The sequence below is a fragment of the Musca domestica genome, unplaced genomic scaffold, assembly GCF_030504385.1.
Source record: "Musca domestica strain aabys unplaced genomic scaffold, Musca_domestica.polishedcontigs.V.1.1 7, whole genome shotgun sequence".
Lineage (NCBI taxonomy): Eukaryota > Metazoa > Arthropoda > Insecta > Diptera > Muscidae > Musca > Musca domestica.
Window position 1 is genome coordinate 25081580 of NW_026712383.1, and position 576716 is coordinate 25658295.

The window sequence follows — 576716 nt, forward strand, 5'->3', positions numbered from 1 at the left end:
TTTGATTGCTTTTTTCGGCAAGAGGTGGGTGGGGTGAGGAGAAGAAATGGATTCTCCCTGTAAACAATGCATGTGAATACAAGTATGAAATTTATCAAGAATTTGTTTGTTGCTAAAATATTTTTTGTAATTTCATTGCTTTTTTTAAGGTGTTATATTTGCCATTATTGGCTTATTGCCATTAAACTGTTGGGGCGCGTGCGTTGTACTCTCAAAATCACGAACACGTTGTGAACTCATACTTGAGTTTCACCTTAACTTTGTGCCACCAAAACTATGCTAAATTTAATTTCAAATCAAGGTTTTGTTTTTACCAGTATAAAAATGTACTTAAATCAAGAATATACAGTAGCTCCAAGTGAAACTCGTACACTTAGCAAACAATTTTCTTTCATGCAATATATGATTTTTTTTATATTTATGTAACAAAATAATGGAATTTATTGTAAAACTCACCAAATGTTTATGTAAAAGCTAAACTCGCACGAGAACAAATTCAACCTTTTTGGTTCAGATGGCAGACCTTATTTGTGGGAAAAGGCAATTGAAGCGCTCCTTGCCAAAAATATGAAGCCTACAGTTGTTGTTGTTGTTGTTGTAGCAGTTTTACACGTTCTGTTGTTTTTTCCGACTAATCTGGTTCTTCCTCAATGTCCAGGTTTAGGAATTCTGCTACCTTTATGGGCTGTAGCCATAGATCCTCTGGACGGAGTTGGGTAGGCTTGGCAGGACAATTAAACAAATGCAGCGTGTTGTGCGGGCCTGTATCACACGCTGGGCAGGCGTTCCGCACATCCTCATCAATTCGTGCCCAATACGAATTGAGACGGCTGCACCATCCTGAACGTAGTTGGGCCAAAACTACCCTGGTTTGCCTAGGCAGCCGACGTTCTTCAGCTGCAATGGATGGGGGGTGGACTCCGAGTATGGCATTCATACTGTAATTATTGACTACCTCTGCGACTGCATCAGTATGAATGCTATTCAGACCTGCTTGATAGGCTTCATGATCTAGAGGCTCTCTCTTATATCGCTGGACCTCTCTCTCTAGATCGTGCAGGTCCTTCCTGACACGCCTGGGTGGGGGAGTTCTATCCACCATATGGTGGTTAGGGTGACTCCCGCGATAACACCCAAGCAGGTACTGCAACGAAAGCATATGATTATGCTGACGTAAGGGAAGAACCTTCGTCTCCTCATGCAGTTCTCAGGGCGGCATTCTGGCAGGTCTGAATACATTTCCACTGCGTTGCACTTGTATTCGCCGACCACACTGGAGCCGCATAGCTAACCACAGACCGACCTATCGCTTTATAAGAGGTCAACAAGGTTTCTTTATCCGCACCCCAAGTGCTGCCGGCTAGCGCCTTGAGGACCTTGTTCCTACTTTTCATTTTATCGCAAATAGCTGTGGCTTGCGCGGAAGACTTGAACATGCTATCGAATGTGACCCCAAGAATTTTGGGGTAGTTGGTGGTCGGAATTATATGCCCCTCGACCTGCACATTCAGCTGTGTTCTCATCTCCGCAGTCCATGTGGTAAATAGTGTGGCCGTCGATTTAGTGGCGGATATTTTCATATTCCTCGCGTGGAAGAAGGCGGCAAGCTCCGCGAGATAATTATTCACCCTGACACATATGTCATCAACTACAGGACCCGACGCCATGATCGTACAATCATCCGCATAAGTTACGATCTCGATGCCGTCTGGAGGGCGCGGAATTCCGGAAAGGTAGAGGTTAAACAGTTCCGGAGATATCACCCCACCTTGGGGAACTCCCTGTTTCACTCTACGAGGCTTGGACTTCTTATTCCGGAATTCCACGTACGACTGGCGTCCACACATATAGTTGACTATCCAACGTTTCAAACTTGGCCGGAGGGTAGTGTTCTCAACGTCCTCGAACAGCGTGGCATGGTTGACCGTATCAAAGGCCTTTGATAGGTCGAGAGCCACCACTACTGTTCTGTGGCACGGCCTGTTCTGGTTGAGTCCTCGACTGATATGTGTGGATATGGCGTGCAATGCTATTGTAGTGCTATGTAGTGGACGGAAACCGTGTTGATGGTTAGCAACTGAATAGCTTCCTCTGATACTGGGGAGGAGTAAGGCCTCGAGAGTCTTTGCTACTGGCGACAAAAGCGAAATTGATGTATGTATGATTCGCCTTTGCTGGCATCCTTGCCAGGCTTCAGTAGCGGGACCACCCTGCCCATTTTCCAGGCTTCGGGAACTATGTGGGTGGCTAACGACAAGTTAAGGACTTTGGTTAAATACTCAACTCCCGGCGTATCCAGTTGCTTCAACATTACCATTGATATTCCGTCCGGGCCCAACGCTTTAGATGACTTAGCGTTTCGGATGACATTCGCAACATCACCCATCGTAAACTGTGGAGGTACATCCTCGGCGGGAAGAGCTCTTATACGACGTAGTACTCTTCGCCTCGCCCTATCACTCTCGGGGTGCTCGACAAATTGGCGGTTAAAACAGCCAGTGCACCTCTTCGGATCAGTCACAGTTACGTCGTTAAATGTGACTGCTGTCCTATCATCCTTTTTCCCAGGGTTCGAGAGTGACTTTACCGTTACCCACAGTTTACTCAAATCGGTTCCGATGTTGCAACACTTCAGATGGTCTAGCCACTTTTTCCGCTTATGCTCCTGTACCAACCGGTTGACTTCCACTGTCAGTTCACTGACTCTGGGATCAGTAGGGTTGGTACGTCGGAGCTCATCACGCTCATTCGCTAATCCCGCTGCCTCTGCTGGGAAATTTGGTCTTACTTCGGGTATTCGACCAGCAGGTATATAGCGAGCGGCTGCAGCTTTGATGATGTCCCGGAAAATCCTTTCAGCTACCCGAACATCAGAAGGATTGGGCAGTTCTCTGAAGCGAAGGTTGGTGAACTCTCTGAACTCGGGCCAGTGGGCTTTCCCATGGTTAAGGAAAGTGCGGCGTTCAGAGGTTATGAAATCGGGCGATCTGCTGATGGAGACGATTATCGGGAGATGGTCTGAGCCAAGAGAAATGACGGGTTGCCAAGTCACGTCATTTATCAGACCGGGTGACACGATGGTTAAGTCTGGCGAACTGTGACACTCTCCTCTTATTCGGGTGGGGGCATCCTCGTTTACCGTGCAAAATGTGGAGCAGTCAATCTGCTCTGCCAACGCTGATCCCCTCTGGTCATTACCTAGGACGGAATGCCACAACTCATGGTGGGCATTGAAGTCCCCTAGTACCAGGCGGTTATTGCCTTCCAAAAGTGGGCTTATATTAGGCAAGTAACGCGGTTCACAGCTATTAACCGGCGGGATATACACATTAAGCACCTCTACCTCGGCAGTACCACACTTGACTGCTACCCCCACACACTCCATGTACGGGTCACTAGAGACTAGCTCAAGCGAGATAGGTCTGTATTGAACTGAATGGTGTATCAGGAACGCTAATCCCCCACCTCCACTTCTGGTGCGATCTTTCCTCAATACGTTGTAACCATTGCAACGTTGTAAGCTACAATTTTCATTGAGCTTGGTTTCCTGCACCGCTGCGATCTTGATATTCCTCCGATTCATAAAATCCACTATCTCATCAATTTTACCTCGGAGTCCGTTGCAATTGAACTGCAAGAACGATGCATTGTCCGGAATTGGAACAGCAACATGTGGCGTTAAGTGCTGCGGTAAAGGTTGCTGTTCTGGAGACTGCGGGGGAGTTCCATACTCCGACGACGACTCGGAAGTTGACGACGAGGTCGTGGACTCACTGGGGACTACGTTGGTGCAGCACGAAGCAACATAGTCCCTATCGCTATAGTCTCGCAACCGGGTTAAACCGGAACAATTTCTAAAATGCACCCATCCTCTGCATCCATTACATCGCACCGAGACTGATCTATGGTGGATGGTGTTTTGGCAAACCGTACAGAACCATGGTCCGGGGTTTTCCTCAAGCCCGGCACGGACCAAAAGAATCCGGAGCAAGCATTCCGGGATGTGCTGCTCCCAAAACAGAAAAATAAACAAACACGAACATGTATACACTGGGTTGGCAGCCGCTGGCCGAAACTGGAGTGTTGTTGTTTCGGGTCAATCCGGTGTCGTAGAACCCGCTGCCGTGGGATTGGAAGCCTACAGTGAAGCACGGTGGTGGGTCATTAATGGTGTGGTGTTCATTTTCAGCTTCTGCGCCTGGTGTATTGCATTTCATAGAGGGTATTATGGATCAGACTATGTTCTTAACATTTTGAAAGAAAGTTTGCCACTTTCTAAGGAAAAGCTCGGCCTTGGCGAAGACTATTATTTTTATCAAGACAATGATCCGAAACACAAGGCTTATAAAGTCCGGCCATGGCTGCTATATAATTGTCCCCACGTCATGGATACACCAGCCCAGAGTCAAAACATAAACCCCATAGAGAATTTATGGATCTATTTCGATGGAAAAATCCGCCAGCATTCCATATCTTGAAAAGAAGTTGGAAGAATGGCAAAAAATTGAACCTTACTTTTGCTTGAAACTTGTTAAAAGTATGCCAAATAGACTGCAAATGGTAAAAAAGTAAAGGAATACTTGGAAGTTATAAGAAAAATAAAAATGTTTCTTTAGCTGTACGAAATTTATATTGGAGATAATGTAGATATTATTTTGAAATAAGAAAAAAATATATTTTTAAAAGAGAAGCGTAGGATCTACTACCTAATCAATTCTCTCGACGATGCAACAGGATCATTCCATCTTTGTTTTTAATTTCGATTTATTTTTTTAATTTAACTTTGGATTAATTTTTCGTTCTTAGTCTAGAGTTCTGAAACATGCCTTAATTTGTGTAGAAAATAATTTGTACATACTTCTGAGTTCGGCTGAGGAGGTCGGGAAAAACTAACAATTAAAAATAAATATTCCAATATTATCAATTATTTATTCCCCATAAAATATCATCTTTGCATCGCATACGACAATATGACAGATAATAAAGGTTATGACCTGCACACACACAGATATTGATACGCTCAGTAGATATGCAAGACCACTTGAATGAAAGGACAAGCAGCCCTGTAATTTTCTCCATTCAATATCAGAGTAGATAAGAATAATTGTGTGACTGCTATTAGGTTAAGTTAGATTAGTTCATGGTAGAATCATGAGGTTAACGTCATAACATTTTTTGTTCAAAATTTTACTTTTTGACAACATCTCATTGTTAAAATGTGGATAAATTCGTTGAATTTGCCAATTCATAAAAAAATTAAATATCCTTGATACGAATATGTGTATTTGTTTTGAATTAACATGAATTTTTATATTTTTAATTTAACTATTACAAATCTATTGTGAATTATCATTAGAATAAGTGTAAAATGAATTGTATTGACCCACTGAATACTCTCGTTAAGTAGCCATTTATTTATCTTAACGAAAATAGAATATCATTATCGTTGTTACTCAGTGCAATCTTTTTTATGTTTAACTCACTTTTTTCCCTGACTCGCATCGGTAAGCGTCTCTCCTCAATAAACCATTATTTGATACGTTTTGTAACGTTTAAGAAAATTTCTAATTGGTTTTATTTGTTCTCTTCTCTTTTTCTCCAATTATTCCTCATTGGCTATGAAGAATAATTTCATCAAGCTAAGCCTAAATACAGTCCACTCCACATTTTGAGACCTATTTTCAATTAACTTAAATTTGACAATGTGAAATACCTTGTAAAATGCAGAGCTGGATATTATTATTTGAAAAGACTTTACTTTCTTAATTTTACCTTGGATTAGTTTTAGTAGCACTTACGAAACATATTTTGAAATAAAAACCAGGAATGAACCCACAATCGATACCTAAAACAATTTGTCTACAGCTGGTGGTTTTTCCTTACCAAAACCACAAAGCCGACACCAAATTGTTGGGTATATTTAAAGCATTATAAGCAAGTATATTTATGAAATGCGTGAAATATATTAGAAACATAATATAAAATTGGCGTGAAAAAGGCCTACATACAAAGTTGGAACTCCTACAAATATGAGAGAATACAAACGTTGAAAAATCAAGAATCCCATTTGCTTTTTGTCGCTTTTAGTTTAGATGTCTTTTGGGGCATTTTAGTGCGAAAAGTATTCCATAAAACTTTTTTTGTTACATCGTGGGCATCTAAAAATGGAAAATCGAAAAGAAGCTCATATTTCATTTAGAAATATAATAATACAGCTAAGTTAAAAAATAAATCGAAAATGGGCAAAATTTGTAATTTAAGCCCTTCAACTGTTCAAACTGTAATATGAAATTATAATGAAAGCGGTACAACTGAAAATAAAGCGCAATCTGGTAGACGAAAAAAGTTGTCCAAACGTGATGTTAGCAGTATTCTCAAGAAAGTACGTCAGGATCCAAAAAAAGCTGCGAAATTTGGTGGAACATGTGGAAATACGCTGAGACAAAATCGTCCATACGAGAACTGTAAGAAATGTGCTACATGAAAATGAATTAAGAAGCAGAGTAGCATGAAAGATACTGCTAATTTTGGAGAAAACCCGAAAACTTCGCCTAGATTTTGACAAATTACATATCGACAAGGGAATTGATTATTGGAATCGCGTTCTATTTACCTACGAAAGTAAATACAACTTTTTAGGATGATGAAAGTTGGAAGAAATCCCAACACAGCACTAGATCCCAAAAATATAATACCTACAGTTAAACAGGGTGGGGGCAATGTGTTGCTATGGGGGGGGATTAAGCATTATGAACCTATAATTATATAAGAGCATACTAGAAGAACATTTAAAACCATCAATCGACAATTTGGGTCTCATAAATAAAAAGAATAAGCGCGTCTTAAATTTGACAAAGAACATTTAACATAAGACTCAAGTTTTTGGGAGTACGTCATATTTGCGGATGAGTCTAAATTTAATATTTTCGGTTCGGATGGTTAACTTCAAAATAAAAACTTAAAAGCGACAGTCAAACATTGTGGTGACAGTTTTTATGGGGCCTGCATGTCAGCAACCGGTTTTGGAAATTTGGAGTTTGTTGAAAGTACCATGGACAAGACTGTGTACCTCAACATACTTAAATCCAATTTGTTGAAAAGCTTGGTATAAGGGAAGGTTTTGGATTTTACCCAAAACATAAGTCTGGAATAGTTCAATCTTGGCATATTTGTTATGGCCCGCAATTGATGCACCAGACCTCAATGTGATTGAGAATTTATAGACTATTTTGGATCAAAATGTTTATCAACACCAGATTTCAAACAAGATTGATCTTAAAGCTGCCCAAAAAAGAAGAATGGGTAAAGATCACCCCAAGACAACTGCTCCACTGATGGACCCCATGCCACTAAAGACTGAAAGTTAGGAGTTCATACAGATTTTAAAATGTAATTAAATTTTGAAATATTTATTGAATTCATTGTTTTTATTAGCTGTTTGAAATAAGCTCAGACTTTGTTTTTCTTCATTTTTATACCCTCCAATATATATCCGCACTTTCCTATATTCGGTATTTTGACGATTGTAGGTACAATATTTACCAAAATTGTTTACAATTCGAAGTTTCTATTAGGTACTACAGCCTGTTAAATAATATTGTCTGTGCGGATCCAGGTCTTCGTATAACCCCGAGATAACAGTACCTCCCTATTTTCGGTATTTTAATGATTTTAGCTATATTATTTACCGGACTTTTTTCAAGTTTCGTATTTGAATTTTGTAATGACTTATGACAAGGCCTATGCAGGTCCACGTCTTCGTATAGACCACAAATATAACGGATTTATTCGGTTCTTTTAAGATTTTAACACAATTATCAACGGATTTTATTTATTTTTTTTACAAATTTCCAAATTCGTTCCGAATGGTGGAGGGTAATCAAAGTTCGACCCGGCCGAACTTACTTGAGTGGTATAATTCCTTTACTGTTATTTATAAAATTCCAATCTTCTTGCAAAGAAATAAATAAATCATAAAGAATCTAGGGGTTTTTCCAGCCCCAAATTGAAATCGGAAATTGGACCGAATTCCCCCCTCTGTAATTCCTAAATGACTCATATCGCTTAAAAAAATAACCCATTTAATTAACTCCAAAGCTTACAAATGAGACTGCTTAGCTAAAACTTTCCACTGCGAAATATTTTACACGCTCGCCTTGGCGTATCTTTTGTTAGCAGATAATCGCATAAACATGGCAAATTAAAATATGGTACTTGCAACAGAGATATGGTTTCCCCCGCACCAAACTACAGCCAGCCTGCCTCATTTCATGCATATGTGAGCGTATACAAAACAAAATTTTAAAAATAGGAAGTTGAGAAAAAAAAACTTAAAATCCTGCCAAGGATTTTTTTTCGGAATATCGTTATGCATTTAATTTCCATGTCCTGGTTGGTAGCACCAACATCATCATTCCAGGCATGAGACATATTAAATATGCTAAACATTTTCACTTTGCACTCCCATAATGCATAAATAATAAAGAGGACACAGTTTCTGTTTCTCTTTTTTTTTTTGGATGGAAACAAGGATGTGACTGCATTTTTGTGGATGCCATTGCTGGGTGGCTAGATAATGAAAGGGGTGCCGCCGTTGTCTTCATTTTATTTTCAGAAATATGCATTAAGCTGCAAAGGCAGGCACGTAACCGAAAATCTCAGTTACAAAATTTAATTTAGCATATTTTTGATCTGAGAAAGGGTTGGGGAGAGAGAGGGAGAGAATGGCGTATTAAATACACACCCAAAAAGGGACATTAGTATTTTTATACCCTCAACCATATGGCTAGAGAGGGTATATATAATTTGCTACGACCAAAACGTGCCTTTTCGTAATAACGGTTTTACACCCTAGGTCTCTTTGGACCAAATCCGTTTCAGGACATTTGGAGTCGGTCTAGCGATGTCCGTCCGTCTGTCTATCTGACTGGTACGCATGATAATTCTCAAAGGGGGTATCCGATTTGGTCCATACTTGGTACATTGCAATATTATTATCAAACTAAGATCGACTTCGGAGATGGGCAATATCGATCCACTCCTTCTGGTACGTTCCCCACAATAGGTCGAAATTTTCAAAAAAAAAAATTTACAGAACAGAAGAAGAAAGTATAATCCGATTGTGCTCCAACTTTGCAAATTCTAATATTTGTATCAGTTCTAGGTCCGGTGCGAAAATGAAAAATATCGGGCCACCGCATTAAATACCTCCCATACAAATTTTGAAAAATTATAAAACTTATAAAATGTGATGTAAGATTCCGATTGTCTTCAAATTACACACATCACAATTTTTTTTAACCCAAGGCCTGGTATGAAGATTTAACATATAGGTCCACTCCTTCTGGTACCTCACCTACAAAAGGTCCAAATTTTGAATAGCCAAAACAATCATAAAATCTGAAATAAGCATCCGTTTCTCTTCAAATTACAAACATCAAAATATTTTTGATTATCCCAAGATCTGTTGTGAAGATGAAATACAGGGTGAGATGAAAAAACTGCAACCAACTTCAGACTGCTGTCATTTCTAAGCCATTCGTCCGACAGCTGTTAAAATTATTCCAATGACAGCTCATTATATTGTTTACAAGCGTACAAAAGCATTTTGGTGAGAATTTTCCAGAACAAAAAGTTATTCGTGGTGGAATTCAAGCGTGATAGTGTGATTTCTTCTTATTTGGCTGGAAAACCATAAGTGGCTATCGTTAGAGCACTCCAGCATTTCAATGTGAATAAATTTTTTGTGTCTAGAACCATCGCTCGTTACCGTGATGCTGGTAGCGTAGCCCGACGGAAGAAAACAGCAACATCAGCAGAAATGACTCGAAAAATAAAGAAGCGACTTGATCGAAAGAAGCGACTTAATCGTCGCAGTGCCCGAAAAATGGCTCGTGAGCTGAACATATCGCAATATCCCATTCGGCAAATATTGAAAAATTAGCTCGGGGTAAAGCCATTAAAATTCCAAAAAGTGCAAGAACTTACACCGGAACAGATACTGACAAAAAATTGACTCAAAATAGCTAAAGAGTTGCTTTGCTTCGCTTGGCCGAAAGTGGTGAACTGCCGAATTTCGTGTCCAGCAGTTTGTAAACAAACGAAATGATCGTGTTTACTTGCCAAAGAGGTCAGCTGCAAATGTGCATCTTCGGTTGACCACCAGAACTCAAGCGCCGACAATGGTGATGGTGTGGCCCGCCATTACAGCCGATGGTCTTTCTCCGCTCGTATTAATCGACCGTGGCATCAGAATAAATGAAGAATATTACCGCGAAAATATTCAGGAGGGTATATTAAAGCCTTGGACGCTCAAACATTCTGGACGCAGACCTTGGACATTCCAACAGGACTCAGCACCATCGCACTCAGCATGCGCCAACCAAGAATGTTTACAAAATGAGGTTCCTCGTTTCATTTCCACTAAAATCTCCCGATACCAATCCGTTTGACTATTGTGTCTGGAGTATTTGGGATAGCAAAGTTGGCACTAAAAAATACCAACGTGTCGATCACCTCAAGCAAGCGCTTCGCCGAGAAATGGGCCAAAATACCGCAGAGCAACATTTGGGCAGCGTGTGACGGTTTCATTGGCCGTTTGAAGGCCATAATTCGTGCCAAAGGTGACCAATTCGAACAAATCTAAGCTTATTCTAAAATTTGATGCTATTTCCGACATTTTTGGCTTTCATTCAACAAATTAAAAAAATAAATGTTAAAATTATGGCGTTTGAATTTTGTTGCAGTTTTTTATCTCACCCTGTACTATGGAGATGATGAACGAAGCCACAAAATTGATAAGAAGCCAAGGCAGGATTTACATCACTTTGTGAAAATTAACTAACTACGGACGGCTAATGAAAACGTCGATATTTACACGATCTGCAAAATGGAAGACCTTAAATGTAATAAATGAGCATAACTTGTCTCCAATTCTTTGTCCATTCTTCCCGCTTCTCGAATGACCACGAAATTAATATCAGCAACGAAATTATGTTCAAGAATTGAACATCATACCACCCAGTGTTTTTGCGTAGAAATTGAAGAAGGCGTGAGAGTCGGAGTCTTGAGATAAGGAACTAAGAATGTACTACTCCTACAAGTTGGATAGAAAGTTCAGTGTTTTGCAGGCAGAGATCAATGCGGATAATCAAGTTATTGACTCTTCCTAAACTAATCTGATGAAGTGTGGACTTGCTCTGGAAAATTTTAACACTACCCTCTGTGATGGTGGTTGCATCCTCCCACATTTGGCAAACAATAAGTGCAAAAAGGAAAGATAGTTGTTAATAATTAAATAAAAAATCCATAAATCGGAACAATAAAACTTTACCACCATCACCTAAAGCTGCTTGTGCTCTATGTTGCGTGAGATTTTTGACAGTTCTATCACTCGAAACGGTTTAACTAATACACTTGGACCTCTCTTTCTGTATGAGAAATTCGTTAGGTGCTCTTAATATTAATAACAAGTAAAAAAGCTTTAAAATTCGGTCGGGCCGAACTTTGAATACCCTCCAACATTTGGAATGAATTTGGCAACTCTCAAAAACAATAAAATCTGTTAAAACCTTAAAAATACCGAATGTAGCCGTTATGTAAGGGTCCATACGACGACATGGACCTGCATAGGTAACATTTGCCATAAGCCATTACAATATTCAAAGGCGAAACTTAAAAAAAATCGGTAATAATGTCGTTAAAATCATCAAAATACCGAATATCGGGATATACCGTTATATGGGGGCTATAAGAAGACGTGGACCTGCAAAGACAAGTTTTTGCCTCAGGCTGCAGAATCCATTACGAACTTCAAATACCAAATTTGAAACAATTCTGGTGAATAATATCTTTAAAATCAACAACATATCGAATATCGGGAGGTACCGTTATATTGGGGCTATATGAAGACGAGGATCTGCACAGACAATTTTCCGTATCCGTTACGAACTTCAAATACCAAATTTGAAACAATTCCGGTGAATAATATCGTTAAAATCAACAAAATATCGAATATCGGGAGGTACCGTTATATGGGGGCTATACAAAGACGTGGACCTGCACAGACAATTTTCTGTCTTAGGCTGTAGTATCCATTACGAACTTCAAATACCAAATTTGAAACAATTCCGGTAGCTAGAATCATCAAAATACCGAATATCGGGAGGTACCGTTATATGGGGGCTATACAAAGACGTGGACCTGCACAGACAATTTTCTGTCTTAGGCTGTAGTATCCATTACGAACTTCAAATACCAAATTTGAAACAATTCCGGTAGCTAGAATCATCAAAATACCGAATATCGGGAGGTACCGTTATATGGGGGCTATACGATAACCTAGACCTGCACAGACAATTTTCTGTCTCAGGCTGTAGTACCCATTACGAACTTCAAATACCAAATTTGAAACAATTCCGGTGAAAAATGTCGCTAAAATCAACAAAATACCGAATATCGGGAGGTATCGCTATATGGGGGCTATACGAAGACGTGGACCTGCAAAGACAATTTTCTGCCATAGGCTGCAGTATCCATTACGAACTTCAAATTCCAAATTTGAAACAATTCCGGTGAATAATGTCGCTAAAATTATCAAAATACGGAATATCGGGAGATACCATTATATGGGGGCTATATGAAGACGTGGACCTGCACAGATGATTTTCTGCCTTAGGCTGCGGTATCCATTACAAACTTCAAATACCAAAATTCGAAACAATTCCGGGAAATAATGTCGCTAAAATCAACAAAATATCGAATATCGGGAGGTACCGTTATATGGAGGCTTTACCAAAACGTGGACCTACATGCCCCATTTTCCATACCAAAAGTCCTGCAGACATAACATACATTTATGTAAAATTTTATCAATCTACTTTATTTTGTTCGGAAGCTAGAGTGATTTCCACTGAAGGACAGATGGACGGGCATTGCTAAATCGACATAGAATTTTATGCTGATCAAGAATATAATGGCAAACTTAGTAAAAAAGAAAGAATGAAGGCAGAGGATAAGAGGAGCGGAGTTTCAAAGGTATATCTTCAAGAAGGCCAATTAACACAAAATGCTTAAGAATGCGAGGAGGAAGCAATAAACTAGCAAGACATCTGGTCTTACCCCTTTGATTCGAACAATGCCATAAAAAACGACAAAGGAATAGAACATCTCTTCAGAAAGGCCACAATGATTATTTCGAAAATTTGATTAGTCTTTCCCGGAAAAAAGTATGGCGAAACCCTTTTAAGTAAAATATCGATCGCTGGAAAACTGTCAATGATTTCTGTGAGACTTTGTGGGGTAACTAGTCATTGTAGGCATTGATGACCTGGCTCATGATTTCAGTGTGTATTAAGACACAGATGCCTCGAAAACGCTAATATTGACTCTGGCGCCCAACCTCACGCTTTAAAGTTAAATATTACCTATACAACCTTTAATCTGATCTTCTGAATATATTAGAAAATCTATTGGTCTCCTTTGTAAAACTCTACCTTGAGCCCCTCTATACTCCATAATTTTTCCTCGAGTGCAAGGGCATCATAAATTAAATGAATGTTGATGTCAACATTCATGTAGTTAGAGGCGGTGGGTTGTAAACTAGTCATATCCAACTACCTCCAATTGGGCGCCAAAATGAAAGTGGCAAAACGTTTGGTAATAGCATCGTTACAGTGACGATGATGAGCTCCATTCTTCTAATCAAAATATGCATGCATGCAAAATAAATGATAAAGTTTGGATCAAAATGGGAAAAAGAACAACTGGGTAGAGTTAGAGGACGGCGATATGTGCAGGGACACCAGTAGAATTTAATAACATCAACGCAAATGATTTTAACATGGAAATCCTGGCAGTAATTTAGGAAAGTGGCAATGAAGGTCAGGGGACTAAGCCGTATAATAATTGAATTATTTTTTTAGGTCTTTCAGAGGTGTTGAATAATTATTAGAAGCAATATTCTCTGTTCCAGAACTTACAAGAATCTATTATTTTTGCATATTTTTCCGATATCATAGAGGGAAAAATCCGTTAGGGTAGTAAAAACTTATAATTACTTGCAGTTCTGGAACAGACCAATAATCAAGTTTTCTGTTTCATTGGTAATCCGTTTGTTTCCGACAAAGAAAAAGATCTGCCTTAAATATCTTGAGAATTCTGAAAATGTCAAAAAAATCACTTCACGAGACTCTAGTTCCATTTCCAATGGGGTTGGAATGACTATGTCCAAATCTGCAAGCACATCCACACCCTCCGCATGTAATTTCAATGCAAAACAACTACGATGCAGTGATTTGGTCACCAAAAAAAATATCCTCATCCATAACAACATTTTCTCCATCCTCCCGACATGTTGACTTCATTTTTTGATGCTCACACACCAACGACAGCAGGGTGTTAGATATAAATACTAATTTTTTTCATAATTAAATAACAAAAAATATACAATTTTTAACATCTGCAACATATCATCACCGGGATTCCATCAAGCAGCCACCCTCCTCCATTGTTTGTAGAAAGAAAGACAGTGTGACTCTTGTTATAATTTCACTAACTAAGCAAGCACCTTTGTCCTATATATCCTTCCTAATGGAAATATTCGAATTTGCATAGAGAGGAGGTAAACCAGTCTCTTGATGGTGAATGGGGAATGGGGAAAACAGCAGGCTGTACTTATAAACTGAGCTGGAAGTTGTCTTTTATAGACGAGCTGGAGGGCGTATTCTATAGGCGCCTAGCGGGAGAGCGTATTATATAGGCGACGAGCGGGAGGGTGTCTTCTATAGACGACAAACTGGGGAGTGTCTTCTATAGACGACAAGCTGCAGGGCGTCTTCTATAGTCCACAAGCTAGAGGTCGTCTTTTATAGACGTTGAGCTGGAGGTCGTCTTTTATAGACGACAAGCTGGAGGGCGTCTTCTATAGACGACAAGCTGGAGGGCGTCTTCTATAGACGACAAGCTGGAGGGCGTCTTCTATAGACGACGAGCTGGAGGGCGTCTTCTATAGTCAACGAGCTGGAGGGCGTCTTCTATAGACGACAAGCTGGAGGTCGTCTTTTATAGACGACGAGCTGGAGGTCGTCTTTTAAGACGAAGAGCTGGAGGTCGTCTTTTATAAAGGACGAGCTGGAGGTCGTCTTCTATAGAGGACGAGCTGGAGGTCGTCTTCTATAGATGACGAGCTGGAGGTCGTCTTCTATAGACGACGAGCCGGAGGTCGTCTTTTATAGACGACGAGCCGGAGGTCATCTCTTATAGACGACGAGCTGGAGGTCGTCTTTTAAAGACGACGAGCTGGAGGTCGTCTTTTATAGACGACGAGCTGGAGGTCGTCTTTTATAGAGGACGAGCCGGAGGTCGTCTACTATAGACGACGATCTGGAGGTCGTCTACTATAGACGACGATCTGGAGGGCGTCTACTATAGACGAGCCGGAGGTCGTCTACTATAGACGAGCCGGAGGTCGTCTACTATAGACGAGCCGGAGGTCGTCTACTATAGACGACGATCTGGAGTGCGTCTTCTATAGACGACGATCTGGAGTGCGTCTTCTATAGACGACAAGGGGGGGGACGTGTTAGCAAAAATAGTTTGATGTGTGAAATTTGAAGAGAACCGAATGCTTATTTCGGAGGTCGTCTACTATAGACGACGATCTGGAGTGCGTCTTCTATAGACGACAAGCTGGGGAACGTGTTAGCAAAAATAGTTGGATGTGTGAAATTTGAAGAGAACCGAATGCTTATTTCGGATTTTATGATCGTTTTGGTTATTCAAAACCTTGACCCTTTGTGAGGAAGATAGCCAAAGAAATGGTCCGATCATCTTTATAAGAGATCTTGTATTGATAGAAAGATTGAGATGAACCTTGAATGGAACCGGATGTTAATTTAGCTTTTTAGGGCCTTCACGGATATTCAACATTTTGAGCCTTTGTGGGGGAGGTACCAGAAGGAGTAGATTGATATATTAACATATATTAACATCTTAACACCAGATCTTGAGTTTATAAAAATTTTTGGATGTGTGAAATTTGAAGACAATCGGAGGCTTACATCACATGTTATATAAGTTGTAATTATTCAAAATTTTGACCGTTTGTGGGGAAGGTACTTGATGGAGTATACCGATATTGTCCATTTTCGTACCTGACGTAGCTCTGACGCAAATATTAGGATTCACAAAGTTGGAGCAAAATCGGATTATCCTTTCTCTTTCTGAGCAGTAAATTATTTTCTTTGAAAATATTGACATTTTGTGGGGGAGGTATCAGAAGGAGTGGGCCGATATTGCCCATCTCCGAACTCGATCTAAGTTTGACAATAATATTACTATGTACCAAGTTTGGACCAAATCTGAAACTCCCTTCAAGAGTTAACGTGCGCACCAGCCATCCAAACATCGTTAGATCGACTCCAAATGTCCTGAAACGGATTTAGTTCAAATAGATATAGGGTCTAAAGCCGTTATTTCGATGAGGCACGTTTTGCCCATATGAAATGATATATACCCTCTCTAGCCATATGGCTGAGAGAATAACAAGAAAAAAACAGTAAGTTCGGCCAGACCGAACGTTGAATACCCTTCAACATTTGGAACGAATTTGGCAATTTTCAATAACATAAAATCAGTTAAAAATTTTGTAAAAATCGTAAAAATACCCAATATAGCCGTTTTACTGAGGTCTATACGAAAACGTGGACCTGCATAGGCAACAAACAAATATTCAAATACGAAACTTGAAAAAAGAAAATTCGGTGTATAATGTTGCTAAAAACATCAAAATACCGAATATAGGGAGGTACCGTTAAATGGGGGCTATACGAAGACGTGGACCTGCAAAGACAATTTTCTGTGATAGGCTGTAGCATCCGTTACGAACTTCAAATACCAAATTTGAAACAATTCCGGTGAATAATGTCGTTAAATACCGTACCGTTATATGGGGTCTATATGAAGACCTGAACCTGCATTGACAATTTTCTGTCTTGGGCTGTAGTATACATTACGAACTTCAAATACCAAATTTGAAACAATCCCGGTGAATAATGTCGCTAAAATCATCAAAATACGGAATATCGAGAGGTAAAGTTATATGGTGGCTATACGAAGACGTAGACTTGCACAGACAAATTTCTGTTATAGGCTGTAGCATCCGTTACGAACTTTAAATACCAAATTTCAAACAACCATGGTGAATAATGTCGCTAAAATCATAAAAATACCGAATATAGGCCCTGTTATATGGGGGATATACGATATCGTGAATCTATATAGACAATACTCTTCCAGGAGGTAAAGTACTCAGAAGGAACTCCTTTTGTGGATTTTCGGACCATTTCATTGAAAAATTTGCCAACAATCCTTAAAATACCGAATATTGTGGGGGGAGGGGGAGAGTTGTACCGTTATATGGGAGCTATACGATATCGAGGACCGATATAGCCCATCTTCGAATATGACCTCCTGCAGACAAAAGACTGATCTGTGCGAAATTTTAGCTTCCTATCTTTATTAGCTTCCTATCTTTATTATTATTTACCGACAGACAAATGGACGGACGGGGCTAAATCGTCTTAGAATTTTCCTCCGATCAAGAGTATATATACTCTGTTATGTCGAAAATTATTATTTCGATGAGTTACATACGGAATGACGAACTTTATATACCCTCCTTACCATACTATTTATAGTGGATGGTATGAAAAGGGCTATTCGGGGGCTGTCATAGGCTAAGTTAGGTATGTGTGGGTACTTCTTAAGGAAACCCCTATTTTTAAATAAATTTAGAAATAAAAAATATATGAATTGAATTTAAGATCAATAAAAATTTCTCCCATATGCCACATCAAATTTCTTTCCTCTAAAAATGGTTGCTGGGTTTCCATTTAAACCCTTCATATTAAGATAAAAACTTACAAAATTATGCGCAATTTTCCCACAGATAATATACGCACATCCTTGTGTGTGCGTGAGTGTATCCACAAGTACTTCAACAAAAAAAAAAAGAAAACTAAAATTGTGCTTGACGGAAAATGAAAAACGGAAAACATTTGTGCGTAAATGCAAATAATTTCCACCATACGAAAAACGTATCTTCCACAAGTGTCTACTTGCCATCTTGTTCTCACATATCATTAGCATACATTAGCAAAAAAACCGAAACTTAACACAAACACATATGCAAATTAGATAAGGATAATCATATGTCGGTGTGGGTGTGTGTGTGTGTGAGCATTTTAATTAAGTTTACTGGGTCATCATTTATATTCATCTCCTTAGAGCGATGTTAGGCAGCAACGCATTTGATATGGTTAGCAAGGAGGTGCTAAGGGAGAGAAAATATCCCAGATTATTAGGGGCTATGAAGAAATATTTTTAAAAAATCCACGTTTCTGGTGGTCCTTGAAAAAATATTCTTTAAAAAATCCACGTTTCTGGTGGTGCTTGAAAAAATATTCTTTAAAAAATCCACGTGTCTGGTGGTTCTTGAAAAAATATTCTTTAAAAAATCCACGTTTCTGGTGGTTCTTGAAAAAATATTCTTTAAAAAATCCACGTTTCTGGTGGTCCTTGAAAAAATATTCTTTAAAAAATCCACGTTTCTGGTGGTCCCTGAGAAAATATCCTTTAAAAAATCCACGTTTCTGGTGGTCCTTAAAAATCCACGTTTCTGGTGGTCCTTGAAAAAATATTCTTTAAAAAATCCACGTTTCTGGTGGTCCTTAAAAATCCACGTTTCTGGTGGTCCTTGAAAAAATATTCTTTAAAAAATCCACGTTTCTGGTGGTCCTTAAAAATCCACGTTTCTGGTGGTCCTTGAAAAAATATTCTTTAAAAAATCCAAGTTTCTTTAACTGATGGTCCTTGAAAAATATTCTTCAAAAAATCCCCGTTTCTGGTGGCCCTTGAACAATTATTCATTAAAAAATCCACGTGTCTGGTGGTCCTTAAAAAAATATTCTTTAAAAAATCCACGTTTCTGTTGGTCCTTGAAAAAATATTCTTTAAAAAATCCACGTTTCTGTTGGTCCTTGAAAAAAATATTCTTTAAAAAATCCACGTTTCTGTTGGTCCTTGAAAAAATATTCTTTAAAAAATCCACGTTTCTGGTGGTCCTTGAAAAAATATTCTTTTAAAAATCCACGTTTCTGGTGGTCCTTGAAAAAATATTCTTTAAAAAATCCACGTTTCTGGTGGTCCTTGAAAAAATATTCTTTAAAAAATCCACGTTTCTGGTGGTCCTTGAAAAAATATTTTTAAAAAATCCACGTTTCTGGTGGTCCTTGAAAAAATATTTTTAAAAAATCCACGTTGACTGATGGTTCCAGAAAAAAATATTTTTATAAAATCCACGTTTCTGGTGGTCCTTGAAAAAAATATTTTTATAAAATCCACGTTTCTGGTGGTCCTTGAAAAAATATTTTTATAAAATCCACGTTGACTGATGGTCTTAGAAAAAATATTTTTATAAAATCCACGTTGACTGATGGTCTCAGAAAAAATATTTTTATAAAATCCACGTTGACTGATGGTCTCAGAAAAAATATTTTTTTAAAATCCAAGTTGACTGATGGTCCCAGAAAAAATATTTTTATAAAATCCATGTTGACTGATGGTCTCAGAAAAAAATATTTTTATAAAATCCACGTTGACTGATGGTCGCAGAAAAAAATATTTTTATAAAATCCACGTTGACTGATGGTCGCAGAAAAAAATATTTTTATAAAATCCACGTTGACTGATGGTCCCAGAAAAAATATTTTTATAAAATCCACGTTGACTGATGGTCCTTGAAAAAATATTTTAAAAAAATCCACGTTTCCGGTGGTCCTTGAAAAAATATTTTAAAAAAATCCACGTTTCCGGTGGTCCTTGAAAAAATATTCTTTAAAAAATTCTCATTTCTGGTGGTCCTTGAAAAAATATTTTTAAAAAAATCCACGTTTCTGGTGGCCCTTGAAAAAATATTCTTTAAAAAATCCACGTTTCTGGTGGTCCTTGAAAAAATATTTTTAAAAAATCCACGTTTGTGGTGGTCCTTAAAAAAATATTTGTAAAAAATCCACGTTTCTGCTGGTCCTTGAAAAAATATTCTTTAAAAAATCCACGTTTCTGGTGGTCCTTGAAAAAATATTCTTTAAAAAATCCACGTTTCTGGTGGTCCTTGAAAAAAATATTTTTAAAAAATAAGTATTTTTTCTGCCAAATTTAAATTTACTGTACAAGACAAATACTTGGCATATATTAACACACATAACCTGACATATGCATCCATGCAATCCAAAATAAAATAGAACACATGAATTATAAAAATTTCACCACTTCCATATGCTAAGCTGATGATACTCCAAAAGCCAAGTCAAGTGTTGTAGTCAGAGATGTCCAAATCTTCTCCTTTTCTCTCATTTACAACTTGACACAAAGACAAAAAGTACGTATTTCCATGCAAAGGACCCTCTCATACTAACATCCTTTCGTCCACTCATCCACATAAGTAAGAAGATAATACAAAAATATTTAGATTTTAATCTCATGCCGAAACATGATGGACCAGAAAAGAAATAAAAAAAACAACATCATCAGCAAATGTATGCGGAAGAACAAACAAATCTGTTGGGGATGAAATGCTAAGCTAAATATCCTTGCATATTATGCTTGCAAATATCCTTAGAGTAAATGAAGCAAGGAGAGAAAAACCAACAACAACAACTTGACTATGTAAATACTATGTACATATATTTTTAATAAAAAATTTGCAAAATAAAAAACCAAATCTCAAATCCTCAACAACGACAACAAACAACATTTGTTGTTTATCATAAACAACACAAAGTCATATTATTTTGGGATCTTTGATGCAGTTGTGAGGGGGGAGGTGAATACTCATCAGATAATATCCTTGATGTTGTGGAAAAACATTCATTCAAATAATGGCTTTATGCCAAACTCTTTTGTTTTTGGCCAACGAAGTGTATTAAAAAAATTATTTAAAAGTTTAGCAGCAATCTAGCCAAATAATCCTTTAATGCCTTGACCAATATCAATTATGCAAAATTAAGATTGGCTTTTGAGTATATTAAGTTGAAAAAAAAAAAAAACAACTTAAAAACATATTCTTTAAAAAATCCACGTTTCTTGGATCCTTAAAAAAATATTCTTTAAAAAATAAACGTATCTTGGATCCTTGAAAAAATATTCTTAAAAAAAAATTAATCCTTAAAAAAGTATTCTTTAAAAAATCCACGTTTCTTGGATCCTTGAAAAAATATTCTTTAAAAAAATCCACGTTTCTTGGATCCTTGAAAAAATATTCTTTAAAAAAATCCACGTTTCTGGTGAACCTTGAAAAAATATTTTTTACAAAATCCACGTTTCTGGTGAACCTTGAAAAAATATTCTTTAAAAAAATCAACGTTTTTGGATCCTTGAAAAAATATTCTTTAAAAAATCCACGTTTCTTGGATCCTTGAAAAAATATTCTTTAAAAAATCCACGTTTCTTGGATCCTTGAAAAAATATTCTTTAAAAAATCCACGTTTCTTGGATCCTTGAAAAAATATTCTTTAAAAAATCCACGTTTCTTGGATCCTTGAAAAAATATTCTTTAAAAAATCCACGTTTCTTGGATCCTTGAAAAAATATTCTTTAAAAAATCCACGTTTCTTGGATCCTTGAAAAAATATTTTTTAAAAAATCCACGTTTATTGGATCCTTGAAAAAATATTCTTTAAAAAATCCACGTTTCTTGGATCCTTGAAAAAAATATTCTTTAAAAAATCCACGTTTATTGGATCCTTGAAAAAATATTCTTTAAAAAATCCACGTTTCTGGTGGTCCTTGAAAAAATATTCTTAAAAAAATCCACGTTTATTGGATCCTTGAAAAAATATTGTTTAAAAAATTTAAAAATATTCTTTAACAAATCCACGTTTCTGGTGGTCCTTGAAAAAATATTCTTTAACAAATCCACGTTTTTTGGATCCTTGAAAAAATATTCTTTAAAAAATCCACGTTTTTTGGATCCTTGAAAAAATATTCTTTAAAAAATCCACGTTTTTTGGATCCTTGAAAAAATATTCTTTAAAAAATCCACGTTTTTTGGATCCTTGAAAAAATATTCTTTAAAAATCCACGTTTTTTGGATCCTTGAAAAAATATTGTTTAAAAAATTTAAAAATATTCTTTAAAAAATCCACGTTTCTGGTGGTCCTTGAAAAAATATTCTTTAAAAATCCACGTTTCTTGGATCCTAGAAAAAATATTGTTTAAAAAATTTAAAAATATTCTTTAAAAAATCCACGGTTTTTGGATCCTTGAAAAAATATTGTTTAAAAAATTTAAAAATATTCTTTAAAAAATCCACGTTTTTTGGATCCTTGAAAAAATATTCTTTAAAAAATCCACGTTTCTTGGATCCTTGAAAAAATATTGTTTAAAAAATTTATTTTTTATTATTTTTTTTTTTTTTATATATATTTTTTTTTTTTTTTTTTTTTTTTTGAGACTTCATATTTTATTGATATCTTCATATTTTTTCCTAGAATTTTCTTTTGAAATGAATCTGTATTTTTCATTTAACATAGTTTCCCCATTTCTTCTTAAGAAAGTAGTATCGACGGCCAATATATCAAAACGACAGTAAAAAGCACAAGAAGAAAAATCTCATAAAAGTCCTTTGCAAAACTAAAAGTACTCCACCTCATCTCTACTCCTTGTGAGCATTTACTTTCCTCTCATGGAAAATGTTGTGAAAAACACAAGCACCACCCGTGTTTGAATCATTTTTATGGGAAATTTTTGACAGAATGACATAAAATCGAAGGTTGTTGTAACACGGAAAAGAAGAATAGAAGGAAGATGAAGAGTACAATACGCCTCCTGAACGTTGGCTGGTTAGATGGATGAATGAGTGGTTGTGCCGAAGAAATGCTGCTTCATCTTTAGTTTTAGTTTTTTTTTTCTTCAAACTTTCCTTCCAAAATGCATTGTTTGCCAAGTAATTCTTAACAGTCAATTTGAATTAGATAGATTGAGATTTATGAACTGATTAGGCGATATTGTTCTTCGGTAAATATTGATTGAGGTTATGAGAGCGAATATTGACAGAGGAAAGTGGGTGAAAAGTTTTGAGAAGATGTAACGAAAAAATAAAGGCAAATAAATTCAAGATAAATTGAATTAAACGTGCACTTAAAGAACTCTAAAGTTGTTCCTTGTAAAATTATTCCTTAAAAGTAAACGTTAAGAGCCTCGAAGGTCCTTGAAAAAATATTCTTTATAAATCCACGTTTATAACCTCCTAGGTCCTAGCAAAAATATTCTTTATTCGAAGAACCTTGAAAAAATATTGTTCTTTAATTCTTTAAAAATCCACGTTTATAACATCGAAGGTCCTTGAAAAACTATCCTTTAAAATCCACTTTTATAGTATCGAAAGTCCTTGAAAAACTATCCTAAAAAATCCATATTTAGAATCTCAATGGTACGTCCTGAACAAAACCTTCTTTAAAAACACACGTTCATAGACTCGAAGATCCTTGAAAAAATATTCTTTAAAAATCCACGTCTATAGCATCGAAGGTCCTTGAAAAACTATACTTAAAAAATCCATATTAAGAGTCTCAATGGTCTTGAACAAAACCTTCATTAAAAATACACTTTTATAGTCTCGAAGATCCTTGAAAAAATATTATTTAAAAATCGAAGTTTATAGCCTCGAAGGTCCTTGAAAAAATTTTGTTTAAAAATCTACTTTTATATCCTCGAAGGGCATTGAAAAAATATTCTTTAAAAATCTACGTTTTCTTGGTTTTAAAGACCTTGAAAAAATATTCTTTAAAAATCCACGTAAATAGCCTCGAAGATCCTTGAAAAATCCACGTAAATAGCCTCGAAGATCCTTAAAAAATTTCCTTTAAAAATCCAAGTTTTCTTGGTTTGAAGGTCCTTAAAAAATATTCTTTAAAAATCCACGTTTTCTTGGTTTGAAGGTCCTTAAAAAATATTCTTTAAAAATCCAAGTTTATAGCCTCGAATGTCATTGAAAAAATATTCTTTAAAAATCCACGTTTTCTTGGTTTGAAATTCCTTGAAAAAAATATCCTTTAAAAATCCACGTAAATAGCCTTGAAGATCCTTGAAAAAATATTCTTTAAAAATCCACGTTTATAGCCTCGAAAGTCCTTGAAAAAATATCCTTTAAAAATTCACGTAAATAGCCTTGAAGATCCTTGAAAAAATATTCTTTAAAAATCCATGTTTTCTTGGTTTGAAGGTCCTTGAAAAAATATCCTTTGATAATCCACGTTTTTTGCCTCGAAGGTCCTTGAAAAAATATCCTTTAAAAATCCACGTAAATAGCCTCGAAGATCCTTGAAAAAATATTCTTTAAAAATCCATGCTTTCTTGGTTTGAAGGTCCTAGAACAAATATTCTTTAAAAATGCATGTTTTCTTGGTTTGAAGGTCCTTTAAAAAATATTCTCTAAAAGTCCATGTTTTCTTGGTTTGAAGGTCCTTGAAAAAATATTCTTTGAAAATCCACATTTATAGACTCGAAAGTCCTTGAAAAATATTCTTTAAAAATGCATGTTTTCTTGGTTTGAAGGTCCTTTAAAAAATATTCTTTAAAAATCCACGTTTATAGCGTCAAAGATCCTTGAAAAATATTCTTTAAAAATTCATGTTTTCTTGGTTTGAAGGTCCTTGAAAAAATATTCTTTTTAAATTCAAGTTCATAGCCTCGAAGGTCCTTAAAAAAAATATTATTTTTAAATTCAAATTCATAGCCTGGAAGGTAATTGAAAAAATATTCTTTAAAAATCCACGTTTATAGTTTTGAAGGTGCTTGAAAAATATTATTTAAAAATCCAAGTTTAAAGGCTGGAAGGTCCTTGAAAATTTTTTTTTAAAAATTCACGTTTAAAGCATCAAAGATCCTTAAAAAAGTTCGAAATTTTGGACCAAATATTCTTTAAAAATACACTCGAAATTTCGTTTTCTTGGTTTAAATGTCCTAGAAAAAATATTCTTTAAAAATCCACGTTTTTTTGGTTTAAATGTCTTTGAAAAAATATTCTTTAAAAAATTAACGTTTTTTGGTCGGTTGATCCTTAAAAAAATATTCTTTAACAAACCACGTTTGCTTAAGTTGTTTGTCCATATAGATTGACTGTCATCCATTTCCCAAAAAAACACAAAAAATCCTGCACCTTCTACCTTTGTTGATATTCCATAGAAAATTCGGATGCAAATCCACCACCTTACCATTCACCCACATGTATACACCTTGGCCAAATATACATTGCATCTATTTGCATTGTTTGCATAGGCTCACAATATGCACACATATGTATGTGTGTGTGTTTGTGTGTCAGCCTGCCTGCCTTTCTATGTGTTGATATTGTTAATATCCTTGGGGCTAACTTTGTTATACGAACACCCAGCATCGCACACACATCTGTTTACATATTCTAACCATTCTCGGCAAATATTGGCTTGAACGCACTCAAGCCCCCATCCCCTCAACCACCCAATGATGTGGTTGGTTAGACTAAAGGATACTGGCCAAAAGAACATTTTTAGCCAAAATGTTACAGCTGTCCAGTAAGGAATATGCCATCGGTCACATGGTGTTAGAGTGTTAGTAAAGCCTAGGGCGAATGAAGGTATAATTTCATTGCACTACTGGATTGGAGACATGGATGGCGGGGTGAGATAAATAATATAGAGTATTGAAAGGAGTTAAAGGCTTAAAAATATTGCAAAGAATAAATACAAAATTTAGGATTAATAGACCAATCCTTGAAGAAATATTCTTTAAAAAATCCACATTTTCTCAGCGTAAAGCTCTGAAAACCCTCGAAAAAATTTTCTTAAAAAAAAAACACATTTCTGAGGTCTTTCAAGTATTATTTCTTTTTAAAAAAGCCACTTTTCTGAAGGTCCTTGAAAAAATATTCTTTAAAAAATCCATTTTTCTTTGTCTTTTGGTCCTTGAAAAAATATTCTTTAAAAAATCAACGTTTCTTGGTCTTTTGGTCCTTGATAAAATATTCTTTAAAAAATCCACGTTTCTTTGTCTTTTGGTCCTTGAAAAAATGTTCTTTAAAAAATCTACGTTTTTTGGTCCTTTAAAAAATCCACGTTTCTGGTGGTCCTTGAAAAAAATATTCTTTAAAAAATCTACGTTTTTTGGTCCTTTAAAAAATCCACGTTTCTGGTGGTCCTTGAAAAAAATATTCTTTAAAAAATCTACGTTTTTGGTCCTTTAAAAAATTCACGTTTCTGGTGGTCCTTGAAAAGATATTCTTTAAAAAATCCACGTTTCTGGGGGTCTTTGAAAATATATTCTTTAAAAAATCCAGGTTTCTGGTGGTCCTTGAAAAAAATATTTCCATAAAAAATTCATGTTTCTGGTACTTATGGACCTTGAAAAAATATTCTTTTTCCACGTTTCTGGTAACTGTGGTCTTTGAAAAAATATTCTTTTTCCACGTTTCTGGTACTTGTGGTTCTAAAAAAATATTCTTTAAAGAATCCACGTTTCTGGTGGTCCTTGAAAAAATATTCTTTAAAAAATCCACGTTTCTGGTGGTCCTTGAAAAAATATTCTTTAAAAAATCTACGTTTTTTGGAGTGATGGTCCTTGAAAAAATATTCTTTAAAAAATCCACGTTTCTGGTGGTCCTTGAAAAAATATTCTTTAAAAAATCTACGTTTTTTGGAGTGATGGTCCTTGAAAAAATATTCTTTAAAAAATCCACGTTTCTGGTGGTCCTTGAAAAAATAGTCTTTAAAAAATCTACGTTTCTTGGAGTGATGGTCCTTGAAAAAATATTCTTTGAAAAATCCACGTTTCTGGTGGTCTTTGAAAAAATATTCTTTAAAAATCCACGGTTCTGGTGGTCCTTGAAAAAATATTCTTTAAAAAATCTACGTTTCTTGGAGTGATGGTCCTTGAAAAAATATTCTTTAAAAAATCTACGTTTCTTGGAGTGATGGTCCTTGAAAAAATATTCTTTGAAAAATCCACGTTTCTGGTGGTCTTTGAAAAAATATTCTTTAAAAAATCCACGTTTCTGGTGGTCCTTGAAAAAATATTCTTTAAAAATTCTACGTTTCTTGGAGTGATGGTCCTTAAAAAAATATTCTTTAAAAAATCCAAGTTTCTCGGTGTTTTGGTCCTTGAAAAAATATTCTTTAAAAAATCCACGTTTCTTGGTCTTTTGGTCCTTGAAAAAATATTCTTTAAAAAATCCACGTTTCTTGGTCTTTTGGTCCTTGAAAAAATATTCTTTAAAAATCCACGTTTCTTCAACTGATATTATTTAGGCTCATCCTACTTGCCAAAAAATCAATTTTTTGAATAACCACATGGCTTTCAACACAATAAAAAATTTCAAAATAACCCTTGAAGGCACACCACCACATAATAGAGTCCCAAATTATCCTGTCGGTTGATAGCCATAAATCTTGTTAAAATATTTAACCAACATCATTTATGTAATAATACTCAATACTCAAACGAGGGGAAGCGAGATAGTTTTGTCAGAATTCTTCACAGTTTCTAAAGAGCAAAGAAGAGAGGCCAAGGAGAGAGAGTGGAGAAACAATCAACAAAATCCAATAGACAAACTTTATTTTGAGGATATCCAATAAACTAACAGACCCAAATGTTTGGTGTTATGAAATATGGGTGTGTATGAGTATGTGCGTGTGTGTGTTTATGTCTGTATGCACTCTACTTGCCAAACTTTGTAGATCATTAAAAAACCTATTCCAGCTACTGGCATTTTCTGGTCGCAGCATATAATAGGTAAACTATACAATAAAGTAGCCCAGATTGAGGCAGAGCTTCTTGCGTGCACCGAACATATGAATCTTTTGTTGTTGAGAGAAGAAAATAAGAACTTCATGAATGGACAGACAGATGACGGATTTCATATTTTCGAAGGAAGGAAGGAAAGAAGGATGGATGGACATATGGTATCTCAAAAACACTTTGAAACTGTTTTCAATGCTATTAAAGGATATGGACATTATGAAAAGAACACTAAGTTTGGGGATTTAATAGAGAATATTTTTTTCAAAAATTACAAAAAATCGACTAAATTTCCTAAAGAGCCTCAATTTCGACGAATTTCTTTAGAGAGGGCCTATTTCGACGAAATTCCCTAGAGAGAGCCTATTTCGACCAAATCCCCTAGAGAGAGCCTATTTCGACGAAATTTCCTAGACAGAGTCAATTTCGACGAAATTTCCTATGGAGAGTCAATTTCAACGAAATTCCCTATAGAGAGCGAATTTGGACGAAATTCCCTATAGAGAATCAATTTCGACGAAATTTCCTATGGAGAGTAAATTTTGACGAAATTTCCTATAGAGAGTCAATTTCGACGAAATTTCCTATAGAGAGTCAATTTCGACGAAATTTCCTACAGAGAGTCAATTTCGACGAAATTTCCTATGGAGAGTCAATTTCGACGAAATTTCCTATGGAGAGTCAATTTCGACGAAATTTCCTATGGAGAGTCAATTTCGACGAAATTTCCTATGGAGAGTCAATTTCGACGAAATTTCCTATGGAGAGTCAATTTCGACGAAATTTCCTATGGAGAGTCAATTTCGACGAAATTTCCTATGGAGAGTCAATTTCGACGAAATTTCCTATGGAGAGTCAATTTCGACGAAATTTCCTATGGAGAGTCAATTTCGACGAAGTTTCCTATAGAGAGTCAATTTCGACGAAATTTCCTATAGAGATTCAATTTCGACGAAATTTCCCATAGAGATTCAATTTCGACGAAATTTCCCATAGAGAGTCAATTTCGACGAAATTTCCTATAGGTAGTCAATTTCGACGAAATTTCCTATAGAGCGTCAATTTCGACGAAATTCCCTATAGAGAGTAAATTTCGACGAAATTCCCTATAGAGAGTAAATTTCGACGAAATTCCCTATAGAGAGTGAATTTCGACGAAATTCCTTATAGAGAGTGAATTTCGACGAAATTTCCTATAGAGAGTGAATTTCGACGAAATTCCCTATAAAGAGCCAATTTCGACGAAATTCCCTATAGAGTGTCAATTTCGACGAAATTCCCTATAGAGAGTCAATTTCGACGAAATTCCCTATAGAGAGTCAATTTCGACGAAATTCCCTATAGAGAGTCAATTTCGACGAAATTCCCTATAGAGAGTCAATTTCGACGAAATTCCCTATTGAAAGTCTATTTCGACGAAATTCCCTATAGAGAGTCACTATCGACGAAATTTCCTATAGAGAGTCAATTTCGACGAAATTCCCTATAGAGAGTCAATTTAGGCGAGTTTTGCTGTATTCGATTTCGTGGAAATATTTATATAGAGCACATTTCTTTGTCATTTATAGCGGAACTTGAATTTCACAGCCTTTAATTTAAAATTCCATACCTTTTTGTAAAGTTTCAATCTTTCCCTTCAAAAATGAAAAAAAAAACCGAAATTCCAATTAGATTTTATTTCCCACAAAAAATCCATCCCACAAAATATCTCATTAATGACCAGAAACGACAAGTTGTGTCCCTTTTATTGCAATCTGCCCACTCCTCCCATGCTTTTGCAAATACCCACCTAAATTGCAAGATCTTGCTAAAATACAATTGCTGCCAATGCAACAATGACAACAAAGAAATTTTTAATTACAACCTCAAAGTTTTGTTCGATGCCATGCTAGGCGGCGCGGTGCCTCGCCTCGTCATAAATCATAAACAAAAATTCATATAAATGTTATTATTTGACTTAAGTAGCGAATAATTTTAATTAGGACATCCATAAGATGCGAAACGACAGCACGAATACCAAAAAAAGCGGAAAACTATTTTGCCATTGTGTTAAATTAATATTAGCCAAGCATTTACAGTCAACATGGCAGCCGGCACAAAACCATGCTGCAGCAGCAGCAACAATCCAACTGCTAACCAGTCAGCAAGCCAGGCAAACAAAACTCAACGAGAATCCTGCGGCAGAGCGAGAAAAAACTCCTTCATAATCTACAATTCAATAAAACCAAAGCAGCTGGAAGGAGAAACATAAATGCTTTACTCAGGCGTTAGAAAGGGGGCTGGTAATATTGGTGGGGTGATAGGTCTTAAACAGAAGAAAATTCAATGTGAGATGGAAAATTTCGTCGAAATTGACCAGCTATAGGAAATTTCGTCGAAATTGACCAGCTATAGGAAATTTCGTCGAAATTGACTCCCCATAGGAAATTTCGTCGAAATTGACTCCCCATAGGAAATTTCGTCGAAATTGACTCTCTATAGGAAATTTCGTCGAAATTGACTTTCTATAGGAAATTTCGTCGAAATTGACTCTCTTTACGGAATTTCGTCGAAATTGACTCGTCTATAGGAAATTTCGTCGAAATTGACTCGTCTATAGGAAATTTCGTCGAAATTGACTCGTCTATAGGAAATTTCGTCGAAATTGACTCGTCTATAGGAAATTTCGTCGAAATTGACTCGTCTATAGGAAATTTCGTCGAAATTGACTCGTCTATAGGAAATTTCGTCGAAATTGACTCGTCTATAGGAAATTTCGTCGAAATTGACTTGTCTATAGGAAATTTCGTCGAAATTGACTTGTCTATAGGAAATTTCGTCGAAATTGACTTGTCTATAGGTAATTTCGTCGAAATTGACTTGTCTATAGGAAATTTCGTCGAAATTGACTTGTCTATAGGAAATTTCGTCGAAATTGACTCTCTGTAGGAAATTTCGTCGAAATTGAATCTCTGTAGGAATTTTCGTCGAAATTGACTCTCTGTAGGAAATTTTGTTTTTTTCGAAATTGAAATGTGCCACTACAATTGCGTCGGAAATTTCGTCGAAATTGGCTCTTTATAGAAAATTTCAACGAAACTGACTATCCATAGAAAATTTGACTCTCTATAGGAAATTTCGTCGAAATTGACTCTCTATAGGAAATTTCTTCGAAATTCTTCAAAATTCACCCTCTATAGGAAATTTTGTCGAAATTGACTATGTCTATAGGAAATTTCGTCAAAATGCACTCTCTATGGGAAATTTCGTCGAAATTTACTCTATGGGAAATTTCGTCGAAATTTACTCTCTATGGGAAATTTCGTCGAAATTTACTCTCTATGGGAAATTTCGTCGAAATTTACTCTCTATGGGAAATTTCGTCGAAATTTACTCTCTATGGGAAATTTCGTCGAAATTTACTCTCTATGGGAAATTTCGTCGAAATTTACTCTCTATGGGAAATTTCGTCGAAATTTACTCTCTATTGGAAATTTTCTTCGAAATTCACTCGCTATAGGAAATTTCGTCGAGATTCACTCTCTATAGGAAATTTCGTCGAAATTCACTCTCTATAGTAAAATTTCGTCGAAATTCACTCTCTATAGGAAATTTCGTCGAAATTCACTCTCTATAGGAAATTTCGTCGAAATTCACTCTCTATAGGAAATTTCGTCGAAATTCACTCTCTATAGGAAATTTCGTCGAAATTCACTCTCTATAGGAAATTTCGTCGAAATTCACTCTCTATAGGAAATTTCGTCGAAATTCACTCTCTATAGGAAATTTCGTCGAAATTCACTCTCTATAGGAAATTTCGTCGAAATTCACTCTCTATGGGAAATTTCGTCGAAATTCACTCTCTATGGGAAATTTCGTCGAAATTGCCTCTCTATGGGAAATTTCGTCGAAATTGCCTCTCTAAAGGAAATTTCGTTGAAATTGCCTCTCTATAGGAAATTTCGTTGAAATTGCCTCTCTATAGGAAATTTCGTCGAAATTCACTCTCTATAGAAAATTTTGTCGAAATTCACTCTCTATAGGAAATTTCGTCGAAATTCACTCTCTATAGGAAATTTCGTCAAAATTCACTCTCTATAGGAAATTGCGTCGAAATTCACTCTCTATAGAAAATTTTGTCGAAATTGACTCTCGATAGGAAATTTCGTCGAAATTCACTCTCAATAGGAAATTTCGTCGAAATTCTCTCTCTAAGGAAATTTCGTCGAAATTCACTCTCTATAGGAAATTTCGTCGGAATTCACTCTCTATAGAAAATTTCGTCGAAATTCACTATCTATAGAAAATTTCGTCGAAATTCACTCTCTATAGAAAATTTCGTCGAAATTCACTCTCTGTAGAAAATTTTGTCGAAATTCACTCTCTGTAGGAAATTTCGTCGGAATTCACTCTCCATAGGAAATTTCGTCGGAATTCACTCTCCATAGGAAATTTCGTCGAAATTCACTCTCCATAGGAAATTTCGTCGAAATTCACTCTCCATAGGAAATTTCGTCGAAATTCACTCTCCATAGGAAATTTCGTCGAAATTCACTCTCCATAGGAAATTAGGTCGAAATTCACTCTCTATAGGAAATTTCGTCGAAATTTACTTTCTACAGGAAATTTCGTCGAAATTTACTCTCTACAGGAAATTTCGTCGAAATTTACTCTCTATAGGAAATTTCGTCGAAATTGACTCTCTATAGGAAATTTCGTCGAAATTGACTCTCTATAGGAAATTTCGTCGAAATTGACTCTCTACAGGAAATTTCGTCAAAATTGACTCTTCAAAGGAAATTTTGTCGAAATTGACTCTCTATAGGAAATTTCGTCGAAATTGACTCTCTATAGGAAATTTCGTCGAAATTGACTCTCTATAGGAAATTTCGTCGAAATTGACTCTCTATAGGAAATTTCGTCGAAATTGACTCTCTATAGGAAATTTCGTCGAAATTGACTCTCTACAGGAAATTTCGTCAAAATTGACTCTTCAAAGGAAATTTCATCGAAATTGACTCTCCAAAGTAAATTTCGTCGAAATTGACTCTCTATAGGAAATTTCGTCGAAATTGACTCTCTATAGGAAATTTCGTGGAAATTGACTCTCTATAGGAAATTTCGTGGAAATTGACTCTCTATAGGAAATTTCGTCGAAATTGACTCTCTATAGGAAATTTCGTCGAAATTGACTCTCTATGGGAAATTTCGTCGAAATTGACTCTCTATAGGAAATTTCGTCGAAATTGACTCTCTATAGGAAATTTCGTCGAAATTGACTCTCTATAGGAAATTTCGTGGAAATTGACTCTCTATAGGAAATTTCGTGGAAATTGACTCTCTATAGGAAATTTCGTCGAAATTGACTCTCTATAGGAAATTTCGTCGAAATTGACTCTCTATAGGAAATTTCGTCTAAATTGACTCTCTATAGGAAATTTCGTCAAAATTGACTACCTATAGGAAATTTCGTCGAAATTCACTCTCTATAGGAAATTTCGTCGAAATTCACTCTCCATGGGAAATTTCGTCGGAATTCACTCTCCATAGGAAATTTCGTCGGAATTCACTCTCCATAGGAAATTTCGTCGGAATTCACTCTCCATAGGAAATTTCGTCGAAATTCACTCTCCATAGGAAATTTCGTCGAAATTCACTCTCCATAGGAAATTTCGTCGAAATTCACTCTCCATAGGAAATTTCGTCGAAATTCACTCTCTATAGGAAATTTCGTCGAAATTTACTTTCTACAGGAAATTTCGTCGAAATTTACTCTCTACAGAAAATTTCGTCGAAATTTACTCTCTATAGGAAATTTCGTCGAAATTTACTCTCTATAGGAAATTTCGTCGAAATTGACTCTCTATAGGAAATTTCGTCGAAATTGACTCTCTATAGGAAATTTCGTCGAAATTGACTCTCTATAGGAAATTTCGTCGAAATTGACTCTCTATAGGAAATTTCGTCGAAATTGACTCTCTATAGGAAATTTCGTCGAAATTGACTCTCTATAGGAAATTTCGTCGAAATTGACTCTCTACAGGAAATTTCGTCAAAATTGACTCTTCAAAGGAAATTTCATCGAAATTGACTCTCCAAAGTAAATTTCGTCGAAATTGACTCTCTATAGTAAATTTCGTCGAAATTCACTCTCTATAGGAAATTTCGTCGAAATTCACTCTCTATAGGAAATTTCGTCGAAATTCACTATCTATAGTGAATTTCGTCGAAATTGACTGTCTATAGCGAATTTGTCGGAAAATAAATTATTTTAAAATTTCTGTATATCCCCATGGCAAGACCCTTTTTCATTGCTTATTTTCGCAAATGAGCATTGCTAGTGTCTTTATTTTTTTGTGTTCAACAAACCTCCGGATAAAATTTCAAAACTATAAAATGCAACTGTGGTATTTTTCCTCTCCCACGTTTCACTCCCTTTGGTAAAGACTTCAAAAAATCTGTGCAAGTAAAAACAGAACTAAATTTGCTGCAAAGAATTTTCATTTTTTCATTAGAATGTTTAATAAAAAGCTGTAATTTTTATAAATTTCCAATGGTCTTTCAATTCCATTGTTGGGAAGTAAGGCCCAAGAAACAGTATGTGATAATCATTAAATTAAACTCTCTTCGTAGAACCTGAATTTTATATTTTTAGACAGACCGGAAGAGGTTCTACAGTTTTTCCAGGCAGTAAAATTACACAATTGTTTTTACTTTCACCTTGGGAGAAAGAAGTGCTATTCTCAGGGAATCGGAACGGATATTCCCCCTTCCAACTTGTTTAAATTTTGAATTACTTCCTAGCTTGTCTACGTGCGGCTTCTCTGACAAGGTTTGTGTCTAGGCTACAATAATAAAGTTCCAACAAAATAATTAAAACTGCTTGCCTACATTTTGAGAGCCACTGCAGTCGGGACTGGGTTGTTGCATTTACTAAATACAATACATGGATTATTATTTTGTGTTGCAACCCTATCAAAAACATGTATGAAAGGCATGATAGATAGACAATTTCGACGAAATTCACTATAGATAATCAATCTCGACAAAATTTCCTATTGAGAGTCCATTTCGACGAAATTTCGTATAGATAGTCAATTTCGACGAAATTTCCTACACATAGTCAATTTCGACGAAATTTCCTATAGATAGTCAATTTCGACGAATTTCCTATAGATAGTCAATTTCGACGAAATTTCCTATAGAGAGTCAATTTCGACGAAATTTCCTATAGAGAGTCAATTTCGACGAAATTTCCTATAGAGAGTCAATTTCGACGAAATTTCCTATAGAGAGTCAATTTCGACGAAATTTCCTATAGAGAGTCAATTTCGACGAAATTTCCTATAGAGAGTCAATTTCGACGAAATTTCTTATAGAGAGTCAATTTCGACGAAATTTCCTATAGAGAGTCAATTTCGACGAAATTTCCTATAGGGAGTCAAATTCGACAAAATTTCTTATAGAGAGTCAATTTCAACGAAATTTCCTCTAGAGAGTCCATTTCGACGAAATTTCCTATGGAGAGTGAATTTCGTCAAAATTTCCCATAGAGATTTAATTTCGACGAAATTTCCTCTAGAGAGTCAATATCGACGAAATTTCCTATAGACGAGTCAATTTCGACGAAATTTCCTATAGACGAGTCAATTTCGACGAAATTTCCTATAGACGAGTCAATTTCGACGAAATTTCCTATAGAGAGTCAATTTCGACGAAATTGTCTATAGAGAGTCAATTTCGACGAAATTTCCTTTAGAGAGTGAATTTCGTCGAAATTTCCTTTGGACAGTCAATTTCGACGAAATTTCGTATAGCTAGTCAATTTTGACGAAATTCCCTATAGGTAGTCAATTTCGACGAAATTTCCGATAGAGAGTGAATTTCTACAAAATTTCCAAAAGATAGTGAATTATTGTAAATATTTTAAAAAAAAAAATTCAAATGTGGACTTGATCACTTTTTCGTTTTCAAGCCAGCGAAATTGTGGTTAAGCTTGTTTATGTCAACTATTTTATGAATTACCTTTTTTGGGCTACAACAACTAAAAAAGCGAAAAACAAAACACACGCCCTGAAATGGATATATCAACAAGGCAACAACAGCGTACCACAAGAATCATTTGGGGGCAGATATTGCAAATCGATCATCGATTCGATTGTGTGGAGATGAGCAACACACACACGAAGATTACAACGAGGGCGATGCATGTATTTGTGGTTAAGTCAAATTCACGAAAATATCAAAATCAGGGGCGGAGAAAGAAAGCAAAATATAAAGAAAAAACTTTTAAATAATTACAAGTAATAGCTCTGTTCCAGAACCTACAAGTTTTGCATTTTTCGAGGTAATAAAGGGAAAATCGGTTATCGTAGTAAAAAATTTGAAATTCTTGCAGTTCTGGAACAGAACATATATCATACTTATAAATATAAACTCTGAAGGGTTTTAGGAACAATCTAATTTTAAAAATTCAATCTCAAAGAATGGTTTATTTTCCACGCCCCTGCCTCATGAAGTTATGATAAATGAGGTAATATCAGTGGCAGACGCACCGGTAACAGCATCGGCAGCATCAACAACTCGATGCCGATGTTTGAAACAAATAAAAACTGATATCGACATCTCGTTTTTTGAGGTAAAAACAAAAGACCTGTGCAGCAGCCCAACCAGACGGCCGGACAGACAGGCGATACTACTGGTGGACACTTGTACTTGATTATGTGACGTATATGGGGTGGCAGCTATTTTCGTATGAAAAAAATGCAAAAAAAAAAAAACGTTTCGATGCCGTTGCAATGCAGTTGGCGTGATTTAGTCAAAGCGAGTAGACGTTCGGCGGCAGTGTGCATTTCTATCAAAATAACATAATTAATAATAAATTAATTAAAGAAGAAAATAATTAAACGTAAAACTTTGTGATAAACAAGTGGAAAATAATTTAATAATAGTAAAAGTTCTAAAACTGTAACGGAAACAAACTACTCTCGCCTAAAATCAAAATGTGTCAATGACAAATGGATATTTTTATCCATACTCCCACACACACACACATCAACGCTCAATCACACACACGCGCGTACAAGATGTAGTTTTTCCAAATAAACAAACTTTCTCCCTAAGTATTCCTCTCTCATCAATGGCTTTCTTTGGAGAGTTTGTTTTGTTATCAAATATCGATTTTTTATTGTCGTTGCTAAGTATTTTGGAGATTTGACACATTGCTCTCTGCAATGATATTTGCGAATTTGTGTAAACAAAAAACACATGTTTATGTTCGTCGCAATCAATGACATCGAGAAATGATCAGTGTTGTATGGGCAGCAATGAACATAAAAATTAGGGAATCCAAATCGGAATTATTTGGTATTTTTAATGGAAGACAAACAAGAAAAAAACCGCCAATATTCCATTATTTAAATATATTTTGACTTCTGCTATGATTATTCAAATTGTAAACCCTCTCTGGAGTAGGTGCTGAAGGAATTGGCCAATATTGTCGGACCTTAATAAATATGATATAAATATTGCGAAGTGCCAGGTTTGGACTATATTGGATACTTCCTTCACTTAATATGGGACATGTGAACATTTTTAGAAAATGTTAGAAATGTGTGTGAGGTACCAGATATAGTCGACCGAAGTATTCCATTTGTATACCTTACACCATACATAGTATAAGGAGGGTATATTAAGTTCGTCATTCGATTTCTAACTCATCGATATTAATCAGGGTAAAATTCTAAAATAATTTTGCCCTGTCCTTCCATCCGTCCGCCCCTTGTAATCACGTTAGAGTCAAAACGAAAAAAGATAGGAAGCTAAAATTCCGCACTTCCGACTAGACTTTTGCCTGCAGGCAGGTCAAGTTCGATAATTGACTATTTCGGTAATTGATAATTGACTATATTGACTATATCGGTCCATGGTATCGTATGGTCCCATATAACGGTACATCCCAATATTGGGCATTTATAAGGATTTCAGCCACATTTTTCAACGAAATTGTCTGAAAATAAACACAAGGAGTTCCTTTTGAGTACTTTACCCCCTGGAAGCGAATTGTCTATATACAGGGTGGGATAAAAAAAACTGCAACAAAGTCAAACGCCATAATTTTTACATTTTTTTTTTTTAAATTTTCTTGAATGAAAGCAAAAAATGTCGGAAATAGCATCAAATTTTAGAATAAGTTTTGATTTGTTCGAATTGGTCACCTTTGGCACGAATTATGGCCTTCAAACGCCCAATGAAACTGTCACACGCTGCCCGAATGTTGCTCTGTGGTATTTTGGCCCATTCCCGGAAGCGAAGCGCTAGCTTGAGGTGATCGACACTTTGATATTTTTTATTGCCAACCTTGCTTTCCAAAATACTCCAGACACAATAGTCCAATGGATTGGTATCCGGAGATTTTGGTGGCCATTATGCCCTAGAAATGAAGCGAGCAACCTCATTCTTGGGTGGCGCCTGCTGAGTGCGATGGTGCTGTGGCCTGTTGAAATGTCCAAGGTCTGCGGCCAAAATGTTTGCGTGCCCAAGGCTTTAATACACCCTCCAGAATATTTTCGCGATAATATTCGACAAATTTTCTGCTGATGCCACGGTCAATTAATACGAGCGGAGAGCGACCATCGGCTGGCTCTATTTTCTTCCAGTGGCGGTGTACGTTCTTGCGCTTTTTGGAATTTCAATGGCTTTACCCCGAGTTCATTTTTCAATATTTGCCGAAAGGAATATTGCGATATGTTCAGCTTACGAGCCATTTTTCGCCGACTACGAAGCGGGTTTCGCGGTTTGACATTCCGAATTTTGACCGTTTGTGGGAGAGGTACCAGAAGGAGTGGGGTGATATATCCCATCTTCATAGCAGATCCTGTGTTAGTATAAAAAATTGGATATGTGAAATATGAAAATAACCGGATGCTTATTTCGGATTTTATAACCGTTTTTTTTTTTTCTTTGTTCAAAACTTTGACTCTTTGTGGGGTCGGTACCAGAAGGTATGGTCCGATCTCTACCATCTTTATAACTGATCTTGTCCTGATAGAAATATTGAGATGTGTTACGTCTGAATGGAATCGGATGTTATTTCCGCGTTTTATGATCTTTTTCAATTTTCACCCTTTGTAGGGCGGTACCAGAAGAAATGGTCCGATTACTTCCATCTTTATAACAGATCTTGTGTTGATGAAAATATTGAGATGTACCAAGTCTGATTAGAATCGGATGTTAATTTCGCGTTTTATGAGCTGCCTGAATATTCCGATTTTTGACTTTTTGTGGGGGAGGTACCAGTGGGAGTGGACCGATATATTCCATCTTCACAGCAGACCTTGTGTTAGTAGAAATAATTGGATGCTTATTTCAGATTTTATGGTCGTTTGGATTATTCAAAATTTTGGCCCTTCATGGGCGAGGTACCAGAAGGAGTGGACCGATATATTCCATCTTAACGCCAGGCCTTGGTTTAATAAAAATATTGCGATGTGTGTAATTTGGAGACAATCGAATCTTACATCAATTTTTAAAAGAGTTTTAATTATTTAAAATACCAGAAGAAGTGGACCGATATTACCCATATCCGAGCTTGATATAAGTTTGATAATAATATTACGATGTACCAAGTTTAGATCAAATCGGATACTCCCTTCGAGAGTTATCGTGCGCTAGACAGACGGACGGACATCGCTAGATCGACTCTAAATGTATTGAAACGGATTTGGTTCAAAGAGACCTAGGGTCTAAAACTATTATTTCGATGAGACACGTTTTGGCCGTATCAAATGATATACATATACCCTCTGTAGCCATATGGCTGAGGGCATGGTACAATGAAGAGAAGGTAGGTCAACTTTGAAAAAATTGCAAGTATAGAGGTCTACCTGTTTGGCTTGTAATGTCAGAATTACTATCAAAACAATAAAAAAGCAAACAACTTGTTGCATTGATTTTGAATAAATAATTTAAAACCGCGAAAACTGAATGAGTGGTCAAAATTTCTTTTCAAAATCATGTTCTATATGTCTCGTTTGGTTTATTTCGCGACAAAAACTGTAGATTTTATCGATGCATACGTCGCAATAAGCATTTTGAAAACACCCGAATTTGAATATTTTCTGAACAATTTTTTATTATTGAAAAGAAGACACACACATAAGTAAATGAAGTTGACATATTAAGCCAGAAAATAAAAAAAAATAAATCATATGGTAGTTCTGCCCTACCTTGAAATCATTGTACCATGGCTGAGGGTACAAAATCAATTAGCACAAGACAGGCACATTTCGAAATAAATTGTTAGTCTTACCTTTTATGACTAGAAAATACAAAATGGCAAATATTTTCTTTCAATAGTATCAACTTTTATTACCTGATCATTATTTCGTTTAAACTCTTAATTTCGCTATATCAGAATAAATTCCATTAAACACTTTTTCACTGCTGTTTTATTGACCGTACGTGTATTAAGTGTACGTGAGTGTGTGTGTTCTCGAGAGTAATGTAAACAAAACACCGAGAGAGAGAGTAATTTATTTTATTCTGTTAACGCGCTCTCGTCCCCCAGCAAAAAAGAACGTCAACATGAGTCAGTCGTGTTTGCCAGTACAAGCGAAAATGTCCAAAGCAAAGAAGGTGTTGGATGAGGCGCGCGAGACACAAAATCGGGAACTCGATTTGGTGGACAAGGGCATTAGCTCCTTTGAGGAGTTGCCGGGATTGTGTAAGTGAATAAAACTAATAACAACAATAAATAATCAAAAGTGACTAACTGCCAAAATCAATTGTAAACAATAAACTACAATGAATGAACGTGAAAAAAAATACAATAACAGTGGGTGTGAAGAAAAAAATGGTGTTGCCATACCAAAACGGGTGAACATAACAAAAATAATAAATGACAATAAGTTCTAATAGTTTTCCAACTTTACCATGAAAGATGAGTGTTTCTTGATGATTTCCACAAAATTCTAATTGAAAATTATGAATATGATATTGTGTCAGCATGCAGATGACCTCATCTACTGTCTACATCTGTGAAGTAATCAATGTCCGTCCATCCCCGTCTGCAGCAATTCCATGGTGAATGAGTTTTCAACAACCCACACTAGAGTGGAACAATGCTCTTCAGTACATCTTAAATATTCTCCAGCATAGATATGTGTATTCAATGAACATTGCATTGTTTCTTGTATTTTGTAAACATTTGCATTATGTTAATCAATTGCTTTGGGAAAATTAGAAGTTAATTGTTTTTCTATGCTGTTGTTGTTGTATCATAACTTGTTGCTTGAGTTAATTTTATAATCTAACGTCATAAATACCAAAGGGGGAGAGCAAGGTAGATCTAACAGGTAACCGCATCGGCGAATTGCTACAACAAAGCAACTTTTGTGGTCCCCTCAAATGTCAAAATTGGCATCTAAGGCGAAAAACATAGATTCGCCATGACATTTAAAGGTTGCGGCAAATTTGTTTCAACCAATCAGAAACGAGGTGTTTGTTTACATTTTATTTTGTGTGCCTCTCGTCGTAAACGAACTTCGCAATAAAAGTTTTTATTGTAAAACAAATAAGAGTAGTATTGCGATATTTTTTAAACCAAGAAACTTATAATGACTATATTTTACTGGTTTAAACCGAAAGTTTTCCGGAACTGCAAATGACAAGAGTCGAATTCTTGCACCACTTCCCGTGATGTGCTTTGGGAATCTTAGATGTTGAGGCTAACTTAATTCTTAAAGCTGAACTCCATTCTATACTCCTTCCTTCATTTTCTTTTAATTATTTTTACTAGTTTCACTCTTAACTTGCTCTTAAATTATTTGAAATATTATAAAAATAGTTTTAGGGAAGACAACATAAACAAATTTGTTGTTGCATTCATTTAGGGCGAATTCTTCATTACAACAATTTGTTTTGACATTTAATGGTGCCGTCAGCTGGGCTGATGCGATTACCTAGTACATCTACCTTGGGGGAGAGAGAAGACTGTCAATTGGGCATATTTGCATTTGGTGTTGCCATACTCATGAAATATTCTCTAGATTTGGGGAAAATTGTTTGCAGCATAAAATACCCTGTATTATTAAAGTAAGAAGTTAAGGAAATTTGCTTCTGAAGGGTGATTTTTTGAAAGATATAGACAAGTTTTTCCAAATAAAATCCGGAAAAAAATCATGAAATCTTTCAGATGTATACCCTCAGCCAATGTCGGTTTATTAAAATAACTTTTGACTTGCGTTATGATTTTTAAAATACTGACCTTTAATGGGATGGTACTGAAGGAGTGTGCCAATATTTTCCATTTCATATCCGACCTAAGTCAGATATAAATATTACAACGTGCCAGATTTGGACTATATCGACTTTTTATAACCTCTACCACAGAAGGAAGGTATATTAAATTTGTCATTCTGTTTGAACACTTCGATATTTACATTTTAGACCCCACGAAGTATAAATATTCTTTATTAGCATAAAATTCTATATCGATTTAGCGATGTCCATCCGTCTATCCGTCCGTGGATATCACTCTAGCTTCCGAAGGAAATGAAGAAGGCTAATAAAATTTTACTCAAATGTATATTATGTCTGCAGGACTTTTGATATTGAAAATGGGTCATGTAGGTCCACGTTTTGGTATAGCCCCCATATAATGGTACCTCCCTATTTTCGGTATTTTGATAATTTTAGCGACTTTATTCAGCGCAATTGTTTCAAATTTGGTATTTGAAGTTCGTAATGAATACTACAGGCTATGACAGTAAATTGTCTGTTCAGGTCCACGTCTCCGTATAGCCCCTATATAATGGTACCTCCCTATTTTCGATATTTTGGTAATTTTAACGACATTATTCACCGGAAATGTTTCAAAATTGGTATTTGAAGTTCGTAATGGATACTACAGCCTATGACAGAAAATTGTCTGTGCAGGTCCACGTCTTCGTATAGCCCACATATAACGGTACCTCCCTATATTTGATATTTTCAAGATTTTAGCTACGTTATTCACCGGAATTATTTCAAATTTGGTGTTTGAAGTTCATAATGGATACTACAGTCTATGACAGAAAATTGTCTGTGCAGGTCCACGTCTTAGTATAGCCCCCACATATCGGTACCTCCCGATATTCTGTATTTTGATAGTTTTAGCGACGTTTTACACCAGAATTGTTTCAAATTTGGCCTTTGAAGCTCGTAATGGATACTACAGCCCATGACAGAAAATTGTCTGTGTAGGTCACGTCTTCGTATAGCCTCCATATAACGGTGCCTCCCGATATTCGGTATTTTGATGATTTTAGCGACATTATTTACCGGAATTGTTTCAAATTCTGTATTTGATATTCGTAATGGATACTAAAGCCTACGACAGAAAATTGTCTGTGCAGGTCCACGTCTTCGTATAGCCCACATAAAACGGTGCCTCCCTATATTTGATATTTTCAAGATTTTAGCTACGTTATTCACCGGAATTATTTCAAATTTGGTGTTTGAAGTTCATAATGGATACTACAGTCTATGACAGAAAATTGTCTGTGCAGGTCCACGTCTCCGTATAGCCCCCATATAAAGGTACCTCCCTGTATTCAATATTTTGATGATTTTAGCGACATTTTTCACCGGAATTGTTTCAAATTTGGTATTTGAATATTATAATGGCTTATGACAAATGTGGCCTATGCAGGTCCGCGTCGTTGTATGGACCCTTATATAAGGGCCACATTCTGTATTTTTTAGGTTTTAACAGAATTTTGAACGGATTTAATTAATTAATTAATTTTTTTTTTTTTTTTTTTGAAAATTGCCAAAATGCTAGGAGGTATTTAAAGTTCGACCCGGCCGAACTTGCAGCTTCTTTACTTGTTAAATGTGTAATGTTATAATCTTCAATAATCCATACATATCTTTCTTTGTTCCAGTTAATATGTCCAACATCACCCGACTGACCCTGAGCCACAATCGCATCAGCAACATCAATCCCGGTATTGCCAACCTCTTAAATTTGGAAATTTTAAATCTTTCCAATAATCAACTACGCGAATTACCCGTATCACTGTCTTCCATGCCCAAGCTGCGCATACTCAATGTGTCGATAAATCGTTTGGATAGCTTACCGCGTGGCTTTGGCGCCTTCCCGGTACTTGAAGTACTCGACTTATCCTACAATAATTTAAATGAAAAGGTATTGCCGGGAAATTTCTTCATGATGGAAACACTACGTGCCCTCTATTTGGGTGATAATGATTTCGAATATATACCCGAGGGTTTGGGAAATCTGAAAAATCTACAAATTTTGGGATTGCGTGACAATGATCTGTTGGAATTGCCACGAGAAATTGGCGAGCTGACACGTTTGCGTGAATTACACATCCAGCACAATCGTTTGCAATTCCTGCCGCCAGAGGTGGCCCAATTGGATTTGTTGGGCAGTAAGTCCGTGATGAAGATGGAAGAGAATCCCTGGGTCCAACCCATTGCTGAACAATATTTGTTGGGTATTAGCCATGTTATTGAGTATCTGAAAACCGAAACATATAAAATGTAAGTTGTTGTCGCTGTTGTCATTTGTAAAATTTTTAAATATTTTAATTTTTTTTCTTTCTTTGCAGCATTTATAACCGCCACATGATGGCTGGTCGTGGTGGTCCACCACCGCCAAAGGCAGATAAAAGCAAAAAAGCTTCTCGTGTTCGAGCCTAATTTGATGGGGATTGTTTTGCATCACATTATTTCGGCGAATAAGAGTGCCTTTGAATTTAAAATAAGTCATTTATGTGCTCGTGTGTGTTCTTTGTACTAATTTAAAAAGTTTGTATTTTTTTAACCGTAAATTAATTGATATTTGTATTTAAAATAAACATTTTTTAACCAAGTTATTTAATTTTGAAAGTAATTTTGAAACAGGACAGAATTAAATATTTTTTCTCAAGAATCATCCAACCAAAACGTGGATGTTTTAAACATTTTTTCTCAAGGATCACCCAACCGGTAAACCGTGGATTTTTTGAACATTTTTTCTCAAGGACCAACTGTTGAATAAACGTGGATTTTTAAAACAAATAAAGGGCGAAATAAAAGAACTGCAACAAAGTCTTTTTTTAAATTTTATTGAATGAAAGCCAAAAATATCGGAAATAGCATCAAATTTTGGCCTTTGGCCTTCAAACGGCCAATGAAACCGTCACACACTGCCCGAATGTTGCTCTGCGGTATTGTGGCCCATTCCCGGCGAAGCGCTTGCTTGAGTGATCGACACTTTGGTATTTTTAAGTGCAACCTTGCTTTCCAAAATACTCCAGACACAATAGTCCAACGGATTGGTATCCGAAGATTTTGATGGCCATTGTGCGATGGAAATTAGCGGGGAACCTCATTTTGTAACCATTCTTGGTTGGCACCCAGCACGCGATGGTGCTGAGTCCTGTTAGAATTTCCAAGGTCTGCGGCAAAAATGTTTGCATGCCCAAGGCTTTAATACACCCTCCAGAATATTTTCGCTATAATATTCGGCATTTATTCTGATGCCACAGTCGATAAATACGATCGGAGAGCGACCATCGGCTGTTATGGCGGCCCGCACCATCACCATGGCCGGCGCTTGAGTTTTGGTGGCCAACCGAAGGTGCATATTTTCAGCTGACCTCTTTGGCAAGTAAACATCCGATCATTTTGTTTGTTTACAAACTGCTGGACAACGAATGTTTTCTCATCGGAGACGGAGACAGCCAAATTCGGCAGTTTCCCACTTGCGACCAAATGAAGCAACTCTTTAGCTCTTTTAATCCTATTATTTCCTAACAGAACTTGAGTTAGTAAAAATGTTTGTATGCCTGAAATTTAAAAAGAGTTGGATGCGCATTTTGCTTTTTCTTAAGCGTTTTGTTTTTCAAAAATCTTAAACCCTATGTGAGGTAGGTACCAGAAGAAAAGGTCCGATCTCTACTATATTTATAACAGATCATGTGTTCTTTAAAATATTGAGACTTATGAAGTCTGAATGCAATCGTTTAATGAGCTATATGGTCACTCAGAATTTTGACCCTCTGTAGGGAGGTACCAGAAGGAGTAGACCAATATATTCCATCTTCACAGCGTTAGTATAAATAATGGGATGTGTGAAATATGAAGAAAACCGAAAGCTTATTTCAGATTTTATAATCGTTTTGGTTATTCAAAATGTTGACCCTTTGTGGGAGAGGTACCAGAAGGAATGGTCCGATCTCTACCATATTTATAACAGATCGTGTGTTCATGGAAACATTGAGATCTACCAAATCTGAATGGAATCGGATGTTAATTTCGTGTTTTATGAGCTTCATGAATATTCAAAATTTTGTTACCCTCTGTGGGGGAGGTATCAGAAGGAGTGATCCGATCTCTACCATTTTTATAACAGATCTTGTGTTGATGGAAATATTGGGATATACCAAATCTGAGTGGAAACGGATGTTAATTTCGTGTTTTATGAGCTTCATGAATATTCAAAATTTTGTTACCCGCTGTGGGGGAGGTACCAGAAGGAGTGGACCGATATAATCCATCTTCACACATCACATTGTATAAGAGTTATAATTATTAAAAATTTGACTCTTTGTGGGGGAGGTACTTGATGGAGTGGATCGATATTGGCAATTTTCGCACCCGACCTAGCACTGATGCAAATATTAGGATTCGCCAAGTTGGAGCAAAATCGAATTATCCTCTCTCTTTAAATTATTTTCTTTAAAAATTTTGACATTTTGTGTGGGAGATACCAGAAGGAGTGGACCGATATGGCCCATCTCTGAACTCGATCTAAGTTTGACAATAATATTACGATGTACCAAGTTTCGACCAAATCTGAAACTTCCTTCGAGAGTTATCGTGCGCACCAGCCAGACGGACGGACGAATTGACGGACGGACCGACGGAGTCGCTAGATCGACTCCAAATGTCCCGAAACGGATTTGGTCCAAAGAGACCTAGGGTCTAAAATCGTTATTTCGATGGGGCACGTTTTGGCCGTATCAAATGATATATACCCTATCTAGCCTTATGGCTGAGGGTATAAAAAACCAGAATAACCAATAAAGGAAGAAAGGGAGCAAAAGAAGAAACTGCTCTAAATTAGTAAAAACTTTAATCTTTTTACCCAGATTCTTTTTTAAAATCCCAAGAAGCCTAGAAAAAGGGAAAATAATAGTTGGCATTTGAACCTCTCCTATATAACTGAAATAAATCGGTTTGTACAAGTTAAAATACTCGTATCGCTGGATTTCGGAAAGATGTTGATACAAATAACCAAATAACTCCATTCTTGAAAACTTATTCCCCATAATGGACCCCTTCGAATCGGATCCAAAGAACCGATAATTTTCCTACATCGAAAAAAATACGCTTTTTTGACAGATGTTTCTTAACCGGAATATTAAGGTAAGTGGAATGGGATGAACTACCACGACGGTAACCTAAGACACAGATGGAAGCTAATTAGGACTGGTTCTTAGATCTCAAATGTAGTATCTAATGAAGAGCAGTTTCTGTACTAACCTTGATGAGATATCGACGTTTTAATTGTGAGGCAATAAACCAGCCTTCGTATATTCAACTTTTTCTTTACTTTATATGCCAAACAGTGTGAAAAAATCTTAAATTCTTTTCAAACCCTATCTACTTTGATAAACATTTTAAGAATTTTACATTTCCCAGCTCTGACTTTTCCCATCAATGTAAGTAACTGTGTTACCACATCATTTCAATTCAAACAAATGACACTTTGCTAGCAGAGTTGCCATTTTCCGAGATATCATAACAAAAAACACAAACAATTGATTTGTGTTGTGGAATGAACAGCAACAACAGAGGATAGAGTTTGATGGAGCTCTCCCAGCTACCCGGTACTGTCAATAACAATAAAGCCATTTAAATGTCATCTAATACGTCCAGAAGGTATTAATCATTGAGATTTATTTATTTCCTTGTATTTTTAACCAAAATTCAATGTTACAGAGTGGTCAAGGTAACCACAACGGAACAATTTGATTTGTTGAAATATGAAATGCTCCAAAAGCCAGAGGCTGCAGTAGGATATTGTCGTGGAGTGGATCGAGCCAAGGCCGATGCCCAGTGGAAGGAAATTGTGGAGAAATTAAATGCGCTGGGACCACCACACAAGACGATGTCCGAATGGAAAAAGGTAAGGTTGAATAATTGCATATTTCGAAAAAAATGGCCAAGGAAGAAATGGCTGTCTTGGAACATCACAGAAAAAATAATATTCCATTGTTTTTGTTGTAGTTGGTATACAACAACAACTATTTGTGGCCGTGTATGTAGTTGTCTTGTCTCCAGTCTGCTGCCTGACGACGATAACGATGATGTGCGTGTTTGTAAACCACATACCTTTTGTAGTCACGTTTCGCTCTGTGTCACGTCACGAAGTTTGCCCACAAATCGTGATAAAACACTCAAACATACATACACACAAAGACGTTGTTATGCATGATCTCAAATTTCGAAAAAAAATAACAAAGCACAAATGAAATTTATAATTAAAGTGGCGTGACAAGCTCGACGTAACGTGTGCGTTGCTATGTGTGACTGACTTGTCGTGTACAGTCACAAACAATTGGGAGTCACTTGAATGATGTTTAATTCAATAGCAATAGCCCTCGAAATGGATTTTGTTTCTGAAAACGATGAAATTCTAGCCTTAAGATATCTACGCCTAGGGAACGGCCCAGAGTCCAGAGAAAGATCTCACGCTCAAGGAACCGTTTGACATTGTACCAAGACCATTAGAAGATTCAAATGTGTGTTTAGAATCTTCAAGAGTTGATGAAATTGCCCAAGTTAAAAGTACAGGGTGAGATAAAAAAAACTGCAACAAAGTCAAACGCCATAATTTTTACATTTTTTTTTTAAATTTATTGAATGAAAGCCAAAAATGTCGAATATAGCATCAAATTGTAGAATAAGTTTAGATTTGTTCGAATTGGTCACCTTTCACACAAACTAGGGCCTTCAAAAGGCAAATTAAACCGTCACACGCTGCCCGAGTGTTGCTCAGCGGTATTTTCGCCCATTTCCGGCGAAGCGTTTGCTTGAGGTGATCGACATTTTGGTATTTTTAGTGCCTACCTTGCTTTCCAAAATACTCCAGACACAATAGTCCAACGGATTGGTATCTGGAAATTTTGGTGGCCATCATGCGCTGGAAATGAAGCGAGGGACCTCATTTTGTAACCATTCTTGGGTAACGCGTGCTGAGTGCAATTGTACTGAGTCCTGTTGGAATGTCCAAGGTCTGCTGCCAAAATGTTTGCGTGACCAATGGTTTAATACACCCTCCAGAATATTTTCGTTATTCGTTATTTATTCTGATACCACGGTCGATTAATACGAAAGGAGAGCGACCATCGGCTGTTATGGCGCCCACACCATCACCATGGCCGGCGCTTGATTTCTGGTGGCCAACCGAAGGTGCACATTTTTAGCTGACCTCTTTGGCAAGTAACAACGAATGTTTTCTCATCGAAGACGGAGAAAACCAAATTCGGCAGTTCACTTTCGTCCAAGCGAAGCAGCTCTTTTGAAACTATTTTCTGTCTGTTTCTGTTGCGGTGTAAGTTCTTGCAATTTTTGGGAATTTCAATGTCTTTACCCCGAGCTCATTTTTCAATATTTGCCGAATGGAATATTGCAATATATTCAGCTCACGAGCCATTTTGCGGCTACTGCTACGCGGGTTTGGATCGAGTCGCTTCTTTACTTTTCGAACCATTTCTGCTGATGTTGCTGTTTTCTTCCGTCCACTTACTTGACGTCGGCCTACACTACCAATATCACGGTAACAAGCGATTGTACGGGACACAAAAGATTTATTCACATTTAAATACTGCAGTGCTCTAACGTTAGCCACCTGTGGTTTTCCAGCCAAATAAAAATAAATCACACTTTCACGCTTGAGTTCATTCAAAAATAACTTTTTTCTGGAAAATTCTCACCAAAATGCTTTTGTACGCTTCTCAACAATATAAAGAGCTGTCACTGGAATAATTTTAACAGCTGTCGGACGAGTGGCTTAGAAATGGCAGCAGTCTGAAGTTGTTTTGCATTTTTTTCATCTCACCCTGTAATATTTAATTTCTTTCAAAAGTCCTCCATAGCAAGTAAAATAGTATCAGTCGGTTTTGCCGAAAGATGTATACCCCCAGCCTTGACTTATGATCATTCAAACTGTTGACTCTTTATGGGGAAGGTTCCGAAGCAGTTGGCCAATAATTGGCCAATTTGTATCTGACCTAAGACTGATATAAATATTGCGACGTGACAGTTTTGGACTATATCGACTACTTTCGGATGCTAATTTCGGATTTTACGATCTTTTGGTTATTAAAAACTTTGACACTTTGTGGGGGAGGTACCAGAAGGATTGGTCCGATCTCTACCATATTTATAACAAATCTTGTGTTGATGGAAATATTAAAATATATTTATTTCGCGATTTATGACCTTCATGGATACTTAAAATTTTGACCCTTTGTGGGTGAGGTAACAGAAGCATTAGGCCGATATGTTCCATCATCACACCAGACCTTGGGTTAATAAAAATATTGTAATGTGTGTAATTTGAAGAGAACCGGATGCTTATTTGGGATTTTATGATCGTTTTGGTTATTCAAAACTTTGACCCTTTGTGGGGGAGGTACCAGAAGGAATGGTCCGATCCCTACCATCTTTATAGCAGATCTTGTGTTAATAGTAGTATTGAGATGTACCAAGTCTGAATGAAATCGGGTGTTTTTTTTCGTATCTTATGAGCTTCATAGATATTCAAAATATTGACCCTTTGTGGGGGAGGTACTAGAAGGAGTGAACCGATATATCCCATCTTCACAGCATATCTTGTGTTAGGAGAAATAATACAATGTGTGAAATACGAAGAGGACTTGCATATTTTGCATATATGCATATTTTGGATTTCATGGTCGTTTTGGTTATTCGAAACTTTGGCCCTTTGAGGGGGTGATACCCGAAGGAATGGTCCGATCCCTACCATCTTTATAATACATCTTGTTTTGATGAAAATATTTAGATGTGCCAATTCTGAATGGAATCGGATGTTTATTACGTGTTTTATGAGCTTCATGAATATTCAAAATTTTGACTCTTTGTGGAGGAGGTACTGGATTTAGTAGACCGATATTGTCCATTTTCGCACCTGACTTAACACTGATGCAAATATAACTATTTGCAAAGTTGTAGCAAAATCGGATTATCCTTTCTCTTTCTGTGCAGTAAATTATTTTCTCTGAAAATGTTGACATTATGTGGAGGAGGTACCAGAAGGAGTGGACCGAAATTCCCCGTCTCCGAACTCAATCTAAGTTTTACAATGAACCAAGTTTGGATCAAATCGGATACTCCCTTTCGAGAGTTATTGTGCGCACCAGACAGACAGACGGACGCACATCGCTAGATCTACTCCAAATGTCCTGAAACGGATTTGGTCCAAAGAGACCTAGGGTCTAAAACCATTATTTCGATGAGGCACGTTTTGGCCGTATAAATTGATATATGCCCTCTCTAGCCATATGGCTGAGGGTATAAAAACACGGTTAGGTTAATATTAGAGGTTCCCTATAAGTCTTTTTTTTAAGGTTATTTTTAAATACGTGCTAAAGGAACTGTTTAACTTTTAGCTAAGTTTTCTGACAATTTCAGTTTGTAGGAACAACCTTTACAGACCTACTTGGGTCCTTGTAAAATTCCCCATATTGAAGGTATTGCTTGAATTACGGTGATAAATGCAGGTTTAATATTGGCTTATTCCCTTGTTTACTGGTTTATTTCTTTGCCTTTTATCTTCTGGAGTTCCTTTGTCAAGTCAATTTAAAGCAGATTTTCAATCTCTCGCAAGTTCCCTAAAAAGCTATATTCAAGTTCTTCTGTGATTCGCCGATAAATTCTCTTGCAAGAAATTCCATTTCCAACAACGAAATATATTTCATATTTTCCCTCTCCCATTACAGGTATGGTCAGATGTGCGTTTGCGATTGAAAAAACGAATTGGGGCGAAAGTCCGGAGGCGACGTAAAACAAAAACAAAAGAGTCTGAATCAGATGAAGATTTCATCAACAACTCAATGCAAAATTCTCAATCTGTTTATGCCGTCTCTCAGTCTATGTCGAGCAATGAAAATCATTTAAATGATCATTACGAAATAACAGAAGTCGAACTACCACCAAGTTATGATGAACAAACATATGAAAATGGAAATTGTGAAGAAACTCAGCTGCAGCAGCCCGAAATAAATACGGAAACATGCGGTAGACACATACGAAGTTGGACACATAAAAAGAAAACCACAGATAGACAATTTCGTTTGTTACATTTAGAAATGGCACGACATCCATCGGCTGCCGGAGGTTACAATGCTGGGGTGGACCGTCAACAAGCCGATGAAGAATGGAAAGAGATTGTGGAAAAACTCAATGCCATTGGACCACCATATCGTTCAATCTCCGAATGGAAGAAGGTATAATAAAAAAACAAGTTTTGTTGGATGACATGTTTTTCCATTTTCTTTATATTTATTATAGGTATGGTCAGATGCTCGCTTACGCCTCAAGAAACGTATGTGTAAAAATTCCAAAACCCTTGGCTATTTTAATGTTGAGTCCGGAACTGATGATGATTTGGTAGGGGAAACCCTCAACAACTCTATATATTCGATAAGTTCTTATGATGATTATGATGGCGAAGAACCTAACCCAGCTAGTTTTGTAAATGTCTGTCAGGAATCGGTCTACAATTGTGAGGCAAATCATCATTCACCTGCCCAACCCAAAAACCAAAGCATCGATGAGGAGGCATACTGTGAAACAAAAGACAATAAAAATCACTTACATTCCATCTTAAACATTCCAAATCATATACAGGACACACAAGATAATCCTAACGCCTCCGAGAGTAGTCCATTTACATTACAGTATCAAATGCAGCAGAATAATATGCTAATGCAGCATTTAATTGGAATCTCCACTACCTTGACAAATTTGCTGGAGCGTCATGTTACGGCTACGGAAAAAATGACACAGATTATGGAAAGGCAAAGTAGAAGAAAGGATTTCAACGGGTTTATGCAAAGGCGGCGAGAAAATCGCACAAAGGCACGCATGAAAAAATTCTATGAATTTTTCTGATGTCTCTTGTGTTTGGGATTACGTTATTCAATTATTGTATGTCTTTTTTGTTAAAGGTATTATGTAAATGTATTATTTAGTTGTATTTTATATCAAGTTGTATTAATCTTTAAGGATTCAATGTTTACCATCTGGTTTGGTTACACCACCTCTGTGAGGTTAAACCATGAGCAATTTTAAACATTTTAATTTAAAACTTATATATTAAGAATGTATATTATGTGCAATTTCTTGAAAGATGTTAAGTTACAAATTAAGAAGTAATAAATAAAATCTATAGTTGTAAATTTTAATTCGAAATAATTCCTATGACTACCATAATAAAAGGTTGTTTTTAATAAATCTTTTACAAATATAATTATTTTGTCTTAAACTCCAATGCCAAGATGCGATAAATCTATTTTTAAATAATGGTTTGAATTCATACTAAGTTCATCATGATAAAACCGACTCTAAAGAATTTGTTTGGATTCCTGAATAGAGTATTTGGATTATGGTAAAGCTCATTGAAGCTTCATTCCTCTACACATGGTTCCGTTGACTTAAGGTGAGAAGTTGGTTGTTTAGTTCCATTTTGGCCCATAATTTTACTTGCTTTCCCTACGTTCCTCTGTTCTTTTACGAAAAAGCCTGTTCTTGATTTAAGCCAGTCAAAAAAATATTTTATGTATTCTCACCTTTAGATCAGTCAAAAAATCGTTTTATGTACTCTCACCTTTAAGATAGAACATATTCTGTTCTGGCTTAAAGGTGAAAATACATAAAACACTTATTTGACTGGCTTCTTCGTAAAAGAACAAAGGAACGTAGGGAAAGCAAGTAAAATTATGGGCCAAAATGGAACTAAACAACCAACTTCAGACTGCTGTCATTTCCAAGCCACTCGTCCGACAGCTGTCAAAATTATTCCAGTGACAGCTCATTCTATTGTTTACAAGCGTACAAAAGCATTTTGATGAGAATTTTCCAGAAAAAAAAATTCTTCGTGATGGAATTTAAGCGTGATAGTGTGATATATTTATATTTGACTGGAAAACCACAAGAGAGAGCACTCTATCATTTAAGTCTTAAAATAAATATTTTGTGTCTCGTACCATCGCTCGTTAGCGTGATACTTTTAGCGTAGCCTCCGGTCAAGGAAGCGAATGGAAGAAAACAGCAACATCAGCAGAAATGGTTCGAAATGTATAGAAGCGACTTCATCCAAACCCGAGTCGCAGTGGCCGAAAAATGGCTCGTGAGCTGAACATATCGCAATATTCCATTCGGCAAATATTGGAATATTAGCTCGGGGTAAAGCTATTGAAATTCCAAAAAGTGTAAGAATTTACACGGCAACAGAAAGAAAATAGACTCAAAAGAGCTTAAGAGTAGCTTTGCTTGGGCGAAAGTTGTGAACTGCCGAATTTGGTTTTCTCCGATGAGAAAACATTCGTGGTCCAACAGTTTGTAAACAAACAAAATGATCGTGCATACTTGCCAAAGAGGTCAGCTGAAAATGTGCACCTTCGGTTGGCTACTAGAACTCAAGCGCAGGTCATGGTGATGGTGTGGGCCGCCATAACAGCTGGTGGTCGCTCTCCGCTCGTATGGAGGGTGTATTAAAGCCTTGGGCACGCAAACATTTTGGCCGCAGACCTTAGACATTCCAATCAGCACGCGCCACCCAAGAATGGTTACAAAATGAGGTCCCTCGCTTCATTTCCAGCGCACCAAAATCTGCGGATACCAATCCGTTGGACTATTGTGTCTGGGCAATTTTTTATAAAGCAAGGTTGGCACTAAAAAATACCAAAGTGTCGATCAGCTCAAGCAAGCGCTTCGCCGGGAGTAGGCCAAAATGCTACAGAGCAATATTCGGGCAGCGTGTGACAGTTTCATCGGCCGTTTGAAAGCCAAATTTCATACCAAAGGTGACCAATTCGAACAAATCTAACCTTATTCTAAAATTTGATGCTACTTCCGACATTTTTTGCTTTCATTCAATAAAATTTAAAAAAATTGAATAATTTTGTCATTGACTTTGTTGCAATTTTTTTATCTCACCCTGTACATATATAAATCTGAACCAATCTCGAAACAATTCGGCAGAGGTATTTTCGAGCCGTATCTAATGCCCAGTATCAAAAATATCATTGTTATGGAGTGCATGTAAGGGTCTTGAATACCCAAATCGGATGAAAGATATATATGGGAGCCATAGCTATATCTGAACCGATTTTCACCAAATTGACGTACTTGCTTCTAGACAGAATTCGTTCGGATGTGTCAAAATTCAGGTCATTTGGACTGATATTGGTCATTCGGTGCACAATTAACCCGAAATCGTTTGAAGATATATGGGAGCAATATCTAAATCTGATCCGTAATCACAAATTCCAATAGGTTCACAAGAATACATGAACAGTCGGACTGACATGCATAAACCGACTCAGAAAGTGCTTCTATGAAGATCCCGAAAGAGAACAATGGGTCTATCTCACTTTCTTCTCTATGTTACAAACAAATGCACAAAGACATAATACCCTTACCACTATGTGGTGTAGGGTATAAAAGGTAGTTAATTTCGGTCGGGCCGAACTTTTAATATCATCCACCATTTAAAAGGGACTTAAAAATGTCAAATCCAAATTCCAAAATGTCAAATCAAATTCCGAAAAATACCGTTTAAATGATCAGCTTTAAACGGGGGTTATACGAAGAGGCAGACCTGCATATACAATTTCCTGTCATAGACTGCGGTAACCATAACGGACTTCAAATACTCAAATAATTTGGAACAATTCCGGTATATAATGTCGCTAAAATCATTAAAATACCGAATATAGTAATTCGCCGTTATATAAGGGTCTATACGAAGACGTTGACTTGCATTACAAGCTTTTGTCATAGGCCATTACATATGTATGCTGTAGTAACTATTAAGAACTTCAAACACAAAATTTGAAACAATTCCGGTGAGTGTTGTTCTAAAATCATCGAAATACCGAATATAGGGAGGAACCGATATATGGTGGCTATACGAAGACCTGGACCTGCATAGACAATTTTCTATAATAGACTGTAGTACCCATAACAAACTTCAAATACGAAATTTAGAACAATTCCGGTGGATTATGTCGCTAAACTCATCCAAAAACCGAATATAGGGAGGTACCGTTATATGGGGGCTATACGAAGACGTTGGCCCGCATGCGCAGTTTTTTTGTCGTAGGTTGTAGTACCGATTAGGAACTCTTAATACAAAATATGAAACAATTCCAGTGAATAATGTCGTGAAATACGAAATATCAGGGTAGCCTTATATGGGTGCTATACCAAAACGTAGACCTATATAAACAATTCTCTTCCAGGGGGTAAAGTACTCTGAGGGAATTCCCTGTGTGGATTTTCATACTATTCCATTGAAAAATTTGGCCAAAATCATCACATCATAATATCGAATATTGGGGGCACCATTGTATGGAGGCTAAACGATACCGTGAACCTATATACAAAATTCTTGTCAGGGGGTAAGGTATTCACAAAGAATTCCTTGTGTACAATTTCAGACAATGTCATTGAAAAATGTGGCTAAAATCATCAAAAAACCGAATATCGGAAGGTACAGTTATATGGGGGATATACGATATCGTGAACCTATATACAAAAATTCTCTTTCAGGGGGTAAAGTACTCACAGAGAACTCATTGTGTAGAATTTCAGACAATTCAATATCGGGGCAATACGATGTCGTGGACCGATATAGCCCATCTTCGAACTTGACCTCCCTACAGACAAAAGACAATCCCACGGCAGCGGGTTCTACGACACCGGATTGACCCGAAACAACAACACTTCAGTTTCGGCCAGCGGCTGCCAACCCAGTGTATACATGTTCGTGTTTGTTTATTTTTCTGTTTTGGGAGCAGCACATCCCGGAATGCTTGCTCCGGATTCTTTTGGTCCGTGCCGGGCTTGAGGAAAACCCCGGACCATGGTTCTGTACGGTTTGCCAAAACACCATCCACCATAGATCAGTCTCGGTGCGATGTAATGGATGCAGAGGATGGGTGCATTTTAGAAATTGTTCCGGTTTAACCCGGTTGCGAGACTATAGCGATAGGGACTATGTTGCTTCGTGCTGCACCAACGTAGTCCCCAGTGAGTCCACGACCTCGTCGTCTACTTCCGAGTCGTCGTCGGAGTATGGAACTCCCCCGCAGTCTCCAGAACAGCAACCTTTACCGCAGCACTTAACGCCACATGTTGCTGTTCCGATTCCGGACAATTCATCGTTCTTGCAGTTCAATTGCAACGGACTCCGAGGTAAAATTGATGAGATAGTGGATTTTATGAATCGGAGGAATATCAAGATCGCAGCGGTGCAGGAAACCAAGCTCAATGAAAATTGTAGCTTACAACGTTGCAATGGTTACAACGTATTGAGGAAAGATCGCACCAGAAGTGGAGGTGGGGGATTAGCGTTCCTGATACACCATTCTGTTCAATACAGACCTATCTCGCTTGAGCTAGTCTCTAGTGACCCGTACATGGAGTGTATGGAGGTAGCAGTCAAGTGTGGTACTGCCGAGGTAGAGGTGCTTAATGTGTATATCCCGCCGGTTAATAGGTGTGAACCGCGTTACTTGCCTAATATAAGCTCACTTTTGGAAGGCAATAACCGCCTGGTACTAGGGGACTTCAATGCCCACCATGAGTTGTGGCATTCCGTCCTAGGTAATGACCAGAGGGGATCAGCGTTGGCAGAGCAGATTGACTGCTCCACATTTTGCACGGTAAACGAGGATGCCCCCACCCGAATAAGAGGAGAGTGTCACAGTTCGCCAGACTTAACCATCGTGTCACCCGGTCTGATAAATGACGTGACTTGGCAACCCGTCATTTCTCTTGGCTCAGACCATCTCCCGATAATCGTCTCCATCAGCAGATCTCCCGATTTCATAACCTCTGAACGCCGCACTTTCCTTAACCATGGGAAAGCCCACTGGCCCGAGTTCAGAGAGTTCACCAACCTTCGCTTCAGAGAACTGCCCAATCCTTCTGATGTTCGGGTAGCTGAAAGGACTTTCCGGGACATCATCAAAGCTGCAGCCGCTCGCTATATACCTGCTGGTCGAATACCCGAAGTAAGACCAAATTTCCCAGCAGAGGCAGCGGGATTAGCGAATGAGCGTGATGAGCTCCGACGTACCAACCCTACTGATCCCAGAGTCAGTGATCTGACAGTGGAAGTCAACCGGTTGGTACAGGAGCATAAGCGGAAAAAGTGGCTAGACCATCTGAAGTGTTGCAACATCGGAACCGATTTGAGTAAACTGTGGGTAACGGTAAAGTCACTCTCGAACCCTGGGAAAAAGGATGATAGGACAGCAGTCACATTTAACGACGTAACTGTGACTGATCCGAAGAGGTGCGCTGGCTGTTTTAACCGCCAATTTGTCGAGCACCCCGACAGTGATAGGGCGAGGCGAAGAGTACTACGTCGTATAAGAGCTCTTCCCGCCGAGGATGTACCTCCACAGTTTACGATGGGTGATGTTGCGAATGTCATCCGAAACGCTAAGTCATCTAAAGAGTTGGGCCCGGACGGAATATCAATGGTAATGTTGAAGCAACTGGATACGCCGGGAGTTGAGTATTTAACCAAAGTCCTTAATTTGTCGTTAGCCACCCACATAGTTCCCGAAGCCTGGAAAATGGGCAGGGTGGTCCCGCTACTGAAGCCTGGCAAGGATGCCAGCAAAGGCGAATCATACAGGCCAATTTCGCTTTTGTCGCCAGTAGCAAAGACTCTCGAGGCCTTACTCCTCCCCAGTATCAGAGGAAGCTATTCAGTTGCTAACCATCAACACGGTTTCCGTCCACTACATAGCACTACAACAGCATTGCACGCCATATCCACACATATCAGTCGAGGACTCAACCAGAACAGGCTGTGCCACAGAACAGTAGTGATGGCTCTCGACCTATCAAAGGCCTTTGATACGGTCAACCATGCCACGCTGTTCGAGGACGTTGAGAACACTACCCTCCGGCCAAGTTTGAAACGTTGGATAGTCAACTATATGTGTGGACGCCAGTCGTACGTGGAATTCCGGAATAAGAAGTCCAAGCCTCGTAGAGTGAAACAGGGAGTTCCCCAAGGTGGGGTGATATCTCCGGAACTGTTTAACCTCTACCTTTCCGGAATTCCGCGCCCTCCAGACGGCATCGAGATCGTAACTTATGCAGATGATTGTACGATCATGGCGTCGGGTCCTGTAGTTGATGACATATGTGTCAGGGTGAATAATTATCTCGCGGAGCTTGCCGCCTTCTTCCACGCGAGGAATATGAAAATATCCGCCACTAAATCGACGGCCACACTATTTACCACATGGACTGCGGAGATGAGAACACAGCTGAATGTGCAGGTCGAGGGGCATATAATTCCGACCACCAACTACCCCAAAATTCTTGGGGTCACATTCGATAGCATGTTCAAGTCTTCCGCGCAAGCCACAGCTATTTGCGATAAAATGAAAAGTAGGAACAAGGTCCTCAAGGCGCTAGCCGGCAGCACTTGAGGTGCGGATAAGGAAACCTTGTTGACCTCTTATAAAGCGATAGGTCGGTCTGTGGTTAGCTATGCGGCTCCAGTGTGGTCGGCGAATACAAGTGCAACGCAGTGGAAATGTATTCAGACCTGCCAGAATGCCGCCCTGAGATCTGCAACAGGGTGCCTCCTGATGACGCCTGTGGACCACTTACATGAGGAGACGAAGGTTCTTCCCTTACGTCAGCATAATCATATGCTTTCGTTGCAGTACCTGCTTGGGTGTTATCGCGGGAGTCACCCTAACCACCATATGGTGGATAGAACTCCCCCACCCAGGCGTGTCAGGAAGGACCTGCACGATCTAGAGAGAGAGGTCCAGCGATATAAGAGAGAGCCTCTAGATCATGAAGCCTATCAAGCAGGTCTGAATAGCATTCATACTGATGCAGTCGCAGAGGTAGTCAATAATTACAGTATGAATGCCATACTCGGAGTCCACCCCCCATCCATTGCAGCTGAAGAACGTCGGCTGCCTAGGCAAACCAGGGTAGTTTTGGCCCAACTACGTTCAGGATGGTGCAGCCGTCTCAATTCGTATTGGGCACGAATTGATGAGGATGTGCGGAACGCCTGCCCAGCGTGCGATACAGGCCCGCACAACACGCTGCATTTGTTTAATTGTCCTGCCAAGCCTAACCAACTCCGTCCAGAGGATCTATGGCTACAGCCCATAAAGGTAGCAGAATTCCTAAACCTGGACATTGAGGAAGAACCGGATTAGTCGAAAAAAAAACAACAGAACGTGTTAAACTGCTACAACAACAACAACAACAGACAAAAGACGGATCTGTACAAATTTTTAGCTTCCTATCTTAATTAGCTTCGACTCCAGCGTGATTAAAACAGACGGACGTATGTACAGGGCTTAATTGCCTTAGAATTTTACGCTGATCAAGAATATATATACTTTGTTAGGTCTAAAATTATTATTTCGATGAGTTACAAACTTAATGACGAACTTAATATATGCGGTGGAGGGTATAAAAACGATTTGCATTTGTTATTGGTAAATTTGAAGTTACAAGACTCTTGCTTCGAAGTTGGGTTTTGCAGATTAAATCATTGGCCCTTCCAAGTAATTATAAATTTAAATAAAGATTTCTTGCATTTTAATAATTTACATTTTAAAAAAATACTGAGATTTTCGTCAAAATTTTGAATTTCAAAAGTAAAATTTCCAAGTTATTATCGCTTTCCGCCTCAATTGTGTTTCCAGTGAATATCAAAACAAGTGACGGCATGGCAACCCCCTTTTGTTTTAAATCTGACAACTGCTGAGAGAGAAGAAACAACAAAACAACAACAATATGTAAACAAAGTGAATTGGTGAATTGTGGCCGATGTCGCCTTTCTCTGTGTTTATACGCAGATCGATCGCCAATTGGGGAGCTTTCATTCTTTTTTGTTTATTGCAAATATAATATTTTTCAAATATAAACTTCATGTTAATAAAATTGTTTACTTCTAACGTGCAAAGATGAACCGCAAAACGTAAGTATATGAAAGATCTTCCATATGTGTATTATATTTTATTTTTCCTTGGCTCAAAGCTCTACTTTTGTTCCATTTAGCAAAGGTGTGAAATGATTCACGACGTATGCAATTTTGGTTTTGCTTGATCTTCGACTTGCGACATAAACTTGCGAATTTTATGGGGTTTTTGATTCAATTACCATCGGAGAACAAAGTACATGAGACTGGGCAATGGATATTTATGATATCAAAATGTAGTTATTTGGCGGTTAATTTAAATTGTATAAGTGGAATATTAATTAATATCCGGACTTGGGAATTTTCAAAAAAAAAAAAAAAAATAATAATAAAAGCAGAAAACAGACATAATTTGGGGATTTGCGATCGTATATGTAAATTTTATCTGTATTGAGAACACAAATGTTATTAGCCACCAACTGATACATGTATGGACGTGAGTGCCGATATCGCCAATTTAATGGAAAATAAATTTTTTTGAAAATATTTCGGACAAAATTTGGAACAACTCTTCTTCAGTAAAAGCTACGAACTTTCTTTGAAAAAAATTCCAGGGTATTTGTACCCTGATGTTTTTGTGCATTTGTTTTGTAACATGGAGAAGAAGCGAGATAGATCCATAGTTACTTTGAGAATCTTCATAGAATAAGTTTCTGAGTCGATTTATGCATCAGTCCGTCCGTCCCTGTATTTTTGTGAACAAAATTAAGGTCACATTTATTATCCGATTGATATGAAATTTTCCAAACAATATTTGGGAGCTATGTCCCATATATATCTTTTTCCGATTCCATGTTTATTGTGCACCAAATGGCCCAAATTGACTGAATTTTGGCAATTAAGACTAAATTCTTCCTAGAAACCAGTACTTCAAATGTTGGTGTAAATCGGTTCAGATATAGCTATAGCTCCCATATGTATGTTTCATCCGATTTGGGGTTTAAAGTCCCTCACAAGCGTAATATGCATTCCACAACAATGATCTTTGGTACCAGATATCAGATACAGCTCTGAAATAAGAGCATTAAATTTTGTCAAGATCGGTTCGGATTTGGATATAGCGCCCATATACATCTTCTGCCGATTTCGGGTTAATTGTGCACCAAATAGCCAATATCAGTTCATACGACCTGAATTTTGGCATATCCGACCGAATCCAGTCTAGAAGCAAGTACATCGAATTCGGAGAAAATCGGTTCAGATATAGCTATGGCTCCCATATATATGTTTCATTTGATTTGGTGTTTAAGTACCTCACATTCGTAATATGCATTCGACAACTATGAAATCTGGTATCAGATATCTTATAGAGATCGGAAATACCTCTGCCAAATTTTATCAAGATCGGTTCAGATTTGGATATATCTCCCATATATTTTCTCAACCGATTTCGGGTTAATTGAGCACCAAATAGCCAATATCAGTCCAAATTTCCTGAATTTTGGTACATTCGACCGAATTCAGTCTAGAAGCAAGTATATCGAATTCGGAGAAAATCGGTTCAGAAATAGCTATAACTCCCATATATATGTTTCATCCGATTTGGTGTTTAAGTCCCTCACATTCGTAATATGTATTCAAAAACAATGATATTTGATACCAGATATCCTATAGAGCTCGGAAATACCTTAACCATATTGTATCGAGAATGGGTAAGATTTGGATATAGCTCTCATATATATCCTTAATCCAATTTCAGGTTTATTGTGTAAATAATGGCTAATTATGGTTGTCCATATTAGTTAAGTAGGTCCGGATCTTGGACCCGGACTTTCGGGTCAAATATCTTGTCAGCTAGCTCCGTCCCCCAAGTAAAAACTACTTTCCCGGAATCAGTGTTCAAATACTTAACTCTGGAAAAAATGTCAAAAAAAAAAAAAAAAATCCGGGAGTTTTTACCTAACTAGAGTTAAGCCGCTCAAACCAGTAGAGTTGGGTAAAGGTCGACTGTATGATACCCTACCATTTATACGTTTATAAAGGTTGATTTTTTAAAAGCTATAGAAAAGTTTTTCTCAAAAAAAATTTAATTGTTTCTTTTAAACTTCATTCCCTTAGGTCTCGTGGCACGTCCTACAAAAAGACCACCAATCGGCAATACAGCGTGTTGATACGTGAAATTGGTAAACATCTGGCCAGTGCGCCAAAAAGCAAAGGTGACCATTATCTCTTCTGGTGTGAACTGCGGGACAAATTAAATTGCCTAGGACCTCCAACACGCACCATAACCGAATGGAAAAAGGCAAGTAAAATAAATAATTTGTGTTACAAAAAACCTAAAACTTCCTTTGATTCCCTAAAATTTCAGGTATGGAATGACTGTCAACGTAGTCGCAAGCGACGTGAATTATTGCGCGAAACACTACGTAAAACAAAAGTGGAGCCCATAGAAGTGCGAGATGAGCCAATATATGATGATCGAGGAGAAGCTATAGATATGTACAATGATTTCCACGAGGTAGAAAAGGAGGAGTTAGAAACTGACAACATGTATACCAATGAGTGTTCACAAAGTTCTCAGGATATGCCGCATAATTTTGATGATTCCGTTTCATCGTTTATTATATCTGAAGCAAATGATAGCAGCTTTGAACAGCCCGTCATACAGAGGCCACTACCACCACTATATAGATGTCCTTCTACCGTATCCACACCATCACCCGCGGCGCCCCCACCACCACCTCCACCACTACCACAAATATCTCATGTATATCCGATTGCCACATCTACTGCCTTTAATCATTTTGTTGTGAACACAACACCCAAGACAAATGACCCGAATGTTGCCAATTCGTCTCCGGCTGCCGGTGTCTCCTTATCGTCGTCATTCAATCAAGATATTTTCCAAGTACTTAAAAATCAAATGATACATCAAACAAAATTGCTCGAACATATGTCAAGGGTATCCAATAATATGGCCCAGTTGATGGAACGCCAGGTAACAGCCATTGAAAAACAAACGGAGGCTGTGCGCCGCCAGGCAATTGCTATGGAACATCATACATTGGTTATGAATTCCTTCGTTGATATGATACGTGATAAAATGCCCAAAACGAATAGTAATAATAGAACGGCGAATTCAGGGCACAATGGTAAATCGTGAGGTTGTTGGAATAGGACGTCAGGGACATTAAGTTGATCTTATGTCCCAATTTACGATTTCGAAACTATGCTTTAAAGAGTTCCTTGTAGGATTTTGTATTATATTTCATTGATGTATTTAATTTAAATGTTTTTTTCTAATTTAAGGATTTTCTTTTAGACATTACATTTCAAGAATGTAGTATTCAGTTACTTTTGAAATACTTTTTGCATCCAATATTCTCTTGCAGCTTAAAGTTAAAATGGAATTTAGATATTCATTTAAGAATCTCAATTTCAAACATTTTGTAGTTTTATTCTCAATTGAGTTTCAAAACCACATTTTTATTTCAAATCTCTACATCGCTATATGCCATTAAATGGTAACATTTTCGAATTTCTCATCGTATTAGTTATTAGTTAGCTATGTCATATATCTCACAATTTTATATATAGTTAACCATCAGATGTAGATATTATCCATTCCAGTTACAGTTACTGTACTTATTATTAAACTAGTTTTAAGATATTTTGTTTTTGGTGGAGACTATTCACGGATGATAAATAAAAATATTCTTAAAAAGACAATGGAGAAATGACATGTTTGTGCTGAACTTATGGAAACGATACCGTTATTGCCTACCAGCATTTCTCGTAATGGCATTTCTTTGTCAACCTGCATTGAAAAATAAATTACAGGTAATTTATAGAGTTGCAAACGGTTTCCTTTTTGTATTGATGAAAGTACAGACATACAGGATACAAGTCAACTATTAATTTGTGTGCGATCTGTTGACACTATTTACAATATATTTGAAAGTATGTTTACATTAGTTTGAATAAATTCAAATATAGCAGGCAAATTAATATATAAGGCAGTACGTGAATAACCACCGATGGCGCCAATGTAATGTGTGGAAGACATGGTGGATTAATAGGCAAATTGAATAAGCATGGTTTTCAGTTTGAAAAATTTCATGGCTTTACACATCAGCTACCTTTGGTTTTAAAATTCCTCACGAACCATCCAGGAGTGAAAGTTGCCGAAAAAATAATTAATAGAATTCCTGGCGGACATAACTCGCTTAATCATCGAAAATTCGTTCAATTTTAAAAAAGTAAAGGAACATAACTCTTTGATTTAAAATTATTCACAGAAATCGTCAGGCTTAATCCCATTATTGTTGTTTTTATAAAACAACATTTGTTTATTAGTGGAGAACGATGGAAATGTTTACCAGGGAGTAAGGCAGGAAATACCTAGGTTTCGGAAAGAGCCACCAATCCTCATCAGTTCCCTTGTGTTTTGTCTGGGATATTCTCCCCAGAAGTTATTTTAAAATAACTCCTATGACAAAAAACTTTTTTACCCAAGTGACGAGATCGTAAGCTCAATAGAAGAGGAACCAAAGAATTATATAAAACTACAATTCTTTTGGAAAATCTTCTAAATCTTACAACCGCACTTATAAACATTTACATCTTTCTCCACTTGTTATGCTTTCGTTTTACCTCAACGAAGTTTTCCAAAGACAGCAGAATTGTATAGTGACTTTCATTCTAGTAAAATAGATGAATATATTTCAATTATTAGCGAACTTCAGAGCCATATGCAAGAAAGTTTTAAGGATTTTAAGGCAGTGCAACCTTTATTGGAAATATATGACAGCCCTTTTACGTGCGACGTTTCACAGTACCTTTTTGAGGTTCAATAAGAACTAATTATCCTTAGAAGGGAAATGGAAGCAGCGGATATTGTAGAATATATCAACTTTTGGAAATGTATTGACCGTTCCGAATATCCTTGCGTTTAGAATATTTCCTACAAGTGTGCCGGATTTTTCCAATCAACATATTTATGCGAACAAATATTCAGTGATTCAAAATATCTTTGTTCGAAACAAAGAAATAGATTAAATGTGATATACTTAAATAGTATTATGCTTATCCGCAATCGCAATAATAATATTGACGAACGTTTAATACCCTCCACCATTTGGAGCGCATTTGGAAATTTAAAAAAAAAAAAAAAATAATAAATAAATAAATAATAATAAAATTCGTTAAAAATTCTGTCAAAATCTTAAAAATACCGAATATAGCCGTTATATTGGGTTCTATACGAAGACGTGAACCTGTATAGACAACTTGTGTCGTAAACCAATACAATATTCAAATACGAAACTTGAAAAAAAAGTCCGGTGCATAATGTTACTAAAATCAGGAAAATATTGATTTTCGGGAGGTACCGTTACGAAAACTTGGAACTGCATACGAATTTTTGTCATAGGCTGTAGTACTTATTAGGAACTCCAAATACAAAATTTCAAACAGTTTCGGTAAATACTGTACTTAAAATCGTCAAAATACCGAATATAGGGAGGTACTGATATATATGGCCTATACGAAGACCTGGACTTGTATAAATAATTTTTTGTCGTAGACTGTAGTTCCCATTACGAACTTAAAATACGAAATTTGAAACAATTCTCTAAAATCATCAAAAAAAAAAAGAATATCGGGAGGTACAGTTATATGAGGGCTATACGAAGACGTGGACCTTCACATATAATTTTCTGTCATTGGCTGTAATATCTATTACGAACTTCAAATACCACATTTGAAACAATTCCGTTGAATAATGTCTCTTAAATCACCAAAATACCGAAAATAGGGGGATACCGATATATGGGGGCTATACGAAGACGTAGACCTGCACAGACAGTTTTTTGAATCATAGGCAGTAGCATCCATTACGAATTTTAAATACAAAATTTGAGACAATTCCGGTGAATGAATTCGCTAAAATCATCAAAACACGGAATATCGGGAGGTGCCGTTATATGGGGGCTATACGAAGACTGTAGTATCTATTACGAACTTCAAATACAAAATTTGAGACAATTCCGGTGAATAATGCCGCTAAAATCATCAAAATACCGAATATCGGGAGGTACCGTTATATGGGGGCTATACCAAAACGTGGACCCACATAGCCCATTTTCAATACCAAAAGTTCTGCAGACATAACATACATTTGAGCAAAATTTTATCATTCTACTTCAATTCGTTTGGAAGCTAGAGTGATTTCCACAGGCGGATAGATCGACATAGAATTTTATGCTGATCAAGAATATATATACTTTGTGGGGTCTAAAATGTGTATTTCGAGGTGTTACAAACGGAATGACAAAATTAATATACCCTCCATACTATGGTGGTGGGTATAAAATTCCATGGCCATGTCTTGTATGATTTGTCCAACAAATTGGACGACATATATCACCTTCACATTTTTCGTAAAACCTTTCCACCCTCTCATTGGGGGTGGATTTCCGTTGACACATTTCACGTTATCCAACCCTGACTCCACATGCCTGCATACAAACACTCATTTCGGTTGGTATACCCCCTTTATCTCCTGCCATAGATAGAAAATTTGCAAAAAACCCCCCGATCTGGACTTGCGCACTCGCTGCCCTTTTCTAATTCCTTCTCTTCATAATAGAATTTTGTGTTATTTGGTTGTTTTTCATTTAAATTTTTAGTGAAAAATAAAGGAAAAACATTTTCCAAAATAAATAGCAGACCACACGTGTGGACCACAGAGTTGAGGCTATAGGATTTCGGTGAAATTTTATTGTGAAACCACTTTTGGTCAGCCGTATGAAGAGAAAATTGTTTCGCGCCCGTAACCAAGAAAAAGAAGAAAAAAAAAGACGTTTACAAGGCTTTTTTTCGCCCCAAAGCCTTTGTTCACTGCAGCAGTAGTCAGTCGGTCAGCAAGTCAGTGAATAGAAGAAAAATCGGTTAAAAGATAACTTTCCAGCCAATAAACTATTGCTGCTGCTACTGCTGCCTGCCAAGCAACCCAACGACCAGCCAGCCTGACTGTGTGTGTCCACCAAGAACAGGAAACTCCTTGGAAAAAAATCCGAAAAGAAATATCATCAAAGTAACCATCGTCGTCTCTAGAGAATAAAGAAAAATGTCGGGCGAGGAAACATCTGCTGACCGTAATGTGGAAATTTGGAAAATCAAAAAACTAATTAAAAGTCTGGAAATGGCCAGAGGGTAAGATATCTCAATTCAATATTTTTGCGAAAAAAATTAGGCCCCTCAGGTTTTTTGGGGGTTTTTAAAAGCAAAAAAAAAATTCTTGTAAATGTGGCCAATATGTAAGTATGTGTGTGTATGCACCCCATATAAATTCTTTCAAATGGGGGGCTACGCTGCATTACATGTACATACATACATACATGCATATGCGCCCATTTCCAATATGCTCTGGTGATTTCATTGGTGTACCAAAGGCCCCATGCGACTTAATTTCCCCATATTTTACTACCATGTGGCCTATGTGGCGACTGACATTACTTCGGCTTCACTGTTTTCATTATTTTTTTTAATGTGGGGAAAATATGGTTAGGTTTTCCTCGAATCAATGTGGATTTTCCTCCCGCAAAAAAAAAAATGTTTGTTTATATTTTATGCTTATCCCTCCTACCCTTCTTTCAGGTAAATAGGTATGACTAAGTGCATTTTGTTTATAACCTCAACGGGACAGGTGGAAAATGTGATTGTGGGATATATCCAATGAAGTGCCGTAAAAGGCGTTTTAGCTGTAGAAGGCATGGAAGGGTTCTTTTAGCCAAAAGAAAACCTATCTATAGAAGACCTGTGGCAGTTCGTCCATTTGAGGGAGAGTAAAAGGCGTTTCGTCTGATAGCGTCTCCAATTTCAAGAAGAATAGTAGGTTAGGTTAAAGGATGTGCGGTTGTTTATACAACCGTGCACTCGGAGACCTATTGTGTTCATCCTAATTTAAGATAGGAGAATAGAATAATAAGAAGAGAAGGATATGATTAACGTTTAGTGAAGAAGCCCGAATCTGAATAAAGAGTAGAGAAGTTAGTAGGTTTGCATCCACGGTGTATCAGCGTTTGTTCCTAACCATTATAGTCTTCTGGCTTACTGAAGAATGACCGCTGGCTCGATGGAAGACAAGTCTGGCAGAATTTGCTTACCCAGTAGCCTCTGTCTCACTCCTATAAGAGTTGGACAGTGGCAGAGTAAGTGCTCCACCGTGTCGTCATCTCCCTCCATTTGCATGTCATGGGCTTTATGTTGCAGTGTCCTGTAATTAGGCCACCACGGGCTTCAAGTCCAGCTTTGTCATGGATATGAGTGATCTTGATCTCCTTTCGGAGTTCACCGGCCAAATCTTTTTGGAGACATTACATCCCCTTTCAGTTAGCCAGTTCTGTTGAATTCTCCCAAGATAATGCTTATGCCGTACTTGGAAGAAGTGACATAAAGGTGACTTCGCTGAGCTCTCAATCTCTAGAGCTACTGACTCAGATCCGCTTCTGGCCAAATCATCGGCTGATTCATTGCCAGATATGTTGCAGTGTCCAGGGACCCAACAGAGTTTGACAAACGATTTAACATTTTCCAGAGCATTCCTGCATTCCAGAACTGCAATAGATTTGATTGTAAATGAATTTAGAGCCTTCTGGGACGCTTGCCTATCGACATGTGTAGTCACCGGTCCGCCCAGTTCATTGATTCTATTTGCCAGCAGCTCTATGGCCTTCCCGACAGCAAAGATTTCTGCCTGAAAAAGTCGTTTTTTAGTTTGAAGGATCGTTGGATACTTATTTGACCCATCAGTATAGACAGCTATACTATTAAAAGGTGGAGTGTCGTGGCTACAGAAGTCTCTGTTAGGTATATGGATATCAAGTAGTTCAAAGCTGTGTCTAGGTGATACATAATCGCTAGCTATAGCCTGATTTCCTATGCTTTCCACATATTTAAAATTGACGGAGTGTCCAAAGGGCTGACTCCGCCATTGTCCCAGTTCATTGAGTCACAGGGCACACCTAGCAGCTAAAGGACTTCTATAATAAATTCTTCATTTAACGGTATATTTAAAATTGACGGAGTGTTCAAAGGGCTGACTCCGCCATTGTCCCAGTTCATTGAGTCACAGGGCACACCTAGCAGCTAAAGGACTTCTTTAATAAATTCTTCATTTAACGGTACCTCCCTATTTTCGGTACTTTGATGATTTTAACGACATTATTCACTGGCATTGTTTGAAATTTGGTATTTGAAGTTCGTAATGGATACTACAGCCTTATACAGAAAATCGTATATGCAGCCCCCTGCCAATATTCAGTATTTTGATGATTTTATGTATTCACTGAAATTGTTTGAATTTTTGTACTTGAAGTTCCTGTTAGGTACTATATGCTGTGACAGAAAATGTTCTATGAAGGTTCAGGTCTTCGTATAGCCCCGAAATAAAGGTAACTCTTTATATTCGTCACGGGATTTTTTTTGTCAAGAATATTGTAGTGACTTATGAAGGTCCATGTCTTAGTACAGACTCCAATATAACGGCTATATTTGGTAGTCTTAAGATTTGAACAGATTTTATTTATTTTTTTGAAAATTTCCGAATGCACTCCAAATGGTTGTGGGTCTTCAAAGTTCGTCAATGTTATTATTGCAATTGTGGATAAGCATAATACTCTTTAAGTATGTCGAATTTAACCTATTTCTTTGTTTCGAACATAGATATTTTAAATCACTGAATATTTGTCCGATAAATATGTTCATGGCGAAAATACGACAAACTTATAAGGAATATCCTTGAGGTATGCCTATTCCGAACGGTCAATACATTTCCACAAGTTGCTGGGTTCTAAAACATCCGATGCTTCCATTTCACTTCATGTCGCACGTAAAAGAGTTTTCATACATTTCCAATAAAGGTTGTACTGCCTTAAAATCCTTAAAACTTTCTTGCATATGGCTCTGAAGTTCGCTAATAATTGAAATATATTGATCTATTATGCTAGAATGAAAGTCATATAATTCTGCTGTCTTTGGGAAACTGGAAAAATGTCTCTGTCGTAAATCCTGTTTATGTATGTGTAAATCATTTTCAAATTCAGCAAAAGTCTTTCAAGCCTGAATAACACTTTTTTCTTTACCTTGAAGTTTCAAGTTAACTTCATTTATAATCCTTGAAATATCAGCTGAAAATGCTAGGTCTGAAATAAAATTCTAGTTTTTTTTGCAGTAGACATTCATCTATATTCTCCTGTTCCAAAAATTCAACTACTTCACTTCGCAGTTCAAAAACGACTTAACCATCTAACTTCTGTGAATAACTTTAAATCAAAGTGTTATATTACTTTTCTTTTTAAAAATTGAACGAATTTTCGATGAGAGAGCGAGTGATGTCCGCCACTAATTCTATTAATTATTTTTTCGGCAACTTTCGTCGCTAGATGGTTCGTGAGAAATTTTGATACCAAAGCTAGCTGATGTATAACACAATGAAAATTTTCAAACTTAAAACCATGTTTATTCAATTTTCCTATGAATCCATGGCCTATGATTCATCTCCATCAAACCCCAGCTATTTTATTTGAGTCTACGGTAATTAAAAGTTTTTCATATACTGCCTCATATATTAATTTGCGAATTTGCCTGTTACATTTGAATTCCTTGAATTTAATGTAAACAAACTTTCAAATGTATTGTAATTAGTGTCAGTAGGTCGCACACAAATTAATAGTTGACTTATTTTGTTTATGTATACAGGGTGAGATAAAAAACTGCAACAAAGTCAAATGCCATAATTTTTACATTTTTTTACAAATTATTGAATGAAAGCAAAAAATGTCGGAAATAGCATCAAATTTTAGAATAAGTTTAGATTTGTTCAAATTGATCACCTTTGACACGAATTATAGCCTTCAAACGGCCAATGAAACCATCACACGCTGACCAAATGTTGTTCTGCGGTATTTTGTACATTTTCAGTTGACCTCTTTGGTAAGTAAACGCGATCGTTTTGTTTGTTTACCAACTGCTGGACAACGAATGTTTTCTCTTCGGAGAAAACCAAATTCGACAGTTCACCACTTTCGGCCAAGCGAAGCAACTCTTAGCTCTTTTGAGTCTATTTTCTTTCTGTTGTGGTGTAAGTTCTTGCACTTTTTGAAATTTCAATGGTTTTACCCCGAACTCATTTTTCAATATTTTCCAAATGGAATATTGCGATATGTTCAGCTCACAAGACATTTTTCGGCCACTGCGAGGCGGGATTCGATCAAGTAGCTTCTTTACATTTCGAACCAATTCTGCTGATGTTGCTGTTTTCTTCCGCCCACTTCTTTGACATCGGGCTACGCTACCAGTACCACGATAACGAGCGATGGTACGAGACACAAAAGATTTTTTCACACTTAAATGCTGGAGTGCTTTAACGCAACTCAATAAGCTATCTGCAATTTCTTTTTCAATTCAGGTTGCCAAAGAAATCCCATCACGAGAAATGCATGTACGCGATAATTGTAGCGTTTCCATAAGTTCAGTACAAACATGCCATTTCTCCATTGTCTTTTTAAGAATATTTTTAATCATCATCCGTGAATGGTATCCGCTATCGTGAATGGTCTCCCTTGTTTAATTATATCAAGATTTATAATGTTTGATATTTCAATTTATAACTCCCTATTTTTTTATTACTATCTTCCGCACCACTCAGCCCTGTCTTTAACTTATTTATAAGTATGTCCCTTTTTTCCTTTTTTTTTCTTTCATCTTCGCCTAAACAACTTATTGCATTGTGAGCTTTGGGAGAATGTGTTTTTATAACACCTCCTTCCCTGTTCCTTTTGAACGTTTTGTGCCACAAACCACACTTTAAATTACCAAAAACATAAAAAAAGAGCTCATCATATTTTCTCTACACATGCTGTCTCATTTAAACTTCAACTTGTTTTCTCTAAGTGTTAACGGCAAAACAATGCGTACACCACCCAAGCACGTGTGCATCCGTTGAAGTCTAATCAACAACTGAATGCGAGAGAATAAAAATACACACGAACAGAGATCACCGCAAAATTTGCGGCGCAAATTTACCGTTTTGTGCACTGTTTTTACTCCTGGGGTTTTAATACTCTTAGACTCCGTCCAGCTTGAGGATTATATGACAGAATTTGTCCTTGATATCAAACATTCATTTAATTTAAAAATTTTTATTTTTTTTTTTAATTTTTAGCAATGGCACCAGCATGATATCCCTGATCATACCGCCCAAAGATCAAATATCACGTGTGAGTAAAATGCTAGCCGATGAATTTGGAACAGCGTCGAACATTAAGTCACGTGTCAATCGACTATCGGTTCTGGGTGCAATTACCTCGGTACAGCATAGACTTAAATTGTATACCAAAGGTAGGTCCAAATAAGTTTTGCACATTTTCTCGATCAATTTTCCTTGTGTTTTTCTCCTCCACAGTGCCTCCCAATGGACTGGTAATTTATTGTGGTACAATTGTCACCGAAGAGGGTAAAGAGAAAAAAGTCAATATCGATTTTGAGCCATTCAAACCGATCAATACATCATTGTACTTGTGCGACAATAAGTTCCATACCGAAGCATTGACCGCCCTCTTGGCCGATGACAATAAATTCGGCTTCATTGTTATGGATGGTAATGGTGCACTGTTTGGTACCCTGCAGGGTAATACGCGAGAGGTGCTACACAAATTCACCGTTGACTTGCCGAAGAAACATGGGCGTGGTGGTCAATCGGCGTTGCGTTTTGCCCGTCTGCGCATGGAGAAACGTCACAATTATGTGCGTAAAGTTGCTGAAGTTGCCACACAGCTGTTCATCACCAATGACAAGCCAAATATCGCTGGTCTCATATTGGCCGGTAGTGCTGATTTTAAAACTGAACTGAGTCAATCGGATATGTTTGATCCGGTGAGCAAAAATACTTTTTTTTGCAGAAAAAAATTAATCGTTATTTTATCTTCCAGAGATTACAATCGAAAATAATCAAACTGGTCGATGTCTCATATGGCGGCGAGAATGGTTTCAATCAGGCAATTGAACTGGCAGCGGAATCTTTGCAAAATGTTAAATTTATTCAAGAGAAGAAACTAATTGGCCGTTATTTTGATGAAATATCCCAGGTAGAACTTGAAACCAATTAACCTTTGAGTTTGATTTATTTTTTAATTGTTTTTCTTTTTTTTTTGCAGGATACAGGCAAATATTGTTTTGGTGTTGAGGATACATTGCGTGCTTTAGAATTGGGTTCCGTTGAAACGTTGATATGTTGGGAAAATTTAGATATTCAAAGATATGTCCTTAAAAATCATGCAAATTCAACGGCAACCACAGTGTTGCATTTGACGCCGGAACAAGAAAAGGATAAATCGCATTTTACAGACAAAGAGGTAAGCATACCTGACGAAATTGTACATGTTTACTAGTCCCCATTCATTTGGCCTTGCAGATTCAGTTGATATTATTTTAAAAACTCTTTGAAAACTTAAAAAGTTTGTTAGGACTCAGACTTGAATAAACGTGAATTTTTAAAGAATTTTGGAAGGACTCAAGAATTTAAAAAAACGTGGATTTTTTAAAGAATTTTTGGAAGGACTCTAAGACTTGAATAAACGTGGATTTTTTAAAGAATTTTGAATGGTTTTAAAGATTTGAATGAACGTGGATTTTTAAAGAATTTCGGAAGGACTCAAAGACTTGAATAAACGTGGATTTTTTAAGAATTTTTGGAAGGACTCAAAGATTAAAACAAACGTGGATTTTTCCAAGTGATTTTTGGAAGAACTCAAAGACTTGAATAAACGTGGATTTTTTAAGAATTTTTGGAAGGACTCAAAGATTAAAACAAACGTGGATTTTTCCAAGTGATTTTTGGAAGAACTCAAAGACTTGAATAAACGTGGATTTTTTAAAGAATTTTGGAAGGACTCAAAGACTTGAATAAACGTGGATTTTTTAAAGAATTTTGGAAGGACTCAAAGACTTGAATAAACGTGGATTTTTTTAAAGAATTTTGGAAGGACTCAAAGACTTGAATAAACGTGGATTTTTTAAGGAATTTTTGAAGGACTCAAAGACTTGAATATACGTGGATTTTTTAAAGAATTTTGGAAGGACTCAAAGACTTGAATAAACGTGGATTTTTTAAAGAATTTTGGAAGGACTCAAAGACTTGAATAAACGTGGATTTTTTAAAGAATTTTGGAAGGACTCAAAGACTTGAATAAACCTGGATTTTTAAAGAATTTTGGAAGGATTCAGAGTCTTGAGTAAACGTGGATTTTTTAAAGAATTTTGGAAGGACTCAAAGACTTGAATAAACGTGGATTTTTTAAAGAATTTTGGAAGGACTCAAAGACTTGAATAAACCTGGATTTTTAAAGAATTTTGGAAGGATTCAGAGTCTTGAGTAAACGTGGATTTTTTAAAGAATTTTGGAAGGACTCAAAGACTTGAATAAACGTGGATTTTTTAAAGAATTTTGGAAGGACTCAAAGACTTGAATAAACCTGGATTTTTAAAGAATTTTGGAAGAACTCAAAGACTTGAAAAAACGTGGATTTTTTAAAGAATTTTGGAAGGACTCAAAGAATTGAATAAACTTTTATTTTTTAAAGAATTTTGGAAGTACTCAAGGACATGCCATAACGAAATCCACTAAGTTCATCTAGCCAAGAGGCATGAATGCAGCGAATAACGGGGCAAGGTTTGAACATTTGAAGACTGATAGGTGGACCTAAGGCTGGAATCTCCCAGTGTTTTATGTAGGCCTGAAGTACAATTTTATTGGCGAACACGATTCAATCAATAATCTGAACGAGAAATAAGCATAGTATTAGAGATGTAAAAAAATGGGGACACGTTATGGCAAGGTTTGTGTAGAAAATTTATGAGGCGCTTTAACGAGATGTTTTCCTGTTAGGCTAGAGAAGCTCGTCGTGGTCCAATGGTTCGTACAGAAATTTATTTTTTTTTTTTGATACAGAAAGAGGAAGGAAAGATAAAGGCAATTTTCAAAAAAAAAAAAAAATAAATAAATAAATAATTTAAATGCGTTAAAAATTCTGTTAAAAACTTAAAAATGCCGAATGTAGTCATTACATTAGGATCTGTACGACGACGGGGACATGCATAGGAAACTTTTGTCATAAGCCATTACAATATTCAAATGCGAAACAAAAAAATTGGTGTATAATGTAGCTCAAATCATGAAAGTACCGACTATCGGGAGGCACCTTCACAGACAATTTTCTGTCATAGACAGTAGTAGCTATTACGAACTTCAAATACCAAATTTTAAACAATTCCGGTGAATAATGTCGCTAAAATCATCAAAATACCGAATACAGAGAGGTACCGTTATGTAGGGGCCATATGAAAACGTCGACCATTACAGACAATTTTCTGTCATAGGTTGTAGTACCCATTACGAATTTCAAATACCAAATTTGAAACAATTCCGGTGAATAATGTTGCTAAATTAAGCAAAATACCGAATATCGGGAGGTACCATTATATGGGGGCTATAGGAAGACGTGGACCTGCACGAACAATTTTCTGTCATAGGCTGTTGTATTTATTACGGACTTCAAATACCATATTTGAAACAATTCCGGCGAATAGCGTCACTAAAATCATGAAAAAATAGAATATCGGGAGATGCCGTAATATGGGGGCCATACTAAAACGTGGACCTACATGGCTCATTTTCAATACCAGAAGTCCTGCAGGCATAATATACATTTAAGTAAAATTGTATCAACTTACTTCATTTCGTTCGGAAGCTAGAGTGATTTCCACAGACGGACGGACATCGCTAAATCGACATAGTACTTTATGCTTATCAAAAATATACAGGGTGAGAAAAAAACTGCAACCAACTTCAGACTGCTGTCATTTCCAAACCACTCGACCGAAAGCTGCTAAAATTTTTCCAGTGACTGTTCATTATATTGTTTACAAGCGCGCAAATGCATTTTGGTGAGAATTTTCCAGAGAAAAAGTTATTCGTGGTGGAATTTAAGCGTGATAGTGAGATTTCTTTATATTTGGCTGGAAACCCACAGGTGGCTATCGTTAGAGCACTCTAGCATTTAAATGTGAATAAATCTTTTGTGTCTCGTATCATCGCTCGTTATCGTGATACTGGTAGCTTAGCCCGACCTCAAGGAAGTGGACGGAAGAAAACAGAAACATCAGAAGAAATGGTTCGAAAAGTAAAGAAGCCATTTGATCGAAACCCGCGTCGCAGTGGCCAAAAAATGGCTTGTCTTTCGGCAAAAATTAAAAAACTGAGCTCGGGGTAAAGCCATTGAAATTCCAAAATGTGCAAGAACTTACACCGCAACAGAAAGAAAATAGACTCAAAAGAGCCAAAGAGTTGCTTCGCATGGCCGAAAGTGGTGAACTGCTGAATTTGGTTTACTCCGATGAGAAAACATTCGTTGTCCAGCAATTTGTAAACAAGCAAAATGATCGTGGTATTGGTGCTTGTCAAAGAGGTCAATTGAAAATGTGCACCTTCGTTTGGCCACCAGAACTCCAGCGCCGGCCATGGTGATGGTGTGGGCCACCATGACAGCCAGCCGACGGTCGTACTCCGCCGAATATTATCGTGAAAATATTCTGGAGGGTGTATTAAAACCTTGGGCACGAAAACATTTTGGCCGCAGACCTTGGACATTCCAACAGAACTCAGGACCATCGCATTCAGCACGCTTCATCAAAGAATGGTTACAATGAAATGAGGTTCCTCACTATTGTGTGTGGAGAATTTTGGAAAGCAAGGTTTGCACTAAAAAATACCAAAGTGTCGATCACCTCAAGCAAGTGCTTCGCCGGGAATGGGCCAAAATACCGCAGAGCAACATTCGGGCAGCGTGTGATTGTTTCATTGGCCGTTTGAAGGCTATAATTCGTGCCAATGGTGATCCATTTGAACAATTCTAAACTTATTCTAAAACTTGATGCTATTTCCGACATTTTTTGCTTTCATTCAATAAATTTTTTTAGAGAAATGTAAAAATTATGACGTTTGATTTTGTTGCAGTTTTTTTTTTATCTCACCCTGTATATATTATGATACCATTCTATGGCCGGGAGCCCCATAAAGATAACACTTTTCATTTGTTCTATTCCAGACTGGTGTTGAAATGGAGCTTATAGAATCCCAGCCCCTGTTGGAATGGCTAGCGAACAATTATAAAATGTTTGGAGCCACACTGGAAATTATAACTGACAAATCCCAGGAGGGTAGTCAATTTGTGCGTGGTTTTGGTGGCATTGGGGGTAAGGAAGTAAAACATAAATAAATTTCTCTCAATAATACATTTTCTCTCTCTCTCTCTCTCTCTCTCTCTCTCTTTTCTCCCCACATCTCTTTAGGAATTTTACGATATAAGGTTGATTTTCAATCATTACAAGCCGATGAACCATTGGAAGATGTTGATCTTGACGATTATTAAATCTGTTAATACCATATTTATTATGAAGAGAATGATGGAAATGAAGATAATGATTACGATGAAGATATGATACTGACAAATGAAAGCAGCTTGTTTGATTACTCTTAATGATATCTTGCAGTCCAAAATATTTCATATACATAAGAAAAGATGAAAACCAATAACAAAATTTTGGTCATTACAAATCACTCATCCCATGGCAAAGAACACAGCTGTGTGGAAATATAAATACGAGGTGTTCTCTACTAATTTTATGTTTAATGTATAGCGCAAATACTGCCTTTAAATTCTCGAACAATGAGTATTAAAATGAAGACCACCATCACCAACCCAAAAATAAAAATACAACATCCATAATCAGCCACAGCAGTTGGGAGCAGCAGGAGCAGGACTTTTGTTTATTGAATGAACACAAATAGGATATTTTGGAATTTGGAAATACTTCAATGGAACTCTGTTCAATTTCCTTGGATGTCTCAAGAAATTGGACACTTAGAATCTCCATTTGGATTCTCTTGGGGAGTTTCTGAAAAAAGTCGGGTGTATGGACTTATTTTCTGAAATTTAATGGAGTCCTTGAAAGGCGTCTCAATTCTCTTGAGGCTGAATTTCTTAAATTATGTGTTCCTCCAATAGCAAAGGCTCCAAAAATAGGTATACCCCTTCGGTATAACATTGTGCTCCACCAAATCAAACTGCTGTCATTTTAACATCTCTACCAAAAGAACAGCTGTTTAAATTAACGAAATAAATTGGAAAATATTTGCAAGAGAATATTTAGTTGAATACTTTAATAGATACGACAATAAACAAATTTTTGGGGCTCAAAAAGGGTCGACGAGCATCTCAGAGATAACCGGAATGGCCACGGAAAGCATATAGAAGAAAGCATTAATTGAATGAGGTAATAATTAACTCTTATATTCTCTCTTCCTCTCATCCTGATCTCTCGACCCTGTTCTGAAAGATGCTATGGTGAGTATTTTCGAAATGGACCCAGGGAAAGTCAAATAAAAAACAATGCGCTTGACTTCCTGGAGCTGTAACTGCACTAGATTCCTCCGGTTGCTGGGGTAAGCTCATGGAGGCCAGGGTCGACAACGGATGGTTGAATATCTCATTCTCGGTGGTGACCTGGCTAATCCCAGGGTTACAAAATCTAAAAGCACCGAGAATCCAAGGGATAAGAGCTCTTTAATGGTCCAGTGTCCATCATGATATCAACGAGGAATTTTTAAAGAATATTTTTTGAAAATCCTCCGGACTATTAACGTAGATTTTTTATATCTTTCACCATATATAGTATGGAGGGTATATCAAGTTCGTAATTCCGTATATATGTCACTCATCGAAATAATAATTTAAGACACTACAAAGTATATACAGGGTGAGATAAAAAACTGCAACTGATTTTTTTTTAATTTTATTGAATGAAAACAAAAAATGTCGGAAATAGCATCAAATTGTGGCGGCCGGAAAGTACTCAATAATAATTTACTTTAAAAATATTATTTTTATGTGATCAAGTCATCTTTGATTTTGTATTTTTCTTTTTTCGTCAAGTTAGCCTTGACTTTCAGTTTTGGTATTTGGTGACAACAAAATAATTTTTACATTTTCTAGAGAGTTCTATTTTGTCTTTTGGAAATTAAACATTAAACTGAAAAAATTAAATTGTTGTGGTTTTATTCATACCAACGCACAACAAATTGGTGACCCCGGACAAAAAATAAGAACAGCCAATTGAACGGAAATCAGACCTACTAATGGCAACCACCGCTACAAATTCTGGACCATCAATGGAAGTTTCGCGAGTAGCTGTGAAAGCTCCACCATTTTGGCGTTCAGACCCGCTGCTTTGGTTTAAACAAATGGAATCGCAATTCATTATGGCTGGTATTACGCAAGATTCCACAAAATTCCATACCATTGTCGCATCTATTGAAAGCAGTATTTTGGAGAAGGTATCAAACATCATCGTCGATCCTCCTGCGGAAAACATGTACGACACGCTTAAGGAAAAACTTATTAGCAGTTTTTCGGATTCAGAGGAGAAGCGTCTCAAGAAGCTTTTGACTAACGTTGAACTTGGAGACAAGAAGCCTTCAGAGTTATTATCCGAAATGCGGTCTTTGTCTCAAGGTAAGGTTTCAAACGACATTTTGAAGCAGTTGTGGATGCAACGTCTTCCTTCACAAATGAAGGCGATATTGTCAGTTAGTGAAGATAGTCTTGACAAATTATCAACGATGGCCGATAAGATTGCGGATAGCAGTGAATCGGATGTGTGCAGCTTTTCTCCATCGAGCACTCGTTTAGAGGAAATTGAGAAGAAATTGCAAACGCTCTGCACGCAGATAAATTCCTTCAGGAAGTCAAGAAGCCGTAGCAAGTCATCATCATCAAGGAATAGACGGTCAAATTCCGGAAGCAAATCAAAACCTTATTGTTGGTATCATTTCAAATTTGGGGAGAAAGCCAGAAAATGTCTTGCTCCATGCAATTATAAGCCTCCAACTTCGGAAAACTGAATGGTGCACCATCTTTGGTGACGGATGAGTGTACCCCAGATATATGTCGCCTGTTTGTTCGAGACATTAAATCGAAAACCAGGTATTTAGTAGATACAGGGGCAGATTTAACGGTATATCCTGTGTCGCAATCCATGCGAAATCAACCTCCCAGTCAGCTTGTTTTGTATGCCGCAAACCAAACTCCGATTAGGACATATGGTACAAAAACCCTTTCCATAGATTTGGGAATGAATCGATTGTTTAAATGGAACTTCGTAATTGCTGATGTACAAAAACCTATTATTGGATCAGATTTTTTGGGGAAATATGGACTACTTATCGATATTAAGAATAATACTCTTATAGACCCCCACACCAATTGGAAATGTAATGGTGCTATAGCAAGTGTACAGGATTCCGCTATTAAATGCATTTCGAGATCATCTCAATATACGTCATTGCTGCGAGAATTTAACGACTTAACAAAGATTAATTTCAAATCTAGAGCAAAACATTCAGTTAAGCATCATATCGAAACTACGAAAGGTCCACCCGTTTTCAGCAAACCCAGACGTCTTCCACCTGAAAAACTACAAATTGTGAAGAAAGAATTCGAGGAAATGATTCGTCTTGGTATATGTCGTCCATCAAATAGCAGTTGGGCTAGTCCGCTACATATGGTGAAGAAATCCAATGGTGAGTGGCGTCCATGCGGTGACTACCGTGGTTTAAATGCTCGCACCGTCCCAGACCGATACGCAGTTCCACATATTCATGATTTTGGTGCATTGCTGGATGGTAAGACAATTTTTAGCAAAATTGATTTGGTTAAAGCTTACCACCATATACCAGTGGAAGAAGAAGATATAAAAAAGACAGCAGTAGCAACACCGATTGGAAATTTTGAATTTACTAGGATGGCATTTGGATTGTGCAACGCTGCACAAACATTCCAACGATTTATGCACGAGGTATGTAGAGACTTAGAATTCGTTTACGTTTATATAGACGACATTCTCGTGGCATCAGTAAGTGCGGAAGAACATCAAAATCATCTTAGAAGATTATTCGAGAAACTGCGCCAATATGGTTTAACTATCAACATCGATAAAAGTGTTTTTGGAGTTGCGGAATTGGAATTTCTTGGGTATCTCGTAACAAAAGAAGGGTTAAGACCTCTTCCTAGCAGAGTTCAGGTAATACAAGCATATAAGAGACCCAGCACTGTCAAAGATCTTCGTCGTTTTCTGGGTATGATAAACTTCTACAGACGATTTCTACCAGGTGCTGCAAAGTCACAGGCAATTTTACATAGCATTTACAACGCCAATGTGAAGAACGATAACAGCGATATAACGTGGACTGAGGAACGGACACAAGCTTTCGAAAATTGCAAGAAAGAGTTGGCAGACGCAACATTATTATCCTATCCATGCGAAAATGCACCAACATCAGTTTGTGTCGACGCTTCCGATTTTGCCATGGGTGGTGTCCTACAACAGTATGTTAGTGGTGAGTGGAAGCCACTAGGATTTTTTTCTAAGAAATTGTCGCCTGCTCAAGCTAAATACAGTGCATATGACCGTGAATTGCTGGCAATATATTCCACTTTGAAGCATTTCCAGTATTTCTTGGAAGGTCGTCAGTTCTGCATTTTTACGGACCACAAACCTATAACATACGCTTTTAAGCAGCGTCCGGAAAAGGCATCTCCACGACAACTTCGACATCTGGATTACATTGGGCAGTTCACAACAGATATACGCCATATCAGTGGTAAAAATAATGTGGTGGCCGATACATTGTCGCGTGTGCAAACAATCAGAACGCCCCATTGCATTGACTTTAAAGGACTAGCAAAAGAGCAACAATCCGATGAAGAATTGCAATCAATATTAAACGGCAAAATGTCCGGTCTACAGCTAAAACTTATGAAGAATGAAGGATTTGAGATTTACTGTGATGTATCAAGCTCTACCATCAGACCTTACGTAACACCATCATTTCGAAAGTTAGTTTTTGATACTATTCACGGATTGTCACACCCTGGAGTTAAAGGTACAGTCAATTTAATTCGGTCACGTTACATCTGGAAGTCATTAAAGAAGGATGTGAGCGAATGGGCTAGAAGTTGTATCGAGTGCCAGCGATCCAAAGTTCACCGTCATACGAAAAGTGAGTATGGTGAATTCAAACCACCAACTCAACGTTTCAAGCACATCCACATAGATATTGTTGGACCATTGACGCCATGTCAAGGTTATCGATATCTCTTAACTTGTATTGACAGGTACACGAAATGGGCAGAAGCAATTCCTCTGGCAGACATTAGGGCTGAAACAGTAGCCTCAGCTTTTGTCAGTCTATGGATTTCACGATTTGGTGTGCCATTGGAAATTATTTCGGATCAAGGTAAACAATTTGAGAGCAGATTATTCAGGCAACTTGCGAAATTATGCGGATCAAGAATGAAACACACAACACCTTATCATCCTCAGACAAATGGATTGGTAGAACGATGGCACAGAACTTTAAAATCAGCTATAAGATGTACAAATAGTAATGACTGGGTAGGTGCACTACCGCTCATCCTACTCGGGTTACGAACCCGAATTATCACCGATACTGATGTATCTCCTGCTGAAATGGTTTATGGAAGTAGTTTAGCTTTGCCTGGAGAACTTATTATTGACACACAGCAGCTTTCAGATGAATCTGATTGGATAACATTATTCCGGAACAAGATGAATAGTACAAAGCCAGTAGTTACAGGATGTCACAGTAGTAACAAAATTTACATCAACAATCAACTGAAAACATGTCAATATGTTTTTCTAAGGTATGATGCAGTGAAGAAACCGTTACAACCACCATACACAGGCCCACATAAAGTTGTTTCAAGGAACGGAAAAATTTTCAAGATTCTTGTTGAAGGAAAAGAGAAAGTAGTTTCTATTGACAGATTGAAACCGTGTATATTATCTAATGAATTCAACAATCAAGGACAAAATCCAAAATCTGTAACAAAGAAAGTTCGTTTCGCTGAATGACAACGCTGGAGGGGGAGTACTGTGGCGGCCGGAAAGTACTCAATAATAATTTACTTTAAAAATATTATTTTTATGTGATCAAGTCATCTTTGATTTTGTATTTTTCTTTTTTCGTCAAGTTAGCCTTGACTTTCAGTTTTGGTATTTGGTGACAACAAAATAATTTTTACATTTTCTAGAGAGTTCTATTTTGTCTTTTGGAAATTAAACATTAAACTGAAAAAATTAAATTGTTGTGGTTTTATTCATACCAACGCACAACAAAATTTTAGAAAAAGTTTAGGTTTGTTCGAATTGCTCAACTTTGACACGAATTATGGCCTTCAAACGGCCAATGAAACCGTCACACGCTGCCCGAATGTTGCTCTGCGGTATTTTGGCCCATTCCCGGCGAAGCGCTTGCTTGAGGTTATCGACACTTTGGAATTTTTTAGTGCCAACCTTGCTTTCCAAAATTCTCCACACACAATAGTCCAACGGATTGGTATCCGTAGATTTTGGTGGCCATTGTGCGCTGGAGATGGAGCGAGGAACCTCATTTTGTAACCAATTCTTGGATGGTGCGTGCTGAGTGCGATGGTGCTGAGTCCTGTTGGAATGTCCAATACTCCCTCCAGAATATTTTCGCGATAATATTCGGATTTTATTTTAATGCCACGGTCGATTAATACGAACGGAGAGCGACCATCGACTGTTATGGCAGCCCACATCATCACCATGGGCGGCGCTTGAGTTCTGGTGGCCAACCGAAGGTGCACATTTTCATTTTCAGCTGACCTCTTTGGCAAGTAAACACGATCATTTTGTATTTTTTTAGAATCTGCTGGGCATGCTTCTGGAATGTGTTCTCATCGGAAAAAAAACCAAATTTGACAGTTCATTACTTTCGGCCAAGCGAAGCAACTCTTCAGATCTTTTAAGTCTATTTTCTTTCTGTTGCGGTGTAAGTTTATGCACTTTTTGGACTTTTAATGGCTTTATCCCGAGCTTATTTTTCAATATTTGCCGAATGGAATATTGCGATATGTTCACAAGCTTACGAGCCATTTTTCGGCCGCTGCGAGGCGGGTTTCAATCAAGTCGCTTGTTTTTACTTTTCGAACCATTTCTGCAGATGTTGCTGTTTTCTTCTGTCCACTTCCTTGACGTCGGGCTACGCTACTAGTATCACGATAACGAGCGATGGTAGGAGACACAAAAGATTTATTCACATTTAAATGCTGGAGTGCTCTAACGATAGCCACTTGCGGTTATCCAGCCAAATATAAAGAAATCAAATTATCACGCTGGAATTCCATCACGAAAAACTTTTTTTCTGAAAAATTCTCATCAAAATGCTTTTGTACGCTTGTAAACAATATAATTAGCTGTCACTGGAATAATGTTAACAGCTGTCGAACGAGTGACTTAGAAATGACAGCAGTCTGAAGTTGATTGCCGGTTTTTCATCACAACCTGTATATTCTTGATCAGCGTAAAATTCTAAGATGATTTAGCCCTGTCCCGCCGTCCTTCTGTTGTAATCACGTTAGAGTCAAAAGGAACTACGATAGGAAGCTAAAATTTTCAACATGTCAGTTTTTTGTCTGCAGGCAGGTCAAGTTCGAAGATGGACTATATCGGCCCACGATATCATATATCCCCCATATAACAACCTATCCTATATTCCCCATATAGCAACATTATTCGTGCTTGAATATTGTAATGGCCTATGACAAATGTTGCCTATGCTGATCCACGCCAATGTAACGGCGACTTCCTATATTCAGTATTTTTAAGATGTTAACAAATGGTGGAGGGCATTCAAAGTTCGGCCCGGCCGAACTTACTGCGTTTTACTTGTTTTAGATTAGAGATATATTTCTGGGATCATCAAAGTTTTCAAGTTGGATTTTCGAGAAATATTTCTTTTGAGGATCATCAAGACTATTAACATCAATTTTAAAGAATATTTTCTGGGACTTAAAGACTTGAAACGTGATTTTTTTTTTAAGACCTCATTTTGGAGAAATGTCTGGGAGGCTGATATTCAGATTTTTCAAAGAACATTTTCTCCAAGGCTCCATTAACAGCAGCAATTAACCTAAATATTTTTCAAGGTCTTTGAAGGATTATTTTTTCGGGAATTATCGAGATTATAAACGTGCATTTTTCTGTTTTGTGATTGATAAAGTCAGTGATCCTCAATTTTCCCCACCTAGTGCCAGAATGGTATTTCTTTGCCTGAAATGAGTTTAATTCTCTTTTGATTGATCCTCTTTTGTTATAATATTTGTAATTAATGAGAATGGTACAGTAGGGTACAAAATGTCCATAGGAACATACAAAAGGGTATGAAAAATACGTACAGGGTAGGCTGTGGTCAGGACAGCGGTCACTTGCAATGCTTCAGGGAGAGAGAGAGAAAGAGACGGAAGAAGGCACATTTTGTAAACAATCTATCTTTTTCGGACGACGGTGGCTAATGGTCAGAACAGCGATCACATAAGGAAAGAGATCGCAACGATTCCGCAAATTCGCCGCAGATCCCAGGCATTCCAAGGAATGTGTTTATCGAATCGGGGGCAGTCAGTGAAGAATTTGGTCGGGGGAGGACCTTGCGTCGAAATAGACGGTAGAAACGAATTTGAACTGCCCGTAAGTGAAAGGTAGGATTAAAGTGCATTATCTGCAGAAAGTTGAAGGAGCTTTGGGTGAGTGTGAGACAAATTTTGCCGAATCTAGAGAGATACTCGAATTAAGCCATCGAGAGAGCCGAGAGGTCCCTAACCCAAGATATATAGGTTTTTTTCCATCGCCTTTTGCAGACCACTAGGGAGAAGCATACCCACTATCGATACTGATTAAGAAGAAACCGATTAGAAAGTTATAGCGAATTAAGTCATCAAGAAGGCCGAGAGGTCTCCGAACATGTGAGCTGAAGATTCTAAATATCGGGAGGGCTGAAATTTCTCCCAAACATAATATTTAGCAGGTTATGCAATCGAGAGGACCGAAAGGACTCCCGAATCCAATTAACCGAAACTGTCATATCTAGCATAACGCGTCTCATCTTCGAAATCTACCAGAACGACCAGTAGCTCTTGCGGTTTTCCTTCGGTCGTTAGGCGATGTAACATTTCAAGGCCAACAAAGAAGTCGGCATCGGGATTGCCGAAGCCATTTTTATATTCATTCCAATTACGGTTGAAGTTCACCGAACCATCCTTACGACGCATTATGGTTGTCCATTGACTAAACAATGAAAAATAGAAAATCATTCAATTAATGTCTAGATTTTCAAACAACTCACCTTTCAGGAGCCTTATTTCCAACATTGGCGTTCTCCAATAATTTATTTAAACGATCTTCTTGTTCATTTTGTCTAGACGAAAGGAAACAGAAATATTATGAGAATTAAAAAAAAAAAAAACAAGTAAAAAAGCTGTAAGTTCGGCCGGACCGAACTTTGAATACCCTTCACCATTTGGTAAAAATTTGACAATTTTCAAAAAAATGAAATCCGTTAAAATTTCTGTTAAAATCTTAAAAATACCGAATGTAGCCGTATATTAGGGTCTATACGACGACGTGGACAAATTTGAAAAAGTCTGTTCATAATGTATCTAAAATCATAAAAATACGAATATAGGGTGGTACCACGGAGTTATAAAACTTGGACCTGCGCAGACAATTTTCTGCCATAGGCTGTAGTATCCGTTACGAACTTCAAATACATAATTTGAAATAAGTCCGGTAAATATTGTCGCTAAAATCATGAAAATACCGAATATCGGCGGGTTCCGTTATATGGGGGCTATACGAAGACGTCGACCTGCACAGACAATTTTCTGTCATTACGAACTTCAAATGCGAAATTTGAAATAGTTCCGGTAAATATTGTCGCTAAAATCATCAAAATACCGTATATCGGGGGGTACCGTTATATGGGGGCTATACGAAGACGTCGACCTGCACAGACAATATTCTGCCATAGGCTGTAATATTCATTACGAACTTCAAATACCAAATTTGAAACAATTCCTGTAAATAATGTCGCTAAAATCATCAAAATACCGAATATCGGGAGGTACCGTTATATGGGGGCTATATGAAGACGTGGACCTACATGGCTCATTTTCTGTCTTAGGAAGTAGTATCCATTACGAACTTCAAATACCAAATTTGAAACAATTCCTGTAAATAATGTCGCTAAAATCATCAAAATACCGAATAGCGGGGGGGTTCCGTTATATGGGGGCTATACGAAGACGTAGACCTACATGGTCCATTTTCTGTTTTATGCTGTAATATCTATTACGAATTTTAAATACCAAATTTGAAACAGTTCCGGTGAATAATGTCGCTAAATTCATCAAAATACCGAATATCGGCGGGTTCCGTTATATGGGGGCTATACGAAGACGTCGACCTGCACAGACAATTTTCTGCCATAGGCTGTAGTATCCATTACGAACTTCAAATGCGAAATTTGAAATAGTTCCGGTAAATAATGTCGCTAAAATCATCAAAATACCGCATGTCGGGAGGTACCGTTATATGGGGGCTATACGAAGACGTGGTCCTATATGGCTCATTTTCTGTCTTAGGATGTAGTATCCATTACGAACTTCAAATACCAAGTTTGAAACAATTTCGGTAAATAATGTCGGTTTCCCCGACACATGTATACCCCCAGCCTTGAGTTATGATTATTCAAACTGTTTACCTTTAGGGGGAGGTTCCGAAGCAGTATTTGGCCTAAGACTGATATAAATATTACAACGTGCCAGATTTGGACTGTATCGACTACTTCCTATACTTTATATGAGATATTTAGAAAATGTGGAAATATGCGGGAGGTAACAGATAAAGCGGACAGAAGTTTTCCAATTTCATACTTCACCTAATACAGAGAAAATATTGGTATGTGCAAAATTTGAAGGAAATCGAACTTTTATATCCAATTTTATGCGAAATCATAAATTCCGATAAATTACATATTCAAATCAGATTTCTGGTTAAGAGAAATATTTAGATATAGCAAGTCGTAAAGAATCGCCGACTTGTTTCGTAAGTTATGACAAATAAAAGTTTAAATTTGTGACTCTTTGTGGGGTGAAGGGGTTCGCAGATATACATCATCTTCACAACACATCCTCCGTTAGCAAAAATATTTGAATGTGTGAAATTTGAGCGTTTATTTTTCAAAATCTTGAATCCTATGTGGGTGAGGTACCAGAAGGGGTTCGCAGATATGTATCAATTTCACAACACATCCGCCGTTAGCAAAAATATTTGAATGTGTGAAATTTGAGCGTTTGTTTCTCAAAATCTTGAATTCTATGTGGGGGAGGTTCCAGAAGAAATAGTCTGATCTCTACCATCATTAGAACAGATCTTGTGTTGATGGAAATATTGATATGTGCCATGGCTGAATGGAATCGGATGTTAATTTCGTATTTTATGAGCTTCATGAATATTCAAAATTTTGACCCTTTGTGGGGGAGGTACCAGAAGGAGTGGACCGATATAATCCATTTTCACACCAAATTTTGGATTAGTAAAAATACTGCAATGTGTGTAATTTGAAAAGAACCGGATGCTTATTTTGGATTTTGTGATCGTTTGGGTTATTCAAAAATTTAACCATTTGAGGGGGAGGTACCAGAAGTAATGGTTCGATGTCCACCATCTTTATAACAGATCTTGAGTTTATGAAAATATTGAGATGGGCCCAGTCTGAAGCGATTCGGATAGTAATTGCGTGTTTTATGAGCTTCATGAAAAAAATGTTGACCCTTTGTGGGGGAGGTACCAGAAGGAGTGAACCGATATATTCCAATTTCACACCACATCTTGGGTTAATAAAAATATTGTTATGTGTGTAATTTGAAGAGAACCGGATGCTTATTTCAGATTTTATGGTCGTTTTGGTTATTCAAAATGTTGACCCTTTGTGGGGGAGGTACCAGAAGGAGCGGACCGATATAAACAACAGATCTTTTGTTAGTGAAAATAATGGGATGTGTGAAATATAAAGAGAGCCTGGTGCTTATTTCGGATTTTATAAAAGTTTTGGTTATTCAAAAAATTGACCCTCTGTGGGGGAGGTACCAGAAAGACTTGATGGAGTGGACCGGTATTATTCTCTTTTTGTACCTGTTCGTTTTTTCGGGTAATATTGCTCGTACCAATATTTATACCCTACACCACTAGGTGGTCAGGGTATTATGTCTTTGTACATTTGTTTGTAACAGGCAAAAGGAAACGAGATAGATCCATAGTTCCTTTAATGATCTACATAGAATCACATTCTGAGTCGATTTATGCTTGTCCTTTCGTCCGTCCTTCCGTCTGTCCTTGTATTTTTGTTAACAAAGTACAGTGCGCATTTATTACCCGAGCCAGATGAAATTTCCCACAAATCATTTGTTTGGCCCAAGGACGAACCCTATTGTAATTGGAGGTAATCGGTAAAAAATTTAGATATAGCTCCCATATATATCTTCGTCCGATTTGCCTTTTATTGTGAACCAAACGTGTAATATCAGTCCGAATAATATGGAATTTTGCACATACAACCAAATTAGGCCTGAAAATAAATATGCCAAATTTGATTGAAATCGGTTCAGATATAGCCATAGCTACCATATGTATTGTTCATCCGATTTGTTATTTTAGTCCTCCGCAGCCGTAATATGCACTCTGTAACAACAATATTTGAGGAAATATATCAAATACAGCTCAGAAATACCTTAGCTCAATTTTATTGAGATCGGTTCCGATTTGGATATATCTCCCATATATAACTTCATCCGATTTACTTTTAATTGTGCACCAAACGTCCAATATTGGCCCAAATGGGATGAAATTTGGCACTTACGACCGAATTGAGTCTAGAAGCTAGTATGTCAAATTTGGTGAGGATCTGTTCAGATATAGCTATAGCTCCCATATATATTATTCATTCGATTTGTTATTTTAGTCTTCCGCAGCCGTAATATGCCCTCTGTACCAACAATATTTGGGGAAATATATCAAATACAGTTCAGAAATGTATTTGAGAAATTTTTTCAAGATCGGTTCGGATTTGGATAAATCTCCCATATATAACTTCGTCCGATTTCCCTTTTATTGTGCACCAAACGTCTAATATTTGCCTAAATTGGATGAAATTTGGCACTTAAGACAGAATTGAGTCTAGAAGCTAGTATGTCAAATTTGGTGAAGATCGGTTCAGATATAGCTATAGCTCCCATATATATTGTTCATCCGATTTGTTATTTTTGTACTCCGCAGCCGTAATATGCACTCTGTAACAACAATATTTTGGGATATATATTAAATACAGCTCAGAAATACCTTTGCTAATTTTTATCGATATCGGGTCGGATTTTTATATATATTTCCCATATATAACTTCGTCCGATTTACATTTTAATGTGCACCAAACGTCTAATATTTGCCCAAATTGAATGAAATTTGGCACTTACGACCGAATTGAGTCTTGAAGCTAGTATGTCAAATTTGGTGAGGATCGGTTCAGATATAGCTATAGCTCCCATATATATTGTTCATCCGATTTGTTATATTTGTTACCCACAGCCATAATATGCACTCCGTAACAACGATATTCAGGGAAATATATCAAATACAGCTCAGAAATACCTTTGCTAAATTTTATCAAGATCGGTTCAGATTTGGACATAGCTCCCATATATAACTTCGTCCGATTTACCTTTTATTGTGCACCAAAAGTCTAATATTTGCCCAAATGGGATGAAATTTGGCACTTACGACCGAATTGAGTCTAGAAGGTAGTATGTCAAATTTGGTGAGGATCGGTTCAGATATAGCAATAGCTCCCATATATATTATTCATCCGATTTATAATTTTAGTCCTCCGCAGCCGTAATATGCACTCTGTAACAACAATATTTGGGGAAATATATCAAATACACCTCAGAAATATCATTACCAAATTTTATCAAGATCTGTTCCGATTTGGATATAGCTCCCATATATAACTTCGTCCGATTTACCTTTTATTGTGCACCAAAAGTCTAATATTTGCCCAAATGGGATGAAATTTGGCACTTACGACCGAATTGAGTCTAGAAGCTTGTATGTCAAATTTGGTGAAGATCGGTTCAGATATAGCTATAGCTCCCATATATATTGTTCATCCGATTTGTTATATTTGTTACCCACAGCCGTAATATGCACTCCGTAACAACGATATTCAGGGAAATATATGAAATACAGCTCAGAAATGTATTTGAAAAATTTTATCGAGATCGGTCCGGATTTGGATGTATCTCCCATATATAACTTCGTCCGATTTACCTTTTATTGTCCACCAAACGTCTAATATTTGTCCAAATGGGATGAAATTTGGCAATTACGACCGAAATGAGTCTAGAAGCTAGTATGTCAAATTTGGTGAAGATCGGTTCAGATATAGCTATAGCTCCCATATATATATTGTTCATCCGATTTGTTATATTTGTTACCCACAGCCGTAATATGCCCTCTGTATTTGGGAAATATATTAAATACAGCTCAGAAGTACCTTTGCTAAATTTTATCGAGATCGGTTCCGATTTGAATATAGCTCCCATATATATCAAATGAGCAATACAAGTCCGAATTTAAAAGATACAAATGCTTCGGCATATTTAGTCTTTCGAACTTTAAATTATAGATATAATCATAGCGTGTGTGATTGAATTCTCCCATAAAAACTTTTAATTGTTATACGGAGCTCTACTAAATTAGCAAAGTGGTGTAGGGTATCATGAAGTCGGCCCCTCCCGACTTTAAGACTTTTTTTACTGGTTTTATCTGTATTAGATGAAGAATGGAATTGGAATGCTTCAATCGACTATATCTGGTAGCTCACGCACGTCAACATTTTCTAAAAAATATCATATATGTCATGTAAAGTGAAGGTCCAAACCTGGCACGTCGCAATATTTATCATATTTATTTAAGTCCGATACGAAATGGCCAATATTGGCCCATTCCTTCGAAACCTACTCCATAAGGAGTTAAACATTTGAATAATCATAACAAAAGTCAAGATATTTTTAAGCAATCGTACATTGGCTGAGGGTATACATCTGCCGGCAAAATCGACGGAAACTCTTTAACTTGTTTTAATAGAATATTGGTCTGTTCCAGAACTGCAAGAATGTTCAACTTTTTACTACGATTACCGATTTTCCCTTTGTTATATCGAAAAATTTTAGATTTTTGCAGATTCTGGAACAAAGCAAATATTTTCACCCACCATCAGAGCTAGATTTTTACCAATTTTTATACCCTCCACCTTGGAAACTGCAAGAATGTTCAACTTTTTACTACGATTACCGATTTTCCCTTTGTTATATTGAAAAATTTTAGATTTTTGCAGATTCTGGAACAAAGCAAATATTTTCACCCACCATCAGAGCTAGATTTTTACCAATTTTTATACCCTCCACCTTGGAAAGGAGGGTATATTAACTTTGTCATTTCGTTTGTAACATCCTTAAATATTCGTCTGAGACCCCATAAAGTATATATATTCATAATCAGCATAAAATTCTAAGTCGATTTAACGATGTCCGTCTGTCTGTCTGTCTGTCCGTCTGTCTGTTGAAATCACGATACAGCCCACATTATTTGACGTAGAGCGCCAAAATTTAGCAGAGCAATTTGCATTGTGTATAGAATGGTTGGTATTGATATATCGGTCCACGTTCTGGTATAGTCCCCATATAACGGTACCTCCCGATATTCGGTATTTTGATGATTTATGCCAAATTTTTTCATGGATTTGTCTGAAAATTGGTATTTGTAGGTCATGACGGGTCCCTGAGCGTGTGGCAAAACATTGCATGTATAGGCCCACGTTGTGGTATAGCCCCTATATAAAGGTACCTCCCGATATTCGGTATTTTAGTTTTTTTTGCCACATTTTTTCACGGATTTGTCTAAAAACTGGTATTTGTTGGTCATAATGGGTTCCAGCTCCGGTGGCGAAACATTGCATGTATGGGTCCATGATTTGGTATAGCCCCCATATAACGGTACCTCCCGATATTCGGTAATTTGATGATTTCTTCCACATTTTTTCACGGATTTGTCTGAAAATTGGTATTTGTTGGTCATAATGGGTTCCAGCTTCGGTGGCGAAACATTGCATGTATAGGCCCACGTTGTGGTATAGCCCCTATATAAAGGTACCTCCCGATATTCGGTATTTTAGTTTTTTTTCCACATTTTTTCACTAATTTGTCTCAAAATTGGTATTTGTGGGTCATAATGGGTCCTAGTTCGTGTAGCGAAACATTGTAATTATATGTCCATGTTTTGGTATAGACCCATATAACGGTACCTCCCGATATTCGCCATTTTAATAGTTTTTGTTTCTTTGTTTCTTTTACCCTAAGGTGGAGGGTATTAAAAGTTTGGCCCGGCCGAACTTAATGTTTTTTTACTTGTTTTTATCAACACTTACCTCCTGGTTAATTCATCCAATCTGCAAGTATTTTAACTTCAATTATTTTCAAAATCAATAGATTATATTCTCACGATACGAAATACCTTTTATTAATACTCTCGAAATTTTGTTCCAATTTTTCTGTGGCTTCCACAACCTTATTTAACTTTATGAACAGGTTCTTCCACAAAAATGCATTATCTTGGGAATCATTGGGGTCCTATGGAAATGAATAAAAAAAAAAAATAAAAAATGGAAGAAAATATTTAAAAATTCATGCTTACCAAATATTCTTTCATGACGCACTCCTGTTTCTCTCCAGCATAGGTGGCATGGATTATTAGCAGAAGTAACCAAAGAAATCTCATCATTGTTTACTTATCAAGCGCTGATTTCAAACTGAGCTTTTTAATCTTGTAATTAAAAAAAAAAATATTTGAAATAAAATTGAATTCTTATCAGCAGATTGATTCTGATGAACCGGCAAAATCCCCGAAGGCATTCCCGCAGTGTCAGTATCACTCAAGAAAACATTTTTTTTGTGAATGTTTAATAATTTGAAGTACACTCATTAAGAATTCTTGATTATAGCTCTAAAGGTGCAGCCACAAAAAAAGCTAATTTCACTGACATAAGTTATTGACTGGTCTTTTAAAAAATCCACGTCCATAGACCAAGAAGTCCTTAGGAAAAATATTTAAAAAAATCCACATCATAAAAATTGCGGTTTTTAAGAAAAAATCTCAAAAATTCCATGTTTATAAATCACGAATTCCTTGCGATTTTTCTTAAATCCATGTCAAGAAATTTTAAAGTCTTTAGAAGAGATTTACAGGAAAAAAAAGTTCAGCCTCCAGAAGAGGAACAATGGGGTTTTAGGACGACTTAGTTTGATTTTGACCCATTATTTATTCTTCTTCAACCTACGCTCTTTTGTTCTTTTACGAAGAAGCCAGGCGATGAATTAAGTCGGTAAAATAAGCTGTTTGGGTAGCTCTTCCTTGGCTAGCAAAAAATCTTAATTCAATTACACTGTGCGACAATTATTATGGGGAAACTCCAGCAGATTATGAAAGTATAGTTAAAACCAGTAAAGAAATTTTTAAAGTCGGGCGGGGCCGACTTTATGATACCCCACACCACTTTGCTAATTTAGTAGAGCTCCGCATAACAATTAAAAGTTTTTATGGGAGAATTCAATCATACACGCTATGACTATAATTATATATAATAAAGCATTTGTATATTTTAAATTCGGACTTGTATTACCCATTTGGTGCAAAATAAACTTGAAATCGGATAAATATATATATGGGAGCTATATCCAAATCTGAACCGATCTCGATAAAATTTAGAAAATGTATTTCTGAGCTGTATTTGATATATTTCCCTGAAAATCGTCGTTAAGGAGTGCATATTACAGCTGTGGGTAACAAATATAACAAATCGGATGAAGAGTATATATGGGAGCTATTGCTATACACCAAATTTGACATACTAGCTTCTAGACTCAATTCGGTCGTAAGTGCCAAATTCCATCTCATTTGGACAAATATTAGACGTTTGGTGCACAATAAAAGGTAAATCGGACGAAGTTATGTATGGGAGATATATCCAAATCGGAACCGATCTCGATAAAATTTGGCAAAGATATTTCTGAGCTGTATTTGATATATTTCCCTGAAAATCGTCGTTATGGAGTGCATATTACGGCTGTGGGTAACAAATATAACAAATCGGATGAAAAGTATATATGGGAGCTATAGCTATATCTGAACCGATCTTCACCAAATTTGGCATACTAGCTTCTAGACTCAATTCGGTCATAAGTGCCAAATTCCATCCCATTTGAACAAATATTAGACGTTTGGTGCACAATAAAAGGTAAATCGGACGAAGTTATATATGGGAGCTATATTCAAATCTGAACCGATCTCTATAAAATTTAGCAAAGGCATTTCTGAGCTGTATTTGATATATTTCCCCAAATATTGTTGTTACAGAGTGCATATTACGGCTGCGGAGGACAAAAATAACAAATCGGAAGAAAAATATATATGGGAGCTATAGCTATATTTGAACCGATCTTCACCAAATTTGACATACTAGTTTCTAGACTCAATTCGGTCGTAAGTGCCAAATTTCATCCCATTTGGACAAATATAAGACGTTTGGTGCACAATAAAAGGTAAATCGGACGAAGTTATATATGGGAGCTATATCCAAATCTGAACCAATCTCGATCAAATTTAACAAATGTATTTCTGAGCTGTATTTGATATGTTTCCCCAAATATTGTTGTTACAGAATGCATATTACGGCAACGGAGGACAAAAATAACAAATCGGATGAACAATATATATATGGGAGCTATAGCTATATCTGAACCGATTTCGATCAAATTTGGCATACTTATTTTCAAGCCTAATCTGGTTGTATGTTCAAAATTCCATACTATTCGGACTGATATTACACGTTTGGTGCACAATAAAAGGAAAATCGGACGAAGATATATATGGGAGCTATATCTAAATTTTGACCAATTATCACCAATTTCAATAGGGTTCGTCCTTGGGCCAAATAAATGATTTGTGCAAAATTTCATCTGGATAGGAAAATAAATGCGAGCTGTACTTTGTTTACAAAAATACATGGACACACGGACGGACGGACGGACCGACGGACGGACATGCATAAATCGACTCAGAATGTGATTCTATGGAGATCATCAAAAGGAACTATGGGTCTATCTCGTTTCCTTTTGCCTGTTACAAACAAATGCACAAAGACATAATACCCTGACCACCTTGTGGTGTAGGGTATAAAAACGGTACATCCCGATATTCGGTATTTTGAGGATTTTAGCGAAGTTATTTACCAGAATTGTTTCAAATTTGGTATTTGAAGTTCGTAATGGATATTACAGCCTACGACAGAAGATTGTCTCTGCAGGTCCAAGTCTTCGTAGAGCCCCCATATAACAGTACTTCCCTATATTCGGTATTTTAATGATTTTAGCAACATTTTTCACCGGAATTGTTTCAAATTTGCTATTTGAAGTTCGTAATGGATACTACAGCCTATGACAGAAAATTGTCTGTGCAGGTCCACGTCTTCGTAGAGCCCCCATATAATGGTACCTCCCTATAATCGGTATTTTAATGATTTTAGCGAAGTTATTTACCGGAATTGTTAAAATTTGGTATTTGAAGTTCGTAATGGATATTACAGCCTACGACAGAAGATTGTCTCTGCAGGTCCAAGTCTTCGTAGAACCCCCATAAAACAGTACTTCCCTATATTCGGTATTTTAATGATTTTAGCAACATTTTTCACCGGAATTGTTTCAAATTTGCTATTTGAAGTTCGTAATGGATACTACGGTCTATGACAGAAAGTTGCCTGTGAAGGTCCTCGTTTTGATATAGCCCTCATATAACGGCACCTCTCGATCTTCGGTATTTTGATGATTTTAGCTACATTATTCACCTATTTTTTCAAGTTTCGCGTTTGAATACTTTAATGCCTAATGGCAAAACTTGGCTATGCAGGCCCACGCCGTCGTATAGACCCGAATATTATGGCTACATTCGGTATTTTTAAGATTTTAACAGATTTTTTAACAGATCTTATTTTTTTGAAAATTGCCAAATTCGTATTCGGCGGCGCCGCACTAAAAGCTTTTTTACTTGTTTATACCCTCAGCCATACAGGGTGAGGTAAGAAAACACTGCAACAAAGTCAAACGCCTTACTTTTTATTTTTTTTAATTTTATTGAATGAAAGCAAAAAATGTCGGAAATAGTATCAAATTTTAGAATAAGTTTAGATTTGGTAACCTTTGGCACGAATTATGGCCTTTAAACGGCCAGTGAAACCGTCTCACGCTGCTCGAATGTTGCTCTGCGGTATTTTGGCTTATTCTCGGCGTAGCACTTGCTTGAGGTGATCGACATTTTGGTATTTTTTAGTGCCGATCTCGGAGATTTTGGTGCCCACTGTGCGCTGGGAATGAAGCGAGGAAACTCATTTTGTAACCATTCTTGGGTGGTGCGTGCTGAGTGCGATTTGCTGGTGCTGAGTCCTGTTGGAATGTCCAAGGTCTGCGCCCAAAATGTTTGCATGCCCAAGGCTTTAATACACCCTCTAGAATATCTTCGCGATAATATTCGGCATTTATTCTGATGCCACGGTCGATTAATACGAGCGGAGAGCGACTATCGGCTGTTATGGCGGCCTTCACTTTCACCATGGCCGGCGCTTGAGTTCTGGTGGCCAAACGAAGGCGCACATTTTCAGCTGACCTCTTTGACAAGTAAGGACGATCATTTTGTTTGTTTACAAACTGCTGGACAACGAATGTTTTTTTTTTCCATCGGAGAAACCCAAATTCCATATTCGGCAGTTCACCACTTTCGGTGGCTTTACCCTGAGCTCGTTTTTCAATATTTTCCGAATGGATTATTGTGATATGTTCAGCTCACGAGCCATTTTTTGGCCCCTGCGACGCGGGTTTCGATCAACTTTTCGAACCATTTCTGCTAATGTTGCTGTTCTTTCCGTCCACTTGCTTGACGTCGGGCTACGCTACCAGCTACCAGTATCACGGTAATGAGCGATGGTATGAGACACAAAAGATTTATTCACATCTAAATGCTGGAGTGCTCTAACGATAGCCACTTGCGGTTTTCCAGCCAAATATAAAGAAATCACACTATCACGCTTGAATTACATGACGAATAACTTTTTTTCTGGAAAATTCTCACCAAAATGCTTTTGTACGCTTGTAAACAATATAATCAGCTGTCACTGGAATAATTTTAACAGCTGTCGGACGAGAGGCTTAGAAATGACAGCAGTCTGAAGTTGGTTGCAGTTTTTTTTTTCATCTCAGCCTGTATGGCTAGAGAGGGTATATATCATTTGATACCGCAAAAACTTGCCGCATCGAAATAATGGTTTTAGACTCTTGGGACCAAATTCGTTTCAGGACATTTGGAGTCGATCTAGCGATGTCCGTCCGTCTGCCTGCTGCGCACGATTACTCTCGAAGGAAGTATCTGATTTGATACAAACTTGGTACATCGTAATGTTATTATCAAACTTAGATCGAGTTCGGAGATGGGCAATATCGGTCCACTCCTTCTGCTACCTCCCCCACAAAATTTCAACATTTTCCAAGAAAATAATTTACTGCACAAAAAGAGAAAGCATAATCCGATTTTGTTTCAACTTTGCATATCCTAATATTTACGTCAGTGCTAAGTCAGGTGCAAAAATGGACAATATCGGTCCAGTCCATCAAGTACCTCCCTCTCAAACAGCCAAAATTTGGAATAATTATAACTCTTATAAAATGTGATGTAAGAGCCCGACGGTCTTTAAATTACAAACATCACCATATTAACCAAAAGTCTGACGTGATGATGGAATATATCGGTCCACTCCCTCTGGTACCTCCCCCACAAGGGGCCAACATTTTGAATATCCATGAAATAAAAAGCGGAAGTAAAATCCGATTTCCATTCAGACTTGTTAGATCTCCATATTTTCATTAACACACGATCTGTTATAAAAGTGAAAGAGATCGGACCATTTCTTCCGGTACCTCCCCCATAAAATTTTTAATAACCACAACGATCATAAAATCCGAAATAAGCATCCGATTCTCTTTATATTTCACATATCCCATTGTTTCTACTAACACAATATCTGATGTGAAGATGGGATATAACCGTCCACTTCTTCTGGTGTGTCCCCCACAAAGGGTCAATATTTTAAATATTTATGAAGCTCATAAAATACTAAATTAACATCCGTTTCCATTCCGATTTGGCACATCTCAATATTTCTATTAACACAAGATCTGTTATAAAGATGGTAGAAATCGGACCATTCCTTCTGGTACCTCCCCCACAAGGGGTTAACATTTTTTAAAAACCAAAACGATAATATATATATATATATATATATATATATATATATATATATATATATATATATATATATATATATATATATATATATATATATTTATATATGGAGAATATCTGTCCGATTACATCCACTTGCAACATCTCAATATTTCTATCAACACAAACTCTCTTATAAAGATGGTAGAGATCGCACCATTTTTTTCTGGTACCTCCCAGGCAAGATTTTGAAAACGAAACGCTCAAAGAAACTAGATCTGTTGTGAACATGATATATAGATCTGCGAACTTATATCTGTCATAACTTGCGAAACAAGTATATATGGAATTTATGATTTCGCATAAACTTGAATGTTCGATTTTCGAAAAAAATACTACATATCTCGCATAAAGTGAAGGAAGCAACCAATGTAGTCCGAATCTGGCACGTCACAATATCTATATCATATTTATTTAGAACCGATGCGAAATGGACAATATTGGTTCATTCCTTCGGAATCTACTCCATAGAGGGTCAACAATTTGAAGGGGCTGGGGGTATACCATCTGTCTGATATTTTTTAATTTGTTATTTATGCACAACTGTCGCCACTTCTTTTACTGGGGGACAAACAGATGTCAATTGGTTCCCGTCCCATCATTTGGGGCCACATTTGGTACTAGTACGGCTTATAACTAGTACAGGACTGGCGAAATTGAGTTAATTGGAATTTTCATTGCTAGTGGGGTAAATTCTCTTTATACCCTTCACCACAAGGTGGTCAGGGTATTATATCTTTGTGCATTTGTTTGTAACAGGCAAAAGGAAACGAGATAGACCCATAGTTCCTTTTGATGATCTGCATATAATCACATTCTGAGTAGATTTATGCATGTCCGTCCGTCTGTCCATGTATTCTTGTGAACAAAATGCAGGTCGCATTTATTATCCGATTGAGATGAAATTTTCCAAACAACATTTGTTTGGCCCAAGGACGAACCCTATTGAAATTAGAGATAATCGGTCAAAATTTAGATATAGCTCCCATATATATCTTCGTTCGATTTGCTTTTTATTGTGCACAAAACGTGTAATATCAGCCCGAATAGTATGGAATTTGGCACATACAACCAGATTAGGCCTGAAAATAAGTATACCAAATTTGATCGAAATCGGTTCACATATAGCTATAGCTCCCATATATATTTTTCTTCCGATTTGTTATTTTTGTCCTCCGCAGCCGTAATATGCACTCTGTAACAACAATATTTGGGGAAATATAGCAAATGCAGCTCAGAAATGCCTTTGCTAAATTTTATCGAGATCGGTTCAGATTTGGATATAGCTCCCGTATATAACTACGTCCGATTTACTTTATATTGTGCACCCAACTTCTAATATTTGTCCAAATGGGATGGAATTTGGCACATACGACGGAACTGAGTCTAGAAGGTAGTATGTCAAATTTGGTGAAGATCGGTTCAGATATTGCCATAGCTCCCATATATATTGTTCATTCGATTTTTTATCTTTGCTACCCACAGCCGTAATATGCACTCCGTAACAACGATATTCAGGGAAATATATCAAATACAGCTCAGAAATATATTTGCCAAATTTTATCGAGATCGGTACAGAGTTGGATATAGCTCCCGTATATATCTTTATCCGATTTCAAATAAATTGTGCGCCAAATGGGCAAGACTTTCTTTACTGGTTTTGTTCTGATTTTATTTTTTTTTAAATATCTCAATTTGTTTGGAAATTATATCCACCTAAACATTAGAATTGGTGAAGGTTGAAATAATCTATGAGCCGCTGTATGTCTTTAACATTTTCGGCGAATTAACATTTCGGCATATTTTAGAGAGCCATTCCATAAACGGAACTCATGCCAGCTTATTCCCCAAGTATTCGATTCATGCTGCTGCCGGTATGGTCCATTGAGGTGACTACAAAAAAAGGAAAGGAAATATTGAAATTTAGTCCAAAAAATTACCCTCCTCCTCCACAACCAGCCAAACCTAAACCAAAGAACCACCGGCAAAAACCACAGCATTATTCCTATCGGGATTATTATCATTATCTCGGTCGAAAGTGGTAAATGGATGTCCTTCGTGTATTTTGAAATTATTTCCAGCATTTCCACTATAATTGCCAACTTTTAGTAGGGCATAGTTTTCCGCTTCACTGCCAATGCGAAACCGATCGTACTTGGCATAGCGTGTATCGCCGCCAAAATCTTTTAGAATTATCAGCAATTCTTGTGGCCCCGCAAAATTTGTCATTTCATAGATGCGTTGAAGACCTATGAAGTAATTGCCGTTGGGATCGCCAAAACTCAGGCCGTATTCTTCGCCGTTGAATTGTAATCCAATTTTGGTTGTTCGGACAGAATGTTTTTAAATCATTGTCGAGAGTATTTACCCTGGGAGGTGTAAAATAGGGGTTTTTATATTGAACTTATTTTAGGTGATGATACATATACAGCTTGGCAGCATGGCATGGCAAATCTGTTGACATATTATAAAAGGATATCCGAGCCGCTCCCAAATTCCGCCGTCGTTGTCCTTTATAATTTGACATTAATTTACCATGCCTTGATGATGATGATCTACCAAATGGGTCAGGGCAACAACCCTTCTTTGGCCACCTGAGAGTCTTGTTTTTATACCCTCCACTATACATATGTAATATGGAGGGTATATTAAGTTCGTCATTCCATTTGTAAGTCATGGAAATAATAATTTTAGACATAACAAATTATATATATTCTTGATCAGCGTAGAATTCTAAGAAGGTTTTGCCACGTCCGCCCGCTCGTCTATTGTAATTACGCTAGAGTCAAAACGAATAAAGATAGGAAGCTAACATTTTGCACAGACCAGTATTTTGTCTGCAGGCAGATCAAGTTCGAAGATGGGCTATATAGGTCCACGATATCGTATAGCCACCATATAACGGTATCCCCCGTATATTCGGTATTTTAATGATTGGTGCTAAATTTTCAAATGGAATTGTCTGAAAATCCACATAAAGAGATCCTTTTGAGTACTTTACCCCCTGGAAGAGTATGATCTATATAGCTCCACGATATCAAATATCCCCCATATAACTTTACCTCTCGATTTTGGGTATTTTAATGATATTAGCCACATTTTTCAATGGAATTGTCAGAAAAATTCACACAAGGAGTTCCTCCTGAGTTCTTTACCCCCTTGAAAAGAACTGTAAGTAGACAGTCTACGTTTTAGTATATCACCTCTATAATGCTACACCGAGATATTCGGTATTTCGAGGATTTTTGCGACATTTTTTAATACGGAATTACGTAAAATTTCGTATTTGAAATTTGTAATGGGTACTACAACCTATGACGCAAAAATTGTCTGTGCAGGTCCTTGTATTCATATAGCCCTCATATGAGGGCACCTCCCGATATTCGGTATTTTGATGATTTTAGCAACATTAGTCACCGGAATTGTTTCAAATTTCGTATTTGAAGTTCGTAATGGATACTACAGCCTGTAACAGAAAATTGTCTTTGAAGATCAAGGTCTTCGTATAGACCCCATATATCAGTACCTCCCGACATTCGGTATTTTGATAATTTTTACGACAGTATTCGCCGGAATTGTTTCAAATTTGGTATTTGAAGTTACAAGGGGATACTACAGCCTAAGACACTAAATTGTCTGTGCAGGCCCACGTCTTCGTATAGCTCCCATATAACGGCACCTCCCGATATTCGGTATTTTGATGACTTTAGCGACATTATATACCGGAATTGTTCAAAATTTCGTAATTGGAATTCGTAATTTGTACTACAGGCTCAGACAGAAAAATGTCTATGCAGGTCCAGGTCTTCGTTTAGGCCCCAAATATCAGTACCTCCTTATATTCGGTATTTTGACGATTTTTGAAACATTATTCACCGGAGTTGTTTCAAATTCGGTATTTGAAGTTCGTAATGAATATAGGCTGTACTATGACAAACAATTGCGTATGCAGGTCTACGTCTTCCTATAACCTCCATCTAACGTTACCTTCCGATATTCGATATTTTGATGATTTTAGCTACATTTTTCACCGGAATTGTTTGAAATTTGGTATTTGAAGTTCGTAATGGATAATGCAGCCCGTAGCAGAAAATTGTCTATGGAGGTCCTGGTCTTCGTATAACCTCCATATAACGATACCTTCCCATGTTAGTTACAATTTTCACAGAAATTGTTTCAAAGTTCGTATTTGGAATTAGTAATGCATATAAGACAAAAAATTGCGTATGCAGGTCAAGGTCTTCGTATAGGCCCCATATATCAGTACCTCCCAATATTCGGTATTTTGACGATTTTAGATACAATATTCACTGAAATTGTTTGAAATTTTGTATTTAAAGTTCGTAATGGGTACTACAGCCTGTGACAGAAAATTGTCTATGCAGGTCCATATCTTCGTATAGGCCCAAATATCAGTACCTCCCTAAATTCGGGATTTTGATGATTTTAGGAACATTAGTCACCGGAATTGTTTCAAATTTCGTATTTGAAGTTCGTAATAGATACTACAGCCTGTGAAAGAAAAATTTTTATGCAGGTTTAAAGTCGCCAATGGGTACTGCATCCTGTGACAGAAAATTTGCTATGCAGCTCCAGGTCTTTGTATAACCCCCATATATCGGTACCTGCCTATATGCGGTATTTTTATGACTTTATTATTATTATTCGCCGATTTTTTTAAGTTTCGTATTTGAATATTGTAAAGGCCTGTGACAAAAGTTGCTTATGCAGGTCCAAGTCTTCGTATAGACGCCTATATGAGGGCTAAATTCGGTATTTTTAAGATTTTAACGGATTTTATTTTTTTTAAAAAATCTAAATTCGTCCAAATGGTGGAGGATATTCAAAGTTCGAACTTACAGCTTTTTTACTTTTTTTATAATCTTCTTACCTTTTATTTAAAATTTCTAATCTGAAATTAAATAAAAATTATATCAAAGTACCAAATAATTGAAAAAAAATTCTCTCCAAACCTTTCAGATAACTCTTCAAATTTTGTATCCAAATTCTGGGTTTTGTCCAAAATGTCATTCAATCTGATGAACAGATTTTTCCACAAATTCACATTGTTCTCCGCATCGTTTAGATCCTAGGTTGTATAATAATATTAAATATTAACCATTTTTTCAAATCGATTTTTCTCATTTACCAAATAACTTGTTGTCGAACTATTGTCCTCGGCATTTGCAAAATGTACAATCGTAAATATTAGCAAAACGATTTTCATTGTTCTGTTCCGCGCAAACATTATATTGAAACTGAGCTAGATTACACACACTCAAAACTTGATAGATTCTTATCAAAAAATTAAAAAAACTTAATTAAAAATATGTAAATATTTGACAGGATGTGCGGTCGTATGCAAAGTTAGGTAAAACAAGTAAAAGAGTATCGGTCAGTTTTGCCGACACAGATGTATACCCCCAAACTTGACTTATGATTAAACTGTTGATCCTTTATTGGGGGAGGTTTCGAAGCAGTTGGCCAATATTAGTATCTGATCAGACCGATTTGTATGTGACCTAAGACAGGTATAAATACTACAACTTGCCAGATGTGGGCTATATCGACTACTTCGTATACTTTATATAAGATATTTGGAAATTGTTGGAAAATGTGGAAATATGCGTGAGGTAATAGATAAAGCGGACTGTGCCAAATTTGAAGGAAATCGAACATTTATATCCAATTTTATGCGAAATCATAAATTCCGATAAATTGCGTATTCATATCAGATATCTGGTTAAAAGAAATATTTAGATATAGCAAGTCGTAAAGAATCGCCGACTTGTTTTGTAAGTTATGACAAATAAAAGTTTAAAATTGTGACTCTTTGTGGGTGAGGTACCAGAAGGGGTTCGCAGATATACATCTTCAGAACACATCCTCCGTTAGCAAAAATATTTGAATGTGTGAAATTTGAGCGTTTATTTTTCAAAATCTTGAATTCTATGTGGGGGAGGTACCAGAAGGAATGGTTCGATCTCTACCATCTTTATAACAGATCTTGTACTGATGGAAATATTGAGATGTGCCCAGTCTGAATGGATTCGGATATTAATTGCGTGTTTTATGAGCTTCATGAATATTCAAAATTTTGATCCTTTGTGGGGGAGGTACCAGAAGGAGTTGACCGATATAATCCATCTTCACACCAAATTTTGGATCAATAAAATTATTGCAATGTGTGTAATTTAAAGAGAACCGGATGCTTATTTCGGATTTTATGGTCGTTTTGGTTATTCCAAAATTTTGACCCTTTGTGAGGAAGGTACCAATAGAAATGGTCCGATCTCTACCATCTTTATAACAGATCTTGTATTGATGGAAATATTGAGATCTACGAAATCTGAATGGAATCGGATGTTAATTTCGTGTTTTATGAGCTCCATGAATATTCAAAATTTTCATCCTTTGTGGGGGAGGTGCCACAAGGAGTGAACCGATATATTCCAATTAAACGCCAGAATTTGGGTTAATAAAAATATTGCAATGTGTGTAATTTGAAGAGAACCGGATGCTTATTTCGGATTTTATGATCGTTTGGGTTATTCAAAATTTTTGACCCTTTGTGGGGGAGGTAGCAGAAGGAATGGTTCGATCTCTACCATCTTTATAACAGATTTGGTGTTGATGGAAATATTGAGATGTGGCCAGTCTGAATGGATTCAGATATTAATTGCGTGTTTTATAACCTTCATGAATATTCAAAATGTTGACCCTTTGTGGGGGAGGTACCAGAAGGAGTGAACCGATGTCTTCCATCTTTACTCCAGACCATGGGCTAATAAAAATATTGGGATGTGTGAAATTTGAAGACAATCGGACTCTTGCATCACATTTTATAAGAGATGTAATTATTCAAAATATTTACCCTTTGTGGGGGAGGTACTTGATGGAGTGGACCAATATTGTCCATTTTCGCAACTGACCTAGCACTGACGCAAATATTGGGATTTGCAAAGTTGGAGCAAAATCGGATTATCTTTCTGTACAGAAAATATATGTTTTTGACATTTGTGAGGCAGGTACGAGAAGGGGTTCGGCAGATACATTCCATCTTCACACCAGACATCATATTTATAAGAATTATATATATATTCAAAAGTTTTTACCCTTTGTGGGGAAGGTACTTGATGGAGGGGACCAATATTGTCCATTTTCTCACCTGACGTAGCACTGATGTAAATATTAGGATTCGCAAAGTTACAGCAAAATCGATTATCCTTTCTCTTTCTTTGCAATAAATTATTTTCTTGGAAAATTTTGACATTTTGTGTGGGAGGTACCAGAAGGAGTGGACCGATATTGCCCATCTCCGAAGTCGATCTAAGTATGATAATAATATTACGATGTACCAAGTTTGGATTAAATCGGATAATCCCTTCGAGAGATATCGTGTGCACCAGCCAGACAGACGGACGAACATCCCTAGATCGACTTCAAATGTCCTCAAACGGATTTGGTCGAAAGAGACCTAGGATCTGAAACCGTTATTTCGATGAGGCACATTTTGGCCGCATGAAAGTTTATATACCCTCTCTAGCCATATGGCTGAGGGTATAACTAGCCATATGGCTAAGGGTGTAATTAGATAGTCGGTACTCTTACTAAGTGGCTTGTCTGAATAGAGTGTTTTCACTAGAGGGCGAATAATAAGAAGTTAAAAAAGCTGTCGGCCGGGTCGAACTTTGTATATTCTCCACCATTAGGAACGAATTTGGAAATTTTCAAAAAAACAAATAAAAAAGCAGTAAGTTCGGCCGGGCCGAACTTTTAATACCATCCACCATTTAGTACAAATTTGGCAATTTCCAAAAAAAAAAAAAAAATAATAATAATAATAATAAAATCCGTTAAAAATTCTGCTAAAATTTTAAAAATACCGAATGCTTATACGACGACGTGGACCTGCATAGGCAACTTTTGTCATAAGTTATTACAATATTTAAATGCGAAACTTGAAGAAAAATCTGTTTATAATGTAGCTAAAATCATCATAATACCGAATATGTGGGGTACCGTTATATGGGGGCTATACGAAGACGTGGACCTGCACAGACAATTTTCTGGCATGGGCTGAAGTATCCAATACGAACTTCACATGCGAAATTTGAAACAATCCCGGTAAATAATGTCGCTAAAATCATTAAAATACCGAATATCGGGGGGTATTGTTATATGGGGGCTATACGAAGATGTGGACTTACATGGCCCATTTTCTGTTTTATGCTGCAGTATCATACCAAATTTGGAACGATTCCGTTAAATAATGTCGTTAAAATCATCAAAAGACGGAATATCGCGAGGTACAGTTATATGAGGGCTATACGAAGACGTGAACCTGCAAAGCCAGTTCTATGTCTTAGGCTGTAGTATCCGTTACGAACTTCAAATGCCAAATTTGAAACAATTCTGGCCAATAATGTCGCTAAAATCATCAAAATGCCGAATATCGGGAGGTGCCGTTGTATGGGGGATATACGAAGACGTGGAGATGCATCGACAATTTTCTGTCATAGGCTGTAGTAGCCATTACGAACTTCAAATACCAAATTTGAAACAATTCCGGAGAATAATATTGCACAAAATCATTAAAATACCGAATATCGGGAGTTGCTGATATATGGGGCCTATACTAAAACGTAGACCTGCGTACGAATTTTTTTGTCATAGGCAGTAGTATCCATTACGAACTTCAAATACCAAATTTGAAACAATTCCGGTGAACAATGCCGCTTAAATCATCAAAATATCGAATATCGGAAGGTACCGTTATATGGGGGCTATACGAAGACGTGGACCTACACAGACAATTTCCTGTCATAGGCTCTAGTATCCATTACGAACTTCAAATGCCAAATTTGAAACATTTCCGGTGAATAATGTCGCTTAAATCACCAAAAATACGAAAAATAGGGAGGTACTATTATATGAGGGCTATACCAAAAAAAGTGGACCTACATGGCCCTTTTTCAATACCAAAAGTCTTGCAGACATAATATATATGTGAGTAAAATGTTATCAAGCTACTTTATTTCGTTCGGAAGCTGGAGCGATTTTTACAGACGGACGGACATCGCTAAATCGGCATAGAATTTTATGCCGATCAAGAATATATGTGGGGGGTCTAAAATGTATATTTCGAGGTGTTGATGGAATGACAAACTAAATATACCCTCCATACTATGGTGGAGGGTATAAAAATTCGATTACTACCCGCTGGCAATGAAAATTCCATTTAACTCAATTTCACCAGTCCTATACTAGATATAAGCCGGACTAGTACCAAATGTGTCCCCAAGTAATGCAAAGGTAACCAATTGACACCTTTTCGTCCCCAAGTAATGCAAAGAAGCGACAGTTGTGCATAAATAAAAACCACAACGAAAAAACCAAACGAACATTTGAATGAGATTTCTACGAACAAGAACCACTTTGAATAGTTTTTTTTAGATTACCAATAAAAAAACAATGCACCGTTATTCTTGAGGAATGCAAGTGCGTTTTGTTTGGAAAAAGCATTCTTATTCTGATCGTTGTGAAGTGAAGTATAATTTTTCTGTGCAAATAAGTTATAAAGTGTTGAAAATAACAAATAAAAAGGTAAGAATGAGTAGTAAAAGTAATAATAGTAATAAAATAATAATAAAAGTAATTCAAGGTAAAATTATAGCATTCTTCTCAGAATTGTTACAAATTGTTAATTTGTTTGTTTTCACTATAGGTCAAATCAAAATTTTAGCTGATGCTTTAGCTGAGTTGAAGGTGATGGTGCTACGATCTCAAAGTGATGAGATACCATTATCGAATAGGTTCCCCATCACTTATGAAAAATATTGAGAATCAATACATATATGTAAGTATTTTTTAAATGTATTGCTGAACAAACATAGATTATATACAATTTTTGTTAATTTTTAGGTAAAGATTATAGCATTAATTATAAAAGGAGAGGAAACATCGAAATGTTTAAAAATGTTATCGGTTTAAATATTACTACGAGTATAATATTGAGGGAAACCATGGAAAAAAGTTTGAAGTCCCTAAGTAATATATACAGCGTTATTTTAGGTAAGGTGTATATAAACATTATTTTTATATTCTACATTTTCATACATTAAACATTATTTTTTGCAGATTCAATACCAGTTACAGAATATTCGGACACCCCTGAAACACAACTGCGAAAAGCAATACAAGTGCTTTTATAAATATTAAATTAAATTTATTTTTGTTCAAGTTTTATAGAGTAAGGTATATTTGTATTAATTTGTTTCCAATAAAAAAATGAATTACAACTATAAATTAGAATTTCACTAACAATAATTGGTACTGAACTAGTTCATGGGAAACCAGTTTAAAATTGGTCTGCTTATACTAGATAAGGGATAGTCAAATGACACTAGTACATAACTGATACATAGAACTAGTTAAAAGGTAGTCTGCTGACACTAGTCTGTGGCTGTGTACTTGGAACTTGGTAAGGGTTAGTCTTTTGTCACTGGTATATGACTGTAAACCTGGAACTAGTAAAGTACCATCTACAGGTAATGCAAAGGGAGCCAATTGGTTACTTCGTATGACATCCCCATGTTAAAGTTTACAGTTGTTTGCACTGTGAGGGGTCTTAAGTGGAACTAGTTACTGTAACTCTGAGAACCGACGAGTTTCCGATGCCGAACTAGTTCATGTTGCTAGCGGGTATTGAAGTCATTGGAGCAGCTGAATTGGCTGACTCTTAGAGAGAGAGAGAGAGAGAGTACATCGAGTATGCTCACTAAGGGATATCTCATCATATAGAACGACATCTACAGAGGCACTGTCCATACTTTCAGGAATACCACAGATCACTCAAAGTCTAATAGAGGGAAAATATACATACGAACAGCGAAAATCTCTACTAAATGGATATTCCATAAATGAGTTAAGCCAAATTAAAAAAAAACAGGGCAGATGGACCTATAAACTTATCCCATATAAAGAACCTTGTTTAAAGTTCTGATATTATTCTATAAGCGCCAATTTATTTATTTTTTATTAAATATTTCAATTTATTTAGAACCAATATCCAGCTAAACATTAAGAATAGGTGGAGGTTGAAATAAGCTATAAGCCACTATATCTATTTAACATTTCCGGCGAATTAACATTTCGGCATATTTCAGGGAACCATTCCATAAACGAAACTCATGCCAGCTTATTCCCCAAGTATTCGATTCATGCTGCTGCCGGTATGGACCATTTAGGTAACTATAAAAAAAAGGAAAGGAATATTAAAATTTAGTCCAAAAAATTCCCCTCCTCCTCCACACTTACCCATGATAACCCAAACCAAAGAACCACCAACCACCGGCAAAAACCACAGCATTATTCCTATCGGGATTATTATCATTATCTCGGTCGAAAGTGGTAAATGGATGTCCTTCGTGTATTTTGAAATTATTTCCAGCATTTCCACTATAGTTGCCCACCTCTAATAGGGCATATTTTTCCTCTTCACTGCCAATGCGAAACCGATCGTACTTGGCATAGCGTGTATCGCCGCCAAAATCTTTTAAAATTATCAGCAATTCTTGTGGCCCCGCAAAATTTGTCATTTCATAGATGCGTTGAAGACCCATGAAGTAATTGCCGTTGGCATCGCCAAAACCCAGGCCGTATTCTTCCCACGAACGATTGAATGACACCGAAGCATCCTGGCGCCGTTGTATTGTAATCCAATTTTGGTTGTTCGGACAGAATGTTTTCAAATCATTGTCGAGAGTATTTACCCTGGGAGGTGTAAAATAGGGGTTTTTATATTGAACTTATTTTAGGTGATGATACATAGGCAGCTCGACATCATGGCATGGCATATCTGTTGACATATTTTAAAAGGATATCCGAGACGCTCTCAAATTCGGCTGTCGTTGTCTCTTATAATTTGACATTAATATGCTAGGCCTTGATGATGATGATATACCAAATGGGTTTGGACAACAACCCTTCTTTGGCCACCTGAGAGTCTTGTTTTTATGCCCTCCACCATACATCGAAATAATAAATTTAATAATCACGCTAGAGTCAAGACAAATAAAGATAGGAAACTACAATTTTGCACTGATCAGTCTTTTGTCTGCAGGGAGAGCATGTTCAAAGATGGGCTATATCGGTCCACAAAAAAATGCACAAAAGGAGTTTTTTCTGAGTACTTCACCCCCTGGAAGAGTATTGTCTATATAGCTCCACAATAGCAAATATCCCCCATATAACTCGGTATCCCCCATATATTCGGTATTTTGATGACTGTAGCCAAATATTTCATTGAAATAGTCTGAAAATCCACGCAAGGAGTTCCCTCTGAGTACTTTACCCTTGGAAGAGAACCGTCTACTTAGGTCTAACTTTTAGTATAACACCTATATAACGCTACTCCGAGACATTCGATATTTTCAAGATTTTCGCGACATTTTTTACCGGAATCGCGTCAAATTCCGTATTTGAAGTTCGTAATTGATGCTACAGCCTATGACGGAAAATTGTCTATGCAGGTCCGCGACTTCATATAGCCCTCATATAGGGGCACCTCCCGTTATTCGGTATTTTGGTGATTCAAGCGACATTATTAACCGGAATTGTTTCAAATTTTGTATGTGAAGTTCGTAAAGAATACTACAGCCTATGACAGAAAATTGTCTGTGCTGGCCCACGTCTTCCATTAACCTCCATACAACGGTACATTCCAATATTCGGGATTTTGATGATTTTAGCAACATCATTTCAAATTTCGTATTTGAAGTTCGTAATGAATTATACAGCCAGTGACAGAAAATTGTTTATGCAGGTCCATGTCTTCGTATAGCCCCCATATAATGGTACACCCCGATGTTCGGTATTTTGATAATTTTAGCGACATTATTCAACAGAATTGTTTCAAATTTTGTATTTGGAATTCGTAGTGGATACTACAGGCTCTGACAGAAAATTTCGTATGCTGGTCCACGTCTTCGTATAGGCCCCATATATCAGTACCTCCTTATATTCGATATTTTGATGATTTTAGCGACATCATTCACCGGAATCGTTTCAAATTTGGTATTTGAAGTTCGTAATGAATACTACAGCCTGTGACAGAAAATTGTCTATGCAGATACAAGTCTTCGTATAGCCCCCATATAACGGTACCTCCCGATATTCGGCATTTTGTATGATTTTAGCGACGTTATTCACCAGAATTGTCTCAAATTTGGTATTTGAAGTTCGTAATGAATACTACAGCTTATGACAGAAATTTGTCTATGCAGGCCCTGGTCTTCGTATACCCCCCATTTATAGGTACCTTCCTATATTCGGTATTTTGACGATTTTAGTTACAATATTCACAGAAATTGCTTGAAATTTCGTGTTTGAAGTTCCTAATAGGTCTATGCAGGTCCAGGTCTCCGTATAGTCCCATTATAACGGCTATATATAGTTAATAAAGATTTTAACAAAATTCATTCATACTGTTTATATTTATTTGTATCTTCTTCTTACCTTTTATTTAAAACTTCCAATCTGAAATTAAATAAAAATTATATCTAAATACCAAATAATTGAAATATTTTTCTTGCTGCAAACCTTTCCGATAACTCTTCAAATTTTGTATCCAATTTCTGGGTTTTATCCAAAATGTCATTCAATTTGATGAACAAATTTTTCCACAAAATCACATTGTCCTCCGCATTGTTTAGATCCTATATGGCAAATCAATATTAAATATTAAAAAATATTTTCAAAACTAATTTTTCACATTTACCAAATAAGCTTTTGTCGAACTATTGTTGTTATTGTCGTACTCAGCATTTGCGAAGTGTGCTATTGCAAATATCAGCAAAACGATTTTCATTGTTCTGTTCCGCGCAAACATTATATTGAAACTGAGCTATACCACACACTCAAAACTTGATAGATTCTTATCAGAAATTTGAAAAAAAAATAATTAATATAAATATTTAGCAGCATGTGGTCGTATGCAAAGTTAAACAAAAAATTGTCTATTGATTTGGTAATTCCCCATGGAATTCCCTTAAAAACAAATGCAAAATGAACATAAAAACGAAGCAGAGACGGAAAAAAAATAAAGACATTAAAAATTCAAAACCAAGAAGGTGTCAAAATCGATTTGAAACTTAAAAGCGCAACGGCCCTCTTTCTATGATGGAATGGAATAAAAAAAGAAAACATAAAAAACGAAAACGACTAACATTCAATCTGGATGGTGTGTTCTGGAGACTTGAAAGGAGAATTCGATTAACGTGTAGTGTTCTTGAGATAGAGTTATTCATATTAAAACCAGTAAGGAAAAGCCAAAGTCGGACTGGGCCGGCTATATGATACCCTACACCATTATGGATATTTAGTAGACCTCCCGTAACAAAAGAATTTATTTCAAGTAGAACATACCATATTTGCCTTTAGAACTGCTATAGTTTGCGATAGAGTGCATGATATCATATGCAGAAGGATTATATAAATATATATATATATATATATATATATATATATATATATATATATATATATATATATATATATATATATATATATATATATATATATATATATATATATATATATATATATATATATATATATATATATATATATATATATATATATATATATATATATATATATATATATATGCTGGAGCCGAGTTTAAAAAAATATTTTTTTCAAAGACCAATATGACGTGGATTTTTTAAAGAATATTTTTTCAAGGACCAATAGGACGTGGATTTTTTAAAGAATATTTTTTCAAGGACCAATAGGACGTGGATTTTTTAAAGAACATTTTTTCAAGGACCGATAGGACGTGGATTTTTTTAAGAATATTTTTTCAAGGACCAATAGGACGAGGATTTTTTAAAGAATATTTTTTCAAGGACCAATAGGACGAGGATTTTTTAAAGAATATTTTTTCAAGGACCAATAGGACGTGGATGTTTTAAAGAATATTTTTTCAAGGACCAATAGGACGTGGATTTTTTAAAGAATATTTTTTCAAGGACCAATAGGACGAGGATTTTTTAAAGAATATTTTTTCAAGGACCAATAGGACGTGGATTTTTTAAAGAATATTTTTTCAAGGACCAATAGAACGTGGATTTTTTAAAGAATATTTTTCAAGGACCAATAGGACGTGGATTTTTTAAAGAATATTTTTCAAGGACCAATAGGACGTGGATTTTTTAAAGAATATTTTTTCAAGGACCAATAGGACGTGGATTTTTTAAAGAATATTTTTTCAAGGACCAATAGGACGTGGATTTTTTAAAGAATATTTTTTCAAGGACCAATAGGATGTGGATGTTTAAAAGAATATTTTTTCAAGGACCAATAGGACGTGGATTTTTTAAAGAATATTTTTTCAAGGATCAATAGGATGTGGATGTTTTAAAGAATATTTTTTCAAGGACCAATAGGACGTGGATTTTTTAAAGAATATTTTATCAAGGACCAATAGGACGTGGATTTTTTAAAGAATATTTTTTCAAGGACCAATAGGTCGTGGATTTTTTAAAGAATATTTTTTCAAGGACCAATAGGACGTGGATTTTTTAAAGAATATTTTTTCAAGGATCAATAGGACGTGGATTTTTTAAAGAATATTTTTTCAAGGACCAATAGGACGTGGATTTTTTAAAGAATATTTTATCAATGACCAATAGGACGTGGATTTTTTAAAGAATATTTTTTCAAGGACCAATAGGACGTGGATTTTTTAAAGAATATTTTTTCAAGGACCAATAGGACGTGGATTTTTTAAAGAATATTTTTTCAAGGATCAATAGGACGTGGATTTTTTAAAGAATATTTTTTCAAGGATCAATAGGACGTGGATTTTTTAAAGAATATTTTTTCAAGGATCAATAGGACGTGGATTTTTTAAAGAATATTTTTTCAAGGACCAATAGGACGTGGATTTTTTAAAGAATATGTTTTCAAGGACCAATAGGACGTGGATTTTTTAAAGAATATTTTTTCAAGGATCAATAGGACGTGGATTTTTTAAAGAATATTTTTTCAAGGACCAATAGGACGTGGATTTTTTAAAGAATATGTTTTCAAGGACCAATAGGACGTGGATTTTTTAAAGAATATTTTTTCAAGGACCAATAGGACGTGGATTTTTTAAAGAATATTTTTTCAAGGACCAATAGGACGTGGATTTTTTAAAGAATATTTTTTCAAGGACCAATAGGACGTGGATTTTTTAAAGAATATTTTTTCAAGGACCAATAGGACGTGGATTTTTTAAAGAATATTTTTTCAAGGACCAATAGGACGTGGATTTTTTAAAGAATATTTTTTCAAGGACCAATAGGACGTGGATTTTTTAAAGAATATTTTTTCAAGGACCAATAGGACGTGCATTTTTTAAAGAATATTTTTTCAAGGACCAATAGGACGTGGATTTTTTAAAGAATATTTTTTCAAGGACCAATAGGACGTGGATTTTTTAAAGAATATTTTTTCAAGGACCAATAGGACGTGCATTTTTTAAAGAATATTTTTTCAAGGACCAATAGGACGTGGATTTTTTAAAGAATATTTTTTCAAGGACCAATAGGACGTGGATTTTTTAAAGAATATTTTTTCAAGGACCAATAGGACGTGGATTTTTTAAAGAATATTTTTTCAAGGACAAACAGGACGTGGATTTTTTTAAGAATATTTCTTCAAGGACCAATAGGACGTGGATTTTTTAAAGAATATTTTTTCAAGGACCAATAGGACGTGGATTTTTTAAAGAATATTTTTTCAAGGACCAATAGGACGTGGATTTTTTTAAGAATATTTTTTCAAGGACCAATAGGACGTGGATTTTTTACAGAATATTTTTTCAAGGACCAATAGGACGTGGATTTTTTTAAGAATATTTCTTCAAGGACCAATAGGACGTGGATTTTTTAAAGAATATTTTTTCAAGGACCAATAGGACGTGGATTTTTTAAAGAATATTTTTTCAAGGACCAATAGGACGTGGATTTTTTAAAGAATATTTTTTCAAGGACTAATAGGACGTGGATTTTTTAAAGAATATTTTTTCAAGGACCAATAGGACGTGGATTTTTTAAAGAATATTTTTTCAAGGACTAATAGGACGTGGATTTTTTAAAGAATATTTTTTCAAGGACCAATAAGACGTGGATTTTTTAAAGAATATTTTTTCAAGGACCAATAGGACGTGGATTTTTTAAAGAATATTTTTTCAAGGACCAATAAGACGTGGATTTTTTAAAGAATATTTTTTCAAGGACCAATAGGACGTGGATTTTTTAAAGAATATTTTTTCAAGGACCAATAGGACGTGGATTTTTTAAAGAATATTTTTTCAAGGACCAACAGGACGTGGATTTTTTTAAGAATATTTCTTCAAGGACCAATAGGACGTGGATTTTTTAAAGAATATTTTTTCAAGGACCAATAGGACGTGGATTTTTTAAAGAATATTTTTTCAAGGACCAATAAGACGTGGATTTTTTAAAGAATATTTTTTCAAGGACCAATAGGACGTGGATTTTTTAAAGAATATTTTTTCAAGGACCAATAGGACGTGGATTTTTTAAAGAATATTTTTTCAAGGACCAACAGGACGTGGATTTTTTTAAGAATATTTCTTCAAGGACCAATAGGACGTGGATTTTTTAAAGAATATTTTTTCAAGGACCAATAGGACGTGGATTTTTTAAAGAATATTTTTTCAAGGACCAATAGGACGTGGATTTTTTACAGAATATTTTTTCAAGGACCAATAGGACGTGGATTTTTTAAAGAATATTTTTTCAAGGACCAATAGGACGTGGATTTTTTAAAGAATATTTTTTCAAGGACCAATAGGACGTGGATTTTTTTAAGAATATTTCTTCAAGGACCAATAGGACGTGGATTTTTTAAAGAATATTTTTTCAAGGACCAATAGGACGTGGATTTTTTAAAGAATATTTTTTCAAGGACCAATAGGACGTGGATTTTTTAAAGAATATTTTTTCAAGGACCAATAGGACGTGGATTTTTTGAAGAATATTTTTTCAAGGACTAATAGGACGTGGATTTTTTAAAGAATATTTTTTCAAGGACCAATAGGACGTGGATTTTTTAAATAATATTTTTTCAAGGATCATTAGGACGTGGATTTTTTAAATAATATTTTTTCAAGGACCAATAGGACGTGGATTTTTTAAAGAATATTTTTTCAAGGACCAATAGGACGTGGATTTTTTAAAGAATATTTTTTCAAGGACCAATAGGACGTGGATTTTTTAAAGAATATTTTTTCAAGGACCAATAGGACGTGGATTTTTTAAAGAATATTTTTTCAAGGACCAATAGGACGTGGATTTTTTAAAGAATATTTTTTCAAGGACCAATAGGACGTGGATTTTTTAAAGAATATTTTTTCAAGGACCAATAGGACGTGGATTTTTTAAAGAATATTTTTTCAAGGACCAATAGGACGTGGATTTTTTAAAGAATATTTTTTCAAGGACCAATAGGACGTGGATTTTTTAAAGAATATTTTTTCAAGGACCAATAGGACGTGGAGTTTTTAAAGAATATTTTTTCAAGGACTAATAGGACGTGGATTTTTTAAAGAATATTTTTTCAAGGACCAATAGGACGTGGATTTTTTAAAGAATATTTTTTCAAGGACCAATAGGACGTGGATTTTTTAAAGAATATTTTTTCAAGGACCAATAGGACGTGGATTTTTTAAAGAATATTTTTTCAAGGACCAATAGGACGTGGATTTTTTAAAGAATATTTTTGCAAGGACCAATAGGACGTGGATTTTTTAAAGAATATTTTTTCAAGGACTAATAGGACGTGGATTTTTTAAAGAATATTTTTTCAAGGACCAATAGGACGTGGATTTTTTAAAGAATATTTTTTCAAGGACCAATAGGACGTGGATTTTTTAAAGAATATTTTTTCAAGGACCAATAGGACGTGGATTTTTTAAAGAATATTTTTTCAAGGACCAATAGGACGTGGATTTTTTAAAGAATATTTTTTCAAGGACCAATAGGACGTGGATTTTTTAAAGAATATTTTTTCAAGGACCAATAGGACGTGGATTTTTTAAAGAATATTTTTTCAAGGACCAATAGGACGTGGATTTTTTAAAGAATACTTTTTCAAGGACCAATAGGACGTGGATTTTTTAAAGAATACTTTTTCAAGGACCAATAGGACGTGGATTTTTTAAAGAATATTTTTTCAAGGACCAATAGGACGTGGATTTTTTAAAGAATATTTTTTCAAGGACCAATAGGACGTGGATTTTTTAAAGAATATTTTTTCAAGGACCAATAGGACGTGGATTTTTTAAAGAATATTTTTTCAAGGACCAATAGGTCGTGGATTTTTTAAAGAATATTTTTTCAAGGACCAATAGGACGTGGATTTTTTAAAGAATATTTTTTCAAGGACCAATAGGACGTGGATTTTTTAAAGAATATTTTTTCAAGGACCAATAGGTCGTGGATTTTTTAAAGAATATTTTTTCAAGGACCAATAGGACGTGGATTTTTTAAAGAATATTTTTTTCAAGGACCAATAAATGTGGACTTTTTTAGAGAATATTTTTTCAAGGACCAATAAATGTGGACTTTTTTAGAGAATATTTTTTCAAGGACCAATAAATGTGGACTTTTTTAGAGAATATTTTATCAAATATCAATAAAGGTGGATTTTTTAAAGAATATTTTAAAAAGCCTACAATAGGGTGAATTAATATGTGGACGTGGATTTTTTAAAGAATATTTTAAAAAGCCTACAATAGGGTGAATTAATATGTGGACGCGGATTTTTTTTAATATTTTATAAGGCCTACCATTGGAACTTTTAAATATATTTTAAATATTTTTTCAAGGAACAGTAAGACGTGGATTTTAATAAAAATATTTTTTCTAAGGCCAATTAACTTGGATTTTTTTAAAGAATGTTTTACTTTGAGTTTTTTAAAAGAATATTTTGTCAAAGACCAATAAACGTGGACTTTTTTAGAGAATATTTTATCAAAAAATTAAAAAATTAAATAATATTTTATCAAATATCAATAAAGTTTAATTTTTTTAAATAATACTTTTTCAGAGAACAATTGGGTGATTTAAAAAAAATATATATTATTTTTTTTGAAAAAGACGTGATTCTTTTTAATATTTTGTAGAGCCTACAATTGGAACTTTTAAATGTATTTTTAGGGAACAATAAGACGTGAATTTTATTAAAGAATTTTTTTTTAAATGCCAATAAACGTGGATTTTTTGAAGAATGTTTTATTTTGAGTTTTTTTAAAGAATATTTTTTCAAAGACCTATAAACGGGGAATTTTTTAAGAATATTTTTTGTCAAAGGCCTATAAACTTGAATTTTTTTAAGATTATTATTTTTTCAAAGACCTATAAACGTGGATTTTTTTAATTAATATTTTTTTCAAAGACCAAGAAGACGTGGATTTTTTAAATATTTTATACATTTACAATTTTTTTTGAAAAAGGTTTTTTTTTTAAATATTTTATGAAGCCTTCTAAAAAAATTTTTTTTTTCTTAAAAAAATTATTTTTTTCTTAAAAAAAAATATTTTTTTTAATGTTTTATAAAGTTTACCAATGGGACTTTAAAAAAATTTTTTTTGGAAAAAAAAATATATTTTGTTTAATATTTATGACGTGAATTTTTTTAAAATGTTTTATAAAGCCTACCATTAGAACTTTAAAAAAATATTTTTTTCAAGGACCAAAAAGATGTGGATTTGTTTTAAATATTTATACAATAAAAGGGTAAAGCCTTACCATTTTGCAGCAAAAAGATTTATAAAGCTTACCATTGAGACCTTATTTTTTTTTCCTTTTGAAAAAAATATTTTTTCTCGGACCATTAAGTAAGACTTGGATTTTTTTAAATATTTTATAAATCCTACCATTGGGACCTTAATTTTTCTTGAAAAAAATATTTTTTCGAGGACCATTAAGTAAGACGTGGATTTTTTTAAATATTTTAAAAAATATTTTTTTAAAAAAACATATTTTTAAAAAAAAAATAAAAAAAAAATTATTTTTTTTTTAATATTTTTTTCCTTGCAATTTTCAAAATAAAACAACCTAGAATTTATTATTTATTTTATAAAATAGTGTTTTTTATTTTTGTTTTCATTTCAATGTTTTTTTTGTTTGTTTTGCTTTTTTCCATTATTTATAGTTTGACTTTTTATTAACTTATTATCAATTTGTGGTTGTTGTTGATTTTTGTTTTTTTTTTTTAATACATTATTACTATTAAATTTAAGATTTTCTGTGTTGTTTGTTGACCAATTTTGCGAAATGTAATTGTTGAAATATTATTTGTTTGCTATTTCTTGTTGTTTGTTATTGTTGGTGTGAATGATTTTTGTTTGGGTTATTAAAAGTTGTTGTGTGTTAATGTTGTTGTTGTTGCTATTTGTTTTTTGCTAAATTAAATTTCATTTAATTTCAACAAAATTAAGAAGTCAGCTGCTGGGAAATGATGATAAAGATAATGTAATTGTTTTTGTTCTTCTATGGCAGTGGTTATACAAAATAAAAATAAGGTTTTTTTACTATTCGACCAAAAATCTTGATTTTTTTATAAATATTATTTGTTTTTTTTCTTGTTTTTTATAGAAACTAAACACACATATATATTATTTTTTTATTTTTTTCAGATTTTATTTTATTAGTTTTGTAGTTTTTCTTCTTATTTTATTTTATTAATTTTTTATTTTTATTTTCTTATTTTTTAAGTAATAGGTTTCTTAGTAATACTTATTTTCTTGTTGCTCTTGTTGTTTGTATATATATTTATAGATTTTAAGTATTGTGTTATTTTTTTCCAAATTAGTTTTTAATTTTTATTATCAAATATTTTTGGAATTGTTATATACAATTTTTAACTATATTTTTTTTGGAAAAAAAAATAAAAAAAAACTTGATTAGGGCGAAAAAGAACATCTATTGGAAATAGTTTGTACAGCATCTTGGGAAAACTATTAAAGATTGCTTTGCCATTGCACAGACAATGTTCTGTCATAGCCTGTAGTATCCATTACGAACATCAAATACCAAATTTGAAACAATTCCGGTAAATAATGTCGCTAAAATCATCAAAATACCGAATATCGGGAGGTATCGTTATATGGGGGCTATACGAAGACGTGGACCTGCACAGACAATTTTCCGTCATAGGCTGTGGTATCCATTACGAACTTTAAATACCAAATTTTAAACAAGTCCGGTCATAATGTTGCTAAAATCATCAAAATACCGAATATAGGGAGGTACTGTTATATGGGGGCTATACGAAGACGTGGTCCTGCACAGACAATTTTCTGTCATAGGCTGTAGTATCTATTTCGAAATTCAAATACCAAATTTGAAACAATTCAGGTGAAAACTGTCGGTAAAATCATCAAAATACCGAATATCGGGAGGTACCCTATATACTATGGTGGAGGGCATAAAAAATTGTGAAAGTAATCAATTTGAAATTACGAAGCAACCATCAGTTATTTGGAAAAAAATCGTAGAAAACTATTTCCAATTTTATTGCAGAAAATTTTTGGCGGGCAAGGGGAATTTGTTGTGGGTTTGGAAAATATTTTTTTAACGAACAATTTTTTTAGTCATAAAAAAATATAATTGGTTTCTTTATACAGTTTCTTCTTTTTCTTTTACTAAAAAATACATTATTTTCGGTTTGGGAGTTTTGAAGGAAGTCTTGTAGGATATTTAAAATATATTTTAATTTTTCAATATTATTTTAAGCATTTTTTTTTTTTTTTTGGTTTTCAATTACTTAATAAATTAATTAAATTACATCGACATTTGTTTTCTTTTATGAATTTCTCTTTAAACAGACAAAATAGCACTTAATTTCAAGGTAAGAGAAAAACAAGCCATATTTTTTTGGAAACATTTTTATTTGTTGTTAATTTTTTTGTTTTATAAAATTTATTGTATTTTTGTTTTTTTTCTTTTCGTTAAATTAATTAATTACTATACAGACATATATTTTTGTTTTGTTATTTTGTAAAGGTGGTTTTTTGTAGTGTGATGTTGTTTTTTTTGCGAAATAAGAAAACAAATAAAATATGATTTTTTAAAATAAGAAATGTAGAAAAAACCATTGCAAAAATAATGTAAAAAAGTTGTTTATAAATGGTAATGTGAATTATAAATAAGGAAAAGTATATGAATTTAAAAAAAAAACTTAAATAAAAAATTAATAATAAAAATAATAATAAAAATAATAATAAAAATAATAATAAATAAATTAAAAAAAAAACAAATAAGATTTTTTTATTTTTAATTAAATTTATCTAAAAAATACAATGTTTATTTTTTAAAAAATAACTATTTTTGTTATTTTTATTAAAAATTATAAATATAAAAAAATAAATATTAAAATTATAAAAATAAAAAACAATAAATACAAAAAAAATAAAAAAAAAATATTTTTATTTTTTAATTTTTTAATATAAATATAGGATTAATTAAAATAAATAATTATTATTATTATTATAAGAAAATAATTTTACAAACATATTAGTATTTATTAATATTAAAAAATAAAATAAAAAACAAATTAGAAAAGTGTGTTTTTAATTTCTCTTAGATTTATTAATAATTTTAATCAAATGTATCTAAAAATACAATATTTTTTTAGTGAACTCCAAGTGAAAAATATTTTTTTATTATTATTAAAAATTATAAATATAAAAAAATATAAATTAAAAAAGAAATAATAAATGTGAAAAAAAAATATTTTTTTTTTATTTTTATTAAAAATTATAGATATAAAAAATTAAAAATTTAAAATTTTATAAATATGAAAAAATTAAAACAAAATAAATATCAAGAAATTAGAAAAAGTCTTTTTAATTTTTATTAAATTTATTAATAATTTATTATTAAATTTATCGTAAAATACAATATTTTTTTTCAATAAATTCCAAGGGAAAAATAAATATTTATTTTTAATTTTATTACATATTATAAATTAAAAAGTTATAAATATAAAAAAATAAATATAAAAAGCAAATTAGGAAAAAGTATTTTATTTTTTTTTTTAATTTATAAATAATTTTAATATAAATTTACCATATGGGAAAAAATATACAAAACATTTTGAACAAACTCAAAGTGATTAATCGGAGATATTTATTAAAAGATCTCAAGAAATAATTAAATTTTAGTAAAAATGTGAAATGTGTTAATAAAAACGTGAAGCATTGATGTAAGATTTATTAAAATAATCAAAAATAATAATAAATATTATCACAAACAAATAAATATATCTTATCAAATTAAAGATCATTAATAATTTTTATAAAATTTATGGAATATATATATATTTTTTTTTTAAATAACTCAAAGTGAAAAATAAATATTTATTTTTAATGTTTAATTTAATTAAAATTATTTTTTTTAATTTATAAATAATTTCAATGTAAATTAAATATATGGAAAATATAAAAAATATTTTGAACAAACTCAAAATGATAAATAATTATTTATTTTTAATATTTATGTTAAATGTTTAAGATTCAATTTATCTTAAATTTAATTTCAATATTATGAATATAGAGAAATTATATTTAAAAAAAAAAAAAACTAAATTTAAAAACATATTCGGAAAAAGGTTTTTTATTTATTAATAATTTTATTAAATTTATGGAAAAATATACAAAATTTTTTGAACAAATAAAATAAATATTTATTTTTAATTTTATTAAATGTCTGAAACTTAATTAATCTTAAAATTTATTGGAAATATTTATTAAAAGATCTCAAGAAATAATTAAATTTTAATAAAATATTTAATAAATTTGTGGAAGAATATACATTGTTTCTGGAATAAACTCAAAGTGAAAAATAAATAATTATTTTTTACTCTGGGTTTATTCAAAAAACTATTGTATTTTATAGATAAATTTAATTAAAATTATTAATAAATTGAAGAAAGATTAGAAACCTCTTTTCGAAATAGTTTTTTTTTAAATGTAATATAATTATATTTTATCTGGAAATTAAATAATCAATCAAGAAATAAATGAATTTTAACAAAAAATGTAATTTTTTTAATAAAAACTAATAAAATTTTAACAAAAATGTGATTTTTTTTAAAATTAATTAATTAATTCAAATGTATTTATGGAAGAATATACTTTTTTTAATAAACACAAAATGAAAAATAAATATTTATTTTGGCAATCTTATTAAATGTAATTATGTTTTATGTGGAAAATAATTAATGAAGAATTAATTGAATTTTAACAAAAATATGATTTTTATTAATAAAAATTATTAATCATTTCAATTAAATTTATGGAAGAATATACAATTTTTTTGAATAAACTCAAAGCGAAAATTAAAAATATAAAGAAAAAAATTATAAAGAAATATCAATAATGAAATAATTATTAAAATACTTAATCAATAGTTAATTTAAAATTTTTTATAATTATTAAACTTTATCATAAAAATATCGAAATATTAATTCAAGAAAATTTCTGTGTTTCCAAAAAACTCATAATAAATTTAAAATATTTCATTTTAAAACAAAATAATAAAGAAATTACAACAAAATTTTTATTTAAATATATATTTTTTAAATTATATTTCAAAAATAATTTTATTTTACGTTTTCTTTTTTTCTCAAAGGAGGGGGTCCATCGTTTAGAATCATAGAGATTTCATTTGTTTTCGAAAAGTTTTTTTTTGGGTTTTCCATTTTTTTCTTATAACACTTCGAAAGTCTAAACATAATTTGCCTTAGATAATACGGTGTTTTTTTTTTTCAAAAATTCAAATATGTTCATATATTTTTTATACAGTTTTGCCTTTTTAACATTGTATTTTATCGTTCATTTCTCATCTATCGTATTTGTTTTTTTGTGTTCAATTTTATTGTAATTTTCATTATTTTTGCTTTTGCTTACATGGTTGTATTTTTTGTATTTTTAAGTTTTGATTTTAATTTCAAGAATTTTTTTAAGACAATAAAAATTGAAATTAATGAAATAAATGTTTAAAAATAAAATAAATAATATTTAAAAAATAATAATAATTTCAATTAAGCCGGGGATATAAAAAAGTATTAATATTATTGAAAAGTATTTTGGACATTGTAGACAACTCAGGACCCAATAAGCATCGGCAGTAGCTAAAAATCACTGTTTCACATACATAATATATTGAATCGAATATTTTACATACTTACCCAAAAATATGTATAAACCAACGAGCAAAAAAACTAAAAAACATTTAAAAACAAATATCAAAATGGATCGAAAATTTGTAGTTGTGACCCGACATCTAGACACTGAAATTAGTCTGAATATCTGTAACATTATGCAGTACATGAATGAGATGAAAAAAACTGCAACCAACTTCTGACTGCTGTCATTTCAAGCTCCTCGTCCGACAGCTTTTAAAATTATTCCAGTGATAGCTCATTATATTGTTTACAAGCGTACAAAAGCATTTTGGTGAGAATTTTCCAGAAAAAAAGTTATTCGTGATGGAATTCAAGCGTGAAAGTGCGATTTCTTTATATTTGGCTGGAAAACCGCAAGTGGCTATCGTAAGAGCACTCTAGCATTTAAATGTGAATAAAACTTTTGTGTCTCGTACCATCGCTCGTTACCGTGATACTGAGGTAGCATAGAATGACGTCAAGGAAGTGGACGGAAGAAAACAGCAACATCAGCAGAAATGGTTCGAAAAGTAAAGAAGCGACTTGATCGAAACCCGCGTCGCAGTTGCCAAAAAATGGCTCGTGAGCTGAACATATCGCAATATTCCATTCGGGAAATATTGAAAATAAGTTCGGGGTAAAGCCATTGAAATTCCAAAAAGTGCAAGAACTTACACCGCAACACAAAGAAAACAGACTCAAAAGAGGTAAAGAGTTGCTTACGATCTCGTCACTTGGGTAAAAAAAAATGTTTTTTGTCATAGAAGTTATTTTTTAAATAACTTCTGGGGAGAATATCCCAGACAAGAAACAAGGGAACTGATGAGGATTGGTGGCTCTTTCCGAAACCTAGGTATTCCCTGTTGACCTTGCACATTCCAAAAGGACTCAGCAACATCGCACTCAGCACGCGCCACCAAAGAATGGTCACAAAATGAGGTTCCTCGCTTCATTTCCAGCGCACAATGACAACCAAAATCTCCGGATACCAATCCGTTGGACTATTGTGTCTGAAGTATTTTGGAAAGCAAGGTTGGCACTAAAAAATACCAAAATGTCGATCACCTCAAGCAAGTGCTACGCCGTGAATGGGCCAAAATACCGCAGAGCAACATTCGGGCAGCGTGTGACGGATCCATTGGCTGTTTGAAGGCCATAATTCGTGCCAAAGTGACCAATTCGAACAAATCTAATTTAAAATCTATTCTAAAATTTGGTGCTATTTCCGATAGTTTTTGCTTTCATTCAATAAAATTAAAAAAAAAGGAAAAATTATGGCGTTTGACTTTGTTGCCGGTTTTTTTTATCTCACCCTGTATTCTGGAGTTTTAAGGTCAACAATTTTTTTTTTATTTTCAAATTTTATTAAGAAATAGTAAGAACTACTTTTTTTATAAAAAAAAAAACAAAAATAAGAAAAAGAAATTGTGAAAATCCGTGGAAATACTTGCCCTTGGTTGTCCTTCAAATCCCTAATATTTGCAGTTTCATATGCCAAAAACCGTAAAAATAATGAATATTTTTGCAAAATGGGATTCTACCCATTAAAAACCGAAAACACTAATTTGAAGATCATACCATTAACAATTGAGTTTAGGAACTTTCAAAAAATCAATAATCCTGAAAAGTATATCGGCACGCAGTTCAAAATATATTCGGGGAGCTAACTATCAAAAACATAACTTTTTCACATAAATTGTTCATAAAGTAACCATTTCGGAAGGGGACCATATGGCCCAGTCGTTATATTGAGCCTTTGCATGGAGGTTATTCCAACAAACTGCATCCACATTACATTAAAAAAAATTCGAAGATCGAAAACCCGTCCAATCAGGAATTCAAACGTGTTCCATTTTAAATTACAAATACCAGTAAGACCGTTTGGATAATCCTGTTAAACTTTTCACCATAGAGTGGGTGAGGTCGTTTTATGGAGGCCATAACAAAACAGGAACCTCTATAGACAATTTTATACTTCAAGGATTGTCATCTACCAATTCTTTTTAAATACTAAATTTAAGACAATTTCGTGGGTAAATGTGACTAGGATTATGAAAATACCGAATATTGGGGGATATCGTTATATGTGCGCTTTATGAAAAATTTGACCTAAATATTCAATGTTCTGCCACCACTAGAATCAATTATGAGCAATAATGTGGCAAAAATCATCAAAATACCGATTATCGGGAGATATCGTTATATGAGGGCTATACAAAAATGTGGACCTATAGATACAGTCTTGTGCTACCGGAGCTAGATCCCATTATGACTTACAAATTCAAATAGTTTGACAAATCCGTGGAAAAATGTGACAAAAATCATCAAAATATCTGGAGGGACCGGAAGTACATACAATGTCCCGCCTCCGGAGCTAGAACCCATTATGTCCTATAAATACCATTTTTTAGACAAATCAGTGAAAAAATGTGGCGAATTCATCAAAATACCGAATATCGGGAGGTACGGCTATATTAAAACGTATACTGATATAGCTCATTTTCAATACCAACCATACTAGACACAATACCAAATTGTTTGCCAAATTTTGAAGTTCTACATCAAATAATGTGGGCTGTATCGTGATTTCAACAGACTGGCGGACATTGTTAAATCGACTTAGAATTGTATTCTAATTATGAATATATATACTTTATGGGGTCTACGACGAATATTTAGGGATGTTACAAACGGAATGACAAATTTAATATACCCTCCTTTCTAAGATGGAGGTTACAAAAATTCCTTAGTTAGATTTTGATTTCAAATTTATCAACAATCAATGAAAAGATTTTTATAAAATAGTAATTAAGGCAAAGAATAAGATGTTGCCATTTTTAATTAATCCAAACAGGTCTCTAACCGTTTTAAAATGACAGCATTTTGATCAAAAACTCTCATTGAAAATATAAAACTCAAAACTTGACAAGTGATTTCAAATTTCTGAACAATCAATGAACAGATTTTAATGAAATAGATATTGAGGGAAAGCATAAGATGTTGCCATTTTTTCCTCAACAATCCGTCAAAACATTTTTATGAAATATGAGTTTTAGGAAAGCATAAAATGTGGTCATTTTCAAATAATCCAAAAATGGTCTCTAACCATTCCAAAGTTACAGAATTTTGACCAGGGAGAAATCTATTCCGAACCACTGTGTTGGTAGTGATATTTTCACATAATACACCACCTTTGTTATGATAAATTGTTTTATCCTTAGTACTCCCCTTAAATTGGAAATAGAATTTTGTAATGCACCACCATAAAAATCCCATAATTAAAATAAAAAAAATAAAACAAAACAACAATTATTTCATTTAAAATCAAACTAAAATTCTATTAAAAAATAAAACAAAAAAGTTGTTATTATAAATCATAAAACTACAAATATTAAAAATTACATTTTACTGAGAATTTTTTTTTACTGTAGTGTATTGTAACTCTAAAGAGGTATTACATATATATATATTAAAAAATTGAAACATACAAAAAATTTGGGAGAGAAAAAAAAGATTGGAATACTAAAGTCGATTTTAAAAAGGCATTTAATAATAATTGTAATTTTAAAGTATAAAATCGTATATCCTTGATAAAGAATTAAAATATTGAATTTTTTTAAAGCGAAAAAATTATGTCTCTCGTTAAGGACAAATACTATTATCAGAAGTATGTTATGTAATTTTTAGAAATGCTGTAGAAATTGCAATAATAAAATATCAAACTAAAATTACCTGATATAAAATATATAATAATTATAATAATAGTAATTAATCATAATGTATATAATAATATAACTAACATGATCTATGTGTATACATAAATATATATAGTTCGAAGTGGGATATTTTTCTTTCACATTGTTAATTTTTTTTTGTTGGTTTGGTTGATTTGTTTTTTTTTTTAATCTTTGTGATGTTTTTTGTTTTTTTGAATTTTCTCACAAAACTAAAAAATTTATGGAAAATTGTTTGTCAATTAAAAAATATTAAATTTAACAAATTAAATTATAATAATTAGCATAGAAAATATTATTTATATTTAATTTGAGTTCATGATTTGATTTTTGTATTTTTTTACTTGTTGTTGTTGTTTTATTAATTAAACTAAAATTTTGTTGTGGCTGCTTTGGCTGATGCTGCTGCTGTTGCGGCGTCTGTTGACGTTGTCCTCCATGCGTCGTCGTCATCGTTTCATGCGTCCGTCGTCAAACTTTGTTATTGGGCGCCCGTGTTGTTGCTTCATATGCTCCACGTCCCAAAGCAGCATAAGCATCGGCATACAAATCAGGATTATGCAATGATGGCGGTCGGTTATAATTTACTTGTTGCGGACCGACGACTGCAAAAAAATCGACAGAAAAGGAAAGTTAGAAACAAATTTAAAAATTGTATTTCTTTTGCAGGCATATGCAAGACATTCAGCATGTGATTAGTGTGTGTTAGAAAAAAAAAAAAACAAATAAACCAAGTTAAAAAGTATCAGTCGGGTTTGCCGACAGATGTATACCCTTCAGCCAATGTTCGATCGCTTAAATATATTCTGACTTGCATTATGATTATTCAAACTATTGACCTCCCCCATAAAGGAGGTTTTGAAGGAGTTGGCAAATAGGGTCCGTTTTGTAATTGACCGGATATACATATCGGAATAAATGCATCGACTCCTTTCTCCACTCTATATGACGCATGACATAATTTTTGAAAAAGGTTGAAATGGGCTTTACTGATATGAAATATCAGGATGTGGAAAATTTAAAGAAAATCGAGCATTGATTTCCAATTTTGTGCGAATAATTGGGAATCAAAATGCTAACCCTTTGTGGGGGAGGTACCAAAAGGGGTGTGTCGATAATTTTCATATTCATATTACATTTCTGGCTGAGAGAAATATTTAGATATACCCAATTGTAAGGACTCGCTGACTTGTTTTTCTAGTCATGAGAGACATAACTATTTATTTGTGATCATTTGTGGATGAAGTAGGGTGGAACGATATCTACAATCTTCACACTAGGTCTTGGAGCAGTAAAAATATTAGGATGTGTGAAATTTGAGGACAATCGGATGTTTTTTTCCATTATAGGGTTGTTTTGCTTTTTGCTATTTAAATTTTTGACCCTTGTGGGAGAGGTCCCAGAAGTAGTTAGTCGATATCTTCCATCTTCACAACAGGTCTTGTGTTAGTTAAAATATTGGTATGTGTTAAGTTTAGAATGAATGGGATCCTCATTCTACGTCTTATGAGCTTCATAGTCTTTCAGAATTTTATTTAGGATATGCCGAGTTTGAAAGGAATCGGATACTTAATTTGCATTTTAATAGCTTCATGGTTGTTCAAAAATTTGACCTGTTGTGGGGGAGGTACCAGAACGAGTGAACCGATATATCCCATCTTCACGCCAGATCTTGTGTTGATAGAAATATTGAAATTTGCCGAGTTTGAAAGGAATCGGATGCTCATATTGCATTTTATGAGCTTCATGGTTATTCACAAAATTTGACCAGTTGTGGGGTAGGTACCAGAAGGAGTGGACCCATATATCGCATTTTCACACCAGATCTTGTGTTAATAAAAAAATATTGGGATGTGTGCAATTTGAAGAGAATCGGGTGCTTATTTCGCGTTTTATGAGAGATATAATAATTCCAAATTTGGACCCGTTGTGGGGTAGGTACCAGAAGGAGTGGTCCGATATGACCCACCTTCACCCCTGATTTTGTGTTAAGAAAAATATTGGGAAGCGTGAATTTTGAAGAGAATCGGGCGCTTATTTCGCCTTTAAGAAGCGTTTTAGTTTTTCAAAATTATAACCGTTTTGTGGGAGAGGTACCAGAAGGAGTGGACCGATATATCCCATCTTCGCTATTGATCTGGTGTAGATAAAAATATTGGGATGTGTAAAGTTTGAAGAGAATCGGGTGCTCATTTCGCGTTTTATCAACGTTTTAGTTATTTAAAAATGTATCCACTTTGTGGGAGAGGTACCAGAAGGATTGGTCCGATATAATTCATCCTCACACCAGTTCTTGTGTTCGTAAAAGTGTTTAGATGTGTGAAGTTTGGAGAGAATCGGATGTTTTTTTCACGTTTTATGATAGATATAAATACGCCAAATTTTTAACCCATTGTGGGGGAGGTACCAGAAGGATTGGTCCGATATATTCCATCTTCACACCATAGCTTGTGTTGATAGAAATATTGCGATGTGTGAAATTTAAAGAGAATCGGGTCCTTATTTTGCGTTTTATGCGAGATATAAATATTCCAAAATTTCAACCCGTTGTGAGGGAGGAACCAGAAGGAGTGGTCCGACATAACCCATCTTCACACCATAGCTTGTGTTGATAGGAATATTGGGATGTACCGAGTTTGAAAGGAATCGGATGCTCATTTCGTGATTTATGAGCTTCATGGTTATTCAAAAATTTTGACCCGTTGTGGGACAAGTACCAGAAGGAGTGGATCTATATATCCCATCTTCACACCAGATCTTGTGTCAATAAAAATATTAGACTGTGTGAAATTTGAAGAGAATCTGGTGATTATTTCGCGTTTTATGAGAGTTATAAATATTCCAAATTATTAACAAGTTGTGGGGGAGATACCGGAAGGAGTGAACCGATATATCCCATTTTCACACAAGATCTTGTGTTGATAGAAATATTGAGACGTTCCGAGTTTGAGAGGAATTGGATGTTTATTTCGCGTTTTATGAGAGTTATAATTATTCAAAATTTTGGCCCTTTTGTAGGGGAGGTAACAGAACGAGTGGCCCGATATATTTCATCTTTTTACCAGATCTTGTGTTAATAAAAATATTGGGATGTGTGCAATTTGAAGAGAATCGGATACTCATTTAGCGATTTATGGAAATGTCGTCCCTTTGTGGGGGAGGTATCAAAAGGAGTGGACCAATGCATCTGTTCTTTACGACTGATCTTGTGTTTATAGAAATATTGAGATGTGCAAAATTTGAAGGAAATCGGACCCTTATATAGCATTGTGTAAGAGTTATAATTATTCAAAACTTTGACTCTTTGTGGGGTAGGTACCAGAAGGAGTGGATCAGAATTTTCAATTTTCCCTCCCTATCTAGCACTGATGCATATTTTAGAATTTTCAACGTTTGGACTAAATCGGATGATCCGTTCTCTTTCTATGAAGTATAAGATTTTCTTTACAAATTGTGATATTTGTGGGGGAGGTACCAGAATGAGAGGACCAAAAATTTCCATCTTCGAACTCGATTTAATTTTGACAATAATATTCCGATGTACGATGTTTGGACTTAATCCGATACTCCCTTTCTGAGCACCAGCCAGATAGACACACAGGCTAACGGACGGATAGACCCCCTATATCGACTCCAAATATCCTGAATCGGATTAGATCCAAAGAGACATCAAATCCGATGAGGCTCATTTTGGCCGTAACAAATGATATATATCTCCTACAGTCACATGGCTGAGGGTTAAAAAAATATTATGCAAATTATCCCCGAAGTGGATAAAAATATGTCCCAAACCACTACCAGTAATCCTGTGGAAAAACCGAGAAAGAATCGACGATTATAGCTCTGATCCCAAGAAAAATAATCTTTAAAAAAGTCCACACCAATGGGTTTGGTACCCTTCAGGGAAAATATCCTTAAAAAGTCCACGATATTCCATGAGAAAATATTACTGGTAGAGTTTGAAACTATAACTCATGAATCCCAAGAGGCTAATTGGGAATCATTTTCTACGACTCTTGGGATTCGTGTATTCAGGTTTTGGGGAGTTATATTTTTCATGTAAATATATTTTAGTAAATTGTTAGTAAATGAAAGAAAAAAATAAATAACTATAAATCTTAAATAATAATAAAAAAAATCATGCACAGACAATAACAACAACAAATTATAACAACTACAAAAAGAAACGAAACAAAACGAGCAAAAAATTAAACAAAAACAAACTAAAATAACTCAAAACTAAATTTAAAAACCAAAATTCGGGTTGAAACTTAAATCGAAAAAAAAGAAAATATTTTGTAATTATTACCAATTGTGAGTGAGATCGTTATGATCACGTTAAATAATATTATTTTTTGGCGGCATATAAATGTACGTAAATATCTTTAGGCATAAAAAAAGGTCAACTCGATGAGCTTTTTGTTTTGTCTTTTCTTCACATAAATAGTGTAGCAGTCATATATGTGATGTGAAATGTTTTTTCAATTGGATTTTGGTTTGTAATGTTTGTGTGTGAGTGTTCGTTTCTTTTTTTCGAGGCGGGTTTTCCCACAAACCAATTATCAGTCATTTAGGAATTTGCCCCATATCAATAGACAATACGACGACTTTTACTCGAGGGCTTTTGACTGTTGGCTTGATCTTTGGATTTGTGTTCTTTGTGGGCGCCATGTTTTGTTTTTGACGCCGCCGACGACGACGCCGTCGCCGCCGCTGTTGTTGAAGAGGACGAGGTGTTTGTGCGTGATGATCGGGATTTATTTCGGATGTCAACTACAAATAAGGAAGGTGGGGGAAGTGTTTTGTTTAAGTTTTCGGTTTTTTTGTTGTTATTAAATGAGGAAAAAAATAATTCTCTATTTTAACTGAAAGAAATTGTAATTAAACAAATTAAGGAAATTAAATCCAAAATAGAAATTCAACTAATTAAATATGTGTTTGATAAACGACTACTTTTTAAAATTGGGTAGAGAGAGAGAGAGAGAGATATGAAAAGTTCCATTCGACTATTTCGGGCCCGTTTAAATGGTCCTCGATAAGCTTCGACCTCATAGAAGACCAGAAGAAAGTATTGTTATTATAACAGAAATTATAATCAGATGAATGATTCGAATCCAGTTACCAAACATTGTTATCAAAAATAAAAAAAATCTTATTAACTTTATTTTGGCTTAAGGTCAATTGAAAAACATCAGTGTTTTATTTTTATAATTTTGATTTTTATTTTCCGATATTTCGACTGTTTTCGACAGTCATCTTCAGGGAAAAAAATTTTTATTGAGAAAAGCAACAGTCTTGTTTCACCGTCTATGGTGAAACAAGACAGTCATCTTCTTCAGGGAAAAAAATTTTTATTGAGAAAAGCAACAGTCTTGTTTCACCGTCTATGGTGAAACAAGACTGTTGCTTTTCTCAATAAAAATTTTTTCCCTGAAGATGACTGTCGAAGACAGTCGAAATATCGGAAAATAAAAATCAAAATTATAAAAATAAAACACTGATGTTTTTCAATTGACCTTAAGCCAAAATAAAGTTAATAAGAATCAATATACAGGTCAACAATAAAAAACAACAACTAAAATAAAAAAATAAATAAAAAAATAAATTTAAATTAAAATATTGATGCTATCTTCCTAAAAAAAAAAAAATCCGCTTATATAGTCCTGAAAAAACTCTGTTTACAGTCCTCCAGATTTTTCTTTAAAATCGTTGTTTAAAGTCTACCAACAAGTCTACCGAAATTCTTTAAAATCTACGTTTATAGTCCTCTAAAAGTTAGCGCTTATACTACTACAAAATACCTTAAAAAATCTCCATATATTGCTTCAAAATCGTCTTTACAAGTCTCCGCAAATTCCACAAAAAATCTCCGTTCACCCTCCTTCAAAATTCTTTTATTCTTAAATTCTTTAAAAAATTGCCTCTACAAAACTCAGTTAATTCCTGACAAAGCTCAGTTTACAGTCTTCCAGATCTTTCTTTAAAATCGTCGTTTAAAGTCTGCCAACAATTCCTAAAAAATCCACGTTTACAGACTTTCAATAAAAATTCACGTTCCTAAAAAATTAGTGTTTATAATGCTCCGAACTTCCTTAAAATCCACGTTTATATTCCTCTAAAAATTAGCGTTTATACTCCTACAAAATACCTTAAAAAATCCGCATATATTGTCCTCCAAAAATGCTTTAAAATCCACGTGTACGGATATTTTACAAATTTCAGAAAAAATCGTCAATTATCCGAAAATACCACAAAAAAATCTTCGTTCACCGTTCTTAAGATCCTCGTTAGTTAGTACACTCAAGATTCCCAATAAATTAACGTCTTCAGATCAAGAATAAGGTATCATGAAATCATCATATATATAGAGGTATGAAAAGTATATTATAATCAAATAATCATCCTCCAAATAATCTTAAAATTCGTGTATTACTGCTCCAGAAATACCTAAAGATTCCCATATTTTGTTCTCAAAAAATGAAAAAAATCTTTTAAAAATTCCTTAAAAAATTCACATTTACAAAGCTCCAAAAAATCTTAACAATCTCCGTCACAGTCCTTCATACAATTCTTTAAAAATCCTAGTTTAGAGTCCTCCAATAATTCGTATAAATCCATGTTTACAGATCTTCAATAAGCTCGGATTTGCTTTTATAATTTCACATTGTTTATAGCTCTCCGAAATTACTTAAAATCAACGTTTATAATCCTCTAAAAATCAGTATTTATACACCTCCAATATATAACTCCTGCATATATAATCCTACCCGGATCTTTTACGAATTTTCTAAAAATATTGCCTTTACAAATCTCCGAAAATTCTTCAAAAAGCTACGTTCTCCTCGTTTAGAGTCCTCTTACGATTTCCGAAATACTTAGATCCTTCCTTAAAATCCACGTTTATAGTCCTCTAAAAATTCCTTAAAAATCCTAATAAATTCACGTTTACAGATCTTTAATAGAAAATCTCGTTTTTTTCTTCCGAAAATTCCTTAAAAATTAGTGTTTATAACCCTCCGGATTTTTTTTAAATTAACGTTTAATCTTCTTCAAAAATACCTTAAAAATCCGAATGTATAGTCCTCAAAAAATGATAAAAGTTCCGTTTATGTATCCCTTAAAAATTAACCTTAAAAGCTTTCGAAAAATTTCTCAAAAATCTCCGCTCACAGTCTTCTAAAAATTCCTTAAAAATTCTCAATTGGAATTATCTACAATTCCTAATAAATCCACGTTTACAGATCTTTAACAACAAACCACGTTTATTGTCTTCCATTTTTTTTTGTTTTTATAACCCTCCGAAATGCTTTAAAATTCACGATTATAGTCCTCCAAAAATTCCAACTGTGCCACGTACATAGATCTCTAAAAAATCCTCAAAAAATTAGATTCCTTTGAAATTGTTTAGAACACCTCTAAAATTTAAAACATAATCCAAATAACGGCTAAAATCTTTCAAAATTGCCTCAAAATCCCTTATTTATAGCCCTACAAATAGTTCTCGTTCATAGCTCCGGAGATCTCTCGACTCTAGTCTTCCGAAATTGCTTTAAAAATAAGATAAGAAAATCCCAAAAAATCTTTAAAACATCCGCGTTCACAGATTTGCATTAAAAATTACGTTTAATTCCAAAAATCCGTAATTATAGAACTTCAAACATCCTTCAAACCCCCCATCAAAAAATTCCTAAAAAATTCCCGTCTATGGTTTTCTAAAAATTCGTAAAATTAGATTTGGACTTCCTGCACTTTATATGAGATATGTGCTAATTTTTGGAAATTGTAAAAATATGGGTGAGGTAACCGAAGTATTCCATTTTTATACTCCATCTAATACAGATAAAAATGTTGGTGGCAAAATTTGAAGGAAATCGAACATTTATATCCAATTTTATGCAAAATCACCAAATTCGATAAACTACATATTCATATCAGATTTCTGGTTAAAATAAATATTTAGATATAGCAAGATGTAAAGAATCGCCTACTTGTTTCGCTAGTTATGACAGATAATAGTATTGAAAATTGTGACACTTCGGGGTGTGGTACCGGAAGGGGTTGGCAGACACCTAGCAAAAATAATTGTTTGTGTGAAATTTGAAGAGAGTTGGATGCTTATTTCGCGTTTTTGTTTTTCAAAATTGTGAACCCTTTGTGGGGGAGGTACCAGATGGAGTGGACTTCGACTCAGAAGGCATAGTCCGATCTCTACCATCTTTATAACAGATCTTGATTTGATGGAAATATTGAGATGTACCAAGTCTGAATAAACTCGGATGTTAATTTCCCGTTTTTGAGCTTCGTGGATATTCAAAATTTTGACCCTTTGTGGAAGAGGTACCAGATGGAGGTGACCGATATATTCCATCTTCACACCAGACAATGGGTTAATAAAAATATTGTTATGTGTGTAATTTGAATACATCACATTTTATAAGAGTTATAATTATTCAAAATTTTGTCCCACTGTGGGGAAGGTACTTGATGGAGTGGACCGATATTGTCCATTTTCGCATCTGCCCCAGCACTTATGCAATTATTAGGACTCGCAAAGTTGGAGCAAAACGAAGGATCATCCTTTCTCTTTATGTGCAGTAAATTATTTTCTTTGAAAACGTTGACATTTTGTGTGGGAGGGACCAGAAGAAGTGAACCAATATTGCCTTTCGGATGGACGGATATCGCTAGATCGACTCCACTTGTCCTGCTGTTGGTCCAAAGAGACCTAGGGTCTAAAACTGTTATTTCGATGAGGTACATTTTGGCCGTATCAAATTATATATACCCTCTCTAGGCATATGGGTGAGGGTATAAAAGGGACCAAATATACTCCTTTGGTGACTCGTTTGAGGTTTACAATGTTTCACCAAAATAATCCTCGTATTGTTATCTGCAATATTGCCGAAGAGACCATATATTTGGAATGTACGATGTTAATTTTAATAATGCCTATTCATATGCCTTCTATTATTTGCTCTTCTTTCATAATCCGGTGGATTTTTTCTATAATTATTGAATTTTGTCGCAGAGTTTTATTGATGCCATATATAGTAAAATCTTAGGGCATAGCATTAATTAAATCTTATAGCTGCACCTAAATTTTAAATTTTAAAAGAGTCTCTAAGGACGAATACCGGAGCTTTTTTAGAACATTTTTGAAAGCCTCTCCATACGTGGATTTTGTTTCACGAGCTGTGTGGCTGAATAAATATAGTCTCTATAGAAAAATTTTCGTAGAATTTCTAACCGGAGAATATATAAACGATGGAGTGAGTAGAAAGCCTTACATAGGACCAAAAAGTTATTGTTCAGGACTACAATAATATCAAATACAACGTTCTGTGTTCCTCTAGCTTGGTACTTATATTCCTGACGAATTTTCATCGATTTTGAACATTTTCATAAATCTCTCTTTCTCCATAAAAATGTCTCTCCTATTAGGACCTATAAATATTTCGAAAAAAGAAATTTGTTTTAGCACACCTTTCGGCGCATAATAAGCTTGTTGTGGCAGTTGTTGTTGTTGTGATTGTTGTTGTTGCGTTTGTGCATTGGACGGCAGGGCGGGTAAAGGCATTTGGGCACGTGATAAAACACCTGCACCACTAGTTGATGAACCCGGCCCAGCAATAGATGCACCACCACCACCACCACCCATATGTAAACCACTAGCACCACCAACACCACTTGTGGGTGATGGACCCAAACCACCAGGTGGCGGTATATCTGCATACCCATGTTGTCCACCGGAACGCGAATTACTTGGTTGCCGAGAACCATTTGAACGGGAGCTACGGCCACCGCCGCCACCACCTCCCGATGGTCTGCCCGTTGCAGCAGCAACACGACTCGCATGACTGCTGCTAGAGGCTGGCATAGGACCGGCAGCACCGCTGCTAACAGCACCAGAGCGATGGTGGCGATCCCATTCGGGAGGATAGTTGCGATGGGCACCACGGCCATCGTGTACGGGCGGTGGTATGCTGCGTGGCCCCGCACTACGGCCATGGGGATGACGCTGAAAAGAGGGTAAGAAATGTTAGTTATGGGAGAGGGACTTTGGAAATATGTTTTTCGCGCTTACCATGCGCCTCAATGTATTCATGGGAGCCCGTAACGTTTCTGAGATTCGACGAGCCCTCCGCTTCTTAGGATTCGAACTGGGCGTATGCACGGCACAGCATTTGATAAATATACCCATAACAATAATAAATGCAATGCCCAGCAGCACCACAATATACCAATTCTCGGTAATCCATTGGGCCACCGTCAGCAGCGTTTCCTTGTTGAGTAGGAGATTCTTGAGGCGCAGCAGTGGACCATCGGCATCTACGGCGCGACATTTGAGGAACACATCACAGTAACCTTGGAAGTTATCACACGGTGAACCGGGACGCAAGCTAATGCCACCCTCGGGTAAACCAAATAAATGAGCAAATTCAGATGTACTACGGCATGTGGTGGTGTCGTTGCCATTCTGACACGCCAATTCGCAGAGTTTTCTCTTGTCCACATGCGGCTGTTGTTGTGAGGTCAAGAAGCATTCGGACATGTTCCACAGCAGGCATATGGAGCCGGAACATTCACCCCGAATGCAAAGAGCAGTGCCATTGTTGCACTTGGTCTTATCATCTCGAGGCTTGGGTTCGGGACATTCGGCTGTGGTGCCATTACAACTACTCGACCAGGAACATTCGGTTTCCTCTTTGCATTTCTGATGATAGTTCGATGGAACAAATGTACATGAATTGGGCAGACAACAGGGACCCTGTGATGGAGAACATTGGGTTTTGGCTCGGCGCGTACAACCACGTGCCGAGCTATTCAGTGACAGGTCATATTCACTAATTAGCCTAGGATAACAACATTTATCTTTGCATTCATCTTCGTTGAAGCCGCAATCACATTCCTCGCCTTGTTCGACGATTTTATTGCCACAGAAGGCACCTTCGGACACCTTGAAGCAGTCACGTTTCATGTTGCCCACGAGAACATCGAGGACATTGGAGATATTGCGTATGGAACATGAGGAGAATTTGGAATTGTTGGGACGATCACCGGAAGTGGCACTGGCAAACATGATGTAATTGCCGTTCATGCCGCCCGGACGACATTCCTGCGGGTAGTCGTGCTGTGGAGAAAAAAAAAAGGGGGGGATTATTAAAACCTCGTTGAGAGGGGATATTTTTTGAGACTTACCGGTGATCCAAAGTTATGGCCAATTTCATGGGCCAATGTCAGCTGTGAGACCTTGGGCGGCACCCGACTGTTGTAGTTGACAAAGGTTATAATGCCGGTGTTGAGAGAGCGCTTGGTACTTTGATATTGCCCACCCACAGTTTCGGTGTAGGTTTTATATTTCTCACAAATACCACCCGAGGCTCCTGAGGCACTGGCCACCCAGGCCAGACCCAAGGTACCACCTGTAAAATCACGATATGTGAACACATAGGCCAAACAGAAGTCGGAATGGTCCTCTAGCGAATGGAGATTCAAGAAATTCGATACATCCATGTGTTCATTGCAAAAGGCATTGTGTGGGCCATTGTAGGATGAGCGGCATGCTGAGTCATCATCAATTTTGATGCGTTGTACCTGTTGGTAGAAAAACAGCGATGATGAAAAAGGAAACGGAAATTATGATTAATGCAAACGATGATAAAACAAACACATCACTCCAACACACAGACACATATATCCAAGTGTAAACGGAAATTGCAGTTTAAGCCATAAATCGCAAGGATTGTTCCATGGCTGGTTTTTTGTCTGCTGTGTAACACACTTAAAGGGAAGGAAGGAAGGAGGAGGTTCGGTGGCAGTTTTTGCAAAATTGTATTGTGGTCTGATGATGAATTAATTAAAAATTCGTGTAAGCACTTTCCGAAAGCATGACAGAAAAAACACACACACATACACCCATACACCGGACAATCTGTGGATTTATGATTGTCAACCATTTTCCATATTATGACCACCATCGCTACCATCATCATCATCATTGGCATCGTCATTGGCATCATCCGGGCGGGTTGTGACCACCACAATTCTCTTGTTAACATTGTGTACACTCACACACACACACGCACGTGTCGTATATGTGTCAAAGTTCTGTGTTTGGGTTCAGCGTTTCGGTTATGGTCTTCACATCACATTAATGATGTGGATGAGGAGAACAACGCTGCCATACCCATGGCCAGCCAATATTTGCCAACCCAGAAGTCCATGTTGTGTTCGCTGAGACAAGGGGTTGGGTGTGTGTGCAAAAATCGCCAAGGCATTGGCTTAAGGCTGTACATAATTAAGTAAATCTTACCTCAAAGCGTATATTACGATGCTCGGTACGTCCATCGAATTTGGTGTTGCGATAAATATAATTAACCGCCGTAACATGATGAGCTATCAACGAAGTGATTTCCTCGCGTGTTTTTATATCTCTTTCGTATTTGTGAGTGCGATCGTGCTGTAAGGGAATTAAAAAATGGGAATGAAATTATTTAAAATTGAATTGAAAATATATTTTTAATATTTAATTTAAAAAATATTTAATATAAAAAAATATTTGTTCAACAGTTCCTTAAATATTCTAAATTTTTCCAATTTTTTATTAAAAAAAGTAATTTTTAATAAAAATTGGGAAAAATTTAGAATATTTAAGGAACTGTTGAAGCCTACTTTGGGACGAATATATTAGGAATTTTTAATAATTTTTTTAAATGTAAAAAATCTAAAAACTTTGCTGTGATAAAGATCTGCCAATAGAACTTGAGTCGAACCTGAAGAGTTTCTAGTGCATAATTCGCATATGCTAATTTGCAATAAGTTCGAAATATATACTACTTTCCAGAGAACGGCCCTTGTAAGCCATCATCCACACCAAATATGCCTGATGAGCCGCTTAACCAACGGCGAAACGCGTCGCATAGTGGTGAGTGTGTGATAGTGTCTATCTGGCTTTCCTTTTCACTGCAAATTTCAGATCATTAAGCTCGTCTCAAAAGAGAAATCAAACATATAAATTTTAAATCTATTCTGACGAAAGCTATGAGATTTTTTATACCCTCAGCCATATGGCTAGAGAGGGTATATATCATTTGATACGGTCAAAACGTGCCTAGTCGAAATAACGGTTTTAGACCCTAGGTCTCTTTGGACCAAATCCGTTTCAGAACATTTGGAGTCGATCTACCGATGTCCGTCCGTCCGTCCGTCCGTCTGTCTGTCTGTCTGGCTGGCTGGTGCGCACGATAACTTTCGGAGGGAGTATCCGATTTGATCCAAACTTGGTACATCGCAATATTTTTGTTAAACTTAGATCGAGTTCGGAAATGGGCAATATCGGTCCACTCCTTCTGGTACCTCCCACACAAAATGTCAAAATTTTCAAAGAAAATAATTTATTGCACAGAAAGAGAAAGGATAATCCGATTTTGCTGGAACTTTGCGAATCCTAATACTTTCATCAGTGCTAGGTCATGTGCGAAAATGGACAATATCGGTCCATTCCATCAGGGACCTCCCCCACAAAGGGTCAAAATTTTGGATAATTAAAAGTCTTATAAAATGTGATGTGAGAGTCCGATAGTCTTCAAATTTCACACATCCCAATAATTTTATTAGTCCAAGGTCTGGTGCGAAAATGGAATGTATCGGCCCACTCCTTCTGGTACCTCCCACACAAAATGTCAAAATTTTCAAAGAAAATAATGTATTGCACAGAAAGAGAAAGGATAATCCGATTTTGCTGGAACTTTGCGAATCCTAATATTTTCATCAGTGCTAGGTCATGTGCGAAAATGGACAATATCGGTCCACTTCATCAGGGACCTCTCCCACAAAGGGTCAAAATTTTGGATAATTAAAACTCTTATAAAATGTGATGTGAGAGTTCGATAGTCTTCAAATTTCACACATCCCAATAATTTTATTAGTCCAAGGTCTGGTGCGAAAATGGAATATATCGGCACACTCCTTCTGGTACCTCCCCCACAAAGTGTCGAAATTTTGAATACCCATGAAGCTAATAAAACGCCAAATTAACATCCGATTCCATTTAGACTTGGCACATCTCAACATTTCTATCAACACAAGATCTGTTATAAAGGTGGTATAGATCGAACCATTTCTTCTCCCCCATAGGGTTCAAGATTTTGAAAAACGAACGCCCAAATAAAGCGAAATAAACATGCAACTCTCCTCAAATTTCACACATGCAAATATTTTTGCTAACACAAGATCGGTTGTGAAGTTGATATATATCTGCCAACCCCTTCTGGGGTCACAATTTTCAATTATTTTATCTGTCATATCTTTCGAACAATTTATCAATTCTTTTCTACTTGCTATGCTCAAATATTTCTCTAACTAAGAAACCTGATATGAATATGAAATTTATCGGAATTTATGATTTCGCATAAAATTGGACATAAATATCCTTTCTTTTATTGTTGCCAACTATTTCGCTCAATATTTTTTATTTGTATCAGATGAAGAATAAAAGTGAAATATTTCGGTAGACTCTATCTCGTACATCACGCACATTTTAACATTTTCTAAAAAATATGACAGATCTCATATAAAGTGAAGGAGTTAGTCGATATAATCCATACCAGGAACGTCGAAATATTTATATCATATTTTGGGGTCCGATACGAAATAGACAATACTGGCCCATTCCTTCGGAACCTGCTCCATAGAGGGTAAAACGTTTGAATAATTGTAACGTAAGTCAAATTATATTTAAATAATCGAACACAGGCTGAGGGTATATATCTGTCGGCAATACCGACCGATACTTTTTAACTTGTTTTAATGAAATTTTGAGGGTTTCCCAAGGCAAAAAAATCTTTGATAAAAAATTATGATGAAGATTTTTCTAAGAAATTTGGAAAACCTGTTTTTTTTTTTAAATATTGAAGGCTTCCATAGCTGAAAGAATATCGGACGGGGAAGAAATTGGGAAAAAGATTCAGATTTTTTAAGGACGAGTTGAAGCCTACCTTGGAACGAAAATATTAAGTGTTTTTCTGAAAGGCAACTATAGGTCAAAATTGGAGATTTTTTTAAAGAAATGTTAAGAGTTTCCAAACATTTTTTATAGTTTTTTTTTTTTTGTGAAAAATTCAGGACTTTGTTGAAGCCTACCTCGGGACGCAAATATTAGGTTTTTTTTTGAAGAATTCTTGAAGTCAAATATAGCTCAAACTTCCAAATCTTTTAAAAAGAAGAAGAAATTGGGAAAAATTCAGATTTTTTAAGAACGAGTTGAAGCCTACCTTGGAACGAAAATAATTCAAAATTCGAGATTTTTCAAAGAAATGTTAATAGTTTCCAAACGTTTTTTATAATTTTTTTTTGTGGAAAAATTTTGTTTTGTGAAACTTTCAGGACATTGTTGAAGCCTACCTCGGGACGCAAATATTAGGTTTTTTTTTGAAGAATTCTTGAAGTCAACCATAGGTTAAAATTCCAGATTTTTTAAAGAAATTTTAAGGGTTCCCAAAAGTTTTTACCCTTTGTTTTAAAAAACATTGAGAATTTCTAATTAAAAAAGGGTTTCAATTACACCCTACATAGTGGCCGGAGTATTATGTCTTTGTGTGTTTGTTTATAATATGGAGAAGGAAGCGAGACAGACCCATAGTTACTAGATCCATAATATATGCATGACAGTCCGTCTGTCCATGTATTTTTATGAAAAAAAAAAAAAACAATGCAGAACGCATTTATTATCCGATTGAGATGAAATTTTCTCAACAATATTTGTTTGGTCCAAGGACGAACCCTCTTAATATTGGTGAGAATCGCTTCAAATTTAGATATAGCACCCATATTCACACATTTTTAACTGACCTCTTTGGTAAGTAAACACGATTATTTTGTTTGTTTAAAAACTGCTGGACAACGAATGTTTTCTCATCGGAGAAAACCAAATTCGGCGGTTCGCCACTTTAGCTCTTTTGAGACTATTTTCTTCCTGTTGCGGTGTAAGTTCTTGCACTTTTTGGAACTTCAATGGCTTAACTCCGAGCTCATTTTTCAATATTTGCTGAATGGATTATTGTGATATGTTCAGCTCACGAGCCAAATATAAAGAAATCACACTATCACGCTTGAATTCCATCAGGAATAACTTTTTTTCTGGAAAATTCTCAGCAAAATGCTTTTGCACACTTGTAAACATTATAATGAGCTGTCACTGGAATAATTTTAACAGCTGTCGGACGAGTGGCTTAGAAAAGACAGCAGTCTGAAGTAGGTTGCATTTTTTTCATCTCACCCTGTAAAGTGACGTGTGTAATTTGAAGAGACCCGGATGCTTATTTCGGATTTTATTACCATTTTGGTTATTCAAAACTTTGACACTTTGAGGGGAAGGTACCAGAAGGAATGGTCCGACCTCTACCATCTTTATAACATCTTTGTGTTGATGGAAATAATGAGATGTGCTAAGTTTGAATGGAATCGGATGTTAATTTCGTGTTTTTTGAGCTTCATGAATAGTCAACATTTTGACCCTTTGTGGAGGAGGTACTTGATGGAGTGGACCGATATTGTCCATTTTCGCACCTGATGCAAATATTGGAATCTGCAAAGTTGGTGCAAAAATCGTATTTTTTCTCTTCCTGAGCAAAAAATATATATTTTTTTGAAAATTTCGGTCTTTTTGTGGGAACTTACCACAAGGATCCATGCCCAATTTCGAACACGATCTAAGTTTGGCGATGTACCAACTTTGGATCGGATACTCCCTTCGAGAGTTATCATGCGCACCAGTCAGCCAGCCAGACTGACGCACGGTCATCGCTAGATCGACTCCATTATCCTGAAACGGATTTGGCCCAAAGAGGCCTACCGTCTAAAACCGTTATTTTGATGAGGCTCTTTTTGGCCGTATCAAATGATATATACCCTCTCTAGCTGAGGATATAAAATGATTTTTAAAAATCCATCATCACGCCATTTATGACCCTTAAAAATTCCTAAAATTCCAGAAAAAGGATTCTTTAAAAATTCACCATGACGGCCTTTTATGACCCCCTATTTCTTAATTCTTAAAATTTCTGAAAATGTGTTCCTTAAAAATTCCCAATTTTTGCCTTGTATGATCATCAAAAATATTTTTAAAAATTCTTAAAATACCAACAAAATATACCTTAAAAATCCACGATTATGGCAATTCATGAAACTCAAAAATATTCTTTAAAAATTCTCAAAATTTCTAAAAAAAAGTATTATTTAAAAATCAGCGATTATTGCCTTTCATGACCCTTAAAAATTTTTTTTTTATAAATTCTTAAAAAGTTTTCTTCAAAGATTCTCAAAATTCCTAAAAGAAAGAATTATTTAAAAATTCACATTCAAGGCCTTGTGTGAAAGTCAAAAATATTTTTTAAAAATTCTTCAAATTCCTAAAATCCACGATTATGGCCTCTCATTACAAAAATATTTTTTAAAAAATTATTATTATTCGTAAAAAAGTGTTCCTTTAAAATCCACGACACTCAAAAATATTTTTTAAAAATTCTTAACATTTTTACAAAAGTGTTCATTAAAATTCCACGATTGTGACTTTTCAGGACCCTCAATTTTTTGTTAAAAATTCCTAAATTTCCTAAAAAAGTTTTCTTTAACAGTCCAAGATTATGGCCTGTCATGACCCTCAAAAATATTTTTTAAAAAATCTTTAAAATTCCAAAAATAAAGAAAAAAATATTCATTAAAAATTCACGATTATGACGTTTTATTTCTTAAAATTCCACGATTATGGCATTTCATGGTCCTCTAAAGCATTTGTTAAAAAATCATACGAAAGTATTCATTAAAAAATTACTTAAACTTATTTTTATTCAAAAATCCTAAAATAGTAGGATCAAAACCTTTTATGATCCTCAAAAAGGTTGTAAAATTCTCAAAAGTCCTTATTATTATGTAAGAACAAAGATATAAAGTCATTCCGAAAATATTCATGGAAAATTCATAATTACGGCTTTTATAATTCTCAGAATATATATATATATATAAAAATCTGCAAAAAAAAACTTTCAAAATAATTATTTAAAAATCTGCTATAAGAGCCTTATTTCGATTATGACACATATAATCCTCAAAAAATATTGCTCCGAAATTCACTAGTCATTCTAAACATTGATAATTTTTGTATTCAATTTCAACTTAAATTTCCTAAACTCTCAAAACTATTTAAAAAATCCGCGATTAAAGCTGTGTTAGTCCTTTAAAAAATATTTTTTTAAAATCCACCATGAAATAAATTGAAAAATAAACCTCCTCCCTTCCAAAAACCCCTAATGCAATGTAAACAAACAATAAACAACAAGTTTTGCCAGACATTAATTAATCAAAAAATGCAAATTCATTGACTGACTGGCGGGAGAACTGAGAACTCAGAATTTTGATAAGCCAATTTCATAAAGCATCACAAAAAAAAAACAAATAAACAAAACACAACAAATATTAAAAATGAAAAACAAAAAAATTAATAAAAATATGAAAATATGTTCTGTTTCCAATGCAGGTAAATCAAAACGCTGACGCCAACCAGCCAACCGAGCCCTTGGGATAGGAAATCAACAAGGTGTTGTGAAGGTTTTTAAATTGGCTGTGGGGCAAGTCCCCCCAAATGTCTATTCAATGAGCTATGGAACACATGGACAAAGTCTACGCTGTGCCATAACGTAGCAAAACGAAATACAATTTATACCCACATCCGGAATTTTTAAGTGGAATTCAATTCCCCGCTCTCTCGCTGTGTAAAATCTCATATCCCAATGATAGGTGGAATATTTATTCTAATGAAATTTTTATTTTATTCTATGATGAATTTTATTCAGGGTTGTGGATTATAGAAATCTATGAAAATAAATGGTAATAAAAAACGAGGGTTGAATGTCAATCAGGGGGTGAAATATTCTCAATTGATATATATGACCAGGTAGACGTATAAGTGTTGTCAACACTCATACGCTGCATGGTAGCTATTAACAAAAATATAAACAAAATTCTATGGGGAACCGAATGGACATTTAAGGACTATCTGTTGAGGAAACTTGGATTTTTTAAAGAATATTTTTTCAACGACCATCAGTTGAAGAAACGTGGATTTTTTAAAGAATATTTTTTTAAGGACCATCAGTTGAAGAAACGTGGATTTTCTAAAGAATATTTGTTCAAGGACCAACAGAAACGTGGATTTTTTAAAGAATATTTTTTCAAGGACCATCACTTGAAGATACCGAGAAACATGTATTTTTTAAAGAATATTTTTTCAAGGACCAACATTTTTTCAAGGATATTTTTTTAAGGACCAAAAGACCAAGAAACGTGGATATTTTAAAGAATATTTTTTCAAGGACCAAAATACCGAGAAACGTGTATTTTTTAAAGAATATTTTTTCAAGGACCAAAAGACCAGGAAACGAGGATTTTTTGAAGAATATTTTTTCAAGGACCATCTGACCAAGAAACGTGTTTTTTTTAAAAGAATATTTTTTCAAGGACCAAAGGACCAAGAAACGTGGGTTTTTTAAAGAATATTTTTTCAAGGACCATTATTTAATGAAACGTGGATTTTTTAAAGAAAAATTTTTCAAGGACTCTTAGGTCAAGATTTTTTTTAATGAATATTTTTTCAAGGACTCTTAGGTCAAGATTTTTTTAATGAATATTTTTTCAAGGAACATCAACTGATGAAACGTGGATTTTTTAAAGAATATTTTTTCAAGGACCATCAGTTGATGAAACGTGGATTTTTTAAAGAATATTTTTTCAAGGATAATCAGTTGATCAAACGTGGATTTTTTAAAGAGCATTTTTTCAGGACCATCAGTTGAACAAACGTGGATTTTTTAAAGAATATTTTTTCAACGACCATCAGTTGAACAAACGTGGATTTTTTAAAGAATATTTTTTCAACGACCATCAGTTGAAGAAACGTGGAATTTTTAAAAGAATATTTTTTCAACGACCATCAGTTGAACAAACGTGGATTTTTTAAAGAATATTTTTTCAACGACCATCAGTTGAACAAACGTGGATTTTTTAAAGAATATTTTTTCAACGACCATCAGTTGAACAAACGTGGATTTTTTAAAGAATATTTTTTCAACGACCATCAGTTGAACAAACGTGGATTTTTTAAAGAATATTTTTTCAACGACCATCAGTTGAACAAACGTGGATTTTTTAAAGAATATTTTTTCAACGACCATCAGTTGAAGAAACGTGGATTTTTTAAAGAATATTTTTTCAACGACCATCAGTTGAACAAACGTGGATTTTTTAAAGAATATTTTTTCAAGGACCATCAGTTGAAGAAACGTGGATTTTTTAAAGAATATTTTTTCAACGACCATCAGTTGAAGAAACGTGAATTTTTTAAAGAATATTTCTTCAACGACCATCAGTTGAAGAAACGTGGATTTTTTAAAGAATATTTTTTCAAGGACCATCAGTTGAAGAAACGTGGATTTTTTAAAGAATATTTTTTTCAACGACCATCAGTTGAAGAAACGTGGATTTTTTAAAGAATATTTTTTCAAGGACCATCAGTTGAAGAAATGTGGATTTTTTAAAGAATATTTTTTCAACGACCATCAGTTGAAGAAACGTGAATTTTTTAAAGAATATTTTTTCAACGACCATCAGTTGAAGAAACGTGGATTTTTTAAAGAATATATTTTCAACGACCATCAGTTGAAGAAACGTGGATTTTTTAAAGAATATTTTTTCAACGACCATCAGTTGAAGAAACGTGGATTTTTTAAAGAATATTTTTTCAACGACCATCAGTTGAACAAACGTAGGTTTTTTAAAGAATATTTTTTCAACGACCATCAGTTGAAGAAACGTGGATTTTTTAAAGAATATTTTTTCAACGACCATCAGTTGAAGAAACGTGGATTTTTTAAAGAATATTTTTTCAAGGACCATCAGTTGAAGAAACGTGGATTTTTTAAAGAATATTTTTTCAAGGACCATCAGTTGAAGAAACGTGGATTTTTTAAAGAATATTTTTTCAAGGAAGAAAGTTGAAGAAACGTGGATTTTTTAAAGAATATTTTTTCAACGACCATCAGTTGAAGAAACGTGAATTTTTTAAAGAATATTTTTTCAACGACCATCAGTTGAAGAAACGTCGATTTTTTAAAGAATATTTTTTCAACGACCATCAGTTGAAGAAACGTGGATTTTTTAAAGAATATTTTTTCAACGACCATCAGTTGAACAAACGTGGATTTTTTAAAGAATATTTTTTCAACGACCATCAGTTGAAGAAACGTGGATTTTTTAAAGAATATTTTTTCAACGACCATCAGTTGAAGAAACGTGGATTTTTTAAAGAATATTTTTTCAACGACCATCAGTTGAAGAAACGTGGATTTTTTAAAGAATATTTTTTCAACGACCATCAGTTGAAGAAACGTGGATTTTTTAAAGAATATTTTTTCAACGACCATCAGTTGAAGAAACGTGGATTTTTTAAAGAATATTTTTTCAACGACCATCAGTTGAAGAAACGTGGATTTTTTAAAGAATATTTTTTCAACGACCATCAGTTGAAGAAACGTGGATTTTTTAAAGAATATTTTTTCAACGACCATCAGTTGAAGAAACGTGGATTTTTTAAAGAATATTTTTTCAACGACCATCAGTTGAAGAAACGTGGATTTTTTAAAGAATATTTTTTCAACGACCATCAGTTGAAGAAACGTGGATTTTTTAAAGAATATTTTTTCAACGACCATCAGTTGAAGAAACGTGGATTTTTTAAAGAATATTTTTTCAACGACCATCAGTTGAAGAAACGTGGATTTTTTAAAGAATATTTTTTCAACGACCATCAGTTGAAGAAACGTGGATTTTTTAAAGAATATTTTTTCAACGACCATCAGTTGAAGAAACGTGGATTTTTTAAAGAATATTTTGAATTTTATTCAGGGTTGTGGATTATAGAAATCTATGAAAATAAATGGTAATAAAAAACGAGGGTTGAATGTCAATCAAGGGGTGAAATATTTCTCAATTGAAATATATGACTACGTAGACGTATAAGTGCTGTCAACACTCATACGCTGCACAGTACCTTTTAAAAAATTATAAACAAAATTCTATGGGGAACCGAATGGACATTTAAGGACTATCTGTTGAGGAAACATGGATTTTTTAAAGAATATTTTTTCAAGGACCACCAGACAAAGAAAGGTGGATTTTTTAAAAAAATACTTTTTCAAGGACCATTAGATCAAGAAACCTGAATATTCGTTCAAGGACCAAAAGACCAAGAAACGTGGATTTTTTAAAAAATATTTTTTTCAAGGACCAAAAGACCAAGAAACGTGGATTTTTTAAAAAATATTTTTTTCAAGGACCAAAAGACCAAGAAACGTGGCTTTTTTATAGAATATTTTTTCAAGGACCAAAAGACCAAGAAACGTGGATTTTTTAAAGAATATTTTTTCAAGAACCAAAAGACCAAGAAACATGGATTTTTTAAAGAATATTTTTTCAAGGACCAAAAGACCAAGAAACATGGATTTTTTAAAGAATATTTTTTCAAGGACCAAAAGACCAAGAAACGTGGATTTTTTAACGAAAATTTTTTTTCAAGGACCATCAGTTGAAGAAACATGGATTTTTTAAAGAAAATTTTTTTCAAGGACCATCAGTTGAAGAAACGTGGATTTTTTAAAGAATTTTTTTTTCAAGGACCATCAGTTGAAGAAACGTGGATTTTTTAAAGAAATTTTTTTCAAGGACCATCAGTTGAAGAAACGTGGATTTTTTAAAGAATTTTTTTTTAGGACCATCAGTTGAAGAAACGTGGATTTTTTAAAGAATTTTTTTTCAAGGACCATCAGTTGAAGAAACGTGGATTTTTTAACGAAAAATTTTTTTCAAGGACCATCAGTTGAAGAAACCTGGATTTGTTAAAGAAAATTTTTTTCAAGGACCATCAGTTAAAGATTGGTCCTATATTTTTTTTTTCAAAAATTGTTTTCAATCGAGAATCAATTTTGCATATTGGGTCTTCTTGAAAATAGTTTTAACAAATTTTAAAGGTTTTTAGATTTAAAAAAAAAAAAAAAATATGGAAAAAATCTAATTTTTTTTTGAACAACTTACATCAGCGATTCCATCGCGTATGTGTCGCCAAATCAGCGGATCCGTTTGTATGTACAGCGAACAGGTATTCTTGTTATCCTCACGACGGGCCGAGGAGCCCGACGAACGGCGCATGCGTTCGTGGACCCGTTCATGCCAATCACTGTCGGTGGGTTGATAGCGACGTCCCGTCTCTGGATCGTAAAAATAGCCGCTAGCACCAGCCGTATCGGCATCGACGATTTCATCCTCATAACGGACATTTGCTTCTTTGGTGTATTTCACATAAGGATAGTTGAAATCATCTGTGGCACCATTTTTATTGTTGTTGCTGTTGATGTTGCCACGGTAGTTGTTGTTGTTGGCAGCATATTTTTTCGGTGGTGGTTGTGCAGCATCAGAGGATGTGGTGTTGTTGGTTCTCTTCGAATGTTTACTGCCGCCACGACTGCCGCTTTTGCTGTGGTCTTTGGTGGAAGAGGCATTATCTTTATCGGCATCGGTGTCGTCCTCATCATCCACACTAGCACCACCATCAGCATCCTCATCATCATCATCGTTCAAAAGTATGATTTTATCTTCTTCTGCTCGTCGTGGCTGTTGCTGTTGGCTTGACGGCGTACGCTTCTTGGGCGTTTTAATATCCTTTGACATAGGTTCGGGTAATTCTTCCACAGCTGAATTTTGTATATTCTCCATCCACTGGGATACTTCATCAGTAATGCCGCAACCGGCTGCATGGCCTATAAAAATATGAAAAAGAAAAGAACAAAAGATGTGAAACAGTGAGAGAGAGACAGCGAAAAACAGAAGAAACAGTGAGTAATACATTTTTAATGAATTAAAAGAATTGACAAAAAACAACAACAATAAGTCCCCATACGGGGAATATGGAATGAGAAACAGCTAAAAATAACATTGCCAACGGAAAACCAATGTTTCCTTTCGCTGGTTTTTCCAAAATGTATGTAAGAGAAGAACAATGGGGATTTTTTAAAGGATCTTGGAAGGACTCAAATATGGGAGTATTGTGGAATGGCTCAAGCATGTGGATTTTTATAGAATCAAGGGAGGTCTCAAAGACTATACATTTTAAGAACCTTGAAAGGCCTTTCGACGTGGATTTTTAAGGAATCTTGAAAGGACTAAAAAGGAGTGGATTTTTAAAGGATTCACAAAGAATGAATTTTTCAGAACTCCAAGGGATCAAAAACATAGATTTTTTTAATAATCGTGGAAGGACTCATAGACCTGGATTTTTTAACAATCTTAGAAAGGATTTAAGGACATGGATTTAAAAAAATCTTGGTGGAACTTAAAGACGAGGATTTTTAAATAATCTCGGAAGGACTCAGGGATATGGATTTTTAACTAATCTTGGAACGACTCAAAGGCGTGGCTTTATCAAGACCCCAAGGCATCAATAAACGTCCTGCAAGGAATCATAAAAGTGTAATTTAAAAAAAAAATATTGAAAGGACTCATAGACTTAGATTAAAAAAATATATATATATATATATATATTTGCAGGACTCAATGATGTTAAGTTTGATGAATATTGAAAGAATTGAAAGACGTCGATTTGTACAAAATCTTGGAAGGAATCAAAAACCTGAATATTAAAGGAAAGCCTTAAATATGTGAACTTTTATAAAACCTTGGAAGTACTTAGAGACGGGGATTTTTAAGGAATTTAGGATGGACTGAAAGACGTGGATTTTTAAAGGATTTAGGAAGGATTCAAAGACGTGGGTTTTTAAAGGATTTAGGAAGGATTCATAGACGTGGATTTTTAATGGATTTAGGAAGGATTCAAAAACGTTGATTTTAAATGGTTTTAGGAAGGATTCAATGACATGGATTTTTAATGGATTTAGGAAGGATTAAAAGACGTGGATTTTAAAAAAAGCTAAGAAGGATTCAAAGACGCGGATTTAAAAAAAGCTAAGAAGGATTCAAAGGCCTGGATTTTTACAGGATTTAGGAAGGATTCAAAGACGTGGATTTAAAAAAAAATCTAAGAAGGACTCAAAGACGTGGGTTTTAAAAAATCTGAGGACTCAAAGACGACGATTTTTATGTAAAATCAGAAGGACTCAAAGACGACGATTTTTATATAAACTTGGAAGGACTCCATAATAGGGATCTTGCAAAAGCTCTAGAAGACATCAATGAACATATATTTGTAAAGAATTTTAAGAGGAATCCTAGACCTTTAAAGCTTGGACTTAAACAAGCTTTGAAAAAACAAAATTCAGAATGACTTAAGGATCCACATAAAATTGGATTTGTTTAGGGGGGCGTTTTTTTTTTTTTTTTTTTTTTTTGGTTTTTAGAAGGAACCAGCAATTTTTGAATTTTTAAGAAGAAAACAGTGGTTTTTTGGGACGAATCAAAAACAAATCACAAAACTGGACTTTTTAAGGGTTTTTGGAAGGAACCAAAGACCTCAAAAATGTGGGGGTATTTAGGAATTTTTAGAACAGAAAAGTCCTGTAATATGTGGATTTTTAAGAATTTCTTGGGCGGATCCAAGACTTCAAAAACGTGAATTTTGAATAATTTTTCGAGAGAAATAAACACTTTTGGGAAATAATCTAAAACGTGAGGCTTTCTAGGAGTAATTTGAGGTCTTAAATAAAATATTGCATTTTTAATTAATTATGAGAGGAATTTGAGGCCTCAAAACATGGATTATTTATGTTTCTGTGGAAGGAATCCAATATTAAAAAAATGGATTTTGGAAATAATCCAAGTCCTTAAAAATGTTGATTTTTTAAGTACCCTTTGGTCGGACCCAAAACATAAATTTTGAAAGATCTTTGAGAAGAAGCCAAGATTACAAAATGCGGCAGATTTCAAAAAAATGAATTTTCGAGGATTTTTTTCACGAATCTAAGATTTTAAAACGTGATTTAATTCTTATAAAAATCGATTTTTAACTAGAGTTTTGGAATTATTCAACAACTTCATTAACCGTGGATTAAAAAAAAAATGACAGGATTTCAGGCCCTCAAAAAATGAACTTTTTAAAAAATTTCGGAAGACCTGAAAATAAATTATGGAGGTTTCCATGACTGCATTTAACGTTGAGTTTTTCTGGATTTTGAAAGGATTTATTAAATGTGATTTTTTTAAGGATTTTCAATGAATTCCATGAATTTATTAAACGTATACTGTTTAAGGTATTTTTTAGGAATTTTGAAAGATGTCACGGCCTTATTAAATCATAGAATGTCGGCAGGATTCCTAGCCCTCAAAAAATCTGTTTTTTTTTTTAAGGAGGATTCCACGACTTTAATAATATCTGTTTTTTTTTTGGAATTTTGAAAGTATTCCACGACTTAATTTTTTAAGAATTTTGAAAGGTTTCCATGACTTCATTAGAGCATCGAATATCGGCAGGATCCCTAACCCTCAAAAGATCTGAATTTTTTAAAGAATTTTGAAAGGTTTCTACGACTTTAATATCGGCAGGACTCCTAGCCCTCAAAAATATATGATTTTTTTTTTTTTAAATTTTTGAATGGATTGTGGATTTTTGTAAACGTGCATTTTTTTAAGGTATTTCAAAGGACTCCAAGACTTCATTAAATGTGAATTTTTTAAGGAATTTCGGAGGAACCCAGGACCTCAGAAAGAAATTAACACAGATTCCAGAACTTTATTAACAGATGATTAAAAAATCGGAGAACTCCAGGAACTTAGTGAATGTTGACTTAATTAACATATTTAGGAGGTCTACAGGACCTCAGTGACCGTAGATTTTTATAAAAGAATTTAGAGGGCTCCATGACCTCAATAAACTTGAAAGATTTATTTCTTTGGGACTAATGTGGATTTTATAAAGACATTTTGGGATGACTCCAGTACCTCAATGAAAAATTAAGGAGAACTCTTGGACCTGATCAAACGTCGAGTTTTTATAAAGGAATCTATCGGATTTTAGACCTTAATGAACTTTAATTAATTAATTTAGAAGGACACTGATAAATCCTCAGAATCTCGAAACAACCTGGACCTTTTACAGATATTTATCAGGACTTCAATAAACATTAATTTCAATAAACTTTAATTTAGGAGGACCTGAGGACATCGATGAATGTGTATTTAATAAAGAACTTAAGGAGGTCCTTAAGACCTTAAGACACGTTGATTTTATATAGAAATTTAGAATCAATCGAGGAGCTCGTTGAACGTGAATTTTATAAAGAAATGTAGGAGGGCTCAAAGAAAGGGGTTTAATAAACAAATCTAGGATTAATCCAGGACAGTACAACATGAACATGTATTATATAAAGAAATTAAGGTACAATCGAGGGCACCAGAACATGAATTTTAAAAAGAAATTAAGGAACAATCCAGGACATCCGAAGGTGAATTTTATTAAAAATATCTAAGAGGACCCAAAGACGTTCATAAATGTGAATTTTACAAAGAAATTTTGAAAGACTCTAGTTCCTCAAAGATTGTGAAATTTATCAAGAAATTTAGGAACAATCCAGGACATCCGAAGATGAATTTTAAAAAGGAATTAAATGGCCCTAAGACCTTAGTAAATGTGGATTTTGTAATGAAATGTTTAAGGACTCTGTGACCTCAATGATGATGGATTTTATAAAGAATATTTTGGAGAATTTCCACACCTCAATAGACATAAGTTTTATAAGAAATTTTAATAGGGATTTTAAATATCAATGAACGGCGATTTTTAACATAAATTAACAAGGAATTCAGGACTCAAAGAACGTGGAATTTATTCAAAAACATTTTTTTTCCAGAACTTCAGAACATGACTTTTTAATAAGAAATTTAAGGGGCCCAAAGACCTTAATGATTGTGGATTTTATAAAGAAATGGAGGACAACAGCAGGACTTCCCTGGACGTGTGTTTTATAAAAAAATTCGACAGAACTTTTGCATCTTAATAAAAGTGGGTTTTGTAGGAAATGTGGGAAGCATCCAGGACCTCAATGAAAGTGGATTTTATCAAGAAATTTATCAGGACGCGACGAACTTGTAAGGAATTTTTGGATAATCAAAATGAATCAATAAACGGCAGGTTTCCAAGCTATCATAAAACGTGGATATTCTAAGAGATTTCGCCACTATTCAAAGTCCTCAAAAAATTAAAGTTTTTTGGAATTAAAAGACCTCGATTTTTTTAAAAATGTAAAAACTCAAAAACGCTGCTTTATAAAACTTTAGATGGATTCTGTTCCCGAAAATTTTGAATTTTAAGTAGTCTTTAAAACCTAAAAAAATGAATTTTACAGGAATTTCTGCAGGATTCCGAACCCTCAAAAAGAAGTGTGTTTTAAAGGAATCGAAATGCGGCATGTGTTGGTAATGCAGTTGTTAATGGTATTGAGTAAATTTTGTTAAGCTTTGCTGTTGCCAACCACCCTGGCAGTTATGAATTATGAAACCACCAATGCTTGGTGTTGCTACAAATCCATGTCGTTGTTGTTGCAGTGGCTGTCGTTTTTTCGCATTCGTTCTACTTTCTATTTAGTTTTTCCCTTGGCAAAATTATGGAATTCTGTTGCATGTAATGTCTTGCAAAAAAAGAAACAGAAAAAAAAAACTATAGCTCTAATCCCGAAGGTGGGGAGAAGGGAAGAAAGCGAAAGGGTGGAATTGTATCCCTAGTATTGCACAAACACAAAACCATCCATGAAATCCGCAAATATATAAGTATGCAGCATAGTGCATAAAAGCAAATAGAGAAATTTAGTTAATATTCTATAAAACACGTATTTGCATTTTCACAAAAAAAGGGGGAGGGAGGTGGAGGAATAACGAGGAGGTAGGGGCATAAGGGAGCCAGATTCTGCAATATGGCGTGGGAAAAAATTAAGAAAAAACTGGGTTTCCTCTTTAAATTGTAACCGGAAGTATGAAGGCAAAATGTTTGGTCTTTAGGACAAAAAAAATATTGACAAATAATCTCGGTGGGGTTTTTGGTATTTAGGCCAGCCCAACGAACCCCTGGATGGAGGAAATTGTAAATGTGGCCATTGGAAAATTATAATACAGTAAGGCCTTGATTATATTCCTTGCTAAATAAAGGCAAATTTTGAAAATCCCCAGCCCCTGCCGTGGAAACGGACCAGGAAACGTGGATTTTTTAAAGAATATTTTTTCAAGGACCTTAAGACCAAGAAACGTGGATTTTTTAAAGAATATTTTTTTAAAGACCATCAGTTGATGAAAAGTGGATTTTTTAAAGAATATTTTTTCAAGGACCATCAGCTGATGAAACGTGGATTTTTTAAAGAATATTTTTCCAAAGGACCATCAGTTGATCAAACGTGGATTTTTTAAAGAATATTTTTCCAAAGGACCATCAGTTGATGAAACGTGGATTTTTTAAAGAATATTTTTCCAAAGGACCATCAGTTGATGAAACGTGGATTTTTTAAAGAAAATTTTTCCAAAGGACCATCAGTTGATGAAACGTGGATTTTTTAAAGAATATTTTTTCAAGGACCATCAGTTGAAGAAACCGGGATTTTTAAAGAATATTTTTTCAAGGACCATCACGCCAAGAAACTTGGATTTTTCAAAAAAAAATTATCAAGGACCAACGTGGATTTTTTAAAGAATATTTTTTGAAGGACCATCAGTTGATGAAACGTGGGTTTTTTAAAGAACATTTTTTCAAGGACCCTCAGGTGATCAAATGTGGATTTTTTAAAGAATATTTTTTCAAGGACCATCAGTTTTTTTAAGAAAAAAAAAGGAATTTTTGTATCTATAAAATCCCGTCCTCACTGTATTTGCAATTGCGCAAAATTGCATAAAATTGAAATAGGAATTATGCATTTATTTGCTTATTTTTTGTTTTTTTTTTCTCCTGTCCTAAATTAATTCAAATGAATAATTCATTTTCGAATTAAGTTCAATTATTTTAGTGGCAACGAGGTAGAAGTAGTGAAGAGAAAAAAATACAAATACGCCAAATCAATAACATTGTTGATGAAATTGCAAAATAATTCACCACCCAAAAAAATTAGAAGAGCCAAATGAAGTGGAAAATCTATTGAATTAACTAAATAAACTGGGCAAAATCGATTTGTAATCACATAAATACAGTGACAGGAGCCCTCAAAGAGTTGCATTGCGGTGTGTCTTTGTGGATTTTTCGATTGGAATTATGTCATTTCGATTAGAATATTAATTAAAATAAATGAAAATAAGGAGAGTACAATGAATTTGGTGACCATATGGCGTATTAGTACTATTGATAATGGTCTTGCATGGAGCGTATGAGCAATACGATGTGTAACAAATAATATAAATCATACACCATTTTTTACTTTTTATAGAATGGTATATTTCGTTGGCCTGAAGAACTGAGGAAAATTTAAAGAAATTTAGGAGGGCATAAGGACATTAATGAAAATGAATTTTATGAAGAAATCTAGCAGGGCTCGAGGAACTTAATGAAGGAAGATACATAAAAAAATAAGAACAATACCGGAGCTTAATGACTATGGAATATATAAAGAATTTTACGAGGACTCCAGGGCCTCAATAATAATAAACCATTTAGGGGTACTCCTTAATGACCATGGAATATATAAAGAAATTTTGGTGGACTCTTGGACCTCAATTTATAAAAAAAATAAAAAATGTGTTTTCCAGAACCTCCATGAAACTGTATAATTTTTGAGATATTTAGGAGGCCTCCAGGACCTTGCTGAATGAGTACTTGTAAGGAAATTTAAGGACAATGCAGGGCCTCAATGACCGTTTAAGACAATTTTAGGACCTCAACAGCGCCGTTTTGTGGATTCTCACTGTGGATTCACAAGGACTCCAGGGCCTCATTGGATGTGAATTCTTTGGAAATTTAGCAGCACTCCAGTACCTCAATGGACATGGAGTTTTTAAATAGGAGGACTACAGGACCTCAATTAACGTAGATTTTACAAAGAAATTTAGTACGTTTCCAGGGCAACACTGAACGTAGATTTTACAAAGAAATTAGACATGGAATTCACAAAGAAATTAAGAAGTATTTCTGGACCTGCGTTCTTAATAAATATTTAGGATGACAAGGACCTCAATGACAATTAATTTTTTTATGAATTTTAAAAGTACCCAAAGACTTCTTAAAGTAATATTTTAAAAAGCGCCTCAACGAAAGTGGATATTATTAAAATAGTTGGGAGACTCCAGGTTTTGCATATGGATTTTTTTTAAATTTCCAGGACAGTGGACGTGGATATTTTAAATAAATTGTGGAGGACTCCAGCACCTTAATGATCTTGGATTTTATAAATAAATTTGGGAAGATTCCAGGACCTCAAAGAATGTGGAATTTACAAATAAATAAGGAGGACTCCAGATCCTCATTAAGGAAAATCCAGGACTTCAATGACCGTGGTATAAAAAAAAATAGAAGCAATACAGGACCTCAAAGATCGTGGAATTTACAGAGAAAATTATGAGGATTCCAGGACCTGAATGGATCTATTTTTTAAAGAAATTTATGAGGATTTAAGGACCTCAATGATGGATTTTAAGACTATCCAAAGACTTGTATAAAAGTGGATTTTAAAAAAAGGCCATTAATGGACGTGGATTTTTAAAATAAATGTAGGAAAACTCGTGGACCTCGAGGATTTTATAAATGAATCAACCGGACTAAGGAACCTTAATGATCTTGAATTTTATAATGAAATTATGGATGACTCCAGAGCCTCAATGAATGCGGATTTTTAAAAGAAATTTAGGATAACTCGAGGGCCTCGGACTAAGGAATCTTAATGATATTAAGAGTATCCAAAGGCTTTTATATATATAAAAATTTCAAAAGAAATTTTGGAGGAATCCAGAACCTCAATGATTTTTTTTTTTGAAAATTTAGCACCACTCCAGGATCTCAATGAACATATAGGACAATTTTTTAATAAATTAAGGAGTTTAGCAAGATCTCAATGAACGTGGATTTTGCAAAGAAATTTAGGAAGTTTCAAGGGCCTCAATGAACATAGAATTTACAAAGAAATTAAAGGACAATTCAGGACCTCAGTAAAAACAGATGTTACAACAAAATGAATGAAAAATGAACCTGTGTGGTCAACAGATATTTGGGAGATTTCTGGACGACAATGGAAATGTTTTTTTTTTTATTTTTGAGTTTCAAGAGTCCCCAGGGATTTTTTTGAAACCTGTTTTTTTTTTAAGAAATTAAGGAGAACTCCAGGACCTCAACGAAGTGGACTATATAAAAGACAAATACATGGAGGCCTCCAGCAGAACTCCAGGACCTCTGTGAACCAGGATTTATAAAAAAAATTTAGGACAATTCAGAACCTCAATAACCTTAAATAGATAAATGAAGGAATAAAAAAGGACCTCAATAGACCTGTTTTTTAAAGAAATTTAGGAGGATTAAGGACTTCAATGAATATTATTTTTAAATGGATTTCAAGAGTATTCAAAGGCTTTTATAAGCGTGGATTTAATAAAGAAATTTGGTAGATTTTCAGAACATCGACGAAAATGGAGGACTCCATGTCCTCAACATACGTGGATTTTATAAAGAAATTTAGGAAGAAATTAGGACATCAACAAACTTGAATTTTTGTAAGGAATGTCAAAGGATTTCAGTACTTTAATGAACATAAATTTTTAAAAGAAACGATTTCAAGACTTTAATGAACTTGAATTTCATATAGAATTTGAGGAGAATTTCAGGACATGGAGCAATTAAGGACCTTAATGAAGGAAGATTTTTTATAATATCTGGAAGAACTCTTGAGATTCTTTTTTAAAAATATTCAGAACTTCAGGACTTCAATGAAAGGGCATTTAAGAAATTTTGAAATATTGAATTTTTAACACCATAACCTCAGCGAACATAGATTTTATAAATACATTTAAAAGGAGTCCAAGTCCTCTTCCACCTTTTTTAAGGACTAAAGGATGATTATTAATATATATATATATTTTTTTTTCAAAGACTATCAGAGCTATAAGCCTGGATTTTATAGAAATGGATTTTTAAACTAATTTTTTTCAAGGACTATCAGAGCTAGAAATTTATATTTTTAAACTAATTTCTTTAAGGACTGTCAGAGCCACAAACGTGGATTTTCAAAATATTTTTTTTTAAGGACCATCAAAGCTATAAACGTGGATTTTTTAACTAATTTTTTTCAAGGACTATCAGAGCTATAAACGTGGATTTTTTAACTAATTGTTTTCAAGGACTATCAGAGCTATAAACGTGGATTTTTAAAATAATTTCTTTGAAGGACCATCAGAGCTATAAACTTGTATTTTTAAACTAATTTTTTTCAAGGACTATCAGAGCTAGAAACTTTGATTTTTAAACTAATTTTTTTCAAGGACTATCAGAGCTATAAACGTGGGTTTTTTAACTAATTTTTTTCAAGGACTATCAGAGCTATAAACGTGGATTTTTTAACTAATTTTTTTTTCAGGGATTATCAGAGCCATAAACGTGGATTTTTCAACAAATTTTTTGAATGACTATCAAAGCTATAAACATGGATTTTTAAACTAATTTTTTCAAGGACTATCAGAGCTATAAAAGTGGATTTTTAAACTAATTTTTTTCAAGGACTGTCAGAGCTATAAACATGGATTTTTAAACTATTTTTTTTTTCAAGGACTATCAGAGCTATTAACATGGATTTTTAACTATTTTTTTTTTCAAGGACTATCAGAGCTATTAACATGGATTTTTAAACTAATTTTTGTCAAGGACTGGATTTCAAACTATTTTTGGATTTTCAAACTATTTTTTTCAATGATTATAAGAGCCATACACTTTTATTTTTTAATTTTTTCATGGACTATCCGTGGATTTTTAAAATATGTTTTTAAGGACTATGAGTTAAGCGTAGATTTTTAAATTACATTTTACCCTTTCAACCACTAAAATTGAATTTTTTTTTAATAATTTTTCTCAGGGACTATAACTCAACCTTTCGAGCACTAAACATGGATTCTTTGGCATTTTTTTCTCAGGGACTGTTACCAAACCTTTTAAGTACTAAACGTGGATTTTTTCAAAGACTAAAAGTTGATTTTTTAGCATTTTTTTCACAGGGACTATCACTAACCCTTTCAATGACTAAACATGTTTTTTCACATTTTTTCTCAGGGACTATCACTAACCCTTTCAATGACTACATTTTTTCATTACATTACATTTTTTTTACATTTTTTCTCAAGGATTATCACTAACCCTTAAAGACTAAACGTGGATTTTTTAACGTTTTTCTCAGGGATTATCACTAACCCTTTCAAGCACTAAAATTAGATATTTTCTCAGGGATTATCAGTAATAGTTTCAAGGACTAAACGTGTTTATTTTTTCTTAGGGACTGTCTCTAAACCTTTTAAGGACTAAACGTGGATTTTATTTTTTCAATGACCGTTTCTTTACACCTTGAAAAAGTAATTAAAAATTAAAATCTGATTTGTATAGCCTTTTCAAGTGTTAGGGTCGGAATTATAAAAATATTTTCATCAGTTTTTCTATTACTCCTGCAAAGGTGGAGTTTATAATATTTGTCTCATAGTTGCATAATTTTTAGAATATTTTTTGTTGTAATTTTTTATACTAAATGTTTTCAATAACATTTAAAACTATAAACTTGGACCGTTTAATTTTTTTAAGGACTGTCAGAATTGTCTTTAAGCAACTTTTTTTAGAAGATGACTTATATATTCCTTGTCCTACTAACCTAAATCAATAGTTTAAGTTTCAATCTCTCACCTTTTTTCCAATTCCCGAAACTTAATGAAATTTTCCACACAAATAATTCATGCAATTTTTGTTTGGTTGTTGAAGGAAATCCTTTTCGAAAAACAATTTGGAGATTTGTTGTGTTTTTGTTTTAGTTTTTGCTTTGCCAAAAGGAAACTAAAACAAATCGTTAAGGTGCTACAGTGGATTTTTGAGGGTAAACAAAATTGCAGGGGAAAAAAAAAGAAAAAATTGAAATCCTAAAAAAAATGAAAGCTAACTACCTACCCAACAACTGTTTGTGGCAGCGATGAAGAGATGCAAGGGGGTGGGGTGAGAGAGGGAATGCATTTTAGTGAAATATAGGGCATCAGCTAAGGCTGCTGCAATGGCAGCAGTAAAATCTCTAAGGAATTGATGAGAAGAACAGCAAAGCAAGGCAAAACCAAAAACATTTGCAATTGTAACAAAAAAAAATGTTACAGCGCGGATTTGGTAAAGAGTTACATTGTTATTCATCCCCACTCCTGTGGAGAGTCAAAGGCATGGTGGATGCCAAATATTAATTGGGAGCGCAAAACCATTAGGAGGGCCCAGAATCCCATGGAAGATCAAAGATGCACCAAGCGTTGATGAGTACACAAAAGGATGCTGCTGAAAAAACAGCATCAAGTGTTTTATCCTTTGAACGGGGGAAAGTAGGGCAATTTTGTAAACCATTAACAGAAACTACTTTGTATCTAAATTCTTTGCCCTACGTTGTTTGAACAAACAGTTGGTCTAGGAGTCTTGCTCTTAATGTCTATTTGAAGAATTATTTATGTTCCTGAATAAATTTGATACAAATTTGAATATTTCTGTGCGTTCCGCTCAGAAGGCAAATATAGAAGGGTGAGATGAAAATACTGCAACAAACTTCAAACTGCTGTCATTTCAAAACCACTCATCCGACAGCTGTTAAAATTATTCCAGTATATTGTTTACAAGCGTTCAAAAGCATTTTGGTGAGAATTTTCCCAGAAAAAAAGTTATTCGTGATGAAATTCAAGCGTGATAGTGTGATTTCTTTTTATTTGGCTGGAAAACCACAAGTGGCTATTGTTAAAGCACTCCAGCATTTAAATGTGAAATCTTTTGTGTCTCGTACTATCGCTCGTTGCCGAGATACTGGTAGCTGGTAGCGTAGCCCGACGTCAAGGAAGTGAAAAAAACAGCAACATCAGCAGAAATGGTTCGAAAAGTAAATGAGCGACATGATCGAAACCCTTGTCGCAGTGGCCGAAAATTGGCTCGTTAGCTGAACATATCGCAATATTCCATTCGGCAAATATTAAAAAATGAGCTCGGGGTAAAGCCATAGAAATTCCTATTCCAAAAAGTGCAAGAGCTGACACCGCAGCAGAAAGAAAATAGACTCAAAAGAGCTAAAGAGTTGATTCGCTTGGCCGAAAGTGGTGAACTGCCGAATTTGGTTTTCTCCGTCTCCGATGAGAAAACTTTCGTTGTCCAGCAGTTTGTAAAGAAACAAAATGATCCTGTTTACTTGCTGAAAAGGTCAGCTGAAAATGTGCACCTTTGGTTGGCCACCAGAATTCAAGCGTCGACCATGGTGATGGTGTGGGCCGCCATAACAGCCGATGGTCGCTCTCCGCTCGTATTCATCGAACGTGGCATCAGTATAAATGCCAAATATTATCGCAAAAATATTCTGGAGGGTATATTTAAGCCTTTGGTACTCAAACATTTTGGCAGCAGACCTTGGACACCATCGCACTCAGCACGCGCCACCCAAGAATGGTTACAAAATGAGGTTCCTCGCTTCATTTCCAGCGCACAATAGCCACCAAAATCTCCAGACACAATAGTCCAATGGATTGGTATTTGGAATTGGTATTTTGGAAAGCAAGGTTGGCACTAAAAAAATACCAAAGTGTCGAACACCTCAAGCAAGCGCCAGGGCCTCAATGACCATAAAATATATAAAGACATTTTGGTGGACCTTTGGACCTCAATTTACAAAAAAAAAAAAATGGAGATTCCAGAACCTCCATGGAACTGTATTATTTGGAGAAATTTAGGAGACCTCCAGTACCTTGCTGTATGAGGACTTATACAGAAATTTAAGGACAATGCAGGACGCTTCGCCCGGAATGGGCCGCAGAGCAACATTCGGGCAGCGTGTGACGGTTTCATTGGCCGTTTGAAGGCTATAATTCGTGCCAAAGGTGATCAATTCGAAAAAATCTAAACTTATTCTAAAATTTGATGCTACTTCCGACATTTTTTGCTTTCATTCAATAAAATTAGAAAAAAATGTAAAAATTATGGTGTTTGGCTTTGTTGCAGTTTTTTTATCTCACCCTGTATATAATATTCACAGCAGATCTTGAGTTAGCAAAAATGTTTCCATGTGCGGAATCTGCAGAGAGTTGGATGCTTTTTTGCTTTCTTTGACCATTTTGTTTTTCAAAATGTGGGGGAGGTACCAGAAGGTATGGTCCGATCTCTACCATGTTTATAACGGATATTGAGTTGATGGAAATATTGAGATGTATCAAGTCTGAATGAAATTGGATCTTAATGTCGTGTTATATGAGCTTCGTGGGTATTTAAAATTGTGACCCTTTGTGGGGGAAGTACCAGAAGGAGTGCACCGATATATCCAATCTTCGCAGCAGATCTAAAGTTAGAAAAAAATTTTTGCATGTGCGGAATTTGAAGAGAGTTGGATGCATATTTTGCTTTCTTTGAGCGTTTTGTTGTCCAAAATGTGGGGGAGGTACAAGAAGGTATGGTCCGATCTCTACCATCTTTATAACAGATCTTGTGTTGATGGAAATATTGAGATTTACCAAGTGTGAATGGAATCGGATCTTAATATCGTGTTATATGAGCTTCGTGGGTATTTAAAATTGTGACCCTTTGTGGGGGAGGTACCAGAAGGTATGGTCAGATCTCTATCATCTTTATAACAGATCTTGTGTTGATGGAGATATTGAGATGAACCAAGTCTGAATGGGATTAGATGTTAATATCGCGTTTCACGAGCTTCATGGATATTGAAAATATTGACCCTTTTGTGGGGGAGGCACCAAAAGAAGTTGACAGATATACCTCTCTTATCAGCAGATCTCGAGTTAGAAGAAATAATGGGATGTGTGAAATATGAAGAGAACCGGATGCTTATTTCGGATTTTATAATAGTTTTGCTCATTCAAAATGTTAACCTTTTAACCTTTGTGGGGGAGGTATCAGAAGGTATGGTCCGATCTCTACCATTTTTATACCCTACACCACAAGGCGGTCAGGGTATTATGTCTTTGTGCATTTGTTTGTAACAGGCAAAAGGAAACAAGATAGACCTACATAGTTCCTTTTGATGATCTGCATAGAATCACATTCTGAGTTGATTTATGCATGTCCGTCCGTCCGTCTGTCCATGTATTTTTGTAAACAAAGTACAGTTCGCATTTATTGCCCTATCCAGATGAAATTTTGCAAAAATCATTTGTTTGGCCCAAGGACGAACCCTGTTGAAAACGGAGATAATCGGTCAAAATTTAGATATAGCTCCCATATATATCTTCGTCCGATTTGCCTTTTATTGTGCACCAAACGTGTAATATCAGTCCGAATAGTATGGAATTTTGCACGTATGATCATATTGGACCTCAAAATAAGTATGCCAAATTTGATCGAAATCGGTTCAGGTATAGCTATAGCTCCCATATAAAATGTTCATCCGATTTGTTATTTTTGTCCTCCGCAGCCGTAATATGCACTCTGTAACAACATTTGGGGAAATATATCAAATACAGCTCAGAAATAAATTTGCTAAATTTTATCGAGATCGGTTCAGATTTGGATATAGCTCCCATATATAACTTCGTCCGATTTACCTTGGATTGTGCACCAAACGACTAATATTTGCCCAAATTGGATGAAATTTGGCACTTACGACCGAAATGAGTCTAGAAGCTGGTATGTCTAAATTAAAATTAAATTTGGTGAAGATCGGTTCAGATATAGCTATAGCTCCCATATAAAATGTTCATCCGATTTGTTATATTTGTTACCCACAGCCGTAATTTGCACCCCGTAACAACGATATTCAGGGAAATATATCAAATACAGCTCAGAAATATGTTTGCCAAATTTTATCGAGATCGGTTCCGATGTGGATGTAGCTCCCATATATATCTTTATCCGATTTCAAATCAATTGTGTACCAAATGGGCAATACAAGTCCGAATTTAAAAGATACAAATGCTTCGACATCTTTAGTCCTTTGAACTTTAAATTGAAATTAAATTCATAGCGTGTATGATTGAATTCTCCCATAAAAACTTTTAATTGTTATGCGCAGGTCTACTAAATTAGCAAAGTGGTGTAGGGTATCATAAAGTCGGCCCCGTCCGACTTTAAGACTTTCTTTACTGGACCTTGTGCTGATAGAAATATTGAGATTTGAATGGAATTTGATATAAAAATTTTTCGTTTTATTAGCATCATGGATATTCAAAATTTGTACCCTTTTGTGGAGGAGGTACCATAAGGAGTGGACCACGATATTCCATCTTCTCACCAGACCTTTCGTTAATAAAAATATTGTGATGTGTAAAATTTGGAGACAATAGGTCTTTTACATCCCATTTTATAAGACTTATAATTATTTTAAATGTTGACTCTTTGGGGGGAGGTACTTATGGAGTGGTCCGATATTGTCCATTTTCACACCTGATGTAGAACTGATGTAAATATTGGGATTTGCAAAGTTAGAGCAAAATCGAATCATCATTTTACTTTGGGTGCAGTAAATTTGTTTTTCGAAAATTTCGACCTTTTGTGTGGAGGGAGGATGTACTAGAAAGAGTGGACCGATATTGCTGATCTCCGAACTTGATATAAGTTTGATAATAATATTACAATGTGCCAAGTTTAGATCAAATCGGATACTCCCTTCGTGCGGATACTCCCAGCCTGCAGACAGACGGATGGATAGAAAGACATCGCTAGATCGACTCCAAATGTCCTGAAACGGATTTGGTGCAAAGAGACCTAGGGTCTAAAACCTTTATTTCGATAAGGCACGTTTTTGCCGTAACAAATGATATTATACCCTCTGTAGCCACTATATGGCTGAGGGTATAAAAATATTTTTAAGGGGGACCAAATAACACCGATTTTTTAATTTTTTTTTCTAGGACCATCTTCTCTGGAGGACCAAACATGTGCACCTTCTTTTCAGGGCTTAAAAATTTAAGACAGCAGCATCCAGAAATTCGATGGACACACATCGTTTTCGAATTCATATTTGTCCATGCAGTTTTTCTGCATATATTCGTTAAGTTTTTCCCCCCATATTCCAGTATTGAACAATAAAATATTTATACAATGTATTTTATTACTACCTACCGGAATTAAGTTATTCCAGAACCGCCCTTCCCCGCCCCTCCCATTCACTCCATTCGCTTGATGTTCATATTGGATATTGTTGTTAAATGTTCAGTTTTCTGCACAAGCTGTTGCATTTATGAGAATTGAATGTTGCACGAGTGAGCGAGCGAATGTGTGGATGCGGGTGTGTGTGTGTAAAGGAGTGAGAGAATATATGTTATTGTCGCACCCCACCTGCACCTCTCCCCACCCTCCATGGCCACCATTTATTATTACAATGTAAACTATTTGAATTGTTGGAGGCAATTGATTGTTTTCAATAACATTGAGTGTGTATGTGTGAGTGTGTGTGTGTCTGTGTCTGTGTAGTGTTGAGCGTCAGCGTTCTGGTCCATGGAGAGTGTGAGTTAAGCTGTAGCATGAAATGGATTTTTATACAAATTGTTAGCGCTTCTATTTTGTTTTTTTTACTTCACACTGCACAGAGGCAAAAATTGATTTTCCATAGAAGGGATTTGCCAAATAAAAACAACAATTTTTCACAAATTTCAAATACAACAACATTTTCAAATAGTTATTTTTTTGTTTTACGTTTATCCTTTATTTGGCGCTGGCAAACACCAGTCTAGTTCGAATTGATTTCGTTAAGAGAGTAAATGTGAGATAAATTAAGTTGATTCCTTTTGAGGGGATTTAAGGAGGAGATTTAAAGTCGTAGAAAAGTTGCAGAATGAGGAGAGTTCTAAAGAATATGATTTCTCAAGAGACCTATATGACCTGTTTTATGAACACCTTTATAACCATCTGACAGAAGACCTCAATGTCAGCACATTTGTTCGGGTCTTTAAAATACATTTTTTTTTCAAAAATCCACCTTTGTTCTGGTCTTTGAAAAAATATTTTTAAAAAATCCAACCTTGTTGTGGTCTTTGAAAAAATATTTTTAAAAAATCCACATTTATTGTGGTCTTTGAAAAAATATTTTTTAAAAAACCCACATTTATTGTGGTCTTTGAAAAAATATTTTTTAAAAAAACCCACATTTATTGTGGTCTTTGAAAAAATATTTTTTAAAAAATCCACGTTTGTTGTGGTCTTTAAAAAAATATTTTTTAAAAAATCCACGTTTGTTGTGGTCTTTGAAAAAATATTTTTTAAAAAATCCACGTTTGAAAAAATATTTTTTAAAAAATCCACGTTTGTTGTGGTCTTTGAAAAAAATTTTTTTTTAATTCACGTTGGTTGTGGTCTTAGAAAAAATATTTAAAAAAAAACACGTTTGTTGTTGTCTTTGAAAAAATATATATTTTTTTTTAATTCACGTTTGTTGTGGTCTTTGAAAAAATATTTTTAAAAAATCCACGTTTGTTGTGGTCTTTCAAAAAATATTTTTTTAAAAAATCCACGTTTTTTCCAATCTTTGAAAAAATATTTTTTATAAAATCCACGTTCTTTCCAATCTTTGAAAAAATATTTTTTATAAAATCCACGTTTTTTACAATCTTTGAAAAAATATTTTTATAAAATCCACGCTTCTTCCAATCTTTGAAAAAATATTTTTTATAAAATCCATGTTTCTTCCAATCTTTGAAAAAATATTTTTATAAAATCCACATTTCTACCAATCTTTGAAAAAATATTTTTTATAAAATCCACGTTTCTACCAATCTTTGAAAAAATATTTGTTATTAAATCCACGTTTCTTCCAATCTTTGAAAAAATATTTTTTAATAAATCCACGGTTGTTGTTGTCTTTGAAAAAATATTTTTTAAAAAATCCACGTTTGTTGTGGTCTTTGAAAAAATATTTTTTAAAAAATCCACGTTTGTTGTGGTCTTTGAAAAAATATTTGTTAAAAAATCCACGTTTGTTGTGGTCTTTGAAAAAATATTTTTTAAAAAATCCACGTTTGTTGTGGTCTTTGAAAAAATATTTTTTAAAAAATCCACGTTTGTTGTGGTCTTTGAAAAAATATTTGTTAAAAAATCAACGTTTGTTGTGGTCTTTCAATTTTTTTTTTTTAATCGACGTTTGTTGTGGTCTTTCAATTTTTTTTTTTAATCGACGTTTGCTGTCGTCTTTAAAAAAGTATTTTTTTAAAAAATCCACGTTTGTTGTGGTCTTTAAAAAAATGTTTTTTAAAAAAATCCACGTTTGTTGTGGTTTATAAAAAAATATTTTTTAAAAAATCCACGTTTGTTGTGGTCTTTAAAAAAATATTTTTTTTTTAAATCCAAAATATTTTCTTTTCAACAATCAACGTTTGTTATGGTCCTTGAAGAAATATTTTTAAAAAAATCCACGTTTGTTGTGGTCTTTGAATTTTTTTTAAATCCACAATTTTTCTGGACTTTGGAAAAATATATTTTTAAAAAATCGTTGGATTTTTTTTTTAATAAATAGCTTAAAATCTAAGAATTAGTTTAAAAATCTACGTTTATAGTTTTAAATTAATTTCTATTAAGGACTAATAGAAATTAATTTAAAAGTCCACATTTATAGCTCTAATAGTCCTTGAAAAGTTAAGTAAAAAATCCAAGTTTATAGCTCTGATAGTCCTTGACAAAAACCTAGTTTAAAAATCCACGTCTTTAGCACTGATAGTCCTTGATAAAAATTATTTTAAAAATCCACGTCTTTAGCACTGATAGTCCTTGAAAAAAATTGTTTAAAAATCCTCGCTAATAGCTCAAATAGTCCTCGAAAAAAATAGTTTAAAAGTCCACGTATATAGCTCTGATAGTCCTTGGAAAAATTAGTTTAAAATAGCTTAAAAGTCCACGTATATAGCTCTGATAGTATTTGAAAAAAATTAGTTTAAAAATCCACGTTTATAGCTCTGATAATCCTTGAAATAAATAGTTTAAAAATCCACGTTTTAGCTCTGATAGTCCTTGAAAAATTATTTTAAAAATCCATGTTTATAGCTCTGATAGTAATTGAAAAAAATTATTTTAAAAATCCACGTCAATGGGTCCGATAGTCCTTGAAAAAAATTAGTTTAGAAAATCCAGATTTATAACTGTGATATCCTTAAAGAAAATTCATCAAAAAAAAAAAAAAATCAAGGAAGCGGCTCTGTTAGTCCTTGAAAAAAAAAATTTAAAAAAATCAAGCTAGCGGCTGTGTTAGTCCTTCACAAGAAAAAATAGTTTAAAAATCCACGTTTATAGCTGTGATGTCCTTGAGAAAGACTGTCTAAAAAATTCAAGCTAACGGCTCTGTTAGTCCTTGAGAAAATGTTAACAAAGAAATTTTTTAAAAATTAATTTCATTAAGGCCTTGTTGTCTTCCTTAAATTCTTTAAAAAAAATCAGATCCATTGAGGTCCCAGAATCCTTCTAAATGTCCGTATAAAAACCGAAGAACTGTAAATTTCTCCCAAATTCTTGAAAAAGGTCCATTCATTGAGGTCCTGGGTTGCTCTTAAATTTCGTTATAAATTCCACGTCCATTAATGTCATTGAGTCCTCCTGAATTTCTTTCAAGAAACACGTTTATTTACTTCCTAAAATCTTCCTAAATGTCTGCGTACATTCCACATTCATTGAGGTCCTGGAATTCTACCAACTTTCTTTATAAAATCCATATTGTTGGAGGACCTGGAGTCCTCCCAAATATCTTTATAAAATCAATTCTTTGAGGTCATGGAGTCCTTCTATATTTCATTAAAAAATTCACTTTCATGGAGGTCGAGGAGTCCTGCTAGTGTTTTTTGTAAACCACTATCCACGGCTTCTGATTTGTTTTAAATCCTCGTATTTAAGACATTTTTTAATCTACATTTTTTAAGACTTTTTTAAATCCACATTTTTGTTAACCCATTGAAACATGTTTTTCAAAAATCCACCATTACCGATACAATGGTGGCCCCAGAAACAATATCTTCTGTTACCTCTTTTGCGTAGCCACATCCAATAAACCACCATCAGCCACTGACCCATTATCGTTGTTCATGCCACATAACTTTTAAACGGACACCCATACCCCGGGACCATCCCCTCAACACCTCCACCAACCCAAAAAAACCTGTGGCGAGTTGAATTTATGAATGGAATAATGAATGAATTGTTGTGGCGTTTTCATCTTTTTGGTTTCTTGCATTCCCAATGATAATTCGTGTGTGTGTGTGTGCTCGAAGGATATGCCTGATAGCTGTGGTAGCACAGGAATGTCCTTTATATTCTGTCCATGCAACCATTCAGGTTATGTCCACATACACACTTCCTTTTTGCTCTCTTTACTTTTTTTACAAAAAAAAAAAAAAAAAATATATATCAGTTTTTGGTTTTTGTAACCAATCGACAGTCCAGCTAGCCAACCAGATCGGCCACCAGTCCAGTCCTCCGTCCATACATCCGCCCATTCATTCAATTTGTTGATATTTATTCGTTGTTGTCCCCAAATGTCTGCTCGAACGTCATCATCATCATCGCCATCGTCATATGTATTGGCTTTGTTGTTGCTGTTGTAAATCGTAAATATATTTTCTGGAGAGGAATGGTATTTCGGTTCGGTTTTTTCTTTTTTCATTCGTGTTTTTGGATGAATATTTTTGGGTAAAAATGGCCATTGTTCATCGGCTATTGAAGCCAATGCCATTATAAATGATTATTTGCCAACGATGCCGTTTGTTATGGGCTTTTGTTTAAAACATCGAAAATGCTGTTCCATATTTTTAATCAAGTGAATCATAACTTTCTCGGAGGGGAGCCAGGAGACAAGAACATAAGTCGAGAATTTTTTCAAAAAAAAAAAAAAAACATTTTTTCAACGGTCAGAACCGGCGTGGATTTTTTTTAAAATTTGGAAAGACGCATCTTTTGAAAATTCAGTTCCGCTTCCATTCCAAACTTTGATTTAAAATATCCTGTCCCATATTATTGTCCGTTTGAAGGCCATAATTCGTACCAAAGGGGACCAATTCGAATAAATCTAAACTTATTCTAAAATTTGATGCTATTTCCGATATTTTTTGCTTTCAGTCAATAAAATTTTTAAAAAAATGTAAAAATTATGGCTTTTGACTTTGTTGCAGATTTTTTATTTCACCCTGTAAACATCTATAATTAGGTGTCACCAGGATTATCTATTTGTCGCTCAGAATAGGAAAACCTAAGGACATTTTTCCTTGCGTGTGTGGGTGGTGGATTTGTGAGATATTTGGTATAATTATCGATTTATAACAAACATATGGCTGCTGTTAGTTTAGTTTTATATATAACATATATTTAGTATTTTTGGAACAGTGGAACCTCCTGGAAAACGTTTAACCAAAATTATAAATAAAATCTAAATTTACTTTATTTACAGAAATGATTGTTTTAAAAGCTTATTCAAAATTTTAAATCCCGGAAAAATTTAGTGAATATTAGAAGTTCTTAGGTTCCACTGTAACAATCACACACTCGCACAAATTATTTATAATAAGCTGCACAAAAACCCCAAAAGCCACCATTCAATTTATTTTTATCCTCATCGTATCAGCTTTCGCCGGACAATTTCAATTGATGCTATAATATTTATGGAAATCCTATTTTCAGAGTATTTTTGTGGGGGTCGATTTATTCAAATGGCAGGATTTGGAAAATGTATTAGTATTTAATGATATTTGAAAATTGTTTATTTAGGATTGATGCACAAATGTGTGTTTTATGCGTGTGTTATTTTATTAGGAAATAAAAACTACCTATTAAAATAAATATTTTCAATGTTTAATTAGAATAAGAGAGTAATATTATTTTTTAATTCTTTTAATAAACAACAAGAGTTTTTCTTGTTAAAAAAAAATCCACGTTTCTTCAACTGATGGTCCTTGAAAAAATATTCTTTAAAAAATCCACGTTTCTTCAATAACTGGTCCTTGAAAAAAATATTCTTTAAAAAATCCACGTTTCATCAACTGATGGTCCTTGAAAAAATATTCTTTAAAAAATCCATGTTTCATCAACTGATGGTCCTTGAAAAAATATTCTTTAAAAAATCCACGTTTCTCCAACTGCTGGTCTTTAAAAAAAAATATTCTTTAAAAAATCCACGTTTTTTCAACCGACGGTCCTTGAAAAAATATTCTTAAAAAAATCCACGTTTCATCAACTGATGGTCCTTGAAAAAATATTCTTTAAAAAATCCGCGATTCTTCAACTGATGGTCCTTGGAAAAATATTCTTTAAAAAATCCACGTTTATTCAACTGCTGGGATTTAAAAAAATATTCTTTAAAAAATCCAAGTTTCATCAACTAATGGTCCTTGATAAAATATTCTTTAAAAAATCCAAGTTTCTTCAACTGATCGTCCATGAAAAAAAATATTCTTTAAAAAATCCACCATCCTTAAAAAAATATTTTTTTAATAAAATGCACGGTTTTTGAAAAAAATATTCTTTATACAATCCAGATTTCTTGGTCCGATGGTCCTTGAAAAATATTCTTTAAAATATCCAAATTTTACAACTAATGGTCCTTGAAAAAATATGCTTAAAAAAATCCACATTCTTCGAAAATCCACTTCACTACTGAACGATTTGCGAAGACTTCTGCTCTATATGTTTGAAATGGCATATTTTGATCACCGAGGAAAGATCTTGTCCAAAGAAGCTTCCAAATAATATTCCAAAAAATCCTTGGATGTTTGGAGTCTGAAATGTCTGACCGAACTTTGAACCAGTACTGAATATGTTCTGGTTTATGTGATTGATATTAAATACGTGGTCTGATAGAATAGAAGAGATCCTGGAAAAGTTCTCCATGCAAAAAATCTTCAATTCTTGGTGTCTGAAATGTCTGATCGAACTTTGAGTAATTTTTGGAAGGGATCTGGTTTAAGTGGTTGATACGAAATACTTTCTGATATAAAGGGCCTGATGAAGTTCTAATTGGGGTTGATGATATTAAATACATAATGTTAATCAGACATATCTGAACGAATTCTGAAAAAAATCTAAAGGGTTCTGATTTAAGTGGTTGATATGAAATACTATAGACAAAAGGGCCTTCTAAAGGGTTCTAAGAGCCTTCCCCATTAACTTTCTAAAAAATATCATTGGTTTCTTGGAACTCAGACCTATCTGAAATGTCTGATCGAACTCTGAAGGGTTCCTGATTCCTGATGGGGTTCTGAATGCCTTCTTAAGAATTCTCTATTAACTTTTTGAAAAAATATTCTTGGATCATTGGAGTAAGACACGTCTGAACGATTTCTGAAGTGTTCTGGTTTAAGTGATTGATAAGAAATATGTAATGAGAAGTGTCTAATTGTATTCTGAAGGTCTTCTAAAGTAGTTGCCAATTAATTTTCTGAAAAATATCCCTGACAGTGCTGATTGATTTCTGAAATATTAGCCTAAAGTGTTTCGTTCATTGTCTATTTGTTCTTGAAATAAAACCTTTGGTTGTTAAGATTCCGACTGTGTTTCAGAGAACAATATATCCGATTCTGAAAAAAAAGCACTGTCTAAAACGACTTTCTTTGTGACCAGGAAAATTTATTTTAAAATATCCAAGGGGTTCTTTGTGGCCACGAAAAAATTATTTAAAAAATCGACGACATTTGTTTTTGGTGTGAAAAAATAATTTTTAAAAATCGACGACATTTGTTTTTGGTGTGAAAAAATAATTTTTAAAAATCCACGAATATTTTTGTCGTCTGGAAAAATAATTTTTAAAAATTCAAGAATTTTTTTGTTGTCTGGAAAAATAATTTTTAAAAATCCACGAATATTTTTGTCGTCTGGAAAAATAATTTTTAAAAATTCAAGAATTTTTTGTTGTCCGTAAAAAATAATATTTAAAAATCCACGAACATTTTTGGTAGTCTGGAAAACTATTTAAAAAAATCCACGACTTTTCTTTGTGGCCGGATATATAATTTAAAAAAATCCACGACTTTTCTTTGTGGCCGAAGATATAATTTTAAAAAAATCACGACTTTCTTTGTTGCCAGGAAAAATTATTTCACAAAATCCACGGGGTTCTTTGTGGCCAGGAAAAAATATTTTAAAAAATCCACGACTTTTGTTTTTAGTCTGGAAAAATAATTTTTAAAAATCCACGACCTCTCTTTGTTGTCTGGAAAATTATTTAAAAAGAAATCCACGACTTTGTGGATAGAAAAATAATTTTAAAAAATCCAGGAATGTGTCCGGGCCCGGAAAAAATTTAAAAAAAAACCCAGTTCTTTGTTGGTGACAAGTAAGTTATTTTTAAAGAATACACGACTTGTTTGTGGTGGCGGTCCGAAAAAAAAAATTAAAAAAAGTACCCGGCTGAGTTTATGGCCTGGAAAATACTTTAAAAAAACCTTAACATTGTTTATTGCCTGGAAAAATAATTTAAAAAATCTACGACATTCTTTAAAAAATCCCACGCCTTTTCTATGGCCTGGAAAAATAAAAAATCCACAAAATTCTTTTTTGCTGCAAAAATTATTTAAAAAATTCACAACTTCCTTTGTGACCTGGAAAAATAATTTAAACAAATCAACGATTTTATTGGTGGCCAGGAAAAATTATTTTAAAATTCTACGTCTTTCTTTAGCTTGGAAATATTATTTAAAAAAATTAACGACTTTGTGGCTTCGAAAAATAATTTTATATTATCCACGTCTTTCATTGAGGCCTGGAAAACAATTTAAAACAACCCAATTTTCTTTTTTTTTGTGGCCTGGAAAAAAATATAAAAAAAATACAAGTTATCGTTGGTGGCCAGGAAAAATTATTTAAAAAATCCACAACATTCTTTGTGGCCTGGAAAAATAATTTAAAAAAATCAATGACTTTGTTGGTGGCCTGGAAAAATAATTTTAAAAAATCCAAGTATTCGTTGGTGGCCAGGAAAAATTATTTAAAAAAATCCACGACTCTGTGGCCTAGAAAATTATTTTAAAAAATCCACGTCAAATCTACGACTAATTTTCTAAAACAAAACAAAAAAAAAATAAATATATATATAAAAAATAAACGTCTCAAAAACATTTTTAGTTTCAATAATCCTTAGAATTCAAAGAATACCCTCCCTGTCCGAAGTATTTAAAATCTCGAAAAAATAATCCATAAATAGCAAAGGATTCGTTGAAATTACAGCTAATCTTCTGGGTTCCAAAAACACCATCCTGGCCTGAAGCATATTTCCGCATGTAGCTTCTTTGTTTAGCTAATTTTTTCATTCTCCAACTCCTGGCCTCTCCAGCTGATACCCTCTCCGAACATTCAATTAATAAAAGGTTAATGTACTTAAATCTCATTTAATTATAAGCCACAAAACCCAATTATATTTCCGTGTTTAAACGAGGGGGGGGGTTTGAGGAAAATTCCGCAGGAAGAGGGGGTATGGGGAGTAAATTTTTAATAAACTATTTAACGTGTGGATAAGAACTAAATCGAAATAAATGACTCAGCACACACATCCATACACTTGACAGCTGCAGCGGTAGCAGAACGGTACAGAACAACCACGGCGACACTGGCGTACAACATAACCTGCCTTTTCTGTGTGGCTAACTGCCTGCCTGGAGGCCAACAACTGTCAGTGGAAGTGCAAAGCAACAACAGCAGCAGTACAAATTATAGTGGTCGTGAACATTATTAATTGGATGTATGACACTTATTTTGTTGTTGTTGTTCGTGTTGTTGTTGCTGTCGCTTTGCCAGTACTTCTTGTATTTCCCTTAGGCCAGGGGTGCCCAACAACATGGGGGAATATAATTATGTTGGTGGCCTGGTCACCATGTGCGGTAGCCGTTACAATAGGTGTTCCTGGTTGGTGGTGGTGGCGGACGGATGGATGGAGGAATGGACAACAAATAGCTCGTGCCCCTTGCAACATGACAAACTTTTCAAAAATAACAACAACGACACCATACATGTTGTGTGCATTGTTGTAGTTGGCCCTTCATTGCCGCTAAGGCGACAAAAGTTGTCGTAGCCATCGCCATTGCCTTTGCTGTCCATCCGCCACTCCATGGATGGACAATTTTTCAACAAAATAAAATAATGATGGTCATTCACCGAGGCATTTATGGGTTCAATGGTTAGTTTAAACAGCTATTACCTTCGGCAGATAAATAAGTACAGAATATGTAAAAATAGCAGGGATGGGAAGTTCAGGGATGGGAAGTCCAGGGATGGAAAAAAATCGGGTTCCTTGGAGGCCGTTGGAAAAATACTCTTCGAAATCATAGTTTTCTAAAAGGTGCTTTAAAATCTACATTTTTTTCTGAAATTTGGAATGAGAGTCCCGGATGGAGTTTAGGATACATGTACCAAGGGATTTTTGGAAATTCGTACTTTAAGGTTACGAAAAGTTCTAAAATGGTACTAAATGTCAAAATAGGTATCAGATGACGGATAGAGCTTAAAACTTACAATATTGGTATTAGAATCAAGGTTGGAAAATAAGGTGCCTGTAGGTGGTAGATTTGTGATATAGAAGTGGTTTTTGTATTACAAGTGCCCGAAAAGTACGAAATAGTACAATACAGGGTGAGATAAAGTCAAACGTCATAATTTTTACATTTTTTTTAAAATTTTATTGAATGAAAGCAAAGAAATGTCGGAAATAGCATCAAATTGTAGAATAAGTTTAGATTTGTTCGAATTTTCCACCTTTGGCACGAATTATGGCCTTCAAACGGCCAATGAAACCGTCATACCCTGCCCGAATGTTGCTCTGCGGTATTTTGGCCCCTTCCCGGCGAAGCGCATGCTTGAGGTGATCGACACTTTGGTATTTTTTAGTGCCAACCTTATTTTCCAAAATACTCCAGACACATTAGTCCAACGATTGGTATCTGGAGATTCTGGTGGTCATTGGGCGCTGGAATTAAAGCGAGGAATCTCATTTTGTAATCATTCTTGGGTGGCGCGTGCTAAGTGCGATGGTGCTGAGTCCTGCTGGAATGTCCAAGGTCTGCGGCCAAAATGTTTGCGTGCCCAAGGCTTTAATACACCCTCCAGAATATTTTCGAGATAATATTCGGCATTTATTCTGCGATATGTTTAGCACAAGTCGCTTATTTACTTTTCGAACCATGGTACGAGATACAAAAGATTTATTCGGTCTGAAGTTGGTGCAGTTTTTTTTTCTCACCCTGTATATGAAGGTGGTTTTGGAAATGTGTACAAAGTGTACGAACTGTACTAAATGGTACTAAATTTGGAACTGTTTGGTTTTGGGGTGAATGGATGCAGCTGGAGTTCTGAAATTTTTATTGGGGTCCCTAGATTGGTGGTAGGTTTGTGCTAAAGAGGTGGTTTTGGAAACGGGTACTATAAGTGCACCAAAAGTACGAACTAGTACAAAATTGGGTACAATTTGGTATTTGGTGAACAAATAGTGTTTAACATCTAAAATTTGGTATTAGGACCGTCGTAGTTTTGAAATTTTGTATTTGGGTCCCTAGATAGGTGTTAGGTTTGCAATGAAGAGCTGGTTTTGGAAACGGGTACTACAAGTGCACAAAAAGTACGAACTGGTACTATATTTGGGTCGATTTGGTATTGGCTAAAGAAATAGTGCTTGAAATCTCAAAATTTGCTATGAGGGTTGCTGTTCATGTGTAGCCTGGTCATATGGAGTTGATTTCGGAAATGTGTACTACTAATTGTACGAAAAGTACTAAATGGTACTAAATTTGGTATTGGTTGAAGGGAAAGAGCTAAAATTCAGAAATTTGATATTTAGATTATTGATGGTATCTGGAATTGAGATATGGAGGTGGTTGTACTATAATTGTACGAAAAGTACTAAATGGTACTAAATTTGGTTTTGGGTGGAAAAATAGGGCTAGAATACTAAAATTTGATATTGCGGCCTCTGTTTGTTTGGAAATCTTTCGAACTTGAAATTTAAAAATTTGGTAGTAGGGTTGGATTCTTCAGGGCTGGAATCTTTCAATTTAATATTAAGGTCTGTGTTGGCTGAAATCCCGAAATTTGATATAGAGGTCTCTGTTGGTATCTGGAATTAAGATATGGAGGTGGTTTTGGAAATACGTCCTAAATTTATACGATAAGTATTTAATGGTACAAAATTTGGTGTTGGGAATCCCGAAATTTGGCATTGAGATCTCTGTTAGTATCTGGAATTGAGATATACAAGTGGTTTTGGAAGTGTATACTATAATTGTACAAAAAGTACTTAACTGGTACTAAATTTGGTATTGGGCGAGGAGGTACAGCTGGAATTCTCAAATTTGATATTGAGATCACTGTTGGTATCTCGAATTGAGATATGGAGGTGGTTATGGGAATGTGTACTATAATTGTACGAAAAGTACTAAATGGTACTAAATTTGGTATTGTATAAAGGGATAGAGCTGGAATCCTTAAAAGTGATATTTAGGTCTTTGCTGGTATCTGAATTGAGATATGAAGATGGTTTTGGAAATGCGTCCCATATTTGTACAAAAAGTACTAAATGGTACTAAATTTGGTTGTGGATGAAGGCATAAAGGTAAAATTCTGAAATTTGGCATTTAGAGTATTGATGGCATCTGTGTTTGAGACTTGGCGGTCTGTTGGGAAATTCGTACTATAATCGTACGAAAAGTACTAAATGGTGCTACAATTCTGAATTTGATATTTAGATTATTGATGGCATCAGCTGGAATTCTGAAATTTGAGGTGTCTGCTGGTATTTGAATTTAGATATGGAGGTGGTTTTGGAAATGCTTCCTATATATAAGTACTAAATAGTACTAAATTTAGTATTGGGTGAAGGAACAGAGCTCGAATCCTCAAATTTGATATTGAGGTCCACTTTGGTATCTGGAATTGAGATTTGTAGGTGGGTTTTGGAAGTGTGTACAATATTTGCACGAAAAGTACTAAATGGTTCTAAATTTGTTAGTGGGTGAAGGCTTATTGCTGGAATCTTTAAATTTGATATTAAGGTATCCGTTGGCTGAAATCCCGAAATTTGATATGGAGGTCTCTGTTGGTATCTGGAATTAAGATATGGAGATGGTTTTGGAAATACGTCCTAGATTTATACGAAAAGTACTAAATATCGTATTGGGTGAAGGAATAGTGCTGAAATCCGGAAATGTGATATTGAGGTATCTGTATTTAAGATTTGGTGGTGGGTTTGGAAATACGTCCCAAATTTGTAGAAAAGTACTAAATAGTACCAACATTTGGTATTGGGTGAAGGAATAGACCTCAAAATTGACATTGAGGTCTCTGTTGGTATTTGAAAATGAGATATGGAGATGCTTTTGAAAATCCGTGTAATAATTGTTCGAAAAATACTAAATAGTACTAAATTTGGTATTTAGTGAAGGGTTTATCTGGGATCCCGAAATTTTTATATTGAGATCTCTGTTGGTATCTGATGCTGAGATTTGAAGATAATTTAGGAAATATGGACGAAAAGTACTAAATGGTACTAAATTTGGTATTGGGTGAGGGGATACAGCTGGAATCCCGACATTTCATATTGCGGTCCCTGTAGGTATCTGAAATTGAGATATGATGGTAGTTTCTGAAATGCGTCCTATATTTGTACAAAAATACTAAAAAAACAGAAACCTTCTAAATTCCGAATATCTGGATATACAGTTATATGGGGGGCTATACCAATTAGTGGAACTGAATCGATTATTTTTTGCTAGGAGAGAACAGACCTACCGAGAACCCCAAGCGCCAAGTTTCAGCTAAATTGGTTGGAAATTATAGCAGAAACTTTTAAATTCCGACAATCTGGAGATACCGTTATATGGGGGCTATACCAATTAGTGTATCTGAATTGACCATTTTTTGCAAGGTGAGAATGAATCAAACATTTTTTGCAAGGATAGAACAGACCTACCGGGATCCCAAAAGTAAATTTTCAGCTAATTTGGTTAGAAATTGTGGCAGATTGTGGCCTTTAAAATACCGAAAATCTGGAGATATCGTTATATGGGACTATACTAATTAGTGGTCCTGAATCGAACCTTTTTTCGCAAGAAAAGAACAGAACAGACCTATCGAGAAACCCAATTGCCAAGTTTCATCTAATTGGGTTGGAAATTGTAGCAGAAATCTTCAAAATACCGAAAATTGTTAGATACCGTTATATAGGTGCTATACCAATTAGTGGACCAGAATCCAATATTTTTTGCAAGAATAGAACAAACCTACCAAGAACCCCAACTGTCAAGTTTCAGCAAATTTAGTTGGATATTGTGGCAGACACCTTCAAAATACCGAAAATCGGGAGATACCTTATAAACCAGAAATTTTTTGCAAGGAGAGAACGGATCTTCCCAGAACCCAAAGGTAAGGTTTCAGCTGATTAGTTTGGATATTGTGGCAGAAACCTTCAAAATTCCGAAAATCGGGAGATACTGTTATATGTTGGCTATAGGAATTACTGAACCTGAATCGAACATTTTTTTGCAAGGATAGAACAGACATATCGAGAACCATATTTGTCAGGTTTCATCTTTTTTGTTTGGAAATGATGGCAGAAACCTTCAAAAGACCAAAAATCGGGAGATACTGTTATATGGAGCTATGTCAATTAGTGGACCTGAATCGACCATTTTTAGCTAGGAAAGAACAGACCTACCGAGAACTCCAAGTGCCAAGTTTCAGTTAATTTGGTTAAGAATTGTAGCAGAAACCTTCAAAATACCGAAAATCGGGAGATACCTTATATATGGGGGCTATATCTATTAGTGGACCAGAAATTTTTTGCAAGGAGAGAACGGATCTTGCAAGAACCCCAGAGATAAGGTTTCAGCTGATTAGTTTGGATATTGTGGCAGAAACCTTCAAAATTCCGATAATCGGGAGATACGGTTATATGGTGGCTATAGGAATTAGTGGACCTGCAACGATTATTTTCTGCAAGGATAGAACAGACATATCGAGAACCCCAATTGTCAGGATTCATCTATTTTGGTTGGAAATTGTAGCAATAACCTTCAAAATACCGAAAATCGGAAGATAATCTTATTTGGAGGCTTTACCAATTAGTGAACCTGGATCACCAACCTCAGTTTATTTGGTTAGATATAGTGACAGAAACTTTAAAAAGACCGAAAATCGGTGGGTATATAGGTGCTATATAGTGAGCCTGAATCGATGACTTTTTGCAAGCAGAGAACTGACCTACCAAGAACCTCAAATGTCAAGTTTCAGTTAATTTAGTTGGAAACTAAGGAAGAAGCCTTTAAAACATTGAAAATCGGGAGATACCATTATATGGGGGCGATAGCAATTGGTGGACCTAAATCGATCATTTTTTGCAAGAAGAGAACAGATCTACCAAGAACCCCAAAGGCAAAGTTTCAGTGGATTTGCTCGAAAATTGTGGCCTTCAAAATACTGAAAATCGGGAGATACCGTTACATGGGGCTATACAAATTGGTGCATTTAAATCGAATTTTTTTTGCTAGGATAGAACAGACCTACCATGAACCCTAAAAATAAAGTTTCAGCTGATTTGATTGGCAATTGTAGCAGAAACCTTCAAAATACGGAATACCGGTATATACCGTCGTATGGGAGCCCTACCAATTAGTGAGCCAATATCGACCATTTTTTGCATGGAGAGAACAGACCTACCAAGAACCCCAGAAGTGAGGTTTCAGCTGATTTGGTTGGATATTGTGACCAAAAACCTTCAAAATATCGAAAATCTGAAGGTAACGTTATATGGGGGCAATACCTCAACGTGGACCAATTTAGTCTAATTTCAATATCAATCACCCTGCATATAATATAAAAATTTTGTGCTAAATTTCAAAGCTCAACAACAGATAGACGGACGAGAAGACTGATGGACATTGCAAAATCTTTTTATAATTTTATTCAGATCCGGAATTTTATTCAGATTTCTGACGAATATTTCGAGTTGTTGCAAATGGAATGACAAACCTCCCTCCATTATATGGTGGAAGGTAAAAGACTCCACGCTTAGTAAAGTACTTGAAAAAATTTGTTTGAAGTACGGTAGGATTACCAGAACTCTTTTTTTTCGAAGGACTAACAGGACTAACAAATTTCGATGTTTTTAGAATATTTTTTAAGGCTACCTAAATTCGTGCTTTTCTCAAGAATACTTATTTATTCCGAGGCCCTCAACTTGTCAGCCCATCCATGTCATAAATAAAATTACATTCACCTACATCTGTATGACGATCCCAGCCCATCCTCCACGCCATGCCACCCATCCACTGGTCATCACAAAAAGCCATGTCGTTCGTTGTTCGCCACGTTACACAGCAAAAGCATTGGCTTGTAATGTTCCAGTGTGTTTGGCTCATGGCAATGGCGGCGAACGAACTAACGAATGGACAAAAGCACACAAAAAAAAATCACCGGTACATAACGTCAGTACAACAACAACCACCGCCGGATTTAACATGGAAAATGCATCCACAAGTCCAATATGACGACGTCCATTCGCATTGCATCAAGTGATGACCAAACGACATTGTTAAATTAAATCAAAAAAGAAAAGAAAAAAAATGTATGTGTCCATAAACCATGGCTGGATGGCATGGCAGCATGAGGTTTATGAAGAGAGACCGAGAGACCTCAACATGGACATGGGAAAAAAAGAACGAAGAACAAAAAAAAAAAAAAAAACTACAACAAACAAATGAGGCACACTTTTATAAAGTAAAATATATGACAGTAATAATTACCGGAAGCATTTCACGGGGACTGCATGTGGCAGAAAAGGGATTAACTTCAAAAGAAAAAACAATACTGCCATTACTCTTCAGTAAAGGTAGGAGGCTATAACAGCATTATCTTTTGATGTACATATAAAGAAGAAGGTACATTGTAGGTTGGGATTTTTGGAAATTCAATCCAGAAATATTGAAAATATCTCAAAATGAAGACCCTCTGGGAGAGAGGAGAGGGAGAGAGAGGAAGGACCTGTGGGAGATGACTACCTGGCCTTCCATTAGAGGTGACCATTTGTTCTTATAAGAGAGCAGACCCTCTGGTTTAACTATATGGGGGAAGGTTCTCTGGTCTTCTATCAGAGAAGACCCTATGTTCTTCTATCAGAGAAGACCCTATGGTCTTCTATCAGAGAAGACCCTATGGTCTTCTATCAGAGAAGACCTTATGGTCTTCTATCAGAGAAGACCCTATGGTCTTCTATCAGAAATGACCCTCTGGTCTCCTATCAGAGAAGACCATCTGGTCTTCTATCGGAGAAGACCCTCTGGTCTTCTATCAGAAAATACCCTCTGGCCTTCTATCAGAGAAGACCCTCTGGTCTTCTATGAGAGAAGACCCTCTGGTCTTCTATCGGAGAAGACCCTCTGGTCTCCTATCAGGAAGACCATCTGGTCTCCTATCAGAGAAGACCCTCTGATCTTCTATCGGAAAAGACCCTCTGGTCTTCTATCGGAGAAGACCCTCTGGTCTTCTATCGGAGAAGACCCTCTGGTCTTCTATCGGAGAAGACCCTCTGGTCTTCTATCGGAGAAGACCCTCTGGTCTTCTATCGGAGAAGACCCTCTGGCCTTCTTTCAGAGAAAACCCTCTGGCCTTCTATCAGAGAAGACCCTCTGGTCTTCTATCAGAGAAGACTCTCTGGTCTTCTATCAGAGAAGACCCTCTGGTCTTCCATCGGAGAAGACCCTCTGGTCTTCCATCGGAGAAGACCCTCTGGTCTTCCATCGGAGAAGACCCTCTGGTCTTCCATCGGAGAAGACCCTCTGGTCTTCCATCGGAGAAGACCCTCTGGTCTTCCATCGGAGAAGACCCTCTGGTCTTCCATCGGAGAAGACCCTCTGGTCTTCCATCGGAGAAGACCCTCTGGTCTTCTATCGGAGAAGACCCTATGGTCTTCTATGTGAGAACGCCCTCTGGTCTCCCTTGAGAGAACGCCTTCAACTCTTCTATGAGAGAAAAAAATCGCATTCCTATAAGAAATGACTCATGCTCACATTTGAAAGGTAGAAAGGCAAAAAAATCCACGATTATAGCCTTCGGGGTTTTTGAAAAATATTTTTCGAAAAAATACTTGAAAAATATCCTATAAAAATCCACGTCTGTTGGTCCTTAAAAAATTCCTTAAAATATCTGATTGTGAGAAGGCCCTGTTGTTTTCTATAATTGAAGACCCATCTAGTGATATTGGGCAAATAAATGTTCTAAAAATAACATTGGGCGCCATCTAGTAATACTAGTAATTTTATCATATAATTTTATCATAATAATATATAAATTTATGATGGATACTTTTGGGCGTTAGAAAATTTATTACAATACACAATCAAATTTTTAAAAAAGAAGTCAAAACCACTCTGATACAGAGGATGCAAAGACCATGACATTATTTTATGATGAGGACAATCAAGGGATACTGGTTGAATGCATGTTATGGAAAGCGCCATCTAGTGGCATGGATAGAATATGTAGTTGTGTGGGAAATATATATTCCTGTGCCTACGACAGATAGATCCGAGTAGATTTATTAGATAAAAATCAGAGAAATCCCTATGGTATGGTGACATAACATATTTTTCCACTACCAACGCCATCTATCGAATCAAAGCAACAATGCTATTATTATACCCTCAGCAATATGACTCCAGAGGGCCAAAACGTGCCTCATCGAAATAACGATTTCAGACCTTACAACTTTTGGGCAAAATCCGTTTTAGGGCATTTGGAGTTGATCTAGCCATGTCCGTCCGTAAGTCTGTCTACTGCGCACGATAACTCTCGCTCTAACTCTCAAAGTCAGTATCCGATTTGATCCAAACTTGGTACATCGTAACATTACTTAGATTGAGTTCGGAGATGGGCAATATCGGTCCACTCCTTCGGGTACCTCCCACACAAAATGTCTACATTTTCAAAGAAAATATTTTACTGCACAGAAAGAGATTTTGCTTCAACTTTGCAAATCTCAATATTTGCATAATGTCATGCCCTTTTGGCATATTTTCAATCTTTCAGGGGCGAATTTACAAAAATCTAGCTATATTGGTATGACTTACTAAAAATTTCTCCCTGGCACACAAGCTATATGACTACAGAGGGTTATATCATTTGATATGGCCAAAACTTGCCTCATCGAAATAACGGTTTTAGACCCTAGGTCTCTTTAAACTAAATCCGTTTCAGGACATTTGGCGACGATCCAACGATGTCCGTGTCTGGCTGGTGGGCACGATAACACTCGAAGGTAGTATCCGATTTGGTCCAAATTATCGTAATATTATCAAACAGAGATCGAGTTCGGAGATTGGCACTATCGGTCCACTCCTACTGGTACCTCCCCAACAAAAGATCGAAATTTTTAAAGAAAACAAGTTAAATAGCATTAGTCGGTTTTGCCGCCAAATGTATACCCCCAGCCTTGGGTTATGATTATTTACACTTTTGACCCTGACAGTTGACCAATATTGCCCAATTCTGATTTCTGTTTAAGAGAAATATTTAGATATGTTAAATTGTATAGAATAGCCGACTTGTTTCGCAAGTTATGACAGATATAAATATTGGAAATTGTGACCCTTTCTGGGTATGGTACCAGATGTATATCATCTTCACAACAGATTTCGTCTTAGAAAAAAATGTTTTGATGTGTGAAATTTGAAGAGAGTTGTATGCTTATTTCGCTTTGTTTGTGGGGAGGTACCGGAAGAAATGATCAGATCTCTACCATCTTCATAACAGATCTTGTGTTGATGGAAAAATTGAGATGTACCAAGTCTAAATGGAATCGGATGTCAATTTCACGTTTTATGAGCTTCATGGATTTTCAAAATTTTGACCCTTTGTGTGGGAGGTACCAGAAGAAGTCGCCCCCGATATATTCCATCTTCACAGAAGATCTTGTGTTAGTAGAAATAATGGTAGGTCTGATATATCAACTCAACCGAATGCTTATGCCGAATTTTAAGATCGCTTTGGTTATTCAAAATGTTAACCCATTGTGGGGGATGTACCAGAAGGAGTGAACCGATATATTCCATCTTCACACCAGATCTTGGATTAATAAAAATATGTGTGAAATTTGAAGACCATCGGACTCTTACATCTTATTTTATTAGAGTTATAAATATTCAACATTTTGTGGGGGGAGGTACTTGATGGAGTGGACCGATATTGTCCGTTTGCGCACCTGACGTAACACTGTATGATGAGCGCTATATAGTGATATTGGACGAATAAATGCCAATATAAGTTTATGAATCACTGCGGTCATTAAATTATTTTCGATAGGGCGATTATCGCTCCCTTTCAACCCATCAAATTAGCACTAGCAACACCTAATTAGCCTCGGATAAAATTGAGATAATTCAAAACTGAATAATGTGCGAATATGATTTTTTTTTTTGGAGTTGAATTAAAACCCGTTTTGAGCGGTATTGTGACACCTCTGGTCATTGTGGCTAATTGAAAAATGGCATGTTTCAAATTTGCAACAAACTAACAGTATTTCTAATCATTCTTTTATTCGACATGATTAGTAAAGAGACAGTTGCTAATCTAGAACTGACCTATGCATCCAATTTTTCATGCATGCAAGTCGTCATAATACCTTTCGGTTACCCAGAAAAAAAAAAACGAAATATCATGCAACTTGTTATGGCCCATTTCACAATGTAAAAAACCAGCAGTAGGGGAGAGGAGGATGGTGGTGGTGGTTTCAAAAACAATAACCAACCTTAACTGGCTCACAACAAAGGAACAAGACAACAGTTAGTAATGGCAATTAAAACGAAACTACTACTCATATCCTGTTGATAGCAAAAAAAAAAATCCCTCAACCATTCCCAGGAGATGGTGGGAGAGAGGAAATGAAATAATTGCAACAAAAAAATAAAAAACCCTACACAGATAACGCAAGACAATAACAAAACCAAATGCGAAGGAAAGAAATGCTGCCAACAACTACATAAAATGTTCAGTGAATTCAATTAACCGCAAATGTTTTGCTATTTGGGTTTTTTATTTTGTCTGTTTGAGTGCCCTGCGTTTCCAACGTCTCTAAGGGATATCATTGAACCGGCCGTAACTGTTACACATTTTCATCAGAGGTTTAGCACAAAAAACGAATCCGAAACAAAGGAAAAGAAAGAACCTCATACATAATGAAGAAGTCATAAGAATGGGAATGGCTGAAAATCTCCATAGTTGGGGTTTGATATCAAACTAGATTGGGTTCGATATCAAACTAAGTTGAGGTTTGAATCATAGTTGGGTTTGATATCAAACTTAGTTGGGTTTGATATCAAACTTAGTTGGGTTTGATATCAAACTGAGTTGGGTTTGATATCCAACTAGGTTGGGTTTGATATCAAACTAAGTTGGGTTTGATATCAAACTAGGTTGGGTTTGATATCAAACTAGGTTGGGTTTGATATCAAACTAGGTTGGGTTTGATATCAAACTAGGTTGGGTTTGATATCAAACTAGGTTGGGTTTGATATCAAACTAGGTTGGGTTTGATATGATACTAGTTTGAGTGTGATATCAAACTGGTTTGAGATTGATATCAAACTAGGTTGAGTTTGATATCAAACAAGGTTGGGTTTGATATCAAACTAGGTTGGGGTTGAAATCAAACTAGGTTGGGTTTGAAATCAAAGTAAGTTGGGTTTTATATCAAACTAGGTTGGGTTTGATATCAAACTAGGTTGGGTTTGATATCAAACTAGATTTGGTTTGATATCAAACTAGGTTTGGTTTGATATCAAACTAGGCTGGGTTTGATATCAAACTAGGGTGGGTTTGATATCAAACTAGGTTGGGTTTGATATCAAACTAGGTTGGGTTTGATATCAAACTAGGTTGGGTTTGATATCAAACTAGGTTGGGTTTGATATCAAACTAGGTTGGGTTCGATATCAAACTTGGTTGGGTTCGATATCAAACTTGGTTGGGTTCAATATCACACTTCGTTGGGTTTGATATCAAACTAGTGGAGGTTCGATATCAAACTAGTTGGGGTTTGATATCAAACTTGAATGGGTTTGATATCAAACTAGGTTGGGTTTGATACCAAATTAAATTTGGTTTGATATCAAACTTGTTTGTGTTTGATATCAAACTAGGTTGGGTGGATATCATACTAGTTTGGGTTTGATATCAAACTAGTTGGAGTTTGATATCAAACTTGTTTGGGTTTGATATCAAACTTGTTTGGGTTTGATATCAAACTTGTTTGGGTTTGATATCAAACTTAAATGGGTTTGACATCGAACTTCAATGGGTTTGATATCAAACTTGAATGGTTTTGTTTGTTTTGGCTTGGTTTGATATCAAACTAGGTTATATTCCAAATCAAACTGGACAATGTTGGACATCAAACTATGTTATGTTGGACGCCAGACTAGATAATGATCAACATCACATAGTCTTGTTTGAAACCAAACTAGACTATGTTTGATGTCAAACGAGATTTGGTTTGACATTAAGCTTGGCTAGTCTGATATCAGACTGGACTCTTGAGAACTTTTTTATCTACGAAGACATTGGTAAGGCTTCTGCCGGAAGACGTTTGAGCTTGTGGTCTGTGGAAAACCGTTACAGGGTCTTCCGAATATCGGAGAACTCTAGAAAGTCTCCTGTCAAGAGAAGTCTTTTACTTTTCCTTGCTCTATAGAAGACCAACAAATAGCTTCGACAAATTAAACCCCTTTCTTTTACCTACCCAAATTTATTTGTTAAAACAAAAATAATATTTAAAGCGATTACAATGTAGAACCCAAAACCCAGCAACAGCAACAAAAACCACTTGGCTCTATTGAAACGAATACAAAACTAAATTAAAATCCATAAACTAAACATGCATGAACATGTTTGTATGTATGTTTATTATGCGTATATTTACAATGACTATTGCAGAAGGCAAATAATGCCATTGGGTTGTTCCTGGAAAATCCTTAACAATTCAACGAAGGAAATTCAGGAAATTGCGGTGTTGAAAATGAAGATCGGAAAAAGGGGGGAGGAAAAGAAACATAAACGAATTAAAAAATTAGAGTGGAAATTTCATTTGAAAAAAAAAACACATATTCAAGCGAGAGGAATTAGAACAATGCCATTGTAAACGAGGAATGAAAAATTGAAAGAAGATGAAAACAGGAATGGAGGAAATGAAGAATGGAAATGAAATGTTCATAACAGGAGAGTAATGGGACCATAATCTAACAATGTGATTGGATAACTATGAAGACATATTGAAAAACTATGCCAAACATTTTGCAGATAGACGAGAGGTGACCAGGGGCCGAATTGTGGTATGTGAGATTTTAAAACATTTTTTAAAGGGCTATCAGAGCTTTAATTGGACATTTTAAGGTATATTTGTTCAAGGACCATCAGTTGATGAAACGTGCACTTTTTAAAGATTATTTTTTCAAATACCATCCGACCAAGAAACGTGGATTTTTTAAAAATTATTTTTTCCAAGGATCCCAGAAACGTGGATTTTTTAAAAATTATTTTTTCCAAGAATCCAACAAACGTGGATTTTTTAAAAATTATTTTTTTCAAGGATCCAAGAAACGTGGATTTTTTAAAAATTATTTCTTCCAAGGATCCAAGAATCGTGGATTTTTTAAAAATTATTTTTTCTAAGGATCCAAGAAACTTGGATTTTTTAAAAATTATTTTTTCCAAGGATCCAAGAAACGTGGATTTTTTAAAAATTATTTTTTCCAAGGATCCAAGAAACGTGGATTTTTTAGAAATTATCTTTTCCAAGGATCCAAGAAACGTGGATTTTTTTAAAGAATATTTTTTCAAGGATCCAAGAAACGTGGATTTTTTTAAAGAATATTTTTTCAAGGATCCAAGAAACGTGGATTTTTTTAAAGAATATTTTTTCAAGGATCCAAGAAACGTGGATTTTTTTAAAGAATATTTTTTCAAGGATCCAAGAAACGTGGATTTTTTTAAAGAATATTTTTTCAAGGATCCAAGAAACGTGGATTTTTTTAAAGAATATTTTTTCAAGGATCCAAGAAACGTGGATTTTTTTAAAGAATATTTTTTCAAGGATCCAAGAAACGTGGATTTTTTTAAAGAATATTTTTTCAAGGATCCAAGAAACGTGGATTTTTTTAAAGAATATTTTTTCAAGGATCCAAGAAACGTGGATTTTTTTAAAGAATATTTTTTCAAGGATCCAAGAAACGTGGATTTTTTTAAAGAATATTTTTTCAAGGATCCAAGAAACGTGGATTTTTTTAAAGAATATTTTTTCAAGGATCCAAGAAACGTGGATTTTTTTAAAGAATATTTTTTCAAGGATCCAAGAAACGTGGATTTTTTTAAAGAATATTTTTTCAAGGATCCAAGAAACGTGGATTTTTTAAAAATTATTTTTTTCAAGGATCTTAGAAACGTGGATTTTTTAAAAATATTTCTTCAAGGATCCAAGAAACGTGGATTTTTTAAAAATTATTTTTTTCAAGGATCTTAGAAACGTGGATTTTTTAAAAATATTTTTTCAAGGATCCAAGAAACGTGGATTTTTTAAAAAATATTTTTTCAAGGATCCAAGAAACGTGGATTTTTTAAAAAATATTTTTTCAAGGATCCAAGAAACGTGGATTTTTTATAGAATATTTTTTCAAGGATCCAAGAAACGTGGATTTTTTAAAAATTGTTTTTTTTTTCAAGAATCCAAGAAACGTGGATTTTTTATTATTTTTTTTTTTTTTTCTAAAAGACCTTCCACATTTCCGTTTTATCCATCCATGACTAATGACTCACATTCAAGCGATTAAACAAAAAGACTCTAAAGCCACTTGGAAATCATTTTTCCCATGTAAATGCTTTGGAGTTTTTGTAATTTTCTGCCATCGTTCATTTTTTATGCTGTAAAACAAATGAGCCATTAAACGCTAGCCTTGCATTAATTGCAAACAACTTTACAATCTAAAATTAATTACTGTAATTTCCCAACTACCAGGCAGCCGAAGCAGCAGTCTGTCAGTTCACGCAGAGAGCTGGGCAAACAGAAGAAAAAAAAAATCGAAATAAATAAAAACAAAATAACTCCGACATATGTTGCTGTGAACTCTCATTGCAAAAACATTAATTTCAATTTAATTGGCAAGTCAATTTTTAAAGAGTTTTGAACCCCTAACCCTCTGCCACAGTCCCTCCTTCCGCCCAGGGTATGTAAATGTGATCCACTTAATTCAGCCCCACTAAAGTTTAGTGTAACTTTCACGCTTTAAAGTGAACAGCAGAAAAAAACGGCTTTGCAACACAATGACCCCAACAACTTCCTTGAAGATAAAAGGGAACTGAGTGAAGCTCTGGCCACAATGCAACAAGAGAAGGAAAGAAGGTGGAGGAGAAAATCAGCATATGCTCCAACTTTATAAAATTCCCAGCATGGACTTAAAGCTGCTACTTCAAGTGCCCCCAAACGTATGGACGTCCAACCATTGCACCGCCACAGTCCAGGGGGCATTCACCAAGCATGGCTGGGTTCAGTTCTTCCACATTTTCTTTGAAAGTAAGTCAGAAGACCAGCCAGGATGAGGAGGGGAAGCCAGGGATCGAGTCCAGGGCAAAGTAACAAAATAGTTTATAATGTAAGCACTGAAGAATATAATAAAAAAAGGAATACTTAAATTGATATAATTGTTGCATATTTAATAGGGCAAGGAAGAATTGGGATGATGGGAGGCAGGGTGCAAACTTTGCCCCATCACCCCATGCAATAATGCAAAGAGAGTTCCAGGAGATGGGGCACAAAAATTAAGTCGAGTTGTTGTCATAGCCATCCATGGCAGGAAAGAAGTATGCAACTGAACATAATATTCCAATCGCGTATGACGCTGCCATATGCTAGCTGGCTGACTGAATGACTGACTTACGGGCATACCATGCTCAAACTCAACTCGACAACATGCACATGCAACAGTCAACAACCCTAAAACATGAAATTGGATTAGAGCTAAAGGCAGCATGTTGTGCATTAAATGCGTCGACTGTTTTCTTTGAAAATCCCGGGGAACAGAACCCCAAAAGGCAACGAGGGAGGTGGGAAACTATTTGGAAAATTTGAAAAAGAAAAAAAAAAAACAAGGAAACAAATAAAACCAGGATAGTTTAACATCAGACAAGGGTAGTTTGACATCAAATAGTTTGATATCAATGTATGGCAGTTTGATATCAAACTAAAAAGGTTTGACATCACAGCAGGATAATTTGACATCAAACTAGGTTTGTTTGACATCAAACAAGGTTAGTTTGACATCAAACTAGGTAAGTTTGACATCAAACTAGATTAGTTTGACATCAAACTAGTATAGTTTGACATCAAACTAGTATAGTTTGACATCAAACTAGTATAGTTTGACATCAAACTAGGTTAGTTTGACATCAAACTAGTATAGTTTGACATCAAACTAGTATAGTTTGACATCAAACTAGGTTAGTTTGACATCAAACTAGGTTAGTTTCACATCAAACTAGGTTAGTTTGACATCAAACTAGAATAGTTTGACATCAAACTGGGTTAGTTTGACATCAAACTGGTTAGTTTGACATCAAACTAGTATAGTTTGACATCAAACTAATACAGTTTGACATCAAACTAGTATAGTTTGACATCAAACTAATACAGTTTGACATCAAACTAGTATAGTTTGACATCAAACTAGTATAGTTTGACATGAAACTATTACAGTTTGACATCAAACTAGTACTGTTTGTCATCGAACTAGTACAGTTTGACATCGAACTAACACAGTTTGACATCAAACATGCACAGTTTGACACCAAACTAGTACAGTTTCAAATCAAACTAGGTTTGTTTGACATCAAACTAGTATAGTTTGACACCAAACTAGTAAAGTTTGACATCGAACTAGTAAAGTTTGACATCGAACTAGTACAGTTTGACATCAAACTTGTACAGTTTGACATCGAACTAGTACAGTTTGACATCAAACTAGTACAGTTTGACATCAAACTAGTACAGTTTGACATCGAACTTGTGCAGTTTGACATCAAACTAGTATGGTTTTATATCAAACTGGGCAAGTTTGGCATCAGACTAGGTTAGTTCGACATCAAATTACGTTAGTTTTATATCAAACTTGGTTAGATTGATATCAAACTAGGCAAGTTTGATATCAAATTAAGGTAGTATGACATCAAACTAAGTTAGTTTGATATCAAACTAGGGTAGTTTTACATCAAACTAGTTAAGTTTGACATCAAACTTGATTAGATTGACATCAAATTTGGTTAGTTTTGATTGTTTGACATCAAACAAAGCTAGTTTGACATCAAACTATGTCAGTTGGACATCAAACTAACCTAGTTTGTTCTCAAAATATACTATGTTTGACATCAAACTAGGGGAGAATTTGGTCTTCTTTGCATAGCAGACCAATTTATCTTCTCTTTTCCTAAATTATTTTCCCTCCCCTCCTTATCATGCCCAACCAACGCTTTGTGCGCTGGCGGCACAACACGCACATAGAATGAGAATTTGCGCAGAAAAAAAGGAATGTACTTTGAAATGCAACAACACCAACGATGAGCTTAACCACACCAATCCCACTGGCAGCAGCAGTGGAACAGTAACAGTTGAAAAGTGTGCCCCCATCCCGCGGAGCAGAGGTAGCTACTGACAAAGTGGAGCCATAAAGTAATAAAGAGCTGGGAATTGATATGAGTCACTTGCAGTATGAAAGGGATTTGTTAATGTCACTTGTCGTAGTGGTTGATTTGTCATTGTTGTTGTTGGTATAGCCGGTGCTGTTGTCGTTGCGGTGAGGAATCTTTTGTCCAACACATTATTATGATTCAATGGAACTTATCTGGGTATGTTAATATCAAAGTAACAACCAGTCATTGTTGCAGTAGTCAGGGCCAAGGAGAAGAGCCATGTTGTGAATTCGAGGAATTTGGGGTTGGAAAATGTAGAATATTGGGGAAAAATCGAGGTGGGCCAATGGACACGGGAAGGTTTGAATGAATCGGTTCTTGGATAGAGAAAGGAACATCTTTGGGGGGAGACTGAAAAACATTTCTTTGGCTGAAGGATATATCCATTATAAGAAGATAAGCTGTTTGACATGAAACCGAAAAAGTTTGGCATCAAACCGCAGCAGTTTGACATCAATACTGGCCGGTTTGTTATCATACAGAAGCAGTTCGACGTGAAAGTGGTACAGATTGACTTTAAACTAGTACAGTTTGACATAGAACTAATACAGTTTGACATCGAACATCCACAGTTTGAAATTGAACTAGTACAGTTTGAAATTGAACTAGTACAGTTTGATATCAAACTTGCACAGTTTGATATCAAACCAGTACAGTTTGGCATCAAACCAGTACAGTTTGACATCATACTAGTATAGTTTGACTTCAAACTAGTATAATTTGACTTCAAACTAGCACAGTTTGACATCAAACTTGCACAGTTTGACTTCAAACTAGAACAGTTTATCTAGTTTGATGCCAAACTGTGATCAAACTAGATAAGTTTGACATCAAACTAACTAGTCTGATATCAAACTAGGTAAGTTTGACACCGAACTAGATAAGTTTTACAGCAAACTAGATAAGATCAAACCATCAAACTTGCACAGTTTGACATCAAACTAGCACAAACTGTTTGACATAAAACAAGTTTGATAGTATGACATCAAACAAGTTTGATAGTTTGACATCGAACTAGTATAGTTTGACATCAAACTAGTATAGTTTGACATCAAACTAGTATAGTTTGACATCAAACTAGTATAGTTTGACATCAAACTAGTATAGTTTGACATCAAACTAGTATAGTTTGACATCAAACTAGTATAGTTTGACATCAAACTAGGTTAGTTTGACATCAAACTAGGTTAGTTTCACATCAAACTAGGTTAGTTTGACATCAAACTAGAATAGTTTGACATCAAACTGGGTTAGTTTGACATCAAACTAGAATAGTTTGACATCAAATTGGGTTAGTTTGACATCAAACTAGGTTAGTTTGAGGTCAGACTAGGTTAGTTTGACATCAAACTAGGTTAGTTTGACATCAAACTAGGTTAGTTTGAGATCAAACTAGGTTTGTTTGACATCAAACTTAGTTAGTTTGACATCAAACTAGTACAGTTTGACATCAAACTAGTACAGTTTGACATTAAACAGGTACAGTTTGACATCGAACTAGTACAGTTTGACATCGAACTAGTATAGTTTGACATCAAACTAGTATAGTTTGACATCAAACTAGGTTAGTTTGACATCAAACTAGGTTAGTTTGACATTAAACTAGGTTAGTTTGACCTCAAACTAGATTAGTTTGACATCAAACTAGTATAGTTTGACATCAAACTAGTATAGTTTGACATCAAACTAGTATAGTTTGACATCAAACTAGTATAGTTTGACATCAAACTAGTATAGTTTGACATCAAACTAGTATAGTTTGACATCAAACTAGTATAGTTTGACATCAAACTAGGTTAGTTTGACATCAAACTAGGTTAGTTTCACATCAAACTAGGTTAGTTTGACATCAAACTAGAATAGTTTGACATCAAACTGGGTTAGTTTGACATCAAACTAGAATAGTTTGACATCAAATTGGGTTAGTTTGACATCAAACTAGGTTAGTTTGAGGTCAGACTAGGTTAGTTTGACATCAAACTAGGTTAGTTTGACATCAAACTAGGTTAGTTTGAGATCAAACTAGGTTTGTTTGACATCAAACTTAGTTAGTTTGACATCAAACTAGTACAGTTTGACATCAAACTAGTACAGTTTGACATTAAACAGGTACAGTTTGACATCGAACTAGTACAGTTTGACATCGAACTAGTACAGTTTGACATCAAACTAGGTTAGTTTGACATCAAACTAGGTTAGTTTGACATCAAACTAGGCTAGTTTGACATTAAACTAGGCTAGTTTGACATCAAAGTAGGCAAGTTTGACATCGATCGAAGCTAGTTCGACATCAAACTAAGTTAGTTTGACATCAAACTAAGTTAGTTTGACATCAAACTAGGTTAGTTTGACATCAAACTAGGTTAGTTTGACATCAAACTAGGTTAGTTTGACATCAAACTAGGTTAGTTTGACATCAAACGAGGTTAGTTTGACATCAAACTAGTTTAGTTTGACATCAAACTAGTTTAGTTTGACATCAAACTAGGTTAGTTTGACATCAAACTTGGTTAGTTTGACATGAAACTTGGTTAGTTTGACATGAAACTTGGTTAGTTTGACATGAAACTAGGTAAGTTTGATATCAAACTAGGATAGTTTGACGTCAAACTAACCTAGTTTGATATCAAAATATACTATGTTTGACATCAAACTAGTATTTGAAGAATTTGGTCTTCTTTGCATAGCAGAACAATTTGTCTTTTCTTTCCCCAAATTATTTTTCCTCCCCTCCTTATCATACCCCATCAACGCTTTGTGCGCTGGCGGCACAACACGCACATAGAATGAGAATTTGCGCAGCAAAAAAGGAATGTACTTTGAAATGCAACAACACCAACGATGAGCTTAACCACACCAATCCCACTGGCAGCAACAACAGCAAGCAGTGGAATAGTAACAGTTGAAAAGAGTGCCCCATCCCGCGGAGCAGAGGTAGCTACTGACAAAGTGGAGCCATAAAGTAATAAAGAGCTGGGAATTGATATGAGTCACTTGCAGTATGAAAGGGATTTGTTAATGTCACTTGTCGTAGTGGTTGATTTGTCATTGTTGTTGTTGGTGTAGCCGGTGTTGTTGCTGCTGTTGTTGTTGTTGCGGTGGGGAATCTTTTGTCCAACACATTATTATGATTCAATGGAACTTATCTGGGTATGTTAATATCAAAGTAACAACCAGTCATTGTTGCAGTAGTCAGGGCCAAGGAGAAGAGCCATGTTGTGAATTCGAGGAATTTGGGGTTGGAAAATGTAGAATATTGGGGAAAAATCGAGGTGGGCCAATGGACACGGGAAGGTTTGAATGAATCGGTTCTTGGATAGAGAAAGGAACATCTTTGGGGGGAGACTGAAAAACATTTCTTTGGCTGAAGGATATATCCATTATTAGAAGATAAGCTGTTTGACATGAAACCGAAAAAGTTTGGCATCAAACCGCAGCAGTTTGACATCAATACTGGCCGGTTTGTTATCATACAGAAGCAGTTCGACGTGAAAGTGGTACAGATTGACTTTACACTAGTACAGTTTGACATAGAACTAATACAGTTTGACATCGAACATCCACAGTTTGAAATTGAACTAGTACAGTTTGAAATCAAACTTGCACAGTTTGATATCAAACTTGCACAGTTTGATATCAAACCAGTACAGTTTGGCATCAAACCAGTACAGTTTGACATCATACTAGTATAGTTTGACTTCAAACTAGTATAATTTGACTTCAAACTAGCACAGTTTGACATCAAACTTGCACAGTTTGACTTCAAACTAGAACAGTTTGACATCAAACTTGCACAGTTTGGCATCAAACTAGATAAGTTTGACATCAAACTGACTAGTCTGATATCAAACTAGGTAAGTTTGACACCGAACTAGATAAGTTTTACAGCAAACTAGATAAGATCAAACCATCAAACTTGCACAGTTTGACATCAAACTAGCACAAACTGTTTGACATAAAACAAGTTTGATAGTATGACATCAAACAAGTTTGATAGTTTGACATCGAACTAGTACAGTTTGACTTCAAACTTGTTTGACATCAAACTTCCACAGTTTGAAATAAAACATCCACAGTTTGAAATCGAACTGGTACAGTTTGAAATCGAACTGGTACAGTTTGACATCAAACTTCAACAGTTTGACATCAAACTTCAACAGTTTGACTTCAAACTTCCACAGTTTGACATCAAACCAGTACAGTTTGCCATAAAACTTCCACAGTTTGACTTCAAACTTTCACAGTTTGACATCAAACTAGTACATTTTGACATCGGACAGGCACAGTTTGACATCAAACTTGTACAGTATGACATCAAACCAGTACAGTTTGACATCAAACCAGTACAGTTTGACATCAAACTAGTACAGTTTGATATCAAAGTAGTAAAGTTTGACATCGAACTTGCACAGTTTTAAATCGAACTAGTACAGTTTGACATCAAACCATTACAGTTTGACATCAAACCAGTACATTTTGACATCGAACTTGTACAGTGTGACATCAAACTTGTACAGTATGACATGAAACCAGTACAGTATGACATCAAACCAGATTAACATCAGACAAGGCTGGATAGAGATCAAACTCGATTATTTTGACATCAAACTACGCCAGTTTGAAATCAAACGACTATAGTTTGAACAAAACTACCTAAGCTTCAGTCAAACTAGCCACGTACCCAAGTTTGACACCAACCTATACAAGTTCGACATCAACCTATACAAGATTGACACATATCATCAGATTTGGTCAATTTTGTATCAAACTATGTAAGAGTGACATCAAACTAGATTAGTCAGGCATCGAACTTCATAAGTTTGATACAAAATGATACCAGTTTGACACAAAACTAACACCAAATTGCCCTGGTTTGATACGAAATTTCCCTAATTTGACATCAAACTATGCCAATTTTTGCAAATCTTCATTAGTTTAACATCAAACCCTACCAGTTTCATTCATTCTTGCATCCTTCCGCACTCATCCAACTCAAAAACAAGTTAAATACCCCCGAGCAATAAAAATTGTTTTATTTTGTAAATTTCCAACTAATTCCAGCATTTGATTAGATTCTCCAACTAAAGTAAATAATTTCGTCATTAACACAAAGCGAGAGGATAAATGGAATTCTGTTACAACTTATTGTAAAATGTTTTTGACCTTCGGATCCTCTTGGCAAATAATGTAGCTGGCTAGAAGGGCGGTGTGGGGGCGGTTGCGAAACTATGAAGATGTTCGACAATGTTCAAAGAGCACATAAATAAGTTAACATTAGGAAGGGAGGAAAATAAAAAAAAACTGGATGGGCGATGAAAAATAGCTTGAAGGCGAACAATGAACAAGTATGAAAATCTCGGTGTGTTAACACAGATGCAATCACGCATACATAAACAACTTGTATGGCATATTGTGTTTAAGTGTTAGACAGGATATAAGAATCTACAATACAGATATGACCCCAACAAGCGATTTCCCTCCCACGCACAACAATAGCATTTCAGAATAGTTTTTCTTCTGGGGTTTTCATTCTCCCTTGATTTCCTTTCTCTCTCCCTCTCTCCACCAACTTCCACATGCATAGCTTCCAACATGTATGTATACATACATATGAACACAATATATCCTTTCAACGCCCTTTCACATTCTGCGAAGAGCCAAAAGAAAAGCATTTACGCACAAAATGCATTGTTAGAAGTCAGTCCTTTGTACGCCACATTCAATGTAGTTTTAAGTATATTATTTTTATTATATTTTCATTTTAAATAACTTTAAATAAGATTTTCTCTCCCCCCCCCCCTTTTTTTCAGAGTTTCTTCCTTTCATTCTTGCCTCCGACTGAGCGAGCGAAGGCTCCATGAAATATGAAGAATGTTTATGTTTGTGTTTGTCTTCGTGTACACAATGTTAATGCATTTCATACACAAGGAACTATGTATAGAAAATAAACATAGCATAACTTTCCCGCAACCGACCATAGAGCAGCGTGTTTGTCTTTAGCTGTTTATTTTAGAGCTGCTGGAACTAAACGCTGACGATGGAGAAGTAGGGAGCGGAAAATGACAGTGAGCAGGAGAATTGTGAAAGAAAGTATATTTGTTCCTTAAAGATTTTCTTAGATTACAAGTCTTTTTGGAATCGTTGGGACAAGTTTGACGTCAAACCACAATAGTTTGACATTAAATTAGTCCATTTTGACTTTCAATTGATACCGTTTGACATCAAATTGGGCTAGTTTGACATCAAACTAGGCTGGTTTGACATCAAACTTCAATAGCTTGACCTCAAATCAACTAGTTTGACTTCAAACTACAATAGTTTCACATCAAACCGCAATAGTTTGACTTCAAACAAACTAGTTTCAGATCAAACCAACTAGTTTGACATCAAACTACAATAGTTTGACATAATGCTTCAAAAGTTCGATATCAAACCAACTAGTTTGACATCAAACCAACTAGTCTGATATCAAACTACTATAGTTTGACATCAAACTTGTTTAGTTTGGCATCAAACATGTTCAGTTCGACATCAAACTTGTTCAGTTTGACATCAAACTTGTTCAGTTCGACATCAAACATGTTCAGTTTTACATCAAACTTGTTCACTTTGAAATCAAACTAGTTCAGTTTGACATCAAACTTGTTCAGTTTGACATTAGTGTTGTTCAGTTTGACATCAAACTTGTTCAGGTTGACATCAAACTTGTTCAGTTCGACATTAATCTTGTTCTGTTTGACTTCAAACATGTTCAGTTTTGCATTAAATATGTTGATTTTGACATCTAACATGTTGAGTTTGACATCAAACATGTCCGGTTTGACATTAAACTTGTTCAGTTTGACATTAATGTTATTCAGTTTGACATCAAACATGTTCAGTTTAGCATCAAACTGGTTCAGTTTGACATCAAACATGTTCAGTTTGACATCAAACAAGTTCAGTTTGACATCAAACATGTTGAATTTGACATCAAACATGTTGAATTTGACATCAAACATGTTCAGTTTGATATCAAACTTGTTCGGTTTGATATCAAACATGTTCAGTTTGACATCATACTTGTTCAACTTGACATCAAACATGTTCAGTTTGACATCGAACTTCTTCAGTCTGACATCAAACCGCAATAGTTTGACATCAAACTAAATCAGTTTGACATCAAACATGTTCAGGTTGACATCAAACATATTTAGTTTTACATCAAACTTGTTCAGTTTTAGATCAAACCGCAAAAGTTCGTATCAAACCAGCTAGTTTGACATCAAACTACATGAGTTTGACATCAAACTAACTAGTCTGACATCAAACCGCAATAGTTTCACATCAAACTGGATTAGTTTGACATCAAACCAATTCAATTTAGCATGAAACCAGACCCGTCTGATATCATACTACATTCAAAGCTAAAATTTTCCCCCACTGTGTCGAGTATTAGTTTAAGTTTTACTCTAGAATTTTAACCCCAACTGATTACGGCTATTGCCACTGACTGTTTACAGTCCGGCGGTATTGTAAACACTATAATACGCTCCCCTGTTCTGTTCGGTTTTTTGTTGCTTCCTCCTTTTATTCTTCATAAACACGCATAAACACTTTTACTAACTTCTTATTGTGGTCCTAGTGGTTGTTGTTGCTGCTGTCTTTATTATTCTGTTTACAAATCGAACAATAGAGGGCGGTGGCAAATAAAGGTACGTACATTCAGTAGAGGAGGGCTGTTAAATAGGTGTGCAACACTAGAGGTTTTGTGCGCTGAGCACCTTTAAGAAAGACGAAGCGTTGAATGGGGAACCTATATGTTGTGAGTGTGTGAGAGTTGGTGTGGTTTCACTTAAAAGTCAACAAGAAATTCTTAAGATGCAACATAAAGTAAGTTTTAGAGAAAGTGAGTGAGCAGAAAAAAATTCAGCCCGAGTACATGCTGTTCTTCGAGAGTAGAGGTGGGTGGTTTAATGAGGTTTTCATGTAATTAATGTTTGTTGAAGTTTAGGGTAAATATTGTTAAACTTTAATTTTGTGGTGTGGTAAGGAAATGTGTAACTTTATTAAATTTAGAGGGATTTGAGTTGAAGCTATACATGTTTGACGTCCAACTAGGCTAGAGAGGCTTTAAAGAGGAAAAAATTTGAGTTTATGAAACCAAATTACGGTGAGGTTTTCTCAGATTTATTTAATTTACTTAAAACTAAACTGGTTTGGTATGAGGCTGTGATAGTTTGACATCAAACTGGGGGAGTTTGACATCAAACTGGGTAGTTTGACATCAAACTGGGGGAGTTTGACATCAAACTGGGTAGTTTGACATCAAAATGGGTTAGGTTGGCATCAAACTAGAGTAGTTTGACTTCAAACTCGGGTAGTTTAACAACAAACTGGGTAGTTTGATATCAAATTGGGGTAGTTTGACATCAAACTGGGGTAGTTTGATATCAAACTAGGGAAGTTTGACATCAAACTTGGGTAGTTTGACATCAAACTCGTGTAGTTTGACATCAAACTCGGGTAGTTTTACATTAAACTGGCTGGTTTGACATCAAACTCGGGTAGTTTGACATCAAAATGGGTAGTTTGACATCAAACAAGGGTAGTTTGATATCAAAGTGGGGTAGGTTGATATCAAACTCGGGTAGTTTGACATCAAACTCGAGGAGTTTGACATCAAACTGGGGTAGTTTGACATCAAACTCGGGTAGTTTGACATCAAACTCGGGTAGTTTTACATCAAACTGGCTGGTTTGACATCAAACTCGGGTAGTTTTACATCAAACTGGCTGGTTTGACATCAAACTGGGTAGTTTGACAACAAACTGGGTAGTTTGACATCAAACTCGAGGAGTTTGACATCAAACTCGAGGAGTTTGACATCAAACTCGAGGAGTTTGACATCAAACTGGGGTAGTTTGACATCAAACTCGGGTAGTTTGACATCAAACTCGGGTAGTTTTACATCAAACTGGCTGGTTTGACATCAAACTCGGGTAGTTTTACATCAAACTGGCTGGTTTGACATCAAACTGGGTAGTTTGACAACAAACTGGGTAGTTTGACATCAAACGAGTAGTTTGGCATCAAACTCGGGTAGTTTGACATCAAACTCGGGTAGTTTGACATCAAACTCGGGTAGTTTGACATCAAACTTGGGTGGTTTGACATCAAACTGGTGTAGTTTGACATCAAACCGCAATAGTTTGACATCAAACTGGGGTAGTTTGACATAAGACTCTGGCAGTCTAACATCAAACCAACAGGTTTGACATCAAACTCGGGTAGTTTGATATCAATCTGTGCTAGATAGGCATCAAACTCGGGTAGTTTAACATCAAACTGGGTAGTTTGACATAAAACTCTGGTAGTCTGACATCAAACCAACCAGTTTGAGACCAAACTGGGATAGTTTAATATTAAACTTGAGTAGTTTGACATCAAAGTGGGTAGTTGGACATCAAACTCGGGTAATTTGAGATAAAACTCGGGTAGTTTGACATCAAACTCGGGTAGTTTGACATCAAAATCGGGTAGTTTGACATCAAACTGGGGTAGTTTGACATCAAACTGGGGTAGTTTGACATCAAACTCGGGTAGTTTGATATAAAACTAGGGTAGTTTGACATAAAGCTCGGGTAGTTTGATATCAAACTATAGTAGTTTGACTTCAAACTGGGTAGTTTGACATCAAATTGGAATTTAAGGGCACTAAGAAAAATAACTTCGAACAAATTTTAGAAAAATTTTCGACTAAAAAATTCGATTCGCTTCCATTAATATGTAGGCCATTGCCAGTTATTGTTTTTAACATCCCCCCCACCTAAAAATATATTTTTTAAATAACATTCAGCAAATGCACAACTGCAACCGAATTATGTAGGTTAAAAGTTCACTTTCCAAAAAACAAAAAAAAAAAAAACAACCACTCATAAATATTGCAATCCATTGAAATCCATGAATACATTTACACAAAAACTCATTACCTTTCCAGTTGTTTGGTTTTGCAGTATGCTCGAAAAGTGAAATATCGAACTTATTGAAAATTGGATTCGGGTTGTTTCTTTTTTTGTTTTTCATTTCATTTTTCATTGGAAATATTTACGGCTTATTTATGTGAACGAGAAAAAATACAAAAAATATAAAAAATTGAATATTTTATTCATGTTGCGTTTGACTGAAAATTGTTTAAAATAAAGTAAAAATCCCAAATCCATTAGGGAATTGTCGTTTAAAGTACAAACCCTCACATACACAGGCAGCCAGGCAAAAAAGCCGGGTATGATCATGTGACAGAGAAACAACGACAACAATTGGACGAGGTTATGTCAGAAGAAAAAAAAAAAAGACCAGCTCAAATAAAAAAAAACATTAATGGTCATGTGAAAAGTTATAATGGCAAGGGGTGCAATGTGTAGCAAAAAAAAAAAACGTAAGTGTTTGAAGGGTGAGAGTGACTCAACTGGGGTACTGCAAGGGTTATTAGAATATTATTTACAGCATTTCCAAGTCAAAAGACAACAATTGGGATTTCAAATTGGAGAAGTATGATGCCAAACTTAAACATTTGAATATCAAACATTACTGGTTGACACCGAACCTAGCTAGTTTGACGTCAAATCTAACTAGTTTGACATCAAACATTACTGTTTGACATCAAACCTAACTAGTTTGACATCAAACCTATCTAATTTCACATCAAACCTAACTAGTTTGACATCAAACCTAACTAGTTTGACATCAAACCTAACTAGTTTGACATCAAACCTAACTAGTTTGACATCAAACCTAACTAGTTTGACATTAAACCTAACTAGCTTTACCTTAAAATAACTAGTTTGATAACGAACTCAACTAGTTTGACATCAAACCTTGTCAATTAATCATCTAACAATGCTATTTTGACACAAATCGTGATAGTTTGACATCAAACCTAACAAAGTGATATCAAACCTAACAAGTTTGACATCAAGCCTTACTAGTTTGACGTCAAACCTAACTAGTTTGACCTCAAACCTTGTCAGTTAATCATTCAACCAAACTAGTTTGACATCAAAAGTGATAGTTTGATATCAAACCTAATAAAGTGACATCAAACCTAACTAGTTTGACATCAAGCCTAACAAGTTCGATTTCAAAACCCTTAGTTTTACTTCAAACCTAACATGTTTCACAATAAACCTTGCCAGTTTATCCCCAAACCATGCTAATTTGGCATCAAACCTAAATAATTGACATCAAACCTAACAAATTTGACATCAAGCCTGACTAAGTTGATACACTAATTTTACATCAAACCTCGATAGTTCGGCATCGAACCTAAATAGTTTGACTTCAATTCTAACTATTTTGACATCAAACGTAACCAGTTTGAAATCAGAACTGCTAGTTTTGACAACAAACTAAACCAGTTTGACTTCAAACCTAGATAGTTTCTCATCAAACCTAACTTATTTGTCACCAAATCGGAAGCAGAACTCATCTTTCACAAAAATTAGCTTCCATTTTGAACATTTTTTTTATTAAATTTTTCTGGGATCTCAAAATCCCCGAAGGAAACAGTGTACCATTTTTTTTTTTTATTTTTGACCCGTACTTAAAAATTACATAAAACTTATAGTGTTTTTCACATTTAAAATTTGAACAGCAACAAAGCAAAATGATATATGGTTTGTAATAAAACTACTCGTATAAAGCCGTGAATAAAAAAACAAGCATGTCACTTGCAAAAAGAAAAAACATGTCAGTCAAATATGTTTTAACAACCTCACATGTGTAACGAACCAACAAACAAAGTAGCAAAAAAAAATACCCAAAAACAGGTTGAATAGAATGGGAGAGAAAAAAAAGAGGAACCAACAACAGGAGGAAGTCGACTAATAAATTCGTTTGACTGTAAAGTAGAGCTTGGAATTTAAAAAATACAGCTGACTTTAAGGAGATATCCGATGTATAGAAGACCTCAAAGGGTCCTTTCTATGTATCGGAGAACCGAAAGACAAGTTAAAGTGATCTTCTTTCATATCAAACCAAGTGAGTTTACTTTAAAACCTAGACCTGAAACATAGATGGCCAGGCATCAAACCTAGCAAGTTAGACACCAAACTCGGTAGTTTGACATCAAATCTAGTTAGCCAGTCATCAAACCTAGTAGACTAGACCCCAAAGATGATCCGGTGACATCAAACCTTGTTAGCTTGATATCAAACCTAAGTAGTTTGTTATCAAACTTGAGTAGTTTGAGAAAATATCGAGTAACTTGACCTCAAACGAAGAAGTTTGACATCAAACTTAAGAATTTTGACATCAAACTTAGGAATTATGATATCATACTTAGAAATTTTGGCATCAAACTTAAGAAGTTTGACATCAAACTTAGGAATTATGACATCAAACATAGAAATTTTGACATCAAACTTAAGAAGTTTGACATCAAGCTTAAGAAGTTTGACATCAAACTTAAGAAGTTTGACATCAAACTTAAGAAGTTTGACATCAAACTTAAGAAGTTTGACATCAAACTTAAGAAGTTTGACATCAAACTTAGGAATTTTGACATCAAACTTGAGAAATTTGACATCAAACTTAAGAAATTTGACATCAAACTTAAGAAATTTGATATCAAACTAAAGAAGTTTGACATCAAACTTAAGAAGTTTGACATCAAAGTTAAGTGGCTGAAATTAAACTAATGTAGTTTGATACCAAATTTAAGTAGTTTGATACCAAATTTAAGTAGTTTGATATCAAATTTAAGCAGTTTGACATCAAACTTAGGTGGTTTGGCATAAACCAGAGTAGTTTGACAGCAAATCAAGAACTTGACACCACCCTTAAGATATTTGACATCAAACTTAAGTTTGACATCAAACTTCAGAAGTTTGACATAAAACTTAAGTAGTATGATGTCAATCTTGAGTAGTATGACGTCAAACTTAAGTAGTTTAAGATGAAGGCTAAGTAGCTTAACCACAAATTTAAGTGGTTTGACATAAACCCGAGTAGTTTCACCTGAAGGGAAGAAGTTTGACGTCAAACCTAAGTAGTTTGATACCAAATTTAAGCAGTACGACATCAAACTTAAGTCGTTGGACATTGCAGGAAAAAGTTTGATATCAAACCTAAATAGTTTAACATAAGATTAAGAGGTTTGACATCAAACCTAAGTAGTTTGACTCTAAATTTAAGTAGTTTGACATCAAACCTAAGTAGTTAGACATCAAATTTAAGTAGTTCGACATCAAACTTAAGTATTTGGACATTAAATGAAGAAGTTCGATATCAAATTAGGTGGTTTGACATAAACTCGAGTAGTTTGGCCTCAAAGGAAGAAGTTTGACAAAAAACATAAGTAGTTTGACCTGAAGTGAAGAAGTTTGACATCAAACCTAAGTAGCTTGATACCAAATTTAAACAGCATGACTTCAAACTTAAGTAGTTGGACATTGAAGGAAGAAGTTTGATATCAAACCTAACTAGTTTGACATCAAATGAAGAGGTATGACATCAAACCTAATTAGTTGGACATTACATGAAGACGTTTGATATCAAACTTAAGTAGTTAGACATCAAACCTAAGTAGTTTGATACAAAACTTAGGCAGTTTGACATCAAACCTAAGTAGTTTGATACCAAATTTAATCAGTTTGACATTAAACTTAAGTAGTTAGACATTAAATGAAGAAGTTCGATAGCAAACTTAAGTAGATTGACATCAAATGGAGATGTTTGACATCAAACCTAATTAGTTAGACACCAAATTTAAGTAGTTTGACGTCAAACTTAAGTAGTCTGATATAAAACTTAAGTAGTCTGATGTCAAACTTAGTTGGTTTGACATCAAACCTAAACCGATTGACATCGAACCTAAGTAGTTTGACACCAAATTTAACTATTTTGACATCAAATGAACAATTTGTACATCAAACTTAAGTAGTTTGACATCAAAGTTTAGTAGTTTGACATCAATCCTAAGAAGTTTGACATCAAACCTAAATAGTTTGATATCATACTTGAGTAGTTTGATACCACAAATTCAAGTAGTTTGACATCAAATGAAAAAATTTTTGCATTAAAATTGAGTAGTTTGACATCAAACTTAAGTATTTCGACCTCAAACTCGAATAGTTTGAAGAATCATTCTGTATGTGTTTCCAGATTTTAATGGGCTATAAATTTTAAACTAACATATCTTGAAATGTTTTCTTCTTAACTTACCTTCTCGAACATCCTTGTAGGCATCGTCGACATGCGATTCCTTATAAATCACCGAATGAAAGCCAATACTTTGCACAGCTTCGTCATGATGGTCGATGATACTTTTAGGTTTTGCAGCATTTCTTGTAGGATTTTCTGTTGTTGTCGACGTCGTCGTAGTAGTTGATGTTGTTGTTGTCGTTGACGACGACATTGATGAACTATTTGTCTCAGTACTGTGCAACTCTAACGATTGCATTTGTGGTGATGATGTAAAATTTGTTGGAAAATAACGTTTGGCATGTTCAACATAGTAGGCATCACGTTCGGTAATAATTTTACCCTCAAATACACCATCCAATATGGAACCGAAAACATAACTATTACGATCCCCTATCACGTGGCCCTCATATATGTGATCGGTTGATACATCGAGAGGTCCATTGCTATCAATTATCTGGCGAAAAATAAGAGAGAATAGAATAGAAAAAAATATGATGTAAATCTGAGAGGAAGGAAGTGGAAAAAAAGGAAAATGTTATTTCAGAGTGACGAAAGACATCGAACTTCAAATTCGGATAATTCAGGCTTATTTCAAGTATGAGGTAAACTTGAAGAGGTTTGATATCAAACCCAAAACAGCCTGATGTTAAACGAATATTGGCGAGGTTTAAGCTCAAACTTTTGCAGTTCGATATAAGTTGGAGGTGTAAGGTATGAGTTGGAGCTTAAATCTCAGCCCCCATAAACTTTAGGTTTATCAAAAACTATGGAGTCTTCGGAAGTTTGAAATGAAATCACATCTAACACCTTAAACAAAGACATGTTTTAGATGTTTGAAATAAAACTTCATTTGGAAATTATCAAAAAATTGGAAGATTTAAGTTATGTTTCAATAGATCTATGTTAGCAGGGATATTTATCGCAAAAAATGCTATTCCGACTTACCTCTAACTTATCGCTAAATGTTTGTAAATCACGTTTTAATCTAATATGGAAATCTCTTCCATGTGCTTGAAATTTTAAATGTACAAAATGATCTTTGGTCACTGATCGCCGGGCTCTGTGGTGACTAGCGCGTATGTGTTGATGATCATAACTAAGTGTTTCATAATGCGATATGTATTCGTTCAAACGGTTGTGACCTGCAAAGAGACAGAAACAGAAAAGAGAGAAACAATTAAAATCGGGGTTTTACAAAATGTAAGAAAATTTTTAAAAATATGGAGATTCATTGTGTATCTAACAAGTACAAAAGCTGTAAGTTCGGCCCGACCCTCCACTTTTGGAAACGAATATAGCAACTTTCAAAAAATAAAATCCGTTAAAAAATCTGATAAAATCTTAAAAAATTCTGAATATAGCCGTTATATTGGGGTCTATACGACGACGTATACCTGCATAGGTAAATTTGTGATAAACCTTTACAAAATTCAAATACGAAACTTGAAAAAAAAAATCGATGAATAATGTTGCTAAAACCATCAAAATGCCTAATATCGGGAGGTACCGTTATATGGGGCTATACGAAGACGTGGACCTGCACAGACAATTTTCTGTCATAGGCTGTAGTTATGCATTACGAAATACAAATGCCAAATTTGAAACAATTCCGGTTAATAATGTCACTAAAATCATCAAAATACCGAAAATAGGGAGGTAACATTATATGGGGGCTATACGAAGACGTGGACACAATTTTCTGTCTTAGGCTGTAGCATACACTACGAACTTCAAATATCACATTTGAAACATCTCCGGTGAATAATGTCACTAAAATCATCCAAATACCGAATATCGAGATGATGGGGGCTATGCGAAGACTTGGACCTGCACGGACAATTTTCTTTCTTAGGCTGTAGTTATGCTGTAGTTATGCAAATACCAAATATGAAATATTTCCGTTGAACAATGTCACTTAAATCACCAAAATACCGAAAATAAGGAGATACTATTATATGGGAAATATACTAAAACGTAAACCTACATGGCCCATTTTCAATACCCAAAAGTCCTGCAGACGTAATATACATTTGAGTAAAATTTTATCATCCTACTTTATTTCGTTCGGAGGCTAGAGTGATTTCCACAGACGGACGGACATCGCTAAATCGACATGGAATTTTATGCTGTTCAAGAATATTTATACTTTGTGGGGACTATGTAGTATAGATACATTGTCCGTGCCCTTAAATATACTGGAGATACATTATCAAAGCCTTAATATACTTAATTCGTACCCTGAAAATGCTGTAGATACATTATCTGTACCCTCAAAATGCTGTAGATACATTATCCACGCCAAAAATATATTCCAGATGCATTATCCGTACACTCATAATGCTGTAGATACATAATCCGTACACTCAAAATGCTGTAGATACATAATCCGTACCCTAAAATATACTGTAGATATGTTATCGTACCCTCAAAATGCTGTAGATACATTATCCGTACCCTCAGAATACTGTAGATACATTATCCACGCCTAAAATATACTCTAGATACATTATCCGTACCCTTGAAATAATGTAGATACATTAACCACGCCTTAAATATACTCTAGATACATTATCCACGTCTAAAATATACTCTAGATATATTATCAAAATACTGTAGATACATTATCCACACCTAAAATATACTCTAGATATACTATCCGTACCCTCAAAATACTGTAGATACATTATCCACGCCTAAAATATACTCTAGATACATTATCCACGCCTAAAATATACTCTAGATACATTATCCAAACCTAAAATATGCTCTAGATACATTATCCGTACCCTCAAAATAATGTAGATACATTATCCACGCCTAAAATATACTCTAGATACATTATCTGTACCCTTAAAATACTGTAGATACATTATCCACGCCTAAAATATACTCTAGATACATTATCCGTACCCTTAAAATACTGTAGATACATTATCCACGCCTAAAATATACTCTAGATACATTATCCACGCCTAAAATATACTCTAGATACATTATCCGTACCCTCAAAATACTGTAGATACATTATCCACGCCTAAAATATACTCTAGATACATTATCCGTACCCTTAAAATACTGTAGATACATTATCCACGCCTAAAATATACTGTAGATACTTTATCCGTACCCTCAAAATACTGTAGACATATTATCCGTTCCCTCAAAATACTGTAGGTACATTATCCACGCCTAAAATATACTCTACATATATTATCCGTACCCTCAAAATGCTGTAGATACATTATCCGTACTCTCAAAATGCTGTAGATACATTATCTCTGCCCTCAAAAGGCTGTAGATACATTATCCGTGCCCTCAAAATGCTGTAGATACATTATCTCTGCCCTCAAAATACTGTAGATACATTATCCACGCCTAAAATATGCTCTAGATACATTATCCGTACCCACAAAATACTGTAGATACATTATCCACGTCTAAAATATACTCTAGATAAATTATCCATACCCTCAAAATGCTGTTGATATATTATCCGTACCCTCAAAATACTATAGATACATTATCCACGCCTAAAATATACTCTGGATACATTATCCGTGCCCTCAAAATTCTGTAGATACATTATCCGTACCCCCAAAATGCTGTATATACATTAGCCGTACCTTCAAAATACTGTAGATACATTATCCATGCCTAAAATATACTCTAGATACATTATCCGTACCCTCAACATGCTGTAGATACATTATACAAAAATACAGTAGATGCGTTATCCATTCCTAAAATATACTCTAGATACATTATCCACGCCTTAAATATGATAAATATGTAGATACATTATTCCCACCCTGAGAATACTATAGATAAATTATCCATCCCTAAATTACCCTTAAATTAAGCTCCTCGGAATACCCACTCTTTCTTACAACTTGCAACAAGTTTTTTTCCCTTTAACACCTGCCCAATAAAACCATTTTCCCCATTTTTACTACTTAATCGTTGCTCTCCTCCTGTTCTTCTTCTTCATCTATTCCTTCTTTACTTTCTGGCAATCTACGAAAAGAAAAAAACTCGGTCAGCATTAGAATTTATGTGTTTTTCTTGGCAAATTTATGGGCCCAAAGTCAAGTCAGGCCAAAAACAAATGAAAGTGTTTAATCCCTTTTAGCCTGCAGAGCATATATCAGGCCACTGAGGAAGGATAAATAATTTAATGCCATACAATTAGATTGATAAACGTTTTGTGTGTGTGTGTGCGAGTGTACACTTTTGTTGTTGTTCTGAAATTTGTTTATTCCGTTTTTTTGTTTTTATTATAAATCAATGTGTAAAATGTAATATACCGGAGATAAATAAATTTCGTATTTAATCACAAATTAGAAAAAAAGGAACGTTGAGATAAATTACAGTCATTTGTTTGAGATTTTTACGGTACTAGGGGATAATAGGAGAGAATGTAGAGGAAGGAGGGACTGTAGAGAAAGGGAGTACTACATCGAGAAGATCTGTAGGAGGCCTTATAACAAAAGGCATGATATTGGTTTCTATATTTTGTAATAACTTTATGAGGTCTTACATCCGTAAAACGGTGGCGAAAGATCTGCGTTATAAAGAAGAGAGGATGGGGGTGTCCTTCTTGCATATATCTGCAAGGCATTCTAATAAAATATCCTGTGAAACTCAACAGATACCAGAGATATGTCAAAAAATCGTGAGTACTAAAAACATGTAATTTGTGCACCATTTTTTTGTATTCCGTTTCCAAGGAACACAACTTTTTAACGGATCTAAATTTTTCAATAAAGTAAATCGATTTTTAAAACAGAGCATTAAATGGATGACTGCTAAAAATTATGTGCATATATCTCAGCAAATACCAGAGATATGGTCAAACATAACCAAGTACCAAAATGTTGCATTTTCAAAATTAGTCTCAGTTGTCATAACTTAAGGGCCATTAATTCAAAAGTATACAATATATTTTGAAGATTTAACATGTTGCTGAAAGAGGAATTAGTTAATTTTAAATAAATGTCATTTCGATGCTGATATCTCAACAGGTAGTGAAGATATCGGAAAATTTCCGAGTAACTCACTTTGCAACTATGTATGCAAATTTTTGCGCACTGCCCTTCCAGAGCCCATAACTTTTCGGCCAGTAAATATTTTTTATTTATATATCACAATATGTAACTCAGAATATCTAATGAAGACTTCATATAAATTGTGTGGATATATCTCAACAAATAGCAGAGATATGGCCAAAAATACACAAGTACGCAAAATGTAAAATTTTCAAAAATAATTCCATAATGAGTTTTCTAAACCCGTATCATCTAAAATAACTATTGATATTTTCTGAATTAATATTTTTTTGAGGAACTATTCTCTTCCCTTTCATTTCATGCCAATTTGGTTAATATAGCTCATAAAATAAACGATATATCGGCAAAAAACCCCTATAACTTGAATTTCAAAATACCACTCATTTTTTGCGCAATCATTTTCAAAGACCACCATTTTTCAATCCGATGTTGGTTTTTCTCAATGTTGTATTGTTCGTAAAGGGAATCACCTCTTCTTTCTTTCATAAAAATATTTTAGACATATCTCAACAAATACGCAAGATATCGGACAAATATTCCATTGCCAAAAGTTCCAAAGTTTTGCGAAATTTTTCATCAGCATTTTTAAAGAACTACAACTTTACACTTATATCGTCGAATTGCAAAATTACATACGAATTTTTAAGAATGATATCTGTTCTCTGATCCACATACATTTTGTAAATGAATCTCAATAAATACAAAAGATATAGCCAAAAGAAGCAGTTACCCAAAAAAAATATTTTTTGGAAATTTTTCATTATTTCAATTTTGGATCCATAAGTTCTCAGGTAATACACAATTTTGATTAAAATGGATCTGGGTTTAGAGGATTCTGTCTTGAGATTAATAAGAAGAACTTCATGAAAGAACCTCAATAAATATCAGGGATATCGCACAGCAAAATGTATGCATATACCTATAACACTGGCTTAATTAATTTTACCGTAATCACTTTTCATTTACATCTCCCCGTTTTTAGAGTTAAACTTCAAAAAAAAAAAAAAAAAATGCTTCACTTACAATGAGAAATAGCTCATCCAAAATTAGTATAAATTCTGAGATATATTACTCAACAAGTATCAGAGATATCGGAAAAATATTCAGACAGCGTAAGTGTTTAGTAAGGTTACTCAAAACCAAGGGAATTTCTCCTGTTAACATTTTCCTAAAGTCAGATGCTACAACTTTTTTTCTACTTGTGTTGAATTAAAATCTTTTCCTAGATTAAAAGGAAGAGCATCCCATCCCTAGTTGGTATTAATTGTATAAGGATAACTTAAAAAGGTCCAGAGATATTGGAAAAATATGCAAGTACAAAAAGTGTTTCGTAAGTTTGAGTTTATTTTGTAAGTATTTCCCCCGGGGCTTCAAGTTTTCAGATTTTGTGTTCAGCTGAAAGAATTCGACTGATTTGAAAAGAAGGAACATCAAATTTATCATTTGTTAACGGATATTTGCTATCTCTCAATAGATATCGGAGATATCGCACAAAATTTCCAGCTGTGGAACTTTTTCAGTTCGTTACTTTTTGAAGACATATATTTTAGGTACCATGGCTTCAGAATCAATAGAAGATTTTCTTAATTAAAAAAATTGTACTGAATATATGGACGAATCCCTTTTCAATTATGTGCAGAGATGCCGTATAAATTTTTATTTTAAAAAGGAATAACATTAACGGTTTGCAGGGTCTTATATCTAAAATATACATATGAGTAGGGTGGTTATGGGAACTCAGGAACACATGGCACCAAAATCCATTAACATAAGTTCAGCCAAGCTCCGATTGTAGGAAAATGTAGATGGCGCCCAGGGTTCGTTAGCAAACACACATACCTATTTTATATTAGGAAGACTTCCTTCATAGGCTGTAACTTTTCAGAAGATGAAATATCCACCTGATTTCAGAAGTTTTGTTGGTATAGGATTTATTCCAGCCTCTCAACCAACATCGCAAATATTCCTAAAATTTTAGAACTTAGTATCTTTTTCAGTTTGCAACAATTTGGGAGCATAACTTATAGGAACTATAACATAGGAAGCATTCGGCAAATCTTAACATCTTGAACTTGTATTGAAAGTATGGATCTCTTTTCAATCACGAATAGAAGAAATTACTTTAACCTTATATTCATTTAACATTATTGCTTCAACAGGTCTTCCATCTAAAATATAGAAGTGAGTAGGAGGTTATGGGGTTTCTAAAGCACAGCACACAAAAAGCCATTACCATAAATTTATTCAAGCTCATATTGCACTGAAATGTAGATGTCGCCCAAGGTTCCAAAGACCTATTTGTGTAAGGGAATCCTCCACCAGAGACTGCAACATTTCAGAAGATGAAAAATCCATCTGCTTTAAAAGGTCTTTCATCTAGAGTAGGAGGTTATGGGGTTTCTAAGGCACAGCACACAAAGAGCTATTACCATAAATTTATTTAAGCTCATATTGCACTGAAATGTAGATGTCGCCCAGGGTTCCAAAGACACACATACCTATTTCTGTAAGAGAATCCTCTACCAGAGACTGCAACATTTCAGAAACAATATCTCAAATTATACAACTGGGTTTTCTCTTCATTGAACAACATTTTGGAAACAAAATTTCTGCGGGCTATAACTTCCTAACGAATTGAACTTGTCTTGAGAGCATAAATCTCACTTCGTTTCTGAGTTGCAATAATCATTAAACCTTACAATCTTTTAGGAATAGATGTCGTATGTGTGGTTCTGTTTAAAATGTCTTCTATCCAAAATATGAATGTTAGTAGATCGGTTATGGGAGTTCTGGAGCACAGCAGAGAGAAAAAATGATTTCTGCTGAGGCCTTGTGGTAATGAAATGTAGATGTCGTCCAGTGTTCATGATCAAAGACACACACACCTCATTTGAATTAGAATGCCCTCTTCCAGAGGCTTTAAATTTCATGGAAAAATAATATCTCAACCATCACCGCAAATATCCCTCAAAATTTTACAACTGGGTTTCTTCTTCAGTTCAGACTTGTTGTGAAAATTAATTATTAAAATTGAAAGGTCTTCTATCTAAAATATATATGTGAGTAGAGCGGTTATGGGAGTTCTGGAACACAGCATATACGAAGCTATACAAAAAGTTCAGCCAAGCCCCCGCAGCAGTGAAATGAAGATGTCGCCAGACGTTGATTAGCCAAGGCACACACCAATTTGTGTTAATAATTATTTAAAATTACCCTGCCCTCTTAGGAAGATGTCGCCAGACGTTCATTAGCCAAGGCACACACACCAATTTGTGTTAGTAATTATTTAAAATTACCCTGCCCTTGAAGGTGAAATAGGCCCTGGGTATGATCTCCTATCCAAAATATACATTTGAGTAGAGTGGTTATGGGAGTTCTGGTTCTAAACACATGTTTGATTTGATTGACACATGATTAGTGTTTTTTAAGTAGATGTCGGATAATTTTAAAATGTCATCCACTATCTCTATTTAATAAAATATAAAGAAGGAATTTATATCTTTAAAAATAGATGGCGACCTACAATTAGAATACCAGTAGAAGGCCTTGGATTTATAGAAGCCCTATTAAAGGATCTAAGTTTATTCAAATATCATGTAATTATTGTTTTTCACAACATGAGTAGAGTGGTTATGGGTTACTTGGAACACTTATAACTGTTGCAAGAGCATACACGTGAGTAGAGTCGATATGGGTTACCTGAAATACATAGAACTGTTGCAAATGAAATATAGATGTCGCTGACACAAACCGGTTTGCATTGTATAGTGTGATAGTACTTGATGAGGTAAGTAAGGTCCTGACAGATGTCACCCTGGTGCGAAAATATACACACGAATTAAGTCTCGAAATATAGATGGCGCCCCGTCATTAAAAAAAAACAATAGAATTTCATCTTTTTATTGAATTTAATTCATTTCCTTTTTTTCTTTAAAAGAAAACTCTCTTGAATTTCATTTGATACAAAGTAAATACACATCTTCTATTTCCGACTGGCCTTTAGCTTAAAAAAAGGTCAGGAAAAAACCAAAATATTTACAATTATGTAGTTTTATTACAAAGGTGCAGGAGCAGAAGAAAAAAAAGAAAACCAGATGACTGGTCGGTCATTGATAAAACAGCTTAAGGTTAAATACTTGTGGGGCCATAGAAAGATGCTGACTTCTGGAGAAATTCTTTTCACAAAAAAAATTCTGTGAAAAGAAAAAAAGGAAAAACATTACCTTTGCTGAAATGCATTTCTTTCAGTTTATGTTCATCTCTTATTTACATGCTGCCACACTTACACACACAAAGACAAATGATTACGCTCAAGGCTCTTTGGCAACAAGCAAATACATGGCTTAAAAATGGAAGACATCAAAAAAACTCTATCACTTTCAAAAGGAAAATAATATTAGATGTTGTTTTTCTACGTTTTTTTTTCTGGGTCCAAACCAAAGAACAAATAATCATAAATAAATAGCAAAGAAATAAAAAGGATGAAGAGCTAGATAACATAAAGAAGCACTTGTCTGTATGCCAAAGAAACAACAGCTTAAAGTAACATCCTCTACCAGCGACCTATCCTTTTTGCCGCCGCCACCTCCCACTCAGGTATGCAGCATCCGACCAAACGTCCATTTAACGAATGAATGTACAAATTTCCTTTTCCCCCACCCCCACCATTTACCCATAATGGATCTTGACTTGTATGTTCGTCGCTCGGTTTAGATATCCATATGCAAATAATCTGAAAGGCGAAGCCTGTGAAAGAAGCACTTGAAAAGTGACGTGTTCGAGGAAGTTAGAGAAAATAAATAAAATAGAGATTTGTTAAAACTGAGTGATACAAGTAAAACCCCGCCAGCCAATATGTTTTCTGTGGGAAAATATAGAAATAAAATAAGAAGTGAAGGCTTAAAAAGAAGTCCTTAAAATATTGCCAAAAATCCAAGGAGTTTCTAAAAAATAATAATAAAAATAAAATTCTTAATTATTCCCCCAGAAGTTATTTAAAAAATATTCTTCAAAATTCATCATTGTTCGTCTGACTGTCTATGAAAAAGAAAATATTATGATTTGCAAAAGTCCCAGGTCGCAGAGACCACTTGACAGGAAATCTTAACTTAAAAACCCTGTGACTAACAAGTACGTGTGAGAAGAGGGATCATGGGGATTCTAGATCACATCAGATAAAAATCTGTTAAAATGGTTGCAGGAATTGAAGCGCAGAAAAATCTTTGAAATGTATCTTCTTTCTTTTTTAACTTCTATGAAGAAAAGCAAGGAGATCTTCAGCTTAAAATATAAAAACTAGTAGAGTGGTTATGGGAGTTCTGGACCATAAAATATACAAGTGACAAGAGTGATTATGGGAGTTTGGGATCACATAACACCCAAAGTATTCGAATGAGTAGAGGTTATATGGGAATTTTTGATCATAAAATCAATGAACATTCTTGAAAGAGTTCTATACACTTAAGGGCTAAACCTACACCAAGATAAGATACGCAGATGTGCACAATCTAAAGAAGTCCTATGTAGAGCCCTCTACCCTAAAAATATATGTGAGTAGGGCGATCATGGGGTTTCTGGATCACATCCAAAAACGCTGTTAAGTGGTTGCAAGAATTGAAGTACAAAAAAGCTTCGGTATCCGTGATATGTAGATGTCGCTCAGCGCTAATTATCCATGACACAAACCCGGTTGAGTTAAATTACCCTGCCATTGAATATGAAATGGTAAGTAATGTAGAGAATTGTAAGCTAGAATAAATGTTTATGCTAGGAAGATCTTTGAAATGTGTCTTTTTTCTTAAACGGACTTGGTTTATATGACGAAAAAGAAACAATTTATGGAGGTCTTCTGTTTAAATATACAAATGAGTAGATTGGTTATGGGAGTTCTGTATTCAAATCACTTAAAATATACAAATGAGTAGAGTGGTAATGGGAGTTCTAGAGCATAAAATATATAAGTAAGTAGAGTGTTTATCGGAGTTCTGGATCACATAATTCACAAAAAAACCCTCACAAACGAGTAGAGGGGTTATGGGAGTTCGAGATCGCATAAAGCCCAAAATATACAAATGAATAGAGGGGTTATGGGAGTTTTTGACCACATAACAGACAAAATATACAAATGAGTAGAGTGGTAATGGGAGTTCTGGCTCATATGTCACACAAAATATGCAAACAAGTATAGGGGTTATTGGAGTTTTTGATCACATTACACACAAAATATACAAGTGCGTAGAGGGGTTATGGGAGTTCTTGATCCAAAGCACTTAAAATATACAATTGCAAATAATAAGATACTCAAGAGGTTCCAGAAATTGCCGCCTGGTGGTGTTATCAAAGGTTAATAATCTAGACATTATTGGAAAGCTCTGGCCAATTTTTTTCCAGATTTTAATTCGAATTTCTTTTGTGGCTAAAGGAAATTTCACAGGGTTGGAAGACCTTCAAAGGTCCATATTAAGTCCTAGGTGCGTGCACTGAATTGATTGACGTTGAAAAATAGGAGCAACGCAGTTAAACGTAGATGTCGCTCAATCTAAATGTACAAATACTTGCTGTAACAAGTTCAAAATTATCAGTCGGTTTTGCCGATAGATGTATACCCTCAGCCAATGTTCGATTACGTAAATATATATTGACTTCTGTTATGATTATTCTAGTTGTACTCCCTCTATGGAGTAGGTTTCCAATGAGTCAATATTATCCATTTCGTATCGAACCTAAATAAATATGATATACATATTGCGGAAAGTTAACGTGCGCACCAGCCAGAGAGATAGATCGACTCCAAATGCCCTGAAACGAAATTGGTCCAAGGTCTAAAACCGTTATTTCGATAAGGCACGTTTTGGCCATAGCAAATGATATATGCCCTCTCCAGCCATATGGCTGAGGGTATAAAGAATCGAATTTAAATTGAATTTGAAATAAAACATTGTGTTCTTAGAGTGTTAATAGGAAATCTAGATCAATCACAGAAAACTCCATTCAATGAGGTCCAGAAACTGTGGCCGGGCCGAGTTTTGTAGTGCTATAAAGCCTTTATTGTAGTGAAATGTAGATGTCACCCAGTGTCAATTGTCAAAGACACAAACCTAGTTGTGTTGAATTAAATTGAGTGATTTTCAAAAATGTAAGCAACGCAGTGAAACGTAAATGTCGGTCAGTATAATTGAACAAAAACTCACTAAAATAATATATAGAGATAGAACTCTATTTACTGGTTGTGAATAGGCAGCAATCCTTTGGAGGGCCTTGACTTTTCTTTTAATTTTATAAAAATTTCAAATTTAATATGAATTTAAAATCCAACGTGGTGTTAGTAGAGTGTAAATGGGAAATCTAGATCACTTCGCATAAAAAACTACTAAAATAAGTCTAGAAATTGCGGCTTGGTGGCAGTAAAGAAATGTAGATGTCGCTCAGTGTTGATTATCGAAGGCATAAACCAAGTTGTACTTATATTTATGTCAAATTGAAGTTGAGGTGTTAGAGGTTGAAAAATATGATCAATGTAGGGAAATGAAGATGTCGTCCAGTGGATATAGAAAAAAAATATAGGGATAAACTATATTCCCTGATTTTGAATAAACAAATATAGTTTTAGTAGGGTATTAGGGGGAATTCTAGATCAGTTACAAAAAAATAAATAAAAATAAAAAAACCGAATGAAAAATCGTCCAGAAACTGTGGCCTGGTGGCGTTATGCAGTATAGTAAATGTATATTGTAGTGAAATGTATATGTCGCTCAATGTCATTTGTCAAGACACAAACCTAAGGTTGTTGAATTGAATTGATTGATGTTGAGAATTGTTAGCAACGCTGTGAAACGTAGATGTCCCTCAGTCTAAATGAACAACAATTTACTGTTATAAAATATATGTATAGAAGTCTGGTTACTGGTTTTGAAAGGCTTCCAAATAGACAAAAGTAAGACCTTAGAAGGTCTTCGATTTTTTCGTAATTTATAAAAATTTCAAAGTTAATTTGAATAAAAAATCAAATATAGTTTTGGAAACGTCGCCTTTCCTAAATTCAATTTAATCCATTCAAAGTTATTCTTTTTCAGAACCTATCGTTTAACCCACAAAAAATGCCTTGCATTTGCCAGAAAGAATGAAAGACAAAATCGTGGTTGCAAGTTTATGTTTTTGAGAACAGAATTCAGGGCAAAAAATAAATAAAATGAGAACAAAAAATGCTCAAAGAGTCCAAGAGGAAAGAAGAGCAGAACAGTGACGAAGTAAATAGAGATTCCTGCTAAGAATCCATTACATGCCTTAAAATCGAATTTACAAAGTTGTGGTTTTAACGCCCTAATCAAAAATCCTAGAAACACATGTCGTACCATTTTAAGTAAATTCGAAAAGAAACTTTGCCTGCTGACAAAACCAGAACACCAATGAGCAACGATGTCATTGTATTTGAGGGCAACACCATACACCCACCCACCAGTTGGCCCAATAACCTGCTGATGAAGCCTGTTGTTACATTTTATGTGGGGGAAAGGAGGCGGCGTATGTCCTTAGCGAATTGTAGAGAACAAATCAGGCCCAGAGAGAAACCACTTCCAAACAAGTAAAAAAATTGTAAAAATTGGGCCGAACTTTGAATAACCTCCACCATTTGGAAAGAATTTGGCAATTCTCAAAAACAATAAAATCCGTTAAAAATTCTGTTAAAATCTTAAAAATACCGAACGTAGCTATTATATTAGGGTCTATACGACGACGTGAACCTGCGTAGGTAACATTTGTCATAAGCCATTGCAATGTTCAAATGCGAAACTTAAAAAAAAATCGGTTATAATGTCGATAAAATCAAAATACCGAATATCGGAGGGTACCGTTATATGGGGGCTATACGAAGACGTGGACCTGCACCGACAATTTTCTGTCGTAGGCTGTAGTATCCATTACGAACTTTAAATACCAAATTTGAAACAATTCTGGTGAGAAAATGTCCATAAATTCATTAAAATACCGAATAATGGGAGGTACCGTTATATGGGGGCTCTACGAAGACGTGGACCTGCACAAACAATTTTCTGTCTTAGGCTGTAGTACCCATTACCAACTTCAAATACCAAATTTGATACAATTCTGGTGAAAAAATGTCCCTAAAATCATTAAAATAACGAATATCGGGAGGTACCGTTATATGAGGGCTATACGAAGACGTGGACCTGCACAGACAATTTTCTGTCGTAGGCTATAGTATTCATTACGAACTTCAAATACCAAATTTGAAACAATTCTGGTGAAAAAATGTCCATAAAATCATTAAAATGCCGAATATCGAGAGGTATCGTTATATGGGGGCTATACGAAGACGTGGACCTGCACTGACAATTTTCTGTCATAGGCTGTAGTATCCATTACGAACTTCAAATACCAAATTTGAAACAATTCTGGTGAAAAAATCTCCATAAAATCATTAAAATAACGAATATCGGGAGGTACCGTTATATGGAGGCTATACGAAGACGTGGACCTGCACAGACAATTTTCTGTCGTAGGCTGTAGTATCTATTACGAACTTTAAATACCAAATTTGAAACAATTCCGGTGAATAATGTCTTTAAAATCATCAAAATACCGAATATCGGAAGGTACCGTTATATGGAGAATGTGCCAAAACGTGGACCTACATGGCCCATTTTCAATACCAAAAGTCCTGCAGACATAACATACATTTGAGCAAAATTTTATCAATCTACTTCAATTCGTTCGGAAGCTAGAGTGCTGTCCACAGACGGACAGATGGACGAACATCGCTAAATCGACATAGAATTTTATGCGGATCAAGAATATATATACTTTATGGGGTCTATAATGTATATTTCGAGGTGTTACAAAAGGAATGTCAAACTTAATATACCCTCCATACTATGGTGGAGGTTATAAAAAAATAATAATGCCCTGGCAAAACTGGATCCTAAAAAGTAAGCGTTTAGAATAAGCCAACGTTTTCTTACCAACAACAATAACCACAAAGACTTCAGCTGTTGTAGCCTGAATTTTGTTGCAAGTTTTCACTGTTGCAATTGCAATGAGTTTCACTTTTTCTTTAGGCCAAAGACATGGAGAACCGGTGCTAACTCAGCGGGACCACAAATTTGTGGCCAGATGCTGACTGCCTGCCTGCCTGCCTCCCATCATCAGCAGCAGCACCAGTTACGATTGGGATGAAGATGACGAAAAAATGGTTCATTTTCTAAAAATAATGTCTAGCAAATGGTAAAAACAACAATATTTGAAACACACACACACATTTGTGTGTATGTATGTGTCTCTTCAAAAGAAGGCAAAAAAAAAACTCTTTTGTATAGATTTTCAAAAGCAAAACAAAACTGAAAATCCAGCCATGACAAATACAATTGAAAAAGAAATACAAAAAAAAAAAAAAAAAGCAGCAGCGGCTCACAAAACCTCAACCAAAGAAATAATCCAACTCAATATGTTTTGGATAAAACAGGAAGAGGAGGAGGAGGAGGACGTGGCACACATCAGAAGTGTACCGACCAAACGACCGCCTGCTCACCCAACCCCAACCGACAAGCAGGCAAACAGGCCGCCTCGCAAAAAAAAAAAAAAACATCAGCGACTATACCACCATCAACCATGGCTTATACACAGTAGATTTGTTTTGACCCAGTTTATATCATCATCATCAGAAAAAGCAACAACAACAACGAAATTGTATTGCAAAACTTCATGAAGAAGAAGAAGCAGCAGATTGAACAGCACCAACAACAACAAACACCATACCGCACCGCATGCCATATGGCCATTAAAATGTTGCCACCATTCTTCTTTTTCTTCTTCATCGTGGAGAGTAAATTGGAAATTTGGTTTTTCTGTTGCGAACTATCCAAAGCAACAACAACAACGAAAAAATCAATGGATGAGGCTTGTCCAAAAAAATAACAAACGTGACATCGTTTTTTTTAGAGGGAGGAGGAAAGAACTCAATACAATGGATGTGAATTTCAAATCCAACTGGAATTAATTGACTAACAAATTGATTGAATAATCGGCATATATATTTAAGGATTTGTTAGATAAAATCGTTGAAAGGTATGCTATGCTATGGAGATCTGCGGAAGTTCCTCTAACTGCGTCAGATTTTTCCATATCTAATGTGGAAAATATTCTCTTCACGTTTCTTCAACTGATGGTCCTTGAAAAAATATTTTTTAAAAAATCCACGCTTTGTGGATAAAAAATATTCTTTAAAAAATCCTCGTTTTTTTTTGGATCCTTAAAAAAATATTCTTTAAAAAATCCACGTTTTTTTTTGGATCCTTTAAAAAATATATTTTTAAAAAATCCACGTTTTTTGGATCCTTGAAAAAATATTTTTTAAAAAATCCACGTATCTTGGATCCCTGAAAAAATATTCTTTAAAAAATCCACGTTTCTTGGATCCTTGAAAAAATATTCTTTAAAAAATGCACGTTGCTGGGATTCTTGAAAAAATATTCTTTAAAAAATCAACATTTCTTGGATTTTTGCCTTATTATTTTGCCTTATTGGATCCTTTGGAAAAATATTCTTTAAAAAATCCACGTTTCTTGGATCCCTGAAAAAATATTATTTTAAAAAATCCACGTTTCTTGGATCCTTGAAAAAATATTCTTTTAAAAAATCCACGTTTCTTGGATCCTTGAAAAAATATTCTATAGAAAATCCACGTTTTGTGGATCCTTAAAAAATATTCTTTAAAAAATCCACGTTTTGTGGATCCTTAAAAAAATATTCTTTAAAAAATCCACGTTTTTTGGATCCTTGAAAAAATATTCTTTAAAAAATCCACGTTTCTTGGATCCTTGAAAAAATATTCTTTAAAAAATCCACGTTTCTTGGATCCTTGAAAAAATATTCTTTAAAAAATCCACGTTTCTTGGATCCTTGAGAAAATATTCTTTAAAAAATCCACGTTTCTTGGATCCTTGAGAAAATATTCTTTAGAAGATCCACGTTTCTTGGATCCTTGAAAAAATATTCTTTAAAAAATCCACGTTTCTTGGATCCTTGAGAAAATATTCTTTAGAAGATCCACGTTTCTTGGATCCTTGAAAAAATATTCTTTAAAAAATCCACGTTGCTGGGATTCTTGAAAAAATATTCTTTAAAAAATCCACGTTGCTGGGATTCTTGAAAAAATATTCTTTAAAAAATCCACGTTTCCTGGATCCTTGAAAAAATATTCTTTAAAAAATCCACGTTTCTTGGATCCTTGAAAAAAATATTCTTTAAAAAATCCACGTTTCTTGGTCTTTTGGTCCTTGAAAAAATATTCTTTAAAAAATCCACGTTTCTTGGATCCTTGAAAAAAATATTCTTTAAAAAATCCACGTTTCTTGGTCTTTTGGTCCTTGAAAAAATATTCTTTAAAAAATCCACGTTTCTTGGTCTTTTGGTCCTTGAAAAAATATTCTTTAAAAAATCCACGTTTCTTGGTCTTTTGGTCCTTGAAAAAATATTCTTTAAAAAATCCACGTTTCTTGGATCCTTGAAAAAAATATTCTTTAAAAAATCCACGTTTCTTGGTCTTTTGGTCCTTGAAAAAATATTCTTTAAAAAATCCACGTATCTTGGTCTTTTGGTCCTTGAAAAAATATTCTTTAAAAAATCCACGTTTCTTGGATCCTTGAAAAAAATATTCTTTAAAAAATCCACGTTTCTTGGATCCTTGAAAAAAATATTCTTTAAAAAATCCACGTTTCTTGGATCCTTAAAAAAATATTCTTTAAAAAATCCATGTTTCTTGGATCATTGAAAAAAATATTCTTTAAAAAATCCACGTTTCTTGGATCCTTGAAAAAAATATTCTTTAAAAAATCCACGTTTCTTGGATCCTTGAAAAAAATATTCTTTAAAAAATCCACGTTTCTTGGATCCTTGAAAAAAATATTCTTTAAAAAATCCACGTTTCTTGGATCCTTGAAAAAAATATTCTTTAAAAAATCCACGTTTCTTGGATCCTTGAAAAAAATATTCTTTAAAAAAAACACGTTTCTTGGATCCTTTAAAAATATTCTTTAAAAAATTCACGTTCATTGATAGTCCTTAAAACAAATATTCTTAAAAAAATCCACGGCCTCCACATATAATCTAAAAAAAACGTAAAGAGCTGCGCCGTCCACAAATTCTTCATGCATGGCTGATGTTGGCCAAAAGTGGAGTGGAGGGAGATAAGAGGCAACAAGAATTACAGTGTATATATGTGAGTGTGTGTGTATGTATGTATTTCAAGGAGAACCTCTAAATTATGCATTTCATATATCCGTGGTTTCTGTTGTTGAGTTGCGCCTCCATTGTTGCTTTGTATCCGGCTTTAAGTACTGCTGTTTTTTGTTGTTGTTGCTCCTGCTGCTATTGTTGTCATTCTCTGCTGTGTTGTTCTGTTTCTTTATTATTACTTTGTCCTTGCAAAAGGATAAGCCAGGACGCAGCATTGTTACTCCGCCCCCTCCACTTGTGTGGGCAATAAATACGGGCTTGTAGGGGGCGTTAAATGTTGGTGTGTGAGACACAAGTATTAAATGAAAATATAGGGGAAGGATCTTAAGGGATGTTTCATGGAGTCGGGTGGTGAGGAGGAAGGATTGGTAGAACGATTTTCTTAAAGGTTGAGAAGTTTTTTTCACTGCATTTGGGAGTTATTGTTTTTTAAATGTCGGAAACTGAGGTTGCAATGAGGTCGTGTCAAGGCTAGAGGGTAGTCAAAGTTTATAACTCCTTTGCAAAGGTCCAATGGAGTATCAAGTCTTCAAATTTGAGTCCTTCCTCCTATAGACAACTTCGAAGTCTTGGAAGGCTTCCAGATCAAAGTCAGGCCCTCCAACAAAAGTAGAGTCTTGTTAGATGACTGCAAAGGAAGGGTGTATCAGAGTTCCATTTTGCCTGCTCCTTCAGTACTTGGTTTTCATTTTTTCCACAACAAAAGCTCGAGCAGCAACAACAACAATAACTGAAAGTAAAACAAAACAAAAGCGAAAATTCCGAAATGGGAAACATTTATCTTAATTAAGATAATGTTTTGTGGTTTTCTGTTTTCTAAAAATTTCAGTTGAGGTTTAAGGATAATGCAAAGAAATTAAAATCGCCTGCCCTCCTACCCTCTCCCTCCTCCTCTTCTTCTGTCCTCATCTTCCCTGCTTGCCATCATTGTTCCACATAATGGGAATGGCTTTGAATAATAAATTTGAGCAAATGGATTTTGTTGTTCGTCGTCGTCATCGTCGTTGAGGGAACACCGAAGAATGCCAAACGGAAAGGACACGAACAAAAGAAAGTCAAATAGCAGAAGAATGTCCTGACTCGCTTGCTCGCTCGCTCCACTTCTTCTTCTTTCAGATAGTGTCACTAAATGTTATTTAAGAGCCAAATGCATTACATTAACTTATCATTAGTTACAACATGAAGAAAAACAAGAACAACAACAAAAATTCGGAGCTAAAAACTAAATAAAAAGTTATGCTCAAAGGACATATTTTTTTGGAGGAAAAAAATAGAAAAATATATTCAAGAGGGGGTTGAGATGCATGAAGGACATAGCTAAATTTAAGAGAAAAAGAAAAAAATTCTATTTTCTTACAAAACCGATTTTCTATAGAAAGAATAAGTCGTCCTTCCTACGTCTTCTCTGGATAAAATACACCTCATAAGTTTTCTATGGCCCTCACGGGACTTCTGTGTAAAAAAGATCTTTCAAGGGGTTTTTTATGGGACCTTTAATGGACTTCCGTAGCCCCTCAACTGAAATATAATTTTTATAAGGGTAAAAGACCTTTCACAGGACCTCTGTGAAAAAAATATCCTCCACAGGCATTTTATAATTGAAAGACCCCTCAAGGCATTGCATGCCCTTTATCCTGTTAAACATAAAATATCCTTAGAAGAGCATACAGGTCCTTCTAAGGAACTTTTATGACGAAAAAAAAAATTCTACAGGTCTTCTGTAGGTCCTTCATACGGATTTCAGTAGCCCCTCAACAGAAAGTCCGTTTTTATATGGGTAAAATCCCCCTGGCCCTCTGTGAATAAAATATGCTTCACAGGCATTCCATATTGGTCTGTTGTAGATGAAAGAACCTCCACAGGCCTTCTATGGATAGATGACACTAAACAGGTCCTCTAATCATAAAAGATCCATAGAAGGTCTACAAAGGTCTTTGGCACTAAAAAGGTCCTCTATGCATAAAAGATCCATAGAAGCCCAGCAAGTCCTTTTAAGAATCTTTTATTAAAAAATAGTTTTTTCTATAGGTCTTCTGTAGGCCCTTTACACGGACTTCTGTAGCCCCTCAACAGAAAGTCCGTTTTTATTTGGGTAAAAACACCCTGGATCTCTGTGAATAAAATATGCTTCACAGGCATTCCATATTGTTTTGCTGTGGATGAAAGAACCTCCACTAACCTTCTATGGATAGATGACACTAAACAGGTCCTCTAATCATAAAAGATCCATAGAAGGTCTACAAAGGTCTTTGGCACTAAAAAGGTCCTCTATGCATACAAGATCCTTGGAAGGCGCAGCAAGTCCTTTTAAGGATCTTTTATGACAAAATAGTTTTTTTTTCTACAGGTCTTCTGAAGGCTCTCTACGGACTTCTGTACCCCCTTAACTGAAAGACCGTTTTTTATGGGTAAAATACCTTTAACCTGGACTTCTGTGGATAAAATATGCTTCACAGGCATTCCATATTGGTCTGCTGTAGATGAAAGAACCTCCACAGGCCTTCTATGGATAGATGACACTAAACAGGTAATCTATACATAAAAGACCATTAGAATGCCTTCCAAGTCCTTCTAAGGAATTTTTATGACGAAAATAGTTATTTTTTCTACAGGTCTTCTGTAGGCCCTTTACGGGCCTCCGTACCCCCTGTACAGAAAGAATGTTTTTATATGGGTAAAAGACCCTTCACTGTACCTCTGTGAATAAAATTAAAAAAAATATCCTTCGCAGGCATTCCATACCTGAAGGACCCTTAATATACCTTCTATGATCTTCATTGGTTTTCTGTAGATGAAAAACCTTTTACAGGTCTTCTATGGATAAATGACACTAAACAGGACATAAATGACACATAAAAGATCATTAGGAGGTTGGAAGGCCTTCTAAGTATCTTTTATGAAAAAAATATTTTTGTTCTACACTTTTTCTATAGACCCTTTACCGACTTCTGTAACCTCTCAACAGAAAGATCATTGTTATATGGGTCAATCACGATCCTTTGAAAAAATATTTAAAAAAACCACGGTTATAGCCTTGATGTCCTTTGAAAAAAAAATTTTAAAATAATCCACGGATATAGCCTTGATGTCCTTTGAAAAAATATTTTAAAAAATCTGCGGTTATAACCTTGATGTCCTTTGAAAAAATATTTTAAAAAATCCACAGTTATAGCCTTGATGTCCTTTGAAAATATAGTTTAAAAGTCCTCGGTTATAGCCTTGATGTCCCTCGAAAAAATATTTTAAAAAAATCCACGGTTATAGCCTTGATATCCTTTAAAAAATATGTTAAAATAATCCACGGCTATAGCCTTGATGTCCTTTGAGAAAATATTTAAAAAAATCCATGGTTATAGCCTTGATGTCTTATATACGGGACTTCCGTATATAAAATATGCGCCACAAGCATTTCATACTTTAAAGCCCCTTTCAAAAGCCTTCTATGACCTTTATCGGTCGTCTATAGATGAAACCTTTTTCACAAACACTAAACAGGCCCTCTATGCATAAAAGATCCTTAGAAGGCCTACCAAGTCCTTTAAAGGATCTTTTACGACAAAATAGTTTTTTTCTACCGGTCTTCTGTAGGTTCATTACAGAATTCTATAGCCTGTTAACTGAAAAATCATTTTATATATGGAGGACCTCTGTGAATAAAATATTTCTTCACAGGCATTTCGTAATTGAAAGGACTTGAATGACCTTCATTTGTTTTCTGTGAATGAAAACCCTTTCACAGGCCTTCCGCTTATGGATAGATGACACTACACAGGTGCTTTAGGCATAAAAAATCCTTAGAACGCCTTCCAAGTCCTTGTAAGGACCCTTCTCAGGACTTCTGTGGATACAATATCCTTCACAGGTATTTCCTTATTAAGAATACCCTTCATAGACCTTCTACGATCCTAATTGGTCTGCTGAAGATGAAACAAACTTCACAGGCGTTGTATGGATAGATGACAGAAAGCAGATCCTCGATGCTCCTTAGAAGGTCTTCCGAGTCCTTCACAGTTCTTGAAAAAATATTTTTCTTTTAAATCCAAGTTGTTTTTTTTTTGGAAAAATATTCTTTAAAAAATCCACGTTTCTTGGATCCTTTGGAAAAATATTCTTTAAAAAATCCACGTTTCTTGGATCCTTTGGAAAAATATTCTTTAAAAAATCCATGTTTCTTGGATCCTTTGGAAAAATATTCTTTAAAAAATCCATGTTTCTTGGATCCTTTAGAAAAATATTCTTTAAAAAATCCACGTTTCTTGGATAATTTGGAAAAATATTCTTTAAAAAATCCACGTTTCTTGGATCCTTTGGAAAAATATTCTTTAAAAAATCCACGATTCTTGGATCCTTTGGAAAAATATTCTTTAAAAAATCCAGGTTTCTTGGATTCTTTGGAAAATTTTTCTTTAAAAAATCCACGTTTCTTGGTCTGTTGGTCCTTGAAAAAATATTCTTTAAAAAATCCACGTTTCTTGGTCTGTTGGTCCTTGAAAAAATATTCTTTAAAAAATCCACGTTTCTTGGTCTGTTGGTCCTTGAAAAAATATTCTTTAAAAAATCCACGTTTCTTGGTCTGTTGGTCCTTGAAAAAATATTCTTTAAAAAATCCACGTTTCTTGGTCTGTTGGTCCTTGAAAAAATATTCTTTAAAAAATCCACGTTTCTTGGTCTGTTGGTCCTTGAAAAAATATTCTTTAAAAAATCCACGTTTCTTGGTCTGTTGGTCCTTGAAAAAATATTCTTTAAAAAATCCACGTTTCTTGGTCTGTTGGTCCTTGAAAAAATATTCTTTAAAAAATCCACGTTTCTTGGTCTGTTGGTCCTTGAAAAAATATTCTTTAAAAAATCCACGTTTCTTGGTCTGTTGGTCCTTGAAAAAATATTCTTTAAAAAATCCACGTTTCTTGGTCTGTTGGTCCTTGAAAAAATATTCTTTAAAAAATCCACGTTTCTTGGTCTGTTGGTCCTTGAAAAAATATTCTTTAAAAAATCCACGTTTCTTGGTCTGTTGGTCCTTGAAAAAATATTCTTTAAAAAATCCACGTTTCTTGGTCTGTTGGTCCTTGAAAAAATATTCTTTAAAAAATCCACGTTTCTTGGTCTGTTGGTCCTTGAAAAAATATTCTTTAAAAAATCCACGTTTCTTGGTCTGTTGGTCCTTGAAAAAATATTCTTTAAAAAATCCACGTTTCTTGGTCTGTTGGTCCTTGAAAAAATATTCTTTAAAAAATCCACGTTTCTTGGTCTGTTGGTCCTTGAAAAAATATTCTTTAAAAAATCCACGTTTCTTGGTCTGTTGGTCCTTGAAAAAATATTCTTTAAAAAATCCACGTTTCTTGGTCTGTTGGTCCTTGAAAAAATATTCTTTAAAAATCCACGTTTCTTGGTCTGTTGGTCCTTGAAAAAATATTCTTTAAAAAATCCGCGTTTCTTGGTCTGTTGGTCCTTGAAAAAATATTCTTTAAAAAATCCACGTTTCTTGGTCTGATGGTCCTTGAAAAAATATTCTTTAAAAAATCCACGTTTCTTGGTCTGATGGTCCTTGAAAAAATATTCTTTAAAAATCCACGTTTCTTGAATATTTTTGGACTATCATCTTGTAAAAACCAGATGAGATGGGACATTGGCAGTTGGCCTTTTCTGCTGTATTTTTATTCCTCCTAATTATCCCAATTCCTGCCAAAAAAAAATTCCCCAACTCAATGTGTCAATTATTGTCATTTGCTGTTAAAAATGAAATAAAAATCAACATCTTTTTTTTGCCCGATATTACCCTCATTATTATGGCATGTCCTACGCACACACAGCTACCAACATTCCAGGCGAAGGACGACGATAAAAATCTAGAAAACATTATCGAGGATAATGCTGGCTGACGAGAATGATGCTGCTGCTGCTCCTGATGTTATGCTGGCTTCTGCTTCTGGCATTTTTGACATACAAACATACTTTAAATAGCCTGACGAAAGTTGGGGAAAAAAATGACAGAGACGACCATGGAATGGGGATGGTGGGGAATGATGGGAACTAGGGGCAGGAGAGGAGGTGGGGGAGAACCAGGGAGCAATCAAGTGTAAAGAAAGTAACAAATATGGCGATAAAATGTTAAAAATTAAACAGCAAGGATAATGGAAAGACAACAAATAGGGAGGAATTCTTGGGAGAGGAACAGTGGATCAGTTTAGATGGGGGACGTATTAGAAGGGAATTTTTTGAAGCAGATTCCTGTTCTTCAATTTTTCAATATTTCGAAGCCATTTTTTCCCAGGGACAAAACATTCTCTCAATCGTGGCTTCCCTCTCTCTCAACCCACCTTCCTATTACCGATCTTTCTTGGCCAAAATCCGAGCAATTTTTCTCCTGTTTCGCAACACTGTACTCACCCCCCCCCCTCCATTATCACAATTGCCATGGAGATTTTACAATCAGTTACCATTGTTGTTGTCATTGTTGTTGTTGTTCTTTCCGATATTGTCATGGCTTGGTTGTCATCAATGCTAACAACAAATTACCAAAAATGTCAACAGCATTCTCACGCACACATATAAACACTAATTTGCTACTTCAACTGCAGATTCCCATATATATTTCAAAAACCAAATTAAATGATGGCTCACACACACATTCACATATGTACTCTTGGCGGATAAATATAGAAGAAGAGGAATATTTGCTTCAGTAAAACTTGGTAATGATTTCTTGGAAACGGAGCTAAAATTGGGAAGGTTGGAAATGGGAGGTCAGAGGAGAGGGAGATTTATAGATAGATACCCATAGAAAATGGATCTACTCCTAGAAGAAGAATACGAAGAAATTTAATGGTCTCTAAGTGGCCTGAGTGGGAACATGGTCTATAGATGGCGCTGGACGTGTTTTTAAGAATTCTTATCGATCCATATTTTTTTTTAAAGAATTTTTATTTTCATAGATGGCCTCAAAACGTGGCTTTAAAAAAAATTACTGACGTACAGATGGCCTTCTAAATCGAATTTTTTAAGGATTTTATGGACCCATAGATCGCTTCGAGGATTTAAAAAAGTGACGTATAGATGGCCGTACAATGTGTTTTTTGAAGAATTTTTATTAATATGTAGATGGCCTCATACCGTGGATTTTTTAAAGAACTTTTATTGACCCATAGATGATCTTAAAACGTGGATTTCTTAACAATTTTTTATTGACCCATAGATGATCTCATAACGTGAATTTTTAAAATAATTTGACCTATGGATGGCCTCATAACGTGTTTTTTTTTTTTTAAATAATTTTTATTGACCAATAGATGGCCTCAGAACGTGGTTTTTTTAAATAATTTTTATTGGCCTCAGAAAGTGGAGTTTTTAAAGAATTTTTATTGACCCATAAATGGCTTCATAACGTGGATTTTTTAAAGAACTTTTATTGACCCATAGATGGCCTCAGAACGTGGATTTTTTAAATAATTTTATTGACCCATAGATGGCCTCAGAACGTGGATTTTTTAAATAATTTTTATTGGCCCATAGATGGCCTCAGAACGTGGATTTTTTAAATAATTTTTATTGACCTATATATGGCCTCAGAACGTGGATATTTTAAATAATTTTTATTGACCAGTAGATAGCCTCAGAAAGGGGATTTTTTAAATAATTTTTATTGCCCCACAGATGGCCTAATTACGTGGATTTTTCAAATAATATTTGTTGACCCATAAGTGGACTCACAATATGGATTTTTTAAAGAATTTGTATTGACCCATAGATGGCCTCAGAACGTGGATTTTTAAAATAATTTTTATTGATCCATAGATGGCCTCAGACCGTGGACTTTTATTTGATTTTTATTGACCCATAGATGGTCTCATAACGCGGATTTTTTAAATTTTTATTGACCCATAGGTGGCCTCATAACGTGGCTTTTTTAAAGAACTAGTATTGACCCATATATGACCTTAGAACGTGGATTTTTTTAAAGAATTTTTATTGACCCATAGATACCCTCAAAACGGGGATTTTTTAAAGAATTTTTATTGACCCATAGATGGCGTCATAGCATGGATTATTTAAATAATTTTTATTGACCCATAGATGGCCTCAGAACGTGGATTTTTTAAATAATTTTTATTGACCCATAGATGGCCTCAGAACGTGGATTTTTTAAAATATTTTTTATTGACCCACAGATGGCCTCATAAAGGATTTTTTAAAATAATGCTTTATGACCCGTAGATGGCCTCATAATGTGGACTTTTTAAATAATTTCTATTGACCCATAGATGGCCTCAGAACGTTGATTTTTTAAATAATTTTTATTGACCTATTGATGGCTTCATAACGAAGATCTTTTAAATAATTTTTATTGACCCATAGATGGCCTTATAACGTGGATTTCTTAAAGAATTTTTATTCACCCACAGATGGCCTCATAACTCGATTTTTTAAAGAATTTTTATTGACCCATATTTACCCTCAAAACGAGGATTTTTTAAAATATTTTTTTATGACCTATAAATGGCCTCATAATGTGGACTTTTTAAAGAATTTTTATTGACCAATAGATGGCCTCATAATGTGGATTTTTTATATAACTTTTATTGATATGTAGATAGCCTTAAAACATATTTTTTTTTAAAGATTTTTATTGACCCATAGATGGCCTCATAACGTGGATTTTTTAAATAATTTTTATTGACCCATAGATGGCCTCAGAACGTGGATTTTTTAAATATTTTTTATTGACCCATAGATGGCATCATAACGTGGATTTTTTAAATAATTTTTATTTACCCATAGGATGACCTCAGAACGTGGATTTTGTAAAGGATTTTCAGTAAAGTATAGATGGCCTTACAACGTGGATTTTGTAAAGAATTCTCAGTGAAGTATAGATGGTGTTACAACGTGGATTTTGTAAAGAATTTTCAGTGAAGTATAGATGGCCTTACAACGTGGATTTTGTAAAGAATTTTCAGTGAAGTATAGATGGGTTTAAGCGTGGATTTTTAAAGAATTTTCAGTGAAGTATAGATGGCCTTTAAGCGTGGATTTTTAAAGAATTTTCACTGAAGTATAGATGGCCTTTAAGCGTGGATTTTGTAAAGAATTTTCAGTGAAGTATAGATGGCCTTACAACGTGGATTTTGTAAAGAATTTTCACTGAAGTATAGATGGGTTTAAGCGTGGATTTTTAAAGAATTTTCAGTGAAGTATAGATGGCCTTTAAGCGTGGATTTTTAAAGAATTTTCACTGAAGTATAGATGGCCTTTAAGCGTGGATTTTTAAAGAATTTTCACTGAAGTATAGATGGCCTTTAAGCGTGGATTTTTAAAGAATTTTCACTGAAGTATAGATGGCCTTTAAGCGTGGATTTTTAAAGAATTTTCACTGAAGTATAGATGGCCTTTAAGCGTGGATTTTTAAAGAATTTTCACTGAAGTATAGATGGCCTTTAAGCGTGGATTTTTAAAGAATTTTCACTGAAGTATAGATGGCCTTTAAGCGTGGATTTTTAAAGAATTTTCACTGAAGTATAGATGGCCTTTAAGCGTGGATTTTTAAAGAATTTTCACTGAAGTATAGATGGCCTTTAAGCGTGGATTTTTAAAGAATTTTCACTGAAGTATAGATGGCCTTTAAGCGTGGATTTTTAAAGAATTTTCACTGAAGTATAGATGGCCTTTAAGCGTGGATTTTTAAAGAATTTTCACTAAAGTATAGATGGCCTTACAACGTGGATTTTTAAAGAATTTTCACTAAAGTATAGATGGCCTTACAACGTGGATTTTTAAACAATTTTCACTAAAGTATAGATGGCCTTACAACGTGGATTTTTAAAGAATTTTCACTGAAGTATAGATGGTCTTTAAGCGTGGATTTTTAAAGAATTTTCACTGAAGTATAGATGGCCTTTAAGCGTGGATTTTTAAAGAATTTTCACTGAAGTATAGATGGCCTTTAAGCGTGGATTTTTAAAGAATTTTCACTGAAATATAGATGGCCTTTAAGCGTGGATTTTTAAAGAATTTTCACTGAAGTATAGATGGCCTTTAAGCGTGGATTTTTAAAGAATTTTCACTGAAGTATAGATGGCCTTTAATCGTGGATTTTTAAAGAATTTTCGATGAAGTATAGAGGGCCTTTAGGCGTGGATTTTTAAAGAATTGTCAATGAAGTATAGATGTCGCTAAAATGTGAATTTATAAAAGAATTTTCACTGAAATGTAGATGACGCTAAAACGTGAATTTACAAAATAATTTTCGGTGAAGTATAGATGGCGCTAAAACTTGAATTTACAAAAGAATTTTCAGTGAAGTATAGATGGCACTAAAACGTGAATTTATAAAATATTTTTTTTCGATCAATGGGTGGTACCAAACCGCAATATCCCTTTTGGCAAATTTCCTAACATTTCATCCTGTTTTTGCATTGTATCATTTCCATTCCATTCTCTTCTCCTTCATCTTCGTAGCTAATCGTGCATGTTACAACTTCTAGACAAAAGCAACAAATTACAATACAACAACAAAGCCAGAGAAAACTTGTTTTGCTGACTTTTCATTTATATTTGACAGAGCAGGAAGGACAACAAAATGGAATGAGAGAAAAAAACCCGCCCATCTTCTTGTCTAAGAAGAAGACGAACAATTTGCATTTTTCTCTAAGGCAATTTAATATTCAGGTCCATTCATGTCGAAAGCCTGACTAGCAAACTGGTTGGTTGGCTGGTTGGATCCAACAAAAAATGGGAACACTTTTCGTTGTACCTTGAAACAAGAATCTGAACCAACAACAACTGAAAACTGTCTCTTCTCCTTCGACAATTTATTTCAACTTTTAGTTGTGTGCTTTTGTTTTTCTTCTCTCATTTCTTGGCCAAAGTAATTGCTTTCGATATCTGGTAGACGTGCTTTCACCTCAATTTTCATGAGTATAGAAAGTAAAATTGACTTTTTCCTAGAAAGGAAAATTTATGTTGGCTCACACTCAGACACACACACACTATCATACTATCATTGATTGGCTAATGTTGGCTGGTGGCTGTTTGGCTTTGGTATCAAATGGAATAGACATTTAGTTTTTTTCCTGTAATGATGGACGATATTGATTGGCGTTATTGGATGAATGTAATTGGAAAGAGACATTGGAGCCTAACACTATGCCTCCGGAATGTAAAAAAATATGAAGGGTGTTCAAGCAAATAAGAGATCTAAAAGAAGACTAACAGACTGCGAAACATGAATTTTTTAAAGAATATTTTTTCAAGGATCCAAGAAACGTGGATTTGTAAAAGAATATCTTTTCAAGGATCCAAGAAATGTGGATTTTTTAAAAAATATTTTTTCCAAGGATCAAAGAAACGGAGATTTTTAAAGAATATTTTTTCAAGGATCAAAGAAACGGAGATTTTTTAAAGAATATTTCTTCAAGGATCCAAGAAACGTGGATTTTTTAAAGAATATTTTTTCAAGGATCCAAGAAACGTGGATTTTTTAAAGAATATTTTTTCAAGGATCCAAGAAACGTGGATTTTTTAAAGAATATTTTTTCAAGGATCCAAGAAACGTGGATTTTTTAAAGAATATTTTCTCAAGGATCCAAGAAACGTGGATTTTCTAAAGAATATTTTTTCAAGGATCCAAGAAACATGGATTTTTTAAAGATTATTTTTTCAAGGATCCAAGAAACGTGGGGTTTTTAAAGAATATTTTTTTTTTCAAGGATCCAAGAAAAGTGGAATTTTTAGAGAACACCCAAGAAAAGTGGATTTTATAAAGAATATTTTTTCAAGGATCCAAGAAACGTGGATTTTATAAAGAATATTTTTTCAAGGATGCAAGAAACGTGGATTTTTTAAAGAATATTTTTTTCAAGGATCCAAGAAACGTGGATTTTTTAAAGAATATTTTTTTCAAGGATCCAAGAAACGTGGATTTTTTAAAATATATTTTTTCAAGAATCCAAGAAACGTGAATTTTTTAAAGAATATTTTTTAAAACATCCAAGAAACGTGGATTTTTTAAAGAATATTTTTCCATAGGATCCAAGAAACGTGGATTTTTTAAACAATATTTTTTTCAAGGATCCAAGAAACGTGGATTTTTTAAAGAATATTTTTTCAAGGATCCAAGAAACGTGGATTTTTTAAAGAGTATTTTTTTCAAGGATCCAAGAAACTTGGATTTTTTAAAGAATATTTTTTTCAAGGATCCAAGAAACGCGGATTTTTTAAAGAATATGTTTTCAAGGACCTTCCAGGATATGAATGTGGATTTTTTAAAGAATATTTTTTTAGTTGCAAAAATTAATATCATCTCTACTTTAAAGAGTATTTTTTTCAAGGATCCAAGAAACTTGGATTTTTTAAAGAATATTTTTTTCAAGGATCCAAGAAACGCGGATTTTTTAAAGAATATGTTTTCAAGGACCTTCCAGGATATGAATGTGGATTTTTTAAAGAATATTTTTTTAGTTGCAAAAATTAATATCATCTCTATCCCTGGTAAGGATTTCATCCTCTCCAATTCTATGGATGTGTATCCTGCCACACATACATGCTATGGAAAACAAACAGCCCAGCTTATTAATTCCTTTTGAAATTTTACGCTCAAGCCCGTATTTGTAGCTGTAAATCTCAGATGATGTTGAGGTCGTCGTCGTCATCATCGCTGCTGTTGTTGTTGTCATAGACGACGCCTTTGCTCAAGTATTTGTTCTGTTTGATGCCTTGTAGATGATTTCGAGCATGCAATGTCATCATTGATGGGAAATGATGCCATTGGAGTTAAACATAAAATCTTCATCATCATTATCCTCGATGTCGATGTTGTCGTCGTTGTTGCTGTTGTCAACACATCAGCAGTGGAAGAAAATTTGTCCTCAATTTTATGTGCCAGGCACATATCATCCGCAGCAGTTATGTTGATATTTTGATAAAAATCCTTCATCCGTTTTCAGCATGCAGCAGCTGGGAAATTGTGAAACGTGGGAAATGAATGTTGCCGTCCGGAGGGGGTACAACATATTTGCATGCAAACACATACACACACACACTCGCATCTACGAATTTTCATTTAAAACAAAGCTCTGCTCTAGCATAACATAACAGAAAATTGAGAATGTGGGGGTGGGTGGGTGTGTGAGTCTTCAAGGAAAATTAAGAAATTTAAACATTTCATGAACGATGGCAAAAAAATTATTGAACGAGATAAATTGGCTTTAGCATGGGGTGGTTAGGAGAGCAGGAAAATCATGAAAACTACTTGGATGTGAGTGGGAAAAAATTCCACTAAATTCATTAGAATTTTCCACTTCAAAGGAAAGCCTAATCACACTTTAGGCAAACACAACACAACAGCAGCATATTTCTGGGGAAATGCCTTTTTCATTGGAATTTATTTTTATGCCAAGATGGAAATAATTTGAAAATCTCAGCGGATTACCAAGGAACAATATTTTTATTATTCGAACACCACATGCTGTTAATCGTTAGGGCTTATAAGCTTAAAGCCTTGTTTTTGGGTAGAGGAGGAATCATTTTTCCGCTCAGGCACTTTAATATAATTACGAGTGTATACTTAACATCAACTTTTTTGGTCCGATGGTCCCTAAAAAAATATCCTTTAAAAAAATCCCCGTTTCTTGGATTTTTGAAAAAATATTCTTTAAAAAAAATCCCCGTTTCTTGGATTTTTGAAAAAATATTCTTTAAAAAAAATCCCCGTTTCTTGGATTTTTGAAAAATAATTCTTTAAAAAATCCACGTTTCTTGGATCTTTGAAAAATAATTCTTTAAAAAATCCACGTTTCTTGGATCCTTAAAAAATTATTCTTTAAAAAATCCACGTTCCTCCAGGCCCTTAAAAAATTATTCTTTAAAAAATCCACGTTCCACCAGGTCCTTAAAAAATTATTCTTTAAAAAATCCACGTTCCTCCAGGTCCTCAAAAAATTATTCTTTAAAAAATCCACGTTCCTCCAGGTCCTTAAAAAATTATTCTTTAAAAAATCCACGTTCCTCCAGGTCCTTAAAAAATTATTCTTTAAAAATTCCACGTTCCTCCAGGTCCTTAAAAAAATATTCTTTAAAAAATCCACGTCTCTTGGTCTTTTGGTCCTTGAAAAAATATTCTTTAAAAAATCCACGTCTCTTGGTCTTTTGGTCCTTGAAAAAATATTCTTTTAAAAATCCACGTCTCTTGGTCTTTTGGTCCTTGAAAAAATATTCTTTAAAAAATCCACGTCTCTTGGACTTTTGGTCCTTGAAAAAATATTCTTTAAAAAATCCACGTTTCCTTGGATCCTTGAAAAAATATTCTTTAAAAAAGAGCTGGAGCTCATCTATGGCCAATAGAAGAGCTGGAGCTCATATATGGCCAATAGAAGAGCTTGAGCTCATCTATGGCCAATAGAAGAGCTGGAGCTCATCTATGGCCAATAGAAGAGCTTGAGCTCATCTATGGCCAATAGAAGAGCTTGAGCTCATCTATGGCCAATAGAAGAGCTTGAGCTCATCTATGGCCAATAGAAGAGCTGGAGCTCATGGCCCATAGATGAGCTGGTGTGCTCGTCTATGGCCCATAGCAGAGCTTCTGGTCTTTTATGGTCCATAGAAGAGCTTCTGGTCTTCTATGGTCCATAGAAGAGCTTCTGGTCTTCTATGGTCCATAGAAGAGCTTCTGGTCTTCTATGGTCCATAGAAGAGCTGCTGGTCTTTTATGGTCCATAGAAGAGCTGCTGGTCTTTTATGGTCCATAGAAGAGCTGCTGGTCCTTTATGGTCCATAGAAGAGCTGGCGGTCTTCCATGGCTCATAGAAGAGCTGCTGGTCTCCTATAGCTACATAGAAGAGCTGCTCGTCTTCTATGGTTTATAGAAGAGCTGCTCGTCTTCTATGGTTCATAGAAGAGCTGCTCGTCTTCTATGTGGTGCGTATGAGTGTTGTCACGACGTATACGCCCTACTGTCCAAATGTTTAATTTTTTGGCATTCCTTCGAGAATTTAAGCCCATAAATAACATTTCAATTGCCTCTAATAACGGGGAACGTCAAAAATTCCCCATAAAGTGTTGAATGGGACATTCGCTCGAAAGATGGACAAATAAATTTGAGATTCTAATTGCCTTTAGGCATGTAATATTCACATAATGATATAGCACTTTGAAAAAAATGCTAAAGGAAACCATTTCGAGTTTTCCTTTCAAATTCGAAAAACAAAAAAAAGGAGGAAAAACTAATTGGAAAACTTTTACTAATGTTTACTCATTTCTTCAAATTTTTGTTGGTTCCTTAAGTGTTTTTTTTTTTTGGGTTTGTTGGAGACGGGGAGGCTCTTATGTGAAGTAGATAATCCAAGCTGACATTTAACATATCTTTTTGGTTGATAGGAATCCATATGTTTTTTGTTTTGCCGGACTTTATGAACATTTCATTTTTCTTGTTGTTGCTGGACATCGACTTCTTTGCACACACACACACACGCATAGGAAACATAATAATCCAACTAACATGACTTTGCCTTAATGCTGGCGCAGTTTCCTGCAGACAGGAAGGAAATTCCCAAACTCACACGCACACAACCACACAATGAGAGAATAGAAAATATTCATATGAGGGTTATTTGTTTTTGGTTGTGGTGGTGGTGATGGCGATGCGTACATGTCCTTTTGTGGTGTGGACATGAGGTCATATGTTATGTGATTTGAAAATTTGTCTAACTGTCAGCACACAGCCATGCATATTCGTCTTGATTTCCCCTCTTCCCACCCCTCCCGCACAACGACTATTTTGGCAAGCTATAACATGCAAACATCAGTTTTCGTATTTTTCAGGCTTAACATTGAAATGAAAGTACTCATTGTCGATGTCCTTTGACATCATGGTCCTTGATGGGTTCTTGAGTGCAAAGAAGAAAAAAAAAATGGAAAAAATCTTGGATCGCCTGTCAGACGTCATTTTATCCACAACATATCTTTCTCTTTATGTGTGGCAGACGAAATTTATCTGCGTTTTTTTTTTTTTTTTGTGAAGAGGGATTTTTTTGGTAGAAAAATAAAATAAATTTTCCTCGATTTGCATGTCTAGAGAAATTTCATTTAATGATTTTTTTTCAAGGCATTAGAACACTCCAATTCGAGTTAGGTTTTAAAAAAAAATTATAAAAAAAAAACAAAAATTAATTTAAGATTCCCAACGCTTAATTGCCATAAATTATTTTGTAGGCCACGGAGCGTATGCGTATTGTCAAGACGTATACGATGTATTGTCTACAAATATTTATTCTTTTTTATTTATTTTTTTTTATTATTTTTCAAGGCAATAGGATTTTAAACAAACATTACAAACTTCAAACACAAAATTTGAAATAATTCCGGTGAATAATGTCGCTAAAATCATCAAAATACCGAATATCGGGGGAACCGTTATATGGGGGCTATACGAAGACGTGGATCTGCACAGACACTTTCTGTCTTAGGCTGTAGTATCCATTTTGAATATCAAATACAAAATTTGAAACAATTCCGGAAAATAGTGTCGCTAAAATCAATAAAATACCGAATATCGGGGGGTACCGATATACGAAGTCGTGGGCCTGCACAGCCAATTTTCTGTCATAGGCTGTAGTATCTATTACGAAGTTGAAATACCAAATTTGAAATAATTCCGGTGAATAATGTCGCTAAAATCATCAAAATACCGAATATCGGGAGGTACCGTTATATGGGGGCTATACGAAGACGTGGACCTGCACAGACAATTTTCTGTCTTAGGCTGTAGTATCTATTACGAAGTTCAAATACCAAATTTGAAACAATTCCGGTAAATAGTGTCGCTAAAATCAATAAAATGCCGAATATAGGGAGGTACCGTTATATGGGGGCTATACGAAGACGTGGACCAACATGGCCCAGTTTCAATACCAAAAGTCCTGCAGACATAATACACATTTGAGTAATTTTTTATCAACTTCTTTCAGTCCGTTCGGAAGCTAGAGTGATTTCCAAATGCGGATAGGCCGACAGAAGGACAGACATCGCTAAATCGCCATAGAATTCTATGCTGAACAAAAATATATATACTATGTGGGGTCTAAAATGTATATTTCGAGGTGTTACAAATGGAATGACAAACTTAATATACCCACCATGGTGGAGGGTATAAAAAAAACTAATTGTGAGACGATGGAGCGTATACGTATTGACAATACGTATACGACAGATAGTCCAAAAAGAGTTATATTGTTTTCTTTCTTATTTTTTTCAATTTTTTAAGGCCGCAATAAACTGTAATTTCTTATTCAGATTTTTTCCCATATACTATTTCGCTTTTTAACCCTTAATTCCAATAAATTGACTGCGAGACCTTGGAGCGTATACGTGTAGTCAGTACGTATACGACACACTATCTACAAAGAGTGATTGTGTTTAATTTTTTATAATTCCCCAAGACCCTAGCTTCATATAGAGTCTGATTTCAAATATGATTGAAAACCCCAATATATTATTGGGTATATAAATATGATATGATTTTTGTGGCCACGGATCGTATACGTATTGGCAGTACTTATAGGAAACATAGTCCACAAAGCGAATCTATTTTATTTAAGGACTACGGCAGATCTATGATATTTCAAAAAGTCCTCCACTTTTTTAAAAAAAATATGGAACGATTATTTTTTCAAATTAATTTAGGTGAGATAAAAAACTGCAACCAACTTTAGACCGCCACTCATTTCTAAGCCACTCGTCCGACTGTAGTTAAAATTATTCCAGTGACAGCTCATTATATTGTTTACAAGCGTATAAAAGCATTTTGCTGAGAATTTTCCAGAAAAAAAGTTATTCCTGATGGAATTCAGGCGTGATAGTGTGATTTCTTTATATTTGGCTGGAAAACCACAAGTAGCTATCGTTAGAGCTCGCCAGCATTTAAATGTGAATAAATATTTTGTGTCGTTACCGTGAAAGTGGCCGAAAAATGGCTCGTGAGGAGAACATATCGCAATATTGCATTCGCCTAATATTGAAAAATGAGCTCGGGGTAAGGCCATTGAAATTCAAAAGAGGGCAAGAACTTACATTGCAACGAAAAGAAAATAGACTCAAAAGAGCTAAAGAGTTGCTACGCTTGGTCGAAAGTGGTGAACTGCCGAATTTGGGTTTCTCCGATGAGAAAACATTCGTTGTCCAGCAGTTTGCTGAAAATATGCACCTTCGGTTGGCCACCAGAACTCCAGCGCCGGCCATGGTGATGGTGTGGGCCGCCATAACAGGCAGCCGATGCTCGCTCTCCGTTCGTATTAATCGACCGTGACATCCGCAGAATAAATGTCGAATATTAATGCGAAAATAGTCTGGAGGATATATTAAAGCCTTGGGCACGCAAACATTTTGGCCACAGACCTTGAATATTCCAATAGGACTCAGCACCATCGCACTCAGCTCGCGCCACTCAAGAATGGTTACAAAATTAGGTTTCTCGCTTCATTTCCAGCGCACAATGGCCACCAAAATCTCCGGATACAAATACGTTGGAATATTGTGTGTCTGGAGCATTTTTGAAAGCAAGGCTGGCATTAAAAAATACCAATGCGTCGATCACCTCAAGCAAGCGCTTCACCGGGAATTGGCCAAAATACCGAAGAGCAACATTCGGGCAGCGTGTGACGGTTTCATTGGCCGCATGAAGGGCATAATTCGTGCCAAAGGTGATAAATTCGAACAAATCTAAACTTATTGTAACATTTGATGCTATTTCCGACATTTTTTGCTTTCATTCAATAAAATTGAAAAAAAAAAAAATAAATAAAAATTATGGCGTTTGACTTTGTTGCAGTTTTTTATATCAACCTGTAAATTCAATACAAAATTATTCGTCAGCTAAAAAAGTCAATCCTTGAAGAAAGCCTTCGAATTCTCTCAAAAATTCTTACAACAAAATATTTTAGGGACCTAAAGGACCTAAAATCCTTTAAGTCCGCGTTAAAAAAAAAAACCTTTAGTTGTTCTCATTTTTTTTTAATCTACCTTCATCTGCCCTCTGAATTTTCGTTTAAAGAAATCTCCGCTCAGTTGATTTCAGATTTTTTTTTTTTTAAATCCACCTTCATTTGTCCCCAGGATTTTCTTTTAAAGAAATTCACGTTCAGTTATTTCAGATTTTTTTTTAGAATAATCCACGTTCAGTTATTTCAGATTTTTTTTAGAATAATCCACGTTCAGTTATTTCAGATTTTTTTTTTTAGAATAATCCACGTTCAGTTATTTCAAAATTTTTTTAGAATAATCCACGTTCAGTTATTTCAGATTTTTTTAGAATAATCCACGTTCAGTTATTTCAATTTTTTTTTTTTTTTAGAAAAATATTTCAGTTTTTTTTTTAAATCCACATTCTTTAAAAAAATCCACATTTGCTTATTTCAGAATTTTTTAAAAAAAATCCACGTTCAGTTAGTTCAGAATTTTTTTTTAGAAAAATCCAAATTCTTTAAAAAATCCACATTTGCTTATTTCTGAATTTTTTTTAGAAAAATCCACGTTCAGTTATTTCAGATTTTTTTAAATAAATCCACGTTTGCTTTTTAGAGAAATCTTCAGTTATTTCAGATTTTTTTCTTAAAATCCAAGTTAACTATTTCATATTTTTTTTTTAATTAATTCACGTTAGTTATTTCAGATTTTGTTAAAAATCCCGTTCTTTAAAAAATCTGTTCAGTTGTTCTTAGAATTTTTGTTTAAAATTTCATGTTCAGTTGCTTTCAGAATTTTGTTTCTAAAAATCCACGTTTTTTGAAAAAGCATATTCAGGTGTTTTCAGACTTTTTTCAATCCACGTTCTTTTAAAAAAAAACCTCTTGCGTATGAGTAACGACAGCAATCATACGATATAATGTGCGATTTAAGTTTTTCGCGAAGCATATGCAACTTCAAGGCAATTAAAGGTTTACACGTGGGTTACGATCGAATTCCATCCTATGTTACTAAGCTCTAATTTTTGCCCAGGGTCTGATGCTATGATAAGTTGAAGGGTTTTTGGCCACTTGCAGTGGTGTTTGCGTGGTAATTACTCTATTTTCTAAGGGTTTCTGGGGCGTGGATTTTTGGATTTTTTTATTTATTTTTGAGATGTAATTTCCCACCTGAAAATAGGTAAAACCCTATTTTGCGTGGGCAAATTATGACACGTATGACTGACGACAACACTCATACGCCATGATGTACAACTTAAAGTTGTTCCTAGTTAGTGCAGCATCAAAAGAATCCATTGGACTATCATAATTTGTTAATTAATTTAAAATTTCTCTGGAACTCAGAGTTCAGAACCTGCAGAACTGCTTCATATGCAATGCAATTTTTAAAATTGAAAAATGAATTCCGAAAATTTAAAATTTATTTGCCTTCCTTTCTATTTCAATTCCATGCGAGTGGCCAGACCAGACCGTTTCACTGACTGCCATGCAAATATTGCACCAGCATTACAAAATGCAATACACAACACATTTGAATATTTGTTTGATGTCATTCAGCCAAAGTTAGTTTAGTTTTTGTGTATTTGTTTATTGTCGTATAAACACACACAAATATTTAGTAAAATTTATACGGGATATTATCCGAAAATGTGTTTTGTGTGTACGCAAAAAGATATCGTATTTTGTGTACAAAAAAAAATTGTAGTATAGAGAATTTTCTAATATGACTAAGGAAGGATTGTGAGAATACATTTCAAATAATGAACAAATTTAAACTATTACGGGTAGTTGAGGCCTCATGTAAAGTAGGACAAATATACTTACGAAATGTATCGAAACTTTGCTCGAAATTTAAATTTACTATTGGAAAAAAATATTTTTTCAAGGACCAAAGGACCAAGAAACATGAATTTTTTTAAATAAAATTTTTTTCAAGGACCAAAAGACCAAGAAACGTGGATTTTTTAAAAAATATTTTTTCAAGGACCAAAAGACCTTGAAACGTGGATTTTTTAAAGAATCATTTTTCAAGGACCATCAGTTGATGAAACGTGGATTTTTTAAAGAATATTTTTTCAAGGATCAATAGACCAAGAAACTTGGATTTTTTAAAGAATATTTTTTAAGGACCATCACTCCAAGAAACGTGGATTTTTTAAAGAATATTTTTTCAAGGATCAATAGACCAAGAAACTTGGATTTTTTAAAGAATATTTTTTAAGGACCATCACTCCAAGAAACGTGGATTTTTTAAAGAATATTTTTTCAAGGACCAAAGGACCAAGAAACGTGGATTTTTTAAAGAATATTTTTTCAAGGACCAAAGGACCAAGAAACGTGGATCAAAAGGCCATGAAACATGTTTTTTTTTAAGAATATTTTTTCAAGGACCAAAAGGCCATGAAACATGGGTTTTTTAAAGAATATTTTTTCAAGGACCATAAGGCCAAGACACGTGGATTTTTTAAATAATATTTTTTCCAGGACCAAAAGTCCATGAAACGTGGATTTTTTAAAGAATATTTTTTCAAGCACCAAAAGGCCATGAAACATGGGTTTTTTAAAGAAAAATTTTTCAAGGACCAAAATACCAAGAAACGTGGATTTTTTAAAGAATAATTTTTCAAGGACCAAAAGATCAAGTAACGTGGATTTTTTAAAGAATATTCTTTCAAGGACCAAAAGATCAAGAAACGTGGATTTTTTAAAGAATATTTTTTCAAGGACCAAAAGATCAAGTAACGTGGATTTTTTAAAGAATATTCTTTCAAGGACCATCAGTTGAAGAAACGCAGATTTTTTAAAGAATATTTTTTCAAGGCCCATCAGTTGATGAAACGTGGATTTTTTAAAGAATATTTTTTAAGGGCCATCAGTTGATGAAATGTGGATTTTTTAAATAATATTTTTTTCAGGACCTGGAATGTTACAAACGTGGATTTTTTAAAGAATATTTTTTCAAGGACCATCAGTTGATGAAACGTGGATTTTTTAAATAATATTTTTTTCAGGACCAGGAATGTTACAAACGTGGATTTTTTAAAGAATATTTTTTTCAGGACCTGGAATGTTACAAACGTGGATTTTTTAAAGAATATTTTTTCAAGGACCATCAGTTGATGAAACGTGGATTTTTTAAAGAATATTTTTTAAGGGCCATCAGGTGATGAAACGTGGATTTTTTAAAGAATATTTTTTAAGGGCCATCAGGTGATGAAACGTGGATTTTTTAAATAATATTTTTTTCAGGACCTGGAATGTTACAAACGTGGATTTTTTAAATAATATTTTTTTAAGGACCTTCTAGGCTACAAACGTTGATTTTTTAAAGAATATTTTTTTAAGGACCTTCTATGCTACAAAGATTGATTTTTTAAAGAATATTTTTTTAAGGACCTTCTAGGCTACAAACTTTTCACTCCAAAAATAGTCATCACATTGTGTTATGGTGCGTATGATTATTGTCGGTACTCATACGCCCTCTTAGCCCAAAGTGGTTTACTTATAATCGTTAATAAATTGCTACACTTTCAAACAAGCCACCAAGTCATCATCACTGAGAGTAGCATCATAGAATACACAAATCTAATTAACATTTGAATAAATATAAATTTTATAACCAATAACATATTCATTAATTGCAAAATAAGTAAGAGCACACATTTCGCTATATGACTTTCATAATATTGACGAATGTTAATCAATCAATATATTGACATAAAACGATGATGATTACGACGATGAAGGGGGAGGTCCATGACGCTGCTGCTCCTGGATGATGTATGAAGTGTTGCTTTGAAAACTGAACTGAACAGAACTATTGACATAACCCCATTTCATGTGATGGAGATTTCTCTTTCACACACACATATCGGTGTATATGTATGTGTGAGTTATATATACAAGCCAAAAACAGTTATACACAGCAATGCAATTATATGTAGGTGTGTGTGTGTGTGCATGAATATGCAGGATATGAAGGTAAACTGTTGTTAGCACAGGTTATGTTTGTACATTTTCATATTTATAATGTATAATTCGTGTTGATGTTTATATAAGAAGAATTTCATTAAAATAAATTCAAATAATCCATTAAAATCTTATGGTAACGGATACATACACAGGGAACCAAACATACGCTAATAGAAATTTTGGCAAGATGGAGGGAATTTGGGGGAGGCTCTTTTAATATCAGAATTTAGTAGACAAAAAATGGTGAAAATTCACGCTTATTCAACTGACGGCCCTTGAAAAAATATTCTTTAAAAATCCACGTTTCTTCAACTGATGGTCCTTGAAAAAATATTGCTTAAAAATCAACGTATCTGGGTCTAAAGGCCCTTTAAAATATACTTTCAGAAATCCACGTTTTTTCCTGTGATGGCCCTTGAAAAAATATTCTTTAAAAAATACACGTTTCTTGGTCTATTGGTCCTTGAAAAATATTTTTTGAAAATTCCACGTTTCTTCAGCTGATGGTCCTTGAAAAAATATTCTTTAAAAATCTATGCTTCGTGGTCTTTTGGTCCTTGAAAAATATTTTTTGAAAATTCCACGTTTCTTCAGCTGATGGTCCTTGAAAAAATATTCTTTAAAAATCTATGCTTCGTGGTCTTTTGGTCCTTGAAAAAATATTCTTTAAGAAATCCAAGTTTTTTGGTCTTTTGGTCCTTGAAAAAATATTGTTTAAAAAATTCACGTTTCTTGGTCTTTTGATCCTTGAAAAAATATTCTTTAAAAAATTTACGTTTCTTGGTCTTTTGATCCTTGAAAAAATATTCTTTAAAAAACTTACGTTTCTTGGTCTTTTGATCCTTGAAAAAATATTCTTTAAAAATCCACGTTTCTTGGATCCTTGAAAAAATATTCTTTAAAAAATCCACGTTTCTTGGATCCTTGAAAAAATATTCTTTAAAAAATCCACGTTTCTTGGATCCTTGAAAAAATATTCTTTAAAAAATCCACGTTTCTTGGATCCTTGAAAAAATATTCTTTAAAAAATCCACGATTCTTGGATCCTTGAAAAAATATTCTTTAAAAAATCCACGTTTCTTGGATCCTTGAAAAAATATTCTTTAAAAAATCCACGTTTCTTGGATCCTTGAAAAAATATTCTTTAAAAAATCCACGTTTCTTGGATCCTTGAAAAAATATTCTTTAAAAAATCCACGTTTCTTGGATCCTTGAAAAAATATTCTTTAAAAAATCCACGTTTCTTGGATCCTTGAAAAAATATTCTTTAAAAAATCCACGTTTCTTGGATCCTTGAAAAAATATTCTTTAAAAAATCCACGTTTCTTGGATCCTTGAAAAAATATTCTTTAAAAAATCCACGTTTCTTGGATCCTTGAAAAAATATTCTTTAAAAAATCCACGTTTCTTGGATCCTTGAAAAAATATTCTTTAAAAAATCCACGTTTCTTGGATCCTTGAAAAAATATTCTTTAAAAAATCCACGTTTCTTGGATCCTTGAAAAAATATTCTTTAAAAAATCCACGTTTCTTGGATCCTTGAAAAAATATTCTTTAAAAAATCCACGTTTCTTGGATCCTTGAAAAAATATTCTTTAAAAAATCCACGTTTCTTGGATCCTTGAAAAAATATTCTTTAAAAAATCCACGTTTCTTGGATCCTTGAAAAAATATTCTTTAAAAAATCCACGTTTCTTGGATCCTTGAAAAAATATTCTTTAAAAAATCCACGTTTCTTGGATCCTTGAAAAAATATTCTTTAAAAAATCCACGTTTCTTGGATCCTTGAAAAAATATTCTTTAAAAAATCCACGTTCCTTGGATCCTTGAAAAAATATTCTTTAAAAAATCCACGTTCCTTGGATCCTTGAAAAAATATTCTTTAAAAAATCCACGTTTCTTGGATCCTTGAAAAAATATTCTTTAAAAAATCCACGTTTCTTGGATCCTTGAAAAAATATTCTTTAAAAAATCCACGTTTCTTGGATCCTTGAAAAAATATTCTTTAAAAAATCCACGTTTCTTGGATCCTTGAAAAAATATTCTTTAAAAAATCCACGTTTCTTGGATCCTTGAAAAATATTCTTTAAAAAATCCACGTTTCTTGGATCCTTGAAAAAATATTCTTTAAAAAATCCACGTTTCTTGGATCCTTGAAAAAATATTCTTTAAAAAATCCACGTTTCTTGGATCCTTGAAAAAATATTCTTTAAAAAATCCACGTTTCTTGGATCCTTGAAAAAATATTCTTTAAAAAATCCACGTTTCTTGGATCCTTGAAAAAATATTCTTTAAAAAATCCACGTTTCTTGGATCCTTGAAAAAATATTCTTTAAAAAATCCACGTTTCTTGGATCCTTGAAAAAATATTCTTTAAAAAATCCACGTTTCTTGGATCCTTGAAAAAATATTCTTTAAAAAATCCACGTTTCTTGGATCCTTGAAAAAATATTCTTTAAAAAATCCACGTTTCTTGGATCCTTGAAAAAATATTCTTTAAAAAATCCACGTTTCTTGGATCCTTGAAAAATATTCTTTAAAAAATCCACGTTTCTTGGATCCTTGAAAAAATATTCTTTAAAAAATCCACGTTTCTTGGATCCTTGAAAAAATATTCTTTAAAAAATCCACGTTTCTTGGATCCTTGAAAAAATATTCTTTAAAAAATCCACGTTTCTTGGATCCTTGAAAAAATATTCTTTAAAAAATCCACGTTTCTTGGATCCTTGAAAAAATATTCTTTAAAAAATCCACGTTTCTTGGATCCTTGAAAAAATATTCTTTAAAAAATCCACGTTTCTTGGATCCTTGAAAAAATATTCTTTAAAAAATCCACGTTTCTTGGATCCTTGAAAAAATATTCTTTAAAAAATCCACGTTTCTTGGATCCTTGAAAAAATATTCTTTAAAAAATCCACGTTTCTTGGATCCTTGAAAAATATTCTTTAAAAAATCCACGTTTCTTGGATCCTTGAAAAAATATTCTTTAAAAAATCCACGTTTCTTGGATCCTTGAAAAAATATTCTTTAAAAAATCCACGTTTCTTGGATCCTTGAAAAAATATTCTTTAAAAAATCCACGTTTCTTGGATCCTTGAAAAAATATTCTTTAAAAAATCCACGTTTCTTGGATCCTTGAAAAAATATTCTTTAAAAAATCCACGTTTCTTGGATCCTTGAAAAAATATTCTTTAAAAAATCCACGTTTCTTGGATCCTTGAAAAAATATTCTTTAAAAAATCCACGTTTCTTGGATCCTTGAAAAAATATTCTTTAAAAAATCCACGTTTCTTGGATCCTTGAAAAATATTCTTTAAAAAATCCACGTTTCTTGGATCCTTGAAAAAATATTCTTTAAAAAATCCACGTTTCTTGGATCCTTGAAAAAATATTCTTTAAAAAATCCACGTTTCTTGGATCCTTGAAAAAATATTCTTTAAAAAATCCACGTTTCTTGGATCCTTGAAAAAATATTCTTTAAAAAATCCACGTTTCTTGGATCCTTGAAAAAATATTCTTTAAAAAATCCACGTTTCTTGGATCCTTGAAAAAATATTCTTTAAAAAATCCACGTTTCTTGGATCCTTGAAAAAATATTCTTTAAAAAATCCACGTTTCTTGGATCCTTGAAAAAATATTCTTTAAAAAATCCACGTTTCTTGGATCCTTGAAAAAATATTCTTTAAAAAATCCACGTTTCTTGGATCCTTGAAAAAATATTCTTTAAAAAATCCACGTTTCTTGGATCCTTGAAAAAATATTCTTTAAAAAATCCACGTTTCTTGGATCCTTGAAAAAATATTCTTTAAAAAATCCACGTTTCTTGGATCCTTGAAAAAATATTCTTTAAAAAATCCACGTTTCTTGGATCCTTGAAAAAATATTCTTTAAAAAATCCACGTTTCTTGGATCCTTGAAAAAATATTCTTTAAAAAATCCACGTTTCTTGGATCCTTGAAAAAATATTCTTTAAAAAATCCACGTTTCTTGGATCCTTGAAAAAATATTCTTTAAAAAATCCACGTTTCTTGGATCCTTGAAAAAATATTCTTTAAAAAATCCACGTTTCTTGGATCCTTGAAAAATATTCTTTAAAAAATCCACGTTTCTTGGATCCTTGAAAAAATATTCTTTAAAAAATCCACGTTTCTTGGATCCTTGAAAAAATATTCTTTAAAAAATCCACGTTTCTTGGATCCTTGAAAAAATATTCTTTAAAAAATCCACGTTTCTTGGATCCTTGAAAAAATATTCTTTAAAAAATCCACGTTTCTTGGATCCTTGAAAAAATATTCTTTAAAAAATCCACGTTTCTTGGATCCTTGAAAAAATATTCTTTAAAAAATCCACGTTTCTTGGATCCTTGAAAAAATATTCTTTAAAAAATCCACGTTTCTTGGATCCTTGAAAAAATATTCTTTAAAAAATCCACGTTTCTTGGATCCTTGAAAAAATATTCTTTAAAAAATCCACGTTTCTTGGATCCTTGAAAAAATATTCTTTAAAAAATCCACGTTTCTTGGATCCTTGAAAAATATTCTTTAAAAAATCCACGTTTCTTGGATCCTTGAAAAAATATTCTTTAAAAAATCCACGTTTCTTGGATCCTTGAAAAAATATTCTTTAAAAAATCCACGTTCCTTGGATCCTTGAAAAAATATTCTTTAAAAAATCCACGTTTCTTGGATCCTTGAAAAAATATTCTTTAAAAAATCCACGTTTCTTGGATCCTTGAAAAAATATTCTTTAAAAAATCCACGTTTCTTGGATCCTTGAAAAAATATTCTTTAAAAAATCCACGTTTCTTGGATCCTTGAAAAAATATTCTTTAAAAAATCCACGTTTCTTGGATCCTTGAAAAAATATTCTTTAAAAAATCCACGTTTCTTGGATCCTTGAAAAAATATTCTTTAAAAAATCCACGTTTCTTGGATCCTTGAAAAAATATTCTTTAAAAAATCCACGTTTCTTGGATCCTTGAAAAAATATTCTTTAAAAAATCCACGTTTCTTGGATCCTTGAAAAAATATTCTTTAAAAAATCCACGTTTCTTGGATCCTTGAAAAAATATTCTTTAAAAAATCCACGTTTCTTGGATCCTTGAAAAAATATTCTTTAAAAAATCCACGTTTCTTGGATCCTTGAAAAAATATTCTTTAAAAAATCCACGTTTCTTGGATCCTTGAAAAATATTCTTTAAAAAATCCACGTTTCTTGGATCCTTGAAAAAATATTCTTTAAAAAATCCACGCTTCTTGGATCCTTGAAAAAATATTCTTTAAAAAATCCACGTTTCTTGGATCCTTGAAAAAATATTCTTTAAAAAATCCACGTTTCTTGGATCCTTGAAAAAATATTCTTTAAAAAATCCACGTTTCTTGGATCCTTGAAAAAATATTCTTTAAAAAATCCACGTTTCTTGGATCCTTGAAAAAATATTCTTTAAAAAAATCCACGTTTCTTTAATAGATGGTCCTTGAAAAATATTCCTTAAAAAATCCACGTTTCTTTAATAGATGGTCCTTGAATAATATTCTTTAAAAAATCAACGTTTCTTCAAATGATGGTCCTTGAAAAAATATTTTTTTAAAAAATCCACGTTTCTTCAAATGATGGTCCTTGAAAAAATATTTTTTTAAAAAATCCACGTTTCTTCAAATGATGGTCCTTGAAAAAATATTTTTTTAAAAAATCCACGTTTCTTCAAATGATGGTCCTTGAAAAAATATTTTTTTAAAAAATCCACGTTTCTTCAAATGATGGTCCGAAACACACAAATAATAATTTAATCCCTTGGCCACATTACCCAGCATAGCTGTGCGGAGACATGGGTACTCTTAGGAGGGTTGCGGGGTAAAGAAGTTATTTGGAGAATTTTATGTAAATTTTTGCAGCTAGGCCTCCCTGCCTGTCAGCCTTTATTATGTAATAATCACAAATGATGACAATTTCCGTGAGTTGTCTTCTCACCTGTAAATATTTATTTTTATGTTTTGCCCTAAGGTGTTTTAGGGGTGCCACCAAGGGGGGACCATGGGGAATTTGGCTTGGGTCAATGATGAGGTGAATGATAAGATTAGAATTTCTATAGAAAACTATTTAAAAGATATTTTTATTTATATTAGAGCCTTGAAGAGGGTCTTCCTAACATGGAAAAGGTTTCAAAGTCATATTTAGCTTACCTAGAAAAACTTTATAGCTCTGAAAACCGATTAAATGCCATAGGGAAATTTTAAAAGTAAAGGGGAAGTATTAATGATTTTCGGGCAATTAATGACCTAAAAAGTTTCTCTAAGAACAAATAACTGTAGCGGAAATGTAAAAGCTCTTCTAGCCATAGAAGATTATCTCAGGAGACCCATAAAAGCTCTGGAAGCCATAGGAGTTCAGTCATTGGTATAGAACCTACGAAAGATCATATAGACATAAAAGACCTGTAAAAGATTTCCTAATTTTTGTAGGCCTGTCAGATTTTTTTAGCTATAGAACACCTGCGAAAGCTCTCCAAGTCACAGAAGTAAAATGTGCTCCGTAAAAGTTCTTCTGGCAATGGTTGACCTACAAATGTCTCCTTACAACAAGTAACTTGTAAAAGCTCCTCCCGCTGTAGCGGAATGGTTAATAAAGTCTAACCATAGAAGATTCTTTCAGGTATCAGAGACCCATAAAAGCTCTTGTAGCCATAGAAGGCCAGTCATTAGTTCTGTAGCCATATAGACGCTGCTAAAGATCGGCAACAAGATCCAGCTATGGGGAAATATTAATATAACTCCAGCAATAGCGGAAATGTAAAAGCTCGTCTAGCCATAGAGGATTCTTCTAGCTATCGGAGACCTTTAAACGCTCTTGTAGCCATATGAGGCCAGCCAATGATATTCTAACCATATGCACCTCATCTAGACATAGAAGACCTGTAAAAGTTAACTATTGAAGGCCTATCAGAGTTTTTCTGGCTATAGATGACCTGTAAACGCTCTTTAAGCCACAGAAGAGAAAGGTGCCCCATTAAAGTTCATCTGGCAAATGAAAGTCCTATAAAAGCTCTTCTAACAACAATTAACTTGTAAAAGTTCCTCGCGCTGTAGCCGCAGAGTAAATTGTAGCGGAAGTGTAAAAGCTCTTCTAGCCATAGAAGATTCTGTCAGCTATCAGTGACCCATATAAGCTCTTGTAGCCATAGAAAGCCAGTCAATGGTATTCTAGTCATATAGAATCTGTAAAGGAGCATCTAGACCTAGAAGACCATGTAAAACATCTCCTAACTATTGTAGGTCTGTCAGAGTTTTTCTGGCTATGGAAGACCCGTAAAAGCTCTTCAAACCACAGAAGTAAATCTTTATCTTTAAAAGATCTCCTAACTATTGTAGGTCTGTCAGAGTTTTTTCTGGCTATGGAAAACCCGTAAAAGCTCTTCAAGCCACAGAAGCAAATGTGCCCCGTAAAAGTTCTTTAGACAATGAATGACCTAAAAAGGCTCTTCTTACACCAATTAAATTGTAAAAGTTCCTCCAGCTATAGAAGTGTAAAAGTGTAAAAGCTCTTCTAGCCATAGAAGATGTGTCAACTATCGGAGACCCATAAAAGCTTTTGTAGCCATAGAAGGCCAGCCAATGGTATTCTAGCCATATAGAATCTTCAAAGGAGCATCTAGATCTAGAAGACCTGTAAAAGATATCCTATCTGGGAGTTCTATGGGCCTGTCAGAGTTCTTCTGACCATAGAAGACCTGTACAAGCCCTTCAAAGGTGCAATACATTAGCTTTTTAACTATAGGGAAAGGATGGAAAATCTTCTAGTAAAAGGTGCCCTGTCAAAGCTCTTGTAGCCATAGATATGTTGTAAATTGTCTCCTAATTATCGGAATTCTTGTGAAAGCTCTTGTGTCCATAGTACACTAAAAGCTCTTCTAGCCACAGGAAATTTGTAAAGGCGAAAAGTTCGTTTAGCCATAAAAGACTTGTAAAAATTTTGTCTAGCTTTCGGAGATTTTTAAAAGCTCTTGTAGGCATAGAATATAAGTGAAAGGTATTCTAGCCCTAGAAACTTTCCAGATATCGTAGAACTGCAACAGCTCTTCTAGTATTTGGTGCCCCGTAAAAGCTCGTCTAACCATATAAGACGTGTAATTTGTCTCCTAAGCCTTGCCTCCTTTTAGACCTACAAATGTCTCCTTACAACAAGTAACTTGTAAAAGCTCCTCCCGCTGTAGCGGAATGGTTAATAAAGTCTAACCATAGAAGATTCTTTCAGGTATCAGAGACCCATAAAAGCTCTTGTAGCCATAGAAGGCCAGTCATTAGTTCTGTAGCCATATAGACGCTGCTAAAGATCGGCAACAAGATCCAGCTATGGGGAAATATTAATATAACTCCAGCAATAGCGGAAATGTAAAAGCTCGTCTAGCCATAGAGGATTCTTCTAGCTATCGGAGACCTTTAAACGCTCTTGTAGCCATATGAGGCCAGCCAATGATATTCTAACCATATGCACCTCATCTAGACATAGAAGACCTGTAAAAGTTAACTATTGAAGGCCTATCAGAGTTTTTCTGGCTATAGATGACCTGTAAACGCTCTTTAAGCCACAGAAGAGAAAGGTGCCCCATTAAAGTTCATCTGGCAAATGAAAGTCCTATAAAAGCTCTTCTAACAACAATTAACTTGTAAAAGTTCCTCGCGCTGTAGCCGCAGAGTAAATTGTAGCGGAAGTGTAAAAGCTCTTCTAGCCATAGAAGATTCTGTCAGCTATCAGTGACCCATATAAGCTCTTGTAGCCATAGAAAGCCAGTCAATGGTATTCTAGTCATATAGAATCTGTAAAGGAGCATCTAGACCTAGAAGACCATGTAAAACATCTCCTAACTATTGTAGGTCTGTCAGAGTTTTTCTGGCTATGGAAGACCCGTAAAAGCTCTTCAAACCACAGAAGTAAATCTTTATCTTTAAAAGATCTCCTAACTATTGTAGGTCTGTCAGAGTTTTTTCTGGCTATGGAAAACCCGTAAAAGCTCTTCAAGCCACAGAAGCAAATGTGCCCCGTAAAAGTTCTTTAGACAATGAATGACCTAAAAAGGCTCTTCTTACACCAATTAAATTGTAAAAGTTCCTCCAGCTATAGAAGTGTAAAAGTGTAAAAGCTCTTCTAGCCATAGAAGATGTGTCAACTATCGGAGACCCATAAAAGCTTTTGTAGCCATAGAAGGCCAGCCAATGGTATTCTAGCCATATAGAATCTTCAAAGGAGCATCTAGATCTAGAAGACCTGTAAAAGATATCCTATCTGGGAGTTCTATGGGCCTGTCAGAGTTCTTCTGACCATAGAAGACCTGTACAAGCCCTTCAAAGGTGCAATACATTAGCTTTTTAACTATAGGGAAAGGATGGAAAATCTTCTAGTAAAAGGTGCCCTGTCAAAGCTCTTGTAGCCATAGATATGTTGTAAATTGTCTCCTAATTATCGGAATTCTTGTGAAAGCTCTTGTGTCCATAGTACACTAAAAGCTCTTCTAGCCACAGGAAATTTGTAAAGGCGAAAAGTTCGTTTAGCCATAAAAGACTTGTAAAAATTTTGTCTAGCTTTCGGAGATTTTTAAAAGCTCTTGTAGGCATAGAATATAAGTGAAAGGTATTCTAGCCCTAGAAACTTTCCAGATATCGTAGAACTGCAACAGCTCTTCTAGTATTTGGTGCCCCGTAAAAGCTCGTCTAACCATATAAGACGTGTAATTTGTCTCCTAAGCCTTGCCTCCTTTTAGACACATTACACCAGTAATAGCTCTTATAAACACAGCAAATCTTTAAAGGACTTTTTAGCTTTGGAGGAAGTCTTGAAGTTCTTCAAGGCTTATAAAAGTTCGTTTAGTTATAGGAAAGGTCTTGTGGCCATAGGCGACTTGTAAAAGCTCCTCTGGCCACACACGACCACTCAAAGGTCTTCTAGCCCTTGACCATAATAGACCTGTACAAGCTCATCTGGCCACACACACACGACCAGTCCAAGGTATTGTAGTCATAGAAGGTTTTTTTTCCCTTAAAAGACCTTTAAAACCTCTTCTAGCCACACACACACGGCCAGTCAAAGGTCTTCCAGATATTGGCGGGTTTAAGGGATCTTCTAGTAATATGTGCACCGTGAAAGCTTTCCGAACCACAGAAGGCGAGCAAAAGGTCTGATAACTATTGGAGACCATTTGAGAGCTTTTCTGGCCACTTCTCATAGCCTGGCCACTTTTGGTAAATATTTCAAGTAAAGGGGAAATGAAAAAACTGTTATAACCAAAGACAACCTGCAAAACTTTTTCCAGCTATTGGTGATCTTTTAAATATCTTGTAGACGCAGGTGACCTTCAAGGGTTCTCGAACCACAAACGATCTGTGAAAGGTTTTCGGACCATAGGTGTTATGCCCAAGTTCTACCAGTCCTAGAAAATCTGTAAAATTCCAGTAAGACACATAAGACCTGTAAACCCGGATGAAAGGCCAATCTCGGTTCTTAATGTTGAACAATTAAGTATAGCACTGAATTTTATTGTGTAGAGATGATTAGGAGAGATATCTGTAAAAAGTCCAAGTTTCTTGGTCTGAAGGCCTTTGAAAAAACTATTCTTTAAAAAATCCAAGCTTTTTGATCTTTTGGTATCTAAAAAATATTCTTAAAAAAATCCATGTATTATGGCCTTTTGGTCCTTGAAAAAATATTCATTAAAAACACGAAAAATGAAAAAATGTTCTTTAAAAATCCATGTTTTTTTGGTATGAAGGTCCTTGAAAAATATTCTTTAAAAAATCCACGTTTTTTTGGTCTAAAGGTCCTTGGAAAAATATTCTTTAAAAAATCCACGTTTTTTTGGTCTAAAGGTCCTTGGAAAAATATTCTTTAAAAAATCCACGTTTTTTTGGTCTGAAGGTCTTTGAAAAATATATTTTAAAAAAATCCATATTTCTTGGTCTGAAGGTCCTTGAAAAATATTCTTTAAAAAATCCAAGTTTTTTTGGTCTAAAGGTCCTTGGAAAAATATTCTTTAAAAAATCCATATTTCTTGGTCTTTTGGTTCTTGAAAAAATATTCTTTAAAAAATCCACGTTTCTTGGTCTTTTGGTTCTTGAAAAAATATTCTTTAAAAAATCCACGTTTCTTGGTCTTTTGGTTCTTGAAAAAATATTCTTTAAAAAATCCACGTTTCTTCAACTGATGGTCCTTGAAAAAATATTCTTTAAAAAATCCAAGTTTCTTGGAGTGATGGTCCTTGAAAAAATATTCTTTAAAAAATCCACGTTTTTTGGAGTGATGGTCCTTGAAAAAATATTCTTTAAAAAATCCACGTTTCTTGTAGTGATGGTCCTTTAAAAAATATTCTTTTAAAAATCCAAGTTTCTTGGAGTGATGGTCCTTGAAAAAATATTCTTTAAAAAATCCACGTTTTTTGGAGTGATGGTCCTTGAAAAAATATTCTTTAAAAAATCCACGTTTCTTGTAGTGATGGTCCTTTAAAAAATATTCTTTTAAAAATCCAAGTTTCTTGGAGTGATGGTCCTTGAAAAAATATTCTTTAAAAAATCCACGTTTTTTGGAGTGATGGTCCTTGAAAAAATATTCTTTAAAAAATCCACGTTTCTTGTAGTGATGGTCCTTTAAAAAATATTCTTTAAAAAATCCACGTTTCTTGGAGTGATGGTCCTTGAAAAAATATTCTTTAAAAAATCCACGTTTCTTGGAGTGATGGACCTTGAAAAAATATTCTTTAAAAAATCCACGTTTCTTGGAGTGATTGTCCTTGAAAAAATATTCTTTAAAAAATCCACGTTTCTTGGAGTGATGGCCTTTGAAAAAATATTCTTCAAAAAATCCACGTTTCTTGGTTTTTTGGTCCTTCAAAAAATATTCTTAAAAATCCAAATCCAAGTTTCCTTGAAAAAATATTCATTAAAACACGCTTCTTGTACTCGAGGTATCTGAAAAAATGTTCTTTAAAAAATCCATGTTGCTTGGTCTGAAGGACCAATATTCTTTAAAAATCCATGTTTCTTGGTCTGAAGGTCCTTGGAAAAATATTGTTTAAAAAATCTCCGCTTCTTGGTCTTTTGGTCCTTGAAAAAAAATTTTTTACGTTTCTAGGTCTTTTGGTCCTTGAAAAATAGTCTTTAAAAACATGTTTCTTCAACCCATGATCCTTGAAAAAATATTCTTTAAAAATCCACGTTTCATCAACTGATGGTTCTTGAAAAAATATTTTTTAAAAAGTCCAAGTTTCTTGGTCTTTTGCTCCTTGAAAAAATATTCTTTAAATAAAACACGTTTCTTGGTCTTTTGGTCCTTCAAAAAATATTCTTAAAAATCCAAAATCCCTTGAAAGAATATTCCTTTAAAAATTTAAAAAAATTAAGGAATATTCTTTTAAAAGCCCAGATTTCTTGGATTTTGGTCTTTGAAAAAAATCCATGCTTCTTGCTCTAAAGGTCCTTGAAAAACTACTCTTTAAAAAAGTCCATGTTTCTTGCTCTGATGGTCCTTGAAAAAGGACTCTTTAAAAAAATTCATGTTTCTTTCTGTCACTCTAGGGATTTAGGTTTCAGTATTCAATGAAATTAAGCACCCCGACGTATACGTTATGCCACAACGTATACGCTCCCATTGTCAAGCCAAGTAAACAGCTGTTGTTTCCCCTATTTTTCAGGTGCATCCAGATTTTATTTCATTAACTATTTTTTTCCATTTGAAAATTAAATTAAATGTACTATTTTCTATAATACTCTTCATTTCGGATGTCTGTATATTCATGTGAGTGTGTCAGTATTCCATATTTTTAATTAAAAAGCAATTTTGCACATAAAAGGATGTTTCATTTGCTGTTTCCAACTTCTTTTGTTGTTCACTGCCCTGCATTTTTATTTTCTATTTCAACAAAAAAGAAATTGCAACTAATTTATATGCAAATAAATACGAATGAGTTTCAATAGCATTCGACGAACACGCTCAGACACAAACGAGAGTAGATACTTCGGAATCACCATTTGTGACTGCTACTAATGAATATTTGCTAGATCTGGTGAGGGGGGTGGGATATCCAACTCCTCCTTCCGCCAGTCCAGTTCCCCTATGCTTCGACACATGTTGCATCTGTCTGTTTTCACATTTTTATCAGTATTGAAATAAATTAATTTGAAAATACGTGAATATATTTAGAAATTGAAAAAATATAAAAATAGGAAGGGAGATAGAAATGAAATACAAATAAAAATAAAAATAAAAATATGCCAATGGAACTTGGGAAAAAAAATTGAAATGCATTGACTTATTTTACTTGACACACATTTTCATATCGATGGGAATATGTGTTATACATAAATGTATAACAGATTGTGTTTTAGCTTAAAATTTAAATAGAAACTGGACATAGAATCCTTTTTTTAAGAACAAACAGACGTATTATTTTTGAAACAGAGCCTACAGACAAACGTAGATTTTTTTAAAAATAAATTTTTTAAGGATTCAAGAAAAGTGGATTTGAAAATAAATTGTTTTTCAAGGATAACAGAAACGTGGATTTTTTTAAAGAATATTTTTTCAAACATCCAAAAAACGTGGATTTTTTAAAGAATATTTTTTAAAGGTTCCAAGAAACGTGGATTTATTAAAGAATATTTTTTCAAGGGTCCAAGAAACGTGGATTTATTAAAGAATATTTTTTCAAGGGTCCAAGAAACGTGGATTTATTAAAGAAGATTTTTTCAAGGATCCAAGAAACGAAGACGTTGTTAATGAATATTTTTTTCAAGGTTCCAAGAAACGTGGATTTTTTAAAGAATATTTTTTCAAGGATCCAAGAAACGCGGATTTTTTTAAAGAATATTTTTTCAAGGATCCAAGAAACGTGGATTTTTTTAAAGAATATTTTTTCAAGCGTCCAAGAAACGTAGATTTTTTAAAGAATATTTTTCAAGCATCCACGAAACGTGGATTTTTTAAAGAATATTTTTTCAAGGATCCAAGAAACGTGGATTTTTTAAAGAATATTTTTTCAATCATCCAAGAAACGTGGATTTTTTAAAGAATATATTTTCAAGGACCTCCAATCCAAGAAACGTGGATTTTTTAAAGAATATATTTTCAAGGACCTCCAATCCAAGAAACGTGGATTTTTTAAAGAATATTTTTCCAAGGACATCCAATCCAAGAAACGTGGATTTTTATAAAGAATATTTTTTCAAGGATCCAAGAAACGTGGATTTTTTTAAAGAATATTTTTTCAAGGACCAACCGACCAAGAAACTAGAATTTTTTAAAGAATATTTTTTCAAGGACCAACCGACCAAGAAACTAGAATTTTTTAAAGAATATTTTTTCAAGGACCAACCGACCAAGAAACGTGGATTTTTATAAAGAATATTTTTTCAAGGATCCAAGAAACGTGGATTTTTTTAAAGAATATTTTTTCAAGCGTCCAAGAAACGTAGATTTTTTAAAGAATATTTTTCAAGCATCCACGAAACGTGGATTTTTTAAAGAATATTTTTTCGAGGATTCAAGAAACGTGGATTTTTTAAAGAATATTTTTTCAAGGATTCAAGAAACGTGGATTTTTTAAAGAATATATTTTCATGCATCCAAGAAACGTGGTTTTTTTAAAGTTTATTTTTTCAAGGATTTTTTTAAAGAATATTTTTTCAAGCGTCCAAGAAACGTAGATTTTTTAAAGAATATTTTTCAAGCATCCACGAAACGTGGATTTTTTAAAGAATATTTTTTCAAGGATTCAAGAAACGTGGATTTTTTAAAGAATATATTTTCATGCATCCAAGAAACGTGGTTTTTTTAAAGTTTATTTTTTCAAGGATTTTTTTAAAGAATATTTTTTCAAGCATCCAAGAAACGTGGATTTTTTAAAGAATATTTTTTCAAGCATCCAAGAAACGTGGATTTTTTAAAGAATATTTTTTCAAGCATCCAAGAAACGTGGATTTTTTAAAGAATATTTTTTCAAGCATCCAAGAAACGTGGATTTTTTAAAGAATATTTTTTCAAACGTCCAAGAAACGTGGATTTTTAAAGAATATTTTTTCAAGCATCCAAGAAACGTGGATTTTTTAAAGAATATTTTTTCAATGATCCAAGAAACGTGGATTTTTTAAAGAATATTTTTTCAATGATCCAAGAAACGTGGATTTTTTAAAGAATATTTTTTCAAGCATCCAAGAAACGTGGATTTTTTAAAGAATATTTTTTCAAGCATCCAAGAAACGTGGATTTTTTAAAGAATATTTTTTCAAGCATCCAAGAAACATGGATTTTTTTAAAGAATATTTTTTCAAGCGTCCAAGAAACATGGATTTTTTTAAAGAATATTTTTTCAAGCGTCCAAGAAACGTGGATTTTTTATAGAACAGTTTGTAATTGTTTTTATATTTTTTTAAATGTTTAATTATGTAATTATTTTGTTGTTAAATTGTAATCCCTTATTACAGCCGTAGCCTGCAGCAGCTCAGTATTTGCAAATAATTTAACATTTGTTGCAAATTCATAAATATTTATTATGTTAATGGATATTTTGCACAACATTGTAAAAGTTTTAATAATAATAACATCAACAACAACAATAACAACAAACAATAAATATTAATGAACATTTAAGTTATTACAAGGAGGGGGGGGGGGAGTCGGAGGAGGACTCGCCACTTAATAAAGTAATAAATATTGCTAAATCACTTCAGGCAGGATACAATCACAAACACAGAGAACCATGGCACAAAATGGCAACAAATACAGATGTATGTGTACGTGTGTGTGTGTTGGTGAAAATAACCCACAGGTATGTACTGGAGTATAGCAATTTTTGTAATTTCCCAGATTAGATTTTAAAATATTAAAAAAGGTATATAAAATCTGATGTTGGGCAACCCATGTAGCTGAAATTACAAAAATTGGACTTGGGGGTGAAATATGTAAAAATAGTAGTGCCTGAACAGTTCTGACTTTGGTATCATTGTTTGTGGGTGAAAAGTGAACTTGTTAATGTAATGTATGGAATTTACCGAATGGTTCTACATTTCTAGTATAATTAGATATTCGTACAAAAAGTGTTCAAAAAGTGATTTATGTTAGTGTCAAAGCATATAAAAATTGTCAAAATTTGCTGGATACGAGTTTGAAATCATTTTTTATTCACTGAAATCATTTTCTCGGATTTGTCCTTGATCTGAGATTATATATCCTGCGTCATGTTTTGATTAACTTACGGTCCAAAGGTCCAAAATTGTCCATTTAATGCTTACCTGGAAAGAAAAAAATATTAAAATTAGTTATTAATTAATTATTTGAAAAAATATTCTAAAAAAAATATTATTTAAAAAAATTATTAATTATTTGAAAAAATATTCTTTAAAAAATCCACGTATCATGGATCCTTGAACAAATATTTTTCAAAAAAACCACGTTTCTTGGATCCTTGAAAAATAATATTTAAAAAATCCACGTTTCTTGGATCCCTGAAAAAATATTCTTTAAAAAATTATCGTTTCTTAAATCCTTGAAAAAATAATCTTTAAAAAATCCACGTTTCTTGGACCCTTGAAAAAATAATCTTTAAAAAATCCACGTTTCTTGGATCCTTCAAAAAATAATTTTTAAAAAATCCACGTTTCTTGGATCCTTGAAAAAATAATCTTTAAAAAATCCACGTTTCTTGGATCCTTGAAAAAATAATCTTCAAAAAATTATCGTTTCTTGGATCCTTGAAAAAATAATCTTTAAAAAATTATCGTATCTTGGATCCTTGAAAAAATAATTTTTAATAAATTATCGTTTCTTAAATCTTTGAAAAAAATATTCTTTAAAAAATCCACGTTTCTTAAATCCTTGAAAAAAATATTCTTTAAAAAATCCACGTTAATTAAATCCCTAAAAAAAATTCTTTAAAAAATCCACGTTTCATCAACTGATGGTCCTTGAAAAATATATTTTTTCAAAAATCCACGTATCATGGATCGTTGAAAAAATATTCTTCAAAAAATCCACGTTTCTTGGATCGTTGAAAAAATATTCTTTAAAAAATCCACGTTTCTTGGATCGTTGAAAAAATATTCTTCAAAAAATCCACGTTTCTTGGATCGTTGAAAAAATATTCTTTAAAAAATCCATGTTTCTTGGATCGTTGAAAAAATATTCTTTAAAAATCCACGTTTCTTAGATCGTTGAAAAAATATTCTTTAAAAAATCCACGTTTCTTGGATCGTTGAAAAAATATTCTTTAAAAAATCCACGTTTCTTGGATCGTTGAAAAAATATTCTTTAAAAAATCCACGTTTCTTGGAGTGATGGTCCTTGAAAAAATATTCTTTAAAAAATCCACGTTTTTTGGATCGTTGAAAAAATATTCTTTAAAAAATCCATGTTCTTGGATCGTTGAAAAAATATTCTTTAAAAAATCCACGTTTCTTAGATCGTTGAAAAAATATTCTTTAAAAAATCCACGTTTTTTGGATCGTTGAAAAAATATTCTTTAAAAAATCCACGTTTCTTGGATCCTTGAAAAAATATTCTTTAAAAAATCCACGTTTCTTGGATCCTTGAAAAAATATTCTTTAAAAAATCCACGTTTCTTGGATCCTTGAAAAAATATTCTTTAAAAAATCCACGTTTCTTGGATCCTTGAAAAAATATTCTTTAAAAAATCCACGTTTCTTGGATCCTTGAAAAAATATTCTTTAAAAAATCCACGTTTCTTGGATCCTTGAAAAAATATTCTTTAAAAAATCCACGTTTCTTGGATCCTTGAAAAAATATTCTTTAAAAAATCCACGTTTCTTGGATCCTTGAAAAAATATTCTTTAAAAAATCCACGTTTCTTGGATCCTTGAAAAAATATTCTTTAAAAAATCCACGTTTCTTGGATCCTTGAAAAAATATTCTTTAAAAAATCCACGTTTCTTGGATCCTTGAAAAAATACTCTTTAAAAAATCCACGTTTCTTGGATCCTAGAAAAAATATTCTTTAAAAAATCCACGTTTCTTGGATCCTTGAAAAAATATTCTTTAAAAAATCAACGTTTCTTGGATCCTTGAAAAAATATTCTTTAAAAAATCCACGTTTCTTGGATCCTTGAAAAAATATTCTTTAAAAAATCCACGTTTCTTGGATCCTTGAAAAAATATTCTTTAAAAAATCCACGTTTCTTGGATCCTTGAAAAAATATTCTTTAAAAAATCCACGTTTCTTGGATCCTTGAAAAAATATTCTTTAAAAAATCCACGTTTCTTGGATCCTTGAAAAAATATTCTTTAAAAAATCCACGTTTCTTGGATCCTTGAAAAAATATTCTTTAAAAAATCCACGTTTCTTGGATCCTTGAAAAATATTCTTTAAAAAATCCACGTTTCTTGGATCCTTGAAAAAATATTCTTTAAAAAATCCACGTTTCTTGGATCCTTGAAAAAATATTCTTTAAAAAATCCACGTTTCTTGGATCCTTGAAAAAATATTCTTTAAAAAATCCACGTTTCTTGGATCCTTGAAAAAATATTCTTTAAAAAATCCACGTTTCTTGGATCCTTGAAAAAATATTCTTTAAAAAATCCACGTTTCTTGGATCCTTGAAAAAATATTCTTTAAAAATCCACGTTTCTTGGATCCTTGAAAAATATTCTTTAAAAAATCCACGTTTCTTGGATCCTTGAAAAAATATTCTTTAAAAAATCCACGTTTCCTGGATCCTTGAAAAAATATTCTTTAAAAAATCCACGTTTCTTGGTTCCTTGAAAAAATATTCTTTTAAGAATCCACGTTTCTTGGATCCTTGAAAAAATATTCTTTAAAAAATCCACGTTTCATGGATCCTTGAAAAAATATTCTTTAAAAAATCCACGTTTCTTGGATCCTTGAAAAAATATTCTTTAAAAAATCCACGTTTCTTGGATCCTTGAAAAAATATTCTTTAAAAAATCCACGTTTCTTGTTCTTTTGTTCCATGAAAAAAATTCTTTGAAAAATCCAAGTTTCTTGTTCTTTTGTCCTTGAAAAAATATTCTGTAAAAAGTCCACGTTTCTTGGATCCTTGAAAAAATATTCTTTAAAAATATTAAATTTAGTGATTGACCTTAAAAAAAATATTCTTTAAAAAAATTAAATTTAGTGATTGACCTTAAAAAAATATTCTTTAAAAAAATTAAATTTAGTGATTGACCTTAAAAAATATTATTTATAAAATATTTTTTTAGAAATATTGAAAGTCCTTAAAAATATTTTTTTAAGAATTTTACGTTTATTGAAAGCCCTTAAAAATATTTTTTTAAGAAATCCACGTTTATTGAAGGTCCTTAAAAATATTTTTTTAAGAAATCCACGTTTATTGAAGGTCCTTAAAAATATTTTTTTTAAGAAATCCACGTTTATTGAAGGTCCTTAAAAATATTTTTTTAAGAAATCCACGTTAATGGAAGGCCCTTAAAAATATTTTTTAAGAAATCCACGTTTATTGAAGGTCCTGAAAAATATTTTTTTTAAAAATCCACGTTTATTGAAGGTTCTTAAAAATATTTTGTTAAGAAATCCACGTTATTGAAGGTCCTTAAAAATGTTTTTTTTTTAAGAAATCAACGTTTCATCAACTGATGGTCCTTGAAAAAATATTCTTTAAAAAATCCACGTTTATTGAAGGTCCTTAAAAATATTTTCCACGATTATTGAAGGTCCTTAAAAATATTTTTTTAAGAAATCCACGTTTATTGAAGGTCCTTAAAAATATTTTTTTAAGAAATCCACGTTTATTGAAGGTCCTTAAAAATATTTTTTTAAGAAATCCACGTTTATTGAAGGTCCTTAAAAATATTTTTTTAAGAAATCCACGTTAATTGAAGGTCCTTAAAAATATTTTTTTGCAAATCCACGTTTATTAAAGGTCCTTAAAAATATTTTTTTAAAAAATCCACGTTTACTGAAGGTCCTTAAAAATATTTTTTTTAAAAATCCACGTTCATTGAAATAAATAAATATTATTATTAAATAAATAATAAATATTTATTGTTTAAATCCACGTTTATTGCTCTTTTTTGCACAAATACTTTTTTTAATACAGGTATATCAATAGTCCTTAGAATCTTAGATCCTGAGTATAATTGTTCTCGGTAATGAGTTTATATCGAATTTATGCAGTCATTCAAATTCAGTTTTTTTTTTTGTATTCAAAATTCACATGTTATGTTTCTACAAAAAAATATAAAACTTTTCTTCTCCTCCTTCTTTCCAAAGACTTTCTTTCTAAAGAACATGGCCAAAAGAAAAGTTCACATCATTATATATTTGGAAAGTTATATTTCATACTTAACTTTGCAATTTTTTTCCATACAATAAGAAAAAAAATGTATTGAAAGTCTCAAAAAAGTTTTAGGAAAAGACGAAGAAAGGGGGTAGCACAAAAAAAAAATGGACGACATATGCTAACGAGCTACAAATGTTATTTTGAATGAACAGAAAAATAAAAAATTAGAAAAAAAAACTGTATTGAATAGGAAAATTGAATGAAGTCTATTTATAATTTGAAATTTATGAAAAGAAACTGGGAAAACTTCTCCTCTTTCACAAATGAACAGGACGGACGTTCACTAATAACCGGTGTTTTTGGTGTGCCCTTTTTTTGTGTTTCTCTTTAGAAATTCTAAAGAGAAAAGTTTACAAACATATTAATCGCATTGAGCTGGAGAGGAAAACACCCACACACACTCACACACATTAAGCTCATTAAAATCGTAGAAAGAAAAACTAAACGAATTTTAAACTCCATTGAAATTTTTCCCAGAGCTTTGCAGCCGGTGACATACAATGGGGCTGGGATTTTAATTTTCCGAGTCCTTTTGGCACAACAGAGGACTTTAGTTTGCCTTTTTGTTAGGCTGAGTTACAAAATAGGATATGCTATGCTTTACATGCTATTGCCAGGATACAAAGAAAGAGCGAGAGAGAGAGAGAGTAAATGAATGTACATAATGGGAAATGCCGACAGACAGACAGGATAAATATTCAAACGACATATGAAATGCAATAGAGACAATTGATATAACGAGGAAGGAGCTGGAAAGTTCTAAAAAAAATTAAATTTTAAAAATAGGAAACGTTTTCCTAGGCTTTTAAAGAAGATTTTTTCGAGTACCAATAGACCCAGAAACATGTACTTTAAATGAATCTAGGACCTCCAGTCACCGGAGATTTTTAAAAAATATAATTCTTAAGGGACACCTATGAAAGTGGATTTTTTAAGAATTTTTTTAAAGAACAAACAGACATAGAGACGTGGATTTTTTCAAGAACTTTTTCAAGGACCATCGCTCGTGAATTTTATAAATAATATTTTTGAAGACATTCAATAAACGTGGATTTTATTGAAAAAAAAAAATTAAAAACCTTCAATAAACGTGGATTTTTTTATAGAAATATTTCTGCAGACCTTGAATAAATATGGATTTTTTAAAGAAATATTATTAAGGACCTTTATTGAAGAGGAACTTTTAAAAAAATATTTTTAAGAACCTTCATAAACGTGATTTTTTTTTAAATACTTTTAAGGATCGTCAGTGAACGTGGATTTTGTAAAAATATGTATTTTTAAGTACTTTCCATAACGTGGATTTAAAAAGTAATATTTTTAAGGACCTCCAATAAACATGGATTTTTTAAATAATATTTTTTTATAGACCTTCAATAAACGTGCATTTTTTAAATAATATTTTTTAAGGACCTTCAATAAACGTGGATTTTTTAAATAATATTTTTTAAGGACCTTCAATAAACGTGGATTTTTAAATAATATTTTTTAAGGACCTTCAATAAACGTGGATTATTTAAAAAATATTTTTAAGGTCCTGCAATAAATGTGGATTATTTAAAAAATATTTTTAAGGTCCTGCAATAAATGTGGATTTTTCAAATAATATTTTTTTAAAGACCTTCAATAAACGTGGATTATTTAAAAAATATTTTTAAAGACCTTCAATAAACGTGGATTATTTAAAAAATATTTTTAAGGACCTGCAATAAACTTGGATTGTTTAAAAAAATATTTTTAAGGATTCTTTAAAAAATATTTTTAAAGACGTAGGTTTTAAAAATATATATAGTTTTAAGGACGTGCGTTTTCACAAAAAAATATTTATATATATTTGTAGAGACCTCCAATAAACGTGCATTTATTAAAAATATTTTTAAGGACCAGCAATGCACCTGGAGTAAAAAAAATATTTTTAAAGACCTGCAATGCACTTGGATTTAAAAAAAATATTTTTGTAGAGAACTCCAATAAACGTGGATTTTTAAAACTATTTTTAACAATAGTGGATTTTTTAAAATATTTTTAACAAACGTGGATTTTTTAAAATATTTTTAATAAATGTGGATTTTTTAAAATATTTTTAATAAACGTGGATTTTTTTAAATATTTTTAATAAACGTGGATTTTTTAAATAATTTTAATAAACGTGGATTTTTTAAATAATTTTAATAAACGTGGATTTTTTTTAAATTATAAACATGATTTTTTTTTAAATTATAAACATGGATTTTATAAAAATTCTAAACGTGAATTTTTTTAAATATTTTTAATAAATGTGGATTTTTTTATAATATTTTTAATAAATGTGGTTTTTTTTAAATATTTTTAATAAACAAGGATTTTTTTAAATGTTTTTAATAAACATGGATTTTTTTTTTTTTAAATTATAAACGTGGATATTTTTAAAAACAGTAAACGTGTTTTTTAAGTAATAAATGCGGATTTGTTTAAAACAGTAATCGTGTTTTTTTTTAATTATAAACGTGGATCTTTTAAAAATATTTTTAGAGACATATAAAGACATATATATTTTAAGGACATTTAATAAATGTGGATTTAAAAAAAAAACATATTTTTAAAAAAGTAATTTTAAAGACTTCAAAAAAAATATGGATTGTTTAAAAAATTATTTTTATTTTAAACATTTTATGAAAAATTATTTTTATTTTATAACATTTTATGAATGTGGATTAAAAAAATATTTTAAGTACCTAGATTTTATAAATGTGGATTTACAACAAAAAAAATTTTAAAGAATATTTTTTCACAGACCATCAGGTCAAGAAGGACCTTCAAAGCTACAATCGTGGATTTTTTTAGAGAATATTGTTTGAAAGATTTTCGAATCTACACCTTTGGGTATGGAAAAAATATTATTTCAAGGACCATCTGATTAAGAAACGTCGATTTTTTAAATGTCTTGTCCCGGACTTGCAAATCAACAATCGTGGATAATTTTTTGAAGACTTTCAGACCACGAAACGTGCATTTTTTAAAGATTTTTTCAACAGACCAAGATGCGAGGATTTCCACAACCATTAGACCAAAAAACGTGGATTTTTCAAATAATTTTTTTCAAGGACCTTTAGACAAAAACACCGTTATTTTTTAAGAAAATTTTCAAGGACCATCAGCTGAAGAAAGGTGGATTTTTTAAAAAATATTTTTTAATTATCTTCAGTTGATGAAACTTGGGTTTTTAAAGAATATTTTTTTCAAAGATACAATAAACATGGATTTTTTATAGAGTAATTTTCAAGGATCCATAAAACGTGGATTTTTCAGCAAATATTTTTTTAAGGACCATCAGTTGATGAAACGTGGATTTTTTAAAGAATATTTTTTCAAGGACCATCAGTTGAAGAAACATGTTTTTTTGAAGAATATTTTTTTAATTACCTTCAGTTGAAGAAACGGATTTATTGAAGAATATTTTTTCAAGGAAGAAACGTGGATTTTTTAAAGAATTTTTTTCAAGGGCCATCAGTTGAAGAAACTTGGATTTTTAAAGAATATTTTTTCAAGGACCATCGGATTTTTTAAAGAATATTTTTTCAAGGACCATTAGTTGATGAAACGTGGATTTTTATCTAGAATTTTTAAGGAATTTTTTTTCCAGGACCGTTTATAGGCTATAATCTTGGATTTTTTTTATTTTCCTTCAAAAACATGCATACTCTATTGGCGTAAGTGAAACGCGGGAGAGGACTCGAAAGACATGCACAAAGTCCTTTTGTCAACAAGCGTCTGTAGTGGTGAAACATTCTTTCGTTGCCGTTTTTGTGTCCCTTAGATTTCAATGCAAATGTGTTGCTGTCTCGGTGATGTTCGTTCCTCATTTATTTTGTATTGATACAGATTTGATGATGAATGAATGAATATGTCCGTACATATGTACATACATATGTACATACATATGTATGACGATGTATTCCTAACAAAAAAAAGAAATAAAAATAAAATAGCAAACGAAGTAGAATTTTCCTCAGAATGGAGTCATCTTCTGTTATTGTCGTTTTGAGGGTGTTGACGGGGAGACGGGTGTGGGCGGTTAGTTCTACATCAACGCCTTGCATTGTATTCAGGAAAATGTTAATGTTCAGTGGATGCTATAAATAGACTGGGTGGGTGTTTGTATTTACACACACACACAGACATATATAAATATTTATGTTAATACAATGCAGCGCCAGGACTCTAAATAGAACGGAGTGACAAAAATAAAACCAAAACGAGTTGTACAGATATTTAGAAAAAGCTGAAGAAAAAAGAATTTCAACATTCTCTAATGGTCTCCAGTACTCTTCAGTAATTATGAGAATAAAAAAATCAGAATACATTAGATTATTATTTTTAATGGGCGAAGTAATGGAAACAAGAGGAGGATTTCAATAAACGTAATAAAGTAAATGTAGTCTCATTTTAATGAGTATCTGAAAACCATTTGTCTTAATGGCGCTTTAAAAAATATTCTATAAAATATCCAGATTTATTGGTGGCACTTTAAATATCCACGTTTTTGGTTAGATGGTCCTTAAAAATTTTTTCGCTAAAAAATCCACGTTTGTTGCCTTAAGGGTTCCCGAAAAAATATTCTTTGAAACTTCACGTTTTATCAACTGATGGTCCTTGAAAAAATATTCTTTAAAAAATCCACATTTTTTCAACTGATGGTCCTTGAAAAAATATTCTTTGAAAGATCCACGTTTCGTGGTCTGAATTTCCTTGACAAAATTATTATTTAAATGATCCATGTTTCTTCAATTTATGGTTCTTGAAAAAATATTCTTTAAAAAATGCACGGATGTAGCATTGATGGACCTTGAAAAACTATTTTAAAAAAACGTCTATGACTATTGCTTCGAAATCCTTGGAAAGTTAATCTTTTAAAAATCCAGTTAAAAGTCTTAAAAAATTCCACAATTATAATTTTCAAGGTCCTTGATAACATATTTTAAAATTATACATTACTATTGCTTTGCAGATCTTTGAGAATTATTTCAAGGACCTTCAAATCGGAACAATCTTGGATTCTTAAAAATCGTTTTTTTTCTTTTGAGGACGTTTTGCGCAACAACCTTGGTTTTTTTAAAAAAAATATTTTTAATGGAAAATTTGATGAGAAAAATGTTTTAAAGCAAAAATCTTGGGTTTTTTTACGATTATTTTTTCAAGAACTTTTAAAGCAATATAGCAATATTATTTAAAAAATTCCGCCTGCATTGATAGTCTTTAAAGAACATCCGTATTTTTTTCTAGAAATCAATGAAAATTTATCCCCAAATTTTGGAAAAGAAAATCTATTAAAAATCCACCCATATTATAGATCCTTGAAAAATATTAAGAAAAAAAAAAACGTTTTCTTAATGACCAAGGACCCACAGTTAAAGAAAACATGGATTTTTTTAAGAATTTTATTTTTCAAGGACCATCAGTTGAAGAAACGTGGATTTATTAAAGAATATTTTTTCATGGACCATCAGACCAAAAAACGTGGATTTCATTAAGAATATTTTTTCAAGGACCATCAGTTGAAGAAATATTATTTTTTCAAGGACCATCAGTTGAAGAAACGTGGATTTTTTAAAGAATATTTTTTCAAGGACCATCAGTTGAAGAAACGTGGATTTTTTAAGAATATTTTTTCAACGATCATCAATTGAATAAACGTGGATTTTTTAAAGAATATTTTTTCAAGGACCATCAGTTGAAGAAACGTGGATTTTTTAAAGAATATTTTTTCAAGGACCATCAGGTGAAGTAGCATGGATTTTTTAAAGAATATTTTTTCAAGGACCATCAGTTGAAGAAACGTGGATTTTTTAAGAATATTTTTTCAACGACCATCAGTTGAAGAAACGTAGATTTTTTAAAGAATATTTTTTCAAGGACCAAAAGACCAAGAAACGTGGATTTTTTTAAGAATATTTTTTCAAGGACCATCAGTTGAAGAAACGTGGATTTTTTTAAGAATATTTTTTCAAGGACCATCAGTTGAAGAAATGTGGATTTTTTAAGAATATGTTTTCAAGGACCATCAGTTGAAGAAATATTATTTTTTCAAGGACCATCAGTGGATTTGTTTAAGAATATTTTTTCAAGGACCATCAGTTGAAGAAACGTGGATTTGTTTAAGAATATTTTTTCAAGGACCATCAGTTGAAGAAATATTATTTTTTCAAGGACCATCAGTTGAAGAAACGTGGACTTTTTAAAGAATATTTTTTCAAGGACCAAAAGACCAAGAAACGTGGATTTTTTAAAGAATATTTTTTCAACGACCAAAAGACCAAGAAACGTGGATTTTTTAAAGAATATTTTTTCAACGACCAAAAGACCAAGAAACGTGGATTTTTTAAAGAATATTTTTTCAACGACCAAAAGACCAAGAAACGTGGATTTTTTAAAGAATATTTTTTCAACGACCAAAAGACCAAGAAACGTGGATTTTTTAAAGAATATTTTTTCAACGACCAAAAGACCAAGAAACGTGGATTTTTTAAAGAATATTTTTTCAACGACCAAAAGACCAAGAAACGTGGATTTTTTAAAGAATATTTTTTCAACGACCAAAAGACCAAGAAACGTGGATTTTTTAAAGAATATTTTTTCAACGACCAAAAGACCAAGAAACGTGGATTTTTTAAAGAATATTTTTTCAACGACCAAAAGACCAAGAAACGTGGATTTTTTAAAGAATATTTTTTCAACGACCAAAAGACCAAGAAACGTGGATTTTTTAAAGAATATTTTTTCAACGACCAAAAGACCAAGAAACGTGGATTTTTTAAAGAATATTTTTTCAACGACCAAAAGACCAAGAAACGTGGATTTTTTAAAGAATATTTTTTCAACGACCAAAAGACCAAGAAACGTGGATTTTTTAAAGAATATTTTTTCAACGACCAAAAGACCAAGAAACGTGGATTTTTTAAAGAATATTTTTTCAACGACCAAAAGACCAAGAAACGTGGATTTTTTAAAGAATATTTTTTCAACGACCAAAAGACCAAGAAACGTGGATTTTTTAAAGAATATTTTTTCAACGACCAAAAGACCAAGAAACGTGGATTTTTTAAAGAATATTTTTTCAACGACCAAAAGACCAAGAAACGTGGATTTTTTAAAGAATATTTTTTCAACGACCAAAAGACCAAGAAACGTGGATATTTTAAAGAATATTTTTTCAACGACCAAAAGACCAAGAAACGTGGATTTTTTAAAGAATATTTTTTCAACGACCAAAAGACCAAGAAACGTGGATTTTTTAAAGAATATTTTTTCAACGACCAAAAGACCAAGAAACGTGGATTTTTTAAAGAATATTTTTTCAACGACCAAAAGACCAAGAAACGTGGATTTTTTAAAGAATATTTTTTCAACGACCAAAAGACCAAGAAACGTGGATTTTTTAAAGAATATTTTTTCAACGACCAAAAGACCAAGAAACGTGGATTTTTTAAAGAATATTTTTTCAACGACCAAAAGACCAAGAAACGTGGATTTTTTAAAGAATATTTTTTCAACGACCAAAAGACCAAGAAACGTGGATATTTTAAAGAATATTTTTTCAACGACCAAAAGACCAAGAAACGTGGATATTTTAAAGAATATTTTTTCAACGACCAAAAGACCAAGAAACGTGGATTTTTTAAAGAATATTTTTTCAACGACCAAAAGACCAAGAAACGTGGATTTTTTAAAGAATATTTTTTCAACGACCAAAAGACCAAGAAACGTGGATTTTTTAAAGAATATTTTTTCAACGACCAAAAGACCAAGAAACGTGGATTTTTTAAAGAATATTTTTTCAACGACCAAAAGACCAAGAAACGTGGATTTTTTAAAGAATATTTTTTCAACGACCAAAAGACCAAGAAACGTGGATTTTTTAAAGAATATTTTTTCAACGACCAAAAGACCAAGAAACGTGGATTTTTTAAAGAATATTTTTTCAACGACCAAAAGACCAAGAAACGTGGATTTTTTAAAGAATATTTTTTCAACGACCAAAAGACCAAGAAACGTGGATTTTTTAAAGAATATTTTTTCAACGACCAAAAGACCAAGAAACGTGGATTTTTTAAAGAATATTTTTTCAACGACCAAAAGACCAAGAAACGTGGATTTTTTAAAGAATATTTTTTCAACGACCAAAAGACCAAGAAACGTGGATTTTTTAAAGAATATTTTTTCAACGACCAAAAGACCAAGAAACGTGGATTTTTTAAAGAATATTTTTTCAACGACCAAAAGACCAAGAAACGTGGATTTTTTAAAGAATATTTTTTCAACGACCAAAAGACCAAGAAACGTGGATTTTTTAAAGAATATTTTTTCAACGACCAAAAGACCAAGAAACTTGGATTTTTTAAAGAATATTTTTTCAACGACCAAAAGACCAAGAAACGTGGATATTTTAAAGAATATTTTTTCAACGACCAAAAGACCAAGAAACGTGGATTTTTTAAAGAATATTTTTTCAACGACCAAAAGACCAAGAAACGTGGATTTTTTAAAGAATATTTTTTCAACGACCAAAAGACCAAGAAACGTGGATTTTTTAAAGAATATTTTTTCAACGACCAAAAGACCAAGAAACGTGGATTTTTTAAAGAATATTTTTTCAACGACCAAAAGACCAAGAAACGTGGATTTTTTAAAGAATATTTTTTCAACGACCAAAAGACCAAGAAACGTGGATTTTTTAAAGAATATTTTTTCAACGACCAAAAGACCAAGAAACGTGGATTTTTTAAAGAATATTTTTTCAACGACCAAAAGACCAAGAAACGTGGATTTTTTAAAGAATATTTTTTCAACGACCAAAAGACCAAGAAACGTGGATTTTTTAAAGAATATTTTTTCAACGACCAAAAGACCAAGAAACGTGGATTTTTTAAAGAATATTTTTTCAACGACCAAAAGACCAAGAAACGTGGATTTTTTAAAGAATATTTTTTCAACGACCAAAAGACCAAGAAACGTGGATTTTTTAAAGAATATTTTTTCAACGACCAAAAGACCAAGAAACGTGGATTTTTTAAAGAATATTTTTTCAACGACCAAAAGACCAAGAAACGTGGATATTTTAAAGAATATTTTTTCAACGACCAAAAGACCAAGAAACGTGGATTTTTTAAAGAATATTTTTTCAACGACCAAAAGACCAAGAAACGTGGATTTTTTAAAGAATATTTTTTCAACGACCAAAAGACCAAGAAACGTGGATTTTTTAAAGAATATTTTTTCAACGACCAAAAGACCAAGAAACGTGGATTTTTTAAAGAATATTTTTTCAACGACCAAAAGACCAAGAAACGTGGATATTTTAAAGAATATTTTTTCAACGACCAAAAGACCAAGAAACGTGGATTTTTTAAAGAATATTTTTTCAACGACCAAAAGACCAAGAAACGTGGATTTTTTAAAGAATATTTTTTCAACGACCAAAAGACCAAGAAACGTGGATATTTTAAAGAATATTTTTTCAACGACCAAAAGACCAAGAAACGTGGATATTTTAAAGAATATTTTTTCAACGACCAAAAGACCAAGAAACGTGGATTTTTTAAAGAATATTTTTTCAACGACCAAAAGACCAAGAAACGTGGATATTTTAAAGAATATTTTTTCAACGACCAAAAGACCAAGAAACGTGGATATTTTAAAGAATATTTTTTCAACGACCAAAAGACCAAGAAACGTGGATATTTTAAAGAATATTTTTTCAACGACCAAAAGACCAAGAAACGTGGATATTTTAAAGAATATTTTTTCAACGACCAAAAGACCAAGAAACGTGGATTTTTTAAAGAATATTTTTTCAACGACCAAAAGACCAAGAAACGTGGATATTTTAAAGAATATTTTTTCAACGACCAAAAGACCAAGAAACGTGGATATTTTAAAGAATATTTTTTCAACGACCAAAAGACCAAGAAACGTGGATTTTTTAAAGAATATTTTTTCAACAACCAAAAGACCAAGAAACGTGGATTTTTTAAAGAATATTTTTTCAACGACCAAAAGACCAAGAAACGTGGATTTTTTAAAGAATATTTTTTCAACGACCAAAAGACCAAGAAACGTGGATATTTTAAAGAATATTTTTTCAACGACCAAAAGACCAAGAAACGTGGATTTTTTAAAGAATATTTTTTCAACGACCAAAAGACCAAGAAACGTGGATTTTTTAAAGAATATTTTTTCAACGACCAAAAGACCAAGAAACGTGGATATTTTAAAGAATATTTTTTCAACGACCAAAAGACCAAGAAACGTGGATTTTTTAAAGAATATTTTTTCAACGACCAAAAGACCAAGAAACGTGGATATTTTAAAGAATATTTTTTCAACGACCAAAAGACCAAGAAACGTGGATTTTTTAAAGAATATTTTTTCAACGACCAAAAGACCAAGAAACGTGGATTTTTTAAAGAATATTTTTTCAACGACCAAAAGACCAAGAAACGTGGATTTTTTAAAGAATATTTTTTCAACGACCAAAAGACCAAGAAACGTGGATTTTTTAAAGAATATTTTTTCAACGACCAAAAGATTAAGAAACGTGGATTTTTTAAAGAATATTTTTTCAACGACCAAAAGACCAAGAAACGTGGATATTTTAAAGAATATTTTTTCAACGACCAAAAGACCAAGAAACGTGGATTTTTTAAAGAATATTTTTTCAACGACCAAAAGACCAAGAAACGTGGATTTTTTAAAGAATATTTTTTCAACGACCAAAAGACCAAGAAACGTGGATATTTTAAAGAATATTTTTTCAACGACCAAAAGACCAAGAAACGTGGATTTTTTAAAGAATATTTTTTCAACGACCAAAAGACCAAGAAACGTGGATTTTTTAAAGAATATTTTTTCAACGACCAAAAGACCAAGAAACGTGGATATTTTAAAGAATATTTTTTCAACGACCAAAAGACCAAGAAACGTGGATTTTTTAAAGAATATTTTTTCAACGACCAAAAGACCAAGAAACGTGGATTTTTTAAAGAATATTTTTTCAACGACCAAAAGACCAAGAAACGTGGATTTTTTAAAGAATATTTTTTCAACGACCAAAAGACCAAGAAACGTGGATTTTTTAAAGAATATTTTTTCAACGACCAAAAGACCAAGAAACGTGGATATTTTAAAGAATATTTTTTCAACGACCAAAAGACCAAGAAACGTGGATATTTTAAAGAATATTTTTTCAACGACCAAAAGACCAAGAAACGTGGATATTTTAAAGAATATTTTTTCAACGACCAAAAGACCAAGAAACGTGGATATTTTAAAGAATATTTTTTCAACGACCAAAAGACCAAGAAACGTGGATTTTTTAAAGAATATTTTTTCAACGACCAAAAGACCAAGAAACGTGGATTTTTTAAAGAATATTTTTTCAACGACCAAAAGACCAAGAAACGTGGATATTTTAAAGAATATTTTTTCAACGACCAAAAGACCAAGAAACGTGGATTTTTTAAAGAATATTTTTTCAACGACCAAAAGACCAAGAAACGTGGATTTTTTAAAGAATATTTTTTCAACGACCAAAAGACCAAGAAACGTGGATATTTTAAAGAATATTTTTTCAACGACCAAAAGACCAAGAAACGTGGATTTTTTAAAGAATATTTTTTCAACGACCAAAAGACCAAGAAACGTGGATATTTTAAAGAATATTTTTTCAACGACCAAAAGACCAAGAAACGTGGATTTTTTAAAGAATATTTTTTCAACGACCAAAAGACCAAGAAACGTGGATTTTTTAAAGAATATTTTTTCAACGACCAAAAGACCAAGAAACGTGGATATTTTAAAGAATATTTTTTCAACGACCAAAAGACCAAGAAACGTGGATTTTTTAAAGAATATTTTTTCAACGACCAAAAGACCAAGAAACGTGGATTTTTTAAAGAATATTTTTTCAACGACCAAAAGACCAAGAAACGTGGATTTTTTAAAGAATATTTTTTCAACGACCAAAAGACCAAGAAACGTGGATTTTTTAAAGAATATTTTTTCAACGACCAAAAGACCAAGAAACGTGGATATTTTAAAGAATATTTTTTCAACGACCAAAAGACCAAGAAACGTGGATTTTTTAAAGAATATTTTTTCAACGACCAAAAGACCAAGAAACGTGGATTTTTTAAAGAATATTTTTTCAACGACCAAAAGACCAAGAAACGTGGATTTTTTAAAGAATATTTTTTCAACGACCAAAAGACCAAGAAACGTGGATTTTTTAAAGAATATTTTTTCAACGACCAAAAGACCAAGAAACGTGGATTTTTTAAAGAATATTTTTTCAACGACCAAAAGACCAAGAAACGTGGATTTTTTAAAGAATATTTTTTCAACGACCAAAAGACCAAGAAACGTGGATTTTTTAAAGAATATTTTTTCAACGACCAAAAGACCAAGAAACGTGGATTTTTTAAAGAATATTTTTTCAACGACCAAAAGACCAAGAAACGTGGATTTTTTAAAGAATATTTTTTCAACGACCAAAAGACCAAGAAACGTGGATTTTTTAAAGAATATTTTTTCAACGACCAAAAGACCAAGAAACGTGGATTTTTTAAAGAATATTTTTTCAACGACCAAAAGACCAAGAAACGTGGATTTTTTAAAGAATATTTTTTCAACGACCAAAAGACCAAGAAACGTGGATTTTTTAAAGAATATTTTTTCAACGACCAAAGACCAAGAAACGTGGATTTTTTAAAGAATATTTTTTCAACGACCAAAAGACCAAGAAACGTGGATTTTTTAAAGAATATTTTTTCAACGACCAAAAGACCAAGAAACGTGGATTTTTTAAAGAATATTTTTTCAACGACCAAAAGACCAAGAAACGTGGATTTTTTAAAGAATATTTTTTCAACGACCAAAAGACCAAGAATATTTTTTCAACGACCAAAAGACCAAGAAACGTGGATTTTTTAAAGAATATTTTTTCAACGACCAAAAGACCAAGAAACGTGGATTTTTTAAAGAATATTTTTTCAACGACCAAAAGACCAAGAAACGTGGATTTTTTAAAGAATATTTTTTCAACGACCAAAAGACCAAGAAACGTGGATTTTTTAAAGAATATTTTTTCAACGACCAAAAGACCAAGAAACGTGGTTTTTTTAAAGAATATTTTTTCAACGACCAAAAGACCAAGAAACGTGGATTTTTTAAAGAATATTTTTTCAACGACCAAAAGACCAAGAAACGTGGATTTTTTAAAGAATATTTTTTCAACGACCAAAAGACCAAGAAACGTGGTTTTTTTAAAGAATATTTTTTCAACGACCAAAAGACCAAGAAACGTGGATTTTTTAAAGAATATTTTTTCAACGACCAAAAGACCAAGAAACGTGGATTTTTTAAAGAATATTTTTTCAACGACCAAAAGACCAAGAAACGTGGATTTTTTAAAGAATATTTTTTCAACGACCAAAAGACCAAGAATATTTTTTCAACGACCAAAAGACCAAGAAACGTGGATTTTTTAAAGAATATTTTTTCAACGACCAAAAGACCAAGAAACGTGGATTTTTTAAAGAATATTTTTTCAACGACCAAAAGACCAAGAAACGTGGATTTTTTAAAGAATATTTTTTCAACGACCAAAAGACCAAGAAACGTGGATTTTTTAAAGAATATTTTTTCAACGACCAAAAGACCAAGAAACGTGGATTTTTTAAAGAATATTTTTTCAACGACCAAAAGACCAAGAAACGTGGTTTTTTTAAAGAATATTTTTTCAACGACCAAAAGACCAAGAAACGTGGATTTTTTAAAGAATATTTTTTCAACGACCAAAAGACCAAGAAACGTGGATTTTTTAAAGAATATTTTTTCAACGACCAAAAGACCAAGAAACGTGGTTTTTTTAAAGAATATTTTTTCAACGACCAAAAGACCAAGAAACGTGGATTTTTTAAAGAATATTTTTTCAACGACCAAAAGACCAAGAAACGTGGATTTTTTAAAGAATATTTTTTCAACGACCAAAAGACCAAGAAACGTGGATTTTTTAAAGAATATTTTTTCAACGACCAAAAGACCAAGAAACGTGGATTTTTTAAAGAATATTTTTTCAACGACCAAAAGACCAAGAAACGTGGATTTTTTAAAGAATATTTTTTCAACGACCAAAAGACCAAGAAACGTGGATTTTTTAAAGAATATTTTTTCAACGACCAAAAGACCAAGAAACGTGGTTTTTTTAAAGAATATTTTTTCAACGACCAAAAGACCAAGAAACGTGGTTTTTTTAAAGAATATTTTTTCAACGACCAAAAGACCAAGAAACGTGGATTTTTTAAAGAATATTTTTTCAACGACCAAAAGACCAAGAAACGTGGATTTTTTAAAGAATATTTTTTCAACGACCAAAAGACCAAGAAACGTGGATTTTTTAAAGAATATTTTTTCAACGACCAAAAGACCAAGAAACGTGGATTTTTTAAAGAATATTTTTTCAACGACCAAAAGACCAAGAAACGTGGATTTTTTAAAGAATATTTTTTCAACGACCAAAAGACCAAGAAACGTGGATTTTTTAAAGAATATTTTTTCAACGACCAAAAGACCAAGAAACGTGGATTTTTTAAAGAATATTTTTTCAACGACCAAAAGACCAAGAAACGTGGATTTTTTAAAGAATATTTTTTCAACGACCAAAAGACCAAGAAACGTGGATTTTTTAAAGAATATTTTTTCAACGACCAAAAGACCAAGAAACGTGGATTTTTTAAAGAATATTTTTTCAACGACCAAAAGACCAAGAAACGTGGATTTTTTAAAGAATATTTTTTCAACGACCAAAAGACCAAGAAACGTGGATTTTTTAAAGAATATTTTTTCAAGGACCATCAGTTGAAGAAAAGTGGATTTGTTTTGTTTGTGGATCCTGTTTTTCCTGTAAATAATCTCTTAAATTTACATAAACTTTACCTGCCAATTAAATTGTAAACCTGTTACTCTTTACCGAGCCTCAAATCAGCTTTTAATGGAAAGCCACATTTTAAAATGGCATTTCATTATTTGGGCAAAAACAAATCATCGTTATCGTCTAAAGTGGACACAAGGTAATGCAGCTCAGCGGCCCCTCCTTTCCTCTGCAATGCCTACGAACTAATTTCCGTATGATTTCAAGGAAAATGTTTTCCGAACAGGTCCTACAAGTTATGCAGAAGTCCATTACAAAGTTTTCCCGCACACACACACACACGCATAGCACATCCACATTCATGTACGAATGATGAATGACAAGGATATTTGGAGTGTTGACGTTTTGGAATAGCTTGTTTGTATGGGTGCATTAATATATGTGTGCATATATTCTCGGTGTGTGTGTGTGTGTTTCCCATCAGTTATGCATGTTAATCGGGTCGGTGCAACAAAGTATGTGGCTAAAATTTGGTTTTCGAAACTAGTTTCATTCTGAGCCCATGGCCATCAATTCCCATTTGCTCACCGTCTAAGGTACTCTCTAATCCTAATGAGTTCATGGCTGGGATACAGGCATCCTCCTTTCGACTATGCAGCCTTTGAGCCTGTTGCTTCTCGAACGGCTTCCCGTAGAGTATCCCTAGCATATATTCTGTTGATGCGTTTGTTGTCCTGTCCTGTTTTGACTTCATTTCTTCTTGATTACACATTCATGCTGATATATTCCCTATTCGCAGGGATCCGTAGGAGGGGAGGAGGTGAAACGATGCCATTATGGCAAGCGTCCATCATCAATTCTGGTTGTGACTTTTCGATTTTGACTTTGCATTTCAGATTGAGATTGACTGGTGAAAATGGATACCCATTTCATGATTAACTTTTCACCTATGCTAATGTAGGTGACTAGATGGCTATTGACATAGTCGGGAGCATTGCACAGGGTATGGGGTGGGCTACTGAAAAAAATAATTTTTACGTTGCTAAAGATTTGCTACGAATTTCCAAGCATATTGAGATAGCTGCCTTGGCAACTGAGGAAGGGGTTTTAAGGACCATCAGAAACGTGGATTTTTTAAAGAATACTTTTTCAAGGACCAGCAGAAACGTGATTTTTTAAAGAATATTTTTTCAAGGACCAGCAGAAACGTGGATTTTTTTAAGAATATCTTTTCAAGGACCAACAGAAACGTGAATTTTTTAAAGAATATTTTTTCAAGGACCAACAGAAACGTGGATTTTTTAAAGAATATTTTTTCAAGGACCAACAGAAACGTGGATTTTTTAAAGAATATCTTTTCAAGGACCAACAGAAACGTGGATTTTTTAAAGAATATTTTTTCAAGGATACAAGAAACGTGGATTTCTTAAAAAAATATTTTTTCAAGGATACAAGAAACGTGGATTTTTTAAAAGAATATTTTTTCAAGGATACTAGAAACGTGGATTTTTTAAAAGAATATTTTTTCAAGAATACTAGAAACGTGGATTTTTTAAAAGAATATTTTTTCAAGGATACTAGAAACGTGGATTTTTTAAAAGAATATTTTTTTAAGGATACTAGAAACGTGGATTTTTTAAAAGAATATTTTTTCAAGGATACTAGAAACGTGGATTTTTTAAAAGAATATTTTTTCAAGGATACTAGAAACGTGGATTTTTTAAAAGAATATTTTTTCAAGGATACTAGAAACGTGGATTTTTTAAAAGAATATTTTTTCAAGGATACTAGAAACGTGGATTTTTTAAAAGAATATTTTTTCAAGGATACTAGAAACGTGGATTTTTTAAAAGAATATTTTTTCAAGGATACTAGAAACGTGGATTTTTTAAAAGAATATTTTTTCAAGGATACTAGAAACGTGGATTTTTTAAAAGAATATTTTTTCAAGGATACTAGAAACGTGGATTTTTTAAAAGAATATTTTTTCAAGGATACTAGTAACGTGGATTTTTTAAAAGAATATTTTTTCAAGGATACTAGAAACGTGGATTTTTTAAAAGAATATTTTTTCAAGGATACTGGAAACGTGGATTTTTTAAAAGAATATTTTTTCAAGGATACTAGAAACGTGGATTTTTTAAAAGAATATTTTTTCAAGAAAGGTGGATTTTTTAAAAGAATATTTTTTCAAGGATACAAGAAACGTGGATTCTTTAAAAGAAGATTTTTTCAAGGATACAAGAAACGTGGATTTTTTAAAAGAATATTTTTTCAAGGATACAAGAAACGTGGATTTTTTAAAAGAATATTTTTTCAAGAATACAAGAAACGTGGATTTTTTAAAAGAATATTTTTTCAAGGATACAAGAAACGTGGATTTTTTAAAAGAAGATTTTTTCAAGGATACAAGAAACGTGGAATTTTTAAAAGAAGATTTTTTCAAGGATACAAGAAACGTGGAATTTTTAAAAGAAGATTTTTTCAAGGATACAAGAAACGTGGAATTTTTAAAAGAATATTTTTTCAAGGATACAAGAAACGTGGATTTTTTCAAGGATACAAGAAACGTGGATATTTTAAAGAGTATTTTCAAGACCAAGAAACGTGGATTTTTTTAAGAATCCTTTTTCAAGGATCCAAGAAATGTGGATTTTTTAAATAATATTTTTTCAAGGACCAAGAAACGTGGATTTTTTAAAGAATATTTTTTCAAGGACCAACAGTCCATGAAACGTGGATTTTTTAAAGAATATTTTTTCAAGGACCAACAGTCCATGAAACGTGGATTTTTTAAAGAATATTTTTCAAGGATCCCTTTAAACGTGGATTTTTTAAAGAATATTTTTCAAAGACCTACTTTAAACGTGGATTTTTTAAAGAATATTTTTCAAAGACCTACTTTAAACGTGGATTTTTTAAAGAATATTTTTCAAAGATCCTCAGTAAACGTGGATTTTTTAAAGAATATTTTTCAAAGATTTCCTTTAAACCTAGATTTTTTAAAGAATATTTTTCAAGCACCTCCTTTTAACATAGATTTTTTAAAGAATATTTTGCAAGGACATCCTTTAAACGTGGATTTTTTAAAGAATATTTTGTAAGGACCTCCTGTAAACGCGGATTTTTTAAAGAATATTTGTAAGGACCTCCTTTAAACGTGTATTTTTTAAAGAATATTTTTCAAGAACCTCCTTTAAACGTGTATTTTTTAAAGAATATTTTTCAAGAACCTCCTTTAAACGTGGATTTTTGAATTTTATTGTTTCCTTTGATTCCTTCGATCCATTTTTAATTGACAATCTTCCCAAAAAGAAAATCCAATATTTTTGACAAGTTTCCATTTGTTTTTGTTGTTATTGGTTTTGTAACTTTTTTCATTACTTCCAAAAAGTGTGGTTGCCATTTTGGTGTTATTCATTGCCCCAAGTGGTCTTTAACAACTCATAAATGTCATGCATTTGTGTGTGCCTGTGTGTGTGTGTTATTGCTGGTGTCCTGGCATACCTTGAAGGATCAAATATGCCATTCCATAGCAAAGCATAGAACTGGAAAAGGTATTTCAGTTTTGAATTTTTTTTTTGCGTTCGCCACCATCTCGTTGAACTGAATTTTGATTACAGTTTTCATAAACTTTACCCAACCCGGCCTGCAGCCACACACCATTCCAGCACTCCTCGAACAACCGGCAAAAAAATCTTCATCACTTGGATTCATTTTTAATTGAATTTTTCCAACTGATGGCATCTTTGGAAAAAATCGACGAACAGTGTTCTTTTTTCGTGCTTTGCTGGCCAAAAAGAGAGAGAATCATGAAATGGTGTCAATGTATTCCGCAGCTGTAATGGGTGAGCAACGGGCGGAGGGGGAGAGTGCGTATGTGCATGCAAAACCAAACCAGCATTATTTGTGTAGCTCTCCTCCTCCTCTTCTCACCATTTCTTCTTATTCGCTTGCAATTTCTATGCCTCTAGCGTGGTCCTTGCATTTTTGAAGGACATTCACTCTGGGGGACATGTTTTGGGGGGCCGGCATAGCTCAAACAACTACAACAACAGTAGAAGCAAGAAAAAAAAAACGCTGACTACAGGCCTGAATGCAGTTAAAATGAAATTGAAATCGTTTACAGTTTTTTAGTAGGTCAACATGTTATTCTTGTTCTTCTTCTTCTTCGGCGTTTTTATGATATTTTTTCTACCATATTTTGCTCTTGTTCTGGTTTTGTTGCTCTCATTGCCATTCCACCATTTGGTTATGTTTTTTTTTTTCTCCTTTGAAATGGCATTTTAGTTTTGCTTTTTGGCTTAACTGTGTAACAGTTATTAAATCTAAGGACATTTCTTGTGAGGGAAAGAAGAGGTGGGGCGGGGGGAGAGGTGGCAACAAGAGAAAAACTTGATTATGAACACAAAGGAATACGGGAAACACAAACACAAGTTATTGATGTCAATACTTTTGCTATAAATTTGAAGCAGCTCTTTGCGTTTCCTGGATCCTTGAAAAAATATTCTTCAAAAAATCCATGTTTCTTCAACTGATGGTCCTTGAAAAAATATTCTTTAAAAAATCCACGTTTCTGGTGGTCCTTGAAAAAATATTTTTTAATTAATTCACGTTTCTTAGATCCTTGAAAAAATATTCTTTAAAAAATCCACGTTTCTGGTGGTCCTTGAAAAAATATTTTTTAATTAATTCACGTTTCTTAGATCCTTGAAAAAATATTCTTTAAAAAATCCACGTTTCTGGTGGTCCTTGAAAAAATATTTTTTAATTAATTCACGTTTCTTAGATCCTTGAAAAAATATTCTTTAAAAAATCCACGTTTCTGGTGGTCCTTGAAAAAATATTTTTTAATTAATTCACGTTTCTTAGATCCTTGAAAAAATATTCTTTAAAAAATCCACGTTTACTGAGGGTCCTTGAAAAATATTCTTTAAAAAATCCATGCTACTTCACCTGATGGTCCTTGAAAAAATATTCTTTAAAAAATCCACGTTTCTTCAACTGATGGTCCTTGAAAAAATATTCTTTAAAAAATCCAGGTTTACTGAGGGTTCTTGAAAAATATTCTTTAAAAAATCCAGGTTTACTGATATCATTGAAAATTATTCTTTTAAAAATCCACGCCTGTTAATAGTCCTTGAAAAATATGTTTATAAAATCCAAGTCTGTTAATAGACCTTTGAAAAAATATTTTTAAAAAATCCACGCATGTTAATAGTCCTTGAAAAATATGTTTATAAAATCCAAGTCTGTTAATAGACCTTTGAAAAAATATTTTTAAAAAATCCAAGTCTGTTAATAGACCTTTGAAAAAATATTTTTAAAAAATCCACGCCTTTTAGTAGTCCTTGAAAAAATTGTTTAAAAATCCAGGCCTTTTAGTAGTCCTTGAAAAAATATTTTTAAAAAATCCACGCCTTTTAATAGCCTTGAAAAAATATTTTTAAAACATCCACGCCTTTTAATAGCCTTGAAAAAATATTTTTAAAACGTCCACGCCTTTTAATAGCCTTGAAAAAATATTTTTAAAAATCCACGCCTTTTAATAGTCCTTAAAAAAATATATTTAAAAAAATCCGCGCCTTAAAGTAGTCCTTAAAAAAATATATTTAAAAAAATCCGCGCCTTAAAGTAGTCCTTAAAAAAATATATTTAAAAAAATCCGCGCCTTTTAGTAGTCCTTAAAAAAATATATTTAAAAAAATCCACGCCTTTTAGTAGTCCTTGAAAAAATATTTTTAAAAAATCCACGCCTTTTAGTAGTCCTTGAAAAAATATTTTGAAAAAATCCACGCCTTTTAGTAGTCCTTGAAAAAATATTTTTAAAAAATCCACGCCTTTTAGTAGTCCTTGAAAAAATTTTTTTAAAAAATCCACGCCTTTTAGTAGTCCTTGAAAAATTTTTTTTAAAAAATCCACGCCTTTTAGTAGTCCTTGAAAAAATTTTTTTTTAAAAAATCCACGCCTGTTAATAGTCCTTGAAAAAATATTTTTAAAAAATCCACGCCTTTTAGTAGTCCTTGAAAAAATATTTTTAAAAAATCCACGCCTTTAATTAGTCCTTAAAAAAATATTTTTAAAAAATCCATGCCTTTAATTATTCCTTGAAAAAATAGGTTTAAAAAATCCATGCCTTATATTAGTCCTTGAAAAAATATTTTTAAAAAATCCACGCCTTTTAGTAGTCCTTGAAAAAATATTTTTTAAAAATCCAAGCCTTTTAATAGTAATAGAAAAAATATTTTTAAAAAATCCACGCCTTTTAATAGTCCTAGAAAAAATATTTTTAAAAATCCACGCCTTTTAATAGTCCTAGAAAAAATATTTTTAAAAAATCCACGCCTTTTAATAGTCCTAGAAAAATATTTTTAAAAAATCCAAGTCTGTTAATAGTCCTTGAAAAAATATTTTTAAAAAATCCACGCCTGTTAATAGTTCTTGAAAAATATGTTTAAAAAATCCTCGCCTGTCAATAGTCCTTGAAAAAATATTTTTTAAGAAATCCTCGCCTGTCAATAGTCCTTGAAAAAATATTTTAAAAAAAAACAGGCCTTTTAGTAGTCCTTAAAAAATTATTAAAAAAAAACCACGACTTTTAGTATTCCTTGAAAAAATATTTTTAAAAAATCCACGCCTTTTAGTAGTCCTTGAAAAAATATATTTAAAAAATCCACGCCTTTTAGTAGTCCTTGAAAAAATTTATTTAAAAAATCCACGCCTGTCAATAGTCCTTGAAAAATATTTTTAAAAAATCCACGTCTTTTAGTAGTCCTTGAAAAAATATTTTAAAAAAATCCACGCATTTTAGTGGTCCTTGGAAAATATTTTTAAAAATTCCCGTTAAATTAGGAGTCCCTTGAAAAATATTTCTAAAACATGTACACCTTTTAGTATTCCTTGAAAAATATTTTTAAAAAATCCCCTATAATTAGGATTGTCTTGAAAAAATGTTTAAAAAATCCCCGATAATTAGGAGTCCTTTAAATAATATTTTTTAAAAAATCCACGGCGTTTATTAGTCCTTAAAAAAAAATATTTTTATTTAATCCACGCCTTTTGGTAGTCTTTGAAAAATTATTTTTATTTAATCCACGCCTTTTGGTAGTCTTTGAAAAATTATTTTTAAAAAATCCACGTCTTTTAGTAGTCCTTAAAAAAATATTTTTAAAAAATCCACGCCTGTTAATAGTCCTTGAAAAATATTCTTAAAAAAATCCACGCCTCTTAATAGTCCTTGAAAAATATTTTTTAAAAAATCCACGCCATTTAGTAGTCCTTGAAAAATATTTTTAAAAAAGCCACGCCATTTAGTAGTCCTTGAAAAATATTTTTAAAAAATCCACGCCTTTTTGTAGTCCTTGAAAAAATATTTTTAAAAAATCCACGCCTTTTTGTAGTCCTTGAAAAAATATTTTTACAAAATCCACGCCTTTTAGTAGGCCTTGAAAAAATTTTTTTAAAAAATCCACGCCTTTTAGTAGTCCTTGAAAAAATTTTTTTAAAAAATCCACGCCTTTTAGTAGTCCTTGAAAAAAAATTTTTTTAAAAAATCCACGCCTGTTAATAGTCCTTGAAAAAATATTTTTAAAAAATCCACGCCTTTTAGTAGTCCTTGAAAAAATATTTTTAAAAAATCCACGCCTTTAATTAGTCCTTAAAAAATATTTTTAAAAAATCCATGCCTTTAATTATTCCTTGAAAAAATAGGTTTAAAAAATCCATGCCTTATATTAGTCCTTGAAAAAATATTTTTAAAAAATCCACGCCTTTTAGTAGTCCTTGAAAAAATATTTTTTAAAAATCCAAGCCTTTTAATAGAAATAGAAAAAATATTTTTAAAAAATCCACGCCTTTTAATAGTCCTAGAAAAAATATTTTTAAAAATCCACGCCTTTTAATAGTCCTAGAAAAAATATTTTTAAAAAATCCACGCCTTTTAATAGTCCTAGAAAAATATTTTTAAAAAATCCAAGTCTGTTAATAGTCCTTGAAAAAATATTTTTAAAAAATCCACGCCTGTTAATAGTTCTTGAAAAATATGTTTAAAAAATCCTCGCCTGTCAATAGTCCTTGAAAAAATATTTTTTAAGAAATCCTCGCCTGTCAATAGTCCTTGAAAAAATATTTTAAAAAAAAACAGGCCTTTTAGTAGTCCTTAAAAAATTATTAAAAAAAAACCACGACTTTTAGTATTCCTTGAAAAAATATTTTTAAAAAATCCACGCCTTTTAGTAGTCCTTGAAAAAATATATTTAAAAAATCCACGCCTTTTAGTAGTCCTTGAAAAAATTTATTTAAAAAATCCACGCCTGTCAATAGTCCTTGAAAAATATTTTTAAAAAATCCACGTCTTTTAGTAGTCCTTGAAAAAATATTTTAAAAAAATCCACGCATTTTAGTGGTCCTTGGAAAAATATTTTTAAAAATTCCCGTTAAATTAGGAGTCCCTTGAAAAATATTTCTAAAACATGTACACCTTTTAGTATTCCTTGAAAAATATTTTTAAAAAATCCCCTATAATTAGGATTGTCTTGAAAAAATGTTTAAAAAATCCCCGATAATTAGGAGTCCTTTAAATAATATTTTTTAAAAAATACACGGCGTTTATTAGTCCTTAAAAAAAATTATTTTTATTTAATCCACGCCTTTTGGTAGTCTTTGAAAAATTATTTTTATTTAATCCACGCCTTTTGGTAGTCTTTGAAAAATTATTTTTAAAAAATCCACGTCTTTTAGTAGTCCTTAAAAAAATATTTTTAAAAAATCCACGTCTTTTAGTAGTCCTTAAAAAAATATTTTTAAAAAATCCACGCCTATTAATAGTCCTTGAAAAATATTCTTAAAAAAATCCACGCCTCTTAATAGTCCTTGAAAAATATTTTTTAAAAAATCCACGCCATTTAGTAGTCCTTGAAAAATATTTTTAAAAAAGCCACGCCATTTAGTAGTCCTTGAAAAAATATTTTTAAAAAATCCACGCCTTTTTGTAGTCCTTGAAAAAATATTTTTAAAAAATCCACGCCTTTTTGTAGTCCTTGAAAAAATATTTTTACAAAATCCACGCCTTTTAGTAGGCCTTGAGAAAATATTTTTAAAAATCCCCGATAATTAGGAGTCCACTTCTACTTCTTTTGTCTTTTTCTGCGAATCTGTAACAAAAGCCCAAAATATTTCTGGGCCATAGAACTTTTAACAGTTTAAGGAGTTTCTTTCACATCTCTTTGAGGTTATTTTTTTTTTGCGCTTTACTTAAACTTATTTAATTTTCTCCCTCTGTTCTCAGGCTCACATATGCTGTAGAACTTCAATGGGAAAAATTGTTCAAGTGGAACTGTAAAGAAAAGTATGACTGTTGTTTTTTATTTCTTTGCTTTCGTTCAGCTACTTTTGTTACTTTTCATCAGTACATCCTGCAAGGATCACACACACATCGGGTTCTTTGAGTTGTTGTTCTTGTTTGTGTTTTTCTTTGTTTAAGCAGAAGCGGAAGAAGACGACAAAGCAAGTTCCTTTGCACCGTATGTTTGCTTGTTACACAACAAGAATGTCCTTTCCACATAAGTCCTTATTATGCTTTGGGAAAGTGGAGATGTGTGTGTCTGTGTATGTGAGAGAGCAATGGAGACACTTGTAGTGCATGAAACAATGTTACTTGAAGTGTTGGCATTGTCACCATCACCACCACCGCCATCTGTTGGAGCAGTAGCAGCTTGTTCAGATGTGTGTGAGTAAAAAAAAAGTTGTACACCTACCACCCCCTCCCCTCACAAACCGTTCTTACTTTTACTTTGTGTTACACATGAATCCTTTCTGGACCATATCTTGCAATTAGGATGGAGAGAGCGAGAGAGATAGAGAAAGGACTCCCCCTTGCGTCCATGATATTGTCTCGTTTAACAGGAATTCCAACTTAAATCAACAACTACATAATTATTATCATCCTGATTCTGGAGCTGTTTCTCATCTTCATCATCATTTCCATCATAATTATTGTTCTACTTGTCATCATTATCAACAGTTTTCCCATCCGGCAGTCGGCAGAGGAATGTACACACACTTGGAGTCCATTTCTGTAGGAGGTAAACATTTCCTGTTGGGTTGACAAGGACATGGGCCTATGGAATACAGCAGCATCCTCTACCTTACAAAAACTCATGACAACGACCATGATAATGATGAGACATCATCATAGCAAAAGGATAACTGTTGATGTTACTGTCCCTACATCCTTTTTTACAACAACAACAACAAAAAGTATTTGGTTGTTTCCTGTACGAGTACCTTTAGCCTTGAGCCCATCAGTAGTTAGAAGGAGCGGTGTATCCTTTATATGCGTTCAAACAAACACATGTGAAATGGGAACGGTAACAAGGACATGGCTAGTTTAATAAACACTTGGGATAAGGGGTACTGTGTCCTGGCTAAAAAAAAATCCCTTTGTGAGGAAAAAAATATCTCCAGGACAGAAAATTGGGGATCTCTTCAAAAATATAATTTTCAAGGACCTTCAATATATCTGGATTTTTTAAAGAATATTTTTTCAAGGACTACCAGACCAAGAAACGTGGATTTTTTAAAGAATATTTTCTCAAGGAAGATCCGAACAAGAAACGTGGATTTTTTAAAGAATTTTTTTTTCAAGGCGCATCCGAACAAGAAACGTGGATTTTGTAAAGAATATTTTTACAAGGAGCATCTGAACAAGAAACGTGGATTTTTTAAAGAATATTTTTTCAAGGCCCATCACTCCAAGAAACGTGGATTTTTTTAAAGAATATTTTTTCAAGGACCATCCGAACAAGAAACGTGGATTTTTTTAAGAATATTTTTTCAAGGCACATCCGAACAAGAAACGTGGATTTTTTAAAGAATATTTTTTCAAGGCACATCCGAACAAGAAACGTGGATTTTTTAAAGAATATTTTTTTCAAGGCACATCCGAACAAGAAACGTGGATTTTTTAAAGAATATTTTTTCAAGGACCATCAGTTGAAGAAACGTGGATTTTTTTAAGAATATTTTTTCAAGGACCATCAGTTGAAGAAACGTGGATTTTTTTAAGAATATTTTTTCAAGGCACATCCGAACAAGAAACGTGGATTTTTTAAAGAATATTTTTTCAAGGACCATCAGTTGAAGAAACGTGGATTTTTTAAAGAATATTTTTTCAAGGACCATCAGTTGAAGAAACGTGGATTTTTTAAAGAATATTTTTTCAAGGATCATCAGTTTAAAAAACGTAGATTTTTTATAGAATACAGGTTATTAACGCAATTTGCATGACTTGATAAGCACATTTTCCTCAACTTGGTAAGCGAAAAGTCCCAAAACCTCGATAGAAAGAAAATAAAAATCTATTACACCTTTGATAAACCTCCTCTTCAATATCTTCTCTATGACCAAACTAAAAAAATGTATATAGACTGAAGATATGACCTCTTAAAATATTGGAAAAGCTATTATTTCGTAAGCATATATTCATTACCCAGTAAGCAAAAAATTTATTGAACAAAATTTGGTTTGGAAGGCTTATTTTCCCGGCTTGAAAAATGATGTATACAAGAAACGCATTAAAAAGAATGTGGCGTATTAATGTAATTTGCATGACGTGGTAAGCACTTTTTCCTCCACCTGGTAAGCAAAAAGTCCCAAATTCACGATAGAGAGAAAATAAAAGTGTATTGCACATCTGACAATCCTCCTCTTCAATATCATCTCGATGTCCATATTAAAAAAATGTGAATACACGGAAGATATGACCTCTTCAAAAATTGAAAAATGGGTTCATTACTCAATGAGTTATTCCTCTCTCTCTCTCTTTTGACTCAGTGATAATGCCAGTAATTCTAAATTTGCAAAGTCATCATTAAGTAATTTTCTTAAATTAATTCCTTACTTCCTTGTCGACATGAGAGATTCGACTTCATTTAAAACATTACGGTAATAAATACTTTCAATTTTCTCTCCTGTAAATTTAAGATACGATTTTTTCGTTTATCAAATATAGATTACTCTTCTACCTCTATTCTCATTCGCCTTTCCCAGTTTCCATTTCTTTCGCTTCCTCGCCTTCATGCCATCTATCATTGAAAATGTTCTACGTTTAATACATTTAAGTGTTACAAAATGAAAGTACTTTTCAATCCTTGACTAAGCAAAAATTGGAACACAAACATCGCAAACAGAACACAAAACTTTTATTACAGTTTCGTAGATTAAGACTCTTCTGGTTGGTAGTAGCGGTGTTAAATTTTAAGGTTTCCACCCAACTACTTTTCAAACCGTTCGAATTTCTTTTGACTTGCCCTGAAATGCTAGCTAAGACTTGTTGGAAATCATCTTCTAATACAACAAAGTTTCTTACGGGCTTTCAGGCGAAATTCTTGTCTGTGTTACTTTTAGAAGCCAATTTATCTTAGTTTGATGTACCACAAACCTAATCAATATTTGAAAAGCTGTTTGGGCGAAAAAGAAATAAAGTAAGATGAAAATATCTGTAGAGGTGATGTGATATGTTTTCCCATTTTTGGCAAGGATAAACTGTTGGCGCATTTAAACTTTGTACTTGCTTGCATTCGAAAGGAAAAGTTTGATTTACCTTCAATCAAAAAGTATATTAATTTTGAAATATATACTTTTGAAAAATTCAATTGAAATTAAAACCCTCCTTGAGTTTGGAGGAAAATTCCCCAGATTGAAGAAGATTTGAACATAAAAAAATAGGCATGGTGTGGAAGAGAAGAGCTTAATTTATAAATATATTTAGACTTTTTAACATAAACATAGAGCAGATATGGGAGAGGAGTTTTATTAGAGATGGTCTAGACTTCTACTGTAACTCTAACGAGTTTTTGAGACTATTCGCTTACCATGTGGGGGAAAAAATGCTTACCGAGGCATGAATACTGTATCAGGATAGTTTGGAAAGAAGCTAACAGATAATTTTGGGCTCTGGGCTCAAAGGATGTGAAGAAGTCTAGGGAGAGGATTGCTATGAAAAGGCACCCAGACTTCCTTTATCCTGCTCTCGTGTATTTTGGACTCTTCCCCTACCATGTGGGGAAAAATATGCTTACCAAGTCATGAAAATTGCATTAATACGCCACATTACTTTTACATTTCCGGGAATAATAAATTAACAAGCCACATCTAGCGAAACAATATTTTTTGCCTAATATGTGCTGAAAATATGCTTACGAAATAATACCTTCCCCGATATTTGAAGAGGCTATATCTTCAGTGTTTACACATTGTTTTAGTATGGTCATAGAGAAGATATTGAGGAGGGGCTTTATCAGAGGTGTAATACACTTTTATTTCCTTTCTATCGAGATTTTGGGACTTTTCGCTTACCACGTTGAGGAAAGTTTGCTTACCAAGCCATGCAAATTACATTAATACCCCATTATTCTCTTCATAGTGTTTTTTGTACATATCCTTGAAAAATATTCTTTAAAAAATCCACGTTTCTTCAACTGATGGTCCTTGAAAAAATATTCTTTAAAAAATCCACGTTTCTTCAACTGATGGTCCTTGAAAAAATATTCTTTAAAAAATCCACGTTTCTTCAACTGATGGTCCTTGAAAAAATATTCTTTAAAAAATCCACGTTTCTTCAACTGATGGTCCTTGAAAAAATATTCTTTAAAAAATCCACGTTTCTTCAACTGATGGTCCTTGAAAAAATATTCTTTAAAAAATCCACGTTTCTTCAACTGATGGTCCTTGAAAAAATATTCTTTAAAAAATCCACGTTTCTTCAACTGATGGTCCTTGAAAAAATATTCTTTAAAAAATCCACGTTTCTTCAACTGATGGTCCTTGAAAAAATATTCTTTAAAAAATCCACGTTTCTTCAACTGATGGTCCTTGAAAAAATATTCTTTAAAAAATCCACGTTTCTTCAACTGATGGTCCTTGAAAAAATATTCTTTAAAAAATCCACGTTTCTTCAACTGATGGTCCTTGAAAAAATATTCTTTAAAAAATCCACGTTTCTTCAACTGATGGTCCTTGAAAAAATATTCTTTAAAAAATCCACGTTTCTTCAACTGATGGTCCTTGAAAAAATATTCTTTAAAAAATCCACGTTTCTTCAACTGATGGTCCTTGAAAAAATATTCTTTAAAAAATCCACGTTTCTTCAACTGATGGTCCTTGAAAAAATATTCTTTAAAAAATCCACGTTTCTTCAACTGATGGTCCTTGAAAAAATATTCTTTAAAAAATCCACGTTTCTTCAACTGATGGTCCTTGAAAAAATATTCTTTAAAAAATCCACGTTTCTTCAACTGATGGTCCTTGAAAAAATATTCTTTAAAAAATCCACGTTTCTTCAACTGATGGTCCTTGAAAAAATATTCTTTAAAAAATCCACGTTTCTTCAACTGATGATCCTTGAAAAAATATTCTTTAAAAAATCCACGTTTCTTCAACTGATGGTCCTTGAAAAAATATTCTTTAAAAAATCCACGTTTCTTCAACTGATGGTCCTTGAAAAAATATTCTTTAAAGAATCAAAGTTTCATCAACTGATGGTCCTTTAAAAAAATTCCACGAATCTTAAACTGAAGGTCCTTGAAACAATTTTCTTTAAAAAATCCAGGAAGGTCCTTGAAACAATTTTCTTTAAAAAATCCATGAATGGTATTTTAGAGATTAAAATCTGGCGCCCAATTATGAGTCTTTTAATGGGTGACATCTGGCGCCCAAATGCGAGTCTTTTCAGGGGAGACATCTATCGCCCAATCGTGAGTATTTCACTGGTCTCCAGTTATGAGTTTTTTCATGGGAGACATTTGGCGCAATCGAGGGTCTTTTAGAGATTAAAATCTGGCGCCCAATCGTGGATATTTTAATAGGCGACATCTGGCGTCCAAATGTGAGTCTTTTTAATGGGTGACATCTGGCTCACAATGTGAGATTTTTATTCAGCGATATCTGGCGCCCAATTATGAGTCATTTACTGGGCTATATCTGATACCCAGATATTGGTCTTTTCATGAAAGACATCTGGGGCAATCGAGGGTATTTCAGAGAATAAAATCTGGCACACAAATGTGAGTCTTTTCATGGGAGACATCTGGCGCCCAATGGTGAGACTTTTAATAAGCGACATCTGGTACCCAGTTATGAGTGTTGGCAAGGGAGACCTCTGGCACAATCGAGCGTCTTTTAGAGAATGAAAAATCTGGCGCCCAATTGTGGATGTTTTAATAGGCGACATCTGGTGCCCAAATGTTAGTCTCTTCATGGGAGACATCTGAAGACCAAGTCTTTAATACCTGATTTCCAGTTATGAGTCTTTTCAGGGGAGACATTTGGCGCTTAAAGTACATTACCTTCTTTTGTGCTTACTCCAGTACATAGGAGTGCTTACTTCTGGAATATACAGCGGACATGTCATGGTATTAACAAAAATGTCAGATTTTCTACAAATCCGTGTCCGCTTGCAATCTCTATCAGCTTTTCTAACTCCTTCCCTAAAAACCTGAGTCTGCTTACCACTGCCTGCAATTGTGCTTACGGAAGCCCTTACAACTGCTTACTTTCAATAATTTTTTAAGCATTCGTATATACTTCTTATAGATCTGAAACGGCTTGCTATTATGTATAGGTTTTTACTTTAATTGCAGTGTTTTACAATTCCATATTTTTTTTTACAAATCCAAGTCGAAGTCTCACCATTGCCTCCTTTTGTGCTTACCGAAGTGCTTTCGAATGCTTACTTTCCAAAAAAAATATTTTTTTTTCCTGTCGACAAATAAAATTTAGATTTATTTAAGTTTCTCAACAAATCAGATCATACTTCCAGCTCTCTAAATACCTTACCAAACCCCTTACAATCTGCTTACCTGAAACAATTATTCATTGCACCAAGAGGCAAAGACGACATACCACCAGTATTGTGTGAAATACAAAATATTTCATCTTTTTTTTTAATTATTACTGCTGACACATACCTTACCCAACCCCTTACAAACTGCTTATCTACAATATTTCTTCATTTTATCAGAAAATTAAGACTTTTTATCAAGTGTATTGTGTGAAATATAACATATTTCATAAAATTGTCTGCAGCAACACACCTTACCGAACCCCTTACAAACTGCTTACATACCCTAATTTATCACTGTATCAAAAAGTTAAGAATTTTTACCAAGAATATTGTGTGAAATACAAAATATTTCATCTGTCTTTTTTTTAATCATACCTTCTACCACACACCTTACCGAACCCCTTACCAACTGCTTCTTTGCAATATCTCTTAATTGTATCAAGAAGAAAATGCTACATACCAATAACACTATGTGAAATAAAAACTATTTCACTTTTCTCATTATGCCTAATACCGAATACCTTACCAAACCCATTACATACTGCTTCTCTGCAATAGTTTGTAATGTATCAATTAGTCAAGATTTTATATTAAGAAATACTACATCTTTCGTCTTTTTTTAGAATTATACCTTCTACCACACACCTTACTGAACCCCTTACAAACTGCTTCTCTGCAATATTACTTTAATATATTAAAAAGTAAAGACCAAATACCAACAGATTTGTGTCGAATACAATCTTTATCACTTTTCTCATTATGCCTACTGCCACACACCTTACCAAAGCCCTTACAAACCGCTTCCTTGCAATAATTTTTCATTCTATCAATAAGTTATGATTACATACCAAGAAATTTGGGGCATATACAATCTATTTCATAATATTGTATGCTGCAAAACACCTTACCCAACCCCTTACAAACTGCTTACATGCCCTAATTTATCACTGTATCAAGAAGTTAAGACTTTATACCAAGAGTATTGTGTAAAATACAACCTATTTCATCTGATTTTTGAATTATAACTTCTACCACACACCTTACTGAACCCCTTACCAACTGCTTCTCTGCAATATTAAGACTTAATGCTAGGAATATTTTGTGAAATACAATTTATTCGAAGTTTCTAATTATGTCGGCGGCCACACACCTTACCAAATCCCTTACCAACTGCTTACCTTCAATTGTTTTTCATTGTATCTTATACCTAAGACTACACAGCCATAGTATTGTATGAACTAAACTTATTTCATATATTTTTCTTTTAATTATTCCTGCCCGCCACACAATTAGCTTACCTGCAAAGAAAAGAAGATGCAAAAAAAACTTGATTAATCAACTATTCAGTGGTGGAAGTAGCAAAAGTAACTTTTGCTGAATAATATTATTTATTTCTTATGCATGTAATTATTCGTTTTTTTCCTTCTTTCCCTACTTCGCCCTATTTTCATTTTAATGAACACAATATCTGCCTTATTTATATCCTGCAATTCATTTATAGGACCGCAACCACAGCAGAAGTAAAACAAAAAGAGTAGAGAAATAGAACTGGGCCAAATGACAAACTAAGTAGACACAAATGACGGAAGTTGTAATATAATAATAATGATAATGATGATGAAGGCGAAGAAGGAAGGACGCAGAACGCAAATGAGAGGAGAGGTAAAATAAATTACAAATGCAGGGAAAAAAAGAGAGAAACTAGTCATTAGTATTGTAGCTGGGAGCTGCAGAAAAACAAAAGCTTTTATCGTGGTTTGGTTTGGTTTTTTGTTTTTGCCTGCCTCATTACTGGTCCTGGCTCCAATTTCAAAGATGATTTTAGGGTCTCTGTGTATTTTTGTGCCCTTATAATAATAATAAAACAATGTTGTATAGCTGGCCAGACGAATTCCAACCCGATAAAATTTTTTTTAGCATTTCCTGCGGCTTGCGGACTTCTTATCGTCAAAACTTTGCTTGGTATGCCTCATATTATGCCTGGATTTCGAATTCGAACCAAGAACATAAATTTGAAAAGAAATTTCAAATAAATTCAGTGTTACTCCAGACGCCGCCACAGCCACAACATGAGATTATTGGCCTTACTAATATCTTGTATGTGTTTCACATATTTTGTTCATGCCAGGAGCGAGCATGAGAATTTCCCTCAAGGAGATGGGGTAAATACAATTTTGGGTTTACTTCAAAAGGATGCCAAATTATGGAAGGAACTTTTCGAGAAAATTGATGCAATGTCCAGTCAGATTGAGAGGTTATCCTGTCATGTGGAACTAACTCGAAGGTAGAGAAACGATTTTTTTTCTAAATAATTCGATTGATATTCGATTTTTTATCTATATTACAGTATCGAAGAACTACGAAATCAATGGTAAGTGATTTTAATGAAAGACGAAGTTGATTTGACACTGTAACTAGACAGAATTTCTATACTTGGACTGAAATAAGCTCGTCAGGGTTCAAGGGTTATTTTGAGACCGTTTTTACTTATTCTACGTATACTATACTAGTTGAACAAACGTGGATTTTTTAAAGAATATTTTTTCAAGGACCATTAGTTGAACAAACGTGGATTTTTTAAAGAATATTTTTTCAAGGACCATTAGTTGAACAAACGTGGATTTTTTAAAGAATATTTTTTCAAGGACCATTAGTTGAACAAACGTGGATTTTTTAAAGAATATTTTTTCAAGGACCATTAGTTGAACAAACGTGGATTTTTTAAAGAATATTTTTTCAAGGACCATTAGTTGAACAAACGTGGATTTTTTAAAGAATATTTTTTCAAGGACCATTAGTTGAACAAACGTGGATTTTTTAAAGAATATTTTTTCAAGGACCATTAGTTGAACAAACGTGGATTTTTTAAAGAATATTTTTTCAAGGACCATTAGTTGAACAAACGTGGATTTTTTAAAGAATATTTTTTCAAGGACCATTAGTTGAACAAACGTGGATTTTTTAAAGAATATTTTTTCAAGGACCATTAGTTGAACAAACGTGGATTTTTTAAAGAATATTTTTTCAAGGACCATTAGTTGAACAAACGTGGATTTTTTAAAGAATATTTTTTCAAGGACCATTAGTTGAACAAACGTGGATTTTTTAAAGAATATTTTTTCAAGGACCATTAGTTGAACAAACGTGGATTTTTTAAAGAATATTTTTTCAAGGACCATTAGTTGAACAAACGTGGATTTTTTAAAGAATATTTTTTCAAGGACCATTAGTTGAACAAACGTGGATTTTTTAAAGAATATTTTTTCAAGGACCATTAGTTGAACAAACGTGGATTTTTTAAAGAATATTTTTTCAAGGACCATTAGTTGAACAAACGTGGATTTTTTAAAGAATATTTTTTCAAGGACCATTAGTTGAACAAACGTGGATTTTTTAAAGAATATTTTTCAAGGACCATTAGTTGAACAAACGTGGATTTTTTAAAGAATATTTTTTCAAGGACCATTAGTTGAACAAACGTGGATTTTTTAAAGAATATTTTTTCAAGGACCATTAGTTGAACAAACGTGGATTTTTTAAAGAATATTTTTTCAAGGACCATTAGTTGAACAAACGTGGATTTTTTAAAGAATATTTTTTTCAAGGACCATTAGTTGAACAAACGTGGATTTTTTAAAGAATATTTTTTCAAGGACCATTAGTTGAACAAACGTGGATTTTTTAAAGAATTTTTTTCAAGGACCATTAGTTGAACAAACGTGGATTTTTTAAAGAATTTTTTTCAAGACCATTAGTTGAACAAACGTGGATTTTTTAAAGAATTTTTTTTCAAGGACCATTAGTTGAACAAACGTGGATTTTTTAAAGAATATTTTTTCAAGGACCATTAGTTGAACAAACGTGGATTTTTTAAAAAATATTTTTTCAAGGACCATTAGTTGAACAAACGTGGATTTTTTAAAAAATATTTTTTCAAGGACCATTAGTTGAACAAACGTGGATTTTTTAAAGAAAACTATGATCCTAATCGTCTTCTGTCCAGAATTGCAAATGGTTCTTCAACACGAGACCTGGATAAGAACTCAGGCAGACTACCAGGTTATTCCAAGCTACGGTTGCAAGATACCTTAATAAGTTTTCAAGCAGACTACGAGGATATTCAAAGTTAGAGTTACAAGAGACCTTAGTAAGTACTCAAGCAGGCTACAAGGATATTCAAAGCTATGATCACAAGAGACCTTAATAAGTACTCAAACAGGGTACCAAGAATATTCAGAGCTACGGTTGCAAGAGACGCTGACAACCAGGATATTCAAAGTTTCGGTTACAAGACACCTTAATAAGTACTCATGCAGACTACAAGGATATTCAAAGTTACTGTTGCTTTTAGATTCGAAAGATATTCAAAGCTACAGTTGCGATAGACCTTAATAAGTACTCAAACAGACTACGAGGATATTCAAAGCTACGGTTACAAGATACCTTAATAACTACTCAAGCAGGCTACCAGGGTATTCAAAACTACGGTTACACGAAGCCTTAATAATTACTCGAACAGTATACCAGGATATTCAAAACTACGGTTGTAAGAGACCTTAATAAGTACTCTAGGAGACTCCGAGGATATTCAGAGCTACGGTTGCACGATACCTTAATAAGTACTTAGGCAGACTACGAGGATATTCAAAACTATGGTTGCAAGAGACCTTAATAAATACTCAAGCTGACTACGAGGATATTGTAGGAAACGGTTGCTAGAGACCTTAATAAGTATTCAAGCAGGCTACAAGGATATTCAACGCACAAGCTTTGTAATAAGTACTCTAGCAGATTCCGAGGATATTCAAAGCTACGGTTGCAAAAGATCTTAATAAGTACTCAGGCAGACTACAAGGAAATACAAAGCTACGGTTGCTTTTAGATTCGATGGATATTCACGGAAGCGGTTGCGATAGACATTAATAAGTACTCAAGCAGGATACCAGGATATTCAAAGTTACTGTTACAAGAGACCTTAGTAAGTACTCAAACAGGCTACCAGGATATTCAAAGTTAGGGTTCCAAGAGACCTTAATACGAACTTAAGGAGACTGTAAGGACATTCAAAGTTTCGGTTACAAGACACCTTAATAAGTACTCAAGTAGGCTACAAGGATATTCAAAGTTAGGGTTACAAGACACCTTAGTAAGTACTCAAGCAGGCTACCAGGATATTCAAAACTACGGTTGCACGAGACCTTAATAATTACACTAGCAGTATACCAGGATATTCAAAACTACGGTTGTAAGAGACCTTAATAAGTACTCAGGCAGACTACGAGGATATTCAGAGATACAGTTGCAAGAAACCTTAATAAGTACTCAAGCAGACTACCAGGATATTAAAAGCTTATTAAGTATTTAAGCGGACTACCAGGATATTCAAATCTACGTTTCCAAGAGACCTTAATAAGTAGTCAAGCAGGCTACGAGGATATTCAAAATTACTTTTGCACGAGATTCAAGGATAAGTTTGCAGAGATCTTAATAATTTGCTTCCAAATTTTTTTTCCAAGGCCCTCAATGGATTTATCGATCCGACGCAGATTTGTTTATACCACTTTTATTGTCAAAGGTTCTTACGACGAATCTTTGAGTTAATATAGATTTGTTCTCGTATATATTTTTTTTTTCAAAGTTCCTCGACGGATTTATTGATTTGACGCAGATTTGTTTATATCATTTTTATTCTCAAAGGCCCATGAAGTATCTTTGATTCAATTTAAATTCGATTTCATTTTTTTATTTTTTTTTTTTTGAAAAACGTCGACGGATTTTGGATTCGACGCAGATTTTGTTTTACCACTTTTATTCTCAAAGGTCTGTACGACGAATCTTTGATTCAATTTAAATTTGATTTCATATATATATATTTTTTTTTTGAAAATCGTCGACGGATTTTGGATTCGACGCAGATTTTGTTTTGCAACTTTTATTCTCAAAGGTCTGTACGACGAATCTTTGATTCAATATAGATTTGCTTTCATAATAATTTTTTTTTTTTTCAAAAGGAAAATTTCATCTCAAATTTTTTAGCACTGGCAATCAAGTAATGGATTCGACAACGGAACTTAATCAGCCACCTGTAGACATGTGGAGCAGCAGGTAAGTATTAAAAACAAAAACCAAAATATTTCAAAGCTTGACGACAAGAATTGTAATTCAAAATTTTTTGTTAGTCTTCGTTCATATTTGTAAAGATTTAGGTTCAAAGTTCATATGTTTTATGAACCAAAAACATAGTTTTTAATTTCATGTTCCTAGTTTGTAGTTTATTTATGCTCTCACTTTTGGTCACGACTTTGAAGAGAAAAATATATTTACTAAATTGCATTCGTGAGCGTGAAAGTAGCTTTTCTTTTTCGCCCTCTTTCTCCCTCTCCCTCTCTCCATACAGATTAGTTCATAATTTTCATACCTATATTCATATATTTTATGAACTGAAACATAGGGAGATTCGACATAAACTTGGTATTAAAAATATTAGAAATTTCAATACGATTATCATGTCGACCATGAAAACTAGGACATGTGCTGGTTGAATTCTAATGTTTCTCTTCGAATTTTCCAGCATTGCAAATCAGGAAATGGACTCAACAGCGAAACTCAATCAGACACCTATTGAACCATGGAGCGGCAGGTAAGTTTGATTATCATTGGAATATTCAAAATCATGAATACCTAATTCTCTTTTTTTTTTTTTGGTTAGTCCATCAACTGTAGAGGATTCACTTCGAGCATTGCGCGTTGAACTGAATACAAGGTAAGAGAGACGAAGTAAATCTCGCTCAAAATTCAAGTTGCACTCATAGAGAGTTTATTTTCAGTCAATCGGCAATATTAAATCATCTGCAGGAATATCGCAAGGAATTCCAAGAGAGGTGAGCAAAAGAAATGAATTCTAATTCCATTGGTTCTAAATTCATTCGCAAAAAATGCATAAATTCTATGAACATCATGTACGTAATTCGGGATCAAGTTTATTAATATTATGAACTTGTACCTAATGAATAATCAAGTACATTTATATTATGAACTTGTACATAATTCCGGGACAGGTTCATTTATTTCGGCAACAAGTTCATTTATATTATCAACTTGCATAAAATTCACAAACAAGTGCATTTATATTAGGAACTTGAGCATAAATCAGGAACCGGGCCAGTAATATTATGAACTTGTACAAAAAAATTCATGAACAAGTTCATTTATTTTATGAACATGTACATAACCATACACCCGCACGCTCATACATGTACTTAACTCATATCACGTTTCTATTAACCAAATATTTAACATTTCATGAACAGAAACCCAATTTCAATTTCCAATTACAGATTTCATATTTCACGCACTTCCACGAGAGCATGTTAGGTATATAATTTGCATATGGTCCTGGATGAAGTATTCTACTTTGCACTTTTCTTTGTTTTCAACACTCTCCCATTTGTTCATAATTTAACAAAACAAAGTTCATAGATTTTATGAACAGAAATATCTTTCCAACAACAGTTAACCGCTTTCCCGTTAGACATTATATCCATAATTGTCCGGTGATACCGCTGATGGTAGACTAAACTCCTTACTTCTTGTTACTTACGCTCTTCCATTAGTTCATAATTTGCCAAACAAAGTTCATACATTTTATGAACTAAAATCTAATTTCCGATTTCAAGTTCACATTTCCAAAAGTTTACCGCTCTCTCATTAGACATTATATCTACGGGATCATGTTAGGGAAGCATCATACTTTGCCCTTTTCTCCGCACTTCTTTTTTCAATGCTCTTCCATTAGTTTATAATTTGCCAAACAAAGTTCATACATTTTATGAACCGAAACATAATTTCCGATTTCAAGCTGGCATTTCCTGTTTTTGAGGATTTCTTTAATACTTCTATCGCTTTCCACTTCGATGCGATGAATCAAGAGAGCATGCTATAGAAACATATTTCCTATGGCCACGAATCTCACATTATTTCATAATCATGCCAAACAAAGTTCATAGATTTTATGAACTGAAACATAAGTACCGATTTTCTAATTTTATGAATTTATTTCCAACAACAGTTAACCACTATATCCACAAGAGCACGTTAGCGGAATATTTGTCCTGTGATGCCGCTGATGGAAGACTAAACTCCGCACTTCTCTTGTCTTACGCTCTCCCATTAGTTCATAATTTGCCAAACAAAGTTCATAGATTTTATGAACTGAAATCTAATTTCCGATTTCAAGTTCACATTTCCAAAAGTTTACCGCTGTCCCATTAGACACTATATCCACGGGATCATGTTAGGGAAGCATCATACTTTGCCCTTTTCTCCGCACTTCTCTTTTCAACGCTCTTCCATTAGTTCATAATTTAACAAAACAAAGTTCATATATTTTATGAACAGAAACATAAGTAGAGATTTTCTAATTTTATGAATTTATTTCCAACAACAGTTAACCACCATATCCACTAGATCACGTTAAGGAAATAATTGTCCTGTGATGCCGCTGATGGTAGACTAAACTCCTTACTTCTTGTTACTTACGCTCTTCCATTAGCTCATAATTTGCCAAACAAAGTTCATACATTTTATGAACTAAAATCTAATTTCCGATTTCAAGTTCACATTTTAAAAAGTTTACCGCTCTCCCATTAGACATTATATCTACGGGATCATGTTAGGGAAGCATCATACTTTGCCCTTTTCTTTGTTTTCAACACTCTCCCATTTGTTCATAATTTAACAAAACAAAGTTCATATATTTTATGAACAGAAACATAAGTAGAGATTTTCTAATTTTATGAACTTCTTTCCAACAACAGTTGACCACTATATCCACAAGAGCACGTTAAGGAAATAATTGTCCTGTGATGCCGCTGATGGTAGACTAAACTCCTTACTTCTTGTTACTTACGCTCTTCCATTAGTTCATAATTTGCCAAACAAAGTTCATACATTTTATGAACTGAAATCTAATTTCCGATTTCAAGTTCACATTTTAAAAAGTTTACCGCTCTCCCATTAGACATTATATCTACGGGATCATGTTAGGGAAGCATCATACTTTGCCCTTTTCTTTGTTTTCAACGCTCTCCCATTAGTTCATAATTTGCCAAACAAAGTTCATATATTTTATGAACAGAAACATAAGTAGAGATTTTCTAATTTTATGAATTTATTTCCAACAACAGTTAACCACTATATCCACTAGATCACGTTAAGGAAATAATTGTCCTGTGATGCCGCTGATGGTAGACTAAACTCCACACTTCTCTTTTCTTATGCTCTCCCATTAGTTCATAATTTGCCAAACAAAGTTCATACATTTTATGAACTGAAATCTAGTTTCCGATTTCAAGTTAGCATTTCCTGTTTTTAAGGATTTTTTTTTCGTACTTCTATCGCTCTCCCGTTTGATGCGATGATTCAAGAGAGCACATTAGTTCATAATCATGCCAAACAAAATTCATAGATTTTATGAACTGAAACATAATTGCACATTTCCAAAAGCTTACCGCTCTCCCATTAGTTCATAAAACAAAGTTCATACATTCTATGAACTGAAACATAAGTACCGATTATCTAATTTTATGCATTTATTTCCAACAGTTTACCGCTTTTCCGTTAGACACTCTCCCTTTAGTTCATAATTTGCCAAACAAAGTTCATACGTTTTATGAACTGAAACATACTTTCCAATTCCAGGTTGCCAAATTGGCCAAATTTCATGCACATTTTTCCTATTTGTTTTTCTTTCTACTTAGACACCATATCCAAGAGAGCATGCTTAGCAAATCATTTTCGTATGGGCGCGAATGGGTGGAAATATTTAGAAATACAGACGGGGAATTCAACTTCCTTAATCGTAAATGGCAGGACTACAAAAGCCCTGGTGGTGTAAACGGAGCTTATTTTATTGGCTTGGATCACCTCTATGTTCGTACCACCTATGAAGCAGCTCAGGAGTTATTGATAATTTTGACAGATTTGTTTGATCAAGTACGTTATGCCAAATATGATCTCTTTCAAATCGGCGATGAAGATCAACAGTATGCTATAGTTAAATTGGGCAACTATATGGGCAATGCTGGTGACGTATTGAGGCCACATCTGTATCGTAAATTCTCAACATATGATAGAGATAATGATGAAAATGATGAAATAAATTGTGCCAGAATTTATAGGACCGGCTGGTGGTTCTTTGGAAACTGTACAAGGTAAGTCGCTTCCATATGAATTGAAATTACGAATAATTCGTATGGTTTACAGTTTTCTAAAGCTGGGATTAATGCCAAATACCTATCGGGGTTCATGGAGTCGTGGCTTGAAATCTGTCGTAATGAAAATTAGATCAACACTTTTAGGTTAAGTTGTACCAAGTGTTTCTACAATAAAATGAAGAATTTTTAGCACCTCCATACGGTGAGGGAGAACAAGGATTTGTTTTTTTTTTTTGTTATTATTTTCATCACCTCTTTAAAAGGTATAAAATGTTAATTTTTTACCTATTGTCTCTATAGAGAATCGGAAGTTCGCCTCTTTTGATAAATGGAAGCCCGCTTGTGATTTTTTTAAAGGGTTTTTAGATCTTCCCCAAAGATCAGAAAACGTGGATTTTTTAGGACCTCCTCAAGGACCAGAAAACATGGATTTTTCATGACCTCCCTCGTCACTATAGACGGCCCCAAGGCCGACTCTATAGGCAACCGCAAGGCAAGGATTTTTTAAAGACCTTCTCAAGGGGCAGGAGACGTGGATTTTTAAAGAATTTTTAGGACCTCCGCAAAGGTCAACGAAAGGATTTTTAAAGATTTTTTAGGATTTCCGCAAAAGTAAACGAAACGTGGATTTCTAAAGAATTTTAATCTCCTCCCCAAGTAGCAGAAGACGTGGATTTTTAGGACCTCCTCAAGGATCAGAAAACGTGAATTTTTTAAAGAATTTTCAGGACATCCCCAAAGACCAGAAAACGTAGATTTTTAAAGAATTTTAAGAACCTCCCCAAGGACCAGAAAACGTGGATTTTTTAAAGAATTTTCAGAACCTCCCCAAGGACCAGAAAACGTGGATTTTTTAAAGAATTTTTAGGACATTTCCAAAGAATTTTTAGGATATCCCCAAAGACTAGAAAACGTGGATTTTTTAAAGAAGTTTTAGGATCTCCCCAAAGACCAGAAAATGTGGATTTTTTAAAGAATTTTTAGGATCTCCCCAAAGACCAGAAAACGTGGATTTATTAAAGAATTTTTAGGACATCCCCAAAGACCAGAAAACGTGGATTTTTTAAAGAATTTTCAGAACCTCCCCAAAGACCAGAAAACATGGATTTTTTAAAGAATTTTCAGGACCTCCCCAAAGACCAGAAAACGTGGATTTTTTAAAGAATTTTCAGGATCTTCCCAAAGACCAGAAAACGTGAATTTTTTAAAGAGTTTTCAGGATCTTTCCAAAGACCAGAAAACGTGGATTTTTTAAAGAATTTTCAGGATCTTCCCAAGACCAGAAAACGTGAATTTTTTAAAGAATTTTTCAGGATCTTCCCAAAGACCAGAAAACGTGGATTTTTTAAAGAATTTTCAGAACCTCCCCAAAGACCAGAAAATGTGGATTTTTCAAAGAATTTGTCAGGATTTCCTTTAAAATTTAAATGTTTTTCTTTCCCATTTTTAATTATTAAATTTACAAATCAGCTTAAGGCTCATTATGCCACTGCCGGTTTTAATGATGACGCTGGCGATGAGGACGATGCTGAGAAGATATATTTCATGACGCTCATTACACTGAGTAATAACCATAAAAAAAAAACTGAAAGTATTTAATTACAGCAAAGACAATTTCATTATACACAAACTGTATTATACTTCGTCAGCTTGAATTTATTTCAAGCAGGGCACTCGGAATACAGCTGCACACCCCCCCCCCCCCCTTTCAAAAAAAAAAAGAGATGAGAAGAAAATAATAAAGAAGACCACACTTGAGAAGCACAATGTCAGCACTCAGACAACCAATTTCGCCAATAAAAACGGCAACGGAACAATATTCATTGTTAAGTAAAAAAAAAAACATAAATAAATAAAAAGTCCTTGCTATCAATAATCCTTAAAATTTAAGTCAGCATAAAATATATGTATATGGCCATAATATGTTTTTAATGACAATTGTCCTGTTTTTTTTTATTTCTTTGGGTTTTTGTCTCCGCTTGTAAAACAAAATTTTATTGCACAGTGGGAGTATGATTACAACAATAAAAAAAAAAAACAAAACACAACAAACAGACAGCCAGGGAGGGGAGATGAGACGAGAGGTAGAAGATAAAAACAATAACGCCCACAACGATCCACTTGTTAGCCTTTTAATGTGTGTATCCTTTGAAATCCTCAGGGGGTGGATTCCATTGTGAGCCGAGAAAGAGAGGCTGCGCTGCGCCAGTATACAAATGAAATTTTATTATTATGATTATGATTACTATTATTATTTTATATATGTCTGAAATGCTATTATTATATTAAAAAAGAAAAAATACAAAACAAAAAAAGGACATAAAAATAAAAGCAAAAGAAAAAACACAATAACTGCAGAGAGTCCTTTTTTTGGGGAGACAACAATATAGGCGACCAGGCTTAAATACGATTCAATATTAAAATTGTATTAAGTTTAATTCGAAGATCCACGTTTGAAAGGACTCTTTGAGTGGATCAGGTATTATAAAAAAAATCGTTTTTTGGAAGGACACTCAAGTGGGTTTTTTTGTCCTTTAAAGTTATGTCTGAAATAGTCTTAAAATCCCTCAAAAATCCGTGTTCAGAAGAACTTGAATGATGGATTTAGATTGATTTTAAATCGGACTTTGGATCCCTTAAAAATCCCCGTCTGAATGGAAATTTTAAATGGACTTCGGATCCCTTAAAAATCCGCGTCTGAATGGAAATTTTAAATGGACTTCGGATCCCTTAAAAATCCGCGTCTGAATGGAATTTTTGAATGGACTTCGGATCCCTTAAAAATCCGCGTCTGAATGGAAATTTTAAATGGACTTCGGATTTCTGAAAAACTCACGTTTTAAGGCTTTTTTGAATGGACTTCAGATCCTTTGAAAATCCACGTTGGGAGAGACTTTTCGTATGGAGAAATTAGTTAAATTAAGTTTAATTCGAATTCATTTAAAGATCCACGTTTGAAAGGACTCTTTGAGTGGATCAGGTATTATAAAAAAAATGGCTTTTTGGAGTGTCCTTCCAAAAAGTGGATTTTTTGTCCTTTAAAGTTATGTCTGAAATAGTCTTAAAATCCCTCAAAAATCCGTGTTCAGAAGAACTTGAATGATGGATTTAGATTGATTTTAAATCGGACTTTGGATCCCTTAAAAATCCCCGTCTGAATGGAATTTTTGAATTGACTTCGGATCCCTTAAAAATCCACGTCTGAATGGTAATTTTAAATGGACTTCGGATCCCTTAAAAATCCGCGTCTGAGTGGAATTTTTGAATGGACTTCGGATCCCTTAAAAATCCGCGTCTGAATGGAAATTTTAAATGGACTTCGGGCTTCTGAAAAACTCACGTTTTAAAGCCTTTTTGAATGGACTTTAGATCCTTTTAAAATCTACATTTGGAAGGACTTTTCGTATGGAGTTCAGATCCATTAAAAATCCACGTTTGGAAGGATATTTCGTATGGGCTTCAGATCCTTTAAAAATCCACGTTGGGAGAGACTTTTCGTATGGAGTTCAGATCCATTAAAAATCCACGTTTGGAAGGATATTTCGTATGGGCTTCAGATCTTTTAAAAAGCAACGTTTGGAAGGACATTTCGTATGGGCTTCAGATCCTTTGAAAATCCACGTTGGGAGAGACTTTTCGTATGGAGTTCAGATCCATTAAAAATCCACGTTTGGAAGGATATTTCGTATGGGCTTCAGATCCTTTAAAAATCTACGTTGGGAGAGACTTTTCGTATGGAGTTCAGATCCATTAAAAATCCACGTTTGGAAGGATATTTCGTATGGGCTTCAGATCCTTTAAAAATCTACGTTGGGAGAGACTTTTCGTATGGAGTTCAGATCCATTAAAAATCCACGTTTGGAAGGCCTTTTGGATGGACTTGGGATCCTTTAAAAAGCAACGTTTGGGAGGACATTTCGTATGGACTTCAGAATAAAAAATCCACGTTTGGAAGGTTTTTCAGAATGGACCTGGAATCCTTTAAAAATCCACGTTTGGAAGGACTTCTTAAAAGGACTTGGGATCCTTTAAAAATTTACGTTTGGAAGAACTTCTTAAAAGGACTTGGGATCCTTTAAAAATCCTCTTTTGGAATCCCTTCCTAAAAGGACTTGGGATACTTGAAAAATCCACGTTTGGAAAGGCTTCTTGAATGGCCTACGGATCCTTTAAAAATCCACGTTTGGAAAGGCTTCTTGAATGGCCTACGGATCCTTTAAAAATCCACGTTTGGAAGGCCTTTTGGATGGACTTGGGATCCTTTAAAAATCCACGTTTGGAAGGCCTTTTGGATGGGCTTAGAATCCTTTAAAAATCCACGTTTGGAAGGCCTTTTGGATGGACTTGGGATCCTTTAAAAATCCAAGATTGGAAGGCCTTTTGGATGGACTTGGGATCCTTTAAAAATCCACGTTTGGAAGGCCTTTTGGATGGACTTGGGATCCTTCAAAAATCCACGTTTGAAAAACCTTTTGAAAGGACTTCAGATCCTTTAATATCCACCTTTGGAAGGACTTTTGGATGAACTTGGGATCCTTTAAAAATCCACGTTTGGAAAGGATTCTTCCATGGATTATGGATCCTTAAAAAATCCACGTTTGGAAAGGATTCTTCCATGGATTATGGATCCTTTAAAAATCCACGTTTGGAAAGGATTCTTCCATGGATTATGGATCCTTTAAAAATCCACGTTTGGAAAGGATTCTTCCATGGATTATGGATCCTTTAAAAATCCACGTTTGGAAAGGATTCTTCCATGGATTATGGATCCTTTAAAAATCCACGTTTGGAAAGGATTCTTCAATGGATTAAGGATCTTTTAAAAATCCACGTTTGGAAAGGATTCTTCAATGGATTAAGGATCCTTTAAAAATCCACGTTTGGAAAGGATTCTTCAATGGATTATGGATCCTTTAATCCTTTGGAAAGGATTCTTCAATGGATTAAGGATCCTTTAAAAATCCACGTTTGGAAAGGATTCTTCAATGGATTAAGGATCCTTTAAAAATTCACGTTTGCAAGATCTTCTTGAATTGACTCGGTATCCTTTAAAGTTTCACGTTTGGAAAGCCTTCTTCAATGGAGATCGGGTCCTTTAAAAATCCAAATTTGAAAGGTCTTTCTATAGACTTGGATTTGATTTTAAACGATTCTGGGTCCTTTCTGCTTAGGTTGGATATCAAAGAGGACTCTGACACAACCGAAAGTTTGTGTTTAAAGGGTTTTGATTAAATTTATCTAAATGTAATTACTCGAAAGTATTCCAGGGCCAAATGAAGGTCTCCAATAATATTTCAAAAAGGAAATTTAATTTCTCCTAAAACGTGGATTTCGAAAAGATTCCAGGACCGTTGAAGGTTCTTGGATTTTCTTCAGGATTCAAAATCATCCCATGGTTCCAACAAATGCTTCATAAAATGTTGGTTTTGTAAAGGAATTTAGGACTTTCAGAAGCCCTCGCCAACGTCCTCGTAGATTTGGATCTTTAGAAAGATTGTAGAGCTCCCCAAAGACTTCAATATACTGCTCCGGAACTTAGATATTTAAAATGGATTCTAGGATCGTCTAAAGACCTTACGAAGTCTTCGGAAAACATGAAATTTAGAACCGTCCAACGGTCTCAAAAAAATTCTCGTAAATTTTAGTTTTTAGAAGGATTGTAGGACGCTCCAAAGTTCTCAACAAATTGTTTACAAGGATTCCAGGACCTGCAATATAAGGATTCTTCAAAGACTTAAAGAAAATTCCACAAAAACGCCGATTTTTCAAAAGATTCTAGACCTTTCAAAGGCATCTACAAAGTTCTCATTGAATGTGGATTTTTAAAAAGACCATCCATAGGCTAGGATCATCCATAGGCCTTAACAAAACCCTTTTTGCAAAGGATTCTAGGACGATTCAAAGGCTTCTACAAAGTCCTTTTTACTATTTTGAAGAATCGTCCAGATACCTAAACAAAATTCCTCAAAAACGCCGATTCTAGGACCTTAACAAAGTCCACTATTTTCATGATTCTAGGTCGATCTAAAGGCTTTAACAAAGTCTTCTTAAAATGTAAAATTTTGAAAGGATTCTAGGATAATTTCAAGGTCTTCAAGAGTGGATTTTCAAAGGATTCTAGAGTCTAGGACCTTCCATCAAAATGCCTTTATAAAGTCCTCTTTCTGCAAAGGACTCTATGACGATCCAAAGGCTTCAACAAAGTCGTCTTAAAATGTAAAATTTTGAAAGGATTCTAGGATAACTGAAAGGTCTTCAATTCCCAATTTTTAAGGGATTCCAGGGTCTTTTGAGGGCTTTAAAAACATGGACCACCTTAAGGTCCCTTAAAAAAAGAATTTTTAAATAAATTCAAGGACCATTTAAACACCCCCAAAAGCGTAAATTTTTAAAATATTCCAGGACTATTTAAACACCTCCCAAAAAACGTAGTGTTTTTTTGACGTCTCCAAGAATGCTTAACGCTTACTAAATTCTCTGATCGTAAGCATGACCATAGCTAATTAACAAGTGTAAATCATTAGCTTATCAGGCGTTTGACATCCAACCGAATGTTGTCACAAAACAAAAATCGGAACCCAAATCCAAAATAGATACAATCTAAACGTTAGAGAATGCTTCTCATGCCATCACTAGCTGACAAACATTATTGCTGACAATAAAGGAAATTAACATATTCACACTGTGGAGAATCGGGCCATGGAAGGCTATGCCAAAACGAATTTCTAATAAAACCCCGAAAAATACAAAAACGCACAGACATCGCAGACCGATTGGCAGACAGATAGAAAAACAAAAAAAAAAAAAACAAATGTGTGTAAATGAAAAAAAAAAAAAACAGAACAGAACAGACAAGCTAATTTTCCAACGTCACTTCTTACATCAATAAGTCGACAATTTTATGGGCAAAAATTGGCGACGGTAGACCAAAAATTCTAAGTCTTTGAAACCTTTTCACTGATCATAAAATATTAAAAACAAATCTTCTCCAAAATCAAATCTTCTCTTGGGTGGAAAAAAATCGCAAAATATATTTTGTTTAAAGAACTTTAGAGATGACCTTAAAATCAAATTAAAAATATCCTTGTTTTTTAGGGCCATGATTCCTTTATCAAATACACGTTTTGAAGTCTTTTAAGTGGCCTATGAATCCTTTAAAATATTCGCGTTTGGAAGGCCTTTGAATCCTTCAACAAAACCTCGTGTTGAAGTTCTTTGAATCCTTCAAAAAAAAGGCCATACCAGGAAGATATTTGAATCCTTAAAAAATTTTTCACGTCGGGAAGGCCTTTGAATCCTCTAAAAAATTTAAGACTTAAAAAATCTTGAGTTGTGCCCGATCATTTAAATATCCACGATTGGAAGTCCCCTAAAGAAGGTCTTGAAATCCTCTAAAAATCCACGTTTTGGAAGTTCTCTTAGGTCTTGATATCCTTCAAAAATCCACGTTTTGAAAATTCTTTTAGGTCTTAATATCCTTCAAAAATCCACGTTGGAAAGTCTTCTTAAGTCGGTCTTGAAGTCCTTTAGAAATCCGCTTATGAAAGTCCTCTTTAGTAGATCCTGGAAACTCTTAAAAAATCCACGTTTGAAAGTCCTTTTAAGTAGTTCTTCAAATCCTTTTAAGTAGGTCGTGAAATCCTTTAAAAATCCACGTTTGGAAGTCCTCCACGGAATCCATTAAAAATCCATGTTTGAAATTCCTCTTTATTAGGTCCTGGAATCACTTACAAACTTGCTTTTGGAAATCCTCTTGGTACCCATTTCAAATTCACGATTGGAAGTCCGCTTTAGTAGGTCCTGAAGTGTCTTAAAAATTTGCGTTCGGAAGGCCTCCTTTAAAAACGTTTGAAATCCACTTTAGTTGGTCTTGGAATTTTTAAAAAATCCACGCATCGAACTTTTTTTTTCAGGACTTGGAATCCCTCAAAAATCCCCATTTGGAAGTTGTTTTTATTTGGCCTAGGAACCCTTTAAAAATCCGCGTTTGGAAGTTGTTTTTACTTGGCCCAGTAATCCTTTAAAAATCCGCGTTTCGAAGTTGTTTTTACTTCGCCTAGAAATCCTTTAAAAATCTACGTTTCAAAGTCCTCTCTGATAAGTTTTGGAATACTTTAAAAATCCATCTTTAGAAGGACTTTTCGTAACGACTTCAGATCCTTTAAAAATCCACGTTTCGAAGTCCTCTCTGGTAGGTCTTGGAATACTTTGAAAATCCACGTTTGGAAGGACTTTTCGTAACGACTTTAGATCCTTTAAAAATTCACGTTTCGAAGTCCTTTCTGGTAGGTCTTGGAATACTTTAAAAATCCACGTTTGGAAGGACTTTTCGTAACGACTTCAGATCCTTTAAAAATCCACGTTTCGAAGTCCTCTCTGATAGGTTTTGGAATACTTTAAAAATCCACGTTTCGAAGTCCTCTCGGATAGGCTTTGGAATACTTTAAAAATCCACGTTTGGAAGGACTTTTCGTAACGACTTCATATCCTTTAAGAATCCACGTTTCGAAGTCCTCTCTGGTAGGTCTTGGAATACTTTAAAAATCCACGTTTCGAAGTCCTCTCTGGTAGGTCTTGGAATACTTTAAAAATCCACGTTTCGAAGTCCTCTCTGGTAGGTCTTGGAATACTTTAAAAATCCACGTTTCGAAGTCCTCTCTGGTAGGTCTTGGAATACTTTAAAAATCCACGTTTGGAAGGACTTTTCGTAACGACATCAGATCCTTTAAAAATCCACGTTTCGAAGTCCACTCTGGTAGGTCTTGGAATACTTTAAAAATACAGATATTGAAGTCCTCTCTGATAGGTTTTGGAATAATTTAAAAGTCCAATTTTGGAAGTTCTCTTTAGTAGGTCCTGAAATGCCACAAAAATTTGCATTTGAAAGTCCTCCTTGGGACTCTTTTAGAAATCGACGTTTGGGAGGCATTCTCAAAAATACTTGGGATCCTTTATAAATCCAGTTTTGAACGCCTCCTCAAAAGGACTTGAGATCCTTTAAAAAAAACACTTTTGGAAAGTCCGCCTAAAGGGACTTGGGATCCTTTAGAAACATAAGTTTTGAAGGCTTTCTCAAATGGACTTGGAATCATATAAAAATCCAAATTTTGAAAGACTTCTTAAAAGAACTTCGAATCCTTTAAAAATCCACATTTGGAAGGTCTTCTTAAATGGACTTGGGATCCTTTAAAATTCTGCTTTTGGAATGATATTACGAATGGCTTCGGGATCCTTTAAAAATCCTCGTTTGGATGGCCTTCTCAAAACGACTTGGGACGCTTTTAAAATCCAATTTTTGAAGACCTTCTCAAAAGGACTTGGGATCCTTTCAAAATCTACGTTCGGAAGGCATTCTCAAAATTCTATTTTGAAAGATTTCTAAAAAGGACTTGGGGGTCTTTTAAAAATCCAGCTTTCGAAGGCTTTTTGAATGGCCTTGGGATCCTTTAAAAATTCACGTTTGGAAGGCCATCTTAAATGGACTTGATGTCCTTAAAAGTTACAGGTTTGGAAGACCTTCTCAAAAGGACTTGGGATCCTTTAAAAATCCAAGTTTTGAAGGCCTTCTTAAAAGAAGTCGGGATCCTTTAAATATCCACGTTTGTAAGTCGTCTCTAGCTGTCCTTGGAATCCATTAAAAATCGTCGTTTGAAAGTCTTCTCCAGTAGACCTTGAAACCCTTTAAAAACTCTCGTTCGGAATTCCTCTGAAGTTTGAACTTTGAATCCTTCAAAATTACAAGTTTGGAAGTTATCTCATGTTGGTCCTTAAAAAATCCAAGTTTATAAGTCTTCTTTAGTTGGTATTCGAATCCTCTAAAAACCAACGGTTGGACTACTTTTTTTAAAAAGGACTTGGGATCCTATAAAAATCTACGTTTTTAAGACTGTCCTAAAATGACTTGGGACCCTTTAAAAATCGAAATTTTTAAGCCTATCCTAAAATGACTTGGGATCCTTTAAAAATCCACGTTTGGAAGGCCTTAACAAAAGAATTTGGAATTCTTTAAAATTTAAAGTTTCGAAGGCCTTCTTAAACAGACTTAGAATCCTCTAAAATTCCACGTTTGGATGGGCCTCTAAATCCTTTAAAATTCCACGTTTGGATGGGCCTCCAAAAAGGACTTGGGATCCTTAAAATATCTACATTTTTAGGGCCTTCTCAAAAGGACTTTGGATCCTTTAAAACCCCAATTTTTGAAGGCCTTTTTAAATGGACTTGGAATCCTTTAAATCTCAAAGGACTTGGAAAAGGACTTTAAAAGTCCAATTTTTGAGACCTTCTTAAGAGGGCTTGGAAAAGGACTTTAAAAGCCCAATTTTTGAGACCTACTTAAGAGAACTTGGATTCTCTAAAAAATCCACGTTTGGAAACTCTTCTTAAAAGGACTTCAGATCCTTTAAAAATCCACGTTAGGACTAAAAAGGACTACAGATTCTTAAAAAATCCACGTTAGGACTAAAAAGGACTACAGATCCATTAAAAATCCACGTTAGGACTAAAAAGGACTTCAGATCCTTTAAAAATGTCACGTTAGGACTAAAAATGACTTCAGATCCTTTAAACATCCACGTTAGGACTAAAACGGACTTCAGATCCTTTAATGATCCACGTTAGGAATATAAAGGACTTCAGATCCTTTAAAAATCCACGTTAGGACTAAAAAGGACTTCAGATCCTTTAAAAATCCACGTTTGGACTAAAAAGGACTTCAGATCCTTTAAAAATCCACGTTAGGACTAAAAAGGACTTCAAATACTTTAAAAATCCACGTTAGGACTAAAAAGGACTTCAGATCCTTTAAAAATCCATGTTAGGACTTAAAAGGTCTTCAGATCCTTTAAAAATGCACGTTTGGAAGCCCTTCTTAAAAGGACTTCAGATCCTTTAAAAATCCACGTTTGGAAGCCCTTCTTAAAAGGACTTCAGATCCTTTAAAAATCCACGTTTGGAAGCCCTTCTTAAAAGGACTTCAGATCCTTTAAAATTCCACGTTAGGATTAAAAAAGGACTTCAGATCCTTTAAAAATTCACGTTAGGACTAAAAAGGACTTCAGATCCTTTAATGATCCACGTTGGGACTAAAAAGGACTTCAGATCCTTTAATGATCCACGTTTGGGCTAAAAAGGACTTCAGATCCTTTAAAAATCCACGTTAGGACTAAAAAGAACTTCAGATCCTTTAAAAATCTACGTTAGGACTACAAAGGACTTCAGATCCTTTAATGATCCACGTTAGGACTAAAAAGGATTTCAGATCCTTTAAAAAATCACGTTTGGAAGGCATTATTTAATGGATTTTGCATACTTTAACATTCCTCCTTTGCAAGTCCTTTCTGATTGGTCCACGTTTTGGGGTGTGGCATACTCCCCAATCCATATCACAAACCTATCCGACCGACATCCAAATAAATCATTTTTAATAATTTATCTAATTATGGTCACAGCCATTGCCATTCCACAAAGCAATGGGCGGCACTGCGTGATGCAATGACCGCGTTTAATTTTCTGCAAGCATTTAAAATGGCATGTCCTGCTGTGTGTGTGTCTGTTTGAGTGTGGTGTTTTTTCCCCACTAATGTTATTTGTTCACAAGTGTCTGGGTGTGACATCCTGTTGCCAAAATGGCTGCTTGTCAGCCATTATAATGGCTGTTTGGATATTTTGGTTATGTGTTTTTTTATTTTCTCTTTCAAGTTTCAGGCAGGAAGTCCAGGGTGATGCAGGAAAAGAGAAAAATTTTCAATGGTGTCGTTGTAGTTTTTTTTTTTTTTCGATATGTTTGGCAAATAATTTCCACATAACTGCCAGAGGAGAATGGAAGGAAATGGCGGCGTCTGGGGTCAGAAAAATTACAAAAAAATTCGGACACCACATAAAAGAGACAAAGAATTAGAAACAGCATACCAAACCAAACCAGATCAGACCATACCCTCTACCCCAAAATGTCGTGCGGGGCAGGATGATTGGAACATTAAAATATAATGACTTTTGTGTATTTGATGTAGATGCAGAGTATCTGTGTAGGTGTGTCTGTGTGGGTGGGTGGGCATGTATCTGAATATATAATTGCTGGCACACTTGCATTTATATTGACAATAGCTATGTGTGTGTGTATGTGTGTCTGAGTACCGTTAATGAGGATTACATTAACATTTATGATGCTCTTTAATTCATTTCGCCACCCCACCACATACACACGCAGGCAAATGCTCGACAGGTTTCAAATGCAAAACTGGCTGACACACAAAATACACTTTGATAAACTTCAGCCCGCCAATTGTCGGTCTCCTACTCCCTCCCCCTCTCTCTCTCTCCCTCTCTCTCTTCAGAAACCTTTGTCGGTGAAATTTCCACAAAGGCAAAACCAAAAAAGGAATCATAAAATTAATTTAAAAACCAGTAAAGAAAGCCTTAAAGTCGGGCGGGACCGACTTTATGATACCCTACACCACTTTGCTAATTTAGTAGAGCTCCACATAAAAATTAAAAGTTTTTATGGGAGAATTCAATCATACACGCTATGATTATAATTATAATTTAAAGTTCAAAAGGCTGCGGAGGACAAAAATAAAAAATCGGATGAACAATATATATGGGAGCTATAGCTATATCTGAACCGATTTCAATCAAATTTGGCATACTTATTTTCAGACCTAATTTGGTCGTATGTGCAAAATTCCATACCATTTGGACAAATATTAGACGTTTGGTGCACAATCAAAGGTAAATCGGACGAAGTTATATATGGGAGCTATATCAAAATCTGAACCGATCTCGATAAAAATTGGCAAAGATATTTCTGAGCTGTATTTGATACATTTCCCCAAGTATTGTTGTTATAGAGTGCATATTACGGGGCTGCGGAGGACAAAAATAACAAATCGGATGAACAGTATATATGGGAGCTATAGCTAGTATATCTGAACCGATCTTTACCAAATTTGACATACAAGCTTCTAGACTCAATTCGGTCGTAAGTGCCAAATTCCATCCTATTTGGCCCAATATTCGACATTTGGTGCACAATATAAGGTAAATCGGACGAAGTAGTTATATGGGAGATATATCCAAATCTGAAGCGATCTCGATAAAAATTTGGCAAAGATATTTCTGAGCTGTATTTGATATACTTCCCCAAATATTGTTGTTACTGAGTGCATATTATGGCTGCGGAGGGCAAAAATAGCAGATCGGATGAACAATATATATGGGAGCTATAGCTATATCTGAACCGATTTCGATCAAATTTGGCATACTTATTTTCAGACCTAATTTGGTCGTATGTGCAAAATTCCATACTATTCGGACTGATATAACACCTTTGGTGCACAATAAAAGGCAAATCGGACGAAGATATATATGGGAGCTATATCTAAATTTTGACCGATTATCTCCAATTTCAATAGGGTTCGTGTTTGGGCCAAACAAATGATCTGTGCAAAATTTCATCTGGATAGGGCAATAAATGCGAAATGTACTTTGTTTACAAAAATACATGGACAGACCTACGGACGGGCGGACATGCATAAATCGACTCAGAATGTGATCATATGCAGATCAACAAAAGGAACTATGGGTCTATCTCGTTTCCTTTTGCCTGTTACAAACAAATGCACAAAGACATAATACCCTGACCACCTTGTGGTGTAGGGTATATTTACTCAGGCTATCTCTCTCACTCACGGCATGGAAATGAGTACTGGGGTGTTCCTTAGGATTCTTTTTCATTATTTTGGATGTTTGGAAAGTTATGGTATTGGAATACCTTACAAATCCAGCACTGGAAAAAATTTTGAGCTAGACTTGGGATTTTTTAAGAATCCAGGGTATCCAGGACCATTTGAATGGGTCTTTAAAACCACTAAAAATCCAGGGTTAGAAGGTACCGTGAAAGGAAATGAGATTTTTGAAAAATCCAGGATTTGCAGAATTATTTGTTTGGACTTGGAATTTCTTACAAGTCCAGGAAGATTGTAAGGACAATTTGAATGGTCTTGAAAGTCACGAAAAAAATCCAGTTTTTTGGTCCAGAATCCTTAAAATGTCCAAGTTTAAAAGGACTTAAAATAGCGACTTAATATCCCTAAAATTGCCAGGTTTTGAAGTCCATAATTCCAGAATCTTTAAAATGTCCTAATTTAAAAGGACTTTAAATATCGACTTAAAATCCCTAACATTGGTGCGTTCTACATACATCCTTAACTCCGAATCCTAAAAAAAAACCAAGAAACGTGGATTTTTTAAAGAATATTTTTTCAAGCATCCAAGAAACGTGGATTTTTTAAAGAATATTTTTTCAAGCATCCAAGAAACGTGGATTTTTTAAAGAATATTTTTTCAAGCATCCAAGAAACGTGGATTTTTTAAAGAATATTTTTTCAAGCATCCAAGAAACGTGGATTTTTTAAAGAATATTTTTTCAAGCATCCAAGGAACGTGGATTTTTTAAAGAATATTTTTTCAAGCATCCAAGGAACGTGGATTTTTTAAAGAATATTTTTTCAAGCATCCAAGAAACGTGGATTTTTTAAAGAATATTTTTTCAAGCATCCAAGAAACGTGGATTTTTTAAAGAATATTTTTCCAAGCATCCAAGAAACGTGGATTTTTTAAAGAATATTTTTTCAAGCATCCAAGAAACGTGGATTTTTTAAAGAATATTTTTTCAAGCATCCAAGAAACGTGGATTTTTTAAAGAATATTTTTTCAAGCATCCAAGAAACGTGGATTTTTTAAAGAATATTTTTTCAAGGACCATTAGTTGAAGAAACGTGGATTTTTTTAAAGAATATTTTTTCAAGGACCATTAGTTGAAGAAACGTGGATTTTTTTAAAGAATATTTTTTCAAGGACCATTAGTTGAAGAAACGTGGATTTTTTAAAGAATATTTTTTCAAGCATCCAAGAAACGTGGATTTTTTAAAGAATATTTTTTTCAAGCATCCAAGAAACGTGGATTTTTTAAAGAATATTTTTTCAAGCAGCCAACAAACGTGGATTTTTTAAAGAATATTTTTTCAAGCAGCCTACAAACGTGGATTTTTTAAAGAATATTTTTTCAAGCAGCCTACAAACGTGGATTTTTTAAAGAATATTTTTTCAAGCATCCAAGAAACGTGGATTTTTTAAAGAATATTTTTTCAAGCATCCAAGAAACGTGGATTTTTTAAAGAATATTTTTTCAAGCATCCAAGAAACGTGGATTTTTTAAAGAATATTTTTTCAAGCATCCAAGAAACGTGGATTTTTTAAAGAATATTTTTTCAAGCATCCAAGAAACGTGGATTTTTTAAAGAATATTTTTTCAAGCATCCAAGAAACGTGGATTTTTTAAAGAATATTTTTTCAAGCATCCAAGAAACGTGGATTTTTTAAAGAATATTTTTTCAAGCATCCAAGAAACGTGGATTTTTTAAAGAATATTTTTTCAAGCATCCAAGAAACGTGGATTTTTTAAAGAATATTTTTTCAAGCATCCAAGAAACGTGGATTTTTTAAAGAATATTTTTTCAAGCATCCAAGAAACGTGGATTTTTTAAAGAATATTTTTTCAAGCATCCAAGAAACGTGGATTTTTTAAAGAATATTTTTTCAAGCATCCAAGAAACGTGGATTTTTTAAAGAATATTTTTTCAAGGACTATCATTTGATGAAACGTGGATTTTTTAAAGAATATTTTTTCAAGGACCATCAGTTGAAGAAACGTGGATTTTTTAAAGAATATTTTTTCAAGGACTATCATTTGATGAAACGTGGACTTTTTAAAGAATATTTTTTCAAGGACCATTAGTTGAAGAAACGTGGATTTTTTAAAGAATATTTTTCCAAGGACCATCAGTTGAAGAAACGTGGATTTTTTAAAGAATATTTTTCCAAAGGACCATCAGTTGATGAAACGTGGATGTTTTAAAGAATATTTTTCCAAGGACTATCAGTTGATGAAACGTGGATTTTTTAAAGAATATTTTTACGAGGACCCTTAGACCAAGAAACGTGGATTTTTTAAAGAATATTTTTACGAGGACCCTTAGACCAAGAAACGTGGATTTTTTAAAGAATATTTTTTCAAGGATCTCCAATCCAAGAAACGTGGATTTTTTAAAGAATATTTTTTCGAGGACCATCAGTTGATTAAACGTGGATTTTTTAAGGAATATTTTTCCAAGGACCATCAGTTGATGAAACGTGGATTTTTTAAAGTATATTTTTAAAGAATATTTTTCCGAAGACCATCAGTTGATGAAACGTGGATTTTTTAAAGTATATTTTTAAAGAATATTTTTCCGAAGACCATCAGTTGATGAAACGTGGATTTTTTAAAGTATATTTTTAAAGAATATTTTTCCGAAGACCATCAGTTGATGAAACGTGGATTTTTTAAAGAAATTTTTTCCAAGGACCATCAGTTGATGAAACGTGGATTTTTTAAAGAATATTTTTCCAAAGGACCATCAGTTGATGAAACGTGGATTTTTTAAAGAATATTTTTCCAAAGGACCATCAGTTGATGAAACGTGGATTTTTTAAAGAATATTTTTCCAAAGGACCATCAGTTGATGAAACGTGGATTTTTTAAAGAATATTTTTCCAAAGGACCATCAGTTGATGAAACGTGGATTTTTTAAAGAATATTTTTCCAAAGGACCATCAGTTGATGAAACGTGGATTTTTTAAAGAATATTTTTCCAAGGACCATCGATTGATGAAACATGGATTTTTTAAAGAATATTTTTCCAAGGACCATCAGTTGAAGAAAAGTGAATTTGTTAAAGAATATTTTTCCAAGGACCATCAGTTGAAGAAACGTGGATTTTTTAAAGAATATTTTTCCAAGGACCATCAGTTGATGAAACGTGGATTTTTTAAAGAATATTTTTTCAAGGACCATCAGTTGATGAAACGTGGATTTTTTAAAGAATATTTTTTCAAGGACCATCAGTTGATCAAACGTGGATTTTTTAAAGAATATTTTTCCAAGGACCATCAGTTGATGAAACGTGGATTTTTTAAGAAATATTTTTTCAAAGGACCATCAGTTGATGAAACGTGGATTTTTTAAAGAATATTTTTTCAAGGACCTCCAATCCAAGAAACGTGGATTTTTTAAAGAATATTTTTTCAAGGACCATCAGTTGATGAAACGTGGATTTTTTAAAGAATATTTTTGCAAGGACCATCAGTTGATGAAACGTGGATTTTTTAAAGAATATTTTTCCAAAGGACCATCAGTTGATGAAACGTGGATTTTTTAAAGAATATTTTTCCAAGGACCATCGATTGATGAAACGTGGATTTTTTAAAGAATATTTTTCCAAGGACCATCAGTTGATGAAACGTGGTTTTTTTAAAGAATATTTTTTCAAGGACCATCGATTGATGAAACGTGGATTTTTTAAAGAATATTTTTCCAAGGACCATCGATTGATGAAACGTGGATTTTTTAAAGAATATTTTTCCAAGGACCATCGATTGATGAAACGTGGATTTTTTAAAGAATATTTTTCCAAGGACCATCGATTGATGAAACGTGGATTTTTTAAAGAATATTTTTTCAAGGACCTCTCCTTTTTTCTATTTTTTTTTCAAAAATTTTTTTTTCGTTCTACCCTATTATCGTCAATTTATATGTATGTGTATCTAGGACAACATCATTTCAATGTTTAATTAATTATCATTTTGTTTTATCTGTGTAAATTGTAATTAACATAAAATGTCTGGAGTTGGAGCTCAAGAATTTAATCTATAGCAGAAAATCGAGATGAAGGGCTCCCCCGTGCCTCCACTCCACTTCTCCCCCTTTGCCAATACAATTAAGACCATTGTAATTTTGAGCAAAAGATTCAAAGCATAGCAAAAATTTCAGGGGAATTCGCAAGAACTTAAGTCAATTGTTTGGAAACATGAATACAATAATGTCCATCATGGTAGTTGTGGTGATGTGTGTGGGGGAAGGGGAAGGCGATGAAGAGGGAGGATAACGACAATGATGAAACATTAACAAGACCATTAACTTGGGAATAGATAATGAACACTGTTACTACATTTGCCCTGCAATCGATGAAGGATATTAAGGACAATAAATTACGAATTAGAGAGAGAGAGAGAGGGAGGGAGAGAAAGAGAAATTACAATTAAAGCAGAACATAAAAGAGCTGACATGGACAAGTGCTTTGGAACTTTAATTCAAGTTCTAAATCCTCGAAATATGATTGCTATCCCCCTAACCTATTCCGTAGCAATTCTCCCCGCCATGGAAACATAATTTTACCCAACTTCTCGCAATGAGAATAATACACAATTCCCTGCATGAACATCCTGTCACACATAAAAAGAGGAGTCCTTCACAAAAAAACAACGCCACAGAAACAAGTGAAAATACCATTTTACACAAAAACTTTTCAAATTGTTTTTAATGCAGCATTGAAACTAACAACAACGATTCGTAAAGTTTAACTGTAAAATGATATTTGCCAGAATGGCAAAAGCGAAGCAGCACACAAATGCTATCCTGATATTCAGTCAGAAAGCTAGTCAGCTTAAGTGGTGACAGCAGTAGTTAAACGTCAACTTCACAGCCGTTTCATTTGGGGAAGGCAGACAAACACAGGATATTTAATGTAAAGTTGTGTGTGTGTAGGGGAGAGACACTGAATGCAATGAACTCTTGGGTTTGATTTAGTTTTCCATTTTTTTTTTTTGTTTGTCAATTTTAGGTGGTACACTGAGAGAAAGAGGTCCTGGAATCCTTTAAGAAATATCCACACTTGGAAGATCCCTAAAGGAGGACCATCATGTGAAGAAACGTGGATTTTTAAAGAATATTTTTTCAAGGACCATCAGACCAAGAAACGTGGATTTTTTAAAGAATATTTTTTCAAGGACCATCACTCCAAGAAACGTGGATTTTTTAAAGAATATTTTTTCAAGGACCATCACTCCAAGAAACGTGGATTTTTAAATATTTTTTTTTTCAAGGACCTTCAGACCAAGTAACGTGGAATTTTAAAGAATATTTTTTCAAGGACCTTCGGACCAAGTAACGTGGATTTTTTAAATATTTTTTTCAAGGACCATCACTCCAAGAAACGTGGATTTTTAAATAATATTTTTTTAAGGACCATCAGACCAAGAAACGTGGATTTTTTAAAACATATTTTTTAAGGACCATCAGACCAAGAAACGTGGATTTCTTAAATATTTTTTTAAGGACCTTCAGACCAAGTAACGTGTATTTTTTTAAATATTATTTTTTTCAAGAACCTTCAGATCAAGTAACGTGGATTTTTTAAATATTTTTTTTTTAAGGACCTTTAGACCAAGTAACGTGGATTTTTTAAATATTTTTTTCAAGGACCTTTAGACCAAGTAACGTGGATTTTTAAATATTTTTTTTTTAAGGACCTTTAGACCAAGTAACGTGGATTTTTTAAATATTTTTTTTCAAGGACCTTCAGACCAAGTAACGTGGATTTTTAAATATTTTTTTAATGGCTATCCGACCAAGAAACATGGATTTTTTAAATCTATTTTTTCAAGGACCTTCATACCAAATAACGTGGATTTTTCAATATTTTTTTAAGGGCCTTCAGACCAAGTAACGTAGATTTTTCAATATTTTTTTAAGGGCCTTCAGACCAAGTAACGTAGATTTTTGAATATTTTTTAAGGACCTTCAGACCAATTAATGTGGATTTTAAAATAATATTTTTTCAAGGATCATCACTCCAAGATACGTGCATTTTTTAAAGAATATTTTTTCAAGGACCTTCAGACCCAGTAACGTGGATTTTTCAAATATTTTTTTTAATGACTATCCGACCAAGAATCGTGGATTCTTTAAAGAATATTTTTTGTTATGGTTCCCTTAAAAATCCACGTGTAAAAGGACTTTAAGGATGGACTTCAGATCATTTAAAAGTCCACGTTTAAAAGAACTATAAGGATGGACTTTAGATCATTTAAAAATCCACGTTTAAAAGGACTTTAAGGATGGACTTCAGATCTTTCGAAAATCCACGTTTGAAGGACTTAAGTATGGACTTTGCATCATTTAAAAATCCACGCTTAAAATTACTTTGAGGATGAACTTCGGATCATTAAAAAATCCACGTTTAAAATTACTTTGAGGATGAACTTCGGATCATTTAAAAATCCACGTTTTTATAGACCTTATGGATGGACTGCGGATCCTTTAAAAGTCCACCTATAAAGGGACTTTTACGATGGACTTCTCATCCTTACGATTGTAAGGCTATATAAATGATTCGTTTGAGTGTCCCATGGATTGAGGGTCCTCAGAATTCTTTGAAAAAATCGCGCTGGAAGGCCTTAAAATTCTCTAAGAAATATCGTAGAATCCATTGAAAAAATACAACCTTGTCAGTCCTCTGAATGCTTTACGAAAATTAACATTTGCGAGTTGCCAGCATTCTCAATTTTATGTCCACAGAATGCTTTGATATCATCCAAAACCTTAAAAAAACCACATATGGAAGGCCTCCGAATCTAAAAAAAAAATCAAGCATGGAAAGCCTCCACAACAATCTTTAAAGATTCCACGACTGCAAGACCTTAAAATCCACCTTTGGAAGGCCTTAGGATCCTTTGGAAAATTCATTTTTTGGGGACCTTAGCATCCTTAATAAACTCTAACCTTGGGATGCCTTGATAATCCTTTGTAAAATCCCCGCTGGGAAGGACCTTAGAGTTAATAGAGTCCAATTTTGGAAGACCATAAAATCCTAAAAAAAAACATTTCGATGGCTTCCGAAATCATTAAAACGTTCACATTCGGATGGTGTCAGCGTCCTCATTTGTATGACCTTTGAATCCTTTAAAAATCCATGTAACGCCTTAGGCCTTAAAGTCCTTTAAAAAATCCACTTTTGGTAAGGCCTTAGAATCTCTTAAAAAATGCACGTTTGTAAGGCCTTAGAAACCATTAAAAAATCCACTTTCGCGTAAGGCCTTAGAATCCTTTGAAAAATCCACGTTTGTAAGGCCTTAGAATCCTTTAAAAAAAACACGTTTGTAAGGCCTTAGAATCCTTTAAAAATCCATGTTTGTAAGGCGTTAGAATCTTTTAAAAAATCCACGTTTGTAAGGCGATAGAATCCTTTAAAAAATCCACGTTTGTAAGGCGATAGAATCCTTTAAAAAATCCACTTTCGCGTAAGGCCTTAGAATCCTTTGAAAAATCCACGTTTGTAAGGCCTTAGAATCCTTTAAAAAATCCACGTTTGTAAGACCTTAGAATCCTTTAAAAAATCCACGTTTGTAAGGCCTTAGAATCCTTTAAAAAATCCACGTTTGTAAGGCGATAGAATCCTTTAAAAAATCCACGTTTGTAAGGCCTTAGAATCCTTTAAAAAATCCACGTTTGTAAGGCCTTAGAATCCTTTAAAAAATCCACGTTTGTAAGGCCTTAGAATCCTTTAAAAAATCCACGTTTGTAAGGCCTTAGAATCCTTTAAAAAATCCACGTTTGTAAGGCCTTAGAATCCTTTAAAAAATCCACGTTTGTAAGGCCTTAGAATCCTTTAAAAAATCCACGTTTGTAAGGCGATAGAATCCTTTAAAAAATCCACGTTTGTAAGGCCTTAGAATCCTTTAAAAAATCCACGTTTGTAAGGCCTTAGAATCCTTTAAAAAATCCACGTTTGTAAGGCCTTAGAATCCTTTAAGAAATCCACGTTTATAAGGCCTTAGAATCCTTTAAAAAATCCACGTTTGTAAGGCCTTAGAATCCTTTAAAAAATCCACGTTTGTAAGGCCTTAGAATCCTTTAAAAAATCCACGTTTGTAAGGCCTTAGAATCCTTAAAAAAAAACAGTTTTTAGCTTCCATTAAAAAATCCAGCCTTAGAATCTTTTAAAAAATCAATGTTTGGAAACTCCACTTTCTAGGTTCGTTGCATACTTTTAATCCTTTAAAAATTCACGATTGAAAACCTAACGAATAATCTTGGAAAAATAAATTAACTTTATGTCATTCAATGTTGCCTACTTTCAGGCGAATATTTAAAACAAAAATGTTGCCTTTTTTTAGGCTACTTTTTGATTGGAATATATTTTCCAGTGTATATTCCCATAACGGCCTTTTCCCAGTACTGCCATACACACATACCCTAACACTGCTCGTGCTCGTCATCCGTCGTCCTTACAACAACCAGCGAAATCTATTTATGAAATATGTTTTCAGACATGAATGCCAAACCAGATAAAAAGGAAGTTCAACGAATTATAAAAGTTTTAAAGGTTTATTTGCAGGAGCAATGTTAGAATGGGATTTTTCGTCGTAGTCCTATCTCTCCGTCCCTCTCTTTACAGTTCCAGTTACATTTGCAAATGTATTTAATTTGCATATCAGCATCATCATCGTTTTTAATATTTTCTATTCAACGAGAACTGATTAAAGGGAGGGGGAGGAACGAAAATGGAGGGATATTATATGTTTTATCGGCTTAATGACTTTTCGGGTATCGTGGGGATTATAAGTGGGGGCAAATTTTACCTGTAATAAAAATTTTGGAGCCAAGGACTATCAGTGCCTTGAAAATCCTGGGTATTTGGTCATGTGCATTTTCAATCGAATCTTACCTGAAAATAGAAAGAAAAAAATATGAGAATTTTTGCAAAGAAATTTTTATATTTTTTTTATAAAAAATTATTCATTTTCTATTTTTTTTTTTTGTTATTTTTTTCTCTTTGCTTTCCACTGTTCACATTTAAGCTTCATTAACAAGTAGTCGTAACTAGTAGTTCATATATTATTTTTTTTGTATTTTTTGTTCATTAAAGAACTAAATGAGAGCATCTATGTATAAATTGAGCGAAATAATTTCCTAATTATTTCCATATGCTGCAGAACATTCTATTTTTAATTATTTTTTCCCCACCGCATGAAATAATTTTTGTATGCAAAAATGTAACAACCAGCTGTTGAAAATAATGTTCAGTATTCAGTATTATTTTCATATTTTATTTTTTTTTTTTTTCAGTGAATTACAAAAATAAAAATTAAACAGATGTGGTGCCTAAAAGTATGCAACATCAAGCGAAGGTGGAGTTTCCAAGCATGGATTTTTAAAGGATTCTGAGGCTTAACAAACGTGGATTTTTTAAAGGATTCTAAGGCCAACCAAACGTGGATTTTTTAAAGGATTCTAAGTCTACCCAAACGTGGATTTTTTAAAGGATTCTAAGTCTACCCAAACGTGGATTTTTTAAAAGATTCTAAGGCTTAACAAATGTGGATTTTTTAAAGGATTCTAAGGCCTATCAAACGTGGATTTTTTAAAGGATTCTAAGGCTTAACAAACGTGGATTTTTTTTAAAGGATTCTAAGGCTTAACAAACGTGGATTTTTTTTTAAAGGATTCTAAGTCCACCCAAACGTGGATTTTTTTTTAAAGGATTCTAAGTCCACCCAAACGTGGATGCTTTAAAGGATTCTAAGTCCACCCAAATGTTGATTCTTTAGAGGATTCTAAGTCCACCCAAACGTGGATTCTTTAAAGGATTCTAAGTCTACCCAAACGTGGATTTTTTAAAGGATTCTAAGTCTACCCAAACGTGGATTTTTTAAAGGATTCTAAGTCTATCCAAACGTGGATTTTTTAAAGGATTCTAAGGCCAACCAAACGTGAATTTTTTAAAGGATTCTAAGGCCAACCAAACGTTGATTTTTTAAAGGATTCTAAGTCCACCCAAACGTGGATTCTTTAAAGGATTCTAAGTCCACCCAAACGTGGATTTTTTAAAGGATTCTAAGTCTACCCAAACGTGGATTTTTTAAAGGATTCTAAGTCCACCCAAACGTGGATTTTTTAAAGGATTCTTAGGCCAACGAAACGTGGATTTTTTAAAGGATTCTAAGTCTACCCAAACGTGGATTTTTTAAAGGATTCTAAGTCTACCCAAACGTGGATTTTTTAAAGGATTCTAAGTCTACCCAAACGTGGATTTTTTAACGGATTCTAAGTCTACCCAAACGTGGATTTTTTAAAGGATTCTAAGTCTACCCAAACGTGGATTTTTTAACGGATTCTAAGTCTACCCAAACGTGGATTTTTTAAAGGATTCTAAGTCTACCCAAACGTGGATTTTTTAAAGGATTCTAAGACAGGATTCCAAGGCCTATCAAACCTGGATTTTTTAAAATATTCTAAGACAGGATTCCAAGGCCCATCAAACTTGGATTTTTTAAAAGATTCTAAAACATGATTCCAAGGCCCATCAAACCTGGATTTTTTAAAAGATTCTAAGACAGGATTCCAAGTCCTATCAAATCTGGATTTTTTAAAAGATTCTAAGACACGATTCTCAAGACATTCCAAAGGGGGATTTTTTAAAGGATTCTCAAGGAAATCCAAACTGAGAATTTTTAAAGTATTTTAAGGACTTCTGGACTTGAAGTTTTTAAAGAATTTTAAGGACTTCTAGACTTGAAATTTTTAAAGGATTTTAAGGACTTCTAGACTTGATGTTTTTAAAAGATTCTAAGGCATTTCAAACCTGAATTATTTAAGGATACTAAGGCAATTCAAATGCGATTTTTTAAGGATTTTAAGGCCTTATAAACCTGGATTTTTAAGGCCCCCCAAATGTGAATTTTTCGAAGGATTCCGAGGTCTTCCAAAGGTGGATTTTTTAAAGGAATTTAGGAAGATTTTCTTAAAATCTATAAGGCCACCCTATGTTACATTTTTAAAGGATTCTAAGGCCTTCCAAGCGTGGATTTTTCGAGGGTTTGTAAGGCCTCCTTAACAAGGAATAATAACGGATTCTGAAGATGTTTAAAAAGCCTCTAAAAGGTATTAAATAAAGGGTTCCAAGACGTTTAAAAAGCCTCCCAAACAAGGAACAAATAAAGGATTCTTGGACGTTTAAAAATTTCTTAAAGCAAGAATTAAATAAATGTTTCTGAGGACATTTTAAAATCTTCCCAAAGCAAGGAATAAATACAGGGATTAAATAAAGGATATTGAGGATGTTTAAAATGCCTCCCAAACAAGGATTAAGTAAAAGATTCTGAGTTCGTTTAAAAAGCCTCCTAAGCAAGGACTAAACAAAGGACTCTGAGAATGTTTACAAAATCTTCAAAGAAAGGATTAAATAAAGGATCCTGAGGAAGTTTACAAAGCCTCCGAATCAAGGATTCTGGGGACGTTCAAAAAGCCTTCTAAACAAGGATTCTGAGGACGTATAAAAAGTCTCCTTAAAAAGGAACAAAGAAAGGATTCTGAGGACGTTTTAAAAGCCTTTCAAGCAAGGATTAAATAAAGGATTATGAGGATGTTTAAAAAGCCTCCTAAACAAGGCTTAATTAAAGGGTTCTGAGGACGTTTAAAAAGCATTCTAAACAAGGATTCTGAGTACGTATAAAAAGTCTCCTTAACAAGGAACAAACAAAGGATTCTGAGGACGTTTTAAAAGCCTTTCAAGCAAGGAATAAATAAAGGATTCTGAGGATGTTTAAAAAACCTACTAAGTAAGGATTAAAAAAGGATTCCGGGGGGCATTTAAAAACCTCCCAAACAAGGAATAACTAAAGGACTCTGAGGACGTTTAAAAAGCCCCTCAAACAAGTATTAAATAAAGGACACTGAATACGTTTAAAAAATCTTCCAAACAAGGATTACATGAAGGATTCCGAGGACGTTTAAAAAGACAGCCACACAAATGTTAAAAAAACCGTCTAAACAAGGATTAATTTAAGGCCATTTATAAAACCATCCAGATGTGGATTTTTTAGGGATTCTAAGGACATGTATAAGAATGTGCATAAGCATGTCAAACGTGGATTTTTAACAGGACTCCAAGGGCATGTATAGATCATGTCAACCGTGGATTTTTAAAAGGATTCTAAGGACATGTGGATTTTTAAAGGGTTCTAAGGACATGTATTTAAAACTTGGATTTTTTAAAGGATTCTAAGGACATGTATAAAGCATTTCAAACGTGGATTTTTAAAAGGATTCTAAGGACATGTATAAAGCATTGAAAACGTAGATTTTTAAAAGGATTCTAAGGACATGTGTAAAGCATGTCAAACGTGGATTTCTGAATGGATTTTAAGGACATGTATAAAGCATTGAAAACGTAGATTTTTAAAAGGATTCTAAGGATAATCTCAATGCCATTCAGGATTAAATTGTCAAAAGGATTCAATAATCAAGGCTCAAGGCCATTCAGGATTAGATTGTCAAAAAGCATTCAAAGGACATTTAAAAAGTATGTCAATTGTGTATTTTTTAAGGTCTCTAAGGCTGTTTATAAAGCATGTGGAAGGATTTTTAAAGGAATTTAAGGATATTTTTTTCATTTAAACGTAGATTTTTACAGAACCCCAAGGCTGTCTATATAAAGCTCATCAATGTGGATTTTGAAAGGAATTAAACGGTTTTCTAAAAAAAACTTTCAAACCTAGATTTTTAAGGAATTCAAAGGACATTCCAAAAAAAAATATAAAAATTCTGTATCTCACAAGTGCTTTTTTACCGAAAACCCCCCTCTGATTAGATGACTAACGAATCTGCTCTTGACATGCTTCTACAATATTGTGTCCCATTTACGGTGTAACGCTAATAAAATTAGCAACGATAAGCAAAATTATTAGTCATATGACATGAGAAAAAAACCTTTGTTACAATGCCATCTGGAAGCGTGACTGATTTACAATATTTACACTTGAGTTGTGATTTATTTGAATACTGACATGGATGGATTAAGTAAGATAAGGAAGGTAATGTTAGGGGTCTATCGTAAATCATTTGACGAACTTCAATTTTTTTTGTAAGGGAGCTATTGGCATTTATCGTAAACCCCTTCCAACTTCCTAGTCTGTGACTCCTTAAAATGGCCCACCCATTTCCTGTCTGTATTTTACCTCAAATGCCTTTAATTAGTTATTCTCCCGAATTTCCATAAATTTTCATTTAACAACTCATTTCTGTCACATAAAGACATCCGGACACAGACACCTTCTTAACGTCAGTCAGTCAGCCAGCCAAGACAGTCAACGAGACACCCAACTAATTACGAAAACCCAACCAGACATTGATTTGAAAGTTTGCCAATTTCATTTCAACTACAGACTACCTGCACATGCTGTTAACCAAAAACAAACAAAACCTCTTGCAACCGGATGGGCTAAACAGGTGTTCATTTAAATATTCCCAACTTCTTGGGCAATGCATCTGTTGAGTTGTGGCAGATTTGCAGAAATAAAATCACAATATTCGTGTTTGAAGACAAAGGTCGTAATTAACATCTTGAAAAGGTAATATTTAATAACAAAAAAAAAAATAAAAACATACTAAAAAATCGCCTAAAAATATGCAGCATGCAGCGATGAGAAGTGATATTTAATTCAAAATAAATAATAAAAATAAATTAAAAATCGCCTATAAGTATGCACCATACATTGATGAGAAAAGGTTGCTTAGACTGTCCTCATCCAAGACATTTTTCAAAAAAAAAGAAAAGGAAATAAATTGACCTCCTGGTGATTATTTCGAAACGGATGATGAAAAGTAATATTTAATTAAAATAAATAATTAAAAGAATAAAAAACATCGTCTAAAAGTATGCACCATACAGTGATGAGAAAAGGTTGCTTAGACTGTCTTCATTTAAGAAATTTTTCAAACAACAAAAATTTAAAAAATAATTAAATAAATTGACCTCCAGGTGATTATTTCGAAATGGATAATGAAAAGTAATATTTAATAAAAAAAAATAAAAATCGCCTAAAAGTATGCACCATGCAGCGATGATAAGATGATTACGATGATAAGTAAAATTTAACAACAAAAAAATTAAAACTTAAAAAAATCGTCTAACAATATGCATCATGCAGCGATGAGAAGTAATATTTAATTAAAAATAAATAATAAAAAGAATTTAAAAAAATCGCCTAAAAGTATGCACCATACAGCGATGAGAAAAAATTGCTTAGATGGTCTTCATTTAGAAATTTCTCAGAAAAAAAATAAATAAATAAATAATTAAAAAAATTGACCTCCAGATGATTATTTCGAAACGGATGATGAGATGTAATATTTAATAAAAAAAATTTAAATCGCCTAAAAGTATGCACAATGCTTCGATGAGAAGACGTTGCTCAGACTATATTCATTTAAGAAAATTGTCAAAAAAAATAGTCGTTTAGATAAGTATTTCGAAAAAATGAGTAAAACTTCCAAAGAATTTATCAAAAACGATCAGCTGCTCAGTACCACCGCCTAAAAGTATGCACCATTCAGTATCCATTCACCTACATCCAAAAAAGAAGAATATGAGGTTAAAACGGAACGTTTGCTATTCATTATGCCACCATTTTATTTTGATTTTCAGTCAGGATAATAAAATATAAACGCATTAGTGAGGTCATTAACGCACAAACGAGGCCTTGAAAAAATTACCATGATATAAAAAAAGTTCTCGCAAATTTTTAGTGCAAATTTCCATTGAAAACAGTTAAATTACGCATCAGGGCAAAGATAAGTATCCACTCATTTAAAATTTAGGTACTTCCTTAAAATGCGGCAGCTATTTTCGAAGTTATGACTCCTAGAGTATGATTACGCAAAATTACCATAATTTTTGCTTATTTTGAGCACTTTATTATTTTGCTCATAACTCTGGTATTTTACCATCTACATTAGCATAAATTTTACTCTTCAAAACATTGATATTTTCATTTCAAATGTTATAATTTTCTTGGCAATATTCGTTTGGGATGAGAAAATATGAGTAAATAAGTAGAGCCATCACCGTGCGAAACTGGTATTGAAAAGTTGTGACAAGTGTCTCAATCTTTTTCATTTTTTGGGGAAATTTTCGATGGAATTTTCAGGTTTAATAGGCATCAGGGCAAAGGTAATAATCCATTCCTTTAAAATATAGACACTTCTTAAAAATGAAGCGACTAGTTCCGAAGTTATGACCTCCAGAACATGATTAATCAAAATTGCAATAATTTTTCCTTATTTTGAGCACTTTTTTATTCTGGTCATAACTTTCGTATTTTAACATCTATATTAACATAAATTATACTTTTCAAAATGTTGATATTTTCATTTCAAATGTTATAATTTTCTTGGCAATATTCGTTTGTAATGAGAAAATATGAGTAAATAAGTAGAGCCATCACCGTGTGAAAATGGTGTTGAGAAATTGTGACGACTGTCTCAATATTTTTAATTTTTTTTTGTTTTTGAAAATTTTCGGTAGAAATCAGGTATAATAGGCATCAAGGCAAAGGTAATAATCCATTCTTTTAAAACATAGACACTTCTTAAAAATGAAGCGACTAGTTCCGAAGTTATGATCTCCAGAACATGATTACTCAAAATTGCAATAATTTTTCCTTATTTTGAGCACTTTTTTATTCTGGTCATAACTTTCGTATTTTAACATCTATATTAACATAAATTATACTTTTCAAAATGTTGATATTTTCATTTCAAATGTTATAATTTTCTTGGCAATATTCGTTTGTAATGAGAAAATATGAGTAAATAAGTAGAGCCATCACCGTGTGAAAATGGTGTTGAGAAATTGTGACGACTGTCTCAATATTTTTAATTTTTTTTTTGTTTTTGAAAATTTTCGGTAGAAATCAGGTATAATAGGCATCAAGGCAAAGGTAATAATCCATTCTTTTAAAACATAGACACTTCTTAAAAATGAAGCGACTAGTTCCGAAGTTATGATCTCCAGAACATGATTACTCAAAATTACCATAATTTTGGTTCATTTTGAGCACTTCCTTATTTTGCTCATAACTCTGCTATTTTACAATCTACATTAATGTAATTTATACTCTTCAAAACGTTGATATTTTCATTACAAATGTTATAATTTGTATTCGGATACTCGGTTAGAATGAGAAAATATGGGCACATAAGTAGAGCCATCACCGTTCAAAAGAGGTCTTGGGAAATTCTAACGATTTGAGACAATCTTTTTCATTTTTTGGGGAAATTTTCGCTCAAAATCAGTTATATTACACATCATGGAAAAGCTAAGTATCCATACTTTCATAATTCAGTAACTGCATAAATATATAGCCATTACTTCGGGAGTTATGACCTTCAGAACCTCAGTACGCAAAACGACCAGAAATTTTGCCCACTTTGAGCACTTTTTTATTCTGCTCACAGCTCTGCTATTTTACAATCTGTATTAACTTAATTTATGTCCTTTTAAAACCCTGATATTTTAATTTAAAATGGTATAATTTCCTCTCTTATATTCGGTTGGGATGAGAAAAATATGGGCACATAAGTAGAGCCATCACGGTGCAAAAGTGGTTTTGGGAAATTCGAACGATTTGAGACAATTTTTTTTTCATTTTTTGGTGACATTTTCTGTCGAAATCAGATAAATTACGTATCATGGTAAAGCTAAGCATCCATACTTTCATAATTAAGTCACTGCATAAATATTAAGCCACTACTTTAGTAGTTATGACCTTTAGAACATGAGTACGCAAAACGACCAGAATTTTGGCTTATTTTGCGCATTTCTTTATTTTACTCATATCTCTGCTATTATGCAATCTACATTAACGTAATTTATCATCTTCAAAATGTTGATATGTTCATTTCAAATGTAATAATTTTCTCTCCGATATTCGGTAGGGAAGAAAAAATATGAGCACAGAAGTAGATCCATCACGCTGCAAAAGTGGTCTTGGAAAATTCTTACGATTTGAGACAAACTTCTACATTTTTTGGGGAAAAATTTCAGCCGAAATCGGGTATATAACGCATCATGGTAAAAATAAGCATCCATACTTTCATAATTAAGTCACTGCATAAATATATAGCCACTACTTCAGAAGTTTTGACTTATTTTGAGCACTTTTTTCTTTTGCTCATAACTCTGGTATTTTAGTATCTACATCAACGTAATTTATGATTTTCAGAACGTTAATATTTTCATATCAAATTTTATAATATTCTTTCCGACATGCGGTTGGAAGAAGAATATATGGACACAGAAGTAGAGCCATCACTGTGCAAATGTGGTCTTATTAAATTGCGACGAGTTGGGAAATGTTTTTCATTTTTGGTGGGAATTTTCGGTCGAAATCAGATATATTATGCATCATGGTAAAGCTAAGTATCCATACTTTTATAATTAAGTCACTGCATAAATATTAGCCACTACTCCAGCAGTTATGACTTGTGGAACATCGGTGCGCAAAACGACCAGAAATTTTGCCCACTTTGAGCACTTTTTTATTCTGCTCATAAATCTGCTATTTTACAATTTACATTAATGTAACTTATACTTTTCAAAACGTTGATTTTTTCATTACAAATTTTATAATTTGTATTCGGATACTCGGTTGGAATGAGAAAATATGGACACATAAGTAGAGCCATCACTGTGCAAAAGTGGTCTTGAGAAATTCGAACTTTTGAGACAATATTTTTCATTTTTTGTGGGATTTTTGGTCGAAATAAGGTATATTACGCATCATGGTAAAGTTAAGCATTCTTTCTTTCATAATTAAGTCACTGCATAAATATTTAGCCACTACTTTAGAAGTTATGACCATTAGAACATGAGTACGCAAAACGACCAAAAATTTTGCCCATTTTGAGTACGTTTTTTTTTAGACATAACTCTGGTATTTTACGATATATGTAGGCAAAATGTATGCCCTGCTAAACATAGCCATTTCCATTTAAAACGCGTTCGTGTTCATCCAAATATTCGATTAGGATGAGGTGATATGAGGACATCACCGTAATGAAACGATATTATGAAATTGCGCCAATTCCGGAAAGCTTTTCCTCAATATTCGCTTAAATTTTCGATTAGAGTGAAGTAACCTGCTCGACATTGGTAACGTATTTTCCACTCTTTCACACGAAATGCATTTTATTTTGATATGGCGACTAATACAGAAGTTATGACCTTCAGAACATAATACGCAAAACGACCACAAATTTTGCCTTTTCTTAGTAAGTTTTTATTTTACCCATAACTCTAGTATTTTACGATATTTATAAATAAAATTTATAACCTGTCAAACGTAGCAATTTTCACTTAAAACGCTTTCGTGTTCATCGAAATATTCGGTCAGGATGAGGTGATATGGGCACATCAATGAGATCATCAATGTGCAGAAATGATATTATGAAATTGCCCCAATTCCATAGAGTTTTTCCTCAATATTCGCTGAAATTTTCGATCGGAATAAAGTAACCAATCCAAAATTGGGGACATATGTTTCTACTCTTTCAAATGATATGCATTTTATTAAGTTTTATCGACTTTGTTGCAAATTATGACCTTCAGAACACCACTACGCAAAACGACAAGAAATTTTGCCCATTTTGAGTAAGTTTTTATTTTATTCATAACTCTGGTATTTTACGACATATGTTGACAAAATTTATACTCTATCAAACGTTGCCATTTTAATTTAAAACACTTTCGTTTTCATTCCAATATTCAGTCAGGCTATGGTGATATGAGCACATCAATTAGATCGTCAGTGTAGAGAAATAGTATTATGAAATTGCATCAATTCCAGAGAGTTTTCCTCAATATTTGCCAAATTTTTCGTTTGGAATGAAGTAACCTGCTCGGAATTAGGAACATATGTTTCTACTCTTTCAAATGAGATGCATTTTATTAGGATACACCGACTTAGTCACAAGTAATGGCCTTCAGAACAATAGTACGCAAAACGAGGAGAATTTTTGACCATTTTGAGTAAGTTTTTATTTTACTCATAACTCTGGTATTTTACGACATATATAAACAAAATTTATACTTTGTCAAACGTAGCCATTTTAATTAAAAACACTTTCGTTTTTATCTAAATATTCAGTCAGGCTGAGGTGATATGAGCACACCAAAGAGACCATCATGGTACAGAAATGGTATTATGAAATAGGATCAACTCCGATAATTTTTCCTTAAAAATTAACCGAAAAATTTCGACTAAAGTGAATAAAATTGTTCAGTGATGTAGGCAGAACCTTCCACACTTTCAAACGAGATGCATTTTATTAAGTTACACAAACTAAAATCACAAGTTATGACCTCTAGAACATCAGTACGCAAAAGGACCAAAAATTTCGACCATTTGGGCAACTTTCTTTTGTTCCCACATCTCTGCTATTTTGAGATCTACTTTAGCGAAATATATACCCCTTAAAATGTCTCTATTTAAACTTAAATCGTAGCTGATTTTCTTTTCGATATTTGGTAAGGATACGAAAATATGGGTATATACTTAGAGCCGTCACTGTATGGAAGTGGTCTTATGAATTTGAAACGATCTGAGACATTCTTTAGCATTTTCTGTGGACATTTCCTAACGAAATTAAGTATATTACGCATCAATGTAAAGAGAGGTGTCATCTACTTCAAAATCAAATCATTTTGCAAAATATACCATTAACTTTAGAGGTTAGGACCCCTAGAACATGATTACCCAAAACGACCAAAAATTACATCCATTTTGAGAACTTTCTCATTTAATTTATATCTCAGAAATAGTTCGCTATAACTTAATCTAATTTATATAATTGTAAAGATAACATGTTCTCCTTTCAAAATATTTTAATTCCAGTCAAAAAAAAAGTCATACAACATGGGGACATATGTGGAGCAAATACCGTATCGTAGTGGTGATATGAAATTAAGAAGATTCTTGATAAGGCACGTTTTGGCCGTATCAAATGATATGTACCCTCTAACTCGCCATATGACTGAGGGTATAAAAATGAGAGCTTGTTTGGCTTAGAGGTTGAGATAGTGAAAAAAATCCTTTTTCCTTAACAAATTATTCCAGCACCTGGAATGAGCTCTAATTTCAAGTCTATGAATAAATTTGAGTTAAAATTTGCAATTCGACCTTCAGCCGATGTTTGTGAATTTTTTTTTGTGAGGTAAGCAGACTCACAGAGGCCAAAACAAAAAAGAAAAATATAATTCATTTTATACCCTAGGTAAAACCGACCGAATTCCCACCTCAGCTGGAACTCAGACAATAACGAGGTCTGTGAAGTTTTTGTTGCTACTGCTGCTGTTGTGGTTGTTACCAACTCGAAATTACACAATTAAGCGTAAACAAAAACAAAAGCTAATAATTTCCAAGTTGTGTTTTTGTTGTTCCGCTAGCTGCTGAATAACAATCAGAGCCAGTCAGAGGCGGGAGTTTCTGATCTAAATAAGGGGTATCTCCGTTCTCTCAAAAAAGAGAAAAAAAAAAACTTAGTTTTTTGCCAAAAAAAATTGTTTTTTGCGGAAATCGCAACAACAAAAAAAACTCCGGCAACTGTCCAGCATTTGTCATCCGTTAACTGAATTTTAATGGTCTGCGTTGAATTTGCCGGTCGGTCGTTCGTTTTTTATTCATCACCAAAAATTCACGGCAATGTAGCAATTTTGCCTCCACTCCCGGGCATATCTTACCACAATCATGGTTGTGGCCATGAGAGAACGAACAAACCTCAATCATGAGCGCCAAATGGGACGGGGAAAAGTTTTTTTTTTCTATATTTTTTAATTCAAAACAAAATTCTATTATTTATTCTCTGCTCCGAAGTGGTTGGTTGGTTAGCGAGACAGAGAAAGAGACCCACAATAGCAACAACAAAACGTATAAAACTTATCAAGTTGTCAAGTGAACCATGGAAATCAACGGAACAGAGATAGATGGTGGCTATCAGGCAGGACAGAAACGCAATGAATGCGAGTCTCAACAATGGTCGGATGGATGGCGGACAACCGACCGGCCTTTGGGACTGACTGCATGGTTGAATCCATAAAATTAGATTTTACACCAAATGAAATCATAAGAGTTGGTCTTGAATTTTTCGAAATGGAAAACAATTTAAATGGCAAATTAAAGAGGTATTTAAATTTTATTAAAAAAATGAGGTCGAGAAGAATATTCAAAGTATTTAATTGGAGATTGGTCTCAATATTCTTGAAAAAAAAAAAAACGGGATTGACATTTTTAAAATTAAAGAGAACAGAGAAGCAATATTTTTTCTGAAACCTGGTATCGGATAAAGATATATTTGGAAGCTATATTTAAATCGGATTCGATCTCGATAAAATTTTACAGAGGTATTTCTGGGCTGTATCTGATATCTGGTACCAAAAATATCATTCTTGTGGACTGCATATTACGAATGAGAGGGACTTAAATACCCAATCGGATGAACAATATATATGAGAGCAATAGCTATACGTGAACTGATTTCCACCAAATTTGACATACTTACTTCTTGGTTAAGTTTGATCGTAATCCCATCTAATTTGGACTATTATTACTCATTGAGTGCCCAATTTCAATAGGGTTCGTCCTTGGACCAAGCAAATAAGTTGTGCAAAATTTCATCTGGATCGGACAATAAATGGATCTGTACTTTGTTTATAAAAATCAAGTAAAAAACATTAAGTTCGAGCCGAACTTTTAATGACCTCCACCTTAGGCTAAAAGATAAATTTTCAATGTTCTGCCACCGGGCTAGAACCCGTTTTGAACTACAAATACCAATTTTTAAACAAATCCGCGGAAAAATGTGAGCAAAAATCATTAAAATATTATCGAATATCGGCAGGTACCTTTATATGGGGGCCATACTAAAACGTGGACCTATACATACAATGTTTCGCCACAAAAGCTATAACCCATTATGAACTACAAATACCAATTTCTGGGCAAATCCGTTAAAAAAATGTGGCAAAAATTATCAAAACACCGAATATCGGGGGGCTATACCAAAGCGTGGAACTATGCATGCAAAGTTTCGCTACCGGCAAAAAAAAATCATAAACAGATACCGTTATATGGGGGCTATACAAAACGTGGACCTATACATAAAACTTGTCGCCACCGGAGCTGGAACCCATTATGACCAACAAATACCAATTTTTAGACAAAAATGTGGCAAAAATCATCTATAGTTCCGAAATAATCTACTACAAAGGCTTTGATAGCCTCTACCGAAAGATGTTTTTAAAATATCCATTTGTAAGGCTTTGAGAACCTTGCTCAAGGTTAAGAAAATATTCAAGGGAAATACTTTTGGCTCAGACAACCCCTACGGAGAAACACTTTTGAAGAAAAGTTCTGAAACCCTTTTTAGTCTTCCATCTGTTGAAGAAACGTGGATTTTTTAAAGAATATTTTTCCGAAGACCATCAGTTGATGAAACGTGAATTTTTTAAAGAATATTTTTCCGAGGACTAACAAGGACGTGTATTTTTTTAAAGAATATTTTTCCGAGGACTAACAGGAACGTGGATTTTTTTAAAGAATATTTTTCCGAAGACTAACAAGGACGTGGATTTTTTAAAGAATATTTTTCCGAGGACTAACAGGAACGTGGATTTTTTAAAGAATATTTTTCCGAGGACTAACAGGAACGTGGATTTTTTAAAGAATATTTTTCCGAGGACTAACAGGAACGTGGATTTTTTAAAGAATATTTTTCCGAGGACTAACAGGAACGTGGATTTTTTAAAGAATATTTTTCCGAGGACTAACAGGAACGTGGATTTTTTAAAGAATATTTTTCCGAGGACTAACAGGAACGTGGATTTTTTAAAAAATATTTTTCCGAGGACCAATATTTGATGAAACGTGGATTTTTTAAAAAATATTTTTCCGAGGACCAATATTTGATGAAACGTGGATTTTTTAAAAAATATTTTTCCGAGGACCAATAGTTGATAAAACGTGGAATTTTTAAAGAATATTTTTCCGAGGACCAATAGTTGATGAAACGTGGATTTTTTCAAAGAATATTTTTCCGAGGACCAATAGTTGATGAAACGTGGATTTTTTCAAAGAATATTTTTCCGAGGACCAATAGTTGATGAAACGTGGATTTTTTCAAAGAATATTTTTCCGAGGACCAATAGTTGATGAAACGTGGATTTTTTCAAAGAATATTTTTCCGAGGACCAATAGTTGATGAAACGTGAAGTTTTCAAAGAATATTTTTCAGAGAAAAGTTCTGAAACCCTTCTTTAGTATTCGATAGTTCGTAGGGGGAAATATGTTTGAAGTAATCTACAATTAAGGCTTTTGATATGCTCTACGGAAAGATGGTCTTGAAAAATTACATTTAAGACTTCAATAACCTTGCTTGAGGCTCCGATAGTAATCAGGGAAGAAAAGGCTATTTAGGCTCCGTAAGAACATAGGGAGGGACATTCCAAAACAAAAAAATATGCAATTTTGAAGTTGAAATAGTCTTTCTACAAAATTATTTAGATAAGGCCCTGATGGTCCTAAGGAAGATATTCCATAAAAAAATTTGCAATTTTAACGTCCTTAAATGGAAATTTTTCTACCCAAACATTTAGATGTGGCTCTGATGGTCTTAGGGAAGTATGTACACATTCTGAAACTACTTCTCTTGAAGACCTCAAATTCTGCTTCTGGAAAAAAAGTCCCTGCCATTATCACATTTCTTTTTAATATGCACAAAACGTTACGCACAAATGTCTGACATCAAAAAATATACAGAGACATAGACCCTCTGGTTGTTCAGTTTAATTATAGATCGCATTCTACGATTGCCTCAACATTCGCATAGTGCACATTTTATTCCCCAGTTAATATTAATATTCCGGTCAGGCATGCATAGAGATTTAACAATCTCCCACCACCATGCCTCAACATTTTGTATGAGTTCGGTGAGCCCATATAAAATTCTAGCTGATAAAAAATGCAAGACCATAAAGAGAAAGAGAACACAAAAAAATAACAGCAACCGAGTGAATGCGATATAACAAAAAAAATCGTCATCGCCAATTTCAATTGCAGTTTCAATTTTGCCATAAAATGACTTTGGATATTTTTCTTCTTGGCTGTGCTCGTTTTTTGTTTCTTTTCTGTTTCTCTGTTATTCGTTAGCTTCGAATAGAGTATTTGCCCTGATGATGTTGGTGAATGATGGTGAATGACTTTATTCGCTGGATGGGTTATTAAACTTCATTTCTATTCTTTCTTTTGCTTTCTATTTCCATCGTCGTAATAATAAAACGCATTTGTTCACGCGGTTGACAGTTCATTATTTTCTCATAAACTTAGGAAAGCATGAAGTCGCGTTGATTGTATGGTACGCGGACACGCTGGAACTGGTTCTGTTTTGGGGTAGGTTAGGTTCATTGGTGTTGGAAGTTTAAGTGGGTGATGGAAGAAAATAAAAAGGGAGGCCAATTGTAATTTACGCTAAATGGGAAGTTGAAGGAACTAAACTCCGAAGTAATAAATGAACGGAAAGGAAAGTTGGAATTGAATTATCCGCAGGAGCCCAATTTTGTAGGAATGGGCTTTGGAGTTCCCTAAAAGTTTTGCCACGAACTTATATACAATTCATGGTGAGTTGGGAATATGATTCTAGAACTATGGAGGATATGGATTTGGATTTTCTCAAGAGCTTTACAAATCTCGAAGTTATCGGCATGACAAAAGGGACACTTCTGCGGGACTTTTTCGATACTTCTCGGTAAAGAAAGTGTCACAAATTTATGTTCCAGTTATGATATATTTTTAAAGCAGTTAAGTCATTGGAATTTTTAGATATTTTTTTTTACATTCCGAATAATTAGGTTTCTGTCGTATGACTGGGGGCCAGAGTTGGATGGACTATTTTATAATGAAGCAAATATATTTTGGGGTTTTAGAGCGGTAGAAATCTAGTTCATCATTTTCAAATCATTTTGCGGGAAATAAAGGAGTTTTAAAGCAGTAAAGTCATTCGAATTTTAAATCGTTCTTCTTGATTTCCCGCCAATCCTGCGGTCATCATATTTCTAAGTGGGGGACTCCATCCATCTCTTGGATTTTTTGAGAAAAATTTTTCCGAGGACCATCAGTTGATGAAACGTGAATTTTTTAAAGAATATTTTTCCGAGGACTATCAGAAACGCGGATTTTTAAAGAATATCTTTTCGACGACTATCAGAAGCGTGGATTTTTTAAAGAGAATTTTTCCGAGGACTATCAAAAACGTGGATTTTTTAAAGAATATTTTTTCGACAACTATCAGAAACGTGGATTTTTTAAAGAATATTTTTCCGACGACTATCAGAAACGTGGATTTATTAACGAATATTTTTCCGACGACTATCATAAACGTGGATTTATTAACGAATATTTTTCCAAGGACTATAAGAAACGTGGATTTTTTAAAGAACATTTTTCCGAGGACCACAAGAAACGTGTATTTTTTAAAGAATATTTGTCCGAGGACTATTAGAAACGTGGATTTTTTAAAGAATATTTTTCCGAGGACTATCATAAACGTGGATTTATTAAGGAATATTTTTCCGAGGACCCTTAGACCAAGAAATGTGGATTTTTAAAGAAATTTTTTCCGAGGACTATCAGAAACGCGGATTTTTAAAGAATATCTTTTCGACGACTATCAGAAACGTGGATTTTTTAAAGAATATTTTTCCGAGGACTATCAAAAACGTGGATTTTTTAAAGAATATTTTTTCGACAACTATCAGAAACGTGGATTTTTTAAAGAATATTTTTCCGACGACTATCAGAAACGTGGATTTTTTAAAGAATATTTTTCCAACGACTATCAGAAACGTGGATTTTTTAAAGAATATTTTTCCGACGACTATCAGAAACGTGGATTTTTTAAAGAATATTTTTCCGACGACTATCAGAACCGTGGATTTTTTAAAGAATATTTTTCCGAGGACCCTTAGACCAACAAACGTGGAGTTTTTTAAAGAATATTTTTCTGAGGGCCCTTAGACCAACAAACGTGGATTTTTTAAAGAATATTTTTCTGAGGGCCCTTAGACCAACATACGTGGATTTTTTAAAGAATATTTTTTCGAGGACCATCAGTTGATGAAAAGTGGATTTTTTAAAGAATATTTTTTCGAGGACCATCAGTTAATGAAACGTGGATGTTTTAAAGAATATTTTTTCGAGGACCATCAGTTTATGAAACTTGGATTTTTTAAAGAATATTTTTTCGAGGACTATCAGAAACGTGGATTTTTTAAAGAATATTTTTGCGAGGACTATCAGAAACGTGGATTTTTTAAAGAATATTTTTCCGACGACTATCAGAAACGTGGATTTTTTAAAGAATATTTTTCCGAGGACTATCAGAAGCGTGGATTTTTTAAAGAATATTTTTCCGAGGACTATTAGAAACGTGGATTTTTTAAAGAATATTTTTCCGAGGACTATTAGAAACGTGGATTTTTTAAAGAATATTTTTCCGAGGACTATCATAAACGTGGATTTATTAACGAATATTTTTCCGAGGACTATCATAAACGTGGATTTATTAACGAATATTTTTCCGAGGACTATAAGAAACGTGAATTTTTAAAGAATATTTTTCCAAGGACTATAAGAAACGTGGATTTTTTAAAGAATGTTTTTCCGACGACTATCAGAAACATGGATTTTTTAAAGAATATTTTTCCGAGGACTATCAGAAACGTGGATTTTTTAAAGAATATTTTTCCGAGGACTATCAGAAACGTGGATTTTTTAAAGAATATTTTACGACGACTATCAGAAACGTGGATTTTTTAAAAAATATTTTTCCGAGGACTATCAGAAACGTCGATTTTTTAAAGAATATCTTTCCGAGGACCATCAGTTGATGAAACGTGGATTTTTTAAACAATATTTTTCCGAGGACTATCAGAAACGTGGATTTTTTAAAGAATATTTTTCCGAGGACTATCAGAAACGTGGATTTTTTAAACAATATTTTTCCGAGGACTATCAGAAACGTGGATTTTTTAAAGAATATTTTTCCGAGGACTATCAGAAACGTGGATTTTTTAAACAATATTTTTCCGAGGACTATCAGAAACGTCGATTTTTTAAAGAATATTTTTCCGACGACTATCAGAAACGTGGATTTTTTAAAGAATATTTTTCCGAGGACTATAAGAAACGTGGATTTTTTAAAGAATATTTTTCCGAGGACTATCAGAAACGTGGATTTTTTAAAGAATATTTTTCCGAGGACTATCAGAAACGTGGATTTTTTAAAGAATATTTTTCCGAGGACTATCAGAAACGTGGATTTTTTAAAGAATATTTTTCGAGGACTATAAGAAACGTGAATTTTTTAAAGAATATTTTTCCGAGGACTATCAGAAACGTGGATTTTTTAAAGAATATTTTTCCGACGACTATCCGAAACGTGGATTTTTTAAAGAATATTTTACCGAGGACTATCAGAAACGTGGATTTTTTAAAGAATATTTTTCCGACGACTATCAGGAACGTGGATTTTTTTAAAGAATATTTTACCGAGAACTATCAGAAACGTGGATTTTTTAAAGAATATTTTTCCGACGACTATCAGAAACGTGGATTTTTTAAAGAATATCTTTCCGAGGACCATCAGTTGATGAAACGTGGATTTTTTAAAGAATATCTTTCCGAGGACCATCAGTTGATGAAACGTGGATTTTTTAAAGAATATTTTTCCGACGACTATCAGAAACGTGGATTTTTTAAAGAATATTTTTCCGACGACTATCAGAAACGTGGATTTTTTAAAGAATATTTTTCCGACGACTATCAGAAACGTGGATTTTTTAAAGAATATTTTTCCGACGACTATCATAAACGTGGATTTTTTAAACAATATTTTTCCGACGACTATCAGAAACGTGGATTTTTTAAAGAATATTTTTCCGACGACTATCAGAAACGTGGATTTTTTAAAGAATATTTTTCCGACGACTATCAGAAACGTGGATTTTTTAAAGAATATTTTTCCGACGACTATCATAAACGTGGATTTTTTAAACAATATTTTTCCGACGACTATCAGAAACGTGGATTTTTTAAAGAATATTTTTCCGAGGACTATCAGAAACGTGGATTTTTTAAAGAATATTTTTCCGAGGACTATCAGAAACGTGGATTTTTTAAACAATATTTTTCCGAGGACTATCAGAAACGTGGATTTTTTAAACAATATTTTTCCGAGGACTATCAGAAACGTGGATTTTTTAAACAATATTTTTCCGAGGACTATCAGAAACGTGGATTTTTTAAACAATATTTTTCCGAGTACTATCAGAAACGTGGATTTTTTAAACAATATTTTTCCGAGGACTATCAGAAACGTGGATTTTTTAAACAATATTTTTCCGAGGACTATCAGAAACGTGGATTTTTTAAACAATATTTTTCCGAGGACTATCAGAAACGTGGATTTTTTAAACAATATTTTTCCGAGGACTATCAGAAACGTGGATTTTTTAAACAATATTTTTCCGAGGACTATCAGAAACGTGGATTTTTTAAACAATATTTTTCCGAGGACTATCAGAAACGTGGATTTTTTAAACAATATTTTTCCGAGGACTATCAGAAACGTGGATTTTTTAAACAATATTTTTCCGAGGACTATCAGAAACGTGGATTTTTTAAACAATATTTTTCCGAGGACTATCAGAAACGTGGATTTTTTAAACAATATTTTTCCGAGGACTATCAGAAACGTGGATTTTTTAAAGAATATTTTTCCGAGGACTATCAGAAACGTGGATTTTTTAAAGAATATTTTACGACGACTATCAGAAACGTGGATTTTTTAAAAAATATTTTTCCGAGGACTATCAGAAACGTCGATTTTTTAAAGAATATTTTTCCGAGGACCATCAGTTGATGAAACGTGGATTTTTTAAACAATATTTTTCCGAGGACTATCAGAAACGTGGAGTTTTTAAAGAATATTTTTCCGAGGACTATCAGAAACGTGGATTTTTTAAACAATATTTTTCCGAGGACTATCAGAAACGTGGATTTTTTAAACAATATTTTTCCGAGGACTATCAGAAACGTGGATTTTTTAAACAATATTTTTCCGAGGACTATCAGAAACGTCGATTTTTTAAACAATATTTTTCCGACGACTATCAGAAACGTGGATTTTTTAAAGAATATTTTTCCGAGGACTATAAGAAACGTGGATTTTTTAAAGAACATTTTTCCGAGGACTATCAGAAACGTGGATTTTTTAAAGAATATTTTTCCGAGGACTAGCAGAAACGTGGATTTTTTAAAGAATATTTTTCCGAGGACTATCAGAAACGTGGATTTTTTAAAGAATATTTTTCGAGGACTATAAGAAACGTGAATTTTTTAAAGAATATTTTTCCGAGGACTATCAGAAACGTGGATTTTTTAAAGAATATTTTTCCGACGACTATCCGAAACGTGGATTTTTTAAAGAATATTTTACCGAGGACTATCAGAAACGTGGATTTTTTAAAGAATATTTTTCCGAGGACTATAAGAAACGTGGATTTTTTAAAGAATATTTTTCCGAGGACTATAAGAAACGTGGATTTTTTAAAGAATATTTTTCCGAGGACTATCAGAAACTTGGATTTTTTAAAGAATATTTTTCCGAGGACTATCAGAAACGGGGTTTTTTTTAAAGAATATTTTTCCAAGGACTATCAGAAACGGGGTTTTTTTAAAGAATATTTTTCCAAGGACTATAAGAAACGTGGATTTTTTAAAGAATATTTTTCCGAGGACTATCAGAAACGAGGATTTTTTAAAGAATATTTTTCCGAGGACTATCAGAAACGTGGATTTTTTAAAGAATATTTTTCCGAAGACTATAAAAAACGTGTATTTTTTAACGAATATTTTTCCGACGACTATCAGAAACGTGGATTTTTTAAAGAATATTTTTCCGACGACTATAAGATGGATTTTTTAAAGAATATTTTTCCGACGACTATAAGATGGATTTTTTAAAGAATATTTTTCCGACGACTATCAGAAACGTGGATTTTTTAAAGAATATTTTTCCGAAGACTATAAAAAACGTGTATTTTTTAACGAATATTTTTTCGAGGACTATCAGAAACGTGGATTTTTTAAAGAATATTTTTCCAAGGACTATCAGAAACGTGGATTTTTTAAAGAATATTTTTCCAAGGACTATCAGAAACGTGGATTTTTTAAAGAATATTTTTCCAAGGACCATCAGTTGGTGAAACGTGGATTTTTTAAAGAATATTTTTCCGAGGACTATCAGAAACGTGGATTTTTTAAAGAATATTTTTCCGAGGACTATCAGAAATGTGGATTTTTTAAAGAATATTTTTCCGACGACTATCAGAAACGTGGATTTTTAAAGAATATTTTTCCGAGGACTATCAGAAACGTGGATTTTTTAAAGAATATTTTTCCGAGGACTATCAGAAACGTGGATTTTTAAAGAATATGTTTCCGAGGACTATCAGAAACGTGGATTTTTAAAGAATATTTTTCCGAGGACTATCAGAAACGTGGATTTTTAAAGAATATTTTTCCGAGGACTATCAGAAACGTGGATTTTTAAAGAATATTTTTCCGAGGACTATCAGAAACGTGGATTTTTAAAGAATATTTTTCCGAGGACTATCAGAAACGTGGATTTTTAAAGAATATTTTTCCGAGGACTATCAGAAACGTGGATTTTTAAAGAATATTTTTCCGAGGACTATCAGAAACGTGGATTTTTAAAGAATATTTTTCCGAGGACTATCAGAAACGTGGATTTTTAAAGAATATTTTTCCGAGGACTATCAGAAACGTGGATTTTTAAAGAATATTTTTCCGAGGACTATCAGAAACGTGGATTTTTAAAGAATATTTTTCCGAGGACTATCAGAAACGTGGATTTTTAAAGAATATTTTTCCGAGGACTATCAGAAACGTGGATTTTTAAAGAATATTTTTCCGAGGACTATCAGAAACGTGGATTTTTAAAGAATATTTTTCCGAGGACTATCAGAAACGTGGATTTTTAAAGAATATTTTTCCGAGGACTATCAGAAACGTGGATTTTTAAAGAATATTTTTCCGAGGACTATCAGAAACGTGGATTTTTAAAGAATATTTTTCCGAGGACTATCAGAAACGTGGATTTTTAAAGAATATTTTTCCGAGGACTATCAGAAACGTGGATTTTTAAAGAATATTTTTCCGAGGACTATCAGAAACGTGGATTTTTAAAGAATATTTTTCCGAGGACTATCAGAAACGTGGATTTTTAAAGAATATTTTTCCGAGGACTATCAGAAACGTGGATTTTTAAAGAATATTTTTCCGAGGACTATCAGAAACGTGGATTTTTAAAGAATATTTTTCCGAGGACTATCAGAAACGTGGATTTTTAAAGAATATTTTTCCGAGGACTATCAGAAACGTGGATTTTTAAAGAATATTTTTCCGAGGACTATCAGAAACGTGGATTTTTAAAGAATATTTTTCCGAGGACTATCAGAAACGTGGATTTTTAAAGAATATTTTTCCGAGGACTATCAGAAACGTGGATTTTTAAAGAATATTTTTCCGAGGACTATCAGAAACGTGGATTTTTAAAGAATATTTTTCCGAGGACTATCAGAAACGTGGATTTTTAAAGAATATTTTTCCGAGGACTATCAGAAACGTGGATTTTTAAAGAATATTTTTCCGAGGACTATCAGAAACGTGGATTTTTAAAGAATATTTTTCCGAGGACTATCAGAAACGTGGATTTTTAAAGAATATTTTTCCGAGGACTATCAGAAACGTGGATTTTTAAAGAATATTTTTCCGAGGACTATCAGAAACGTGGATTTTTAAAGAATATTTTTCCGAGGACTATCAGAAACGTGGATTTTTAAAGAATATTTTTCCGAGGACTATCAGAAACGTGGATTTTTAAAGAATATTTTTCCGAGGACTATCAGAAACGTGGATTTTTAAAGAATATTTTTCCGAGGACTATCAGAAACGTGGATTTTTAAAGAATATTTTTCCGAGGACTATCAGAAACGTGGATTTTTAAAGAATATTTTTCCGAGGACTATCAGAAACGTGGATTTTTAAAGAATATTTTTCCGAGGACTATCAGAAACGTGGATTTTTAAAGAATATTTTTCCGAGGACTATCAGAAACGTGGATTTTTAAAGAATATTTTTCCGAGGACTATCAGAAACGTGGATTTTTAAAGAATATTTTTCCGAGGACTATCAGAAACGTGGATTTTTAAAGAATATTTTTCCGAGGACTATCAGAAACGTGGATTTTTAAAGAATATTTTTCCGAGGACTATCAGAAACGTGGATTTTTAAAGAATATTTTTCCGAGGACTATCAGAAACGTGGATTTTTAAAGAATATTTTTCCGAGGGCTATCAGAAACGTGGATTTTTAAAGAATATTTTTCCGAGGACTATCAGAAACGTGGATTTTTAAAGAATATTTTTCCGAGGACTATCAGAAACGTGGATTTTTAAAGAATATTTTTCCGAGGACTATCAGAAACGTGGATTTTTAAAGAATATTTTTCCGAGGACTATCAGAAACGTGGATTTTTAAAGAATATTTTTCCGACGACTATCAGAAACGTGGATTTTTTAAAGAATATTTCACCGACGACTATCAGGTACGTGGATTTTTTAAAGAATATTTTTCCGACGACTATCAGAAACGTGGATTTTTTAAAGAATATTTTTCCGACGACTATCAGAAACGTGGATTTTTTAAAGAATATTTTTCCGAGGACTATCAGAAACGTGGATTTTTCAAAGAATATTTTTCCGAGGACTATCAGAAACGTGGATTTTTTAACGAATATTTTTCCGAGGACTATCAGAAACGTGGATTTTTTAACGAATATTTTTCCGAGGAACCTCAGTTGATGAAACCTTTAATAAATATTTCCCACAAAAATGTCCTACCACCCATCTTCATTAGGAAAATGTCTTTAAAGCACCGTTAACATCATCCTAATGTTACACAGAAAAAAAAAGAACTTATCTCCAATACATTGGCCATATTTGCACAAAAATATGCAATTCACAAAATTAAACATTCGGGCAGACAACGATAGACAGACGAAACCCCCAGTCCCTCCATCTGCCACTTCTTGCACTGACATTTTTTTAACACGTGTTCGGTTGTTCATGGCATGGCAGAATGTGGGCGAGGTTTTTCCTAGAGTTCTGCAGCTAGTATATAAAGTCATACAACATGTTTATGCTTCTCTTCCACGATAAATGGCAATGGCAAGCGTAGTAGACGAAAGAATGAGCAAATGAATGAATGAATGGTGCTTGCCTAGAATCAACAAACCATGGAAATGGGCAAAAACAGAAAAAAATCAGTTGCAACCGAAGAAGAAGAAAGAGGAGGAGGAGAAAAAAGCAACAACTCAAAAAGTCTATCGTATCATAAACAACAGCAGCATAATACTTGCATGGAACTATAATAGGAATGCGTTCGAGCCCACAGTGGCTCCAAGAGGTGATTTTCAAAACTTTTCCATTCTTCCATAAATCACCTAATCTTGGTTAGATATATCGGAACACTGTTCGGGTCGTATGCTTGTATTGCAATATTTTGTTATACCGACTTGCATTTATGATGTGCTTACTCTGTCCAGTCGTTATTCATTGTCTTACTTCTTTTCTGGCTTTAGTTTCCCTCTCCTACCTCCCCCCTCGCCCAGCTCCTAGTTCTATGCCATGCTGCCCCGGCAGATAAAAATATAAACATATGATTCATGGTCATGTTGCCTTATCAGAATTTTTGCACATAACTACAAGAACAACAAAATGTTTGTTTTTTATTGTTCTCCTATGGTCCCGCCGACGACTACTACTGTTGCATTGAAAGCCCGGCCAGGGAAGGCCAGTCAGCCAGTAAAACCATTGATAATGTTCATTTGCCATTTACTGCGCCCTCACATACCCCCTTTTGAGTGGGGAATGAGGAGTTCGCTTTGTTCGGCTAGTAAATTCAACGTTCTTTTTTGTTCGGAACGTCTGTAGATATGAGGGAAAAAGAGCTGCCAGTATTTTTTGTATTGCCACTGCACTACTGTTCCCAGAGCGTACTCAGAAATGTTTTAATATAATGTATGACCTGTGATAAGAGTAGCTCATTGCCTGCCTGTAAATGTGAACAGAAAACGAGGCAGACAAGTGCAACAGTGGCTGGTTGGCTGGCCAGAAGCAATGCAATTCTTTTAGGACTAATGTCTTTAGATGGTAATAATTGGAGTAAAAAATAAAAATCAGAATCTTCACGCCCTGATACCTTGTCTCCTGAAAGATCCTAAATGGACTAACGAAAATTTAATTTTAAAAAATTGGGCGCCAACATATATCTGATCTTTCGAAAAGGCCAGGAAATGTTAAAATGTGCGTGAGGTAACGCCAATCTTTTTCATTGAAAAAGACCCACGGTTGGGCGCCAAATATTGCATGTTTCAACTAAGAATTGATCTAACAACAGACCTACGTCTGAGAAGCAGAACTTGCCATTTGGGTCCAAGTATTTGTCTCTTAAATTCACACGAAAAAAAAGCCAGGACTGAAAACCAGAAAATCGTCAGAAATGGATGAAGGTCCTCTCTAAAATTGGCATTAAAGGATCAAAGATTGAATAGCAGAATTTTTAGTAGAAAAAAGTCTCCTCAGCCATCTGAGGAATTTTTTTCTATAAAAAAAAGTCTCCTCAGCCGTCTGAGGAATTTTTTCCTATAGAAAAGTCTCCTCAGCCGTCTGAGGAATTTTTTCCTATAAAAAAAGTCTCCTCAGCCGTCTGAGGATTGTCTGATAATTTAATTTAAAAAAATTGGGCGCCAAACATGGATCTGATCTTTCGAAAGGGCCAGGGAATGTTAAAATGTGCATGAGGTAACGCCAATCTTTTTTATAAAAAGACCCACGGTTGGGCGCCAAATATTGCATGTTTCGACTAAGAATTGATCGAACAACAGACCTACGTCTGAGAAACAGAACTTGCCATTTGGGTCCATGTATTTGTCTCTTAAAACCACAGTAAAAAAGCCAGAACTTAAAACCAGAAAATCGTCAGAAATGACTGAAGGTCCTCTCTAAAATTGGCATTAAAGGGTCAAAGATTGAATAGCAGAATTTTTAGTATAAAAAAGTCTCCTCAGCCATCTGAGGATTTTTTTTTCTACAGAAAAAAGTCTCCTCAGCCATCTGAGGAATTTTTGTCTATAGAAAAAAGTCTCCTCAGCCATCTGAGGAATTTTTTTCTATAGAAAAAAGTCTCCTCAGCCATCTGAGGAATTTTTTTCTATAGAAAAAAGTCTCCTCTGACATCTGAGGAATTTTTTTCTATAGAAAAAAGTCTCCTCTGACATCTGAGGAATTTTTTTCTATAGAAAAAAGTCTCCACAGCAATCTGAGGAATTTTTTTTTTTATAGAAAAAAGTCTCCTCAGCCATCATAGGAATTTTTTCTATAGAACCACGATTAAACGCCAGAACTAACGTATTTGGCCTTAAAATTTGTCCACAAAAATCCCGCTATTGGGAGTCAGAATTTGTCTGTTTATCCTTAGAATTACTCTCTTCAAAGACCCCTTTTCTATTTGGATTTAGAATTTGTTTTTTAGGGCTTTACGATTGAGTGCCGGAAATAATTAGGAAAACCTGGAATACGACTCCTAGCACTAGGAATTTGTCTACAGAAAGATCCATGATTGATCATGAGGTGCTTGTTAAATAAAGACCCCCGAATAGTCCTGGGTAATTTTTACTAAAGACCCACGAATGGTTATAAGATTTTCTTGACTACAGACGCACGATTGATGATGCCAAGAGTTCGTTTGGTAGAGGCTCAAGAATGGTCTTAAGAATTTGTTGAACAAAAATCTCACGACTAATCCTAAGAATAAGAATTGGTATGGTTCCATTTGTAAAGCAGTAAAGTCAATCGAATTTTTAAAATTCTTCTCCATCGGCTGAATATCCTCTTCGGAATTACATAATTCCTGGCTATGGTTTGGACAATATTTATAAAGCAGTAAAGTCAATCGAACCTTGTTATGATTCCGCCGTAGAAATGATTCCATTTGTAAAGCAGTAAAGTCTTCCGAATTTTAGTGTTCCTTCTCCACTGGCTGTAAACTAAATATTATTCTGGAAACATAAGAGATTATGGGTTATAATTTAAGTATTTTTAAAGAATATACAGAGTGAGATGAAAAAACTGCAACCAACTTCAGACTGCTGTCATTTCAAAGCCACTCGTCCGAAAGCTGTTAAAATTATTCCAGTGATAGCTCATTATATTGTTTACAAGCGTACAAAAGAATTTTGGTGAGAATTTTCCAGAAAAAAAAGTTATCCCCGATGGAATCCGAGCGTGATAGTGTGATTTCCTTATATTTGGTTGAAAAACCACAACTGGCTATCGTTAGAACACTCCAGCATTTAAATGTGAATAAATCTTTTTTGGCTCGTACCACCGCTCGTTACCGTGATACTGGGTAGCTGGTAGCCCGACATCAAGGAAGTGGACGGAAGAAAATCGTAACATCTGCAGAAATGGTTCGAAAAGTAAAGAAGAGACATGATCAAAATCCGCGTCGCAGTGGACGAAAAAGTGGCTTGTGAGCTGAACATATCGCAATATTCCATTCGGGAAATATTGAAAAATGAGCTCGGAGTAAAGCCATTGAAATTCCAAAAAAAATGCAAGAACTTATACCGCAACAGATAGAAAATAGACTCAAGAGAGCTAAAGAGTTGCTTCGCTTAGCCGAAAGTGAGAAAAGAGACTTGATCGAAAACCGCGTCGCAGTGGCTGAAAAATGGCTCAGGAGCTGATCATATCACAATATGCCATTCGGCAAATATTGAAAAATGAACTCGGTGTAAAGCCATTGAAATTGCAAAAAGGGCAAGAACTTACACCGCAAACTGGAAGAAAATAGACTCAAAAGAGCTAAAGAGTTGCCTCGCTTGGCCGAAAGTGAGAAAAGATACTTGATCGAAATCCGCTTCGAAGTCGCCGAAAAATGGCTCGTGATCTGAACATATCGAAATATTCCATCCGGCAAATATTGAAAAATAAGCTCGGGTTAAAGCCATTGAAATTCCAAAAAGTGCAAGAACTTACACCGCAACAGAAAGAAAATAGACTCAAGAGAGCTAAAGAGCTGCTTCGCTTGACCGAAAGTGGTGAACTGCCGAATTTGGTTTTCTCTCTTTCCGATGAGAAAACATTCGTTGTCCCGCAGTTTGTAAACAAACTAAATTATCGTTTTTACTTGCCAAAGAGGTCAGCTGAAAACTGAAAATGTTCGACTTTATTGGCCACCAAAACTCAAGCGCCGGCCATGGTAATGGTGTGGGCCGCCATAACAGCCGATGTTCGCTCTCCGCTCATATTAATGTACCGTGGTATCAGCATAAATGCCGAATATTATCGCGAAAATATTCTAGGAGGGTGTATTAAAGCCTTGGGCAGGCAAACATTTTGGCCGCAGATCTTGGACATTCCAACAGAACTCAGCAGCACCATCGCACTCAACACGCGCCACCCAAGAATGCTAACAAAATGAGGTTTCTCGCTTCATTTCCAGCTCACAATGGCCACCAAAATCTCCGGATACCAATCCGTTGGACTATCTGGTGTCTGGAGTATTTTGGAAAGCAAGGTTGGCACTACGACATACCAAAGTGTCGATCACCTCAAGCAAGTGCTTCGCCGGGAATGAGCCAAAATACCGCAGAGCAACATTTGGGCAGCGTGTGACGATCTCATTGGCCGTTTGAAGGCCAAAATTCGTGCCAAAGTAGACCAATTCGAGCAAATCTAAATTTATTCTGAAATTTGATGCTATTTCCGATATTTTTTGCTTTTATTTAATAAAATTTAAAAAAAAAATGTAAAAAATATTAATTTAATGAATTTAATTATTAATTAAATACAAAATATTATTTTGTTAAGCAGTTAAGTCATTGGAATCTTAATTTTCCCACACTCTCAGTGCGAACTTTTTTCCTCCAGAATGGATGACATCATTCTGTAAACTAAAATACAGTTTATGACCTTTTTTCGATTGAGTTTTCTGGGGCGTGATCGGAAAAAAACATAACACAACAAAATCTCATTTACTTGAGAAATTCCTGAACATTTTGTAAATTGCAACAAAGTCATTGTTCGAAAATCCGTTCAACAGCTGTAATAGTGATTTCCAACGAATGAATAGCACAGAAAAGGCACGTAAATTAGTTGCAATACACGTTCGGCACGCAAAACAGAGACATGATTCATGCAAAAATGAATAAATGCAAAGAACGCGAGACATCGGACCGAAAACGACGATTGTGACGCGTCCTCAGAGTGGTTATATGTAAGACAATCTAGCCATGTTTATTCAAGTGTGCCGGATAGACACACCCTTAATGTGATTCTGAAAAGCAAAAAAACAAACAATCGCCAGAAAAATGGAAAATCCAAACAGAATCTGAATTTAATTTCATTGAAATTTGAGTAGATCTCGATTGGTTGGCTTTCAAAGCGGGAACAAACATCAATTGAAAGTCAAATGAAATCTCTCTGGGTGATTTTGTCTCTTTAAAGCTTCCTTTTCCAGCCTCACTGAACACCTGCAAAATTCCAAAGATAATTAGAAACATGACTTATCTCCATCCAGGGCCAGAAAAATCAAATGCGCCATAAAACGTCTTTATGAGTTTGCCAGTATTTTGGCCCTAACTAAAGCTTTCCAATAAACCCGAAAAAATACATTTAAGGTTCATTAAGTCTAGAGCAGAGAGAATATTGTAATGCTTCTTTTTCGAAATTCAACATTTATTACTTCACCCCCCCCCCCCCCCCCTATCATAGTGGCAGCAAACTCTTGAATCGACAAAGAACTGGGGGGAAATTTTTTAATTATAATTGTTCCAGCAAAAAAAAAAAAAAAAAAAAAAAAAAAAAATCACTCCAGACATATAAAAAAAGAGCGGAAAAAAGAGTAAACTATATATTTTTGCAAAAAATCCAGACAAAAGGATAATCGAACCATCCTTAAAGCAAACAATACTAGTCTCCGCAGCTAAAATGCAGAATAATAATAATAATAATACTGCCGTTCTATGCCCTTAACGCAAGAGAAAACATAATGGAGTGATTGTGGTTTGGGGCCAAGGATGCTGATGGGAAGCAGAATCCAAAGGCCGTCAAAGAACACTCAGAGAAATTAAGGACTTTTTAATAGACAAACCCCTTAGACCAATTCTGGATCTCCACATAGCTTAACTCTAAAGGCCAATTGTGAGATTTTCAACAGAAAAAAATGGCGCCCAATCGTAAGGCGAAAGTCTTTTAGGAAACAATTCAGAGAGAGAAATATTTGGCTACCAATAATGGATCTCAAGAGTGATAATTCTGGTGGATCTTTTATGAGACTATTCTGGCGACCAATCGTGGGTTCTTTAAGATACAATTCTGACTTACAATATTGTAGATAAACTCTTAAGACTAATTATCGATCTTTAAATAGCTTAACTCCAAAGGCCAATTGGGAGATTTACAACAGACAAAAACTGGCGCCCGATCGTGAGCCGAGAGTCATTAGGAATATTGGTATTTTAGGAAACAATTCTGGCGCCCAAACTTCGGTCCTTCAAGGGAAAATTCTGACTTCAAGGGAAAATTCTGACTTCCAAAATTCTGCCGCCCAATCGTGGGTCCTTTAGAAGATAACTATTACTCCCGATCGTTGATAATTTTTTTTAACAAAATTCTGAAAAGGAGATTGTCCTTCCGTAATCAAATTCTGGCAATTTTAATCGGCTCGTCCGTAGGCCCTTATGAGGCAAGGGCCGACGCCTCATGGTCGGTTTTAAATAGATGTGTTTTGGGCAATTCAATCGTAAGACTCTAAATAGAAACATCTTCTCAATGGCGAGTTTTTAATAGACACGTGTGGCACCCAATGGGGATCTTTCAATTGACAAATCCTGACTCGCAGTTCTGGGCATTTTAATAGGAACTTCCTAAGATTTGGTTGCCTAATTATGGGTACTTAAAAAAAAACAAATCCTGGCGCTCAAGCGTGGGTCCCTTAGACAAGAGATTTTAGGAGGGGTTTCAATAGACATCGTATAGGTCTGATATATTTAGTTAATTCTGATGCCCTAACATGATCTTCTTATAGAAAAATTTTGATGAAACTGCGACCGATTTGTTTTTTTTTTTAATAGGCAAATTATGGCGCCCAATCACGATTCTTTCTATAGCCAAATTCTGGCAGCCAGTGGATCTTTCACAGATAAATCCAAATGCCAATTTTGTAATTTTTTTGGCGCCCAATCGTGGGATGATGATGAGTTACGGAGACCACTTGAGGCTAAATCTGATCTTCTAATAGGCAAATTTCGAAGGCGAATTCCGATTAATTTGTCAGCCCAAATGTTTCAATTTTATTAGGTAGATTGTGGCGCACAAGCATCATTCTCTCTATAACTAAATTCTGGTACCCAACTGATCTTTTACAGAGAAATTGCAATGCCGTTTTTTGAAAATTTTTAGCACCCAATCGTGAGTTGTTTATTTAAGAGGTTTTATCCTCCAATTAGAAACAAATAGGAATGATCGAGGTTCTTTTCCAAGGCAACTTGGAATGGCAAATCAAAGACTAAAGCACAATCTTGGATCTTTACGAGGCAATTTCTAAAATCCAATATCGGCTCCAAAGAGGTACATTCTAATGTCCAAACCTGATTCTTTTAGTTTCTCATTCGAATGTCATATCGTATTTTTTACCTGCAAATTCAAACACCCGATCGTGGCCATTTTAGAGCAGAATTTTTAACTCCCAATCGTGAGACTTTCTGAGGCAAATTCGAATGACCAATGGTGGCTCTTTTGAAGATTAATTCGAAAGCCCAACCGTTGGTGCTTTGGAAGAAAATATTGGCGACCAACCCATTAAAAGGCAAATTACTTTACCCAATTTATGGGGGGCTTTTAATAGGCAAATCACAAAGACCAATTTTAGGTGCCCTGAAGGAATAAATTTGAATACTCTGTTGATGGTCGTTTTTGAGCGGAAATCTACTTTCCAATCTTTGGACTTTTAGAGACAAATTCTAACGGCTTTTCGTAATATTTTAACAGGTGTATTCTGGCGCTGAATCAAGGCTATATTTAAAAAAGAATATGGAACTCTATCGTCTTCATATTTTATAGACAACTCTGGCGCTCAATCACGACTATTACTGATAGGAAGTATTGTGCCGAAAACTTCTTAAAAGGAAAGGTTCGTAGCTAATTTGTGGGGACTTTAACATGTCAAATCCCAATTTAAGTCATTAGAGGTAAATTCTGGTATCTACTCGGAGATCTTTTTGAGAGGAATCCTAGTTTGCAATCTGTGGACTTTTAGAGGCGTGTTCCAATACTTTTTCGTAAAATTTCGTGGCCGAATTCAGAAGTTAATCCTAGTACCCAGCCCTTGGACTTTTTGAGCGGAATGCTATTTTCCAATCTTTGGACTTTTAGAGGCATGTTCAAAAGCCTTATCGTCGAATTTTTAAGGCATATTTTGGCGCCCAATCGTGGCTATATTTAAAAAGAATCTGAAGTCAATTCTTGCTCATATTTGACAGAAGCACTGGCGCCCATTTTAGAGGTTAGTACTATTTAGAGGTTAATACAAGTGCCCAGTCGTTGGTTCTTTTTAGCGAAATTCTTTGGACTTTAAGAAGCAAGATCTAATATGTAATCGTAGAATTTTTTGAGGCGCATTCCGCCGCCCCATCGTTTTAGAGGCAAGTTGGACTTTTAGAGGCAAATTGTAACGCCTTTTCGTAAAATTTCGTGGGAGATTTTAGAGGAAAATTCTAGTACCCAGCCCTTGGTCCCTTTGAGCGAATCCTATATTCCAATATTTGGACTTTAAAGACAAGTTCTAACACCTTATCGTAGAATTCTAAGAAGCGTATTTTGGCGCCCAACTTTGGCTAAATTTAAAAAGAATCTGACGCCATATTTAGTTCCTATTTGACGGGAAAATCTGGTGCCAAATTATGACTACTTTTAGTAAAAAAATCTGTTGCCGAAAGCTCCTTAAATGCAAGTTCCTTAGTCAATTTGTGGTAGCCTTTAGTAGGCAAATCTTCAAGACCATTCATTTAGAAGCTAATTCTAGTACCAAGTCATTGGTCGTTTTGAGCGGAATTCTAGTTTTTCAATCGTTGGACTTCCTAACGCCTTTTTGTAAAATTTCGTGGGAGATTTTAGAGGTTAATTCTAGTAGCCAACCCTTGATAATTCTGAGCGGAATCCTATTTTCCAATCGTCCGACTTTAAAGGCAAGTTCTAAGCCTTATCGTAGAATTCTTAGAAGCGTATTTTGGCGCCCAATCGTGGCTAAATTCAAAAAAGAATCTGATGCCCTATTGGTCTCCTATTTTCCAGGAAAATCTGGTATCCAATTATAACTATTTTTAGTGGAAAATCTATCGCCGAAAGCTCTTTAAATGCACGTCTCTTAGTCAATTTGTGGGGGCCTTTAATAGGCAAATCTTCAAGGCCAATATTTTAGAGGGTAATTCTACTAGTGCCAAATCTTTGGAATTTTTGAGCGGAATTCTAGTTTTTAAGTAGCATTTTTAGAGGCGTTTTCTGGCACCAAATCGTGGCTAAACCTAAAAAAATGAATCTGACACCCTATTGGTCTTCTATATTCCAGGAAAATCTGGCATCCAATTATGACTATTTTTAGTGGAAAATCTATTACCGAAAGCTCCTTAAAAGGCAAGTTCCCTAAATAAATTGTGGAGGCTTTCAGTAGGCAAATCTTAGAGGCCATCTATTACACGTTAATTTCAGTACCCAGTCTTTGGTCCATTTGAGCGGAATTCTAGCTTTTAAGTAGTATTTTTAGAGGCGTAGTATTCTGGCAACCAATCGTGGCTATACCTAAAAATGAATCTGACACCCTACCTATTGGTCTCCTATTTTCCAGGAAAATCTGGCATCCAATTATGACTATTTTTAGTGGAAATTCTATTGCCAAAAGCTCCTGCAATGCAAGTGCCATTGTCAATTTGTGGGGGCCTTTAGTAGGCAAATCTTCAAGACCATTCATTTAGAGGTTAATTCCAGTACCCAGTCTTTGGTCTTTTTTAAGCGGAATTCTAGTTTTTCAATCTTTGGACTTTCTAATGCCTCTTCGTAAAATTTCGTGGGAGATTTTAGAGGTTAATTCTTGTACCCAGCCCTTGATCCTTTCGAGCGGAATCCTCTTTTCCAATTTTTGGATTGTTTGTATTTTTAGAAACGTATTTTGGAGCCCAACCTTGGCTAAACTTAAAGAGAATCTGACGCCATATTGGTCTCCAGTTTTAAAGGGAAATCTGGCGCCCAATTATGACTATTTTCAGTAGAAAATCCAGTGTCGAAAGCTCCTTAAAAGGCAAATTCCCTAAATAATTTGTGGGGGCTTTCAGAAATTTTAGAGATCATCTGTTTAGAGGTTAATTTCAGTACTTAGTCTTTGGTCCTTTTTTAAGCGGAATTCTAGTTTTTAAGTAGTATTTTAAGAGGCGTATTCTGGCGTATTCTGAAAGGTCCTTAAATGTAAGTCAATTTGTGGGGGCCTTTAGTAGGCAACTCTTCAAGGCTAATAATTTAGAGGTTAATTCTACTTGTTCCAAGTCTTTGGCCCTTTTGAGCCGAATTCTAGGTTTTCAATCTTTGGACTTTCTAACACCTCTTCGTACAATTTCGTGGGGGATTTTAGAGGTTAATTCTAGTACCCAGCTCTTGGTTCTTTTGAGCGGAACCATATTTTCCAATATTTGGAGTTTTAGAGGCAAATTGGAGTTTTAAGGCATATTTTGGCGCCCAATCGTGGCTATATTCAAAAATGAATCTAATGCCGCATGCCCCCAGTCTCCTATTTTGCAGGAAAATCTGGCATCCAATTATGACTATTTTTAGTAGAAAGCTTCTTAAATGCAAGTTCCCCAATAATTTAGTGGCTATTTCTACTAGTACCAAGTCTTTGATTCTTTTGAGCGGAATTCTAGTGTTTATTTTTTTTTTTAGTGGGTAGGGAATTCTGGCTTCCAATCGTGACCCTTTTGTCGTCATTTTTAACAGAAAACTTTGGCGCCCAATCATGAATAGTTTTAATAGAAAATAGACAATCGTCCTTTAACTGACAAATTCCGCAGCCAATGTGTGGGGGCTCTTCGTGGGCAAATCTTTAAGACCATTCATTTAGAGGTTAGTTCTAGTACCCAGTCATTGTTCCCTTTGAGCGGAACTTATATTTCCAATCTTTGGATTTTTAAAAGCGAGTTCTAACGCCTTATACTTGTATTTCCGAGGCGTACTCTGGCGCCCAATCATAAATATTTTAATAGAAAATTTAGAGCCAAAGGTGGATATACATAACTTCCAAAAAAAAAGACATGGGTGGCGCCCAATCGTACCTACAGTTAAAGGTCTGATTTTTCTCGGTGTACTGAAACTTTGCCCAGTTCATAACTCCATTTCACTGTTTTTTTTTTTGTAGATTTCCTACGAATCGCATCTAATGGCAAAAGATTTTTTTTTTGCTACTTTTTCTTCTGACTGTCTGGCAGCATCCCTGGCAGTCTATAAGCTGGAGGCAGTTTCCACAGATATTTGTGCATATTTAAATTGGCAAAAAAAAAAAACACAACTTTTTCAAAGTTCGCCAGCAAAAAAAGTAGACAGAAATTTAATGGCAAGTTGCAGTAGCAAAGTTGGAGAGGAAGAGAAATCGGAAAAAATTCTTGAAATTTAGTTTTCATTGAAATATTTTTTTTTAGAGGAATATTTTTTAGAGGAAAATTACTTTCCTTTTATCAATTTTTGTGGCACATCTGTGTCACCAAAACCTCATTACTTCCAACTTCCCAAATTTGGAAATTCCAGAGCAATGACTGCCAGATATTTGCTTTGTTTAACAGCTCCAAGTAAATTATTTAAAGCTCTGCGTTACTTAGGTATCGCACATATTTTCCAAAGATGGCTGAAGGGGGAGAGGGAAGGGGAGGGGGGTACTGGCTTTGTTTGCTATTTCAGCGGCGAAGCGACCATATGGTGTATCAAGAAAACGTTTTCTGTTTTGTTTGGATTCGTATTTTTTTTTTCTTGCGGGGCCCAGGGAATTTCACATTCGTGATTGTTGGCCCGAAAGAAAAATGCAAAGCCATGAATGAATGGATGGATGGTAGGCATAGCGCCGAGTTGAATTTTCTTTGTTTAGGCCTAAAACATTATCCTGATGTGGATAAACGACGCTGACCTGCCACAAAATCTACTTTGTTTGGTAAAGAACAGTTGGGCCACGTATGCAGGCAAACAACAGGTTCGCAGGGTAAGCATGGAGAGGGGGTAGCCATGATTTGCCGAGGCAAAAAAAATCCTTTTAACCATTTCACAATGACATGGTAGAACACATGTTGTTTTGTTGCCCAATTGAAGACACGTACCGAAAAGCCACAGGGACAGGCACACAGACACACAACATTCCAACCGCCCAGCAACCGCTTCGCGCAAATCACCCAATCTTTTTCACAGACAGAGGGAAGCAATAACAACCAACATTAATGCCATTCGCCATGCCCAATTGTCAAAAAGAAAATAAAGTTGAGTTGATGGGGCCGGCTCGGCAAAATAGATATCAAGGACCCACATGTGTGCCCTCCCTTCCGTTATCGTAGACTGAGAGAGGTATTTGAATTTCGATGTGGGGGGAGGGAGGTTGGTTGGCCATTGAAATTGCGATGTTCGTTCCATTTTAAAACTCAAACCACTTTAGAAAAGCAAATGCCGTAAAACCAAGCACATTTAAGCCCAGTGACATGCAATTTGTGTTTGGAGTTAACATTCAACAGAAGTGACACACAATGTGAATAGGGGGGAGGTGGGGAATGCTCAGAAAAGACATTTTATGAAATGTTTAAAGGTCTAAGGGTGCTTGAAAAAATAATCTTTAAAAACTCCACGTTTGTAAATATGAAGGTCCTTGTAAAAATATTATTTAAAAAATTGACGTTTCTTTAACTGAAGGTCCTCGAAAAAATATTATCTAAAAAATCCCCGTTTCTTGGTCTTTTGATCCTTGAAAAAATATTTCCTGAAAGAAAAAAAAAAATATTCTTTAAAAAATCCACGTTTCTTCAACTGCAGGTGCTTGAATAAATATTCTTTAAAAAATCCACGTTTCTTCAACTGCAGGTCCTTAAAAATATTCTTTAAAAAATCCACGTTTGTAGACTTAGAGGTCCTTAAAAATATTCTTTAAAAAATCCACGTTTGTAGACTTAGAGGTCCTTAAAAATATTCTTTAAAAAATCCACGTTTGTAGACTTAGAGGTCCTTAAAAATATTCTTTAAAAAATCCACGTTTGTAGACTTAGAGGTCCTTAAAAATATTCTTTAAAAAATCCACGTTTGTAGACTTAGAGGTCCTTAAAAATATTCTTTGCGAAATCCACGTTTCTTGGTCTAAGGGTCCTTGAAAAAATATTCTTTACAAAATCCACGTTTTTTGATCTTTTGGATCCTAAAAAATATTCTTTAAAAAATCCACGTTTTTTGGATCCTAAAAAAATATTCTTTAAAAAATCCACGTTTCTTAGATCATTGAAAAAATATTCTAAAAAAAATCCACGTTTTTTTGGATCCTAAAAAAATATTCTTTAAAAAATCCACGTTTCTTAGATCATTGAAAAAATATTCTTAAAAAAATCCACGTTTCTTGGTCTTTTGGTCCTTGAAAAAATATTCTTTAAAAAATCCACGTTTTTTGGTCTTTTGGTCCTTGAAAAAATATTCTTTAAAAAATCCACGTTTTTTGGTCTTTTTTTTTCAAGGATCAAACGTGGATTTTTTAAAGAATATTTTTTCAAGGATCCAAGAAACATGGATTTTTTAAAGAATATTTTTTAAAGGATCCAAGAAACATGGATTTTTTAAAGAATATTTTTTCAAGGACCAAAAGACCAAGAAACATGGATTTTTTAGAGAATATTTTTCCAAGGACCAAAAGACCAAGAAACGTGGATTTTTTAAAGAATATTTTTTCAAGGACCAAAAGACCAAGATTTTTAAAGAATATTTTTTCAAGGACCAAAAGACCAAGATTTTTAAAGAATATTTTTTCAAGGACCAAAAGACCAAGAAACGTGGATTTTTTAAAGAATACTTTTTCAAGGACCAAAAGACCAAGATTTTTAAAGAATATTTTTTCAAGGACCAAAAGACCAAGATTTTTAAAGAATATTTTTTCAAGGACCAAAAGACCAAGAAACGTGGATTTTTTAAAGAATATTTTTTCAAGGACCAAAAGACCAAGATTTTTAAAGAATATTTTTTCAAGGACCAAAAGACCAAGATTTTTAAAGAATATTTTTTCAAGGACCAAAAAACCAAGAAACGTGGATTTTTTAAAGAATATTTTTTCAAGGACCAAAAGACCAAGAAACGTGGATTTTTTAAAGAATATTTTTTCAAGGACCAAAAGACCACGAAACGTGGATTTTTTAAAGAATATTTTTTCAAGGATTCAAGAAACGTGGATTTTTTAAAGAATATTTTTTTCTAGAATCAAATAAACGTGGATTTTTTAAAGAATATTTTTTCAAGGATCCAAGAAACGTGGATTTTTTAAAGAATATTTTTTCAAGGATCCAAAAAACGTGGATTTTTTAAAGAATATTTTTTCAAGGATCCAAAAAACGTGGATTTTTTAAAGAATATTTTTTCAAGGATCCAAAAAACGTTGATTTTTTAAAGAATATTTTTTCAAGTATCCAAAAAACGTGGATTTTTTAAAGAATATTTTTTCAAGGATCCAAAAAACGTGGATTTTTTAAAGAATATTTTTTCAAGGATCCAAAAAACGTGGATTTTTTAAAGAATATTTTTTCAAGGATCCAAAAAACGTGGATTTTTTAAAGAATATTTTTTCAAGGATCCAAAAAACGTGGATTTTTTAAAGAATATTTTTTCAAGGACCACCACTCCAAGAAACGTGGATTTTTTAAAGAATATTTTTTTAAGGATCCAAGAAACGTGGATTTTTTAAAGAATATTTTTTTAAGGATCCAAGAAACGTGGATTTTTTAAAAAATATTTTTTCAAGAATCCAAGAAACGTGGATTTTTTAAAAAATATTTTTTCAAGAATCCAAGAAACGTGGATTTTTAAAAAATATTTTTTCAAGAATCCAAGAAACGTGGATTTTTTAAAAAATAGTGTTTCAAGAATCCAAGAAACGTGGATTTTTTAAAAAATATTTTTTCAAGAATCCAAGTAACGTGGATTTTTTAAAGAATATTTTTTCAAGAATCCAAGTAACGTGGATTTTTTAAAGAATATTTTTTCAAGAATCCAAGTAACGTGGATTTTTTAAAAAATATTTTTTTCAAGAATCCAAGTAACGTGGATTTTTTAAAAAATATTTTTTCAAAAATCCAAGTAACGTGGATTTTTTAAAAAATATTTTTTCAAAAATCCAAGTAACGTGGATTTTTTAAAAAATATTTTTTCAAAAATCCAAGTAACGTGGATTTTTTAAAAAATATTTTTTCAAGAATCCAAGTAACGTGGATTTTTTAAAGAATATTTTTTAAATGACCATCATTTGATGAAACGTGGATTTTTTTAAAGAATATTTTTTCAATGACCATCATTTGATGAAACGTGGATTTTTTAAAGAATATTTTTTCAATGACCATCATTTGATGAAACGTGGATTTTTTAAAGAATATTTTTTCAATGACCATCATTTGATGAAACGTGGATTTTTTAAAGAATATTTTTTTCAAGGACCAGAAGACCAAGAAATGAGGAATTTTTAAGGAATATTTTTTAAAGGACCTTCAGCTGAAAAAAACTGGATTCTTCAAAGGATATTTTTCAAGGACCATCAGTTGAAGAAACTTGGATTTTTTTAAACAATATTTTTTCAAGTACCTTCAGTTAGCGTCAGAATTTCATACCTTCCCTCGTAAGCCAGTGACACTAGGAGCATATTATAGATTGCTCTTTAGGGAAATATTTTGGGAATGGGCGAATAGTAACAGAATAGTCAATGTTTTGGAATCCTTTGAATTGTTTTTTGTGGGCTCCGGATTTTTTTTTTTTTTTTTTTCTCGATTTGTTTTCAAGTTTCGTGGATGTGCAATTCAACTCTCGGTAAAATTTAATGAAAACAACTCTTTGGGTTTTTATTTTTTCCTTTTGTTTCATTCCGTTGCGGAATCGTGGTAAAATTCAATTCTCTTGAATTTTCCATGTAACTGTGTCCTGTTTGGACTTAGGAAAGCGGTAACTAAGCGGCGTTTGGGTATTTGTTTAGTGGTTCCTCCTGGTAAACTACTGGTGGAGGAGGTCTCTTTATCTTTTTTTTTTTTTTGCCAATTGTGGATTTACATTCCGTTTGCAGGCGGCAGGGATATCATCGTTGGTTTTTGTTATTTTTTTCTTCTACAGTTTTCAAACTCTCTTTGGAGAGTTGAAACGTTTTTCCTCGCTAGGTTTTTTTACGTACTCCTCATGTTTAATATTTTGTGAATATAAGCAACCACGGCTGCCTGCCTGCCTGGGGCTCCTAATGTGCGGGAAAAGTTTGCTCCTTTTTTTCGTACAATCAACTTTTCTTCTTGGTCTTTATATTCCTTGTAGAATTTTTAGAAGAGGCGATTTGGTTTTATTTATTTCGTTTTTTTTTTTTTTTTTTTTTTTTTTTTTGTGCAAAAAATATACAAAAGTAAAATATATGTTTGTGAGGGAATTATTGCAAAGTTGTTGGAAGAAAAAAAGAGTGGTATTTCTTTTATGGAAATTTAAAGGACTCTTATGGTCTATAGTTCATAGTTTAGCCCGACTATCACGGGAAGTGAACAGTAAAGCAATGCCAGGAAACAGCAATTCACAAAAGTATGGCTGTTCCCTTCTCTTTTGGAATTCGGTGAATATTAAACGACCCGAACACACACATACATACCTCTTTCAACTCCAGAAATATCTTTTGCGTAACCTGTAACGAGAAGGAATGGAAAAAAAAGTAGATGAAAGATGAGTAAAACGGAAATAAAGTTTTATTAAAATGGATGAATTAGATATGGAGGGGGAAGATAAGGAATAGAGATAGGACCTGCGAATCTTACTTTAGGTTAAAAAAATTGAATTGAAAATCCTAAAGGGTTCCACGCTAGAGTTCTTCCTGCTTCTTGTAAAAATTCAAGCAGCAAATGACAGAATTTTGCAGAACATATATTAAAACAAGTAAAAAAAACTGTTAGTTTGGCCGGGCCGAACTTTGAATACCCTCCACCATTCGGAATGAATTTGGCAATTTTAAAAAAATAATAAAATCCGTTAAAAATTCTGTTAAAATCTTAAAAATACCGAATGTAGTTGTTATGTTAGGGTCTATACGGCGAAGTGGACCTTCCTAGGCAAATTTTGTCACAAGCCATTAAAATATTCAAATGCGAAACTTGAAAAAGAAATTCGGGGAATAATGTTAGATAAAATCATCAAAATACCGAATATAGGGAGGCTATACGAAGACGAAGACCTGCATACGCAATTTTTTTTCATAGGCTGTAGTAACCATTACGAACTTCAAATACGTAATTTGAAACAATTCCGGTGAATAATGCCGCTAAAATCATCAAAATACCGAATATCGGGAGGTGTGGTTATATGGAGGCCATACGATGGCGTGGACCTGCACAGACAATTTTCTGTCTTAGGCTGTAGCATCCATTACGAGCATCAACTACCAAATTTGAAACATTTCCGGTGAATAATGTCTCTTAAATCACCAAAATACCGAAAGTAGGGAGGTACCATTTTATGAGGGCTATATCGAAACCTGGACCTACATGGCCCATTTTCAATACCAAAAGTCCTGCAGACATAATATACATTTGAGTAAAATTTTATCAACCTACTTCATTTTGTTCGGAAGCTAATTTAATTTCCACAGACGGACGGACGGAGTTATACCCTCAACCATATGGCTATAGAAAGTATATACAGGTATATAATTTTTAATTGTTTTTTTTTTTTTTTGAATGAAAGCGAAAAATGTCGGAAATAGCATCAAATTTAAGAATAAGTTTAGATTTGTTCGAATCGGTCACCTTTGGCACGAATTATGGCCTCCAAACGGCCAATAAAACCGTCACACGCTGCCCGAATGTTCCTCTGCGGTATTTGGGCCCATTCCCGGCGAAGTGCTTACTTGAGGTGATCGACACTTTGGTATTTTTTAGTGTCAACCTTGCTTTCCAAAATAGTCAAACGGATTGGTATCCGGAACTTCTAACTCAATAAATATTTTTTCCGCTTTTTCCATTAAATATTTTTATTAAATTTCCATTAAATCCGATTAACGGCTATCTGTCGGCAGCTCATATGAGCAAAACCGATGTCAATCTGTTCTACACTTAGCCATTAAAAAAAATACAAACAACAACATGTCAAAAGAGAACACTCCACAAAACCAGGGTCATATTTGCCAGATTAAATCCACCATCAACCATAAGTGTCAAAATATGTCAACAGTGTGTAACAGAGGAAAATGAAACCACACTAAGTGTTCAAAGGTAATGGACAAAAACACACACAGAGAGTAGGGGGAGATAGATGGCTGGTTTAGAGAGCGAAATATTTTCATAGAAAAAAAATTAATTTAATTTTATAAAAACGACAATTTTTCTATGGTCCTCGAATAAGAGCGAGAGGACCTTAAATTTTCAATCCAATTTATATTGAAGCTACTTTGATTATTACGGGAGAATCAGAGCACAAAAATGCTCGCTCGAATTCAAGTAAAGAGTGAAACACGATCGAATTCGAAAGAGAGAGAGAGAGAGAGAGAGGGGGAGAGAGTACTTCGGCGAGTAAAAGAAGGAAGGATTCTCTTCGGTGGTACTTCGGTGAGTATCATAGCTCCGAAATACTCCCTCAAATTCAAGTAAAGGGTAAAACTCGCTCCATTTCGAGCGGGAGTATTACTGCGATTAAAAAAGCGAGAATTTGTCTATGCCACTCGAATTAGAACGAGTTGGCGTTCCTCGTTTCCTCCGAAATTCTCCCTCATATTCAAGAATTAAAGGGTAAAACTCGGTCCATTTCGAGCAAGTGTATTCCTTCGAGTAAAAAACGACAAATTTTGTATGGCACTCGAATACGAGCGAGTTGGTGCTGTAAAATTTATAACATTTTCTTGTATATCTCTGTGATCACTTGGATCACCCTCTTCGATTGTCAATTCTATTGTCTATCCGGCTCGACTGGAGAAATATAAAATAATGAGAAAATAATACAACCACTTCATTTGGGTGTAGATTCTATTCTCGATACGGCTCGAAGGACCAATGTAAATGAGAAAATAATCCAATCTCCCTCATCGATTGTCAATTCTATTCAATGTAAACGAGAAAAGAATCCAATCTCCCTCATCGATTGTCAATTCTATTCTCTATTCGGCTCGACTGGAGCAATGTAAAATAATGAGAAAATACAACCGCTTCACTTGGATCTCCCTCTTCGATTGTCAATTCTATTGTCTATCCGGCTCGAAGGACCAATGTAAACCGGAAAAGAATCCAATCTCCCTCATCGATTGTCAATTCTATTCTCTACCCGACCCGACTGGAGCAATGTCAAATAATGAGAAAAGAATACAATCACTTCGTTTGGATCTCCCTCTTCGATTGTCAATTCTATTGTCAATCCGGCTCGAAGGACCAATGTAAACCGGAAAAGAATCCAATCTCCCTCTTCGATTGTCAACTATATTCTCTATTCGGCTCGTAGGACCAATGTGTTTGAGAATAAAATCCAATCTCACTCTTCGATTATCAACTCTATTCGGCTCGACTGGAGCCGTTTAAAATAATACAACCACTTCGCTTGAATCTCCCTCTTCGATTGTCAATTCTATTCTCTATCCCGCTCGAAGGACCAATGTTTTTGAGAAAAGAATCCAATCTCCCTCATCGATTATCAATTCTATGCTCTATCCGGCTCGACTGGAGCAATGTAAAATAATGAGAAAAGAATACAACCACTTCATTTGGGTGTAGATTCAATTCTCGATCCGGCTCGAAGGACCAATGTAAATGAGAAAAGAATCTAATCTCCCTCATCGATTGTCAATTCTATTCCTTATTTGGCTCGACTGGAGCAATGTAAAGTGAGAACCGCTTTGCTTGGGTTTAGATTCAATTCTGATTTTATTTAAAAAAAATGTTTCTTAAGTGTTACAAAAAATAATCTAACTTAACCTAATCGCAGCCATACAATTATTCTGATCTATTCTAATATTGAATTGAGAACATTGCAGGACCGCTTGTCGTTTCATTCAAGTGGTCAAGTGGTGCGGGTGGCGAGTCATAACCTTTATTATCTCACAGATTATCGTATGCGTCATCCCACAAGATCACCGAATTGTTGTCAGGTTATATTTTATGAGCAATGAGTATTTTATGAGGTTATATTTTAGGAGTAATGTAAAATAATGAGAAAAGTATACAACCACTTCGCTTGGGTTTAGATTCAATTCTGATTGTATTTAAAAAATATGTTTCTTAAGTGCTACAAAAACTAATCTGACTTAACCTAATCGCAGCCATAAAATTATTCTTATCTATTCGAATATTGAATGGAGAACATTGCAGGACCGCTTGTCATTGTGAAATTTTAGAATATTTGTTTATGGCTGGATTTTCCCAGCGCCTCAACCGCGCTCAAAAGAATGTACAAAATATTTTGTACACTATGCAAGGACATTATTTTAAATTTTAATTGAAAATCCTTCGTGCCATGAAAACATTCCGTTTTCGAATCCTTACTCAGTGACATATTTCTCATTTGCTTAAAAGTTTTCAAGGCTACAATGGCTGGTTGGTTGGTTGACTGGCGGCTCAGTCTGCCATCTGTCAAACTGCCATTTAATTTTGGTGGAAACATTTTTGTCATTTGCTTAATTAAAAAACCGTGAACAACTATTCGCCTTTGCAAATTTTCACAGGTAACAGATAGCATTCCGAAAAATTCAAGGGAGAAGATCGGGGATGCACTTTTCATAATTGTTTTACTTCATCACTAGCTGCAGCAATGTCATTTAATAGCTCGAAAAAATGTCAATAAATTGTATTTGCCATGCCATAGCAAAAAAAAAATCGAAAAACAAACCTCCTTATCACTTTTATGTCCGACCAATTCCGGGAAGTGATAACTGACTTCTTTCCAAATGGAACAAAGTGAAAAAATATGTTTTCTTGGAAAACAGAAATTGATACATTTCACAAATGCGATCTATTTGCCAAGCAATTATTGTTTTGTCGTCTGAAAACAATTTACAAATGAATTGGAAAGGTATGCACAGGTGTGCAAATTACTCAAAGGGAGTGTATAAAAAAATTCAAAAAAAAATCTTAGATTATTGACCTCCTGATATTAAAACTATTTTAATTACTTCGAAAGCTTTCGAATCCACCTGAGCAGCTGCAGGAAAACAAATTAACGTCAAAACAATTAAATTACTAAAGAATGAATCAGCAAAGAGTCTGTGAATAATATGCACATCAGTAAAAATTGCAATTACGAAAAAACGGAGGGAGACAAGAGCAGGGACAACAAAAAAAAAGGAAAAATGACGAAAAACACAATAGTCATCCATGAAAACAGCATAGTTACCAGGAAAAACATCAGCATTTAAGGGGAGGACAAAACATTTTTTCGTCATGCTTGATTTGCCAGCTTGGGGTAGACATTTAGTTACTTTTTTTGGGTTGGTACACAAATTGCACAATTTCAGCTCACAGCCATTTCCAGTGAATAGATTGCGTATGAAAAAAACCAGTAAGGCAAAGTCAAAATTCGGACAGGGCTAAAGAGTTGCTTCGCTTGGCTGAAAATGGTGAACTGCCTAATTTAGCTTTCTCTATCTCCGATGAGAAAACATTCGTTGTCCAGCAACTTGTAAACAAACAAAATTATCGTGTTTACTTGCCAAAGAGGTCAGCTGAAAATGTGCACCTTCTGTTGGCCACCAGAACTCAAGCGCCGGCCCCGGTGATGTTGTGGGCCGCCATAACAGCCGATGGTCGCTCTCCGCTCGTATTAATCGAACGTGGCATCAGAATAAATGCCGAATATTATTGCGAAAATATTCTGGAGGGTGTATTAAAGCCTTGGGTACGCACACATTTTGGCCGCAGACCTTGGACATTACAACAGGACTTCAGCACCATCGCACTCAGCACGCGCCACCCAAGAATGGTTACAAAATAAGGTTCCTCGCTATATTTCCAGCGCACAATTGCCACCAAAATCTCTCGATACCAATCCGTTGGCCTAATGTGTCTGGAGTATTTTGAAAAACAAGGTTGGCACTAAAAAATACCAAAGTGTCGATCACCTGAGGCAAGCGCTTCGCCGAGAATGTGCCAAAATACCGCAGAGCAACTTTCGGGCAGCGTGTGAAGGTTTCATTGGCCGTTTGAACGGCATAATTCGTGCCAAAGGTGACCAATTCGAACAAAAATCTCTTTATCTCACCCTGTACAGTTCAGTACATAATAAAACGGTTCAAAAGAGATGGATGTGTAGAAAATAAGTCAAAAACGGCAACTAATAAAATGTTTACCTTAAGTGATGAGAAGTATATTTTACGGCAGATCAAAAAGGATCAATTTTTGAGTGCACCGAAGCTCGCAAAAATTGCTGAAAAGGATTTGGGAAAAGTATGTTATTGCCCTCCAATAATAAGAAATATACTGCATAAGTCGAATTACAATGGAAGAAGAGGTATCAGCAGGCGAAATCAAGAAGTAAGACTGCGATTTGCCATGAAGCACATCATATCAAAAAATATTTTCATTTTGGAAGAATGAGCTGTTCACAGACGGATAGCAAATTCAACCTTTTTGTTTCAGAAGGCAGACTTTATGTATGGAGAAAGGCAAATGAAGCGCTCCTTGCTAAAAATGTGTAGCCTATAGTGAAGCACGGTGATGGGTCAGTAATGCATAGCATTTTATTTAGGGTATTATGTATCAGACTATGTACCTTAACATTTTAAAAGAAAGATTGCAACTCTGTTAGGAAAAGTTCGGCCTTAGAGAAGATTATTATTTTCATCAAGACAATGATCCGAAACATACCCCACATCATGGGTCTTGCCAAAAAATATGAAGCCTACAGGGAAGCACGGTGGCGGGTCAGTAATAGAGTGGAGTTCATTTTCAGCCTCTGAACCTGGTGTATTGCATTTTGTTGAGGGTATTATGGATCAGACTATGTACCTTAACATTTTGAAAGAATGTTTACCGCTCTGTTAGGAAAAGTTCGGCCTTGAAGAAGATTATTATTTTTATCAAGACAATGATCCAAAACACAAGACTTATAAAGTGCGGTCATGGCTGCTATATAATTGTCCCCACATCATGGGTCCAGCCCAGAGTCCAGCCATTCACAGACGGAGAGCAAATTCAACATTTTTGTTTCAGATGGCAGACCTTATGTATGGAGAAAGGCAAATGAAGCGCTCCTTACCAAAATGCGTAGCCTACAGTGAAGCACGGTGGTGGGTCAGTAATGGTGTGGGATTCATTTTCAGCTTTTGGACCTGGTGTATTGCATTTTGTTGGGAAAATTATGGATCAGACTATGTACCTTAAAATTTTCAAAGAAAGTTTGCCACTCTGTTAGGAAAAGTTCGGCCTTGGAGAAGATTATTATTTTTATCAAGACAATGGAACACAAGACTTATAAAGTGCGGTCATGGCTGTTATATAATTGTCCCCACATCATGGATACACCAGCCCAGAGTCCAGCCATTCACAGACGGGGAGCTGAAATTCAACCTTTTTGTTTCAGATGGCAGACGTTATGTATGGAGAAAGGCAAATGAAGCGCTCCTTGCCAAAAATGTGTAGCCTACAGTGAAGCACTGTGATGGGTCAGTAATGTTGTGGGGTTCATTTTCAACCTCTGGACCTGATGTATTGCATTTTGTTGAGGGTATTATGGATCAGACTAAGTACATTAACATTTTGAAAGAAAGTTTGCCACTCCGTTAGGAAATGTTCGGCCTTGGAGAAGATTAATATTTTTATCAAGACAATGATCTGAAACACAATACATATAAAGTGCGGCCATGGCTGCTATATAATTTTCCCCACATCATGGGTCCAGCCCAGAGTCCAGCCATTCACAGACGGAGAGCAAATTCAACCTTTTCGGTTCAGATGCCAGATCTTATATATGGAGAAAGGCAAATGAGGCGCTCCTTGTCAAAAATATGAAGCACGGTGATGGGTCAATAATGGTGTGGAGCTCATTTTCAGCCTCTGAACCTGGTGTATTGCATTTTGTTGAGGCTATTATGGATCAGACTATGTACCTTAACATTTTGAAAGAATGTTTGCCACTCTGTTAGGAAAAGTTCGGCCTTGAAGAAGATTATTATTTTTATCAAGACAATGATCCGAAACATACGGCTTATAAAGTGCGGTCATGGCTGCTATATAATTGTCCCCACATCATGGGTCTTGCCTAAAATATGAAGCCTACAGTGAAGCACGGTGGCGGGTCAGTAATACTGTGGGGGTTCATTTTCAGCCTCTGAACCTGGTGTATTGCATTTTATTGAGGCTATTATAGATCAGACTATGTACCTTAACATTTTGGAAGAGAGTTTGCAACTCTGTTAGGAAAAGTTCGGCCTTGGAGAAGATTATTATTTTTATCAAGACAATGATTCGAAACACAAGACTTATAAAGTGAGGTCATGGCTGCTATATAACTGCACCCACATCATGGGTCCAGCCCAGAGTCCAGAGCATTTATGGAGCTATCTCGTTGGAAAAATCCGCCAGCATACCATATCTCGCAAAGAAAATTTGAAGAAAGCTTTGTTGGAAGAATGGCAAAAAATTGAACCTACTATAAATTACTATTTAAATAATAACGCCTTCAATAATTATTTGGGTTAGCATTTTCTTTTTATCAAAACTGCCCATAATTATGTGTCTTTTAGGAGTTATCTCCTGGGGTAATAATTATATTTTTCAGTCCAATTTTTATAGCAAAATTACAAAAAAAAAACGCTTATGACAATAAACATGTTCTCATTGTCAGAGCAATCACTTGAAAGCGTAAAAATTTCGAATGAGTTTGCCAATAAGAATGGACAATTCCCAGAATTCCATTCATGACGTGTATTCTGTCATTTTTTTTTTTCTCACATTAGCTGCGGACAATGAAAGCAGCCATTCGAAAGCAGACCAAGTATGCCATCTGATAAATTAGTCACAGTGGAGGCATTAAAATTTTTAAACTTCCCCAAAAGAGGTGTTAATTGAAAAGAGAAATAAAAAAAGTGATAAAGGGGTTTTATTGTTTAAAAAAATTCACAAAAAACTTGTCTCCAATGATTCGGAGAATTTTTTTAAAGGGTATTGAGGTACTTATTTCTCCCCTCAAAAAAAATGTTTCAGTCACAATAAATTTTAATCAATTTGCCCGAAGTTATTCGAAATGTCCACAAACTGTCAAAACTTATTTTCCAAGTAATTCATATTTTGCCCAAATAGAGTTCAATTCGTGGGTGGCGGTGGTGGCTTTGGTAAAAATAAATGTCTAGCCGATTTTTTTTAATATTACCATCAACAAAATCCATAATAAATTGTGGGCGGCGGGGTTGCGAAACTAAATGTTCTTAATTGTAATTGATGTTGTTTGGACGTCTTAAGCGAGGGCAGTCATTGCCTGGCTGGCTGGCGTCGACTTTTCTTGGGGTTTTTCTTTCGAAAAATTTTGTCCCATGTCCTTGTCTTGCCTTTCTCTCGAGGAATCTACTTCATCTGCTTTGGGGTATTACTTAGTTAAAATAAATATTATTTGTTCTCCACTTTTGTTTGTCTACTACTTTTTTTTCTCCCTCTCCTTCTTTCTTTCTTCTTTTATACAATTATGTCTCATTGAATTTCTTGTAAATGCTCTCTGCTGCATTATGCGTCTTGTGGCCCCTGAAGAAGAAAAAAATAAAAAGCTTATTGGGTTTCTGCTTTGTTGCTTAAGTGGAAAAACTATAGCATGGATGAAAATCCTCGAATGGCAGCCAGACAGTGCAGCCGAATGTTTGACAGAAGCACCAGAGAGTCTTCCATAATAATTTGCTTTTCTTTGTTTGTTTATTCTGGAGTTGGTGAAACAACAGCGCAAAAAAGGAACTACGAAGAATGGAAGAATAAATATGCAATGCCACTGTATGAAGGGAATGAGATCCGTTAAATACAGCAGTAAAACTTTTTAATTTATAATTCGCGGAGTTACCGTAAGGACTAGTGAAAGAAGGCACAGTGTTTAAAATGTCTTCACAAAATTTGCAGGAAAAAGGAGACCTCATTTGTTGTAAAAAAATTCCCACAAAAAGGTAATACCTTCTTTACAAAATTTTCAAAGAAAAAAGCAACGTTTGCTCTTCAAAATCTCCCGAGAAGTGGAGAAAGAGAACCAGGAGAAGAGAGGAAAGAAGACCAAGTTTGCTCCCCAGACAAGTGTAATGTTGCCAATACTCAACTCCCCATGAGGAGGAGCTAGCTTTGTATTGTCAATTGTCTGCCAAATTTCCTGAAAAGAGCACCACATTCGCATCCTAAAAAGTCCTTAAAAGAAGGCTCCCAAAAGAGAAGGATTAAATTTCGTTAAAAAAATGGGTTAGAAAGATAACCAAATTCACTCTATAAAACTCTGGGTAAGAAGAGAATCCGAACTCTACCAAAATCTTTATGGAGAGGACAGGATTTTCTCTACAAATTTTTCTAAGAGCAGAATATTTGCTATATAAAAATTGATTTTGAAATTTATAACATTTGTAAATTGAGTACCAAAAATGTACTATGAAAAGAGACCACGCTCATGGTACAGTTCCCAAGAAAAATGTAATGCCTTCTTTACAAAATATAAAAAAAATGCAGCGTTTGCCCTAAAAAATCTCCCGAGAAGTAGAGAAAGAGAACCAGGAAAAGTGAGGAAGAGATGAGAGGAAAAAGGACTAAATTTTCTCCCCAGACAAGGATGAGGAGGAGCTAGTTTTTCACAAAATTGTCTACCAACATTTCCTGAAAAGAGGACTACATTGGCTCCCTTAAACGTCCATCAAAGAAGGACATTTTTTATGAGAAAGGATTGTTGCTTCTACACAATTCACTTGGTATAAAGTTAACTTTCCCTAGATGAGGAGGATTTTCGTTAAAAAATGGGTTAAAAAGAGAACCAAATTTGCTCTTTAAAACTGGGTAGGAAGGGAGTCCGATCTCTACCAAAATCTTTATGGAGAGGACAGGGGTTTCTCTACAAAATTTTTTAAGAGGAGAATATTTGTTATACAAAAATTGCCACATTTTGCCGATTCATTTTCTGAAACAAATTTGATCCACCGATTTTCCTGAAAAGAGAACCACATTCGCTCTATACAATTCCTCATAATAAGGGCTCCATGTGGTTTACAAAATTCGCTAGAAAGGGTACTGTATTTGCTCCACAAAATGACCCGGTGTTCTTCACACAATTATCAGTGAGAAGGACGACCAAGTTTGATTTACAAAAGTGGGTATGGAGACCGTCAAAATTCTCTGTAACGAGACCGGCGGATGCTACACAAAATTTATATTGGAAGTCCTAGGTTTACTCTATAAAAAGGACTAACTTTTCCGATGAGAAGACCCACATTTCCCTACACAAAATTGTTTTTGAAGAGGACAACATTTGCCCTACAATTAAGAGAAGACGGTTTGCTCTACAAGATTGGCTAGGGACATTTGCTCAATCAAATGTCTCAAGAAGAGGACAAGCTATACTCCACAATATTAGCTAGGAGTTGGACAACGTTTTGTGCGAGGCTGGACAAGATTGTTTCACAAGAGCAGAACAAATTTTGATCTACAAATTCCTTCCACTTTTGCTTCATTAAATTGTCTAGGAAGAGGATCAAGTTGGTTCCACAAAATTGGCAAACAAGAAGATTAAGTCTGTTCAAGAAAATGTGAATAAAACTACTCATACTCTAGGAAATTGATAAAATGGAAGACAAAATGTCCCATGAAAAGAACTTTGTGTGCTCTACAAATCTACCAGGAAGAGGACAACTTTTTGCTCTACAAAATTGACTATAAAAAAAATATAAAGTTTTATGGAACTTCTGAGAAAGAATACCCTTTTGGATCACAACATTGATTCTAAAGAGGAATAAGATTGCTCTACAAAAATTTGTATGAAGAAAACCATACTTGGTCTACGAAAATTCAATGGAACGAAAAATTGTTCTACAAAAACCTCTATAGACAGGACAGAATTTTCTGTACGAATTGCGGATATGCTTGTATACTACGGCACAATTTTCTCTGTAAAGACATCGTTTACTTGTCAAAATTGCCTGAGTTTTCTCCACAGGAATTGTTTAGAAGGACCACTATTGCTTGACACTTTTGCTCTTCTAAGAGGAGAGCCATGTTTCCTCTGCAAAATTGCCGGTAAAAGGAACTCTTAAGCTGCTGCACAAAACTGCTCTTAGGAGAGAGAAATTTTACTTCACAGAATTTTCCTATGAGAATATATAAAGACCGCGCTTTTTAACAATATTTCGTATGCGTGGACCATGAAAACGTATAAAAAAGACTGACACAAAACTCCTACCAAAGACTACGTTTCAACTGCAAAAATGTCTAGGGAACTATGTTTGCTCTACAATATTTCCTTTAAAAAGGACTGAGAAGAGGACGAAGTTTTCTTCACAAAACTGTTCTAAGAGAACATATAAAGAAGACTAAGCTTCTTTAAAAAAGAGAGACTGCGTTTGACCGGCAACAATGTCTAAGGGTCCATGTTTGCTCTACAAAATAACCTATAAAAAGGACCTCGTTAGTTCTACGAAATTGCCTCAGAAGAGGACCAAGTTTGTTTCACAAAGCAATTTTAAGAGAACATATAAAGAAGACCGCCTTTCTTTATAAAACTTTTTATGAGAGGACCAAATTAGCTTTACAAACTAAAAAGGGGACTTTCTTTGCTCTACAAAAATTTTCGTAAACGGAAATCCGATTGTAGCACAAAATTGGCTGAAAACAGGGCCACGTTTGCTCTATCAAACATCCTTAATACCACGAAAATTTGACAATTGTAGAATAACTACGACGTCAGTTCTACAAAACTCGTTAGAATGAAGGCTTTGTGTGTCCTAAAAAAATCCTATTAGATAACCTAGTTTGTCTTACAAAAACTCTATAAACTCATGTTTACTCCATTACCTGCAAAAGATGGCTACTTTGCGACACTGAAATTCCTGCGAAGCTGACCAAGATAAGTCTAAAAAATTGACCGAAATAATACGACGTCCGCTCTACAAAATCCAATAGAAAAAGGGCTACATTAGTTCAAAAAATTTCCTATAGGAGGACCTAGTTTACAGTTCACGTTTGTCCTAAAAAAAACTTTATAAATGGGACCCTGTTTTCTCCATTACCTGTATAAAAATATATATGAAAATGACCACGTTTGTAAATCGGATCTGGATTACTCTTTAAAATTGAGTATAATAACAATAATAAAAAATTTCTATAAGAGGATGAATTTTTCATTCAGGTTCGTCACCATGTCTACCCTTTAGGTTGAGGCTAGTAAAAATTTACACTTGTCCAGAAATTTCCTTATAATGGGTACCGTTTCTACCCTTCACTTTTATTTTAGAAAAATCCAGTAAAGGGAGAAAAGTTTGTCCTTCACCTTTCTTCTTAAAAAACTTCGTACAAAAACCCCCTAAAAATTCTCTATGTGGAGAGCCAAATATGGTCCATAAAATTCTCTAGGAAAATCGCCACAATTTTCTCAGAATTTTCTATAAAGAAGCTCATATCTTCTCTAAAAATGTCATATGAAGTGACCTACGCTTGTCCTACCAAATTCTCCATATATCTTTCACGTTGCCTATTCAAAAATTCCATTATAAAGGATTTCCCCCTTAAAAAAGTCCTCCAAAAAATTATTTCCAATTCAATTAACATTAGGAACCTTCATGTCCTATGAAGAGTTCCTAGCTTGGCCAACAATATTCTCCCTTATGAGTATCTCATTTTCTCTACAAAAATTCCTATAAAAGGACATCCTCCTAAAAATTTTTCCAAGAAAAAATTATTCATTTTCAATACAATTTACATTAAGAATCTTCCATATTCTTTTCCACAGTCCACACGTTTACTTCCTTGTCATTAGCCGGTTGCTGGCTCAATTTTTTCTCCTGCCTTTCTGCTGTGATATTCGGCAGCTTTCTTAGCCTGTATTTTTTCTTTATTTTTTTAATTTTTGTAAATTTACTTTTCCCAAGGAAATTCCTTCTTTTCATCTTTTAAATTGCAGTAATTTGTAGCTGTTTTGTTTATTTCTTACACATTCTTTCATTAGTCATAATCATAAGAATAATATGTCTCCGTAACTGTATTGTTGTTGTTTGCAGGATATTTGTGTCCATTCTTTCTACTTCCCATTTCCACGTCAATTAGCATGATTTTTCCCTTGCAGGAAATTTGCCGTGGCTTTTACTTAAAAATATGGTCTTCTCGGCAAAGACGAACATCATCATTATGAAAGTTTTTTTTTCGTTTTTGGACAAGGTAAACAGAGGATGTGATATGGTGAGGATTTACTGGAAGATGAAGGAGAAGGATGGCGGCGTAGGTTTTGTGTGTGTTTCTTCGTCCTTTGCTTGAGATTGTTAAAGACACTTAAATACATTTCCTTAATAAATGAAAAGAAAAATTTGAGGAATTGATGAGGATGTTAAAAAATTTTTGAAGATAAAATCAAGTCATTGCGAAATTTGTAACAACAGTACTGCCTCCGTGAGCTGGGGTCAACTCGTGGCAGCCAATGTTATGTCGCAGAAATTTATTTCAATCAGTGACCAGAGTAAAAAAGACACAAATGCCATGGCTGGGGATCAGGTAGGTTTTATTGGGGTTCTATTAGGTTGTGGTTTTAGGCTAGTATTCAAAGTGGAATGTTCTGGATCCTCCTTGGAAGGAACTCGCCAAACTGTTAGCGGTGTTTCCTGCAGCTCGTCAGAGGGAAACATTTGTGACAGTGAGAACACACATCGTCGAAATCACTAGCAGCTTTAGGACGTCATAATGTGAATATCCTTTCCGATTACGCCACCCTTGGGAGCTGTATAAAGCGGCCGAAACACATTTCGGGGCAAAATAATACATGGTCGGGAATATGAGTGCCGAACGAAGTATGTTTGCCGGAATATAAGTAGTCTTCGAATCACACTTATATGAATCAGCCAAACTCGGGATATAAGAAACACACTTATACGAAATATTTGACTCGAAATAAATTAAGCGTACGAAACACACTGATACGAAATATTTGACTCAGAATATTTAGCGTATGAAAAACACTTATACGAAATATTTGACTCGAAATAAAAGTGGCGTACGAAACACACTGATACGAAACATTTGACTTGGAATATAAGTGGCGCACGAAACACACTGATACGAAATATTTGACTCGAAATATAAGTGGCGTTCGAAACATACTGATACGAAATACTTGACTCGAAATAAAAGAGGCGTACGAAACACACTGATACGAAATACTTGACTCGAAATAAAAGTGGCGTACGAAACACACTGATACGAAATATTTGACTCGGAATATATGTAGCGTATGAAAAACACTTATACGAAATATTTGACTCGGAATATAAGTGGCGCACGAAACACAATGATACGAAATATTTGACTCGGAATATAAGTGGCGTACGAAACACACTGATACGAAATATTTGACTTGGAATATAAGTGGCGCACGAAACACACTGATACGAAATATTTGACTCGGAATATAAGTGCGTACGAAACACACTGATATAAAATATTTGACTCGGAATATAAGTGGCGTTCGAAATACTTGACTCGAAATAAAAGTGGCGTACGAAACACATTGATACGAAATACTTGACTCGAAATAAAAGAAGCGTACGAAATACACTGATACGAAATATTTGACTCGGAATATAAGTGGCGTGCGAAACAAACTTATACGAAATACTTCACTTCTGAGTACTTTAAACCCTGGAAGAGTATTGCCTCCATATAACGGTACCTCCCAATATTCAATATTTTTACGATTTTAGGGACATTATTCACCGGAATTATTTCAAATTTCGTATGTAGAGTTCGCAATGGGTACTACAGCCTCTGACAAAGAATTGCGTATAAATGCCCAAATTGTGTATGCTGGCCCACGTCTTGGTATAGGTCCCATGTATCAGTACCTCTCCATATTCGGTATTTTGACGATTTTTAATAAAATATTCACCGAAAGGCCCAGGTCTCGCATAGGCCCCATATATCAGTACCACCCCCGATATTCGGTATTTTGTTAATTTTAAGAACATTTTTTGACAAAAGTTACCTATGAAGGTCCACGTCTTCGTACAGGCCACAATATTATGGCTATATTCGCTTTATTTAAGATTTTAACAGAGTTTTTAAAGGATTTTTTTTTTGAAATTGTCAAATTCGTTCCAAATGGTCGAGGGTATTCCAATATAGGCCCGGCCGAACTTATTCTTTTATTACTTGTTTGAAGAATATTTTTCTCAAAGAGCTATCTGAGCCACACGATGTATGATGATGAATTATTGGCGAACTATCCAAGTAAATATTTTAAATTTTTTGTAAGGACTGTTCAGGGCGTAATCTTAATTTCATTTGCAAGGTCTTGCAGTTCAGTAGGTGTCCATAAAATATTTTGTGTATTTCTAGAAAATATTATGTTCATGTCTAGAGAATATTTTTAATGGACTATCAGAATCATGATTTTGAATTTTTCTCATCTAAAATTTTCAAGAACTAAGACAGTTTTAATTGCAAAAATTTTAAAGACTATTATAAGGAAATGCAGTTCTAATTTCAACATTTGAAGGACTTTCAATGGTCTTTGAAATTCCTGAAATAATTAACTGTTGAGTTTTAAAGAATATTTTTCAAAGGACTTTTGTAGCCATGATGTATGAAATTCTAATTCGGACCTCAGTACCTGAAGGAATTTTCAGAGACATTATTTATGCATTTCTTGAGAATATTTTTTGAAGGATTCTCAAAGCTTTTACCTCGTTTTTTTGGATCTAACTTACAAATTCGGACATCAATACCTGAAGGAATTTTTGGAGACATTATCTTGGATTTCTTGCGAGTAATTTTTGAAGGATCCTCAAAGCTTTTACCTCATTTTTTGGCTCTGACTTACAAATAATTCCCATTACCTACCACTCCTTCATTCGAGAAAACATATTTTATATGATAGGATCGGTGCATTTTTGGTAAAAATCTTCTTTGAAATTTCTACAAAAATGAAATTCTGACCTCAATATCTAACGGGCTTGAACAGACATTACCCTGGATTTCTTGAGAATATTTTTTAAGAAGTCTCGAACTTTTATCCTGTTTTCATGACTATTTAATAATTTAAAAAAATTCATTCTGACTACAAAATAACCTGCCTCCCATTACCTTCCATTCCTTCATTCGAGAAATCATATTTTCATTTTCAATTATCCACAAAAAAAATTCCAAATGTCTCATGTTGTAACTCCACAATTTGTTGTTGACAGATTTATGGTCTCTGCCAATGAGCTTTTTTTTTTCTTCGAAATTAGTTACGAGTAGAGCGTAAAATAAACTCTAAACAATGTAACACGAAAATTTCAACATGTTACGCTGCATGCGCCAAGTGAATTAGTAAATGTCAAAAAATTTCAAGCTGTTGGATTTCATTAAATTTTGTAAAACTCCGAAAAAGAAGCAAAACAAAAAAAGTTACGAAGAATAATACATAAACATTTTATGACATATGTACGATTGGGAAATTTAAAAAAAAAAAGGCGAGGGAGCTTTCATTTTCCTTGGAGAGAATGGGGAGAATCGGAGAAAGAAATGAGTGGAAAAAAATGAAGAGAAGGGCAAGTTAAAAATTATCAGTCGGTTGTGCCGACAGACGTATACCCTCAGTCAATGTTCGATTATTTGAATATATTTCGACTTTTGTTATGATTATTCAAATTGTTGACCCTCTATGGAATAGGTTCCGAAAGAATGGGCCAATATTGTCCATTTCGCATATGACCTCAAAAAATATGATATAAATATTGTGAGGTGCCAGGTTTGGACTATATTGGTCACTTCCTTCACTTTATAAGAGATAATTTTTAGAAATGTTTAAATGTACCTGAGGTATCAGATATGGTCGACCGAAGTATTCCATTTTCATACTTCATTTAATACAGATAAAAATATTGGCATGGACAAAGCTACAAGAAAATCGAACATTTATATAAATTCCATATTCATCCCAGATTTCTGGTTGAGGGAGTCGTAAAAAATTGCAGACTTGTTTCGTAAGTTATGACAGATGAAAGTATTGAAAATTGTGACCCTTTGTGGGTGAGGTACCAGCAGGGGTTCCCAGATATATATCATGTTCACAACAGATCTGGTGTTGGCAAAAATGTTTGTATGTGTGAAATTTGGAGAGAGTTTGATACTTATTTCCGATTTTATTCGCGTTTTATTTATTCAAAATTTTGAAACCTTTGTGGGGTAGGTACCAAAAGGAATGAATCCAACTTTGCCATCGTTATAACAGATCTTGTGTTGATGGAAATATTGAGATGTACCAAGTCTGAATGGAATCGGATGTTAATTTCGTGTTTTATGAGCTTCATGAATATTCAAAATTTGGACTCTTTGTGGGAGAAGTACCAGAAGGAGTGGACCGACACATTCCATCTTCCCACCAGACCTTGAGCTAATAAAAATATTTTTATGTGTGTAATTTGAACAAAATCGGATGCATTTTTCGGATTTTATGATCGTTTTGGTTATTCAAAACTTTGACCCTTTGTGGGGGAGATACCAGAAGGAATTTTCCGATCTCTACCATCTCTACAACAGATCTTGTGTTGATGGAAATATTGAGATGTACCAAGTCTGATTGGAATCGGATGTTAATTTCTCGTTGAAGAGCTTGAGGGTTACTCAAAATGTTGACGCTTTGTAGGAGGAGGTACCAGAAGGAGTGGACCGATATATCCCATCTTCACACCGGACCTTGGACTAATAAAAATATTGTGATGTGTGTTATTTGAAGAAAGTCAGATGCTTATTTTGGATTTTATGACCGTTTTGGTTATTCAAAACATTGACCTTCTGTGGGAGAGGGACCAGAAAAATAGTCCGATCTCTAACATCTTAGTAACAGATTTTGTGTTGATGGAAATATAGGGATATTCCAAGCCTGAATGCAATCGTGTTTTATGAGCTTCATGGATACACGAAATATTGACCCTTTATGGGGGAGGTACCAGAACGAGTGGACCGACACATCCCATCTTCACAGCAGATCTCCTGTTAGTAGAAATAATGGGATTGAAAACAATCGGACAACACTTACATCAAATTTTATAAAAGTTATAATTATTCTAAATGTTCACCATTTGTGGGTCAGGTACTTGATTAAGTAGGCCTATATTGTCCATTTTCGCACCTGTCATAGCACTGATGGAAATATTAGTGTAACTGAGAATAGAGTCCAATCTCCCTCTTCGATTGTCAAATCTATTCTTTATTCGTATCCTGCTCGGAGAATCAATGTTTTTAATAACCAGAATAGAATACAATCTTCCTCTTCGATTGTCAACTCTATTCCGTTTTCGGCTCGACTGGAGCAATGTAGATTGAGAAAAGAAACACGACCGCTTCATTAGAGTGCTATTTCAATTCTGGATCCTGCTTGAAGGATCAATGTTATTGAGAATAGAAAACCAACCGACTGATTTGGTTGTTGATTCAATTCTGATTTTATGTCAAAAATATGTTTCTTAAGTTCTACAAAAAGTAATCTAACTTAACCTAATCGCAGCCACAAAATTATTCTTATCTATAATTTTAGAATATTTATTGTTTATTGTTAGATTTTCCCAGCGCCTCAACCGCACTCAAAAGTATGTACAAAGTATTTTGTACAATCAGGATATACAAAGTTGAAGCAAAATCGGATTATCGTTTCTCTTTCTGTGCAGAAAGTATTTTTTTTTTTTTTTTTTTTTGAAATTTCGACCTTTTGTAGGAGATGTACCAGAAGGAATGAGCCGATATTGTCCATCTCCGATCTCCATCTAAACTTAACAATAATATTACGATGTACCGAGTTTGGATCAATTCGATACTCCCTTCGAGACTCATCGTTTGCACCAGACAGACAGACAGACAGACGGACGGGGGGACATCATTAAATGGACTTCAAATATCCTGAAACGGATTTGGTCCAAAGAGACCTGGATCTAAAATCGCTATTTGGATTAGGTACATTTTGCCCGAATCATATGATACATACTTTATCTAGTCATGTGGCTGATGGTATAAAAAGTAATATTCAACATTTTCAATCCAATATATATTCTGGTATCCTTTTTGATATCCTTGAGAGTTTTGTCACTTCACTGAATATCCTTCGATCTTATCAAAAAAAAAAAAAAACTGTATTGTCGACATTTTAAAAATACAGGATGCCCATTGTGTGTATATCTGTGTAGGATGTAAAGATATTCCCTTCTGGCCTCATCTCCCAAATACACTAGAGCCTCGACTTATGTTGTCCCTATTAGCATCGCAAAAAGTATAGGTAGCCTTTTAAAAACTATTAAAAATACAATTTAGGCTTTGTTTTGAATATATTTTGTCAAATGAATTAAACCTCATTGCGTTTTGTCAGAATTCTTTGATCCCAGTAAACGACGCAAGTCGAGGCTCTAGTGTACTTATTTTTCAAATTTATTCACATCCTAGATGAACTTAGAATCCAAATGTAATAAGTGTTGATCATTGTGTGGGAAGTAAATATTGTCCTCTCTTGTCTCATCACCCAAATACACTAGGGCCTCGTCTTGCATTTTGTGGATTTGCATAGCTTAGATTTACATACCTTTTTAAAAACTTATAAAAATACTCAATTTTTAATTTAGTTTTGAATATTTTCTCATAAAAATGTTTTTTGGTATATTTTGTCGCTTTTCTCCTGTGCCTGCTAACGATGTAAGTCGAGGCTTTAGTGTACTTATTTTATAAATCGTTATGATGAACCTTCATTGTCAAGAATTTCAAATTAAGGCACAGTCTAGGTGAACTTCCTTTATCTAGGATTTTAAGCCTTTGTGGGAAGTAAAGTTACTCCCTCTTGTCTAATCTCTCAAAAACACTAGAGCCTCGTCTTGCGTCGTCTCAATTTGCATCGCTTCGATTTGCGTAGCTTTTTGAAAACTATTAGGAATTATTTTTTTTTTTTTTTTGGCTTTTTTGAAATATGTTCTCAATTAATTTAAATTCCAGAAAATGTTGTCGCCTTTCTACGACCCTGTAAAGGTTGCAAGTCGGGGCTCTAGTTTAGTTATTTTTCAAATTGATGCACCGACTATATGAACTACCTTTGTTAAGGATTTTAAGCCTTTGTGGGAAGTAAAGATATTCCCTTCTTGCCTTATCCCCCAAAGTACACTAGAGCCTCGGCTTGCGTCGTGCCGATTTGCATCGCAAAAATTACACTAGAAGTGACAAAAAAATCATGTCGACGCAAATCGAGGCTCTGGTGTACTTGGGGGATAAGGCGAGAAGGGAATATCTTTACTGCCCACAAAGCCTTAAAATCCTCGACAAAGGAAGTACATCTAATTTGTGCATCAATTTGAAAAATAAGTACACTAGAGCCTCGACTTGCGTCGTCGGATCTGCATCGCTTCGATTTACGTAACTTTTTCAAAACTAATAAAAATACTCAATTTTTAATTAAGTTTTGAATATGTTCTCCAATAAATTAAACTTCATTGCGTTTTGTCGCCTTTCTCCCGTCCCCATTAACGACGCAAGTCGTGACCCTAGTGTACTTATTTTTCAAATGGTTACACATCCTAAATTAACTTCCATTGCCAAGAATTTTGTTAGCCTTTGCAACCATATTTTCACCAATATTTACTCTCTCCTCACACTCCTCCGAACCATTTCAAATTCATTTACACAAAGTTTTCAATTAAAATTTCTCCATTATCTGTGTCAAATTAATTTAGAATTAAATGGACATGCCATAGCTGTCTGTCATTCTGTCCGTTCGTACATATGTTTAATAAATTTAATTATCTTTTATTAGAAATCAATTAAAAAAAAAACCTAACAACATAATATTGTAAATGATATTCTGGTTGGCTGGGAAGCACACAAAAAATTTACATAATAAATTAATTGAATTACACAAATATTAGAAGAACGAAAAAAAAAAACAAAATTATTTTCCAATTATAGATATGAGGGCGAGTGAAAGGTGGAAGAGGCTATACAGATGTTGAATAATTTTTCTAAAATCATTCTTTAATAAATGAGAAAACTTTTAAAGGTAGACAAAGATTTTTTCTAAGGTCTTCTCTGAATGGGAGACCATTTAGAGAACTTTTGGTCATAAAAGTCTTTTGAAGATAAAAGTCAAATACCCCCGGAAAATAATTTAAGGATATTCTGAGCTACATTCCTATTTAAAAGTCGTTCTCAGCTATTTAGATAAGACTACAGAACATGCCAGAGCCTATTTATAGATCGTAAATAGACCTTTAAAAATATTTCATAATCAAAAGGCTTTGCAAAGGTATTCTATATTTTAAATACCTACTGTAGGTCTTGTGCAGGGTGAGAATAAAAAAAACTGCACCAAAGTCAAACGCCATAATTTTAATTTTTTTTTAATTTTCTTCAATGAAAGCAAAAAAATGTCGGAAATAGCATCAAATTTTAGAATAAGTTTAGATTCCAGTTCGAACTGGTCAACTTTGGCACGAATTATGGCTCTCAAACGGCCAATGAAACCACGGTCACACGCTAGCCGAATGTTGCTCTGCGGTATTATGGCCCATTCCCGGCGAAGCGTTTGCTTTGGGGGTGATCGACACTTTTTAGTGCCAACCTTGCTTTCCAAAATACTCGAGGCACAATAGTCCAAAGGATTGTTATCCGGAGATTTTGTTGGCCATTGTGCGCTGGAAATGAAGCGAGGAACCTCATTTTGTAACCTTTCTTGGGTAGAGCGTGCTGAGTACGATGGTGCTGAGTCCTGTTGGAATCTCCAAGGTCTGCGGCCAAAATGTTTGCGTGCCCAAGGCTTTAACGCACGATCCAGAATAATTTCGCAATAATATTCGGCATTTATTCTGATGCCACGGTCGATTAATACGAACGGAGAGCGACCATCGGCTGTTATACTCCCTCCCAAGGCTTTTATACACCCTCCAGAATATATTCGCGTAAAATATTCGGAATTAATTCTGATGCCACGGTCGATAATGCGAGCGGAGAGCGACCATCAGCTGTTATACACCCTCCAGAATATTTTCTCGATAATATTTGTCATTTATTCTGATGCCACGGTCGATTAATGCAAGTAGAGAGCTACCATCGGCAGTTATGGCGGCCCACACCATCACCATGGCCGGCGCTTGAGTTCCAGTGGCCAACCACAGGAGCACATATTCAGCTGACCTCTTTGGCAAGCGCCGATCATACGATCATTTCGTTTGTTTACAAACTGCTGGACAACGAATGTTTTCTCATCGGAGAAAACAAAATTTGGCAGTTCACCACTTTCGGCCAAGTGAAGCAACTTTTTAGCTCTTTTGAGCCTATTTTCTTTCTGTTGCGGTGTAAGTTCTTGCCCTTTTTTGAATTTCAATGGCTTTGCCCCGAGCTCATTTTTCAATATTTGGCAAATGGAATATTGAGGTATATTCAGCTCACGAGCAATTTTTCGACCACTGCGATGCGGGTTTCGATCAAGTCGCTTCGACTACTTTTCGAACCATTTCTGCTGATGTTGCTGTTTTTTCTACCGTCCACTTCCTTGACGTCGAGCTACCCCACCAGTATCTAGATAACAAGCGATGGTACGAGCCACAAAAGATTTATTCACATTTAAATGCTAGAGTGCTCTAACGATAGCCACTTGTGGTTCTCCAGCCAAATATAAAGAAATCACACTATCACGCTTGAATTCCATCACGAATAACTACTTTTCTGGAAAATTCTCACGAAAATGCTTTTTACGCTTGTAAACAATATAATGAGCTGTCACTGGAATAATTTTAAAAGCTATCGGACGAGTGGCTTAGAAATGACAGCAGTCTGAAGTTGGTTGCAATTTTTTTCATATCAACCCTTATAAGAGAGGACTTTAAAGGAGTTTTTGTAAGAAAAAGAGATTCTCTTCTAATCTTTTAATGTTGCACACTTTCTACAGGTATTCTGAACTCCAAAAGGTTTTTTTTAGATATCCGCTATTGGCCATTAGATCCAGAACCTTCAAAAAGTATTCTGTACTTAAAAGCCTTTTGAGCCTATTTTCTTTCTGTTGCGGTGTAAGTTCTTGCCCTTTTTTGAATTTCAATGGCTTTGCCCCGAGCTCATTTTTCAATATTTGCCAAATGGAATATTGAGGTATATTCAGCTCACGAGCAATTTTTCGACCACTGCGATGCGGGTTTCGATCAAGTCGCTTCGACTACTTTTCGAACCATTTCTGCTGATGTTGCTGTTTTTTCTACCGTCCACTTCCTTGACGTCGAGCTACCCCACCAGTATCTAGATAACAAGCGATGGTACGAGCCACAAAAGATTTATTCACATTTAAATGCTAGAGTGCTCTAACGATAGCCACTTGTGGTTCTCCAGCCAAATATAAAGAAATCACACTATCACGCTTGAATTCCATCACGAATAACTACTTTTCTGGAAAATTCTCACGAAAATGCTTTTTACGCTTGTAAACAATATAATGAGCTGTCACTGGAATAATTTTAAAAGCTATCGGACGAGTGGCTTAGAAATGACAGCAGTCTGAAGTTGGTTGCAGTTTTTTTCATATCAACCCTTATAAGAGAGGACTTTAAAGGAGTTTTTGTAAGAAAAAGAGATTCTCTTCTAATCTTTTAATGTTGCACACTTTCTACAGGTATTCTGAACTCCAAAAGGTTTTTTTTAGATATCCGCTATTGGCCATTAGATCCAGAACCTTCAAAAAGTATTCTGTACTTAAAAGCCTTTTGAGCCTATTTTCTTTCTGTTGCGGTGTAAGTTCTTGCCCTTTTTTGAATTTCAATGGCTTTGCCCCGAGCTCATTTTTCAATATTTGCCAAATGGAATATTGAGGTATATTCAGCTCACGAGCAATTTTTCGACCACTGCGATGCGGGTTTCGATCAAGTCGCTTCGACTACTTTTCGAACCATTTCTGCTGATGTTGCTGTTTTTTCTACCGTCCACTTCCTTGACGTCGAGCTACCCCACCAGTATCTAGATAACAAGCGATGGTACGAGCCACAAAAGATTTATTCACATTTAAATGCTAGAGTGCTCTAACGATAGCCACTTGTGGTTCTCCAGCCAAATATAAAGAAATCACACTATCACGCTTGAATTCCATCACGAATAACTACTTTTCTGGAAAATTCTCACGAAAATGCTTTTTACGCTTGTAAACAATATAATGAGCTGTCACTGGAATAATTTTAAAAGCTATCGGACGAGTGGCTTAGAAATGACAGCAGTCTGAAGTTGGTTGCAGTTTTTTTCATATCAACCCTTATAAGAGAGGACTTTAAAGGAGTTTTTGTAAGAAAAAGAGATTCTCTTCTAATCTTTTAATGTTGCACACTTTCTACAGGTATTCTGAACTCCAAAAGGTTTTTTTTAGATATCCGCTATTGGCCATTAGATCCAGAACCTTCAAAAAGTATTCTGTACTTAAAAGCCTTTTGAGCCTATTTTCTTTCTGTTGCGGTGTAAGTTCTTGCCCTTTTTTGAATTTCAATGGCTTTGCCCCGAGCTCATTTTTCAATATTTGCCAAATGGAATATTGAGGTATATTCAGCTCACGAGCAATTTTTCGACCACTGCGATGCGGGTTTCGATCAAGTCGCTTCGACTACTTTTCGAACCATTTCTGCTGATGTTGCTGTTTTTTCTGCCGTCCACTTCCTTGACGTCGAGCTACCCCACCAGTATCTAGATAACAAGCGATGGTACGAGCCACAAAAGATTTATTCACATTTAAATGCTAGAGTGCTCTAACGATAGCCACTTGTGGTTCTCCAGCCAAATATAAAGAAATCACACTATCACGCTTGAATTCCATCACGAATAACTACTTTTCTGGAAAATTCTCACGAAAATGCTTTTTACGCTTGTAAACAATATAATGAGCTGTCACTGGAATAATTTTAAAAGCTATCGGACGAGTGGCTTAGAAATGACAGCAGTCTGAAGTTGGTTGCAGTTTTTTTCATATCACCCCTTATAAGAGAGGACTTTAAAGGAGTTTTTGTAAGAAAAAGAGATTCTCTTCTAATCTTTTAATGTTGCACACTTTCTACAGGTATTCTGAACTCCAAAAGGTTTTTTTTAGATATCCGCTATTGGCCATTAGATCCAGAATCTTCAAAAAGTATTCTGTACTTAAAAGCCTTATGTCGAGATTGCATTTTCCTTTCAATCCCCAACCTCATGCCGTCAAACTCAAAATTTCAAATATAACTTTTTGTGGTTTTGAAATGTTGTTACTGTTTTTGTTGTTGTTTTTCGGAAATGAAAATACGTAATTTGTAATGGGTCGTTGGTAGTCATAAAAGCGACCCCGAAAAATTAAAACAGCTGCTTTATAATTTAGAAATAACAAAAATGAAATTTCCGAAATACCTAGCAAGTGTTTCACATGGTTGTTTGTCTGTATGAGTGAGACGATAGTAAAACAAATTTCCAGTGAAATTAATTCGAATTACGCACATGTTTTCAAAACTATTGTTGATTTTGTAAATCTAACTTGAATTCAGTTTAAATTATGTGGACTTTGCCACAGAGTTTATTAGTGTTGTGGTCTACTCTTTGAAAGGGGAAACGTTTTTGGGGCGATGAAAATTATATGAACCATATTTTTGAAAAGTTTTCCATATTTAAGACTATCGAACCTTTTGGACATTCCTTTATAATGAAATTTTTTTGTCAGAAAATCATCAGAGGTTGTCTAAGGACAGAAGATTTTCTAAAGACTCTAAAACAGAAGACATAATAGTGTGGTTTTTCATTGACAGACATCCATTCATAGATCTTTCGATTGTAGACCCAGAAGATTAGAAAACCTCTCAGAGGCCAGACAGCCGATCATATAAGGGCTCCAAGGATATTATTACGTAGAAGAAGTCTTGGAGGTCTATTATAGGCCAGCAAATAGACAGGCAGTAAATAATGGAATGGATAAAAGAGACCGGGGAATGTACTAAAATTGACGATGTCAGAGGCCAGGAGGTCTTTTATAAATTTTCTGAAAGTCAGGTAGTCTATATTTGGTAAGTTAAAAGCCAGAAAGTCTATAGGGATATAAAGAACAATAGGGATATAAAGAACTAGTTTCAAAGCCCACGTAACATATTAAGGCCAGAAAACCAATCACAGATGGTCTGGCGACATCAAACGATTGTATCAAATGTAGGCCGGAAGATAGGGATTTTATTGCAGATCAGCTACCAGTCCATGAAATCTATCACAGACGATCTGAATGACCAAAGAGCTAAGCGGCCATAGCGCCTCTTATGTGCAATCTAAAACACCTTGAGCCTTACTATATAAGCTGGAATGTTATAGTGCAAAGCTGTAATACCTGTGAGTCGATATATAGTGAGGCCAAGAGCCCAAACAGAAGAGCTGAGAGTCAAGGTAGATAGTCCACTGTAGCAAGGCTAAATTCGCGGGAATTCAATTTGGGAGAACTAATAACCCAGAGATTCTATACAGATGAGCTTAGGGTCCAGGCTAGAAAATTATTCAAAATTGAGGGACTAATTTATCATGATCTGAAGGATATTACAACAAGGCCTGGGAGTCTATATATACACGATCTGGACCATAACGCAGAAATTTAATTACGTGGTTATTTGTTTATAAACAGAAGACGTCAATTGGAAGTCTATCATAGACAAGTTGAAAGAACAGTGAGCTGAGAATATAGGAGAATATGTCAGGAAATCCATTTAAGAAGTCCAAGAAATACCAAAGGGCAAATGTATCATTGACTGTCTAAAAAGCCTTGAAGTATATGCAGATGGTTTGAGAGGACAATAATATCCTGAGGTATATTACAGGATGCCTAAAAAGCCAGCCAGTTTTCCGTAGATGGCAGATGGTACGGAATTCGAGACGAGCTGCGGCACCAGGTATTCTATTATAAATGAACAAAATACATGGAAGCTATAGAGTCGAGGTGATGAGACATAGAATCCTTTATTGACTTTCAAAGAATTTGAAATAGACAAAAAGATCAGGAGTTTCAGTATAAAAGCTATGAGCCAAGATTTCGACTATAGATCAGTCAAAGTGTTGTTGGGCCAAGGGATATATCATAGTCTAACCGCAAGGTCGAAAAAATAACCTGGCAATCAGGAAGTCCATTTCAAACGACCTGAAAGACCACTGATCAGCTAAATGTCAGAGAGTCTACGCGATTCAGCTGAGAGACCTAAAAACTATAACAACGAGATGATGGGACGAACTGGGAGTCTATTATAGACGAACTTAATGATCAGATATCAGGTCAGGCCATGGAATTCCTAAAGTAAAAGTAATCCATAATAGTTAATACGAAGGTCAGAAGTACCGGTTAGTAGGTCATAGTCCAACTATAGACAAAGAAACAAATTGAGAAAAAGCAAAGACTTTCGGAAAGACCAGAAAGTCTATCGCAAATCACGAGAATAAAAGCCAGGGAATATATCATACTTGAGCTAAATTGCCAAGGGTTTACGCGGATGAGCAGATGAGACCATTATAGACAAGATGGAAGGTCATGCAATATATGAGTAATTCTTCAAAGGTCAAGATGTTCCTAATGGACAAAAAGAAGTCTGGAAATGTTAACATAGAAAAAGTTTTGACTCAAAATCTCAATTACATATCCGTCGAAGCGAAGATGGACAAAGGAGTATATTATAATTGAGAACTGGGAAGCCTTTGCAGAAGATTTGAGAGCCATGGATTCAACCATATATGAGCTTAGATCCAGATGTATCTATAATGAAAGAACTGGAAATCCATGGAGTCGGTTTGAGGAGAGCCCAAGTGTCGGGACGAGTTATTTTGACAAACTGAAAGGCTGCAGAATAAAGTCAGGTTACAAGGACCAGAAGTTAGTCATACAATAGTTGGAAGGAAAAGGAAAGCATTGAGTCAGCCATGCATGAGTCTAAATCCAGATGCTTCTATAATTAAAGAAGTGGAAAAACAAGGAGTCTGTCTTAGGTGAGCTAAAGTGAGGGGACGACTCATTTGGGCAAATTGAAAGGCTGCAGAATAAAACCTGGGAGTCGATTTTGGGAAAGTTTAAGTGACTGGTGACTGGCAAACTGAAAGGCTAGAGTCCAATCGAAGACGAGCTGATCAGCCAGGAAGTCCATCAAAGATGTCCTAATCAGAAAAAAGGATATGATGACTAATTTAGGATAATATGGGGGGTTGACAGACAAAAGGATCTTTCGAGGTCTCATTTGGAAAGAAAATCTTCCAAAGGACTATACGTACAAAGGATTTACGATGTTCTGGAATAATTTTGCAAACAATCTTCGAAAGGTATCAAAAATAAAAGGACTTGAAGCCCTTCTATAAATGGAGACCCATATAGAAGTCTCGGCATAGAAGCCGATCCAAGTGCTCAGAAATTTTATTTTTTCCCATTAAAGCTACAACATGGGGAGTTGAGAAACAAAGGATCTTCCAAGGCTTCATTCGGAAAGAAATTCTTCTAAAGGACTATAAGGATTTACGGACAAGGGATTTACGATCTTCTGCAGTTATTTTGGAAACAATCTTCTAAAGGTATCCAAAATAAGACGACTTGAAAACCCCTTCTATAAATGGAGGCCATATAGAATTTTTGACATAGAAGCCGACCCAAGTACTAAGCTACTTTATTTTTCCCCATTAAAGCTACAACATGGGTAGTTTGGGGACAAAAGGATCTTCCGAGGTTTAACTTGGAAAGAAAATCTTCCAAAGGTCTATAAGAATTTTCAGACAAAGGATTTCCGATCTTCTGGATTTATTTTGGAAACAATCTTCTAAAGGTATCTAAAAAGAAAACGATTTGAAAAATCTTTCTATAAATGGAGACTCATATAGAATTCTCGGCATAGAAGCCGACCCAAGTACTCAGCTATTTTATTTTTCCCCATTAAAGCTACAATTTTCCCAACGCAATTGCAAATATTACCTCAAAAAATATTACATTTCCAGCGAGTTTTGCGGATTGTGTAAGATTTTCACAATGTCTAAATGTATATTTCCAATGGAAACCCCCCTCTCCTCGAAAAAAATCCACCCCGCACCATTGATGATTGTGGTATTGTTGCACAGAAACAAAGTAGTTTAATGCCTTTTTCTTTTTTTATTTTTCTCCTCTCTCCTCCATTTTCTGCCATTCATTCCAGCGAGGTTTTCATTATGGATTTCATTGAGAAAAAATAACGACACCAAAAAAAACAAAAAAACATTCGCACAAACGAAAAGAAAAACTACCACATTAGTCGCAGAGGAAAAAAAAAACAAATCGTAAAAACGTTGCCCACAAAAATTGGAAACGATTTTCCATGGAAAACAAAAGCTTCCAAAAATGGTCGGCATGAAAACTTACAATTTTGTAGGATTTTGTGTGGCAGTTTCGGTGATTTTTTTCGTAATAATGGTACTCCCCCTCCCCCTTTGTGTACACAAACCCCTATCCACCTTGCCATGGCCGGAGGCATACTTCATGGAAACCTCTAAAAGCGGCAACAGCAACAAAATAGTCATACATTTATGAATTGTTGCTCATTGCTCGTAACACACAAGTGAGGAGTACATGTGTGTGTGTGTGTTTTGTTGTTGTTGTTGTTTTTTTTAAATAATGAATGTGTGTTTTTTGTTGTTGTTGTTGTTTTTTAATATTTCAAAATGTGAAAATCATTATTTTTTTAAGCTTCGCTTACGTTTTAGGTCATGTACAAGAAATAAAATTGAGTTAGTTTTGTATAACCTCCAGGCCCCCCTCACCGCCATACGATAAACGCACCTCAAAAAAAAATCTGGCCGAGTAAATTATGTTTTACCGGCCTCGGTACCCTATGCCCCGCTGCTGCTGCCAGCAAAGAGCCACACTTTATGTGAACCGCAGCTATGACCACATGCAGGCAAATTTTCATTAGATTTCTGCGTTCTCTAATGTTTTTGTATTGAAAAAAAGAGGCTGATGTTCAGTGGCATGATGGAATTTAAAAAAATTGGATTCAATTCTAAAAAGCCTGGCAACCATTAATGGTTTTCTAGGTTGGACGAGCAGAAAGACCAGGAAATCTGATAAAGCCGGATTGAATATAATGTGACTTGTTGGAAAGTGAGATTTGACTCCTAGGAGCCTATGAGGGACAAAAGGCAATTATAGACGGTTTAAAGAACAGGGAGGTTATTGTAGTCAATCTGAAAGACCTGTGGAGTCTATATTATTAAGGACCAGGGAGTCTGCATAAGAGCTAGATTTAATTTTGGACAAGTTAAAGGGCCTAGAAGTCTATTTGAAGGGTCAGAAAGTTCAGTATAGAAGCGCTGAATGGCGGAGTTTTATTTTACACTTAATGTAATAACCCGCAGCTATGACCGCATGGAGGTAAATTTTCATTGGATTTCAGAGTTCTCTAATGTTTTCGTATTGAAAAAATAAGGGTGATGGTGAATGGCATGATAGAGTTTAAAAAAAATTGTATTCAATTCTAAAAAGCCTGGCAACCAATAATGGTTTTCTAGGTTAGATGAGCGGAAAGACCAGGAAATCTGGTAAAGCCCGATTGAACATAATGTGACTTGTTGGAAGGTGAGATTTGACGTCTAGGAGCCTATGAGGGACAAAAGGCAATTATGGGCGGTCTGAAGGACAGGGGGGTTATTGTAGTCGACCTGAAAGACCTGTGGAGTCTATATTGTCGAGTTAAGGGCCAGGGAGTCTGTCGTAAGTGCTAGATTTTATTTTGGACAAGTTAAAAGGCCCAGAAGTCTATTTGAAGGATCAGGAAGTTCAGTATAGAAGCGCTGAATGACAGAGTTTTATTTTACACTTAATGTAATAACCCGCAGCTATGACCACATGCAGGCAAATTTTCATTGGATTTCAGAGTTCTCTAATGTTTTCGTATTGAAAAAAAAAAAAAATTAAAAAAGCCTGGCAACCAATAATGGTTTTATAGGTTGGACCTACCAGAAAATCTGGTAAAGCCCGATTGCATAATGTGACTTCTTGGAAGGTAATCAATGCCTTTTTAGGTGAGCTGGGACGTCTAGGAGATTCAGAAAGACGAAAGGCAATTATAGGCGGTCTGAAGGACAGGGGGTTATCATAGTCGACCTGAAAAGACCTGTGGAGTCTATATTGTCGAGTTAAGGGCCAGGGAGGAGTCTGTCATAAGAGCTAGACTTAATTTTGGACAAGTTAAAAGGCCCAGAAGTCTATTTGAAGGGTCAGGAAGTTGAGTATAAAAGCGCTGAGGGGCTGAGTTTTATTTTACACCAGCTAAACGGCCAATGAGCCTTTTTTCTACGAAAGGAAAGGCCAGCGTCTGACAACCAACTATAATTTTTTAAATTAAAAAAATCTGGCAATAATATAACGGTTTTACATCCTAGGTCCTTTGGACCAAATTCGTTTCAGAACATTTGGAGTCGATCGATGTCTGACCGTCAGTCTGTCTGCCTGCTGGTTGGTACTCCCGATAACTCTCGAAGGGAGTATCCGATTTGCTCCAAACTTGGTACATCGTAATATTAATGTTAAACTTAGATCAAGTTCGGAGATGGTCAACATCGGTCCACTACTTCTGGTACCTCCCCCACAAACTGTCGAAATTTTCAAAAAAAAATATTATCTGCACAGAAAGCGAAACGATAATCCGATTTTGCTCCAACTTTGCAAATACAAATATTTGCGTCAGTTCTACGTCGGTGCAAAAGTGGACAATATCGGTTCACTCCAGCAAGTACTTCTCTCACAAAGGGTCAAAATTTTGAATAATTATAAAATTATAAAATATGATAAAAAAAAGTCCGATTGTCTTCAAATTACACACATCACGATATTTTTATTAATTCAAGATCTGTTCTACCCACAAGTTGGTCAGGGTATTATGTCTTTGTGCAATTGTTTGTAAGAGGCAAAAGGAAACGAGATAGACCCATAGTTCATTTTGATGATCTGCATAGAATCATATTCTGAGTCGATTTATGCATGTCCGTCCACCCGTCTGTCCATGTATTTTTGTAAGCAAAGTACAGTTCGCATTTATTGCCCTATCCAGATGAAATTTTGCACAAATCATTTGTTTGGCCCAAGGACGAACCCTATTGAAATTGGAGATAATCGGTCAAAATTTAGATATAGCTCCCATATATATTTTTCATCCGATTTGTTATTTTTGTCCTCCGCGGCCGTAATAAGCACTCTGTAACAACAATATTTGGGAAAATATATCAAATACAGCTCAGAAATACATTTGCTAAATTTTTTCGAGATCGGTTCAGATTTGGATATAGCTCCGATATATAACTTCGTCCGATTTACCGTATATTGTGCACCAAATGTCTAATATTGGCCCAAAAGCTAATATGTCAAATTTGGTGAAGATCGGTTCAGATATAGCTATAGCTCCCATATATACGGTTCATCCGATTTGTCATATTTGTTACCCTCAGCCGTAATATGCACTCAGTAACAACGATATTCAGGGAAATATATCAAATACAGCTCAGAAATATCTTTGCCAAATTTTATCGAGATCGGTTCCGATTTGGATATAGCTCCCATATATATTTTTATCCGATTTCAAATTAATTTTGCACCAAATGGGCAATACAAGTCCGAATTTAAAAGATACAAATGCTTCGGCATATGTTATAAAGATGGTAGGGATCGGACTATTCCTTCTGGTACCTCTCCCACGAATGGTCAACATTTTGAATAACCAAAACGATTATAAAATCTGAAAAAGGCATCCGGTTCTCTTTAAATTTCACACATCACAATATTTGTATTAACCCAAGGTCTGGTGTGAAGATGGAACATATCGGACCACTCCTTTTGGTACCTCCCCCACAAAGGGTCAACATTTTAAGTAGCCAAAGTCTGGCAACGATTTCTTATTTGAAAAGTGTGGCCACAAATCGTACGTTTCGTAGGAAAAGATTCTTACAGCCAATCGTGATTTAAAAAAATAGGAATGTGTGGGTGAACCATTGTGGTCTACAAACTAAGTAAGTCCGGAAACAAACCGTGATTTAAGAAGTAGAAATCGTGTTCCTAGAAATAGAAAAGTACGGAAACAAATCGTCCGGAAACAAATCGTACTATGAGAAATAAGACAGTCTGGTGACCAATTCGACATCAAAATCTGAACTGAAAACATACTTTTTTTCCGAAATCGGAAGAAAATCCGAAAAAAAATTAGATGGAAACTTACAAATTTTTGCGCCCAACTGTGGGTGGCTAATATACACGAGCGCCATCTGAGTCGCTTTAATCTACATGAGTGCCCTATGATGAGGCAAGCTACCCGTAAGCCAAGGCCTCGTAGGCCAGCTACTCCACAGTCGAGATCTCTGAATCAGGCTACAGGCGACAGCTGTGGGCTCTGAAAACAGGTACTCCACAGCAGAGGCCTTTGACGCCAGCTACTCACAGCGGAGGCCTCTGAGGCCCGTTACGCTTCAGCAGACAAGCTATTAAAGGTAGAGGCCTCTGAGGTCAGATTTTCCCCCATCAACGCCATCTGAGCACAGCTACTCTTCAGCAGAGGTCTCTGAGGCTTGCTACTCTAGAGCAGAGGTGTATGAGACAAACTACCCTACAGCAGAGGCCTCTGAGGCGGCCAATTTAAACTTTCTTAAACAAAATACTGGCGTGTAAGAGAGAGTATGGCGGCCTATTATGAATCAAGGATCCTTTTAGAAAAAAACATTCGGGTCCAACTCATTATTGACCCAAGGGCCATTCAGATTTACATTTAAATCTCCTATCCCTTCAACTTTAGAATTGACACCTTCCTGGTTCTTCAGCTCCTTAATTGTAGACTACGACACAATTTGGCTTGTACCTAATAGACTGACTTCCTGCCACTTTAGTTTAGAATACGACCCCCGATGATTGGGGTCATTAGTAGCAAAACTACCGACCAATAAGGAATCCCCTTTTGGTTCCTACTTATTCTCTCCATTGACTCCAAATTACGGATCCAATCATGGGTCTCCCTTGGCAAAATATTGCAGCCCAATATAGATTCAATAATTTCAATCAACTATAATTGGATCTCTGACTCTACAGCCCCTTCAGAGACTCTTGCTTCTCAGCTTCACACGAGACTCCCTCACATATTGGCTCGTCTATAGCAGACCCTTGAAATACTGAAGCTCTGACGTAGTTGTATTGATAAAAAAAAAGTTCTGGAGCATTCTTGTTTGTCTTCTAAAATAAAAATAACGGTTCCCAAGCGTGAGGGTTCCCAATCGCCAAATTTTAAGTTATTTAATAGAGTCCGATATGTAAGACTTCCGATACACAAATTGCACAAAGGCTTGTCTTGTACTATTCAAATCCTAGTGGCCACTAATCGTTGACTTTTAAGCGGAAAATTGAGTCATTTAATAACAATTTTTTGTTTTCTTTTAAGAATCAACCATGCGTTCTTGAAAAGGTCTTTTAATAGAGAATTCTGGCGCCCAATCGTGGAAATTTTAGCAGATGAATTTGACGTTGAATCATTGGTTATCGTAAAATTTTGGCGCGGTATCTGGGGTATTTTAAAGATTCAAACACCGAATTGTGGCTTCTTGGCGCCCAATTGTGCACCTTTTAACAGACAAAATTGGTTGCGGATCTTTTAAATAAGTTTTTTATCCAAATTGAAAATTTCTATGTGGGCACTTTTCGGACTCAATCTCTCCATACCACAACTGCACTTCCCGTTTTTTAACCGATTTTGTTGAAGCTGAAACACAAACAAAAAAAACTGACCTTTAGCCTCCGCCCAGACGACAATGGTTACTCCAAAGGGAAATGGACAATTATTGAAATTGCAAATCCATTATTGTATGGAAAAACAAAAAAAAACAACAACAAAATAACAACAATACTGGAAAATCACAATTATTTTACATGACTTTGTTATTCAATTCAGTGGCCAGGGTAAACTTGTTCAGACATTACCAGCAAAATTTCCATAATAAAAAAGTCATCAGATATGGGGGGGGGCAAAGCGGCGGACAATGGGAAACCAGATAATTTTGAAATAAAAGAATTAGCTTATTCATATTATACAGGAAAAAACACACACACAAACTCATACATATATTTCCATATGTGTTTGTGGTAACATGTGGTCAATGGGTTGTCGAACTGACTGATGGTCTGCTTGACCAGCTTGGTGACTCTATCAAAATTCCAAAGAATGAAGTATAAAACATTGAATCTCAATTATTAATTTCATTCTGCTTCTCTTCCCTCCCTCTCTTCTCCTACTCCCTCCATTTTTCAAATTTCAAATCCCCCGTTTTCCGATAATTACCTTAATAGTGTTGTTGCTCTTTTTTCGGTTTCGGTTGTAGAATCCAACATTACCCTAGCACACATAAATGAGGGAGTGACCCAACTAAAATACGTGTTTGCTTGCATGCCTAACTATTTTGAGTTCAAGGTCAAGGTTCATTGTCTGCTGTTTGAAGGAATGTCGTCCCTCCCTGTTTTTTTCTTCTTCGGAGAATTATAGTTGAAATGTGTGTGAGTGTGTTTAAACATTTTTCAGAAATAGGGGTTGTTTGTAGTTTTTGTGGCATGTCAAGCGTTTTCAGTTGTTTTTTTAAGCAAAGGGACAGCCTATAGGGAGATAAAATACCAAGAAATTCCACCATATGGATATGTCTTGTGTTGAGACCATGCTGATTGTTGAAATGCACAACGGGAAAGCAAAAGAGGAGGTTCATTCTAAAAGAATTCTGGCACCTTATCGTGCCTCTCCTGACATAAAATACCTGAGCTCAATCTAGTGCCCAATAATGGATCGTTTAGAAGATATACCATGGAAATGAAATCTGGAACGAATGGGGGATATTTTTATTGACATATTCTGGCGCCCAATCATCGGTCTTTTAAGTGGAAAATTCCGAAGCCCAGTTGCGAATCTTTTAATAGAAAAACTTTGAAAGCCAATTGTGGGTAACTCGATAGCCAAGACCTAATACCCACTGTGGGTCTTTAAAATGAAAAGTCTGGCACTCAATCGTGAGGTTTCAAATGGCAAATCCTGTCTACAAATCGTAAATATAGAGGACCTTGAATTACGAAAAATTTTGGTGCCCAATCGTAGGTATTTTAATAGCAAATTATAGTGCCCAAATAGGGCCTTTCAAATAAATATTTGAGACCAATCGTGGAGGTTTTATAAAAAAAATCTGGCGCCCAATTATGAGTATCTAAATGTACAAAGTCCAGATATTCTATAGCAGAGGCCTCTGTGGACGCGTTCTCTACAACAGGGCGCTCCGAGGTTCATTACTCTTTAGCAGAGAACTCTGAGGCCAGCTACTCTACATCTGATGTCTCTGAGGACAACTCATCTTCAGCAGAGGCATCTGAGGCCTGCTAATATTCAGCAGTGGCCACTAAGACTATATATATTATAGCAGAGAACTGTGGGGATAGGTTCTCCACATTAGCGCAATCTAAGGCCAGCTATTCTTCATCAGAGGACTCTGTGGCCAGCTACTCTTCAGCGGAACCCGGTTACTCTACAGAAGTGACCACTGAGACAAGCTGTTCAATGGCAGAGACCTCTGGAGTTAAGTTCTCCACAGCAGCGCCATATGTGGCCTGCAACAGTGCTCCCAGTGGCCAGCTACTCTACACCAGAGGTCTCCGAGGCTAACTACTCCAGACCAAAGGCCTTTAAGGCCAGCTACTCCAGAGCACCGCCCTCTAAGGTCAGCTGCTCCACTAGAGCACCCTCTTAAGTCAACCATTCTAAAGCAGAGTTCGCTGAGGGCAACTACCTTACAGCAGTGACATCTGACGCCAGGTATTCTACGCAGTGCCCTCTAAGGCCACCTACTTCACAGCAGATGTATCTGTGGCCAGCTAGTCTACAGCAGCGCCATCTAAGGCCACTTACCTTAAATCAGAGTTTTCTGAGGGCAGCTACTCTTCAGCAGAGGCCTCTGTGGCTAGCTAATCTTCAGCATTGATCACTTAGATCAGTTATTCTATGGCAGAGGCCTCTTAGGCCATGTTCTCTACATCAGCGCCTTCTGAGTCCAGCTACTTTTGTGCAGAGGTCTCTGTCTGCTGTCTGCTCTTACTCTACAGCAGAAGCCAACTAATCAACAGCAGAGGCATCATAGGTCAAGTTCTTTACATCATCTCCCTCTGAGGACAGCTAATCTTCCGCAGAGGCCTTTAAAGACAGGTTCTCCACATCAACGTCTTCTGAAGCTATCTATTCTAAAACAGAGACGTCTGAGGTCAGCTATTCTATGACAGAGGCCTCTAAAGACAGGTTCTCCACATTAGCGTCCTATGAGGACAGCAACTCCACAGCAGAAGCCTCTTAGAAAAGTTATTCTATGGCTGATGCGTCTGAGGCCATGTTCTCCACATCAGTGCCTTCTGAGTCTTTAAGACTAGCTATTCTTTGACAAAGGTCTCTGAGACCAGGTTCTGTATACCAGCGCCCTATGCGGCCAGCCACACTTCAGCAGGGGACTCTGAGGCCAGTTACTCTAGAGGCTACTACTATTTAGCAGTGGCCTTCAGGGCAGAGGCCTCTGAGACCAACTACATTGCAGCATAGGCCTCGGAGGACATTTAAGGCCAACAACTCTACAGCAGTTATCTATGCGACCGCCTACTCTACAGCAGAAGCCTCTGAGGCCAGCTACTCTATAACAGAGGACTCTGATGTCAGCTATTGCACAGCAGCGCCCATGTTCTCCACATCAGCGCCCTCTTACACCAGCTACGTTACAGCAGATGCCTCTGAGGCCAGCTATTCAACGGCTGATTCCTCTGAGGCCATGTTCTCCACATCAGCACCCTCTGAGGCTATCTAGTCTACAACAGAGGCCTCTAAATCCAGGTTCTCCTCATCAGCGTCCTCATCAGCGTATGAGGACAGCTACTCTACAGCAGCGATATCTGTGGCCACCTACTCTACATTAGTTACTATTCAGTAGTTGTCTTTAAGGCCAGCTATTCTTTGACAAAGGCCTTTGAGACCAGCTACTCTACAGCAGAGGTCTCTCAGGCCACCTAATCTTAAGCAAAGGTCTCTGTGCCCTAGCTACTTTACAGCATGGGCTACTATTTAGCAGTGGCCTTTAAGTCGAGCTATTCTTTGGCAAAGCGCTCTGAGACCAGGTTCTTTATACCAGCGCCATCGGCGGACCAGTTACTATGTAGGAGCGCCATTTGTGGCATGCAATACTGCAGCAGTGCTCTCTGAGGCCAGCTACTCTAGAGGCTATTACTATTTAGCAGTGGCCAATAAGGTATTATTTAGCCAGCCACTCAACAGCTGAGGCCCCCGAGACCAGTTACTGTACCGACGAGGCATCTGAGACCATCTACTCTACCTCAGAAGCCTCGAAGGCTAACTACTCTACAGTAGAGGCTTCGGAGGCCAGCTACTATACAATAGAGGCCTCTGAGGCCAGCTACTCTACAGTAGAGGCCTTTGGTGGCCAACTACTTTATAGCAGGGGTCTCTGAGGTCAGGTTATCCACATCAGCTCCCTCTGAGGCCAGATAGGCTTCAGCTGAGGCTTCTGAGATCAGCTACTCTACAACAGCCTACTCTGAGGTCAGCAGCTATCTCCGATGCCAGCCCTCTAAGGTCAACTACTTAACGGCAGCACGTCCTGAGGCCATATAGATAACCGCAGGGACCTTTGGCCTCTGAGGCCAGCTACTCTACAGTAGAGGTCTTTGGAGACCAACTACTCTTTGGCCGAGGCCACTGTGGCAAACTACTACTCTACAGCAGAAGACTCTGAGGCAAACTACTAATCTACAGCAGAAGCCTCTGAGGCTAACTACTCTACAGTAGAGACTTCGGAGGCCAGCTACTATACAATACTGGCCTCTGAGGCCAGCTACTCTTCAGTAGGGGCCTTTGGAGTCCAACTACTTTATAGCAGGGGTCTCTGAGGTCAGGTTATCCACATCACCACACCCTCTGAGGCCAGATACGCTTCAGCAGAAGCTTCTGAGATCAGCTACTCTACAACAGCCTAATCTGAGGTCAGCAGCTATCTCCGATGCCAGCCCTCTAAGGTGAACTACTTAACGGCAGCACGTCCTGAGGCCATATAGATAACCGCAGGGACCTTTGGCCTCTGAGGCCAGCTACTCTACAGTAGAGGCCTTTGGAGGCCAACTACTTTATAGCAGGGGTCTCTGAGATCAGGTTATCCACATCAGCCTACTCTGAGGTCAGCAGCTATCTCCGATGCCAGCCCTCTAAGGTCAACTACTTAACAGCAGCGCGTCTTAATGCCACATAGACTACAGCAGGGACCTTTGTGGCCAGCTGCTCTACAGCAGCGCACTGCGATGTCAGGTACGCCATAGCAGAGGCTTTTGAGGCCACCAACTCTTCAACAAACTAAAAATCCTGGCGTCCAAGGGTAGTTCTTTCAATATAGAGTTAGTGGCTTCAAATCGTGCCTATAACAACTAAAAATATTGGCTCCCAATCATAGGTCTTTAAATCAAAAGGAGGTGCCCAATTGTCGGACATTAAATAGACAAACTAACAGCAGCTTGTTCGACAAGTGATTGAAAAATCCTGGAGCAAAATTGTAAGTTTCCTCATAAAAAAAATTATGGCGCCCAATAGTAGAACTTTTTATACAACAATTATGGCGCCCAAGCGTTGATCTCTTCTTAGGCAATTTATGCGAGATTTAATATATCTCCAGGAGTTTTAATATATCTTCAGACAAATTGAAGATTTTTCTCTCTTAAAATTCTGGCGCCCAATGTTTGTCATGGAAAACAGTATTTTTAGCCAAGAGGCCTCAAACAAACTCTTTATGGTAATGATGTTGGTTTTCAATTAACAACGAAAGCTTTCATGTTCACACAATGCGCAAATAAAAATGCAAATTCTCGCAATGCCTGAATCAATGCCCCCTCCTAGTTTTAGAGAAAATTTTACAAAATTTGTTTAATAGTTTAGCTGAAAGATATAAATCTCGAAAATACGAAACAAAACTAATTTGTTGCCAACAAGCAAAGCATGATAAACAAATCTGCTGAAAACAAGCTTTGAAGAGCACAAACACAAAACATAACGCTGTGGGTTTGAATGGCATGTAAATCTGCAAGACATTGACCCCGACAACGGCGTCATCAGCCACTGGCTGGAGGGAGCCGCGTTCACTATCACCAAAAAGAACAAACAGACGTGTAGATATAAGCAAAGGCCGGGAAACGTCACTCAAACAAAAAAAAACTGAAAGAAACGAGAAAACCAGACAGTCAGACAGGCCAAATAAAAACAGCAGCGACAGCAGACACACAGAGAGGTCTGTGTGTCGCTGGCGGATTCAAGCCAAGAAAACCAGCCAGTCAGCCAGCCAAGCCAATCAGAAGAAAAAAATCCAATCCCTACATCTCAAAGATGTACAAATTTGTTCTTTTGGATAGTTGAGGAACTTTGCATGTTTATTCGACGATACTTGCATCAACAGTCACCCATTCATCCATCCATCCGTTCGTCTATCCATTTGCAGTCCATCCATCTTCCAGTGATCCAAGAGACGACGACTCCTCCATTCAGGCAACCACGGGTTGCTCGAAACCACATTTTGTTCTTTTGAAACTGCTTAACATTTTTTTTTTAATTTAATTCGAATGTTGTGTTTCCAATGTCTGACTTATCGAAGGTTGCCGCTGAAAAGAGAGGGGATGGAAGGGGAGGGGTGAGATTCATAGCCAGCCACGCTGTGAGTCAGAAACTTGTTTAAAATGGGCCACAAATATTTGTGTTTTTCTTGACGTTCTGTTCATTCATTTAGTTCGTCATCAATTTGTTCTCTTTCCGAACCAGGGGAAAGGGAGGGCCAACAGCTCCCTTCCGCCCTCCCTCCCTCCTCCTTCCCGTTTCCCCTCCACACACAATCAGCCATCCAGCCATCCATGCATTTAGCCAATTATGTTCTCTTCTTCTGCTGCCTGTGGAGGCGAATGCAAAGTAAGCAAATTACACAAATTAGCGAAATTTTGTCGTTTATTTTCGGAGTTCTTTGTTAACAGCATTACCGAAAAAGTAATCGCTTTATTCGTTTTAGAGTTGTTTAAAATTCTGCACAAGTTTTGTAAGCTATTACATAAGCAAATTTGTTGGATAAAGCCGAAGAGAAGAAAATGGAGAAGACGTGACGAAAAAATTAAGACTCTCTGTTTAGGCTAATTACAAGAAAAGAAGTTTTTTTTTCCCGGCAATTTTTATTTGATTCAGTTTTTTTCGGAGATTATTTTCATTCAAAGGAAGCTATATAGAATTTACTAAAAAAAACGATTCAGCCTTGGGGAAATAAATAAATTTCGAACCAAGTTCTGCATTCATGATGAACAAAATACAAATTTCAACACAACAAATTCCATGCAGCCTTAGCTTTTTTGCTGGACTATTAATAGAACCGCGTTTGGCCGGTAGAATTTTCGTTCTTTCTCGAAAAAAATCTAAATTACAAGACCCCTAATTGGGCGCCAAATTTTCTCTAGTCTAACAATTGCTCGCATGAATCTATTGATTCAATGATAATTGACTTATTGGTTGAATAATGAAATGGCGCGACAATTCATCTCTTAAAAGACCCACAATTGGGCGCCAGGGGCAGAATTTTCAATGTAAAACCCCGAAGTGAAGATGGGCTCAGAGGGCACTGCTAAAGAGTAGATGCCCGGTGGAGGTTACTTCTATGAAGTAGCTGCCCGCTGATGACACTGTTGTACATTCAGATGGCGCTGCTGTAATTTAACTGTTCTCAAATGGCGCTTCAGCCTGAGAAGCTTTTCTGTTGAGTAGTTGGTCGCAGATGGCGCCGTAGTAGCGTAGCTGGACTCAGAAGCCTCCTGTGTTGAGTAACTGACCTTAGACGCTGCTGTAAAATAGGTGACCGGTAGAGACCACTACTGTATAGTAGCTATCTCAGAAACATGTACTGTAGAGTGGCTGGACCCAGATATCTCTGTTGTAGAGTAGCTGGCCTCAGAAACCTCTGCTGTAGAGTTTTTGGATTCAGAGGCCTGCTCTCTAGAGTAGCTGGCCTCATAGCCTTCTACTATTGAGAAGCTGGATTCAGAAGCCTTTGCTGTGGAGTTGTTGGCCATAGAGGCCTCTGCTGTAGTGTAACTGGCCACAGAAGCCTCCGTTGTAGAGTAGCTGGCCTCAGAGGCCACTGCTGTACACTACCTAGCCACAGAGGACGCTTTTGTAGAGTAGCTGGTCGCAGAGGCCTATGTTGTACAGTAGTTGGCTTCAGAGGGTGCTGCTATCGAGTAGCTGATCAGAGGCCAGTCGGAGACATCAGTTGCGTCCCTTGCCTCAGAGACATATGCTGTAGAATAGCTCGCCTCATAGTCCTCTACTTTATAGTAGCTGGCCTCAGGGGCCACTGGTATAGAAAACCTGGCCTCTGCCACAGAATAACTGGTCTCAAAGGCAATTGCTGAAGAATAACTGGCGCCAGATGTCACTGCTGGCCTCAGAGATTTGTGCTGAAGAGTAGCTGGCCTCAGAGGGCGCTGATGTGTAGATCCTGGTCACAGAAGACTCTGCTAGCAGTGGCCACGCTGAAGGGTAACTGACTTTTAAGGTTTCTGTTGCAGAGAAGCTGACCTCAGAGGCATTTGCTGAAGCGTAGCGCTGCTGTAGCGTAGCTGAACTCAGAAGCCTCCGATGTAGAGTAGCTGGCCTTAGTGGAGGCTGCTGTAGAATAGGTGACCGGTAGAGGCCACTGATGTAGAGTAGCCGGCCCCAGAGACCTCTTCTGTGGAGTATCTGGCCTCAGCTGTGGAGTTCCTGGCCTCAGAGACCTCTGCTGTAGGGTACTGCTCACAGATGATGCTGCTGTAAATTAATAGTCCTCAGAAGCCAGAATTTTGAATTTGCTACAGATTTGCGGGCCCTCAGAGGCATCTGCTGTAGAGCACAAATGACTCTGCTGTAAAATAACCGTCCTCAGAAGCCAGAATTTTTAATTTTCTATGGAGTTGCTGGCCTCAAAGACCCCTGACGTACACAGTCTGGCCTCATGGTCAGCTGTTGTAGATTAGCTGGTCTAAAAGATCCCTGTTGTAGTCTATCTGGCCTCGAAGTGTAGAGTCCCTGCTCGCAGATGGCGCAGCTGTAAAGTTACTGTCCTCAGAGGCATCTGCCGCCGAGTAGCTGGCCTCAGAGCACTCTACTGTAGAATACCTGTCCTCAGAGGAATCTGCTGTGGAGTAGCTGCCCACTAATGGCATTGCTGTAAAGTAACGGCCTCAGAAGCCTTTGCTGTCGAAAAGCTGATCTCAGAGGTTTCTGCTGTAGACTTTCTGGCTTCAGAGAGCGATTCTGTAGAGTAGCTGTCTTCAGAGGCCTCCGCCGTAGCTAGCTACTCTTCGAGAGTCTTTTGCTGCAGAGTAGCTGCCCACAAATGGCGTTGCTGTAAAGTAACTGCCCTCAAAAGCCACTGCTGTGGGTTAGCCGGCCTCATAAGCCTTTGGTGTCGTGTAGCTGATCTCAGTGGTCTCTGCTGTAGAATTTATAGCTTCAGAGGGCGATTCTGTAGAGAAGCTGGCCTCAGAGGCCCCTGTTGTGGACTAGCTTCTCTCGGAGTCCTCTTCTGTCGAATAGCCAGAATTTCTCAATTAAAATTCTCACGTTTTGGCACCAGCATTTGTCTGTAAAATGACTCACGATTGGGCGCCATAACTTCGAATTGAAAAATCCTCAATGTGTACCAGAATTTTCAATCAAAATAATCTCGATTGGGCGCCATAATTAGTCAATCAAAATTTTCACGCTTGAATGGCAGATTTTCTCTCCAATAAAGGTCCACGTCAGGTTTAGTTAATTGAAAGACCTACGATTGGTCACATAAATTGTTCGACCATTTTCGTTTGGGGAAATTGTCATTCAGCCTACCTGATTGAAAATGGTATTGCTTCCTACAATCTCCTCTAATTCATTGTCATCATCTCCAATGACCTCTGACCCTGAATGGCAACCGGATTTTTGTGGCTTGGTCAGACCTTGTTTTCTTTTCTTCTTCTCATTTTTTCTATTCAAAGTCTATGAATACCATGATCTAAATCATTATAGAATACTAGTTTATTTGCATCCGGCCATTTGCTCCCCTCAAAAAAAAAAAAAAAAAAAAAACTCCGCCCACAACATCCGCCGTTGCTTTGTCCTACACTTCGATGAGATGTGCAAAAATTTCATGGTAATCAGTTTAGAGTTTTCACAACTACGTCTACCTCTTTGCGTGCAAGAACTATGAATATGGATAAACTAAAGGAGGAAATGCTAACGAACCGAAAAAATAGAAAGGAAAAAATGTTGGAAAACCCCGAACACATAGAAAAATTCCCTTCAAAAAAAAGAAAGGTTAATTAAAATGGAATGCCAATCATAATGGCCAAAGGTTAGCCATAATTTTTTGTCTATTCTTCTCCTTTTTTTCTTCTTCGGCCATTCTTTAGACGTTCTCGTTTGGGGGCGTTTTGAGTGTGGCTGTGTGTGTCTGTGTTTTGGAAGAAAAGTTGTAAAACTAAACTTGGCGCAGACGTCCAGACACATTTAATAAAGCAAAGTAATGGCAAAAGATTAGACAAAAATAATGATATTTGAAGGTAAGCACCATGGACATACTCATACACACACAAGAACACATGTGAGCATGGGTTGGCTGGTTTTTATGGCCTTGGAGACAAGGACAAGTGCCAAAAGAAAAACTGTTATGGGGAAAAATAAAAAGAAATGCAAGTTTAAGAAAAAATATTTAAAATATGGACGAACTTCTTTAAAGATGTCTGGAAAGAGAAGGGGGCAATTTTTTGTTGGATTTAAGGGAAAAACTCTAAAATAGAATTTTAAAAAAAAGGTTCTTTGATGATATTCCATAAATCGATGGTCTAGTATAGAAAATTCAGACATGAGCCCTCTATAGAATATGAGGTGATCGTCACATTGGTATTTTTTAGTGTCAACCTTGCTTTCCAAAATACTCCAGACACAATATTCCAACGGATTGGTATCCGGAGATTTTGGTTTCCAGTGTGCTCTGGAAATGAAGCGAGGAACCTCATTTTGTAACCATTCTTGGGTGGCGCGTGCTGAGTGCTATGGGGGTGAGTCCTGTTGCAATGTCCGGCCAAAATGTCTGAGTACCAAGGCATTAATACACCCTCCAGAATATTTTCGCGATAATATTCGGCATTTATTCCGATGCCAGGTCGATTAATACGAGCGGAGAGCGACCATCGACTGTTATCGCGGCCCACACCATCACCATTGCCGGCGCTTGAGTTCTGGTGGCAAGTAAACACGATCATATTCTTTGTTCACAAACTGCTGGACAACGAATGTTGTCTCATCGGAGAAAACCAAATTCGGCAGTTCACCCCTTTCGGCCAAGCGAAGCAACTCTTTAGCTCTTTTGAGTCTATTTTCTTTCTGTTGAGGTGTAAGTTCTTGCACTTTTTTGGAATTTCAATGGCTTTATCCCGAGCTCATTTTTCAATATTTGCGGAATTGAATATTGCGATATGTTAAGCTCAAGAGCCATTTTTTGGCCACTGCGACTCATTACCAATGATTTTGATACCAATCACTTTCACCCATGACAGATCATGGGTTGAATAATGAGTGCGAATCATGTTCCTGTCTACACTGCCGATTCTTTGTCATGACATCTTCAATATCTCAAGGATCCAAGAAACGTAGATTTTTTAAAAAATATTTTTTTTCAAGAATCCAAGAAACGTGGATATTTTTTTTTTTTTTCAAGGATCCACGAAACGTGGAAATTTTAAAGAATATTTTTTCAAGGATCCAAGAAACAGGGATTTTTTAAAGATTATTTTTTTGAGGATCCAAGAAAAGTGGATTTTTTAAGGAATATTTTTTTCAAGGATCCAAGAAACGTGTTTTTTTAATATTTTTTCAAGGATCCAAGAAACATGGATTTTTAAAGAATGTTTTTTTCAGGGATCCAAGGAAAGAATATTTTTTTCAAGGATCCAAGAAACGTGGGTTTTTTAAAGAATGATTTTTCTAGAATACAATAAACGTGGATTTTTTAAAGAATATTTTTTTCAAGGATCCAAGAAACTTGGATTTTTTAAAAAATATTTTTTTCAAGGATCCAAGAAACGTGGATTTTTTTAAAAATATTTTTTTCAAAAATTCAAGAAACGTGAACTTTTTAAAAAAATATTTTTTTCAAAAATTCAAGAAACGTGGATTTTTTAAAAAATATTTTTTTCAAGGATCCAAGATACGTGGATTTTTTAAAAAAATATTTTTTTCAAGGATCAAAGATACGTGGATATTTTAAAAAATATTTTTTTCAAGGATCCAAGAAACGTGGATTTTTTAAAAAATATTTTTTTCAAGGATCCAAGAAACGTGGATTTTTAAAAAAAAAATATTTTTTTCAAGGATCCAAGAAACGTGGATTTTTTAAAAAATATTTTTTTCAAGGATCCAAGAAATGTGGATTTTTTAAAAAATATTTTTTTTCAAGGATCCAAGAAACGTGGATTTTTTAAAAAATATTTTTTTCAAGGATCCAAGAAACGTGGATTTTTTAAAAAATATTTTTTTCAAGGATCTAAGAAACGTGAATTTTTTAAAAAATATTTTTTTCAAGGATCCAAGAAACGTGGATTTTTTAAAAAATATTTTTTTCAAGGATCCAAGAAGCGTGGATTTTTTAAAAAATATTTTTTTCAAGGATCCAAGAAACGTGGATTTTTTAAAAAATATTTTTTTCAAGGATCCAAGAAACGTGATTTTTAAAAAATATTTTTTTCAAGGATCCAAGAAACGTGATTTTTTTTAAAAAATATTTTTTTCAAGGATCCAAGAAACGTCGATTTTTTAAAAAATATTTTTTCAAGGATCCATGAAACGTGGATTTTTTAAGGAATATTTTTTCAAGGATTCAAGAAATGTGGATTTTAAGAAAGAATTGGATTTTTTGGATATCTTTTTAAAGAATATTTTTTCAAGGATTTAAAAAACGTGTATTTTTTAAAGAATATTTTTTCAAGGATCTAAAAAACGTGTTTTTTTTAAAGAATATTTTTTCAAGGATTTAAAAAACGTGATTTTTTTTTAAGAATATTTTTCTCAAGGATCCAAGAAACGTGGATTTTTTAAAGAATATTTCTTTCAAAGACCGTGGATTTTTTAAAGAATATTTTTTCAATGATCCAAGAAACGTGGATTTTTTTAAGAATATTTTTTTCAAGGATCCAAGAAACGTGGATTCTTTCCAAGAATTGCTGAAAATATCATGAGAGTGGGTGGTGTAAAAATAATTGGTAATATGTGTTTAATCCCCAACACCCCTTACCTAACCCCCGATTTGGCAGCACCTATTATGCTAAGATAATAAAATTACATTTCTACTTACCATTTACGATGATGACAAGACTGATCGCTGTGAAAATCATTCTTAGACCACATTTTGTCGATGACATTCTTTGTGGTGGGGGTGGTGGTGGTGATGCTGAATAAATCCGAAAATGTTGAACGCGATAATGGTGGCGATGTTTGGTTTATTTTTCTGCGAGGGAGGAGATGCTACAATTATTTCGAGACGATAATGGGACGCGTTAAGGGGCGGCGGCAGCGACGACTGCGGCGCAGCAGCAACATTAACGACGTAACGTGATAACGAAAATGACGCGCAACGCGAATTCCGTTGTTGATATGATTTAACCGGTTTTGCGTATTTTCAATTTAATTTTGTTTTTTTTTTTTTTTTTTAATGGTTCCTGTGCTGTGGTTTTAGGGTGGTGATGGGTATTGCATGGATTTTTTAATTGTGGTTTTTGCAATGAAAACCAAAATAACTTGGAATTGAAAGCTATAATAGCAACAAGGGGCTTGCAGGTTTGGCTCCTGCCTTCCTTTTACGACTTTATTTTGTGTTGGATTCTGGAAAAATAACCCTTTATTGTTATATGGCTCTTGTATGCGTAATATAACCACCAGAAACGGAAGAGAAATTCCTTTGTTTCCAAAATCATCAAAAAAAAAGGAGAGGAAGAAAACAAAACGAAGCGAAAAAAATTGAAATTGTTTCGGTCTGGCGAAGGGGTTGAGGTGGCTGCTGCTGATGGGAATGTTTCTGGTATATGAACTTCAGCGATTTTTGTGCAATTATTGCGAGAGATGAGCCTTCGCCGTGGAATTCTACAATTTATTTGGAGTATTTAATGGCAGTTGTTGTTTCACCCCCTTTGGAAAGTTTTGATAACCAAAACAAAAAAATCGGAAATGAAATGTATTAAAACTGCTTTGCGAAACAGCCAAACATTTTTGAGGAAAAGAGAAGACTCCTTCTTATTGTCCTTGATAACTTATCCCCGAGTATCGATAATATTGGGGATAGAGTTATGTGGATAAATTCCCTTGGTGCTAATCCATAATTTTCAGCCAAAGGTCTTCAATGAAATCGAGGAATATCTGAAAAGAAGGAGAAAAAAATAAATTAATTTTGGATTTTTTAAGGAATATTTTTTCAAAGACTTTCAAGGACCAAAAGACCAAGAAACGTGGATTTTTTAAAGAATATTTTTTCAAGGATCCAAGAAACGTGGATTTTTTAAAGAATATTTTTCAAGAATCCAAGAAACGTGGATTTTTTAAAGAATATTTTTCAAGAATCCAAGAAACGTGGATTTTTTAAAGAATATGTTTTTAAGGATCTAAGAAACGTGGATTTTTTAAAGAATATTTTTTTTAAGGATCTAAGAAACGTGGATTTTTTAAAGAATATTTTTTCAAGGACTATCAGACCAAGAAACGTGGATTTTTTAAAGAATATTTTTCAAGGATACAAGAAACGTGGATTTTTTAAAGAATATTTTTCAAGGATACAAGAAACGTGGATTTTTTAAAGAATATTTTTCAAGGATACAAGAAACGTGGATTTTTTAAAGAATATTTTTCAAGGATACAAGAAACGTGGATTTTTTAAAGAATATTTTTCAAGGATACAAGAAACGTGGATTTTTTAAAGAATATTTTTCAAGGATACAAGAAACGTGGATTTTTTAAAGAATATTTTTCAAGGATACAAGAAACGTGGATTTTTTAAAGAATATTTTTCAAGGATACAAGAAACGTGGATTTTTTAAAGAATATTTTCAAGGATACAAGAAACGTGGATTTTTTAAAGAATATTTTTTCAAGGATACAGGAAACGTGGATTTTTTAAAGAATATTTTTTCAAGGATACAAGAAACGTGGATTTTTTAAAGATTATTTTTTCAAGGATACAAGAACCGTGGATTTTTTAAAGAATATTTTTTCAAGGATACAAGAAACGTGGATTTTTTAAAGAATATTTTTTCAAGGACCATCAGTTGATGAAACGTGGATTTTTTAAAGAATATTTTTTCAAGGACCATCAGTTGATGAAACGTGGATTTTTTAAAGAATATTTTTTCAAGGACCATCAGTTGATGAAACGTGGATTTTTTAAAGAATATTTTTTCAAGGACCATCAGTTGATGAAACGTGGATTTTTTAAAGAATATTTTTTCAAGGACCATCAGTTGATGAAACGTGGATTTTTTAAAGAATATTTTTTCAAGGACCATCAGTTGATGAAACGTGGATTTTTTAAAGAATATTTTTTCAAGGACCATCAGTTGATGAAACGTGGATTTTTTAAAGAATATTTTTTCAAGGACCATCAGTTGATGAAACGTGGATTTTTTAAAGAATATTTTTTCAAGGACCATCAGTTGATGAAACGTGGATTTTTTAAAGAATATTTTTTCAAGGACCATCAGTTGATGAAACGTGGATTTTTTAAAGAATATTTTTTCAAGGACCATCAGTTGATGAAACGTGGATTTTTTAAAGAATATTTTTTCAAGGACCATCAGTTGATGAAACGTGGATTTTTTAAAGAATATTTTTTCAAGGACCATCAGTTGATGAAACGTGGATTTTTTAAAGAATATTTTTTCAAGGACCATCAGTTGATGAAACGTGGATTTTTTAAAGAATATTTTTTCAAGGACCATCAGTTGATGAAACGTGGATTTTTTAAAGAAAATTTTTTCAAGGACCATCAGTTGATGAAACGTGGATTTTTTAAAGAATATTTTTTCAAGGACCATCATTTGATGAAACGTGGATTTTTTAAAGAATATTTTTCAAGGATACAAGAAACGTGGATTTTTTAAAGAATTTGATGAAACGTGGATTTTTTAAAGAATATTTTTCCAAAAGCCCATCATTTGATGAAACGTGGATTTTTTAAAGAATATTTTTTCAAGGACCATCATTTGATGAAACGTGGATTTTTTAAAGAATATTTTTCAAGGATACAAGAAACGTGGATTTTTTAAAGAATTTGATGAAACGTGGATTTTTTAAAGAATATTTTTCCAAAAGCCCATCATTTGATGAAACGTGGATTTTTTAAAGAATATTTTTTCAAGGACCATCATTTGATGAAACGTGGATTTTTTAAAGAATATTATTTCAAGGACCATCATTTGATGAAACGTGGATTTTTTAAAGAATATTTTTCAAGGATACAAGAAACGTGGATTTTTTAAAAGAATTTGATGAAACGTGGATTTTTTAAAGAATATTTTTCCAAAAGCCCATCATTTGATGAAACGTGGATTTTTTAAAGAATATTTTTCCAAAAACCCATCATTTGATGAAACGTGGATTTTTTAAAGAATATTTTTCCAAAAGCCCATCATTTGATGAAACGTGGATTTTTTAAAGAATATTTTTCCAAAGAACCATCAGCTGATGAAACGTGGATTTTTTAAAGAATATTTTTTCAAGGACCATCAGTTGATGAAACGTGGATTTTTTAAAGAATATTTTTTCAAGGACCATCAGTTGATGAAACGTGGATTTTTTAAAGAATATTTTTTCAAGGACCATCAGTTGATGAAACGTGGATTTTTTAAAGAATATTTTTTCAAGGACCATCAGTTGATGAAACGTGGATTTTTTAAAGAATATTTTTTCAAGGACCATCAGTTGATGAAACGTGGATTTTTTAAAGAATATTTTTTCAAGGACCATCATTTGATGAAACGTGGATTTTTTAAAGAATATTTTTCAAGGATACAAGAAACGTGGATTTTTTAAAGAATTTGATGAAACGTGGATTTTTTAAAGAATATTTTTCCAAAAGCCCATCATTTGATGAAACGTGGATTTTTTAAAGAATATTTTTCCAAAAACCCATCATTTGATGAAACGTGGATTTTTTAAAGAATATTTTTCCAAAAGCCCATCATTTGATGAAACGTGGATTTTTTAAAGAATATTTTTCCAAAGAACCATCAGCTGATGAAACGTGGATTTTTTAAAGAATATTTTTCCAAAGGACCATCAGTTGATGAAACGTGGATTTTTTAAAGAATATTTTTCAAAGGCCCATCAGTTAATGTAAGGTGGATTTTTTAAAGAATATTTTTCCAAAGGCCCATCATTTGATGAAACTTGGATTTTTTAAAGAATATTTTTCCAAAGGCCCATCATTTGATGAAACTTGGATTTTTTTAAAGAATATTTTTCCAAAGGCCCATCATTTGATGAAACTTGGATTTTTTAAAGAATATTTTTCCAAAAGCACATCAGTTGATGAAAAGTGGATTTTTTAAAGAATATTTTTCAAAAGGACCATCAGTTGATGAAACGTGGATTTTTTAAAGAATATTTTTCCAAAGGCCCATCATTTGATGAAACTTGGATTTTTTAAAGAATATTTTTCCAAAGGCCCATCAGCTGATGAAACGTGGATTTTTTAAAGAATATTTTTCCAAATGACCATCAGTTGATGAAACTTGGATTTTTTAAATAATTTTTTTTTATAATTTTTTAATATTACTTCCTATTCCGAATCTCTTTCTCCCCCAAATAAATAATTTTAAAAGTGCAATTGAATTGGTGCACTTCACCCCTTTTGGAAATAAAATACAATGATGGAAAAATAAACAAAACCGATTGTGAGTTGAAAACCACAAGTAAAAATGTTTTTCAATGGATAGTTTTACAAAAGAAGAAGAAGAAAAAAAAACAGCGCACACATTTTTTTTACAATTTATGTATTCCATATAAATAATGCAATCAACTCTTGAGAATGGGTCAGGGAGGGGGAAGACAATCAGATGGCCAGTGAGACTGAGTCATTCAATGGAGGGACGTCCACCACTCAAAAGATAACAAGAATGGGGCCAAAACATAATTTTCTTGAAGTACTCCAAGAAAAAAATCATTAAAATCAATTGAGAAGAAATGTTAATGGAAATTCTATTGAAATGTTGCCCAACTTCCCCCAACCCACTTCTCGCCATGCCTTATAAAAAAGAACATAACAAAAACATGGAAAAAGAAAAACATTAAGAATATAAGAAAATTGTGTGCGTGTGTGTGTTTGTAACCCCAAAATGATAAGAAAGTGTGGAGAATTACTTTGCTGATAGAGGAAGGGTTGGCAGTTTTTTTCCGCTGGCAGGGGTTGCCTGCATCGAACGGATGTAATGTCAATGAATGGTGTGAATAAATACTAAAGTAAAAGGCCATGTCTTTAGGGGGACTAAGGGGGAGGGGTATTACGCTCTTGAGTGTTTTTCCTAAGAACATGTGCATAACAAATGCATAATTTGAATAAATCAGCGAAAAATAGGCAAAGGGAAAAAATCGAAAAATGCTCAATGCTGAAAGACAAAAGTAAAATACTTTTAAATCTTGGATTTAAACAAAATATTAAAATTTACAGACCTATGGATTAAAAGAAACAGCAAAATTAAAAAGCATCAGTGGGTTTTGGCGACCAGTGGGTTTTGTATCGGAGCTGTGCGAAGACCTGGACTAGCATAGACAATTTTCTGTCACAGGCTATAGCATCCATTACGAACATCAAATACGACATCTCAAAGAGTTTCAGTGTGCATTGTACCTAAAGTCGTCAAAATACCGAATATCGGAAGGTACCGTTATATAGGGGCTATACGAAGACGTGGACCTGCATAGACAATTTTTTGTCATAGGCTGTAGTATCCATTACGAATCTCAAATACCAAATTTGAAACAATTCCGGTGAATAATGTCGCTAAAATCATCAAAATACCGAATATAGGGAGGTACTGATATATGGGGTCTATACGAAAACCTGGACCTGCATAGACAATTTTCTGTCACAGACTGTAGTTCCCATTACGAACTCTAAATACGTAATTTGAAACAATTCCGGTGAAAATGACGCTAAAATCATCAAAATACCGAATTTTGGGAGGTACCGTTATGTGGGGGCTATACGAAGACGTGGACCTGCACAGATAATTTTCTATCATAGGCTGTAGCATTGATTTCGAATTTCAAATATCAAATTTGAAACAATTCCGGTTAATAATTTCGCAAAAATCATCAAAATGCCGAATATCGGGAGGTACCGTTATAAGGGTGCTATATGAAAACGTAGACCGGCATGGTCCATTTACGATTACAACCGACAGACGGACACTGCTAAATCGACTTAGAATTTTACACTGATCAAGAATATATATACTTTGTTGGGTCTGACATGAGTATTTCGAGGAGTTACAAATGGAATGACAAAGTTAGTATAACCTCCATAGTATGGTGGAGGGTATAAAAATGTCGGAAATATCATCAAATTTTAGAATAAGTTTAGATTTGTTCAAATTGGTCACCTTTGACACGAATTATGGCCAATGAAACCCTCACACGCTGCCCAATTGTTGCTTTGCGGTATTTTGGCCCATTGATGGCGCGTGCTGAGGTGCTGAGTCCTCCGTTGGAATGTCGAAGGTCTGCGGCCAAGATATTTGCTTGACCAAGGCTTTAATACACCCTCCAGAATATTTTCGCTATAATATTCGGCATTTAATCTGATGTCACGATCGATTAATACAAGCGGAGAACGACCAACGGCTGTTATGGCGGCCCACACCATCACCATGGCCGGCGCTTGAGTTCTGCTAGCCAACCGAAGGTACACATTTTCAGCTGACCTCTTTGGCAAGTAAATACTACCATTTTGTTTGTTTACAAACTGCTGGAGAACGAATGTTTTCTATTCGGAGAAACCCAAATTCGGCAGTTTACCACTTTCGGCCAAGAGAATCAACTCTTTAGCTTTATTTTCTTTCCGTTGCGTTGTAAGTTCTTGCACTTTTTTGGAATTTCAATGGCTTTACCTCGAGCTCATTTTTCAATGTTTGCCAAATGGAATATTGCGATATGTTCAGCTCATGAGCCATTTTTCGGCCACTGCGATGCGGGTTTCGATCCAGTCGCTTCTTTACTTTTCGAACCATTTCTTCTGATGATGCTGTTTTCTTCCGTCTACTTCCTTGACGTCGGGCTACGCTACCAGCTACCAGTATCACGGTAACGAGCGATGGTACGAGACACAAAAGATTTATTCACATTTAAATGCTGGAGTGCTCTAAAGATAGCCATTTGTGGTTTTTCCAGCCAAATATAAAGAAATCACACTATCCCGCTTGAATTCCATCCATTCCACGAATAACCAGTTTTCTGGAAAATTCTCACCAAAATGCTTTTGTACGCTTGTAAACAATATAATGAGCTGTTACTGGAATAATTTTAACAGCTGTCGGACGAGTGGCTTAGAAATGACAGCAGTCTGAAGTTGGCTGCAGTTTTTTTATCTCATCCTGTAAGGGGGAAATCGTTCTAAGATGAAATAATACACATTATTACCAAGTCTGCAAGTCTTCCATAATTTACAGATTTTCGGGTCTTCTGTGGTTTTTTTTTTTGGTCCTTCTTTGGAAATATGGTTAAAAACCCGCCCTTTAAACTGGATCGTAGTAAGTCAAAATATTCTACAAAATTTTTTTGTCAGAAAATTCTACTATAGGTCCCAAAAGACACCAGAAGCCCTAATCTTACCCTAACGCCAAGAATGCATAAATACTGAAAGCCTTTTACTTACGGGTCTTTCGAGCCAGTAGTCCCTCCAAAGAAGTTAGGAAAGGTATTTTTGTTTCTGCCATGAAACCCTTAATTCGATTTCATAACTTATTTGCTTTATAGAATCTGTTCCAATTTCAATTCTCAAAGCAATGCTTTTTCTCCTACCCCTACCCGGTTAAAAACGTCAGAACCCATTAAAAATTCAAATGGAAAAAAATTTAAAAAAAAATCAAATGAACAAAAAATTTAAAAAAAGCAAAAAAAACGCCGTCAAATCCAATTAAAACAAATTGGAGCAAAATGTATCCAGTTAATTGTTAAATGAATAACAACGACAACAACTACAACACAACACAACAAAAAAACAATAGAAATGTTAATAACAATTTATGGCGAACAAAAAACAAAAAAAAATTGATTCATCAACACTCACTTTGCATTGTTTGAAGGCGAAAACAAGTTTTCGATAACAGCCAGCCAGTCAGCCGGCCAGCTAGCTAACTACACGCTATATCACCAGCAGCGTACAAAGTTGTGGTTACGACGCGCTGATGCTGATGAGTTCATATGATAAAATCTCAGCTTTAATAGCTAGCCAAACATGTGGGAAACATGTGTTGAGATTTTGAAAATGATTTTGGAAAAAATTTATATTCCAGAGAATGAGGGGGAAGACAGAGATGTGTGTAAAAATCGATTTATTTAACAGAATTATTCGCCACTTCTCATTTTTCGTTACTTGGTCCAACAATGTGCACGATATCGAAGCCCTCCAAACCATTCTGGGTTAGTCGACCCAAAACAATTACACTTTTGGGCAGTTGAACAGGGGTTATAGTGAAATTCAAATCGAAATACTTTGTAGAATCGAGAAACATCATTGAAACTTCTAGGAGTGTTCTGGGACGAACAGGTTTACCATTTCTATTAATCTTTGATCTACCTTTTCCACTTCGAGCATCCGCAGATTCAAAATTTCCTTTCTCACCTGAAGAATTAAATCCACAAAAAATCTGCAGTTTCTTGAAAATTTAACTTGGCTATCCCTTATCGATTTCTTTCTTCTCAACAACTGGAAATTTCTTTCTTCTCATAACCTTTTTTATGTTTCTAACATCCTGAATGATTTTTTTCCATAATCACGGGGAAACCCAGCAAATTATGAAATTAGAGGTAAATAAGAAGACACGTGCCTCGTTTTTTTTTTAAGTTTACATTGAAGTGACCAAAATAGAGGAGGCGAGGTGCAAGTTCCCCCTATTGCACAATTTTGGATTTGTTCGGATATAGATTCACTGTATCCATTCATCCGCTTATATTTCAGATAAGAAAACGAGAAAAATTTATATCGAAACAAAATCATCCAACAAAGGGTTTTGTATGGTCCTTTTTTGGAAATATTGTTAAAAAGTCCCTTTAAACGGGATCGTAACAAGTCAAAATATTCAAAAAATTATTTGTTACAAAATTCTACTATAGGTCGTAGAAGACCTCAAGTTTCTAAATCGCATCTAAACGCCAATAAATCCTATGCATTAAAAAATCATTTTAGGCTTAAAGCTGAACTTTATGCGAATTTATGCAAAAATCTTCAACAAAGCATCATTTTAGAAGGATGTTGTCAAAGACAAAAATATTGACAAAACATTCTTCCCAAAATATTGCCAATTTTTTTGATTCGAATCGCCGATTCGAAGAAACATAAAATTTCGTTTTAGGCGAAAGGTGTCAAAAGAAGAAATATTCCATACAAAATTTCATTATAAATCTTAGAATAAACCATTTCTCTAGGTACAATAGTTTTAAAGAAAATTACATTCGAAAACATTACATTCATAAGTGAAAAGTATGTGTTTGCTTTTTATACCCTCAGCCATATGGCTGGAGAGGGTATATATTGAAGTGGGCCAAAACATGCCTCAAATAAAAGTTTTAGACCCTAGGTCTCTTTTGACCAAATCCATTTCAGGACATTTGGAGTCGATCTTGCGATGTCCATCCGTCCGACTGGCTGGGGTGTGCGCTGGTGATTATCCGATTTGGTCCAAACTTGGTACATAGCAAAATTTTTGTCAAACATAGATCGAGTTCGGAGATGGGCCAAAGCGGCCAACTCCTTCTGGTACATCCCCCACAAAAGGTAAAAATTATTAAAGAAAATAATTTTCTGCACAGAAGGAGAAAGAATAATCCGATTTTACTCTACCTTTGCAAATCCTAATATTTTCATCATTGCTAAGGCATGTGCAAAAATGGACAGCATCGGTCCACTTCATCAAACACTTTCCCAAAGGATCAAAATATAACTCCTATTAAATGTGGTGTAAGAGTCCGATTGTCCTCACAATATTTTTATTAACCTAAAATCGGGTGTGAAGATGGAATATATCGGCGCACTCCTTCTGGTACATCCCCCACATAGGGCTCAGGATTTTGAATTGAAAAACAAAACGACTAAAAAAACGTAATAAACATTCAACTCTCTTCAAATTTCATCCATACAAACATTTTTGCTAACGCAAGATCTGTTGTGAAGATGATATATATCTGCCAACACATTCTGGTACCTCATCCACAAATGACACAAATTTCAATACTTACAGGGTTGCCCATATTCGACGGACCCATGACCCATTCCAATCGACGAGGCTTGTCCGCAGGCGCCATTCTTTGCGTCAATTGAATTTTGTACGGGAACAAATGCAAATCAATGCGAATAATCCGTTGTAAAGTGGACCGAGCCATGCCCAACTGCTGAGAACGGCGTTTTTGGGATGTTCTTGGGGACCTCTCAACACTGGCTCGTACGGCAGCGATATTCTCGGCCGATCGCCTTGGTCGACTTTTATATGGCCTCTTCGGATTAGAAAGAGCCCTACCAGTCGAAAATTTTTCGTATAAACGCTTAATGGTGTTTTTAGAAAGCGCACTTCTCACATTTTTTAATGTTTTAAAAGCACGTTGAGTTTTCACAATTGACTTGTTCTGTTGAATGTAAATTTCAACTATTTCAGAGCACTCGCTTGGCGTGTATTGGTTCATGGTAAAAATCTGCTTAGCCTGACGCTTCAAACGCGGTATGTCATTAAGCGATGTGACATCTCTGTCAAAAGTTATGGCGTTGCCAGATGGGTCCGTCGAATATGGGCAACCCTGTATTTATATCTGTCATAACTTGCGAAACAAGTCAGCGATTCTTTACGCCATGCTATCACTGTCTTTACACGGTGCAATTTTTAGCTGGCATTTTTATCAATTCTCTTTTAAAATTTCTGCGTAAATCTTCGCGCCTTTACACGGTGGCATTTTACGATAATAGTGCTTGCCATTTTTTCTGACATTTTATTTTATTCAGTATTTCGTATAGAGCTAATTGTTTGTAACAGATATTTATAAAGAAGTGATTTAAAATTAAATGTGTGAAACTAAAGAAGAAATGATGGAAAAAGTTATTGAGGTGTTAAATATAGCATTATTAACTTTTATTTTAACTTTCTTTTTTTACTTTTTAATACTTCCGATTAATTTTCATATAATTCACTATACAATTCAATCACTAAAAACATCACATCACAATAAAAGAGAGGCATCAAAAATATGAAATGTCAAAATCATAAAAAATTCAGAAGAAGCAAAAAGAGAAATGCAAAGAAAATGGCATGTAACCCTGTGCGGTGGCTTATCGTGCCATTTTTTCTTCTATCCTTGTCTCTCTACACCTTTTACCAACAAAAAAAAATGGCATGGTTAAAAAATGTCACCGTGTAAAGGCAGTGTATATCTAAATATTTTTCTCAAACAGAAACCTGAGATGAATATGAAATTTATGATTTCGCAAAAAAATTGGTATAAATATTCGATTTTCTCGTAATTTTTCCCATATCAATATTTGTATCTGTATTAGATGAAGTATGATAATGGAATACTTCGGTTGACTATATCTGGTACCTCACGCACATTTTAAGATTTTCTAAAAATTATCACATATCTCATATAAAGTGAAGGAAGTTATCAATATAGTCCAAACCTGGCATGTCGCAATATTTAAATCATATTTATATAGGTCCGATACGAAATGACCTATATTGACCCATTCCTTCGAAACTTACTCCATAAGGGGTTAAACATTTGAATAATCATAACAGATATAGATAACAGATCATAGATAGACAGATTTCAAACATTTTTAATAGTGTCCGACAATTCTTCCCCCGAATCATTGGCACAGAAACTAGATTTCGAAATTTTTTATTGGTGTCTGACAATCCTTTCCCTCCACATTCTTTCATTGTTGTTTTTGTATTAAAAACTCTTTTTATTATTTTTTTATTTATTTTTTTTTAATATTTTTTATTACATATTTTGTTCGTGTTAAATATCAATTATTTATTAATATATTTCGGAATATATTATAACTATAATAATATAATAATAATAATAATATTATTAATAATAATAATAACTAGGTAGATATAAAGATAAAATTAGGCTGGTTTATATAGTTTAAAGCAGAGAGGTTGGGTTTTTGGTAAAAAGGCGTGACACGTTGCGGAACAATATTTTTAAAAAATACTTTACTTTTCAAATAATAAAGTAAAAAAATACTAACAATATTTATATTCTTTTGTTTTATGAAAATTTAATGTTTATAGAGCGTTTGGTTATAATTCGAGAGATTTGAAAATCTTGAGCATTTCGGGAGAGTTTTTTAAATTAATAATACCTTCAAATGGATTTTGGGAAGATTTTTCTTTTTGAAAGGTGATAAAGAAAAAAAATTGAAATGCAAATCGAAAATATTTCGAATTTTTGAGATTCGATAATGGCTAGGTATTTGGGGTGAGCTTCGATTTGTACGAAAACTTGTGGCAAAAATACTTCGAAAATATACAAAAAAAAAATAAAAAATTAAAAACATATATTAGATTTGTTTGCTTCAACATTTCAAATTTTTAAAATAAATTCATTTTATTAATCGCACAGGGTCGCGTTTCCATTTTTTCGTTAATTTTTTGTTAAGTATTTTTACGGCAAATTTTAAGTACGAAGCTCCAAAAAAAATATTAAATTTATTTCGTGAGGCCCACTGTCTTGATTTCTATTTTCCGTTTTCATTTTTCCAAATTAACAACATAGAAATAATTTTATCGAATTAACAAAAAAAATTACAAAATTGGTAAAATTCGTTTCCCAAAATGGTTTATGCTTTAATTTTAAAAACACTGTGATTTTCCATTTTTTCTTTAATTTTTTGTTAAGTATTTTTACGGCAAATTTTAAGTACGAAGGTCTAAAAAAATAAATTTATTTCGTTAGACCCACTGTCTTAATTTCTATTTTCCGTTTTTTTTTTTTTTTTCAAATTAACAAAATAGAAACAATTTAATCGAATTGACAAAAACAGAACTTCAAAATTGGTAAAATTCGTTTCCCAAAATGGTTTGTGGTGAGAGGGCAAAAAGTGATAGTGAAAGGTGAGGACAGGATAGCGGAGAAAAGCCAAAGGGGCTGGCTTTGGCTAAATGTTAGCTTAGGTTAATTCGCTTAGTTATATTTTTTATATGAATAATTTCCAATTATGCGTCTAGCATTTTAAATATGTAAATGTTGTTGTTGTTGTTTTTGTTCGTTCTATAAAATACAAATACTAATAAAAAAACCTATGTATTTTTATGTGTTGTTGTGCTGCAATCATTGGCTGGCTGGCTGCTTTGCTTTGTTAATGGAATTTCTTCATTTGTTTGTTTGTTTTGGTGTTGGCGTTGTTGTAGTTATTCTTTTTCTTTTGCTTAAATTTCCGTGAATTCCATGAATTTCACTTCTTACTTCTTTTTGCTTTTACCCAATGTCAGGGTGTGGTGTGATGTGGCCAACTGGGCCTTGCGCCTGGTAAACTCAAGGAAATCCTCCTCCAATTTCTTACGTGACTCTTCCAACTTTCGCTTCTCTTCGGCATGATCACGCTTGAGTTTCTCAAACTTGGCATGCAATTCCTTTTCGGATTCCTTTAGCTCTGCCTCCTTTTCCTTCACACGCTGCACAAACATTTGACGTACCTCCTCCTCTTTGGCCTGCAATTCAGCCAAATGATTTGAACGTTTCGCCTCAAAGGTTTGTTGAAACGAAATCGGTTTGTTATCCGAATCGACATCGGAGAAACCCATTTCTTCGAGCCGCTTCTGGCGATACAGCTCATAGTGTTTGGTATGGGTCTTTTCGCGCATATCTTCCATGTTGGTGCGTATCAACATTTCCCGCAACTTGACAAAGTCACAGTGCGTTTCATTCTCCACCTGCACCGTGCCCCAGGGATATTGGCGGGCCCGAATCAATTTGTTGCCCACCTTAATGAATTCCGTAGAGCCAACCACGGCAAAAGGGACATGATCATTCATGGCCTGATTCGTCTCGGCCACAGTCTCATCATCGGTGGGGAATTGATAGATGTGCACCCCATTATTGGCCAATTCTTGCATTATTTTCGACTTGAATCTTTGCAACTCTGCCTTGGAAATGGTATCGGCCTTGGCAATGATGGGAATTATGTTCACCTTACTGTCCAGCTTTTTCATGCACACCAAATCCAAACTCTTCAGACCATGCCCAGTGGGGCATATGAAATACAAACACACATGGATACGTGAATCATGGCAACCTACCAGAGAACGTTTGATTTTCAGCTCTTCCTGTAGATAAGCCTCAAATTGAGCATCGATATAGTCCACAACTGCCTTGAATGAGTCATCCTTGTTGATTTGATCGCCATAGCCCACGGTGTCGCAAATTGTCAACTTCAAGCGTACATTGCTTTCCTGCAGCTCGTACGTGTGCGCTTTCAATTTCACATTGGGCAGGGTATGGGAACTGGGTGTGGACTCGAAGCTGGTGTTGAACAGGGTATCCATCATTGTGGATTTGCCCAAACCCGTTTCACCAATACACATAACATTGAAGACGAAGCCGTTTTGCACTGACTTATTTACCAATTGATCCGGCAAGCTGTCGAAACCCACATGTCCTGACTGTTTCAGCGAACGGAGATGGGGTTCTTTTTTGGCATAGATTTCCACTTCAGCTGTCATAATTTCAATCACTCACTCACTCGCTCACTTCAAGTCTAGTCGTTTACAATTGAATTTCTTTGGATTTCTAATAAAATTTAGTTTCCCGTCGTATTGGAATCGTTCTTTTTCACTTTTAAACCTCGCTGTGTAGACTACAAACTGAAAATATTTAATTTTTTTCTTTCCACAAAACACTGCTGCTTCTGCTGCTGCTGCTGAATGTGCATCGACAATGGACACAGAAAAAATTACATTTCGTAGTTTTTGCTTTATGTCGCTTTCTTTGCTCCACTTTTCAATTAAACCCGAGCCACCAGTTGTCTCTTTCGCTCTCAGGGAGAGCTTATGATATGGTGGATTTTGTATACATTTTTAAGAGAGAGACAGACAAATGGTTAGCTTCATTTGTGTTGTGTATTTTTTGACAGTTACTTCATTCTTATTGAGAAACAGCAAAGGAGAAGAGTGAGAGAGAGCGTGTGTATGAAGTCAGAGAACAAAATTAAATTCTCCATAAAATTTTAATGTGCTCTCTCTCTCTTACCTCCTCTATGAAAACGAAAATTGTCTGTGTCTCAATGAGAAACACACAAGCAAGCCGCCGTCGTGTTCATGGGGGTTTGTTTGTTGTTTATGTCTGCTGTTTCATTGTTGTTGCTCTTGTGTTTTGAGGGGGTTTCTGGTTTAATGTTTGGATTGTCTGATTGTGTGATTGTGCATAATTTAACTTAATAAAACAATACCAACAACAACAAAGCGTATGAGTTAATTTAATGTTGTAATAAATGTCAAAATTGTTTTGTAGTTTTAATACATAATTCAACGAATTGTTTTGCGGGGGGATAGACAAGAAATTCGCAACTCCGTTTACTTTTGTCTCTAAATTTTCACAGAGCGCACAATGTTGCCATACCGCAGGGCATTGCTTATAAGCCCAGAAAAGTGGTAGGACATGCAAATTGCACAAATAAATAGGTATTTCCGATTATAAAGAACTCTAACGCAACGGGCGTGATAAGAGGTTGTAAGGTCAAGGTGGATATGCATAATTTTTTTCTGGCATAAGTAACCGACTGACTTTTTCATCAAGAAAAAACAAGAAAAAAAGGCTTAGGTTGTCATAGATCGATTTCGGCCCATAAAGTTTTGTATTCTTTTATGAAAAAGCCAGCCGAAAACTAAGTTTAAAAAAAACGGAATTTCATTCGAAATTTGTACGACAGGCCAAAAATTTACGGAAAATAAAGGAAATTGCCTCTCTGAATTTGCTTTGGCGTATGCGTTTACTTTTAAGTTCCTGAGATATAGAACAAAAAATATCTTATCAGTGGATAATGGGATTCTCGAAATCTTGGGATTTGACAAAATTTTTTGGATTTTTTGGAATATAGGGCGATTTCCCTATTTTATCTGAGACATAAGCCAAAACATACCTTTTCCTTGGAAACCTATGAAATAATGGATTCCTAATTTCTAAATTAAAAAAAGATAAGTTGTGGCTGGTAATGACCCCTCTCTGCTCGACCTCATCGGAAATTTAGCTGTACCGAATATTCCCTTCAATCAGCAGTCAATAATTGATCAATTACTGCTTAGGTTTTGTCTTCTTCGATACGTCATTTGCAGTTGAACAGGAGTTTTCCGCCGCAATCTTCGACCTATTTGGAGCTTCGACAGGCTTTACCTTCTTAGAAGACGCCTTAGGTCATATCTTCTTTGGGAACAACTCTCCAATTTTTTCACCACTTTTTAATAAATGGAGATCCTGGGAGCTTCTGGGTAACGAAATTTCCATATCTCCTATTTTTAGAATTTTTTCCTAGATATGTGGATCCAGATTTCACAAAAACATTGGACATGGATTAAAAAGGGAAAAAATCGAAAAAGGGTCCATTGTAGGTCTACAAAGAAAATACCAAATTATAGCTCGCTCTCTAACCTGGATATCCGACTCACTGCTGAAAAGAAATTCCCCAAAATGTCGTTTTAAAAGTAATACATATGATGTTGTCTAACTTAATTAATAAAAATTTGTTTTCTAGAAATGGATATATTTTTTTCTGATTTCCGGGATATCGGTCCCCAAAATGTCGTTTGAAAAACTAATATAAATTAAGGGCTAACAACTTAATTTAGTAGAAACTCTTAGATATTTAATTTTTCTTTTCTAGAAATGGAGGTATTTTTCCTGATTTCGGGAACAAAATTTTAGACATGGATTATTTTTATAAAACCCCTCAAAATCCATAAACATCCCTATATGGTTGACCACAAAATAAGAGCCAAATTATAGCTGACACTCAAACCTTTCCAAAATGCTATAATATCCTTTATCTTTCCTGGAGATACTAGTCATTTAACAATTGTTTTCCAATTAAAAACATTTTTTAAATCTTTCATGTTGCAAAATGGATTGCTCCAAATAATACCTTTTGGTGAAATTTTACCCATGATTTCGATTTTAAATAACCTTATCAATAATGAAATGAATTATTATAAATTATGTTATATAAGATTAATATTTTAACAAATAAAACTACCTTTATTTACTTTTATCACAAAAGACAAATTGTTGCATTCCTATGGCACAGGTGGCAACGATGTAAACAATGAGCAAAGCATAACAAATTAGGCTCTCATTGAATTGGCAACAAGGAGCAAAACATAAACTCTGAGAGAGAGTGTGTGAGGGGAACAGAGAGAGAGCACCAGCAGCCAAGAAAAGGTATGTTTGGTGTTTTAAGACAGAAATAAAACACAAACAAACAAAGAAAAGGGAGTTTTATGAAGAGAAATTATAAAAAAATATTTATTATTATTTGTAAATTATTTATTAATAAAACATCTACGTTTATATTTTAATAATGAATTAATGAAGAAGTAGAAGAGAAGATTTATTTTCTACCCACCACTCATGAGAGCCAAATTTACCACACAGAGAATTAAATAAAAATTATGCAAATATCCAGCAACAAAAAAAAAAAATAAGTAAACAATTTGGCCAAAGGAAACGAAACGAAAAACAATAACAACAAACAAAAAACCTTTATACCGAGTGGAGCGGCCAGACGCAAACGCAAAAACAATGGGTTCCTTTGTTGTTTTTGTTTTTATTGTGAATTTGGAAGATGGATGCTGTTCTTTTTCTTTTTTGTTTGTTTTTTTTTTGTTTTGTACTGCTGGAAAGACGATGTAAAGAAAAATAATAGTAAAACACATAACAACGAGAAAAAATCTTTTGAAGAATACAAAAAAATGAGAAGATGAAGAAGAAAAAAGTCAATACACGGCCAGCCAGTCCGTCTGCTCGTCAGCAACAATAACAAGCAAAGGTGGGGGATAATTAGTTAATAAACCTAGAATATTAGTAATAATATTATGTAGGTACCTGATTTTTTTTTGTGCGGAGCAGCAGATAAGATGGGAGATTTGAAGAAGGCGAAAAAACAAAAGTAATCCAAAAACAATTTTAGGAATTGTGGGGGAACACACGATTTTAATTTGCACAAATTTCCTTGATTTTCAATACTTTTTATATTTAGATTTTCCAAAACTTCACTTTTTATTTACTCCATGTTTAACTTGCTTTTTTTGTTGTTTAAGATTTACACCAGGCCAGCCAGCCAGTTTAGCCGGAGTAACCGTGTGGTGTTACTCGTTCGCCACCAAATTAAATTCAACTTCAATTTGTTACACGACAGACACTCACTTCAATTGGACACTTTCCTTTCAAAGGAATCACTTTTTTTCCTGATTTCTTGGAAATTTTTTTCTTTATTTTTCCAATTTGCTTTTCACAAACTACTTGGTCGAAAACACAGGAAAAAACACTTTATCACTAAACCTGCTTTTTTTTTCAAAAAATACCGAAAATCATCATCACATTCTTAATTTTCTTCTCATTGGCTTTGATTTAGAATTAGCATTGATTCTCTCTTTTCTATTATGATTTTTATTATAGCTATGCAATTTATTTCTATTTCATCACTTTTCCATAGAATTATTCCCGATTTAATTAAATAATGACACAGAATCACAATTTATTCCCACCGAAAGGTAGTCGATTATATTTCACCCGTCGTTGATTGTTGTTTATTATGGGGATTTGTTGTATTTTATTCGTTTTTTTTTATTTTCTTGTTAATTGTTTCGGCCGTCACACGTTTTGTTCTCATTTATAAACAACAACGACGATGACGAACAACGCACCCGCTTTAACATCGACAACACAAACGTACGCTTACAAACTTCAATTCGGACTGCTGTGGTCAGTAAGGGATCACTAGGTCGACTATCGACTTTTGGTGTTGAAAAGTCAAGAAAAATCGATGGCAAGTTTTGTCAGTGGTGAACATCGTAAAGATGACTTTTGGTAATCGATTGTGGATTTTGATGCTATTGGTTTTTGGTCGCCTTTTCATATTTTTCTTAAAGACTAGAATATTTTAATAAATCTTTTAAACAAAACAACAAATAAACAAAATAAAAATATTAAAAAATATTCTTTAAAAAATCCACGTTTCATCAACTGATGGGGCTAAAAAAAACAATCTTTAAAAAATCCACGTTTCGTCAACTGATGGGCCTTGAAAAAATAATCTTTAAAAAATCCACGTTTCGTCAACTGATGGGCCTTGAAAAATAATCTTTAAAAAATCCACGTTTCGTCAACTGATGGGCCTTGAAAAATAATCTTTAAAAAATCCACGTTTCGTCAACTGTTGGGCCTTGAAAAATAATCTTTAAAAAATCCACGTTTCGTCAACAAAAAATATTCTTTAAAAAATCCACGTTTCATCAACTGATTGGCCTTGAAAAAAATGTTATTTAAAAAATCCACGTTTAATCAGCTGATGGGCCTTGAAAAAAATATTCTTAAAAAATCCAAGCTTCATCAACTGATGGGCCTTGAAAAAACTATTCCTTAAAAAATCCACGTTTCATGAAATGATGGGCCTTGAAAAAATATTCTATAAAAAATCCACGTTTCATCAACTGATGGGCCTGAAAAAATATTCTTTTAAAAAATCCACGTTTCATCAACTGATGGGCCTTGAAAGAATATTCTTTAAAAGTCTTATAAGAAAACATGTAAAAATCTACTTAGTTTTATCAAAATATTTTAAATTTTTTTACATATCAATGTTCCAAAGTGTTGATGCAGCTACCTTTATTCTTCTACCACAGTTTTATTCCTACACCGCTCAAAATTGTTTGTCAAAACATGTTTTGACGATAAATTCTAGCAACAAACAAACATGAGCGAGAGAATGCAAAAATAATAAACGAGCGGCAGAATGCATGCATGCTCAAATTCCTGTTCTCTCTCTCTCTCTCTCTCTCACACAATGAACTGTATTCTCTGTGTCAGTTAGTTCATCAATAAACAATGTTGAAAACAACATCAACAACATCGGACAAGGAAGTGGTGAATTAAAAGGAAAGTCATAAAACAATCCACACAAAAAGGAAGCCACGGTAACAGATTTTGACGGCGTTCATTTGAGAAATAATTTCCTTGAAAAAATATTCTTTAAAAAATCCACGTTTCTTGTTCGGATGGTCCTTGAAAAAATATTCTTTAAAAAATCCACGTTTCTTGTTCGGATGGTCCTTGAAAAAATATTCTTTAAAAAATCCACGTTTCTTGTTCGGATGGTCCTTGAAAAAATATTCTTTAAAAAATCCACGTTTCTTGTTCGGATGGTCCTTGAAAAAATATTCTTTAAAAAATCCACGTTTCTTGTTCGGATGGTCCTTGAAAAAATATTCTTTAAAAAATCCACGTTTCTTGTTCGGATGGTCCTTGAAAAAATATTCTTTAAAAAATCCACGTTTCTTTTTCGGATGGTCCTTGAAAAAATATTCTTTAAAAAATCCACGTTTCTTGTTCGGATGGTCCTTGAAAAAATATTCTTTAAAAAATCCACGTTTCTTTTTCGGATGGTCCTTGAAAAAATATTCTTTAAAAAATCCACGTTTCTTGTTCGGATGGTCCTTGAAAAAATATTCTTTAAAAAATCCACGTTTCTTGTTCGGATGGTCCTTGAAAAAATATTCTTTAAAAAATCCACGTTTCTTGTTCGGATGGTCCTTGAAAAAATATTCTTTAAAAAATCCACGTTTCTTGTTCGGATGGTCCTTGAAAAAATATTCTTTAAAAAATCCACGTTTCTTGTTCGGATGGTCCTTGAAAAAATATTCTTTAAAAAATCCACGTTTCTTGTTCGGATGGTCCTTGAAAAAATATTCTTTAAAAAATCCACGTTTCTTGTTCGGATGGTCCTTGAAAAAATATTCTTTAAAAAATCCACGTTTCTTGTTCGGATGGTCCTTGAAAAAATATTCTTTAAAAAATCCACGTTTCTTGTTCGGATGGTCCTTGAAAAAAATCCACGTTTCTTGTTCGGATGGTCCTTGAAAAAATATTCTTTAAAAAATCCACGTTTCTTAGTCTTTTGGTCCTTGAAAAAATATTCTTTAAAAAATCCACGTTTCTTAGTCTTGTGGTCCTTGAAAAAATATTCTTTAAAAAATCCACGTTTCTTAGTCTTTTGGTCCTTGAAAAAATATTCTTTAAAAAATCCACGTTTCTTAGTCTTGTGGTCCTTGAAAAAATATTCTTTAAAAAATCCACGTTTCTTAGTCTTTTGGTCCTTGAAAAAAAATTCTTTAAAAAATCCACGTTTCTTAGTCTTGTGGTCCTTGAAAAAATATTCTTTAAAAAATCCACGTTTCTTGCTCTAGTGGTCCTTGAAAAAATATTCTTTAAAAAATCCACGTTTCTTAGTCTTTTGGTCCTTGAAAAAATATTCTTTAAAAAATCCACGTTTCTTAGTATTGTGGTCCTTGAAAAAATATTCTTTAAAAAATCCACGTTTCTTAGTCTTTTGGTCCTTGAAAAAATATTCTTTAAAAAATCCACGTTTCTTAGTCTTTTGGTCCTTGAAAAAATATTTTTTAAAAAATCCACGTTTCTTAGTCTTTTGGTCCTTGAACAAATATTCTTTAAAAAATCCACGTTTCTTAGTCTTTTGGTCCTTGAAAAAATATTCTTTAAAAAATCCACGTTTCTTGTTCGGATGGTCCTTGAAAAAATATTCTTTAAAAAATCCACGTTTCTTAGTCTTTTGGTCCTTGAAAAAATATTCTTTAAAAAATCCACGTTTCTTGTTCGGATGGTCCTTGAAAAAATATTCTTTAAAAAATCCACGTTTCTTGTTCGGATGGTCCTTGAAAAAATATTCTTTAAAAAATCCACGTTTCATCATCTGATGGGCCTTGAAAAAATATTCTTTAAAAAATCAGGTTTTTTGTTTACAATAAAATAAAAAGTAATCAAAATCTATTGAATTGCCGTACGAACTGCGTTCAAAAGGCGTTGCAATTTATTCTTTTCTTTTACAACTCCCCAAGCGATGTTTTATTAAAATCCTAGACCATTCTTAACCCATCCTCCTAAAAAAAACTAAAAAACAACGAAGGAAAAAATATGACTTTACTTCATAGAGACTCCAAAGAGGAAGCTCAAAAACAGATAGTCAAACAATTTGTCTCAAACAAATCCTTTTAGACGAACATTTTCGGTCTTATAGCCCAGCTTCCAGAGAAATTCGAATAAAAAACAAAAACGAAGCTCTCCGAAAACAAAAAAATCACAGTAATCTTACAAAAGAAAGTAATCCGAACACATCGTACTACCAGAAATCACATCCTTTGGCAAATACAACAACAACAAGTCAAGATAAGCGTACACCATTTCCAGGAGTCATGGACGCACGCACACACACGTATCTGCCGAAAAAAGCACAACTCAAATACAAAAGAGAAAACAAAAAAAAAGAACGAATCGTAAGGAAAACAATGAAAAAATAGTCAAAGAAACGACGAAATGAATCTGGACTTGGTCAACAACAACAAAAATAACAGAAAAAAAGCAAACAACACAATGCCAGGGATATGGCAAAAGAAAACCGTAAAACGTGACATAGCTGCATACAAAATTGCAAGCTGACTCCTGGCCAAAGGAAAAAGAAATCGTTGAATGGCGGTGGATTTCTTGAGGAGCGGACGTAGGACCCGGCAGAGCATATAAAACTTTAAATGCATAGCCAGAGCAGTGCCAGTGCCATTACTGAAGAAATGGTGTTATAAATGAAAGCGTAAAAACAAATAACAAACAGCTGCATTTAAAGCGCCTAAAAGTAGACTTTAATATTGCTTACGTGAATGTGTAGGGAAAAGTAACAATATCGCATTGATGGTTGTTGGCTGGTTGGTTGGTTAGTTGGCGGTGTGGTATTAAACAGATTGAGTCTAATAAAGAAATGGCATGTGTACAATAGGAAAATTGCAGAACGAGGGTCGAGAATGAAGTATTGGTACATGAGCCCAATGGCCGCAAAATGAGGACAATAAACGTGGAATTTGTAGAGATTTTTTAGAGGACTCACCATCGACAATAAACGTTTATTTTTTACGGATTTTTTAAAGGACCCATTATCGACAATAATCTTGGATTGTTTAAAAATTTTTAAAGGGACCAAATATCGACAATAAACTTGGTTTTTTTTAAAAAAATTTAAAAGGACCAAATATCGACAGTAAACGTTTAAAAGAACCCAAAAAGACCTCTAAACGTGGATTTTTTAAAGATTTTTAAAAGGACCCATTATCGACAGTAAACTTGGATTTTCAGAGATTTTTAAAAGGACCCATTATCGACAATAAACGTGGATTTTTTGAAGATTTTTTAAGGACCCTATTTCGACAATAAATCTGGATTTTTTAAAGATTTTTTAAGGACTTATATCGACAATAAATCTAGATTTTTTAAAGATTTTCAAAAGGGCCCAATATCGAAAATAGGCGTGGATTTTTAAAGATTTTTAGAAGGACCCAGAGAAGACAATAAACGTGGATTTTTTTAACGAGTTTCCAATCCAATATCGACAATAAATGTGGATTTTTTAAAGGACCAAAATAGACATCTAAACGTTCATCTTTTAAAGATTCTCGAAATGACCCAACATCAACAATAAACGTAGATTTTTTAAAGATTTTTCAAAGGACTCAATATCGAAAATAAACGTGGATTTTTTTAAGATTTTTAAAAGGACCCAACAGTAGTGTGCTTATGGGGATGTTGGGAATTCACCACGATTTATCACGGCAAATTCTATTGGGGATGTTGATTTGGGTAAATTCACCACGGTGAATTTTAATGGGGATGTTGTCTTGGGAATTGTACCACGGCAAATTCTATTGGGGATGTTGATTAGGGTAAATTGTCCACGGTGAAATATATTGGGGATGTTGTCTTTTGCATTGTACCACGTCAAATTTTATTGGGGCTGTTGGCGTTGGTGTTGCTAGTTTTAATATGAACTACTAGATGGCGCTAAGTTTAGCGCAGACACAATCCAAAACTGTGTATGGGATGGTGAAATTTCAAGTTTTAATATTCACCACTAGCAGAGACACCCTCCGAAAAAAAAAAAAAAAAAATGTATTATGATCATATCGAGTGGGGCTAAAGAGATTCACCATGTGAGAAGTGAATATAGCAGAAACACATCTGAAAGAGGTAAGTATCGAAGAAAATCATTTTATGTAGATGGCTCTCAGAATGCTTTTATATAGTCAACATGCTGATTACTGCAGTCAAATGTGCTTATTAATTTATTTGAAAACATATATTTCAAGAAATCGACTTCAATAAATGTGATATATTATAGAAGAGTTTCAATTGATAAATATGCTGCAATTATTGATATTTCAGGGGTTTTAATTTCAGCATAGATGAAAGTATAAATGAAAATATAGACAAAGAAATGACATCGAAAAATTCCGGAATAATCAAGTGAAATTCTTGAAAAAAGATAACGAAGTCGAAAGACAAAACTAACTTTTCGTTGTACTTGTTTTAATTTGTCTATAATTTTAGCGACTCAAAAATGTTCAGTTATTCCCATCGAAACGATATAGGCGACATCTAACGGTGAGTTCCATCCATACTATCCATAAATTATGTTGTAGCATAGACACACTCCAAAACTATTGAAATATGATCATATCGAATGGGGCTAGAGAGATCCACCATATGAGAAGTGAATATAGCAGAGACAAATTTGGTTAGTATCATATTCAACAAGAAGATGTGTGTTCTATTATTTTGTCCAGATGGCTCTCCACTCATTTCCCTCGAAACGATATAGGCGACATCTAACCACCAATTAATGTTGTAGCATATACACACTAAAAAAATGCTGCTGTAGCCAATCAAAGCAAATTCTTCTTGTGTGGACAGGCATTTTGATACATTATATCGATCGCTTTTTGATAGTTTTGTCGATGAAGAATTTGTTTACATTATGTAGCAATTTGAGAGAATTGAAACTGAAAGAGTTTCATGACAAACCCTGCATCAATTCGGTATTGAAGATTGAAGGGATTTGAAGAAGGAAACACCATTGTTTACATTAACTAACAATTGGATTTCTGTGAAATGGATATGAGAATTTGGGGGGAAGCGTTGTTGCAGAGTTTCATGACAAATTCTGCTTCAATCACAGAATTTCTATTTGTTTACAAAATGTAGTCAATAATGTATTGATTGGATTGGAAGAAATTTCAGTACTCAACAAGTCACAGATTAATAAGCATCGTTTCTTAATATTTTTAAAAAAGTTTTTATAATGTCTCAAAAAATTTGTTGGTCATGCAGCCTTTATTACAAGGAAAAAAGTGAATTTGTGAAACATATGAAAAAGCATTGTATGTTTTGTGATGTTTTATGTGAAAGTGTAAACGATTTAGAATTGCACTTAGAGAACCATCATGGAGATGAGCATGTAATGAAACAAAATCGTGATCAACAACAAGAAAAACTAAAGCAGCAGCATGAAAATAAATCAGCTGTGAAGGTGGAAAAGTTTTGTGGTGATTGTGATAAAATAGTGAATAATATACGATCACACGTTCGTAGCGAAGAACATCGATCCACCGTGAGAAAAAATCTGGATTCTGACATAAAAACTGTTAAAAGTGCATTTAACAAAAATATACTCAGCTATGAGATACAAAACAATAAAGACATTTTGTACCCGATCGATTTTCTTAATGCTTCAAAAGAATTAATAATTAAAACCTTGAAAAATGAGTTAAACGGTAAAACGCTCATAAAATTTAATATGGAACTCCAAGGACTGTATGTGAAACCAAACAATGAAAAAGATGGACCTTCAACTTCCAAAGAGTTAACTATTGAAAATATATTTAATCATATTTCAAAAACAACGCTATTAACCCTGGGAGATGATTTGGAAGAGGTCGTTTTCAACCACTGTGTGGAAATTATAGCTAAATCAGAAGAGTTCCAAGAAAGAGGCTCTAATTGGGCCCTGGAGAAACTTTTAAAACTTGACATAAATGTGTTGAGAGCCAACTTAACACGTGGCTCACATTATATTCCAACTCCGAAATCATTAAGCAACAAGAAGGGTGCGTGCCTTAACATCAAAAACTATGATGACTTTTGTTTTAAGTGGTGTATGGTTGTTGCATTGGGGGAAACTGCATATGGAGATCCGAGTATAACCTCTTCATATAACGTAGACATACACCAAGATGTCATTATTCTGCAGTCTGGAATATCGCTAAATTTCGAACAATTAAATTTCCCATTGGGTCTTAAATATATAAAAAAATTTGAAATGAACAACCCAGAGATTAGCGTAAATGTTTTCGGTTATGAAAACAAGTCGGTCGTTGGTCCATATTACTTAACAAAGGAGACGAAAAGCAATCACATTAATTTAATATTGCTGCACAACGAAGAAAATTTCCATTACATTTTGGTTGTGGATATGTCTTGGTAATTATAAACAAAACTTATCAATCAAAACCATATCATAATAATCATGTATTTGTTCTTTTTTTTTTTCAGTCTTATGCGGTCTCAATTCACAAGTCATAAGGAGAAAGGTTACTTTTGTTTTGGATGCCTGCAATGTTTCCACGATGAAAATAAATGTATGACTCACAAAAAGCAGTGTGGAAAAGTAGTCTGTGCCCTGCCGAACAAAAAAGAAGCCGTACTAAAGTTCGTCAATCACAAGAAAAAGGATAAGGTGCCTTTCGTTATTTATGCTGACTCCGAAAGTGTACTGGAAGACGTGCAGGAAGATGAGAACAATGGGGCGAGTAAAAAAACGGAAAAGGTAAAGAAGCATAGTCCATGTGCTTTTAGTTATTTTATTAAATGTAGTTTTAATGAAAATTTAAATAAGTTATTTATATATAGTGGACCCGACGCAGCAAATGTTTTTCTGAAAGAACTAATTCAGGATTGTAAATTTTTGTATGATAGTTACCTAACCAAAACGAAACCTATGAATACTCTAACCCCCGAAGAAGAGACAGCCTTTCTTAGGGATATCAATTGTCGTATATGTGGCGATATTTTAGGTAACGATAGGGTGAAAGATCATTGTCACTTAACGGGGCAATATCGAGGTGCGGTACATAACCATTGCAATCTGCAATATCATCTACCTAAATTTATTCCAATATATTTCCACAATTTTTCTTCGTACGACTGTCACCTCTTCTTTAAAGAATTAGTTGAATTTGGAGGTGAAATAAGAGTCATACCTCAAAACAAAGAAAAATATATTTCAATGTCTTATTTCATTAATATGGATAACGAGTCAACCGACTCTAGTTCTTTAAAAAGTACAGTTGTTGTAGGAGAAGAAGAAGATTCGAGTGAGGAAGATGATGAGGAATTCCAGCAAGAAGAGGAAAGTGAGGGCAAAAAAGAGAAGAAAAAGAAAATGAATAGATTAGAGCATCGTTTCTTAGATAGTTTTCGATTTATGCCTACTAGTTTGGATAAATTAGCAAGGAATTTATCTCGAGATTCTTTTGTTGCTGTCAGATCTCATTTTCCTGATGATGAAGCATTCGAACTTATGACTAGGAAAGGAGTATTTCCCTACGAATATATTTCATCATTTGAAAAATTGAAGGAGAAACAACTTCCCCCTATAGACCAATTTTATAATAAGTTGACAGATACTGAATGCTCGTCAGACGATTATAGGCATGCAACAAATGTTTGGTCACATTTTCGATGTCAAACTATGCAAGACTACATGGATTTGTATTTAAAAGCTGATGTCTTGCTTTTAGCAGACGTATTTGAAAATTTCAGGAGCTTATGTATGCGAATTCACGAACTGGACCCTTGTCAATATCTCACAGCACCATCTCTATCTTGGGATGCAATGCTACTATGTACTAAAGTCGAACTTGAGCTACTCAGAGATATAGACATGTACAATTTCTGCAAAAATGGTATTCGGGGAGGGCTTACCCAGTGCTCAAACAGACACTCGGTAGCAAATAATGAAGATGCTCCCAATTATAATAGTGCCAAACCAGAGGTAAATATCTATTATTTGGATGTAAATAATTTATATGGTACAGTTATGACTGAGTGTCTCCCTGAAAAAGATTTTAGATGGGTGGAGGGTTATGAAATGGAGAAATTCAATGATCCAACTGTAATATTATCTATTCCTGACAACGCTCCTACTGGTTTTATTTTAGAGGTTGATATTGAATATCCACCGCACCTTCACGACAAACATAACGATTTACCTTTTTTGGCGGAGAAAAAGTGTGTTGAGGGCTCAAAAACTGAAAAACTGATTGCAGATTTTACTGACAAAACATCATACACCATACACTACAAATTACTTAAGCAATCTCTGAAACATGGACTAATTCTTAAGAAAGTCCATAGAGTTTTGGCTTTCACACAAAGCGCTTGGTTAGCTCCTTACATACTGAAGAATAATGAACATAGGGAAAAGGCTGAAAATGCCTTTGAAAAAGATTTTTTTAAATTATTGAATAACTCTTCATTCGGTAAGACAATGGAGAATATCGACAAAAGAAAAACTGTGAAAATTGTGACAATGTGGGTAGATGAGGCAAACCAAAGAAGAAGGAATGTTGCTAGTAAATTAATCTCGAAGCCAAATTTTCACAGCCTTTCGATATTCTCCGAAAATATGGTTGCTATCCAAATTAGGAATGTCAGAGTAAAATATGATAGACCATTGTACTTAGGGTTCTGCATATTAGATTTATCAAAGTGGGTGATGTATGATTTTCTGTATGATTTTCTAAAAGTGAAATTTGGTGAGGATTTTATTCTAAATTATATGGATACAGATTCGTTCATATTAACATTTTACGGACGGAATTTGTATTCCGAATTATCTTTAGATGAAATATTGGCTAGATTTGACACCTCAGGGTTTTCAAAAGAAAATAAATATAAACTTCCTCTAATTAATAAGAAAAAACTTGGCATGATGAAAGATGAGAATGACGGAAAAACAATGGTTGAATTTGTAGGCCTTCGTCCTAAAATGTATGCCATCAATGTAGTTGATAGCGAAGAAGTAAAAAAATCTAAGGGAGTTAAAAAGTCGGTCCTAAAAAAGTATACTATAGATAAATATCGAGAATGTCTTTATAACAAAAAGGTTTTTTACGGTACCATGTTTTCGTTTAGGTCAAGACAGCATACAATATATACAGACAAAATTACTAAAATATCGCTAAGCCATCAAGATGATAAACGATTTATTCTAGAGGATGGTATTCACACCTATGCTTGGGGCCACTATAGATTAAATAACCTTCATGAAACAAATGTAAATAACTCAAATGAATCTGTCTCAATGGACTTGGATTAAAATATAAATTTAATTATGATTTAAGTTTCAATATATAGATAAAAGAGCATAGTAATAATATTAATTTAATTGTCTTTACTCACTATAAATGTCATCATATTAATATTTTCTCGCAACACAAAATGTTTAATTTTTAAGTAAATATAAGTGTATTATATTTTAACTAGTCTTTAACTATTCTTATTATAAAATAAAACAAAATATTTTTGTTTATAAATTTATGTAAATTGCGTTTTATTGAAATATTCTTGCAAAGGTGAGTATAAAATAGATTATACTACTTTTCGTACAATTCCTGTTAATGGAACGTACTCGACCAGACGATCATGTATAATTAAACAGTACGTAGAAGTGTTTTGTGGAATTGGTTTATTGGTTTCAAATTGGATTTTTAAATCGATTGGTCCATTCTTAACAGCTTCGTTTTGATTGCTAATGTCAATAACGGCGATGGGCTTGTCTTTAAAACTTGCATATGTAAGAAGTGGTTGTGGCTCCCTCATGTAATATGATTGTTGAAACTTTGTATACATGTCATATAGTACTGCATAGCCATTTTCTTCGAACTTTACATTCAAATCATCGTAAGGATAGGTTTCAGAGTTCAAGTGAACTTTGATGTTTTTAAGTTCGCAATGTTCCAGCTTGTTGTCTTTTTCAAATATCAAAGCAACATATCGTGGTCTTTCATGATTGACAGACAATTTAACACTCCAACTGTGTTGTCTTCCACCAGCAAAAGTTGGATTAAAGTAGCAGTCCCAGCTGCGGAATGCTAAAGGCAACGCTTTTCCATCCTTAATAGTTTTCAAGAAGCTGATTTTTCTATAGTCTGATAATTGAATGTGTTGTACTTTCCATACAACATTTGTTATGGTGAGTTTAATTTCCTCCGTATCCATGGTTGAATAACACACATTTTTATCGTTGGCACTACGCAAAAGAATCAAGTCATGCTTGCTGTTGCAAATTACTTTATCAAAGTCCTCTGCGAACCCTAGTAGACGGTTTAAGGGTACACAAAAATTAAAGTATCCTACTGATAAATCATTATCAGCTTTCCATCCCGCTTTGCTCATAACCTTACTTTCGGATTCGCTTAGAGAAATCCAATTTTTAATTTCTGTAGTTATTCCTAGATAACGAGTACGATCAATTTCAACACCATTTAGTTCATAGCGAATTTCATCAAACATGTATCCCACACAATTATTTCTCAGTCTTGCATTTTGCGATACTTCTCCCTTGCTATTTTTCAAATTTCCTTCAATGAATAGATAACTCTCCGATGGAAGTATGTAAAGATCCTGATTTTGTATACTTATCCGAATTTCATCATTATTTTTAAATGATTGAATATATGGAACATAGCTGTGGTAGTCTCTCTTTACAATATTCTCATCCGAGAATGGACGCTCATTAATGTTAAGTATTTCAGACATTTGGTTTGACTTTAAGCTTAATAAGTTTTAAAAACTCTTTATTTTCCTTTGAAATTGTAGGTCTTGTCGGTTTGACAACTTTGTGTTGAATGTGTCTTGGTATTTGTTTATGATTGTATTTATTGTAGATAATCATGATTGCATTGGTCTTATATGAATACGTAGCGTGATTTCTTCCTCTCTAAAATTTATAAAGCGACCTTCTTGATCTACTATCTTTATCTCCAGACGACCGATTTCTTTGACGTTCACTGGTAAATAAATGAGATTCATTGGTCTCTCTACCAATTTATATCCCGGAGGAACATTAAGAGCAAATTCATGTAGAATATGCGTTGGCGACCCATTCATGAATGATCCAGTTACAATATTGCAGTGTATTTGTATGGCATTAACCTTTAAAATGTCGACTTGAAGGTTTGAAGTATGTTTTTTCCCAGATTCTAAGATTTTTTCGGTAAAACCAAAAAGCTTGCCTATAGATTTTTCTTTATCAAAGTAAATAGGATCATGAGAAGACATGATTTCTACTTTTAGCGTATTATTATTCGCCTTAATTTCAATGGATCTATTCTCGTGGATAGTTTTATATTCCGTTTCCAAGTAATTCGCAATATCTTGCAATTCATAGGATCCTATAGGTATTTTTATAATATTGTCTCCAATGTGAAAGAGATTGTTATCATTATCCACATTGGGTATTGAATTGTATGATTGGAAATCTATTAGGCAACACTCATAACTACTATTTCCCAATTCAATTGGGGGTAAATATGTTGAATGTAGAATTGGAGATTTACCGGACACAGTAAACGTTCTTGACATTGCAAAATTCTTTGTCGTAATAATTGAAACACAAAATATGCATACGTATATATGGGTTTTTATTTATTTAAATATATGCTTGTATATTGTATATCTACATATTAAGATTATATGATATGATTCTTATCTATCCATGAATTATGTTTGTCTGAGAATCCCAGCCACTTAACCAAGACTTTATTACCTTTTGTTTTTAAAATTTTCTCAACTAAATACGTGTTGGGATATTTTGTGGGTAAAAGTTCTTCTTTGTAGAAACATCCTTGGATGGGATTTCCTTCATAGTCTTCTAATAAATAAGTAGCGGGGTTTGTTATTCTTATTGTTCTTATCTTGAATATTTCCGTAGTCCAATTTGGCGTGTATCCCTTTTCAAATTGATGTTTATATTTGCTAATGCGTACATGATCACCCACACGAAAGTTTTGTCTCCTAAAAATTTTTAAGTGGTTATAAGCAGATTGCAACAATGCCTTCTCATTCGATGAATTTACTTGAATAGGGGCCATTTTTATTGTTCGATGAGGTGTTTTATTGTATTGTTTAACCAATTCTCTATAAACGTCAATCCATAGATAATTCCCATTATAACTGAACTCCTTCCACATTAGCGACTTCAAAGTTCTATTAAAACGCTCAACAATTGAGGCCTTCAATACACTATATGTGGAGTAGTGGTTTATGGAATATTTCTGCATTAGTTTTTTAAAATCTGTGTTGAAAAATTCTTTTCCATCATCGGTTTGCAAATTTTTTGGAATTCTTCCTCTTTGTAAGATTTTTTCAAAAGCCATAGAAACATCCGTTGCCGTTTTTGTTTTAAGGGCTTCACACCATGCGAATTTCGAAAATGTATCGATGACAGTTAACAAAAATCGGAACCCCTTGTTTGCTTTTGAGTAACTGCCCATTTCAACTAAATCTGCTTGCCAGAGATCATCAATACCCTTTGTAATAACCCTTCGTCTTGGAAAGTTTTTTCGTGCTTGATGATGAAGTTCATTTACCAAACCCCGCTTTTCCATTGTTTTATTCGGTATGATATATTAAAGCTGGTGAGTTGAATGGAGCTTGCGATAAGGCTTTAAATATTTCGTTTTGTGAACGTTTGAGTTGTGATATTTCTTCTCTTAGGAAGGTGCACTCTTGAATGAAATTTTTCTTTAAAATTTCTTGAATGTGCTTGATTTGCGTATGTACGTATGCTTGGTTGACCGCATCCGCTCCTTCTGCTGGAGATGCAACATTCCTAATCTTTTTATTTTGCACGTTAAGGTTGTTATCTTCATCAATATTGACTCCCAATAATCTCGAAACATTTTCTCTCACTGCTATTGATTGATTTTTTTGATTGTAATGATGTCCAAACTTGTCAACAGTCATATGTTGTATGCTCCTTGAGAGTATTATTTAATATATTATATTTCCTTCTCGCAGTTCCTCGATAATAGAAACAATTTCATTAGTATGGTTATTGTTTCCGGCTTGTTGTGATGCCAACAACAGCTTTAATCGTTCTATCAATTCGTTGGGATCGTCCCAGTATATATAGTTGGGTTTACCAGGATTTATTGTCAGTAAGCCTTTGCCGCTGTGAGTATCCTCTATTATATTTTTTATTATTTTCTTATATTTTTGTCCCCTGTTGGACTTTGTTCGTCCATTAGATTCATAGTTTATTTTATGCGCATTTGTGTCTAATAATATTGTTTTGTAAATATCGAGTTCTGTATGATCATAGTTCTTGGGGTCTTGATAAAACAACAGTTCAAACAAACCGGGTGTTAATGCCCAATTTTTATTTCCAATCATAATCTTTTCATTGCTTATTTTGAGTGGTTGGTCCCCAAATCTCCATTCTCCATTGTTATCTTTGTGTGGACCATAGACTACATCTAGTTTTTTAATTTTCTTCAAGAATGATAGATTCATAGGTTCCTCATTGTTGGAATAAAATTTGTCGTCGTCTTGTGATGTATTAAAGGAATCGAAATTTTGTGTGTAATCTACTTTATGCTTTAACCCCTCCAATGCATTGGAATCTAACTTAACATCTGGTTTATAATTCTTAAGGGGTGTACTTGTAATAATAGAATCTCTGTACATTTCCATTTTCTCTTTCTTAGGCATAATCATTTTGGAAGTATTTTCAGTTGAAAGCTTTAGTAGTTTGTTTATTGGCTCCGTTATTGGTTTGAAAGTATTTTTCAATTCTGTAGTTTTAGCTTCTTCACCCATTTTAATGCTTTGAAATTTCTTTTTCAAGACATTTCTGGACTTAACAAGCCGTTTCAGCATTTCCTCCTCCATGGCTGTAGGTGCACTAATATAAATTAACATTTGCAAATACATTAAATAATATTAAGGTTGAATAAATATATGAAAGCCTTTTCTGTATCTTCCAGAGTGAATTTCGTCATCCTTGGAAATCGTTAGAAATCCATACTTTTCCTTCCAGCATTCATGACAAATTTTTTTGAAATCTTCAAAACTAATGTCACATCCGACGTGATCATTAAATATATGTCTTAAATTCAGATCATCTTGTTTAAACACGATTATAAAATTCGCATTATCACGCAATAAATGTTTTGGTATACGTGTGTATGTTTGACACAAATAAAACGAATCAACATTCTTATGTCGCCCCATACTGAAGTAATTTTTAATGTTGTTTTGTTTATCGCATGCAACATCATCAAAAATCATGATTGAGTTTGGCTTTATTTCGTCCGTTTGTATAACATCGTCATTGTTATTAAATGTATACAATCTCATCCCCTTTGTAGTGGATATCAGTTTCTTTAGGTACTCATATTTTGTCTGATACAGCGATTTTGAGTAAATGTAAACATTTTCAAATTTTAATCCATTGGGGCTTTCTATCAAACTAAGCATCACATTAGTCTTTCCACAATTTGATGGTCCTACTATTAAGGCTCGTATAGAATCAGGCAGCAAAGTACTATGTCGGGGGGTCTTTCTTTGCATAAAATCCACATTTTGAACAATTATTTTAGCTTGTTGTTCCAGTAATCTCATGATTTAAACTAATGAGTAGTTTTAAGAAAACATTCATATTTATAATATAATCAAATATCGATATTTCTTTCGTTCAGCGTCCCGCTAAAAAGTATAAAATGATTGTTTACAACACGAAGCGATTTATTAGAAAGAAACACGTTCAAGGAGGAGGACTGGTAAATAAGTTGATTAACTCTTTACCCGTTGAACTTCATTTACCAGGATATCAATTTTGTGGACCTGGAACAAAGCTAGAAAAACGTATTCAAAGAGGAGATCAAGGTATTAATCCATTAGATGCAGCGTGTAGAGCACACGATATTGCCTATTCACAAAATAAAGATATTGAACAACGTCACATTGCTGATCGTGAACTAACTGAACGGGCTTGGGAGCGAGTAAAATCGAAAAATAGTAACATTGGAGAAAAAATTAGCGCATATCTTGTAACTAACATAATGAAGGCTAAGACAAAGCTAGGCATGGGTAATAAAAACCCCAAACAAATATTGGGTCAACAACTTTTTAAAAACGCTTTAAAAAAAGCTACAAGTTCCCTTAAAAGCAAAAAACCAACTGATATTGATGAAGCCATAAAAATAGCCAGACATGAAATACAAAAGACGTTTCGAGGAAAAAAATCAAAGGTCGCTATACCGCGAGTAATAAGCGTGCCCAAAAGAGGTGGATTTCTTCCTCTCATTCCCATTCTAACTGGATTAGGAGCATTGGGAGCCTTAGCATCGGGTAGTTCAGCAATTACCAATGCCGTTTTAAATGCAAAAAAAGCCAAACAAGAGTTGGATGAACAAACCAGACATAACAAAACAATAGAAGCTATAGCTATGGGTAAAGGTCTCTATCTCAAACCATATAAAAAGGGCTATGGAATTTATGTTGATGAAAATAAAACTCCAAAAAACTAATTAAGCAGCTACCCAAAGGTCCTCTAACCGATGTAAATATTAGTTTTTTTGGGAAAAAATATATACCTCACTTTAGAGGTGTTTATATGCGTGATAATCTACCTAAGAAACCACATCGAATTGAATGTGGTATCATAAATTTGGATGTTAGCAGTGGACCTGGCACGCATTGGGTGGCATATAATAAAATCAATAATAATATCGACTATTACGACAGTTTCGGTAATCTTCAACCCCCGATAGAAGTTTTACGCTATTTGGGACCAGCTATTACATACAATTATAAAAGAGATCAACGATTTCATACATACAATTGTGGACATCTTTGTTTAAAGTTTTTATTGGACATGAACAAAATTTTATAAATACTCCAACATCGATGATATCCTCTCCATTCAAATTCAACTTTCCAAAGAAGATGATTGAAATCAATAGATCGGATATTGCACTGGTTGATTTTCAATATTGCCATGGAAACCACAAGAGTATTTTCGTGAAGGAACTATCATTTATGTGTGGTGCTTCTGTTGTTCCAGATTATTTTTTGTTTCGCCCACCTTTTAATATAAAAGAACTTACTGGGGAAGCATGCAGAACAAATGCCTACACCAAGACACATGTGAATGGCTTAGATTGGACGGATGGAGAAAAAAATTATAATGATGTCGAGAAAGCTCTTACACCATTGAACAATTATCAATATATTTTTGTCGTTGGACAAGAAAAGAAAATCTTTTTACAGAAATATATTCATTCTACCATTATAAATTTAGAAAATAATATGAAACTTCGAGCTTGCCAAAATTATTTTACAAACTGTCCTATACATTTGGACACTAGATTTAAATGTGCCATAAATAATATATTTAAGATATTTGTATTCATTGAACAAAACTGGAAAGAACTTGGCTACATACTAGACGATGAAATTAATAAAGTTAATAAATAAAAACAAGCAACTGTATTATTTGCATAAAACTTTATTTAAAGCATTAAAGGTAATGAAAGTGAACAATAATAAGAAAATGGTTGAACATTTACTCGCTCCACGACCACAAACATCTACACCAATTTCAGAAGGCGTACAATTCCAATTTTTTGAAATAGTTGGGACATTAGTTGTTTCACGCCCTTCCAGCAATGGGCAACGATATGTCAACCTTGAATGCTCAGTAACAGGACAATCAGTTTGATCCCAACTATGAATGTTTACTTTACAAAAATAACATCTGGTAATATCTCCTACTCCAGTATAATAAAGTCCTACTGCAGCCATTGTCTTGGGATCTGGATAATTTAAAGGCCAGCGAGCAAAGGTTTTTAAGCGTTCGTCTTCCTTATTAAGAAGAGACATCTTCCTTTCTAAAGCTTCACTAATAAACTGAAATATTTCTCTGTACACATTAAAATGAAAACAGCTTGCAATTTTTAGTTTCAAACAAAATATTTATTTACTTTTCAGTTTATGTTAAATATGGTTGATAAAAATAATCTGGCTGATCCAAATGTTTTAATTCTAGTTTGTAAAGACTCTTTCCGCTTCCATCTTTCAACACAGTTTTCGTCACAGAATAACCCCCACCAGCTATTTCTTTTATGTATTCATCCGCCAGCGAGAGGAATCTTGACGGCAAATAGAGGATAGCATCATTAATTTTCAGCACAATTCTTTCCCCATATTTTGTATTTGTTCTAAAGGCGCCATGGATGTTGTATTCTTTGTTATCCTCCATTTCTTTCAAAGTTATTATTTTTTTATAACTGAAAGAATTGAATAAGTTTATTAAATCTGCGTTCGCCATAATATCACTTTCAATGTTTAATTTTATACTGTGAGCCTTACTTGAAATTGTCTTCTATATATACGAATATTTAACGCGAATTTCACAATATTACAGAGTTACTAGAGTTTTTAATTTTGAGCATAATTAAGCATGTTCTCATTCATGCTCCAATCTATCGTTGAAGCAGAATTTGTCATGAAACTCTGCAACAACGCTTCCCCCCAAATTCTCATATCCATTTCACAGAAATCCAATTGTTAGTTAATGTAAACAATGGTGTTTCCTTCTTCAAATCCCTTCAATCTTCAATACCGAATTGATGCAGGGTTTGTCATGAAACTCTTTCAGTTTCAATTCTCTCAAATTGCTACATAATGTAAACAAATTCTTCATCGACAAAACTATCAAAAAGCGATCGATATAATGTATCAAAATGCCTGTCCACACAAGAAGAATTTGCTTTGATTGGCTACAGCAGCATTTTTTTAGTGTGTATATGCTACAACATTAATTGGTGGTTAGATGTCGCCTATATCGTTTCGAGGGAAATGACTGGAGAGCCATCTGGACAAAATAATAGAACACACATCTTCTTGTTGACTATGATACTAACCAAATTTGTCTCTGCTATATTCACTTCTCATATGGTGGATCTCTCTAGCCCCATTCGATATGATCATATTTCAATAGTTTTGGAGTGTGTCTATGCTACAACATAATTTATGGATAGTATGGATGGAACTCACCGTTAGATGTCGCCTATATCGTTTCGATGGGAATAACTGAACATTTTTGAGTCGCTAAAATTATAGACAAATTAAAACAAGTACAACGAAAAGTTAGTTTTGTCTTTCGACTTCGTTATCTTTTTTCAAGAATTTCACTTGATTATTCCGGAATTTTTCGATGTCATTTCTTTGTCTATATTTTCATTTATACTTTCATCTATGCTGAAATTAAAACCCCTGAAATATCAATAATTGCAGCATATTTATCAATTGAAACTCTTCTATAATATATCACATTTATTGAAGTCGATTTCTTGAAATATATGTTTTCAAATAAATTAATAAGCACATTTGACTGCAGTAATCAGCATGTTGACTATATAAAAGCATTCTGAGAGCCATCTACATAAAATGATTTTCTTCGATACTTACCTCTTTCAGATGTGTTTCTGCTATATTCACTTCTCACATGGTGAATCTCTTTAGCCCCACTCGATATGATCATAATACATTTTTTTTTTTTTTTTTTCGGAGGGTGTCTCTGCTAGTGGTGAATATTAAAACTTGAAATTTCACCATCCCATACACAGTTTTGGATTGTGTCTGCGCTAAACTTAGCGCCATCTAGTAGTTCATATTAAAACTAGCAACACCAACGCCAACAGCCCCAATAAAATTTGACGTGGTACAATGCAAAAGACAACATCCCCAATATATTTCACCGTGGACAATTTACCCTAATCAACATCCCCAATAGAATTTGCCGTGGTACAATTCCCAAGACAACATCCCCATTAAAATTCACCGTGGTGAATTTACCCAAATCAACATCCCCAATAGAATTTGCCGTGATAAATCGTGGTGAATTCCCAACATCCCCATAAGCACACTACTCCCAACATCGACAATTGACGTGGATGTTTTAAAATTTTTTTAAAGGACCAAAATAGACCTCTTAACGTGGATTTTTTAATGGTTTTTAAAGGACTCAATATCGAAAATAAACGTGGATTTTTTAAGATTCTCAAGAGGACCCAACATCGACAAAAACGTGGATTTTTGTAAGATTCTCAAGAGGACCCAACATTGACAAAAACGTGGATCTTCAAAAAAATTTTAAAAGGACTCAACATCGGCAAAATACTTGGATCTTTTAAAGATTCTCAAAAGCATTCAACATCGGCAAAACGTGGATTTTTTAGAGGTCCCAAATAGACTTATAAACGTGGATATTTCAAAGAATTTTTAAAGGACCCAATATTAACAATAAACTTGGATTTTCTAAATGACACAAATATACCTCTAAACGTGGATTTTTTAAAGATATTTAAAAGGAGACAAAGAAGACAATATAGGTGGATTTTAAATAATTTTCAAAAGGACCCAATATCGAAAATTAATGTTGATTTTTTTAATATTTTAAAAGGGACCCAAAATATCAGTGATTTTGAATTTTTTTAAAGATCTTCGAAAGGATCCAAATAAGACAATATGGGTAGATCTTTAAAGATTTTTTAAAGGGACCCAACGTGGATTTTTTAGAAGGACCTAAGTGGATTTGTTATAAGGACCCAGAGAAGACAATAAACGTGATTTCTTAAGGTGTTTTAGAAGGACCCAGAGGAGACAATGGATTTTTTTAAAAATATTTTTCAAGTACTAAACTTGGATTTTTTAGTTGGACCCAACGTAGATTTTTTAGGATTTTTTAAAGGACCTAAAGAGGATAATATAGTTGAATTTTTAAAGATTTTTTAGAAAAACATATCGTGATTTTTTTAAGATTTTTAGAAGTTCCACGTTGGTATTTTTTTTAGGATTTTTCTTAGAAGGACCCAGAGAAGACAATAAACATGGATTTTTTAGAAGGGCCAAATAAGTTTTTAAGATATTTTTTAAGGACCTAATGTGATTTTTCTTAAGATTTTTTAGAAGGACCCAATCTGGATGTTTTTTAAATTTTTTTAAGGACGTGAATTTTTTTGAGTTTTGCCTTATTAAGGCGAAGATCATATGTTTTATGATTTATGTGTTTGATTTCTCTTTCGAGACGAGCTTAATAATCTGAAATTTGCAGTGAAAAGGAAAGCCAGATAGACACTATCACACACTCATCACTATGCGACGCGTTTCGCCGTTGGTTAAGCGGCTCATCAGGCATATTTGGTGTGGATGATGGCTTACAAGGGCCGTTCTCTGGAAAGTAGTATATATTTCGAACTTATTGCAAATTAGCATATGCGAATTATACACTAGAAACTCTTCAGGTTCGATTCAAGTTCTAGTTTTTTGATTTTTTAAGTTTTTTAAAATTTTTTTGAAAGGATCCAACGTGGACTTTTTAGATTTTTTAAGAAGGACCCGGAGAAGATAATAAATGTGGATTTTTAAAGATTTTTTAGAAAAGTCCAAAGTGGGCTCAATGAAGACAGAACTTAATTCAAAAGTATTCATAGGAGACAATAAACGCCGATTTTTTTAAGATTTCAAAATGACCCAAAATCGCAAGATTTTTTACAAATGTTTTTTAAAAAACCTTATATCGATAATAGATGTGGGTTTTTTAAGGACTTTTGAATGGACCCTATACCGACAATAAACGTGGATTTTTAAAGGTTTTTAGAGGGACAAAATACGGATAATAGGTAATAAGGACAAAATATTCTGTTTGACTCCTTTTAAAAAATCCAGGCTTATTGGTGGGTGTAAGTAATTTTGGTCGATTTTGAGCCTCTAAAAAATCCACAATTATTGGTCGTTTCGGGTCCTTTAAAAATCCAAGATTATTGTCCGGTTTGGGCCCTTTTGAAAATCTTTAAAAAATCCAAGCTTTTTGGTCGGTTTGAGTCCTTTCAAAAAATCGTTCGGTCGGTTTGGGCATATTTAAAAATTTTTAAAAAATCACAGATAGGTTAAAAATCTATAAAAAATTCAAGATTATCAGTGGGTTTGGGTCCATTTAAAATTTCAAAGTATATTGGTCGGTTTGAGTCTTTTTAAACATTTTTAAAAAATCCAAGATTATCGGTCGTTTTGGGTCGTTTTAAAAATCTTTAAATAATCAAAGATTATTCGTCGGTTTGAGTTCCTCCGACCTTTAAAAAATACAATTTTTTGTCCTTTTAAAAATCATTAAGAAACAAAGATTATTAGTCAGTTTGAGTCCCTCTGAAATTCTTTAAAAAAAATCCACAATTGGGTCTTTTTAAAACCTTCAAAAAATCCACGTTTAGAGGTATATTTGGGTCCTTTAAAAAATCCACGTTTAGAGGTCTATTAGAGTCCTTTTATAAACCTTTAAAAAATCCACGTTTAGAGGTCTATTAGAGTCCTTTTATAAACCTTTAAAAAATCCACGTTTATTGTCGATAATGGGTCCTTTAAAAAATCTTTAAAAAATCCAGGATTATTGTCGATATTGGGTCCTTTAAAAAATCTTTAAAAAATCCACGTTTAGAGGTATATTTGGGTCCTTTAAAAAATCTATAAAAAATCCACGTTTAGAGGTCTATTTCGGCCCTTTTAAAAATCTTTAAAAAATCAACGTTTAGAGGTCTATTTGGGTCCTTTTAAAAATCTTTAAAAAATCCACGTTTACAAGTCTATTTGGGTCCCTTTAAAACCTTTTAAAAAACCCAGGATTATTGGTCGGTTTAAGTCCTTTTAAAAATCTTTAAAAAATCCATGTTTAGAGGTCTATCTGTGTCCTTTTAAAAATATTTAAAAATCCACTTTTAGAGGTCTATTTGGTTCCTTTAAAAAATCTCTAAAAAATCCATGTTTGGAGGTCTGTCTGTGTCCTTTTAAAAATATTTAAAAAATTAAGGTTTAGAGGTCTATTTGGTTCCTTTTAAAAATCTTTAAAAAATTAAGGTTTAGAGGTCTATTTGGGTCTTATTAAAATTCTTTAAAAAAATCAAGTTTAGTGGTCTATTTGGGTCCTTTTAAAAATCTTTAAAAAAATCCACGTTTAGAGGTCTATTTGGGTCCTATTAAAATTCTTTAAAAAAATCCACATTTAGAGGTCTATTTGGGTCTTTTTTAATATCTTTAAAAAAATCCACGTTTAGAGGTCTGTTTGGGTGCTTTTAAAAATCTTTAAAAAAAATCCACGTTTAGAGGTTTGTTTGGGTTCTTTTAAAAATCTTTAAAAAAATCCACGTTTAGAAGTCTATTTGGGTCCTTTTAAAAATCTTTAAAAAATCCAATATTAGAGGCCTATGCGGGTCCTTTAAAAATCTCTAAAAGCACCACGTCTATTTGGGTCGTTTAAAAATCCACGTTTATTTTCAATACTGGGTCCTTTTAAAAATCTTTAAAAAGTCACCGATTGATGGTCGGTTTGGGTTCTTTTAAAATCCTTTAAAAAATCAAGGCTTAATGGTAGGTTTTGGTCCTTTTAAAAATCTTTAGAAATTTTTCACTTATTGTTCGGTTTGGTTTCAAAATATTTAAAAAATCCAAAAATATTAGTATGTTTGGGTGTTTCTTTTAAAAATCCAAAAATATTGGTCGGTTTGGGCCTTTCTAAAAATCTTTGGAAAATTTTCAGTTATTGTTCGGTTTGGGTCTTTTTCAAAATCTTTAAAAAATCCACGGTATTGGCCGGTTTGGGCCAATTTAAAAATCTTTAAAAAATCCAGGTCTATTATCCGCTTTGGTTCCCCTTTAAAGTCCCAAATAAAATTATTTGGCAGCACCTCGTTGTATTTTGTATTTTAAGCGAATGCCTAAGTGCTTCAACTTAAACCAATAAATGAATGCGTGTGGAATACTTAAAACAATGCAAAGATGTGAAAATAACCCACTTACATTAGGGTGGACCACATTCAGAAAAATTTCCCCAAATTCCTACAAGTTATGTTGTAGATTCTCGTACCACCCTAATATACCTATTTATACATTCTAACACTTTCCCATTATCTTCTTCAGTCGCTCTTTCCAAACATCCTCCACTGGAGCATAACTAACGTTCGACTTGCGTAAAAGACTTAAGGTATTAATGCGAATACGTGAATATATTGGCGCCCAACGAATTATGGTTCATTGGAGAAGAAGAAGAAGAAGAAACAATCCTGGCAAAGCCAATACACGTGCGTTGATTCTCATATATGTGTGTGTGTGTGCGCGTCTGTTTGGCTTCGAGAATTGGGAGGACGCCTTTTATTTCGACAATGTCTTTCTTAGTTCAAAGCAGCTAGGCAAACGCTTGCCAGTTCACACACACAGGCACATACGAATACGGAGCTAAATTAAGCATCATGGAAAGCAGCCTAGCAGGCACTCAGACCGTCATGGAGGCTGGAAAGACACATTTTTGTTGGTTGGTCTTGTCTTTGAAATTGTTATTCCTAACTGCCAAATATAACAAAGGATTGCAGGATATCCATGTAACTACACACATATATGTATCGGAAAAGGATACCTTAATTGAAAGCACTTCAGCCAAAAGAGAAAAAGTAGAAGAAAGGATTCTTCTCACTTTTACGCCAGAATGAGTTTGTAATGGCGCCTTTGAAAGGAGCAGTCGCCAGGCACCACAACAACTTTCTCTGCCTGAGGAAAATTTTAATTTGGAAGAATTTAAGGAAAAGGATAATCAGGGGGAATTTTTAAATTAAATTAAAATTCAGGAGAAAAAAGGATTTTTTTAAAGATTTTTTAAAGGACCCAAATAAACTTCTAAACGAGGATTTTTTAAAGATTTTAAAAGGACCCAATATCGACGAATTAACCTAGATTTTTTAAAAATTATTAAAAGGACTCAAATAGACCTATAAAAGTGAATTTTTTAAAGATTTTTAAAGGACCCAATATCGGCAATAAACGTGGATTTTTTAAAGATTTTTTAAAGGACCCAATATCGACAATAAACGTGGACTTTTTAAAGGACCCAATATCGACAATAAACGTGGATTTTTTATAGATTTTTTAAAGGACCCAATATCGACAATAAACGTGGATTTTTTAAAGATTATTAAAAAGAACCCATTATCGACAATAGACGTGGATTTTTTAAAGATTTTTAAAAGGACCCATTATCCACAATAAACGTGGATTTTTTAAAGATTTTTAAAAGGACCCATTATCGACAATAAACGTGGATTTTGTAAAGATTTTTTAAAGGACCCAATATCGGCAATAAACGTGGATTTTTTAAAGATTTTTCAAAGGACCCAATATCGACAATAAACGTGGATTTTTTAAAGATTTTTTAAAGGACCCAATATCGACAATAAACGTGGATTTTTTAAAGGACCCATTATCGACAATAAACGTGGATTTTTTAAAGATTTTTAAAAGGACCCATTATCGACAATAAACGTGGATTTTTTAAAGATTTTTAAAAGGACCCAATATCGACAATTAACTTGGATTTTTTAAAGGACCCAATATCGACAATAAACGTGGATTTTTTAAAGATTATTAAAAAGAACCCATTATCGACAATAGACGTGGATTTTTTAAAGATTTTTAAAAGGACCCATTATCCACAATAAACGTGGATTTTTTAAAGATTTTTAAAAGGACCCAATATCGACAATTAACGTGGATTTTTTAAAGATTTTTTAAAGGACCCAATATCGGCAATAAACGTGGATTTTTTAAAGATTTTTCAAAGGACCCAATATCGACAATAAACGTGGATTTTTTAAAGATTTTTTAAAGGACCCAATATCGACAATAAACGTGGATTTTTTAAATGACCCATTATCGACAATAAACGAGGATTTTTTAAAGGACCCATTATCGACAATAAACGTGGATTTTTTAAAGGACCCATTATCGACAATAAACGTGGATTTTTTAAAGATTTTTTAAAGGACCCAATATCGACAATAAACGTGGATTTTTTAAAGGACCCATTATCGACAATAAACGAGGATTTTTTAAAGGACCCATTATCGACAATAAACGTGGATTTTTTAAAGGACCCATTATCGACAATAAACGAGGATTTTTTAAAGGACCCATTATCGACAATAAACGTGGATTTTTTAAAGATTTTTTAAAGGACCCAATATCGACAATAAACGTGCATTTTTTAAAGATTTTGTAAAGGACCCAATATCGACAATTAACTTGGATTTTTTAAAGGACCCAATATCGACAATAAACGTGGATTTTTTAAAGATTTTTTAAAGGACCCATTATCGACAATAAACGTGGATTTTTTAAAGATTTTTAAAAGGACCCAATATCGACAATTAACTTGGATTTTTAAAAGGACCCAATATCGACAATTAACTTGGATTTTTTAAAGGACCCAATATCGACAATAAACGTGCATTTTTTAAAGATTTTGTAAAGGACCCAATATCGACAATAAACGTGGATTTTTTAAAGGACCCAATATCGACAATAAACGTGGATTTTTTAAAGATTTTTTAAAGGACCCAATATCGACAATAAACGTGGATTTTTTAAAGATTTTTTAAAGGACCCAATATCGACAATAAACGTGGATTTTTTAAAGGACCCAATATCGACAATTAACTTGGATTTTTTAAAGGACCCAATATCGACAATAAACGTGGATTTTTTAAAGATTTTTTAAAGGACCCAATATCGACAATAAACGTGGATTTTTTAAAGATTTTTTAAAGGACCCAATATCGACAATAAACGTGGACTTTTTAAAGGACCCAATATCGACAATAAACGTGGATTTTTTAAAGATTTTTTAAAGGACCCAATATCGACAATAAACGTGGATTTTTTAAAGATTTTTAAAAGGACCCATTATCGACAATAAACGTGGATTTTTTAAAGATTTTTTAAAGGACCCAATATCGGCAATAAACGTGGATTTTTTAAAGATTTTTCAAAGGACCCAATATCGACAATAAACGTGGATTTTTTAAAGATTTTTTAAAGGACCCAATATCGACAATAAACGTGGATTTTTTAAAGGACCCATTATCGACAATAAACGTGGATTTTTTAAAGATTTTTAAAAGGACCCATTATCGACAATAAACGTGGATTTTTTAAAGATTTTTTAAAGGACCCAATATCGACAATTAACTTGGATTTTTTAAAGGACCCAATATCGACAATAAACGTGGATTTTTTAAAGATTTTTAAAAGGACCCATTATCGACAATAAACGTGGATTTTTTAAAGATTTTTTAAAGGACCCAATATCGGCAATAAACGTGGATTTTTTAAAGATTTTTAAAAGGACCCATTATCGACAATAAACGTGGATTTTTTAAAGATTTTTTAAAGGACCCAATATCGGCAATAAACGTGGATTTTTTAAAGATTTTTCAAAGGACCCAATATCGAGAATAAACGTGGATTTTTTAAAGATTTTTTAAAGGACCCAATATCGACAATAAACGTGGATTTTTTAAAGGACCCATTATCGACAATAAACGTGGATTTTTTAAAGATTTTTAAAAGGACCCATTATCGACAATAAACGTGGATTTTTTAAAGATTTTTTAAAGGACCCAATATCGACAATTAACTTGGATTTTTTAAAGGACCCAATATCGACAATAAACGTGGATTTTTTAAAGATTATTAAAAAGAACCCATTATCGACAATAGACGTGGATTTTTTAAAGATTTTTAAAAGGACCCATTATCCACAATAAACGTGGATTTTTTAAAGATTTTTAAAAGGACCCATTATCGACAATAAACGTGGATTTTTTAAAGATTTTTAAAAGGACCCATTATCCACAATAAACGTGGATTTTTTAAAGATTTTTCAAAGGACCCAATATCGACAATAAACGTGGATTTTTTAAAGATTTTTTAAAGGACCCAATATCGACAATAAACGTGGATTTTTTAAAGGACCCATTATCGACAATAAACGTGGATTTTTTAAAGATTTTTAAAAGGACCCATTATCGACAATAAACGTGGATTTTTTAAGGATTTTTTAAAGGACCCAATATCGACAATTAACTTGGATTTTTTAAAGGACCCAATATCGACAATAAACGTGGATTTTTTAAAGATTATTAAAAAGAACCCATTATCGACAATAGACGTGGATTTTTTAAAGATTTTTAAAAGGACCCATTATCCACAATAAACGTGGATTTTTTAAAGATTTTTAAAAGGACCCATTATCGACAATAAACGTGGATTTTTTAAAGATTTTTTAAAGGACCCAATATCGGCAATAAACGTGGATTTTTTAAAGATTTTTAAAAGGACCCATTATCGACAATAAACGTGGATTTTTTAAAGATTTTTTAAAGGACCCAATATCGGCAATAAACGTGGATTTTTTAAAGATTTTTCAAAGGACCCAATATCGAGAATAAACGTGGATTTTTTAAAGATTTTTTAAAGGACCCAATATCGACAATAAACGTGGATTTTTTAAAGGACCCATTATCGACAATAAACGTGGATTTTTTAAAGATTTTTAAAAGGACCCATTATCGACAATAAACGTGGATTTTTTAAAGATTTTTTAAAGGACCCAATATCGACAATTAACTTGGATTTTTTAAAGGACCCAATATCGACAATAAACGTGGATTTTTTAAAGATTATTAAAAAGAACCCATTATCGACAATAGACGTGGATTTTTTAAAGATTTTTAAAAGGACCCATTATCCACAATAAACGTGGATTTTTTAAAGATTTTTAAAAGGACCCATTATCGACAATAAACGTGGATTTTTTAAAGATTTTTTAAAGGACCCAATATCGGCAATAAACGTGGATTTTTTAAAGATTTTTCAAAGGACCCAATATCGACAATAAACGTGGATTTTTTAAAGATTTTTTAAAGGACCCAATATCGACAATAAACGTGGATTTTTTAAAGGACCCATTATCGACAATAAACGTGGATTTTTTAAAGATTTTTAAAAGGACCCATTATCGACAATAAACGTGGATTTTTTAAAGATTTTTTAAAGGACCCAATATCGACAATTAACTTGGATTTTTTAAAGGACCCAATATCGACAATAAACGTGGATTTTTTAAAGATTATTAAAAAGAACCCATTATCGACAATAGACGTGGATTTTTTAAAGATTTTTAAAAGGACCCATTATCCACAATAAACGTGGATTTTTTAAAGATTTTTAAAAGGACCCATTATCGACAATAAACGTGGATTTTTTAAAGATTTTTTAAAGGACCCAATATCGGCAATAAACGTGGATTTTTAAAGATTTTTCAAAGGACCCAATATCGACAATAAACGTGGATTTTTTAAAGATTTTTTAAAGGACCCAATATCGACAATAAACGTGGATTTTTTAAAGGACCCATTATCGACAATAAACGTGGATTTTTTAAAGATTTTTAAAAGGACCCATTATCGACAATAAACGTGGATTTTTTAAAGATTTTTTAAAGGACCCAATATCGACAATTAACTTGGATTTTTTAAAGGACCCAATATCGACAATAAACGTGGATTTTTTAAAGATTATTAAAAAGAACCCATTATCGACAATAGACGTGGATTTTTAAAGATTTTTAAAAGGACCCATTATCCACAATAAACGTGGATTTTTTAAAGATTTTTAAAAGGACCCATTATCGACAATAAACGTGGATTTTTTAAAGATTTTTTAAAGGACCCAATATCGGCAATAAACGTGGATTTTTTAAAGATTTTTCAAAGGACCCAATATCGACAATAAACGTGGATTTTTTAAAGATTTTTTAAAGGACCCAATATCGGCAATAAACGTGGATTTTTTAAAGATTTTTCAAAGGACCCAATATCGACAATAAACGTGGATTTTTTAAAGATTTTTTAAAGGACCCAATATCGACAATAAACGTGGATTTTTTAAAGGACCCATTATCGACAATAAACGTGGATTTTTTAAAGATTTTTAAAAGGACCCATTATCGACAATAAACGTGGATTTTTTAAAGATTTTTAAAAGGACCCAATATCGACAATTAACTTGGATTTTTTAAAGGACCCAATATCGACAATAAACGTGGATTTTTTAAAGATTATTAAAAAGAACCCATTATCGACAATAGACGTGGATTTTTTAAAGATTTTTAAAAGGACCCATTATCCACAATAAACGTGGATTTTTTAAAGATTTTTAAAAGGACCCAATATCGACAATTAACGTGGATTTTTTAAAGATTTTTTAAAGGACCCAATATCGGCAATAAACGTGGATTTTTTAAAGATTTTTCAAAGGACCCAATATCGACAATAAACGTGGATTTTTTAAAGATTTTTTAAAGGACCCAATATCGACAATAAACGTGGATTTTTTAAATGACCCATTATCGACAATAAACGAGGATTTTTTAAAGGACCCATTATCGACAATAAACGTGGATTTTTTAAAGGACCCATTATCGACAATAAACGTGGATTTTTTAAAGATTTTTTAAAGGACCCAATATCGACAATAAACGTGGATTTTTAAAGGACCCATTATCGACAATAAACGAGGATTTTTTAAAGGACCCATTATCGACAATAAACGTGGATTTTTTAAAGGACCCATTATCGACAATAAACGAGGATTTTTTAAAGGACCCATTATCGACAATAAACGTGGATTTTTTAAAGATTTTTTAAAGGACCCAATATCGACAATAAACGTGCATTTTTTAAAGATTTTGTAAAGGACCCAATATCGACAATTAACTTGGATTTTTTAAAGGACCCAATATCGACAATAAACGTGGATTTTTTAAAGATTTTTAAAGGACCCATTATCGACAATAAACGTGGATTTTTTAAAGATTTTTAAAAGGACCCAATATCGACAATTAACTTGGATTTTTAAAAGGACCCAATATCGACAATTAACTTGGATTTTTTAAAGGACCCAATATCGACAATAAACGTGCATTTTTTAAAGATTTTGTAAAGGACCCAATATCGACAATAAACGTGGATTTTTTAAAGGACCCAATATCGACAATAAACGTGGATTTTTTAAAGATTTTTTAAAGGACCCAATATCGACAATAAACGTGGATTTTTTAAAGATTTTTTAAAGGACCCAATATCGACAATAAACGTGGATTTTTTAAAGGACCCAATATCGACAATTAACTTGGATTTTTTAAAGGACCCAATATCGACAATAAACGTGGATTTTTTAAAGATTTTTTAAAGGACCCAATATCGACAATAAACGTGGATTTTTTAAAGATTTTTTAAAGGACCCAATATCGACAATAAACGTGGACTTTTTAAAGGACCCAATATCGACAATAAACGTGGATTTTTTAAAGATTTTTTAAAGGACCCAATATCGACAATAAACGTGGATTTTTTAAAGATTTTTAAAAGGACCCATTATCGACAATAAACGTGGATTTTTTAAAGATTTTTTAAAGGACCCAATATCGGCAATAAACGTGGATTTTTTAAAGATTTTTCAAAGGACCCAATATCGACAATAAACGTGGATTTTTTAAAGATTTTTTAAAGGACCCAATATCGACAATAAACGTGGATTTTTTAAAGGACCCATTATCGACAATAAACGTGGATTTTTTAAAGATTTTTAAAAGGACCCATTATCGACAATAAACGTGGATTTTTTAAAGATTTTTTAAAGGACCCAATATCGACAATTAACTTGGATTTTTTAAAGGACCCAATATCGACAATAAACGTGGATTTTTTAAAGATTATTAAAAAGAACCCATTATCGACAATAGACGTGGATTTTTTAAAGATTTTTAAAAGGACCCATTATCCACAATAAACGTGGATTTTTTAAAGATTTTTAAAAGGACCCAATATCGACAATTAACTTGGATTTTTTAAAGGACCCAATATCGACAATAAACGTGCATTTTTAAAGATTTTGTAAAGGACCCAATATCGACAATAAACGTGCATTTTTTAAAGATTTTGTAAAGGACCCAATATCGACAATTAACTTGGATTTTTAAAAGGACCCAATATCGACAATAAACGTGGATTTTTTAAAGATTTTTAAAAGGACCCATTATCGACAATAAACGTGGATTTTTTAAAGATTTTTAAAAGGACCCAATATCGACAATTAACTTGGATTTTTTAAAGGACCCAATATCGACAATAAACGTGCATTTTTTAAAGATTTTGTAAAGGACCCAATATCGACAATAAACGTGCATTTTTTAAAGATTTTGTAAAGGACCCAATATCGACAATTAACTTGGATTTTTAAAAGGACCCAATATCGACAATAAACGTGGATTTTTTAAAGATTTTTTAAAGGACCCAATATCGACAATAAACGTGGATTTTTTAAAGATTTTTAAAAGGACCCAATATCGACAATTAACTTGGATTTTTTAAAGGACCCAATATCGACAATAAACGTGGATTTTTTAAAGATTTTTTAAATGACCCATTATCGACAATAAACGTGGATTTTTTAAAGATTTTTAAAAGGACCCAATATCGACAATTAACTTGGATTTTTTAAAGGACCCAATATCGACAATAAACGTGGATTTTTTAAAGATTTTTTAAAGGACCCAATATCGACAATAAACGTGGATTTTTTAAAGGACCCAATATCGACAATTAACTTGGATTTTTTAAAGGACCCAATATCGACAATAAACGTGGATTTTTTAAAGATTTTTTAAAGGACCCATTATCGACAATATACGTGGATTTTTTAAAGATTTTTTAAAGGACCCAATATCGACAATTAACTTGGATTTTTTAAAGGACCCAATATCGACAATAAACGTGGATTTTTTAAAGATTTTTTAAAGGACCCATTATGGACAATAAACGTGGATTTTTTAAAGATTTTTTAAAGGACCCAATATCGACAATTAACTTGGATTTTTTAAAGGACCCAATATCGACAATAAACGTGGATTTTTTAAAGATTTTTTAAAGGACCCATTATCGACAATATACGTGGATTTTTTAAAGATTTTTTAAAGGACCCATTATCGACAATAAACGTGGATTTTTTAAAGGACCCAATATCGACAATAAACGTGGATTTTTTAAAGATTTTTAAAAGGACCCAATATCGACAATTAACTTGGATTTTTTAAAGGACCCAATATCGACAATAAACGTGCATTTTTTAAAGATTTTGTAAAGGACCCAATATCGACAATTAACTTGGATTTTTAAAAGGACCCAATATCGACAATAAACGTGGATTTTTTAAAGATTTTTAAAAGGACCCATTATCGACAATAAACGTGGATTTTTTAAAGATTTTTAAAAGGACCCAATATCGACAATTAACTTGGATTTTTTAAAGGACCCAATATCGACAATAAACGTGCATTTTTTAAAGATTTTGTAAAGGACCCAATATCGACAATAAACGTGCATTTTTTAAAGATTTTGTAAAGGACCCAATATCGACAATTAACTTGGATTTTTAAAAGGACCCAATATCGACAATAAACGTGGATTTTTTAAAGATTTTTTAAAGGACCCAATATCGACAATAAACGTGGATTTTTTAAAGATTTTTAAAAGGACCCAATATCGACAATTAACTTGGATTTTTTAAAGGACCCAATATCGACAATAAACGTGGATTTTTTAAAGATTTTTTAAATGACCCATTATCGACAATAAACGTGGATTTTTTAAAGATTTTTAAAAGGACCCAATATCGACAATTAACTTGGATTTTTTAAAGGACCCAATATCGACAATAAACGTGGATTTTTTAAAGATTTTTTAAAGGACCCAATATCGACAATAAACTTGGATTTTTTAAAGGACCCAATATCGACAATTAACTTGGATTTTTTAAAGGACCCAATATCGACAATAAACGTGGATTTTTTAAAGATTTTTTAAAGGACCCATTATCGACAATATACGTGGATTTTTTAAAGATTTTTTAAAGGACCCATTATCGACAATAAACGTGGATTTTTTAAAGGACCCAATATCGACAATAAACGTGGATTTTTTAAAGATTTTTTAAAGGACCCATTATGGACAATATACGTGGATTTTTTAAAGATTTTTTAAAGGACCCATTATCGACAATAAACGTGGATTTTTTAAAGGACCCAATATCGACAATAAACGTGGATTTTTTAAAGATTTTTTAAAGGACCCATTATCGACAATATACGTGGATTTTTTAAAGATTTTTTAAAGGACCCATTATCGACAATAAACGTGGATTTTTTAAAGGACCCAATATCGACAATAAACGTGGATTTTTTAAAGATTTTTTAAAGGACCCATTATCGACAATATACGTGGATTTTTTAAAGATTTTTTAAAGGACCCATTATCGACAATAAACGTGGATTTTTTAAAGGACCCAATATCGACAATAAACGTGGATTTTTTAAAGATTTTTTAAAGGACCCATTATCGACAATATACGTGGATTTTTTAAAGATTTTTTAAAGGACCCATTATCGACAATAAACGTGGATTTTTTAAAGATTTTTTTAAGGACCCAATATCGACAATAAACGTGGATTTTTTAAAGATTTTTTAAAGGACCCAATATCGACAATAAACGTGGATTTTTTAAAGATTTTTTAAAGGATCCAATATCGACAATAAACGTGGATTTTTTAAAGATTTTTAAAAGAACCCATTATCGACAATAAACGTGGATTTTGTAAAGATTTTTAAAAGACCCCATTATCGACAATAAACGTGGATTTTTTAAAGATTTTTTAAAGGACCCATTATCGACAATAAACGTGGATTTTTTAAAGATTTTTTAAAGGACCCATTATCGACAATAAACGTGGATTTTTTAAAGATTTTTTAAAGGACCCAATATCGACAATAAACGTGGATTTTTAAAGATTTTTTAAAGGACCCATTATCGACAATAAACGTGGATTTTTTAAAGATTTTTTAAAGGACCCAATATCGACAATAAACGTGGATTTTTTAAAGATTTTTAAAAGGACCCAATATCGACAATTAACTTGGATTTTTTAAAGGACCCAATATCGACAATAAACGTGCATTTTTTAAAGATTTTGTAAAGGACCCAATATCGACAATTAACTTGGATTTTTAAAAGGACCCAATATCGACAATAAACGTGGATTTTTTAAAGATTTTTAAAAGGACCCATTATCGACAATAAACGTGGATTTTTTAAAGATTTTTAAAAGGACCCAATATCGACAATTAACTTGGATTTTTTAAAGGACCCAATATCGACAATAAACGTGCATTTTTTAAAGATTTTGTAAAGGACCCAATATCGACAATAAACGTGCATTTTTTAAAGATTTTGTAAAGGACCCAATATCGACAATTAACTTGGATTTTTAAAAGGACCCAATATCGACAATAAACGTGGATTTTTTAAAGATTTTTTAAAGGACCCAATATCGACAATAAACGTGGATTTTTTAAAGATTTTTAAAAGGACCCAATATCGACAATTAACTTGGATTTTTTAAAGATTTTTAAAAGGACCCAATATCGACAATTAACTTGGATTTTTTAAAGGACCCAATATCGACAATAAACGTGGATTTTTTAAAGATTTTTTAAATGACCCATTATCGACAATAAACGTGGATTTTTTAAAGATTTTTAAAAGGACCCAATATCGACAATTAACTTGGATTTTTTAAAGGACCCAATATCGACAATAAACGTGGATTTTTTAAAGATTTTTTAAAGGACCCAATATCGACAATAAACTTGGATTTTTTAAAGGACCCAATATCGACAATTAACTTGGATTTTTTAAAGGACCCAATATCGACAATAAACGTGGATTTTTTAAAGATTTTTTAAAGGACCCATTATCGACAATATACGTGGATTTTTTAAAGATTTTTTAAAGGACCCATTATCGACAATAAACGTGGATTTTTTAAAGGACCCAATATCGACAATAAACGTGGATTTTTTAAAGATTTTTTAAAGGACCCATTATGGACAATATACGTGGTTTTTTAAAGATTTTTTAAAGGACCCATTATCGACAATAAACGTGGATTTTTTAAAGGACCCAATATCGACAATAAACGTGGATTTTTTAAAGATTTTTTAAAGGACCCATTATCGACAATATACGTGGATTTTTTAAAGATTTTTTAAAGGACCCATTATCGACAATAAACGTGGATTTTTTAAAGGACCCAATATCGACAATAAACGTGGATTTTTTAAAGATTTTTTAAAGGACCCATTATCGACAATATACGTGGATTTTTTAAAGATTTTTTAAAGGACCCATTATCGACAATAAACGTGGATTTTTTAAAGGACCCAATATCGACAATAAACGTGGATTTTTTAAAGATTTTTTAAAGGACCCATTATCGACAATATACGTGGATTTTTTAAAGATTTTTTAAAGGACCCATTATCGACAATAAACGTGGATTTTTTAAAGATTTTTTTAAGGACCCAATATCGACAATAAACGTGGATTTTTTAAAGATTTTTTAAAGGACCCAATATCGACAATAAACGTGGATTTTTTAAAGATTTTTTAAAGGATCCAATATCGACAATAAACGTGGATTTTTTAAAGATTTTTAAAAGAACCCATTATCGACAATAAACGTGGATTTTGTAAAGATTTTTAAAAGACCCCATTATCGACAATAAACGTGGATTTTTTAAAGATTTTTTAAAGGACCCATTATCGACAATAAACGTGGATTTTTTAAAGATTTTTTAAAGGACCCATTATCGACAATAAACGTGGATTTTTTAAAGATTTTTTAAAGGACCCAATATCGACAATAAACGTGGATTTTTTAAAGATTTTTTAAAGGACCCATTATCGACAATAAACGTGGATTTTTTAAAGATTTTTTAAAGGACCCAATATCGACAATAAACGTGGATTTTTTAAAGATTTTTTAAAGGACCCATTATCGACAATAAACGTGGATTTTTAAAGATTTTTAAAAGGACCCATTATCGACAATAAACGTGGATTTTTTAAAGATTTTTTAAAGGACCCATTATCGACAATAAACGTGGATTTTTTAAAGATTTTTAAAAGGACCCAATATCGACAATAAACGTGAATTTTTAAAGATTTTTAAAAGGACCCATTATCGACAATAAACGTGGATTTTTTAAAGATTTTTTAAAGGACCCATTATCGACAATAAACGTGGATTTTTTAAAGATTTTTTAAAGGACCCATTATCGACAATAAACGTGGATTTTTTAAAGATTTTTTAAAGGACCCATTATCGACAATAAACGTGGATTTTTTAAAGATTTTTTAAAGGACCCAATATCGACAATAAACGTGGATTTTTTAAAGATTTTTAAAAGGACGTATTATCGACAATAAACGTGGATTTTTTAAAGATTTTTAAAAGGACGTATTATCGACAATAAACGTGGATTTTTTAAAGATTTTTAAAAGGACGTATTATCGACAATAAACGTGGATTTTAAAGATTTTTAAAAGGACGTATTATCGACAATAAACGTGGATTTTTTAAAGATTTTTTAAAGGACCCAATATCGACAATAAACGTGGATTTTTTAAAGATTTTTAAAAGGACGTATTATCGACAATAAACGTGGATTTTTTAAAGATTTTTAAAAGGACGTATTATCGACAATAAACGTGGATTTTTTAAAGATTTTTAAAAGGACGTATTATCGACAATAAACGTGGATTTTTTAAAGATTTTTAAAAGGACGTATTATCGACAATAAACGTGGATTTTTTAAAGATTTTTAAAAGGACGTATTATCGACAATAAACGTGGATTTTTTAAAGATTTTTAAAAGGACGTATTATCGACAATAAACGTGGATTTTTTAAAGATTTTTAAAAGGACGTATTATCGACAATAAACGTGGATTTTTTAAAGATTTTTAAAAGGACGTATTATCGACAATAAACGTGGATTTTTTAAAGATTTTTAAAAGGACGTATTATCGACAATAAACGTGGATTTTTTAAAGATTTTTAAAAGGACGTATTATCGACAATAAACGTGGATTTTTTAAAGATTTTTAAAAGGACGTATTATCGACAATAAACGTGGATTTTTTAAAGATTTTTAAAAGGACGTATTATCGACAATAAACGTGGATTTTTTAAAGATTTTTAAAAGGACGTATTATCGACAATAAACGTGGATTTTTTAAAGATTTTTAAAAGGACGTATTATCGACAATAAACGTGGATTTTTTAAAGATTTTTAAAAGGACGTATTATCGACAATAAACGTGGATTTTTTAAAGATTTTTAAAAGGACGTATTATCGACAATAAACGTGGATTTTTTAAAGATTTTTAAAAGGACGTATTATCGACAATAAACGTGGATTTTTTAAAGATTTTTAAAAGGACGTATTATCGACAATAAACGTGGATTTTTTAAAGATTTTTAAAAGGACGTATTATCGACAATAAACGTGGATTTTTTAAAGATTTTTAAAAGGACGTATTATCGACAATAAACGTGGATTTTTTAAAGATTTTTAAAAGGACGTATTATCGACAATAAACGTGGATTTTTTAAAGATTTTTAAAAGGACGTATTATCGACAATAAACGTGGATTTTTTAAAGATTTTTAAAAGGACGTATTATCGACAATAAACGTGGATTTTTTAAAGATTTTTAAAAGGACGTATTATCGACAATAAACGTGGATTTTTTAAAGATTTTTAAAAGGACGTATTATCGACAATAAACGTGGATTTTTTAAAGATTTTTAAAAGGACGTATTATCGACAATAAACGTGGATTTTTTAAAGATTTTTAAAAGGACGTATTATCGACAATAAACGTGGATTTTTTAAAGATTTTTAAAAGGACGTATTATCGACAATAAACGTGGATTTTTTAAAGATTTTTAAAAGGACGTATTATCGACAATAAACGTGGATTTTTTAAAGATTTTTAAAAGGACGTATTATCGACAATAAACGTGGATTTTTTAAAGATTTTTAAAAGGACGTATTATCGACAATAAACGTGGATTTTTTAAAGATTTTTAAAAGGACGTATTATCGACAATAAACGTGGATTTTTTAAAGATTTTTAAAAGGACGTATTATCGACAATAAACGTGGATTTTTTAAAGATTTTTAAAAGGACGTATTATCGACAATAAACGTGGATTTTTTAAAGATTTTTAAAAGGACGTATTATCGACAATAAACGTGGATTTTTTAAAGATTTTTAAAAGGACGTATTATCGACAATAAACGTGGATTTTTTAAAGATTTTTAAAAGGACGTATTATCGACAATAACGTGGATTTTTTAAAGATTTTTAAAGATTTTTAAAAGGACGTATTATCGACAATAAACGTGGATTTTTTAAAGATTTTTAAAGATTTTTAAAAGGACGTATTATCGACAATAAACGTGGATTTTTTAAAGATTTTTAAAAGGACGTATTATCGACAATAAACGTGGATTTTTTAAAGATTTTTAAAAGGACGTATTATCGACAATAAACGTGGATTTTTTAAAGATTTTTAAAAGGACGTATTATCGACAATAAACGTGGATTTTTTAAAGATTTTTAAAAGGACGTATTATCGACAATAAACGTGGATTTTTAAAGATTTTTAAAAGGACGTATTATCGACAATAAACGTGGATTTTTTAAAGATTTTTTAAAGGACCCAATATCGACAATAAACGTGGATTTTTTAAAGATTTTTAAAAGGACGTATTATCGACAATAAACGTGGATTTTTTAAAGATTTTTAAAAGGACGTATTATCGACAATAAACGTGGATTTTTTAAAGATTTTTAAAAGGACGTATTATCGACAATAAACGTGGATTTTTTAAAGATTTTTAAAAGGACGTATTATCGACAATAAACGTGGATTTTTTAAAGATTTTTAAAAGGACGTATTATCGACAATAAACGTGGATTTTTTAAAGATTTTTAAAAGGACGTATTATCGACAATAAACGTGGATTTTTTAAAGATTTTTAAAAGGACGTATTATCGACAATAAACGTGGATTTTTTAAAGATTTTTAAAAGGACGTATTATCGACAATAAACGTGGATTTTTTAAAGATTTTTAAAAGGACGTATTATCGACAATAAACGTGGATTTTTTAAAGATTTTTAAAAGGACGTATTATCGACAATAAACGTGGATTTTTTAAAGATTTTTAAAAGGACGTATTATCGACAATAAACGTGGATTTTTTAAAGATTTTTAAAAGGACGTATTATCGACAATAAACGTGGATTTTTTAAAGATTTTTAAAAGGACGTATTATCGACAATAAACGTGGATTTTTTAAAGATTTTTAAAAGGACGTATTATCGACAATAAACGTGGATTTTTTAAAGATTTTTAAAGATTTTTAAAAGGACGTATTATCGACAATAAACGTGGATTTTTTAAAGATTTTTAAAGATTTTTAAAAGGACGTATTATCGACAATAAACGTGGATTTTTTAAAGATTTTTAAAAGGACGTATTATCGACAATAAACGTGGATTTTTAAAGATTTTTAAAAGGACGTATTATCGACAATAAACGTGGATTTTTTAAAGATTTTTAAAAGGACGTATTATCGACAATAAACGTGGATTTTTAAAGATTTTTAAAAGGACGTATTATCGACAATAAACGTGGATTTTTAAAGATTTTTAAAAGGACGTATTATCGACAATAAACGTGGATTTTTTAAAGATTTTTTAAAGGACCCAATATCGACAATAAACGTGGATTTTTTAAAGATTTTTAAAAGGACGTATTATCGACAATAAACGTGGATTTTTTAAAGATTTTTAAAAGGACGTATTATCGACAATAAACGTGGATTTTTTAAAGATTTTTAAAAGGACGTATTATCGACAATAAACGTGGATTTTTTAAAGATTTTTAAAAGGACGTATTATCGACAATAAACGTGGATTTTTTAAAGATTTTTAAAAGGACGTATTATCGACAATAAACGTGGATTTTTTAAAGATTTTTAAAAGGACGTATTATCGACAATAAACGTGGATTTTTTAAAGATTTTTAAAAGGACGTATTATCGACAATAAACGTGGATTTTTTAAAGATTTTTAAAAGGACGTATTATCGACAATAAACGTGGATTTTTTAAAGATTTTTAAAAGGACGTATTATCGACAATAAACGTGGATTTTTTAAAGATTTTTAAAAGGACGTATTATCGACAATAAACGTGGATTTTTTAAAGATTTTTAAAAGGACGTATTATCGACAATAAACGTGGATTTTTTAAAGATTTTTAAAAGGACGTATTATCGACAATAAACGTGGATTTTTTAAAGATTTTTAAAAGGACGTATTATCGACAATAAACGTGGATTTTTTAAAGATTTTTAAAAGGTTCCATTATCGACAGTAAACGTGGATTTTTTAAAGATTTTTTAAAGGACCCAATATCGACAATAAACGTGGATTTTTTAAAGATTTTTAAAAGGACCCATTATCGATAATAAACATGGATTTTTTAAAGATTTTTAAAAGAACCCATTAACGACAATAAACCTGGATTTTTTAAAGATTTTTTAAAGGACCCAATATCGACAATAAACGTGGATTTTTTAAAAATTTTTAAAAGGACCTCATTATTGACAATAAACGTGGATTTTTTAAAGATTTTTTAAAGGACCCATTATCTACAAGTAATGTGGATTTTTAAAGATTTTTTAAAGGACCCAATATCGACAATAAACGTGGATTTTTTAAAAATTTTTAAAAGGACCTCATTATTGACAATAAACGTGGATTTTTTAAAGATTTTTTAAAGGACCCATTATCTACAAGTAATGTGGATTTTTAAAAATTTTTTTAAAGGACGTATTATCGACAATAAACGTGGATTTTTTAAAGATTTTTAAAAGGACGTATTATCGACAATAAACGTGGATTTTTTAAAGATTTTTAAAAGGACGTATTATCGACAATAAACGTGGATTTTTTAAAGATTTTTAAAAGGACGTATTATCGACAATAAACGTGGATTTTTTAAAGATTTTTAAAAGGACGTATTATCGACAATAAACGTGGATTTTTTAAAGATTTTTTAAAGGACCCAATATCGACAGTAAACGTGGATTTTTTAAAGATTTTTTAAAGGACCCAATATCGACAATAAACGTGGATTTTTTAAAGATTTTTAAAAGGACGTATTATCGACAATAAACGTGGTTTTTTTAAAGATTTTTAAAAGGACGTATTATCGACAATAAACGTGGATTTTTTAAAGATTTTTAAAAGGACGTATTATCGACAATAAACGTGGATTTTTTAAAGATTTTTAAAAGGACGTATTATCGACAATAAACGTGGATTTTTAAAGATTTTTAAAAGGACGTATTATCGACAATAAACGTGGATTTTTTAAAGATTTTTAAAAGGACGTATTATCGACAATAAACGTGGATTTTTTAAAGATTTTTAAAAGGTTCCATTATCGACAGTAAACGTGGATTTTTTAAAGATTTTTTAAAGGACCCAATATCGACAATAAACGTGGATTTTTTAAAGAGTTTTAAAAGGACCCAGTATCGACAATAAACATGGATTTTTTAAAGATTTTTAAAAGAACCCATTATCGACAATAAACGTGGATTTTTTAAAGATTTTTAAAAGGACCCATTATCGACAATAAACATGGATTTTTTAAAGATTTTTAAAAGAACCCATTAACGACAATAAACCTGGATTTTTTAAAGGACCCAATATCGACAATAAACGAGGATTTTTTAAAAATTTTTAAAAGGACCTCATTATTGACAATAACGTGGATTTTTTAAAGATTTTTAAAAGGACGTATTATCGACAATAAACGTGGATTTTTTAAAGATTTTTTAAAGGACCCATTATCTACAAGTAATGTGGATTTTTAAAGATTTTTTTAAAGGACCCATCATCTACAATAAACGTGGATTTTTTAAAGATTTTTAAAAGGTCCCAAATAAATTCATATTTTCCCAAAACTATTTCATTTCAATTATTCCTTCATTTTCAATTCCCCATTAAATATCATAATAATGTCTATTAGGAAATTAACATTATTGTTTCTTAAAATTGCAGCAATTTTCTTTCCTTGTTCCCTGTGTATGAATACCTTCAAATGTGTGTGTGTGTGTGTGTGTGTATGTGTGCTCAATATCTCAATATAATCCCTTGACATGATTATTTGATTGATTGATAACTTTCGTCTGAATGCATCTATCCATCCATCCATTCAGGTGGCTGCCATTGCCATTTATTACTCTTCGATCGTTCCGAGTTCGTTTCGACCAAAAAGTGCCAGAGAAGAAGATAAAGTGAAATGAAGTAAAGAATGAATGAATCAATGAATTAATGCATGAATGTTGAAATTGATACTTTTGTTTCAAAATGATGAAGAAGATTCGTTTTCAAAGTAATCTTCTGTTATGTGAATGGCTGTGTGTGTGGTCATTGCAAATGTGTTGCAGCATTGAAATCTCAAATGTAGATATGTATGTGTGTGTGCGAATGTGCGAGTGATACAAATGTATCCCTGTTCGATGATAAAAATTAATATTTGAGGTAAACAGCCATGAAACACTCGAGGAAATTTAAAAAAATTTCTTAAAAATTAAATTTATTGTCGATAATGGGTCCTTTTAAAAATCTTTAAAAATCCACGTTCAATACCGATATAGGGCCCATTAAAAAATCTTTAAAAAATCCACGTTCAATACCGATATAGGGCCCATTAAAAAATCTTTAAAAAATCCGCGTTCAATAGCGATACAGGGCCCACTAAAAATCTTTAAAAAATCCACGTTCAATACCGATATAGGACCCATTAAAAAATATTTAAAAAATCCAAGTTTGTTGTCGATATTGGATCCTTTTAAAAATTCACGTTTGATTGCTTTTTGGGTCCTTTTAAAAATCTTTCAAAAATCCACGTTTGATGGTCTTTTTGGGTCCTTTAAAAAATCCATGTTTGATGGCCCTTTTAAAAATCTTAAAAAAAATCCACATTTATTGTCGATAATGGGTCCTTTAAAAAATCCACGTTTGCTGGCCTTTTTGGGTCCTTTTAAAAATCTTTAAAAAATCCACATCTGATGGCCTTTTTGGGTCTTTTTAAAAATCTTTAAAAAATCAACGTTTATTGTCGATAATGGGTCCTTTAAAAAATCTTTCAAAAATCCACGTTTGTTGTCGATATTGGATCCTTTTAAAAATTCACGTTTGATGACCTTTTTGGGTCCTTTAAAAAATCCATGTTTGATGGCCCTTTTAAAAATCTTAAAAAAATCCACATTTATTGTCGATAATGGGTCCTTTAAAAAATAATTAAAAATCCACGTTTGATGGCCTTTTTGGGTCCTTTTACAAATCTTTAAAAAGTCCACGTGTGATGGCCTTTTAAAAATCTTTAAAAAATCAACATTTATTGCCGATTGTGGGTCCTTTTAAAAATCTTTAAAAAATCCACGTTTGATAGCCTTTTTGGGTCCTTTTATAAATCTTTAAAAAGTCCACAGTAGTGTGCTTATGGGGATGTTGGGAATTCACCACGATTTATCACGGCAAATTCTATTGGGGATGTTGATTTGGGTAAATTCACCACGGTGAATTTTAATGGGGATGTTGTCTTGGGAATTGTACCACGGCAAATTCTATTGGGGATGTTGATTGGGGGAAATTCAGCACGGTGAAATATATTGGGGATGTTGTCTTTTGAAATGTACCACGGTGAAATATATTGGGGATGTTGTCTTTTGAAATGTACCACGGTGAATTATATTGGGGATGTTGTCGTTTGAATTGTACCACGGCAAATTATATTGGGGATGTTGTCTTTTGAATTGTACCACGTCAAATTTTATTGGGGCTGTTGGCGTTGGTGTTGCTAGTTTTAATATGAACTACTAGATGGCGCTAAGTTTAGCGCAGACACAATCCAAAACTGTGTATGGGATGGTGAAATTTCAAGTTTTAATATTCACCACTAGCAGAGACACCCTCCGAAAAAAAAAAATGTATTATGATCATATCGAGTGGGACTAAAGAGATTCACCATGTGAGAAGTGAATATAAGTAAGAGGTAAGTATCGAAGAAAATCATTTTATCTAGATGGCTCTCAGAATGCTTTTATATAGTCAACATGTTGATTACTGCAGTCAAATGTGCTTATTAATTTATTTGAAAACATATATTTCAAGAAATCGACTTCAATAAATGTGATATATTATAGAAGAGTTTCAATTGACAAATATGCTGCAATTATTGATATTTCAGGGGTTTTAAGAAAAACGATAACGAAGTCGAGTGGGTTGAACACGAAAATCAGCATGTTGGCTATGCAAAACATGATGAGATAAAAAGACAAAACTAACTTTTCGTTGTACTTGTTTTAATTTGTCTATAATTTTAGCGACTCAAAAATGTTCAGTTATTCCCATCGAAACGATATAGGCGACATCTAACGGTGAGTTCCATCCATACTATCCATAAATTATGTTGTAGCATAGACACACTCCAAAACTATTGAAATATGATCATATCGAATGGGGCTAGAGAGATCCACCATATGAGAAGTGAATATAGCAGAGACAAATTTGGTTAGTATCATAGTCAACAAGAAGATGTGTGTTCTATTATTTTGTCCAGATGGCTCTCCAGTCATTTCCCTCGAAACGATATAGGCGACATCTAACCACCAATTAATGTTGTAGCATATACACACTAAAAAAATGCTGCTGTAGCCAATCAAAGCAAATTCTTCTTGTGTGGACAGGCATTTTGATACATTATATCGATCGCTTTTTGATAGTTTTGTCGATGAAGAATTTGTTTACATTATGTAGCAATTTGAGAGAATTGAAACTGAAAGAGTTTCATGACAAACCCTGCATCAATTCGGTATTGAAGATTGAAGGGATTTGAAGAAGGAAACACCATTGTTTACATTAACTAACAATTGGATTTCTGTGAAATGGATATGAGAATTTGGGGGGAAGCGTTGTTGCAGAGTTTCATGACAAATTCTGCTTCAACGATAGATTGGAGCATGAATGAGAACATGCTTAACTATGCTCAAAATTAAAAACTCTAGTAACTCTGTAATATTGTGAAATTCGCGTTAAATATTCCTATATATAGAAGACAATTTCAAGTAAGGCTCACAGTATAAAATTAAACATTGAACGTGATATTATGGCGAACGCAGATTTAATAAACTTATTCAATTCTTTCAGTTATAAAAAAATAATAACTTTGAAAGAAATGGAGGATAACAAAGAATACAACATCCATGGCGCCTTTAGAACAAATACAAAATATGGGGAAAGAATTGTGCTGAAAATTAATGATGCTATCCTCTATTTGCCGTCAAGATTCCTCTCGCTGGCGGATGAATACATAAAAGAAATAGCTGGTGGGGGTTATTCTGTGACGAAAACTGTGTTGAAAGATGGAAGCGGAAAGAGTCTTTACAAACTAGAATTAAAACATTTGGATCAACCAGATTATTTTTATCAACCATATTTAACATAAACTGAAAAGTAAATAAATATTTTGTTTGAAACTAAAAATTGCAAGCTGTTTTCATTTTAATGTGTGCAGAGAAATATTTCAGTTTATTAGTGAAGCTTTAGAAAGGAAGATGTCTCTTCTTAATAAGGAAGACGAACGCTTAAAAACCTTTGCTCGCTGGCCTTTAAATTATCCAGATCCCAAGACAATGGCTGCAGTAGGACTTTATTATACTGGAGTAGGAGATATTACCAGATGTTATTTTTGTAAAGTAAACATTCATAGTTGGGATCAAACTGATTGTCCTGTTACTGAGCATTCAAGGTTGACATATCGTTGCCCATTACTGGAAGGGCGTGAAACAACTAATGTCCCAACTATTTCAAAAAATTGGAATTGTACACCTTCTGAAATTGGTGTAGATGTTTGTGGTCGTGGAGCGAGTAAATGTTCACCCATTTTCTTATTATTGTTCACTTTCATTACCTTTAATGCTTTAAATAAAGTTTTATGCAAATAATACAGTTGCTTGTTTTTATTTATTAACTTTATTAATTTCATCGTCTAGTATGTAGCCAAGTTCTTTCCAGTTTTGTTCAATGAATACAAATATCTTAAATATATTATTTACGGCACACTTAAATCTAGTGTCCAAATGTATAGGACAGTTTGTAAAATAATTTTGGCAAGCTCGAAGTTTCATATTATTTTCTAAATTTATAATGGTAGAATGAATATATTTCTGTAAAAAGATTTTCTTTTCTTGTCCAACAACAAAAATATATTGATAATTGTTCAATGGTGTAAGAGCTTTCTCGACATCATTATAATTTTTTTCTCCATCTGTCCAATCTAAGCCATTCACATGTGTCTTGGTGTAGGCATTTGTTCTGCATGCTTCCCCAGTAAGTTCTTTTATATTAAAAGGTGGACGAAACAAAAAATAATGTGGAACAACAGAAGCACCACACATATATGATAGTTCCTTCACGAAAATACTCTTGTGGTTTCCATGGCAATATTGAAAATCAACCAGTGCAATATCCGATCTATTGATTTCAATCATCTTCTTAGGAAAGTTGAATTTGAATGGAGGGGATATCATCGATGTTGGAGTATTTATAAAATTTTGTTCATGTCCAATAAAAACTTTAAACAAAGATGTCCACAATTGTATGTATGAAATCGTTGATCTCTTTTATAATTGTATGTAATAGCTGGTCCCAAATACCGTAAAACTTCTATCGGGGGTTGAAGATTACCGAAACTGTCGTAATAGTCGATATTATTATTGATTTTATTATATGCCACCCAATGCGTGCCAGGTCCACTGCTAACATCCAAATTTATGATACCACATTCAATTCGATGTGGTTTCTTAGGTAGATTATCACGCATATAAACACCTCTAAAGTGAGGTATATATTTTTTCCCAAAAAAACTAATATTTACATCGGTTAGAGGACCTTTGGGTAGCTGCTTAATTAGTTTTTTGGAGTTTTATTTTCATCAACATAAATTCCATAGCCCTTTTTATATGGTTTGAGATAGAGACCTTTACCCATAGCTATAGCTTCTATTGTTTTGTTATGTCTGGTTTGTTCATCCAACTCTTGTTTGGCTTTTTTTGCATTTAAAACGGCATTGGTAATTGCTGAACTACCCGATGCTAAGGCTCCCAATGCTCCTAATCCAGTTAGAATGGGAATGAGAGGAAGAAATCCACCTCTTTTGGGCACGCTTATTACTCGCGGTATAGCGACCTTTGATTTTTTTCCTCGAAACGTCTTTTGTATTTCATGTCTGGCTATTTTTATGGCTTCATCAATATCAGTTGGTTTTTTGCTTTTAAGGGAACTTGTAGCTTTTTTTAAAGCGTTTTTAAAAAGTTGTTGACCCAATATTTGTTTGGGGTTTTTATTACCCATGCCTAGCTTTGTCTTAGCCTTCATTATGTTAGTTACAAGATATGCGCTAATTTTTTCTCCAATGTTACTATTTTTCGATTTTACTCGCTCCCAAGCCCGTTCAGTTAGTTCACGATCAGCAATGTGACGTTGTTCAATATCTTTATTTTGTGAATAGGCAATATCGTGTGCTCTACACGCTGCATCTAATGGATTAATACCTTGATCTCCTCTTTGAATACGTTTTTCTAGCTTTGTTCCAGGTCCACAAAATTGATATCCTGGTAAATGAAGTTCAACGGGTAAAGAGTTAATCAACTTATTTACCAGTCCTCCTCCTTGAACGTGTTTCTTTCTAATAAATCGCTTCGTGTTGTAAACAATCATTTTATACTTTTTAGCGGGACGCTGAACGAAAGAAATATTGATATTTGATTATATTATAAATATGAATGTTTTCTTAAAACTCATTAGTTTAAATCATGAGATTAATGGAACAACAAGCTAAAATAATTGTTAAAAATGTGGATTTTATGCAAAGAAAGACCCCTCGACATAGTACTTTGCTGCCTGATTCTATACGAGCCTTAATAGTAGGACCATCAAATTGTGGAAAGACTAATGTGATGCTTAGTTTGATAGAAAGCCCCAATGGATTAAAATTTGAAAATGTTTACATTTACTCAAAATCGCTATATCAGACAAAATATGAGTACCTAAAGAAACTGATATCCACTATAAAGGGGATGAGATTGTATACATTTAATAACAATGACGATGTTATACAAACGGACGAAATAAAGCCAAACTCAATCATGATTTTTGATGATGTTGCATGCGATAAACAAAACAACATTAAAAATTACTTCAGTATGGGGCGACATAAGAATGTTGATTCGTTTTATTTGTGTCAAACATACACACGTATACCAAAACATTTATTGCGTGATAATGCGAATTTTATAATCGTGTTTAAACAAGATGATCTGAATTTAAGACATATATTTAATGATCACGTCGGATGTGACATTAGTTTTGAAGATTTCAAAAAAATTTGTCATGAATGCTGGAAGGAAAAGTATGGATTTCTAACGATTTCCAAGGATGACGAAATTCACTCTGGAAGATACAGAAAAGGCTTTCATATATTTATTCAACCTTAATATTATTTAAAGTATTTGCAAATGTTAATTTATATTAGTGCACCTACAGCCATGGAGGAGGAAATGCTGAAACGGCTTGTTAAGTCCAGAAATGTCTTGAAAAAGAAATTTCAAAGCATTAAAATGGGTGAAGAAGCTAAAACTACAGAATTGAAAAATACTTTCAAACCAATAACGGAGCCAATAAACAAACTACTAAAGCTTTCAACTGAAAATACTTCCAAAATGATTATGCCTAAGAAAGAGAAAATGGAAATGTACAGAGATTCTATTATTACAAGTACACCCCTTAAGAATTATAAACCAGATGTTAAGTTAGATTCCAATGCATTGGAGGGGTTAAAGCATAAAGTAGATTACACACAAAATTTCGATTCCTTTAATACATCACAAGACGACGACAAATTTTATTCCAACAATGAGGAACCTATGAATCTATCATTCTTGAAGAAAATTAAAAAACTAGATGTAGTCTATGGTCCACACAAAGATAACAATGGAGAATGGAGATTTGGGGACCAACCACTCAAAATAAGCAATGAAAAGATTATGATTGGAAATAAAAATTGGGCATTAACACCCGGTTTGTTTGAACTGTTGTTTTATCAAGACCCCAAGAACTATGATCATACAGAACTCGATATTTACAAAACAATATTATTAGACACAAATGCGCATAAAATAAACTATGAATCTAATGGACGAACAAAGTCCAACAGGGGACAAAAATATAAGAAAATAATAAAAAATATAATAGAGGATACTCACAGCGGCAAAGGCTTACTGACAATAAATCCTGGTAAACCCAACTATATATACTGGGACGATCCCAACGAATTGATAGAACGATTAAAGCTGTTGTTGGCATCACAACAAGCCGGAAACAATAACCATACTAATGAAATTGTTTCTATTATCGAGGAACTGCGAGAAGGAAATATAATATATTAAATAATACTCTCAAGGAGCATACAACATATGACTGTTGACAAGTTTGGACATCATTACAATCAAAAAAATCAATCAATAGCAGTGAGAGAAAATGTTTCGAGATTATTGGGAGTCAATATTGATGAAGATAACAACCTTAACGTGCAAAATAAAAAGATTAGGAATGTTGCATCTCCAGCAGAAGGAGCGGATGCGGTCAACCAAGCATACGTACATACGCAAATCAAGCACATTCAAGAAATTTTAAAGAAAAAATTCATTCAAGAGTGCACCTTCCTAAGAGAAGAAATATCACAACTCAAACGTTCACAAAACGAAATATTTAAAGCCTTATCGCAAGCTCCATTCAACTCACCAGCTTTAATATATCATACCGAATAAAACAATGGAAAAGCGGGGTTTGGTAAATGAACTTCATCATCAAGCACGAAAAAACTTTCCTAGACGAAGGGTTATTACAAAGGGTATTGATGATCTCTGGCAAGCAGATTTAGTTGAAATGGGCAGTTACTCAAAAGCAAACAAGGGGTTCCGATTTTTGTTAACTGTCATCGATACATTTTCGAAATTCGCATGGTGTGAAGCCCTTAAAACAAAAACGGCAACGGATGTTTCTATGGCTTTTGAAAAAATCTTACAAAGAGGAAGAATTCCAAAAAATTTGCAAACCGATGATGGAAAAGAATTTTTCAACACAGATTTTAAAAAACTAATGCAGAAATATTCCATAAACCACTACTCCACATATAGTGTATTGAAGGCCTCAATTGTTGAGCGTTTTAATAGAACTTTGAAGTCGCTAATGTGGAAGGAGTTCAGTTATAATGGGAATTATCTATGGATTGACGTTTATAGAGAATTGGTTAAACAATACAATAAAACACCTCATCGAACAATAAAAATGGCCCCTATTCAAGTAAATTCATCGAATGAGAAGGCATTGTTGCAATCTGCTTATAACCACTTAAAAATTTTTAGGAGACAAAACTTTCGTGTGGGTGATCATGTACGCATTAGCAAATATAAACATCAATTTGAAAAGGGATACACGCCAAATTGGACTACGGAAATATTCAAGATAAGAACAATAAGAATAACAAACCCCGCTACTTATTTATTAGAAGACTATGAAGGAAATCCCATCCAAGGATGTTTCTACAAAGAAGAACTTTTACCCACAAAATATCCCAACACGTATTTAGTTGAGAAAATTTTAAAAACAAAAGGTAATAAAGTCTTGGTTAAGTGGCTGGGATTCTCAGACAAACATAATTCATGGATAGATAAGAATCATATCATATAATCTTAATATGTAGATATACAATATACAAGCATATATTTAAATAAATAAAAACCCATATATACGTATGCATATTTTGTGTTTCAATTATTACGACAAAGAATTTTGCAATGTCAAGAACGTTTACTGTGTCCGGTAAATCTCCAATTCTACATTCAACATATTTACCCCCAATTGAATTGGGAAATAGTAGTTATGAGTGTTGCCTAATAGATTTCCAATCATACAATTCAATACCCAATGTGGATAATGATAACAATCTCTTTCACATTGGAGACAATATTATAAAAATACCTATAGGATCCTATGAATTGCAAGATATTGCGAATTACTTGGAAACGGAATATAAAACTATCCACGAGAATAGATCCATTGAAATTAAGGCGAATAATAATACGCTAAAAGTAGAAATCATGTCTTCTCATGATCCTATTTACTTTGATAAAGAAAAATCTATAGGCAAGCTTTTTGGTTTTACCGAAAAAATCTTAGAATCTGGGAAAAAACATACTTCAAACCTTCAAGTCGACATTTTAAAGGTTAATGCCATACAAATACACTGCAATATTGTAACTGGATCATTCATGAATGGGTCGCCAACGCATATTCTACATGAATTTGCTCTTAATGTTCCTCCGGGATATAAATTGGTAGAGAGGACCAATGAATCTCATTTATTTACCAGTGAACGTCAAAGAAATCGGTCGTCTGGAGATAAAGATAGTAGATCAAGAAGGTCGCTTTATAAATTTTAGAGAGGAAGAAATCACGCTACGTATTCATATAAGACCAATGCAATCATGATTATCTACAATAAATACAATCATAAACAAATACCAAGACACATTCAACACAAAGTTGTCAAACCGACAAGACCTACAATTTCAAAGGAAAATAAAGAGTTTTTAAAACTTATTAAGCTTAAAGTCAAACCAAATGTCTGAAATACTTAACATTAATGAGCGTCCATTCTCGGATGAGAATATTGTAAAGAGAGACTACCACAGCTATGTTCCATATATTCAATCATTTAAAAATAATGATGAAATTCGGATAAGTATACAAAATCAGGATCTTTACATACTTCCATCGGAGAGTTATCTATTCATTGAAGGAAATTTGAAAAATAGCAAGGGAGAAGTATCGCAAAATGCAAGACTGAGAAATAATTGTGTGGGATACATGTTTGATGAAATTCGCTATGAACTAAATGGTGTTGAAATTGATCGTACTCGTTATCTAGGAATAACTACAGAAATTAAAAATTGGATTTCTCTAAGCGAATCCGAAAGTAAGGTTATGAGCAAAGCGGGATGGAAAGCTGATAATGATTTATCAGTAGGATACTTTAATTTTTGTGTACCCTTAAACCGTCTACTAGGGTTCGCAGAGGACTTTGATAAAGTAATTTGCAACAGCAAGCATGACTTGATTCTTTTGCGTAGTGCCAACGATAAAAATGTGTGTTATTCAACCATGGATACGGAGGAAATTAAACTCACCATAACAAATGTTGTATGGAAAGTACAACACATTCAATTATCAGACTATAGAAAAATCAGCTTCTTGAAAACTATTAAGGATGGAAAAGCGTTGCCTTTAGCATTCCGCAGCTGGGACTGCTACTTTAATCCAACTTTTGCTGGTGGAAGACAACACAGTTGGAGTGTTAAATTGTCTGTCAATCATGAAAGACCACGATATGTTGCTTTGATATTTGAAAAAGACAACAAGCTGGAACATTGCGAACTTAAAAACATCAAAGTTCACTTGAACTCTGAAACCTATCCTTACGATGATTTGAATGTAAAGTTCGAAGAAAATGGCTATGCAGTACTATATGACATGTATACAAAGTTTCAACAATCATATTACATGAGGGAGCCACAACCACTTCTTACATATGCAAGTTTTAAAGACAAGCCCATCGCCGTTATTGACATTAGCAATCAAAACGAAGCTGTTAAGAATGGACCAATCGATTTAAAAATCCAATTTGAAACCAATAAACCAATTCCACAAAACACTTCTGCGTACTGTTTAATTATACATGATCGTCTGGTCGAGTACGTTCCATTAACAGGAATTGTACGAAAAGTAGTATAATCTATTTTATACTCACCTTTGCAAGAATATTTCAATAAAACGCAATTTACATAAATTTATAAACAAAAATATTTTGTTTTATTTTATAATAAGAATAGTTAAAGACTAGTTAAAATATAATACACTTATATTTACTTAAAAATTAAACATTTTGTGTTGCGAGAAAATATTAATATGATGACATTTGTAGTGAATAAAGACAATTAAATTAATATTATTACTATGCTCTTTTATCTGTATATTGAAACTTAAATCATAATTAAATTTATATTTTAATCCAAGTCCATTGAGACAGATTCATTTGAGTTATTTACATTTGTTTCATGAAGGTTATTTAATCTATAGTGGCCCCAAGCATAGGTGTGAATACCATCCTCTAGAATAAATCGTTTATCATCTTGATGGCTTAGCGATATTTTAGTAATTTTGTCTGTATATATTGTATGCTGCCTTGACCTAAACGAAAACATGGTACCGTAAAAAACCTTTTTGTTATAAAGACATTCTCGATATTTATCTATAGTATACTTTTTTAGGACCGACTTTTTAACTCCCTTAGATTTTTTTAATTCTTCGCTATCAACTACATTGATGGCATACATTTTAGGACGAAGGCCTACAAATTCAACCATTGTTTTTCCGTCATTCTCATCTTTCATCATGCCAAGTTTTTTCTTATTAATTAGAGGAAGTTTATATTTATTTTCTTTTGAAAACCCTGAGGTGTCAAATCTAGCCAATATTTCATCTAAAGATAATTCGGAATACAAATTCCGTCCGTAAAATGTTAATATGAACGAATCTGTATCCATATAATTTAGAATAAAATCCTCACCAAATTTCACTTTTAGAAAATCATACAGAAAATCATACATCACCCACTTTGATAAATCTAATATGCAGAACCCTAAGTACAATGGTCTATCATATTTTACTCTGACATTCCTAATTTGAATAGCAACCATATTTTCGGAGAATATCGAAAGGCTGTGAAAATTTGGCTTCGAGATTAATTTACTAGCAACATTCCTTCTTCTTTGGTTTGCCTCATCTACCCACATTGTCACAATTTTCACAGTTTTTCTTTTGTCGATATTCTCCATTGTCTTACCGAATGAAGAGTTATTCAATAATTTAAAAAAATCTTTTTCAAAGGCATTTTCAGCCTTTTCCCTATGTTCATTATTCTTCAGTATGTAAGGAGCTAACCAAGCGCTTTGTGTGAAAGCCAAAACTCTATGGACTTTCTTAAGAATTAGTCCATGTTTCAGAGATTGCTTAAGTAATTTGTAGTGTATGGTGTATGATGTTTTGTCAGTAAAATCTGCAATCAGTTTTTCAGTTTTTGAGCCTTCAACACACTTTTTCTCCGCCAAAAAAGGTAAATCGTTATGTTTGTCGTGAAGGTGCGGTGGATATTCAATATCAACCTCTAAAATAAAACCAGTAGGAGCGTTGTCAGGAATAGATAATATTACAGCTGGATCATTGAATTTCTCCATTTCATAACCCTCCACCCATCTAAAATCTTTTTCAGGGAGACACTCAGTCATAACTGTACCATATAAATTATTTACATCCAAATAATAGATATTTACCTCTGGTTTGGCACTATTATAATTGGGAGCATCTTCATTATTTGCTACCGAGTGTCTGTTTGAGCACTGGGTAAGCCCTCCCCGAATACCATTTTTGCAGAAATTGTACATGTCTATATCTCTGAGTAGCTCAAGTTCGACTTTAGTACATAGTAGCATTGCATCCCAAGATAGAGATGGTGCTGTGAGATATTGACAAGGGTCCAGTTCGTGAATTCGCATACATAAGCTCCTGAAATTTTCAAATACGTCTGCTAAAAGCAAGACATCAGCTTTTAAGTACAAATCCATGTAGTCTTGCATAGTTTGACATCGAAAATGTGACCAAACATTTGTTGCATGCCTATAATCGTCTGACGAGCATTCAGTATCGGTCAACTTATTATAAAATTGGTCTATAGGGGGAAGTTGTTTCTCCTTCAATTTTTCAAATGATGACATATATTCGTAGGGAAATACTCCTTTCCTAGTCATAAGTTCAAATGATTCATCATCAGGAAAATGAGATCTGACAGCAACAAAAGAATCTCGAGATAAATTCCTTGCTAATTTATCCAAACTAGTAGGCATAAATCGAAAACTATCTAAGAAACGATGCTCTAATCTATTCATTTTCTTTTTCTTCTCTTTTTTGCCCTCACTTTCCTCTTCTTGCTGGAATTCCTCATCATCTTCCTCACTCGAATCTTCTTCTTCTCCTACAACAACTGTACTTTTTAAAGAACTAGAGTCGGTTGACTCGTTATCCATATTAATGAAATAAGACATTGAAATATATTTTTCTTTGTTTTGAGGTATGACTCTTATTTCACCTCCAAATTCAACTAACTCTTTAAAGAAGAGGTGACAGTCGTACGAAGAAAAATTGTGGAAATATATTGGAATAAATTTAGGTAGATGATATTGCAGATTGCAATGGTTATGTACCGCACCTCGATATTGCCCCGTTAAGTGACAATGATCTTTCACCCTATCGTTACCTAAAATGTCGCCACATATACGACAATTGATATCCCTAAGAAAGGCTGTCTCTTCTTCGGGGGTTAGAGTATTCATAGGTTTCGTTTTGGTTAGGTAACTATCATACAAAAATTTACAATCCTGAATTAGTTCTTTCAGAAAAACATTTGCTGCGTCGGGACCACTATATATAAATAACTTATTTAAATTTTCATTAAAACTACATTTAATAAAATAACTAAAAGCACATGGAATATGCTTCTTTACCTTTTCCGTTTTTTTACTCGCCCCATTGTTCTCATCTTCCTGCACGTCTTCCAGTACACTTTCGGAGTCAGCATAAATAACGAAAGGCACCTTATCCTTTTTCTTGTGATTGACGAACTTTAGTACGGCTTCTTTTTTGTTCGGCAGGGCACAGACTACTTTTCCACACTGCTTTTTGTGAGTCATACATTTATTTTCATCGTGGAAACATTGCAGGCATCCAAAACAAAAGTAACCTTTCTCCTTATGACTTGTGAATTGAGACCGCATAAGACTGAAAAAAAAAGAACAAATACATGATTATTATGATATGGTTTTGATTGATAAGTTTTGTTTATAATTACCAAGACATATCCATAACCAAAATGTAATGGAAATTTTCTTCGTTGTGCAGCAATATTAAATTAATGTGATTGCTTTTCGTCTCCTTTGTTAAGTAATATGGACCAACGACCGACTTGTTTTCATAACCGAAAACATTTACGCTAATCTCTGGGTTGTTCATTTCAAATTTTTTTATATATTTAAGACCCAATGGGAAATTTAATTGTTCGAAATTTAGCGATATTCCAGACTGCAGAATAATGACATCTTGGTGTATGTCTACGTTATATGAAGAGGTTATACTCGGATCTCCATATGCAGTTTCCCCCAATGCAACAACCATACACCACTTAAAACAAAAGTCATCATAGTTTTTGATGTTAAGGCACGCACCCTTCTTGTTGCTTAATGATTTCGGAGTTGGAATATAATGTGAGCCACGTGTTAAGTTGGCTCTCAACACATTTATGTCAAGTTTTAAAAGTTTCTCCAGGGCCCAATTAGAGCCTCTTTCTTGGAACTCTTCTGATTTAGCTATAATTTCCACACAGTGGTTGAAAACGACCTCTTCCAAATCATCTCCCAGGGTTAATAGCGTTGTTTTTGAAATATGATTAAATATATTTTCAATAGTTAACTCTTTGGAAGTTGAAGGTCCATCTTTTTCATTGTTTGGTTTCACATACAGTCCTTGGAGTTCCATATTAAATTTTATGAGCGTTTTACCGTTTAACTCATTTTTCAAGGTTTTAATTATTAATTCTTTTGAAGCATTAAGAAAATCGATCGGGTACAAAATGTCTTTATTGTTTTGTATCTCATAGCTGAGTATATTTTTGTTAAATGCACTTTTAACAATTTTTATGTCAGAATCCAGATTTTTTCTCACGGTGGATCGATGTTCTTCGCTACGAACGTGTGATCGTATATTATTCACAATTTTATCACAATCACCACAAAACTTTTCCACCTTCACAGCTGATTTATTTTCATGCTGCTGCTTTAGTTTTTCTTGTTGTTGATCTCGATTTTGTTTCATTACATGCTCATCTCCATGATGGTTCTCTAAGTGCAATTCTAAATCGTTTACACTTTCACATAAAACATCACAAAACATACAATGCTTTTTCATATGTTTCACAAATTCATTTTTTTCCTTGTAATAAAGGCTGCATGACCAACAAATTTTTTGAGACATTATAAAAACTTTTTTAAGAATATTAAGAAACGATGCTTATTAATCTGTGACTTGTTGAGTACTGAAATTTCTTCCAATCCAATCAATACATTATTGACTACATTTTGTAAACAAATAGAAATTCTGTGATTGAAGCAGAATTTGTCATGAAACTCTGCAACAACGCTTCCCCCCAAATTCTCATATCCATTTCACAGAAATCCAATTGTTAGTTAATGTAAACAATGGTGTTTCCTTCTTCAAATCCCTTCAATCTTCAATACCGAATTGATGCAGGGTTTGTCATGAAACTCTTTCAGTTTCAATTCTCTCAAATTGCTACATAATGTAAACAAATTCTTCATCGACAAAACTATCAAAAAGCGATCGATATAATGTATCAAAATGCCTGTCCACACAAGAAGAATTTGCTTTGATTGGCTACAGCAGCATTTTTTTAGTGTGTATATGCTACAACATTAATTGGTGGTTAGATGTCGCCTATATCGTTTCGAGGGAAATGACTGGAGAGCCATCTGGACAAAATAATAGAACACACATCTTCTTGTTGACTATGATACTAACCAAATTTGTCTCTGCTATATTCACTTCTCATATGGTGGATCTCTCTAGCCCCATTCGATATGATCATATTTCAATAGTTTTGGAGTGTGTCTATGCTACAACATAATTTATGGATAGTATGGATGGAACTCACCGTTAGATGTCGCCTATATCGTTTCGATGGGAATAACTGAACATTTTTGAGTCGCTAAAATTATAGACAAATTAAAACAAGTACAACGAAAAGTTAGTTTTGTCTTTTTATCTCATCATGTTTTGCATAGCCAACATGCTGATTTTCGTGTTCAACCCACTCGACTTCGTTATCGTTTTTCTTAAAACCCCTGAAATATCAATAATTGCAGCATATTTGTCAATTGAAACTCTTCTATAATATATCACATTTATTGAAGTCGATTTCTTGAAATATATGTTTTCAAATAAATTAATAAGCACATTTGACTGCAGTAATCAACATGTTGACTATATAAAAGCATTCTGAGAGCCATCTAGATAAAATGATTTTCTTCGATACTTACCTCTTACTTATATTCACTTCTCACATGGTGAATCTCTTTAGTCCCACTCGATATGATCATAATACATTTTTTTTTTTTCGGAGGGTGTCTCTGCTAGTGGTGAATATTAAAACTTGAAATTTCACCATCCCATACACAGTTTTGGATTGTGTCTGCGCTAAACTTAGCGCCATCTAGTAGTTCATATTAAAACTAGCAACACCAACGCCAACAGCCCCAATAAAATTTGACGTGGTACAATTCAAAAGACAACATCCCCAATATAATTTGCCGTGGTACAATTCAAACGACAACATCCCCAATATAATTCACCGTGGTACATTTCAAAAGACAACATCCCCAATATATTTCACCGTGGTACATTTCAAAAGACAACATCCCCAATATATTTCACCGTGCTGAATTTCCCCCAATCAACATCCCCAATAGAATTTGCCGTGGTACAATTCCCAAGACAACATCCCCATTAAAATTCACCGTGGTGAATTTACCCAAATCAACATCCCCAATAGAATTTGCCGTGATAAATCGTGGTGAATTCCCAACATCCCCATAAGCACACTACTGTCCACGTGTGATGGCCTTTTAAAAATCTTTAAAAAATCAACATTTATTGACGATTGTGCGTCCTTTAAAAAATCTTTAAAAAATCCACGTTTGATGGCCTTTTTGGGTCCTTTTAAACATTTTTATAAAATCCACGTTTGATGGCCTTTTTGGGTTCTCTTAAAAATCTTTAAAAAATCCACGTTTCATGGCCTTTTTGGCTCCTTTTAAAAATCTTTAAAAAATCCGCGTTTGACGGCCTTTTTGGCTCTTTTTAAAAATCTTTAAAAAATCCACGTTTGATGGCCTTTTTGGCTCCTTTTAAAAATGTTTGAAAAATCCACCTTTATTGTCGATATTGGGTCCTTTTAAAAATCTTTGAAAAATCCACGTTTATTGTCGATATTGGGTCCTTTTAAAAATCTTTCAAAAATACACGTTTATTGCCAATATTGTGTCCTTTTAAATCTTTTAAAAATCCACGTTTATTGCCAATATTGGGTCCTTTAAAAAATCTTTGAAAAATCCACGTTTATTGTCGATAATGGGTCCTTTTAAAAATCTTTAAAAAATCCACGTTTATTGTCGATAATGGGTCCTTTTAAAAATCTTTAAAAAATCCACGTTTGATGGCCTTTTTGGGTCCTTTTAAAAATATTTAAAAAATCCACGTTTATTGTCGATAATGGGTCCTTTTAAAAATATTGTCGATAATGGGTCTATAATGGTATTGTCGATAATGGGTCCTTTTAAAAATATTTAAAAAATCCACGTTTATTGTCGATAATGGGTCCACAATGGGTCCAAAATCCACGTTTGATGGCCTTCTTTAAAAATCGTTAAAAAAATCCACGTTTGATGGCCTTTTTTGGGTCCTTTTAAAAATCTTTAAAAAATCAAAGTTTAATGGCCTTTTTGGGTCCTTTTAAAAATCTTTAAGAAATCCACGTTTAATGTCGTTATAGGGTCCTTTTAAACCTCATTAAAAAATCCACGTTTGATGGCCTTTTTGGGTCCTTTTAAAAATCTTTAAGAAATCCACGTTTGATGGCCTTTTTGGGTCCTTTTAAAAATCTTTAAAAATCCACGTTTAATGTCGTTATAGTTTAATGTCGTTATAGGGTCCTTTTAAAAATCTCTAAAAAATCCACGTTTGATGGCCTTTTTGGGTCCTTTTAAAAATCTTTAAAAAATCCACGTTTGATTGCCTTTTTTGGACCTTTTCAAAATCTTTAAACAATCCACGTTTATTGTCAATAACGGGTCCTTTTTAAAAATCTTTAAATATCCACGATTGATGACCTTTTTGGGTCCTTTTAAAAATCTACGTTTATTGTCGATATTGGGTCCTTTAAAAAATCTTTAAATATCCAAGTTTGATGACATTTTTGGCTCCTTTTAAAAATCTTTAAAAAAAAGCCTCGTTTATTGTCGTTATAGGGTCCTTTTAAAAATCTTAAAAAAATCCACGTTTATTGTTGATAATGGGTTCTTTTAAAAATCCTAAAAAAACCACGTTTGTTGTCGATATTTGGTCCTTTTAAAATCTTAAAAACCACGTTTATTGTCGATATTGGGTCCTTTTAAAAATCCACGTTTATTGTCGATATTGGGTCCTTTAAAAAATCCACGGTTTTTTTGCCGATACTGGGTCCTTTAAAGATCTTTAAAAAATCCACGTCTATTGTCGATATTGGGTCCTTTTAAAACTCCACGTTTTTTGCCGATATTGGCTCCTTTTAAGGATCTTTAAAAAATCCACGTTTGATGGCCTTTTTGGGTCCTTTTAAAAATCTTTAAATAATCCGTAGTTATTATCGACAATGGGTACTTTTAAGAATCTTAAAAAAATCCACGTTTATTGTCGATGTTGGGTCCTTTAAAAAATCTTTAAAAAATCCACGTTTATTGTCGATATTGGGTCCTTTAAAAAATCCACGTTTATTGTCGATATTGGGTCCTTTAAAAAATCTTTAAAAAATCCACGTTTATTGTCGATATTGGGTCCTTTAAAAAATCTTTAAAAAATCCACGTTTATTGTCGATATTGGGTCCTTTAAAAAATCTTTAAAAAATCCACGTTTATTGTCGATATTGGGTCCTTTAAAAAATCTTTAAAAAATCCACGTTTATTGTCGATATTGGGTCCTTTAAAAAATCTTTAAAAAATCCACGTTTATTGTCGATATTGGGTCCTTTAAAAAATCTTTAAAAAATCCACGTTTATTGTCGATATTGGGTCCTTTTAAAAATCTTTTAAAATTCCACATTTGATGGCCTTTTTGGGTCCTTTTAAAAATCTTTAAAAAATCCACGTTTATTGTGGTTAATGGGTCCTTATAAAAGTCTTTTAAATATTAACGTTTTTTGTGGGTAATAGGTCCTTTTAAAAATCTTCAAAAAATCCACGTTTATTGTCGATAATGGGTACTTCAAAATTTTTTTTTTAAAAAATCCTGGTTTATTGTCGATATTGGATCCTTAAATATGCCTCCAAAATGTTTTTCCTCGAGTGTCGAGTGTTATGAATTGAAAACATAATTATTTCTTTTTGCCATGTGTTTGCCCATCTGTGTGTGTTTGTGTGGGTATCCACATCAAACATGATTAAATGTATCTGTGTGTGGGTATGCATGCATCTGAGAGTATTTATATTAAAAATGATTATTTGTTGCACACTTACTCAGTAACAATAATGCCCGCCAGCCATATCAGCTGAAGCAATAACAACAGCAACCAAAGAGTTAAAATAATGAAAGGACGAACTAAATGTCCCATTCAAGGCATTATAAGGCTGCAATCAGGCTCACACACACGGACACATATGCAAACCAACCTAGACGCACACCTATATAAACAAACCAAACACCACATATAATGAGTGTAAATACAAATAAACCCAAGTATATATACTTGCCACACGTATTCTCACACACACACATGCACACTTACACTAATTGCATACAATGGTGTCAAGTGCATAAATGTATGAGAAACCCTATTTGTTGTGACGTTTTTGTCGTCGTTGTGGTGGTCCTGCCGTCGCCACTGGCAAAGTGTAATAAAATTCTGCAACAACGACGAAACTCCCTCCTCCCCCTTCCGCCTCAACAAAAACAAGGTAAATACATCTGAACATGTTTTTATCCTTAGGAAAGGAATAGACCTTTAAACATGCAATAGCATTTCTTTAATATGACATATGTAAATGTGTGTGTGTGTGTGTGTATGTCCCAACATATGTGTGTGTGTGTGCTCGAGCCTGTTTCAACTCTTTGCAATCTAGCAATCTGTATTTAGTGTCCATGGGGAGCATTGCATGTATCAGTGTCTCATTGCATAGTTGCAATCTAGTTGTTTGGCTCCTCCACTGAGTGTGTGTGTGTGCTAATCTTTCTCATACACACACAAATGTATGCACACTCATAAATAGTAGTGTGCTTATGGGGATGTTGGGAATTCACCACGATTTATCACGGCAAATTCTATTGGGGATGTTGATTTGGGTAAATTCACCACGGTGAATTTTAATGGGGATGTTGTCTTGGGAATTGTACCACGGCAAATTCTATTGGGGATGTTGATTAGGGTAAATTCTCCACGGTGAAATATATTGGGGATGTTGTCTTGGGAATTGTACCACGGCAAATTCTATTGGGGATGTTGATTTGGGTAAATTCACCACGGTGAATTTTAATGGGGATGTTGTCTTGGGAATTGTACCACGGCAAATTCTATTGGGGATGTTGATTAGGGTAAATTCTCCACGGTGAAATATATTGGGGATGTTGTCTTTTGAAATGTACCACGGTGAAATATATTGGGGATGTTGTCTTTTGAAATGTACCACGGTGAAATATATTGGGGATGTTGTCTTTTGAAATGTACCACGGTGAAATATATTGGGGATGTTGTCTTTTGAAATGTACCACGGTGAATTATATTGGGGATGTTGTCGTTTGAATTGTACCACGGCAAATTATATTGGGGATGTTGTCTTTTGAATTGTACCACGTCAAATTTTATTGGGGCTGTTGGCGTTGCTAGTTTTAATATGGACTACTAGATGGCGCTAAGTTTAGCGCAGACACAATCCAAAACTGTGTATGGGATGGTGAAATTTCAAGTTTTAATATTCACCACTAGCAGAGACACCCTCCGAAAAAAAAAAATGTATTATGATCATATCGAGTGGGGCTAAAGAGATTCACCATGTGAGAAGTGAATATAGCAGAAACACATCTGAAAGAGGTAAGTATCGAAGAAAATCATTTTATCTAGATGGCTCTCAGAATGCTTTTATATAGTCAACATGCTGATTACTGCAGTCAAATGTGCTTATTAATTTATTTGAAAACATATATTTCAAGAAATCGACTTCAATAAATGTGATATATTATAGAAGAGTTTCAATTGACAAATATGCTGCAATTATTGATATTTCAGGGGTTTTAATTTCAGCATAGATGAAAGTATAAATGAAAATATAGACAAAGAAATGACATCGAAAAATTCCGGAATAATCAAGTGAAATTCTTGAAAAAAGATAACGAAGTCGAGTGGGTTGAACACGAAAATCAGCATGTTGGCTATGCAAAACATGATGAGATAAAAAGACAAAACTAACTTTTCGTTGTACTTGTTTTAATTTGTCTATAATTTTAGCGACTCAAAAATGTTCAGTTATTCCCATCGAAACGATATAGGCGACATCTAACGGTGAGTTCCATCCATACTATCCATAAATTATGTTGTAGCATAGACACACTCCAAAACTATTGAAATATGATCATATCGAATGGGGCTAGAGAGATCCACCATATGAGAAGTGAATATAGCAGAGACAAATTTGGTTAGTATCATAGTCAACAAGAAGATGTGTGTTCTATTATTTTGTCCAGATGGCTCTCCAGTCATTTCCCTCGAAACGATATAGGCGACATCTAACCACCAATTAATGTTGTAGCATATACACACTAAAAAAATGCTGCTGTAGCCAATCAAAGCAAATTCTTCTTGTGTGGACAGGCATTTTGATACATTATATCGATCGCTTTTTGATAGTTTTGTCGATGAAGAATTTGTTTACATTATGTAGCAATTTGAGAGAATTGAAACTGAAAGAGTTTCATGACAAACCCTGCATCAATTCGGTATTGAAGATTGAAGGGATTTGAAGAAGGAAACACCATTGTTTACATTAACTAACAATTGGATTTCTGTGAAATGGATATGAGAATTTGGGGGGAAGCGTTGTTGCAGAGTTTCATGACAAATTCTGCTTCAACGATAGATTGGAGCATGAATGAGAACATGCTTAATTATGCTCAAAATTAAAAACTCTAGTAACTCTGTAATATTGTGAAATTCGCGTTAAATATTCGTATATATAGAAGACAATTTCAAGTAAGGCTCACAGTATAAAATTAAACATTGAAAGTGATATTATGGCGAACGCAGATTTAATAAACTTATTCAATTCTTTCAGTTATAAAAAAATAATAACTTTGAAAGAAATGGAGGATAACAAAGAATACAACATCCATGGCGCCTTTAGAACAAATACAAAATATGGGGAAAGAATTGTGCTGAAAATTAATGATGCTATCCTCTATTTGCCGTCAAGATTCCTCTCGCTGGCGGATGAATACATAAAAGAAATAGCTGGTGGGGGTTATTCTGTGACGAAAACTGTGTTGAAAGATGGAAGCGGAAAGAGTCTTTACAAACTAGAATTAAAACATTTGGATCAGCCAGATTATTTTTATCAACCATATTTAACATAAACTGAAAAGTAAATAAATATTTTGTTTGAAACTAAAAATTGCAAGCTGTTTTCATTTTAATGTGTACAGAGAAATATTTCAGTTTATTAGTGAAGCTTTAGAAAGGAAGATGTCTCTTCTTAATAAGGAAGACGAACGCTTAAAAACCTTTGCTCGCTGGCCTTTAAATTATCCAGATCCCAAGACAATGGCTGCAGTAGGACTTTATTATACTGGAGTAGGAGATATTACCAGATGTTATTTTTGTAAAGTAAACATTCATAGTTGGGATCAAACTGATTGTCCTGTTACTGAGCATTCAAGGTTGACATATCGTTGCCCATTGCTGGAAGGGCGTGAAACAACTAATGTCCCAACTATTTCAAAAAATTGGAATTGTACGCCTTCTGAAATTGGTGTAGATGTTTGTGGTCGTGGAGCGAGTAAATGTTCAACCATTTTCTTATTATTGTTCACTTTCATTACCTTTAATGCTTTAAATAAAGTTTTATGCAAATAATACAGTTGCTTGTTTTTATTTATTAACTTTATTAATTTCATCGTCTAGTATGTAGCCAAGTTCTTTCCAGTTTTGTTCAATGAATACAAATATCTTAAATATATTATTTATGGCACATTTAAATCTAGTGTCCAAATGTATAGGACAGTTTGTAAAATAATTTTGGCAAGCTCGAAGTTTCATATTATTTTCTAAATTTATAATGGTAGAATGAATATATTTCTGTAAAAAGATTTTCTTTTCTTGTCCAACGACAAAAATATATTGATAATTGTTCAATGGTGTAAGAGCTTTCTCGACATCATTATAATTTTTTTCTCCATCCGTCCAATCTAAGCCATTCACATGTGTCTTGGTGTAGGCATTTGTTCTGCATGCTTCCCCAGTAAGTTCTTTTATATTAAAAGGTGGGCGAAACAAAAAATAATCTGGAACAACAGAAGCACCACACATAAATGATAGTTCCTTCACGAAAATACTCTTGTGGTTTCCATGGCAATATTGAAAATCAACCAGTGCAATATCCGATCTATTGATTTCAATCATCTTCTTTGGAAAGTTGAATTTGAATGGAGAGGATATCATCGATGTTGGAGTATTTATAAAATTTTGTTCATGTCCAATAAAAACTTTAAACAAAGATGTCCACAATTGTATGTATGAAATCGTTGATCTCTTTTATAATTGTATGTAATAGCTGGTCCCAAATAGCGTAAAACTTCTATCGGGGGTTGAAGATTACCGAAACTGTCGTAATAGTCGATATTATTATTGATTTTATTATATGCCACCCAATGCGTGCCAGGTCCACTGCTAACATCCAAATTTATGATACCACATTCAATTCGATGTGGTTTCTTAGGTAGATTATCACGCATATAAACACCTCTAAAGTGAGGTATATATTTTTTCCCAAAAAAACTAATATTTACATCGGTTAGAGGACCTTTGGGTAGCTGCTTAATTAGTTTTTTGGAGTTTTATTTTCATCAACATAAATTCCATAGCCCTTTTTATATGGTTTGAGATAGAGACCTTTACCCATAGCTATAGCTTCTATTGTTTTGTTATGTCTGGTTTGTTCATCCAACTCTTGTTTGGCTTTTTTTGCATTTAAAACGGCATTGGTAATTGCTGAACTACCCGATGCTAAGGCTCCCAATGCTCCTAATCCAGTTAGAATGGGAATGAGAGGAAGAAATCCACCTCTTTTGGGCACGCTTATTACTCGCGGTATAGCGACCTTTGATTTTTTTCCTCGAAACGTCTTTTGTATTTCATGTCTGGCTATTTTTATGGCTTCATCAATATCAGTTGGTTTTTTGCTTTTAAGGGAACTTGTAGCTTTTTTTAAAGCGTTTTTAAAAAGTTGTTGACCCAATATTTGTTTGGGGTTTTTATTACCCATGCCTAGCTTTGTCTTAGCCTTCATTATGTTAGTTACAAGATATGCGCTAATTTTTTCTCCAATGTTACTATTTTTCGATTTTACTCGCTCCCAAGCCCGTTCAGTTAGTTCACGATCAGCAATGTGACGTTGTTCAATATCTTTATTTTGTGAATAGGCAATATCGTGTGCTCTACACGCTGCATCTAATGGATTAATACCTTGATCTCCTCTTTGAATACGTTTTTCTAGCTTTGTTCCAGGTCCACAAAATTGATATCCTGGTAAATGAAGTTCAACGGGTAAAGAGTTAATCAACTTATTTACCAGTCCTCCTCCTTGAACGTGTTTCTTTCTAATAAATCGCTTCGTGTTGTAAACAATCATTTTATACTTTTTAGCGGGACGCTGAACGAAAGAAATATCGATATTTGATTATATTATAAATATGAATGTTTTCTTAAAACTACTCATTAGTTTAAATCATGAGATTACTGGAACAACAAGCTAAAATAATTGTTCAAAATGTGGATTTTATGCAAAGAAAGACCCCCCGACATAGTACTTTGCTGCCTGATTCTATACGAGCCTTAATAGTAGGACCATCAAATTGTGGAAAGACTAATGTGATGCTTAGTTTGATAGAAAGCCCCAATGGATTAAAATTTGAAAATGTTTACATTTACTCAAAATCGCTGTATCAGACAAAATATGAGTACCTAAAGAAACTGATATCCACTACAAAGGGGATGAGATTGTATACATTTAATAACAATGACGATGTTATACAAACGGACGAAATAAAGCCAAACTCAATCATGATTTTTGATGATGTTGCATGCGATAAACAAAACAACATTAAAAATTACTTCAGTATGGGGCGACATAAGAATGTTGATTCGTTTTATTTGTGTCAAACATACACACGTATACCAAAACATTTATTGCGTGATAATGCGAATTTTATAATCGTGTTTAAACAAGATGATCTGAATTTAAGACATATATTTAATGATCACGTCGGATGTGACATTAGTTTTGAAGATTTCAAAAAAATTTGTCATGAATGCTGGAAGGAAAAGTATGGATTTCTAACGATTTCCAAGGATGACGAAATTCACTCTGGAAGATACAGAAAAGGCTTTCATATATTTATTCAACCTTAATATTATTTAATGTATTTGCAAATGTTAATTTATATTAGTGCACCTACAGCCATGGAGGAGGAAATGCTGAAACGGCTTGTTAAGTCCAGAAATGTCTTGAAAAAGAAATTTCAAAGCATTAAAATGGGTGAAGAAGCTAAAACTACAGAATTGAAAAATACTTTCAAACCAATAACGGAGCCAATAAACAAACTACTAAAGCTTTCAACTGAAAATACTTCCAAAATGATTATGCCTAAGAAAGAGAAAATGGAAATGTACAGAGATTCTATTATTACAAGTACACCCCTTAAGAATTATAAACCAGATGTTAAGTTAGATTCCAATGCATTGGAGGGGTTAAAGCATAAAGTAGATTACACACAAAATTTCGATTCCTTTAATACATCACAAGACGACGACAAATTTTATTCCAACAATGAGGAACCTATGAATCTATCATTCTTGAAGAAAATTAAAAAACTAGATGTAGTCTATGGTCCACACAAAGATAACAATGGAGAATGGAGATTTGGGGACCAACCACTCAAAATAAGCAATGAAAAGATTATGATTGGAAATAAAAATTGGGCATTAACACCCGGTTTGTTTGAACTGTTGTTTTATCAAGACCCCAAGAACTATGATCATACAGAACTCGATATTTACAAAACAATATTATTAGACACAAATGCGCATAAAATAAACTATGAATCTAATGGACGAACAAAGTCCAACAGGGGACAAAAATATAAGAAAATAATAAAAAATATAATAGAGGATACTCACAGCGGCAAAGGCTTACTGACAATAAATCCTGGTAAACCCAACTATATACTGGGACGATCCCAACGAATTGATAGAACGATTAAAGCTGTTGTTGGCATCACAACAAGCCGGAAACAATAACCATACTAATGAAATTGTTTCTATTATCGAGGAACTGCGAGAAGGAAATATAATATATTAAATAATACTCTCAAGGAGCATACAACATATGACTGTTGACAAGTTTGGACATCATTACAATCAAAAAAATCAATCAATAGCAGTGAGAGAAAATGTTTCGAGATTATTGGGAGTCAATATTGATGAAGATAACAACCTTAACGTGCAAAATAAAAAGATTAGGAATGTTGCATCTCCAGCAGAAGGAGCGGATGCGGTCAACCAAGCATACGTACATACGCAAATCAAGCACATTCAAGAAATTTTAAAGAAAAATTTCATTCAAGAGTGCACCTTCCTAAGAGAAGAAATATCACAACTCAAACGTTCACAAAACGAAATATTTAAAGCCTTATCGCAAGCTCCATTCAACTCACCAGCTTTAATATATCATACCGAATAAAACAATGGAAAAGCGGGGTTTGGTAAATGAACTTCATCATCAAGCACGAAAAAACTTTCCAAGACGAAGGGTTATTACAAAGGGTATTGATGATCTCTGGCAAGCAGATTTAGTTGAAATGGGCAGTTACTCAAAAGCAAACAAGGGGTTCCGATTTTTGTTAACTGTCATCGATACATTTTCGAAATTCGCATGGTGTGAAGCCCTTAAAACAAAAACGGCAACGGATGTTTCTATGGCTTTTGAAAAAATCTTACAAAGAGGAAGAATTCCAAAAAATTTGCAAACCGATGATGGAAAAGAATTTTTCAACACAGATTTTAAAAAACTAATGCAGAAATATTCCATAAACCACTACTCCACATATAGTGTATTGAAGGCCTCAATTGTTGAGCGTTTTAATAGAACTTTGAAGTCGCTAATGTGGAAGGAGTTCAGTTATAATGGGAATTATCTATGGATTGATGTTTATAGAGAATTGGTTAAACAATACAATAAAACACCTCATCGAACAATAAAAATGGCCCCTATTCAAGTAAATTCATCGAATGAGAAGGCATTGTTGCAATCTGCTTATAACCACTTAAAAATTTTTAGGAGACAAAACTTTCGTGTGGGTGATCATGTACGCATTAGCAAATATAAACATCAATTTGAAAAGGGATACACGCCAAATTGGACTACGGAAATATTCAAGATAAGAACAATAAGAATAACAAACCCCGCTACTTATTTATTAGAAGACTATGAAGGAAATCCCATCCAAGGATGTTTCTACAAAGAAGAACTTTTACCCACAAAATATCCCAACACGTATTTAGTTGAGAAAATTTTAAAAACAAAAGGTAATAAAGTCTTGGTTAAGTGGCTGGGATTTTCAGACAAACATAATTCATGGATAGATAAGAATCATATCATATAATCTTAATATGTAGATATACAATATACAAGCATATATTTAAATAAATAAAAACCCATATATACGTATGCATATTTTGTGTTTCAATTATTACGACAAAGAATTTTGCAATGTCAAGAACGTTTACTGTGTCCGGTAAATCTCCAATTCTACATTCAACATATTTACCCCCAATTGAATTGGGAAATAGTAGTTATGAGTGTTGCCTAATAGATTTCCAATCATACAATTCAATACCCAATGTGGATAATGATAACAATCTCTTTCACATTGGAGACAATATTATAAAAATACCTATAGGATCCTATGAATTGCAAGATATTGCGAATTACTTGGAAACGGAATATAAAACTATCCACGAGAATAGATCCATTGAAATTAAGGCGAATAATAATACGCTAAAAGTAGAAATCATGTCTTCTCATGATCCTATTTACTTTGATAAAGAAAAATCTATAGGCAAGCTTTTTGGTTTTACCGAAAAAATCTTAGAATCTGGGAAAAAACATACTTCAAACCTTCAAGTCGACATTTTAAAGGTTAATGCCATACAAATACACTGCAATATTGTAACTGGATCATTCATGAATGGGTCGCCAACGCATATTCTACATGAATTTGCTCTTAATGTTCCTCCGGGATATAAATTGGTAGAGAGACCAATGAATCTCATTTATTTACCAGTGAACGTCAAAGAAATCGGTCGTCTGGAGATAAAGATAGTAGATCAAGAAGGTCGCTTTATAAATTTTAGAGAGGAAGAAATCACGCTACGTATTCATATAAGACCAATGCAATCATGATTATCTACAATAAATACAATCATAAACAAATACCAAGACACATTCAACACAAAGTTGTCAAACCGACAAGACCTACAATTTCAAAGGAAAATAAAGAGTTTTTAAAACTTATTAAGCTTAAAGTCAAACCAAATGTCTGAAATACTTAACATTAATGAGCGTCCATTCTCGGATGAGAATATTGTAAAGAGAGACTACCACAGCTATGTTCCATATATTCAATCATTTAAAAATAATGATGAAATTCGGATAAGTATACAAAATCAGGATCTTTACATACTTCCATCGGAGAGTTATCTATTCATTGAAGGAAATTTGAAAAATAGCAAGGGAGAAGTATCGCAAAATGCAAGACTGAGAAATAATTGTGTGGGATACATGTTTGATGAAATTCGCTATGAACTAAATGGTGTTGAAATTGATCGTACTCGTTATCTAGGAATAACTACAGAAATTAAAAATTGGATTTCTCTAAGCGAATCCGAAAGTAAGGTTATGAGCAAAGCGGGATGGAAAGCTGATAATGATTTATCAGTAGGATACTTTAATTTTTGTGTACCCTTAAACCGTCTACTAGGGTTCGCAGAGGACTTTGATAAAGTAATTTGCAACAGCAAGCATGACTTGATTCTTTTGCGTAGTGCCAACGATAAAAATGTGTGTTATTCAACCATGGATACGGAGGAAATTAAACTCACCATAACAAATGTTGTATGGAAAGTACAACACATTCAATTATCAGACTATAGAAAAATCAGCTTCTTGAAAACTATTAAGGATGGAAAAGCGTTGCCTTTAGCATTCCGCAGCTGGGACTGCTACTTTAATCCAACTTTTGCTGGTGGAAGACAACACAGTTGGAGTGTTAAATTGTCTGTCAATCATGAAAGACCACGATATGTTGCTTTGATATTTGAAAAAGACAACAAGCTGGAACATTGCGAACTTAAAAACATCAAAGTTCACTTGAACTCTGAAACCTATCCTTACGATGATTTGAATGTAAAGTTCGAAGAAAATGGCTATGCAGTACTATATGACATGTATACAAAGTTTCAACAATCATATTACATGAGGGAGCCACAACCACTTCTTACATATGCAAGTTTTAAAGACAAGCCCATCGCCGTTATTGACATTAGCAATCAAAACGAAGCTGTTAAGAATGGACCAATCGATTTAAAAATCCAATTTGAAACCAATAAACCAATTCCACAAAACACTTCTGCGTACTGTTTAATTATACATGATCGTCTGGTCGAGTACGTTCCATTAACAGGAATTGTACGAAAAGTAGTATAATCTATTTTATACTCACCTTTGCAAGAATATTTCAATAAAACGCAATTTACATAAATTTATAATCAAAAATATTTTGTTTTATTTTATAATAAGAATAGTTAAAGACTAGCTAAAATATAATACACTTATATTTACTTAAAAATTAAACATTTTGTGTTGCGAGAAAATATTAATATGATGACATTTATAGTGAGTAAAGACAATTAAATTAATATTATTACTATGCTCTTTTATCTATATATTGAAACTTAAATCATAATTAAATTTATATTTTAATCCAAGTCCATTGAGACAGATTCATTTGAGTTATTTACATTTGTTTCATGAAGGTTATTTAATCTATAGTGGCCCCAAGCATAGGTGTGAATACCATCCTCTAGAATAAATCGTTTATCATCTTGATGGCTTAGCGATATTTTAGTAATTTTGTCTGTATATATTGTATGCTGTCTTGACCTAAACGAAAACATGGTACCGTAAAAAACCTTTTTGTTATAAAGACATTCTCGATATTTATCTATAGTATACTTTTTTAGGACCGACTTTTTAACTCCCTTAGATTTTTTTACTTCTTCGCTATCAACTACATTGATGGCATACATTTTAGGACGAAGGCCTACAAATTCAACCATTGTTTTTCCGTCATTCTCATCTTTCATCATGCCAAGTTTTTTCTTATTAATTAGAGGAAGTTTATATTTATTTTCTTTTGAAAACCCTGAGGTGTCAAATCTAGCCAATATTTCATCTAAAGATAATTCGGAATACAAATTCCGTCCGTAAAATGTTAATATGAACGAATCTGTATCCATATAATTTAGAATAAAATCCTCACCAAATTTCACTTTTAGAAAATCATACAGAAAATCATACATCACCCACTTTGATAAATCTAATATGCAGAACCCTAAGTACAATGGTCTATCATATTTTACTCTGACATTCCTAATTTGAATAGCAACCATATTTTCGGAGAATATCGAAAGGCTGTGAAAATTTGGCTTCGAGATTAATTTACTAGCAACATTCCTTCTTCTTTGGTTTGCCTCATCTACCCACATTGTCACAATTTTCACAGTTTTTCTTTTGTCGATATTCTCCATTGTCTTACCGAATGAAGAGTTATTCAATAATTTAAAAAAATCTTTTTCAAAGGCATTTTCAGCCTTTTCCCTATGTTCATTATTCTTCAGTATGTAAGGAGCTAACCAAGCGCTTTGTGTGAAAGCCAAAACTCTATGGACTTTCTTAAGAATTAGTCCATGTTTCAGAGATTGCTTAAGTAATTTGTAGTGTATGGTGTATGATGTTTTGTCAGTAAAATCTGCAATCAGTTTTTCAGTTTTTGAGCCCTCAACACACTTTTTCTCCGCCAAAAAAGGTAAATCGTTATGTTTGTCGTGAAGGTGCGGTGGATATTCAATATCAACCTCTAAAATAAAACCAGTAGGAGCGTTGTCAGGAATAGATAATATTACAGCTGGATCATTGAATTTCTCCATTTCATAACCCTCCACCCATCTAAAATCTTTTTCAGGGAGACACTCAGTCATAACTGTACCATATAAATTATTTACATCCAAATAATAGATATTTACCTCTGGTTTGGCACTATTATAATTGGGAGCATCTTCATTATTTGCTACCGAGTGTCTGTTTGAGCACTGGGTAAGCCCTCCCCGAATACCATTTTTGCAGAAATTGTACATGTCTATATCTCTGAGTAGCTCAAGTTCGACTTTAGTACATAGTAGCATTGCATCCCAAGATAGAGATGGTGCTGTGAGATATTGACAAGGGTCCAGTTCGTGAATTCGCATACATAAGCTCCTGAAATTTTCAAATACGTCTGCTAAAAGCAAGACATCAGCTTTTAAATACAAATCCATGTAGTCTTGCATAGTTTGACATCGAAAATGTGACCAAACATTTGTTGCATGCCTATAATCGTCTGACGAGCATTCAGTATCTGTCAACTTATTATAAAATTGGTCTATAGGGGGAAGTTGTTTCTCCTTCAATTTTTCAAATGATGAAATATATTCGTAGGGAAATACTCCTTTCCTAGTCATAAGTTCGAATGCTTCATCATCAGGAAAATGAGATCTGATAGCAACAAAAGAATCTCGAGATAAATTCCTTGCTAATTTATCCAAACTAGTAGGCATAAATCGAAAACTATCTAAGAAACGATGCTCTAATCTATTCATTTTCTTTTTCTTCTCTTTTTTGCCCTCACTTTCCTCTTCTTGCTGGAATTCCTCATCATCTTCCTCACTCGAATCTTCTTCTTCTCCTACAACAACTGTACTTTTTAAAGAACTAGAGTCGGTTGACTCGTTATCCATATTAATGAAATAAGACATTGAAATATATTTTTCTTTGTTTTGAGGTATGACTCTTATTTCACCTCCAAATTCAACTAATTCTTTAAAGAAGAGGTGACAGTCGTACGAAGAAAAATTGTGGAAATATATTGGAATAAATTTAGGTAGATGATATTGCAGATTGCAATGGTTATGTACCGCACCTCGATATTGCCCCGTTAAGTGACAATGATCTTTCACCCTATCGTTACCTAAAATATCGCCACATATACGACAATTTATATCCCTAAGAAAAGCTGTCTCTTCTTCGGGTGTTAGAGTATTCATAGGTTTCGTTTTGGTTAGGTAACTATCATACAAAAATTTACAATCCTGAATTAGTTCTTTCAGAAAAACATTTGCTGCGTCGGGTCCACTATATATAAATAACTTATTTAAATTTTCATTAAAACTACATTTAATAAAATAACTAAAAGCACATGGAATATGCTTCTTTACCTTTTCCGTTTTTTTACTCGCCCCATTGTTCTCATCTTCCTGCACGTCTTCCAGTACACTTTCGGAGTCAGCATAAATAACGAAAGGCACCTTATCCTTTTTCTTGTGATTGACGAACTTCAGTACGGCTTCTTTTTTGTTCGGCAGGGCACAGACTACTTTTCCACACTGCTTTTTGTGAGTCATACATTTATTTTCATCGTGGAAACATTGCAGGCATCCAAAACAAAAATAACCTTTCTCCTTATGACTTGTGAATTGAGACCGCATAAGACTGAAAAAAAAGAACAAATACATGATTATTATGATATGGTTTTGATTGATAAGTTTTGTTTTTAATTACCAAGACATATCCATAACCAAAATGTAATGAAAATTTTCTTCATTGTGCAGCAATATTAAATTAATGTGATTGCTTTTCGTCTCCTTTGTTAAGTAATATGGACCAACGACCGACTTGTTTTCATAACCGAAAACATTTACGCTGATCTCTGGGTTGTTCATTTCAAATTTTTTTATATATTTAAGACCCAATGGGAAATTTAATTGTTCGAAATTTAGCGATATTCCAGACTGCAGAATAATGACATCTTGGTGTATGTCTACGTTATATGAAGAGGTTATACTCGGATCTCCATATGCAGTTTCTCCCAATGCAACAACCATACACCACTTAAAACAAAAGTCATCATAGTTTTTGATGTTAAGGCACGCACCCTTCTTGTTGCTTAATGATTTCGGAGTTGGAATATAATGTGAGCCACGTGTTAAGTTGGCCCTCAACACATTTATGTCAAGTTTTAAAAGTTTCTCCAGGGCCCAATTAGAGCCTCTTTCTTGGAACTCTTCTGATTTAGACATAATTTCCACACAGTGGTTGAAAACGACCTCTTCCAAATCATCTCCCAGGGTTAATAGCGTTGTTTTTGAAATATGATTAAATATATTTTCAATAGTTAACTCTTTGGAAGTTGAAGGTCCATCTTTTTCATTGTTTGGTTTCACATATAGTCCTTGGAGTTCCATATTAAATTTTATGAGCGTTTTACCGTTTAACTCATTTTTCAAGGTTTTAATTATTAATTCTTTTGAAGCATTAAGAAAATCGATCGGGTACAAAATGTCTTTATTGTTTTGTATCTCATAGCTGAGTATATTTTTGTTAAATGCACTTTTAACAATTTTTATGTCAGAATCCAGATTTTTTCTCACGGTGGATCGATGTTCTTCGCTACGAACGTGTGATCGTATATTATTCACAATTTTATCACAATCACCACAAAACTTTTCCACCTTCACAGCTGATTTATTTTCATGCTGCTGCTTTAGTTTTTCTTGTTGTTGATCACGATTTTGTTTCATTACATGCTCATCTCCATGATGGTTCTCTAAGTGCAATTCTAAATCGTTTACACTTTCACATAAAACATCACAAAACATACAATGCTTTTTCATATGTTTCACAAATTCACTTTTTTCCTTGTAATAAAGGCTGCATGACCAACAAATTTTTTGAGACATTATAAAAACTTTTTTAAAAATATTAAGAAACGATGCTTATTAATCTGTGACTTGTTGAGTACTGAAATTTCTTCCAATCCAATCAATACATTATTGACTACATTTTGTAAACAAATAGAAATTCTGTGATTGAAGCAGAATTTGTCATGAAACTCTGCAACAACGCTTCCCCCCAAATTCTCATATCCATTTCACAGAAATCCAATTGTTAGTTAATGTAAACAATGGTGTTTCCTTCTTCAAATCCCTTCAATCTTCAATACCGAATTGATGCAGGGTTTGTCATGAAACTCTTTCAGTTTCAATTCTCTCAAATTGCTACATAATGTAAACAAATTCTTCATCGACAAAACTATCAAAAAGCGATCGATATAATGTATCAAAATGCCTGTCCACACAAGAAGAATTTGCTTTGATTGGCTACAGCAGCATTTTTTTAGTGTGTATATGCTACAACATTAATTGGTGGTTAGATGTCGCCTATATCGTTTCGAGGGAAATGACTGGAGAGCCATCTGGACAAAATAATAGAACACACATCTTCTTGTTGACTATGATACTAACCAAATTTGTCTCTGCTATATTCACTTCTCATATGGTGGATCTCTCTAGCCCCATTCGATATGATCATATTTCAATAGTTTTGGAGTGTGTCTATGCTACAACATAATTTATGGATAGTATGGATGGAACTCACCGTTAGATGTCGCCTATATCGTTTCGAGGGAAATGACTGAACATTTTTGAGTCGCTAAAATTATAGACAAATTAAAACAAGTACAACGAAAAGTTAGTTTTGTCTTTTTATCTCATCATGTTTTGCATAGCCAACATGCTGATTTTCGTGTTCAACCCACTCGACTTCGTTATCGTTTTTCTTAAAACCCCTGAAATATCAATAATTGCAGCATATTTGTCAATTGAAACTCTTCTATAATATATCACATTTATTGAAGTCGATTTCTTGAAATATATGTTTTCAAATAAATTAATAAGCACATTTGACTGCAGTAATCAGCATGTTGACTATATAAAAGCATTCTGAGAGCCATCTAGATAAAATGATTTTCTTCGATACTTACCTCTTTCAGATGTGTTTCTGCTATATTCACTTCTCACATGGTGAATCTCTTTAGCTCCACTCGATATGATCATAATACATTTTTTGCTAGTGGTGAATATTAAAACTTGAAATGTCACCATCCCATACACAGTTTTGGACTGTGTCTGCGCTAAACTTAGCGCCATCTAGTAGTTCATATTAAAACTAGCAACGCCAACGCCAACAGCCCCAATAAAATTTGACGTGGTACAATTCAAAAGACAACATCCCCAATATAATTTGCCGTGGTACAATTCAAACGACAACATCCCCAATATAATTCACCGTGGTACATTTCAAAAGACAACATCCCCAATATATTTCACCGTGGTACATTTCAAAAGACAACATCCCCAATATATTTCACCGTGGAGAATTTACCCTAATCAACATCCCCAATAGAATTTGCCGTGGTACATTTCAAAAGACAACATCCCCAATATATTTCACCGTGGAGAATTTACCCTAATCAACATCCCCAATAGAATTTGCCGTGGTACAATTCCCAAGACAACATCCCCAATATATTTCACCGTGGAGAATTTACCCTAATCAACATCCCCAATAGAATTTGCCGTGGTACAATTCCCAAGACAACATCCCCATTAAAATTCACCGTGGTGAATTTACCCAAATCAACATCCCCAATAGAATTTGCCGTGATAAATCGTGGTGAATTCCCAACATCCCCATAAGCACACTACTATAAATACATTTACATACATATTTTATATGTGACCAAAATGTGACTCTAATAAATCTAAAATGTTAAATATGTCTGTTTTGTAGTCTCCCATCCCCTTTCATGGCTAAGGAAGAGAGGGAGAGAGAAAGAGTGGGGAGTTGAGAGACCAGTTGCAAAATAAGAACAATTGTTATGCGTTGGCCCACAACTGGGTATTGCAGAGAAATTTATGATTTTATGTTTTAATTCGAATGTGAATGTATGACAAATAATAAAGACCAATGGGGCAAGGGCAGCAGAAAATAGAGGGAGAAAGGGGGAAGAATATTGGAATCTTTAAAAATTTAAAAAAACTAGAAAAAAATCAAATTTTATTTTTTAAAGAATATTATTTTCAAGGACCATTAGTTGAAGATATGTGGATCTTTTAAAAAATATTTTTTCTAGGGCCATCACTCCACGATACGTGGATTTTTTAAAGAATATTTTTTCAAGGAACAAGAAACGTGGATTTTTTAAAGAATATTTTTTCAAGGAACAAGAAACGTGGATTTTTTAAAGAATATTTTTTCAAGGAACAAGAAACGTGGATTTTTTAAAGAATATTTTTTCAAGGAACAAGAAACGTGGATTTTTTAAAGAATATTTTTTCAAGGAACAAGAAACGTGGATTTTTTAAAGAATATTTTTTCAAGGACTAAAAGACTAAGAAACCTGGATTTTTTTAAGAATATTTTTTCAAGGACCAAAAAACCAATAAACCTGGATTTTTTAAAGAATATTTTTTCAAGGACCATCACTCCAAGATACGTGGATTTTTTAAAGAATATTTTTTCAAGGACCAAAAGACCAAGATACGTGGATTTTTTTAAAGAATATTTTTTCAAGGACCATCACTCCAAGATACGTGGATTTTTTAAAGAATATTTTTTCAAGGACCATCACTCCAAGATACGTGGATTTTTTAAAGAATATTTTTTCAAGGACCATCACTCCAAGATACGTGGATTTTTAAAGAATATTTTTTCAAGGACCATCACTCCAAGATACGTGGATTTTTAAAGAATATTTTTTCAAGGACCATCACTCCAAGATACGTGGATTTTTTAAAGAAAGACCAAGAAACGTGGATTTTTTAAAGAATATTTTTTCAAGGACCAAAAGACCAAGGAACGTGGATTTTTTAAAGAATATTTTTTCAAGGACCAAAAGACCAAGAAACGTGGATTTTTTAAAGAATATTTTTTCAAGGACCAAAAGACCAAGAAACGTGGATTTTTTAAAGAATATTTTTGCAACGACCATCAGACCAAGAAACGTGGATATTTTAAAGAATATTTTTTCAACGACCAAAAGACCAAGAAACGTGGATTTTTTAAAGAATATTTTTTCAAGGACCAAAAGACCAAGAAACGTGGATTTTTTAAAGAATATTTTTTCAAGGACCAAAAGACCAAGAAACGTGGATTTTTTAAAGAATATTTTTTCAACGACCATCAGACCAAGAAACGTGGATATTTTAAAGAATATTTTTTCAAGGACCATCACTCCAAGATACGTGGATTTTTAAAGAATATTTTTTCAAGGACCATCACTCCAAGATACGTGGATTTTTTAAAGAAAGACCAAGAAACGTGGATTTTTTAAAGAATATTTTTTCAAGGACCAAAAGACCAAGGAACGTGGATTTTTTAAAGAATATTTTTTCAAGGACCAAAAGACCAAGAAACGTGGATTTTTTAAAGAATATTTTTTCAAGGACCAAAAGACCAAGAAACGTGGATTTTTTAAAGAATATTTTTGCAACGACCATCAGACCAAGAAACGTGGATATTTTAAAGAATATTTTTTCAACGACCAAAAGACCAAGAAACGTGGATTTTTTAAAGAATATTTTTTCAAGGACCAAAAGACCAAGAAACGTGGATTTTTTAAAGAATATTTTTTCAAGGACCAAAAGACCAAGAAACGTGGATTTTTTAAAGAATATTTTTTCAACGACCATCAGACCAAGAAACGTGGATATTTTAAAGAATATTTTTTCAAGAACCAAGAAACGTGGATTTTTTAAAGAATATTTTTTCAAGGACCAAAAGACCAAGAAACGTGGATTTTTTAAAGGATATTTTTTCAAGGACCAAAAGACCAAGAAACGTGGATTTTTTAAAGAATATTTTTTCAAGGACCATCAGTTGAAGGTACGTGGATTTTTAAAGAATATTTTTTCAAAGACCATCAGTTGAAGGTACGTGGATTTTTTAAAGAATATTTTTTCAAGGACTAAAAGACCAAGAAACGTGGATTTTTTAAAGAATATTTTTTCAAGGACCAAAAGACCAAGAAACGTGGATTTTTTAAAGAATATTTTTTCAAGGACCAAAAGACCAAGAATCGTGGATTTTTTAAAGAATATTTTTCCAAGGACCTTCGGTTGAAGTTACGTGGATTTTTTTAAGAATATTTTTCCAACGACCATCAGTTGATGATACGTGGATTTTTTAAAGAATATTGTTTCAAGGTATAAATACAAATATCCTAAATATTTAATTTTCCCCTATCTTCATTTTGTGCTACCCCTCTGCTTCTAATGAAGACGATGTAAATTCGCCATGTTTATAATTCCCATGTTGTTAGTCGTTGTAAAGTGAGAAATGATATACAATGGCCTACTAAACAACGACATGTATATTTCCAACACACACACATATACCCCCTTCCTCACATACAAGCACTTGTATCCTATTTTCCTATGTGGTGATATATAGAGCAATTAACACACAAGCAATCCTTACAGAGATATTTTCCATAAAGGAATTCATTTCGAATTGAACAAGAAGGCATTTTCGTTGTTACATTCCTAGCCGGAGGCTTTAAACATAACCTCAAAATTATATTGGTAATATTTTGTTCAAGACGTGGAAAGGAATGTCTTCGGAAGGGGGAGGGAGGAAAGGGAGAATATCAAAATAATGCCAAAAGGGATAAATGTTTCGAGAACAATGGAAATGTTTTGAGTTTCATTACTTCAATACATAATTCGGTGCTAGGACATATCAAAGAGAAAGGAGTTTTAAATGAAGGTCCTTGGAAAAATATTCTTTAAAAAATTCACGCATCTTCAAATGCAGGTCCTTGGAAAAATATTCTTTAAAAATCCACGTATCTTCAATTGATGGTCCTTGGAAAAATATTCTTTAAAAAATCCACGTATCTTCAAATAAAAGTCCTTGGAAAAATATTCTTTAAAAAATCCACGTATCTTCAAATAAAAGTCCTTGGAAAAATATTCTTTAAAAAATCCACGTAAATTCAAATGAAGGTCCTTGGAAAAATATTCTTTAAAAAATCCACGTTTCTTCAACTGATGGTCCTTGAAAAAATATTCTTTAAAAAATCCACGTTTCTTCAACTGATGGTCGTTGGAAAAATATTCTTTAAAAAATCCACGCATCTTCAACTGATGGTCGTTGGAAAAATATTCTTTAAAAAATCCACGTTTCTTCAACTGACGGTCCTTGAAAAAATATTCTTTAAAAAATCCACGTTTCTTCAACTGATGGTCCTTGAAAAAATATTCTTTAAAAAATCCACGTTTCTTCAACTGATGGTCGTTGAAAAAATATTCTTTAAAAAATCCACGTTTCTTCAACAGAGGGTCCTTGAAAAAATATTCTTTAAAAAATCCACGTTTCTTCAACAGAGGGTCCTTGAAAAAATATTCTTTAAAAAATCCACGTTTCTTCAACAGAGGGTCCTTGAAAAAATATTCTTTAAAAAATCCACGTTTCTTCAACAGAGGGTCCTTGAAAAAATATTCTTTAAAAAATCCACGTTTCTTCAACTATTGGTCCTTGAAAAAATATTCTTTAAAAAATCCACGTTTCTTCAACAGAGGGTCCTTGAAAAAATATTCTTTAAAAAATCCACGTTTCTTCAACAGAGGGTCCTTGAAAAAATATTCTTTAAAAAATCCACGTTTCTTCAACAGAGGGTCCTTGAAAAAATATTCTTTAAAAAATCCACGTTTCTTCAACAGAGGGTCCTTGAAAAAATTTTCTTTAAAAATCTGTGTATTTTAATTTCATATCAAATATTAAATTGTTCATATTCTGAACATTTTATTTTGAATTTTGAAAAAAATGCAATAATTGTGTGTTTGATCTGTGGCGTGACATTCAAATGCACACATCCAATGCAAAACGACCCCTCCTCCAAAATATAGAGCGCCAACAAGGAGGTCCTTTGAAAAGGGAAATTACATGCCATATTTGTTACACTTTTCATGTTCATGTTTTGCATATGTCACTGTTTGTGTGTGTGTGTGTGACACACATATTAGGGACAAAGTGAAACGAACGCACGTAATTTTTTCCGTGTGGTTGTCGTTCACGATGATGACATTGTTGAGCTCGTTGCCACACTGTAACATTTTTCAGATTGTTTTGAGATTTCCAGGTGAAAATGTATCTGACCTCATTTTAAGCGGGCTTCTGTTTTTCACACAACAAAAACAAAACGAAAAACTATGCAGAAATGATTTTTCAAAAAAAATGGAAGAGAAAAAATTGAAACACAGACCCATTTTATATTTATGAATATTTAATGGCTGCCATAGAGAAATTTAAATTAAATATGGATGAGATTGAGATATTGTGCGGGCAATTTTATGGGAAACGTGCACGCAGAAACATAGATTTCTAAAATAAAGGTGAATTTTATAAAAATTTCTTTAAAAAAAATCCACGTTTAATTATGTACTCTAAAAAAATATTTTAAAAAATTCCACGTTTAAATATTTTAAAAAAATCCACGTTTAATTATGTACTCTAAAAAAAATCCACGTTTAACTATGTACTCTAAAAAAATATTTTAAAAAATCCACGTTTAATTATGTACTCTAAAAAATATTTAAAGAAAAATCCACGTTTATTAATGTACTCTAAAAAAAAATATTTAAAAAAAATCCACGTTTATTAATGTACTCTAAAAAATATTTTTAAAAAATCCACGTTTATTAATGTACTCTAAAAAAGTAATTTAAAAGATCCAAGTTTATTAAAGTACTTCAAAAAATATTTTAAAAAACCCACGTTTATTAAAGTACTTCAAAAAAAAAAAAATTAAAAAAAAAATCCACGTTTATTGAAGTACTTAAAAAAAATTTAAAAAAATCCACGCTTATTGAAGTACTTAAAAAAAATATTTAAAAAAATCCACGTTTATTAAAATACTTCAAAAAATATTTTAAAAAAATCCACGTTTATTGAAGTACTTCAAAAAAAAATATTTAAAAAAATCCACGTTTATTAATGTACTTCAAAAAAAAAATATTTAAAAAAATCCACGTTTATTAATGTACTCTAAAAAAATATTTTTAAAATATCCCCGTTTATTAATGTACTCTAAAAAATATTTTTAAAAATCCACGTTAATTAATGTACTCTAAAAAAATATTTTAAAAAATCCAAGTTTATTAAAGTACTTCAAAAAATATTTTTAAAAATCCACGTTAATTAATGTACTCTAAAAAAATATTTTAAAAAATCCAAGTTTATTAAAGTACTTCAAAAAATATTTTTAAAAATCCACGTTAATTAATGTACTCTTAAAAAATATTATAAAAATATCCACGTTTATTAATGTACTCTAAAAAAATAATTTTAAAAAAATCCACGTTTATTAATGTACTCTAAAAAAATAATTTTAAAAAAATCCACGTTTATTAATGTACTCTAAAAAAATAATTTTAAAAAAATCCACGTTTATTAATGTACTCTAAAAAAATAATTTTAAAAAAATCCACGTTTATTAATGTACTCTAAAAAAATAATTTTAAAAAAATCCACGTTTATTAATCTACTCTAAAAAAATAATTTTAAAAAAATCCACGTTTATTAATGTACTCTAAAAAATAATTTTAAAAAAATCCACGTTTATTAATGGACTCTAAAAAAATAATTTTAAAAAAATCCACGTTTATTAATGTACTCTAAAAAATAATTTTAAAAAAATCCACGTTTATTAATGTACTCTAAAAAATAATTTAAAAAAATCCACGTTTATTAATGTACTCTAAAAAAATATCTTAAAAAAATCCACGTTTTTTAATGCACTCTAAAAAAATAATTTTACAAAAATCCACGTTTATTAATGTACTCTAAAAAATAATTTTAAAAAAATCCACGTCTATTAATGTACTCTAAAAAAATAATTTTAAAAAAATCCACGTTTATTAATGTACTCTAAAAAAATAATTTTAAAAAAATCCACGTTTATTAATGTACTCTAAAAAATAATTTTAAAAAAATCCACGTTTATTAATGTACTCTAAAAAAATAATTTTAAAAAAATCCACGTTTATTAATGTACTCTAAAAAAATAATTTTAAAAAAATCCACGTTTATTAATGTACTCAAAAAAAATAATTTAAAAAAAATCCACGTTTATTAATGTACTCTAAAAAAATAATTTTAAAAAAATCCACGTTTATTAATGTACTCTAAAAAAATAATTTTAAAAAAATCCACGTTTACTAATGTACTCTAAAAAAATATTTTAAAAAAATCCGCGCTTGTTAATGTACTCTAAAAAAATATTTTAAAAAAATCCGCGTTTGTTAATGTACTCTAAAAAAATAATTTTAAAAATTTCCACGTTTATTAATGTACTCTAAAAAAATGTTTTAAAAAAATCCACGTTTATTAATGTACTCTAAAAAAATGTTTTAAAAAAATCCACGTTTACTAATGTACTCTAAAAAAATGTTTTAAAAAAATCCACGTTTATTAATGTACTCTAAAAGAATATTTTAAAAAATCCACGTTTATTAATGTACTCTAAAAAATGTTTTAAAAAAATCCACGTTTACTAATGTACTCTAAAAAAATATTTTAAAAAAATCCGCGTTTGTTAATGTACTCTAAAAAAATATTTTAAAAAAATCCGCGTTTGTTAATGTACTCTAAAAAATAATTTTAAAAAAATCCACGTTTATTAATGTACTCTAAAAGAATATTTTAAAAAATCCACGTTTATTAATGTACTCTAAAAAATATTTTAAAAAAATCCACGTTTACTAATGTACTCTAAAAAAATATTTTAAAAAAATCCGCGTTTGTTAATGTACTCTAAAAAAATATTTTAAAAAAATCCGCGTTTGTTAATGTACTCTAAAAAATATTTTAAAAAAATCCGCGTTTGTTAATGTACTCTAAAAAAATAATTTTAAAAATTTCCACGTTTATTAATGTACTCTATAAAAATGTTTTAAAAAAATCCACGTTTATTAATGTACTCTAAAAAATATTTTAAAAAAATCCACGTTTATTAATGTACTCTAAAAAAATATTTTAAAAAAATCCGCGTTTGTTAATGTACTCTAAAAAATATTTTAAAAAAATCCGCGTTTGTTAATGTACTCTAAAAAAATAATTTTAAAAATTTCCACGTTTATTAATGTACTCTATAAAAATGTTTTAAAAAAATCCGCGTTTGTTAATGTACTCTAAAAAATATTTTAAAAAAATCCGCGTTTGTTAATGTACTCTAAAAAAATAATTTTAAAAATTTCCACGTTTATTAATGTACTCTAAAAGAATATTTTAAAAAATCCACGTTTATTAATGTACTCTAAAAAATATTTTAAAAAAATCCACGTTTACTAATGTACTCTAAAAAAATATTTTAAAAAAATCCGCGTTTGTTAATGTACTCTAAAAAATATTTTAAAAAAATCCGCGTTTGTTAATGTACTCTAAAAAAATATTTTAAAAAAATCCGCGTTTGTTAATGTACTCTAAAAAATAATTTTAAAAAAATCCACGTTTATTAATGTACTCTAAAAGAATATTTTAAAAAATCCACGTTTATTAATGTACTCTAAAAAATATTTTAAAAAAATCCACGTTTACTAATGTACTCTAAAAAAATATTTTAAAAAAATCCGCGTTTGTTAATGTACTCTAAAAAAATATTTTAAAAAAATCCGCGTTTGTTAATGTACTCTAAAAAATATTTTAAAAAAATCCGCGTTTGTTAATGTACTCTAAAAAATAATTTTAAAAAAATCCACGTTTATTAATGTACTCTAAAAGAATATTTTAAAAAATCCACGTTTATTAATGTACTCTAAAAAATATTTTAAAAAAATCCACGTTTACTAATGTACTCTAAAAAAATATTTTAAAAAAATCCGCGTTTGTTAATGTACTCTAAAAAAATATTTTAAAAAAATCCGCGTTTGTTAATGTACTCTAAAAAATATTTTAAAAAAATCCGCGTTTGTTAATGTACTCTAAAAAAATAATTTTAAAAATTTCCACGTTTATTAATGTACTCTATAAAAATGTTTTAAAAAAATCCACGTTTATTAATGTACTCTAAAAAATATTTTTAAAAAATCCACGTTTATTGAAATACTTCAAAAAAATATTTAAAAAAAAATATTCTTTAAAAAATCTTCGTTTGTTGGTCCTTGAAAAAATATTCTTTAAAAAGTCTTCGTTTGTTGGTTCTTGAAAAAATATTCTTTAAAAAATCCACGTTTGTTGGTCCTTGAAAAAATATTCTTTAAAAAATCCACGTTTGTTGGTCCTTGAAAAAATATTCTTTAAAAAATCCACGTTTCTTGGATCCTTGAAAAAATATTCTTTGAAAAATTTACGTTTGTTAGTCCTTGAAAAAATATTCTTTAAAAAATCCACGTTTCTTGGTCCTTGAAAAAATACTCTTTAAAAAATCCACGTTTCTTGGATTCTTGAAAAAATATTCTTTAAAAAATCCACATTTCTTGGATTCTTGAAAAAATATTCTTTAAAAAATCCACATTTCTTGGATTCTTGAAAAAATATTCTTTAAAAAATCCACGTTTCTTGGATTCTTGAAAAAATATTCTTTAAAAAATCCACGTTTCTTGGATTCTTGAAAAAATATTCTTTAAAAAATCCACGTTTCTTGGATTCTTGAAAAAATATTCTTTAAAAAATCCACGTTTGTTGGTCCTTGAAAAAATATTCTTTAAAAAATCCACGTTTGTTGGTCCTTGAAAAAATATTCTTTAAAAAATCCACGTTTGTTGGTCCTTGAAAAAATATTCTTTAAAAAATCCACGTTTGTTGGTCCTTGAGAAAATATTTTTTAAAAAATCCACGTTTGTTGGTCCTTGAAAAAATATTCTTTAAAAAATCCACGTTTGTTGGTCCTTGAAAAAATATTCTTTAAAAAAAACCACGTTTGTTGGTCCTTGAAAAAATATTCTTTAAAAAATCCACGTTTGTTGGTCCTTGAAAAAATATTCTTTAAAAAATCCACGTTTGTTGGTCCTTGAAAAAATATTCTTTAAAAAAAGCCACGTTTCTTGGATACTTGAAAAAATATTCTTTGGAAAATTTACGTTTGTTAGTCCTTGAAAAAATATTCTTTAAAAATTCCACGTTTGTTGGTCCTTGAAAAAATATTCTCTAAAAAATCCACGTTTGTTGGTCCTTGAAAAAATATTCTTTAAAAAATCCAAGTTGGTCCTTGAAAAAATATTCTTTAAAAAATCCACGTTTCTTGGTCCTTGAAAAGTTATTCGTGTTGCGTATACGTGCTGACATCATGTATACGCCTACCCTTCATTTTAAAATGTCTTTGAATACCTCATATTTTAAGATTTTTTTAAATAAAAAAATATCGACACATCTGACATATTAACATATATGTTTTATATATATGTATCCCTCAATGCAATTCTGAATGCAGCAACTGTTGGCCTCTGACGTCACCTGACACCTGGCCAATCAACACCACATTTTCGCAATTTGCATTTTATGAAATCCTATAACTTTTGTATGTCGGAGTTAAAAGAAATAAAAAAAAATATTCAAATCTCAAAAAAATGGATTTGAATATTAAAATTTCAAAAACATAATGGAAATGGGCAATTAATTGAAAAAAAAAAAAAAGAAATCCATCTATGATTGGATTCAAAATCCATTTTAAATTAAATCTAAAAAAAATATATGTAGTTCATCCCCCCATCCTCCAGATCGATATTTTGAGTGGGACAATACCCACAATGTCTTGTCAATTAAAATTCCATGCGACTTCCTTTGCAATTCACTTGTCACTTCTTATAACCGACAAAGGAGAATATAAACGAATATGAAAGGAAAGTGACAACAAAACAAAATAATAGTAACAACAACATCAACAGCAAGTGGCTTTCATGGAAGGACATTTTCGCTGCCACAAGACAAAGGAGGCAAAGAGAAGAACAAAAACCCCGGGGAATGCAGAGAAACTTCAATAAATTGAAATGGCATGAAATAAATTGGCGCCTCTGTGGTTCGATGTCTTTCATGGTTCATGGCGCGCTGAGGCGGAATCTTTATCATCTTCCATGCACAGCGAAGGTGATGAAGATGACAGCAAGTACAAACAATCGATACTCCAAGGAACGGGATGAGTGTGAGAGAGTGTGTGTGTGTGTGAGCTTCTTGTGTTTCGATAAACACCATCGTTGTAGTATTGATGGCAACACCCTGTCACGGATAATCTCCAATCCTGTGTGAAAGGAATTGAACTGTTTCGGCCACCAGGAGGAAGAAAGAAGAGGACAATGTGAAGAAACAGATTGTAAAACATTAAGCTGAATTACTTAACAACATTTTAAAGAGCTTAATGAACATTGTATTAAAAATGTAGAACAAGGATGTCTGATTACGGCGACGATAGAAAAAAAAACGCAGGATGAGCAAGAAGACGAGGGAGAAGAAGGAAGTCTGAAAATAAATTGGGTTCATGTTGCGTATGACTATTGGCGTTATGTACACGCCATTTCCCTCTTAATGGCGTATACTTAACGCCAATAGTCATACACAACCTGGACCCATATTATTTTTTTAGGGGTCCAAACATAGGTTTTTAAAATATTTTTTAGAGGTCCCAATATAAGCGTGGATTTTTTAAAAATATTTTTTAGAGGTCCCACTATAAGCGTGGATTTTTTAAAAATATTTTTTAGAGGTCCCACTATAAGCGTGGATTTTTTAAAAATATTTTTTAGAGGTCCCAATATAAGCTTGGATTTTTTAAAAATATTTTTTCAGAGCTCCCAATATAAGCGTGGATTTTTTAAAAATATTTCTTCAGAGCTCCCACTATAAGCGTGGATTTTTTAAAAATATTTTTTAGAGGCCCCACTATAAGCGTGGATTTTTTAAAAATATTTTTTAGAGGTCCCAATATAAGCTTGGATTTTTTAAAAATATTTTTTCAGAGCTCCCAATATAAGCGTGGATTTTTTAAAAATATTTCTTCAGAGCTCCCAATATAAGCGTGGATTTCTTAAAAATATTTTTTCAGAGCTCCCAATATAAGCGTGGATTTTTTAAAAATATTTTTTTCAGAGATCCCAATATAAGCGTGGATTTTTTAAAAATATTTTTCAGAGATCCCAATATAAGCGTGGATTTTTTAAAAATATTTTTCAGAGATCCCAATATAAGCGTGGATTTTTTAAAAATATTTTTTAGAGGTCCCAATATAAGCGTGGATTTTTTAAAAATATTTTTCCAGAGGTCCCAATATAAGCGTGAATTTTTTAAAAATATTTTTTCAGAGGTCCCAATATAAGCGTGGATTTTTTAAAAATATTTTTTCAGAGGTCCCAATATAGCGTGGATTTTTTAAAAATATTTTTTCAGAGGTCCCAATATAAGCGTGGATTTTTAAAATATTTTTTCAGAGGTCCCAATATAAGCGTGGATTTTTTAAAATATTTTTTCAGAGGTCCCAATATAAGCGTGGATTTTTTAAAAATTATTTTTCAGAGGTACCAATATAAGCGTGGATTTTTTAAAATTATTTTTTGAGAGGTACCAATATAAGCGTGGATTTTTTAAAATTATTTTTTGAGAGGTACCAATATAAGCGTGGATTTTTTAAAATTATTTTTTGAGAGGTACCAATATAAGCGTGGATTTTTTAAAATTATTTTTTGAGAGGTACCAATATAAGCGTGGATTTTTTAAAATTATTTTTTGAGAGGTACCAATATAAGCGTGGATTTTTTAAAATTATTTTTTGAGAGGTACCAATATAAGCGTGGATTTTTTAAAATTATTTTTTGAGAGGTACCAATATAAGCGTGGATTTTTTTAAAATTATTTTTTGAGAGGTACCAATATAAGCGTGGATTTTTTAAAATTATTTTTTGAGAGGTACCAATATAAGCGTGGATTTTTTAAAATTATTTTTTGAGAGGTACCAATATAAGCGTGTATTTTTTAAAATTATTTTTTGAGAGGTACCAATATAAGCGTGGATTTTTTAAAAATATTTTTTCAGAGGTCCCAACATAAGCAAGGTGTTTTTTTTTAAATATTTTTTGAGAGGTACCAATATAAGCGTGGATTTTTTAAAAATATTTTTTCAGAGGTCCCAACATAAGCGTGGATTTTTTAAAAATATTTTTTCAGAGGTCCCAATATAGGCGTGGATTTTTTATAAATATTTTTTCAGAGGTCCCAATATAAGCGTGGATTTTTTTATAAATATTTTTTCAGAGGTCCCAATATAAGCGTGGATTTTTTTTTAAATATTTTTTCAGAGGTCCCAATATAAGCGTGGATTTTTTTATAAATATTTTTTCAGAGGTCCCAATATAAGCGTGGATTTTTTTATAAATATTTTTTCAAAGGTCCCAATATAAGCGTGGATTTTTTTATAAATATTTTTTCAGAGGTCCCAATATAAGCGTGGATTTTTATAAATATTTTTTCAGAGGTCCCAATATAAGCGTGGATTTTTTTTATAAATATTTTTTCAGAGGTCCCAATATAAGCGTGGATTTTTATAAATATTTTTTCAGAGGCCCCAACATAAGCAAGGTGTTTTTTTTAATATTTTTTCAGAGGTCCCAACATAAACGTGGATTGTTTAAAAATATTTTTTCAGAGCTCCCAATATAAGCGTGGATTTTTTAAAAATATTTCTTCAGAGGTCCCAATATAAGCGTGGATTTTTTAAAAATATTTTTTCAGAGCTCCCAATATAAGCGTGGATTTTTTAAAAATATAAGCGTGGATTTTTTAAAAATATTTTTTCAGAGGTCCTAATATAAGCGTGGATTTTTTAAAAATATTTTTCCAGAGGTCCACACATAAGCGTGGATGTTTTAAAAATATTTTTAAGTGGTCCCAATATAAGCGTGGATTTTTTAAAAATATTTCTTCAGAGGTCCCAATATAAGCGTGGATTTTTTAAAAATATTTTTTTCAGAGCTCCCAATATAAGCGTGGATTTTTTAAAAATATAAGCGTGGATTTTTTAAAAATATTTTTTCAGAGGTCCTAATATAAGCGTGGATTTTTTAAAAATATTTTTCCAGAGGTCCACACATAAGCGTGGATGTTTTAAAAATATTTTTAAGTGGTCCCAATATAAGCGTGGATTTTTTAAAAATATTTTTTCAGTGGTCCCAATATTAGCGTGGATTTTTTAAAAATATTTTTTAGAGGTCCCAATATAAGCGTGGATTTTTTTTAAATATTTTTTCAGTGGCCCCAATAAAGGCGTGGATTTTTTAAAAATATTTTTTCAGTGGTCCCAATATAAGCGTGGATTTTTTAAAAATATTTTTTCAGTGGTCCCAATAAAGGCGTGGATTTTTTAAAAAGATTTTTTCAGTGGTCCCAATATAAGCGTGGATTTTTTAAAAATATTTTTTCAGTGGTCCCAATAAAGGCGTGGATTTTTTAAAAAGATTTTTTAGAGGTCCCAATATAAGCGTGGATTTTTTAAAAATATTTTTTAGAGGTCCCAATATAGGCGTGGATTTTTTAAAAATATTTTTTAGAGGTCCCAATATAAGCGTGGCTTTTTTAAAAATATTTTTTAGAGGTCCCAATATTAGCGTGGATTTTTTAAAAATATTTTTTAGAGGTCCCAATATAAGCGTGGATTTTTTAAAAATATTTTTTAGAGGTCCCAATTTAAGCGTGGATTTTTTAAAAATATTTTTTAGAGGTCCCAATATAAGCGTAGATTTTTTAAAAATATTTTTTAGAGGTCCCAATGTAAGCGTAGATTTTTTAAAAATATTTTTTAGAGGTCCCAATATAAGCGTGGATTTTTTAAAAATATTTTTTAGAGGTCCCAATATAAGCGTAGATTTTTTAAAAATATTTTTTAGAGGTCCACACATAAGAGTGGATTTTTTAAAAATACTTTTTAGAGGTCCCAATATAAGCGTAGATTTTTTAAAAATATTTGTACAGAGGTCCCAATATAAGCGTGGATTTTTTAAAAATATTTTTTAGAGGTCCCAATATAAGCGTGGATTTTTTAAAAATATTTTTTAGAGGTCCCAATATAAGCGTGGATTTTTTAAAAATATTTTTTAGAGGTCCCAATATAAGCGTGGATTTTTTAAAATTATTTTTTAGAGGTCCCAATATAAGCGTGGATTTGTTAAAAATATTTGTACAGAGGTCCACACATAAGCGTGGATTTTTTAAAAATATTTTTTAGAGGTCCCAATATAAGCGTGGATTTTTTAAAAATATTTGTACAGAGGTCCACACATAAGCGTGGATTTTTTAAAAATATTTTTTAGAGGTCCCAATATAAGCGTGGATTTTTTAAAAATATTTGTACAGAGGTCCACACATAAGCGTGGATTTTTTAAAAATATTTGTACAGAGGTCCACACATAAGCGTGGATTTTTTAAAAATATTTGTACAGAGGTCCACACATAAGCGTGGATTTTTTAAAAATATTTGTACAGAGGTCCACACATAAGCGTTGATTTTTTAAAAATATTTGTACAGAGGTCCACACATAAGCGTGGATTTTTTAAAAATATTTGTACAGAGGTCCACACATAAGCGTTGATTTTTTAAAAATATTTGTACAGAGGTCCACACATAAGCGTGGATTTTTTTAAAAATATTTGTACAGAGGTCCACACATAAGCGTTGATTTTTTAAAAATATTTGTACAGAGGTCCACACATAAGCGTGGATTTTTTAAAAATATTTGTACAGAGGTCCACACATAAGCGTTGATTTTTTAAAAATATTTTTTATATAAAACTTTTCAAAATTTTCATACCATCATCCTTTTTTGTTAGTCGTCGGGATCTGTTGAAATGTTAATACAAAAGCCTGCATTGTTTTTCAGATTACCACAAAACAGATGTCAGTTAATGTGTATTGTAATGCGAATGAATGGAATTCTAAAGTAAGTATGCTCCTCGAGCAAATGAAAGTTGTCTAGAGAGAGAGAGAGAGAGAAAGAGAGGGGAGGATATGTGTTGCGTTGTAGGAAAAGGCTTCACCACAACGGTGGAACACTGTGGGGAAAGTAAAAAAAATGTTTAAAGACATAAAAAATGTGGATTTTTTAAAGAATATTTTTTCAAGTACCAAAAGACCAAGAAACATGGATTTTTTAAAGAATTTTTTTTCAAGGACCAAAAGACCAAGAAACATGGATTTTTTAAAGAACTTTTTTTCAAGGACCAAAAGACCAAGAAATGTCCATTTTGTTAAGAATATTTTTTCAAGGACCAAGAAACGTGGGTTTTTTAAAGAATATTTTCTCAGAGACCTTCAGTTGAAGAAACGTGGATTTTTAAAAGAATATTTTTTTCAAGGACCAAACGACCAAGATTTTTTGGATTTTTGAAGAATATTTTACAAGGACCAAAAGACCAAGAAACTTGGATTTTTTAAAGAAAAATTTTTTTCAAGGACCATCAGTTGAAGAAACGTGGATTTTTTTAAAGAATATTTTTTCATGCACCATCAGTTGAAGAAACGTGGATTTTTTTAAAGAATATTTTTTCATGTACCATCACTTGAAGAAACGTGGATTTTTTAAAGAATATTTTTTCAAGGATCACCATTTGAAGAAACGTAGATTTTTTAAAGAATATTTTTTCATGCACCATCAGTTGAAGAAACGTGGATTTTTTTAAAGAATATTTTTTCATGTACCATCACTTGAAGAAACGTGGATTTTTTAAAGAATATTTTTTCAAGGATCACCATTTGAAGAAACGTAGATTTTTTAAAGAATATTTTTTCAAGGACCATCGCCTGAAGAAACGTGGATTTCTTAAAGAATATTTTTTCAAGGACCAAAAGACCAAGAAACGTTGATTTTTTAAAGAATATTTTTTCAAGTACCGAAATACCAAGAAATTTGGATTTTTTAAAGAATATTTTTTCAAGGACCAAAAGACCAAGAAGCGTGGATTTTTTAAAGAATATTTTTTCAAGGACCATCAGTTGAAGAAACGTGGATTTTTTAAAGAATATTTTTGCAAGGTCCCTCAGTTGAAGAAACGTGGATTTTTAAAGAATATTTTTTCAACGACCATCAGTTGAAGAAACATGGATTTTTTAAAGAATATTTTTTCAACGACCATCAGTTGAAGAAACGTGGATTTTTTAAAGAATATTTTTTCAAAGACCAGCAGTTGAAGTAACGTGGATTTTTTAAAGAATATTTTTTCAAGGACCATCAGTTGAAGAAACGTGGATTTTTTAAAGAATATTTTTTCAAGGACCATCAGTTGAAGAAACGTGGATTTTTTAAATAATATTTTTTCATCAGTTGAAGAAACGTTGATTTTTTTAAAAATAAATAATAAATAAATAATAAAAGACCAAAAAGCCAAGAATATTTTTTCAAGGATCTTCAGTTGAAGAAACGTGGATTTTTTAAAGAATATTTTTTCAAGGATCTTCAGTTGAAGAAACCTGGATTTTTTAAAGAACATGTTTTCAAGGACCGTCGGTTGAAGAAACCTGGATTTTTTAAAGAATATGTTTTCAAGGACCATCATTTGAAGAAGAGTGGATTTTTTAAAGAATATTTTTTCAAGGACCATCAGTTGAAGAAACTTGGATTTTTTAAAAAATATTTTTTCAAGGACCTCCAATTGAAGAAACCTCCTTTTTTTAAAGAATATATTTTCAACGACCATCAGTAGAAGAAACGTGGATTTTTTAAATAATAGTTTTAAGGAAACAATAACCATCATTTGTGGTTTTTAATGAAATATTATTTTCTTAATATATTTTCTTTTCATTAAAAATATGTTCCCTAAGAATTCTGCATATTATATTTTATTAAATATTTCAAAGATTTTCAATGATATATTGATTTTGATTTAAATTGTAGTCTTTAAATGAAATTAAATACCAAAGTTATTTAAGAGGTCCCTATCGACACACATTCGCACACACACATATGTATCCCTCCAAACCCAACTCTCTCTCTCTCGCTCCCATTTTGCCCATTGAAACCGATGGCAGTAACATCCAGTTTATTACCAACAAATGTCAGAAACTCAAAATGTATTTTCTTGTCTAATTGCAAAATAACACCACTACGACCACTAACAACGACATCAACACCAACAGCTGGAACACCAGAAATACAAGAACAACAGCAACAACAACAACAGTTTCAGACATACTAATCATGCAACTTTTGTTGCAACAGCAGCAACATAAAAACTGGGTTAATGGAAGAATAAAACCAAGCAACCAACCAAACAAACAAACCCATTTGAGGTTTATCAAAATAGTGAACTCTGAGTGTGAGATGGGAGAGTGGCGGAGAGAGGGAAAAGGTAGGAGTAGGGGCAAGAAAGTGCTAAACTTAAGACCCAAGAAGTTTATGTTTGCAGCAATGCAACAACAACAAAAGGGAAAGGCAGCCAGTCAGCCAGACAGACAGACAGACACACATTCCAAAATACTAATATTGATGCATTACTGGAGATATCTAAGGCAGCTGGTGTTGTTAACCCCTCTCACTTCCTCTCTCTCTCTCTCTTCAATGCACTCACAAAAGAAATGCAATAAAACCAAGAACAACAACTCTAATAAAGGCAAAGCCAGAAAACATCATATCGGAACATCAACAACATGGCGTTCTGATGTTATGCTCTTCTCATTGCCATGGTATGGCAAAAGAGAAGAATATCTGAAACTTTCCCACACACACGCACGCATACCACAAAATGAGAACACACAATTACATCAAGACAGACAACATCTCTCATCATCGTTTTGCGATTTTTGTTTTGCAGTAATAGGACTACTTGCTCACATTTTTCCACTTTGTAATGATTCCATCCAACCAACTAACCGCATGCACGCATGTGTGTCTGGCTGTGTGTTTGTCTAGGTGTAATGGAACGACCACAACGTCGCGTGGCGGTACATGGCTGCGTATGGTTGCTTTTAACCTGATGTATTTTCGAGTGAAAATACGTTGTAGATACAGGAAACACTTTGTTTGAAATGATGGAGGAATTTGGGAAAAATCGTTGTTAGGCCAAAGTGGAATTTGAAAAAATATTCTTTAAAAAATCCAGGTTTCATCAACTGATGGTCCTTGGAAATATATTCTTTAAAAAATCCACGTTTCATCAACTGATGGTCCTTGGAAAAAATATTCCTTAAAAAATCCATGTTTCATCAACTGATGGTCCTTGGAAAAAATATTCTTTAAAAAATCCACGTTTCATCAACTGATGGTCCTTGAAAAAATATTCTTAAAAAAATCCACGTTTCTTCAACTGATGGTCCTTGAAAAAATATTTTTTAAAAAATCCACGTTTCTTCAACTGATGGAACTTGAAAAATATTTTTTAAAAAATCCACGTTTCTTCAACTGATGGAACTTGAAAAATATTTTTTAAAAAATCCCGTTTTGATGGAACTTGAAAAATATTTTTTAAAAAATCCACGTTTCTTCAACTGATGGTCGTTAAAAAAATATTTTTTTAAAAAATCCACGTTTCTTCAACTGATGGTCGTTGAAAAAAAAATATTTTTTAAAAAATCCACGTTTCTTCAAATGATGGTCGTTGAAAAAATATTTTTTAAAAAATCCCGTTTTGATGGAACTTGAAAAATATTTTTTAAAAAATCCCGTTTTGATGGAACTTGAAAAATATTTTTTAAAAAATCCCGTTTTGATGGAACTTGAAAAATATTTTTTAAAAAATCCCGTTTTGATGGAACTTGAAAAATATTTTTTAAAAAATCCCGTTTTGATGGAACTTGAAAAATATTTTTTAAAAAATCCACGTTTCTTCAACTGATGGTCGTTAAAAAAATATTTTTTTAAAAAATCCACGTTTCTTCAACTGATGGTCGTTGAAAAAAAATATTTTTTAAAAAATCCACGTTTCTTCAAATGATGGTCGTTGAAAAAATATTTTTAAAAAATCCCGTTTTGATGGAACTTGAAAAATATTTTTTAAAAAATCCCGTTTTGATGGAACTTGAAAAATATTTTTTAAAAAATCCCGTTTTGATGGAACTTGAAAAATATTTTTTAAAAAATCCCGTTTTGATGGAACTTGAAAATATTTTTTTAAAAAATCCACGTTTCTTCAACTGATGGTCGTTAAAAAAATATTTTTTTAAAAAATCCACGTTTCTTCAACTGATGGTCGTTGAAAAAAAAAATATTTTTTAAAAAATCCACGTTTCTTCAAATGATGGTCGTTGAAAAAATATTTTTTAAAAAATCCCGTTTTGATGGAACTTGAAAAATATTTTTTAAAAAATCCCGTTTTGATGGAACTTGAAAAATATTTTTTAAAAAATCCCGTTTTGATGGAACTTGAAAAATATTTTTTAAAAAATCCCGTTTTGATGGAACTTGAAAAATATTTTTTAAAAAATCCACGTTTCTTCAACTGATGGTCGTTAAAAAAATATTTTTTTAAAAAATCCACGTTTCTTCAACTGATGGTCGTTAAAAAAATATTTTTTTAAAAAATCCACGTTTCTTCAACTGATGGTCGTTGAAAAAAAAAATATTTTTTAAAAAATCCACGTTTCTTCAAATGATGGTCGTTGAAAAAATATTTTTTAAAAAATCCCGTTTTGATGGAACTTGAAAAATATTTTTTAAAAAATCCCGTTTTGATGGAACTTGAAAAATATTTTTTAAAAAATCCCGTTTTGATGGAACTTGAAAAATATTTTTTAAAAAATCCCGTTTTGATGGAACTTGAAAATATTTTTAAAAAATCCACGTTTCTTCAACTGATGGTCGTTAAAAAAATATTTTTTTAAAAAATCCACGTTTCTTCAACTGATGGTCGTTGAAAAAAAAATATTTTTTAAAAAATCCACGTTTCTTCAAATGATGGTCGTTGAAAAAATATTTTTTAAAAAATCCCGTTTTGATGGAACTTGAAAAATATTTTTTAAAAAATCCCGTTTTGATGGAACTTGAAAAATATTTTTTAAAAAATCCCGTTTTGATGGAACTTGAAAAATATTTTTAAAAAATCCCGTTTTGATGGAACTTGAAAAATATTTTTTAAAAAATCCCGTTTTGATGGAACTTGAAAAATATTTTTTAAAAAATCCCGTTTTGATGGAACTTGAAAAATATTTTTTAAAAAATCCACGTTTCTTCAACCGATGGTCGTTAAAAAAATATTTTTTTAAAAAATCCACGTTTCTTCAACTGATGGTCGTTGAAAAAAAAATATTTTTTAAAAAATCCACGTTTCTTCAAATGATGGTCGTTGAAAAAATATTTTTTAAAAAAATCCCGTTTTGATGGAACTTGAAAATATTTTTTAAAAAATCCCGTTTTGATGGAACTTGAAAATATTTTTTAAAAAATCCCGTTTTGATGGAACTTGAAAAATATTTTTTAAAAAATCCCGTTTTGATGGAACTTGAAAAATATTTTTTAAAAAATCCCGTTTTGATGGAACTTGAAAAATATTTTTTAAAAAATCCCGTTTTGATGGAACTTGAAAAATATTTTTTAAAAAATCCCGTTTTGATGGAACTTGAAAAATATTTTTTAAAAAATCCACGTTTCTTCAACTGATGGTCGTTAAAAAAATATTTTTTAAAAAATCCACGTTTCTTCAACTGATGGTCGTTGAAAAAAAAATATTTTTTAAAAAATCCACGTTTCTTCAAATGATGGTCGTTGAAAAAATATTTTTTAAAAAATCCCGTTTTGATGGAACTTGAAAAATATTTTTTAAAAAATCCACGTTTCTTCAACTGATGGTCGTTAAAAAAATATTTTTTTAAAAAATCCACGTTTCTTCAACTGATGGTCGTTGAAAAAAAAATATTTTTTAAAAAATCCACGTTTCTTCAAATGATGGTCGTTGAAAAAATATTTTTTAAAAAATCCCGTTTTGATGGAACTTGAAAAATATTTTTTAAAAAATCCCGTTTTGATGGAACTTGAAAAATATTTTTTAAAAAATCCCGTTTTGATGGAACTTGAAAAATATTTTTTAAAAAATCCACGTTTCTTCAACTGATGGTCGTTAAAAAATATTTTTTTAAAAAATCCACGTTTCTTCAACTGATGGTCGTTGAAAAAAAAATATTTTTTAAAAAATCCACGTTTCTTCAAATGATGGTCGTTGAAAAAATATTTTTTAAAAAATCCCGTTTTGATGGAACTTGAAAAATATTTTTTAAAAAATCCACGTTTCTTCAACTGATGGTCGTTAAAAAAATATTTTTTTAAAAAATCCACGTTTCTTCAACTGATGGTCGTTGAAAAAAAAATATTTTTTAAAAAATCCACGTTTCTTCAAATGATGGTCGTTGAAAAAATATTTTTTAAAAAATCCCGTTTTGATGGAACTTGAAAAATATTTTTTAAAAAATCCCGTTTTGATGGAACTTGAAAAATATTTTTTAAAAAATCCCGTTTTGATGGAACTTGAAAAATATTTTTTAAAAAATCCCGTTTTGATGGAACTTGAAAAATATTTTTTAAAAAATCCACGTTTCTTCAAATGATGGTCGTTGAAAAAATATTTTTTAAAAAATCCCGTTTTGATGGAACTTGAAAAATATTTTTTAAAAAATCCACGTTTCTTCAACTGATGGTCGTTAAAAAAATATTTTTTTAAAAATCCACGTTTCTTCAACTGATGGTCGTTGAAAAAAAAATATTTTTTAAAAAATCCACGTTTCTTCAAATGATGGTCGTTGAAAAAATATTTTTTAAAAAATCCCGTTTTGATGGAACTTGAAAAATATTTTTTAAAAAATCCCGTTTTGATGGAACTTGAAAAATATTTTTTAAAAAATCCACGTTTCTTCAACTGATGGTCGTTAAAAAAATATTTTTTTAAAAAATCCACGTTTCTTCAACTGATGGTCGTTGAAAAAAAAATATTTTTTAAAAAATCCACGTTTCTTCAAATGATGGTCGTTGAAAAAATATTTTTTAAAAAATCCCGTTTTGATGGAACTTGAAAAATATTTTTTAAAAAATCCACGTTTCTTCAACTGATGGTCGTTAAAAAAATATTTTTTTAAAAAATCCACGTTTCTTCAACTGATGGTCGTTGAAAAAAAAAATATTTTTAAAAAATCCACGTTTCTTCAAATGATGGTCGTTGAAAAAATATTTTTTAAAAAATCCCGTTTTGATGGAACTTGAAAAATATTTTTTAAAAAATCCCGTTTTGATGGAACTTGAAAAATATTTTTTAAAAAATCCCGTTTTGATGGAACTTGAAAAATATTTTTTAAAAAATCCCGTTTTGATGGAACTTGAAAAATATTTTTTAAAAAATCCACGTTTCTTCAACTGATGGTCGTTGAAAAAATATTTTTTAAAAAATCCACGTTTCTTCAACTGATGGTCGTTGAAAAAAAAATATTTTTTAAAAAATCCACGTTTGTTCAACTGATGGTCGTTGAAAAAATATTTTTAAAAAATCCACGTTTCTTCAACTGATGGTCGTTGAAAAAAAAATATTTTTTAAAAAATCCACGTTTCTTCAACTGATGGTCGTTGAAAAAATATTTTTTAAAAAATCCACGTTTCTTCAACTGATGGTCGTTGAAAAAAAAATATTTTTTAAAAAATCCACGTTTCTTCAACTGATGGTCGTTGAAAAAAAATATTTTTTAAAAAATCCACGTTTCTTCAACTGATGGTCGTTGCAAAAATATTTTTTAAAAAATCCCGTTTTGATGGAACTTGAAAAATATTTTTTAAAAAATCCCGTTTTGATGGAACTTGAAAAATATTTTTTAAAAAATCCACGTTTCTTCAACTGATGGTCGTTGAAAAAATATTTTTTAAAAAATCCACGTTTCTTCAACTGATGGTCGTTGAAAAAAAATATTTTTTAAAAAATCCACGTTTCTTCAACTGATGGTCGTTGATAAAATATTTTTTAAAAATCCCGTTTTGATGGAACTTGAAAAATATTTTTTAAAAAATCCCGTTTTGATGGAACTTGAAAAATATTTTTTAAAAAATCCACGTTTCTTCAACTGATGGTCGTTGAAAAAATATTTTTAAAAAATCCCGTTTTGATGGAACTTGAAAAATATTTTATAAAAAAATCCGGTTTTGATGGAACTTGAAAAATATTTTTTAAAAAATCCACGTTTCTTCAACTGATGGTCGTTGAAAAAAATATTTTTAAAAAATCCACGTTTCTTCAACTGATGGTCGTTGAAAAAATATTTTTTAAAAAAATCCACGTTTCTTCAACTGATGGTCGTTGAAAAAATATTTTTTAAAAAATCCACGTTTCTTTAACTGATGGTCGTTGAAAAAATATTTTTTAAAAAATCCACGTTTCTTCAACTGATGGTCGTTGAAAAAATATTTTTTAAAAAATCCACGTTTCTTCAACTGATGGTCGTTGAAAAAATATTTTTTAAAAAATCCACGTTTCTTCAACTGATGGTCGTTGAAAAAATATTTTTTAAAAAATCCACGTTTCTTCAACTGATGGTCGTTGAAAAATATTTTTTAAAAAATCCACGTTTCCTCAACTGATGGTCGTTGAAAAAAAATATTTTTTAAAAAATCCACGTTTCTTCAACTGATGGTCGTTGAAAAAATATTTTTTAAAAAATCCCGTTTTGATGGAACTTGAAAAATATTTTTTAAAAAATCCCGTTTTGATGGAACTTGAAAAATATTTTTTAAAAAATCCCGTTTTGATGGAACTTGAAAAATATTTTTTAAAAAATCCACGTTTCTTCAACTGATGGTCGTTGAAAAAATATTTTTTAAAAAATCCACGTTTCTTCAACTGATGGTCGTTGAAAAAATATTTTTTAAAAAATCCCGTTTTGATGGAACTTGAAAATATTTTATAAAAAAATCCGGTTTTGATGGAACTTGAAAAATATTTTTTAAAAAATCCACGTTTCTTCAACTGATGGTCGTTGAAAAAATATTTTTTAAAAAATCCACGTTTCTTCAACTGATGGTCGTTGAAAAAAAATATTTTTTAAAAAATCCACGTTTCTTCAACTGATGGTCGTTGAAAAAATATTTTTTAAAAAATCCACGTTTCTTCAACTGATGGTCGTTGAAAAAATATTTTTTAAAAAATCCACGTTTCTTCAACTGATGGTCGTTGAAAAAATATTTTTTAAAAAATCCCGTTTTGATGGAACTTGAAAAATATTTTTTAAAAAATCCCGTTTTGATGGAACTTGAAAAATATTTTATAAAAAAATCCGGTTTTGATGGAACTTGAAAAATATTTTTTAAAAAATCCACGTTTCTTCAACTGATGGTCGTTGAAAAAATATTTTTTAAAAAATCCACGTTTCTTCAACTGATGGCCGTTGAAAAAATATTTTTTAAAAAATCCCGTTTTGATGGAACTTGAAAAATATTTTTTAAAAAATCCCGTTTTGATGGAACTTGAAAAATATTTTTTAAAAAATCCCGTTTTGATGGAACTTGAAAAATATTTTTTAAAAAATCCACGTTTCTTCAACTGATGGTCGTTGAAAAAATATTTTTTAAATAATCCACGTTTCTTCAACTGATGGTCGTTGAAAAAATATTTTTTAAAAAATCCACGTTTCTTCAACTGATGGTCCTTGAAAAAATATTTTTTAAAAAATCCACGTTTCTTCAACTGATGGTCGTTGAAAAAATATTTTTTAAAAAATCCACGTTTCTGGGTCTGATGGTCCTTGAAAAAATATTCTTTAAAAAATCCACGTTTCTTCAGCAGATGGTCCTTGAAACAATATTCTTTAAAAAATCCACGTTTCATCAACTGATGGTCCTTGAAAAAATATTCTTTAAAAAATCCAAAAAATATTTTTTAAAAAATCCACGTTTTGATGGTCGTTGAAAAAATATTCTTTAAAAAATCCACGTTTCATCAACTGATGGTCCTTGAAAAAATATTCTTTAAAAAATCCACGTATCTTCAACTGATGGTCCTTGGAAAAATATTCTTCAAAAAATATTCTTTAAAAAATTCACGTTTCTTCGATTGATGGTCCTTGAAAAAATATTCTTTCAAAAATTCACATTTATGGAAGGGCCTTGAAAAAATATTTAAAAAAATTAAAGCTGTTCTTCAAGAAAACGTATTTTAACAATTTAGAAAACGTCACTTTAAATTCCCATAAATTTTATCAAATTCTCCATCCCCAGCAATTACACCACATTTTGCTCCTTCTCCCCTTCCACTTCACAGGTTATATATTTAAGAATAAACAAGTGCGTGTTTTTGTCATCCAGCCTTGAGCTGAATAACAAAGCAAAAAGACGACGACGACAACAACAACAAAAATAATGTTGACATGGTACTTCTTCCTGATGATTTATGCAAGATTTCATAACAGAACTGGATAAACTTTTCCATTCTCGTTCCAAACGTTGCTCCAATGCAACCTGTCGAGTCAGGTTGATATATGCAAACCAAACAACAGCAACAACAACAACGACGATGACAACAACCATCTTTAGATGGGAGCAACAAAAATATGTTATGTTTATTTCATAGAGCTTGGATGGTGGCTTAGCAGAGGGGGGTGGGGGTGGTAGTGGGGCCAATGATGATAAAAAGGACTTCATTGCATTTGATTTGAAAGTGATTCCCTGGTGTCGTACGAACGAACAACATCTATTTATCTTTGCGCTCTGAATGACATTCAATGTCATTTCCATATGTTGATGCAATTCTCTGTTTGTGTTGGGACTTTTAAAATGGTTCCGCATTAAGTCTTCATAAATGGAACTCTTGAATAATAAAAATGTCAGGTATTTAATGTCTGATAATAATTTTTTATCGGATCAAATTTTTAAAAAATATTTTTCCAAGGGCCATCGATCCAAGAACATGGATTTTTTTAAAGAATATTCTTTCAAGGACCATCAGACCAAGAAACGAGGATTTTTTAAAAAATATTTTTTTTAAAGACCAAGAAACGTGGATTTTTTTTAAAGATTTTTTTTCAAGGACCACGAAACGTGGATTTTTTTAAAGAATATTTTTTTCAAGGACCAAGAAACGTGGATTTTTTTAAAGTTTTTTTTTTCAAGGACCAAGAAACGTGGATTTTTTAAAGATTATTATTTTTTCAAGGACCAGGAAACGTGGATTTTTTTAAAGATTATTTTTTTTCAAGGACCAGGAAACGTGGATTTTTTTAAAGATAATTTTTTTTCAAGGACCATCAGACCAAGAAACGTGGATTTTTTAAAGATTTTTTTTCAAGGACCATGTGGATTTTTTAAAGAATATTTTTTCAAGGATCCAAGAAACGTGGATTTTTTTAAAGAATATTTTTTCAAGGATCCAAGAAACGTGGATTTTTTAAAGAATATTTTTCAAGGACCAAGAAACGTGGATTTTTTAAAGAATATTTTTCAAGGATCCAAGAAACGTGGATTTTTTAAAGAAAATTTTTTCAAGGATCCAAGAAACGTGGATTTTTTAAAGAATATTTTTCAAGGACCAAGAAACGTGGATTTTTTAAAGAATATTTTTTCAAGGACCAAGAAACGTGGATTTTTTAAAGAATATTTTTTCAAGGACCAAGAAACGTGGATTTTTTAAAGAATATTTTTTCAAGAACCAAGAAACGTGGATTTTTTAAAGAATATTTTTTCAAGGACCAAGAAACGTGGATTTTTTAAAGAATATTTTTTCAAGGACCAAGAAACGTGGATTTTTTAAAGAATATTTTTTCAAGGACCAAGAAACGTGGATTTTTTAAAGAATATTTTTTCAAGGACCAAGAAACGTGGATTTTTTAAAGAATATTTTTTCAAGGACCAAGAAACGTGGATTTTTTAAAGAATATTTTTTCAAGGATCCATGAAACGTGGATTTTTTAAAGAATATTTTTTCAAGGATCCAAGAAACGTGGATTTTTTAAAGAATATTTTTTCAAGGATCCAAGAAACGTGGATTTTTTAAAGAATATTTTTTCAAGAATCCAAGAAACGTGGATTTTTTAAAGATTTTTTTTTCAAGGATCCAAGAATCGTGGATTTTTTTAAGATTTTTTTTTCAAGGATCCAAGAATCGTGGATTTTTTAAAGAATATTTTTTCAAGGATCCAAGAAAGGGGATTTTTTAAAGAATATTTTTCAAGGATCCAAGAAACGTAGATTTTTTAAAGAATATTTTTTCAAGGATCCAAGAAACGTGGATTTTTTAAAGAATATTTTTTCAAGGATCCAAGAAACGTGGATTTTTTAAAGAATATTTTTTCAAGGATCCAAGAAACGTGGATTTTTTAAAGAATATTTTTTCAAGGATCCAAGAAATGTGGATTTTTTAAAGAATATTTTTTCAAGGATCCAAGAAACGTGGATTTTTTAAAGAATATTTTTTCAAGGATCCAAGAAACGTGGATTTTTTAAAGAATATTTTTTCAAGGATCCAAGAAACGTGGATTTAAAGAATATTTTTCAAAGATCCAAGAAACGTGGATTTTTTAAAGAATATTTTTTCAAGGATCCAAGAACGTGGATTTAAAGAATATTTTTTCAAGGATCCAAGAAACGTGGATTTAAAGAATATTTTTTCAAGGATCCAAGAAACGTGGATTTTTAAAGAATATTTTTTCAAGGATCCAAGAAACGTGGATTTTTTAAAGAATATTTTTTCAAGGATCCAAGAAACTTGGATTTTTTTAAGAATATTTTTTCAAGGATCCAAGAAACGTGGATGTTTTAAAGAATATTTTTTCAAGGATCCAAGAAACGTGGATTTTTAAAGAATATTTTTTCAAGGATCCAAGAAACGTGGATTTTTAAAGAATATTTTTTCAAGGATCCAAGAAACGTGGATTTTTTAAAGAATATTTTTTCAAGGATCCAAGAAACGTGGATTTTTTAAAGAATATTTTTTCAAGGATCCAAGAAACGTGGATTTTTTAAAGAATATTTTTTCAAGGATCCAAGAAACGTGGATTTTTTAAAGAATATTTTTTCAAGGATCCAAGAAACGTGGATTTTTAAAGAATATTTTTTCAAGGATCCAAGAAACGTGGATTTTTTAAAGAATATTTTTTCAAGGATCCAAGAAACGTGGATTTTTTAAAGAATATTTTTCAAGGATCCAAGAAACGTGGATTTTTTAAAGAATATTTTTTCAAGGATCCAAGAAACGTGGATTTTTTAAAGAATATTTTTTCAAGGATCCAAGAAACGTGGATTTTTTAAAAAATATTTTTTCAAGGCTCATCCTTAAATGTGGATTTAAAAAATATTGGGGAAAACATTTCTTTGTTAATTAAAATATCTTTAACTGAGAAATTCCCATTTTTCATTCTATACCAAGTGTTGTCAATTTAATTAATTTAATTTCTCTCTTAAATTGTTTCCAAGTTTTGGCGGACACAAGTTGTGTTTGTGTCTAGCTTTCTGCACTTTTAACATCCTTCCTCCATCATTCCTTCCTTCCTTGTCATTTCTAATTTGGCTCTTAATTTTCAGTATTTTTTGGCTAATTAGGTTAGTACTTTCAGCACACTTTTCGTATTTTCTTCTTTCGTCTGTCTTGCATTGCATTTTTGTCCGCTTTTTTCGTAGCTATATGAGTCGGTGTTGGTGTCTGCCTCTTCATTCGCTTTGTTTGTTACTTTCCATGCAATCTTTCAAATTCTTGCAATAGTGGACAATAGTCCTTGGAAAGGATGTGAGAGCATCGTCTTCATCATTCAAACAACCACCACTGCCAGGCTAGTTAAAGCCATTTGTAGCCATTCATTTTTTTGTTTTGTTCAACGGAAATACGTTTCATGTTCCCTGGATTGCAATTGAAAACAGATAATGGTTGGTTTTTGGAAGTGGTCTCCTTTTTCGGAGCCATTTTGGCAGCTAAGAGACAATGAAACAGGGAAGACAAGAATGAATCCTTTTGCAATGCAACTTCCTTTAATATTCATCAAAAATGATCCACGTTTATGGATGAGCCTTGAAAAAATATTTTTAAAAAATCCACGTTTATGGATGAGCCTTAAAAAAATATTCTTTAAAAAATCCACGTTTATGGATGAGCCTTGAAAAAATATTTTTAAAAAATCCACGTTTATGGATGAGCCTTGAAAAAATATTTTTAAAAAAATCCACGTTTATGGATGAGCCTTGAAAAATATTTTTAAAAAATCCACGTTTATGGATGAGCCTTGAAAAAATATTTTTAAAAAATTCACGTTTATGGATGAGCCTTGAAAAAATATTTTTAAAAAATCCACGTTTCATATTGAGCCTTGAAAAAATATTTTTAAAAAATCCACGTTTCATATTGAGCCTTGAAAAAATATTTTTAAAAAATCCACGTTTCATATTGAGCCTTGAAAAAATATTTTTAAAAAATCCACGTTTCATATTGAGCCTTGAAAAAAATATTTTTAAAAAATCCACGTTTCATATTGAGCTTTGAAAAAATATTTTTAAAAAATCCACGTTTCATATTGAGCCTTGAAAAAAATATTTTTAAAAAATCCACGTTTCATATTGAGCCTTGAAAAAATATTTTTAAAAAATCCACGTTTCATATTGAGCCTTGAAAAAATATTTTTAAAAAATCCACGTTTCATGTTGAGCCTTGAAAAAATATTTTTAAAAAATCCACGTTTCATATTGAGCCTTGAAAAAATATTTTTAAAAAATCCACGTTTCATATTGAGCCTTGAAAAAATATTTTTAAAAAATCCACGTTTCATATTGAGCCTTGAAAAATATTTTTAAAAAATCCACGTTTCATATTGAGCCTTGAAAAAATATTTTTTAAAAATCCACGTTTCATATTGAACCTTGAAAAAATATTTTTAAAAAATCCACGTTTCATATTGAGCCTTGAAAAAATATTTTTAAAAAATCCACGTTTCATATTGAGCCTTGAAAAAATATTTTAAAAAATCCACGTTTCATATTGAGCCTTGAAAAAATATTTTTAAAAAATCCACGTTTCATATTGAGCCTTGAAAAAATATTTTTAAAAAATCCACGTTTTATATTGAGCCTTGAAAAAATATTTTTAAAAAATCCACGTTTATGGATGAGTCTTAAAAATATATTTTTTGGGCGTATAAGTAATGTCACAACTCATACGACCCTTGATATCATATATATTTCATGTCCTACTGTTACTCCTATCCACAAATTCCACAACCGCATAAAATCTAATCCAAAAACTCCATCCTCTTTTTAAAATCGTCATCATCAAAAACATTGTTAACATTATTTTGACCAAAATTTTTATTTAGCCTTGGGTTTATTTCGGCAGTGCATTTTTTCCATTGCCGCCAAGGCGGGAATTTTATTCAATTTCGTCCCGAAACTCTGACAGTAACACCCAAAACAATGAGAAAAGGATGCGAAATTCCAACAGCACTACCACAGCCACAACAAAAACAACAGCAATAGTCCTTTTTTCTCCAAATTCGTTTTTGTAGATTACATTATCCTCTTCGCTGGATGCAAGACAGCACCACCAACAACAACCAATAGTAACTGAGAACTATTTTTCCACAACAACAATGTTGTGAACCATCATCATCGGCACCATTACGCCCGAAATTGTTGCAAATTCTGTTACACAATTTAGTAACGATTTGTTGTTGTTGTGCCAGTTGTTGTTGCAACATTTTCGTTTTAGAATATTGAATTTGTTATTTTGGCTCAGACAGACCAAAAAATGACATGGTGTCGGATAAAAGAGGGAAAGGGAGAGTCAAACCGCATTCCATGTCTGTTGAACAGCAGGCGCTTGGCGAAGTAAGTTCCGAAGCTGGCATGTTTATGCAATTCGCTTTGATGGAAGAACTTCAAGTATTTGGAAATGTGGAACATAAGACATTCAATATATGGAAATAAAGCGAATATTTTAAGACAATTTTGGGTAAGAATTAGTCCTCGAAAAAATATTCTTTAAAAAATCCACTTTTCTTCTACTGATGGTCCTTGAAAAATATTCTTTAAAAAATCCACTTTTCTTCTACTGATGATCCTTGAAAAAATTTCTTTAAAAAATCCACGTTTCTTGGTCCTTGAAAAATTATTATTTAAAAAATCCACGTTTCTTTGTCCTTGAAAAAATATTCTTTAAAAAATCCACGTTTCTTGGTCCTTGAAAAATTATTATTTAAAAAAATCCACGTTTTCTTGGTCCTTGAAAAAATATTCTTTAAAAAATCCACGTTTCTTGGTCCTTGAAAAATTATTATTTAAAAAAATCCACGTTTCTTGGTCCTTGAAAAAATATTCTTTAAAAAATCCACGTTTCTTGGTCCTTGAAAAAATATTCTTTAAAAAGTCCACGTTTCTTGGTCCTTGAAAAAATATTCTTTAAAAAATCCACGTTTCTTGGTCCTTGAAAAATTATTATTTAAAAAATCCACGTTTCTTGGTCCTTGAAAAAATATTCTTTAAAAAGTCCACGTTTCTTCAACTGATGGTCCTTGAAAAATTATTATTTAAAAAATCCACGTTTCTTGGTCCTTGAAAAAATATTCTTTAAAAAGTCCACGTTTCTTCAACTGATGGTCCTTGAAAAATTATTATTTAAAAAATCCACGTTTCTTGGTCCTTGAAAAAATATTATTTAAAAAATCCACGTTTCTTGGTCCTTGAAAAAATATTATTTAAAAAATCCACGTTTCTTGGTCCTTGAAAAAATATTATTTAAAAAATCCACGTTTCTTGGTCCTTGAAAAAATATTATTTAAAAAATCCACGTTTCTTGGTCCTTGAAAAAATATTATTTAAAAAATTCCACGTTTCTTGGTCCTTGAAAAAATATTATTTAAAAAATCCACGTTTCTTGGTCCTTGAAAAAATATTATTTAAAAAATACACGTTTCTTGGTCCTTGAAAAAATATTATTTAAAAAATCCAAGTTTCTTGGTCCTTGAAAAAATATTATTTAAAAAATCCACGTTTCTTGGTCCTTGAAAAAATATTATTAAAAAATCCACGTTTCTTGGTCCTTGAAAAATATTCTTTAAAAAATCCACGTTTCTTCAACTGATGTCCTTGAAAAAATATTCTTTAAAAAATCCACGTTTTCTTCAACTGATGGTCCTTGAAAAATATTCTTTAAAAAATCCACGTTTCTTCAACTGATGGTCCTTGAAAAAATATTCTTTAAAAAATCCACGTTCTTCAACTGATGGTCCGTGAAAAAATATTCTTTAAAAAATCCACGTTTCTTCAACTATTGGTCCTTGAAAAAATATTCTTTAAAAAAATCCACGTTTCTTCAACTATTGGTCCTTGAAAAAAATATTCTTTAAAAAATCCACGTTTCTTCAACTGATTGGTCCTTGAAAAAATATTCCTTTAAAAAATCCACGTTTTCTTCTAACTGATGGTCCTTGAAAAATAGGTCCTTTAAAAAATCCACGTTTCTTCAACTGATGGTCCTTGAAAAAATATTCTTTAAAAAATCCACGGTTCTTCAACTGATGGTCCTGAAAACATATTCTTTAAAAAATCCACGTTTCTTCAACTGATGGTCCTTGAAAAAATATTCTTTAAAAAATCCACGTTTCTTCAACTGATGGTCCTTGAAAAAATATTCTTTAAAAAATCCACGTTTCTTCAACTGATGGTCCTTGAAAAAATATTCTTTAAAAAATCCACGTTTCTTCAACTGATGGTCCTTGAAAAAATATTCTTTAAAAAATCCACGTTTCTTCAACTGATGGTCCTTGAAAAATATTCTTTAAAAAATCCACGTTTCTTCAACTGATGGTCCTTGAAAAAATATTCTTTAAAAAATCCACGTTTCTTCAACTGATGGTCCTTGAAAAAATATTCTTTAAAAAATCCACGTTTCTTCAACTGATGGTCCTTGAAAAAATATTCTTTAAAAAATCCACGTTTCTTCAACTGATGGTCCTTGAAAAAATATTCTTTAAAAAATCCACGTTTCTTCAACTGATGGTCCTTGAAAAAATATTCTTTAAAAAATCCACGTTTCTTCAACTGATGGTCCTTGAAAAAATATTCTTAAAAAATCCACGTTTCTTCAACTGATGTCCTTGAAAAAATATTCTTTAAAAATCCACGTTTCTTCAACTGATGGTCCTTGAAAAAATATTCTTTAAAAAATCCACGTTTCTTCAACTGATGGTCCTTGAAAAAATATTCTTTAAAAATATCCACGTTTCTTCAACTGATGGTCCTTGAAAAAATATTCTTTAAAAAATCCACGTTTTCTTCAACTGATGGTCCTTGAAAAAATATTCTTTAAAAAATCCACGTTTCTTCAACTGATGGTCCTTGAAAAAATATTCTTTAAAAAATCCACGTTTCTTCAACTGATGGTCCTTGAAAAAATATTCTTTAAAAAAATCCACGTTTCTTCAACTGATGGTCCTTGAAAAAATATTCTTTAAAAAATCCACGTTTCTTCAACTGATGGTCCTTGAAAAAATATTCTTTAAAAAAATCCACGTTTCTTCAACTGATGGTCCTTGAAAAAATATTCTTTAAAAAATCCACGTTTCTTCAACTGATGGTCCTTGAAAAAATATTCTTTAAAAAATCCACGTTTCTTCAACTGATGGTCCTTGAAAAAATATTCTTTAAAAAATCCACGTTTCTTCAACTGATGGTCCTTGAAAAAATATTCTTTAAAAAATCCACGTTTCTTCAACTGATGGTCCTTGAAAAAAATATTCTTTAAAAAATCCACGTTTCTTCAACTGATGGTCCTTGAAAAATATTCTTTAAAAAATCCACGTTTCTTCAACTGATGGTCCTTGAAAAAATATTCTTTAAAAAATCCACGTTTCTTCAACTGATGGTCCTTGAAAAAATATTCTTTAAAAAAATCCACGTTTCTTCAACTGATGGTCCTTGAAAAAATATTCTTTAAAAAATCCACGTTTCTTCAACTGATGGTCCTTGAAAAAATATTCTTTAAAAAATCCACGTTTCTTCAACTGATGGTCCTTGAAAAAATATTCTTTAAAAAAATCCACGTTTCTTCAACTGATGGTCCTTGAAAAAATATTCTTTAAAAAATCCACGTTTCTTCAACTGATGGTCCTTGAAAAAATATTCTTTAAAAAATCCACGTTTCTTCAACTGATGGTCCTTGAAAAAATATTCTTTAAAAAATCCACGTTTCTTCAACTGATGGTCCTTGAAAAAATATTCTTTAAAAAATCCACGTTTCTTCAACTGATGGTCCTTGAAAAAATATTCTTTAAAAAATCCACGTTTCTTCAACTGATGGTCCTTGAAAAAATATTCTTTAAAAAATCCACGTTTCTTCAACTGATGGTCCTTGAAAAAATATTCTTTAAAAAATCCACGTTTCTTCAACTGATGGTCCTTGAAAAAATATTCTTTAAAAAATCCACGTTTCTTCAACTGATGGTCCTTGAAAAAATATTCTTTAAAAAATCCACGTTTCTTCAACTGATGGTCCTTGAAAAAATATTCTTTAAAAAATCCACGTTCTTCAACTGATGGTCCTTGAAAAAATATTCTTTAAAAAATCCACGTTTCTTCAACTGATGGTCCTTGAAAAAATATTCTTTAAAAAATCCACGTTAACTGGTCCTTGAAAAAATATTCTTTAAAAAATCCACGTTTCTTCAACTGATGGTCCTTGAAAAAATATTCTTTAAAAAATCCACGTTTCTTCAACTGATGGTCCTTGAAAAAATATTCTTTAAAAAATCCACGTTTCTTCAACTGATGGTCCTTGAAAAAATATTCTTAAAAAATCCACGTTTCTTCAACTGATGGTCCTTGAAAAAATATTCTTTAAAAAATCCACGTTTCTTCAACTGATGGTCCTTGAAAAAATATTCTTTAAAAAATCCACGTTTCTTCAACTGATGGTCCTTGAAAAAATATTCTTTAAAAAATCCACGTTTCTTCAACTGATGGTCCTTGAAAAAATATTCTTTAAAAAATCCACGTTTCTTCAACTGATGGTCCTTGAAAAAATATTCTTTAAAAAATCCACGTTTCTTCAACTGATGGTCCTTGAAAAAATATTCTTTAAAAAATCCACGTTTCTTCAACTGATGGTCCTTGAAAAATATTCTTTAAAAAATCCACGTTTCTTCAACTGATGGTCCTTGAAAAAATATTCTTTAAAAAATCCACGTTTCTTCAACTGATGGTCCTTGAAAAATATTCTTTAAAAAATCCACGTTTCTTCAACTGATGGTCCTTGAAAAAATATTCTTTAAAAAATCCACGTTTCTTCAACTGATGGTCCTTGAAAAAATATTCTTTAAAAAATCCACGTTTCTTCAACTGATGGTCCTTGAAAAATATTCTTTAAAAAATCCACGTTTCTTCAACTGATGGTCCTTGAAAAAATATTCTTAAAAAATCCACGTTTCTTCAACTGATGGTCCTTGAAAAAATATTCTTTAAAAATCACGTTTCTTCAACTGATGGTCCTTGAAAAAATATTCTTTAAAAAATCCACGTTTCTTCAACTGATGGTCCTTGAAAAAATATTCTTTAAAAAATCCACGTTTCTTCAACTGATGGTCCTTGAAAAAATATTCTTTAAAAAATCCACGTTTCTTCAACTGATGGTCCTTGAAAAAATATTCTTTAAAAAATCCACGTTTCTTCAACTGATGGTCCTTGAAAAAATATTCTTTAAAAAATCCACGTTTCTTCAACTGATGGTCCTTGAAAAAATATTCTTTAAAAAATCCACGTTTCTTCAACTGATGGTCCTTGAAAAAATATTCTTTAAAAAATCCACGTTTCTTCAACTGATGGTCCTTGAAAAAATATTCTTTAAAAAATCCACGTTTCTTCAACTGATGGTCCTTGAAAAAATATTCTTTAAAAAATCCACGTTTCTTCAACTGATGGTCCTTGAAAAAATATTCTTTAAAAAATCCACGTTTCTTCAACTGATGGTCCTTGAAAAAATATTCTTTAAAAAATCCACGTTTCTTCAACTGATGGTCCTTGAAAAAATATTCTTTAAAAAATCCACGTTTCTTCAACTGATGGTCCTTGAAAAAATATTCTTTAAAAAATCCACGTTTCTTCAACTGATGGTCCTTGAAAAAATATTCTTTAAAAAATCCACGTTTCTTCAACTGATGGTCCTTGAAAAAATATTCTTTAAAAAATCCACGTTTCTTCAACTGATGGTCCTTGAAAAAATATTCTTTAAAAAATCCACGTTTCTTCAACTGATGGTCCTTGAAAAAATATTCTTTAAAAATCCACGTTTCTTCAACTGATGGTCCTTGAAAAAATATTCTTTAAAAAATCCACGTTTCTTCAACTGATGGTCCTTGAAAAAATATTCTTTAAAAAATCCACGTTTCTTCAACTGATGGTCCTTGAAAAAATATTCTTTAAAAAATCCACGTTTTCTTCAACTGATGGTCCTTGAAAAAATATTCTTTAAAAATCCACGTTTCTTCAACTGATGGTCCTTGAAAAAATATTCTTTAAAAAATCCACGTTTCTTCAACTGATGGTCCTTGAAAAAATATTCTTTAAAAAATCCACGTTTCTTCAACTGATGGTCCTTGAAAAAATATTCTTTAAAAAATCCACGTTTCTTCAACTGATGGTCCTTGAAAAAATATTCTTTAAAAAATCCACGTTTCTTCAACTGATGGTCCTTGAAAAAATATTCTTTAAAAAATCCACGTTTCTTCAACTGATGGTCCTTGAAAAAATATTCTTTAAAAAATCCACGTTTCTTCAACTGATGGTCCTTGAAAAAATATTCTTTAAAAAATCCACGTTTCTTCAACTGATGGTCCTTGAAAAAATATTCTTTAAAAAATCCACGTTTCTTCAACTGATGGTCCTTGAAAAAATATTCTTTAAAAAATCCACGTTTCTTCAACTGATGGTCCTTGAAAAAATATTCTTTAAAAAATCCACGTTTCTTCAACTGATGGTCCTTGAAAAAATATTCTTTAAAAAATCCACGTTTCTTCAACTGATGGTCCTTGAAAAAAATTCTTTAAAAAATCCACGTTTCTTCAACTGATGGTCCTTGAAAAAATATTCTTTAAAAAATCCACGTTTCTTCAACTGATGGTCCTTGAAAAAATATTCTTTAAAAATCCACGTTTCTTCAACTGATGGTCCTTGAAAAAATATTCTTTAAAAAATCCACGTTTCTTCACTGATGGTCCTTGAAAAAATATTCTTTAAAAAATCCACGTTTCTTCAACTGATGGTCCTTGAAAAAATATTCTTTAAAAAATCCACGTTTCTTCAACTGATGGTCCTTGAAAAAATATTCTTTAAAAAATCCACGTTTCTTCAACTGATGGTCCTTGAAAAAATATTCTTTAAAAAATCCACGTTTCTTCAACTGATGGTCCTTGAAAAAATATTCTTTAAAAAATCCACGTTTCTTCAACTGATGGTCCTTGAAAAAATATTCTTTAAAAATCCACGTTTCTTCAACTGATGGTCCTTGAAAAAATATTCTTTAAAAAATCCACGTTTCTTCAACTGATGGTCCTTGAAAAAATATTCTTTAAAAAATCCACGTTTCTTCAACTGATGGTCCTTGAAAAAATATTCTTTAAAAAATCCACGTTTCTTCAACTGATGGTCCTTGAAAAAATATTCTTTAAAAAATCCACGTTTCTTCAACTGATGGTCCTTGAAAAAATATTCTTTAAAAAATCCACGTTTCTTCAACTGATGGTCCTTGAAAAATATTCTTTAAAAATCCACGTTTCTTCAACTGATGGTCCTTGAAAAAATATTCTTTAAAAAATCCACGTTTCTTCAACTGATGGTCCTTGAAAAAATATTCTTTAAAAATCCACGTTTCTTCAACTGATGGTCCTTGAAAAAATATTCTTTAAAAAATCCACGTTTCTTCAACTGATGGTCCTTGAAAAAATATTCTTTAAAAAATCCACGTTTCTTCAACTGATGGTCCTTGAAAAAATATTCTTTAAAAAATCCACGTTTCTTCAACTGATGGTCCTTGAAAAAATATTCTTTAAAAAATCCACGTTTCTTCAACTGATGGTCCTTGAAAAAATATTCTTTAAAAAATCCACGTTTCTTCAACTGATGGTCCTTGAAAAAATATTCTTTAAAAAATCCACGTTTCTTCAACTGATGGTCCTTGAAAAAATATTCTTTAAAAAATCCACGTTTCTTCAACTGATGGTCCTTGAAAAATATTCTTTAAAAAATCCACGTTTCTTCAACTGATGGTCCTTGAAAAATGATGTGTCCTTGAAAAAATATTCTTAAAAAATCCACGTTTCTTCAACTGATGGTCCTTGAAAAAATATTCTTTAAAAAATCCACGTTTTCTTCAACTGATGGTCCTTGAAAAAATATTCTTTAAAAAATCCACGTTTCTTCAACTGATGGTCCTTGAAAAAATATTCTTTAAAAAATCCACGTTTCTTCAACTGATGGTCCTTGAAAAAATATTCTTTAAAAAATCCACGTTCTTCAACTGATGGTCCTTGAAAAAAATATTCTTTAAAAAATCCACGTTTCTTCAACTGATGGTCCTTGAAAAAATATTCTTTAAAAAATCCACGTTTCTTCAACTGATGGTCCTTGAAAAAATATTCTTTAAAAAATCCACGTTTCTTCAACTGATGGTCCTTGAAAAAATATTCTTTAAAAATCCACGTTTCTTCAACTGATGGTCCTTGAAAAAATATTCTTTAAAAAATCCACGTTTCTTCAACTGATGGTCCTTGAAAAAATATTCTTAAAAAATCCACGTTTCTTCAACTGATGGTCCTTGAAAAAATATTCTTTAAAAAATCCACGTTTCTTCAACTGATGGTCCTTGAAAAAATATTCTTTAAAAAAATCCACGTTTCTTCAACTGATGGTCCTTGAAAAAATATTCTTAAAAAATCCACGTTTCTTCAACTGATGGTCCTTGAAAAAATATTCTTTAAAAAATCCACGTTTCTTCAACTGATGGTCCTTGAAAAATATTCTTTAAAAAAATCCACGTTTCTTCAACTGATGGTCCTTGAAAAATATTCTTTAAAAAATCCACGTTTCTTCAACTGATGGTCCTTGAAAAATATTCTTTAAAAAATCCACGTTTCTTCAACTGATGGTCCTTGAAAAAATATTCTTTAAAAAATCCACGTTCTTCAACTGATGGTCCTTGAAAAAATATTCTTTAAAAAATCCACGTTTCTTCAACTGATGGTCCTTGAAAAAATATTCTTTAAAAAATCCACGTTTCTTCAACTGATGGTCCTTGAAAAAATATTCTTTAAAAAATCCACGTTTCTTCAACTGATGGTCCTTGAAAAATATTCTTTAAAAAATCCACGTTTCTTCAACTGATGGTCCTTGAAAAAATATTCTTTAAAAAATCCACGTTTCTTCAACTGATGGTCCTTGAAAAAATATTCTTTAAAAATCCACGTTTCTTCAACTGATGGTCCTTGAAAAAATATTCTTTAAAAAATCCACGTTTCTTCAACTGATGGTCCTTGAAAAAATATTCTTTAAAAAATCCACGTTTCTTCAACTGATGGTCCTTGAAAAAATATTCTTTAAAAAATCCACGTTTCTTCAACTGATGGTCCTTGAAAAAATATTCTTTAAAAAATCCACGTTTCTTCAACTGATGGTCCTTGAAAAAATATCTTTAAAAAATCCACGTTTCTTCAACTGATGGTCCTTGAAAAAATATTCTTTAAAAAATCCACGTTTCTTCAACTGATGGTCCTTGAAAAAATATTCTTTAAAAAATCCACGTTTCTTCAACTGATGTCCTTGAAAAAATATTCTTAAAAAATCCACGTTTCTTCACTGATGGTCCTTGAAAAAATATTCTTTAAAAAATCCACGTTTCTTCAACTGATGGTCCTTGAAAAAATATTCTTTAAAAAATCCACGTTTCTTCAACTGATGGTCCTTGAAAAAATATTCTTTAAAAAATCCACGTTTCTTCAACTGATGGTCCTTGAAAAAATATTCTTTAAAAAATCCACGTTTCTTCAACTGATGGCCTTGAAAAAATATTCTTTAAAAAATCCACGTTCTTCAACTGATGGTCCTTGAAAAATATTCTTTAAAAAATCCACGTTTCTTCAACTGATGGTCCTTGAAAAAATATTCTTTAAAAAAATCCACGTTTCTTCAACTGATGGTCCTTGAAAAAAATATTCTTTAAAAAATCCACGTTTCTTCAACTGATGGTCCTTGAAAAAATATTCTTTAAAATCCACGTTTCTTCAACTGATGGTCCTTGAAAAAATATTCTTTAAAAAATCCACGTTTCTTCAACTGATGGTCCTTGAAAAAATATTCTTTAAAAAATCCACGTTTCTTCAACTGATGGTCCTTGAAAAATATTCTTTAAAAAATCCACGTTTCTTCAACTGATGGTCCTTGAAAAAATATTCTTTAAAAAATCCACGTTTCTTCAACTGATGGTCCTTGAAAAAATATTCTTTAAAAAATCCACGTTTCTTCAACTGATGGTCCTTGAAAAAATATTCTTTAAAAAATCCACGTTTCTTCAACTGATGGTCCTTGAAAAAATATTCTTTAAAAAATCCACGTTTCTTCAACTGATGGTCCTTGAAAAAATATTCTTTAAAAAATCCACGTTTCTTCAACTGATGGTCCTTGAAAAAATATTCTTTAAAAAATCCACGTTTCTTCAACTGATGGTCCTTGAAAAAATATTCTTTAAAAAATCCACGTTTCTTCAACTGATGGTCCTTGAAAAAATATTCTTTAAAAAATCCACGTTTCTTCAACTGATGGTCCTTGAAAAAATATTCTTTAAAAAATCCACGTTTCTTCAACTGATGGTCCTTGAAAAATATTCTTTAAAAAATCCACGTTTCTTCAACTGATGGTCCTTGAAAAAATATTCTTTAAAAAATCCACGTTTCTTCAACTGATGGTCCTTGAAAAAATATTCTTTAAAAAATCCACGTTTCTTCAACTGATGGTCCTTGAAAAAATATTCTTTAAAAAATCCACGTTTCTTCAACTGATGGTCCTTGAAAAAATATTCTTTAAAAAATCCACGTTTCTTCAACTGATGGTCCTTGAAAAAATATTCTTTAAAAAATCCACGTTTCTTCAACTGATGGTCCTTGAAAAAATATTCTTTAAAAAATCCACGTTTCTTCAACTGATGGTCCTTGAAAAAATATTCTTTAAAAAATCCACGTTTCTTCAACTGATGGTCCTTGAAAAAATATTCTTTAAAAAATCCACGTTTCTTCAACTGATGGTCCTTGAAAAAATATTCTTTAAAAAATCCACGTTTCTTCAACTGATGGTCCTTGAAAAATATTCTTTAAAAAATCCACGTTTCTTCAACTGATGGTCCTTGAAAAAATATTCTTTAAAAAATCCACGTTTCTTCAACTGATGGTCCTTGAAAAAATATTCTTTAAAAAATCCACGTTTCTTCAACTGATGGTCCTTGAAAAAATATTCTTTAAAAATCCACGTTTCTTCAACTGATGGTCCTTGAAAAATATTCTTTAAAAAATCCACGTTTCTTCAACTGATGGTCCTTGAAAAAATATTCTTTAAAAAAATCCACGTTTCTTCAACTGATGGTCCTTGAAAAAAATATTCTTTAAAAAATCCACGTTTCTTCAACTGATGGTCCTTGAAAAAATATTCTTTAAAAAATCCACGTTTCTTCAACTGATGGTCCTTGAAAAATATTCTTTAAAAAATCCACGTTTCTTCAACTGATGGTCCTTGAAAAAATATTCTTTAAAAATCCACGTTTCTTCAACTGATGGTCCTTGAAAAAATATTCTTTAAAAAATCCACGTTTCTTCAACTGATGGTCCTTGAAAAAATATTCTTTAAAAAATCCACGTTTCTTCAACTGATGGTCCTTGAAAAAATATTCTTTAAAAAATCCACGTTTCTTCAACTGATGGTCCTTGAAAAAATATTCTTTAAAAAATCCACGTTTCTTCAACTGATGGTCCTTGAAAAAATATTCTTTAAAAAATCCACGTTTCTTCAACTGATGGTCCTTGAAAAAATATTCTTTAAAAAATCCACGTTTCTTCAACTGATGGTCCTTGAAAAAATATTCTTTAAAAAATCCACGTTTCTTCAACTGATGGTCCTTGAAAAAATATTCTTTAAAAAATCCACGTTTCTTCAACTGATGGTCCTTGAAAAAATATTCTTTAAAAAATCCACGTTTCTTCAACTGATGGTCCTTGAAAAAATATTCTTTAAAAAATCCACGTTTCTTCAACTGATGGTCCTTGAAAAAATATTCTTTAAAAAATCCACGTTTCTTCAACTGATGGTCCTTGAAAAAATATTCTTTAAAAAATCCACGTTTCTTCAACTGATGGTCCTTGAAAAAATATTCTTTAAAAAATCCACGTTTCTTCAACTGATGGTCCTTGAAAAAATATTCTTTAAAAAATCCACGTTTCTTCAACTGATGGTCCTTGAAAAAATATTCTTTAAAAAATCCACGTTTCTTCAACTGATGGTCCTTGAAAAAATATTCTTTAAAAAATCCACGTTTCTTCAACTGATGGTCCTTGAAAAAATATTCTTTAAAAAATCCACGTTTCTTCAACTGATGGTCCTTGAAAAAATATTCTTTAAAAATCCACGTTTCTTCAACTGATGGTCCTTGAAAAAATATTCTTTAAAAAATCCACGTTTCTTCAACTGATGGTCCTTGAAAAAATATTCTTTAAAAAATCCACGTTTCTTCAACTGATGGTCCTTGAAAAAATATTCTTTAAAAAATCCACGTTTCTTCAACTGATGGTCCTTGAAAAAATATTCTTTAAAAAATCCACGTTTCTTCAACTGATGGTCCTTGAAAAATATTCTTTAAAAAATCCACGTTTCTTCAACTGATGGTCCTTGAAAAAATATTCTTTAAAAAATCCACGTTTCTTCAACTGATGGTCCTTGAAAAAATATTCTTTAAAAAATCCACGTTTCTTCAACTGATGGTCCTTGAAAAAATATTCTTTAAAAAATCCACGTTTCTTCAACTGATGGTCCTTGAAAAAATATTCTTTAAAAAATCCACGTTTCTTCAACTGATGGTCCTTGAAAAAATATTCTTTAAAAAATCCACGTTTCTTCAACTGATGGTCCTTGAAAAAATATTCTTTAAAAAATCCACGTTTCTTCAACTGATGGTCCTTGAAAAAATATTCTTTAAAAAATCCACGTTTCTTCAACTGATGGTCCTTGAAAAAATATTCTTTAAAAAATCCACGTTTCTTCAACTGATGGTCCTTGAAAAAATATTCTTTAAAAAATCCACGTTTCTTCAACTGATGGTCCTTGAAAAAATATTCTTTAAAAAATCCACGTTTCTTCAACTGATGGTCCTTGAAAAAATATTCTTTAAAAAATCCACGTTTCTTCAACTGATGGTCCTTGAAAAAATATTCTTTAAAAAATCCACGTTTCTTCAACTGATGGTCCTTGAAAAAATATTCTTTAAAAATCCACGTTTCTTCAACTGATGGTCCTTGAAAAAATATTCTTTAAAAAATCCACGTTTCTTCAACTGATGGTCCTTGAAAAAATATTCTTTAAAAAATCCACGTTTCTTCAACTGATGGTCCTTGAAAAAATATTCTTTAAAAATCCACGTTTCTTCAACTGATGGTCCTTGAAAAAATATTCTTTAAAAAATCCACGTTTCTTCAACTGATGGTCCTTGAAAAAATATTCTTTAAAAAATCCACGTTTCTTTCAACTGATGGTCCTTGAAAAAATATTCTTTAAAAAATCCACGTTTCTTCAACTGATGGTCCTTGAAAAATATTCTTTAAAAAATCCACGTTTCTTCAACTGATGGTCCTTGAAAAATATTCTTTAAAAAATCCACGTTTCTTCAACTGATGGTCCTTGAAAAAATATTCTTTAAAAAATCCACGTTTCTTCAACTGATGGTCCTTGAAAAAATATTCTTTAAAAATCCACGTTTCTTCAACTGATGGTCCTTGAAAAAATATTCTTTAAAAAATCCACGTTTCTTCAACTGATGGTCCTTGAAAAAATATTCTTTAAAAAATCCACGTTTCTTCAACTGATGGTCCTTGAAAAAATATTCTTTAAAAAATCCACGTTTCTTCAACTGATGGTCCTTGAAAAATATTCTTTAAAAAATCCACGTTTCTTCAACTGATGGTCCTTGAAAAAATATTCTTTAAAAAATCCACGTTTCTTCAACTGATGGTCCTTGAAAAAATATTCTTTAAAAAATCCACGTTTCTTCAACTGATGGTCCTTGAAAAAATATTCTTTAAAAAATCCACGTTTCTTCAACTGATGGTCCTTGAAAAAATATTCTTTAAAAAATCCACGTTTCTTCAACTGATGGTCCTTGAAAAATATTCTTTAAAAAATCCACGTTTCTTCAACTGATGGTCCTTGAAAAAATATTCTTTAAAAAATCCACGTTTCTTCAACTGATGGTCCTTGAAAAAATATTCTTTAAAAAATCCACGTTTCTTCAACTGATGGTCCTTGAAAAAATATTCTTTAAAAAATCCACGTTTCTTCAACTGATGGTCCTTGAAAAAATATTCTTTAAAAAATCCACGTTTCTTCAACTGATGGTCCTTGAAAAAATATTCTTTAAAAAATCCACGTTTCTTCAACTGATGGTCCTTGAAAAAATATTCTTTAAAAAATCCACGTTTCTTCAACTGATGGTCCTTGAAAAAATATTCTTTAAAAATCCACGTTTCTTCAACTGATGGTCCTTGAAAAAATATTCTTTAAAAAATCCACGTTTCTTCAACTGATGGTCCTTGAAAAAATATTCTTTAAAAATCCACGTTTCTTCAACTGATGGTCCTTGAAAAAATATTCTTTAAAAAATCCACGTTTCTTCAACTGATGGTCCTTGAAAAAATATTCTTTAAAAAATCCACGTTTCTTCAACTGATGGTCCTTGAAAAAATATTCTTTAAAAAATCCACGTTTCTTCAACTGATGGTCCTTGAAAAAATATTCTTTAAAAAATCCACGTTTCTTCAACTGATGGTCCTTGAAAAAATATTCTTTAAAAAATCCACGTTTCTTCAACTGATGGTCCTTGAAAAATATTCTTTAAAAAATCCACGTTTCTTCAACTGATGGTCCTTGAAAAAATATTCTTTAAAAAATCCACGTTTCTTCAACTGATGGTCCTTGAAAAAATATTCTTTAAAAAATCCACGTTTCTTCAACTGATGGTCCTTGAAAAAATATTCTTTAAAAAATCCACGTTTCTTCAACTGATGGTCCTTGAAAAAATATTCTTTAAAAAATCCACGTTTCTTCAACTGATGGTCCTTGAAAAAATATTCTTTAAAAAATCCACGTTTCTTCAACTGATGGTCCTTGAAAAAATATTCTTTAAAAAATCCACGTTTCTTCAACTGATGGTCCTTGAAAAAATATTCTTTAAAAATCCACGTTTCTTCAACTGATGGTCCTTGAAAAAATATTCTTTAAAAAATCCACGTTTCTTCAACTGATGGTCCTTGAAAAAATATTCTTTAAAAAATCCACGTTTCTTCAACTGATGGTCCTTGAAAAAATATTCTTTAAAAAATCCACGTTTCTTCAACTGATGGTCCTTGAAAAAATATTCTTTAAAAAATCCACGTTTCTTCAACTGATGGTCCTTGAAAAAATATTCTTTAAAAAATCCACGTTTCTTCAACTGATGGTCCTTGAAAAATATTCTTTAAAAAATCCACGTTTCTTCAACTGATGGTCCTTGAAAAAATATTCTTTAAAAAATCCACGTTTCTTCAACTGATGGTCCTTGAAAAATATTCTTTAAAAAATCCACGTTTCTTCAACTGATGGTCCTTGAAAAAATATTCTTTAAAAAATCCACGTTTCTTCAACTGATGGTCCTTGAAAAAATATTCTTTAAAAAATCCACGTTTCTTCAACTGATGGTCCTTGAAAAAATATTCTTTAAAAAATCCACGTTTCTTCAACTGATGGTCCTTGAAAAAATATTCTTTAAAAAATCCACGTTTCTTCAACTGATGGTCCTTGAAAAAATATTCTTTAAAAAATCCACGTTTCTTCAACTGATGGTCCTTGAAAAAATATTCTTTAAAAAATCCACGTTTCTTCAACTGATGGTCCTTGAAAAAATATTCTTTAAAAAATCCACGTTTCTTCAACTGATGGTCCTTGAAAAAATATTCTTTAAAAATCCACGTTTCTTCAACTGATGGTCCTTGAAAAAATATTCTTTAAAAAATCCACGTTTCTTCAACTGATGGTCCTTGAAAAAATATTCTTTAAAAAATCCACGTTTCTTCAACTGATGGTCCTTGAAAAAATATTCTTTAAAAAATCCACGTTTCTTCAACTGATGGTCCTTGAAAAAATATTCTTTAAAAAATCCACGTTTCTTCAACTGATGGTCCTTGAAAAAATATTCTTTAAAAATCCACGTTTCTTCAACTGATGGTCCTTGAAAAAATATTCTTTAAAAAATCCACGTTTCTTCAACTGATGGTCCTTGAAAAAATATTCTTTAAAAAATCCACGTTTCTTCAACTGATGGTCCTTGAAAAAATATTCTTTAAAAAATCCACGTTTCTTCAACTGATGGTCCTTGAAAAATATTCTTTAAAAAATCCACGTTTCTTCAACTGATGGTCCTTGAAAAATATTCTTTAAAAAATCCACGTTTCTTCAACTGATGGTCCTTGAAAAAATATTCTTTAAAAAATCCACGTTTCTTCAACTGATGGTCCTTGAAAAAATATTCTTTAAAAATCCACGTTTCTTCAACTGATGGTCCTTGAAAAAATATTCTTTAAAAAATCCACGTTTCTTGAAAAATATTCTTTAAAAATCCACGTCTTAATGATGGTCCTTGAAAAAATATTCTTTAAAAAATCCACGTTTCTTCAACTGATGGTCCTTGAAAAATATTCTTTAAAAAATCCACGTTTCTTCAACTGATGGTCCTTGAAAAAATATTCTTTAAAAAATCCACGTTTCTTCAACTGATGGTCCTTGAAAAAATATTCTTTAAAAAATCCACGTTTCTTCAACTGATGGTCCTTGAAAAAATATTCTTTAAAAAATCCACGTTTCTTCAACTGATGGTCCTTGAAAAATATTCTTTAAAAAATCCACGTTTCTTCAACTGATGGTCCTTGAAAAAATATTCTTTAAAAAATCCACGTTTCTTCAACTGATGGTCCTTGAAAAAATATTCTTTAAAAAATCCACGTTTCTTCAACTGATGGTCCTTGAAAAAATATTCTTTAAAAAATCCACGTTTCTTCAACTGATGGTCCTTGAAAAATATTCTTTAAAAAATCCACGTTTCTTCAACTGATGGTCCTTGAAAAAATATTCTTTAAAAAATCCACGTTTCTTCAACTGATGGTCCTTGAAAAAATATTCTTTAAAAAATCCACGTTTCTTCAACTGATGGTCCTTGAAAAATATTCTTTAAAAAATCCACGTTTCTTCAACTGATGGTCCTTGAAAAAATATTCTTTAAAAAATCCACGTTTCTTCAACTGATGGTCCTTGAAAAAATATTCTTTAAAAAATCCACGTTTCTTCAACTGATGGTCCTTGAAAAAATATTCTTTAAAAAATCCACGTTTCTTCAACTGATGGTCCTTGAAAAAATATTCTTTAAAAAATCCACGTTTCTTCAACTGATGGTCCTTGAAAAAATATTCTTTAAAAAATCCACGTTTCTTCAACTGATGGTCCTTGAAAAATATTCTTTAAAAAATCCACGTTTCTTCAACTGATGGTCCTTGAAAAAATATTCTTTAAAAAATCCACGTTTCTTCAACTGATGGTCCTTGAAAAAATATTCTTTAAAAAATCCACGTTTCTTCAACTGATGGTCCTTGAAAAATATTCTTTAAAAAATCCACGTTTCTTCAACTGATGGTTCCTTGAAAAAATATTCTTTAAAAATCCACGTTTCTTCAACTGATGGTCCTTGAAAAAATATTCTTTAAAAATCCACGTTTCTTCAACTGATGGTCCTTGAAAAAATATTCTTTAAAAAATCCACGTTTCTTCAACTGATGGTCCTTGAAAAAATATTCTTTAAAAATCCACGTTTCTTCAACTGATGGTCCTTGAAAAAATATTCTTTAAAAATCCACGTTTCTTCAACTGATGGTCCTTGAAAAAATATTCTTTAAAAATCCACGTTTCTTCAACTGATGGTCCTTGAAAAAATATTCTTTAAAAATCCACGTTTCTTCAACTGATGGTCCTTGAAAAAATATTCTTTAAAAAATCCACGTTTCTTCAACTGATGGTCCTTGAAAAAATATTCTTTAAAAATCCACGTTTCTTCAACTGATGGTCCTTGAAAAAATATTCTTTAAAAAATCCACGTTTCTTCAACTAATGGTCCTTGAAAAAATATTCTTTAAAAAATCCACGTTTCTTCAACTGATGGTCCTTGAAAAATATTCTTTAAAAAATCCACGTTTCTTCAACTGATGGTCCTTGAAAAAATATTCTTTAAAAAATCCACGTTTCTTGGTCCTTGAAAAATATTCTTTAAAAAATCCACGTTTCTTCAACTGATGGTCCTTGAAAAATATTCTTTAAAAAATCCACGTTTCTTCAACTGATGGTCCTTGAAAAATATTCTTTAAAAAATCCACGTTTCTTCAACTGATGGTCCTTGAAAAAATATTCTTTAAAAAATCCACGTTTCTTCAACTGATGGTCCTTGAAAAATATTCTTTAAAAAATCCACGTTTCTTCAACTGATGGTCCTTGAAAAAATATTCTTTAAAAAATCCACGTTTCTTCAACTGATGGTCCTTGAAAAATATTCTTTAAAAAATCCACGTTTCTTCAACTGATGGTCCTTGAAAAAATATTCTTTAAAAAATCCACGTTTCTTCAACTGATGGTCCTTGAAAAAATATTCTTTAAAAAATCCACGTTTCTTCAACTGATGGTCCTTGAAAAAATATTCTTTAAAAATCCACGTTTCTTCAACTGATGGTCCTTGAAAAATATTCTTTAAAAAATCCACGTTTCTTCAACTGATGGTCCTTGAAAAATATTCTTTAAAAAATCCACGTTTCTTCAACTGATGGTCCTTGAAAAAATATTCTTTAAAAAATCCACGTTTCTTCAACTGATGGTCCTTGAAAAATATTCTTTAAAAAATCCACGTTTCTTCAACTGATGGTCCTTGAAAAATATTCTTTAAAAAATCCACGTTTCTTCAACTGATGGTCCTTGAAAAAATATTCTTTAAAAAATCCACGTTTCTTCAACTGATGGTCCTTGAAAAAATATTCTTTAAAAAATCCACGTTTCTTCAACTGATGGTCCTTGAAAAAATATTCTTTAAAAATCCACGTTTCTTCAACTGATGGTCCTTGAAAAATATTCTTTAAAAAATCCACGTTTCTTCAACTGATGGTCCTTGAAAAATATTCTTTAAAAAATCCACGTTTCTTCAACTGATGGTCCTTGAAAAATATTCTTTAAAAAATCCACGTTTCTTCAACTGATGGTCCTTGAAAAAATATTCTTTAAAAATCCACGTTTCTTGGTCCTTGAAAAATATTCTTTAAAAAATCCACGTTTCTGGTCCTTGAAAAAATATTCTTTAAAAAATCCACGTTTCTTCAACTGATGGTTCTTGAAAAAATATTCTTTAAAAAATCCACGTTTCTTCAACTGATGGTCCTTGAAAAATATTCTTTAAAAAATCCACGTTTCTTCAACTGATGGTCCTTGAAAAAATATTCTTTAAAAATCCACGTTTCTTCAACTGATGGTCCTTGAAAAAATATTCTTTAAAAAATCCACGTTTCTTCAACTGATGGTCCTTGAAAAAATATTCTTTAAAAATCCACGTTTCTTCAACTGATGGTCCTTGAAAAAATATTCTTTAAAAAATCCACGTTTCTTCAACTGATGGTCCTTGAAAAAATATTCTTTAAAAAATCCACGTTTCTTCAACTGATGGTCCTTGAAAAAATATTCTTTAAAAATCCACGTTTCTTCAACTGATGGTCCTTGAAAAAATATTCTTTAAAAAATCCACGTTTCTTCAACTGATGGTCCTTGAAAAAATATTCTTTAAAAAATCCACGTTTCTTCAACTGATGGTCCTTGAAAAAATATTCTTTAAAAAATCCACGTTTCTTCAACTGATGGTCCTTGAAAAAATATTCTTTAAAAAATCCACGTTTCTTCAACTGATGGTCCTTGAAAAAATATTCTTTAAAAAATCCACGTTTCTTCAACTGATGGTCCTTGAAAAAATATTCTTTAAAAATCCACGTTTCTTCAACTGATGGTCCTTGAAAAAATATTCTTTAAAAAATCCACGTTTCTTCAACTGATGGTCCTTGAAAAAATATTCTTTAAAAAATCCACGTTTCTTCAACTGATGGTCCTTGAAAAAATATTCTTAAAAATCCACGTTTCTTCAACTGATGGTCCTTGAAAAATATTCTTTAAAAAATCCACGTTTCTTCAACTGATGGTCCTTGAAAAAATATTCTTTAAAAAATCCACGTTTCTTCAACTGATGGTCCTTGAAAAAATATTCTTTAAAAAATCCACGTTTCTTCAACTGATGGTCCTTGAAAAAATATTCTTTAAAAAATCCACGTTTCTTCAACTGATGGTCCTTGAAAAAATATTCTTTAAAAAATCCACGTTTCTTCAACTGATGGTCCTTGAAAAAATATTCTTTAAAAAATCCACGTTTCTTCAACTGATGGTTCTTGAAAAAATATTCTTTAAAAATCCACGTTTCTTCAACTGATGGTTCTTGAAAAAATATTCTTTAAAAAATCCACGTTTCTTCAACTGATGGTCCTTGAAAAAATATTCTTTAAAAAATCCACGTTTCTTCAACTGATGGTCCTTGAAAAAATATTCTTTAAAAAATCCACGTTTCTTCAACTGATGGTCCTTGAAAAAATATTCTTTAAAAAATCCACGTTTCTTCAACTGATGGTCCTTGAAAAAATATTCTTTAAAAATCCACGTTTCTTCAACTGATGGTCCTTGAAAAAATATTCTTTAAAAAATCCACGTTTCTTCAACTGATGGTCCTTGAAAAAATATTCTTTAAAAAATCCACGTTTCTTCAACTGATGGTCCTTGAAAAAATATTCTTTAAAAAATCCACGTTTCTTCAACTGATGGTCCTTGAAAAAATATTCTTTAAAAAATCCACGTTTCTTCAACTGATGGTCCTTGAAAAAATATTCTTTAAAAAATCCACGTTTCTTCAACTGATGGTCCTTGAAAAATATTCTTTAAAAATCCACGTTTCTTCAACTGATGGTCCTTGAAAAAATATTCTTTAAAAAATCCACGTTTCTTCAACTGATGGTCCTTGAAAAAATATTCTTTAAAAAATCCACGTTTCTTCAACTGATGGTCCTTGAAAAAATATTCTTTAAAAAATCCACGTTTCTTCAA

The 576716-nt window shown here is 33.5% G+C and overlaps 11 protein-coding genes and 1 long non-coding RNA gene across 16 annotated transcripts; 6 read left to right on the plus strand and 6 right to left on the minus strand.

The window, feature by feature from the left end:
• Positions 1 to 40366: 40366 nt before the first annotated feature.
• LOC101897878 (ras suppressor protein 1) lies at positions 40367 to 44686 on the plus strand. Its single transcript, XM_005191074.3, has 3 exons — positions 40367 to 40531; positions 43734 to 44355; positions 44424 to 44686. The coding sequence occupies exons 1-3, from the start codon at positions 40393 to 40395 to the stop codon at positions 44512 to 44514; spliced, it is 852 nt and encodes a 283-aa protein (XP_005191131.3). The 5' UTR covers positions 40367 to 40392; the 3' UTR covers positions 44515 to 44686.
• A 2908-nt stretch (positions 44687 to 47594) lies between these two features.
• On the plus strand, positions 47595 to 53272 carry LOC101898045 (uncharacterized). The gene is made up of 4 exons (XM_005191075.4): positions 47595 to 47742; positions 47803 to 47989; positions 51828 to 52334; positions 52399 to 53272. Exons 1-4 carry the CDS (start codon positions 47720 to 47722, stop codon positions 52999 to 53001), a joined length of 1320 nt encoding a protein of 439 aa, XP_005191132.1. The 5' UTR covers positions 47595 to 47719; the 3' UTR covers positions 53002 to 53272.
• A 7631-nt stretch (positions 53273 to 60903) lies between these two features.
• LOC101897536 (uncharacterized) lies at positions 60904 to 66020 on the plus strand. Its single transcript, XM_059130115.1, has 3 exons — positions 60904 to 61093; positions 63152 to 63335; positions 63402 to 66020. Exons 1-3 carry the CDS (start codon positions 61080 to 61082, stop codon positions 64194 to 64196), a joined length of 993 nt encoding a protein of 330 aa, XP_058986098.1. The 5' UTR covers positions 60904 to 61079; the 3' UTR covers positions 64197 to 66020.
• Positions 66021 to 67656: 1636 nt separating this feature from the next.
• LOC101897708 (eukaryotic peptide chain release factor subunit 1) lies at positions 67657 to 79296 on the plus strand. The gene is made up of 7 exons (XM_059130017.1): positions 67657 to 68248; positions 73260 to 73435; positions 73500 to 73969; positions 74026 to 74181; positions 74251 to 74448; positions 78199 to 78346; positions 78443 to 79296. The coding sequence occupies exons 1-7, from the start codon at positions 68163 to 68165 to the stop codon at positions 78520 to 78522; spliced, it is 1314 nt and encodes a 437-aa protein (XP_058986000.1). The 5' UTR covers positions 67657 to 68162; the 3' UTR covers positions 78523 to 79296.
• Positions 79297 to 87084: 7788 nt separating this feature from the next.
• LOC131806137 (angiopoietin-related protein 3-like) lies at positions 87085 to 94990 on the minus strand. Of its 2 annotated transcripts, XM_059130066.1 has the most exons (5): positions 94838 to 94990; positions 94658 to 94773; positions 94572 to 94592; positions 87378 to 87449; positions 87085 to 87319 (listed from the first exon to the last, which is right to left on the minus strand). In XM_059130066.1, exons 1-5 carry the CDS (start codon positions 94922 to 94924, stop codon positions 87100 to 87102), a joined length of 516 nt encoding a protein of 171 aa, XP_058986049.1. In that variant the 5' UTR covers positions 94925 to 94990; the 3' UTR covers positions 87085 to 87099. The 2 variants fall into 2 exon arrangements, with proteins under 2 accessions (XP_058986049.1, XP_058986050.1); XM_059130067.1 differs by lacking the exon at positions 87378 to 87449.
• A 7217-nt stretch (positions 94991 to 102207) lies between these two features.
• On the minus strand, positions 102208 to 114448 carry LOC105262290 (ryncolin-2). 2 transcript variants are annotated; one of them, XM_059130085.1, is made up of 5 exons: positions 114306 to 114448; positions 114128 to 114243; positions 114044 to 114064; positions 111845 to 112300; positions 102208 to 102418 (listed from the first exon to the last, which is right to left on the minus strand). In XM_059130085.1, exons 1-5 carry the CDS (start codon positions 114414 to 114416, stop codon positions 102295 to 102297), a joined length of 828 nt encoding a protein of 275 aa, XP_058986068.1. In that variant the 5' UTR covers positions 114417 to 114448; the 3' UTR covers positions 102208 to 102294. The 2 variants fall into 2 exon arrangements, with proteins under 2 accessions (XP_058986068.1, XP_058986069.1); XM_059130086.1 differs by lacking the exon at positions 102208 to 102418 and adding an exon at positions 111531 to 111778.
• LOC105261473 (uncharacterized) lies at positions 109750 to 110812 on the plus strand. Its single transcript, XR_009343984.1, has 4 exons — positions 109750 to 110131; positions 110253 to 110384; positions 110450 to 110599; positions 110666 to 110812. It is a non-coding gene; the product is annotated as an uncharacterized LOC105261473 (long non-coding RNA).
• Positions 114449 to 130081: 15633 nt separating the features above from the next.
• LOC101888784 (disintegrin and metalloproteinase domain-containing protein 10) lies at positions 130082 to 445682 on the minus strand. Of its 3 annotated transcripts, none has more exons than XM_059130065.1 (11): positions 444804 to 445682; positions 426808 to 427865; positions 378897 to 378929; positions 213500 to 213696; positions 212573 to 213008; positions 153646 to 154367; positions 142820 to 142966; positions 141706 to 142101; positions 140591 to 141637; positions 140241 to 140524; positions 130082 to 131111 (listed from the first exon to the last, which is right to left on the minus strand). In XM_059130065.1, the coding sequence occupies exons 2-11, from the start codon at positions 426872 to 426874 to the stop codon at positions 131084 to 131086; spliced, it is 3357 nt and encodes a 1118-aa protein (XP_058986048.1). In that variant the 5' UTR covers positions 426875 to 427865; positions 444804 to 445682; the 3' UTR covers positions 130082 to 131083. The 3 variants fall into 3 exon arrangements, with proteins under 3 accessions (XP_058986048.1, XP_058986047.1, XP_058986046.1); XM_059130064.1 differs by having other exon boundaries at positions 139990 to 140524; XM_059130063.1 differs by lacking the exon at positions 130082 to 131111 and adding an exon at positions 134908 to 135279 and having other exon boundaries at positions 139990 to 140524.
• LOC101897189 (uncharacterized) lies at positions 306870 to 315275 on the plus strand. Its single transcript, XM_011296739.3, has 8 exons — positions 306870 to 307126; positions 307190 to 307213; positions 310879 to 310947; positions 311414 to 311482; positions 311552 to 311605; positions 311670 to 311723; positions 314601 to 315053; positions 315106 to 315275. The coding sequence occupies exons 1-8, from the start codon at positions 306912 to 306914 to the stop codon at positions 315203 to 315205; spliced, it is 1038 nt and encodes a 345-aa protein (XP_011295041.2). The 5' UTR covers positions 306870 to 306911; the 3' UTR covers positions 315206 to 315275.
• Positions 440027 to 441657, minus strand: LOC101892749 (septin-2). The gene has a single exon (XM_005189367.4). It carries the CDS (start codon positions 441431 to 441433, stop codon positions 440174 to 440176), a length of 1260 nt encoding a protein of 419 aa, XP_005189424.1. The 5' UTR covers positions 441434 to 441657; the 3' UTR covers positions 440027 to 440173.
• A 24720-nt stretch (positions 445683 to 470402) lies between the features above and the next one.
• On the minus strand, positions 470403 to 504034 carry LOC131806273 (uncharacterized). The gene is made up of 4 exons (XM_059130244.1): positions 502892 to 504034; positions 500601 to 502821; positions 494308 to 494610; positions 470403 to 470474 (listed from the first exon to the last, which is right to left on the minus strand). Exons 1-4 carry the CDS (start codon positions 504001 to 504003, stop codon positions 470403 to 470405), a joined length of 3708 nt encoding a protein of 1235 aa, XP_058986227.1. The 5' UTR covers positions 504004 to 504034.
• Positions 504035 to 517630: 13596 nt separating this feature from the next.
• Positions 517631 to 522218, minus strand: LOC131806274 (uncharacterized). The gene is made up of 3 exons (XM_059130245.1): positions 522058 to 522218; positions 521468 to 521988; positions 517631 to 517659 (listed from the first exon to the last, which is right to left on the minus strand). Exons 1-3 carry the CDS (start codon positions 522216 to 522218, stop codon positions 517631 to 517633), a joined length of 711 nt encoding a protein of 236 aa, XP_058986228.1.
• Between the last annotated feature and the right edge of the window lie 54498 nt (positions 522219 to 576716).

Coding starts and splice junctions, on each gene's coding strand:
- LOC101897878 (XM_005191074.3), top strand. CDS start 40,393: ATGAGTCAGTCGTGTTTGCCAGTACAAGCGAAAATGTCCAAAGCAAAG. Junction 40,532..43,733: donor TGAGGAGTTGCCGGGATTGT/GTAAGTGAATAA, acceptor TCTTTGTTCCAG/TTAATATGTCCAACATCACC. Junction 44,356..44,423: donor AAAACCGAAACATATAAAAT/GTAAGTTGTTGT, acceptor CTTTCTTTGCAG/CATTTATAACCGCCACATGA.
- LOC101898045 (XM_005191075.4), top strand. CDS start 47,720: ATGTCATCTAATACGTCCAGAAG. Junction 47,743..47,802: donor TCATCTAATACGTCCAGAAG/GTATTAATCATT, acceptor TCAATGTTACAG/AGTGGTCAAGGTAACCACAA. Junction 52,335..52,398: donor CAATCTCCGAATGGAAGAAG/GTATAATAAAAA, acceptor TATTTATTATAG/GTATGGTCAGATGCTCGCTT.
- LOC101897536 (XM_059130115.1), top strand. Junction 63,336..63,401: donor CCATAACCGAATGGAAAAAG/GCAAGTAAAATA, acceptor CTAAAATTTCAG/GTATGGAATGACTGTCAACG.
- LOC101897708 (XM_059130017.1), top strand. CDS start 68,163: ATGTCGGGCGAGGAAACATCTGCTGACCGTAATGTGGAAATTTGGAAA. Junction 73,436..73,499: donor ACTTAAATTGTATACCAAAG/GTAGGTCCAAAT, acceptor TCTCCTCCACAG/TGCCTCCCAATGGACTGGTA. Junction 74,182..74,250: donor ATTTTGATGAAATATCCCAG/GTAGAACTTGAA, acceptor TTTTTTTTGCAG/GATACAGGCAAATATTGTTT.
- LOC131806137 (XM_059130066.1), bottom strand. CDS start 94,924: ATGATGAGATTTCTTTGGTTACTTCTGCTAATAATCCATGCCACCTAT. Junction 94,774..94,837: donor GCGTCATGAAAGAATATTTG/GTAAGCATGAAT, acceptor TCATTTCCATAG/GACCCCAATGATTCCCAAGA. Junction 87,320..87,377: donor GGAAATAAGGCTCCTGAAAG/GTGAGTTGTTTG, acceptor TTCATTGTTTAG/TCAATGGACAACCATAATGC.
- LOC105262290 (XM_059130085.1), bottom strand. CDS start 114,416: ATGTTTGCGCGGAACAGAACAATGAAAATCGTTTTGCTGATATTTGCA. Junction 114,244..114,305: donor GTTCGACAAAAGCTTATTTG/GTAAATGTGAAA, acceptor TTTGCCATATAG/GATCTAAACAATGCGGAGGA. Junction 102,419..111,844: donor TTTGGTTTGGGTTATCATGG/GTAAGTGTGGAG, acceptor CTTTTTTTGTAG/TCACCTCAATGGACCATACC.
- LOC101897189 (XM_011296739.3), top strand. CDS start 306,912: ATGAGATTATTGGCCTTACTAATATCTTGTATGTGTTTCACATATTTT. Junction 307,127..307,189: donor CATGTGGAACTAACTCGAAG/GTAGAGAAACGA, acceptor TCTATATTACAG/TATCGAAGAACTACGAAATC. Junction 310,948..311,413: donor GTAGACATGTGGAGCAGCAG/GTAAGTATTAAA, acceptor CGAATTTTCCAG/CATTGCAAATCAGGAAATGG.
- LOC101888784 (XM_059130063.1), bottom strand. CDS start 426,874: ATGTCATCGACAAAATGTGGTCTAAGAATGATTTTCACAGCGATCAGT. Junction 213,009..213,499: donor CATTTAGCGATAAGTTAGAG/GTAAGTCGGAAT, acceptor ATTTTTCGCCAG/ATAATTGATAGCAATGGACC. Junction 140,525..140,590: donor TGAATACATTGAGGCGCATG/GTAAGCGCGAAA, acceptor CCCTCTTTTCAG/CGTCATCCCCATGGCCGTAG.
- LOC101892749 (XM_005189367.4), bottom strand. CDS start 441,433: ATGACAGCTGAAGTGGAAATCTATGCCAAAAAAGAACCCCATCTCCGT.
- LOC131806273 (XM_059130244.1), bottom strand. CDS start 504,003: ATGAAAAAGCATTGTATGTTTTGTGATGTTTTATGTGAAAGTGTAAAC. Junction 502,822..502,891: donor TTGGTTATGGATATGTCTTG/GTAATTATAAAC, acceptor TTTTTTTTTCAG/TCTTATGCGGTCTCAATTCA. Junction 470,475..494,307: donor CTGAACGGGCTTGGGAGCGA/GTAAAATCGAAA, acceptor AATTTTCCTCAG/GCAGAGAAAGTTGTTGTGGT.
- LOC131806274 (XM_059130245.1), bottom strand. CDS start 522,218: ATGAACAACCCAGAGATCAGCGTAAATGTTTTCGGTTATGAAAACAAG. Junction 521,989..522,057: donor TTGGTTATGGATATGTCTTG/GTAATTAAAAAC, acceptor CTTTTTTTTCAG/TCTTATGCGGTCTCAATTCA. Junction 517,660..521,467: donor TATATGTGGCGATATTTTAG/GTAACGATAGGG, acceptor TTGAAATTGTAG/GTCTTGTCGGTTTGACAACT.